This window comes from Lates calcarifer, linkage group LG6, assembly GCF_001640805.2.
Source record: "Lates calcarifer isolate ASB-BC8 linkage group LG6, TLL_Latcal_v3, whole genome shotgun sequence".
Lineage (NCBI taxonomy): Eukaryota > Metazoa > Chordata > Actinopteri > Centropomidae > Lates > Lates calcarifer.
The window spans coordinates 12,092,713-12,662,232 of record NC_066838.1 but is presented as its reverse complement, the minus strand read 5'-3'; the positions used below and the strand labels follow the sequence as shown (position 1 = coordinate 12,662,232).

General features: G+C 40.9%; 39 protein-coding genes, 5 long non-coding RNA genes and 1 other non-coding gene across 64 annotated transcripts in view; 24 read left to right on the top strand and 21 right to left on the bottom strand.

Moving 5' to 3' along the window:
* dip2ba (disco-interacting protein 2 homolog Ba) overlaps positions 1-27,441 on the bottom strand; it is a 42,743-nt gene extending 15,302 nt beyond the window's left edge. The window contains 12 exon segments of the mRNA XM_051071192.1: positions 139-248; positions 595-718; positions 1,553-1,663; positions 1,749-1,840; positions 2,189-2,386; positions 3,199-3,318; positions 4,147-4,275; positions 4,376-4,612; positions 4,813-4,938; positions 5,120-5,275; positions 6,681-6,752; positions 27,162-27,441. Coding sequence (XP_050927149.1) covers positions 139-248; positions 595-718; positions 1,553-1,663; positions 1,749-1,840; positions 2,189-2,386; positions 3,199-3,318; positions 4,147-4,275; positions 4,376-4,612; positions 4,813-4,938; positions 5,120-5,275; positions 6,681-6,752; positions 27,162-27,246 — 1,560 coding nt within the window. The 5' untranslated portion in view covers positions 27,247-27,441.
* Positions 27,442-28,986: 1,545 nt separating this feature from the next.
* On the bottom strand, positions 28,987-45,895 carry atf7a (activating transcription factor 7a). The gene is made up of 12 exons (XM_018666148.1): positions 45,785-45,895; positions 40,270-40,341; positions 37,042-37,138; positions 36,704-36,816; positions 36,088-36,252; positions 35,712-35,860; positions 35,181-35,274; positions 34,954-35,076; positions 33,676-33,825; positions 33,204-33,392; positions 32,663-32,768; positions 28,987-32,120 (listed from the first exon to the last, which is right to left on the bottom strand). The coding sequence occupies exons 1-12, from the start codon at positions 45,878-45,880 to the stop codon at positions 31,888-31,890; spliced, it is 1,587 nt and encodes a 528-aa protein (XP_018521664.1). The 5' UTR covers positions 45,881-45,895; the 3' UTR covers positions 28,987-31,887.
* A 2,465-nt stretch (positions 45,896-48,360) lies between these two features.
* On the bottom strand, positions 48,361-53,402 carry asb8 (ankyrin repeat and SOCS box containing 8). The gene is made up of 4 exons (XM_018666180.2): positions 53,160-53,402; positions 51,867-52,044; positions 51,669-51,773; positions 48,361-50,493 (listed from the first exon to the last, which is right to left on the bottom strand). The coding sequence occupies exons 2-4, from the start codon at positions 51,993-51,995 to the stop codon at positions 49,858-49,860; spliced, it is 870 nt and encodes a 289-aa protein (XP_018521696.1). The 5' UTR covers positions 51,996-52,044; positions 53,160-53,402; the 3' UTR covers positions 48,361-49,857.
* A 461-nt stretch (positions 53,403-53,863) lies between these two features.
* On the bottom strand, positions 53,864-67,326 carry LOC108876475 (la-related protein 4). Its single transcript, XM_018666006.2, is given in 18 exon segments — positions 53,864-57,580; positions 57,925-58,183; positions 58,289-58,428; positions 58,538-58,696; positions 58,817-58,871; positions 59,016-59,246; positions 61,102-61,143; positions 61,400-61,503; positions 61,995-62,204; positions 62,291-62,344; positions 62,437-62,547; positions 62,651-62,754; positions 62,848-62,984; positions 63,100-63,184; positions 63,532-63,559; positions 63,561-63,691; positions 64,027-64,144; positions 66,630-67,326. Coding segments are annotated over 18 exon segments (2,478 nt in total). The 5' UTR covers positions 66,747-67,326; the 3' UTR covers positions 53,864-57,187.
* On the top strand, positions 64,153-68,498 carry LOC108876478 (uncharacterized). Its single transcript, XR_001959995.2, has 2 exons — positions 64,153-66,346; positions 67,882-68,498. It is a non-coding gene; the product is annotated as an uncharacterized LOC108876478 (long non-coding RNA).
* Positions 68,499-68,673: 175 nt separating this feature from the next.
* On the bottom strand, positions 68,674-78,912 carry pfkma (phosphofructokinase, muscle a). The gene is made up of 22 exons (XM_018666007.2): positions 78,714-78,912; positions 77,575-77,648; positions 77,372-77,449; positions 75,696-75,885; positions 74,740-74,905; positions 74,361-74,405; positions 74,083-74,191; positions 73,901-73,996; positions 73,713-73,805; positions 73,472-73,597; positions 73,250-73,314; positions 72,800-72,863; positions 72,422-72,568; positions 71,908-71,978; positions 71,703-71,790; positions 71,411-71,563; positions 71,166-71,330; positions 70,952-71,013; positions 69,926-70,037; positions 69,720-69,819; positions 69,165-69,270; positions 68,674-69,077 (listed from the first exon to the last, which is right to left on the bottom strand). Exons 1-22 carry the CDS (start codon positions 78,802-78,804, stop codon positions 68,936-68,938), a joined length of 2,343 nt encoding a protein of 780 aa, XP_018521523.1. The 5' UTR covers positions 78,805-78,912; the 3' UTR covers positions 68,674-68,935.
* Positions 78,913-80,478: 1,566 nt separating this feature from the next.
* Positions 80,479-87,082, bottom strand: troap (trophinin associated protein). Its single transcript, XM_051070984.1, is given in 15 exon segments — positions 80,479-81,070; positions 81,527-81,729; positions 81,860-82,172; positions 82,293-82,403; positions 82,844-82,930; positions 83,026-83,108; positions 83,210-83,264; positions 83,402-83,476; positions 83,478-83,548; positions 84,272-84,323; positions 84,488-84,606; positions 84,846-85,323; positions 85,417-85,654; positions 86,174-86,281; positions 86,787-87,082. Coding segments are annotated over 15 exon segments (2,331 nt in total). The 5' UTR covers positions 87,050-87,082; the 3' UTR covers positions 80,479-80,995.
* Positions 87,083-88,631: 1,549 nt separating this feature from the next.
* LOC108876547 (DEF6 guanine nucleotide exchange factor) lies at positions 88,632-96,955 on the top strand. 2 transcript variants are annotated; one of them, XM_018666146.2, is made up of 12 exons: positions 88,632-88,834; positions 90,398-90,538; positions 90,646-90,831; positions 91,700-91,927; positions 92,034-92,180; positions 93,455-93,517; positions 93,642-93,750; positions 93,851-94,149; positions 94,246-94,412; positions 94,840-95,038; positions 95,565-95,655; positions 96,093-96,955. In XM_018666146.2, exons 1-12 carry the CDS (start codon positions 88,739-88,741, stop codon positions 96,287-96,289), a joined length of 1,923 nt encoding a protein of 640 aa, XP_018521662.1. In that variant the 5' UTR covers positions 88,632-88,738; the 3' UTR covers positions 96,290-96,955. The 2 variants fall into 2 exon arrangements, with proteins under 2 accessions (XP_018521662.1, XP_018521663.1); XM_018666147.2 differs by lacking the exon at positions 93,455-93,517.
* Positions 96,956-99,441: 2,486 nt separating this feature from the next.
* Positions 99,442-107,391, top strand: ppardb (peroxisome proliferator-activated receptor delta b). Its single transcript, XM_018665978.2, has 8 exons — positions 99,442-99,855; positions 101,948-102,346; positions 102,453-102,604; positions 102,720-102,858; positions 103,236-103,438; positions 103,654-103,860; positions 103,959-104,202; positions 105,313-107,391. Exons 2-8 carry the CDS (start codon positions 102,007-102,009, stop codon positions 105,558-105,560), a joined length of 1,533 nt encoding a protein of 510 aa, XP_018521494.1. The 5' UTR covers positions 99,442-99,855; positions 101,948-102,006; the 3' UTR covers positions 105,561-107,391.
* Positions 107,392-107,587: 196 nt separating this feature from the next.
* mkrn4 (makorin, ring finger protein, 4) lies at positions 107,588-112,803 on the top strand. Of its 3 annotated transcripts, none has more exons than XM_018665980.2 (8): positions 107,588-107,726; positions 109,215-109,343; positions 109,450-109,700; positions 109,806-109,894; positions 110,009-110,259; positions 110,354-110,461; positions 111,679-111,778; positions 111,908-112,803. In XM_018665980.2, exons 1-8 carry the CDS (start codon positions 107,656-107,658, stop codon positions 112,043-112,045), a joined length of 1,137 nt encoding a protein of 378 aa, XP_018521496.1. In that variant the 5' UTR covers positions 107,588-107,655; the 3' UTR covers positions 112,046-112,803. The 3 variants fall into 3 exon arrangements, with proteins under 3 accessions (XP_018521496.1, XP_018521495.1, XP_018521497.1); XM_018665979.2 differs by having other exon boundaries at positions 110,006-110,259; XM_018665981.2 differs by having other exon boundaries at positions 107,589-107,726; positions 110,006-110,259; positions 112,649-112,803.
* Positions 112,804-112,904: 101 nt separating this feature from the next.
* On the top strand, positions 112,905-117,151 carry fance (FA complementation group E). Its single transcript, XM_018665974.2, has 10 exons — positions 112,905-113,216; positions 114,077-114,662; positions 114,841-114,885; positions 114,974-115,030; positions 115,467-115,610; positions 115,692-115,815; positions 116,056-116,131; positions 116,249-116,315; positions 116,416-116,541; positions 116,636-117,151. Exons 1-10 carry the CDS (start codon positions 113,017-113,019, stop codon positions 116,738-116,740), a joined length of 1,530 nt encoding a protein of 509 aa, XP_018521490.1. The 5' UTR covers positions 112,905-113,016; the 3' UTR covers positions 116,741-117,151.
* Positions 117,152-118,111: 960 nt separating this feature from the next.
* rpl10a (ribosomal protein L10a) lies at positions 118,112-120,644 on the top strand. 2 transcript variants are annotated; one of them, XM_018665976.2, is made up of 6 exons: positions 118,112-118,187; positions 118,617-118,688; positions 118,920-119,000; positions 119,796-119,944; positions 120,044-120,216; positions 120,433-120,644. In XM_018665976.2, the coding sequence occupies exons 1-6, from the start codon at positions 118,183-118,185 to the stop codon at positions 120,601-120,603; spliced, it is 651 nt and encodes a 216-aa protein (XP_018521492.1). In that variant the 5' UTR covers positions 118,112-118,182; the 3' UTR covers positions 120,604-120,644. The 2 variants fall into 2 exon arrangements, with proteins under 2 accessions (XP_018521492.1, XP_018521493.1); XM_018665977.2 differs by lacking the exons at positions 118,112-118,187; positions 118,617-118,688; positions 118,920-119,000 and adding an exon at positions 119,068-119,343.
* A 5,527-nt stretch (positions 120,645-126,171) lies between these two features.
* On the bottom strand, positions 126,172-136,715 carry inavaa (innate immunity activator a). 2 transcript variants are annotated; one of them, XM_018665972.2, is made up of 10 exons: positions 135,391-136,715; positions 131,086-131,184; positions 130,225-130,358; positions 129,993-130,115; positions 129,654-129,888; positions 129,493-129,546; positions 128,742-128,967; positions 128,220-128,369; positions 127,413-128,106; positions 126,172-126,944 (listed from the first exon to the last, which is right to left on the bottom strand). In XM_018665972.2, the coding sequence occupies exons 2-10, from the start codon at positions 131,147-131,149 to the stop codon at positions 126,852-126,854; spliced, it is 1,773 nt and encodes a 590-aa protein (XP_018521488.1). In that variant the 5' UTR covers positions 131,150-131,184; positions 135,391-136,715; the 3' UTR covers positions 126,172-126,851. The 2 variants fall into 2 exon arrangements, with proteins under 2 accessions (XP_018521488.1, XP_018521487.1); XM_018665971.2 differs by having other exon boundaries at positions 135,486-136,714.
* A 736-nt stretch (positions 136,716-137,451) lies between these two features.
* Positions 137,452-140,580, bottom strand: zgc:195245 (uncharacterized protein LOC565483 homolog). Its single transcript, XM_018665869.2, has 5 exons — positions 140,557-140,580; positions 139,268-139,295; positions 138,617-138,767; positions 138,388-138,532; positions 137,452-138,078 (listed from the first exon to the last, which is right to left on the bottom strand). Exons 1-5 carry the CDS (start codon positions 140,578-140,580, stop codon positions 137,977-137,979), a joined length of 450 nt encoding a protein of 149 aa, XP_018521385.1. The 3' UTR covers positions 137,452-137,976.
* Positions 140,581-141,752: 1,172 nt separating this feature from the next.
* On the top strand, positions 141,753-142,150 carry LOC127142618 (small Cajal body-specific RNA 2). Its single transcript, XR_007813521.1, has one exon. It is a non-coding gene; the product is annotated as a small Cajal body-specific RNA 2 (non-coding RNA).
* Positions 142,151-143,583: 1,433 nt separating this feature from the next.
* smc5 (structural maintenance of chromosomes 5) lies at positions 143,584-154,106 on the top strand. The gene is made up of 24 exons (XM_018665969.2): positions 143,584-143,852; positions 144,709-144,850; positions 145,099-145,151; positions 145,439-145,598; positions 145,810-145,944; positions 146,166-146,306; positions 146,424-146,585; positions 146,969-147,040; positions 147,208-147,463; positions 147,629-147,783; positions 148,442-148,555; positions 148,699-148,793; positions 148,906-149,038; positions 149,360-149,533; positions 149,670-149,839; positions 149,961-150,084; positions 150,193-150,315; positions 150,484-150,609; positions 150,750-150,845; positions 151,245-151,349; positions 151,437-151,556; positions 151,761-151,940; positions 152,853-152,948; positions 153,677-154,106. Exons 1-24 carry the CDS (start codon positions 143,689-143,691, stop codon positions 153,809-153,811), a joined length of 3,231 nt encoding a protein of 1,076 aa, XP_018521485.1. The 5' UTR covers positions 143,584-143,688; the 3' UTR covers positions 153,812-154,106.
* Positions 154,107-154,499: 393 nt separating this feature from the next.
* Positions 154,500-156,359, bottom strand: cfap276 (cilia and flagella associated protein 276). Its single transcript, XM_018665970.2, has 5 exons — positions 156,148-156,359; positions 155,278-155,394; positions 155,054-155,169; positions 154,827-154,936; positions 154,500-154,731 (listed from the first exon to the last, which is right to left on the bottom strand). The coding sequence occupies exons 1-4, from the start codon at positions 156,220-156,222 to the stop codon at positions 154,834-154,836; spliced, it is 411 nt and encodes a 136-aa protein (XP_018521486.1). The 5' UTR covers positions 156,223-156,359; the 3' UTR covers positions 154,500-154,731; positions 154,827-154,833.
* A 912-nt stretch (positions 156,360-157,271) lies between these two features.
* Positions 157,272-170,752, top strand: elapor1 (endosome-lysosome associated apoptosis and autophagy regulator 1). The gene is given in 23 exon segments (XM_018665966.1): positions 157,272-157,384; positions 159,479-159,599; positions 159,757-159,937; positions 160,070-160,217; positions 160,311-160,391; positions 160,492-160,597; positions 160,701-160,850; positions 161,142-161,230; positions 161,400-161,577; positions 162,539-162,667; positions 162,960-163,050; positions 163,148-163,253; positions 163,364-163,426; positions 163,428-163,502; positions 164,828-165,085; positions 166,395-166,571; positions 166,660-166,810; positions 167,753-167,846; positions 168,048-168,149; positions 168,352-168,478; positions 168,799-168,977; positions 169,118-169,283; positions 169,372-170,752. Coding segments are annotated over 23 exon segments (2,871 nt in total). The 5' UTR covers positions 157,272-157,372; the 3' UTR covers positions 169,459-170,752.
* A 127-nt stretch (positions 170,753-170,879) lies between these two features.
* mapk14a (mitogen-activated protein kinase 14a) lies at positions 170,880-184,908 on the top strand. 2 transcript variants are annotated; one of them, XM_018665968.2, is made up of 12 exons: positions 170,880-171,286; positions 174,155-174,284; positions 174,468-174,526; positions 177,840-177,951; positions 179,428-179,457; positions 179,781-179,828; positions 179,938-180,052; positions 180,467-180,538; positions 181,797-181,876; positions 183,110-183,188; positions 183,382-183,555; positions 183,672-184,908. In XM_018665968.2, the coding sequence occupies exons 1-12, from the start codon at positions 171,168-171,170 to the stop codon at positions 183,734-183,736; spliced, it is 1,083 nt and encodes a 360-aa protein (XP_018521484.1). In that variant the 5' UTR covers positions 170,880-171,167; the 3' UTR covers positions 183,737-184,908. The 2 variants fall into 2 exon arrangements, with proteins under 2 accessions (XP_018521484.1, XP_018521483.1); XM_018665967.2 differs by lacking the exon at positions 181,797-181,876 and adding an exon at positions 181,275-181,354 and having other exon boundaries at positions 170,881-171,286.
* Positions 184,909-187,968: 3,060 nt separating this feature from the next.
* srpk1a (SRSF protein kinase 1a) lies at positions 187,969-201,935 on the top strand. 3 transcript variants are annotated; one of them, XR_001960002.2, is made up of 17 exons: positions 187,969-188,109; positions 188,795-188,849; positions 192,507-192,634; positions 192,911-193,019; positions 193,177-193,264; positions 193,619-193,706; positions 194,212-194,318; positions 194,784-194,949; positions 195,042-195,067; positions 195,202-195,427; positions 195,587-195,976; positions 196,144-196,244; positions 196,553-196,660; positions 196,801-196,870; positions 198,025-198,184; positions 200,091-200,183; positions 200,521-200,667. XR_001960002.2 is itself a non-coding variant. In XM_018666087.2 (16 exons), the coding sequence occupies exons 1-16, from the start codon at positions 188,097-188,099 to the stop codon at positions 200,703-200,705; spliced, it is 1,953 nt and encodes a 650-aa protein (XP_018521603.1). In that variant the 5' UTR covers positions 187,969-188,096; the 3' UTR covers positions 200,706-201,935. The 3 variants fall into 3 exon arrangements, 2 of the variants coding, with proteins under 2 accessions (XP_018521603.1, XP_018521602.1); XM_018666087.2 differs by lacking the exon at positions 198,025-198,184 and having other exon boundaries at positions 200,521-201,935; XM_018666086.2 differs by lacking the exon at positions 200,091-200,183 and having other exon boundaries at positions 187,970-188,109; positions 198,025-198,117; positions 200,521-201,935.
* lhfpl5b (LHFPL tetraspan subfamily member 5b) lies at positions 200,897-205,348 on the bottom strand. The gene is made up of 3 exons (XM_018666090.2): positions 204,911-205,348; positions 202,593-202,849; positions 200,897-202,191 (listed from the first exon to the last, which is right to left on the bottom strand). Exons 1-2 carry the CDS (start codon positions 205,317-205,319, stop codon positions 202,602-202,604), a joined length of 657 nt encoding a protein of 218 aa, XP_018521606.1. The 5' UTR covers positions 205,320-205,348; the 3' UTR covers positions 200,897-202,191; positions 202,593-202,601.
* A 23,370-nt stretch (positions 205,349-228,718) lies between these two features.
* Positions 228,719-298,521, top strand: cpne5a (copine Va). Of its 2 annotated transcripts, XM_018666101.2 has the most exons (21): positions 228,719-229,635; positions 240,764-240,804; positions 241,660-241,706; positions 245,653-245,756; positions 246,935-246,974; positions 247,987-248,001; positions 248,195-248,271; positions 262,336-262,399; positions 266,575-266,678; positions 266,921-267,025; positions 269,798-269,839; positions 270,171-270,246; positions 272,928-272,981; positions 273,575-273,636; positions 284,812-284,858; positions 285,730-285,911; positions 287,484-287,611; positions 289,816-289,918; positions 293,000-293,057; positions 293,304-293,377; positions 294,624-298,521. In XM_018666101.2, exons 1-21 carry the CDS (start codon positions 229,526-229,528, stop codon positions 294,810-294,812), a joined length of 1,722 nt encoding a protein of 573 aa, XP_018521617.1. In that variant the 5' UTR covers positions 228,719-229,525; the 3' UTR covers positions 294,813-298,521. The 2 variants fall into 2 exon arrangements, with proteins under 2 accessions (XP_018521617.1, XP_018521618.1); XM_018666102.2 differs by lacking the exon at positions 247,987-248,001 and having other exon boundaries at positions 228,720-229,635.
* A 9,380-nt stretch (positions 298,522-307,901) lies between these two features.
* Positions 307,902-308,904, top strand: LOC108876396 (uncharacterized). Its single transcript, XR_001959988.1, has 2 exons — positions 307,902-308,531; positions 308,839-308,904. It is a non-coding gene; the product is annotated as an uncharacterized LOC108876396 (long non-coding RNA).
* Positions 308,905-311,297: 2,393 nt separating this feature from the next.
* On the bottom strand, positions 311,298-316,916 carry dclre1b (DNA cross-link repair 1B). Of its 2 annotated transcripts, none has more exons than XM_018666121.2 (4): positions 316,252-316,916; positions 315,048-315,213; positions 314,746-314,928; positions 311,298-314,159 (listed from the first exon to the last, which is right to left on the bottom strand). In XM_018666121.2, the coding sequence occupies exons 1-4, from the start codon at positions 316,447-316,449 to the stop codon at positions 312,850-312,852; spliced, it is 1,857 nt and encodes a 618-aa protein (XP_018521637.1). In that variant the 5' UTR covers positions 316,450-316,916; the 3' UTR covers positions 311,298-312,849. The 2 variants fall into 2 exon arrangements, with proteins under 2 accessions (XP_018521637.1, XP_050927147.1); XM_051071190.1 differs by having other exon boundaries at positions 316,773-316,916.
* Positions 316,475-340,913, top strand: LOC108876538 (uncharacterized). The gene is made up of 3 exons (XR_001960005.2): positions 316,475-316,597; positions 316,946-317,054; positions 338,291-340,913. It is a non-coding gene; the product is annotated as an uncharacterized LOC108876538 (long non-coding RNA).
* A 2,565-nt stretch (positions 340,914-343,478) lies between these two features.
* Positions 343,479-349,760, top strand: adora1b (adenosine A1 receptor b). Of its 2 annotated transcripts, XR_001960004.2 has the most exons (3): positions 343,479-344,722; positions 346,524-347,566; positions 347,914-349,760. XR_001960004.2 is itself a non-coding variant. In XM_018666123.2 (2 exons), the coding sequence occupies exons 1-2, from the start codon at positions 344,382-344,384 to the stop codon at positions 347,353-347,355; spliced, it is 1,173 nt and encodes a 390-aa protein (XP_018521639.1). In that variant the 5' UTR covers positions 343,479-344,381; the 3' UTR covers positions 347,356-349,760. The 2 variants fall into 2 exon arrangements, 1 of the variants encoding a protein (XP_018521639.1); XM_018666123.2 differs by having other exon boundaries at positions 346,524-349,760.
* A 9,265-nt stretch (positions 349,761-359,025) lies between these two features.
* On the top strand, positions 359,026-363,555 carry mmp9 (matrix metallopeptidase 9). The gene is made up of 13 exons (XM_018666068.2): positions 359,026-359,356; positions 359,648-359,886; positions 360,018-360,166; positions 360,285-360,413; positions 360,536-360,709; positions 360,838-361,011; positions 361,105-361,278; positions 361,383-361,538; positions 361,634-361,838; positions 361,943-362,082; positions 362,180-362,330; positions 362,626-362,729; positions 362,866-363,555. The coding sequence occupies exons 1-13, from the start codon at positions 359,219-359,221 to the stop codon at positions 362,982-362,984; spliced, it is 2,052 nt and encodes a 683-aa protein (XP_018521584.1). The 5' UTR covers positions 359,026-359,218; the 3' UTR covers positions 362,985-363,555.
* A 1,049-nt stretch (positions 363,556-364,604) lies between these two features.
* Positions 364,605-376,007, top strand: LOC108876508 (zinc finger protein 335). 3 transcript variants are annotated; one of them, XM_051071189.1, is made up of 28 exons: positions 364,605-365,055; positions 366,257-366,450; positions 366,563-366,839; positions 366,953-367,030; positions 367,227-368,357; positions 368,449-368,631; positions 368,737-368,901; positions 369,018-369,276; positions 369,356-369,533; positions 369,628-369,740; positions 369,829-369,847; positions 369,949-370,065; positions 370,433-370,509; positions 370,648-370,808; positions 370,926-371,146; positions 371,237-371,336; positions 371,426-371,514; positions 371,610-371,866; positions 371,998-372,115; positions 372,213-372,410; positions 373,033-373,175; positions 373,289-373,428; positions 373,585-373,682; positions 374,011-374,088; positions 374,228-374,311; positions 374,393-374,452; positions 374,539-374,644; positions 375,274-376,007. In XM_051071189.1, exons 2-28 carry the CDS (start codon positions 366,259-366,261, stop codon positions 375,393-375,395), a joined length of 4,764 nt encoding a protein of 1,587 aa, XP_050927146.1. In that variant the 5' UTR covers positions 364,605-365,055; positions 366,257-366,258; the 3' UTR covers positions 375,396-376,007. The 3 variants fall into 3 exon arrangements, with proteins under 3 accessions (XP_050927146.1, XP_018521579.1, XP_018521580.1); XM_018666063.2 differs by having other exon boundaries at positions 364,609-366,153; positions 374,011-374,097; XM_018666064.2 differs by having other exon boundaries at positions 364,611-365,055; positions 374,011-374,097.
* Positions 376,008-376,346: 339 nt separating this feature from the next.
* On the top strand, positions 376,347-378,301 carry LOC108876568 (uncharacterized). Its single transcript, XM_018666178.2, has 6 exons — positions 376,347-376,571; positions 376,665-376,976; positions 377,166-377,292; positions 377,399-377,517; positions 377,621-377,667; positions 377,780-378,301. Exons 1-6 carry the CDS (start codon positions 376,538-376,540, stop codon positions 377,936-377,938), a joined length of 798 nt encoding a protein of 265 aa, XP_018521694.1. The 5' UTR covers positions 376,347-376,537; the 3' UTR covers positions 377,939-378,301.
* Positions 378,302-378,456: 155 nt separating this feature from the next.
* On the bottom strand, positions 378,457-381,747 carry LOC108876567 (pepsin A). The gene is made up of 9 exons (XM_018666177.2): positions 381,605-381,747; positions 381,192-381,333; positions 380,940-381,057; positions 380,259-380,377; positions 379,953-380,149; positions 379,730-379,846; positions 379,470-379,614; positions 379,151-379,249; positions 378,457-379,060 (listed from the first exon to the last, which is right to left on the bottom strand). Exons 1-9 carry the CDS (start codon positions 381,658-381,660, stop codon positions 378,923-378,925), a joined length of 1,131 nt encoding a protein of 376 aa, XP_018521693.1. The 5' UTR covers positions 381,661-381,747; the 3' UTR covers positions 378,457-378,922.
* LOC127142563 (uncharacterized) lies at positions 379,542-386,411 on the top strand. Of its 2 annotated transcripts, XR_007813405.1 has the most exons (4): positions 379,542-379,666; positions 380,246-380,455; positions 384,140-384,356; positions 384,596-386,411. It is a non-coding gene; the product is annotated as an uncharacterized LOC127142563 (long non-coding RNA). The 2 variants fall into 2 exon arrangements; XR_007813404.1 differs by having other exon boundaries at positions 384,140-386,411.
* On the bottom strand, positions 381,891-385,525 carry prok1 (prokineticin 1). Its single transcript, XM_018666179.2, has 3 exons — positions 385,383-385,525; positions 384,195-384,320; positions 381,891-383,840 (listed from the first exon to the last, which is right to left on the bottom strand). The coding sequence occupies exons 1-3, from the start codon at positions 385,455-385,457 to the stop codon at positions 383,721-383,723; spliced, it is 321 nt and encodes a 106-aa protein (XP_018521695.1). The 5' UTR covers positions 385,458-385,525; the 3' UTR covers positions 381,891-383,720.
* A 2,223-nt stretch (positions 386,412-388,634) lies between the features above and the next one.
* lamtor5 (late endosomal/lysosomal adaptor, MAPK and MTOR activator 5) lies at positions 388,635-392,113 on the top strand. Of its 2 annotated transcripts, XM_018666084.2 has the most exons (5): positions 388,635-388,796; positions 388,888-388,949; positions 390,765-390,882; positions 391,657-391,747; positions 391,864-392,113. In XM_018666084.2, exons 1-4 carry the CDS (start codon positions 388,762-388,764, stop codon positions 391,715-391,717), a joined length of 276 nt encoding a protein of 91 aa, XP_018521600.1. In that variant the 5' UTR covers positions 388,635-388,761; the 3' UTR covers positions 391,718-391,747; positions 391,864-392,113. The 2 variants fall into 2 exon arrangements, with proteins under 2 accessions (XP_018521600.1, XP_018521599.1); XM_018666083.2 differs by having other exon boundaries at positions 388,636-388,796; positions 391,657-392,113.
* A 113-nt stretch (positions 392,114-392,226) lies between these two features.
* On the top strand, positions 392,227-417,356 carry slc16a4 (solute carrier family 16 member 4). Of its 3 annotated transcripts, none has more exons than XM_018666081.2 (11): positions 392,227-393,034; positions 393,395-393,470; positions 396,576-396,712; positions 402,880-403,012; positions 403,272-403,404; positions 403,614-403,757; positions 403,983-404,144; positions 404,317-404,967; positions 409,651-409,862; positions 411,840-411,933; positions 413,799-417,356. In XM_018666081.2, the coding sequence occupies exons 4-11, from the start codon at positions 402,896-402,898 to the stop codon at positions 414,005-414,007; spliced, it is 1,722 nt and encodes a 573-aa protein (XP_018521597.1). In that variant the 5' UTR covers positions 392,227-393,034; positions 393,395-393,470; positions 396,576-396,712; positions 402,880-402,895; the 3' UTR covers positions 414,008-417,356. The 3 variants fall into 3 exon arrangements, with proteins under 3 accessions (XP_018521597.1, XP_018521598.1, XP_018521595.1); XM_018666082.2 differs by having other exon boundaries at positions 393,392-393,470; XM_018666079.2 differs by having other exon boundaries at positions 393,307-393,470.
* Positions 417,357-417,465: 109 nt separating this feature from the next.
* On the bottom strand, positions 417,466-425,662 carry rbm15 (RNA binding motif protein 15). Its single transcript, XM_018666092.2, has one exon. The coding sequence runs from the start codon at positions 425,493-425,495 to the stop codon at positions 422,943-422,945; it is 2,553 nt and encodes an 850-aa protein (XP_018521608.1). The 5' UTR covers positions 425,496-425,662; the 3' UTR covers positions 417,466-422,942.
* Positions 425,663-428,666: 3,004 nt separating this feature from the next.
* alx3 (ALX homeobox 3) lies at positions 428,667-434,492 on the bottom strand. Its single transcript, XM_018666041.2, is given in 5 exon segments — positions 428,667-429,407; positions 429,633-429,758; positions 429,886-430,160; positions 434,074-434,323; positions 434,325-434,492. Coding segments are annotated over 5 exon segments (1,134 nt in total). The 5' UTR covers positions 434,454-434,492; the 3' UTR covers positions 428,667-429,053.
* A 3,106-nt stretch (positions 434,493-437,598) lies between these two features.
* LOC127142562 (uncharacterized) lies at positions 437,599-467,652 on the bottom strand. Its single transcript, XR_007813403.1, has 5 exons — positions 467,570-467,652; positions 464,026-464,169; positions 463,610-463,727; positions 438,423-438,764; positions 437,599-437,831 (listed from the first exon to the last, which is right to left on the bottom strand). It is a non-coding gene; the product is annotated as an uncharacterized LOC127142562 (long non-coding RNA).
* Positions 455,642-477,935, top strand: slc6a17 (solute carrier family 6 member 17). The gene is made up of 12 exons (XM_018666040.2): positions 455,642-456,044; positions 459,772-460,199; positions 464,018-464,175; positions 466,070-466,196; positions 467,529-467,710; positions 468,504-468,614; positions 469,664-469,905; positions 470,030-470,222; positions 470,787-470,979; positions 471,065-471,224; positions 472,303-472,465; positions 472,581-477,935. The coding sequence occupies exons 2-12, from the start codon at positions 459,899-459,901 to the stop codon at positions 472,941-472,943; spliced, it is 2,193 nt and encodes a 730-aa protein (XP_018521556.1). The 5' UTR covers positions 455,642-456,044; positions 459,772-459,898; the 3' UTR covers positions 472,944-477,935.
* A 13,536-nt stretch (positions 477,936-491,471) lies between these two features.
* kcnc4 (potassium voltage-gated channel, Shaw-related subfamily, member 4) lies at positions 491,472-514,584 on the bottom strand. The gene is given in 5 exon segments (XM_018666190.2): positions 491,472-493,434; positions 497,158-497,334; positions 498,149-498,440; positions 498,442-499,086; positions 513,134-514,584. Coding segments are annotated over 5 exon segments (1,800 nt in total). The 5' UTR covers positions 513,752-514,584; the 3' UTR covers positions 491,472-493,366.
* A 2,631-nt stretch (positions 514,585-517,215) lies between these two features.
* On the bottom strand, positions 517,216-519,986 carry hspa1b (heat shock protein family A (Hsp70) member 1B). Its single transcript, XM_018665918.2, has 2 exons — positions 519,831-519,986; positions 517,216-519,247 (listed from the first exon to the last, which is right to left on the bottom strand). Exon 2 carries the CDS (start codon positions 519,223-519,225, stop codon positions 517,309-517,311), a length of 1,917 nt encoding a protein of 638 aa, XP_018521434.1. The 5' UTR covers positions 519,226-519,247; positions 519,831-519,986; the 3' UTR covers positions 517,216-517,308.
* Positions 519,987-520,337: 351 nt separating this feature from the next.
* ahcyl1 (adenosylhomocysteinase-like 1) lies at positions 520,338-537,100 on the bottom strand. Of its 3 annotated transcripts, none has more exons than XM_018665919.2 (17): positions 536,392-537,099; positions 528,429-528,543; positions 527,937-528,080; positions 527,068-527,168; positions 526,856-526,958; positions 526,173-526,267; positions 525,915-526,021; positions 524,405-524,521; positions 524,204-524,267; positions 524,005-524,093; positions 523,736-523,806; positions 523,350-523,444; positions 522,683-522,781; positions 522,303-522,371; positions 522,069-522,147; positions 521,729-521,849; positions 520,338-521,628 (listed from the first exon to the last, which is right to left on the bottom strand). In XM_018665919.2, the coding sequence occupies exons 1-17, from the start codon at positions 536,581-536,583 to the stop codon at positions 521,622-521,624; spliced, it is 1,668 nt and encodes a 555-aa protein (XP_018521435.1). In that variant the 5' UTR covers positions 536,584-537,099; the 3' UTR covers positions 520,338-521,621. The 3 variants fall into 3 exon arrangements, with proteins under 3 accessions (XP_018521435.1, XP_018521438.1, XP_018521436.1); XM_018665922.2 differs by lacking the exon at positions 536,392-537,099 and adding an exon at positions 531,485-531,642; XM_018665920.2 differs by lacking the exon at positions 520,338-521,628 and having other exon boundaries at positions 521,725-521,849; positions 536,392-537,100.
* Positions 537,101-537,744: 644 nt separating this feature from the next.
* On the bottom strand, positions 537,745-543,437 carry nfyal (nuclear transcription factor Y, alpha, like). The gene is given in 11 exon segments (XM_018665917.2): positions 537,745-538,754; positions 538,982-539,092; positions 539,380-539,553; positions 540,170-540,202; positions 540,204-540,322; positions 540,438-540,540; positions 540,639-540,770; positions 540,913-541,059; positions 542,081-542,167; positions 542,368-542,475; positions 543,280-543,437. Coding segments are annotated over 10 exon segments (1,053 nt in total). The 5' UTR covers positions 542,449-542,475; positions 543,280-543,437; the 3' UTR covers positions 537,745-538,688.
* Positions 543,438-544,117: 680 nt separating this feature from the next.
* Positions 544,118-545,641, top strand: ngrn (neugrin, neurite outgrowth associated). The gene is made up of 3 exons (XM_018665916.2): positions 544,118-544,592; positions 544,712-544,822; positions 544,915-545,641. The coding sequence occupies exons 1-3, from the start codon at positions 544,360-544,362 to the stop codon at positions 545,501-545,503; spliced, it is 933 nt and encodes a 310-aa protein (XP_018521432.1). The 5' UTR covers positions 544,118-544,359; the 3' UTR covers positions 545,504-545,641.
* Positions 545,642-546,079: 438 nt separating this feature from the next.
* Positions 546,080-561,422, bottom strand: sort1b (sortilin 1b). The gene is made up of 20 exons (XM_018665915.2): positions 560,799-561,422; positions 559,017-559,076; positions 558,716-558,789; positions 558,530-558,632; positions 558,216-558,377; positions 557,796-557,869; positions 556,765-556,814; positions 556,239-556,366; positions 555,612-555,756; positions 554,614-554,769; positions 553,994-554,100; positions 553,652-553,754; positions 553,379-553,550; positions 551,636-551,826; positions 551,361-551,550; positions 550,793-550,909; positions 549,875-549,983; positions 549,627-549,739; positions 549,329-549,458; positions 546,080-548,421 (listed from the first exon to the last, which is right to left on the bottom strand). The coding sequence occupies exons 1-20, from the start codon at positions 561,069-561,071 to the stop codon at positions 548,407-548,409; spliced, it is 2,472 nt and encodes an 823-aa protein (XP_018521431.1). The 5' UTR covers positions 561,072-561,422; the 3' UTR covers positions 546,080-548,406.
* A 3,184-nt stretch (positions 561,423-564,606) lies between these two features.
* sypl2b (synaptophysin-like 2b) lies at positions 564,607-568,043 on the top strand. The gene is made up of 6 exons (XM_018666186.2): positions 564,607-564,801; positions 564,931-565,008; positions 565,695-565,813; positions 565,918-566,119; positions 566,588-566,779; positions 566,871-568,043. Exons 1-6 carry the CDS (start codon positions 564,784-564,786, stop codon positions 566,988-566,990), a joined length of 729 nt encoding a protein of 242 aa, XP_018521702.1. The 5' UTR covers positions 564,607-564,783; the 3' UTR covers positions 566,991-568,043.
* Positions 568,044-569,520: the final 1,477 nt, after the last annotated feature.

Below are 569,520 nucleotides of genomic sequence, written 5' to 3'. Positions count from 1 at the left end.
CAGAAGATTAACAGATAGCTGTATAATGTAAATAGGAAAGACATCTTTCTGTAATGCATCACTGGTCAGTAAAATAAAAAAAAAAATCATCAAAACCACAATACAAATGATAAAACTACTTAAATATTAAATGAGTACTTCTATGTAGGCGGTGTCTGTGTTGGCGGTGGGGATGTGAGGCTGCCAGTCTTTGGAGGGTTTGGTCAGGTACTTGGTGTCTGTCACCACCCATTTCATTCTTGGCCATCCTGATGAACATAATCACAGCAACACAAAGAAACATACAAGATCATTTTAGCTGACGCAAAGAAAAAACAGAAACATGTGTTTAGACACACTAATTTGGAGCCACCCAAAATTGACAATGTTGACCCTGCAAGCTCCAGGTTTCAAGGCCAAAAGGTGAGCAGCCAATACAAGCAGAGTGATTACACAGTCACCCACTCACACGTTCTGCCCCTAAATTGGCCTCTGAAAATCACACTGTATATTCCCTTTAATGAGTCTATCTAATGGCTCCCAAAGAGGCTAGGACTGAGATGACTCCGTGCTGAACCAGCAGCATTGGCAATGGTGCCGTTCAGGCCAGCTGACCTTTGAACTGGATGATCTCTCCGTTTGGCGTCTTGGGCAGCCCTTTGAGACACACCTCGCTGGTCAGCGCCAGACTAACACCACAGCTGCCCAACAGGAACCCAATCTGCTGGCTACCTGCATCCTGCAGAGAGAGACAAGGGTGAAGAGACTTATGACACACAGGGGATGTAGACAAAACTGTGACAATTAAAACCATGCGTACAATCCTGCTGTCAATAACTTGGTCATATAATAAATCCATAATGTCTCTGTGGACATGTGAGTAATGAGGTACTATACAGACAATATACACTGTGATTATTAGAGGAATTTACATTTGTTCTGCAGCTAATTAATATTTTCATTACCAATTAAGCTGCCGATTACATTCTCAATTAATTGTTTATAAAATGTCACAAAATAAGGAAAAAGTTTCCCAGAGTCCAAGATGAAGGTTTCAAATGTCTTGTCCAACAATCTAAAACCAAAAGCTATTCAGTTTACTAAAATATAAAAAGACAAAGAGTAGAAAATCTTAATATTGGACAAGCTGATAACAGCATTTTTTGCATTTCTGCTTGAGTTCTAAATGATCAAAATGGCTGCCGATTACTCTTCTGACGAGGAACTGATTGACTTTATCGACTAATCATAGCAGCTCTTAGATATATGGCATTACATGGCTTAGTGCTTTTATAAAGTATCTAATAAATAAAATAGCTGCTCAGTTACAATTGACCTAGTTTGCCTTTCAGTAAGTGCCACAAAATCCAAGATAACTCAGACTGACTCACAAAAATGTATGAGCCTCTGTGATGAGTGACACTAAGTGCTTTTGGAACATTGTATGAATGTGACTGAATGTTTGGTTGGATCCATCTATGGTATTTCATTTAACAACAAAGAATTACATCTGATTTTGTATTTCTCAGTGACCACCACAGAGGAATTCACTTGACAACAGCAGCATCTTTACCTGTCGTGACAGTGGTACCTCAATGGGCACAGGGATGACCTCAGCTAACAAGCAGCCATAGAAAGCCACCCAGAACATGCCAGGGTCACTATTGGGATACACCAGGGCCACCTGCAAAACAGGAAAAAGAAACATATTTTCCTTTGTCATGTTCTTTCATACTTTCCATACTGAGTGGTGCCTGACAGACTCTTACCCGATCTCCAGGTTGTAGGACAGGCTCCGTCTTGGTGCCCAGTTTATTCAGCAGTGTATAGGCCAGCTTCAGACTGCGACTCCATAGTTTTCCTGTGGAGAATATAAGTGAATATAAGTGAGTCGTGATTTTAAAGTGTCCTGTTTGGTTTTTATTTACCATGTATTTATGTTGCATAACTGATCAAGGATAGTTCAACTCCACAACCCACTGTAGCTCCACATGGGAGGAAATGTACTGTAGGTGTTTTTCTTCTCAGGCCAACAAATATTTATTCAGCTGAACCAGTTCATATACGAAATATATATCTCACATTTACATTTGATGGACTCAGTATTGTTGAACAGCTTAGTTTGGGCTTTAGAAACTGAGAAATTTAACAAAAACCTTTGCTGTTTACTGTCTACATTAACATCCATACGAGTTGAGGCCCTGCTCACCATATGTGAGTGTGTAGAGGGGTTTGCCAGTAATATCCAGAGCAGTGAGGGCAGGACTCTTGGCCTGGGTGGCCCCCCAGCGGGCCAGAGCAGCCTGAAGGGCAGGAGGCCAATTACTGACCACTCCAAGGGGCTCCCCCTTCACCGGGATGATTTGACGTCCCTCGGGTTTTGGGGTGTTGGGGTCCGGCTGGGGAACTGGCCATTAAAAGAGACACAGATAAGTAGATGTTTAGAGACAATGAATAAGGGTGTAACCTGGCAATAACACTGCGATCAACATAACTGCTATGACACAAGAATCTGGGTAATTTCCAATTGAACAGAGTAACCACACAAACAATGAATAAGCTCATCATCAACCAGTCAACAGCCAAGAAGATTTCCATGTCATTCTTGACCAGTGTGGTTTAGCAACAGTTCATTTTGGCCATTTTTTTCTGTTGCATTCCCTTTAATTCTATTTAACTGACATATCCTACTTATGTTGGCTATGTTATTATCTGTGTAAGTAATTAGAAAAATCTGACACAAAAGCTGCAAAAAATACCACCCATAGTCAGTATGAATGAAGCAAGTCATCCAACAAATGGTGAAATATTGGTGAATGGACTATATGGGATGGTGAAATTCTTGCATGATAATATATGAATATACAATTTTTTAACTACCATATTATTATATGGTAGTTAAATGGTATGGTTGATTTTGTACCATATAAATGGTTATTATATGGTACCATATTATTATATTTACTGTTTGTATGTGCTCATGTGCTTTTGTACATTTTCTGTTAATGTTTTTTTTTCATATGCCATCAACCTGCCAGGGACTGCAGATAAAAATGACCCCTTATGGATAAACCACATATTAATGATGTACCCAAGTGCTCATCTTAATTAATGTGCACTGTCCCTCCTTAAATAAAATAATAAAAATAATAAGTAAAGGTATATACATGTGAATATTTCTGGGGGAACTTGAATGTATGTGCACAGTATGCGTCTCACCTTCTACAATCTCCTCAGAGTCATCCAGGAAGAATTCGCTGAGTGGTGGTCTTTTGGGCCGTTTGAGTGTGTTCAACAGCTGCTGGATCTTAGTGGACACCCTGCTGTTGACAGGCACGCCTGGAAAAACACCAAGAACAGCTACCGTCAAAAACATATGCAAACAAGCAACCAAAAAACACACCATACACCCACACATGCAAGTCTATTCTAACACAAATTTCTACACTATCACACACACTCTCAGTCACAGGCAGAACCCTATGCACTAGCACACAGTCAGGATCAGAATCAGCAGCAGGAAGGATTCGAAAGGGAAATTTGTGCTTGAAGAGACACAGATTGGACGATCATCAGGGAAACCAAATATAGGAGGTTCTCTACATCTAGACCTACAACACGAGACAAACATGAAGACAGAGAGACAAACACCAGGCTGGAAAGCAAGCTGAGTTGGGCCTCTTCAGCATCCCTCCCCTTCCCCGATTTCGATTTATATTACCTTTTCTTTTTCCTTTTTTAAATGAAAGGCAAGACAGGGACAGGATTAATGGACCCAAAAGAAAGAACACAAAATATCTGTCATTAGCGGCATTCACCACACAGTGAAATGAGGATGACGTTGAAGGTGACTCTGAATGAACACGGGCAGATCGTTTATTGAGTTGAACACTCTCCAATCAGCTTTGGCACTGCAATGCTGTGAGTCATACAGTCAGTGCAAAACAGAAAATATCACTCAACAACTGTCATGATTAGATTCGAACATGCAAATGGTTTAACCTTCCGATCTGAATCAGAAACCAGATGACATCATCCAAGTTCCACATATTTGAGGAACGGAAAATTACAGATTATTCTCCACTTCTCAGTTAAAAGAACCTTATACCCAAATATATCAGAGAAATTTATAGACATTATGGCTTGTGTGTGTGTGTGTGTGTGTACCGTCAGCAGTATCCAGCATGCTGGAGCGGCTTTGTCCACGGCTCATGCCCCTGACCGCCGGAGGCAGGTCCACCCTGGACCCTCTCTCCTGGGGAGTGGAGGTTGTCACATCTGGGGGGACACTGTTTTCTGGAGGAGAAAAGAAAATGTGCGTCCTAAGGAGAACAACAGCCAACAAACATTGTTACATATGGTGTCAATACTGGGGCTATGTATCGTTGAAGTTTACCTATGCGTGTGTGGGCGAGTACGTCGGCCAACACGGAGGCAGCTGGCTGAAGCTGGGGCTGTGGTTGGGTCTTGGGCTCTCCATGGGAGAGGGTGGAGGAAGCAGACGAGGATGTGGAGGAGCTTTGGACGGAACGGTTGATCCAGTAATCGGGGCTCTGCAGGCTCTGAGCCAGCACTGCGCTGAGAGCCGCCTTTCTGCGCAGTGAGCCCTCATCCTCTGATGCAGAAGATGTGTCTGAAGGAAAAGAGAAAGCAGAACATATTTATGATTTTTGCCTTGTAGATGGTAGGAACACAGAGTCTTGCTCTAGGGCACCTCAGTAGTGTGGACACTTGATGTGCAGAGGGACCAAAGCCAGGTCTTTGGCTGATAAACAGGTCCCACAATCATTAACACAAACCAGCTGCCCACTGAGCGTGATAAATGTAGTTTACCTGGAGGTGTGCAGGTATCTATGGGAGACTGGACAAAGGCTGAGCGTCTCTTGGTTGGCATGGGTAGCGCCATCTTCTCTTCTTTGTGTTTGGCCAGTGCTGCCTGCACAGCCTCCGTGTGGATGTCTACATACAACAGTAAATAAACAGAGTGAGACAAACAAGAAAAAATGTATTAAAGAGTAAACTGACTACTGCTAATTACTACTGCTAAACTGCTAATTTTACTACCGCTGGTCAGAGTTTATTTAAGGTGTTTTGTGGTATGTTTAAAAGTGCCTTTTTTTATGTCTAACATGTTGTGTACCTGATCTGTAGCGCTCATCTCTGGCCCCTCCACTGCGGTGTGCACGGTGGTGTCTGGAGGCTGAAGAGGTGGAGGGGCCCGGGGCCTCAGGACTTGGGCTGGGGTCCGCACTGTGGCCTGGGGAAAGCTGTACATCTGGCAGAGACAGACCCACATCTACAGGAACAAAAGCAGATCAAAACACATGTAGGATAGCATTAACAAAAAACAAACAAAAACAAGCTTTCAGAAAGTTGCACACAAAGGAGCACACTCTTGCTTTACAAAATACCATTACAGCTACATGTGGGCATGAATATTATATGATACTCCGAGCGAGAAGTTCCCTAAATATAGCCTCACTACAGAGCCTCTGAACATGAAGTGAAATAAGGACATATACGTGACTGATGCAACTTGTACTGTTAACGGAGTGCATGAAACTAGGTTAGATTCAAGCAAATATATTTTTAGTCGATTATCTTCTCCTCCCAGAGGGCTGGAGCAACAGAGTTCCTGTGGAGATGATAGTTTGGAGGGATGAGAAGGCCTGAGGGGACAGGCGACAGAGCAGGAGAAGGTGACCTTTGGAGCTTTAAAGCTTCTCAGTACCTGCTTTGACATCCAGAGCAAACTGCCCCTAATACAACAGTAGGCAGAGCAAACTAACAACCACAGGAATACAATTAAACTATAAAATAATTTGATATCTAGTCATTTTCAGGTCTCTGTGTTTAGTCACTTCACAAAAAACGTATCATGTGGCAGCTCAAGCCAAAACAAGACGAGGTTAAACCCACAAGGAAGGGAAGTCAAATAGTGCACTTTTTAAATGAGTTTCCAGTGACACATCAAGAAGGATTTTTTCATGTCAACGTCAGTGTGGTGCAATTTTTCTGGAGGAAACACCACACCCTTATGCGAAGCAGCTGACTGACTGACTGAACATATCAGCTAACCAATGAAGACAGAGGTGAATGGCTCATAGTGATACAGTGAAACTCTGGTACTTCCCTATGGCTGTGACTGCTTGTAAACTGACATTATTCAATCAAAGGAAACTGTGGCCACAAGTTCACAAACTCAGACACACGCAGCAGTTTTGTTATCATGGGGATTTGCTACACTGGTGTAATTATTAGAGAAGTTGTTGGATGTTACTGTATGTTTGGTTCTCATATGTGTAGTTCCCATTTTGGCCACTAGAGTGCCACAGAAAGCCAGAAATTCCCTTGGACAACTTGAACAAAGAGAATCATAATCACACTGGGTCAGTGAAGTTACTTTCTTTAATGAAAAAAAAAAAAACACACTTCACATTTAAAAACACAAAAACAAAGCTGTTTTTTTTAATGAAGTTCCCCAAACAGATGTAAAATGAACCATGTGAGATGTAACTTCCAGCATAATGAAAACACAGCTTGATGAGTTCTTCTGATGCGATTACTCAAAGTTTCCATGTCTCAGAGTGACCATCACCAAGAATACTGCAAGAGGAGGTGAAAATTACACAGCAAAGGGAGACGGAGGCGTGAGAAGTCAAATGAGGAAAAGCAAATAGCAGAAGAAGAGTTGGTCTTACTTGGCAAATGGGGGATGTAGGAGGCCAGCAGCTTGGCTCTCTTCTTCTCATAGCCCTTCTGCGTGATGTCACCTAGGAGAGAGGACAGCGACACCACACCGTTATGTTAGTCATAATTACCACACAAACACCAGACAACTGCACACATAAACCAGATGAGGTACATACACCAACTCTCCTCTGACAAACACAAACACAAACACAAACACACACACACACACACACACACACACACACACACACACACACACACACAGTCCCTATTTTAGCTAATACATTTGCAGGGGTTGAGTCATAATAATAATAATCCTCTTTAAGGCAAAGCTACTGAACTCCACATGTTGGCAAGGAGATAACACCATTGTTTGGCCTTACATTAGCCCCGGTGAACAAACATGACAAAAACCTCCTCCTGGCCACGAAATCCAAATATGATTACGCCGACCAGCAGATAACTATGCCAGGCACAAAACAATGGCAAAACTGAAGGCTATCGGGAACAGTTGGGATAGTAAGTAGAGCAAAGAGGAAGCCATGTGAGCCAGTTTCACATGGGACTCAACCATTTATCTCCTCCGCCTCCCCCTCTTTTTCCCACTGCACACCCAGCACCACCCCTTCCTCATTCGGCCTTGGACTGGCAGCACTCCCACCACTGCCAGAGTGTTGTTGCAGAGGCAGGACAAAGTCCACTTAAACTGAGACCCCAAAAACATACGTCTGCTTGTGAAGCAAACATGCATGCAAGACACACCCTATCCAGTTAACTAACATACACACACACTCCCCTTGTACACACAAACAATTCCACTGCTGCAATCTCCCACACTCTCTCAGTTATTCCCCTTCCTCTATGTCCAGTGATAACATTGCATGCTATGTCAAGTGCAATGAGCCAAAGGGCTGCTTAGTCTCAATCCCCTGACACCCCTCCATGCTGAGCAGTGACAACATGGAGACCCTCGCCCAACGCTGCTGAGAGGAGGAGAAAATATCAAAGATAATGAAGAGTGAGGGGTTATGGGGGGAGGGTGATAAAGACATGGTGAGAGTCACTGGTGGAAGCCAGAGGGAACATGGTCTGGTGTGTGTATGAAACAACAATGGAAAGAAAATGAGGAGAAAGAGGGGGAGCCAAAGTTCAACAGCAGATTGGAGGGAGGTGAGCTGGATAACCCAGCATTGGGTGGGGAGCCCCATGTGTGACTCAGATACTGTGTTGTGTTTTAGAGATTTCTCACACTCTGGTCAGTATCCACTGGTGCATGGTGTTTGTCTGGATAAACAACAGAATCATAAAAAGAAGTTGCCCTTAGGGACTGAGTATGTAGATTACCAGTATGGGCTGCAGACTTTTATTTCTGATCCCTCCCATGCAGAAAACTCTTGAGGTTTCACAACACTGTGAAACCATGAGAAACGGGGGGAAGAGGGAGTGCACAACATTCACAGAGAAAAAGCCAGCAAAACAAAGTCAGAGACAGTTTAAAGACTTAGAGAGAGTGTGTGATTGAGTGCTGTGTGCTTTGTCATTCCCTGCATTAAAAAAGCTCAAATGGGGTGGCCAGCATTCAGCTCTGACTTCATGCCTGGGCACTCACACTGGCTCAAAACTTACTTGGGATGAAAAACACAGACTGCACGTTACAGTCTCATTTTCTTTGTTTCTCCTTCCCTCAGGCATGCTACAGGCTTGTTTATGAAGAGGGAAACACTCACAGACAGACATGCAAGTGCAGCAATCAACAGCAAACTGATTGTAGTGAACTGGAGCGTCATTGTTGTTGGAGACAGGGTTCTGTCAAGCCCAGTCCTGGTGCCCAAACGGGGCCGGGAGGGAGGAAGGGAGGGATGGAGGTCATTAACACAGACAGAGGAGAGTCTGTATTGGTGTGGGACATAACAACAGGCGCGGACTGGCACGACCACACTGGCTCTGTGGGCTGGCAGCGGGGCAGAGAGACACTGAGGGCCTCTGGGTTGAAAGAGTGACTGTGACAGCTGCTTCAAAACAGAGGAAAAGCTGTATGTTTAGAGAGCAAGAATGTGGTGTTTTGAGTGCGAGCAGGAGCAAAACAGTACAGTAACTGTGTGTGTGTGTGTGTGTGTGTGTGTGTGTGCGTAATCTGAGGTCAGGGGACAGGATATGAGCGTTACCCCACCCTGTGTGCGTGCTGCCAAAATCGTCTCCCAGTGTCTGTCTAGAGAAAGAGGAATGTGCTGATTGGAGAGGACCATACTAACAGAGAGGGCCAACTGGCCAGGAGAGCTAGCTCACTGGCCAAAAACTCCCCTGAGGTGCAGGAAGCGAATGAATGTGTGTGTGTGTGTGTGTGTGTGTGTGTGTGTGTGTGCACAGCTGGTGCAGGTTAAAGGGTGCTACAGTACACAAAGGAATGAACGCTGAGTGAGCACTGAGTGAGAGTGGCATTACTGGCCTGCTCTGTCAGATGTGTGTCAGTGTGTCAAACCAGGAACATGTTTTTTTTTTTTTTTTTTTTTGGCCAGGCATATGCTGGACCTACTCAACATACTGTGGTAGAGCAAGGGTGTTCAGCAAAATGTGTGTGTAAAAATGTCTCTTTGATGAATTAATTCAGTGACAAAGGTCATCTCATTTTAATAAGCAATCTCAATAATCACTCCTCCCGTCATCCAAAGCTTTGTGTATTTATGAGGACTGTTGTGTAAATAGGGCGACTGATGTGGCAGTTTCAGAGCTCAATGAGGATGACAGTGACTATCTGACTCTTTTTTTTAAGACTGGTGCTTTTGACCTCAGTCAGACAGAAGACTGATCCTCTCACAGATGACGGCACAGGCTCACAGAGGGGATATAAACACACACACACACACACACACACACACATACAAGCAACATTCCCAGTTACATCAATAAATATAGGGAGCTAAAGTGCATTCTGACATCATGGGGTTTTACAGTAGAAGTCATACATTCAGGCTTTAATGATCACTTCAGTGTTGCTCATCTGCACTGGTATTCTCCAATCTGATCCAGCACAGAGCCTTCTGTGTTTGTGCAGCTCATCTGTGCGCTGTGTGTTACTTCATGCACAAATTGTATCGTTTTAAATTTCCATTAATCTCCAGTCAGATGCTGGTTAGTCTGTGCAATTACAACTAAAGCACTAACTGACATTGTGCTGTGATTTAAGCTTATAGGTACCTTACAGACTAAATCCTTTTATTTATTCATTTTTTTAAATCATACCACCATTTTGTTTTATGCCATTATTTGTTTATTTTGTTGTTGTTTTTATTTATGTCTGGGACATTCTATTTGGTTTTATTACTGTTATTTTATTTGCTTTTTTTAAGTTGGTGTGGATTTGTTTTAATCTTTGCTTTCCTGTACTGAACACTTTGTAACATTGTTTTGAAAGTTTTTTAGTGTTATCAGTACTGGTGTCTGCTCCACAAAAATCCAAACTTTGCCTTAAATGCAACACTCAGGCAACGTTGGGCAGAACACATTAGTCAAAGACGGTTACTCCTACTGCTAGTTTTGCTGTTACACCAACAGACAGGCTGCTTTTGTTTTGATACATATTGGGAGCCGTTCATTACCAAGTGGAAACAGATGCAAACAGTGTACAGTTCCTTTTAAATTCACTTATTTGCTTAAATGAGTGTTAATTTTTTTTTTTCAGATGTAACTGAGATTGGGGCTTTGGAGCCATTTTGCCAGCAGTTCACTGACACTACATCTTTTCACCAAGTCAGAGATATTTTCAGAATAACACATATTAACAGAAATTCCTGATATCCCCGACAACTACGAGGCTGCTGTTAATGGTTGCTCATAATTACAGTCAAAAAGACATGAATGTAATTTTCTGTTGCAGATGAAAAAAAGTCACCTGATGCCTTCAGCTACAGGTCATTTAATCAAAACACTGAAATCTTTATGGGAAGTAACTATGAAGTAGATTTCTACTGACATCCATCAAGGACAGAGACCCTCCTCCTTTAGGTTTGGTCCAGCAACTCACTACATACAGATTATGAAGCTGTTCTGAAGCCATATTACTTTAAGACGACTAAAGATTAATGTCTTGTTGTATGTTGAATCATATGACTCCCTGACTGGGTTACGATTACTATTACAGTAGAATGTGGCTTTCTCGAACAAACATAAAGAGGAAAATGAATACCACATCAGTGGTGAATAAATGATGAGTAATGAATAGTGGTATGAGAGCAGTCAGACAGCCTTCGGAAGGAAAGGCTGACGTTATGATTGTAAGAGCGCTCTACGTGAGGGGGAATACACACACACACACACACAAAAAAACCCTAACTGGGACAAATCTTTTACCAGTCATTTAGCAATGAGCGAAATGAATATTGGAATTAGAGAAGGACTTGAAAGGATTTTTGTCAGTTTGTGTTGGTAATCTGAACAAGCAGTTTAATTCCAGCTGCCACTATCAGCAAATGACACTTGGGTACAAGTCTCAGACATTTACATAAAACTCCCAACAACAAAGCCAGTGTGTTCCCCCAGCTATTTTTTTCAATCAGAGCAACACCTGCTGCCAACTTTTATACTCCAACGTTCATTTTTCTTCTTAACTGATATTAGCTGGCTCACGAAAACTGTTCACAATTTTGGAAAATGTTCCTCTCTCCCCAAGAGGCTTAGTAAAGCACTTTTCAATGCCAAAGTTTTCCATCTGTCTTGTAGTCAGAGCACATTTTCTTAAATGAAAAACACCACTGGCAAAAAGCGTGAAAGTATGAAAGTGCCTCCAGTTGTTTTTAAAGTATGGAGGGAGCACCCTGGGTTACAGATGAATATGGCTAGACAGTATATGAACATGTAAATGAACAGAAACCCACCAGACCAGATAATGAAAACACAGCCTTACAATGTACCAACATAATAAAATCATGGCGATTGCCTAGCTTCCAGGGGTCTCAGTCAGAGGTCACAGCTGGGCTAATGTTTCCTACATAATGACAGAAGCATGAGCTAATAGTTGATGCTAGTAGACAGGAGAGAGTCTGGACTGGATAGTAAACACCGCCCATCCAACAACCTGCCCCCTACACACACACACACATATACATACATAAATACAGAGAAACAACCAGATTACAGTCAGTAGAGTGCATTAAAGCCCAGAAGTACAAGATTTGTGCTGGGGGGGTCCAAGTGGCTTAAGAATCAGCTGATTAGCCTCCCAGCACTCACAGCTCACGAAAGGACTGAGATCATGTATGAACAAGCTTTGCCTGTTTCCATGTTAAAACACTAAAGGCAGTGAGTCAGTTTTCTCTGTCAAAGGATATGGCAGCAACACTGAACTGATGTCATCTCCATCCAATATTACCACAGACCCTCCCCTACTTACACACACATCACACACATATTAACCCCCACCCCACCCCCACCCCCCCCAAACGAGAGAGCTGTTGTAATTACTGCGGGCAGATTAGCCTAGGAGGAAGTGGCATGACTGCTTCTGTCACCCACTATTTCCTCTTGCTTCACAGTATCGGTTCCTCTCCCTGCATGCACTATACACAGGCACCTACATGTCACAGGTTACTTGCTAACACAGGGCTGCACACACACACTTCAGTAAGGATAACTACAAAGATTACACAGATAGTGGTATATAAAACCTTCTTTACACATCATGAGAATCATCCAGTGTTCACATTTTTGGTCCTATCCTAATCTGTAATCTGAGATTACATCTATCCTGACAGATTACATCTTTCCTGTCTAGACATTTGTGTGCATTCGCTGAAAGGATATATGACAAAAATTTCTGAACTGAGGCTGGCATCCAAGTCTGAAATGTGGGACTGTCTTCTAACCCTGTGAAGTCATGGTCGGGCTTCTACCCACTGCACAAAGCCATCTTTGTTTATCAGCAGTTTATTGTCTGTGACAAATGTGACGCTAACACACACCACAGTTACAACTCTATCTCATGAGAAACAAAGATACTCTCCCATAGGGTCTCGGTGAGCAGATGACAGCAAGGACACACAGTGCAACCACAAACAGAAATACTCACACCAACAGCCACAGTGTGCACATTTACATGTAAATACACACATAAACACAGGGGCTGAGAGGAGAGGAACTAACGTCACCCACAGGATCTTATTTATAGAGACTCTGAGCAGAAACACAAAAACAACGGGCGGACTGTGCTGAGAACATGGGTAAATAGCACTCGGCAGGAAATGCAAATGAATGAGTCTGACACCAAGGCCATTTAATGGCACCTGGTCATTAGTTAAAGGAGATGTTAGAAGCTAATTTCCACAGATGATGCTCTAAAATGGAAACTGCTGGGGAGAAAAATAGTAAATTCCCACACTCTACTTCTGCATGATTAATTTAGTGTGATTAATTTCATTTTTAATTTTAGTACTGTGAACTACTGCAAACTGAAATGATTAGTCTATTAATGAACAAACAAATAACAACTATTATTCTTTTTCAAGAAAATGCCAAATGTTCCCTTGTATTATCTCACAAACTGAGGATTTACTGCTTTTCTTCGTCTTATATGATGATTATAAGACAATAATTGAACATCTTCAGGTCTCAGAGTCTTGGTAAAACACTAAATAGAATTACTATGGGCTTTATGTAATTGTGATGGCATTTACTACATTTTACAGACCAAACAACTGATTGAGATAATAATCGCAAAATTCGCTGATGGAAATCATCCACAAAGACTATTTCGACAAAAATGGTCCTGATCATTTTAAACCTTGCGTGATCATCATCACAGTAATATGAGAAATACTCAGTATGTCCTGATTGTTTTGTCTTATCCTTGTTTTATCTACCCAGCCCCTGTGAAATATTCATGAATTTGATGTACCTTATGAAACTTATTTGGCACAATAATTAAAAAAACATTGGGAAACACCAGTCGGTATGAGGTTGGTTGAGGTATTGGATCTTGATAATTAGGACCCTTAGGACTGTGTAGAACTGTGCAGGTGCTTTTTCTCTTTGCATCAGCAGTTGAATCACAGCTACTTAAATATCACAAGCTTTCTGCTCTTACTCAGGGGGTATTTTGTTCATGTCTGGGTAGTGATTCAAACATTTGCACAAAGGCCTCCCACCTCCAGGACCAATGTTTTCCACTCCAAAAGCAGGCCTATAGTTCCTCTGGGACCCAGTGAGTCCATGTGGGGGTTTTTCAGGGAGGATGAAGTAATATCTGGTTGGCTGGAGAAATATGCTGGCCCAGCTGAGAAAGAAGGCTGAGGGAATTGTAATGTCTCTTGACAGAATCTCCATGGGAAACAGAGATTTGGTTTGGTTTTTAGGTCTGTCAAACAAAATGACAAAACTGAATATGTCATTTCAAAACTACATGAAAAGAAATGTTAAGGGCAGCGCAGGGAATATTAGGGATTAAGAGGTTAACAATTCAAAATAAACAGAGTAGAAGTTTTCCCAGATTTACTGATAAATATATGATAATGTACCTCACAACAACCGGCCGTACTGTTTTCCCATTACCCATCAGCTGTAAAGTATGTCTTGAATGTCAACAGGTCAACTCATCATGAACAAATACTGTGACACGCAGCAATCTCAGAAGAATGTTTCTGTGGTATAATGTATAATAAACCATTATCCGCCCAAGGTGACATTTGACACAAATCATGTTACTATAGTATTTTCTTGAGAATAACTCAATGAAAGAATTTAACAAGAAAAAGCAGCAGACTGAGATCTGCATCTGTGGTTTCACTTGCAAGCAAAGATAGGTAACCCCTGTGTTTGCCAATATACAGTAGGTAATGACTGTAGATACTCAAAGGCAGGGAGCAGCAGAGAGGATGTAACAGAGGGTGTGACACAGAGAGAAAGAAAAAGTTAACAACATACACATCAAACATACACACTTTGTTAGTATCCTGAATGTGAAGCAATTGCACATTGCTTCATCTGTAAAGCCTTAAAAACACAATACCTGAGACACACATGCATACTGGTACATATTAACAAACACGCCTACACACATATAAACATGCAGGCCAATTCATCCCTGCCTGAGTCAAGCACCTTAATCGTTTCATCAAATCAGACCTTCCTGTACGGGACAAAAACACTTGAGTTGCATTGTGTTGGCCGCACTAAGATCAAAATTAAGATTATGCCCATGATGAACAGTGTGTAACAATCCTTTTCTGTTGCTGAGGCACAATCAGAGAGGACTGTCAGCATCCTGAAAGTTATTTTTGCCAAATAAATTAAACTAAAAGTTCCTTCTAAGCTTTTAAAGCATTCACATTCTGTCTGAGTGCAGAGGGAGTATTGCCCTACTTCCTCCATTACTTCTATTACATTGTGCACTTTACATTGGCAGAGACAGAACTCTTGAGCCAGCTGCGCGAGTACAGTGGAGGTTTGAGCCGGGGACAGTTACAGCATTGAGAGCTTGTTTCTACTTTTGGCTCAGTGAGAAAAGCTGCACTGAAGAAGAGGGCACATTCTCCAACCCAGAGGACTACAGTACAACTGAGAATTTTTCTGAATAAGCTGGATAATATGATTGCTTACTAACTAATAACCTTTCATTCACATCTGCCATTCTCCTAGGGGTGGGTGATAAAATAAAAAAAAAAATAAAAATAAAAAAATAAAAAAAATCAAATATTACCACAATATTTCAGGGTAATTTGCAGTAACAATATTCAAGACAATATGGAAAATAAAACTTTTCAGCCCCACATCACCAGCTACTGTGGATGAACTCTGCTCCTCACACGACCTCTGAGTTTCATCATATTCACGTCTGTTTTGCTTCAGGGAGTGAAACAAACTGGTTGTGTTGCCATTTTTAACTGTGACCATTTCTTGCAAACCTAGCAGAAAATTGTGGCTTGCTGGAGGGCTGACCTCTTGAAGCCAAACCACTACACACAACAGAGGTAGCTGCACTTTTAGGGACCAATTCCTCACTAGAGATCGATGTGCTGTTCTGGCCATTGTTGTGGTGAGAGAAGACTAGATAGCACTCCACAGTATCCAAATGTGCCAACACGTCAGCACACTGCTATATTATTTTTTCATGTAAAAACTGGCTCCAGTATTACTGTGAAGTACATGACATGGCAGAGAACTACATCCTCTTATCTATGCTACTGTTCATAAACTTTCACACATGAATTTACATTGCTGTGTTTCCCTACAGACAATAACAGACATGCTGTGTAATCCTGGCAGTGACAAGCTGTTTTATAGATAAATTCAGAGTACATCACTTGATCAAAGTGATAAGACTGGTGAACAACTGTGCATGCTTGATTGCCGAGTCAGCCAGGCACAAATGGGTTGTCTGTTAGTAAGCAGCAAAGGTTAATGTAGTTTATTCTTCAGTCAGGCTGCCCTAAAGCACAGTGTAACTGCAATGGGCAGTTAGCTAACAGGTTGTGTGTTTGTGGCACGAGGAGCACAGATGATCACGACCAACTGAGGTTAAATCCCACAGATTGATTTCTGATCAGATTAGCTAGCTGTCCTGCCACTTACTGTATCCTCCACAGTGGGGATTATCTGTCATCACGAGCTATTGGACAATTGGATATTTGCTTAAAAATGGTATTTAATTTGGGGCAATCACACCAATTTGATGATTTATTTCCACAGCAGCCATTTTGACTTGTCATAGTAGTTGAAGAGAATACAGAAATTACACCTGTGCGTTCATGGTACATTAGTCAGTTCCAGGGATTCACTGGTACTGTGTGATTTTAAAACTGATCATTAATATTACCAGTAAACCCTGTGTTTTTCAAAATGTGTCCAGGTTAAAGTACTACACAGATATCTGTTTCAATAACTAACTACAATAACTGTTTTAGAAATGAAAGGGGAACAGACTTACATAGTTACACAAAGGAACCACTGTCATTCTAACAAGCATGACATTTATCAACACAAAACACAACCTGCATCGATGCATCAGCAGCAGCCACACACGTGGCAATAAAGACGTAGTTTGATAATACCACAAAACATCTTATGTGCGTGCCAGCCTGACATGAAAGCAGAGCTCTAAATGCCGAACATGAAAACCTAGCCATCAGCTGTCAATAAGATCTTGTGAAACAAATAACACCCGTGCACTAGCACTAAAGGTTTTTTTTTCTGTCTTAATTGGCCTTTTCATAGAAAACATTTTGACATATCAGTGGCTAAAGTGCAGGTCTAAATAATAAAATTAATAATGGCTGAAACACATTTAGCTGGTTTCAGTGTCCTTTTTGTGCATGCTGGCTCATTATCACACTATTAACAGCCATCATTAATGTTATTACTAACAACCACACTTTTTCCACTATGACAAGTCAAAAAGTCTGCTGTGAAAAAGGCCAGTTTCACAGTATAAAGTGACCAGAGTGAGTTCTTTTGTCACTTCCTCTTCTAGCTCATTTATTTTAACTATGAGTATGAAGCGTAACCTGGTCAGTGGGTTGACTAAGACTTAATTCAGCACACTGTAAAGAAAAGAAAAACAGAGTAGAGACTTATTTAGACAGAGGCATCCTGGCCAGCGAACTGGATGACAGACCAGTGTTTCGGCATTGCTGGGTAACCAGGGTGTATTGAGCAGTAAAAGTGAGTTGAGAAGTATCAGGTTTCAATGTGGCTGGTGTTGTAGTTAAAGAGATACTGGGGTCAGAAGTGTGGGACAGAGCTGACCTGAGGTTCACTGAGCCATGGACATCAGCTGAGCCGTCACCTGCCGTTTAGTTACAACAAGCAAATGGAGTCAGTGGTTACACAAGACAATGTATCGCTAAACACATGCCATATAAACTGAGCTTATTTTAGCAATAGCCTTCTTCTCTATGACATATGAACAAATGATGCTCTTTGTCTCTACTTAATTGCTCATGGGTGATGGGTTAAAAGAGGACATTAATGTAGAAGGAGGAAATGTTAGCCAGGCAGCTGACTCATTAAATCAATATTATAAGCTTATAACAAGCCATGAGTGGCCTTTGTGAAAGACTCACTTCCAGGGTGTTGAGTCTACAGCTGACATTGAAACCACACAGGCCTTATTGCCTACGTTCCACTCTCTGGACAGCTCACAGTCCTGACCTCCCACCACCCACTGCTCACAGTCATTAAACAGCCTGTCATCACGATGGGAATCTATGCTCTGCTCTGAAAATGACGGGCTCTGAATCTGTGGGGACGTTCAAAAAGGTGCAACACTAGAGGAATGTGTAAAAGAGGATTATGCTGTGGTGAAATATAGGCTGTATGTTTGCCTGTCAGGCTCTAAAATACACAAACCTTTGTGTCAGCGAAAACATTTCACTTCACTTGGAACTGAAGGTGTAAGGTCACAGGGGAGTGGTAGTGAGGAGATGTTGGAAACAGGCTGCTCACTACAACACAGGCAGGCAGAGGATTAGGTGGAGGTGTAGTGACAGAAGGAAAGGTGAGACTTGACAACACAGCAATGAAACCTGGTATGATCCTGACACAGCTATAGGGCTGCCACTGACAATGATTTCATTATTTATTAATCTGCTTATTATTTTCCTGATTTACTGTTTTGTCAATAATTTTCCCACAGTCCCACAGTAACTTCTTGTCTTGTTTTGTCTCACCCAACAGCATAAAACCCAGAGAGATATTCAGTTTGCTATAATATAGGGACAGCAACTATTGATTATATGTTCATTATCCATTAATCATCTGATTATTTTCCTGATTTATCTATTAAATGTTTGGTCTATAAAACATCAGAAAATGTTGAAAAATGTCTAAGGCAATCAACAGTCCAAAGCTCATATCCAATTTATTAAATAATGAATATAGTTGCTGTGAAACTTTATTTCAAAACACTAATCGACAAATCGTTGCAGCTCTAATCTACACTAATGCAGGTCACACTGCCAGAGCTTAGCCAGAAGAAAAAAATCTTTTCAAGAGCTCTCTGCAAAGTTAATACAGATAGAAAACATCAGTCTAGCATGTTAGTGACCTGTAATAACACTGACAAATAACTGACATGTTTTTGGGAATACTGAGCTACTGGTTCACTTCATGCTTTCTATGCAAGCACAGTAATTCCAAAATGGCTTAAAGCTGGTTCGAGTGGCCTGTGGAGGCACAACTGAAGGTGTTTTTGTGTTTTTTGGCATACTATATATGAGGTTAGACATGATATTCTAACTTGCTGATATCACACACCTGGCAACAACTCACTGAAGTTTCTGGCTTGCCAGCATCAAACCTTAGGTGTGTCGAGATATATTTGCCAACAAGTGCACACATGGTCTGACTCTCAAGGGAAAGTTTAGTTGGATAATCTTGGGATATAACTTAAACTCTAGTGGCTGTTTCATCACAATCACAGCCAAATCATTTCAGTAACATCCAGACAACAGTCATCAGTGTGTTGTCACTGCCTGTGGGTGTATGTAACACGACACAAACCTACTGTAGAGCGAGGGCCTCCTACAGATACAGGAGTGTGAGAAGTTCTGAGTTTTGATATACTGTCACTACTCGCTCCACAAACCATCTAAACAGAGTCTCATTCAATGCTATCATTACAAAAACTAATCCAATACTCATAACAAGAGTCATAACAATACAGATTGGATTTCAAGGCAAACAACCAATTTTAGCTCACCTCCAGGAAATGACTAAGACCAGCCTGTTGTAACATAATGTTTCCATGCATAGCAATAAACATATAATATAGGAACTAGCACCTGCCCAGAAGCCAGTGTTACTGACAGTTAGGGATTAAGAGGCTGAGGCCACACCCAGTCTATGTGTTTTCATGGCCTTTGTTTTACCTCTTTCTCTCAGGAGCTGAATTAAAGGGGTCCATGACTACAAGCCAAGCACTAGCACAATGTGTTCTGAGGGGCCAAGAGGGGAGATACACATCAGCTCGTTCAGGGGGTTTCCTGAGGACTTCTACTCACTGGGAATTTTTGATAACACTTTGGCTCTGCACAAGAACTAGGAAGAGAACTATTCAAAAGCAAGGCACAAGTCCAAAAGGGAAAACAACAAATTATGACCCCAATGAGTGACTGACAGAGAAAGCGGCTGACCTTTTGGAAACTTTTATTGTACATATACAGCAGCACTGCTTTACCCCTGAGCTCTGGTTTCCCATCAGTCCTTCCTGTGACGCAGGCCTGTGCTTTCATATATAGAAACTGACCAGCTGCTGAGAAAATACCCCATGTTCTCCACACCCTCCTCAAAATGCTGTAACAATCAGCTGTGGCTGATCGGCTGAAGAGGCCAGAGCAAGAGACAGAGACACTACGAGAGGGAGGGGGTGGGGTGGGGGGTGGTCATAGAGACTATGGATAACATAATTAACAACAGACGCCTTATGGCTAAAGCTAACCCAATCAGAGCTGCAAAAGTCATCTATTTTTGCAGTCAGTAATCATGTGAAAGCATTTTTACATTCATTATTGATATTACTGAAAGGAAAAACAAAGTCTTTACTGACCCACATATCAGAAATGCCCCTTAAGCAGTCTCGCTGACTGTAACAAAATAGGATGAATCTAAAACAAATAATATAGATATTTAAACCTACATTTTAGAAGTGTTCAAACTGCTACTGCCAACCAAACAAGTTGCAGTACCAAATATTTGTCCATGCTTTGTGACACTTGTTGCTGATGTTGCTGCTGTCAGTATGTGGCTGATATCCAAAGATAATTTATGTAAATCCACCCAATGGCATGCCTACTGACACATACACAGACAGAGGTTGCCTTCATAAGGCGAACAAAGTGCCAGGTTTTAAAACTTTTCCTTCACAATGTGTCTGAGGAAGCTCAGATACCTGATATTTACAAGTCAGGTGTGAAAAATATCTGTGTTATAAGAAGGAATTAGAGAGTCTAATTTGGAAGTCAACCATTAGAAACACGGACACAGTGAAAAGAACAATGTGAACTTGGTAGTTTTGCATGTCACCGCGGCTGCTTCTCTTCGATGCTTCCCTTGAACACTTGAACACACCAACAAGTTAACCACTGTGATGAAGTACTTATTTAGATTTTCATGGCATACTGGTGTGCTAGGAAATTATTCTAAAAAAGACAGGCATCATTTGGTCAACAGTAATGTCAAATATACACAATCTCTAGGTGACATGCTAAAAACATCTGAAACCTCTCGTATGATGCTTTAACAATTAGCACACCTATAGCAACTCTCTCCATGGGTCAGACAGGAGGCTGATAGGCCTGAGGAGGGCAGTTCTCAACAGGCCGTGGCATTTCACACACAACCCATGGGCGTAACAGTGACCCACATGTAGCAGCCAAGCAGCCAGTTGGTTGGTTGGATGTGGAAGCGTTTGCCACTGGCTGCTGTCCACTAGCCAGGAACATTAGCCTCAGTGAGAAAGAAATACACACAATTAGGACTGACTTCTTGGGACTTCGAGAGGGTGGCCTCCACTGCAATAATGGCGGAGCTTTTGTGTCAAAGAGATGCTTGTTTTCTCCTCCTCAGGCATGAAAGTGAATTTGTCTTGCCAGCCAGGTCTATTTATATTCACAAGAGCATTCTTCAGCATTAGCACAGTCACATGGCCTGCCGGGTTGTGGGTATAGCCTAGCGATAGATTGGAGGGGCTCCACATCAGCTCCAACAGTCTGACAACACCAGGGAAAAAAAGGAAAAAAAAAACACACCTTGATTTCTGCATCACTACTACTGAGTTCATCACTTAGCCTCTGAGGCATAAATCAGAGTCTGTATCAGTCAACATCGTCTGGTGTGTCACAGCCCAATCCCCTGACTGAAATGACTGCAGGCAACAAAAGCACTGAGTGGGAAGATTGCGCAATGCAACGTCACAGTTTCACCGTCCAGTTAAGATTACAGGTTGGCCAAACGGTGAATGAAGGTGGGTGTTGCACAGACTGAGAGAAAGGGTCTGATATCACAAAATCCCCATTCATTCTTCCCTCATGATGAGTCACAGTTTGCATCACGCCTATGTATCAACTCAGTAAACAGCCCGGTGAGACAGGAGGCTAAAACAGGTTCTCTCACTTTGCGGTGGATGGATGTGCCCTGGAGAAGAAGACACGCCTAATTGCTGTGACTCACAGATCTACAACAAGACAAGATACAGGCTTGGCCTCATCTGTAAATATGTCCTTTTTCAAAATACTGTTACTTTAGCTTGAAATACACAAGTGGGTTACACATCACATCAAGTGACTGATGTTTAATGTAACGTTAAATTTTATTGATAGACTGTAGGGAATTTCTTGATTAACCTGCCTCCACAGGCCACTGAAAAGGCACAGGGTCAGACACAGAACACAACAGCAGAGTCCTGCTCAAGGGAACTTCAGAAAAGTGGATGCTTACTAGCACAGGTGCTTCTTCAGTGAAAGTCCTGAATGAGAGTCACCGTACACACACAGTTGCACTAGACTTCGCTAACACAGTGACTCCTAATACTGAGAATGGACAATGATTCAATGGTCATATATCAGTTTTTGGTGGAGTAATATAGTGGTGATCACATCATTTTATCCTGTGACAACATTCTGTTGTCTATATTAACGATTCCAAGCAAATTATAATTAAAAAGGAAAAAAAATGTTATTAAGGTTATTGAGTTTCCTTTGAGGTACACAATGGAGGAACACAAATAACTGCATACAAAATCAAAATGAATGCTTTAATTCTGTGTACACTGTTTCCAATAATGAACTTGTACAATATTGAAAAAAAATTCTTACTGATATTTCTGCTCTATTACCCAGCCCTACCTGACATCACATTAAGATCTCATTCAATAAGTTGAGCATCTTCTGCTGCCGAAAAGTGAGTTTCACACACACCAGAGATGTTTTAAAGGCCAGTGAGTGGGATGTCAATATATCTCCTGGCACTGATTCAAAGGAATTGAGTTGGCTTTTTTTTTTATTTTTTTTTTTTTAAATCTATGCATGCCTCAACGTCTACCTGGGGAGAATAAAGAAGTCACGCTCACTAACCACACACGCCAACACACCCACCCACACCACTCTGTGAGGGTGTCCTGGTATTTAATGAGAGCATGTAAATAATTCAGCCCACTACAGGCCTGGAGGAGTAAAAGGGACTGCAGCCATCATTAACTATTCACAGAAACAGTATTATGTCACATGCACACCAACATTTGCATGTCCAAACATACTGTATACACACAAATACACATAAAGGAAAGACCTTTGCCAAGAGTACCCAACCATCTGTTTGGGCCTACGGCCTTGGCTCAGAGGATACAAGGAAGGATCGCATGAACCTAACAGAGGAATACACTACCAAAACACTTAAACAGAAAAACAGGGTTTGATATGAAAACTCTATAAAGTGCTAAGAGCTCATTCAAATGCAGTGAGAAATAGCGGAGAAATGCTCCAAGTTGTTTTGCAAGTAGGGCTGGGCAATAAATCATTTTTATTGTTTATCGTCCCTCTTTATAATCATATTGCTACAAAATTCTCACACAGAAGTACAACAGTTCGCATAACCACATCACAGTTGTTGTGTCTAAATGAAAAATAAATGTGATTTTTACCAAAGTCTGTCACAGACAATCTGTCAATGAGATCTAAGAACAGACATTTTTAGAAAATTACAGCACCGTGTTCCAGAAAAACACAAGAAAACTATTTGACTTGATGGGATAAAGATGAGGTTAACTTTGTAACATGTATTTTGGAACACTTCTGGACATTGTGATACAGGAAGTAGTCGAGTAATTGCGTTCCTCGCTCTCTTTGGCTTAGGACACGTTGAACGTCGCCACTCATTCTCTCGCTCTCTACGTTTCCTGTTTCTCTAGACTGTCAACTGACAAAAATGCCATAAAAATGCCATATTACTACGGAAAATATTGTTAACAGATTTTTTAACAATGTCAGTTTTGACCTACATGCAGGACAAGTGCACTAACATTTGATGGAGCTGTTAACAAAACCAGAGTCAACAGCTGGGCAATGATTTGAATCTGGGCAGAGACTTTACAATCAGTGTGAGAGGTCCTTATTCCTCTTTTTTATACCAGGGCAGACCTCCACCTCAAAAACAAGAGCTATGCACCACGATGAGTTTGAGGAAGTGTTTATCACAAGTCTGTAATCTGCTTCAAAATTATCACTTTGCCTAACTACTTCCGAAACCAACAGTTTTCTGCGTATCCCATTCATAAATAATAGAGAGGGACAGAAGAGATATGTTTTCACAGACCACCCCCCAAGGCTGGGAGGAGAGTCCTTCTCAAGGATCCATCAGGCTTTGTCCTACACGCTGTCAATGATGACTAGAGTCAGGAGGATGGATGGTTGACACAGAATTGGTCCATATCAGTGCTGTCATCCTCTGCTAAGGACCCTCTCCCCTGATACATAAATGAGCCACAGCCTGCTTCTGCTTCATCTGAGTGTTAGCTGGCTGATTAACTTTAAGACTGGCCCAGAAAGGAAGCAACTGGCAATAATATGGACTAACAGTCTCCACATACTGATCAGAGATGCAAACAGAGGGTAAAACTGCATCTCCAAGCATGTGCACCAAATGCACAAGAAAGCTCTCCCGAGTTTAAAAACTCTGAACAGACTGGGAGGAAATGCCGGTCATTTCCAGTTGTATTTTAATGTCAAACAGCACCTAGGCCTGGACCAGCAGCTACTAATTCACAGATGGAAAACTGTGAGGAATTTTGCTTGAGTCAGCAGCATTAGACTTATGTGTAACACACTTCACAGATGGCAGAGGATGTCAATCAGGTAGGCTTGTTACAGGGGAAGAGACAGACACTACCCCTTACCCCTGGCCCAACTGGGCAAGGAGGGGTGAACCACTCCCAGTAAGAAGTACACACCACACGTCATCTTCTCAAGTATGACCAGTCAGCGAGCCCCTCCCTTCTCTTCCTATGGAGGCAGCTCATTCCAACGTGCACACAAAGACTGGGTTCAGCTGAATGGCCTAAATGGCAGCAGAGCTCCTGGCCGCCGCGGCTCAGACCAGCTGAATGGTCCTCATTGTGTCCCCATGGTCACAGGGGGCTCGCAGAAATGGGCTGTTTTTTAAGAGGCCATTTGGCAGGCCTGTGTTCTTATCCGAGCAACGCAGGAACAGGCATTTCCACTTGGTTCAGGGGAGGGCTTGTTGTGGACTCAAGAGAAATAGCCTGTAAGGTGGTGACATGCCACATGAATCCAGTCATTATGGGACTAGATGGCTTACACACACATTAACCTAAAATACAGTAAACATGAAAGTATTTAGCTGTCATGGCTGGTCGAGACAACATTTACTGCCTCTTTTTTCCATCACGCTCAGTACTCAAGAGCTGCAATTCGAAATGTGGTCAGACAACTAATTCGCAGAGGACCTACATGGGTAAACATGGGCAGCAAGATAATGTGAATTAGGGTTTTTTTTTTTGTTTGTTTGTTTTTTGGTTTTTTCCCCCCCATTAAAAACATTTTAAAAAATGTGTGAGACTAACTCAAGTCTCACACATTTCTCACAGGCATTTGAATGCACCAACAAGGACACGTCTTCAAAACCTGTGTTACCACATGTAATTGACACAAAGGTAAAGTGCTTTTCACTTCGATTGTGATGTGAATACATTTCCTGGAAAATTAATTGACAAATGTCTGTTTCAGACTATTCCTGTAAATCCAATACATGATATATCAAAGTTCTTCATTAAAGTGATGGAAAAATCAAATCAAAATTCAATATTGTCATAAAAACAGCCCCTGTCACTGATTTATGAAATTGTCTACAACACACCCAAGGATGCTAAAGGAATAGTTACCACAGTGTAAACAGCATGGCAAACTCCCAGTAGACATATTTCTACCTTCTGACTGTATACAGTCTATCATCAGCATCAGCCACCCCTAAAAATGACCAATGAAATAGTAAATTGCCAGTTATGTATAAACCCTTTATAATTAGGTTGCAGAAACAACCAAAACCACTGGTGTAAGTCTTTTAACAGGTCGAGCCAACACACAAAATACTGGTTGATCTATAGCTGTATGACACATTAACCTCAGAGGTCAGTCAGCAAAATACCTGCAGATGCACTATTATATCTGCATACTTTCATTATTGGCTTTCCATTCAGTCATTCCAGTATTCTCATAACTGACAATAATTCAACCTTTATCAAAGTATGACACGTAATATAACTGTCAAGTGCTAATAAACCATGTTGTCAAGGCTTCTTAAAGTACCATGTTCCTGTTTATAGCCTTGTTACAGACGTGGCTGGAATGGTTAACCTGCCTAAGAGAAAACCCTAAAATAATCAAATGTCAACCTGCATGGATAACCTGACACAGACCGATCAATGCTCAGGGCGACTGGATTCGGTCACCTCAGCTGGAGGTAGAAGAACACTGTCAGGGATGTGTGACAGTGTGTGTCAGTGTGCTGTGGAGCCAGACAGCTGCTCTGGGGGAGGGGTTGATTTGAATATGTTTCGGATAAATGAATGGCCCACATGTGTGCGTAAACTACGACAGACACGTCCGTCACCCACCTCCACAGGAGGACACATACAACCTGACACAGATCTCACACAAAGCATGAGGGTAGTGCAGCCCACGGTGAGCAGCACAGGTAGGTAAACCTATAATTCCAGTAATGGCAGGTTTACACAGGTGTATAATGCTCATCCTGTGGATCACTCCAATGAGCCTCACTAAGGTCACACACTGTCTGGGAAGCACTGGCAGTCATTTGTAACAGACTGTATCTTCATATGACACCAGAGCAGATCATGACTGCAGGCCTTGTCATTAAATCCCAACACTAGTCATAGTGAGTCACAGTTTTACTGCAATAAAACAATTTTCTCAGCTGAAACGTGAGCACAAACGCCAAGCAAATGGCTTGTATAATGCCCTAATGGAAGCCATTATATATGAAGAAGGATAACTAAGATGACAGAGGAAGGAAGGGTCAGGCACTGATAGCCAGACCTTGCCTCTGGCCATCAACCCGGCTGTCTGTCAGGGCAGACCGGATCGTAGTTGAAGGAGATATGGCACAGAAACACGTCTTTAAATCGATGTTTTTGCTTTACACGAGCTGCAGTGAGGCTTGAGATAAAGGAAACGAGGGGATAAGGTTGAAAGCCCTTTCTCTTCCTCCAATACAATGCTGCTTGTCATGCCCTGTTAGCTCGTGTTTCCTGTGTTAGCACAAAATAAGCTAGGTGACACAGCCTGACGTGTGCTCTCACTCAATTTTATTACAGACCGACTGTAGAATAAGAGGAGTTCAATCGCTGCCGGTTAGCCGACACAGCTGAGACACACAGCTAGCTTGAAAATCAGCTATAGCATCCCCCCAAACCCTTCCACCATCAGCCCCGTCAGCCCCCCACATCCCTCCCCTCCCCTCCCCGCCTCCTTTACCTTCAGACAGCTCCAGATCCAACTCCGCCAACTGGTCTCTAACCTCTTTTGGCAGGGCGGACAAATCCACGCCGCGGTCTGCCATGGCTTCGCCGATAAACAAGAGTGTTGTCGAGTTGAAAAGAAACCAGTCTGTCGCCGGGTTAATGTTAAAAAATGAAAAATAAAACACCCTCCCTCCTCAAGACGCGAAACAAGCATCAGAGTGGGAGAGACAGTCCATCCGCACGGCTGGCCGCTCCGCCATAATGGAAGAAACTCACCAACGGCAACGAGCGAGCGGTCACGTGACTACATTTACCTCGCCTGTGCGTTGATTCGCTGCATCCTTCTGCCGAAAAGCACGCCGGCACTAACGCTCCCTCTGGTGTCTCACAGGCTGAAACGCACACTCACATCTCACTGATAGTACCGTATTTAATTTCATCCTGTCAGCTTCCCGCAAATTCAGACACATTAAACTCAGGGACATGGCCGCGTTAACTTTCTACGAGGGCCCGGGGCAAAGATTTGTTGTCGGGCTGCCTCTAGGCTGGAGCGTCTGAATGAAGTGACTATTAACATTTCTTGTTCAAAAGTCAGTCAGAGAGATGCACAGGTCCAGGGGCCAAATGACTCAGAGGGTTAAGCAAGTTCTACTAAAAATGCCCAAAATCACCAGTTCCAGCCTCTCAAATGTGAATATTTGCTATTTTCTCAATTTTCTACGATAGTAAACTCAACATGTTCTGCTTTTTGTCTGTTGGTCAGACCAAAACAAGTGATTACAATATCTTGAGCTTTCTTCAAAAACAGCTGCCTGCTACAACTGACAACCACACTATGAAAGTGGCAAACAGGTACAGGCTGGACAGCTTAACAATAAACTGACACTGAATATGTTTCTAATTTCAAGTAACTACTATGAATTAATAAATTAATCATTTCAGTACACAGTAACTTAACAGCAACATGCCATATATACAGTGCAGAGTGGCGGAAGAAGGGGTCAGGGCCCTGATCCTAGAAGTTCCCCAGTTCAGGACACAACTCTGAGTAGGTTACTTATGGGTCACCTTGAAAATACCAATGTGGCATCCTGACTGTAACCATTATAAAAATAAATATACAGTTCCAACCACTCCCTCTGCAATTAAAGGCTACTTACAAAAAGTTATGATCATGTTTTCTCTATAAGAAACATGGACATTGTCTTACCAGGAAAACAAGCTTCAAAGCAAACATGAACATAGCGGCGTAATTGTAGGCTACGATGTCGGGCAGTTCCAGAAGTACTTGAGCACCGTACAAAAAACATCAAAAGCAGCTCAAGGATTTTTAGCAATACTGAGTCCAAACTCCTCAACACACTCCTCAGCTCTTCAGAAAATGTGGACATGTTACTAAACATTTAAAAGTATTTAATTACAGTGTGTATTTTTCACTTTTTATTAGGTTAAATGTTTAATTATATCTTCTGCAAATGTTATTTCCAAAAATAATAATAAAAAAACTCATCCTCCACAGTACCAGGAATTACAGATACTGAAAATCTATTTTCATGGTCCAAAAACAAATTAATCAATAACAGCTATGTCCCTGCTTAAAAAGTTATTAAAATGCACTTAAAAGTACATGAAACAATGATTTGATAAAAAGTACTTGAGTAATCACTGCCTGAGGAAAAACTATGAATAAAAGTAGTACAATGTCCTTACATTCAAATTCTGAACATACAACATTTTACCAAGCACGAACTGTGAGTTTCCACTTGTTATGTAAGATTACACGAAACATTGTTTTGTCATTGTGAATCTAAGCTGAAAACAAACAAACCCACATAATGTTCATTAAGATGTAGTTTCTTTAATTAAAACTGCAGCACTGTAAGTGTTCATAGTATTCCACTTGGACATGCATGGAAAAGTAAATATATTCATATAGTACAGATATGTACAGTACAAGGACAATTTTTTGAAATCATCAGTCCAACAATGGGAGTGTGAAAAACCATTAAAACACTACGTGCAACTTTCACAATGTTGCATTTTTCATTAAATTGCTCTTTTCATTATGATTCTAAGTAACATTAATATGCCAAAAGACTGTGATGACAACTGTTATTTAACCAATTAGGTAAAAAATAAGTTAGACAAGGACCATCAAAAGACACGACCAAATTCATCTTAAAAGATACAAAGGGGATAAAATCTCTTTTTGAAAAAGGACTAATGACATTTTTCTGTTGAGAAAACAAACCAAAAAACAAATTTGTGTCTATATTCATCAGTACAATCAGAAGCATTATGACGGAGGTTGTATGGTGCTGACAATAGCACACAACAAAAGAAAACAAGAAATGACAGAAAAAGGTGCCAATGACATGAGTTACATGAAAACATGAAAGCTAAATATAGTTTGAATTTTCATTTCATATGAACAATCGTCTATAAGGGACTGCCAGCCAAATATAGCGCCAGCCTCAAAGTACAACAAAATGCCGGGCTTGCCATTGGGACTGTAGGACAAGAGGTTCAGTCAGAGGTGAAAGGTATTAAAGTTGCTGAGCAAATTCCCATTCATGTATACAGTACAGATACAGAGAAAAATATTAAAAAAAAAAAAAAAGATCAAGAGAACTGCAAAAACTTAAATGAACAGAAATACAAAGCAACAATAAACTTGCTTATTTTAGTGCATAAAGACATGCCCTCATGTTAATGGACAGATATCTTGTTTTTCTGAAATATCACATCTTGCAAATATATGATCAGACAAAAGGGACAAAAAAAAATATACAGGAAAAAAAAAAGAAAGAAAAGGAAACCACTTGTTTAGGTGTTTATGTAAAAATATACCAATATCTGGGTAAAATATCTTTGTGGGATTTCTAAAGAACTGGAGCCATTCAGACACAGTCACAAGACAGATCAGAACTTTTTCCTTCCTCAAAGATTTTACCAGCGAAGATGTCTTTGCCGTGTCCTTCCAGCAGATGACAGACAAGTATTGTATCATTTTGTGTCACTGAGAAGAGAATAATGGTTAAATTAACTCTTAACTTTAAAGGCTTTGAGGAATCTTCAACAAGTTATCAAATCTTTTGTTCCTCATGATTGTTTTCCATTTGATGAAATGAACAGATTAAGAAAAATCAATATTTATAAGGCTCCACTGATTTTCACATGAGCACATCTGCTTATTTTTAAGCGGGGGATATCAGGAGGCACCAATGTGATATTTAAGGCAAAACGACCAGACATTGTGTGTTAGACTGTGTGTAAGTGCAAGAAACAAGCAGTGATATACTGTAGATTGTGTCACTGTGACCTCTGAATCACAAAATAACAGTCCGGCTATTTACTGCCTGCCCCAGAACAAGTACCAGGTGGTCTTTGGAGATTCAGAGATCCGGTTTGTTGTCATTATGGCTTAGTATAGGTTTGGTAAAGAGCAAAGAGACTTAAGGGGTTCAATCGCACTTCCAACGAGCAGCAAGGATGTGCAACCATCCTGAGAAGTGTGAAAATAACAGTTACAGTAAGTCCAGGGCCCACACAGCGAAAACACAGTCACTAGAATAGATTCGGATAAAAAGGAGAAGGCATCCACTTACAAACCAATAAACAGCAAAACTGCCTGTTTTGGAGGAAAGGTGAGAAGGAGGGGGAGAGGAGAGGTTAAATTCCCTTCAGTTCAGAAAATACATATTGCTCTTACACCAACAATTTTAGGGTACGACACTGTCTTGAACAATCCAATATATTTTGGTTTTGTGGACTAACCTGGGAGGATGTGCCAATTAATTTAAAAAAATATAGCTGCACATACTGTATCAAGAACATAACACCCTAATAGAAAAAGTCACATGCTAACAATCTAAATATTAATGTATCAGATCAGGAGTAGGCAAACTGCTATGTTCTGATGTACATAAATATATACACACAGAGCCAATCACACACACAGTTTATAAATTTTATCATAAAGGGGTGTAAATGAGGTAAGTTTTTCTGGGTCCATGTTGAGATCGCCTTGACGTGGGACCATTTACAAGAGGTTTATGTGAATATTTGAGATCTAAGTCACTGAAGTCTAGACAACTACTGAATCTTTGGAGCCGAGGATGTATAGGGACGTTATGCTGTGATGGCATGTGTGGGTGTGTGTATGGCTAAAAAGTCGAGGAGCACAAGGCACTATTCCCTGCTGAAAACAGTGTGAAGTCCTGTGTGTTGTTTGGTATCTGATTTGATCAAGAATGTTTATGCAACACCTGTGTGTTTAAAACTGTGCACGTTGTTTGGCGTGCGTCCACACAGGGAGTTCGTTACGGCAGTACACTCAGAGCGATGCAGTCCTACAGTCCAGTGAAGAGTCATTTTGACTGAGGGTGAGGAGAGATGAGCAGGGAGGCATAGAGGGAAACGAGGAGGGGGATGAAGGGGTGGGGGTGGGTTGGAGTCCAGCCCCTGTAGTCTATGGCAAAGTGAACAGGAAGCTCTCTCAAAAGTCTCAGTCCATTCCCAGAAGGCTGCTGCTGAGCTCCAGGCCCCAGCATGATGGCTCCACAGGAGGGTCAGAGAGAGCAGGGGAGAGAGGGGGAAGTGGAAGATGAGATATTTGGGCTTCTAGATTGGGGACGTTGGGAGTCTAGGAGGAGGAGGAGGTTTGGGGGGGGGGGGGTCCGCTGCTCTTTTTTGCCCCTCTTTGATGAGCCAAGTCTGGGCCATGGTGGCATCGCTCATCATCTGGCAGCAGATTGAGACTGTGCAGCCATGATAATGTGAGAGGGTCCGCTCTCAGCCCTCTGCTGCTGACCCATTCCTGCCAGCACAGACATAGCCATGGCCTCTGCCGCTGCCCTTGAGCTCAGGCCGTTTTGCCCTGCAGAAGGGCTGGGCGCCAGAGAACTGTGCTGGATCACCGGGGCAGGAGAACCTGTAGGCTCTGAGCTGTCTTTCATGCTCTCCTCTGCAGCTACACAGAAAAAAAAACACAGTGCAGATTTTTACTTAAACTGCCTAACGCATTTAACTTTTAAACTTAAATACACTCCACAAATTCTATACTGAAGAAGTTTGGACATTATGTTTATTGTTTAGCAGTTATGATGTAGGTGAATTTAGTGACAACATCCCAGTCCAATTTAAAAAATAAAGAAAATTCACATGAAAGGAAACTAAAAATCATAATAAAACAAAAACAAAATTCAAAATAAAATAAAAAATAAAAAAATAAAAACAAATTCATCTGGTAAATATTTTTTTCAGCCATGGGTCATTAATTGTGAAATGTCAGAAACATACAGTACATTTGTTATGACTTGACTTTAATTACATCTAAATGACACCCTCATACCATCCTGGAGTCTGGACTTCCACAACAACAATTAGAACAATTAGTGATGATTTTTGTCATTATTTGATGTTTTCTATAGCTTCAAATGCTTTGCACATATTCCTGCATGTTTCTTAACATGCCACAAGGTGAGTAACATGGCATAACTGCATAGGGCTCACCTAAGTAGGCAGTCTTCTTCTGTAGGGTGGTAACAGGACAGTCCTTGTGGGCCAGCAGCAGCTGCTTCAAATGAGCCACCTCGTTCCGCAACAGAGACACTTCATTCTGACAAGAGGGGAAAATCAGAGAAATCAAAGAAAAATTATCATTAGTGCTGAGTTACATATTTAAAAACTGACCTTTCAAATCTTTAAGTAATGTTACTGTTGTTTCCTGGCCAAGAATTGCTCTAGAGGTGTAAACAGTCTGGATTTGAGTCTGGCAGTGGAGAAGTGGAAATAAGGTGTAAAAATGACCTGAAACCTGAATAATACAATGAAGATGTGAAACAAGTTGTAATGTGTTTGAGTTACAACTCGTGTGAAATTGCCCAATATTCCCTGAAACTGATTTCGTTTATCTGAAACACTCCTCTAAAACTTTCAAGACTAGTTGAAACCCTGACAAGTGGGCACAGTCAGTGTGAGCACACACACACACTGATACAGGCCTCCCACGGGTCACATTTCATCTCCGCCCACCTGCTCCAGGCCCACTCACCGACAGTGAGACGTTCAAAGTGCTGAGCTCCTCAGCCTTCTTCTCTAGGGAATTGACCCACAGTTTGCGTTTCTGCCTGCAGCGCGACGCTGCGGCCCGATTCCTCTCGAGGAAGCGCTGCCTTCGCTCATCTGGGTCATCATCTGCCGTCCGCCGCCGACGCCCACCTGTAGGCTGTGCTGGAGATACCTAGGGGGGGGAAAGGGTGAGAAGGAAACCGACAGATGGGAGGGGAGCGGAAGCAAGGCGAGAAAGAAAAGGGAAGTTTGAGTCACAGTTTCATCATTTTAGTCAGAACACATCATAGTCATCTCACTACAAGAAGTACATCCCCTATTTTCTGTAACTAAAACAGGTGATAAGCCATATGTTAAACAAGCTCAGCTACTTTTGGGTATTTCAAAAACTTTTCAAGTTTCAATCACATTGGTACTGGACTCACAGTACAGTTAAGGCCTTGACTATAGAGTACCTGAGGTTGTGCAGGTGATGGAGCATCTGGCTGTTGGACAAGCAGCTGGCTCTGTTCTGCCTTCTGAGGCACCATGGGGCTGCTGCCCATGGCCATGACCCCCATACTCTGTCCTGATGGGCTCTGCTGGGACAGTGCAGCCTTCAGACGCTTTAGGAGAAAGAGGAGGCAATATCGTTAAGAAGCACAGGGGCCAGAATACATTGCACAAAGCAACAGTATAAACAGTGTAAGTATAAATGAAAATGCTCCATCAAAAGTACTGTAAAGGAAAAGAAAGAAATGACACCACACTTGCTTACTTACTAATCATCAGCACAGCCTTAAGTAAGTTGTTAATCACACTTATGCACCAGCTGCATCATGTCGTGAAAGCCAATTTATTTATAGTGAGTAATGTTTGTGCTTGTACTCTGCTGCAGACAGATTGCTCTACATGCATAGTTTTCATGCAATTAATATATCTGACTGTGTCTTCGGCTGAAATTTACATGGTGGAATGTAATCCAGTGCAAGATTGTACCACCCTTTCCCTTGGGAAAAGCCTGAATTCTCTGAGGAGTGAATTTAAAAAGGTGCTAGAACTCGCCCATGTTGACCTGACAGCATCAAACAGTTCCTTGTTTTCAGCAGCACATTCACGTGACATCCTGTGCTGTCACAAACCTTTTGTATTGGCTTCAGCTCTGGAGGCTTTGCATGTTCCTGAAACACTTTTCAGATGATGTTGCTTGATGTTGATGATTTGTGATCTGGAGCAAAATAACTGACTGCAGCTCTGAAGGCATACCACCAGTCAACTGCATATTTAAGTATATCAGCCTTCTGAAATTTAGCATTTGATACCAAGATATCCACGTATGTGCCTGTGCCAAGACAGTCTGCACACCAACACAACACCCCTAGCATTTACTGGCACCAATGATCTTCCACTTATTACTGAAGGATCAAGTGGTTTGTATAAATAGGAGTATCTACTAAAGCAGATGTATTTGTGATTATGTGTATGCTGTAATGCTATAAACAATGAACACACTCACATATTTTCAACTGCAATACAAAGAGGGATCCTTGTAAAGAGCTCTGTGTGTACTCTGTGGTATCATTATTTCAGAGCAAATTGTGTTGCTGTGGTGTAAGGGTTAAATAAACAAGTAACTCCAGTAAAAAGTCATATGATGAACAAACTAAGCTGGTGCAGAGGAAGGCTGGAGGGTGAAGATGGAGACAAAAAGAACAGATAAAGGGATAAAAATAGAGAGCTAATCTAGTGCTGACCATCTTGGCCTCTGTGTGGATGCTGCTGTAGCCAGAGGGGGAGTTGGAGCCGCTGCTGCTGCCTCCCAGAGGAGGACCAGGGATCCCAGGAATGTTGGGTACCATGCACAAGGGTCGGGCCAGCTGGAGACCAGATACGAAACACAAATACATGTGTTAACAACTTGGACCAACTTCTCAGCTATAAAATTGAAATACAACATATTAGGACTGTTGGTCTGCCTTACATTAATGACAGAGGGCATCTGTACGGGACCAGGGAGCAAAGGCACTGCCTGACCAGAGGGAAGCATCATCATGGGGTAGTGGCTGGTTGGCGAACTAGACGGACAGACAGCAGCGAGACAACAGGAACAGGAGGTTCAGTCAAACTTGTAGAAATGACAATCTTATAGCTCCAAAATTTCTTTGACAACGCAAGTAGCACCACTCCTTCAATCCCACAAAATCCACAATTACATGCATCATAAAAACACAAGGTTTGTAGAGACCCAGCATATGTCAGTTTATAAGTATGCACAGAACAACTGCCATATTTCCAATTTGTGCATCCACAAAAAACATGATAGCATCTTGTTTTGAAAGGCTGACTCATAAGCACCACATAGGTTCAGCACAGTGGTGCGAATATACATGTGAAATTTCCATACAATGTGAGACAGATGTTTTTTGAAGACCTTTAAAGCTACATTATGGAAAAGAAAAATCTGGGTTAAAAAGGTCAGCAGAGGTCAAGAGAAGAATGCTGATAAACTCACCCCAGAGTACGATTGGAGGGTGGTGCCTGTGTGATGACAGAGGTCGGTGATGGCATGGTGGGCTGAAGGGCATCAAAGCCCAGGTGTAGTGGGAGGGAACCTGGACGCACAATAGTCGGGGTGGGGGCTGAACTCCTGGGAGGGGTATCCTAGGAGATTAGTGGCGTGGGAAGACACGTTACAGTTGAAACACGCTTTTCATATCAGACATCACATCTCTAAGGCAAAAAGATAATATGTTTCACTTCCCAAAGATGTATTTATGTAATACTGCAAAAGTTATAATGACCTGAACATGAACCATACTCTTTTTACATCATTTAAGGTTGCACATGCTTTTCTGAGCAAATCCCTCTTCCTCCCATTTCGGTCCTACCTTTCCTTTAACCAGAGGCTCTCTGCTGCTGTCGGATCTTCCAGAGATAGATTCAGGGCTGCCTGGTGGCGAGGAGTCGACCTCTACAGGGGCCTCCTCTTTTACCTTCACATCTGATGGCGTCTGCAGCGTCATGTCCAAAGCCACAGAGTTGGCAGCAGGGAGCTGAGAATGACGGAGACAGTGAGAAAGAGACAACGAGAAGTTCACACTACTTAGCAGAGATAACATTTTCGTAGACTACAGTACATCAAAAAAAGGAAGTGGGTATTTATCACACAACCCAAACAACCACACCATCAGTTTATGAAACACTACTTTAACTGCAATAAAACACATTGAGACTAAAATCTTTGTAAAAAGCTGTTGCAATAGTTTGTTTAAACTGTGATGATACACAGACAAAGTGCACAAGGCAGGAATTTCTACAAGTCATATTTTTGACTGGATCAAAACTTGAGGTAAGAAAGAAGGAAGTAAAAAATAATTTTTCACATCATGGGAGTCTTTGCAGAGAAAAAAAAATCCTTGGTTTCTGTGCATAGTAATACACGCAGTCATTCACAAACACACGTACACACAGATGACAAAATCATCAGCCCCAAGCCTTTCTTACAGAGTTCTTTGCCCTCTTCTCATCATCATCTTGTTCAAAAGAGCTGGCCAGCTCGTTGAACAGACCAACCTCCTCGCAGTTCTTTAGGAAGCGGGTGGGAGTAGGTGTCTGGTCTGGCAAACAGGAATGAACAGAGATAAATATAGGTAACACTTTCACACCTAGTTCACACTTAGCATTGAATATAGAAAGCCATGTCATACATGTGCCTTTGGAGTCACTTTTCTTAATACGCTTGCGCTGAGGTATGCTAAAAAGTCTTCATCTGAATGCCAGGACAGGATATGTAAGAAAGAGGAAGAGCAGAGCTGAGTGTTTGTCTTATAGACAAACAGTACCTGCAATAATGACAGAGTCGGTCCTGGGTGGTCCAAATTTCAGTGTCATCTCATGCTTGTGTTTGTGTACAGCCAAGTGGTCCTCATTGGTAAACCTCTGGAACAAGTGAGCAACAATAGAAGAGGAAAGATAAGTACATTAGGTGAATTAGCCTAGAGGCAATTGTCTATTTGTCCTGGTGACCTAAAGAAGCAGCTTTTAGTACCATAACACAGGTATCATATTGCAATAATCACAGACAGATAATCTCTCCGAGATGTAGCCCAACACATGTAGCCTATACCGTATCATTATGTGACAAACCACAAAGACAACTGTATCTGTGGTGTACAGTTCCTCATGTCTTAAAACCCTGTACAGGCCTATTATAGCTGCAGGATACTGGACTCAAATATCCTTACACCAGCTAGAATTATCTAGAAAAAGGGCTGGTATGGATGAGGCCTGAAATAATTTTAGCAGCACAGAAATGTCAGGAATGAGCAACAGTTTAAGATGTCAAGAAAATGATGAAGAACTGTAAAAACTACTTGCATGGAAAATCACCAAATGAGCTGATACATCAAAACAAATGCTGCAAATTCAAGTGTAACGTGTTTTTGCAGAGAACTGAATGTCATCAAGCTCGTCAGCGTGAAAAACATATGAATGCTGTGAACTGTGTCTCTGTGAAGTTCTAGATATCAGGTGTTAACAGTGGGCAAGAGCTACAGAAGGTCTGGTAAATCAGACCGTTAGAAGAGAACACCAATAGCCACCCTCTCCTCTGAGACACGGCACTTCTTCTTTGGAGAAGTGGCGAGGTGAATCAGTCAGAGACGTAGGAGGAATAATCTTGGCTCTGGCACCAGCCTATTCACCATTCGCTGCAGCCTATTTTAGGTCGCCGCGTTGCAGTTGCGAGTTCAGTCGTGAGAGTGAAGTGGAAACACAGTCAAGTGTCATGGGACTTATTTTTAGCCCTACCAGGCAGCATCACCAATACAACTACATGTCTCATTTGTCTCTTTACTCTGAGCAAGGCAGTTGGGTCTTGTGGAGGAAACTATCTCAAGATAATCTCCCTGTATGAGATACTGGCAGTTAGGATTATCCCTCCCCACACTGTAAATACTGGGCATCATATAATGGGGGGCTTGTTGTTGTTGTTGTTGTTGTTAACTTGGTAAAAGGAAAACCCTGAGCAAAGCCAGGAGTCAATCATCCTTGTTCTATTATGGGCATGATTCAGACTTTCCTGGTAGACAACTGTTGCTTGTAAAGGGCAGCAGTAAAACAGCATTTGGACATAAGGCACTTGTAACATAAAGGATGTTCCGTGTCTAAATGTACACAAATCAGCATCAAAGATTACATTATTCAAGGCAAGTAAAACAGTCATACGTGACAGTCTAGACTTAACCACAATTTGTATAATGACACCTAAACTGGCTGACATAATGTGTGGCACTGGAGTACTGAAAACTGTGACGTAACAAAACAGCTTCCTGGTCTTGTTGTGATTTAAATTTCTGCTAGATAACATTTGACTTAGACAACATTTAAAGCTGCACTGATCAATATTTTTTCATAACCAATGGATCGAAATGACTGTGTGTGTAATGCAAAAGGGGTCACCTATGGTGACAAACCTACAGAGAACTATTACCCGACTCTGCAGTTTCCCTCAGCTCTACGGAGAGTTTTCGTGTCTTTTGTTGTTTTGGTTCAGTCCAGCTGCCCTCAACAAACCCAGATTCCAGCTTTTTTCAGTGTCACAATCTGATAAATCCACTGTACACTACCTGCCTGGAACCAATCACACGCAAATTTCACAACTAATGCTAGCTCATGAATGTAATAGAGCACTGTCAGAGTCAGTGTCAGAGTCAGATTTTTTCCCTCAGGAATTGGCAGAGACCAAAACAGAGCTATACGAGAGGAAATATATGAAAATATTTTAATGTTGTGTTTCCACCTAAAAAAATATTCATATGACTTTAACATTTGGGATTCTTAAGTACATTTACAAAAAGGGTTTTGTAGATAAACGTATTTGTGTTCCTCAAAGTAAGGCGGTGTTGTGGTATCACACTCAAAAATCTAGCACCATCACACCATACTACGATTTTAGACCTGTTTGTACAACAGTTTGACACTCAAACAAAGCTGGTGACAGTGCCACAGCTGTAGACCTGCACCGTCATCATCCGTCACTTTGCCTTCAAAAGCTACCATGCGATTCTGTTGCTTTAACTGTAAGCTAAATTAATAATGACAATGACAAATTAAATATGCAGAGTATGTACACAACAGAAACATGTCAAAGGAGAGATAAAATGTCTTTTGTCAGGGAAGGGGTCCCTAGATGTCCATAATGTTCTGAGAAGAAAATAACCAAACAAATCATCATTTATTTATCAAACACAGGCATGTTTAACTGCTTTACATGGCTGCTGTTCAAACCGCAAACCCTGTGTACAACAGATTTTCTGACAGACTTCTGACCAGAGAATAGAAGTGGGCTTGTGAATCACAAATGTTTCTTAACCACATTAAACACTTTCTTCCTCCAGACCCCAGGAGAGATAATCCATCTTTCGCCGTGAAGATATCACACCCAACTGAACACAGCATCAGACAGCTAATTGAGCACAACATTAGACATGATGTTTCCTGTGTTGAATAATCGTGAGTCCTAAAACACACTTCTTTCTAATTTGCTGTGATATGAGGCCAAGCCCCAACAACACACCACGTTACAGGCATGTGAGCGCACTATTGGCACTCAGCTGAGTCACAGCCGTGGCTCAAACCTGTGTCTGCAGGCGCTACAAGTCAACAGTGACAGGTTGAAACAATAACTGTGCACTGATTACTCACTGGAGCTTCCAGTGACTCACAGCTAAAGGAGACAGCATTGTCTCACAAGACAGCATGCTAACTAGATTCTTTCAATGTGATGATCATTCAAAGAGCGACAAAAATTACAGACAGGAAGTCTTTTCAGGGTCAGCAAGTTCTCTAATTGTATATATGAAGCTTTAATATACTCAAATAAAGTGTCATGTCCAGTACAATCTCTCTTTTCTTTTGCTTTCAGTTCATTTTCATTTAGAGGAAAAAATATTTAGTCATCATAAGTAGTTACAGTCAGCTGTTGGAGAGCACTTACACAAAGGCAAAAATACCGCACACCACACGCATGCACACACCTGAAACCCAGGACAAGGAGGGAGAAGACTTACCTGTCCACAGCCGGGAGCATTGCACACAAAAGGTCGGTCGTCCCCCATTTTTGCAAAGAGCTTGCAATGTAACTGTGGGAGAGGAGAAGAGGAGAACATTGCTGCGGCTTTTTTCTTGATTTGTGAACTGGAAAATCCTGAAAACAACAAAACAGGGATGCTGTGGCTTGTAGTCTTTAGTCTGAGCAGGAAGCCGAATGCTATTTAAAAATAACCCTGGCAAAAAGGAAAACACGCACAGAGGCAGCGAGACGAAGTTTCCCTGGTGATACTTCCTTCACACAGGGGGGCTTCTGGTTGGCCAATGAGGAGCCGCTTACAGGAGAGGACGACGGCTACCATTTACACAAAGACATCTCCCTCTGCTTCTCCTTCTGTCTCAGTTTCCCTTGCTCCCAATCCCTCCTTCTCTCATTACCACTCCCTCTTCTCACTTCTCCAGCACCTCCCAACCTTTTCCCTTCTTGTACCCCTCATTCAGTCTCTTCCTCTATCTGATTCAGCTGTTTCTCTCTCTGCACAATCTCAGACATCATCTGCTTTCTGAGGACTCTGATGTGAATCCACACCACAAATATCTTTACACTATACCTCACTTATACCTGTTGTCCTGGTTAACTCTAAACTTACTTGAGGTTTCTCTATGGAGATACTAGAAACAGATGGAGACGATCGTCAAACATTACAGACAAAATCTAATAAAATGTTTTTGGTATGTAAACTAATGTAACTAATGTAAACGAAGAGCAGGTGACATGTAGAGCAGCAACAATTAGTCCATAAATCAATTAGTTGAACAGGAAAATTTCCAGCAATTAATATTTAGATAATCAATTTATCATTTAAGGAATCTTTCATGCAAAAATGGAAAATGCTTTTCTCTGTTTTATGACACATCAAACTGAATATGTTTAGATTTTGAACTGTTGGTCATATAAGACACTTGTGGACATTATTCACAATTTTTTTTAACAGGATTAATTGATAGTGACAATAATACTTAATTACAGCTCTAGTGACAGAGGCAGAGGCATTCCATGTTCATCTGATATAACAGTCAATCGTACCACTTTACTGTAGCTCAAGTTCAGGAAAAGACAAATTTAAGCTTTTATGATAACATTTTGAATGTGACAATTTCAAACTGTATATTGTGTTTTATTATTATATAAATATTATTTAAGTGTATCTCCAATATCTACATTTGCTGGCTGACTGTGGAATTAAATTACAATAAAAAACTTAACTGTTATGCCCAATGGACACTATAATCTAAAGTCTATGCCTGTGTATAATAGTACTGATGTGTTTGTACTGATTAATAACAGTTTAAGAGTTCAGACATCCGGGGTGGACTTAGCACTAACTGGTTGGTTGAACTTTAGGTTAGATATGATTGGCTGTTGTAGTTATTTTCAGGATTTTAATAGTGTGCTATTCACACAGTATAAATATTGGGTAATATTGTAAAAACAGAGGTGCATAAAGATAGTATTGTTGGACATTTGAATGTACTGGAAACACTTCCACAGCCTCTCACAGTACTACAAACCAAATACTGCATCTCACTCTTCCTGAATACATGCTGTTGTCAAGAGTTAAATATGCACATGCTTCTGTTTGGTTTCTCCTCCTGTTGTGCCTGAAGCTGCAGTGACATAAACTAAAGCTGTGTGAGGCTTACTGCTTGTATCAGCTGTCTCCACGGAGGAGAATAACTCCTCACAACCCCCCACCCCCCCACCCCCCTCCCCCAACTCTCCCGCCTCAGCTCCAACTCCACTAAACCACCCCACACTGTACTGCTCTGCACAGCTGAACAACGCTCCATGTGAAGTCAAACTGGGAAGTTTAGAAAAATAACTTGGTCATTAAATTTAAATCAGGGAATTGGAGGGGTGGCGATGGCAATGGACGAGGGACATTAATGTTTTAGCACTCTCGGCTGGCCCAAAGTGACGTCTGGCAGCTATTACACAACACTGTCCCACTGACAGTACAGCAACTACAGACATGCATCAAGGACATTGCTATGTATGCAAGTAGAAACCTTTCAATAAACAAAAGTCACTGATTACTGCAATACTCAATAAGGTTTAGCTAAAATGCAGTCATGAGCAGGGACAGTGTCTCACCTTAATGATTTAATAATAGCCCTTCAAATTTGCATCTTAGATGTCTTTCTTTAATCCACCTCCTGAACTTTTACTTTGGCTATGATAATCTGACAAGACAGCCTTAGTCCCTGTGTGTTGTTTTGACACTGTATGTAAAGCTTATTCATTAAAAAAGAGCTGCTCATTCATTATCCAACTTAAAATATACAGCTGTTCCACAAATGGGAAAGCAATGTCAGTTAGACATGTTTAGTATTGTAATATTACTGAGTTACTGACCACATTAATCTCTGTTGTACCAACTACATGAGTTGAGCATGTGGCCTAACATTATTGAGTGGGACAGATTATTCATTATGTTGGCGAGGCATAAATGTCTGAAAGTTTTCCCAATGTTGAAGTCAGTACATTTTCCTCCTTTCTCCCTCCATTTCTCCCTCTGCCGAGGACAGCTGCCCCTGAGCCAACACATGATTACTGAAGCCTTGCGCTGGAATACGACGCTCTCCCATGACGCCGGGCCTGCAACAGGCCTAACTGTTGTGTCTCTCAGCTCTGTGCCTTTATGAGGAAAAGGAGTCTGCATCGTGTTTGCAAGCGAAAACACAAGTCCCTCTCTGCGCACATCAAAGGGCCGATGAAGCAGAGCAGTCTGATTTCTTGCAGACCTCCCATGCTCAGGAGAAAGACAACAGATCAGTGCCAGGACCCTCACAAAGTGCTTCCAATCCACTGAGTCTATTTGGGCAGAGATGTGTCTGCAAACGAGATACTCCGTCTAGCTCGTTATACCGAGGGTGTGGACTGTGTGGGGAAATGGACACATCTGGCGTGAGGAGTAGGAACAGATTTCAGAGTTTACATCTTACTAAAGACATGCTAGACATTAACTTGGCTGGCTGGCACTGACATGAAATGTGGGATCTGATCTTGTGTGAAGTCCACCATAAATTCCAGATGACAGGGGTGGAAAATACCATTTGTTTTCATAGCTGCCCCAATCAATATCTTAACCTGATTATGACAGATGTGTTAAGGTCCTTTCTTCAGCATCCATTGCTTGGTTCTGTGGTAAGACAATCTATCTTGAGGGACATCTTCAAAAACTGCAGTGCCATACGGAAAGAAATGACACTGGTAATTTACTACTTTGATTGTCAGATGTGTCTCACTGAGAATAAACTCAGAGTAATTAATGAGTTGACAGTGTAAAGTTTTACAGCACACTGTAAAATGCTCTCCTTCATTCAGACCTCAACTCTAACAGAGACAATAAATCAGTCTGCTAGTTACATTAGTCCCGATGCACATCACTGATATTCATTACAGACAGGGATATCAAGTCCACCTATTTTCGCCTCCTTTCATCCAAGGTGACATGGAAGCACTCAAAGTGCTCTAATTCCTGTCCTTCTCATTGAGCTGCTGCCAAAGTCCCACCGTTAACTTGGATTTCTCCAACTCAGCAGGTGTAGAGGAACGAGTCCCAGCTATAATCAGCCACAGCCATCCAGTGTTTGATGCCGCCTGCTAGGAAACTGGCTAAACAAACTGTATTAATAGCTCGCGCTGCAGCCATGACTCTGGAATCTGAGGCTTGAATTGCCAGAGGGTAGGGGAGACCCCACAAAAAGGAAAAAAAGTAAAGGAGGGGGAAGGAGAGAGCAAAACAGTGAAAGAGAGAAGAACGCAGTCAAGAATTGGTCAAGTGAAGGATCGTGGGTTTTTGCTGGATTACAGGTGAGGTCTTGTAAATGTGGGCTATGAGCTTTAGAGACCAGGGATCTAGGCTGTGGCTGGGTGTGTGCAACAGCCAATATGTATTTATGTAAGCAAAGTGAACATGAGATTTGGTAAATGGAACAAATGAAATCCTATATCCATGTCTGCATAACTAACAAGGCCTAAAAGCTAAATCCATGCCAAGCCAGCAGACAATGCAGGACAATACAGGATGGACCCAAGGCAGTTTTCTAAAATTAAATCAGAAACACTGTGATGATCTGATTCCTGGTTGGAAACTTTTAAAAGCACTTGCCGTGAGGTTTTGGTTCCAAAAATAAAAATTCAAAAGAAAAAAAGGCCATGTCACTTGATGTTTTGCTTTTCATCTAAAGTAAGAGCCCGTACAGCCTCTGGTGCGGAAAATAAGTTTGCTAAATCATTTACGCTTAAAGCTCAAACACATCATCAGTCCAATAATGAATTCACAAACCTATAATAAAATAGACAGATTTTAACTCAGTGACATCTCAGCTAATATATATAACAAAACTTTATTCACCATGTATGTTATGTGATGACATTTAATTTGCAGCAAAGAACGTTTATGTTGCATAATTTCAAATGTATGTGATTACTGAGAGTGGGACAAGATGTCTGGTTGGACTAAACAGACTGCAGTTTTCTCTGGTGTAGCACTTTCTCTATGTGATGGAATGAAGTACAACTCTGCCAAAAACATGACCTACATTCCTAATGAAGGTGTTGACAAGCATGGGGATGCGGATCCTGGGGCGTTCAACAGCTCAAATTGCAATACTATGGATATCATTATTACTTGAGACTTTGAGCTCTTTTGAGGCTCTCCTTGCAGACCCAGATTATCATCGCATAATATTCTACCGCCAAAAAACAGACAGGCAAATATTTTTTCCAGGGGTTTTGGGCATCTAAAAAGGGTCAACGTCAAACTGAAATCCTAAACTCCTGCAAACTATAGTTTCTTCTTCCAGACAACGTTGGCTGGCTTGAAAAAGTTTGTCTTTCTTTTAGCCTCCATTACCCTCTGGCTACGTACGGGCACACTCTAGCCCTGCCTTTTCCCGTAACAAGACCGCCTTTTCTTTTCAGCAATTGGCTATATGGACGTCAATCAACAGCATCTAATGCACGCAAAGCTTTAGACCCTGTCAATAAGATCGACTGGCTGAATCTTATTGGCTAAAAAACCCGAAATCAACTTTTTGTATCCACGCAAAACTAATGGCTAGCTGGCGTGGCTAGCGTTAACAACAGGCCGAACGCACATTCAAAATCAGTAATAACAGCGCTACTAGCAGTTTCTGCGATGACAGCAAACAAACATTGACACTACTTTAATTATTCCCGAAGTGAACTGGTGTATTTTAAGCACATTCCGGACAGTCACAATCACAAAAGCAGAAAAAAAGCTAGCAGTTGGTTGGTTAGCGGACTGACACTTGAGTGCAAAGCGAGACAGTGGGTCCGAATGAAGCGTTGTAGCTGCCAGAACAGTTTTGACAATTAAATAGACGCGTAGTTTTAGCAAGAACAAACACTGAAACATGTCGCACCGGATGCTACTTTGTCGTAATATAGCGTAGTCAACAATTCTATGGAAATTTTAAAGGGTAATAAAGTGTTTACAAACTCACCCTTGCGCCCCTCTCTCTAGCTCCCCTCTCCTCTCCTCTCCTCTCTCTTGGAATTTGACACTCCCCTCGACGTCGAATTACCGCGAGAATTCGCATCAGTTATCACCAGACGTTAACAATGTGTGTTCGGACGTTGAGAACGGCGACTCCTGATTTTCGGTTGCAATTTCAAGACTCTTATTTGTTCTTTTCACATTTGTATTTGGAGAAGAGTGGACCAAACGTAATATATTATTTCTGTCAATCCAGACACTGGAGAAACACACGCCACTTATGTCTCCTCCCCAGCGTCTGGTGGACTTGTCAAAATTCCCCGTTGCCTTGTCGCTATTAAACTATGTAACTCTATCTCAGCGGCGTAGCACAAAAATGTGGGCCCTGCATGCATGTACCCTCAGTGTGCCCCTTCCCCTTTAAATACATGCAATGTTACACATGTACAGATAAGCAAGCAAAGACATGTATCTCCAGTGTTCATGAGAGTCATCAGTAATATCTACACAGTCTGAAATCTCAACAGTTATCAGCCCTCTAAACATATTGTTACTACGTGAAGTTTTCACTGACAGGTTTTACAACATTACACTACGTATCAGTGGCCACTTCATTAATTACACTTGTACAAGGCAACAACCTGCTGAAATTATTTATTGATAGTATTTTGTATTATTAATCTAAATGTGCAAAGTAACTAAACCTGTCAAATAAATGCGGTCAAGTAAAAAGTATAAAGTAGCAGAAAATATAACTTGTAAGTTAAAATACAAGCACTTATTGAGAGGTATTTCGATATTTGTTGTCGTTCCTGTTTGCACACGAGGGGGGCAGAATATTAGAAACACCTCAGACTTCATTGCTGAAACATATGTTTGAATCAAAAACCAGTTGAGTATAAGAAAATGTGATATACATATTGTATATTGATATTGATCTTTTTCTCAAGATGGTCATTAGAGGATTAGGTTTAAAATGTATTTCAAAAGGGACCCACATGCAATTTGATATCAGTGTGCCATTTCCTAATGAGTGACTGTGCATAACTGCTGTTTCTGTTGTACTATAGGATATAAAAGGCCATTAAATATATTATGTATCTGTAAGTTATATCTAACTAGTGGTTAAGTGGTGAAAATCATATTCATCTTCCTTCCTTTGAAATACTGAAGAACTGTTGCATTCAGTGTTACACTTCACGTGATAACTGTTGAAACTGTTGTATGAACATACGAACATGGAAAATAAAGGCGGCCTCATCCTCTCATGCTTTGGTTTCCTTCCTGATACTCTCACCCTATTCTCTCTCCTTGGAAGTGAGCGTCAAAATAAAGAAGGCTACAGTGGTTGAACATGAGATCATACAAATTCACCTTCTTTTTATGTGTATATGTTTCAAAAGTTTAATTTATTAAAGATAAACCAGCTGATGTAATCCACAGCAATTGTTACTTAACACTCAAATTTCCCATGAATACACAAATCACACTGAACATCTCTTTTGGTGGCTGCTGTACAAGCCAGCTGATGTGAATTCAGAGACAGGCTAGAGAGACCCCCAGTGGATAATTTGAGAACTGTCTGTATTTAAGTTATCTGTGGTATTGCTTTCAAGAGACAGATGTAAGCAATTTCTCTGACTATCCTCCCTGGATGTTTTAGTTCATCCCTGTTCCAACAAAGTAAATACAGTGTCAAAATAAATCTAAAACTCTTTAGTTGTTGTATGTTGTCTCATCCCCACCCCTTTTCTCATTATAACGTTGTTGGGGGATCAAAGTAGATTGATGTCCAAAAATTTGGAATTCCTTGGAAACAGCTCTAAGTAACAGTTCTGGCTGCATATTTATCATGTGGTTTCTCATATTTGAGCTCCTCTGGGCCTCTTATTGTAATGACTGTGATTCAGTCTAATGAGTGCAGTAAAACTGTAATTACACAGGCACTAGGAGATCACAGCTGCATTCAGTCCAACACCACTAATGAAGACAGAGTCTCACATAGTTAAATTGTAGTCTCCACTTTTCTCCACTGAGTCAATATTCACACTGTTGTATATGTTTTTTACCTGGCAGATAATGTTACATATTGAGTATTACTTCAGTACAATTGTGTATATTTATTAGGGACGTAACAGCATGTGTTGCTATCACATATTTTCGTGGACAGAGATTTCCCTTACAGGTGCATGTCAACTTCTAATCCCAAAGAATTGAGCCTGGGTACTTAATCACACGGTATTTAAGGTGCAGGTATTAGGTCTCTCTCATGAAAGACACTTTGACATGTCACACAGGACAAGCACAGGTGTAAATGATCAAATTAATGATGGCTGAATTCCATTTGACATTTCTCTCACTGGCTCACTTGAATATAACAGAACCATTGTTCATGTTGTAAGTAAAACCTGTGCTTTTTCTACAAGTCAAAATATCTGCTGTGAAAAATATCCATGGAAATAAAATCTAATTTGAGTCTGACCAATAATGTGACACTGCCAAATGTTTATAATTTTGTTTTCTGTTTAAACAACTTAATGAGTGCACACTATTTGTAAAGAACAATGGAGAGAAAAAAATAAATGGAATATAAAGGCATTTACTTTCATTATGTTGACAAAGAAAAAAGCATTTTTTCAGGTGTACACAAGACATAATCTAAGAGATTAATTTTTTTTCACATCTGCAGAACAAGCAAACAAAACCAAGCACAGAAATGGTCAGATTTGAGACAGATACCGTAACAAACTTAAATACATTTTGCAAACTTACTTAGTGAATTCTTTCAAGGACAAAAACTTAGTAATCATGCCATTCCATGGTTCTAACATTTAAACATTTAATTAAAAATAATCTTTAAACATATCCTGCAAAATGTTGGACCTGTCAGCACCCTTGAAAACCCAAACGTCTGTAGGTTAAGACTGGAAACATACATTGTAGTAAAAAAAAGAAAAAGAAAAAGAAAAAAACCACCTTGGCAACTGCACCCTTCATTAAAATAAATCCCAAATAAATATTAAATCACATATGACAGCAGGCATGTTTACATCACTTCTAACAGTGATGATCATTAGACTAAACGGAGGCAGGGTAAGTGTGCCTGGCACATTTTGTGAAGCCAATCTGTGAATCCAATGATAATATTCTGAAATGTTTTGTTGCCTTTACGTGACAAATAACAAAACAGTTCTTTTCTGCTCTGGTCAAAGTAGGTTTCTTTATTTCATTCATTTCTTTTTCCCTTGGTATTGCAAAAATGACTGTACCATGAGCTCACTGGGACATCGCTGAGAGAAAGATGGCCACTCCCAACTAGCATACAAACTACATGACATTCGCTCCTGAGCACTACTTCAGGAACTGCATCCTCTGACTGAATTACTGGACAGTCTGCATCATTAGACATTAGCCCTCATTCATAAACTTAAATTATTAAATTTAAAAATTGCACCTTACAATGAGAATATCCTCATTTTATCGCCATACTCAAGCTTTTCCTCATCCTCTGTGATAAACCATGGTGATACATCAAGTTTTTCAAAAGATTTAAGTTTTAAAATTTTATATTCAATACTTGTCAATTTTGCACACACACAAAAAAAATGAATATAACTATTTAAAATTATTTTTAAAGATGCATTGGCTGTGTATGAACATGTTGAGAAAGGCTGGGTGATTGGACACATTCAGCTTCATGTAGTAGGCATTAATCTGATGTTTTAGTTTCTTTCTGCACTGCATACAAAGTGGGCTTCCATTTAACAGGCTAGAAGTTATATCACAACATGAAGAAAATGCATTGGTGGAGGTTTGCTCCTTCAGCTGAAACTGATCAAATGCATCAATCTGTAGTTATCTGTACTGCTCATTTAGATTTTGTGCACTAGACAATTAAAAAAAAAAAAACATAAGAGTTTTGTTCATTTCTCCTTGTGCATAAGTCTGTATTAATTTGCAAAAAGATTTAATAAATGAGGGCCACTGTCAGACACTATCCTATAATTCAATGGAGACACTTCCTTGCCAGTAAATGCAGTGTGATGAGCTGTCTAATGATCAGCCAGTGGTTTCATCACCTCAGTCTCTCAGCAGTAGATAGTCTTTGATAGTCTCTGGTAAAGGAAGCTCTTTTACAGCAGTGGGGAGGAACTGCACCCCGAGACTCTGCCGGACAGCACAGCGTGCCAGAGAGCGCAGCGTGGGAGCCTGAGCCACCATGTTGGTCAGCCTCGCCAGCAGCTGGGGATCTTTGCTCAGCTCCCTAGGGAGGGTGCCGTCCGCCCGTCGGATCTCAAACCGCCCTGCTGCCCGGCACAGCAACTCAAGGCACTCCTCCTCCTGTTCAGTGCCCAGGCCCCGGGCCAACAGGGCCACCAGTCGGGAGATAGGCGTCTGGCCCTTCAGGTTGGTCACATGGACCTGGGCTCCATAGTCTAATAGCACTTTGACACTCTCCAGGTTGCCCTTCATGGCTGCCCAGCTCAAAGGAGTGTCATTGTTGTAGTCCCGGGCATTGGGACAGGCCCCGCTCTCTAGCAGGGCCCTCACACACTCTGGGTTATCTTTGAAGGCGGCCCAGTGAAGTGGAGTGTCCTTGTTGCCGTCCAGGGCGTTTGGCTGGGCCCCGTACTCCAACAGCAGCTCCACACAGCTCTCATCCTTCTCTGCTGCATAGTGCAGTGCTGTGCGGTTGTATCCATCCAAAGCATTCACCTGATAAGTAAAGTCAATATATTTAGCAGTCTTACGCTGAAGAGTTAACAACACTTTTTAATCACACAAATGCAACAACTAGAGCAAAGTGGTAGGTCTTGGGCACACAGATTGCGTGGGTGTCTCCAATAGCAACTCTTCTTTTGGTTCATTTAAGTGCAAAAGGGGTAGGTGAAGTGCTATACAGATCTGAAAGTGTGGTGATTGGACACCAAGACACCACACAGAATGGCAGCCAATTTCAAGGTCAGGAACTGCAAACTGTTAGAGCCGCTTGTGCTGATCATTGCCCTGCCACGGGGCCTTTACAATTGAGGGGTTGGTTCACCCAAATTACAAAGAACATGTTCAGAGAAACTACTTTCCACCAAAGATATAATCACCATGAAAACTGTTCACAGTGATTATCTAGAGTAACAGGGACACAGTTTCTGGAAAGACACGTAGCTGTTGGATCTTTTTTATTTATTTTCCAACACTGTGAGTACCTCAAACAAAAGCGGAGTTGTAATGTAATCGACTCTATCTATGGGGCTGTATATTGTTAGTGGTAAATAAGATTTTTTCTAATTAGCTTGAACCGACCCTTTAAAAGGACCATAATGGTAGTTTTGCACAGTTTCTCTCAATAATATATATTCCATGTTACAGCCAGCCGTCAGCATCAAACATCAACAGTATTAGTATTACTAAGATAAATGATTGCAATTTTCCTACCTTTTTGGCAGCCACTGGTTTAATTTCATTACAGCACAGTATGACACATGAGACAGATGACTCCCTCAGCAAATATCATGCTGAGGTTTACATTTATCAAAGCTGCACTATCTGCAGCTACACTGTAACTTAAAATGGGAACACTACTTAATTGGTGTGTTCAGGTGCTTAGTAGAAACTTCAATATCTAACACTAACAAACAGCAAACTTTTATGACAAAAACTGCTACACTGCCATTATCTCATTATTTCAATTCCATGCTTGATTTTCTAACAACACAGCTTTTGCTTCAATGTTTTTGGCAACCAACTATTCAGTGTCACATGTCAAAACATTCTTGTTCATTATGTTCTGTGTGATGACTGACCCACAGTATCATGAGCAAGGTTCAACTCTCAAGGTAGCTGATTAATCTAAAATCTTGTGGTTGAGTGTGTAGGAGTCATCCACAACATACCTCTGCCCCTTTCTCCAGTAGCAGCTCCACACAGTCAGCATCAGCGACCATACAGGCACAGTGCAGGGGCTTGAGTGTGCCATGCATCCGGTTCACATCAGCTCCCTTAGGCATAGAGGGGATAATGGTGTCAATATCACTGATGACACTGAGAGATATTACTCATAAAGTCACGCTGAAAGATGGGAAGGCACTTACCTTACGAATGAGATCCTCCACATTGTCGTGTGGGAATGAGCGGATGGCTGCGATGGTGCGGATGAGCCGCTCAGACAAGGAGTATTTACTTTGAATGCTTTGCATGATGTACCACATAGTAGAGCTCATGTGTAACAGAGGACCATGGCACCCGGGCAGGGGGTGACACTACGACACACTGAAATACATTTTTCAAGAAGCTGGAGTTAAAAACCATGAGACACTGTGGAGATTCCTCAGTATTTAGAGAATACCAGAATAAAATGAATGACAATTTTTAAAGGGTGTGTGTGTTACCCGACTGCTTCATTATATTATGTTGCTTTAACACAGACAGACATAGCACAGTGTTGGTGTTGCAAAATTAATGGCTTTCCCAATGGAGATATAAATGCGCACACAGAAACCTTTTTAATTGAATGTAAAATCAACTATCACACTTAGAGTACATAATCAGGTTTGTTGTGAGGAGGTTTATTTAATATAAGTAGTCCAAGTTTTTTTTTTTTTTTTAATTTTAAACTAGAGTTATTAATACAACCTATGTTTAAATCTCACATCATATGCAGAGGGCAAGAATCGTGATTTCGACTGTACCTATGTTAGAATCTAATTTTCATTCAATAAATAATTCCTTAGTTAATTGAAACAAATGAACCATTTCCAGCGCTTCGATAATGATCATTATTTTGGGGTGAAGAAGTACTGTCAGGACACCAAGCTCCGATCATGCTATCCAGATAGTGCATGCTTGTGCTGTTGTCAATCTGAGAGCTGATGCCCAACATTGACCTACTGATGCTACTTACTTGAAGTCACCCATGAGCAAGAGCACTCAATTGTCAGCAAAATTAGTCATATAAATAGCAAGACGTAAACAAATGACGGACACTGACAGCTAATGTTAGCTCGCTTATAAGGAACATGTTCCACAACAAAAGAAAACAAAAGACAGTCTGTAACAACGGTGCACGTCTATCACAAGTGACAGCTTTAAAAAAATAACAGATTAACGTTAATGTACAAATCACAAGAGCCACTTGGCAAACAAACAGATGCTGACGGGCTAGTTTAGAGAAAAAAAGAAATGATCCCCAGCTACATTTTGACCAGCGGCTAGCATCAAGTTAGCTGGCTAGCGAGCTAACATTAGCCTGTAGATGCAAGGGATAATCGCCACTCGTAGACGGAAAAAAATCAAATGACATTCGTTTTCAAATGCATGTTAACGCTCTTTGAAACACCCTGCGCATCCTTCATCGATAAATGATCGATGCTAATGGGACAACGTACCGTTTTCGGTCCACGATTTGAAGGTCTGACAGGTTACCGTGCTGACTGTTCGCTGCTTCGGGCTTGACATAAACACTGAACACGTCACCACTGCGGCCACGCCCTCCTCCTCGAGACCTGGGTTTCCTGTATTTAAACCCGACCGGCCAACGATCGCCGGCTAATGTGCGATAATTTCAACTAACTGCATGTGATATGTCAGTACCTGCTCTTAGGTCCCCAACTGGACTGGTTATGTCTTCGCCAAGTGTACGTACTTTCCCAATATAGGCATGTAACGTAATGGCAGCAGCACCACAGGCATCCGCCGCATGCCACGAATACCTTCAGCTCATGTCTATGTTAAGAGCCGCGGACCAGCAGAGACACACCGGACAAGTGGCTTCACAAATCACAGAAGACTGACGGGCTCGGCAGAGGCAGCCTCTGAGGGACAGCCAAGCTAAACGAGCCGCAAACAAACTGTAAACACTGACAGTTTTACCAGAGATTCCGCTGTGGACGCTTAGGTCTGACAGCCAAGAATAAACAAGGAAAACAGGTTGCACCGAGGCCTGTTTTCTGTTAGACAAGGAATGTGAATAACGATTCATGTCAGATAGATTATTGTCTTGATTTTTAATTCACTGTTAGCTATTATTTCAGGAATTAACATGAAAAGTCATTGTGGCATGCACGAAAGTAACAAGGGGTGCCAGTAACGATTATTTTTGTGACCAGCTTTTATTTATTTATTATTTTGCAGATTCATTATTTATTATTTCCACAAAATGTCAGAAAAAAAAAGAAAAATGGCCATCACAGGCTTCTAGTGTTCAAAAACCAAAGATGTTAAATTTACAGGAATACATGGCACATATGAAAGAAGCAAGTGCTCACATTTGAGAAGCAGAAGCTGGAACCAGTGATTTTTTTTTTTAATCTCATGACCTTAATAATTACTCAATTATCAAAATATGTTGAAGCTTAATTTTTGTAAACTTAGACACACATTCAATTTCAGACCTTCATTATCCACTTGTACCCTGATTTTGACTCTGTGACCCAAATGGTTTTTTTTCTTTTTTCCTAGAGCTGAAACAAGCAGGTGATTCATTTCTCAGTTGACAGTAAAAAAAAAAAAAAAAAAAAAAAAAAGGGAGCAATTTTGATAACCAGTGATTCATTTCTCATTTTTCAACCAAAAATGCCAAACATTTCCTGACTCCATGCGTCTCAGTTGTGAGAATTTGCTATGATAACAAACAGAACATTTTTGAGCTTTTGAAGAGTGTTGGTCAGAGAATAAAGACATGAAATAGGGCCTTAGTAAAATTGTAATGGCCATTTTTCCCTTAACCTTCTCACATTTTACAGATCAAACAATAAAGGGATTTATCAAGAAAATAATAAGCAGTTTACTTATGATGGAAAATAATCATTGGCTGCAGCCTTGTATTAATTTGTCAGTGAGGCTCCAACCAGCCAGTGTTGGGGTTAGAGTACTAAACAGGCCAAAAAAAACTGAGACCAGAACCTGGCCTGTACCCACATCTTTAAGAAACCCAAACAAACCCAAATGCCAAATCTGAAATCCAATGATACATATTTACTTTATTTCATCCGTAACCGACCTTATTGTTCGTAAGACTCTTTGGCATAATCTATCTGCTTGCAGCACACATCATTGACAGGATGCAGACAAAAGACAGTTTGGTACAGGCGTTCAAGATGAGACAACTTGAATCCAACTTGATGCTGTTGATGTGTCATGTGCACAAAACACCAGATAGCAGAAAGAAATGTGACGCTGGAAAGCCAAATCAAAATAATTTATTTTTGGTGACATTTCATACAGTTCTAGGATTGTGTCTCAAACACTTGGTTGATCCATTACTATATTTTCCTTTTGCCACCCCAACCCAAATGAACAGAAAATAACCCAAACATATGGAGGGGGGGAGGGAGGGGGAGCAATTCCTGTAGGTATTTGCAAGCCTGTCAACATCAACCATATGCTTCTAAAATGATTTCACATTACTCATGAGTAAGATTCTTTTTAAAAACAAGTTAGTGCATTTATTTAATTATACTAAATCACTAGCTGCTCATACTCATTAATGAAAAAGAAATAACAGCCCCAGTGATTGGTTACTCGTTTACTGCATTACTAAACCCAATGCATCAAGTATTTTCTCTCAGCTGACATCTTGAACAGTATATAAATGTCATATGCGTGATTTTATTTTTGCCAATGCGATTTCACACAACTTTGGGGAAACCAGCCTACCAAGATTGGGAGAAAAGCGTTGCGCATCAGAATTAAAATAAATAAATTTAAAAAGCAATACATACAGTGAGTCAAACTTCAAAATCTAAGTCAACCTGTTTGTTTTTTTCAAAAATTTTTAAAAAAGGGAAAGAAAAAAAAACAAACGAAGAAAAAAACAAAAAAAAAACAAAAACAAATCAGCAAACTCACCCTAAAAGCACAAAACAATCTGGTGGATACCTGCTGTCAAAAGCCTCCCTCTGTAAATTCAGAACTAGAACAAATTACATTCTCCCACACACATTTCTAGTGAAGGGTTATTACAATATAGCATAGGCAACTACACCTCTACAGCTTCTTCAAAATCCAGTTTCACTGGGCCAAAAGTTTCCCCAAAGACTACATTATTTAGCAGACCTCGTCAATAAAAATTAAAACTTTATCCTAGCACACTATGATCGTAGGCAGCTGGCACATAGCACGTGAAAAAAATGTTCCAATTCTCTTTATACCCACGACTCGGCTGCCATATGTTATGCTATCATCCTCAGCTAACAGCACTCCTCAGTCTAATTTTTGACACTATGCCATTGTTAAGAACAATTCACAGATATAAGCTTAACCTGGATATCCTGTGATGATGTAGAAAAGCCAAACCTCACCTAAACCATCAGGTGCACTGAACAGTCAAATCTTACCGTTAACCTACTCTTCTGTTTTTTTGTTTTTTTTTCTCTCTCTCAAGAAATACGTCACCCTACAACCCAAACAAACATGTAAACAGAAAACCTGACTGATTATCAACATGACAATAATCTGAACCCAATGGAGTGGGAACACTCAAAACATTTCAGATAGATAGCAAAGATAAAACTTAACATGAAAAACTTTGGACCAGGCTAGCGGATTCACCGTGGCTAACAGGCCAGTGAGCACCCCCCAAAGTGGATTTCGGCTTCAAACAAAACCACACATCTGACTGCGGCGCGTACATCAACGGATTCTGATATCTGATGGCTGAAGCCAATCATGAACCAGGATCAAAATACCACCATAGAACACATTTCATTAATATACATTAGAAGACCACACTGTCCACTTTCAGGACAATGATTCTGAATCTCTGATGTAAAAATCAAAAAAAAAAAAAATCATCCATTTCATTACATTAGTGCAACAGCACACTGTAGCACTTCAATCATTTTGTTTAACAATCAATGCATACAGACATCAGTCAACCCTTCAGTCATACTTGCAACTCTAAGCACACGAGAAAAAAAAAATCTGATGTCTCATTGCGTGTTAGTGATATCTTTGTATATGTACATGACATATATGCATGTTCTTTTCTTCTTAGTGCATATTGTTCTTGCAGACCAACATCTATTCTTTAAAATTAAAAAAAAACAAACAAACAAACAAAAAAACAAGGTAGAGGGCCATATACACAGCCCAGCATCCCACCTCTTCTTAGCAGAGCATAAACGAGATGACCTCCAGGTAAATCGCACTTAAATTCTGTTAAGCATAATGCCGGAGGCCAAAACAAGATTTTTGTTTCCTTTTCAAATCACTCGTCAAAAGTTCTTCAGGTGTCATTTTGCCCATTAGTCCTGGATGTCCCGGTCTTATTGTCATTTTAAAAGCTTTTCACTGGACAAGTCCCAGGGGGGAAGGTGGCTACCATAATGTTGTTGCTTTTATGTTATTCATTTTTATATAATTATATATATCCATGTATATATTCATACATCTTTTTTCTATTCATATCAAGTTTTTACTTTGGCGATACTGGTGGGATATTCTGCTCTTTGCCAGTGTGCCTGTAGCCTCCCTGGGGGGAGCTGCGTCGGGCCGGAGGCGGGCGCCTCTGGTCCCGGAACTTGAGGCCCCCGGTGCCTCTGGGGCCGTTGCTGCGGTAGTAGCCTTGAGAGTCACGTTCGCGTGGCGGCCGGCTCTCCTTGCATTCCCACCCCCCCTCCCTGTCGTGACTTTTCTCTTGCTTCTCTCCGGGGCCGCCGCTGGAGCCTGGCTCCTCGGCCTTGTTGACACGCAGCTCACGCAACGGCTGGCCTGGCGCTGTGCCGGAGGGAGCTGGGGCTGGGGCCGCGGGGGGAGGGTCCTTGGGTGGCCGTTGGCACACCTCTGCGTAGCTGAGCTTACGTGGCTCCTGAACCAAGGCGGGGGGGGGTTTGGGAGAGAGAGAGAGAGAGAGCATAATTTTTTTTTTTTTAAATGTTGCAAACAATCCCATTTACACATTAATTTTTGTGAAACCCTCAGATCTCATAATCTTAACGCTCATTGGGGCGGCAGTGAACGTTCTGGACTTGCGGTGGGAAAGGGTAGAGAGGGGGAAAAAAAAAAAGAGACAGACACACAGAAGGAGAGTGAAAGAGAGGAGAAGGAGAACCAAAGCCAGTCAGTCCACTACCTTACTTCCCTCTATGCGCAAAAGATCTCATCATCAGGAGGACGACTGTACTCAAATGTTTGCCATCTTTACATCCTCACCTGTGCAGAGGCGGGAATAGTGGCTGTAGCAGGGGCCGGCGTGCTGGGTGTCGCTGGCGTGGAGGCAGCAGAGGGCTGAGGCCTGGAGCTAGGCACAGGCTGTGTGGAGGAGGAGGAGGAGGAGAAGGAAGAAGAGGAGGAGGAGGAGGAAGAAGAGTTGGAGGTGGAGGGGTTGACAGTAGTCTGAACAGGTGTGCGCGGGGTCGCTCTTGGAGCTGGGACCTCTGCCCGTTCAACCCTCTTCTCCTGACGAGTGACACTGTCAGAGCAACAGTTTCAGACATTTGAGTTAATACCTTGACTTTAATACAGACGTGACTCCTAAATATCCTGAATTGCACTCTAACTACTGAGAAAATCATACCTGGGGGCCGAGGGTCCAAGTGGTTGTGTAGCAGGTTTTGCTGCTGCCAGGGCAGGACTTGAGACAGCCGCAGTCTCGTCTGTGACTGAGGCTTGGCCTGAACCTTGACTCACAGTGGCTTCTTTATTGGCTTGTTCTGACTATAAAAAGCAAGGAGTCATGCACATTACATCTTCTCTGAAGTCCTGCTCTCCGCAATGCAATCAGTGCAGTATATACAAGAGATTTGTTACAGTCTGTGTTTCTTACCTTGTCTCTGTACAGACCACGTACAACATCTGACATTCGGTTTTCTAGCACTGGCTCTCCCTGTGTGCTGACCACGCAGCCAGGAAGGGGTGGGAAATTGGTGGCGGCCAAGTCAAACTTGGGTGGAGAAACCTTGACCTCTGCTAGTGGTACAGGCCTCTGGAAAAGGAAATTGGAAACAGAGCCAACAAGGAAAGATCACGAGACAGTTCGTGCTGTAAACACAACACGTTTTTTTTTGTTTTTTTTTTAAATGCACAAGATGAAACTGCTGTTTACCGCAATCCGTTCGTCTTCTCGCCTCCTCCGTGTTCCTCTGTAGGTTGTGCTCCGTCTGAAATGCAATTAAATTACCTGTCAGTGCTGATTCAACATTACGTCAAGTGTCACAAATCAGATCGCAGCACACGAGCGGCGGCCGTCTCGTCACAGCCTGGTACAAATCAGACAGTGAGTGAAACAGACAAAACAGGGTCACCTTCCACGTCCAGACATGCCACTGTCGTCACTGGGGTCCAAAGAGGAGGAGGAGGAGGAGAGATGAGAGAACGCTGTCCCCAGGTCAGAGGCCGTCTGGACTGGGTTAGTGGCGGCAGCAACGGTGGCGGGAGGCTGTGGGCTGCGCAGCCCAGTCAGGCTCTCCAAGGCGACAGGAGTTATGGACGCTGGGTTCACGTCGCTCGTCCTCACCTGGGGCTTCACATGGTTTCTGTTGCAGTTTGGGTGGGGGACAGGTGAAGATGAGCGAGGCCAATAACAAAACTCTTAAGACATACTGGCAACCAGTGTTTCCTGTACAGCCTTTTAGCTTTTTGAAGATTTTGGCCTCAAGAACTTAAGAATAAAGTTCAGGAGGCGTTACACTGACCATTCTGGTAGTTTCACATGGAAGCCCATTTACTAAAAAATGCAAATACTGTCCATTACCACCTGACATTTTTAAAAAGGTGCAGCTTTTAAAAATTTAAAAAAAAAAAAACACACAACAAAAAAACACACACATATATATATATATATGTATATATGTGTATATATATATATATATATATATATACATTTTTTTGGCAACATGTTTATTGAAATGGTGTTTCTGTTATTTAGTTTACCCTCATTGATATAAATGAGGTGGAGAAAATAATACAAAGACCCGTCAGTATAATATAATACAGTTCAACAGCACCACAAGCTGCAGCCTCCAAAATGACCCCTAAGTTGAGTCAACACCTCTCTACACAAACTGAACATTATAACCTTCATGAAGGGACAACATCCAGTTTAATGGGCTATAACATGTGTAACCACAGTGGAGGTTGTGTTTGTATAGAGAAAACTGCACTATAATCACAGTGGTTATGGGACTGTAACTGGAACAGACTGTAATAAGCCTGTACCTGCTATATTTTGGGGGTCCCTCAACAATTTTCAGATAATGGAGGCTGAAACAGCTAAACGAGTTCAAAGGAAACACTGACGGCACCAATTCAAACCAGACAGTTTGCTGGAGGAATGGAAGGACAGCATGCTGTGTCCTCGGGGTAAATGTGTAGACATGCATGGCTTTTGGACTACATCTGGGCTCATGATTGGTTGAAGCAGCGAAGACCCTGATGTCAAAAGACTGAACTGCGTGTTTGGCAATCTGCAACCAATCATAAACTAAATGAGTAGAGCTGACAACACCCATTTAAGACCTAGACAGGCTACTAATGTCTAAATGAACCACAAATAAAACTGAAAAGTCAGATACTGATTGTCAGTGTGATTCACTTGGATTGATCATCTCATGAGTTTTGTGACCCTCAGATCTCATAATCTCAACGCTCATCGGGAGGCGAGGGAAGCACCCGACTTTGGAAGGGAAGGATAGAGAGAAATGAAGGACAGGGAGAAGATAAAGAGGAGAAAGAGAGAACCAAAGCCAGTTACTCCACTCCCTGATTTCCCTCTATGCGCATCATGATCTCATCCCTGGGTCTGATTCAGGAAGAGTACAGTGAGATATTTCTTTGTGAAGCTGCTTTTTCACTCTTTAAACAAACTTGCAAAGTTGTCATCTCTTTGCAAAAGATCTGAAGCATACAGATTAAAGCTCGACAGCTGACTTAGACTCAGCTTCAAACTGCCAGCAATTGTTTGTTATAGCATGTAACACATGGCGTATGGTAATACGATCACGGACAAAGAAAGCAGCGGTAAAATGAGGAATTTAAAAAAATAAATAAATAAAATAGATGGTTAGTTGTGATGGAGAGAAACTGTTACATGAGATAATGTAAATGCAGAGAGGATCTTTTTGAAGCCAACTGGAAAAAGCCAATTGCTCAGAATCAAATAGCAGCTGCTGCCATTTAGTAGGCAAGCCTACATTTATCAAATGACACGACAATTCCAGGATGTCCATTACCTGGCAACAAACATTTATCACAGTGATGACAATGATAATGGCTGTAAAAGTCTGACTGGCAGAAGGCATGGGCCCCGTTATGGATTTAGTCATTTGCTGCTGCAGTATGGTAAGAGATGAGGGTAGCGATGAAGCTTATTGTACAGTATAACAGTGGTACCTGAAGGCATTTATTACATTCTTTCTTGAATAGAGGGGGACACTGTGGGGACAGTAAGAAGACAGGGAGTGAAGAACAGTTCCCTGGTGCGGTTACATTTTCTTTAGACAAAACTTTACTGCAGATGATCTGATGTTCACTGTTTTAACTTCATGCAATCAATGACACAAGTGGTAAAACATTCCAGTTAGAATAAGTGTATATAGCAGACTTGGATTTAAGTCAAAACTTAAAAAAAAATAAATAAATAATAAACTCACAAATTAACAACTGGCATCTGGGAAAAAGAAGTCCTTACCGGTTTCTGTTGAATGGCCGAGTGATATTAAGAGAACTGGAGCCGGTTTTGTAGTGTCCAGCAGAGGCAAATCCATTCACAAAGCTACTGTTGGGAAATGGTGCCTGCACGAGGGGAAAAAAAGGCAGTGTTAACAAATCCTGTGCATTTATTCACAAGACCCTGAAAATAAATGTGCAGCATTATTTGTTCCATATGTTTGCTCTGGATGTACAACTGCTTTATAGAAATGCAGAATATTTTGACTGGCTCGTTGTTATGTAAAATATTATGTGTTTGTGTCTACTGACAATTCAAACTGCAAGAAGGGAAGGACTCTTTTGAATTCACTCTACGCATTTCTGGCGATGACTAATAAGTGATTATGCAGGTGTTTCTTGTTAGTGCAATGGGACTCCAGCTGACAACCACTGCCAGTGTGTTACATGTGGCTTTCAAAGTTGAGTTCTTCTTTGTGAGATTTACCTACTGAATGCTGATGATGCACAAAACAAGACAAAATCAACTGCAACTGGAAGGGAAGGTATTAAACTGAGGCGCGATGACAGGTGGGTTTGTGCAGCTGCGTAACCGTGTGAAGTGCAGTGTGTCTCACCAGAGGAGTTTCAAAATACGGTGTGGGCGAAGGCGTCCAGGTGGGTGGTACGATGCCGTAGACTGGGTACTGCTGCTGGGGGTAGAGGTGCTGCATGTAGAGCGGAGAGCTGTACTGGGACTGGCTCTGGGACTGCTGGGCGTACAGGCTGCTGTCCATGCTACGGTAGCCATTCTTCGCAAAGAACGTGTTGATGGCCTTTATCCTGGCCTGTGAGCAGGAAAGGAGGACGTGTAAAATGACAACGTCTCAAACAGGCTTTTCCAAAATGACACAAGAGTTTTAATTTGACTCACCATGATGGGTTTTCCCTGAAATGTTTTTACTTCCTCTCGCAAATACTTGTACGCCTAGGGGAGTGTAAGAGAGAATCACAAGGCAATTCAAGGTGCAACATTTCAACTGAATACTCCAGACAGTGTGAGGGAAAGGTGAACGTTACCTGCTGAGCATCCGTGTCTGATTGGAATGTGATGTACCAGTTGTTGTTATGTGCAAACTCAACACTTATCACCTTTGGACAGTTGTCATTTTTGAACAGTGACTCCACTTCCTGTGAATTAGAGAACAAACAAAGGTCTCATACTTGATCTAATCATCAAAGACGATCAGATGACTCCAAGCACATTCAGTTTTTATTGGCAAGTGATCTTTACCTCAACAGGTGTGGTTTCAGGGACCTCCCTCAGGATGATAATGCACCGCTTGTGATTAGGACGCACCTTCTCTCCTTTCTCATCCACTTGTACCATCGGTGAGGCTGAGGGTAAAATTCAGGGTATTTAAATCTAGACACACCACAGATGTATGCACCTGATTTGTGACATGTGGCATCTGTAAACCTTTCACTTACATCTCAACACATCCAGGATGAGGTCCATGTCAGTGGTGAGGACCTTGATGCCCTCCATGCTAGCTATAGTCCAAATGGGGACAAACTGGTCACTGTCCATCTGGGACATCAGGTACAAATCCTTCGAGAGGTTTTCTCTAGAAATTACAAAACAACAAATCAATGTAGATCAGCCTTCTCTTGACTTGGGAAAAAATGTGTCTACTTTCCAAATTCTACAGCATAAAGGTGCTCTGAGTGCTTGTCTCTTACCTAGAGAAATAAAACTCCAGCTCTTTCTTTAGAGACTCTCGTAGATTCTCAGAGGAGATTGGCTGTTCTTCAGCTTTGGAATCCACTGGGGACCAAAAGACAAAATGTTGGTGTCAAGAAACGTGAAAAGTTGATTAATCAGTATCAAACAAGTGAAAGACACTCGGCTTTAGCAGAAGCATTTAGCATTTAGCATTTTTTAGCATTTAGAGACTGGTGTATGTGCTGCAATGGAAAACAGATTTGTGAGGTGATACTCACAGAAGAGTGTTGTATTTAAGCTGCCAGCACATGTAAAATGTCATATTCAATGCAATCTTTATTATTTAGATTTGAAAAAAAATGGACAAATGCATTGAAAACCAGAATAATCCTTAGTTGCAGTCACAGTTGGTGTTTGGAGACGACTGCATGTGATGTGACGTGACTGACCTGAGGTCCCTGTTGTGGACTCAGCAGGGGGAAAAGCCCAACTCTGGAGGGTCCATTCCATTTACTGCTATCTCAGCTGTTGCTGTGGAGCCGCTGTCATCCAGGGCTGTGAATCCCACAGTGTACTGCTTGCACCCAGCAGACGAAGGCTCAGAATAACCTGCGAACAAGGTGAAGAGTTTCATTCAGAACCGACAGCCCAATTTTCAGGCCTGCTTCACCTCATCTATCTCCATACATACAGGGCCATTGCACTGTGTTAGTAAAGATGAAATGTTTACAGATGTTGTCAAGGAAAGTGTTGAAACTAAAAACATGAGAATAACTGGTATAGCTGGTGTCAGCCTGAAAAAAGGCCTGTATTTATATCAATGGACATGTCCAGTGTTGCACAGAAACACTGTTTTTCAAACTTTAAAGCTCTGTAAATTGTAACAGAAGCTATTATTACTTTTTTGATGGATATTTAAATGGGCCGGTGGAAGTGAAGCTCACCCTCACTGATGTCTGAGGGGGGCCAATGAGGGCTGTTGGTGACAGCCTCGCTGGGGGCCACAGGCATCTCCTGCCACACCTTGGCATTTGGGTTCAAACCAGCGCCCTTAGAGGTGACCTTCAAAGCAGAAACAGCAGGATCAGAAGAGTGCAATTCATATCAACATTAAAAGCAGAACTGTGTGTGCACTTTAGCTTAATCAAACATTTTAAACAAACAGAGGAAGCCAATGTAGATAATAGTTTGACAGCTCATTTATATTTGAATGGATCTGAATGTGACTAATGTGCTGCATCTACTATTCAGACCTACACCACATTGAGTATCATGTATTTAATATTCTTGCTGATTCACCTCAGTTTTGCCATCTCATCTCTGCTTGGCATCTTACATCCTTAATTCCCGGACAATTCAGTCAGAATGAATGAAGATTTTTGAAAAACCAGAGCTGTTCAAACATATTTGTTGATGACTGAACAGATTTTAAACCCGCAACAGTACAGTACTACAGTATCTAGTATGTTTGGTAATTATCCAGTCAAACCACTAGGACTCATTTGTTTATCTACACAAACACACTGAGTTACTCATTGCATGAAGCAGTGAGCACTGAGTGTCTTCAATGCATTAAATAAACCTAATAGCTATCATGTGAGATGTAATGGCTTTTGAAAAACTATGGCCATCAAGGTGGAAGCCTGAGAGCAACATGATAACTTGATGTAATTAAAGCAGTGGACTTGGAAAATAAATAAACAGTAAAACATCTAATTGCTTACAGGCAAGTATTTTAATCTCGCCATAGAATTAGGACAATAAAGATTTAGTTTTGACCCTGCAATGCTTATGTATCAAACAAATTTATCTCCCGTAAGTATTGAGCTTGTCTGAAACTGAATCCAATCTTACCTTTTGTTTTGTAAGTAAACATTACATCTGTTAAACTGTGTACGATGGCACGTCCACTATCACAGTAGCATCAACAAACACACAGAAAACAGACATAGTTTAACAAGGAATTAAGCTGCAGTCACCAACAATGAACCACAGAGGGCTGAGAGTATGCAGGTTTCGGCCATCACTACACCTGCTGATTTCCCTAATTAATTTAACCTCATACTGCAGGGGCACTGAATGAAATCACCTGGTGTAATGTTAGGATAGCGGGAACACCTGCATACCACTGGGCTTCCATGGCATATAATTGGAAACCAGAGAAGTACAATGAAATGTCCCCACACAGGGGCCCCATGATCCCCCCGTCAACAAAAGAGGCTATCAGTGTGTTAACCTCAAGGAGGAGAATGATTATAAAAGCTTTGTGTAACCAAAAAGTCTGCAGCTAAAAAAAATGTGGACATGACCAGGTAAAACAGCAAGCCAACATAAGCTAAGAGTATGTTACTTTAAAATAACTTTCGTGAGCATATTTATATATTAGTTGCTCATTATTCAAGGAACAGCTCTGACTCCTTCCATATCAAAAGGGACTGTGGACTGGCAGGAGAAATCCTGACCCTGCAAAGATCTGTGACCAAGAATAGACCACATACAGTACATATTAAGGCATACAGACACTGATGTGAACTAACTGTGGATTTGTACTTTCATCCAAAGAGGAGTGGATGACAGCTGTACACTAACTCTGAAAGGCCAGTAACTGTCAAATTTACTAGTTGCTTCTTTTGACATTGTCACTATCCACCTGCTAATAGATCCACTCGCTTCTGCTGCAAAAGCAATGGGCCTGACAAGAACAGCTGCCAGGCACAATATGCCCCAAGACACCTCTCTCCACCAAGTATACAAGAACGGATTTGGAAAATGGCTAGGCCCCAGTGTCATTCAAAAGAGCACCAACATTTATGTGCAGTGCAACTTGACACATGGTTACAATGCATGCTTCTGTGTTACAGGCCGTGGCGAGCCAAGTAATGTCAGCTGACTGCGCTGCGCCGCACAGGCCAGGTATTTGCAACGCATGTCACTGCGCTAGCTAGGTTAGCTAGCAGCGCGATTAGCTAACGGATAACATTAGAGTGAATGAACGGTTATCTTCTTCGGCCAATAACTGAAGCATCGATCACTTATAAAATGGAAAACAACTCAATCTGTACTCGTCCGCTCCAAACAGCACTGTCGTCCCTCTACAGCTATGTCATAACTTAACTTATAAGCTAATGATTACTCAGCAAACTACTTAATGAGCTTGGTGGTTACAGTGGCTAAGCTAGCGTTAGCCGTGTATCTGGAGGAGCTGCAGTGGAGATGTGGGTGATGGTGACCGAGTAAAATCACCTGCCTGCAACGATACCGGCTGTAAGTTAGTAGTCATTTATGTGCTGCCGTATGTGCTGTGTTTTTGTTTGGTAATCAACCTCACCTCGCAATTAAACACTGTCAGAAATTGATAACACAAATAGTCCTAAAGTCAACGCCAAGCTGAAACTCGGTGTCTTAAAACGTGTCTTGTTTGGGTTAATTTTAGCTGCTGATAAATATCAGAGGGGGTGGGGGGCGTACTGTGCTAACAGGTTTCCACCGAGCAACAGCAGGTTAGCCAGTTAGCCTTAGCTCAGTAGCTAAAGAAGGCCTCACTTACCATGCCGCCTGACCCTCCCTCGCTCCCCAGCGGAGCCTCGTCCTTCCCACCGGTCTTCGGTCCCGGATCAGCCTCCTCCTGCAGCAGCGGCGGCTCCCCGCTCTGGTCTGAACTCATCAGCCGCTCCTGACTCACTTCCACCCCGTCGCGTTCTCCCGGCCCCCGCCTGCCACCACCACCTCCTCTTTCTGGAAACACCGGCTGGGTTCAGCAGTCTGTCTGGTCCTCTCCTGTCGGACTGGATCGGTCAGCAACGAACTCAAGACTAGCTACTAGCTAGCTAACCGGCTAGCAGGTACGCTACAGACGGAGGCTAGCAAGCTAGCGTGCTATGAATCAACGGAGCGACAGCTAGCTCAATGAATCAAACCTGCACGCCGAGACACTAATGGTACAAGCGATGCCAAAACATGACTCTTCTCACACCACGGTCTCCGCTGGCGTTACACCAAATATTATACAACACACCGGGTTCGTGAGGCGCATTCCTAACCGGGCGACCGGAGCGGACACTGGGGACACGCACCTCTCCTCAGCGCAGGCACACAGTCCGCCGACGTCCCGGCTGCCACCGCGAGTTCTGGGTGACCTCTGCAGAAACCATTTCCTTTTCCTTTTCCGGACCCGCACTGTAGTTTTCTGCAGTATTTTATGTTTCAGTGAAGTACTTAATCCCAGTATTTACAAACGGAGGACCACCCCCGTGTGTTTAAAGCAAAAGTGTGCATTCATGCAGATTAATGCGTGTATGTTTTATTGTTGTATTTACAATGAAAAACCGTCCGTTTCTAATGCTGGATCATACAAAGAGGAGTTTACGACACCTTATAAAATGCACTGATGATTTGTTTCTGGAGGATGACGCAAACCTTTGTTTAATTTTCACATTCAAACCATATTTCTGCAACCAGATTAAAATATACACCTCCAAACATGGACTTCCCTCTCTGCAGGCCCAAAATCCTTTTACATACTCTGTTGTGTCATGCAATACATTTACAATGCAGAGCAAAAGTTGTAGTGACTAAAAGTAAAGAGAATATACTTTCAAAAATAATGCCATTAACAGTTATTATTGATCAAATAATGCAAAGTTAAGTAAACAGAAAAAGCCCAAATCTAATCAATATTTCATATTTTAAAACAGCACCAATTATCCTTTGTACACTTGTGCACAGTGTTTCAAAGTACTCAGCAGGTCAGTTGTTGGAGACCTTGTCTCAGTGTCTTCTGTTTCTTTATATAATCTCAGACTGACTCCATGACGTTGAGATTAGGACTCTGTGGGGGCCAGGCCATCTGATGCAGGACTCATTGAGGCTGAAGATAGCTCTTCAAGACTCCGATCAGAGGTCACCCTGATGGCACTGATAATGATGATGGGTAAGAATCTAAACATCTAAGGTGCCTAAATCTTTTGCACAATACTGGACATGTAAAATCATTCTTTGTGTTCCCAGCAGTAACAATAGTACCAGTAACAGAAGTAACATTTTTTCTCTTCTGTTTTAGTTGATACACTGCTACCATGTTAGTGATCTTGATGGTTTAGTGAATGGTCTATGACCTCTTGTGTGGCATCAAGAGAAAGGGAGAGCTGTGATGTAATCACTTTTTCCCACCTTCTTGAGATGCAATCAAGAACAGGTGATAAGCCAGTGAAAACACTCAAATTTACCTAAAAAGGTTGATCAAAGATCACACAGTAATCCACTGGTAAATAGCTAGGTTTTATTGGATTATCAGGCTCCACAGTCCAATGTTCCCTTCAGAATTTTGTTTTTGTAAATGGTACATATTATGATCCAGGGACTGAGGATTTCATTTGTAATCACAGCCATCATGATGTGTTTGATCCAGTCCATTTACCTTTGACTTGACACTTCCAGAGTCTTCACAGACATGCAATTTAGTGACTGGTTTCAGTGTACTGTACATGTGTTGATGTGACTTTAATATCGACACAACATTGAGAATAAGATCCTCCTAGTGATATGCAGTCATTTCTCAGGACTATACACACACACACACACACACACACACATATATATATATATTTATTTATTTTTTGATTAATCTGTTTCTTGAAATCTTGCATCTTCTGCAAAATTGATTCACTGAACATTTTTGAGAGCTGGCAGTACCACAAAACACTAAATTCAACAAGAAAGCACTTATCACATTCACAATAACAAAGAGTAAGACAGTAGCTCTTTAACCAAGGCATGAGGACAGGTAGTTGGACAAGAAAAAACACTTTGTAATAGAACAGAAAAACTGCTCTGCTCTGTCCCTGTAGACTGAGTCTACTTCCCAAGAGGACTCCTCTTCTTGATCACATGCTCCATGTCGGCGTGTTCGGATGTGTCTAGTTTGATGTTGTACTTGGCCAGGATCTTCATGATGGGTCTTATCTTCAGCCACCACTGTGTCTTTGGGATGCGGTGCCTGCAGCAGATCAGGGCAGTCAGTCAAAGTCACCATTCACTATCACACGTGTAGTGCAGTATGTCACATGGAAAACACGCATCTTACTCAAAATCAGTGTCTTCCTTCAGTTCAGCGAGCGGCTGGAAGGTGAGCGCCCTCTTTCTCATGCCCAGCACGCAGGCAGAGTCTGGTGTGTTGGCGAAGATACGACCTAAAGGACACAGAAAGTGAAACAGTTCAGTTAACATGCTGTGCAAAGCTCATTCCTGTCAACCACTAAGACCACAGAGTACTGATAATTCTTGGCTGGAGGTGGTGGAACAAGTGTTCAGTGGCAATACCATAATGAAAATTAAAGTACTTCAAGCACCAAAAGTACTTGATATTCAGTAAAAAATGTCCTCTGTGAAGGTTATATTATCATACATTATTGGATTGTTACTGATGCATTAATGCGCAAGTAGGATTTAGTTTAGAGTTTAGGTACAGCATAAGATGCATATAATGGAAAAGCTCAAGGCAGGAGTACCTCAAAATTGTAGGTACAGGTACTTGAATAAATCTCCTTAGATACACTGCACTGCCGCCTATTGGTATTATTATATATCATAAACATATGCAGCAATACCAGCAATAGTATTTGATTTTATGTCAACATACCGTGTCTGTAGCATTCCTTGAGTTTCTCAGTCAGCCACAGAACAGACTTTGCTCCCATTTTTGTGCCAAAGTTTCTGTCAAAGGGTGTTGGAGTTCCACCCTGTAGACGACAGAGGGCCGACAGGTTTATGAGCAATACAGGAAAAATCAGTTAGTTTTTATTTGGGGTGGTTTTCACACTTTACGTCACGTGAACATGAACAGACCTGCTGCATGTGTCCCAGAACATTCTTACGGCAGTCGAAGATGCCTTTGCCCTCCTCTGAATACAGGTTGAAGATGAAGTCAGTTGTGTAGTTGGCGTTTGAATTTTCATTCCTGTTGTTGAAATGAACAGTGACAGATTATAGTACTGTTATCTAGGTATATATGAACTCATAGTTTATTTATATGCTCACAAAGTAACGGTTGTTTTTCTCAGTAGACATTTTGACTCATCATAGCAGGGAAAGCACAGGTGTTACTAATAACATTGGTGATGGCTCTGCTCTGTTCAAGTTTCCCAGTAAGTCATGACAGTGTGACAGTGAGACAGCATGAGCAATACCAGGACCCTGAAGCTAAAGCAGTTAAATTAATTTAGTGGCTTAAAATATGTGTGTTAACTGATTTTAAACGCACACACTGTCCTCACAGAAGTAAGCCTTTACCCAGACGACTGGTTTGAACACTATTCTGTTAAACAAAGTCACAGAGCAGTAAAGACAGAACTAGTGAAGTAGAGAAAATAGGGTTTGAAATTTGTACATTTGAACTAAGTGCTAGTTTGGTAAATACATTTTTAGTGGCTGTATATCAAATCATGTGAATGCCTTTAGAGTTACTGCTACCCAGCTAACTAGGCTAATTAGCATTTAGCAGGACTAGTTTATCTGCTGTTTTGTCCTATCTCTGTTAATGACTTAAGATTTAGCTATTGTGTTATATCTGTGATATAAAATATCAATTACAATTGATATTTCGAAGCATCATAATATCTATTTTTTCAATTCAAGATAACAGGAAAAAGTTTGTAAATTAGCTTTAGCTAAGGCCATTTCACCAGCTAGCCTTAACTAGCTAGAGTGAAGTCACTGCAGTTTGGTTTTTACTTTTTTATTCTAGTATAATAATTTTTATGGTAAGATGATAAAAAGTCAAATTCTGGTGTAAATTCTCAGGTTTGACCAACTATGTAGTTAGCTTATCGTGTTTTTCCAGTGCAGCTCATACTCATACGAGCTTCAACTCACCTGAGAATCAAACCTCTCTTCACTGTTGTCTTCATCTTCTCCAGAAGATGCCCTACATTCACCTGTAGGCCAAATCCACAGATCACACACTCACAACTTTGTTTTAAAAGTTTCTGTGGCTTAAGACTTAAAGGCATTCAATAACTTTTTTGATATTGTAACCTACAAAGTGAAGACTGGCCAAGCAGGTACTGCTCTCACATGACTAGCTCACCTCCAGGTCTTTAATATTGAATTTTTCCTCAAAGATGTAAGCAGCGTCGGCACCGGCAGCCAGACCGGCCATGGTGGCCAGGTAGCCACAGTATCCACCCATAGTCTCAACGATGAACACTCGGCGCTTGGTCCCTGCTGCAGACTGCTTGATCCTGTCACAGGTCTGCAGAGAAACAAACCAGAGATATGTTTAGTTCCTGACTGTTTTATATATGTGTGTGTATCTGCTGTTACGGCACTGACAGAGGTGATGGTGTTGAGGGCAGTGTCAGCGCCGATGCTGAAGTCGGAGCCAGGGACGTTGTTGGAGACAGTGGCAGGGATCACCACCATGGGAATGCACATCTCCTCATATTTCTCTCTGGCCTGAACCAGCTCCAGGCCTCCCACATAGGCCTGCAGCAGGGGAAGAAAAGGAAGATTCATTTGTTTTTCATGTCATTGGTGAATTCATCATTTAAGCTGGGAGAAAGGTCAGCCAACATTAACACGTGACTTCTGGTTTTAACAAAGAGGAATGGCCGTCACGTTTTACCTCAAATCCACCAATGATCACCAAGGCATGGATGTTGAACTTGGCGATGTTCTGGCTGATTTCCTCCAACATTTTAGCTGGCAGAGTTCTTTATTAAACAAAGGCAAATAACACAGTGAAAAGCTTTGTAATCTTATGACAAAAGTTTTTATTTACAATAAAGCACTGCCACTGAGGAAAAAAAGAATATCAACTAATGTTTTACCTCTTGGTGCCCAACACTGAACCTCCCTTTCCAGTCCAGCCACTAACTGTAGTCCAGGTAATGGGCTCAATCTGCAGTGAAAGAAAATGTTAAAAACCAAAAAGTAAGACATTCACAACCCGTGGGAACTGCAGACAAATAAGTTTGGTTTACAATTTATACTGTGCGTATACATACTGTGTTATTATTTTATGACTTGACCAGAGTACAGAGGTTTGTTTGAGCTGAGCAAAGGCTTATTATCAATGTATGAGAGCACTGTATGTTTACTTAGTTATGTGTATATCTCAGTGGATCTCTATGTCTTCAGTGGAATCTGGTAGCTGCAGGCCATGTGGCCATGTGGCCAAGAACTTTGGGATTTGGGTTCACAACCTTTGAACCATGAGGTGTGAATATAAGATTTTTTTTCCCGGATTCCTTGGCTCAAGATGACAGAACATAATTTTTTATAATTTTAACTAATCTTAGAAACACTATCAAATCCTAACAAAAGTGGGAAATCTACAGTTACCTGTCCTTGAGCCAGACCGTCAAAGCCGTCATGGACAGCCAGCATGGTGTGACCCTGGATGATGCCCATCCTGACTGCTGCACGGACCGCTGCGTTCATACCAGCACAGGGAGCACCAATGTTCATGATGGCCACATTGATGTTACTCTGGCAGTAAGGAAAGGAGAAGAAGGAGAAGAAGGTGTTGGTGCAAACATTTAACTCATTAATTCCTTTTTATCCATCGATCCATTATCTATACCGATTATCCTTGAAGGTCACAGCGGGGCTGGAGCCAATCCAAGCTGACACTGGGCGAGTATTAATTCCTCTTTACATTAAAAAATAATCTTTACTAATAGTATTAAGAGTTTGGTTTGGGAAATGGACAGTCCTTACCTTAACATCTGGGGGGTTGATGTGAGCCAGCAGTTTGTATGTGTTCCAGTTGTTCTCAAAACTCCTGCAAATCATAAATACAACTGAGCACTGGTTGTTCTCAGCAGAATTAAGAATAAATCAGTTATAACACTAATTCTTTTTATTATTTCATTTTTGCTTTTCTGTGTTTCATTGATTTGCTCTGTGTTTTCTCTGTAACCTGCATGTTTTCCTTGTTCACCGCATTGAGACTGTGCTAATATGGAGCCAGTTTCATAGTACTAACAATATGCAAGTAAATTGTAGGTGGCACACTGCAATCTATTAATTTATTACAAATAAACATGGTAAAAGTCTGTAATTATTCCCCTGGCACTCTCCAGGCTCCGTGGTGCATCACTCAAAAACAAAGTTTGGTGGATTAGTTGAATTGTTTATTGTTATTATACTAAAGAGGAAGATACTTACTTTCCCCTGAGCTTGATGGCATCTTCAAATCTGCCCTCAGCCATGGCAGCGGTCACATCTTTGGTCTGAAAAGGAAAGAGAGTGACAGAGAGTGTGAGAGGGAGAAAGATGGAGCAATCACTTACTGCATATATCCTCCACATCAAATACAGCAACACATGAAGAAAGTACAGTGAGTGAACTCTGGTGTATTTGCACTGGGGTGAAAACATTTCGACGTACCACTTGCACACACTCCATGAGCGGCAGTCTGACTGCCTGGTTTCCGGACAGGCTGACCACGCAGGCAGGAGTGTCTGGGGTGGCCTCCATCAGTGCCATCACTGCCTCCACACCCATCCTGCTGCCCTGGATGACACACACACACACACAAACACATGCACTCAGATCATCAGGTGTATGTGTGAGGAGTAGCAGAGTCAGAGATTTCATTTATATCTGACGTTTCACCTTCAATACTCACCAGGATTCTGTCGAAGGCGGAGGGCGTGCCACCTCTCTGCACGTGTCCAAGAACTGTGGTGCGAGTATCGAAGCCGAGCCTGTCGGTCACCAGCTGAGGAAAAATAAACAAACAAATATATTAGTATGTCATCCTGTCTGTGCTACTTGTACTATCATCCCTCACTGATGTCATGAGGAAGGACTTGCCTTTTTGATCTGGTCAGACGTGATCGGTTTGCCTTCTCTGGACATCGCACCTTCAGCTACAATGATCACATTCAGACGAGAACCTCGGGCCCTTTGCTGAGAAAAATAATCAAAGGAAATAAAAATACATTTGTGCACTCTTATTTAACACGTGTAATGTGACATTGTTGGCCAACACATACGTTTGTCAGTCTCCTGCACAAGTGGTCCTCCCAGCCGTCATCTGGCGGCATCTCTGGAATAAACACCCAGTCGGCACCACAGGCCAGAGCCGTCACCAGGGCCAGGTACCTGCAGCCAATGTAAACCCATGTACCAGCTGTATCCATTCATGGTTGAATTACTGTGAATTTTATTTGGCATTTGTTGTCAATTTTTGTATGTTTACTACATACACACAAAGATGTCTCCCTGTCAGTATACAACACACACAGATATACCAAACACACAAGGCACTGACCCACAGTGTCTGCCCATCACCTCCAGGATGAACGTCCTCTGGTGGCTGTGGATGAACATATTTTTAAAGTAAGAAAGGAGTTAACTGTAATTAATATGCCCTATTTTGGATGATATTTTAAAAGCAAATTTATCCTTTTAATAATATACATTTGAACATCTGCATATTCTGCATGTACAATCGCACACAGACCATAAATTTGACTCTTTCTTCCCTGTTGTTACATTGTTTTATTTTGCATCAGATATTTGATGGATTGCTTCGCACTTCGATGTTTTCCTCTCTGTTTACTGTTCTTTTCTGTTTCTATGACCTAACCTTAAATAACATACATTTTCTCCATCCACTGCGTACGTGGTGGGGCAGGTTATACTCTGACCTCTGTGCTGTTGTGGTGATGGCGTCGACCACCTCGATGATGCGGTGCAGGGCAGAGTCGGTGCCGATGGTCATGTCTGTGCCGCAGAAGTCATTATCAATGGAGCCGACCATGCCGACAATGTTCAGGTGGGAAGATTTCTTGGCTTCTTCTTCTGTGATCTTACCTACAGAAAATTAAAAAAGAGGCTCAGATGTTTCATTGGTAATGAAAAATACTGTATCTATAATCATAATTTCATAGTTGTAGAGTCCTTCGTGTGTTGATCAGTGTGAGTAACACTACTTCCTTTGTTAGAACAGTTTTTCTCTTTTCTTTTTTCCCTTTCTTTTCTGTACTCAGTGTGAAACTTTTTTTTTTCTTCTTTAGGTCTTCAGGTAGTAGTAGGCAGTGTTTCCACAGGTTACATGCAAGTAGCTCCCAAAAGCCACACTTCATTGTCTGACACTGATAAAGTCAAGCTAACCCAGTCCCCCAATGGCAGTTGCTATAGGAACCAAGGTCATAACACAAACCCTAAGCTCACAAAAGATACCAAACCTCTGACTGAGAGAGTAAATACCAGGTGTCCTTCAGGATCACAAGGCAGACAGTTTTTCCTTAGAAGGGTAAGTGTTGTATAGAATACACAACATGACTTAGGATACCGTGGTGGAAAGCCCCTTGAGGCAAATTGGTGATTTGTGATCTATAAATAAATCTTTGTTAAAGTTATGATCCTTAAGATTTTGATGATGGAGAGTTATTGTTGAAAATGTCATTAATAGTGTTATAAGGGTCCTGTGAGGGTCCTGTATTGAATTGTCTGACGCTTTGTTCCTCCAATCTATCTGTCAGTGATGGATCAGAAGAGAAGCTCAGACAGAGATGTTGACAGACACAGCTGAGGGGATAAGGCGGAGGATTTCACTCAGGACTCATTATTATTCTCACAACTGAGACGTTTGTGTCTTTACCAGCTCGGACCAGGTCAACCAGCAGTCCGCTCCACTCAGTCCTGAACTGGTTGGCTCCAGTCAGACTGCCATCACCTCCGATCACACACAGGTTGGTGATGCCCAGCTTCACCAGGTTCTGGGCTGCCTTCATACGACCCTCCCTGGTCCTGAAGTCCTTGCAGCGGGCGCTGCCGATAACAGTGCCTCCCTGACACGTGAAAAGAAGAAGCATTATTTTTAACATAGTTACTGATACAGGAAGATTATCTAGCTGTGAAAGAAGAAAAATGTCATAATTGTGATTACTGACATTTAATCCCACCATGTTTTCCATAACAGTTATCCAATATTACCCCTTACATATTAATATCTATGGAGAAATGTGCAGAGAAGCTTTATATGGAATTAGACCCATTAAGATGCCTTGAAGTGAATAAATGGGGTAGGCACTTTAAAGGTGATATCATAGAAATTTGTGATGGCCTGTGCCCACTCCATCACTCACTGTCACACACTTCATGACTCTCAGAATGTCATGTCGTTTCCACTACCAAGCCGCTTTATTTAGACAACAGAGACGAGAGAAAGAAATGTGAATCACGAGCTTTACGGTATTATTGCATATCCATCATCCTTCAGTCACAGGGTCAGGTCAGCCGTCTAATATCATCACTCAAAAAACAGTTCCTCATGTTATCAGAGCCTGTGACACTTGGAAGAAGCATCTTGACTCACAGTAAGTGCTCTAAAGGTTAAAGGGTCAGTTTACCCAAATTATGAAAACATAGATCCTCTCATTAACCACTTGTCATGTCCAGCCAGGAAGACACTTTCATTTTATTTGGACACGATTTGAGATATCGTCCTCTGAGATTTCTGCTGCCAACCCCAACACAATGGAGGTGAGTGGAATGTTGTTTGTGGCAGCACTGAAAAATTTAGTTTCAAAACTTTAACAACAATATGTTTTATCGTAACAAGACCAAAGCTGCTGTTGAACAGTCTATTCTGCCTCGGAGGGCTAACCAAGTGAAATTAAATATCTAAATGGCAGCCATGATAAAAGCTGAAAAAATTCTGCTTAGAAAAGGAGCTTCAGTTCTTCTTTTCTTAAGGTTCAGTCAGTTTCTCTTAGCGCCATGGTTCTTATGAGTTTTCCTTCACATCTGTCCTTGACCTCATAATGGTTTCCATCAAGGTCAAGAAAACATGGTTAGAGGCATAAGATGTAATTATTTAACTACACTATGTGCTGTGTGAGAGGTACAACTGTTAACATTATTACATTTCTTGTGGAAGGGAAGGGACTTTGAAAAATAAATAAAAGATGGGGAGTATTGTGATAATGCTTCTATTTTGTAACAGTATGCCAGTGAGCACAGTTGGACCTCAGTGGTGTCTCAGGAAAGAAATAAAAACTATATGCACAGTTAGAAACCTGTGATGTAAAGTGAGTCTGTTGTTTTGTTTTGTTTTGTTTCTAATTTGCATGAACTGACTCTTTAATGACACAATGCCAAAATGCCCTATCCCTCCACCAAAGTCTATACAAATGGGTTCAATACTTTTTGAGAATCCTGCTGACAAATAAACAAACAAACAGACACACAGAGGCAACAATACGACATGTGGCCTGTGTGGTTAGGTTGTGTTGTGTGGTTCTGTGTTTGTTTACCGGGCTGAACATCACTCACCAGCTGAAGCATCATGGACACACTCTCCCATGTGGCGGGGCGAATGTTTTCCCCTCCATCCACCAGGCCCTGGTAACCCTGCAGCACACCATAACATACACTGTTTAATATACAAAATCCCTCAGAGGCTTACGAGTGTCCATCTTGTATTTATTTTGCAATATTATGATGTCAGTGCATTGAAGCCTGTGTGCAGCCCGTACCTCATGAACAAAGTAGACTTTAGCTCCAGTGTAAAGACCAACTCTGACTGTGGCTCTCACAGCAGCGTTCATACCTGAGACACACAAGCAACACGACCTGTGATGACTGATTTAATTCACACACATTACAAGACGATGTCAGTGTCAGGTGTCAGAAGACTTTTTAAACTCATCTTAACCTTTATGTGACTTGACTTGTACATTGGCAGCAGATGAGACAAAAATACCCACAGGGGGAAGGACTGGAGCTGAGGATTACGGGACTGTACAGTATGTCTTGTGTACCATCTAACCCCTGGATGTCCGGTGCACTAAAGGCCACGGTGTGTGGTTGTGTTGTGGTAGGCTGGCAGCTCTTGGAGCTCTTGTTTCACCAGACAGCAGCTGTGGATTCGGGGGGCGTTTCTCTCCTCCATACCAGAAAAAGGTCACTGCCACTAAAATTAGCTCCAAAGGCGCAAAATAAGGGAACGCACGAGGGGGATAAGGGGCGGATAAAGGCTCTACACAAAGGGTAAGAGTCAGGTTTGGAAGGAAAGATCACGGAGGAATATGAGGCATCGCCTGGTTGAGCTTCAAGGAGAGTTGATGGCGTAATTGTCTGTTAAGGCTTAATGTCAACATTTAAGTTTGACAAAGGAAAACTACTTGTACAACTGATATAAAGAATTTGTAAAGACCTGTTACACAATCGTAGCTAACTGTGAGAGTTTATGGGCTTTGTCTGTCATTTGTAAAGACTGACAACTGGTGGTGTTGTGAATCCAAGACATAATTCTTATCACTTACATGACTTCAATTAGGACTCACAGCCAAACATCCATCATCCTCTGACAGCTGGCCTTCAACTGTGCTACTTTAACATCTTGGAAAATGTTGCTTGCCCTTTCTATTCTTTGGCTCCTGAACTTAGAGCGTCATGCAATCAGTGCATTAACACGACACTTTTCTGGCACCCCTGAGATAGAGAGACCAGCGTCCTTACAGCTGGTTGGGATTCAGTGTTGTGCTCGTAGACACATCAGCAGGGAAGATGCTGTTGGACAGCTTTTCCCCGTTTTGCTGATGCTCTTTTTGTGATTCAACAGTTTAAAAATAAAGCAGCGATTAAGATAATGGAGCCTCATCCTCCTGCTTACCTTGGGCGTCTCCTCCTGACGTCAGCACGGCAATGGACCGTCCGACCCCCATTTTTGTGGGGTCCATGGTTGGGTGGAGGTTCTTGGACATGCTGCGGGAGGAACCAGGCAGGTAGGCGCGGCGAAGGGAGAAGAAAAGGAGAGAGAACAGAGTGGCTGCTCTTCCTTCACCCTCTACTTCTCAAGGGAGGAACATGTGAATGCACAGGCTTTATAGACTGCTGTTCCTAATCCTGCCCAGAGCCCCCCTCCCGCTGACACCCTCCACCACTCAGTCACACAGCTCTACTAAATATACATCAGGTCCTGTAACCACCTGCAGTGGACAGTTACAGGCAGGCAAACACAATGCATGTGGCTCTAATGTGACAGGAAACTGTTTGAATCCGCTGCAGCTTAATTGTTTCCAATTAAGACAAAGCAACAAAATAATGGACTTTGTGAGAAAATGTGTCATTTTGTGGCTCATTTTGTCACTTCTACACATGAAATTGGCCCTAAGAAGAACAGCCACAACTGAAAATAGAATGAAGGATCCTGAACTCAAACAATGTGTCAATTCACACATTAGTCAATAAACAAAACAGATACTATATTATTCATGTTATTTTGGTCTCAGGAACCCATCATTATGTTTGACATTACATCACCCAAATGGAAACTGTCCTTCAGAGTCGAGCTGATCCAGTAGCAGGCTGTGTTTCATACGTGCTGTGCTGTATGCAGTGTTAATACTGTTTCCTTTCCACTGTGTCACATGATTTAACATGATGCTGACCCATGCACTTTGTACCATGTTTCCAGAAAAAGGCTTGAACTCTACATCTGGCTCAGAGACAATCTGGGGAATGCAAGACATTATGGTGTATGTTGTTTCATGCAATAAAGATACATCTTTTCCACATTTTAATGCTGAGGAGTTTGTGAGAGTGACGACAGCAAGAAATAAGACTTGGGGAGAAATAACTGCCTGAAGTCCTGATAAGAGACTCTGGTTGCTTCTGGGAGCCAAAACAAAATGTGACTATTGTGATTATAGTTCAAGAGATACTCTGCAACTTAGTATTGGACTTGATAAAGTTGGGGTGACACACAAACAAAGCAGGCAACAGCCCAGAGATCCTACAGGTTTATGTAATATTTTTGTCTAGACTGACTAATGTCCACATTAGAACCTGAACTTTTTTGTGTCATGTACAATTAACACACAGCAAATCTTGGGTTTCATTATCAGTACATTTTACATTTAGCTTCAGTAAGTGCTTGTGAAAAATACAAAACCCAAAGATATTAAAATTACTATGATATATGTGATTAAAAGAGCAGCATATTCTAACATTTCAACTTGAACCAGGAAATATTTGGCATTTATCCCTAATGAATTACTCAAACTTTCACATAATTATCAAAAATGTTGACAACAGATTTTCTATTGTTTGACAAATCGAGTAAGAACTAAACCTGACTTTTAGTCCTCAGTGTGGGTTAAGCCCCCAAAACACTGGATCAGTTCCCATAATACAACCAATATCAGACTGTCGTTAAACCCTCCCTGCCTGGTAAACACCCATATTTGTAAAACACCATGCTGACAGTTTGTAAGTCAGGCTTTCGGTTCAGAGTTTTAGACATTTTCTCAGACTTCAGAGAGCTGCGTTCTGTGCCACAGAGGACATTATACAGTACAACTCACACCTGTTTGTGTTAAACTGGTGGAGTGCCCCTTTAAACAACTTCAAGAGCTGAAAGAAAAACCATACACGACTCAACTGTAACATATTTACATTTATTATAAACACTGTACATTAAGAACTTTAATCATTTTCAATCCACACAACAAGATTCTGGTTTGTTCAAAATTGCAGATAACAACAAATAACAATGTCTTCCTACTCTACATGTGTACTAAAGCTATAACACTGATGAAGTCCAGAGTCTTCACTGACCTTTTACAAACTTTTATCTTTCCAACATTTAGTTTTGGATTCATGTAATAAACATTATATGTAATATCTGTACATCTACATTATTGTCAAGCATGAATGCCTGTAGTATAAAAGATGCCTCATTTCACAGATATAACCTCTATTCTTTTTCGAAAGCATCTATAATAATAAAATAAAAATGATCCCAGCAATGATCTTTGGGCGTGTATTACGGCTGGTAACAGTGTTGGACAAACATCGGCAGTTCTACTAAAGAAAGTCTCAACAGTCCACCAGAGTGAGCTTATCCACTCTGGATATTCACAGTCAAAACAAATACTGTGCTTGTAGTGCAAATCATCTCTCCTGCAGTGGAGAGCTCTGTGGAGAAGACGAACCAGAGGAGAGATTGAAGCCAATTGGAACAAATCTCTGGAAAACAAAGGGAAAAATGTTATTAACTTGTGTATCTGTGTATACACACAAAGAATATCTATATGTTTAATGTATCAAAGTGTTAGGTCCCATTCACAATCTAATTTAATGTGACAACTTTTGGTTTGTAATACCTCACAATGTTGTATCATATTGTGTCGTAATTAAGGAATAGTTCAACATTTTGAACATATATGTATTTCTTGCTGAGCATTAGATTAGAAGATTAATAATTAGGTTTCCAGTCTTTATGCTGAGTCATATTTTGTAAAGAGTCTTATTGTAAAGAATTTTCTCTTACTTATACTGAATTGACTGAACACTGTGTTTAATAAAAACAAGTGACAAATATTGTGTGACATATATTATTGTTTCATTAAGGTGATTATTGAGGTCAGTGACTACACATCGCACCGTTCATACTTCATTTCATACTACCAGAGGTGAACTCACAGAGGACTCTTCAAAGTGCAGGATGGAGACCAGAGGGTTTTCACAGCGAGGCCGAGGGGGGAGAAACCCAGGGGCATCGGGGACAGACACCGAGGTGTAGGTGGCCACCTCCTCGTCCATGCGCAGCTCCTCCAGAGGAGGAAGACGCTTACGCAGCAACGCCACAGCAGGACTCAATCCATAGCTCTTCTGAACAATGATGTCTGTGACAGAAAAAAAAGGTCACTCTTAAACAGGTGTTGCAGTGGCAATCCAAGCTAATGTTCACAAACTGCAGAGGAAATAAAATACGTTACATGGTCATTTTATGGGGATGTGATGCGTCAGTGTTACCTCTGTGCAGACTCTGAACAGGCAGGTTGATCTGACAGGTCTGTTCTGACGCAGATGACATCTCCTCATGTACTGGCAGCACCTTTCTCTGCTGTGATGGAACTGGACCATGCTGATCAGATGAGCTCTCCTGCTTCTCAAAACGTGGGGCTCTGAACAGCTTTTTGCCCGTTGAGAAAAAAATGACAGACTCTCTTTGCGGTGCTTGGATGAAAGGTTGTCCTCCCACAGTCCTCTGCCCCTGCTCCCTCTCCTCATCCTCACTGGTGTTAGCCCTGCTTGTCTCTGCTTTTTCCTCACAGCGGGTTTTAGTCTAGAGAAGTGGAAGAGGAAACAAAACAACAGACAGAGATTTATAAATAAATACAAACTAGATAAAGAAATAAAATTTAATTGTGATTCATGTGTGGTCGTTAAGTTTTGGATTTCTTACACTTGAGGCTTGAACTGGGAGCTGCTCTGCTCGTGTCTCGGGATCTTTGTCAGTCACATTAGTGTTCTGCTCATCATCTGGTTCATCAAATAATCGCTGGACGATCTCCTGCTAACAAATGGGAAAGTCATATGATTGTGATCTGGAGCAAAGAACAGCATGTTCACGTCTGGTTAAAATATATGCCGTACTGGTAGCAGTAAAATGTTTTGGATGATAACTATCTATCATACATGTGCTTTGTTCTGAGGTGCATTTATTGTAGTTTCGCCAGTGCAACAGTGATGTGTCATTATTACCATCAACATCATCTTTAAATTTCTGAAATGTTGCAACCATTCAGTTTATCTAAACTGAAAATTAAAAAGTCATCAAGCCTTTGATGGAGCTGCCTTGAATTCATAGAAAGACCCCCTCAAGAACCATTTCTATTCTCTGACTTTGGCTGTTCATACACCTTTTTTGTTTTCTTAATGGACAATATTCTTGTAATGCACAGAGTTGTGTAAAATCTCTATATACACATTAACAAATTGACATCCTGCTCTCACCTCCTGGTGCGGCTGAAGGTTGGTTTTGCTGCTCCTCAGCACGGGCGTGCCGGCGTATGGTGACTGTTGTGTCGACAGATGCCATTTCTGAGGACAGCAGCATCATGAGATAAAGAAGTGACTGCAGGAAATACAACATGCCAAACAGACAGAATATGAACATACAGCACATATATACTGACCATAGCAGACATGGGCTGATGTCTGGTGTCACGGACTCTCTGTGGAGTCCATTTCTTCAGCGGAGTCTCTTTGAGCGTTACTGCTGAGGATAAAACAGGCGAGTCACATCAGGATGAAAGGACAAAGAGATAAGAGGTGCATTAGGTTTTATGAGATAACAAGAACAATACTGCTGCATCTTACCCACTGGTCCGCCAGTCGCCTCTGCATGATTTTTCCTCACCGGCACTCTCTGAGCCTGAGAAAGGAACCAACAGACAAAATGAAACTGTGTGTTTGCATTTCAAAGGCAGTGTAGTAATATAAAAAGCTACAACAAACAGAGTAAGAAGAAGTAGAAGAGCAGAAGTGAAAACACATTTAATATTTACGTACTGTGTAGACTGAAGTGCCTCTGCCTGATGGACAGACAGAGTTTCGGGGTGTGGCGCCTACGGCCCCTCCAGCCTTCAACCCCCTCGTTCTGGAGGATACTTTGCAGTGCACCGGGGTCTGGGGAGAACTGCACAGACTTCACTGCTCCTGTAAGAAGAGCACAAAGAGCACAGAGTCACTGGATATGCAAAGACCACTTTTACTTATACTGTATTGTTTATTATCAAGCTAAAATTTACTTGTTTTCTCTGTTTATTATCACTTTTTTGGGTTTTTCACTGGCGACCACATAAGATTAAAAACATTAGATAGTGTGTGTGATAGTGATAGAATAAAAACCACTAACTTAAAGGAACAACGCAACCTTTTCACTTTCTAGCTGAGAATTACATAAGATCAATACCACTCTTATGTCTGTACAGTAAAATGTGAAGCTGCATCCAGCAACTGGTTAGCTGTGGATTAAAACTAGAGTCTGAAATCAAGGAATGGGGGAAACAATTAACCAGCTGGCTCTGTCCAATGGTAACATCAGACTATCAGCACTTCTAAAGCAGACAAATTAATACATTGTAAGTGTTCTGTTTAATCCATACACTTTCTGTTTTGTTACTTCTGGACAGAGCCAGGGTGGCTGTTAACCCATGTTTCCGGTTTTTGTGCTAAGCTAACTGGATGCTAGCCCCAGCCGCATATTTACCAAACAGACATGAGCATGTTCTCACATAATTCTCAGCAAGACATCTAACAAGCAAAATATCAAATTTGTCCTTTAAATAAATAATTATCTGTAGCCCTACAAGTAAATAAGCATACCAAGACATCACTTTGCAGTTCTGTTGCAAATCATGTTCTCAGTCTTATGCTAACCTGTGGTGGTTCCAGCTTTTTGTCGACTCTTCATGACAGACACTCGCTGGGGCTGCGAACAACAGGATTTATGACTTTAAAACTGTTCAACGTTTAAATCATTATTATTACAAAAATAAAACATTAAGCACCTGAAAGAACCCAGTCAGTAAATGTGTAGGGACCAAAAGACAATGTAAAAGAATCCAGTTAACAACTAGAATCAAACCACCTTACCAGATAGTTATACGGTTTACACTGTGGAGTTGCAGATCCCAGACCTGTGACACTTATTCCCTCGTTCCGGAGGATACTGAGCAAAGCAGCATGGTCAGACTGGAAGTTCTCCCCTTTGTCTGAAATACATAAAATCAACCTAAGAAACACTGATGATAACTGTTCACTAGGACAATCATAAACTACCAGTTGTGTTGTTGCTAAGGTGAGATACATTTATCTACCTGGAGAAAGGCAGTTGTTACTACCAAATATAAACAAATGTATCTACATGGCTAGAAATGTAAGATGCAGGTATATTCAGTGATACTGTTCAAAACAGAAATGGCATGTCAAGTCAATAACATGCTAAACTTACCAGTAACTTGCGTGGTCAGCTGTGCGTTCTGCGATGTCTTGGTTGGATCTTTGAGACTGAGCTGGTTCATGTTTTCCAAACATGTCTCTGCACTGAGAGCAGGCTGTGCAGAAGAAGGAGTGCTCTTCTGATGCAGAGTGTTATTAGGAATGGCTGACAGAGGATTGGACAAAGTAGCTGAAGTCTTAAAAGTGTTGGGAAGCCCAGGCTGTTCTGACAGGTGTTCTGTAGCCTTTCCGTGAGACTTATGTGTTGAGTCCACATGGCTGTTTAACACAGCTGGATGTTTAGAAGATTTTGAATTAATGTTCTGGGTCTTTAGTCGAGCACTGCATACACTGTTTTCAGGTTGGACAGCATGAGTGCCAGTCTGTGATGTTATGGGCTGGTGTTTTTCGCTGGTTGTTCTTGAACTCTTGGGCTGAGAGAAGTTAAACGGCACAGGCCTGGTGCATGGCTTTTTCTTCTTAGCTTTCCCCTGTATTAAAATGATTGAGTATTATTAACAATATAAAAGTTATCCAATCAAATAAAAACATTAAAATCTACAGGACAGGAGGGAGGCACTTACAGCCAGAGGTTTCTCCTCCCACCTACAGTGAGACTGACTGAAGTCTGAGGGAGTCTGGAGATGAAGAGACTTTGCAAGCACCGGAAGCCTGCTTACACCTGGTCGCACAGCTGCCTTTCTACCTATTTCTGAGATTCCTGGGTCTTTGTTCTCACTGTTTTGTTTAGAAAGGTGAGTTGCAGACACAGGTTTGGAAGGCTTTGGGTTCGCTGGCATTTTGTTATGTTCATTCTTCATTCTGTGTGACCAAAAAAGCAGTCATTTGCAAAACAAGAAGCTCAACTACACTCACCAAGTGTTTTATTTGGAACACCTGAACACCTGCTTATTCATGCAAATCAACCAAACGTGTGGCAGCAGTGCAGTGCATAAAATCAGGCAGATGCAGGTATGCATGCAGGGGAAAAAATGTGATGTGAGTGACTTTGACAGTGCCATGATTTTGGGTGACTATCTGAGTGTGAACTGAATTCCAGTAACAATACCAAAACAACTATTTTTCCTACTTTACTTTAAAAGTCCACAGTCTACACAATCAGCTGATGAATGTTGCCTTAACAAAAATAAAATCTAAAGTTTAGCTTTAAGTAAGGAATAAGTGATCAAAAAAATAAGTAAATGAGATTACAAATCTGCTTTGGTGCAGTCTTGGATACATTGTGCCACAGATACATTTCTGTTGGTGCTTTCAACTTTATATTCATCACCCAGCAGCATATAAACTGAAGCAGTGTGTCTCATACTTAAAATGGCTTACCTCTTAAAGTCACTGTGGATTTTGTTCTGACTTTGCTGACGAAGGACTGCAGATGAATCCATAATGATAACAGGAGGAGGAAGTGGGTGGTGAAGGAGTAAAGAAGAACTAGAGGAACAAAAAAATGTAAAAAACAAAAACAAATGAAGAGCAACCAAGCATGAAACATCATACAAGCCAATAGCAAAGTGAGTACACATGTGGACAAAATACACAAAGCATGGACCTGCAGACATAAAAACATCAGACTACGATTCCTTCCAAAGCTTTAACGTTTGTTCCGAAGATAAGGAGCAACAAAATCAGTTGCTAAAGCTAAAGCTCCGGGAAGCCAAAGGCCACCATCAGTGGTGCTGTTAAAAACACTAATCAGACAATAAATAATGACATTTATTTGCCCAATCAACAGAGCACATAACTGACAGCAGCCAAGCCTGCGCACGGTTAAAACCAACGCTTTAACTACAAACATTACCAAGAGAAATGAGCTTTGACTCGAGCAGAAGGGTACATTTAGGGTCTTTTATCGTTAGCACATGCTACATGCGCATATAAAGCCGTTTACCACACACTTAACATACTTTCAAAATACAAAAGGGCCACTGTTACTTACTTCTGAGCATCCAATAAAGCCTTTCTGATACAATTAATTCCGAATGTTTTCGTTTTCCAGGCGTTTTCTGGAGATTTAAAGATCCCTTGTTGCGTCCTTTCACACTGCGGAGGGCTGTCAACTTCCTGGACTCGCAGCAGTTTGTAAAAAGCGCGCTTCGCCATTGGTCGCAATAGGAAGCCGTACCAACCAATGACAGCGCGCACTTTGGTCGTGACAATATCTCCGACCAATGAGCAGCGGATTTTCATAAACAACTCCATGGCAACGACGCGAAAGTTGTTTTACCACGTGACTGCTTTTGCCGCGGCATCCCCCCACCAGCAAATAGAATAGAATAGAATGTCTGTAAGTATGGAAAATGATCTTTAACAAACTAAAACTTGACACGTGACATATAAAACAACTATCACATATAACACATGTACAAACAAGACAACACCCAAGTGCCATACCACAGTCTTCCTCAGCAGATGTAATTTGCTCTATTGTTATGAAGATGAGCAGAGCCCCTCCACTGATGACCACACCATGAGATAGGAAAATCAAAGTAGTAATTGGACAGTGAGTTAAGATTTTGTCAAGCTGAAGTGCTTTTCTAATTCTATTTCCTTGTATCTGATTTTATAAATGTTTCTACAGTTATAGGAAACAAAACATGATTTATTCATTTATTTACGCCTCTAGGTGGAGGTGTTTGTCCTGACATTTAGCATTGTCACCACTTTTTTTCAAGCGCTCCGTTGTTTTATACAATCCCAAAGACTCAAATTAAAAGAATACTTTTACTAAAGGTGTTAAAAAGCTAAGTGCTAATTTCACTGTACCTGAAAGCGAGATCTAAAAATAAACTAAATCTTAAACTCCTAGCTGGTTTGCAAACGATAACGTAGCTCAGTAAAAAAAAAAAAAAAAAAAAAAAAAAAAAAAAAAATTTACCAGTGTCTTCATTACCTTATCGCTGGCAACTCAGGTCTCAAAAGACATCATATTTAGTAGTTATGTTCACTTGTAAATCCTATAATCTCAACAGTCCTTGGAGGCAGCACTGGTTATTCAAGTAGAAAACAATGGAGTATAAATGGCTTTAGTTACCAGTTACTGTTCATGTGTTTCTTGATCATCATATGTTTTGTAAAGAAACATATGATGAAATTATAATTAACAAGACCAACCAACCATATTTAGCTCCAATTTTAACAACTACATTATTAAAATTCTTATTGATAATATAACATAGTTTGATAACATAAATGTGTAATGATTAGAGCAGCAATAAACATATAACAGTATATGTGGTTCATAAAATGTCAGAAAATAACACATTTTTTAAAAAGCTGTCCATCACACTCCTCTCCCAACACTCCTAAAGTCTAATATCATACCTTAAAATTTGGTCTTGATAACGGTTAAAAACTGACTGATATTCATCAGTAAAATTAAAAAAACAGAGGAAAGCAGCAAGTCCTCACCCTGGAAAAGTTGAGATTTTTTTTTTTTTAGAAGGAGGTGGGTGGTGAAGGTGTTTTTATATGAAAAATAGCAATATTGATGATTCATTTTCTGTCACCTGACTACTCATCAAGTAATTATTTCAGCTGTAATAAAATTAACATAGTTTTAAAGAGAAATTCTGAGTACTCAGTTTGATTGGAGGACTTAAACTTGTAATGTGGTACTTTCATAATATGGTATTTGTAGAGGATCTGAAAACTTGTCCTTCTGGAGGGCAAGATTGGGGCATGAATCTAACAATAAGACACTCCCACTCTTGTCTCTAACTGTCGATGTCCAGCAGGTGTCGCTACCAGCAGACTGGTAAAGCTCCATGTCTGCCTGACAGCAGCAACACTGTGTGGGTGTCTGCTTGTCACCCAAAGGCCCCGTGTCAACAGTAGAGGGAAGAAGAAGAGACGTAGAGGAGGAAATCAGAAAGTAACGCTGCTGCAGAAATGGACTTGCGGTCTGAGCTGCTCAAGTCCATCTGGTATGGCTTCACAGCCCTGGATCTGGAGAAGAGCGGTAAGGTGTCCAAGTCTCAGCTGAAGGTGAGTGGAGGGTCCTCTACCTGGAAGATGGGACTTTAGTAAAGTTTTTCTGTTTGAGAAGTCACTTTTTTACTCAGCTGCCTCATTTCCTACCTCAATTCATATTTCATCACGTGGGCTCGCTCTGAGAGAAATGAGATGAAAATATTTGAAGTGCTCAGCAAACTAAATGTCACAAGTGCATGTGTTATTTAGTCTTTGTCACATTTGATTCCGTAGATGTAGGAAATAAGGGTGTACACAATCTGATGTTACCTATCATCCTCAATATTTCCTGTGTGAAAAACCTAACCACATTCTGTTCAACAAGGAACTAATTTGTTCCCTATATTTCGAGTAAAATGCTTTGACTGCTAAGAGAAGGCACAATATGCACCTCTGTCTGGCGAGAGCACGAGAGTAACAGTTTGCTCTCAGTCTGTACATGAATGAGAGCCCTCATCGCCAAGCTGTGCGTACACTGGGCCTCGGCGTACCAGCTTGTAGTGCAAAGGGTCCTCTGGCACTGGACCTGCCCAGAGAACAGCCTGTTGAATAGAGTATGTTCACAACATGAGCGCGTGTACGTCAAAGGGACATTGTTACGGTGAGAGCGAGGACAAAGTGGAAACATGTTGGTGGTTGTTGTCTCTTGCCACAAGGCTTCAACGAAGCAGCTGTATTTTCTGTTGAGCTCATCGTTATGTCACTTGGTATTGGCGTGGATCAGACTCCATTTCCAGCCACCTCCACGTTCCTGCGATGTGCTGCCCCGCTGCTCCTGGCTCACAGCGAGTCAGCCTCATGACTAGGCTTATCCCCCTCATGCATGCAGCCTGTGTACAGGCACCATGTTCTTAAGACAGGCTCGCAGACAAGCCACTTGCATGTCATGGCCTCAAAGCTGACAGATGTTGTAGTGCACTGGAGACTAGAGACAGGATGTGGTTATGGCTCAACACTCGGAGGCTGGTTGACTGATAACATACGTTAGATATCTGAGGACATTGCACACTATCAACTGAAAAAATGTATTGCCGTAAAAGCAAAAGTCTGGTTTTTATTTTCCTGCTACAAGTAGTACTTTACACTGTGTCACTCTTATGTAACCTGACGTTTTAGCATGTCTTATTGATATTTGTTTTTTATTTTCATTTATATCTCCCATTATTTTACATTTTACACTGTGCACAAGGTGCAATTCAAATACTTTAATAATTGACTGACTTAAAAAAGTGTTTAAATATAGTATCTGAAAATGTTTGCCATGCAGTTTCACTTGCTGACTACAGCCACACATTTTTTTATTTTGTCACACTAACATATGTATAAACATTATTTTTAGAAAAATACAGTGCAGCAGAAATTCCAAAACTTCAGCTCCCTAAAAATCTAAATCAACATTTTGTTCTCAGTTTGTTCACCCACATTAGTAGATATATTTGATAGTATGTTATTTAGCTTTAGCAGTAGTTTAACATCGCATTCATGCCATTATAGCTGATGTGATTCACCTATGTTATACATATTGATTTAGAGAATGCAGTTTTAAATATGTCTGTCCTGTACATTGTGATTTCACAGGTTTTGTCCCACAACCTGTGCACAGTCCTGAGTATCCCACATGACCCAGTCGCTTTGGAGGAGCACTTTAGGGATGATGATGATGGTCCAGTTTCCAGTCAGGGTTATATGCCTTATCTCAACAAATACATCCTGGATAAGGTGACAAAAACACAACCACATGCTCTTTTTGTTTCATCAGATTCTAAGGCTATGAAGTCAAAGATACAGTCAAAGTTTTTTTCAGTCCCTGCATTTTGTTGTTGTAGGTTGTGGAAGGTTCTTTTAATAAGGAAAACGTAGACGAGCTCTGTTGGACTCTTACGGCAAAGAAAAACTACCAGACGGACAAAAACAGCAGCACAGTTCTGCCAGAGAAGGATGCTTTTCGGCTTTGGTGTCTTTTTAATTTTCTGTCTGAGGACAAATACCCGCTGGTTATGGTCCCTGATGAGGTAGGTTCAACTAAAATAGACTTAGAGTTGAAGGAATTTCTTCACACTCCCTCAGTACAGTAACAAATCTGATTTCTGGGGTATTGTTTGTTATTCAAAACATGATTGGACCGGGAAGAAAAATCCCATTGTAAGTTTACAAAAACAAACGTTTTTGCACATCTTGAAGTTGATCGTGGTTGTTCGTTTCTAAATTTAGCAACATGAATGTTTCAAGTTACTGTGCTCTGTTGTTGAGAACAATTCTAAGACTGTAGTCAGTAATCTGTGACCTAAAAATGTTGTTGGATCTCTTACAATCAGTAAGTACAGCCTGGTTGAAACCTTGTTTCTTGCCATCATGGAACACGTTGCTCTTTTCATGCAGCGGTGTGGGCTTGTTTCTCACTTGCAAACTCGTTTTGGTTTCCTGTCTTGTGTTTTTCACAGCAGCTGCCAAGAGAAAGCCCTAAATTTCAGGGGCAGAGTAGTTTCTGTCTCGCTGAGTTTAAGCAAACACCATCCAGTTTTATTTTGGTATTTCGGCTTCACACACCGACCACTGTGCATGTAATAAGTACTACTATGTAAATACTGTTACTAAAATGGGTTTCATTAAGAGAAAACAAAAATACAAGTTACTGCAGAGAGAGGGCAACATTGTTGAATGTGAGCTTTAAAAAAAATCCCTCGAAGGAAAGTCACTAAAATATGTGTTAATGTGAGTTACAAACTCTACTGAAGTGTACACAAACTTTTCTTGATTGTAGTAAAACAACAGTTTTTTTTAGTTACTTCCTCCCTTGAGTATAATGCAGAAAACACAGATAATTCAGATGAAGCATATTTATTCTCACTCTCAAGACGTTTGGTTTCTTTTCCTCTTCAGGTGGAGTACCTCTTGAAGAAGATATGCATGGCCATGAGTATTGAGTTCAACTGTGTTGAATTAGAGGACTTCTTCTCTCAGGACTCAGTGCAGCAGAGTGGCATTACTGTTTGGGTTTTTCTAGAGATGATGAACTCGGGAAAGATAAGCAGAGGAATTGATAAGAGCATAATCAGCATGGCTATAGAGGAAGTGTACAGGGAGATAGTTGGTGATGTCCTCAAAGAGGTAAGAGACCCACTGGCCACCAGGAGTCTGTGCTTTGGTTCCAGATGTGCTCTTTTCTTTGGCAGTATGACAGTATGTGTGTGTGCGTTGGTTTGGATGCATGCAGGGTTATCTGTGGAAAAAAGGTCAGCTGAGGAGAAACTGGAAGGAACGCTGGTTCACCTTAAGGCCGAGCAACTTGTCCTACTACACTGGGGAGGACCGCAAGGATTGCCAGGGCAACATAGCTCTGGATGGGAACTGCTGTGTGGAGGTAAGCAGCTGGAGATGATCATCTTTCAAAGCTAAACACTTAACACTGGAAGGACATGTGGCTTTTAATAACACTGAATTCTTTCTCAGTTTTTTTTTTGTCCAGAAAAGAAATACAGTACATACTGCTCATTTGCTTTGCTTTGTACATTTGCGGTTCCCAGCCTGGGGGTGGGGACTCCCCCATGGTGTTGCAAGATGAAGCAAAAGGGGTCACAAGATGGCAGATATTTATTTTTAAGGACTTCCCTCATCGTTGGGTTTTCCTGTGAATTGCTGGAAAAGTTTACCTCTTAGGGACCCAGAAAACCCCCCAAAATATTCCAACAAAACACAACCTGTGGGCTCTACATGTGCAAACAGTCACGAGGAATCAAGTCTGTATGAAAATTATTAGGGTGTTATAGTTGCCTTTTTTTTTTAAAAGCAAATCCTGCCTAAACGCTCTTATGATTTTCTTAGGACCGTTTTATTCACTAGAAGAAAAACTGCAGCACCTTCCCCCCTTAATCTCAAAGTAATCTAGTACTACTTTAAGATTATATACTCCAGTTTAAACAGTACAACCTGCCAGTCATAACTAGTAGCTGTCCCTGTTGCTTTATATGACACATTACATTTTTTAAAAACACATTTTACGTTAATGTTCTACTTATAGTTAGTACAATTAGTACAGTTAATTACAGAGCAGAATAAGTGAGAGATGCTGTCAAATAGTGACAAATGACATGTCTGCACTCTGCCCCCTCAAATAAAACTACACTCCCTTCAGCAAAAGGAGAAATACATAAATAGCCCTCCCAATTTTCTCAGCAACCCTCCCCCCTAATAATTTCCACTCAGTCCTCAAGTAGTTGTTAGCCATGTCATGAGCCAAAGAGGTTGGGAACCATCAAGTTTATAAAAACTGCAGCAGCTGGAAACTGAAAGTTGTCTTGTTTCACATTCAGATCAGTCACATTCAATCAGATCATAGATTTCCTCCCAAATCTCACAGAGCTTGAGTGTTAGTAGTTAAGTCTGCCATTCTCACACTCACGAATGACATGTTCTAGAGTAGAGTTATTGTTGTTCGGGCAGTTTTTGTGGCTTTTAAGGTGAACGCAGAGTCAGTTATAAGCACATCAATGCCACATGGTACCACACTGAGCACTTACAAATAAAACCATCTGGTGAAGTTCTGCCTTTCTTTCAGCAAGAGCACTACTACCCACTGCACCATGTGTTACTCCAAAGGAAAACAAACAATCATTCTAAAATCATGCTTTATTATAGGAAGTAGACGATGATCAAATATTGTTTGGTCGTTCCAAATGGATCAAAAACGTCCTTTTCCCAGTGAGTTCGCCGTTTTTCTTCTCTCCTAACCACTGTATATTAAAGAAATGGTCACTACTAATCTAAAAAAAAAAAATCGATGCATGATGAAGGGATATTTACTGATCTGATCAATGTTTAACAGGTGCTGCCAGACCGAGATGGGAAGAGGTGCATGTTTTGTCTTAAAACTCTCTCCAAGACTTATGAGATGAGCGCCTCAGACACCAAACAGAGACAGGAGTGGACTACAGGTCAGAGGAGTCTCACGTTCACTGATATTGATCACCTATCTTCACCTGTCTTTAAGGCTTCATTTTGATATCGAGACATTAAACACGATCTTCTCCATAGCTATTCAAACTGCTATCAGGCTGCACGTGGAGGGGAAAAAGTCCCTACACAAAGATCTGAAGCTGAAGCGACGCGAGCAGCGTGAGCAGCGGGAGAAGAGACGACAGGCCAAGGAGGAGGAGCTGCAGAGGCTGCGGGCCCTGCAGGAGGAACGGGAGCGTAAGCTGGCGGAGCTGGAACTCCTGAAGGAGGCGCAGAAGCAGGCTCAGGCCCTCCTGGAGCAGGACGAGCAGAGGAGGCGCCAGCAGCACGAGCAGCTCCAGCGGGCCCTGGAGGTCCAGCTGAGAGAGGCTGAGGAGGTGAGTGTGGAGGGAAAGAAGAGGTGGAAAAAAAAACAGAAAAGCAGAAAAATATGTGACCGTTCATTCCCTTTGCTTCATGTCATGTACATCAAGGCACGGGTCAGCATGCAGGCAGAGATGGCTCTGAAAGAGGAGGAAGCAGAGAGGCAGAGGAAGAGGATCCAGGAACTGGAAGAGATGCAGAAGCGTTTGGAAGAGGCGCTGCAGCAGGAGATCAAAGCCAGGCTGGATGAGGAGGCCTTCCGCTACGCTCAAGCTGGGTAGAGTATAGCCACTTATCCCTGCCAACATGCAGTCAGACACTTACAAACACTTTCACAGCACGATAAGAAGTTTAGAATTTGTTTATATTTAGAGCTTGCAAACAATGATGTATTGGCTATAAACAGGGAGGCACTCATGTGTGCAGATATTGAGCTGAGCTGCTGAGTTCATGTTGCATTATGTTCCTGAGGAAGTTGAGCTGCCAACAGAGGAAGTTGTTAAATGTTGCCATCAGTCAGATCTGTTGTGTTACTGTTCTTGCGTGCTCTCTCAGTCTTTTCAAGTTAAAACTTTCTGATGAATGATAAAGCACCTTACGTCAGGCCCTGTGCGTCTGTTTTCACATTTCATGAATATCTTAAGCAGCTTGGTGTCAATTATGAATAACAGAAAAAGTATGTTTTTTTTATGTCGTGTGTACAGGTTACTGGCTGAGGAGGAGGAGAAGATGAAGGCACTGATGTCCCTGCAGGAGGAACAGGAGGAATACATCCTGAAGACACAGAGGGAGAAGCAGGAGCTCAAACAGGAAATGGAGGCCAAGTCTCGAGCCCTGGAGGAGGCGCAGAGGCAGCTGGAGGAGGTCCGTGCCAACCGGCACAGGGTCGACCAGGATGTTGTGGTAAGAACCAAAAAAGACTGCTCAATAAAAGAAGAAATTATTCTTTAACTGAACTTGCATATCGGGGATGTGCTGTGATGTCTAAGTAAAACATTAAGCCAGTAGTATCAGCTAACTTGATTTGTTAATGTTTGTTTTATTTAACATCCAGTTATTATAAACACATTTTCTTATGCCTAAAATATGTTTTTTGAATTCATGTGTTTAAGATTTTGTGTGATTTACCCCAAGCATTTTCAGTGATAATAGCATCACTAGCACAGGGTGGTCTGTTATTTCTGCTCTGCTAATCTGGCCTTAAGAGACCCAGTACTGTGCACGCCCCTATATCATAACTGTCAATATGTTACATGTCACAGAACTTTGTAATAGATAAAAAGTTTCTTTATCTAATATTGCTGGTGCTTGATCTTTTCAAATTACAACCGATGGGCCCTAAAAATCTGATAACATGTTTCAGGATGGAGTCCTCATCAGTTTGTTTATTCATCAGAGGTTTTAATGCGCAGCTCTTTCTCACTGACAGGCTGCACAGAGGAAGCTTCGCCAAGCGAGCACCAACGTCAAACACTGGAACGTCCAGATGAACAGACTGATGCGACCGATTGGACCGGGCGGTACGTGTCCAGCGATGAGATGGTGTATTATGAAACACGATAAACATAAATTTAAAGATCTCTCACTCACTCTGTTTGCACGAAGAGTAATTATTTCTGTTTTATGCGACTGTCAACATGTGAATTAATTCTTGAGAATGAACTGAGAGTTTCTAAATGCCAGTGGTAAATACCATTGCTGTGGCTGGGTTGACATTTAACTCTGCTTCAAGTGAAGATTAGCATTGAGCTGTTTGTTTGTGAGTGTTCTGCCGTCTGTCTCGACGACGACAGTTATTTTTACATTTCATACCCGTCAATACACTTCCTGAAATTTGATTATTTTTTCACCAGTGAATTCCTTCTCCATTTACGCGTCCTCCAAACTCTGATTTCATTTGTCTGCTGCAAACGTACACTTCATTCTCTGAAGCGTTTTGTCATCATCTTGTTTTCAGAGAAGAGACCGTCGTTAGGAAGCTCCTTCTCGAGCTTCCAGATCCCGACACAGAGAGATCCCGGGCTGCGTCTCAGGAGGAGATCAGGATCAGAGGATCAGGATGAGGAGAGCAAAGAAAATGTCGACAACAGAGCTGGGTGTGATTTAGAGAAACGTCACTCCCATGCCTCTAACGGAGACATGGACATCCCCTAGAAACATGAATCAAGTGAGAGGGAGGCCGTCTAGGCCATGTGTGGTCACACCTTTAGGTTTTCTGACAGGAAGGGCAAGAGACAGCTAATGTCTGATGTGTGAACAATTTGTGAAAACAGTGGGACATCTACACTTAAAACTGAATTCACAGTACTAGCATTTTTTAATAAATATTGAATTTACTGACCTCATTTCACAGACGGCAACAGCTTAGAACATTTTTGCGAGAAGTTGCGTTAGCGTTCACTGCTCGACTGACGCTTTGACTGCAGCCTGTGTGAGGCCTGCTCAGGACGTGAACAATACCTCAGTGCAAAGGAAATGAGCTGTAAGAGAGCTGTAGCTGATGTTAAAAGAGTAGTACCTAAGTACAGTAAGTAATGGAAGCTCATTTGTTTAGTTCTGTAATATAGAGAGATAACAATTTTCCTATTTTACTTTTTTGGGGGAAAGGGGGGTGGGGTTGTGGGGTGTGGCTTAACTTTTTGATGTGAAAAGTTGGTTCAGTATTAGAGTTTACCGCAATGTTAGTCTAAGAGTATCACTCCTCATAAACAGGAAAGAGAAAGAGAGAGCGCAGGGAGAGAGAGAGAGAGACACTCATTGTTCTTCCTGTTTCTACTGCCATTTAACATAACTGTAAATAAAAGTGAATTAATGCCTCAACCAGTTTTCTGCTGCTGATCTTTACTGTGTTAAATCATGTGCAACATGCAGTTCAATACAACTGTAATCTTCACTTTCACTAAAATCTGAGCTGATACATCACACAATTAAGAGCTGAAATAAATAACCTTTTGTTGACCGATTAAATGAGTTATAAAACAGCAAATAGACGACATTCATGACATAAATTCCAAAGACCACACACGGTGGAAGAAGTTGAGACCCACAACACTGAATATGCAAAACGCACGTCCGCTTTAGTTTGAATTTGAGCCTAGCTCATTTGTTAAGAGCTGAAATGTGTCATCACTCTCTCTACGCCTCTCACTGGTAAAACCTTTGCTCACATGAGTGAACAGAGACATCCCCTGACAAACCACACAAACTACAAGTAGGCTGAGATGATATTTATCATCTGTGACTCTTTAAAAAAAGTTTTATTCTGCTCCATCTCTCAGCATTAACGGGGGTTTCTTTGTTATTTTTGGTCTACGGCATCACTTTCCTTTACGATAACTCATTAAGTACGTTAATATGAGTTCAAAAAAACATACAAGTTATATTATGCAGTGCAATATGTTTAAGATAGTTGATCATGGTGTCTAAATCTGATCTCAGATTGTAAAGCAGTAAATTCCAGTGTAATCTTCTTAGCATGAATAATTAACTGAAAATCTTAAAACTAAGACAAAATACATCATGATTGAGTGTCTTTTTTCACCAGTATTTTGAATTATTGTCCATATGCTGTATTAGAAAAAACCCTCAAAAACCAAACATCTGATAATATCATATACATTTACATCTTACACCCATCATTTCCTTTCATGATGGCAGCACTGACTCAACATGATGTCTTCTTTAGAAAAAGACATGTGTGTATATTCAGGGGTGTAATGAGGGGAATTAAGAGCCACAACATGAGGAGGGCTGTGTAAAAAGTCTGGAGCTGAAAGTTTGTTTTTACCTGCAACTTTGAAATCTGACATTAATAGCTTTGTAAGTAAGTTTTTACTGTTGGTTGGATATATAGTTTGACAGACTATCTCTGGTATCTAAATCAATTAGAGTCAAAGGTCAGTCAGTTTGTGAACAATGGCAGGTTCCAATCCTGTGTTTTCAGTTTTAATACTGGGCTGACCTTCTCTTTATTTAAGTCAATGGTGCCTTTAGGTTTCAAAAGTCTTATCATGCTGCCTCTGTAACAGATACTGGGATAGAAGCTGCTGGAATGTAATTCACCTTAAATCTACAAATTACACATGATTTCAGTGAAGTCTTAACAGATTGTCTTTTAATATGAGGTACAGTAACACAGTAATCATGTTGCAGTGTAAGACCACAGTAAGATGTCTTTACATATATGTCTAATATCCAGGTATAACAAGACCTAAAACAGTGTGACAGCTATATACTCAGTGGTCATTTGTAATGTTTTTGTTGTCACAGTCATAGAGGTGTTAATTCCCTTAACACTGAGGTCAGAGATGTGATGTTTTTTTTTTTTTTTAAAACTGGACTTCATTATATTCAGACATGTCTCTAATATTTCGCCCCCCACCCCCCACCATTTCAACAAAAAACTGAACACTATAAACTTGGTAGAGATAAATGTTATGGCAGGGCAGTAATACAGGAGAGAGCTGATTTATGTTCAGATTGCTCAGATTGTGTGGACTAGTATACACATCATATTACTGCTGACTCTAATAACCACTATAGATGCATGGGTTTACACTTAGCAGTGGATGCACCGAAAGAGGAAGTGGGCACACTGAAGCTGCTTATGTACAGGGCCCTGATTTTCATGCTACACTGATGTACTGTGGTGTTTGACCAAAATACTTCAGAGACTGAAACAACGTTTTGACCAATTATGTATGTTTGCACTTTAAAAAAATATGACTAGTATGATTAGTACACAAAGAACTAATAACAATACTGAGGAAGATAGTCATGGACATGCAGCAAAAACAAGAACAACAAAGCTGAAGCAGAGATAAGTAAACATAAACATATCACTATTATGTAAGAGCAAGCAGATGAAAAAATAGATGCATACACAGAGTTAGTTAAACATTAGTAAAAAAAAAACATGTAGTAATAACAAATGGACAAAAATACAATGTCTATACACAGTACAACAGTTTGTGTACGTTGTAAACAAGGATACAAGTGGTGCAGGGTGTGGAAGAGTACTGAAAAAATATTGAGTGAGTAATGTTATAAATTATTTTACATACATATAGTAGGCAGTTATCCACGGTATTTGTATTTATATTTAACAAGTAATGGATTGTATATACACGTTGCTGCACAGTGTGAATTAATTAGTAGTTTTATTCTGTTTAAGGAGAACAACATCTAAAAAAACAACAGTTCATATTAACAGAGACCTTGACTCCAGTCAGAGAGCTGTGTGCAGGCTCCAGTGTGTGTGTGTGTGTGTGTGTGTGTGTCCTGGCATGTGACGAGGAGGAGGAGGAGGAGGAGGAGAGGAGGGGGGGTTAGTGAAGTGAAGCAAAGCAAAGCAAAGCAAAGCTAGGAACAAGGAGAGAGTCGCGGAGGGATTATCAGTTAACTGTGCTTATCTGCATGTGATATGGTAGTCAACGAAAAGTGTCCGCACTGTCTTCCTGTCCTCCGCGGCTCAGCGATGTGTCAGCTCGGCCGCTACATGGAGGCCTGAGTCGGTTTTAAGTTTATGTTAGCAGTCTGTGGCGTTAGCTCCTGCTGCTAGCTCTCACTCCTGCTGGTGACTTCACACAACTTGTCAACAGCCGATCGATCCTGGACCCGGACTGGGACTCGGGATTGTTTTCGCCGCTTGCCCGTTTTTAGCCCGTCGGTGGTTCCCTGTGGCGTGAAAATCTTCTGTACCAGCGGCACTATCGGGAGAGGTAAGCTAACTTGGCAAAGCCAGCTAACGTTGGTTATAAGGCACACACGGGAATGTGGGTCAGCCACGCTAACAGCTAGTGGTAGTCAACACTCAAGGTTAGGAGCTAACTAGCTGAGTTAGCTAGCCGTACCGCACTCCTCGACGGCCGGCTAAAGCCTCCCAGGTGAATGTTTTGATACTGTTTTCACTGTTAGTAAAAAAAAGTTTGAGGGTAGCCATGTCTTAAATTTGGCTGTCCTTTCATTTCTCAAATCCACGTATCCAGTTACAGTGACTCACACAATTCACAGTAATGTTAGCAGATATTTCCGAGAACCAGTGTGACAGGTTGTGTCCTGGATGACAAGTCCAAACCTTATGTGTTTTTGTTTTGCTTTACGTTATTTTTCTCCCGAAATGTTGTGAAAGCACAGTTTAGACCTTGTCCCGCTTTGGCCCATCACATAACGACAGTATTCATACTGAAAACGTTAACAAATCAGTAATAAGTATACACTGTGGATGTTTGTCGGGGCACAGCTACATTCATGGACGGATTAATCCACTAGGGGGCCCCGGGGCAAAAATGTAACCCCCCACCCACCCCAAAGCCCTCTCACCCCCACCGCCTACACCAGCGATCAACACTGCTCAGTGTGTACATAGTGCATGCACCCTGTCCCCTTAAAGCACCCACCAAGTACACTCTGCACCCTACCATGGAGCCGAGGCAAACAATAATACAGATGTCTGCAAGCTGCAGAAGAGACTAAGTTTACTTTTTAAGATAGTGGAGAACAGACTGCAATGTTTAAGATACATTACTGTCAAACCAAAACAGTGGTTGTAGCAGGATTCTTGTGTTGTAGGCCCCGTATTTTAGTAGAAATGTGGCTCCTATTTGTGTCCAGGCCTCTGTTTTTTAAAGTTTGGTGTTACCCTCAAAAGCTTGTATTCTGACTGGAAATTTGGAGTGGGCCATATTAGGTTAGATACCTTTGGATCATATAAATTGTTTTATTTATTTAACCAGGAAGTCTCTTGAGATACACTATTTCATTTACAGGAGAGACCTGTCATTAAGTGATATGTGAATATGCATCATTCATTTACAACAATAACATGTAACACAACAAAACAAGGCCTGAGAGACATGATGGAGATAGAACTTGACTATTTTGACTATTTGACTCATGAAACGTTTTTAATGGGATGCGTGAATGCCTTATATGAAAGCTGTGTTTCCAGGTCACAGTTTACCTTGTAAATTGTCTCAGTTTTGTTCACCATCAGAGATTCTGTCACACTCTTTATACCATAGTAGCGGAGCTGTCTGTGGGCGTGTTGTGAATCAGTGAACAGCCCTGCTTTTTGGTTATATTGGGTGATTTCCTGTGTAATGAAATACCTTGATTTGTCATGTATTACATCTGCTGTATTAATGTATTAACAATTATTCAACAGATATTCCAGAAAATGTTCAACATCATGATACATGCTTAGATCTGAAAATAAAATTACATAACACCTTGATAGAAGGTGTTATTCATACCACCCCCCCGATTATTAAGATATTTCAGGGCTCTTAATGGTCTGGGGTCCCTGCTTGTCTGTACCACTTGGCTTACTGGTAATCCACACATGGCTCTACGACGAGTGTATATCTTGTCATAAGCCTATTACTACCAAGGACATAACCCTGGCTCCTTAAACACAACCAGGTGTATTGGACTGATCTAGGAAAGGACACCTCAACTATCTCATTGTCAAAGATCAGTAAGTGTGCTCATTTCAGTCATGAGGGATATTCTAAGACCTGAAGCTAAATAGCTACACCATATACAAATTTCTGCCAGTGTGCTTACATGACAAATAGTCATTTAGGGAAGTATTTTGGCTCTATTACGTGTTATGACAAGCTTTACACTCAGTTTGGCTGGAGACTGGTCACTGGAATTGGGCTGTTAACCACTCACATGCTGGATCTAATAGCAAAGCAGATGATATGTTGACTTTTGGGGCCAGTTAAGTGGTCCTAATTCTTGCTCTTCATGTAATCCACGTGATAAGTACACATTGTTTATTTAATATTGCTTGTTTTGCTTCGATAGTGGAACTATGATGGCAACGTGACAGGAGGGGAGCCGCTGAGTCAGCTTCAACAGGAACCATGGAGGGGTTTCAGCAAACTGCTACAGAGCAGCACGACGGGGTGAACGGCTACTGCGAGCCCAAATCTCCCCAGGACACCGCTGATGTCAGGTGGACGCCACCGGAGGGAGAATCTGGAGGTTCGGACAGCTGCGGGGGGACGAGTGTGTCGGAGCTGACGGACCTGCAGGAGCTGAAGGCCAGGGAAAGCGAGGATGAGGAGGACAGAGAAGAGAAGGAGGTAACGCCTGTCTCCAAAGGCCTGAAAGGGGACCAGAAGAAAAGAGAGAAAGAGGGTCTGGATCAGGAGGAGAACAATCACAGCAAGCAGAACAGCAGTGCAGCATCCAGCTACACAGGTAAGACTTTTATTTCAAAACTGACATGACTTGCTTCCTGCAAACTGAAACACAACATATTTAGATGCCTTAATATTCATGCGTCTTTTTTTTTTTTTTATTGCAGACTTGTCCCATACCTCGTCACCCTCGTTGTCAGAGCAGCTGCGTCTCGGCCGTGAGGACAACACGGGGGCTGGGATCAGTGTGGAGTGTAAGGTCTGTGGGGACAAGGCCTCGGGCTTCCACTACGGCGTGCACGCCTGTGAGGGCTGCAAGGTAACACAGTTTGAGTATCACATCACAATACCTCAGTACGTTTATAAAGTTTGATATGGTAGTTTTGCACTGTCTGACATGAGTTGCTGAACCAGTTGTGTCGTTTCTCACACAGGGCTTTTTCCGACGGACCGTGCGGATGAAACTGGAATATGAGCGGTGCGAGCGTTCCTGCAAGATTCAGAAGAAGAATCGTAACAAGTGCCAATATTGTCGCTTCCAGAAGTGCCTGTCTTTGGGAATGTCCCATGATGGTGAGAGGGAAAATATTTTATCAAATGAACTTCATTAATTTGGTGATTTTATTTAACAAAAAATGAAATGAAAACGTTATGAAATGACAGGGGTTGAGTTTGAAGTGGAAAACAAATCTGCTCATTTATTTCAAATCCTTTCTAATCTCCTTTGGAACCTTTTTACATAATTTGGTGCCTGGGGGGTGGAAGGGAAAACACATTTTCAAGCAAGCATAGCACACGGTAACTGATTTGCTCTGATAAATGCCAATAAAGTAAAATGCACCCTGTTAGTTGATGGGGAAATCATAAGAATTCTTTGAATATTCTGATTCACAAAAGAAAGTTACTCCTGGAACATCCACTGAAAATAAAACCAGTCTGTGTTTGTTCAGCGATTCGATACGGACGTATGCCTGAGGCGGAGAGGAAGAAGCTGGTGGCAGGCCTGCTTGCAGAGGAGCTGAACCTTGGCAAACCGGGTGGCTCCGACCTGAAGACCTTGGCCAAACAAGTCAACACAGCCTACCTGAAGAACCTCAGTATGACCAAGAAGAGGGCCCGCAGCATCCTGACAGGCAAAACCAGCAGCACTTCAGTAAGTTCTAATCAATACGCGATCATTGTAACGTCTCAGGAATAAATACTGCCTTTGTTGTTAAGGAACTGTGTCTCTGATTATATTCCATTCAAGTATTGTGATAATCCTCAATAACTTTCCCTTTAAAATGTCATACCAGGTGAACTCTGGTTCTGAGTCTTTGCAGTAGCAGATGTTTATTCAAGAGAAATGTATTTTTGTCCCTCTGTTAGCCGTTTGTGATCTATGATGTGGACACACTCTGGAAGGCAGAAAGTGGTCTGGTGTGGAGCCAGTTAGTTCCAGGTGCGCCCCTGACCAAGGAGATTGGGGTCCATGTGTTCTACCGCTGCCAGTGCACTACGGTGGAGACTGTTCGAGAGCTCACCGAGTTCGCCAAGTGCATTCCAGGGTTTGTGGACCTCTTCCTCAATGACCAGGTGAGTTACTGTCTCCTTAGTGCGCTGTACAGTAACTTGATTTGCATGTGATTGTTTAGGAGGACACTGATGTACAATTTTCCATACGCTTTTTTCAGGTGACTTTGCTGAAATATGGTGTGCACGAGGCCATTTTTGCCATGCTGCCGTCTCTTATGAACAAAGATGGACTGTTGGTGGCCAATGGCAAAGGCTTTGTCACCAGGGAGTTCCTGCGCAGCTTAAGAAAGCCCTTCAATGAGATCATGGAGCCCAAGTTTGAGTTTGCTGTGAAGTTTAATGCTCTGGAGCTGGATGACAGCGACCTGGCCTTGTTTGTTGCTGCCATTATTCTCTGCGGAGGTGAGACTGGAGGGTTTCACTCTTGAAATACAAAGAATGTCATATTGGGTTGTTGCTGTGTTCGGGATATCTCCAGGTCTCGAAAAGACTTAAAAAGCTCAGAATTCAGTTTCCTCAATTAAAAAAAGGCCTTAGAAGTTATTAAAGAGTCTTACATTTTATTTACTGAAGGCTCTTGCCTGCCAAAGGCAATAATGTTAGTTTTAAAATGTTTTTGTATCTGATTACAGCCTGTATGGGGATGTTACTCTTAGTATGTTTTTGACAGTGGATTGTGCAACAGGAAGCTATTCTAGCATTTTATTTTTTGTGGAGTTCTAGTGTGTACCATCAGACCTGTAACAGCAACTATCACTTCTGCTAACAGTAACACTATTAGTAATAGTAGTAGTTTTGCTACTGCTAGGCAGCTCTTTGTCTCAATTTGGGCAGAAACATGAACTCAAGTGAATTAATAATTTTATTTTAGTATTTGGTTGATCCCTCCATCCATTTTTTGCTGCATGTGCTGGTTCCAGGTTGCATTCATTTGATTAATTATATCATCAAAAATTATTGTTACTAGTGCAGTGCTGGTATAAAATGTGCCTGTCTTTGTTACTGCTGGAGGTGGCTGTTCCACTCCACTTTGATAGTGACTGAAAGTGCCGTCACAGTTAAGTTCTGCCTTTCTTTCCTGTGGTTCTGTCTTTTTCTTCACGTCAAGTAACATGTAGAAAAACGACGTTTGAAGCTTCCTCGAGAACTGAAAAACTACCAAAAATACTTAAAGGTTGAGACTGCACTTCCTTGGGTCCTCAGCAATACACCTGCAAAGTTTGAGGTCAATCAGATGAAGCAATTGTCAAGAAAATTTTACTACAGATAGACAGAGATTCCTTCTTTTACGGTTCAATGTACTGCTTGTAAGTAATGGAAAAATGAAAAAAAGTAATAATAATAATGATATGGTTCTGGGCTATATTGTCCCTTTGCCATCGTACTTTCATACTTTGGTCAGTATGATCATGGAACGGTATTCAATTCTATGTGGTGTTAAGACCCTGTATGTTTACTGTGTAACTTGTGACTCAACACGAGCTATCCTCTCGTCCCGTCTCTTTCTCTCAGATCGTCCCGGGCTAATGAACGTGAAGCAGGTGGAGCAGAGTCAGGACAGCATCCTCCAGGCCCTGGACCTCCACCTCCAAGCAAACCACTCTGACTCTGTCTACCTCTTCCCCAAGCTGCTGCAGAAGATGGCCGACCTCCGTCAGCTGGTTACTGAGAACGCTCAGCTTGTCCAAAAGATTAAAAAGACTGAGTCGGAGACCTCGCTCCACCCTCTACTACAGGAGATCTACAAAGACATGTATTAGTGTTCTTCAGCACAGACTGCTTTTAGCAATACTGTTACAGACTTAATTTACGTTTCTAATAATACACTGCATTCAGTACAAGCACTGTTCCACGTTCGGGCATGGATTTTAACATGTGCAGATGAGGCAGAGTCACGTGGTAGGGCTAACACAATCAGCAAAGTCTTCACAATGTCAGCATTACCTTCAGCACAGTAATGTGTGTATGCATGTGTGTGTGAGTGTGTGTGTGTGTGTGTGTGTGAGAGATGAGCATCTGGAATCATTTGCTGCAAGTCCTAGTTTCCCACAACGGTCACTTAACAGAGAGAATGATATGTTTTCTCACCAAGGCTGCTCCTATTTCATCCTAATAGCAAAAGCTGACCCCAGAGCAGCGTCTAGAGAGAGCCTCTCCTCACTCACCTCAGCTCTGTGTTTTGCTGTAAAGGGAAAGCATTTCATGTTCTTACACCAATGGCATAGTTGAAAACAGAAAAAAAAACTAAAAAACAAGAGCCGTCAGTTTGTACTAAACAAGAGTTTCTTATGATGCCAAGAGTGATTGTTCTCAGACTTTGGGTGATGCTGAAGATGCACAAATTGTTTTTTGTTTACATCGTTATCATCATCATCATCGTCATCAGTGACCGCTTTCTTTGCCATTTGGTTTATAGAACACAAACTGGGCTGGCTCCAGCAGTGTAGAGCTCTCTCAATGCAGCTGTCTGTGCAATACCATTTCCATTTTTCAATAAATGTGGAGATCCAAGTTATTTAGGTTTTGTCTTAAAGCCATCTACCCAAGTGGTAACCAATGGACTATGCTGCACAGATTTAGTTCCTGAAGCTGACACTATAAAAGCATGACCCGTTAAAGTACAAGGGACAGCATGTTTTTGTTTTTTTCTTTCTTTCTTTGGACATGAAAATTATCACAAACTTGCCATTTTAAGGTTTTTCTTAGTTTATTCTTTGTAATTATGTTACTAATTATTTGTAATTGTTGATCATACTTGTAAGGGCAAAACATGAATTATTATCTTGTTTTATGTATTAAGTATGTGTTTTTTTTTCATATTACATGCCTGCATTTTTAGTTGAGGTTGTACCAAATATATCATCAAGCATACCAACAAATTTTTCCTTGATGAGGAACTTGGATTTTAACGCCTTAGCAGGATTTACCTAAAACCAGCATACTGTACCCCAGTATCATTATTGGGAAAATGGATGATTAGGAATCAATCAACATCCAGCATCTGGTATCATAAGTCATTTCTGTATTCACCCGAGATATAGCCACAGTCCTAGATTTTTACCCTGGTCTGTGTACAGTCTGATATGTCTTGTTAGGAGAGGCTGATGATACTGTAGCCAGGATTCATAAGTTTCCAACTGTTTATTTTCACATTCTGTAGGACTTATTTTTTCACTGTACTTATTCTGAATGGACTTCAGTATGTCAGCAGTGGTGCACACGGAGTCCACCTTCAGAAGCCTCCTCTTGTGCTCTTATTCTTGATCCCTATCTACCTCTAATGTATGATCTGTGACATAATTTCAACTGTCTCATCTAATCTCTGACATTTTTTATAACTCTTATTTTTGCCTTAATTCCTGCTTTTGGTACACATTGCAACTTTGATTTTGATTTTGATTTTTGGCTGATGTGGATGGATAAAACGAGAGAGTACACCAAAAAAGAGAAAAGAAAAAAAGAAGTTGATGTAAGCTACCTCTATGCCTGTGTGTGAAGACTTGAAATAATTTCGTCCTTATAGTCACATGTAACCTATCTGCAGATCTAGTTTAGTTACATATCACATATAAACTTTACTAGAAACACCGATTTTTCCGATTTTCTCTACTTTTTTCAATATAAGGCGGAATATATGTCTAATACACATGCCTACAGGTCATCAGATTTTTCCACGTTAAATAAACCTCTGGTGTGACTGCCATCACTTATTTAACTCTGGAAGAGTTCAGGCTCATAGATGGATACATGGGAATTTGGGAAACGTTACGTACCTACGTCAACGTCACGTTTCTATTGGCTCGTTGCTAAGTTAATTGGTAAAACCAACCGGCTGTAAACTATTTAGATGGTGGGATGGAGGGCGCTTGGCGGCACGCTCAAAACACATGGAGGATGGACTCGGGCCGTGGTGGAAGTATTTGTAGGTAAGCGGTCAGCGTTACTTGGTCTTAGTTAAAACGAAAAAAGTGGGTAAAAAGTAGGAGAGCAGCGGATGTGATAATGTTACTAACATCTCCGTTTGCAGAGTGTGCCACTTTCAAATGCCGCCGTGCTGCATTCGAATGCGGTCGTTAAAAGCCTGTAGGTGACTTTTCGTTAATTAAAAACTTTACTGCCATTGTTAGAAATAAAATAAGACAAAGTCGCGTTATAGTGGTTGTTTCAGCTTTTAGGAAAAATGGCAGCGTGGAGAGCCATGTTTGTAAACGGCCGAATGTGTATCAAACATGACCTGTGATGAAAATTTCGCCAAAACTGAGCGATACGTCAGATTTTGGCAGCGACACGCCCTCTGCCTTGATTTGATAGTCGGTTATCCCATTCAGAGTGAAACTAAACTGTGATTTCAAAAAAGAAAAGTGGACACAGGTATCTAGCTAATTTTAGTCACTGTTGATAACTTCTTGCTGCAGTTGGAAGCCATGATCTCCGACAGCACGTAAACATGCAACAGTTGAGCTGTTCAGGAACTCGTGTCTGGCCCAGCTGGACACACACTGCATTAGAAAATGTTTATAGATGACAGCTCTTTCATAGCATTTGTAAATACAGTGTCTGTTGCTGTCGTCGTCGTCGTCGTTGTTGTTGTTTTCTAACATTCGGGTCCATGGTTCGTTAAGTCTCCAGGTGCGTTATAGGAATTTTCCAGTCATCTACAGCAGCATTTGTTTTTGTTTTGTACAAATTTAGCAACTCTGCTCCAGCTGCCACTTAAGTTTTAACATTTATAACCAAAGCTGTTGTTGCTGAAATCCTCTAATACTAATACTGTCTTTTCCTTAGAACTAGTAGATCAGAGAGTTAATCAGTTAGTTGGTAGATAGAAATATCAATGTCTGGCAGCAATTTAGTAATTTGTTCATTTTTTTTCCAAGCAAGAGTTGTGAAACAATGCCAGATGCTCTGATTCCAGTCTCTTAAGTGCAATGGTTTCCTGCTTTTCTTTTTAATATCACTGTAAACTAAACATATTTCGGTATTTTGGACTTGAAGTCAAACAGAACACTTTGGAAGATGTCATGTGAAACTCTGAAGATGTAATTTTTAAGTTGTAAATGACTTAAAAATATATATTTCTGACTAACCAACCATGCATTTGTAGTACACTATAACTGATCTCCTTGCATTTTGCCTTATTGAACAGATTTTGTACTTAGGGTTTCAAGGACTCCTGCTGCACTGACGCTTTAATGTTGACCCTCGCTTGCAAGTCATTTTCGATAAAGGCATCTGTCAAATGAGTAATCAAGTAATCTAAAAAATAAACCGATTAAACCAGTCCGATCTAGGTGCAAGTCTTTCAGAGGCCTGAAAGACTTGCATTTTGAAGACTGGACTCAGTTTCCTCCAGGGCATACAATCCAGCTCTGCTTCTCAACTCACACAATTTACTCCCCTCCTTTTCATTACAGGCATTTCATAAATGGCTCTTGCAGATTTGGTCCAAGGTGTAATTATCGACATGAATGGCCAGTTATACCGTCAACTCAAATATGTAGATACTATCAGAAAGGTGGATGCTGGTATGGTGAACGCTGCAGGTAAGCTGTTAATTTTTGGTTTTTTTTTTTCTCTCCAGTTGTGTATATAACTAAAACAGGATATGCAAAAACATTTCTTAACCTTTTCAATATTTTCCAAAACCAGGTATCTCCATGTCCTTCAACCTGGCATTGATGCAGCTATTGCAGGTAGAAGAGGCTCAGTGCCTATAGCCTCTTCCTCCTCCGGTGCGGCTCGCGCTCCACCTGACAGAAGAGGCTCGGAGCCCGCCCTTCTGCAGGCTGAGGTGATGTCAAGGCAGGAATGCAGCAGATCAGCGACATCAGACGATATTTCAAACACTCAATACAACATTGGGAGTCTGGCATCATGTATTACTGAAGAACAATCACAAGGTGGGTGGATGTTTTCATGGTGAAAGTGCCCTCAGTTAGAATTTCTCCATACTTACTGATTGTTATTTTTTTATTTTATTTTATTTATTTTTTTTTCTTTCCCAGATAAAGATTCTCTTCTAACTGCTTCTTGGGAGTCACTCCAAAGTTCAGACGTCGCTCAGGCAGGTGCATGTGTTGGAATAAATGAGCAGGTTTGTATTGAATTCACTGTGTTGAGTGAGATCATTCCACAGGGAGTAGTAGTGAAGTAAACTAGATCGAGCTCTGGAGGCTTTTCCTGATTGCAAAGTTTTTGTGTTCAGCAGACCTCTTCAGCTGAGACAACAGAGGACGGGGCTACTGCTGCGACCCCTAGCACCCATGGGAAAGAGGAGGAAGTGGAGGCCTTCCTCCAGAGTAAAAATGTGGCCTGTGGCATCTGCATGGACAAGGTGTACGAAAAGACAGATCCAAGGAACCATGTTTTTGGAATCTTGCCAAACTGCAGCCACTCCTTTTGTTTACAATGCATCATGACCTGGAGGAAAACAAAAGACCTTGGGCCGGACGTGGTAAAGTAGGTTTCAGTAATGTCTGAATATTTAACTGCATCTGACGACACAATGTAAAGGATCTGCCTTTGACATCAGTGTTTCATGACCGTTTCCCAGGAGCTGCCCACAGTGCAGAGTGAGGTCTGCCTTTTATGTGCCGAACAAATACTGGGTTGAAGGACAAGCAAAGGAGAGTCTAATTGCTGCCTTCAAAGAGAAATGCAGGTATGGTGAGGTTGAGTTTTGATAGCAGCACTATCACTGGTTGCTCCAGCAGTTCATAAACTCAAACTTTGCATAGTTTGGATGTAAGTGGAATATAAGTTGATATTTCTCACTCATTCTAAAACTGTATTAATATAACAAACTTGGAAACACACAGATTTCTTCATGCATGTAGATATAAATACGGCAAAGTAATATTTATATTTAAAATAAATGTATCTGTTGAGCATATAAAGCAGACTTTTTTTTTTTTTTTTAAGTTAGGTTGTTAGGTGACAGTGACTTCCTGTTTACAGACTTCATTGCTTTTAATTGGTCTTATTTCCTGTTTCCTATCAACAGGAGGGACTTTACATTCAAACTTTAGTTATGGATTTATGAAGGGCCTCAGATCTAACATGACTGAGCTTTGAAACTTTTACATGTCCACATCAGTGTAGTTCAAAAAATGATTTGGAGTTAAAGTCTGCCCTTGCTTTGTCCTGGCTGGGGTGTGTAGTTCTGTACATTTGTAGTTCTCTAGGTTTAAGTCATTGATCCTTTTCTTCATTCTGGACATACCAGTCCAGCTTGATGTCTCCTGCTCAGCCCTATCCATCTCTTGCATGTTTTTAACTCCCAGTGTTCTTCTATCTGACTCAAGTTGACTGATGGAACTTGGTTGCAACTAAAAACCTCAAAGGTTTTCAGTTGGTCAGTGTGTGATTAAACTTATCAGACACTTAAAACATTTATTTTTAAAAGCTACCAAAATATCCGTTGTCCAAAAGTCAAAGTTGCTGACAATAAATAGCTGGCTATATATACCACTAATGCTTGAATGGACCTCAATCATCCGCTACAGTATAAACCTGCTCGTCTGCGACTACAGGAGTGTTATAGGTTAAAGTAGGTCTGTAATGTAACAAAGCTTTACGGTAAATTAACACTAACTTTTGTTTCACAAACAGAACCTAGCTGTCAGATTAAGATAGGTACATGTCATTGACTAACTTAATGTCGATTATCAGGAAACTAAAAGTGGCTGCATCACTGCCGAGTACAAAATGTAGTTGCTTTTAAATTTTTTTTTTTCCTCATGCATTTTTGCCTTTTTAGTATTATGTGAAGTTAAATGCATAAATGTTTTCAATCTTAAACCAGTGCTGAGTTCTTGTGATTTGTCTGACACATGCAACTAAAGACCACCTCCTGTTCTGTCTCATCTCTTATTATAGTAAGAAAAGCTGTAGCTACTATGCACGACACAGATGCTGTCCCTTCAAAACAGAGTGCCTTTATCGACACGATAAACCTACACGTCGCAGATCATTTCCGGTAAATACGTTTTTGTTTTTTGTTTTTTTTATCCTCTAGTGTGCTGTAAGTTCTCATGACTATTTGTATCCATGATATAACACGCATCGATGAATATACTTTTCCCTTACGCTGGTTTCCTGCTCACAGTATCCTGCAGAAGATGACGACTACGATGGTGTAGATCTGCTAAGTTTTTTCATAGCCATGACCCTCCTCGGTGGTGAAGATGATGACGATGATGACTTTGACTTTCCTTTTTACCTGACTGAGGAGTATGGTTTCTGAGCTTTTTCTTTCTATTTTTTTGTCAGTGCCTGAAACCACTGAATGGGGCCTCAACTGTATATAATTATTGGTCCCAGGAGAACACATAGCTGTGTTTTGACCCCTCTGTCCTCTTTGTATTAGTATTGAAACAACTTTTGAGTAGCCGTGATCAGGGATATCACCCATGACACCATGGGGTGTCAAGTGTGTTCATATTTTTATTCAGTCAGATTAAAGCAGGTAGTTCAAGAGAATCTGTGAAAATACCTCCTGTCATCTGGCTGGAAATTTAGAATGTGTACATTTACCTCTCTGTGGCACATGGTGTGTTATCCCTCCTCTAGATATAAGCAAAGCAGATAGAAATTCAAGATATGTCCCATCTCTAATGATTTTCTGTTTAATCTGGCCTTCTACCTAAGGGTTTATTTTACCCTCCCATGGCCATAGTGCTTCAAATGTGTTGCAGATTGTTAATTTAACCTCTCTACTGATTAACATGAGTGCTCATTTCCGACTTGTATCCTAGCAGTTTACACCATTTTGATATTTTAAAGTGTTGTGTGGATGGTAGTTTTAATTGTCTAAAAATGAAAAGTGTACTGTACCCCCTCTCCTAAGGTCAACTACTGATCATACCTGCCTCATGTGATGGGAATGACGCCTTTTTCCTGGTTTTGGCAAGAACACAAATGTTAAGATTTTATTTCTTTTAAACAAGTTGTACTTGTACACAGAAAATAAAACATTGCTTCACACTTTGTCTCACTGAAAAAGTGTCTTGTCCTCTTTATTGATAGTTGTACAATGATACATTGGTAATCGTGAATATCTGATTTGAGAGGTTAGAATTTGTTGCGTCTGACTTTGTCACGAGGTGGCGATGTGGAGCACAGATTTAATCAAATTATACTCGCGAAGAAGAAACGTCAACAAAAACTGGCGGCAGCAAGCATGGTGTAAAACTTAATCAGAGTCTGACCGTCGGCATGTTTCTGAGTCGGTTTGACGGCCAGTCGAGGCTGCTGGTCCGGTCTCTGATGTCCGGAACCTCCGGCGCCCACAGAGCGCTGAGCGTCCTCCACAGGCAGCAGCAGGCTAACCACGAAATGTCACTGTCTAGCTTCATACAAACACTGTGCCAGGACGAAATAACCTGTCCAGAGACCGAGGCCCAGCCATTAATCGTGTAAGTAAATGGCAGAGGGTGTCATATCTCTAATGTGTCCGTGAGACACCGGGTATAAGGCCAATAGGTGGTTGTAGCGGTGACTGGAGAGACTTCAGGACAACAGCAACGGTCCTCCTTAGAGCAGCATCCACAGTTTGACGTTTATGTTGCTGTGGAAACGGTTGACAAGCTCTGTAGCAACCTTACAGTGGTGGAATGTAACTATACATTTACATTATTACTCGTTTGAAGAACGTGATTAACTTTTTATGGCACTTTATACTTTTATTTAGTATAAAGAGGAATAGGTTTTACTTTTTACTGCACTGCACATATTTGAAAGCTTTAGTGTATGACTTCTTTGAAACTTTTTAAAATCAAGCTTTCAAATGTAAAACATGAAAAGCTTATAGAATATGATGCTTTGTCATACATGAAAATATCTGTGTACACAGTGAGTTGATTAGTCGATTGACAGAAGCTGTTTTGATATTAGTCTAATTTTCCATGTAAAAATACCAAACTTTTTTTTTTCCAGGTACTCATATGTGAGTTGCTCCTGTAATTAATTTAGCCACCAAAAGTCCAAAACCCCCAAAATCTAGTTGACATGTTTACATTGATATATGGCAAAGGAAAGCAGCAGATCCCCTTATTTGAGAGGCAGAAATCTGCAAATATTTGGCAGTGTTTCACTATTTTTTCTTGAAAAATGACTGAAAGAATTAATTGATTTTTATAGTTGCTGATTATTTTTCTGTCAATCGATTGGTCAACTAATTGTTTCAGCACTACCATTACTGTTGACATGTGCTGCCATATCATGTCACATACCTGTGCCTCTACCTCACACCCATTTTTTCCCTCACTTATTCTAGTAAACCCTTGGTGTGCCTGTTTCCAGCATTGTTCAAACAGAACCTGCTCTCCTTTATCTATCTGGCCCACTCGGTTCTCCCTCAGACCTCTGTCCTCCATCTGCTCAAATGCCTCAGCTGTGACCCTCATCCAAACCCCTGGGTCACCGCTCTGGGTCGACAGCTGGAGAGAAGCCTGGGGGCCCACAGTGAGGAGCCTCTGTACACTCCGCAGTGCAGCCAGAAACTCAAGGAGCTGTCACAGCGTTTGGCTGGTTTTGGTGAGATCGGAGGATGGACCAAGTGCCTCAGCGGTCAAACGGTAGAATGTGAATCTCAGAGAATGTCTGGTTTATCAGAGCTGGGGACACAAAGGAAAAGGAAAAGCAGTTTTGTCGCTCTGGACTCAGGCGATGAAGAAACGGGACAGCGGAGTAAACGGATAAAGATGGATGTTTGTGGTAGTGAGCGCATTGATGCAGAGGAGCAGAGCACAAATGAGGAGGCATCAGGAAGGTTAGACAGAGATGCTCCAGCAGAAACTCCTGTTGAAGAAATGCAGCTGGCACCAGACAGTCCATGTGATCCCCTGCCTGAACATATAAAGGTAGAGACATTATAAGGAAGTGTCCTGTCCACACTGAAATTTATCATCCATCTTCATTTCCATTTTAATTTTATATCTTTGTTTTCTTCAAACAATGATTAGATGCCCACCTGATAGCAACAGTGGGCAAATCAAGTATACTAATCAGACCATTTCACTACTTTTGTATATTTCTCAGGTCTCTGTTCTTCAAATTAAAGAATTGCTGGAAAGTCAGACAGAGGTAAGAGGGAATGTTTTCTTTCTTCTGGCCAGCACACTTAAGTGATATTTGTATTACTATGCTAATTATTTTTACTGTCTGTCTGCAGTGGGACCAGAGCTCCATGGATGTGTTCAAAGTGCTGAATGAATGTGACCCCGCCCAAGTATGTTTTCAGTTTTTTACAGCTGACTTTTAAAAATGTTTTACCCCTGTGTGTTATTATATTTAAAAGTTTTTGCAATATTTTATTCAGCCCATTTATGTACAGTATATGAGCACAAAATATTACATCATTCAATTTACTGCAACATAATACCAGTATACAGGCTCAGAAATGATAATGGAGTCAACATGTCAACAGAAATTAAACACAGGTAGTGGATATTTACATTGTATTCCAGTATGAGAAATGAAGTGGAGAAACCAGAGGAAAAATTATCAACTACTCAGCTGGTTCCCACTTGTTAGTTTAGTAACAAACAAGGGCTCATTCTTCCAGTTGATCAGTCAGGAAACGTTTCTAAACCACTCATGTTATACATTCGCTCACTGATGTGGTGTGATAAGACAACTCCCACCTCTCTACCTCTCCTGTGCAGGTGGAGGTGTTATGCGGCGCACTGAGTTTGTCTGATTTACCAGAGCAGACTCTGCCTAAACTGTGCAGCAGTGTTTTGACTCTCTCTCCTGACCTCAGCTACAGCACGGCAGCAACACTCATTAAGAGCCTCCTGCTTGACAAGGTACATCACTGGACATGTGAAGGATGCTAAATGTGTTGCTGCGTTTGATACTGATGGGATGTCCTGGTAATACACGTGCAGGTCCTGTCCCTGTCAGAGCCGGCCTCCAGGTGCCTGGTTACTGCAGTCACATCACTGTGTAGCCACTATCCCAGACCAATGTGCCACGCTCTGATCGGACCGGTTCTCATGGAGAAAAACATAGGTGAGGAAACAGCTGAGCTACAACTGAGTAAATTAATCATTTATTAGCACAGAGGGGAATCAGAGTCAGTCAGTGACAGAGCAGCAGTCCTGGAGCTGGACTGGATTCAGTGTCCTAGTTCAAGTACACGTAAACAACACAGGTGCTTTGATGTTAAGGAGGGCTGAGCCAGGACCTTTTACTCCGTCCTTGGCCCCAACATCAGTTGATGTTCCATTTTGAACTTTGTTTTGTTTTCAGGAACTCCACAGGCTGAGCTGTTGAACAGGTTGATAGAGGGCTGTCTGGACTCCCACTACAGACTACTGCTCCTTCAGTAAGATTAGATGTTTCAATTCTGTATTTCTATCCAACTGCTGTGACGTAATAATGGACTTAGGTTGTTGGTTGTTTGTTGATGCATTTTTTTTTTTTTACCATATTTTTCTTCCAGGATGATATTCAAAATTGCGTGGAGTGAGGCGGTGCTCTCCATTATCCACAGCCTGTTAGACTCCAAGGTTAGTTGAATGTTTATTCATGGGAAAAGTGCTGCAAGACCACTTAGTCATAATAATATCCTTTGTCATTGAAAGACCTGTTTTTTTCTTTTCTTTTCAGCCTGACGTGAATGAAGAAGTGTTCACACAGCTCACTGAACAGCTCGTCAGCCAAGGTCCTCAATTTACAAAGTCTGTGAAGTTTGCAAAAATGATGCTAACGGTCCTCACCAAGTACAGCAGCCATGTGAGTTTGTACATGTATGCCAGGCATAATGACTGAGCAGTGGGAGAAACAGAATTTGTAATCTTCCTCTACATGTATTAATCTTTTTTTCTAGGTAACAGCTGCACACAAACACTCCCTGTCTGACTGCCTGATGTCAAATGAGACCTTCCTGAAAAAGTCTCTTCAAGCTGCTTTGAAAAGAATTGCACACATATGAAGTGATAACACTTTTAAGTCCCCATAGTAAACATTTATAAGGAGTATACACACATTTAATAGATAACATAGTTGTGAGCAGACATTAGGACATTTCAAGTGTTTACTAATGTACAGCATTTGTCAGGAAGTATTACATTTCCTCTCCTTTTATATTATCACAGGTGTTTTATTATCATTCATTATCTGTTTATACTCCAGCCCTCACTTATGGATGCATTATAGGAGGAGTTATAGTCGTTGACAATACATTAGCAAACATGTAATCTGCTTACAACATTATAGTGGGTTATTAAGTATTTATTAAATTTGTGTATAATGCTAATGAATGCCAAATAGGTGGACTTAAAGTAAGGTGTTACCTATGAGGTTTCTGCTGACCTAATGTATGTTAATAAACCTGTACAAATAAGTTGTTGTCTACTACTTGTCATTGACTGTTTTCCCCTCTTGTTATAAAAAGACATTTCTTATTTTTAAATTTTTTTTTAATGCATTTCTGACTTTGTTTACCTGACATTTTGGTGCAGCAGATGATGTCATGTTCATCATGTGTTAGCCTGTGTCAACAGAATTAATGAAATCTACACAATTATTTTATTTATTTATAAAGCTGGTTAGACAGCCACCAGTGTTTCCTGGTATGAGATGAGTCATAATTTACCCAGAATTAATTAAGCCTACTTCAGACAGTCAAAAACTTCACAGCTCTGTGCAACTGAAAAATGCTTTAAAAGATCATTATCAGTCTCTAGGCGAATGTGCTATCATAACTGTAGACAGTGAAAATCTGCAGCTTTGTCACCTGCACTTTTATTTAAACCTATTTGATCTATGTTTTTTTTTCTAGAGTGCAGTTTTAATTCTGTACATGCCCGTTAGAATTTAAATGATGAAAATTTGATCTGTACACTTAAGGCCATGTTCAGTAACCACAGGTGTTTTCACTTTTACCTGAGTAGATCTCTTCTCAGGACTGTGTAGAAGCATGGAAGAACACACGGTAAATCTGTTTCATTATCCTGTTTGTTTTGTTGTCAGGCCTGGACAACCAACAGCTCATACTAAATAAAAATAATAGTCCAGTAACTATGTCATTCTCAGCATAACTCTGTCCAAATATGTGTCTAACATTAAAAGTATGCAGTGCCTGAATGCTACTAAGCACTGTACTAAAATTTTATCACTAAAATTATGTTCATACGTTAAAACATCTAATTAACATCTTGTCAAAATATAATCATTATTTTTTTTTCTAACACTGTGCATAAAATACTACTCATTAAGCGACACGGTTAAATAATGTTATAGAAGTAATTCTTTTCATATTAAAAAAAAAGTCACCTACGGTCTTTTGCTGACGTCACGGTCGCCTTTATTTTGCGTAACTTCCCTGAGCACTTCCTTTTCAGCGTAGCGACACGGGAGGGACGAGCCGCGAAGATGAGGTTAGGGCCAACTTTACCAATAAATACGATAAAATAGACTGTTTACGCATTTACACTTGGTTGTGTTTGCTGCCTAAGCTCGTTGTGCTTTTATCTGGTGTGGCAGTTTTGTTATTTAGTCCAGTTTTTCTGTATTACATGAAGTTTAGTGTTCCGTATGGGACCGGCTCATCCGCCGGTGAAGAACACCACGTTAAGTTTTAGATCCAATCCAACATCATCCACTGTTTTAAGATCCATCTAAGTTTACAAACCAATATAAAATGTTCAGATTAACTCTACTAGATAATATTCACTCCCATCTTTCTGCGCTTTGTACCTATTTCATGACTTTTTCGTCGCTACTGTTCAGGACCGCTGATGACCTGGGTTTAATGAGACATTTCACACATCGCAGTTGCTGTAACTTGTGTTTTTTCTGTGTCACAGTAAGGTTTCCAGGGACACTTTGTATGAAGCCGTGAGGGAGGTCCTGCAGGGCTCTGTGGCTAAGCCAAGGAAGTAAGTTCACTTCAAGGGGTCCATTAAACTATTAATAATTATCAATAAATACCAATACATTAGTAATTCTAGCTGCTATTGTTTTCACTGATGTGTTTCATACTTTTACACCTGATGGGTATGAAGGTGAATTACATGTTAAATTATATTCTAGGTGTTATTACAAAATTTTTAAAGAATTTAAATGTGAAGAACACTGCAGTGTGTAACATGTAACCTTTCTGCCTGTAGGTTCACAGAGACGGTGGAGCTGCAGATCAGCTTGAAAAACTATGATCCCCAGAAGGACAAGCGTTTCTCCGGCACTGTCAGGTTCGACCTTTTACTGTCTCACCCAACCTTTTCCTTGTGTGCTTCCAGCCCTGTCTGAGTATTTAAACAACCCTATATATGGCCATTAGAGGCTTGATAATTTAATACAAAAAAAGTGACCCAGACAGGCCAGGGGCGGACAAGGAGAAGTACTCTGGGTAGTCTGACTGAGCCGACTCAGCCTCGGCTGGCGAAGGCGAAGCAGGCGGACCCCTACCCTGGGTCTTAAAATATGAGGGGAGGCTTTGAGTGGCAGAGCTGGTAAGTTCATGTCCTCAGGCCGACCAATTTACATTATGTTACCAAAGAGGTCAGCTGGACACCGGCCACGGTGGTGGTATGGGTAAGAATTTTTCTACTACACAGTAAAATCAAGGAGGTGTCATTTGGAGGATGGCAGAGTATTAAAGTCTCCATGTAAAAATAAAAAAGTTGCAGATAGATGAATGAGTATCAATTGACTGCAATGTTTTTTCTTCCTGTTGAGCTACAAAATGAGTTTTAGCTAAGGATTCATTGGTTATTTATTGGCGTAAATTTGCAAGTCACTCAGCCATAACTGAAATATAGATGCATTAGAGTATTTTATTCATCTCAAAGGGAAGTTTCAGTGTTACAGCAGCTATATAAATAAATCATAACGATGAAGGTTAAAAAGAAATGAATAAAGGTGCAGGTGAGCAGTCTCTGAACCTGAGGCTTCTCTTAGCTGTACCCTGCCACACTGCCAACCGACATGCCTGGGTTTGAAGTGGGGTTGTGAGTGTTGATGCCAACTGCTTTGTCAATACACAGGCTGAAGACTCTCCCCAGGCCAAAGTTCTCCGTGTGCGTCCTGGGAGACCAGCAGCACTGTGACGAGGCCAAAGCTGCCGACATGCCACACATGGACATCGAGGCGCTCAAGAAGCTCAACAAGAACAAGAAGCTGGTCAAGAAGCTCGGTACGAAGTTGAGAACATGACGCACCAGAGGCGCCTCATTTGCTAATGATTGAAATGATTTTTAACGTTACATCTGTTTCTTGCGGTGTCCTCTTCCAGCCAAGAAGTATGACGCCTTCCTGGCCTCAGAGTCTCTGATCAAGCAGATCCCTCGTATCCTGGGTCCTGGCCTGAACAAGGCTGGCAAGTTCCCCTCCCTGCTCACCCACAACGAGAACCTGACCACCAAGGTGGATGAGGTCAAATCCACCATCAAATTCCAGATGAAGAAGGTACGTTCAGCAGCAGCTGGATGGATTAGTCTTCTGGCTTATTTCCAGTTTTAATATGTCACTAATAGTGTTGGATATCTGTACTGATCTCCTGATTGGTCTCAATTCACTGTCAAGAATTAATTCAGAATTTATCCTGGGGACTTAAAAGCTTTTCTAATCTCACTGTAGTTGATTGTTGGGTGACTGAACAGTGTGTTGATGCTTGTGTTGTAGGTGCTGTGTCTGGCTGTGGCTGTAGGACACGTGAAGATGACAGAGGATGAGCTCGTGTACAACATCCACCTGGCTGTCAACTTCCTGGTGTCTCTGCTGAAGAAGAACTGGCAGAACGTGCGCGCCCTCTACATCAAGAGCACCATGGGCAAACCCCAACGCCTCTACTAAATCACAACTTTTCTGTTAATAAAAAGTGGAGATGCTCCAAAGTTGACTGGTTATGGGTCTTTTTTTAATTTGTCTGTTTTGTTTTCACTGACAAGGTGTGAAATGTTTATTTTAATAGTTTCGAATTTAATGGTCTTAAACACTTGAAACACTGGTTTACTTTAAACTTTTCTCATCTACGCTCGGGACTCTGTCCAGTAATGTTATATCTTGATTCATGGTAATGCAGCAACAAAAGAAGAATCTTCTTAAACAGAAACTGTAATTTAATGTACAGAGTTGACAAATAATGGTAAAATGACTTAAGTAGATGATATTCAGATTTCAGAACTGCTGTGTCAGTGATGCAGTCATTTCCCTTGGTTTTATTTCTTTAAATTTTAATGTTTAAGAATTAATAAAACTTAAGTCTGTATGAAGGACTGGAGATTTATGTTATGGTCTGGGTACACAGGATAAAAATTATGTATGAAAAGTAATTCTGACAAAACAATATGATATATAAATCCACCTCAGGGTCCTCTTGTGAAAACATATTTTTAAAAAGCAACTGAAAAATATCCTGGCTTATTTCTTAGAGGTATTTGTGCTCTTATCCTTCAAAATCCTTTTGCTTGTTGATGCGTCCATCATGGAGTCACATCATCATGATGTGATCCATGTGGAGCTCCCTGTGTTTTATACAAAAGTAGGCTCAATTTGGACTTGATGCACATAGAAAATAAAAATGGTGAAAAGTAATGATAAAATCTGAGAAAGACTTCTTAAGAAACAAGAAAAAATAGAACAAATATAGAGGAGACAAGGAGAGAATAGAACATCTTAAAAACATAAAACACCTGGGACAAAACACCACGTATTCATTTAATGTATGACACAGCAACAGGTAGAGCCACATAGCTACCCATGAGCCTCTTGGGGCGGTCGGCCTGCTCTGGTCTGACTGTGGATCTCTTAATAGGATTATCTATTCTCAGTACAGGAGAAAGGCTGAGGCAGAAAATGAACCACTGACAACACAACACTGAGAGGAACCTGTGAAAATATATTTTATACAATGAAAAATCCCCTGTTGGCAGTGAAGAGGATTTGAATGATTTAATCTGGGTTTTATCCGAGTAAAACGTTTGGATTATTCTCACAAAGACAGCAGCTAATGAAGTGATGAACGCTGAGGTGAGGCGAATAATCTACCACCTGTCCTGCCTGTTAACACTGATCAACACTTTGTATTTAATGATCATCGGGGGGTAATGTTTCTGAACTTCTTTCAGCCTGATGCAGAGACAAACAGTTACAGTCTGCCCACCATGCTGGGCAGTGAGGACAGTGAAGAAGGTAACAGCAAAAAAATAAATAAAATCATGCTCATAAAAACACCAGTGACTGGTGTCATAGCTCTAAAATTAAACTGGATTTTATCATGTGAAACAGAAACAAGTCAGGAGGAGCCACCAATCACAAGCTGGAACGAACTGTCCATCATAGAGCGTGTGGGCCTCAACAGGTGTAATATACTGACCGTCACACACAACGTCATTATGTATTTAATTAACCTGATTTTATTTATTAAGCTTTCAACATTTCTTTTTTCTAACAGTGTAGCAATGTCAGAGAAAGATTTGGAGGTAAGACCCTTCACTTCTTCTTTTTAGGTGCTGTTAAATCAAAAATTCAACACCTTGTCTTTGTTGTAATGTGCATGTGATACATTACATGGGAACATTATTTGTGCATGTTGTGTGTTTTGAATGTTTTAGTTGTGATCCTTTGTCCTTATGTTGGTTCGAAGTAGTGTGGATCCTGATTTTGTGCTGAATATGTAATTTTCAAGGCAGCAGATAAACAACATTGGTTAAATCTGGTGCATTTACGTCACTGACAGTCATGTTAATGGATGTGAATGCAGCTGATTAACTGTGCTTTCTTCAGGGCCAGGCATTAAAACCTGATATGAACATAAAAATGTTTAAATTGTATGAGTGCGTTGAAAACCTGAGTGAAATGATCAGTTTGTTTCTGCTCAGACTGCCTTCTCTCAGATCACCCTGGCCTTCCGCTGTGATCAGTACACCCTGAAGCAGAGGCTGCAGGCGGAGGAACACGCCCGCAACCTGGCTGAGGAGAACATCCAGCTGGAGCTGACCAGAGGCAGGGAGACCCTGGAGGTATAGGAGCATGAGATGGATGATCTGAAGTCAGTCTTTATGACAAAACAACAGAGCAGGGTCACAAGTGTGTGTGTGTGTGTGTGTGTGTGTATTTCAGATGCTGAAGGGCCTGTGTCTGGACAGTAAGCGCAGTAAGATCCTGCAGAGACTGGAGCTGTCTCTGGACATCCTTGGTGGAACTGTGGAACGGATCTCCAACACAGCCGAGGTCCTCGGGGCTGTGCATCAGGTACACTGATCATGACTCAGCAACACTTAAGACATTTTCATTTCATTTTACAGCAGGAAAAACTGCAGAGCCTGACTCAGTTTAAAGGAAAGGTTCACAGTTTTTCAAGTCTGTTTTAAAACAATAGTCAGATGCTCATATGAACATTTAAACAGTTCACTAAGAGATCTCTTCCTATGGATATTTCACTGCTTCTTCTGTGTAAATAATTTCCCAGCAGTTTATTTGAAACTATTATGAGGCCTCAGCTGTCTGAGGAAGACAAATCAAATTTGTTGTTGTTTTAGTAAAAACATTCTTCTTTCTGTTTCCCTGTTTGGGTCTAGTAGAGAAACTGTAACAAAAAAGAAATAATTATCCACTAAAACTTTGTAACATCTAACACGTAATTTGTGAGGCCTTGTATAAGCTTCAGATAAACTATTGAAGATGATTTTAGTGAGCAAAACCTGTTTCAGTGTTCAACAGCACCAGACTGTTGTTCTTAGACAGACTTGAACATTTGTAAACCCGTTCTTTTAAACTGTTTTCCAGCAGTCCCGCATAGTTTGGACGTAGAGCAATAAAATCTCATAAAGACAATCAAAACTATCGATACAGAGACAAGTTACACATTTCTAAAGGCTCACATGAGACAGTCTGTGAGTGATTACAGTTTTGATTCAGAAGGAAAAATCAGTTTAAATTATGTAAACTGTAAAGAAGAGGATTTATAAGTTGTTATTCATGACTTTATTATTGTTTAACTGAATCATTTATCAGCCCACAGTGTACAATAGGCCATCAGCTGTAACATCATTAACACATGGCTACTGGCCCAGATGCTCAGCATATAACACTGGCAGAGAACATACTGCAGTCTAAATTGTAAATAACAGTGATCACACCATATTTCTTTCTATTGATACATGACAGTGTCTCAGTATTGATCTGTAACATATTCGCTATTGATCTGTAGAACGCTGGAACAGCTCAGACCTTTTGGTAGTATCTCTTATTGTAAAAAAAAAAAAGAAAAGCTGTAATCTCTTGTTTTCTGTCTGTGGCAGGAAGCTCGAGTGAGTCGGGCAGTCGAGCTCATGGTGGCTCATGTGGAGAATCTGAGGAGGAGACATGACAGAAATGCGGCAGAGCTGGAAGAGGCCAGGAAGGCGATCCAGCAGCAGAACATGATCGATTCCAGAGCCTCATCAGGTTTCTGATACTTAAGTCTTCTCTGTCTCAAAGTATCTGTCTGGCTGTCATGTAGAATATTTGACTGACCGCTGGATCTTTTTTCATAGATCCAGAGGAAGGTGACAACAGAAAGAGAAGCTCTCAGCAGGTAGGGTGATATTTGACTCATTGTTACATCCAATAACAGTAGTGCTACCTCTCCATCACCTCAATCCACATTTTACTCTCCTCTCTCTCTTTTTTCTTTTAGAACTTGGGCCGTCGAAGGATCAGTATGTCACTCATTTCTGGCCAAACCAAGGTGAGGAGGCTTCTCTACTGAGCTCTCTCACTTTCTCTACAAACGTCATCATCCAAAAAAGAACATAATGAGCTTCTTCTTTGTTTCTGCAGGAGAAGAGGAAGCGAGACTTGAGGAAGCGGGTGCCTCGAGGAGGGTCTCCATCCCATAGCTCCGAGTCCAGCTGCTCTGTCGTGACCAAGGACGACACAGTGGACGACAGGTCAACTAGAAACTCTGTGTTAATGCTCTGCATCTGATCTACATGAGAAATGTTCTGAATCAGCAAGTGTGCATCACCTGATCTGTTTTTTGGTCTCTTCTTTAGGCCTCTTGATCCACATGAAACTCCGTCAGAAGCTTCAGCTGCTCCGCCTCCACCTTCAGACCCCCCTCCCATCCCCAACACAGAGTGCCCACCTTCAAAACAAGTGGTCACCAGGAAAATACAAAGCAAAAAGTACGACAAGGAATCACTTTTTATGGCATGTGCTGTCTTTTAATGCTGCCACATGACATTAGTTTGCAGTGTTTGCGATCGCAGAGAGAGCAACCGCTACAAATTTGCAAGTGTAACTCATTAATCTGTGTCTGCTGTGAAGAAAATAGGAAAAGCAGCTATGGTAGAAAGGACCATTGAATCATTACATTCTTTTAAAAGTTTTTAAGGAAAGATTACCGTGTCGAGCCAAATCTCAAAAATCATGACACAAATGGACCTTCAGGTTTTATGGTTTTATTTTGACGAGGCAGGATTTCTAACCAGGCCTCAGACTCTGTGTGGCAATGACTGTGTTGCAAGTTTGTCTGATAGAGTGCACCAAAAACTAAAATGTTAAGAGCTCTTCTAGACTGCACAAAAGAATAATTTCAGTTAATGTTATGTCTACTTGGCGCGTTTCCTTAAATAAATCTGTGTTTAATTAATTTGTCAGTTTTATACTGGGGTAGGAAAATAGCACTAGAGGAGTTAGTGTGTTGGAGGGTGGATAATTGGTGACAATGTCATGTGATGAGAAGATGATGAAAAAATGTTTTTTGTCAGTTTTATTCTCTGTCTTCTATCCTTCTTCCCTCTGTGGACTGTGTGGGCCTGGAAATAAAGCGAATTGTGACTGAAAAACAGGATATTAGCTTAGAAGCAGTAGTATCAGTTTTCTGTAACTTTGTCCACCATTTGTAACTTTGCATGATACTGTACTGGAGTGATTTAACTGCAGTAACATCTGTAAGATATGTGTCTTTATTACAGTTCCCCCCTGGATACTTTGCGACAGAGACACAAGGGCAAAGCTGTGTTATCAAAGAAGAAGTCAGACAAGGACAAAAAGAGTGCAAACGTCTACCGACGGATCTCTGCAGGCTCGTAAGGCAACAGATTTGTTAAAAGCCTTTTGATGACTGTGATGATTGTCTTCTCTCTCTGGACAAATGTTAACTGATTACTGTCTTCAGGTATGGATCTTTGTGGAGACATCGTCCTCTGGCTCTCTGGCTGTATCGCTGTCGCTGGGCGGTCCTCTGCTTGTACCTGTTTGTGCTTTTCTGTATCGTAACGCTGACTTACTTATTGTGGAAGATTCATGATGAAGAATTTGAGCTGTGATGTGTTCTTGTCTAAACACTGTGACTGTACTGTGAACATCTAGTGTCTGGAAAGCTCTTTGTATGTGAATAGAAAACATTTTGATGAAACACAAAATTTTCAGTCACATTTTTTTATTATAAATATACAAAAAATATCAAAACTGATACAATCACTTGGTTAGTAACAAAACACCAAACTGCAGTGAAAACATTCATCAAACCACTGTTAAAAGGCATCAGTGATTAATTATAAAGAGTTAATAGCAAATGTTAAGATTCAGCTTACTTCACGTCATGTTCATGTTAAATTTTAACTATATATATGTAAAAATGCATTTTCAACTTTTTAGTAAGTCTCTATGTTGCAAGAGGGAAACTTTAAATAATAGATAAATATAGCGTGGTGTTGAAATTATATTAGGAATAGGAGGACTTATATGAAAACTACTGCTACTGCTACTGCAGTGCAAAATGTGTGCCAGCCACAAAGCATTTTTTTGAAACCACAGCAAGTTTATGATCCATTTGACACATTAATGAAATTGAATGAACTTCCGTTCACCTCAGGCCTGTCTATTAGAAAACAATTTAAAATAAATAAAACTGGCATATCACCTTACCTTAAGTTTTAAGTTAAAAGAGGAAAGAGAAAATGTGCTTGTCAGGGTACCAATAGGTCCATGTTTTCTGCATCACGTCAACATACAATCTCACAGAGAGTCCAAAAACTTAATAAATACAGAGATAAATAGAAAGGAATAGCATACATCCTACTGAGCATACTGCAAAGGAGCAGAGGTCTCAGCTACACCTGGCTCACAATTTCAGCATCTTCAGCCACAAACCACTGGAGTGGAGTCCCATCTGCAGCTCTCTGGAGAATTACATTCCCCGAACCCTGTGAAAAAACACATGAAATCAGTGCTCACCTTCAGCGTTCTGTGCAGAAATATATTGAATATGTGTATATATATATATGTTTCAGAACTGTGACAATTGGCGTGAAATTGATTAGCCGACTGAAAGAATGTTCATCTGCAGCTATTTTAATAATTGATTCATGGTTTCAGTCATTTAAGATAATCAAGTCAAAATATGACTCAATAGTCAATAGTCAAGTAAAAATATGATGGTTCCAGCTTCTTTAAATGTGAGAATTTGCTGCTTTTCCATGTTTTAACATTATTGTAAACTGAATATCTTTAATTTTTGGGCTGTAAGTTACAAAAAACAAGAATTGGAATCTATAAAACTGAGAAAATAATCAACTGACTATCATGAAAGTAATTGTTAGTTGCAGACCTTATATACTATATTTTCAATGGTGTTTGCAGCTTGTTGAATTTAGATCATTATTAGTGCCAACCTCTGTAAATGGAGGCAGGTGGGGTGAAGTGGGGCTTTTGATGCTCATTGAGCTCTGCTGATCCACGCAGCTCGGCCGCAACTTCTGCAGCTGATTCCTCTGATGCCAGGACTTCAGCTCCTCTGACACAATCTCCCTGGGCATCAGCCTAATAGCATGGTTAGGATACTCCTTCAGCGAGGGTGTTCGCACCAGCCTGGTGTAAGGCGGAGGGGGCTTTAGGACTCTCCTCGGGGACAACGCTCCCTCCTGACACTGTCTTTGCTGAGGGCTGCATGCCACAGGAGGGGAGGACAGGAAGCACTTTCCCAGGTCCAGGTCTTGAGGGGAGAGGGGGCCATTTTCTACTGCGGCCTTGATGAAGCCAGGGCTGGGCTGAGACTGGCTGTTGTTCTTGTGTGAGCCAGAGAAGCTGGAGACTCCTTTTTTTGCTCCAAAGTGGAATCCGTAAGGCGGCGGGCAGAGCTTTGGGATCTCGGTTGGTCCGTCCCTGCCTGGGGAGCTGATGTAGGAGGAGGACGAGTGCTCCGAGCTGCTGTCCTCAGAGCTGGACTGGTATAGACGCAGGGGAGAGTACTCCGGAGACCGCACCATGAAGTCAGCCACGCAGCGCCGCTGGGGCAGCCTGGCTCGCCCTCGACTGCTCTCCGAGCTGAGGCGCTCCTTGTCAGCAGACGCCTTATTTTTGGGAAGTCTGAGGAGACATGTCATTGAAAAAATTGTAAAAAATTGTAAAACCATAGTACGTTGTTGTTATGCTCTTTGAACATTATGTTGTTGATGTGATGACATGTTGTCTTGGTTTACCTGAAGGACTGGGAGTACTGACGCCGTACGTGCAGCTCTGGGGTAGAGGGGGCGCTGGTGGAGTGGTTGTGGCGCAGGGCCGAGTTCTTGACAAACTGAGAGAGAGGAATCCTGCTGCTCTCCACAGATACCTGGGTTCCTGCTGGACTACTGCTCACAACAAAAACAGAGGGACAACATGAGGCAGGCAGCATGACACATTCATCTGGACAATGAAGTCAAAGTTCATTTTAGACTTACACAGATTTAATCTGTGAAACGTCACATTAAATGGAAGCAGAGAAATATAAACATGTGCAGGATGCTGATCAGAGTTGTAACTGCATCTGAAAAATGTGTTTTAAGCTCTTTAAGCAAACTATGAGCACGAAGGTCAGCTGTATGAATATTGACATGTGACTCAGTGTTTTCTTCTTTTTGAATTGTTCTTTTGTCTCTGGTCATTTTAATATGAAAAACTTGTCTGTATTTGTTTCATTGTTGTTGAGATCACTGGGTTAATATCACACTTCAGACTCCTACCTGGACCTGCTGCTGCAAGCAGACTGAGGTTTTGAGGCCTTCTGGTATGGCTGGTCCAGACTGGACTCCTTCCATGGAGAGTTCTGGATGGGAGAGCGCTCATACTCCACACTGAGCTGACTTGATGACTGCTGGGACGACTGCAGGGTCTTGGCTGACAGCTGGAGGGGGTCTGAATAGGAAGTGATCAACACAGGAGGAGAGAGGGGGCTGGGCGAGTCCACATCTACAGAGAGAGAACATAAATCAGTCAGTATGAGGCAGCATGCTTTAGTTTTTTTTGTGTTTTTGACATGAAAAAGGTGATTCATCATTAATTATCATTAATCATTTGTTCAGTTTCAGCATGGTAAACAATATGGATGTTATCATGCTTCCTTGAAACTGCTGCCTGCTCGCCATGCTGCTGCAAAATATCTCTGATCTATATAATCTACACATACAGTGGAAAGTAAGTATATTTACTCATGTACTATACAGCAGTATATTAAGTGATTAAAATGAGCCTCACCAACTGCAACATTAAAGTGATACACACATTAATATATTCAATAATTATAATACAATAACAAACATGTTACTCTGAAATGAGACATTGTTCATAATGTACTTTTACCCTTTGTACTTTAAGTATATTGTGTATTTTGATGCTAATACTGACTGCATACTTCAGGCTACTGCACGTTTAAAAGATAACCTCAAAACTAAACCTATGTGTGTATAAATTTGTATAAATGTACCCCAGACTCACCATCATCCAGGGCCACCACATCAGACAGGGAGCTGTCATCAGACATGCACAGATCTGGCAAACAGAAAACAAACATTTTAGACGTGTCCAACAAACCCACTGTATGTGTTCAGTGAGTGCAGTGCGCAGATTGGCCTGTAGGGGACAGCAGTGTTACAAACCTTTGTTTTGGCTGGTTGAGACGCTGATGCACGGTGAGTTGCACTCACTCTTGATCCTGTGCTGAAACACGGCCTCCTGCAGGTCCTTCACTTTCTTCTCCTCCCTCTTGCACTGCTGGAGTCGGCTCTTCTTCTGTGGTTTGCTCAGGTTCTCCTCCAGGGAGAGTTTGCGGGCTGCCTCATAAATCTGCTGCTGAAGAGCTAAGTCAGTTTCCAGCGCCTGCAACTCTGAATCCTTTCAACAGAGACAAGTTCTGAGTTAGTTTTGGTTGATGAACAGTAGCCTCTTATGCTCACTTACTATCATCATCGATGCAAAACAGTGATCGTGGTCTGCACCTGTTTATCCAGATGGATCAGACCTTCGTCCAGCTTGAAGGAAGCTCCAATCCTCCTTCTGACCCGAGGTGGCTTCTCGTCAGGCATCAGAGGATAGTCTGTGGGCAGTGTACCAGTCAGCTCCTGCTGAAGACAAAATAAAGGTGTTGATTACAAAATAACCTGACACACAGAGAGCAATCCTTACCATTCATTTAGAGCCTTGGTACTAAACAAAACACAAGTTACTTACTGCCTCTCTGATGCAGAGCTTTCGCAGCTCCAGCAGGCAGAGCTCCAGACGCTCCTCCAGAGACTGGTGCTTCAGCTTCAGGGCTCTGGTGTGGGTGGTCAGATCCTTCACTGGGGACGTGGGGCTGTCTGGTCCTGCAGAGAAACACACAGAGGATCACATCAAGTTTTCCTCACCAGCATCTGTATCGGCCATAGAAATGAATATATAATTCACTATTTCTACCACATATCATGTATCCTCTGGCATCGCATATATGAGATGCAGAAATTGTAGAAATCTGATCAGCACTAGAGCTGGTGCTGTGCAGTATTGTGTACTGTTTATTATTGTATTGTTTCCCCTGGATTTACACTAACATTAGCTCTTATACCTTGTACTTGTGTAAGTAGGTCAGTGCTGCATAGTATTAAAGCTGTGATGGTTTCTCCTGCCTGCATGGTGTGGTGTCATGTAGGTTGTTGGCAACACTGGGAGTCGTGTGTGGACTATGTCTGTATTGCAGATATTCTGGTATTAGTGTAGGTATTAAGATTAAAATAATATATTTAAAATAATAATAAATCCAAAAAATAATATAATAACAATAATAGCAATAAGAAGTTTATTTTGAAACTTGTAGATCCTTATCAGAAATATTTGTTTCTGTTATGTGTATGTGTCTGTGCATGTCTGTATGTAAAAAACAAACAAACAAACAAAAAAAAAACTATTGGTTTATATATCATCATCTGATTCTTGAAACTTTCAAATATGAATATCAGACTTAAAAATCACAGCACTGGGTGAGCAAGAATTAGTAGTATTATTGTGGTATATTGTTGTATAATCTGTGGCATATTTCCGTAATGATGTTCTTACCAGAGTGTAAGATAATTCCACTGTCAGTGTCACTGATCTCCTCTTTACTCTCGATGGCCGTCATCTTGACTATCTGCTCTCAAGTTTCCAGTCAAATACCTGTTGAAATAAGTTCAGATTATTAAAATGAGACTGATCGCTTAGCAGAATATAGATTCTCCTGTTGTTTTCCTGCCACATGGCTTCATTCATGCTCACTCCTGCTGCTTTACTTAACAAAAGTGAAAGACTGGCGAGTGTCCTTTCACACACTTATCCATGCAGCTCTGTGTCTCCCACCTCCTCCTCCCCCTCCACCTCTTTCTCCCTCCCATGCTCCATCACAAAAGAGGCAGACCCCCACGGTTGACTCGGCACATGTGCGGGGGTTAATGCGAATCGTGGTGCCATGGTGACGGGGCACGGCGCGGCTGGCTAGGGGAGCGTGTCACCATGAGGCGTGTCAGAGGGCGTTTAAAGAGCCCAGACCCCGAAAAAGAAAGCAGATGGCAGCGGGAATTACCCCACTCATGGACTGCACCTGTTCCCCCCGTGCACCCCTCCCTCAGCTCCTTTTCAACCAGTGTCCAGAAAACCCTCTGGGGGCTTTGAAGTGGAAGAATGTCTCAATGCGGGGCTTGTCCACGCAGCATCAGATCACAAGGTCCCTGCTGACTCCTGTGCAGCGATGCCCATTTCACAAACACACTTTCACAAACAGGCACAGGCGCAATTCATGTTTATGGCCTGCTCTGTTCCATTGTTGCTTTCCACCAAACATCTGACTGACAATAACCAAAAACGAGTTGCGGAGAGGAACGACAGCAAGAAGGAAAAAAAAACAATAACAACAACAAATTGGAAATAACATTTGGGTAGAGGTCGAGGCTTTTAAAGCCAGGCCAGGAGATATGTGGGTGGCTGCTGTGGTGCTATTGCCTCAGGGCAAGAGAGAGAGACAGAGAGAGAGAGAGAGAGAGAGAAACCTTCCAGAAAATGCAGCCTTTGTTTCCTCAATTTTTTAGGTCAGTTAATTTATTTTGGATCTCACATGTCTGCCAGACTTCTGCAACAATGATATGGGCACTAACATGATTAAAGGATATCATTAGCTTGCCTTACTTCAATGCCACGCGTTCATAAAAGGAGAGTTCAGAAACCCGATGACTCATGTAGCAGCCTGTGTTGAAATCATGTCAACAAAATTCATATGAGATGCAAATGATATTTTGTGAAGAAGGAATAAAGGGGGAGGCAGGGAGGCATGAAAACAGATACCACATGAATGAATGTGTTGCTAAGGCTGCTGTGTATAATGCTCAGCTCCTGTCTCATCCTCTGTGTTTGGAGATTGGTATCAGGCCCTTTCCTGCAGGGAGCAGGAAGACTCAGAGCCCGTGTGGATGAGAACCTCCTCTAACAGGATATTATTGTGTATCTCCACAGGCTTGACCCATTCACCGCAGCAACTCATGTGAACTGACGCAGCTATGAGCAGCCGGTAGCACAATGAGGCGCAGCCAGCACAGCTCGAGTCAGTAAAACAACACTGCAACAAAGGCCCTGTATCCACCAACCCCAGCCTCAATAATCTGCTGTGGGCGCAATATCTGCTGACGACTCTGCTCCAGGCCTGAGCGCCGTTGTTGGGCCAATGCTGAGACAAGGCTGCAGTGAGAGGTGGAGAAAAGAACAGCGCTGAGTGTTTACTGTGCAAGGTCAGGGTGCTGCTATACGCACGGCTCCGCGCTGCAGCGAGCTAAAACTGAAAAACGTCAACGGGAATCCAGCCGGGTAATCAGAGACAGGCAGGGTAATGTGGGATTTACCCACTTACACCCCATAACTCTCTGAAGACTTTCACAAGAGTCTGTGGTCTAGGCTGAGTGAGTGGGCGGGTGAGTTCGGGTAAAATCTCACTAAAAGTTGCATCTTATTGCAAAGCCATTTATCATAGCTTTCATGAGAACCTGGAGACGTGGGAGTGTTGAAATTATACTGTCAGGGAGAGCCAAAGAAACAATACTTTTCTTGATGGAGTGTAACAGGAATAGCAGTCCATTTCCTGGAGGGATAGCTGCTGATAGCACAGTCTCCACCCGGCAGACTAGATTGATATAGTCATAACATCTCAATTGAGGGGAGTGTGTGATCACCGCTAATGAAGACTGACTATCTAGAAACGTGTCAGGGATGGGAGCTGAGGAGTCCCCACCCATCCTCGCTTGCTCACTGGACCGCGACGGGGTAACATCTACGGAAGTGAGTGTTTATGGTGAAAGATCATGATGTGGATTCACTGTCTCGCAGACTTCCCCCACCACCCTTTCCCATGAGCCTTTGGAGCTGCGATCTCCTGGAATGCCTCCCACCACCGCCGTGCTCATTACCACTGTGGTCAGCCCTGGAATTACCAACGGGGACCAGCCTCGGCGAGGAAACAGTGAGGGATGCCTGAAACCAGACCGAAGCCTGTTCGAACCCTGTAATTAAGATTCTCCACTGAATGCTGATACTATGGAAGAAACCAAACGACTTTACAGTATGCCTTATTTCAGAGTCTGATGAAAAGCCAAAATCCATTCAGCAAAATGGATCCACTCTGTACATAATATGGGCTGCTGGAAGAAAAGTGCATCAATGTGGGGGAGCGGCAAGAGAGGGAAAAAAATGAAGTGTTGTATTACAAAGCACGTCACTGGAGTCAGATCTTCGCCTTGAGAAGCAGTGCTGAGTTTGGAAACTTCACAGACAGCAGAAAAACGCAGATAGGAGGCTGTGACAACATGAAGTTAATTTAAGCCATCGCTGTGAGAAGGTGATATTAAAGACTGAAACGCTGTTAGCCTCTTTTATTTGTCACTGCTCAGGTCAGCACTGTTAAGTAGTGCAGGGGTCTTAGTTTTCCAGCAGAGACAATGCAGGGGTAATAAGCACCATACCGGCCTGCTCTCAGTCTCTGGAGGCCATATGCTGGCCAGACACACCAGCTCTGTCACACCCCAACGACAGTATAAATACAGAGGGCAAGAAGAGATGCTCCATTGTCTGCCAAAGGCTGAAGGGCTGGCCGGGGATCAGGGCACCTTGTCCCTCTGAGTCATCATTTCTGAGGCCTCTGAATGGACACTGATGGTCATCGCAGGCCACTGACAGGATGTGGTTACAGCTTTTCACCACAAGCACCCACCGTTAACAAAAGACCCGGGGGACCCCCAGGGGGCAGAACAACACTGAGGTGTTGTCTTTGGCACTGCAGTAGCACTGCATGTCTGTCAACATGTGGACTGAGGGAGGCTGTGTTTATTCTGCTGCGGCAGGCACAAACAACTGCCACCAACCTGGTAATTGCCCTATTTTTAAAAATCTGTGAAAGCAACCTGTTCATAGTAATGGTACAATACAGAGCAAGTTATTCATCTGTGCAGTCTTCCACCACAGCTGTTTTGTATTCATTAATAGACAAGTAAACTATGAGGAGACTAAGAAACAGCAGTGATGGAAATACTCAGATCTTTTACTAAGGTAGAAAAAGCAGTACCACACTATAATAATAACCCTTTACAAGTTAATGTCCTGTAAATCCTTACTGAGGAAAAGTGCAGAGGTATCAATAGCAAACCACACTCACTAAGTGTTAAAGGTCAGTGTGCTTGTTACGCAGAATGGTTCGTTTCATACTATGTTATTAGATTATTACTACTGATGCATTAACATGTAAAAAAAAATGTAAAAAAAAATCATAGTTGCAACATTTCCATATGATTTGTAGTGGAGAAGAAACAGAAAGTGGCAGAAAATAGAAACACTCAAGTACTAGTAGCACAGAACTTGAGTAAATGTACTCAGTTACCACTTCATGCTACCATATTAAATAGAGAAATATTGTACTTTTTTAGCGCACTACAGTTACTTGACAGTTAACATCATTCGTTACTTTGATGATACAGAATTAAAACATGCAACAAGCTGCTAAAATATTCATTCCACACAGGTGTTTGCGCCTATGTGGCTGATTAGACCCGATGGGGTTGAAGTTGTGTAGCTACAAGTCCAAGATAATAATTTGTGTACATTAAATAAATGCAGGACATTTACTTGTAATTGAGTAGTTTTACACTGTGGTATCACTAATTCTACTAATGTAAAGGACCTGAATACTTCCTCCACCACTATAGTTAGTTAACTCGTCATCATAATAGCATGGTCCTTGGAGATGATTTAATTTTAGAGGTTAAATGCTGCCGAAATAGCCAGTTCAGTTAACTGTTCTGTAATATTTAGCTAATGTTAAGATACTTATAGAAGCATCGCTTCCCTCCCCACCTGGTTGAAACCGACTCGTGTTGCTGCGTCTTCTCTGTCCGGTGTTTCCCCCTTTTTATCACGTAGTAAACCTCCAGAAAATCCTGTGTATTTACCTTATGGTGAGTCTTCTGCTCCTCTACAGCATCCTCTCGGCAGCGGCCGCAGTTGTTCAGACTTTCTCTGCTGGTCTGATGTGAGAGTAGCGTTTGGGACATCTGTTTCAGTCAACTCCACTTTCTCTGTGAAGGGGGAAGAGCTTTATTGATATTTTTTTCTATTCTTTTGCTGGTGAATTTCATATTATATTTACTTCATGTTTTTGCTTTTATCATTTTCAAATCTCTGAAAGTGTATTTGTTCTAACAAAGGTACGTTTTAAACCGAGAGAGTTAAATCCCTTGGTGCAACGGATCTCCCCGGACCCTTTTTAAATGGTTCAGTCCGACGCTGCTGACTTTCCAGACACGCTCTGCGTATTGTCACAGCACGCGACGCGCTGAGGGGGCTTTCAATCACAAGAGTCACAAAAGATGAATGGCCGGAGGGAGAGGCAAGTTTTGGTAAAAAAAGAGCCAGGACAGCTGGCAAGTAAGTGGTGAAGGTGAGCGTGGTGTTGTTCACCTCCACCAAGATGATAAAAAACAGGGACCAAAATGTGATGTTTGGGACAATGTGAGCCAAACATCAAACTCCTGAATACATTAAAAACACAATTAAATAGGGACAAATGTAGCCTAATTTTGATTGCCAGATTGCCAAGAATATTTCAGTGGTGAGAAACAACCAGAGGCTCACTTTTACTCAAACATTGTGTTAAAGTAACCTACAAATTTGATGTACTTGCATGTGTTTTTCCATTTGATTCCACCATTTGCTGATAGGGCTCCATTTATATTGGCTTTTTAAAACGTGATTAATGGTTAAATTGTTAAATAGTTTTGTAATGTTTTACAGATCAGCTATAACCCATTGATAGCAACAATTTTTGGTTGCCAAGTTGTGGAAAATCCTCCTCCAGCATGCCTCTTTGGTAGCATTTAACTTCATCAGGAAAACCCCTCCAGCCCATCAAGCCTGGACTAATAAATGTTAGTAAGACATTAATAAAGAATAATGGTTTTTTATTGGTTTTAATAAACCATCAGCAAAAGATAGTCAGCCACCTATAAATGTTCTACACACCTATCAAGTCTGTAGTTATAAATGTTAGTAAGCTGTTTATAACTAGATTTTGATCCAGGTGCCCAGATGGTCAAACAGTGAAAAGTGTTATGCTGTAGAAGAAGACAAACATTGTTCTTGGCTTATAACTGATCTATAAAACATAAATGAATGATTAATTAACCAGTAATAGAGCAATTGCAGTTAATGAACCCTTTTGTGCCTTGTCAGAAAGTTGTACCTATGCCTTTGCTCCATTAAATTTATTTGACGGTTATTGTTAATAATTACTCAGCAGATTCAAATTTGACAAACAAAACATGTAATGAGATTACAAAATTTTGCACATGGTTATAGGTAAACCTGTCCTATTGTATATAAAGTGCAGTATAAGATAACAATACAATTACCTAATACATCTAATAATATAACACTTTAGTGAGCACTTTTAATTTGTGAGTACTTACCAGACTGTTAGTTATATAACACCTTTCTACGTTTTGATATTGATAGTTTTACTTAAGCAACAGATCTGACTACTTCTTTCACCACTGAGCATGTGTAGCACTTAAACCTAAAATAACCTAAATGTAATTCTGAAATAGCAAACAGGCTACTTTTATTCTCCTTCAGCCGGTGGCTTCACTGACTATCCCAAATGTCTCCAGTGCTTTAACCAGGCCCTTGGGTATTCCTAGCCTATATATCCTGAAAAGGCTGCTCCAGATGGCCTGTGCTTTCTCCTCTCGTCCCGTGATGGAATGAAAAGATCAGCTAATTAAACAAAGTCCCATATCCATGTGAAAGAACCACGAGAGCCCTCGGGGAGAGGAGCTGCATGCAAATCAGTCCCCAGCGCTTTGAATAGTATCCAACAAAACAACACATCTCTGCAAACCATAAAGACTTTATTTCCACAGTGCACACAGACACACTAAATATCAGAAGTCATAACAGGAACAGATAAACAAACATGCAGAGTGGTAACGCTGGGGGATTTTTATTGATACAAAACAGTTCTGTGGAGAAATGTGTCTGTTAGCAATCCCAAAACAGTAATCCTTTAAAGTAAGAATTAGACTTGGCTGGTGTGGGAGAAATTGATTTGAAAAAGTAAATAGTGCAGTTACCATAGAAAATATAAAAAATGTCAAGCCTCTGAAACAGTAGCTTTCCCTTTACAAATACTAAATAAAAAATGAACACTCCCACTCCCTCATCAAAAACAGAGCTGTCATTACATTTTCTCTAAATATGGATTTTGTATTTCCTGGTTCTTTACACAAATTGTGATGTTTCAAATGCAATTTAAAATCCATTATCAGATGTGAAGCCAGCTGGCGCCTTAGTGCTTTTATATGTAAGTCAGCAGACAGTGAGCATAAATATTTAGGGTCACTATGGTGAGATGCTGCAGGGGCTGATGGGAGCCTACTGAGGGCCTCACTGCTCAGACGTCTGTGTGCGCCTCAGGTTGTCCTTCACACGGACAAACTCTGGGATCTTCTGCAGGTTCTCCTGCCTCCTGATCTCCTCCTGTTCATACTGGAAAAACAAAGGACAAGTCAGTGTCATCCACCTAACCCATCATCCAGTTGATCTGGACCAAGAGTATGTTACTTAAACAACATTTACACTAAGGTCTAAAAAGAGTGTTAATATCTACAAGCTGTTCCAAGATGCTTTTTCAACCCCAGAGGAGCTGGATGGATGAAAACTTGGAGGTATTTGGCCATTAACACTAACCATATAACAATGTGAAAAAACTCCACCACAAGCAAATGTCATTCATTCGATATCCTGCTCATGTAACAGTACAGAAGTATTGTATTAGTACTAGCATGTGCCTCTGACCTCTTGCAGTTTTTGCTGCCTCTTGCGGAGCTCCGTCTCCAGATCAGAGGGTCGTCGTCGTGCCATCTCCTCCTCCTTGTGCAGCTCCAGTCTTCGCTGCTCCAACACTCTTTTCAGCTCTGGTTTCTCCTCCAGCAGCAGGCCCCTGCATGGTCAGCCAGAGTCACAGTTACTCATATGAACACTGCCCTGCTTTGTTTTAAATGAAGAAAAGTTTGACCTCCTGTACCGTTTGTGGCTGAGCAGCAGCTCCCGGTGCAGGTTCTGGTAGCTCGGTGTGTCCACTGAGGAGCCGTTCAGTTTCCTGGGCTGAACGGTGTCCTCGCCACTACAGTCTGCTGTAGGCTGACGGGACAGTGGCGGGTGGCCAGTAGAGTTCTCTGAGGAACACAAAGCAGCTAATATCACTGTCTGAACTTTTAAGTCCTCAGATGTGACAAATTCTACCAAAATGACTAGAAACTTATCTTAACATAGATAAACAGAGAGAAATTAGACTTCACACTGCCATCAAACAGTAACTGACAATCAAATAGTGACTGAATATTTGTATATTCTTGATTATTTGAGTCACAAAGTCATTAGGCAAATCTGAGTGACAATTTAGAAATTTGAAAAACCCAAGGGTTAGGTTAGGTTTAGGGTAAGTACAGGTTAGTACTTAGTTGTTAGTACTATAAAAATAAATCTATCAAACAAATAAATCGATCATTCAAAGAGACTAATCGATCTATAGTATTTGAGAGGTCAAATAGATTAAACAATCATTTGAACATTTGATTGGCAACATCTGATTGATACTTCTATCAATTAAATATTCTAATCCACAGTATGGAACAATATAGTTCCATTATTGTTCAGCATTTGTGCATCAAGATACCTTTCCTGTGATGCCCGTATCCTTGTTTCTGTTGGTTAAAAGGTGTGAGAGAGGAAAAAAGGAAGTTAGTTTGTTAGTAATTTGACAGAGCTGAACATGTTTAACATCTTTATTTTGATCTTTGCCTGTTTGGACAGAGGGTATAATTAGATAAAGGCTAAAAGGGACAGTGCCTGCTGCGTTGCTTAAGCAGGTGAGCTGTGATGTAACAGCTCTGTCGTGACAGTGGCCCAATGCTGATTGTCTCTGGTAAAACATAGTTATATAGTAGAAATAAAGAAGAAAATGATGTAAATATCTTAATTTATATATCACAATATGACTACATGGGATGAAAACTTGGTATGACATCCCACTGTAACTCATCAGACCAATACCTTTGCCACACCCACTGAAACCAGATAACCTGGATCATATTCAGCAGGCAACAGATGGTAGATGCTGTTGTTATCGTCCAACCTCTCTCAGATAGATAACAGCACATATATATTTCTGGTTACAAACTGTCCTACAGATGATGATTTTCAGGCTCTGTGTTTGGGTTTGTGCCTTTTGCTGTCCCTGCTGCCACTGACATAAGCCCTCAGATCCTGTCCCTGCTCAGGGCTCCTGCAGAGAGGTTGAGCTGGGAGATAACCTGACGGGCGTCTGTCCCGATGGAAGCTGTTGTTCCAGACGGGGCCTACAGGGCTGGGATGGATTCCAGCAAAATCACTCCACCAGATCTCTCACACCTCCTCCTTCACTCTAGCACAGACACTCTTAATACTGAATTGCCACAAGCTGACTCTAACGTAGCTTTACCCTCACAGTATTTCATGGATTGGATTTTAGTGTTTGAGGCGCATGTCCAACAGTAGCCAAAGGATAAATATATTTTCTTTTTGGCCCTGCAGTACATCAGATAGTGTGTCATTGCTGTCAGATGAATACTTCCAAATGCTCTGTCTAAGAAAGCTCTTCTCCTATTACTACTTGACCACTATTACTCAACTATTCAACCATATTTTTTCAGGTTTTTCATCCTAGTGGAAAAGGCATTTCATAATGCAGGATAGCTCTAGACTGTCCCAATGACCGTATCCTGTATTAAGGCATACAAATATATTTTTGAGAGGGATATAAAGTCTATTGGTCATACAGAAGTTTCAAATAAACTCACAGAGGCTGCACCTACAGCCTGACTGAAAGTCGATTAAACCTCTGACAGATGGCTGTCAGACCAGACACTGACCTCTCACTCACCAGACAGGAGTAAAGGTCTGAGAAAACAATTTGCAAGAACTCACTTTCTTTGCAGTTGACCCCTCCATGACAGGATGGTGGAGGTCCACTGTTTCTGTCCAGTAACAGTCCTCCTGTTTTAGTCCATTGTCAAAAAGAATCACAGCTCCTCACATAGTCAGTCTGTTGTCTGTTTCTTTGTTCCTCCCAAGTCCAACATACTGCTGTCGATGAGGGATCCTCAGACTTGGTGTGCCACCTTCAAGTAGTCAATAGTGGTAGTAGACACTGAAATCTTATTACGCCATTCAAGATTACCTCACAACCCCCACAGGGCACAGGACGCTAGATTAGTTAATTACCGTCGACACAAATGCAGCTTAAAACCAACCTAGCAAGGCGCTATTATGAGTCGATTCCTCCACCACAGAGCCAATCAGTACTAACAGAGACTCCAACAGCAAAGGTTTTAAGGCAAAACAACTGTCAGATTTTTTTCACCCTACGTTTACTAGTTCTTGGAAACACACAGTTCAAGTATAACAAGTGAAATATCTGTTATTGTGTTTGCTAGATTTAAATCAATTTAGTAATTCTTTATCTTTAAACTGTGACTACTCAGCATTTTCAAAACAGTGTTTATCACAGATCAGTGTGTGTTTGCACCACTAAAACCTAATCTGCAATGACACAAGCTTTGTATATGTATTTGTTAGCTTCTTTATATTTAACTTATTTATTTGTTAATTTAATGAGCAATGCAGCAAGCCTTTAAGGCTAAAAACAACAGAACAGGCAAAACACAGTGTGTATCTGCATGTGTCTCTGTCTCTCTTTTGTACATACATGCTGTACATCAGTGCAAAGGTATTGAGACCAATATACCAGTCATTTACAATGCAGTTTAGAAGATGTATGATGATCTTATGTAATAATTATTGTGCCTGTATCTGTATCAGCCTCTTTTCACTATTTCTTGTGTCTTGCTTTGCTGTTTTAGTGTTTTATCCTAGAAATCTTTGTTACTTTGCTCTTTGAAACTATTGTTTGGAAAAGTACAATACGAATAAAATTATAATCATTATTTAAATAAAATACGCTTAATCAGTGTTCACATAAACTTGCTTAACTGTAAAACTGTAATTTCTTAATTCCAAGAAATATCGAGGGAAAAAAAAGGAGTGAAGGTCTTTTCCGCTAATGGCCACACGAGGTCAACATACAAATATTCGGTGCTTTCTTTCCCCCATAAGCCCTTGCGGCTTTTCGGTTTAAAAGCCGCCCCGGAAGTTTTGGCTCCTCCATAGTTTGAATGGCGCGTGTGTGGAGAGTGTACGTGAGAGAGTGTTTGGCGACTGCTTGGTTGAGTGAGTGTTGTGTGTTTGTGAGTGTGAATGTGTATTCCTGTAAAAAACCTACACAGTGATCTTATTTGATCCGATCTGAGTTCGGCTCTGCTCCGATCGGAGATGATAGGAAAAACGCTCGCTAGCCTCCGGGGCGATGAGCAGCAGGCAAGATTTAAACCTCCAGGGCCTTCCACTGCTTCATGCTGTGGTGAGAGATGATGAATTGATCAGATATACTAGTTCTGGGTGAGTTTGAGGTCCACCTCAAACTTCACAATGGACAATGAGTAAAGAGGCGATTCTGATCTAACCACAACCGACAGCGAGGAGCCCTGGGCGGTGGATGTTTTAACCGTTTTAAACCGTCCGAACGTTTAGAACGACCGGCGTTCTTCTCACGAGACTATCTTAAAAAGTTGTCGTAACGTTTATATGTATTCTGAAAAACTGTAAGAGCTAATTTAACCAAAGTGCAGTACGGACGGTGGGATTTTACGGGGCGTTACACTAACTTTCAGGTCATTGTTTTCATTGTCCAGTCCGTAAATTTACTGTTTTGGGTCACTCTCTTCCCTCTCATGGGCTCATGTCCTTTTCAGTGAAAAGGGAGCATTAAGAAACTGAACACCCACACATTTCCCTCCGGAGCTGGAGGAGAATAAAAACGGCTATTATACTGAATATTTGAAGCTAATGTTTCTCCCTAATTCTTGGTTGTGTTAGCTACAACTTCGCCATGTTAACTTCCGAACTGTTACTGTGTTCACAGCTTGTTTCCACTGCCACCAAGTGTCTGGAAAAAAAAAAATCCAAACAAAGTTTTAAAAACATGTCGTGAATACAATGAATGTTTTATTTATCAGTTGACGTCTAATGCAGTCTAATAGAACTTAAACTGCATTAAACTTGAATGAATGAAATCAGTTGTGCAATGAAAATAAAATCTTTGTCTTCATATGGTTGGATCATTCACTTTCTTCTTTTAATGTTCTTAACGTCCATCCAGGACATTTTAATGAAGGAACAGATGACAAATTGTTTCTTTTTACTCTACACAACTCATAAGAATATTCCATAACAGAAGTCCTGGTCTAAATTTCTCCAGCACGTATTACAGGAGATATCTGGTACAGACTTCCAAAAGAAGCTCTCTTATTCTACTACACAAGTATTTCTCACTTGCTAACCAACAACTATTGAGCTGCCAAGTTGTGACTTTTAGTATGGCATCGGCCTAGTTGAATTTGGTATATATATTTTGTGTGCAATATACTTTGCAATTAAATTATTATAATTTATAGTAAAATTTAATAAACAACAATAATAAACAAATATCACCATTGGTTGACTGCAGGTTTGTCAGATCTCTTGCTTCCATAAATATGGCACGTAGCCAAAAATAATAAACTGAAAAAATAGTGGACTTGCATCGGGATTTCATAGACTTTCATCGATATAAAAACCAAATAGCGAAACACAAAACAAACAATCAAATATATATCTGAAAGCACTATCAGTGGCTCAGAAATCAGAGTACATTTTCACTTTCAATAACCACCGCATAAAATGCACAATTATCATCACCAATATTACCTGTATATGTCTTAGATATAGATGAGTTGGGTAAAAATTGTGTAAAAAATTTTAGAGAAAATTTTTAAAGGTTTTATTCGTCACTGCTCACACTGTCTCGCGATAACGAACGTTAGTTTTGACAATGACGTAGGTCTTTGTGTGTACACGTGACTCCTTTTGTCCAACCGGCTTTCAGCAACGACTCGGCGAAGCGCGCGAGGGCGAACGAATGTGCCTGTAGTTCTGCAGAAAAACTGCTTTATTTTTTCAACCATGGCAGATCCTGCTAAAAGGCAGCGGCTCAGCCAAGTTGATAGCAGCGCACAAACGTCTAGCAGCGCCGCCAGCATGTTCACGGCCAGTCAGCGCGATGGAGCCGGAGGAGAGAGTCGTTTTGTGGAGGGGTCCATAGTTCGCATCAGCATGAAAAACTTCCTGTAAGTTACTGCTTCAGCTGTCAGTTAAGAACAACAGGCCAACGTCTCGAAACGAAACTCAGCCATTGCCAGCCTGGAAGTAAATAACAGCGTACTGACGCTAGCTGGACGGCGCGGCTAACATGCTAGTGCTACCTGTCACTATAAGTGAATATACTTTATCTGTGTGCTTAGACTTATAAACATGACCAAGTCGTGCACCCACTGAGTTACGCTACTAAAAACCAGCTAAGGCAGGACGGTATCAGTGGCTCCATCACTGTCAGGTGTACCATTGTATTCACACAGTAACTGTAACAAAATCCTGCCCAAATCACATATTCAGAAATTAAAAGTCAAGTCGGAAGACTTAATGGGACGAATTCAGGTCAGATCTACAGCCTGAGCCCTACTTAAGTTTCCAGATTTTAAGGGAGCAGTCCGAGACAAGTCCTCATAATATCTATTTATACAAATTTCTCTCGTGAAAAAACATGTTGTAAAGTGAGGATGCTTTCAAAAATGAGACCACGAATGGCTGCCAAAAAGATTTACTTTACTGCTTTACAGTAAAGACTAACAGGGCCTAAACAGGATGTAAAAAGTCCCTTGTTATTGTTTTAGGAAGGTCTTCATCTGACTTCTCAGCAGCATGGTTCTGAAAACTTTTGTGGAATAATAACTGGTGCTTCTGTTCTCCACACTCAGGCAGCCAGATAACACACACAGATAACCAAATATGTAACATTTAATATGTTTAATTCTCAAACACATATTAATTCTTAAGATTTTAGCAGGAGTGGCCCTTACTTCAGGCAAAGTGTCCCACCTCTGCAATGAAACACTGCAGGAAAACATCTACTTTGTCTATTGACAGGACCTATGACTCCTCTGTGGTGTATCCTGGACCTCATCTCAACATGATTGTTGGAGCCAATGGAACTGGCAAATCCAGCATCGTTTGTGCCATCTGCTTGGGTCTGGCTGGCAAGACTGCTATCCTAGGCAGAGGAGACAAGGTAAACTGAACTTGATCAGACCCTGGTTTCTATCCAGAAGGCCGGTGACTGAACTTATTTACATGGTACAAGGTTAAAAAGTAGGCTTTCAGCTGAGATCAACAGCACAATTGTGTTTAAATGTCATTCATTGTCTTCTTGCACCATTTGTTTCATCTCCCTGCACCAGTGTCAGCCAGTCTAATGATTAGATTATTATTTTAGCTGACAAATATTTATATATTTTTGTTTGCTTTTTTCCCTTGTAGGTCGGACTTTATGTCAAACGTGGGTGCCCTAAAGGATTTATTGAGATTGAGCTGTGAGTTATGTGAAGCAGATTGCAGACACACACTGATACTTAACTTATACCAACTAAACTAATCCATATGTGTTGCAATTGTTCAGAAGTTTCTGAAGAATCCATTTAGAAGTTATGAAATGTTAATCTTGTTAACACAATTCAGCAATTTAAATCTACAGACACCTTAAATGATAAAACATTTAACCAGTTTTACAACATCCATTTAGTGATTTAATGAATAATTATAACATTTCTAGTGCTAGATGTATCTGATTGTCGAATCTCACTCATTATTATTATTCAAGGTATAAGAGAGGTGGTAATGTAGTGATTAACAGAGAGATCCATGTGGACAATCAGTCTCTGTGGATGCTGAATGGAAGACACTGTAACCAGAAAACGGTGGAGGAGGAGGTGAAGGCTCTGCACATTCAAGTCAGCAACCTCTGCCAGTTTCTGCCGCAGGTATGTTCTTATCACTGCAGTATAAGTCTGCACTTAATTAATCCTTTGACATGGTAGGACAGTTATACAGTGCAAGAATTATTTGTGCAGTTTATAAATTAACCATACAAGTCCTTTTTAAGACTATGGAGTCAAAATAATGCCACATCTAATTAATACTTGCTTCATTGTTTTACATTTTCCTGTTGATATGGTCGATTTGTGGTCACAGGAAAAAGTGGGGGAGTTTGCCAAGATGTCTAAAATTGAGTTGCTGGAGGCAACTGAAAAGTCAGTGGGACCACCAGAGATGTACGAGTACCACTGTGAGCTCAAAAACTTCCGCAACAAAGAACGAGAACTGGAGGTAAGCAAAAAGCTTTATATGGACATTTACAGCTGTGGACTTTCAGTCATACAACAGAGACATATAAGGATAAAATGTTTTGAAGATGTGTATGTCAAAATCAGAGTTTTACATTGTTAATCCTTTAACTTTGTCTCAAATATGAAAAACGTGTAAAGGCAGCTTTGCCTCAAGCTCTCGTCAGATTTTTCAGTGCTGTCTGTGGTTTTGTTTCTGTTTAGAACGTTGTGAAAGAGAAGGCCAGTTTCTTAGAGAAGGCTAAGCAGAGGAATGAGAGGAACAAACACGATGTGAACCGCTACTATGAGAAGAAGAGGCATCTGGATGTGATTGAATTGCTTGAGAAGAAGAAGCCGTGGGTGGTGAGTGACTGGAACGAAGCACTGTTTTCAAGAAAGACAGACTGTTAAACACAGTATGCATGTAGTCAGAATAAAAATGAATTCTTAAGCTCTGTTCCTGTTTCCCTGTGGCATTAGGAGTATGAGACAACCCTTAATGAGCTTAAGGGTGTGAAGAGGGAGCGAGAGGAGGCCAAAAGGCAGCTCTCTGCTCTGAGACAGGCCCAGGCGCCCATGCTGAGGAAGATCCAAGAGATAGAAAACCAGCTGAAGCCCACTGAGGCACAAATAAAGGCTAAGGTGAAAAAGCAAATATTGTTACACCCTTGAGTGATGTGATGTGTTTTTTGTAGATTTTTAAATTTTTAATAACGTGTTCACTTTCAGCCTGTTTAGATGTAATCTTATAATCTGTTTGTATCAATGTACTTGGCATTAACTTTCATTGATTGGTCTCATAGGTCCCACAGAAATGCATAATAAAAAGGTTGAGTGTCACACTAGAATCCCACTACCATTATAGACAGACTTTATTTCTTAAATAGTCATTACTGAATGTGAAGCAGGATTAAGTCTTTTGAAAGTAGGTTTAATGTTGTCATTAAAAATGAAGGGCTATAGTTTATGAGCCTGTTTCTCTACAGCACAATGAATTCTGTGAATGTACTATTGATGTTTTTCAGACTGCTGCCATCAAAGAAGCCTCAAACAAATGCAAACAGAAACAAGATCAGTTGGACCGAAAACACAAAGAGGTGAGATGAAGAGATGATAACAGAGACTGCTACTTGATTGATTGAACAAGTATTTCTTATATTTATGGTATGGTCCTACTTCATGCAGTTTATGTCCTTCATCAGAGTATAAAGCAGACTTTATTTGCAGCTGTATGTTTTTCATGAGTGACAACTCTCCTCCACAGATTGACGATATTAAACAAACACTGAGACTGAAGCAGATGGAGGAGGAAGACCACCAGAAGCGAATCAGCAACACCAGACGGACCATTGACGACTTGAAGGCAGAGCTTGCCAAGGTTGGCGATCAACCAGATGTGACACCGCGGATCAATACCATCAATGTTGAGCTGAGACGCATCCAGGAGGAGAGAGCCAAGATCGAAGGAGAGAAGGCTGACCTTCGTAGGGAGAAGGACCACCTCTTTGCTGAGTCCAGGAGTGAGTGTTTCCCACAAACTATCCAGTGTCCTCTGAGCCAAAGATCTAATTATAAAGCATATTAAACATTATGATTCTGCTCACTCAGGCACTTTAACTTTGCCAGTGTCGGTCAAACACAGAGTGAGCTTCATGTCAATTATGTTTATTCATTTTTATTGCCAGTGTTGGAGAAAAAGCTCAACGACATGAACAACCTGATGAATGCCAAAGAGGAGAAGCTGCGAGGACGTCACAAGGACACACATACTGCTCTGCAGTGGCTCAGAAAGAACAAAGAACAGTTTCATGGAAACGTCCACGAGCCCATGATGCTGGTGGTGAGTCTCTATGAACCATGTGTGCAATACCTCACTTTAACCTCCTGTTTAGCATAGTTTAGCAACATTTGATAAGTGGTTTATAACAAACTGAAATGTAGTTGTAAACAGATTAAGTGTTTTTTAATCTATTGTTTTGTCAACATCTATAAGTTCTATAAATTTGCCTCTTATTCACACACATTCACACAACGATGGCAGTGAGCTACCATGCAAGGTCCTGCCAGGCAACTTGGAGCAACCTAGAATTCAAGGATCAAGGACACTTCAGCATGTGAACAGGAGGAGAGATTGAACTGCCAAGGCTGTGATTGGTGGACTCCCAGATGTCCTTATATTTGCTAACAGTTACATTATAGTGTGTTAGTTACCACCCAATAATAATATAAAGTGGTTAAAGTGCAGTATTTCCATAATGGGTACATGTCGGTATAGCAGGGTGACAGAACAAAGCATTTTATTCTTTTGTAATTAGGGAGTATTCTTCCAGCAGCAACAAATGCCCAGAAAATGAAAACATTTGAAAAGAATTTGATTAAATTATCAAAGACACCTTCCTCTCAGAATCTGAGGCTTGGTTGATTTAGTCATCAGTGTTGTGATGGTGATGCTTTTTATATCAATTAGAGAGCCTTAATTCTAATTCCTAATTCCTCAGATCAATGTGAGAGATCCTCGCTTTGCCAGATACGTGGAACATCACATCTCATTCCATGACCTGCGGGCGTTTGTCTTCCAGAGGAAAGATGACATGGAGAAGTTCATGACTGAGGTCAGGCTGTCATATTGTCTATGATTGGACATTGAAATTCTTCTGAGTGCAAACTATAGTTAAGCTTAGTTTCAAACCAATCTGAAGTGGACAATCTGCTATCCGGAAACAAAATATCTAGTTTGATCTGTCCTGACCCTCAGGTCCGAGACAAGATGAACTTGAAGGTGAACTCTATTTCTGCTCCAGAGGAATCGTGTTCTAAGCGGCCGCCATCCCGAAATATTGAGTCCTTGAGGTGAGAGAAAATTAATTGGTGTTTAATGAAGCATAAAAGCAATCTATTTATTTGCATAATTGCGTCTCTGTCTATGACCCTTTTCTGTCTTTTTCTTTCTTTTTTTTGGCAGGCGTTTTGGGTTCTTCACCTACTTACGTGAGATGTTTGATGCTCCTGACGAGGTCATGAGTTACCTCTGTCACCAATACAGGGTTCATGACGTTCCTGTTGGCAATGAACAAACCAAAGCCATGATTAAAACAGTACGTTCCTCTGAATTTCATTTGAAATTCAACCTCGGTGTTGAAATGGTTTGGATATGAAGGGAAATTGTCGGTAGAGACTGGATATGTCAGTGAGGTCATAGGCACCAACCATAAAAATGACCTCTTTATTTATTTTAATCTAATGCCTTTCAGAGATGTCACTCAGATGCATTCTTCAATTTGATGTCAAAGAAATTAGTTGCTGAATTGGAAATTTAATTGGACCATGTTTTAATCAATGGTGTGTTTTATTACTTTGTGTTGGGTACCCAGTATCTCTGCTTACCTCAACTATTCTGTCCATTTCCTCCCTCAAAGGTGATTGAAGAGCCCTACCTCAAGGTGTTATACACGACAGAGGAGAGATACACAGTAAAGAGGTCATTTTACTCCAACAAGATTAGCACCAGTAACTCTGCAGTGCACCCTTCCCAGTACCTCACCATCACTGTGGACACGGAAGAGAAACGGCAGCTGGAGCAGCAGATAAAGGTGAGACAGCTCTAACTCTTTTCCTCAATTTCAACTATAAAGTAAATTTGGTTTCTGGCATTTCTGTAAATGTGCAGCACCTTTAAGAGTGAGTAACTGAGGTGAGGGTCTAACTGTTTGCCCCCGCTGCGACCAGGCATGTGAGCAGAAGTCCAGAGAAATTGACGAAAGGCTAAAGGCCCTGCAGAAGGATGCTACTGCCCTGGATCGCCGCGACAATGAATTGTTGGCAGAGAAGAAGCGTCTCTCGGAACTAAAGGGCAAGAGGAGACAACTGGAGCAGAAAATCAGCACCAAACAGGACAGGTAAGTCTGTTTTAAAAGGTCTATCTATCATATATATTTAAAATCATCTCTGTAACAATGCATTATTTCGGTGACTCCACGTAATAAAAATTGTTGTCACACCCTCTTCCCACACATTTAGTCTCAGGCAGATGGAGCAGAGTGTCATTGACCTGAAGAAGATTGAAGAGGAGACAAAAGAGAAAATTGAAGCTGTTAATTTCCAGAAGGTGACCATTGTCAAAGCGTTCATGGCCCAAATGAAGGTATGGAAAATGGAAGTTATAACTGAGATCCTGTATATCACCACATTGCATTCAATAGCCAAGTGTCAAGTGCGCCCTCTGTTTTTCCTGTCTGTCCATTATGTGTAGCTGAGAGCCAAGCTTACTATGGAGAAGGTGTACCTGGCTTTGGAGGCGGTGGGGCTGACAGCGGAGAAGACCAAGCTGGAGAATGACTGCAGAGAAGGGGCCTCTGAACTTAAGGCCACTGATGTAAGTGTTTTATGCACACGTTAATGTGCATTCGCAACATTGTAGAGGCGGGATTGGTTGATAACTTGGAGTCCCCATGTCAGTGACTGTCCATGATATTCCTTCACTTATTTCATGATGTACTCCTTGCTGTATCTCACGATGTTAACTGTCCATGTGTTCTTGCAGCAAAAATGCAACCGTCTGGAGGTTAGGAAGACGGAACTGACAGAACAATGCAAAGGCCTGTTGAAGAGAGCGAAGTCGATCTGTAGGATGCAGTCTGATGAGTCATTGCCCGAAGACCTGCATAATGTCAGTGTTTATCTCAGCCAGCCTCCCACTCTGTGCTTCTTGTAGAATATTAACCTTTCACTCAGGCTGTGGACGTCTTTTGAACATAAGAACGTTACTAGCAATAGTTGTGTTATGGTTCATGTTTCTTGTTAATGCAGGCTTTCGACAAGCTGCCCAACACACTGGACGAGATAGATGCCATGCTGAACGAGGAGCGATCCAGAGCTGAGTGCTTCACTGGCCTCAGTGAAAGTGTAAGAGCACATGAGAATCAGGGCTTAATATGCAGGAGGAAGGCTTCATTTAAAAAAAAAACAAAAAAAACAACATGATTAAAAATTAATTCTCAAAAGGCAGAGTAAAAATTTGAGCCTTTCTTCTCCAGCTCAGAATCATTTGTTCTGGCCTTTGGTTTCAATAATTCAATAATTTCAGTGGAAGTCATGACTTTAAAATTATGGCCCCAGTGCACACAAATGATTACAATGCTTATGTTATGAAAATGTGATGAGGAAATATTTGAACTAGGAACAGCCTTTTTTTGACAGGAAAGACTGAGCAGACCACATAAACTGTTTTCATACTTTTATTTATCGTTGACTTTCTTTCCTTCAAAATGTAAATGTTTGTCACGTTAATTCTCTGCTGTGAAGGTTGTTGACGAGTACAACAGGAGAGAGCAGGAGATCAAACATCTGGAGAAGGAGCTGGAGGATAAGAGCAACGCCTTGAACGCCTACCGGCAGAACATATCAGAGGTGTTTGACTGTGTTACTGCAGTAGTTCCTGACAGAATGGTCATCCTGTGTATAAATGTGTGTATAGTGACTGTATTTGTGTTGCAGGCTAAGGAACGCTGGCTGAACCCTCTGAAACAGCTGGTTGAACAGATAAATGACAAGTTCAGTGACTTCTTTCGCTCCATGCAGTGTGCAGGAGAGGTTGACCTGCACTCAGAGAATGAGGTAAATGATCTGACATCACCTCACGGTCAAAGGATGATTTTAGCGATGCCACCGTTGGTTTGAGAGAACTGAAGAGATTATTATTATATAAAGTGATTGATGACATCGATGACTGTTTTAAACAAAGAAAAGAATAGAAGCATTCATGAAAGCAACAGTTGAGGCCATGAAATCGAAACAATGACTGCTGTTTGCCTACTGCAGGAAGAGTATGACAAATATGGGATCCGCATTCGGGTGAAGTTTCACAGCAGCACTCAGCTCCACGAGCTGACGGCGCACCATCAGAGCGGAGGAGAGCGCAGCGTCTCCACAATGCTCTACCTCATGGCCCTGCAGGAGCTCAACCGCTGCCCCTTCAGAGTGGTGGACGAGATCAACCAGGTGAGACACACACACACACACACACACACACACACACAGTCACAACAGATTTTCTTTTCTGACAATATCAACATAAAAATGGAGCTGCAGCTGACGCTACTGTAAATATTGCCACGAAAAGCAGGCATGGGGTTGGTACACTATAATTCTACAAGCAATACAAAACCACTTCAGTCCCTGTGGTCAAGTCAGTGCATTACGTTCAGTCTCAACAGAGTACAACACACTATAACTAAAGACCAGAGTTTGTTATAATGTTTTAACAACAGTCTTTGAAAAGATAAGTGCCGGGCAATTAAATGAGCAATTATGTAAAAATAATCCATATGTATATAAAATAAACTGGGAGAGCAGTGAGCTCAGACAAATTAAAAGCTTTGTGGGTTTTTTGTTCAGAAATACAGTACATATAATTTAGTGCAAAGCATGAAAATAGAAAAAGAGCAGAAAAATTAAAAGAGGTGGAAAAGAAGAAATATTCAGACTGCAGGAAAAAATAATTTTGCTTGAGTCATGGGTCACAACATACAACGCTTGATAAAAGGCCATGAGGTGGCGTTGTAGGGTCAAAACTGCACCAAAAATTAAGCACTGGTTCCTCAGGTCATGGCCTAACTTTCCACCAAATTTAGGCAATAAAGAGGTGAGAATGCAGAACATCTTTAGATGATGAACAGATACATGCAGGGAAAATGTATAAGTTATGTTTCACATTGGTTTGTTCTGTGCTTTTCCATGTTTTTTAAAAATGATTCAGTGAGTTTTATATCACTGACATAATTTTCACTTCCTCTACATCAAAACAGACAAAACATTAACACAGACTTTCATCTCTCACGCATTCTCAAGCATTAATACAGTCACTGCTTACTTATGTGGATGTTACTGAGTCTGTTTCTCCTCTGTGTGTAGGGAATGGATCCTGTAAATGAGAGAAGGGTCTTTGACATTGTGGTGCGTACTGCCTGCAAAGAGACAACATCCCAGTACTTCTTCATAACACCCAAAGTGAGTTTTAACCTCCAACAAGTGAGAGGTCAGAGGTCGGAACAAGGCCCTGATCTCATTGAGTGTGTGTTGGTGTGTGTGTGTGTGTGTGTTGGTGTGTGTTCGTCAGTTTTTGTTGTTACAGCAGCTACAATCAATATTTTTATGTTAACAATGGATCACATGATTACTTGTGGAAGATATCGAATCATCCCTCAGCTCATTAAGCTTTTGGCTTATTGTTTAGCTGTCTGGCTCCAACTCATAACTGTTTTGGTTCACTCTGCATCCTTTCCAGCCACAGTAGAAAAAACTGAAAACCCATTGTAAACTACCTACTCAGCACTGAACAACAGACTGACAAAATTAGCAACTAGCTGGTGAACATAGTGGAGCATGTACCAGCTAAAGAGGCAGATCCTTCAGGAGGTAAAAAAATAAGTTAATATTGGGCTTAAATTTATCACGTGACCAGAAACATGACTCTAACTGAAAGTTGATGTTGCTTCACATTTGGATGGATGTGTAAATAAGCAGCTGTTTGCTTAATCAACTTAAAAGTTCCAACTTTGTCAGTTTTGTGTTCACAGCTTGTAGCCTTGTTGCCTGCAGCATCAAGTGGCCAAAGGCTAAGTTAATGCAGGTGTAAAATGTTTTGTGTGAAATCTGCTGATTTGCATTTGTGCACACGCGAGAGCTTGTGTTGTTCATCTTCCTGAACTTTCTCCCTGGCTGTGTTTTGTCTACAGCTGCTGCAGAACCTTCAGTATGCTGACGAGATGACCATCCTATGCGTCCATAACGGCGCCCACATGCTTCCCCCGAACCAATGGGATGAGAAGACTTTCATCAGACGGTGTCTTCAAAGAAAAGCCCGGGCATGAATCCACAAGGCTGACCTGACCTGACCTGACCTGACCTGGATTCACTTAGTTTTCAGTTCAGTGAGTTCAAAATATACAACTGTAAAACTGAAAGTGATGTCACTTGTTCATATTTCACATTCATATTCCATATAAAAGAGAAGGGTTTGATTTTGTACTTATAGAGGGATCTTGACCAGGATGAAGCTTTTTGTCTCAAATGGACATTTTTTGAATAAAATATGCTGCTGTTTATGTTCTAAATAGGCTAATATGCTAATTTATTTTGAATATTCATTAAATATTTGATAAATCATGTGCTTTGCTTGAATACTGCTTCATTCCATGGTGCAGGTGATGATATTGTCCGGAAAATATATTGCAAGTTTATCAGAAGCAAAATATATTCATGCTGTTTTGATCAAACACCAAAAAAGATAGAGAGAAAAGGGGCATTAGTGTTACCTTAAATGTGTATGAATGTGGGGGCAATCTGCACAAAGATCTAGATTCAAATATCTTAGCGATGTGACATATGAGTCAGCTAAGTGTTTATTTTTATACCATTTTTTTTTTTATTCCACTGTGTACAGGGTACGTCAGTGTTTGAGAGTTTTGTGGTTAAAAAGTAAAAGAGTAAAAACATAATTTTTCACAGTGTTTGCTTTCCATGAATCACCTTTTAGTATTGAGTTTTCAGTGTATACCATATGGAAAAACACGAGCAGGACAAAATTCCACTGAAAGAACTCCTTTATTTGTGGATGTTGGTAGCAGATAGAGACAGTGGTGCTGGAAGCTGCCATGGCGAAGCCCTTGTTTGAAATTGCTTGCGGAGGATTAATAGGACATTGTATTGGTATTTTGGACACATTTTGCTCCAGACAAAGCCAGATTCTCTCCAGACTCAGTGGGTTTAGGTCAGAGTTGGTTGCACCGGTCTAAGATTAAATCAGAAGCATTAGGTTTGTTAATGTTTGTTTCTAGACACAGACATCATCTGCTGTGATGATAAGTGTGATTATGATAATCTTACCTGTACTTCACTTGATGCTGTAGATGGAGCGTCTCTGTGGGTCGACCCACACTCTGATGTCTTCCTCTCGTTCCTTTTCCAGCTTTTCCTGGTTTGCGTTTTCCTCTTTCCTGCAAATCAACATGAAAAATTATTAATTTAACACAGTTCAATTAGACTCCTGCAATGCCACTACCAGCACAGTGAAGTTGTGCAGCCAGTCTATGACAAACATCACAAACAGCCACCTGAGGTTCTCAGATAAGGTCTTCCTTTGGTATAACATCTGGTTCTTACTCCAGAAGAAGTCCTTGTTGTGATCGTAGACCGACCTCAGCTGGAAGTCGAGGCTGTCGTTTGGAGCCTGAGGTCAAAAAAGGGGCGTGTTCAAAATACAGAAGGTGCATTCGCCTTCAAATATTTGTTTGATTTCATAAATAAAAGTCAAATTCCCTCCCTCCCTGGTGCTTACCTGGACCTCATAAGGTGTAACACTCCGCTGGGTGCTGGCAAAAGTGGCTTTATCATGGAGGCGACTCCAGGGTTCCTCTGTTTGGGCAATGTGTGTTGGTTTATTATAGGTTTTTCTCTGCATGGCAAGGCAAAGGAGGAGAAACGTATTTCAAATTTACAAAGAAATCATATCTATTTGATGAAAATGACATCAAATGATGTGCAACTTTTATTGCTAAAGATCATTTTAAGACCTGGACTGATTAATCTCCATAATAAGCCAACAATGACTGAGCTCAAACATGTCACATGAGTGTGTTGCTTAAGGTAATACCCATAGTGAACAAACATACCTCAAATTTTAAATGTTATATTCAAAATATAAAACATTTGAAAGTGCAGTTTGCTAGGGAACCGCAGAGAGAAATGTGGCAGTTTTTGAATCTCATCTTCAAGAGGATCTCTGTGTCAAAATACACTTAAGACCTTAATTATTTGTTTTGAAAGTATATTCCTAAACTGATTTGTGTTTAATCAAATTAATACAAACTTAACCAAGGGCCGTCTGGGGGATAATAGGGGCCTATGAACTAATTTTGTCCGCAGGGTTCCCTGTGATCATATAACTCATTTCCAGTATTAAACAAAAACACAGATTATAGTTAGTGGACTGTGCCCATTCAAAACAACAGAAGTTCATAGTAAGACATCTCTCTCTCTTGCACGTTGTTTAATTAAGGAAAAAAATGCTGAGTATAAAAACAGTCAGGATCAAATATGGATTTTGAAACTGAACTATCTCGACGTTTAGCTTAGCATTTAGCTTACGTTTTGTTTGGTTACTATGAATATCAAACAAACAGGAGGTCATTATCAGAAGAAAACCCACCTGCTGCGGTCTGAAGCCGCTGAGAGTGAAGCCGTTTTCAAACTTAGGAGAAGGAAAAGGATCCCGGCTTGACATCTTTAATGACAGCTCGATGCTCGCCAAACAAAACACATAATATATCCAGAGTTTTGTTGTTGTTGTAGCTTCTGAGCTACCCTAGCTAACCTCGGGATGTTTGCAACCTGGTTTCTAAGCAACCAGAAACGTCCGGTTAAACCTTTCAAAATAATATGACGACCGTTCTCCTCCTCCCACATGTCAGGGGCCCATTTAATCAGGACGGTGATGTTAAACCTGAGTGTTTACAACAGTGGTGGAAAGTAACTAAGTCCATTAGCTCAAGTGCTGTACTTATTTTTGATAGGTTTTTCTTATACATTTTTCTTACAAAACTTATGTCCCGTTTCTAAAATAAAATACATTGTTCAATGCACAAAATCTCCCTTTCATCAAGTAATTTTAGTCTGTAACTATTTCTCATTCCTCCATTCTGTCTTGTCTCAAGCTACCCTGCTTTCAAGAGCAAATTAAACAAATTCATTTTAACTTATTTTAGATTTGAGATTTTGCCCCACAGAAGAAATTATACTTATTTTTATGTTTAAAATAACGACAACACATTAATACATCAGTAATAATAAGGATTATCCTATAATCTTAAATTGATGTACAATACAACACCGGCAACTAACCTTTTTCCCCCTCTATAATGAATACTTTTACTTTTGATATTTTAAATACACTTTGCCGACATTACTAATGTAATTTTACATAACAATGATGTTGACTGCAGGACTTGCTAGTAATTGAGTATTTTTCACAGTGTGGTATTTTTCCTTTTTCCACCACTATTTTATAAACTCACCGCTTAAAGCCACCAGTCGTTTTTAAAGTAGGTGTAACCAAGTTTTTGTTTCTTCTGCAAGATTATTGCCGATAACAGTTCAATTCAATTGTACATATCCAAATAATACCAGCAGAAGGCAGGTAAAGCGGTCTATTGTGGTCCAACCGTGAGCCCTTAAAAAATATAGGCCAATCATCTCCCAGTGTTTGTTCACCACCCGCCTCCTCCGCACCTGAGGGCGCAGGCCAACCCTCGTCCTCTCCTCCGTCTTCATCACTTCAACACTGACAGAGGAGGCAACGATGCTGCGAGGTCCTGGTACACCTGAGCCACATTTTACCGTGGCTGCTTTTTGCACAGACCTCTGCGGATTTGCCCATGTGCAAAGAGGTGAGGAGTTTATCTTGTTTTTATTCTTATGGATTATGAATATCAACCCAGACAAAGTTAAGATTACTCACAGGGGCCAGTTCCTCTTATCATATGCACACAAAGGTTTCATCGGATTAATTGGTGGAACTTTATAGAAGCAGTCTTATCAGCAGTTGAAGATTTAATTATAAACCAACAAATGATTCAACTTGTTGAAGTGCAAAGAGATGTGTGATAATTTGGAAGAAAGTCCAGCCTGCTGTGCCATGTGGACGTTACCTGTAAGCCTAAATAATGATATTTGCCTGCAAAAGGATAACTGAGCTAAAGCCTCCTAAACAAATTCACCCCAGCACTGCCTGATAATTCGAGGAAACCTGTTCAAGGACTGTGTTTTAAATGAAATAATAATAATAAAAAGCTGGCTTTAAACACAAATAAAGAAAAACGAACATTTTCTTAAGGGAGTTTTGAATAGGTAGATTCCAACAGTCTGTTTTAGCAGAACTAGTGAAACTCCCTAACATATTGCCTGTGGGAGATGAACATATGTTTACTTTTCAAGTGTTTGAATTACATCAGTCATTCACTTGTGCTGGTTTCAGTCTTGTTACAGTGATCAAACACTTGTTTTACTAGATCTACCATATGCTACTCTGTCCTCTGTGCTCTCCTCACCTCTCTGTATCTAGTTTCAGTTTGCATATTAACAGCACTGTTTGATAATACTCAAAGCATTTCTTTTTTTTATCAGCTTACTTTAGAGTGTGTAGTGCCAGAGAGCTGTACGCTTTTATTTTAAGTTTTGTGAACTACTAAAGGTTGATTTAAGTAAGGGGCCCTGGTGGCTACTTTTTCCAGGTGAGTTTGTTTCCATGCCAGTCCAGTGACCATGAGGCATGGCGGTCATGATGTCCTGTTGCCTTGGTTTCCTCATGTTTGTTAAAAGGCGGTGATTAGGCCCCAGGACATCTCCAGTTTGATGCATTTTTTCATCAGATCCTCCCACCCAGACCCACGTTCATCTGATACCTTAACCACAGCTAATGTAGCAGCTCTAATCGAAAACACAGACCCAGAGGAGCACTGCTGCTGCTGCTGTGCTTCTGTTAACTATTAATCCCACAAGGCCACGTGTGGTCTTGGATTAGGAAGAGTGACCTTCCTAGGAACATTACAGTCTTTTGTTGACCAATGACCAAATCTTAAGATAGCGATGTGCATCTGCTCAGCATTCACGACTCCTTTCAGAAGGTGTTAGATCAACAAGATAACCTTAATCGTTATGTCATGACCCAAATCGCATAATTATGGGTGGGTCAGTGTTTGTCAGTCACCTACTGTAAGTATATTCAAAAGGTCAAAGCATGACAGACAAAAGCTCCTGCTGTCTCCAAAGAGCTGCTGCAACACCGAAGTTAAATGTTTACAAAGGGATTGGACCCCTCCTCCCTCCCCCCCTTCGCCAGGTAAATAAACCCTGAAACCCTGAAGGTGCAGAGTTGCAGCACATCCTTGATGAGTGAGATTAAAACAACAGTTGAGGCGGCCTCCTGGGCAAATATTAGCCTCGAATTTTATTTGTAAAGGAGGCTGGACTGGTTTTGGAAAAGAAAAAAATTCCAGAGATATAAACCAATCTCATGGCCTATTTTTACCTCAATTAACCTCGACTCCCTCTCACATGCTGGTTTTCATCCTTTGTAGAGCTGCAACAATTAGTTGATTAATCAATTAGTTGATCATCAGAAAATTAATTGGCAACAATTATAATATTAGATTAGATGTTTTGTTGTTGTTCTAGGATCTCAGATGTGAGGATTTAATGCTTTTCTGTGTCATACATGTGTCGCACAGTAAACTGAATATTTTTGGGTTTTGGACAGTTGGTTGGCCGTCATCATCGACTGTGAGAAATTAAAATGAACATTTTTTACTTTTTAAAACATTTTGTAGATAACCATAACCATATTAACGGGCAGATTAAATGATGATCAATAAATAACTTGTAGCCCTTCTCCTTAATGTATCAATCTCATTTATTTAATGCTGTGCATATGGTGGGTTTTTATCCAGCTGTGTGAAACTCACACCTGTATTATGTCTCTGCAGTCAGACTATCACTTTGAGTACACAGAGTGTGACGTACTCGGGTCACGATGGAGAGTGGCGGTTCCCAACAAAGCCGACACGTGCACAGGTCTACCTGATCCAGTCAAAGGCACTCAGTGCAGTGAGTTTCCTGCTCTTACATGTTATTTTATTCTCTAAACCTTTGGCCTGTATGACAGCTTCAGTGTGTTAATAATAAACTGCATCTGTTCATTGCCGTGTGTTCATCTTAATGAAGCCTCTCCTCTCTGTTCCTGCCCTTTCTTTTCCTCTTACAGCCTTCTCCTGTAGTGAGGGCGAGTTCCTCGACATGCAGTCGCAGCAGTGCCAGAAGTGTGCTGCAGGCACCTATTCTCTGGGCACCAGTGTGGCCTTTGATGAGTGGGACAGCCTACCGACAAGTTTTGTCACACACGGGGTGACGACAAACGGTGGGGATGGCCACACAGACTGCTCCAAGTTAGTACATACTGTACCTCTGTTGTTCATGTCTTTATTTTTTCTTTTGTCGTTATTGATCGATCGACGTCCTCAGCGTTTCTTGGTTTCAAGAAGCTCATCAAAAAGTTTCTGCTGCTGATGTTTTTCTAGCTCAACCTGGACACCAAAGGACGACTACATAGCATCAAACACAGATGAGTGCACCGCAGTGCTGTCCTATGCTGTGAGTCTGAAGCAACCTGGAACTGTGTCCTTTGAGTATTTCTACCCTGACAACAGTATCTACTTTGAGTTCTTTGTAAGTGTTTTAAAACGTCACGTTGATGTTGAAAAAGATGGCTGTCTTTAGGGAGGGTATTTTTTGGTGACCTCTCACTCTTCTCTCCTGCAGGTTCAGAACGACCAGTGTCAGTCCACAGACTCTGAAAGCCGGTGGATGAAGACCTCAGAGAACAACTGGAGTAAATACAGGGTTTGTCCATGCATAGCTTTAGTACCACGTCACACCTTTTGTCTTTTCTCCTCTCTATCTGCCCTGTTCCTCTTTCATTTTTCAAACTGACTTTGCGCAGGTTGACCTGAACAATGGCAATAATGTGCTGTACTGGAGAACCACTGGGTACACTCTGCAGGGCAGTGTTGTCAAACCTGTGCTGCTGAGAAACATCGCCATTTCAGGTAGATTAACACCTGTAGAGTGTGGCGTTCTAAACATCTGTTCATTCCTCTGCTCCTTTTTTTTTGGTTAATGATTAAAAGTTGAGTAATGCTTTTCTTCCAGGGGTGGCCTACACATCAGAGTGTTTCCACTGTAAGCCTGGCACCCATAGTGCAAAACCAGGATCCGCCCGCTGTGCCCCCTGCCCTGCTGATACCTACTCCACCAAGGGTGCCACTGTTTGCCATCAGTGTGAACTCGACAAATATGCAGGTACTACATCTATGTTTGCATTTCTGGTGCTCTGTCCACAAAGGAAGTCATATCAGTTACCAACATGTTCTTTAACTTGGCCTAATTTTTGTATATATGTCCGAACTTACAACTACTACGCATTTGCATGTTGCCACACGCATGTAAAATGATCTGCATGCAAATGCTGCATGTATTGCTCAAGAGGTTTCAGAGTGTGTATGACTTATCACTGGATCTTAACGTGAGCTGTGTTCTCCCTTGTCCCCGCCGGCTGTTTCCCCTGGCTTAGTTTTTTTTATTTTTTTACAGAGGCTGGTTCAGGGAGCTGCAAACCAAGACCTGCGTGTACAAACAGTGACTACTTCTACACACACACTCCCTGTGACTCTGAGGGAAAGGTAATCACTTTCAGAATCCTGCTAGTCACAACCATCTGGTGTAACTATTGGGTTTCCTTCAATATAAATCATCTGGGCTGATTGTGTGTGTGTGTGTGTGTGTGTGTGTGTCACAGAGCCACTGCCGATTTCTTTCATTTATTAATGTCTGGCTTGTTGTGTGTCTCAGACTCGGCTCATGTACAAGTGGATTGAACCTAAGATCTGCAACGAGACCATTGAAGGAGCGGTGAGTCTTCCTGCATCGGGGGAGAAGCAAACCTGTCCACCATGTAACCCGGGTTTCTTTGTCACCAACTCCTCCACCTGTGAACCCTGCACCCACGGTTTCTACTCAAATGGAACAGGTACAGAATCAATGCACTTACCTACAATCCATTTTCATGTGATTTATGTTGTCCTCATGGGTTTATTTTGCACAGACATACACGTGCTGATCATTTGACCCTAAATAACATTTAATATTATTTCATTAACAGCCAATTTACAAGTTTGTGCCAAAACAGTGACAATTTGGCATTAAAAATTTGATCAGACGTTTTAAGTGCAGAAAACAAGACAGAACCGAGTAATCACCAAACCCATGTAAAGTCAGTAGATAGATAAATAAATAGATGTCAAATATACACACAGATATTCATTTACTTATACATCCTCTCACATTTACTGTATATACAAACGTCAATACACAGTGTTAAGCAAGGTTTTATTTAAGGCTGCTATGACTGAAGGGACAAAACTCCTGCCAAAGCAAACGCTCCTACATTTTAGAGTCAAACAAGTAATGTGAAGTGGTGATTGACAAGGTGATCATTGTCATTTGACTCGGTGAGTGATGTGCATGTGAAGGCTCTGTTGTCGAAGTCTGAGAGGCCAAGTCTAGTGATGCTGTTGATTTTGGAGGAGGAGGTATCTCTGATGCTGCTCAGTTTGTTTTTGCTGAAGATGGTTAGCAAGGTGGAGAAGCAACAGAGTTGTGCTTTGGTCCAACAGCATATATTAAAGAAAAATATATAGTCAAGTTTTATTTATATAGCCCAATATCTCAAATCACAAATCCTCTGTAAACCCTGTAATTTGGATGAGAAACCTTGTTTTATACTGACAGTTAAGAGTTTAGATCTGTTCGTAAAGATTTTAATGGTGTTTTTTTTCAACACTGGGCCTTTTTTATTGTCACATTCAAACTCAGCATAAAGCCTAATAGTAGTGCTATCTAATCTCTATTTTATCCATCTTTGAAGTACATACCTGCACATACTAAATCTAACCACTGACACACAGTAATAAGACATTATTTACTCACAGCCTGTGCTGAGTGCCCTGTTGGCACGGAGCCGGTGATGGGCTTCGAGTACAAATGGTGGAACACGATGCCAAGTAACATGAAGAGCTCCATCTACAGACGAGAGTTCAGCAACTCTGACCACAGCACAGGTAAGAGACTTAATATTAAGCCACGCAGAGTAGGAGGCGGCAGACAACAGAGAAACTGACTTTATACTCTCTTAATGACCTCAGAGTGATGCTGAATGAAAATAATCACCTGTCAAAAAATACTCTAAGGTACCTCTTTAAACAGAAAATGGCTTAAGTTATTAAAACAGGTAGAGGTTGAAGGACTGCACATATTTTTCACCCTGGAATGTATGAGTGTGTGTGTGTGTACTCTTGGTTGGACAGCATAGGAGTGTGTTACTGTTTTTTTTTTTTAAATTTGTAATCACAGCATGGGAAGTGGCTGGAGAGTACGTCTACACTACCCCTGGGGATCAGGACACAGACTATATGATGCTGGTGCTCACTGTCTCTGGATACAGGTGAAGTCAAGAATTACACATAAAATTCTACATACAAACAGAGTGCACTGTAGCACAGTGTAGGAAAAGCTGAATGAAATGTCACGTGTCTCCGCAGGCTGCCTCAGTCAATGGCCAAAGACAGCGAGAGGAGTGAACTATCTCGCATCACCTTTGTTTTTGAGACCACGTGTACAGCTGACTGCAAATTTTACTTCCTAGCTGTGAGTGAAAATAACAGATTTTGTCACATGTATGGTTCAGGTGATGATAAAGACAAGAAATTTGTATGAATGAGTATGAATATACATGATGTGAATGTGCCTCTCCGCAGGGTTATAATGAGTGGAATAATGATGTGGTGGAGCAGTGGAAAGGCAGCGCCAAGAAACAGTCCGTACGCCTACCTGATCCAGAGCAACAGTACCGTCACCTTCACATGGACATTTAAACGAACAGACGAATTTAACATGGTGAGACACAACAGCACATCCCAGATATCAGTGTTGATGTCTGATCTTCCAGCAGTTTCACTCACTGAGCCTGTTTTTTAAAATTAATTCAATTAATTAATTCAGATAAAGTCTGGGCCAGGAGCGCAGCACAAACAGAATTGGCTGTAGTGTATTCCAACTTGACAGAGGCTTTCAAATTCTAGCTGAGTTTAAGTTTAGGGTTGATTAATAAACTGGGATCAAAAACGGCTGCACCTCCACCTCCACAGCTGGTGCCTGGGGGAATGTGAGTACTAATATGACTGGGGGGGAGTAGATTTGTTTAGGCTGACGTACTCAATCCTGATACAGCCAGATTTCAGTAAGACAAAATAAATCAATGTGATAATCTGATATTAAGTCATTTATTAGTACAGCTTTGGATGAGAGAGAAAAGTAATATTCTTAAACGTCAGAGAGAATTCTGATTATCTGGTGTCGTATAATAGTATAACCTCATTTAAACAGTGCATGAGCAGCTGCAAGAGAACAAGAAGGTGAAGCACACAGAATGGCTGTAAATGTTGTATTTACAGTATTGTCGGTTTGATTCCCAAATATTGCACTTAACTCTAGAGGGCAGTCTGGAGCTGTGTGTCAGCTTCAGAAAAATCTAAATTACCTTTGTACCACATGAGTACTGAGTACAAAATATACTGTGGTGGAAGAAGTTCTCAGATGTTTTACTTTCACATTCATGCATTTAATGTTTTACTTAAGTAAAAGTACAAGAGTATTAACATCAGAAAAAAGTACAAGAGTTGACTCTTTCATTATACAGAATTGCTTTTCTAAAAATAATAGAAATTATATTTTTGGATTAAAGTTATTGATGTATTAATGTGTAAGAATCATTTGAATGTTGCAGCTTGTGATTTAATCATTTAATATCCTACTAGGTAGTTTGTGCCTTTTCCTCAGGGGATCAGTCAAGTCATATCTTCATCTAACACATCATAATGATGATTATTGATTATTGTTGATTATTTTCATATGTCTAATCTGAATCTGTTAAGTAATAAGTAACAAAAGTAAATACATGTAGTAAAGTAATAAGTACAATATCTGCCTCTGAATTGTAGAAGAGTAGATATAGAAAGTAGCAGAAAATGGAAATACTTAACTCAAATACAAACACCTTAAGTTGTACTGAAGAACAGTTCTTGATTGAATGTTTTTAGTTACTTTCCACCACTGAAAACTTATATAGTCTTCCAATCTGTTCCTTTAAGCAGAGCAGACAGTCACACGCTTTGTAGAGCAGGTCAGCTGGAGAATGATTCCTAATGTTTCTCTTCCTGCAGGAGAGGAAGTACAGCGGCGACGTTGCAAAGATCTACTCCATCCACATCACCAATGTGATCGGAGGTGTAGCCTCACAGTGTCGCCGCTGTGCCCTGAGCTCTGCTAACTCCGCCTGTGTTCCCTGTCCGCCGGGACACTACATGGTCAGTGGGACGGGAGTGTGTAGGAGATGCTCGGTGAACACTTTCATCAGGGCTGACCAGCCTGTAGGAGAAGCCGCCTGTGTTCAGTGTGGTCCCAACACACGGACCAACAAAGTAAGGAGAATGAAATCCTGCCCATTGAAGAAGCCTGAATACAAAGCTGTGACTAAGTCTGTCAGTGCACAAATGTATCCAGAGCTGTTGAGGACAGAGAGATCACGTCTCACTGAGGGGAGAAAACATGTACAGAAAATATAACCAGAGAGATTAATGGATAAAAATATGAAAAAATTGAATCAGGCAATATTACAAACTTTTTAAACGCTAGTCAAAAAATAAAAAATTTGTGGCCATGAATGCATCTTCACCTCTATCTCTATTTCTATCTCTATCCATACCCATGCTGTGTCTACAGTATATTTTCAGAAATATATAGAATGCATTTTCATGCCTCACAGTTTCAAGACTTCCTGTTAATTTCTTTTATTATCCTTTTATTTCTCATTGTTTATTTTTACCCCAAAGTGAGAAACTCTTTCCATATATCATCTGAATTATATACATTAGTTAATTTACCAAATTAATTGGTCTGAAGTGTTTCTTACAGGGCTTTTTAAGTAAGATTTTAGGAACAATAGTGAAGGCTAGGCATGGAACAGTTACTGGTTTCACTGTATACTGTGGTTTGAAAAAGTCAAGGTTTCAAAACCATTGATATTTTCCATCATACCCTTCCTGCCCCCAAACACACACACACACACACACACACACACACACACACACACACACACACACACACACACACACACACACACACATTAAATTGACTGTTTTCTTTTAACAAAGAAGAATTCAGTTCTTTATGTTTTATGATCACTGACAGAATGTGCCACCCTATTGTGGGCCAAGTACTGTTTTCAAGATAAACTGTGAAAAAGAAGAAAAGATTTCAAACCACTAATATTTTCCATTATACTGTTCCTGTGATATAAAACTTGTTTTTCTTACCATTCATTTCAAAATAACTAATTTTAGAGCTTTAATTGCAATACCACTAAACTGTGAAACCGTGATATTTTAGCTTAAGGTTACCATACTGTCAGAATCTCATACTGGCTTAGTGAAGGCTTTATGCTTGATAAAGAAAGACAAAGGAAGAAAAGAAAGATTGAATTTTAATTTCCCAAATATACAGAACATCAACCCAAATCATAAACCTTCACACATAAACAAACAAAACATATTTAAAACTAAACAAAACAGAAGCCCACCATCCTAAAAACTCACACAAAAACCTTCAAAATAAGGTCTCTCTATTCTAGCCTATGTCTTATCTGAGTTTTCCACCTTAATCCACCTACTGTACACAGAATGATGATGTGTGTGTAAATGTATCTGTTGACTCTCTAACCTCATCCTCCAGGCTTATTCAGCTTGTCTCAGTGATTGTACGCTGGATGTGCAGACAAGAGGAGGAGCACCACTGCACTACGACTTCTCTCCTCTGTCCAACGTCACCAGCTTCCACAGCAGTCCCCGCTTCACCACCAAAGGCCTGAGATATTTCCATCACTTCAACGTGGGTCTGTGTGGGAAAGAGGTGAGAAAGCTGTTATCCTGGTGTTTCATTTTTTTTCTCTCTCTTTTACTCTGACGTGCATTTTGACCTGACATGTTTCCTCTTCCAGGGCCGTGTGCCAGCGACCTGTGTGGACAACGTAACAGAGAGTGGGAGAGAGGTCAAAGGTTACGTCTGCCAGTCCACTGTGGTTCCCTCTGAAATCAGGAGTCAGAGCGTGGTGTCCTCCCAGCCTTTTCTTATCGGTGACTCACTCGTCGGTAAGGACTGACTGCTGCAGCCAAGTACTGCTGTAAATAAGAGGATGTGTTTTTTCAGCAGTACACACTGGCAGCACTGTGAAGACCACACACACTGGTGGTGTGTTGAATCAGGATTTTCCACTTTTCACTTTTTCAGCACCAATGTGTGTCAATGCTCAAAAAGAGAAGCAATTTTATTACATTTTCTTGCTGGATTATCACACCAGTCTTTTGATAAATATTACCTCTTTTAAATTTAAACTCTGATTGTTAAAATGCTTATATAGTCATGCATGTTTTGATAGAGAAACAGAGAAAAGGCTTAGGGTGAGTTAACTCCTCTGTTGTTTGTACTATCACCATTAGTGCTTCAGCCACTATTTTATAGCATAGATTATTTAGTCTGCTGGTATGTGTTGTAGTATACACATATACTGTGTCACTGGTTCCCAGCCTCAGGTCTGAGGCCCCTGCACGGTGTCACAAGCTGAATATAAGGGTTTGTAAGAATATTACCAGGGTACAAAATAATCAGAACTTTTCTCATTTATTTTAGCTTATTGTGTATGACAAAATACATACAAACTTTTTCCATCAACCTCAGTTGTACTTTGTGTTCAGTACCACCACAAATGTCAACTAAGATGGTGCGCGTGATAAACAGTGATCACGGTGACACAGTTAGCATGTTAACTGTGTCACTGTAAGCATTTTGAGGTTAGCATTTCGCTCACAAACCCAAGCTTATCGTTTCATACTAATTTTACCTCCTCAGGTCTCTAAAAACTTTTTAGATGAGTGACTGCTCACAGCTCACAGACAAATACTGCCTGTAATGAGGCATCAAAATAGACATTGCTTTGTGGGGTTGCTAGAAAAAGAGGTCGGGAGCCGCTGGTTTCCACTGTGTGTGTGTCATTTATCGGATAACAAAGTGTGTTACATGTTGTTATTCTGAAGGTGTGACCACTGACACTGCGCTGAGTGGCATCTCTTCTCCAAAATGGTTGTTCCCCTCTGAGTCCAGCCTGCCAGATGTCGTATTCTACTACAAGTAAGATTACAATTTATTCTGTTTTATTCACCCACTGTGATGCTTTCAAATACACATTTTAATAGTAGATTTTTGATGTTGGAACTTTCATCATGTATAAAATAATTAAATGTAATTGATGATCAAAAACATATCACATAAAATATATCACGTGTTGCAGGGTCAAGACCTTTATTTTCATCATGTTTGTGATGTTTCCAGGTCCAGTGAGACGACTCAGGCTTGTAAACGAGGCAGGTCAGCCACCATTAGACTGAGATGCAATCCCACAGTGACTGCTAAAGACCACATCACACTGCCGAGGTATCTCGCACCATAACCAAGCTTTTTTTTTTTTTTTTGACCTGACAAGAGTCACCCTGACAACATTTGATATGACACACATGCTGTATTTCAACAGCCATAATTGTCACATGTTGAGCTCTCTGAAGCTGAGCTGTGGACAAAGTGGCTCCTTGGAGGTCATAGCTTGTAAACATCTCTCTTACCTTGTTTTCCTCCACAGTAACTGTTCAGAGGGGACGTGTGATGGTTGTAGTTTCCACTTTCTGTGGGAGAGCCAGCATGCGTGTCCGCTTTGCACCAAAAACCACTACAGAGAGATCGTCAGTGCTTGTATCCAGGGAATACAGGTAGAGAAGCGCAGGCGTGGACATACTGACAAAAATGATTTTATCTCCTATCCCCCACAAATCCATCATAGGCCAATCACAAACTCATGCTGTGTGGAAAGAAACATTTTAAAAATAACAAGTTTCAGAAAAAAATGTAGAAAATGAGGCACAAGATGGTTTGAATGATCTATTTCATGTGATCATTTTACCACAGAGACGGGAATCGTATGTTTTACTTGAGATACTGTGCTGTGCCCGTGATACAAACACACTGATGTACTAGAACAAACATAGAGCATTTAAAGGAATAGTTCAACATTTTGTGGATTTTGTTTCAGAAAACCACCTACGTGTGGCAGCAGCCGTTACAGTGTTACGGAGGAGAGTCCCTACCAGCACAAAAAGTCAGCGCTTGTGTGACTCTGGATTTCTGGCTCAAGTTTGGGGTTTCCACGGGAACGATTGCTGCTGTGCTGCTCATCAGTATCAGCTGCTATTTCTGGAAGAAGACACGCAAGTAAGACATACTGAGCTTCACACATCCTTTGGTGTTTGTTGAAGCACTGATGTGTCATAGTAGTAAATGAAAGCTAAAACCTAAACTAATTCTATGACAACATTTTGAATTGTTTTTTTTCTGTCGTCCTCCACCTGCAGACTGCAGTATAAATACTCCAAGCTGATGATGAGCTCTGGGGGTAAAGAGTGTGAGCTGCCCACTGCAGACAGCTGTGCAATAATGGAGGGAGAGGACGCTGAGGACGACCTGATGGACCTCACCAAGAAACCTTTCTTCACCAAAATTAAGTCCTTCTCACGAGAGGTCAGTAACTGCTCTATTCACACAGACACACACACTTACAGTGTAATGCTAATTTTCATGCTTCATGTTATTATCAATATTTTTTCAGAGGACGTCTGATGGATTTGACTCGGTTCCACTTAAGTCGTCATCTTTACTCCACCAACGAGATGAGGAAGACTCAGACGATGCTTAAATCAGAGGATGAACAGGTATTTCTACCAAAGTGTGGAGGAAGTGTTGGATTTTCGATGGTTTGACGTCAGTGCAGCTGCAACAGATGTCTTTGTGGACTCATAGAAAACAGAGGACTGTGAGTGCATTTTATTTATTACAAAAGACATGGGCTTACTGAGGGAGTTTTAACATAATGTAAAGAATAGCAGTTTTATTTAGTATTATTTGTCATATGTTAGGTTTCCAAATTTAATATTGAAATACAAAATCTCCATATTGGGGATATTCTGTATTTTCAAAGACCATTGTGTATTTCAAAATGATCTAAGACCCAAACTGTGGATGAACTTACACTTTTTGAGACTGTGTACATTATACATAACTGTTACTGTGTAGGCTATTTTATTTTTTTCTCTTTTTTGTCTTTATTTTTTTGTTTCATTATATCAGACATTCAGTTTAGTCTTTTAACTTTTATTTGGCAATATGTGAATTGTATTTGGCTTTTGATAACCTTTTCTGCTAGACCTATGTTTATATTATCATTTTGTTTTACTGTGAAGTAAAGACATTTTCTACACTGAAAAAGCAACAAATGTGTATCTCTAGGAATTAAGAATGACCTTTAATGCTGCCTTCAGATGCTCCTTGTAAGATCATATTGCAGAGCATGAAAAAACTATATCACTTCACATTATGTAATTATACAATACGTTTATGATAATACTTCATATGTTTATATCTGTTTTCATGTGCTTTTGATTGAAACAAATGCTTATATATCAAAAGTAATTTTTTGGTTGTTGGTTTAATTAAAATAAAATACAAACTGTGGAAATTTTAACTAAAAAACAACATATTCATTGAAAAAAAAAAAAAATCATTATACATGACCTGATACTGAAGTCAGATGGGTGGGAAACAGAAGCAGATTGTGGAGGCTGCAGATTGTGGTGCTGTTGGATTGTATAGCATTATAGGTGATTCTGATAATATCAATAAGGATAAGCTCTCTGCATGGTGCAATACAGTTCAACAGCACTACAAACTGCAGCCTCCAGAATGATCATAAAGCATTATTATCCTAATGAGGAGAGGATTTTTTTTTTGCAGGACTTGTTTAAGTGCATTAGTTTTAACTGGGTGTACCTAATATACTGACAACTGGGTATAAATGTAGAGGAGTAAAAACTACAAGATTTGTCTCAGAATAGTAGAGAAGTAGAATTATAAAGCAGAATAAAATGTAAATACTCAAGTATCTCAAATTGTACCTAAGTACAGTGCTTGATTAAATCTTTTTAGTTACTTTCCATCACTTGAATGTCTACTTTTTGTTGAGAAGGTGTCGCTTTTCTTTGTTATTTCCGGGTCACAGTTTCCGTCGTCTCGTCGGCTCGGCTGTCCTAAGTTTTGTTTTCTCGCGAGACTTTCTGTTGTGTTGCAAGCGGGGTGAAATCTCGGAGGTGTCTGAAATCGACCAGCGGAGAGCAGAGCGAACAGCGTGAAGGTCTGAAAACGTGCAGGCAGCAGACGGTGATTCTGCAACATTTAGCAAGAAGGCAACCTCGTAACTTTAGAGCATATAAAGTTCTCTGGCGGCGAGAAGCGTTTCATTTTGTTCCTCTTTTCGTAACTTGGGGGAAAGTTAAACTCTGGCTCGGAGGACCCACCTCGGTGAGCGCAGAAAAGTGCAGTCGGTGGTCGGCAGCAGTTGGTTCTGCAGGAATGTCGCAGAAAGAGAGACCCGTGTTTTATCGTCAGGAGGTCAACAAGACGATATGGGAAGTCCCGGAACGGTACCAAAGCCTGTCCCCGGTGGGCTCTGGCGCCTACGGATCCGTGTGGTAAATCACTTTTTCCTGTTAAGTTTGTGTATGTGTGTTGTAGCCTGGTCACCCAACTTAACCTCCATTCATTTAGACGAGGCCTGCGCTGCAGATGCTAAAGTTAGGTTAGCTCGCCCTGATTGTTGGCTAGCAAGGTGGAGCCACGATATATCTTTCAACAAGAAATCCTGTGGACTTCTTATCTAATGCATATTATCCACCTGTAAAACATGTAATTAACTTTTCTAACTTCATATGTGTCCACACAAGCCACGGGACAGGAAACTGCTTAGTTGCAATAACGTTTAACTGTTGAAAAAGTATGTGAGTCTTCATCTGATCAGTTGGCAAGTTACAATCACAAAACTGACTCATGAATCAATATTTCTGTTTACTTACACACTGCAGCTGCACATAATGTTTCCAGGGGCTTCTTTAGTGTCCTCTAATTTACATTATCACTGCAAACTCCCACCAACAGGTGATGTAACCCGAGTAAGTCATGATGAGGTGAACAGATATTGTTGGCTGTTGCTCATGTGTTTTGGAAGAATCAGGAGAGCAAATCTGTGTTTGACTCACCACCATAGACTGTGTGATCTGGTAATACAACCTATATATCTTCTGTAGTTTGTTGCAGTGCTTGCTCCCTTGGTATTGAAGATATGCGCAGTGCTGCAACTAACCAGTAATTTTCATTGTTGATTAATCATTGTTCAGTTTCACTGAGTTGAAAGTGATTTTGTGAAATGTCTGAAACAATTCATCGATTTTCTTAATTCCTGTCTGTTATTTTTCAGTCAGTCAACTTATCATTTCAGCTGTAGTCTCAATAATTATTAGTAAAGTTGACAAGATGTTTGATGATGTGATGTGATGTTGGTAACTATTCTAATGTAGAACAGTTAAAGAAATTCAGACATGTAATAAAATGATGAGTCGATTAATCAATTAGTAAATTGACAGAAATTGATTGTAAACAATACTGATTATTGATTGTAATTACGCGAGGAGAAATGACTTGTTTAAGCCTCTTAAATGTGAGGATTTGCTGTTTTTCTTTCTTCATAAGTGATAACTGATTATCTCTCAGTTTGTGATTAATTTTCTCATATTGTACAGACTGAATAATAAACATTAATTTTTAAATTAATTTGTTAGATTAGTCTTTATGAAAATCATTGTTACAGTTGTGTATGATGAAACTGTAATACAGGAAAAGGCAAACGTTTGGTCATACATATCAAGTCAAATGGTCAATATCATGTCGTAATTAAAGGATTTTGATGACTGTTCATCTTTTAGGGAACTCTGCAGTGAATGCTTCAGCAAAGATAAACAAATCTGCAGCACAGGTGTTTGCATAAAGTGGCGATAAGGTCTTGCCTGTTGATTTGTGCTTCTTATTGGAAAACCTTAGCAGTGAGGTGTATTTCCTTAATGCTGCTTGGTGGCAAGAGGGTGAGCTTTCACAGTATGGACACTTTCCATTGGTGTGTAGATTAAATAGGTTGTGCTGATACTATCTAGGACATAACATTGTCAGCAGTGCACTCGATTTAGTGGGCAGATGTTTGTTTTGCAAATGGAAGTGGACAGCTGTGCTGTTGCTGGGCAATAGGATAATCTGTTGCTGGTCAGATTACTGGCTGCTCACCAGTGTGATTGTTTTTTTTTTTTTCCCAAACAGCCCACTGGCTTATATTGTCAGTGTTTACATGATGGACTCTGCCTCAAGTTTATTGTGAATCTCTGACCATTTATTTTATGCTTGAAGGGCACAGTCTATATTGGTGTTGTACACCTGACGATTGTCCTGTACATCCTGTCCTGTACAATAATACTGTTAATAATTAAGTTGTCATTAGAAATTACCATACAACACCATTTTTGGTGAATGGACTGCATTTATAAATTGCTTTTATTCATGGCATTTTTATTTTATCTATCTGTTTTTCACACTCACACACAGTGATGGCAACAAGGCCTAACTGTTAGAAGCAATATGGGGTTCACTGTCACTGACATGTGGACAGGGGGAGTCAGGTACTTAACTGTTAAAACTGCAATTAATGGAGGACCTGCTTCACCCACTGAGCCCCAATGTTAACCATATTCAGTTGTCAAAATATAAGTGTGGGGCAGCATCACTGCAGAAAATGTCTCTGCAGCGTCATATTTTATTTCACTTTAGGAAGATCCTCTTTCTACTTTGATAATTAACTTCTGTTTTTCAGGTCGAGCAGTACTCACTTTTTCTCTCTGTGTGATACACATTTGTTGCTTTTTTTTATTATTAGGTTATTGTGGAATTACAGATCGTATTTCTGCTTGGTTTGACACACATACGCCCACAATTGTATTAATATATCAATGTAGATCTTAGCTTCAGGAACTCAGGATATCACTGTTTCCCCAGTCACAGTCTGAGTCCCAGTTGCAATCACAGGTAGCTGTCCACCGGTGATGACTACGGTTGGATGAGCTGAGCAGGAGGAAGTGTTGAGCTTGGGTGAGAGACAGTTGGCATTCAGAGTGCAGTACAAACTGCAGGCAGGGAGGGCTGCTCCCAGTCTGCTGAGAGATGACATTTTCTGCTGATGTCGCCCTTTTTTTTCCTCCGCCTTCAGCAGCTCTTACTGCACCTAATTTGGTTTTGAGAGCAAACTCAGCCCATTCTGAGCCATATGAAACAGTTTTTCTCATCTGCCTAAAAATGACCAGCTTGCTTTTCTAAAGTTCATATTTAGTTTAAACTGTCCAGTGCATATTTGTCAGATTTCATTCTTTTAAATCAGTTCATGCAGAGAGACAAATGGTGTGTGAGTACTGAGAGTGATAATTGATGAGTTTTAAGCTTACACCTTTGCCCACTTTTTTTAACAGTTCTGCATATGATATGAAGAGTGGTTTGAAGGTTGCTGTGAAGAAGCTCTCTCGGCCGTTTCAGTCCATCATCCATGCCAAGAGAACTTACAGAGAGCTGCGGTTGCTTAAGCACATGAAACATGAAAATGTGAGTCGACTTGTTTCTCTTCCTTTTGTTTTGTCTGATGGTAAACAGGCATAACAAACTAAGTTGATTGTGTCTGGTTAAACAAAGCCTCACAATGTGTTTACATAAAAAAAGTTTTATGTAAACACATTGATTTTAGTTGCTGTCCATGTTAACCTGACAATGGTTTTCATATTTTTGCAGGTGATTGGCCTCCTAGATGTCTTCACCCCGGCTACTTCTCTGAAGGAGTTTACTGATGTGTAAGTCAACTGTGTTTGTTTAAAATTGCTACTTTAATCCCAAGTTTCCCCTCTCTGTGCACTTTGGGTTGGGGTCAGGGTGTCACCTCAGCAACACCAATTTAACAACAGTGTTTTAAAAAATGTAGCCTTTAGTTTCTCAGCAGCAGACAATCCTAGCTGTGGCTGGGAAACACCTGGAGGCAGGCCAGCAGGCCAAACACAGTGGAACATTTATTAGTCTGTCTGCTCTGTTAGGTATTCGCTGTCTGGCTGCTACAAGAGTTATTTCACCACCAGCTTCCTTCCCTATGTTTCCTGGTTTCTGGCTTTGTGGCGAATGTCGTAGCTGCTTTACTGCTGGCAAACAGGTAGTTATTATTTGTTGATGTTGAAAGTTGTTAGAAATGGGAAGTGGACAACGAGACAGTGACTCATTCCTCGGACGTGCGTGCTGCCTCCCCCGTCGTGTGTGGAATGTCAGATTCTTCCTCCTCTCTGCACACCGAGCACTTTGTCTCAAAATCAAATAGTGAGGGATTTCAGTCGACACCCGACATAAGAATATGCCTCAGCTGAAAACTTTGACCCAGATTTGTTTCACTCATGCATTTTTGATTTCATTCTTAATATTTTCCTGAATGGAAAAATGAATCCTCCACATTTGAGTCATGCTCACTGTTTTGGAGCAGTGAGCAGTGCTGCACCCAGGGATCCACTTCATATCTAAAGCCATAGGCAAGAACATTGGCTGCATTATTCTAATACCTAACATGCATGTCATTTAGTGTGGGAGGAAACCCACACAAATAGAGGGAGGAAGTGTAGACTCCTAAGACCAGAACCCAGGAACTTCTAGTTTTGAGGCTCGACAGCAGCGCTCATTTTTAACTGTGGAAAATTGCAAGGACTGCTAAACTGAGCTTGGTCATACAACTACAGAGGTGGATATGTGGTAGCTATTTGGTATGTCATCTTAAATAAGGATTTCAAAGCCTTCTCTAAGTAATTTGGCAAATGCAAATTAATTGTACTCACTTGTGCAAGGGAGTCTTTTGTTGATAACCAAGCTGAGGTGATAAGTCACTCAAATCCTGATTCATGTTGTCTCATGTTCAATTTAGTTGGAAGATGACAGCCTCATTGTTTCACCTACCATTGTCTTGGCAGGATGGCCCGCCCCACTAACATGACCCCAAAGGAAAAAAATGAAAAAATTAAAAGATCATTTACGTTTTTTCTCGCCACTTCTGTTTTACGTGTGTCTCTGTGTATGCGTCCGCACATAGGAGCGGAAGAGCCACAGAGGAGACAGGTGGGTAACTCACCATTAAGTGTAAGAAAAGCTTCAACAAACGTTGTACGTCTCTGTAAATCATAGATGGACAGACGTCGACCCCAAATGTCCGAAAGTCAGACAACCATTTCATAATAGTATATACATTTCTGATGTTAGCAAAGATGGTGTTTTTCAGGCAAGATGGCTTGTCTTCTGCCATAAAAATACTGTGCAAAAATCTGCATCCATGCCACCCTACATACAGTATGTGGCCTCAAGTTTCTCTGACCACTTAGAATAGGTTGTGTTTCAGGTGCGATTCTTTTCGAGAGCTGTCCACAGTTAGATCACCCAAGATGCATTTAAATGCCACATGTGTAAAAGGCTTCTTTGATGCTGACATCTGGAGCCAAAGCAGAGAGATGCAGTGTGGTGGAGTTTTCCTCAGTTGACTCCCTGCGTCAACTCCTTTCCTCCGTCAACTCCCAGAACAGCCTCCCTCATTCAGTACTTCTACAAGGCCTTTTCATTTCTGACATGGAAAGTGAACTGCAGTAAGAGCTGATATCTTTGTGAATTAGTAGGCAGGTCAAACTCTGTTTACAGGCCTTGGAGAGTACCACTGCATATTTAAGAAATAAAAAGTTGTGTAAAGCCTTTTGTGGCTCCAGGGGGAGCTGTGTGAAGTCAGATAAATTCCTTAATCTCTACCTGAAGGCAGAGGCTCAAGGCTACATTAGCCCTATTAGCATAACACATTATGGATAATGCAAGTTTTTATAAGGAAGGAGAATAAAGACCCTAGTCCCTAGAAGAAAAAGAGTTGATAACTCTCGTTCTGATTTGTCTATTTTGATTTTTAATGAAGTAAAATCAGAAGTGTAATACTAAACTGGTGTAGTGCTCTGTGAATGTGCAGCAGTTTTGCAGAGTGGTGGCATAAGTCTGCTGGAACATAGAAGTATACTTGAACTTTTCCCTTGTACTTCTAGTAGCATTGACTGCTGTTGAAGTGGAGAGCTGTCCTCTCAAGATGCCCCACCCTCCTCCCTGATTAGCATATCATCATGGAGGACTGACAGCGGCACAAGGTCACACACATAGACTTTGTATAGACCAGAGTCCTGAGGGAAGGAAAAACAGGGTGAGAGAATAAGTGGGTGGTGTCTATGAAGAAACTCTCTTACACTACACAGAAAAACAAATGCTGAGTCACAGGTTGTCAAAAGGAAATATGGCTCTCTTTATCTGCACATCTGCTGGGACATTATAAATGTTATGCATGCAGTGTGATATCCAGGAAAAATCTCAGTTATGCAGGTGCTGTTAAGTGTGGTTTCCCCCTCAGCTCTAAAAATACAGACTGAGTCACTGCGCTGCAGTAAGGCTCCTCACAGCTCCAGCCGTGCTCCTGTTTCTATAGGGGAGAGGAAAACAGAGGTCACTATTTATATCCCTTTTTTCCAAAGCGGGTGAACTTTGGAAAGTGTCTGTGTCCCTGTGTGTGCTGCTGAGAACAAGTTCAAGCAAAACCAGGTGCTATTTTAAAGCCTCGTTGTCTGTGAATTGTGAGAATAGAACAGTATTCATGAAATGGGTGTTTGTTGAGCAGTAGACTGACGAAGCAGCACATGGCTCTGTGTGTTTTGGCTACAAAACTGCCACAGTAGCACCCTGCTCTTGCCCTGTTCCATAAGTGCTGTTTGGGCATTTTAAACAGCTCTGGGATTAGATTTGAATTATGCACTGATGCGATCCCATTAAGCCCATTTATCTGGGTGTGTTGTTAAATGACATTCCATTTGTGAAGGGCTCTGCGTTTGGGTGACTCTGGAGGGAAGTGAGAGTGAAAAGAAGTAGCAGCTAAACCGGTTTAGCTCACATAGCCATGTGGGAAATTAGTTTTAGCCTGCAAACAAATCTGGAAACATTTGTTGGAGGTGCAAATATATTCATTCATATCCACCTGGGTTGTAATGAAGTGAGAAAACATTGATGTATCTTCTGATATTTGTGTCTGTTTAACCTGTGACGTCCATCTTTTCTGACTGGCAGGTATCTTGTGACTCACCTAATGGGGGCAGATCTTAACAACATAGTGAAATGTCAGAAGCTCACAGATGATCATGTGCAGTTCCTCATATACCAGATCCTCCGAGGTTTAAAGGTGAGGTTATTAAAGGAATATAAATTTTATATGCTTATTCCTTCACTTGCTGAGAGTTAGAATGGAAGATTGATGTCTTTCTTTTATCTCCTTAGCTTTGCATAAAGACTATAGTCATGGGCCCTGCTCTTTGCATGTTAATAAGCAAGTTATCCACATTATATTGTTGATGCTTTAACATTAGTATGCATTTTTTCTTCGTCTGGGACTGTTGTCAGAGCAACACGTTCTTAATTTTCAGATACAAATAGCACACTTCCTTAGATTTCTAATAAGAGTGTTGATATTATTATGATTTTAGATGAGAACATGTGGGATATTGTAAAATCACTCCTGGTGTAATTAATACATTTCAAAGATACTCTGAACAAAAACTCATATAAACTCAAATAAAAGATTCTGACTATTAAAAGACTAATGGACCCATTTTAATCTTTTAATCTAATGTTAAAATGAGATAAAACTTATTCAACAATTAACAGCAGAGCTCACTTTGCTGAAAATGCTTCATGGAATTAAAGCTGCTTTTTTCAGAGGTTTCTTTTTATAGAAGATTCTGATATTCACTTAAAAGTCACTAGTTCAGTCTCACCATATTCATTGGTGATATCTAAACACTGATTGTGAAGTGTGTGTTGAAGTGTGCAAACAGTGGCAACATTGCGAGGCACAATGTAGAACAAAATAATAGCAGTAAAATGCAGAAACACACATGCAAAAAATGAATGAATCTTTTGCCCCAGTGCATGCTGGGAGGATTCCTTCCTTCCACCTACGCCATGCACCTGCAATCATACGTTCAGCACTCAGCCAGTCATATGAAACCTGATCATGGTATCAAGACTGCTCATTTTGCCTTTATTTCAAAATAAGAGCGCAGTGTTCATCAAGATAACTTTATCCAGAATAATAACTCAAGCCTCAGCTACTGTGAGGATAAACAGGATTGATTTAGCCTGATAACAGTATGTTCACCTGAATTAGCAAAACCACATTTTAAGAACAGGACCCTCTAGTCTCTGCTGGTTGTCTGGCAACATCACAGTGGTGACCAGACCACAGAAAGTCACTGTGCCTGGCCGAGAAACGATCTACCACATAACAACCTCATAAAATCACAACTTGAAGTTTTTACATTTTGTTGTACAGGTTGAACAAATGAGATATCATATGTTAGTTAGTGACCTTTAGAGGTGCTTATAAGCAGGTGTTTTTACCTTTGGATAGATTTATGCTTCCTTTTTCCCATTTCTACTCTTTATGCTAAGCTAAGCTAATGTCTCTTGTCTGTATGTCCATACACTGAATTGACAGGCATGAGAATGTTCTTCTCATCTAAATGTCCTTTTAATGATCAACTCAGACGAAATCATGATTTTGACATTGTACTGCAGTGCTTCTGACAGTTTTTGCATTAATACATCTTTAAACTGATGTTGTAATTTAATGCACATGTTCTCTCCCATCTCTCTGCAGTATATCCACTCAGCAGACATCATTCATAGAGTAAGTGACATGTTTGATTTTGATTGACAAATGCCACTTTGTCTTTTGTCCCAATTGGTAGGGAGGAGAGAGTCTGTCAGGGTTTATGACATATTTCACTTGGCAGAGTCAGGCTTGTGCAAACACTGAAGGGAAGGGAAGTCGTAAACAGGATCTTTACTTTACATGCTGTTTATGATGTAACACTTAATTTTAACAAATAAGGGACAGATCTGTTTTTATTCATAAAAGGTAAGAATATTCCTTCAGAGCAAGATTACTGATGTACTGTCTGTTTAAAATTAAATTATACTAACTCACATTCATGACTTTCCTCTGCTCAGGATTTGAAACCTAGTAACCTGGCAGTAAATGAAGACTGTGAGCTGAAGGTCAGTGAACTGCTGCTCTCATTTAAAACATCAGTTGATCCTAAATCTGCCAACAAATGTGAATATTTTTGCAAACAACTGCTTTTTTTGGCAATTAAACTGCTCTCAGATTTTGGACTTTGGTTTGGCGCGGCACACTGATGATGAGATGACTGGATACGTAGCCACCCGCTGGTATCGAGCCCCAGAGATCATGTTGAACTGGATGCATTACAACATGACAGGTATAGACTGACTGATGCAGAATTTTTGACGCCCGCACTGATATTGATATTTAACATTTTAAGAAATCTGATCATGATGTATCAGCTGATTTTTTTTTTTAAATCAAACATTTTTGATATGGTTCCCTTAATTTAATTAATTAATTTATTTATTTTTACAATTGCAACTAAAAACTGTAGTGAACAGGACATTTTACAGTTGAAAAATAACATGTCTCTAGCATTTCTGTGCATGTTTCTTCTCAATATTGGTTAACATATATACTGATACCAGTATACTTTAACTAATATCTATTTTATTGGTAAAAAGTCCTTTGGGTTTCCTCAGTGACCCTCTGCATCTATACATAATGATAGAAGAGTTGTACAACAAGCAAATCTTAATATTTGTGTCCCTGCCTTTCTGTGTTTCAGTGGATATTTGGTCAGTGGGATGTATAATGGCAGAACTCCTCACTGGAAGAACTCTGTTCCCTGGCACTGACCGTATCCTTTTCATTTGAGAGTAAAGTATGTACAGAGCTCACACAGCTGGGCAGATTCTGACACAGTGTTTGCATAACAAATCAAACAGGTTAAATGCACATTGACTTTGCAGTGAAAGTGCTGATTTATGGTGTTTTTTTGCCAGCACAGTAGCAGAACCTGTTTTTCAATGCTTCTTCTTTGTGTCCACTTATGAAAACCTGCTTCTCTCTTCCAACATGACGCTGCCTTCAGGCACCTTTTTATATTAAAAATAAAACACACACAGTACCTGTTTCCACACTTCCCTCTGGCTTGACACATACCCTCTGCTGCAATGTTTGTACTGGCGTGCTTCAACTCTTCCTACACTGTCAGCATGCATCGTTGGCTTAGGTCCACGTTCTGCCTGCACCACTGCCAGCCTTTGTATGGGCCTATCAATCTGCAGTGTCTGTGCTTAGAATTGTGTATCTTTCTCTCCCACTGCCATACTTTTCAGACTAACGGCTGTGCTTTTATGTAGGTGTACAACTGGGCTGCTCACTGCCTCCACTCTTCTCCTGTCTAAGGTGACATTATAAAATTTACTCTGCTTCCACAGGCTCAAGTACTTTCTCTGCTCTTCTCTGTCTGCTACAGGGATTAAATATAGTAAAACTGAATATCAAACATGGTTTTTAAGTGAGGAGGAGGTCAGATTACAGGTTCTTCCCCTTCGTCCAGTGTCTGGTCTTCCTTTACCGTGTGCTTGTAGACATTGATCAGTTGAAGCTAATCATGATGCTCGTCGGAACACCAGGGCCCGAGCTCTTGATGAAAATATCTTCAGAGTCTGTGAGTTCACAAAGTAATGCAAGGTTTTTCTCTAACCCGTTTTCTGCTCTAAACTCGCCCCTCTGCTGTTTGGTAGAGCTGCTTTCTAATTGACAGCATGATTTCCATCCTTCAGCTTTGTGGACTTGACACTTGCTTTCTGCCTCTTTAACTGAGTGAATAAAATGGTGTTTGCTGTGAGATCATTGTGACACAGGTGATTGATTGATCGAGTGCTGGCTTTCATTTAACTGATTCCAATGCAAAGTACTGTGTTGTTTCTTCCCTCTAAATCTGACAACCCCTCCTCTTAACCCTTGGGTGACATTTTTGCTTCCAAGCTTGAAGTTTGCTTTTCAACATAACATTGTAGTGCATCTTAACCACACAGTGTTAGGTTGAGAAGCGGCTTCTTAACCAACTCTGCTCTGTCGCTATGCTCCCCTTGACACAAGCTTCGTAGATATAAACCAGCTTCAGCAGATAATGCGTCTGACAGGAACGCCCCCGGCATCTCTAATAAGCAGGATGCCCAGCCATGAGGTGAGCAGCATCCACAGTTGCTTTCTGTAGGCCAGACAGCCGACCAGGGTGGGACAACAGTCGGACCTGCTGTAATGCGCTCTTCCGTTTTCGTTATGTTTTTAAAGCTACACAGCTTTTAGCTCTTTTATGTCAAGTGTTACCCCAAACTGCTGACAGTGTTTAATATGTGTCCATATACAATCTATAATATGGATTGATTATTACTTATTTTTAATTAACAAATAAAGCAAACAAAGTGTTATTGGACTTCAGGAACTACTATGTTAAATGAGGTGTAAGGAGCAGCATGGCCAGAGTCACCAGCAGGGATTTAAGATTTTGGTTTTCCAGTTTAATCATAGTATTTGTTTGGTATCAGAAGTTACTAACAGTATTGTCTGTGTTAAAGTTTTGTTGCGCACGTCTTGAAACTTTCAGTATGGGGTTGTGTGATTTGTGTTCTTTTTTCATTCCATACGATAGAATAATAGTCAGACTAAACTTTTCTCTCACACTTAGAGTAAAACAAATGTCTGTTTTTGTCATTAGTGTTGAGTCCTCACTCACACAGGAGACAAGAACAGCAGCATGGTCTTTTTTCTTTTCTTTCACAGGATACTTTGGGCTTTTATTTTCTCTGAAGAAATTTTAATTTGTAGTTGTGTCATAATAGACACCAAAAATCATGGTGTAACTGTTAAAACCGGACTCTTAAAAAACAGAGCCACACTACAGTGTTTTCCCCTCTGCAGCTCCTCTTTCGATCACCCTAAGACATCTCGCTGTTGCTAGGCAACACATCAGCGCTGCCAATCACTTTTTTGCTGCAAGCTACATATGTGGCCATCAGCAGCAGCAGCTGTGTGTGAATTTTTTACTGCTCGCGTCTCTCCAGGCGGTGAGAAACCCTAAACAGATCTAAAAACTTCACCTGGAACTTCAGGTGTCTCAGCACTGACGCTTTAGGGGTGAAACTGATGAGCAAATGTCCTGCAAAAGACTTGAACTTTAAGACCATGATATAGTCTCTTGGTGTAGTATTAACACACAAACAGGGCTATGGGATACAGTACAGTCACAGCTGCAGATAGAATGTCATAACTGACTGGTAATAATTTGATGCAGGTGACTACGTTGAATAGAATCGGTAGCATGAAATAACATGAGCATTATGAAACAGGCAATGCTGAATATGGGTGACATGTTGCTGCTGGTGGGAACTGACATTTGACTCACTATGTATTTTCCCAGGCCAGGAACTACATCAGCTCCTTGCCACAGATGCCCAAGAGGAACTTTGCTGATGTGTTCATTGGTGCCAACCCACAAGGTAATAACAGAAAACACAGGCTTTGCTCAACATCGGCTGAGCTGTGTTGTGGTGCAATCAATTATTTATCCCCCCCCCCCTTAAAATAGTTTAAAATAAAACCTGCCGTTAGAACTCCACATGACCGGACACTAGGGTTTTTAATGAATCCCAGACTCTGTTTGAGATTCAGTTCTGTTCACATGTCTTTAAGCTGTGGACCTTTTGGAGAAAATGCTGGTTCTGGACACAGACAAGCGGATAACTGCAGCCGAGGCTCTGGCCCACCCATACTTTGCTCAGTATCACGACCCAGACGATGAGCCCGAGGCAGAGCCATACGACCAGAGCTTTGAGAGCCGCGAACTGGAGATTGAAGAGTGGAAACGTATGTCCTCCCATTCTAAAAAATACATTGCCTAAGGACAGTAGAGGAACTCTGATATGCTCTATAACTCTGATGTTCAAATTTCCTATCATTTTCTCATTTCTCTTTTCTTGCAGGATTGACCTACGAGGAAGTGTGTAGTTTTGAGCCACCTATTTTTGATGAGGATGACATGGAGTAAGGAAACGTGCCACCCACATCAACCCCAGCATCCAACAAATTTGCAAAAGCCTCAAACAGACTCTCAGACACTCGTATCAGACTGCCTACCAACCTTAGTCAGTCTTTATTAATTGAGAAAACATTCTCCATGATTAGTCTTTGGAAGGAGATCATTACCAGCGAGAACTTGACCAGTTATCAATATTCTCATGTATGAACCACTAATGTTGATGGTCCGATGATGCTGGGAAGTGTCACTTCTTGCCAACGGCTGAAATAATTTTATATTGTTCAGACATTTTTTAAATTCAGACTTTGATGACTCATCACTGTGACTCTGAGATGCTGAAACACCATGGACCTATAGCTGTGCTATTTTGTGTTTAAAATTTTCTATTGAGTAACTTATGAATAAGCTTTTATGTCTATCAATCAAAAAAAAAAAAAAAAGAAAAAAGCTACCACTCAACCTGCCACGCTGTCACATATAGCACTGGGTCACGTATTTGTAACATGAGTTTTGATTCAGTTATCGCCATGATTGTTCCTGTATTTAAAGAGATAACTTTGAAGGGTTTCCTCTCTCTGACAGAAGTAGATTTTACAGAAGTTTTTAGATATGTGACAAATTGAATTGAATGTGCCTGTTTTGTGTAGTCACTGACCCTTAGCGCTCACCAACTGAATTTCACACATTTTAATGTTTGTTTTTAATAGTGTAGATGCCCTGTGAGACTCTTATATATACATTTTGGTTACACAGAAAAATCTGAGCCTCAATTGTTTAAGGACAATGCTTTTCAACAAGGCACCTAAATAGAAAAAATATCCGTGGGTACATGCTCTACTCAAAAATATGTAAATATCTGTGCCATATTTTTTTTTAAAAATCTCTGACTTATTGTGGTAATGTTATGAAGCAATCACTTTTAGCATGTACATCAGTTAAAGCCTTTGTGTGCGTCTGTGACTGTGTTGTTGGAATTTACCAGAATTTTAAGTGTCATGCTGAAACCTTTAATAGAAATACTGCTTAAATGTGTAAAGGAGGGATTATAGATGTATTTATACTTTGTGGAGGTGGTATTTATAAACAACAATCGAAAGATCCCTTAAACTATTTTCAGTCCAGCAGAGTAACTACTATCTTCAGTCCTTTGTTTAACAAAATAAAGACTTATTTTTAAGAGACTCGTGTTTGGTTTATTGCCTCTACAGCATGTTTTAATTTCAGAACTACTTTTTTTTTAATCAGCTGGGCCAATCCTCAGTGGTTTCACTTGGCTATTAATGAGTGAATTAATGTGGATGATTTTAAAAGGAAGTGACAGTGCAGAAAGGCCACAATTACGTGTCCATGGTAATTTTTAAACAGCTTGTGATTTCAGCAGTAAAAAGTCCTACTCAGTACATATACTAGCCACAACCTTTTTATCAACCGAATTCAAGGGATCTTTGCCAATAATGTTTGTTGTATGCATTTATGTCATGAAAATAAAAACAAAGAGTATATGGCCAGAAGCTGCAAATACTTATGGGTATCTGTGGGCCCTGAAAAGTCTAAAAAAGGATTCAACCAGGTGTCCTCAGGTATAAAAACGCTTACATTTCAGTTACAAAATTGAATATATTGAATATTTATCTCACCTGCTTTTTTGTTTTGTCCATCCATTTGCCCAAAACTCAAATATTTCTTGTACTATCACATACCAAACATTTTGTATATAACACCTGCAAATGTTTGACATTTTTGCTTGAAAAATGACAAACTATTAACTGAATAATATTTACAGTGACCACACTTTGCCTTTAAAACAGCCTGGTGTCTCTTTCTCTTCATGTAATCTCAGACTGACTCCATGATGTTGAGGTCAGAGCTCTGTGGGGGCCAGACCATCTTTTACAGGATTCTTTGCTGTTGTTTTCTCTGAAGATAGTTCTTTATGACTCTGGATGTATGTTATGTGACATAAAATACTTCTTAATAACAGGCAAAGAGATGAAAAGTAACTAAGTCCATTTACTGAAGTACAAATCTGAGGAACTTCTCTGACTTGAGTATTTTCTTTTCATGCCACTTCACACTTTTACTTAACTACAATTCAGGGAGAAATATTCTACTTTTTACTTCTTACTAGTTACTTTACAGATTTTTCATACAAAACATATGAAGGGCTTTTAAATATGATTGAAAAGATTAAACCACTTAAAAATATATATAAGTAAAGTTGATTTGTCAATTTACTGAAAATTCATTGTAAACTATTTTTGATTATCACTGAAATTGATTTTCAAGCCAAAAAAAAAAAAAAAAAAAAGTGATACCAACTCCTCAAATGTTAAGATTTGCTGCATTTTCCCTATAATTATTTTAATAATCACTATTGGCTGACAAAAGAAGACATTTGAAGGTGTCGTTTTGGGTTCTTGATTATGTAATATTTATTTCTCACTATTTCCAAGATCAACCAAGAAAATAGTCAATAGATTAATCCATAATATAGCCCTGTTTAAAAATTAGCTCCACCTCAACAATTTGCAGCAATAATTCACTGTTTACACATTGATGAATCAGTAATGATAATTTAATAGCATATTATATAATAATAAACAGTCAAAATGGGATTTCTTCTGCAGTGCGTCCTTTTACTTTCAATAAGTACATTTTCTTGATTATAGTTAACATACTTGTGTAATATTACGAATGCAGACTTGTAACAGAGTCTTTCTACACTGTGGTGCTACTATCTTTACGTAAGTAAAAGATCAGAGTACCTCTTCCACCACTGGACACTAACATCATTTATTGTCATCATTATTATAACTTTACATAGAATATATGCGCTGACCTCCAGAATTATTTCAACTACTTATTCAGTTGTGTTATGTGGGCACAAACCATTTAATCACCTCATCCTCCATCAGGCAGATCATTTGACACCTTACAGCCAACTGCCTGTGTTACAGGTCTGACACACTTTAAGTCAACACACTGAAGCCACTGTCATGCAGTCAAAGTAAATAAATGGTTATAAAATGAGTTGGCAGTCTTATCAGTTATGTACAACATAAAATACTTGTATTTAACAGTGTTCACTGTCTCTGTTGCTAGAGCTAAATTACCAAACCATTATTAGAGTTATTTTCTAAATTTGATTTATTATGTATATTGTAGTGTTAGTTACTTTTAAGAAAAATGTTCGTTAGAAATATTATGCAAACCAAAACTGAGAACATACTGTGTTATTAAACACAATTACTGTCCTGAGCAATATGTCGCCCCTGTCCTGGGCAGAGTTCAGAGGTCTGTTTGTGCTCAGTTAAGATCTGGCATCCTGCCTATTTGGATGAGATTGAGAATGAAATGCATTTTGTATTCTACCGTCTGTTTCTCATCATCTTTGAGTTAAACTTTTCCTGCACAATATCTGCTAGGCATCACAATCTGCTATGCTTGATATGACATATGAACGTAGAATACCATGCATTCATATGCTCAATTGTCAGAAGATGCTCATTTCTATTGATAAGGGTAGACCAAATAACAGAAACAGCTCTCTGTATAATGTAATACATCTCAGTAGAACCACAAACTGCACCCTCCAAAATGATCATACAGTTGAATCAACACCTCTCTGAAACAATTTCCATTAAACCTGTATTTTTAAAAAAACATTATGACTGTCATGAAGAAGTAGAATTTATTGCAGGGCTGCATTAGTTCTAGATAGGTTTACCTAATAAACTGCCAACTGAGACTACAAGACATTTGACACAGCTCAGTTTTTGTTAGAAACTTACATTTGAACAATGAGAGCATTTTAAGTTTAATTTTTTTTCAATGTATATCTGATATAATGTGTATGTATAGAATATAATTTATTGGCTTAATTCAAGTACTGTCTTGTAAATCTGTGTGGGCTGGACACCCTTAGGTCTGCCCACTGGCTCCAAAACTCATTGCGTGTTGATTTAGTTTTTGGTAATTTAATTAACTGCCCAGAAACTGAACCGCTCAAATACAATGTGAAGGCAATTCCTTCAGCTGACTCAGTTAATTTATGGCTCTGTTTTACAGACAGTCTGTGTTCTTACATTGTACATCTTTTAAAATAAAGTGGTGTTTTACCAAATAAGCACACTAGGGGCCCAACTGAAATATTTGCAGTGCACACAGGGCTCGTAAAAGCTAAATCTAGCCATGCTGTCTGCTGCCCTCAGCAGCAGCGTAGTGAAGTCCACGAAGGTGTTTCGATGATCAGGTGGAGACTTCATCATCACTGGGGCAGCTCCTCATGAGCAAAACGAACCAGTGCGCATGCGTGGAACATTCGATCACTGGTGGTGTAGCTAACGGCTAAGCTACGGGTCCAGCCAACATGGAGAGGAAAGGTAAATCTTTACGCCGACACTCTGCATACTGTGTGAGCCGCGTTAGTCTGCGCGCGTGTGTGTATGTGTGTGTCCACACCGCAGTGGATGTCACAAATGTAAAGTTTAGCTGAGCTGCGTGCATTCAGATGGTGGTTTAATTCAGCGCGTCTGTCACGCACTGTTGAGCTGGGGCGAGCTGCGTTAGCTCTCCAGACGTTAGCTTTAGCTTCAATGGGACATGTCAGGATTAGCGAGCTACGTTCACCTTTCTAGCTCCTTCTGTTGCATACACCAGCTAAAAAAAACACCGACAAAACATTTACCAGCCGGTACTGCATTAACCGGCACTGTCTTAACCAACCATGTAGCCAGCGGAGTGTGTAAAATTACTTCACGCCACACAAACGGTGCAGTCTTGATAGAAACGATTACCTACTGTATGTGGGTAGCTTAGTGATGTAACTTAACGTTAGATGGTTTCCAGTATCAGACTGCAGTTGTGATTAATATACTGGTATTTGCTGACATGATACAACACAACGCATAATGACCCGAGTTTATAAGCTGTAAGGTGAGGTAGATGTATCTTGTTCAGATAGTGTCATCTTTTCTTTTTGTCTGGTGAGCTGGAGATGAAACGGCAGTTGCAGACAATGGCAAAAAAAAGAAAAATAATAATTTGTCACTGTTTTTTTCCTGACAGTTCTGGCACTCCAGGCGAGGAAGAAGAGGGCGAAAGCAAAGAAGACCAGCAAAAAGTGAGTCTCTACCCTGGTTCAAACTCGTCGTCTCTTCGTGTTGTACATGATAACCTCACACTGTCATGCATTTTGTCAGTCGTACTGTCAGTAGTGGTTGTTTGTTGCAGTTCTTGACATATAATGTTGTCTGCATATGGGCCAAACGTTTAGATGTGAAACTGACAAGAGGTCCTTGGCTGCCTGTGTGCACTCTCACTCTATTTTGGTCGGTGCATGATCCAGAGATAAAGGAGCGAAGGGCCGAGTAACATATCTCAGAAGAATCGTGAGGTTGAGCGCACTGGATTGGTTTCAATTTATGCAGGGGGTTCAAGCAAGGGCATGGAGTTATCAATAAAGCTTCTGACAGTTATGTTTATTAGATGCAAGATTTGAGCTGTCTGTATAGAATGTGAAATAAACCACCTGAGGGCTATGTCCTAGTATTAGGATTATTTATGAATGATTGCATTAAGATAATGCAACATTTAGGGATGAAAATAGACCATTGAAGCCTTGATCCCCAACACTGATTGTTTTGGTGTACCTAACAATCTACTAATCATGCCATCAGTGGCATCCTCCGGAGTGTTACATAACAGCCTGTGCTATATTTAAAACGAGAGAATGAAGAAGCCCACATCAGCCCACCGAAGCATGGTATTTAACTGAAAACAGCACAACTGCAGATACTCATCCCCTAACAGCGTTATTTCCATGTCCGAAACTTGTGGGACCCATAATGCGTAGGAATCGTATGATACTAAGAATATAGATATAACTTAAAGCAGGACTGTTGCATGTCACTGTCATTCCTCTGTACTGAGCGCTGTATGTATAGAAGAGCAGTAAACACTCTGAGTCATCAAGAGGACTTGATGTGAAGTGAACTGGCTATAGTTTTGAATCAGCTGTCACGATGTATATCAGTTAACTGTTGGACTCTCTGAGAAAACGGAAATTAGAATGACTTGAATATTTGAGCAAGTGTTGAGCACTGGAAAAAAAATAGGAGCACCCACTCAAAATTAGAGCAACCATGTCTTTTTTTTCTTGAAAAGATGACTGATTGGAGTTGTGTCTGGCTCCACATTTAAGTAATTATGTTCCCTTGGTTCATGCCTGTCTTCATTCTTCGTTAGTTAATGACGAGCTGTGACTGGAGTATGAGAACAGCGAACATGAATTATTATTACCAAATCTAATTGCTTCCTTCAAATGTGTCATTAATTACAAGAATTGCAGTAATGCGTGAGCAGCAAATGCATTTCAAATGGAAAAGCCATCATTAGAAAGTCAAAATTTAGTTTAAAAAATTCAGTAATTAATTGCAGCTGTTTGTTCTGTCATTTGTGCACAAACACGCGTAAAAGCTCTTTGCTTCAAATAACCGTGTCAGCCATGAATTTGCAGATTATGTGGAAACCAGCAGCCCATTTGTGAGACACTACAGACCAGTTTTGGAATTTATTTGAATGTGATCTCAGCTCTCTTGGCTCCCATAGTGATGAGCGGCTTTAATCTCCTCTGTGGAGGAAGTAACATCAGGCTGTTTGGCTTTCAAGTTAATATTAGCAACTGAACTGTTGGCAAACACAGATTATAGGATGTTACACATAAATACACAGACAAAGTGCTGTGATTTTTATTACAACATAAAATGGCTGAATATGTTGCTCTGTGATGAGGACGCAGTGTGCTTTAAAAGCCAGATCCATCTTTGAGCTTAAGCATCAGCTGTAAAAAATGCCCTGTTGTGCTCAGATGAAATCCCAGAACCACTTTATTATTATTTCACATTTAAAGATTTGTATGACTAAATAAATTAAACCTCAAATGAGAGATAAATCTAATTAAAAATCTGAAGTTCGTGCCCCTTATATGTTATGCCAGGCCATCCTCTAGTACAGTGATGCGTGCTTTGATACATCTTTAGCTGCAGTCACGGTAAAAACACCAGTAAATACACATTTAAAAAAGTCTGCACACAGTGATCCAATTATGTAATATTCATTTCAGTCTCAGCCCGTTCCTCTTGTGCTAAATGCCAAACATTGATCGTGCATGGACATTTACTTCTCAGTTTTTGTTCTTTCTCTCTCTCTCTCTCTCTCTCTCACTCTCTCTGTTTTTGGCTTCTAGAGCTTTAGTGCAATAAAGTATGATACTTGAGTGCATCATTTGTCTGTAGTGGTCTATGGAATTAACCACCATGTTCCCACACTGCTGACTTGAATGTGCCCAAGCGGTCTGCAGTCTCAGGGTTATTATTCATCTTGACTTAATTAAAGTAGCCTAAATAGTGACACACGCAGTTGGAAGACAGTAAAATAGATGGGGTGTCATGTTTCTATCCTCTTGTATCACAATATGATATTATGGACCTTTGTGTTGTGTTTTCAGGTTTCAGAAGTGTTACACCTCTATTATTTTCTGGATATCTTAGTTTTAGTTCAGTCTTCTGTGGCTCGCTCGTCCATCTGATAACTTGAGATAATGACTAAATAATTGCTGTGTAATTGTGGGACACCAGAGGCACACAGGCTTGTTCCCTATGCCTTTTCTTGAAATTATGATGCATATATATATTTTAATGCAGCTGCAGTTAAGTTTTCTTGCCCTTGACCCTAGTGATTTATTATAGAGTATCTAACATTACCAAGTACCCAAGTCCTGATTCAGCAGGGTTTATATTTTCCTACATAATACAGATGCACAGCAGACACTTAGCCTAAAATGGGCCTGTAGTAAAATTAGTAAAGCCGTTTTTATTCAGACATGTGTTGACAGCTGAATAGCTTTGCATTAAGAAATATAGCCTACAGCACATGTTTCTTATGTTTTGTACAGTGTGATATCTGTGAAAGGCGGTTTGTCAGTGTGGATCTGTTGTGGCAGGAAGGTTTGACAGGATTTTAACAGGCTCTCTCTTCATGGCCAGCATGAACAAGATGTAGACTTTCAAAGGCATTTTTCAGTCATCAGCAGCACTTTCAACGAGTGGCACACCTGCATTTGCTTCCATTGCTCGCTCAAAGTCAAGATGCTATTTATTTGTTTGTGTTTATTTGTTTAAAAAGATACAGATCAATAAAAAATGATTGGTTTCAACACCAGTCTTGTAGGTTTACTCTGGACATCCCTTTTGTCGAAGTTCAGTGTCATTGAAATTATAGATGATTCTGGTATTTAATCATTATTCAAATTAAAAATGTAGGTTAGATTCAGTTGGTCAGACCAGTACACACTTGGTTAAGGCAATTACACTAAAGCTTACATTTTAACTTCCATGTGATGAAATTACCAACCTGTTGCAGGGTTTTAAGGTCTGGTATCTGGCCAGTATAGCTGTCCTGTGAGAAAAATACCAACTGCTGCTTTATTGTTTTTGCTCGGGAACAGCTACCTGTAATCCATGAAGCAAGATTTGGGTGTGGTTAGATGCACAGGGTGGAGGCTAGTGAAAGTTAACTGTTTACAAACCCCGCCAAAAATGTAGAACATTTCTGTTACCCCTGTAATACATTTGTTAAATAGGATTTGTTTCTATAATTAAATGACAGCTAATTAGTAAGAATTGCTGCAAAGGTTAATGTTCTATACTCGGGCAGGAAAGAATCTGTCAGGACTTTGTTCTTAATGAAGTGCATGATGGTTGGTGTGTTTGTCCATCAGGCAGCCAGCTAACCCCAGAACTCGACAGCAACCCCAGCTAGAATCCTCGCCTCAGGAACCCGAGGAACCGGAGGAGATTCTCGGCTCTGATGATGAGGAACAGGAGGATCCTAATGACTACTGCAAAGGTGTACATGCACACTATAACTCAATTAGTGTGATATAACCAGATTGAAACATTTGTGTGTGCTTGGTTTTCAGTAAACAAACTTCCCCAATTAACTGAGTTATGCCAGTTTACTGACTTAATTTAATTAAGATAACCCAGTTAAGGTGTTAACATGAGAGTTACAGTAAGAGAGTATTGTCTTTAATAAGCTTGTAATCAGTTATTGTGTATACTTTGTCTGTCTGCATTTTGGTTGTTGAACTGTCTGGTTAATGTGTATTGTCCTCTCCTCTAGGTGGCTACCACCATGTGAAAGTAGGAGACCTTTACAACGGAAAATACCATGTAATCCGAAAACTGGGCTGGGGACACTTCTCTACCGTGTGGCTCGCCTGGGACATCCAGTATGAGAAAAGCTTTACTACATATTCTTACTGCACTGTTTTGTTTTTAAGACCTGAAGTTGGATAACAGATACAGTAGCAGCTGACTCTGAGGCTGTTGTGGTAGGATCTGTACGGTGCTTCCTGTTAGCGAACATTACTTGCTCTGTGGTTGCAGGGTGAAGAGGTTTGTTGCAATGAAAGTGGTGAAGAGTGCGGAGCACTACACGGAGACGGCAGTGGATGAAATCAAACTCCTCAGATCTGTAAGTAGTTGAGCTAATTGTACAAAGTAGGCTCTGTTAGATTATATCACAGAAGTCAGGAAGCACTTTAAATGAACACAAACATGTATCGATGACATAAGTACAGACTCATCGTGCACAGTTAATTGTAACACCTTCCGCACTGCACAGCAGGGCCTTGTTTCCATTGCATGCTGTTACAGAGTGTGCATCGTGTGTGGCTGTGTAACAGCTTTTATCATGTTAGATGTGTGTGTTGAAGCTGTATTACTTGATTATAGATAAAGAATGCCAGCACTGAATTGGTCCAGTCAAATATTAGTAAATGTAAATCCTGACTGTTTCAATTGCATTGTTTCCTGTCTTTGTCCTCAGGTAAGAAACTCAGACCCCAATGACCCCAACCGGGAGATGGTGGTCCAGCTGCTAGATGACTTCAAGATCTCTGGTGTCAATGGAACTCGTATCCTTTACTGCCAAATACTGCCAAATGCTTCCTGGTCTTTTATGACTTGGATTAGATGTGTTTAATTTCTTCCTACTGGAAAGACTAAAGCTTATTGATTCTTAGAAAGATACTTTTTCAGGGAAATGATCATTCTTTCCCTTGTTGTCAAATTTAGCTGGAAAGCTGTGTACGTATAACAAAGTAAACAGCAGGTGTGGGCTGGACTAAATGGAACCTTGTGTGTTCCAAACAGACCTCCAGCTATCACTACACTTCAGCTGAGTAAGATCCCCTGAATCCCTCAGGGATAGCTATAGCTGTAATATGAGACTCCCCAACAACCCTGTAGTGTTTGCACTCTCATGACCTTCCCTCTTTTCAGTCTAAATAATCCTCCTTCTCATGTAGATGGATGACAACAGGGCCTCAACATATTTAGTAAATTGTTCTCTCCTAATGGGTTTTCAGTTTGGCTTTACCTGTGCTGTGTTGTTACTATCTTGACTGCTTTGATCTCCAGATGTTTGCATGGTGTTTGAGGTGTTGGGGCATCACTTATTAAAGTGGATAATAAAATCCAATTACCAAGGGCTGCCCCTGCCTTGCGTGAAGAGCATCATAAAACAGGTAACACGAGACACGAGAATGTCGCACCTTTAGTATGACTCGTGGTGAAGTTTCAGTCATAGCTTCCACTAGTCAGACCTGCCTCTTGATATGACATATGCAGTGAGAAAGATTGTGTGGATTCTTTCCAGCCAAAGAGCTATTGTTTTGATACAATAGGTGACTGATTAAATAATGTTGATACATTCTATATATTTTACCACTTGGTATCAGTATATATTTATGCTTATACATTATAAATTGTGATAAATTATTTTTTGTTTTTCAGATTGACTACATTTGTGTCCCAGTGAATCACATGTGTATCAGCCGTGTCTTCCACATATTTTAACTGTGTGGAAAACAAAAAGAGACCTAGACATTAAGGATATTGAAATGTTAAGAAGTATTTATTTCAGTTCAGCTCAAATGTTTAGTTTAACTTTTACAGTCATTTAATCATCTTTCCATGCATTCATTTTCCAGGTACTCCAGGGATTAGACTACTTGCACACAAAGTGTCAGATCATCCACACAGATATCAAGCCTGAGAACATCCTGATGAGTGTTGATGAGCCTTATGTCCGCAAGCTCGCAGCAGAGGCCACAGAGTGGCAGAGGGCCGGGGCACCTCCTCCCTCCGGTTCAGCAAGTATGAGACACACTCAGACACAGATACATGTTCATATGTTCATTCATGAGCACAGTTTGATAACAGGTTGTACTGTGATATTCTCTTTTCAGTTAGCACAGCACCTGCTCCAAAACAGGTACAGCCCTTTTTTATTTACTCTTTACACACGATATTAGCCTCTCATATTTCAGTATCAACACTCTTAAAGGAGTCCCATAAATATGCTATCAATAAGAAACTCAGTTTATTTCCTGTGTTCATCTCCGACAGACAGTAAAAATGTCCAAGAACAAGAAGAAGAAGTTAAAAAAGAAGCAGAAGCGTCAAGCGGAGCTGTTAGAAAAGTGCATCATGGACCTGGAGGAAATGGATAAGACCACAGAGACACGAGAAGAGGAAGATGACGAAGATGAGGATCCACAGTCTCCAAAGGGACGGGTGTGTGCTCCTCTCAGACAGGTGTCTCTTCAGGAACTAGGAAACGAGGAAACAGTGGGTAAGAAGTCAACCACACAGGATGAGTATGTGCTTTGTATTTTTTTTATTGTTTATTGTCGGTTAAACTTCTCCTTTGGTTTTTAATGCAGTAATAAAATCTCTGGTATGAGTCATTTCAAAAAAAGAATTGTCACCTGTCCTGTCCTTGTACTGCCAGAGAGTCAGGTGCTTGCAGATATCATGAGGGCGGGACCAGAGAGGCTGTCGGAGGTGAACTGTAATGGCCATGTAGAGGTGGAGCAGAGACAGTCCCAGTGGAGGGATGAAGACCAACACAATGGCAACGCAGAGCCCACAGAGAAATGTGCCAGTCAGGAGGAGCAACGTAAGGAGTCCCCTGTCCACCCCATCTCCAATGGTGTGGACTCTGCCGATCTCAATGAGCTAGACACTGAGACTGAAGGCAGGGGCGCTCACAGCAGTGGAGTTACCGACAGACACCTTCCTGCTGGGCTGGAGGAGGGAGAGCTGCAGCAAAGCATTTTGCAGGAGGAAGGAGAGGACCAGCCTGACTGTCAATATGGGACCCAAGAAAGCCTGAGAAATGGTAAGGTTTTGTGGTAGCTGTTTGTTTTGTCTGGGCTGCTTTAGAAGTTTAATAAAGGCTCAGCCTTGTGAACTTTTAAATATTGATTGTTAAACCTTTCATTTATGAGATTTTTAGCCTGATTCTTATCTGTCTCTCTGTCTGTGTCTCTGTCTGCTCTGGTGTAGACAAGCTAACAGCAGGATCCCTGCTAGTTAACCCCCTTGAGCCACTCAATGCAGACAAGATCAAGGTCAAGATTGCAGACTTGGGAAATGCCTGCTGGGTGGTGAGTAGTCTGCTAATGACCTGAGGGATTTCCTGATTAGGGATGAAGCCTTGCAGAGAGGGACTCATCCAGTGTCATCTTGATACCAAAATAGAAATACTTGAATCTCACAGCTCTTTGTTTTTATACAGTCTATTGTTTAAGTTTAGATGTAGAATGACAATTCTCTAGAGTCTCCACACATTTATATTTCTTGAATATATTTCTCCCATTATAACAGGATACAGTCTGCTGGCTCTGTTACTTAACTGTGTTATAGAATCTTGTTTTTCAAGATTTGTTTCTACTCCTCTGTTTCCCTCTCTCAGCACAAGCACTTTACCGAAGACATACAGACACGGCAGTACAGGTCCTTAGAGGTGCTAATTGGTGCTGGATACAGTACACCGGCCGATATATGGAGCACAGCCTGCATGGTGAGAGATTACACTGACAATCAACTTGCATGGCATCAAAGCCTAAAAAAAATGAGAGTGCCAAGTTACGCCGGGGAGTAAATATATCCATTCATACAGTGTCTTTTCCTGTGTTTATGATGATTGCGTTGTCTTCTCAGGCCTTTGAACTTGCCACAGGGGACTACTTGTTTGAACCACATTCTGGGGAAGATTATTCCAGGGATGAAGGTATTGCTGGGACTTCCTCTTCCTGTCCATTTTCTGTTTTATCCAGTTATAATTGCACAGCATCAATCCTAAGTGCTATATTTAGAAGTGTTATTGAAATGTGTGCGTCACTGGTTACAGGCTTTTAGCATTGTTGGTAACTTTTAACAGTTAATGCTACTGTGAAAAGCTTCCTGATGAATTGGCCACTCATTAGAGTTTTATTATCAACATAAATTATTTAATTTATTAAACACATCTAATAAGAGTTTCACAGTGAGCATGACAAGTTGTGACCTTCACTGCACATTAATGTGCAGTTTGCACAATACGTTGCAGTGAACTTTGTCAAATTTGTCACAGTGATAAAACTTAAATGAGGTACTCCATTACAGAGATTGTCACAAATTTAGAAGAAATGTAGATGTGAATCATGTGATGATGAGTACCACCATTCCTGTATTTATTTCCTCTCTTAACACCTCAAACCACACTCTCTGCTGCACTGGAGATGGGGCCATCTCTTCATTCCCTCACTCACCTTTCTTCATCTTCTCATCACTCACTCAGTCACTCCACGCTTCCTTGTTCTCTTCCTTATGCTTTCTTTACATTAATATTGGCTCGCTGCATGGCTTGAGGTGTCTGTACTGACTTGATTCTGCTGTAGCATGTCAGGTATGTGCTAAGATTCGACCTTTAGTTCATTGGCACATGTCCTGCAGCTGTGTATTGACTTTTTCACCTACAGTACGTGAACTCACAAGTCTGTTGCTCACACTTGTGCTACTGCTTTCTCTGTCACGTGGCTGTCTTTTATTATCCTTTACTAACAACTCATCAGAATCTGCTGTACATGTTTTAGGGGACTGGCTTTGAGGACTGTGCTTTAAGCCTTATTTCTAATCTGATTTAGTCTTCATGGTTTGTTTTTCTATATGAAAGTGAATGGCCTACATGAGTTCAACTGTTTGTAAATGTGAAACAATAACACAGGCTTCCCATACCTGTGCTTCTTGTCATACTAGACTGTCATTATCCATTGTTCTTAATACATTGTTCCACATGACCATCTCTCTCCTATCCCCTCTCCCATTTGCCATCTCCTCCCTCCAAAACCATTTCCCTATGATGTCCTGTCTCCCCTCTCCTCCTCTGATGTGCCTCATTTCCAGACCATCTCGCTCTCATGATTGAGTTGCTTGGTAAAATCCCTCGTCACTATGCTCTGAGTGGGAAATACTCACAGGAATACTTCACCAAGAGAGGTATGCCACTCCTCTGTCTGTGGCCCGCTGTGGGAACAGTGGTGGATGGCAGGAACAACGGTAAAGGGTAAAGGTTTCTTTCAGCACATTCAGATCTACCAAATGTGTTGTTGTGCGCAGGCCAGTGGGCAAGAGTCAATACAGACCAATAAATGTCTGTTACTTTGAACAGTGCCATCAGACATTGATTCAAGTGTCAGTAGTTCTGCCAAAGATTGCCTGGCAGAGATATATTCACTACCTCCTCAGTTGTAGCCAGAGGAATTGGCTGGGTGCTTGACACTGTATTGATCCCTGCTCAGGAATTTCATTTGACTTTTTTTTCCTCTATGAAGGAGTCACAGTGTAAGGTCAACCTGCAGCGGTCGTCTGTTAAACAAATTTTTCTCAAACACGTTTGATATATCGAATAGAATATTAAGATCGCAGAGAAATTGTTGAGTTTTATTGCATCTGTTATAAAGGGTCCAAAGTGTCTCAGGTTCAGAATATAAAATGTTTTAGTGACATCAAAAAGTGCAAGTGTTAGTGTTTTCGACAATATGATAATTAAAAAATCTCATCTGAAAGGGATACCAGTCTCAGGAGCTGGTAGGCTTTCAGTGTCATGCTTAGTGCAGATGTCTGTCTGCTGGGGGGCTTGAACCTGGATCCTAAGCCCCTTTTATACAACATGCTCAAGGCAGGGATGCTTTGCCTTTATTCTGCTTTGCCGTTCTGTATAAAAGGTACAAACAGAATTGGGGTGGGGGTGGGGGGAAGGGGGGGGTTCCTGCTGAAGTGCCGAATCAACATCTATGTAAAGAGAGGAGCTGGTATGACGGGACGGATGCCAATGTTGTTACGTCATGCATCACATCACGCCCATACTGGCATGCTATCTAAAATCACACACAAGGGTGACATTATGCTGCCTTTGTTTGGTTCAGTGTAAACAAGTAAAGGCAGCATAATGAAGGTTCAACAGTATAGCGTGATCTCTGTTTAAAAGAGGCTCTAGTTTCTGCCATTCACTGTGGCACAGAGTCTTCTAGAGCTGAAATGATTGTTGATGTCGATGGGCAGGAAATTGACTGCTGTTTTGATAATTGGTAATTAATTTTCAGTTTTTTCTCTATTTTATATCTTTTTAAACTAAATTTTTGGATTGTTGGTTGGTCAAAACAAGACATTTGAAGATTTCACCTTGGGCCCTGGAAAACTGGGATTGGCATTTTTGTCATTATCTGGCATTATATAGACTGAAAAACTAATCGACTAATCAAGACAATAATTGCACAGGTCAGTTGCAGTCTGAGAGTCTTGATTATGTAATGTTTTAGTGCACATATTGTTAGATTTGATTTTTATTTGTTAATATTATAAAATATTTTGAATTGATAAAAATGTCCAGACCTCTATGTTTACACCCATTAATTGATTAATTCTGTAAAATTGAGGATGAAGCCAGTGTTACCAGTGGCTTCAACAGATATAAACAACAGATGGATCAACACGATAAATTTCATACCTATAGTTGTAAGTGATGACCTGTTATAAAAACATTTAACTTGACAGGAGAAGCTGAACTTTTTGCTTGAGATTGAAGTGTATGAACAGATGTCAGAAATATCTAATCCACTAATTCCACTCTAGTTGAAGTATGGATTTGTCATTGGCAATATGAGACCCATCCAGTGTCTGATAGGGTGCAGAGGCAAATCTGCAGCTTTTCATTCTTGAGACAAAAGAACCTCATAGCTCTTGTAATGTCTGATGGCCATGTTTGATACCGTAATTTCTAACCACTGGTCTGTGTACCCCGACCTCTGCAACAATCTGGCCCATGTGTGCTGTCAGCCTGACCCCGCTCCTCCTCCTCAGCCCTCCATCCACACACCCAGAGCTGGGCCTGTGACTGGGACACTGTCTGATGAATCTGTCGTTTGTCTTGTCTGTCTTCCCCTCTCCTCTTGCAACCTTCTGCTGTGTAGACCATATAGCACTGATCATTGAGCTGCTGGGGAGTGTCCCACGCAAACTCATAATGACCGGCAAATATTCCAAGGATTTTTTCACCAAGAAAGGTAAAACAAGAAGTGTTAGTGTAAAGATTAGAGTGTCCGTCTGTCCTCAGGATCATGTTCTACTGTTCTACTGTTTATAATAGTGATAACTTTTTTCATTTTAATGTAGTTTAGTAAAAACCTTTTGAACATTAACTATAACCATTCAAATAAGATGCCTGTGTTAAATAGATGAAATACTTCCTGTCTGTAATATCTATGTATTACGAATGCATGCTTATTACGTTTTCATAGACTCAACTGCCTTGTTGTCCTCACACATGCACTCATGTTGTAAAGTGCTGTATGCTGTTCCCATGTGGCTCTGATACAGCGTTGGCTGTCTGGTTGTCTGCAGGTGACTTGAAACACATCACAAAGTTGAAGCCGTGGGGGCTGCTGGAGGTGCTGATCGACAAGTACGAGTGGCCCCGAGAAGAAGCAGAGTGCTTCACTGACTTCCTGCTTCCCATGCTGGAGCTGATCCCTGAGAAGAGAGCCACGGCCGCAGAGTGCTTGCGCCACCCCTGGCTCGCCCTCTAGTGGAGACCTCTAGCCTTTGCACCTCCCTTCTCTCCTACTTTTCTCCAGAGACTGCAACAGATCACTTTCCAGTTTGGGCATATCAGATGAATATTTATTTCTCTTTTTTTGTTTTGTTTTGTTTTTTTGGATTTCTTATGTTCTTGTTGTTGAGCTAATGCTTCTGTGTATGTTTTCTTTGTATTTGTTGGTTCTTCTTTCGGTGTGATGATGTCAGGAGTCCAGTGGATTATATTTCTTTGTGGTTATGTTGGCTCCAACTGCTGTGCTCCGTTCACCCACCCAACTAAGCAAACCTGTTATTGTACTGCTAGTGACTCATGCTTGTTTGTTACACTCCTGCACTAAAACCCAAACAAACCAAGGATATGTAGCCTTTAATGGTCATTTTTGTCCCCTTAAAAAGGACTCCCTATCACCTTTTTCCTCGTACATTTTCATTAGTGCTGTGTTCTCTCATTTTTTTTTTATAATGAATTACTTTATCTTATATTACACATGTAAGGTATACATTTTGTATTTGTAAAGTAGATTTAGAAAGTTGCACACTGGGCTGACATTGACACTGACTGTGGTAATGTTCACAGCATTTTTCCAGACAGACTTTAGTTTCTTACTGAGACATCCACTGTCTGATAAAGTAGGTCATATTATTTAGCCATAACAAATCTGTCACCTGGTATCTAGTGTGGTTAGTTATTATAATAAATGAGATCTTTCATTCTCATGGGAGGCTGGTATTCTCATACACCTAATACAATTCAGGAATATAGTGTTTTAAAGGTTTCAACAAGACGACATTTTAGGAAGCCCGATTTAAAGGAAAAAAGAAGTGAAAATAAACTGTATATATCTGTACCAAAGAGTTTGCCTTTATGTATATTACAGTTATGTACAGTTTTTAACAAATCTTATATCTTAGCTAAAATTATTTAGCTGGGTAGCTGTGTTTTAATAAAAGCGTATGGAAGATGTGTTTGAGCTCAATTGTATGTATGGCCAACTGTTCAATAATGTCACTGTTTTTACCATAGAAATGGTGAGATCTGATGTTATGTAATGGTGTCTCAAAAATTGATCATATCAAAGGTAACCTATGTATCTGTTGAGGCCTAGGCAAATGAATTTACATCAGTGTCAGATTCAAGAACATAGACTTTGTGTGAGCTGTTGATTTACAAAACTGTACAACACACCATACAATAAAACAGATGTTCATACAATACAAAATGACTGTCTCAAGGTTGTTTCTATGAGTTTATTAAGTTTTTTGACATGAAGTACAGATGTTAAAATCTGCAGTAGGATTTATGAAGCAGTAAAGCAAAAGTTGTATACCACTACAGCTTAAATAAAAAAAGAAAATATAAAAACTAAACAAAATATGAGCAGTTTGACCTAAGCTGTGTCATGAAATTTGAAGACACTCACAGTGCATCTATATCACGCTGTGATCCTGAAGGCCTGTGTGTCCATCAGAGGTTTTCTGTAAAAGAGGAAAATATGCTCTTATACTAATCTTTATTTTATGGATTTAAGATACAGGGCCTTTGCTGGCCACTAACTAAAAACTGTTTGAACTTTAAAACTATTTTTTATTATTTGTAATAAGCTGTTCGGCATGTCACAGTGGGAAATTCACAGGTGTAATAAATAATGAAATGAATAATAAATAAATGATGGCTGAATTCCATTTAGCTGTTTCAGTTTTGTGGTCCTGACATTGTTCACTGTCACACTGTTATGTCTTACTGGGACACACCTGTGATTCTTCCTACAGTGACAACATGGTAAACATCTGCAGTAAAAGATACTACAGCCAGTATTCAGACTCTCTGTACTGAAGTCAAAAGCTGAGACAGTTACTTCTCTGCATTGTTTCCTCACCTGTTTGCATTAACCCTCGCCTCCTCCCTCCACCGCAAAGTCATCTGGCAGCAGTTTATCCTGCCGGTTGCCAAGAGTGAAGGACAGAAATGCCAGGAGGAGGGCGTCCAGGATGCTGATGATGGCCAGGATGTAGGCCCAGCGCACGGTGCAGTTCCCCAGTGTGTACTTATCCGTCCTCTGGCCACACATTCTCTTCACTTCTGGAGCATCCCAGCCATCCGGGTAGATCATGCAACCCATCACCATCAACACAGCTGCGGGGGAAGGAGGACACAGAAATGACAGCACCATGCAATAATTACCCCTTGTGTGCTCTTACTTTGATAAATACTTATGTTCTTTTTTTAGCCTCAACTGCAGGATATGACTTGATGTACCCCCATAAAGTGCCATAGGTTTCATTTATTTATGTTGCAGCAGGGCAGAGGATGCTCAGTGGTGCTGTTTGTATGATGTACTGTTATGGAAGTTTGTCAATGTTAAATGCTCTTCATCTGGTAGAGTTCCCTGTGGGTTTTCGTCAAAGCTACCATACAAACCTAGATTCAAATCTCAACTTTGCAGCTAGGTGCAACAAGATCAAGGAACTGTTACATTACATACAGTGGTGGAAAGCGACTTGAAAGTAGACCTACTCAATTTATATATCAGAGATTAAGATTAAGGTTTTACATTAAAACAAACACACATGATAAGATTATTAAATTACACACCAGCATGGCATGAGGCCATTTGGCATTTGGCATGAGACCCCTTGCAAAAAACTGTGACCAGTTCTAGCTCCTTCTCACAGTGTTTCAAATGTCTATGAGCTGTTAGCAGTTCAATCAAAGTGACATTTCTCCTCTAAGCTTCTCAGGTAGTTGTCATGTTTGTTCATGTTTCACAAAAATTCATAGATTAGAGAAAAGTTTGTTTTTTCTTCGTTCCTACCTCCTTAATCATCTCATGACCCCTTAAACTTATCCTGTGACCCTTTAGAGGGGTCTGATCCTTATGTGTGATTATGGTTATGAAGGCCTTTGTCATATACAGCTTGTTTCCACGGCCCTGTTATGTTTCATGTGCAGGTTTAGATGGGTTAACAACACAGCAACACCTGATCTTGTTACATGTAACCAATCCACCATCTGAGGTGTCAGGCTCTGGGCTGAAACCAGATCCCTTATTGGCTTTCGCAGTGAACAGCAGCACATCAAGAACAAAAAACATTACACCTGAAGCCAGAGAGGTGAGAAGGCTCATGACGCGATGAGTTTATCACCTCACACTTAACATAGAGGACAGTTCATAAGAGAAATTCAGGCCTCAATCACCTGTCAGAGTTTTTACATTGAAGTGCAGAACTTTGGGAAAGATTTGAGAGATTTTGTATGATGTCTTCTCTCATGACCAGATGTAAAAACCAGAACATTGTTCAGACATGTAATTTGGACGAGCACACACTGATACTAGAGCAAAATGTAAGGTTTTAAGAAGCAGAATAAGCAGTAGAGTCACTTGCCAGTTTTCTCCACAGACTGTAACCTTTGACCTTGGCCAACTCAGACTCCTTTTCAAACCTCCAACGCAAACTTCACTGACACTAACAAAATCAATAACCACAGTCCTTATTTAGAGAATATGATTATAGCGTAGGGATTCCTATTAATGTGCGTGTGTGTGTGTGTGTGTGTGTGTGTGTGTTTTGAGAAATTAAAGAAATATGGAGGTTGAGCAGGCAAATTAATTTAGAATGTATCTATTTAAAATTGATTTAATTTATTTGAGCTCAGATTTTCCTCACTTATTGCTGCTTTTAAGACAGGAAGAACTAATGTCACCACATGAGTAAGATGAGCAAAATCCCAGTTGATATCCAGCTTCATAGTAAATAATTAGCATCATATTGCTTTATTGGGTCGTAAACTAATCAGTTCTTGACTATAAAATGAAATGGGACCAGAGACTACAAAATAATACAAATTTATCTTATTTTTACTCTCTTAGATTCATGTTCATTTTGCATTTTGCCACTGAATGTCTGACTTAAACGTTAAGGTACTTAAACAACTCTATAGTGTTATATTATTCATAATTATTATTATTGATGCACTAATATGTAAGCAGCATTTTAATGTAGCCGGTGGAGGTGATGTTTTAACTGCTTTATATGCTGTATATAAACAGCTAACTATAACTGTCAGATGAATGTAGCAGGAGTATAAAGCATAGTATTAATCTCTGAAATGTAAACATAAAATGGAAGTACTCGAGTAAAGTACAGCTGTATAGTAAATGTACCTTCCACCACTGAATGCCTCGCTCTCTCTCACCTGAGGCCAGCTGCATCCATGCACATATCTTGTAGACGTTCCCGGCGTTGCAGAAGAAGAACAAGCTGAAGCAGACCATGGTGCCGACGATCAGCAGCATGGAGATCCCGACGAAGAACATGGCAGTCCTGAAGGCCGGCGAGGGGATGGAGCCGAAGTCCAGCACGCTGCCCTTACAGGTGAGCTCCGAGGTCAGAGCGTTGCCGATGCAATAGTGGAAGAGGCCGAAGTAGCCGGCCTGCGGGGTGTTGACGCTGTCCCCGATCCAGTAAGGCTGGATGAAGACCACCACGGTGATGATAACGAAGCAGATGGTGAACACGGCCCACATGACACCGATGGCCCGGGAGTTTCTCACATAGTTGGTGTGGTAGATTTTGGCTGCCTCCTGGGCCGGAAGCAGATCCATGTTTGCGAGCAGACAGAAGAAAATAAAAGTTCTTGTCACAGCTTTTAGAAAACACCGTCAGCTTTCTCTGTCTGTATTAAAACGTTTTGTTATTGTACTAAATCCATACGTCCTGAGTCCTTACACACGCCACAACACACACACCTGTTGTGGCTGCTTTGCACTGAAAGATCGAGCTTAGTAATCAGCACTCTGGACAGCACCTCACCTCTCTAATTAATGACGTGTCTGTGATGTCAGACTTGGACAGGTGCAGGTGTGGGATCACAAACTGAAGAAACAGACTTTTTTTTATACTCCGGGGGAAAGTGACTAGATAATATCTTTACTGTAAATGAGTAGAGTCAAACAGTGTTGTAGCTGCACACTTATATTACATTTAGATAACTGAGTCAGCAACTGTTAAGGCAGAATCAAGTTAAACAGTTAAAACCACAAGACATCCTTGAAGGCAAATGATTTTAATTTTGGAAGTTTTAATAAACATATTAGAATCAAAACACTGCAATTTTGCTTTAATAGAATGTCTTTCCTCCAAGAAAGTATACATGATGAAGCATCCTTCATAAAGTGGATTGTCAGGTAAGGGTAATAGGTCTCTGAGATTGAAATAAGCTGTCAACAAAAGTAGTCAGTCACTGCATAATAAATGTAAATAATCATGAAATAATAGTTCTACAATAACCCCCAGAGTCTGTAGTTGATGTGGACTTGGGTTTAAAGTCCCAAATCCACTGGGCTATGATCAGAATTCTTCAGCCTGATTCAGATGTCCAAAAATTATCAGGAGACGACAGTGTCCAAGGCAGCAGAGTTTATTTGTCGACAAAGAAACCCGGGAACCGTTCATCAGTGCATACATTATACACCAGAAATGCTCCAAAAATGTACTGGCTCTGTCCCTCTTTATATACAGTTTTGGCTGTGACTTTCCACGCCTCTTAGGTCATTTTATTGGTTTATCAAATTTACACCATTAAAACATTGGTTAGTCTGTCCATCCTTGGTCCCACACGTTAAAATACACTATCAACTTATTTGTCATATGCCAATATCTCCTGGAATGCACCTGGACTTTTCTCTTGCCAAGTTTCGCTTGCTGGGTCAGGTCAAAGCTGGCCCTGTCCTCATTTGACCTGTTCACTCTCTCTGATGTACACCATTATGTCCTAGTCTGTCCTGATTATATTTTTTAAAAACAAAGTTATCTTTTACTTTTACACCATTATTTCTTAACTCTTCCTTGTATCATTTAAAAAAAATATGTATCTTTTTCACACTTTAATAAGGATTATACAAAAGCATGCTTTATATGCGGTGAACACTAACATCTACTCTCACACAGTGACATTTAACACAGGTTTTCTTTTGAGTTACTTTGAATCATACAGTAAATAATGACAATACCATTTCATCACAATATTCCTTTACGATCATAAGCTTGCTGCAATATTCTCTTTTTTAAAGACACTTTACTCTTTGCACATCACATAGCTGTTGGCTTCTTACACTACATAGTTATAAAGTTTAATAAAGGTCAAACAGTCCATTGGACTGTCATGCTGCCATCATGATGAGCCCTTCATCAGTGGTGCCTTCAAAGAAAATGGTATCTATTCCTCAGACGTGTAAATGCTTGGGGTTATTTTGTATTATCACACTGCAGTTTTTTACTCTTCTTGTGATCTGGTACAAACTCCATCTGTTCCATTGTTTTTAAAATGTCATATTCTGATACTTAGTGAGCTTCAAAAACCCATGAATACGGGTCCTGACAGTTTACTGAGGTTATGACTGATGCACAGGAAGCTTAAAATAAAGGTTTGCTGATATTAAATTCAATATTGTTCCAGCTGAGTCTTCATATTGGATGGCTGCTTATCTGAAAACTTATTGCCAGTAACAGGAACACAATAAGAATTTTATTTTGAGTTAAAAAAATAAAAATAAAAAAGGACTCACATGGATAGATGATGGGTTTTGATTGTTGTTGCTGAAGATGCTGGGAGAGTTCAGCTGCATCACAGTGCTCTCAAAGTCTGTTTTAGCTCAGAAATGGCACATATGTGAAGAAAAACTTATCACCGCACACATGTGGGCAGCTTCAAAATCACACAGCACGCTTGTGTTTGCCAAAACCAGTTGGTCTGTGATGCTTGATACCAAAGCAGAGATCTTGCTAATGCTGCTTTTCCTTCTCTCTCTCTCACTAACTGCTGTTCAGGAGTCTGTTTCTTTCCAATGTTAATTGCTCCTCTGTGGGCTGATGCATTACACGGATTCAACACCAGAACTAAGTTTTGGGCAAAAACAGTGAATCTCATTTGCTGCAGCTCCATCGCTTAATTACCAGAGTGTTTTTATGTAAACATTTTAAATAACATCAACAGTTAACTTAAAATCAGAACAGCATGTATTGTTTCGCTCCTTACACTCACTGTTTCTTGTGCCATGTTCAGTCTTGGATGACACCCGTTGGCTGGAGGCTGACAAGGGCAGCCGGACAGAGCGTGCCACCATCTGTGCCACGTCGCCCTCCAGTCAGAGTTGGTAACAAGGAGCTTGACTTGCCTCCTACATGACACTACGCCATGCTGAGGGGAAACAGTCTTCAGGGATGAGGAGTTGTCCAGCCTGCTTCCCTGGGGGGGGGGGGGGGGGGGGGGGGGATCCCTGATGGCTCCCTACAGCTTGGGAGGGATAATCAGCTGCTGGTGGGTAGGGTGGGGGTGTAGCAGAGAGGGGAAACACCACCAGCTCTGACGCAGAGAAGGAGGGATGGGATGGAGAGGAGACACCACAATTTAGATAAAAAGCCAAATCAAAACCAGTGTGTGGAAGAGAAATGTGGGGGTGCTGCTTTTGAGTGCTGCTCTAATGAGGCGTAATCCCTGATACATGTGACAGCTTCTGAAGAGCCTGACTGTCTTGTCAAGATTTCATCAAGCTCACAGCTTCCTCAGTGATGCCTTGAAGGGGAGATGTGTAGATGGGGAAAAAAACCCACACACACTCTTTCAGGAAAATTAATTTCTTTATTTGTTTTCTGGCATAAAACCTTGTACCAAACTTGTTTTAATGTCAAAATAATGAAAGCCTGTAGTGATATGAGGGAATTAGTGAAATCTACTTTCATTTCTGTTGCATTCAAAACCCCTGATTATGAATTAACAGATAAATCCATGACCAGCTGCTTTTGACCCAGAGCAGTGCTGCTGTTATAGCTCCCTAAATGAGGATGAAACATGAGGTCTATCCTATGGACTGATGTGCTGCATTCATCACAGGTATTAACACAAGGCAGGTCCTAAAGCTTCTCTACACCTCTGTTGATTTCACAGCCTCTTTCTATCTCTGACATCAGTAGAAGGATAAAGGTGTTTTACTGTCTTCTACCATTTTCTCACCTTGTTACAAACTGAAGAACACTAGCAGCTTTGATTTCAGCAGTGCCACAGTCTCCTGAACATAAATTAAAGCCACATTTCTCCTTCAGTTTACCAAGGAGAGTGAAAATGTTGTTTGCATTGGCTTTTCACTCACTCCGCCATCTGCCACTCTAAAAGCTTTTTATGCACTGAGGAGAACAGAAGAGGACCTTCTCTTTGTTTTAGTTAAGAGAATTTCCCTTTGTTCCACAAAGCGATTCAGCAGATTTCTGGCAAAATTGAGGATGATGACACTTGATGTAAAAAAGGCTGGAAATTGCACTTCCAAACAGCAGCCATCATATGCAAGCATAAAAGGGTTATCAAAATTTCAGTCTTCCCTAATTGTGAAACTCGTAATGAAATATTTCACCTTGAAAACTATCTGGTTTGCCTACAGTGTGAGGCTGTAACTTGCTAACATGGTATAATATTTACCATAGCTTTTGGCATGGCTAAAGAAACAGGACTGAAGTCTCAGTGACCACACAGTGCTCTTGTTGTGGCCATTAATTATAATTATATGCAAATTTACCAAGGAATATAAAGCATTTCAACACAAATATCAACTGAAATAATAAAGCATTTTATATAACTACATTTTAGTCCCTCTACAAGAGCTCCCAGATAACACAGGACACACGATCTTGTTAGCATGAACCAGCTGTCACACAGTGAGTCAGCTGCCTGCTTTGCCCAGTTGAAAATCCATCCCAGCCTTCATCCCATCCAAGCCTCTACCCTGTTGCCTAAATGTGGATTTCGTGACTGCAACCAGTGGCAGAAAATCAACCCGAACTCCTTTAATGTCTGTTTAGACACATAACAGTTGTGTCACCATCTTTGATTTTCTATAGTTTGTGGTGTTTGTATTTATGTGCCTTGATTAAAGAGTAGATAGTAGGGATGTGACGTGACGTGATGAGAGAGAGAAGGAGGGGATAACATGCATTAAATGTCCTCAGTGGGAACAGGTTTGGACTCCTGAGCTGCTGCAGCAGCATCCTGTATTCTAATGTCTCAGAACTGAAGGGAAAAAATGTATTAACATTAGAATGAGATATCTTTAATTACTGCGTCATGGACAACCTCAGGATGTGCTATTTACATGTTAGAGCCGCAGGCCTGTTTACACTCAAAGGACTTTAAGGGGTTTTAGCATGCATTTGGGCTCGTTAGTTCAGATGAGTGAGTTCTTAAGCAAACCTGATAGCTGAGCTCGTCTGCCTTGTCACTCTCTTACCTCAGGGAGTCAGGTTTGTTTATCCATTTGTTCAATAATTCCTGTGCCTCACTGCAGTTCAGAGATGCTGTTAAGACGGTCTGCCAGTTTAGTTTCCTCTGCAGCAAATTCGCAACCTACAGCGGCAGGCAAGAGGAAAGTGAAGACAGGCACAAGTAAACACCTTTAACCCCCCTCTCTGCAAACCACAGATTGCAGACAGTGATGAATAAACACGCTGCGGAGTGAATGTGGGCTTCTGTGTCAAAAATGGTATAGAAAAGGACAGGAAGGCAAAAAGCTCCAGCTTCATCAAGGTTTAATTCACAAGGTGTGGTAAAGGGCAGGAGGATGTGTTCTCACATTTTGTCTAAATTCTGAATATAGAATGTGACTAATTTTATTTTCAGAGGTGAACATTAAATACATGCACATGCTTTAGTACATCATGTGACACATTTGGTTACCGTACATTTATTTCTTTTTTTCCCTTCACAGTGTGTCTTTGTACAGTATAATCACAACAACATCAGTTTGTATTATTTATTTGCATCTCCTTACTGGTTACCTTAGCAACAGCTTTATGAGGTTCATATAATCAACATGTTTACACTGGCACAACAAGCAATAAATATTCCAAGGCGAGTCAGTGTTGCAGTTAATTTTTCATCACTTTGCCAAAAACAAACCATCAAACAAATGCTTATGTTTAAATGTGTGTGTGAGCATCTGTTGGCAAAGGAGTTCACTATTTTACATTTTAAAAGGAACGGATATTTCAGTGTGGTGCTTACAGATGTTGACTGCTGCCCTCAAGTGGCAAAAAAGTCAGGTATCTCAGGAGTTTAACTGTAATGAAGAGAAGTAGTGAGTGGGACATCTATAGTTTTACACTGATTTGTGCTGTCTGGTCCAACACTGTTTCTAAATGAGCTAAAATGTTCCTTTAACATTTTTGTTCTGCAATTTTTTGGCTGACTTTTCTGCAGATGCCTATGATATGAAAAAATCGGTCAAAGTATTATCATTGCACCTGACACAATAAAATTTAAACAAAACCATACAAACAGTTTGATAAACCCAACATTAAATATAACAACTGACCAAAGAACGTGTCTGTTCCAAAGGACTAAAGGAGGTTTAATGAGACAATTAATTATCAGTTTAATTTGATTGCAAGGCTGTGAACATCAGGCCAAGTCCATCCCAATTAGTTAGAGTTAAAAAAAAAAAAAAACACTTTGAGTTGTTGTTATTGGCAACTCTAGAGCTTGAGCAACTCAGTGATTGACAAAGAAATAACTAAAAATGACTGCTCCTGAAACTGACACACTTATTAACAATTTTGATGCATTCCCTGGATGTAACCCATGATCAAAGCTAGAGAGGTTATTCAGTGCATTGTATTCTCTGTATACAGGTAACACATGTCTGACGTGCACAGACAGTTGAATTGCAGCACTCCTTGAAAGGATGTCTGCGAGTTTTCACAGAGCTGTGATAAACCACAGCAGACTGTCACTGCAATCCGAATTAATGTGTATGAATGGATTCAGTCACAAGCCATTAAACCTCCCCTGGTCCTTTGTAAATGGGCAAGTTCTACTTCCTTGGTTCATCATATTTCTCTTCATAATCCAATACGAGGTGTGTGAGTAAAATGGCCTGTGGCAGTTCTAATAACCTCGGCAGCTTTATTACATTTATGGCCAACTTTCATCAAATGAGCGACATGCTTATTCCGTGATGTGATTAAGGTCTGCTGGTGAGACGGAGAGCAGAGTACATCATAATGTTATCTACAAATGTGACAGATATTCAATCATCATCATATGTTCTTTCTGTCATATTATTGTTTAGCGTTATGTGACTCATCTTCTCTCCCCACCAAAGTGTTTGTCTGGTTTTATAAAAGATGCTGTTTTCAGGGCTTTGGATTCACAACAAACAACCGGTTCTCACAATACTCGAGTACATTTAGATGCCAATGCCAGTTAGAGATGAAGAGGCATTTTATCTGAATATTAACAGTTTTAAACTCAGGCACTGATTTCTCTGCTTAGTATTCAGTTTAATAACCCACTCCTATCAGTATGCAGGAGGGTTGTTGCAGGGGGCCAAACTGTCTCTCAGTGTATTTCTTGTACGACTTAATTTCTGTAGTTTTAATCTCACTGGGGTTGTGCATATTATAATATCTCTCTAAACACCCCCTTGTGTTGCATCAATAACCCTGACCCTGTGTATACGAAGCAGTTTTGCGGTTTTGTTTCCCTGCAGCAACAGTGTTAGAAGATAATGAGCTCTGTGAGTTCTGGTGTTGTAATGGTGGCAGCAGATCTGCCCAGGACAAAAGATGAGCAGCCGCATTTTTTGCGCTCCTCTCCGAGCAACAACTTGTCTTCACCAAACAAAAACTCCAAAAATCTTCATCCTCCCCTCCCTGATGTCTGACCTCATGCTAATGTTGTGTCTCCCCTTTGTTAACGGCAGAACAGCTTCGTAGACTTTTGTCCAGCTCTGAGGCCAATTTTCTTTCGTCCCGTCTCTGTTAGAGATCGCCTTGGTTTGGCAGCAGAAAGCAGGAGGTGATCCAGACCTCAGCCAGCTGCATCTTGTTATTTCAGACAGAGAAAACATGCACAATGGGCTTGTACACTCTCAGCATCCCAGCAGCACTGCATTTGGGATAACTGAGGCATCCGCTATGGTAACAAGTCTTGGAATGTGTGTTTTGTGTCACACTAATGAGACCCCCCCCCCCCGACTACAGACAGTCAGCCTTTGTGCAAGAAAAAAATGAATAAATGAAAACAGAGAAAATGCCTCAAAGTGGATTTTCTCTGTGTTTGTGTGCTCTCATTGCCTTGATGAAAAAATCTTTTATTAGCCAACATTGTCCAAGAGGGGGCAGTATGCCATTAAGTGTATTGAGTGTATTGAGTTATTAGAATGTATGCACAGTGGATAGATTAAGAGTGTACTCCTCCCATACTTCCACTGAAACAAATAACTAGACAAGGAACAGACTGTCCCTGTCCTCACTGTCCACACATGTATTTACACACAGCGTTTGTACAGATTAAATGTACTAGACAGAAGAATCTATTTGAAAATTAATATTGAACATACCTTTTGAGGGTCCTGTAGTGTGTTTTTTCCTGTCTTGCAGGGAGCGCCTATGTTATCTTTTGATGTTGAAAAGGACCCTGGGTATATTTTACATAAACCCTTTGTGGTCTGATTCTCTTTGAAGAGGCCTCTGATTCCTCCAGAGCGACTGTATTAATATATAAAATCTTCAGTCACATTGATTTTCATATTCAAACATCTACTTCAGGAGTCTTCCCTCTCTGCCTCTTTCTCTCTGTGTTCCTTCCTCATTTGGATCTGTGAGCAGTGTGTTTATTCCTTGGACCTTTTTCAGATTCACCTCTTTGTTTCTGGGACTAAAGCCCAGTGCGTGTGTGTGTGAACATGATATCAAGTGTTAGATGGGGATCATCATTCAGTCCTCCTGACAGACTTAATCCCTGTGAAAACACCGCTGCTGCCATCTCCCCCATACACAGCTGCTTTACTGGTGGTGTGAAGACACCGGCTTCGTCTCTGAGCTCACACAGGCTGCATGAGATATCAGGTAGGGGTGCAGTTATGCAAGGGCACGCGTGACAAGGAGGCATATTTATCTCCAGGGTGAATCTCATTTTTATTCTTTCCCTTCCAACCTCCCTTGGCTGCAAAGACCTGAGGCTCTGAACTTTGATTGCATCTGTATACTAATACCACAACCTCTCCATTGATTAAACCTACACACCTATAATTTCAATCATGATGTTCAATGCCCTTTTGAAATGTCACCATCAATATGTCTGTCAAGTGCCCTGAACAGAGGCGAGGGCAGCAATGTATGCTCTCTCTCTGTTCTTGTGGTAGTGGTAGTTTTTATATATGATTTCTGACTTTCTGAAATGTGATTTAGATTGTCACTGCATATTTCTGTGAGAGTGTCTGTTTTCAGTCAGTGTATGTGTAAGTGATGCTCCAGCAGTTATATAATCTTGTAGCAGAAGTGATAGGAAGGAGGATTTCTCCCCCGCCTGCCCCGACAGTAAAATTTGGCGAGGCGGTGCTGCCAGAGCTGTGGGGAAATTCTTGCTGTTAATTGGACTGTGAAGGATTTTTACTGCAGATTCAGCCCACTCTCCATGTCACCCTTGTTCCTCTGCAAGTTCACACCACGGATTGTAAAAGGGTATTAGTTTACAGCATGTCCTCTAGTTCTCTCCCTCTCTATCTTTATGTCCCCAATTCCATACAATAACTGTATTCAGAGTGAACCGTGAAATAGTCATAGTACACAGCTTCTGCTGTTACTACAGGAGCGTAATTTAAGCTTTTGTAAGCTAGTAAACATAAACGCTGCAAGACATGCACCGACGGATGTGAAACAAACTGCCAATTTAGAAAGCTACTGAGAGCTAAAGGAACAGTTCAACATTTTGGGAAATATGTAAATTCTCTCTCTGGCTGAGAGTTAGGTGAGAAGATCGATACCACTAACATTTTTGCAGATGACAATCTCTCCAGCACATACTCTGGAAACATGGGACAGCAGCTAGCCTGGCTCTGCCCAAGGCAAAAAAAAAGAAGCTCTAGTTTTTAATTAAAAAAATTAGAATTACTGCTTCACGGTTGCATTCTTCTACCAACCAGTCAAGTTGGAGTTTACATCAATAAAAGATTAAAGTGTATTTTTTGTGTGAAATGGAAGTAATCACTATATTGACATGTATGATTCTAGTTGTGGGGCTGCATAGTGGTGCAGTGGTTAGCACTGTCACCTCACAGCAAGAAGGCTCTGTGTTCAGAAAGCAAGCAAGAAGATTCTGGTTTGGTGGAGTTTGCATGTTCTCCCTGTGCCTGCGTGGGTTTTCTCCAGGTACTCCAGTTTCCTCACACAGTCTGAATGAGACATGCAGGTTATGTTCATTTTGTGACTCTAAATTGCCCGTAGGTGTGAATCTAAGTGTGATTGGTCGTTTGTCTCTCTATATCAGCCCTGTGATAGCCTGTCGATCTGTCCACCTCCTGCCCAATACCAGCTGAGATTGACTCCAGCCCCCCTGCACCTGTTAAGGATAAGCAGTAATGTCTTCACAAGCTTGGCCAGTCAACCTGATTTTGATAGTACACAAAGTTGTAACCATGACAGTAGACCATGCTTCAAATATGGATGTTGCTGCAAAGAAACTACAAATTCTAAAATGTGGATGATTCACACACATCTTCAAAGACAATCTACACAGTCATAACAATTTCCAGGTGGGTGCCCAAGATTAGTGTCACCAATTCAGTATCTGACCAACTATTAATGACTTGTGGTATTGAAAAATGCAAAATATTATTATGCCACGGTGAAATTTACCTTTGACCTTTTGGACATAAATGTACTCATTTTATCCTCTCAGACATTTGTGTGAAATTTTGTCATAATTAGCGCATGAATGCTTGAGTTATAGCCAAAAATGTATTTTGTGAGGTCACAGTGATCTTAACCTTTGACCTCTGACATCAGTTCATCTTTGAGTCCAAGTAAACATTTGTGGCAAATTTGAACAAATTCCCTGGAGGAAACACAGCACAGCTACATGAGAATAAAGTGTAGAAAAGAAGTCGTGATTTTACAAGACGTTATGTGCTGGACTATTTCTTGGCTGAGCGCAGTGCAGTGACTTCCTGAGATCTTGTTGTGACTCTGAGGTTGTCAGACAACCAGCAGACGCTTCAGGATGTGTTCCAGTAAAATTTAGAGGTGAGGGTAGGTGGATTTTTTTCTTTAACCTTTGAAAAAAGCGAGGTTAGCTGTTTCCACCTGTCAGTGTTGCCAGACTGTGATTGGGTGAGCAAAAATGTTTGGGCAGTTTCCTCCAAACAGAACTTTAAGCTATATTCCAAAAAACTGGTCCCTTCTCTCCTCTAATTAGTATCAATGAGATTGAAAGGACACTGATTTCAATACTACTAATACTATACAAACAGAGAATGTATTCAGCCACAGAACATGACATGGAAGCTCTGAGGATATTGATGAAAGATAAAAACCTTCTGAGATCCAAAATACATATAAAAAGGGCTACATTTAATGGGTAGTTTTGAGTCTTTGTCTGGGCTAAGCTAACCACCTACTCATCTGAGCTTCATGTTTACCTCACAGACATGAGAGTGGTATTAATTTTCTCCAACTCTCTGTGAGAGTAAGTGTATTTCCCAAAATGTTGTACAAGTCTTTTTGAAAAAAAAAAAAAAGTAAGAATTATTTCTTTCTTTATTTAGTTGTTGTTTTTTGTGTTCGTTACTGGAGCTGTCTCAGCACCATCTGCAATTTGTTTTAATGTTTTGCAGCTGTGCTTTGCTCCTCTCCATGTCCTTTGTGCATTGCATTGTGGGGCTGTAGTGCCCATCAACAGCACACTCAAGAATGAAGTGAATTTAGATAGCGTTCTGATGTCTTTGAGTACACTTAATGTTGTCACTTTAAAAGTGTGAATGCACACACACTCAACACCCTGTTGGCATTAATGTGCGGTATGGATCTGGGGCACGGCCTGTGTCTCGCTCTGTCTTCTTCACACATGCGCTCACTTTTTATAGAACGCTGTTCAGATGAAAGGCAACCAAACAAACACTATTTGCATCAAACACTGATGAAACAGTGAAGGGTGATGATGCCAGTTTGTGTAAACCGACTGTAACATGGGAGAAGAGTAACTGAATCGAGCTTCAAGGTGGTTGCTGGGTTTGCAGTATTCTCTCACATGCATTTTTTTCCACATCTTTCCATCACAGCCTATTTAGCCTCTACTAGAGATTTCTTCTCTGTAGATTTACAGTTTGTATTAACTTTGTGAGTTGATTTATCACAGTGATGGTGGCGCAAGAAGAAAAGAGCACAGAAAAAAAACAGCTGAGTTTTAAATCACTTCACTCTGCTGGGCATTTAGCCATTAACTACTCCTCTTTTATCCACAAAGGAAAGGTAAGGTTCTTCATCACATAAAGCAGTGGTTGTGCCTAAATACTGGACAGCATGAATGGGGATGTAAGAATTCAATTAGGCACTTACTGACCCAGAACAAGTCTTTAATGTTTAGCTGGTCTGCTTCCTTTTAGCCACAGAGAGACAATCTTAATCACAAAAATCTTTATTAAGCATAATAACATCCAGGTTGTTCTTTCTGTCGTCTGCAGGTTGCTTATAGAAACACATACTGACCATGACCTTTATGTCTATTACTGAGGGTATAAAAGAGGGGAATGTAGTAGAGGTGTTGACTGTATAAGCTCTGTCTATAAAGGCGACAATCACTTGTTGACAAGTGTGAAGGACAAACTGTAAACGTGTGATTGCAGAAAAGTAATAAGAAAGTAATGAGTGCCTTTCATTTCATCACCTCTCTACTGGTTTGATTGTGTGGTATGATGGAGGTGAGCGAGCTGTCATTTCAATGGAAATTGTCAAGTGGCAGCTGCTGCCGGTGGGGTGGTGAGGCATAGCTCAAGGGGTTAAAGACTGCTGGCGTTAACGACACCACAGCAGGCCCGTGCTGCTACCAGTGCTCGCAGCTGATGAGATTTTTTTTTTGTTTTTTTTCCCAGGCAGCGCTGACTTCCCCAGGCCTGTGAGCATGTGGATGCCCATCAACTCCTAAAATCACGCTGCTCTTGTAATGAGGAAAACCATAATGGCAAATTCTGCTCGGAGCAACTTCTGGCTGTGATGGCTGCACCGGAGGGCATGTGCATAGAGAGCGGCCTTGGGGGGGTGGTGGGTTGTTGGGGGTGCTTCAGCTGGCGAGCAGGCTTTCCTCATTATCTAGATGAGAGCGCCACAAGGGTCGAATAACGCAGAGGGTGTGGAGTCACATTAATCACTCCTGTCACACATCTACGGGTCCACTCCAGAGACAGGAGTTCATGCCATCACTTGCTGATGCTCTGAGGACGACAACAACTACGGTCCTCGCGCCAATACTATTTAGGCACATGCCACAAGAATATGGCACTCTGTTTTTTTTCTACTTTGCTGGCAGATCACACTGGATAATATCTGGGGATGTGTGCTGTAATGGGAGTCCACCTTTTGTAGCTCAGGCTCAGCGGTATTCTGCTGCACCTGCATCTGATCTCTGTGTGGGAGGAATCCTGCTATTTCTCCTCAGCAAGCCACTGGTGGAGCACTGTGCCTGCTGTGAGCCTTACCATGGCAATGTTCACATATCACTGGCTAGGTATTCACCCCCCCCCCTCCCATTCTGCACACAGTACACTGGGGATAAATGCAATTATTTGCATGGATATAGCTTTGAGAAAACACTGCAATGAAAGTCCCTCCCACCCACGATGGAAAGCAAACTTTGATCAGGGGTAGGAGGAAAATGTCTCCATGCCTCCTGGCATCGCAGGGGCAGGAGACATGCTACGAGGGCGCAGCATATATTAGACCCACTGCTCGTTGAATAAATAGACGTGGTCAAAATGTTTTGGGAGGGGCTCGCTCCCTCCTTTCTCCGTAAAGGTTGTAAACCAGTCTCAGCCATGGCGATGATGCCACTGCCACTTAAAGCAGTTTTTATGAAGCATCTAAATCATTCTTATTTCATTAAAGACGAGTAGTGGCACTGCTGAGTTTCAGCACAAACTAAATTGCTTCAGTTAGCATCCTGAGGTAGAATGATTAGTGAGTGTGTTGCTGTTGCATGAAGAAGCTGAAATGGAAAATTTAGATGATGCTGTGGCCTGGGATTCAGTGGATGAACAGATGATACATTTCTCTCAGGCTCCCTGCCTCTGAGGTAATTCAATTCATTTTCTTTTATTGATTGACACTGGACGCCGTGCTGTTTGCGGTTCATGCAAGCAAGCAGCGATAATGAAGGAATTTCTTGCAGTTTGGTTCCTGAAAATAAATAGTAACTCTGTGGAAGCTGCCAAATAGTTACAAGTGTGAGAGTTTTATTGTGACTCTATATTTGTATATGAGAGAGGGATTTTGGCGAATAGAGGAGATTGTGACCAGTGTTCATTATTTCTGAGCCTTGTTTGAAGGTTAAGGTTAGGTTAAGGTTAGCCATGTAGTTGTGGTATTGATATGTTTCAAGAAGTACACTAATACAAATGCGTGTGCACTATTATATGTCTGCCTGTTTGGGGACTTTGTTTGGGGATTTTAGCAGGTCTTCAGTCCTTTGAGAATTATTTGATTGGTTTTGGGCATTAGATATTGGGCAACAGAAACAACAAAACGTTGACATATTAATATATTTTAAGCTGATATGGTGAGGTCAAACAGTTATTCACACATCATAGTTTTTTGAAGTCATAATTTTGTCCACCTAGCGAATGTAAGTCCAATATTCATTCTCTTTAAGCTCTGTTTTTGGTCTCCACCAACTCCTGAGGGAAATATCTGGCTTTTTAGCTGCCAAATGCTCCACTATGTTCACCTGCTGGCTGCTAACTTTGTCTGTCTGTCATTTGGTGCTAAGCAGGGAGTGTACAGTGAGTTTTTAGAGCTGACGAGTGCCCGGCCGAGGGGAACTGAGGAGCTGAGTAATAAATCTCCTCTGCAAGTTCATCACTTTGAAAGAATGGGAGTCCTCACAAGTATAGAAATACTAAAAAATGTTTATGTGTGTGTTTGTCTGTTAACAAGAATCAATTTCTTTTTGAATTCCTCCTGGAGAAAACAAGAGGAACCTGTCGGCTTTGTGTTGCTTTTGTTTTTCTTTCTGACATTTTCACTTTTTGCAGCCTTTGAAGATATTAGTTCTTTTTTTAAATTAAACTCCAAAATGCATCTGTTTCTGTCAAACTTCAGACTGGAGGAAGAACGGTTTTATTTTGCAGCCGAAAGTGTGGCTCTTTCTGGGTGTGAAAGATTGTCACTGAGTGTTCTGACTGTTGTACATAATCTTGTTTTGAGGACTGTCTCCATCCTCTCAGGAACTGTCTAACCACCACTGAGACTTAACTTCATAACTTATGAAGTCTGACCTCAGGTGTTTACTGAGAAGGATTTCATACCTGCGAATTCATTTCATATTGATTGACCTTGCTATGATTTCTTAAAATAACCTGCAGTGTACAGGGGCAATCCACTGATTTTAACATGTCAAAGTCAATTTAACAGTAATAGAGAATGCTCAAACCTACTGCCAGAAAATAACTTTGATACTGGATGTTTCTGCAAAACCTTGTATTAAATTCAGTAACATTTTATTTATGTATTTATTATGTCTTATGCCAACTTTTTTGCAGCTCTTGCTTTTTACAATACATATGCATGGTAACTTAGACAGTTGTAGGATCCAGCGTATCTCAGCCCCTGCTGCACTGATTTTTCCCAGTCTTTGTTTAGTCCTCCAACTTAATGAAGGAGCGATACTTAATACAACACGCTAACACTCTTAATTTAGATGCAAAGCAGTGAAATGTATAGTTTGTTCCTATAATAAATGTGTGTTCATCCATAATACTGTAACTGTTGCAGAGCCTGATTTAATTTATATCCCAATAGTACAATGTTTTATGATATTCGATAGTTGTATGGATTGTACAGACTCACACAGACACGGTGGTTTGAAATTTCTATGCAACCAGCAATCTCATGCAATCCACTGTATCTTTTGGACTGCATAGATATGAACAACCAGTTTCATCAGAATACAATCACAACTGACACTGCAATCAATCAATTTATGAACAGTAGAATGGTGAAACTGCCCGTTATAAATTTTTGGTTTGGTTTGGTCTTTTCTCATTTACATAAAACATGAAAGACATGCATGAATGACCAGTAAGTGACCGGACTGAGAAAATGACTGTAACACACTCTGAAGGAGGCGAGCATATAGATTTATTTCTTTGAGAATAAGTAGCTCCAAACTTCAATCAGTAATTCAGTCATGTGGTGTAGTCTCTGAAGCACTACTACTTCTGAGCAGGCAGCTTCAAGCACACATCATATGTTTACTTTGCCAAACATAATATAGCAGAATGAGAGTCACAGGGAACTCATCACCGCCCTCATTTTACAAGTGACCACAGATATGGCAGACGACAGCCAGTCTTGAACCTGCATGAAAATGACTGCAGTGGCACACTGAGACAAAAACATGTGGCAGGCAAGACAAACGCAGCCCAATGAGCTGCCATCGGATGAGAGCGACTAATTAGAGGGTTTTCTCCTCCGCTCAAGGAGCTGTCTTATGATTAAGAGAGCTCAATGAATATGTATATGATGTGAGCACAGGGATGGCTGGATCTAGGTCAGGCTGCCGGTGGATGATGAGTTGCCTGTGAAGTGAAGCAAAGAGACGGGCGGCAACACCACACTATTCAGAGAAACCCTCCAGAGGCATGCAGTTGTGAGGGACCTTAACTTTTCCAGATTACGTCTCTAACAAGTTTATGGGCTCTTGGCATTCAGAGGGAGGCGGCTTATCCAGCTGAGGAGCCCTAAATGACTTCTCTGGGGATCATTTCTGCCTGTTACAGCTTGGCATTTAAGCAGAGCAACTGAGAGCATTGATTGGTCCATATACTCACAGGCAAACAATATGTGAAACAGATATTTCTACAAAGACGATGAGGTGATGTCATACATACGTAGCTGGAGATGTTGTCACCTTTGTTGTGGTTTAGAAAGATGGATTGTAGCCAAACCATTTGGAGTCGGTGAAGACAAGCGAATGAGAAATAGTCAGAGGTAAAAAAAAAGCAAGAATTCAACTGTCTCGCTCCGGCACTGATGGTGACAAATTAAAAGAAGAACCTGGAAAATGAGGAGAAAAAGGATGACAGTTCCCTCATCCATAGGGCATGAGGGGGATCACTGAATGGTCTGAAGAGTATGAAGATGATGTGAACACCTATGGGAGATTTTAGAACAATGTGTTAGACAGTGCTCTCCACCACCATCGTCAAAACACCAAATGACGGAATATCTTTTGGAAAAATTGTGTTCTTTCTGTTAGTTTCCCCTTTAATTTGTCACCATCTGTATCTCACTGACCCTTCACCTGGGTCTCTAAGGGAGGCAGGCTGTGCGGTGCAGAACTGCTAATGATGCTTTCAGTTGTTCTGCTATCATTTCTCTCTCCAGGATCATTACTACTGAAATTACAACAGCTGACACATTTCACAGCTCATGGTTTTGTTACCAACTAATTCCTTCTGGCTTACATTATCAGCATTAATAATCCAATTGGTCCAAAAAGTTAAGATCAAAGTTGAAGTTTGCTTTGGATGCGAGGTGGAAAGAGAAAAGACCTGTCTTTGGCAGCGAGCCCGCCACACAGCCGAGTCCTCCCGGCTGTCACAGATGCCTAACCAACAGATCTGTCAGAGGATATGAGAAATGCCCCCAGTATTATTTTCTTTTATTAAAATGTGCAAGCTTTTTTCTTTCTACCAATCACACTTGGGAATTATGAAAGGTAATATGACTCCCTGATGCATGACAGCTCTCAATAAATGCAATGATTTCTTTCAGTTCATTTTTTCTTTTTGAGAGAAAATGATTTGAATGAATTACCATGTGCTACGTGCTGAGCATTTTAAAACAAAAACCAAAGAGAGCCGTATGTGTGATGTGGAGCTTTTCAAAGCATGCTTACATAACCGCAACTGTACCTGTGACTGTAATTCTCAACCTATTATCACAGGAGAGTCACGCCACAAAAAAAATGTGATGTGTGAATTCTGCAAGTCTCACCCAGAACATACAGTACAAGTGACAGTTTGAAATATCTCCACTGCGCTCTATAACGAGAAATGCCTTCCACTTTATACAGGACTGTGGATCTCCTTCTCAACGTAATGAACTCCCTGACAGGGAAGTGGCAGAGCTTCACCACAGGAAAAACACAGCTGCTTCCCATCACCACCACTGAAAACAGCCACGCTCCAGTGTTTCAGTGATGGTGGAGGAGCGGCCGCCGACACCACATTTCCTGGTGTTCAATCAGTGTGACGGATGGGTCTCTGCTACAGATAGTGATGCTACACACGCATGTACTCATATATATGTGTCATGCCTATACACACATCCCCTCATAAAGCAGCCCTGTCGTGTGGTGCCACACAGATAAATGAGCTAAAATTTCATACTCCTCCTCCCTGCTTGTTCAGTGAAGCTCTAACTCACCTCACATCAGTGCAGTGGAGCAGCGATGGACCAAACACGTGCTTCTCAGTTGAGGTCAACTGTTGATTTGCTTTTTGTACTGTCACGTATGACTGGAGATCCCCTCACACTGCTCCTCTCATTAAAACGTGGATACCATCACACTGGAGGGATTTAATGCTCCCTGTTTCCTTCTCCTGAGAGAAGCCATAGCACAGACGAACTGATCAAATCATCTGAAATGGTGAATGACAAATGTGTTTCCAGCTCAGCACAGGGACATTGCAGATTTATGTCATGGCAGAGTGTGGCTGTTCTTTTAGTGTTCAGATTTCATGCACCATATAAATGATACTACTTGGAGTTCAGTGTTTGAAGTTCTGAAAACATGTTTATATGTTCTAAGTTTTAGGATATTACTAATGTTTTTTCATCATCCATTGTTACACATTTCCTTGCTGTTGCACATGGTCTTGACTTTGTCTTTGTCTGCAGCTGTACTTGCTGCAGGGTTTGTATTTAACCAATCAGTCATTTCCAGCACTGAGAACTCTTCTCCGATAGTTTCTTAACAACCAGAAAGAACTGCCCCCTGGACTTTTTTCACACCTCTGAATTCCTCAATGGATTCTTGGTCTCTCAACACTGAACTTTTTATAGTTAAACTAAAAGTTTTAACACAAAAAGTTACACAGTCAACTACAAAAGGAGGAAAATGCATGGATAGAGTTTGTGAATGATCAAATATTCCCTAGAAAAGTATAATAACCACATCAGATGTAGTAAAAGCTGTTAAACAAGGTCAAACTAGCCATGTCTGCCGAGACTCATGTAGTGATTTGTTTGCTTGTTTGGGCAATAAAGCTGATACTGCGTTAATGCAAATGCAATGTATGGATGGAGGGAAAACCCAAAACATAATGCCTCCACACAGCTGTCGCAGGCGGTGAGGCATACAAATAAAAACTATATTCAAAGTCACGCTGCACAAGTAAGAAAGCAGCGAAAGCACAAACAGCCTCGTACAAACAGTGTGAGTTCTACTGTCAGTTTGCATTGCTGCTGTCTGATGCCAGTGTGACTGGGCATTATAACACTATTTATTCTCAGTGAGGCAAGAGAGACAAACTGAAATTAAGTTCAGTCATTCATTAGTTAGTAGTCTGTGCACTGGAACACAAAAAAGTTTTGCTACAGATGGTGTACTCGTCCTTGAAAAGTGCTTGCTTTCCCACAGAGACGTTGAAAACTGAAACAAAACGGAAAACTGAAGCAAACAAATTCCACTTTTGGCAACAATCATCTAGAGAATTCATATCCAATATTTCTTCCACGGTACATTTACAGTATGTTGCTTCACAGATGTTCATTTCAAAGTAGATGCATGGAATGTTTTCAGACTGCACAGAAAAATAGATGCTATTGCTTTCTGGCGTGTTTGTCTTTATTCTCGGTCTTTCATAAAAACAGGAAATGCCAGCAGCATGCAGATGCTTGTATGTCTCCCCCACCTCTCTCCCTCCTCCCTCATTGCTTTTCTATATGTCATAACCTTTAGTGGTGAAACACATTCATATCATTACTGAAGTAAATGTATCATAGGAGAAAAATGCTCAGATCAAAACAGTTCTTCACTGAGTGTGAACAGTAATACTTAGAAGTTGATAAGTGATACAGATGGATCAATGTATACATGTAAACATAAAGTACATAGAAAATAAAAAATATAAAATATGAGATATGAGCGACATATTATAATAGCATTATAAATTATTTAAATTAAATTATTTTTTCATCAAAGTTTTTTGAATTATGTGACATTAAATTCTCAACTTACAAGTATAATGTTGCCATGGATTCAGCGAGTTACACCTTATTTGGCATTTTGGAAAATTAACTACTGACTGTTCCTTTTTGCTGTGTATCATTAGCTGTACTGGCGACTATCCTGTGATACTGAAGAAAAAAACATACTGATTATTCTCAAGTAAGTTCTGGAGTTAAAGCGTCTTTATATTACATGATGTCTAAATAGGTTTATAGTCATTTATTTGTTTATTTCCAATGAATGCCAGCTGTGACTGAACTGGGACCAGTTTACTCCCAGAGCTACTGCCGCAGCTGCAACTGCTGACCGCGCTGATGAGCTGGTGAAACAACACTAAGTCACTTCCTGTTGTTTTAGATCACCTGTGTCCACCTGTCCTCTCGCCTCATGTAGTAAGTTTGCCTCGCGTCTCTACCTGTCGCTCCCCTCACAGTTTTAAAAACTCGGGGATAAATGTCCAACTCTTTGTATATGAAAACCGCCTACATGATACAAAAGCAGCCGAAATTATTACAACAATATTAAAATCGAAATAACCGAAAAACCGCCCAATATGGGAACACTGCGCACGCAGCTCAGGCCTGGGCAGCGTCTAAGCGAAGAAGAGGAGCAGATCGTGGCCGCACAGTTGGTGAAAATGTTGGATTTAAACGTTGTTTGATCTCTAGGCAAACATGTTATCGCTCCGGGCAGAAAGAAGACACCTCTGAGATTACGAAAGTATGTTTTGAAGACCGGTCTGCTGTAGGGAAACAGGTAAAACGTGACCGAAGTAATTTACCGCTTGCTGAGCTCATGAATGGGTTAAATAAGTCCTGCTTTCAAAAATGTTGCTTAAATAGTAATATATTACCTGCAAAATATACTTGAAGTTACAAAAGTAAAAATACTCATTATTTAGCAGAATGGTCTCTGTGACTGACCCATTTATTAGGGACATCCACACACACTCATTTTCCACCTCTGGTTACTTAATGGACTGTAAGTTTCACATTTGTATTATTAGTTTCTTCTGTGTGCATCTTTGGTTTAACTTCCTCTAGCTGCTGATTATGTGAAGACAGTACATACACTGTGATATACTGTGATATATTAGTGTTGCACATGTGGACGAACAAGTAACACCAGTCTTAATGTAGAACAGTCATGATAGTACAAGCTGGTATTTTGCTGTGTTTGCAGGTACTCAAATCTGAATATCTGGCACCTGAATCAGCATCATCTTCATGTACCTCTGAACACGGCCTTATGGCACCAATATGCTGCAGTTGAAGTGCTTGTTGGACGGTCGAACAGCATCATAACCCCCTCATCCTGAGTTGACCTGAGTTGGAGACAGGTGTGTGTAGGTAAGAAAATAGGAAGGACTTGAACTCCTTTTCAATTATGCAGGATATGAAGTGCTCTCTCAAGCTCTATTTACTAACAGTGTGTCTGACAGTATACACTATAATCTTAATGTAAGCAATTATTGTGTCTCACCCCCTGTGAGATGGCAGATTTTTCAGTGTGGCTGCTGTAAACACTTTTGCCTTCAGATGTGGATGAAGTCTTGTTTGTAGTACTTCGCCTTAATGACAGGGTATTGTGGTGGCTGCTGCTGGTTTTGATGTTTTCCCATCAACATTTTGGGAAATACACTTGCATGTTTATGTTGCAGAGAGTTAGATGAGAGGATTCCATGTCTGAATGCAATCCCAATCAGAGGAAGCAGTTGGTTGTCTTGGTCTGGCGGGGTGCAGTGAGTTCTTGGGGTCTTGTTGTTGCTGTTAAATTGCCAGATAACCAGTGGAGACTGCCAGGCAGTCCAACATATACCTCTGTAAGAAGTATTGTGTGCAGTACATTTCAGCTTTTAAGAGATATATTGTGTTAACTGGTTAATTTTTGGGTGTTTTCATGACTGCCTTATATGGTGCCTGGGTATGATTGTTCCATACCCAAGTACACTTGTGTATCTACACACTGATACTGTAGGTTGTAGGTTTGTACCTAATTGGTTTGTGTTCTGCCAATAAACACAAAAAGGAAGAAAAGTATGCAACAAAACACACTGTAAATAGCAGTCTGCCTCTGTGTTTTGGTAATGTTGTTTTCACACCTGGAGTGGACTGCACCTGAGTACACACTAACTGTACTCAAGGCCACTTTTTCACGTGCACAGAATTCACACCAATCAAATGAACTGGACTTTGGGGTGAAGTGTACTCAGATCCAGGCCTGGGTCCCAGATGTGAAAACTCCCCTCAGAGTTGTTGGCAGGCAGATGTTTCTGTCAGACTCGACCCAGATAGCTAACTGTTCCAGTTCTTTATGCTAAGCTAAGCCAAGCTAACTGTCTCCTGTCAGAAGCTTCATATTTACCATGAGTGTGGTATCGATCTTCTCGCTTAACTCTGGGCAAGAAAACCAACGTACATCTAAATGTTTTATGTAAAATCTTTGCCTGAAAGGTAACAGCTGTCATGTCAAGACATGTAGTGGAAGTAAATGTGCAACCGTTCCCCCTCAAGTTACACAAAATCAAAATGTAATGAAATGCAGAAAAACAAAAATACTTAAACTAAATAAAGTACTCAGGTAATTGTAATTATACTTAACTTTCAGCCTCTCCCGCAGACCTCCGGCGATGTTGGGAGTTCGTACCCTATCGTCTGGCCTCCTCCCCCCTGCTGATGCTGAGGTCTGCTGCTGATGCTGAGCAGGTCTGAGTGGTACGACTACTCACACTCACACACGTGCGCCCGCACACACACACACATACACACACACACACACACACACACACACACACACACACACACACACACACACACACACACACTCCCCACAGAGACGGTTCATACAGCTGTAATTACACTCCTGCCAGAGCTATAGGAAGTGGGGTGGCTGCGGGTGGGAACAGTGGAGAGGCTCTCAGCAGGCGGCTGGGGGCAGTGCACTGAAGGGAGCTCAAAATCAACCGACTAAGGGCCACCGCGAGGCCTAATTACCGAGTGAACATGACTAATGATGAAGCCGCACTCTGGCGCTTATGTGTCCGAAATGTGCAGCCCTCATTGCCCAATCAGCCCAAGTCTCACTCCCAGGTGTGTGAGTGTAGCTATAGCGGTGTGTTACTGCTGTGCATAGACCTCCCACAAAGCTCGCTGCTCTGAAATGATGGAGAATGATGGATAGCCTGTAGCAAGATGCAGTTTCTGCGGCTGCACGAGTATTTATGTGTGAACTCTGGAACACAGTAGATGTTACAGTGTGTAGCACATGTGTGTAGCATCTGTATGTTTGTGCAAAGACAGAGGATTTGTGGAGAGTTAATTTGTCATTTCCGTGTGAGAGGACGTTGCCTATTTGCTACTGATAACTGTGTGAATGGTTTCATGAGACATGGGGAGCGAGTTAGAGTGATTTCTTAAAGTGTTTTGCAAGAGAGAAACAATCACTCCGCCCAGCGATTCGCTCCTTGGAGATTTCCCAGTAGTTGGTCGCAGTGACTGATGGTAGTAAGCCCCCCACACACCCCCCAAATCCCCATCCCCTACACAGAATCTCCACAGCAGTTTACCTTTGAATTATCCCTTTGACAGGCTGAATTCCTCCACATTTCACCAGGTTGTTCAATCAGGAAAACGATGAAACAGAAATGGAGCTCCCCTGGGACAGCACAGCCTCCCATACATATCTCCCAGTGATGAATATACAGTAGTTGTGTGTGTGTGTGTGTGTGTTTGGGGGAGGGACGTCACTTTTTATTGACAAGATAAACGAGGGAAGGAGGATGTGATTGAAGCACTGGAAGCTGCAGGAGTTTTTAGGAGCTGTCCAGATGCTGAAAGAGCATCAAGCAGCCTTTCAATTAGTAATAAGATCTGGTGGCTCTGCAGGAACTGATGTAATTTTTAACACTAGTTGAAAATAAACTATTCATCCGTTACGTGTGACCTAAAGCTTCAGCCTGAACATTTGATGTTGTTAATTTTAGGCGGTGGTTTCCTGAACCGAAGGAGCGAGAAAAGGAAATTGCTCTCTTAAAGGCTGGTTCACTACAAACCAATGCTGTATTCACGTCCCTCGGTGCTTATTTATTTTCTGTTAGAGGGTGTTAAAACCAGTGTGGACCAAAATAACGATCCGTCCAGCCATAGATCAATAGCTTGAATCTGCAACGAGTGTCATTCGCAGCCCTGCATGTAGGAGAATGCAGGCAGGAGGGGTGGAGTTCACTGCTTTTACTTTTCAAACGCTCCTCTGGCAGAAGAGCTCATTCTTTCCCTGGAAAACAGCGGAGTTGGCGCTGATGCGTCCTGGCATGTGATCCCACTTTTTTTTTTGTTTTTTGTTTTTTTTTTAAGTCAAATCTATCGCCTCGCCGCTGCAGCCTCCCGTTCAACTTTCCATGCTGTTGCCCGTCCTCAGATGGACAGCACTTAGGAGGTTTGATTGGACCTTATCCGCTCTCGCTCCCTCGTCCGCTGCGCTCCGGCTCTCCGCCCTCGGCTCTTCAGGTTCAGAGGGAGTCGGCCTGGGTCTCCCGCACCCATGGAGGGAGACGTTATGGACAAAGTGGAGGCCACGGCGACAGTCCGTGACTTCGACCCCATCAGTGGGAGCATCCCGGCCACTAAAGTGGAGATCACCGTGTCATGCAGGTGAGTCCACTCCGGTGCTGCTGCTGCTGCTGCTGTGTCTGCGTCAGGGTTTGGGGAGCTCCGCGCGCTTTGGGTGCATTTTGCTGTAACAAGACTGGACATTATAATGAGTAGGTAACCGAGTAAATACATATTTTAGCTCCAAGACGTTGATAAACGTTGCCATATGCAATTTCCTCTTGAAAAAGAACAACTAATAAAGTAAAATAAAAACTTCATTAAAGGTAAAATGACAACGCTAAAATCCTCGCAGAGACTCTGTCTTTACTGTAAAGACCCATACACATACATGACCTCATTGGAGTATTTGAGAATTTTAGACACTTTTCGTTATTAATTTAAATTATAAATCGATACTGCATCTAATTTCAGCCGCAGTAATGTCTAGAATTTCGCCCTATCACAGTTCCACGCTGCCACTCTGACCATCCCTTAACTTTTACGCATTTTTGTTTGCCCTGTTTACAGTGACGATTGATTCTCTGGTGCCTATTTAGATAAACCCCCTATCTCCGTCAGAGTCTCATGAGTCTATAGCGCTGTGTGTCTGTGTTTTGCGCGCGCCAGGCTGCGTGCCACGGTAGCTTATCGACCGTCGTGGAGTTTGTTGGCGTGCCTGCCGAGGTTTCCCCCGGAGGCAGCGCGTCATGTGTGGAGCTTTGCGATCGCTTGACAGGCTCCGAAAAACGACACTGGTTTGTTACGGAAACGTGAAAATCCCAATAAGCGCTATACATTTCCTCCCTACTTGTACATTGGCATTTAACTGACACCCCCCCACCCCCCGCCCTCATACCACGAAAATGGCAAGTGCCTCGGTTGGATTGGGTGGGGCAGCGCCGGTTGCAGGTAGAGTCACTGTATCACTGTATATACTATGCTGCTGCCACATATACATCCATGGCTATATACAGGTCGACATGTACAGTTGCTGCAGTTTTTTTTATTATCATCTTTTCTCATGAAAATTGATGTTAATTTGTGTTTTCTCAGATGTGTGTCATTTTACCCCAGTCCACAGTGTTTAGCTCTGTGTACCTCCAGGCTACATCAGTGTTATATATATGTAAATGATGTGCTGTGCTGTTGAAACTGATCCTGTAGCTATTTCACAAAATTAATGTGTGTAAAGCCACAGGACAGAGATTTATCAACCAAACACCCCACTGCTGTAGTTTTCTTCTCTCATCTGCATTCTTCTTGAAATCTCCATTCACTCCAGTCAGTCACTGGAGGGAACAATCTGATTGATTGTTGATTGTGAAAACACTGCTTCGTCATCTGCTTTTGAAATTGTGGCGTTGTTTGACAAAATCCAACGCCCCTGTTGCCATTTAGGCGACCTTATAACCCATTCTGGATATTAATTAATTAGTCATATTTCAACGAGTCTGTTAACCTTTATAGAGTGGACAGGTTGAGAGGTTCACTGGTGCAGCAGTGGAAGGTGGAGGGCTGTTAAAAGAAGATGAATCCCTTCATAGGCAAGAGTGAGTGTGTGTAGTAAGTTTGTGTATATTGGCATATGGAGCTCAGGTTGTGTGTGTGTGTGTGTGTGTGTGTGTGCATGTGCATGCATTTTTTTATCCATTGTGGGGTCGCATCTGGACTCGTGTTATTTCCCTCTTGGTGCACACTATTGTTTTGTTTTCCCTCAGACCTTCATACTTTAAGCTGTGTTGATGCCCTCAGGCCCTGTCGATCTGCAGCTCCCTTGTCTGTCATTAATGTCTCTCCAAACAAAGACTTGCTCCAGGACACAGTTTGATAGAGAAGAAAAAAATTCATTCCCTGTTTTCACCGGACCTTGAAACATTGTCTGTTTTAGATGCAAAGACTTCAGGTCCTTTCTGTTCTCGGTGACTAGAGGAGATTGCTACAGTAGCTCATGTCTGACCTCGGAGGGCTGCTTCAAAGATCGAGTGCTGAGCAGCTCAAAAAGGTGAACACATATGAAGTGTGCAGCCGCTCCTCCCACTTATCAGCAAGTGTGTATTTGGTCCATCCAATAGAGGCAGATAGAAACAATGGGTGCTATGAGGGTGAGAAGCACAGGCTCCACAACTCTGTGTAATTGATTTAGTAAGCCTGAAAGCTCTGAGATTGCAGCACACATGGAATTGAATTGTGGCGTGCAGCCCCTACAGGCATTCTCATAACCCTCTGCCAATATTGCAACAAGCCCTCACCCCCTCACCCCCCCCCCCCCCCCCCCCCCCCCCCCCAAACAAACCGGAGGGACTGAAGACAACCTCTTATCAAAACAAGTGCATATCGCTGTGATAGCACATTGTTCCCCATCTATGGCTCTGATTGGTTTTGCTCACAGGTCAGCCAGTGAGCCGAGCCCAAAGCATCTGCTTCTTAGCCGCGAGGGCTACACTCCAACTTGGCGATAAGATGGCTCTTCAAACTCAAGTGGCCTCTATTCCTTCATCTGCCTTACCAAACGCATGCCAGTGAATACGGTTCAGTCGGGTTGGGGCTTGGGATCCCCTGATGCTTTTACAGGCTTGATCCCCACCTCTTTCATGGCAGTAATTAGTGTGTTCATTGGTTAATATTTAAGCAGCTCTGATGAATATTTCATAATGTGTCTATGCAGTTTGCTACATCATTCTTTAATTATAACCAAAGTAGTAAATGTGAATCCTGGTGCATTGTAGAATGAGCCCTTTCTATATCTCAGCTTACCAGACCGTCTCAGAGTTCCCATGTACAATGACTTAAGGGAAACTGGGGCTTCAGCTCTGTGGTTCCACTGTGACGCACACTTTTAGTAATAAATGTTGGAAAAAAATGTGCTCACAGACAAAAAACACAAAACCCTTAAAGGCTTGACACATGAATTTTCATTTAATGATTTTTTTTTGTTGTTGTTCTGTTTCTCTTTGGTTCATCTCAGTGCAGATCCACGTGCAGGATCTTAGTAGTGATTTGTAAATGTTTACTGAGTGTGCCTCTGTGACCAGAATGAGGGAGGAGAATCATACTGATAAGCTTGACAACCCTGACAAAGGTTTACAACCCTTATCAGAAAAGAGCGAGGGAAAAAGAATTTCTTGTCCCTGAAAGATTACTTGTTGGCTTCTCATTTTTTTTTTAGATAGTTACCATCCAGAGGGGTGAGGGTGAGGGGAAAGTAAACAGCGGAATTTTTTGATGAAAAGCCCAGATTTGGATACTGAATCATTGTAAGTACATGATATACCACCAGGCATGAGGATGTAGCTTGAATTTTTATGTTAACTCCCGTTTGAAAATGCATCAACAGAGGGCATATTATAAAGATTTATTGGTCCTTTGCAGCGTGTCAAAACAAACCACAAGCATGCTGTTAAAAGTAAAATTGGCTGACAAAGCCACCCTCCTTTCCCCTGCGCTCAGCCTCCCACCTGACAGCTTCAGCATCAAACTTTATCAGCCCCCGTTGCCCGCTTCATCAGGACAAAGATGCTGCATCTTGTCCATCTCCTGTAGTCTCTGCCACTGCTTCGGAGCTCACTGTAACCCATTCATTTGCTGTGATAGATTGGTTAGGGTAGCACCACATCCAATCAATGCATTCCATAGATAGGGGGGATCTAAGCCAACCAGGCCACTCTGCTCCAGGGGGGATTCATTACCTGGTGAAACACACAAGAAGTCACGTGACTGCCAGCATTCTGTGACAAATGCTTGCAGGGGAGGATCCCAGGCGGCACACAAGGCCACTGATTGCTGTTCCCTGGGGTCAATCTGAAAACTTGTGGCATGCTCCTCGAGCTGAACTCTTCCTGAGGCAATCATTGCAGCAGAGGGACTGGCTTAATGAAATCATCAGAACAATTAGGATGTGTGGCATCTCTGCTCGATACGTCAAAAACAATTGCTTGAGCGGAGCAATTGGGATTCAAGCTGTGTAACCAACCTATTGTTTATTCAAGTGTGTTGTTATGGCCTGTAACTCTGCTGTTGTTGTTGTGTTAATAGCTGTTGTAGCTATTGATCTCATTCAGTCTTACTCATTCAATGAAACCCTGTGACCTGGTTTTTGTGGTTGCAACATTCTTTTGTTTGGCCCTGGCATGCAGCAAGTTTGAACTGAACTAGTTTGCATTGTGCAAGTGCATGAAATATTAATAAAAGATCTCTCTGAGTAGGAGAGAAATTTCAATTTGCAGTGTTTTTACTGTGCCGTTCTTTTCATATCGCGTTCTGGGTTAAGAGTGACCTGAGGCGAGCTTGCAGCTTTTATCTTGTAGGATGGCTCGTGTCTGTGAGTGATGTGTCGCATCTGTTTTGGGGATCGAGGCTGAGAGACACAAGGGTGCTGAGAAGAGGTTTTTTTTCCTCCTCCAGTTTTGGGGATGTTAAGATTGCAGCAGGCGAGTCACAGGTCGATGAAGCGGATGATTATGCATGAACCCCTGACACAGTGAAAATGAGTTTGGATCCCAGACACTTGGCTTGTGGTGGTGTCAGTGTTATTAATATATTCTCATTTGGGATGTATGACAGCAGCAGGGGAGATCCCATGGAAACACAGTTGTGCTGCCATGCCACTGGTTTATAACACTCTGCATGTTGCCTGTGTCATCTGAAAGTGTTGATTTGAATGACAGGAAAAGTCAAGAGTGTGGTGTAACAAAAAGATATCAAAGCAGTCCCCCTTGGCTCAGAGGTATCAAGCTGCTTTTGTTACTATTTTCAAAGATCCTTAAGGGTCAGCAGAGTATGTCTGTAGATTTCTGTGTCGGGAAATATTTGACCTAAGATCACAGCTTGTCTGGGAAATGTGAGAGCTGGTGGTGGATTTGTACAAAGTGTGACAGTTTGCTCAGTGAAGATTTCACCGCATTATGTTGCATATGCTGAAGGTCTGTCACTTGTTGACAGTCTTGGCTGAAGGGCTTAACAGTCTACTCATTGTCACATTATTGTCATGTCTGAGTTAGGAATTTTTCTGTTAGATACATTAATATTGTTGCTAAAAGGAACATTTCTGCTTATGTGGGCGAGTGTGTGTGTGTGCCGTTGCTACAAAGCTGTGTATACAGCTGAAACATGAGGCTTGATAAGTACAAATGCAATTAATTTTCACTGTAGGGAAATGGCTTATCAGTCAAAACGTATTGTATAAGATAAACAACAAACTAGAAAACTGAGAAATGATTATTGGTATCGGTAGAGGTTGTGAATTAGTCTAACCTCAAGTTTGCTTCATGTTTGTTTTGTAATTGTGTAGCATGCAGTGACTTTACAAAAAGATGGATGTCATGACAGATCCCCAAAAGTGAAGTCAAAACATTTTGATCACACCCTGGTGGCTGGCTATAGGATAGGTCCTAAATCCTGCCCCCTCCATGAATAGCAGATAAGACATGGGCAAGTACACGTCAAATATTTTTTTCCCCAAAGATGACTTCTGTCATTTTAGGTAGTTGTTATCTCACTGATGCGTGTTCAAGTATTCATTTTTCCAAAGGTCTTGTTTTTAGTCAGTTATTTGTTACTGTACCTTACATTAGTTATAGTTTTATACGAACGCCAGAGGAGGGCTAACACCAGAAAAACTGGCAGATGGTGCGTGTAAAAAAAAAATGCAGATTATTTGGTCTGACTTTCAGATGTTGGGAGTTGACGTCTGTCCATCTATGATTTACAGAGACTTACAATGCTTGTTGGAGCTTTTCTTACACTCAGCGGGGAGTTGTCAACCTGTGCCTTCTGTGGCTCTTTTGCTTTTGCATTTTTTTTTTTTCCTTTGGAGGTGGCCCGCCCCGCCAACAGGGACCCCCCTGCTAAGACAATGGTAGGGGAAACACTGGGGTTTGACGTCATGACTGAAGACTGTGATTGCATCATGATTGGCCAGGTGGCAGTATGGGCGGGAATTTGTTGTGCCACATCCTGATTGCCGCTGCACAGACTCTGGCTCCAAGTGACGTCACCAGGGTAAGATGGCAGCGCTCGTATCTGGGATATTTTGGCTTTATTTTTGTACAGAGGGTGGAAATTGAGATGTGCCGTCCATCTTTATATGCAGTTATTGGTCACACATGAAAAAGCAGATATCAGTTCTGTGTTTTCTGCATTTCACTGTTATTCCAGGAAACAGAAAAGGTCTTCTGCAAAGTAACTCAAAGTGAAATAAAAAGATGAAAAGATGATAATGATGTCTGTTTGAGAGAAGAGGTGTGAAGTCATACCTACAGTTATAGGTACAGTGCTAGTTAGTGTTCATCAGTACATGCTCATTACAGTTTGCCTGCTGTGTCTACTTTCACCTTTCAAGGCTCAACATGAGGCCACCACCAATCAGACAGCTCCATTTCTGTTTCCACCCTATATATTACACTTGCAGCCATCTCATCCCTCACCAACATCAATTCTTTGTATGTTTTATTATCATAATCACTATTGAAAATTGACCCTGCTCCCTCCACCCCACACTTATCTGAATTCACAGGTTTTTTTTCTCTATCTCCATTTAATGATCAGCTACTGTCACTTCAAAGCCAAAATATGTATGAGCTTAGACATGCCCTACTGTGCCTGATTTGCTCCTAGTGTACTATTTAAAGTGCTTTACATCGCCAGTCTGTGAAGTACATGGTTTGTGTATGCCTGCAAAGATATTTGCAGCTTTGTTTTTTTTTTTGGTCTTTTCAAATGGAACGGAGAGATGAGGTTGGCAGGCTAAGTGCAAGGTGCTCTGCAAGGGTTATAACAGCCATGTAGTATCAATGTGTGCATCTCCCTCAGCTCCTTTAAAAAAAAAAAAAAAAAAAAAAAAAAAAATTAAAAAAAGCCCTTTCATTACACAAACCCCGAGCTGTCACAGTGTGCAATTAGCAGTGATATTATTCCCAGGTCAGACATTAGTCACACACCAAAAGCCAGTCCGAAACAGGCGGTCACAGCATATGTGCATTCTCATTTATTATACTAGCACAAGAGCAGGTTTATGACTGAGATTCTGCCACTGCCCATGAGACAGCCACCCTGGGAGTGCTCTGCAGCAGGTATTGTCGACCTGGAGAGATCCCTGGGTTGGACAGAACCTGAATAATTAAACAGATGGAGGAGGAGAAGACACCTGGTGCCATCACAGTGAAGGTCAGCAGATGGGTCTGTCACTAATAAAGCGAGCAGATTGCATGCTGAATGTAATGGAGGGGAGTTGCGGAGATCCAGACAAAAGCAACACTCCTCTGTATCATCATCTGTCGCCATGCAAGGATTCAGTTATACAGTATGGACAAAGATCATTTCCACTAATGAAATACAGCAGTGCTTCAGATTTTTATCAGTTGTTGTTTTAATTTCAGCAGATTTGCACGGAACAAGCCTGTATCTGATGACCTTTCTTGCATAATATAGTGCACGTCATTTTTTATGAATTACAAAGATGCCCCCAAGAAAGATTGAATATTTCTAAATAAAGGAATTCCACCGATTTGTAAAGGGATGGCCGACCTCTGCAGCTGCATATGTATAACCACTGTTTGGTTCGCTGACCTCTTGACCCCTGAGATGCTGCTTAAGGTTATATTAGACAAAAAGTGGACCCACTGACCCTGTGGTGTGTGAGTGGAAAGAAAATGTCTATCCTCAGTCAAAGAGGAGAGGGCCACAGGGCAGGAGAGAAAGTGAAGCGAGAGAGCCGACTTGAAAATGCAAACCATCCTTCACTCTTTGCTCCCAGCCATCTCCCATTGTTTCTAATGTAATATAGAGACTTTACTTCCTCTAACCCAGTCGGTGACTTGACTTTCAAGCTTGCATTTGTCGTGTCCTTTTAAGAACCAGTGAGGCAGCAGCTCATACTGGAATTGGCCAGCTGAATTCAAGACTATTTAAAACCACTTTCCACTGAATTAGATGCTATTTCTCCAAGGTGCCAATTATGATTTCGACAACCCTAAGAAAGTGGAGGAGAATTAAGGGAGTGCTGACAATAAGGCGCTGCGGGTGCAGGAATTAATTCCCACTTTTCTTAGTTTTAATAATCAGTCACATGGACGAAGGAACTGCTAAGATATCTCCAGGGATCTGACCGAGAGGGAGCGGGTGTTGCTAATATATTCTTTTAAATTAGATTTCAGCAGCCAGCCATGTTTTAGAGGTCAACTCTCCTTTTCTTGTAATGGAAACATTCATCAGTATTTTAGCCAAACAAAACACTTTTTGACACATTTATAGAAGCAAAGAGAGTTTGCAGATTTGATTGCAGAGCACATGCATCGGTTGAGTGACGCTGATTCTGTGTTTACAGATTTAACTGTAACTTACAAGCATTAATGCACTAATTGATAAACAATTATTAGGGATGAATAGAAAGAAAGCAATTAAACTAAATTAAAAAAATATTTATTTCTTTTTTGAATTTAATTTCTGGTAGATTTGTTTGTTCGGCATCTAATAATGCACTTCAGACCCAGAAGTGATAAAATATTAAATACTTGGGTGACAAGAGAAGATTACTGCACTCAGAGATTTAATGAAGGTAGTGAGATCAAGAAGAATAAGAAAAGTGATGTTAGCCATTTTCATTCATTATTTCAAGTTAGAGAGGCATAGTGATCACAAAAGTGCTATGGTCTGAAACAAGGTTGGTACATGAAAATGTGGTGTGGGTGAAAAGTAGCTGGATCTAATTACTTTTGTCCTACTTTCAATGAACTTCATCAACAAACTTTCTCTACATCAGCTTTCAGGATAATGATCTTCTCTTATCCCACTGAGATTTGTAGAGAGGAGGAGTTACCTTTTGAAATAGGCAGCGTTACTTCGGCGAAAGCAGATGGATTATGTGAGATGTTAATACCCATCCTGCGGCACTGTTGTGTGTTCTCTGGCCATGTGTGCAGTAAGATGGTGGATTAATTTGTATTGCTGTATAATTCTGTACACTAATCATTTCTTCTCGGAGCAGACATGTTCTGCGAGAACAAAGTGAGGTTGAGGAACTCTAGTGAAGGCTTATTTTTCTACAGTAACATTGTACAAAAGTGAAACAGGACATCATGTTTTCCCTTTTCTGCGTGGCCTGCTCTCCTCCGCACTGAGAGATGGGATAAGGTGATGGACAAGCTAATTGTCTGAGGGTAATGGATGCCAGACAGTAACAGGTGGATACAAAGAGGCAGTTAGTCATGGATGGCTTTGTTATCTCCAATGATAATTACACTGACAATGTTCCAACTGTAGTCAGGTCAGCCCAAGGCTAATACCCAACGAAGCTGCATCTATTATCCCCCCCCCCCCACGTATCCCTGTGACAGAAGATTTTGTGTCCAGGAATGCAGAATTACGTGTGCATGAATGATGTCCTGTTGCTTGGATTCAGCCCTGAAATCTCATCTATATTCATTGCTGCTGTCCCCTAAAGAGATGAGCATTGTTCTGAACTGCATGCGAGTTATTTATTGATGCTGCTGACAATCAGGAACCAGAAACAAGACATATTTATAGTCTTTTGTGTTATATACTGACATGCTAATGAGATCGTTGAGACCGTGTGGAGAACGTTTATCTAAAATGTTGGATGTGTGAAAGTGACTGAAGCACTGTCTAGTTTCAAAGATGATGTCTCTTTCAGTAGATGTTGTACTGAGAAAGAAGGAAACACTGAAGAAAATGGCTTGAGTTGTTGGGGAAATTCTCAGAATTGCCCTCCACCTCCAAAAAAAAAAAAAAAAAAAAAAAAAAAAAATGGCATGAATAATATTAATGCTGATTGTGGTTCTTATCTTGAATGAGTCAATCAGTGAGTGTCTGGCTGCTTGAAAGGGTGTTGGATGATGATCAGTATCGGGAACTGGATAGCTCCTCAACAGCGAGTGAGGTTGTACCTTGTTTGAGGATTTAGAGGCTGTTGTAGCTATCCTGCCACACAATAGCAGCCTTTTTTCTTTGATTGTGCTTCAAACTGAGGGAGACTGAATGAGTGTGACTTACAGTACATAACCATACTGCTGCACAAGTAATGGATCAGAGTGAGGCTCAACAACGTCGGTGCACATGGAGCATGCTTTGGCCTCCGGTGACTTCAGGATGCTAAACGAGCTTTGAATCTAATTAAGCTCATGGATGCATACTGATGGACCTGTTCAGTGTATTGATAGTGCTGTGTTGCTGTGAGTGGTGAAATAAATCCTCATACAGCATGTAGTGTGTGTCGTGGCTTGTTGCTCTCTGCCCTGAGGCCAGAGTCACCAAAGCAAAGACGGCTAGACTCCTCACCTTCACGCTGCAGTGCTGCTGAGCTGCAACAGAGCTGATTCATGTTAAATGTCACACTTTCCTTTGTGTCGTCATGAATGTATGACGAAAGCTGGATGTTGTGTTCCAAGATGAAGCCGCCTTCATTCCTATAAAAGCTGCTCGCCGGGAGGTATGATAGAAGGTTCTTCACACTTCAATTTTTTTTTTTGACCTATGTCACATATGCATTAGAGTTAGGGCTGCAATCAGAGATCATTTAAAAAAAAATCTATTTTTTAAAAAATCTGTCAGTTATTTCTTTGTTAATTGTTTTATTAGTAATAATTATTAATTGTCTCTCACAAGTTCCTAGAGCCTGTTTTTCTGACTAGTAGTACAAAATACAAATATATCCAGTTTACTGTCATACAAGATAGACAAAAGCACAAAATCCTCACTTTCCTCACACAGAATGTTTCCCATTTTTCTTTATGAAAATAATGAAATCATATATTTTTAAATATATTAATCAATCAGTCAACTAATCATTGCAGCTCCAATTATTATTGTTTGAGCTGGGTCAAGTGACCCAGTGTAACCTGTTTTCATAAGAAGTACCAGTGTTTTCACTGGCACCTCTGCCTGTGTGTCCTCTGTCTCCTTTCACTGAGCGTTAATGTGCTTATTGCTCTGCTTACTTGGAAATGAAAACTCAAGGACAGTATGGTTAAGGTGAAGTTAAGTGTGGTTGTGATTTACTAGGCGATAATGTTGTAGCTCTTTGCATAGGAATTTTTCGATTAGCTGCATAAGAGAGGAGTCATTTACATACGTGTACAAAATCAGATGGAACCTCCTGATATGACACACACAGTCAGTGAAACATATGCAGGACTTACATATGATTTTAATGTGTAATTGTTTCCTTCTCCCACAGGAACCTCTTGGACCGAGACACTTTCTCCAAATCTGACCCATGTAAGTTTTTTTTTTTTTTTTTACAATGCTAATTTCAGTTTAGCTTTCTCTTGCTTAGAATACGGTTCACTGACCTCCTCTCCTTTTGCAAAGCTTCACTTTTTATTTTTGCTGAGCCTAACTTTGATTCAGTTTACTCTGCTATTTCAAAGTGTTCCTTCAATAACTGCATATCATTTGCACAGTAATGTGACAACCTTTCCTCAGTGAGAGCTACAGAAAGTACCTTAATGCATGCAGGATATAAACGCCAGGCTTTGAATACAAATGTGTGAGACACATGAGGAACTGCCATAAAGGCATTTTCTTTGATACTCCCCGCAGGATAGAGAATGAAGGGGACATTTAACATAATAGGGGAGAGGCTCAAGCCCTTTGTGTAAATAAGCTACCGGAAAAAAATATCTCACTTGCCCTGTTTTGTATTTGCGTGGAGATGAACCTTGGGATATATGACAGGTCACGTAGCGTTCGCCCGCCTCTGCTTCATCTGAAATCGCAAAACCAAATAGGAATCAGGAGAATCCCACTGTTAAGAAATTGTATTTTGATTACATGGCTTAAATTGTGCATCAGGAGCTTTCAATCTTGCTTCAGAGCTTTGTTTTTTTTTTTTTTTTGCATGTGGACATCATACCCAGAATTTGATGCAGGCTCAGCTGCATCAAGCTTGGTACTTCATTATGCTGTCAGGGCGTGGCAGGATAATTAATGAAGAATGTCTGCAAAGGAGGAACATAACAAACACTGTTTGAAGAAGTGGGCAGCTTGATTGAGATTGTTTAGTGACAGTGTATTCCTCTGCTCTCCCTCTCTTTCCCTCTTTACCTCCACCCCCACCCTCTCTCTTCTCAGTGGTCGTGTTGTACACCCAGGGTGTGGAGTCCAAACAGTGGAGAGAGGTAAGAGATCACAGCTGTCCCTCTGTCAACACAACTCAATCAGCCTGTCTCCTCTCCACTGACAGCCCGCTCTCTGTTTACAGCCCCCCTTCCTCCACCCCCCTCCCAACTCACTCTCAAGGTAAATGCTCTGAGTGCCAATCATTTGCAATTGATTGACCCTGTGAATATCCATATGCTGGTCAGCACTGTGTTAGCTGTGACTGATTGGCTGATTAAAGTGACAGGTACACGTATCGGTAAAGATTTGCCTCCGTGTCAGAGTCCCCTCTGGCTGTTGGCCACTGGGCCTTAATTAGACCAGAGAGGCAGATAGAGCAAAGGAAGGCAGAGATTGCAGTTGGTCCTTCTGGGATTATTATGTGTCCTTGTGGTCTCAGTGGATGGTCATGCACAGAAATGGAAGCTTGAATTAAATCTCAATGGAGATGGCCTAACCACTCTCTGTGAACATGGAACACTTTTCAAAAGCGAAAAGCCAGCCAAATCAAAAATATGCAGCACGATCGATACTGTGCATGCTGTCTAACAGGAAGACAGATACTTTGCAGGCTCAAAATATTTTGCTTCTACTTTCACACTCAAATCGTTTTTGATTGAATAGGATGTTTGTTGACTCCACAGAGACCTCAGTGTCATGCTGGTGCACAGTGGAGTGACACAACAGATTTCCAAGATACAAAGTGAAGATTTGAGTTAAAATCTGTTTTGATAGGTGCGGGAAAAATAGAGCAGGGTTCAAAACAGGTTTTAGATGATAACATGGATTTCAGCATGTAGTACATGAGAGAAACTCAGTCTTGCCTTTACATGGCAAAGCAACACGCACTAATGTTTGACCTGCTATACTTGTGAGGACCATAATGTATTGCCTTACCTGGACTGTAACCATAAACCTTAACCTAAACCTTATTCAAAACTTAACACCAAGTCCTAGAAAGCAGCTGTTCAACAATTTGCTTCTCAAAATTGCTTCTTTATTTTCTTGCAGAGAGTTGGATAATTGATATCACACACGTCTGAGCAGTAAATATGAAACCACAGCAAGGAGACCATAAACCTAGCATAAAGACTGAAAACCTCAAGTCACGGCTTTATGATGGTTACACTCTGGACTATTTGTTTGCCCGGAGCAGTAGCTTCCTGGAGTCTCTACTGGCTATCTAGACACTCCAGAGTGGTATCACACTCTTCATCTTATTCTTGGCGAGGGAGTGGATAAGTATATTTCCCAAAATATCAAACTGTTGCTTTAACCCACAACCAATCCTCTGAAGAAGTGAATCATGCAGTCCTCACAAACATAGAAGTACAGCAGCACAGAAACGCACAGCGGCAGATGGATCAGAGTCAAATTAAAGTCATGAATGGCTTCATAAAACATGTGTTTTATTTATTTCAGTGTCTGTATAGTAGTTAGTTGTCTGTGTTCTCCTGCCCTGTGTGTGCAGTGTGTCTATGATTGTTCTCTCTATTAACCTGACTGCATAATAAATTTCCCAGCAGGCACAATTAAGATGAGTGATTGATTGACTGGATAGATTGGATGTTTGATTGATGGTTTAATTGATATGCTGATTAACTGAGTGAGCTGAGTGTTTCATTGCTTTAAATCTTTCAGCTGTATTAATTAGTCAGTGAAAATGATACTTGGAGCTTGATCTTAAATAATATATTTGCTTACATGTCTTTCAAGGGCAGTCAGCTGGCCTTGGCTCACAGAAAAAAAAAATCGTACATTAATATTCATTTTAAAAGATAGCGAGTAAATGTACACCGAGCACTGAGTGCAGTGTTTGGGCGAGAAGAGCCTCCTACACCTGTCACCTCTGGTTGCACTGCCCCACCTTGAGCTTACAAACTGTGGGCGCAGCCTGAATGTGTCTCCCTGAAAGAGATAAAGACCCGTGCTGTTGTTGTTGCGACCGACAGCTGGCTTTGTGAGCACCTGGAGTCAAGCTGTGCGATATTGATAAAGCTAAGCGCCTCTTTTTGCCCCTCTGTCATGTAATTTGTTTTTGTTCTCCTGAGAGCAGATACGGTTGGTCAGAGCACCTTCTCACTGTGCCACCAACCATCTGTAATCCAGTTATAGACTCCCCCGTTGGCTGCCAGTCGCTCACATTCCTCCACCATGAGAAGAATGTGAAGACAAATATTATGGGTTGATTGTGTTTCGATTCCAGGAGGATGCCATCATCAGCTCCTCTTGAGACCTGTGCCCCCCCTGACTAATTTTTGTCAGCATCTGTGACCAAATATACAGGGGGAAAAAAAAACTGCAGCTGGAACCCATCATTCTATTACCACATGACTTTAAAGTCTTAATCTTCAACTCCCTCGTCTGTAATTACTCCTAGTGCATGACACGTTTTCCTCTGTCTGGTACTTTCACTCAGCTGAGCAGCTGACACAATATAACCTCCCCTAAATTCAAGCAATGCCTGGCCTTTCCACTTCTAGTCAAACTCCTAGACGTTAATCTTTTACCAAGATGAATTTTCTGACATTCCAGCTCACAATTTATTCTAGTTAGGGTTATTGGAGGGGAAGAAGTGCACACTGACAGCGGCCAGATATCCCCTAACGCCATTTATTTCTTCTGTTGACAGTTAATTGTGCTTTCACAACTCTGGCTTTTCAGACTGACTGTGTACTTGCCAAGGTAGGAATAATATGCGGAGTGGGAGATCTGTTATTTCCTCGGGTGGCTGTTCTTTGTGCTGGTGCTGATTCGTCTTCCTTTGTTAAGTTTGGCCTGAGACCAAAGTTGAATATGCTATCGGCCCCCTGTCGCCGCATTCAGCTTCTATCATAGGAAATAGGCTCTCAAATCGCTCGGTGGAGATTTCACCTCCTTTGCATCCTCTGGGAAAGGAGCTCTTATGTTTTCTGACAGGAGGAGCGAGAGGAGAGGTAGAGTCATGCAGCAGTTAAATTTTTATAGGCTTAGACACACTTTTATGTATGATGGCAGGTTACACTTCAGCAAACCCACTCTCTCAGACTGTCATGTGTTACACACGATCCAGCTTTGACTGTCTTTGCATGAGCATAGGCGTCCACCCGTTGAAAATATTCTGCAGGTGTAGCACTACTCCTGGTAAGTTCTGCTTTGAGTTTTACCCCCACTGGATGTAATCACAAAGGTGTGAGCCTGTAATCCTGCTGTTTCATCTCTTCATTAAGCCCCAACACTGCTATTATTAATATTCACTGTGTCAGTTTATGGTAACACTTTTCTACTGGGGATCTTTTATTTATGCAGCTCAACTTCAGTTCTCTGACTCTGAATTATTCATTTTGGATACAATTAATGTGAGTGTGCTTGTGTGGGGGGTGTGATACTGTCTGTGTCTGTTGATTTGTTTATCAGCACATCACCTCATCAGAAGGCCTTGCGCTGTAACACTGACAAACCCCTTTTCAGCGTCTCTGCTGGCGGGTTCCCATTTTCCTCTTAACACCAGGGAACAGGAGATGGGTTCACCATCTTCCCATCACTTGTGACAGTTCCCCCCTGTGTGAAGACAAAAAAACATTTCTTTGCCTTTGTTTTCTTAGTCCCTCATCCTCCGTTCCCTTGTTTTGAAGTGGCTCTGAGAGTGACAGTGGCATGAATGCAGTAGGCTATTAATTAAATGAGCATAATTGGACTCAATAAAGTGCTTTCCTCAGGCTTGCTCATCCCCGTCACAATGAGGAGAGGTGGAGAAGAAGAGCCGCCGCTGTACGATCATTGACTTCTGTTAATCAAATCCGAGCTTATCCGAAGCTGTGAGTTCGCACGGCTGTCGAGAGAAGATAGAGGGGGGGTGGGGGTGAGGTAATAGAGCAGTACATGTAGTTTCTGAGTGACTGCATGATATGTTGTCTCAAAGCTCTGTTCTCACATCTTTTTTTTTTCTCCCTTGCTCCCTCCCTTTCTCTCCTGGTTCTGATCTAGTTTGGCAGAACAGAGGTGATAGACAACACGCTAAACCCAGACTTTGTCAGGAAGTACATCCTGGACTACTTCTTTGAGGAGAAGCAGAACCTGCGCTTTGACGTGTGAGTTATTTCGTTTGATCTGGTCCTCGGAGGACACGCACCGGGGCATGTGTGTGCGTGTGTGCGTGTGTGTGTGTGTGCGTGTTTCAGACGTGCCCGCTCTCCTCTAACCCAGTCCTGCAGTTCCCTACTTTTGTTTCAACCACAAGCTTAACATCTTTTTACTCATTCATTCTCCCACTTCCCCCGTCTATCTCTTCATCCCCCCCGTATCTCATTTTCTCTCTACGAGTCACTTTTCTTTTCTCTTCACTCCCTCGTCACCAGCTTGGCTCTCTCCTGAGGAATTATTCATCTGTGCAGTGTCTCAATAGTCATCCGTTGAAGGGAGATTGGTATAAGGGTGATAAATATTTCATATAAAGTTTTATCCTTAATCTCCCTGCTGCGAAGCAAAGCAAACGTCTGAAACCTAGTCCCATAAAACTCACAGAGACCCCTGTCCTCCCCTTTTTCACATATACCTGCTGTTCTTCTCTTGAAAAGGCCAGACTAGTAAGAGGGTCAGGAAGGTGCGGTTTCATTTTGAGATCTCCCAGAGCAGAGTCAGAAGCATTTTCTCCCATCCTTCTCTCCTCAAGGAGAAGAGATATGCTTCCAAAAATCTTTACTTTTTCTTTCCTCCCTTCAAGCATGAAGTCCCTGGTGGACTTCCAGGATGTATCCAGGTCCGCACTGCAGGTCTCTGAGGATTTTTAGACACTTAATGAATTCATTAGGCGTGCTATCATGTTGCGACTCTGGAAAAGGAAAGAACGTAGTGCATCCCCTCACAATTAGTGTTACTCATTTACATCTCTCTTTTATCACAGAGGTGGGAACCAGGGCATACTGAGGTTTAATTACTTTTACATTTAGTTTGACTGGCAGATGCTCAAAACTTTCAATGCATTGGTAGATTGTTTCAATAAGATCCCATAGGCATAGAGTGGAAATTACATTCATAAACTATAGAATGACTTCCTTAATTAACTGTCACATTATTGCTTACATTTTTTTCCCTGGGCCGCTCCCTTTTGCTCCCCCAGTGACCCAGGTGTGTGATTGACAAGCTGAAAATGTCCACATTGCAGCCAGTATCCTTTTATTAGAGTCAGTAGTCATTTGTAAGCTCTTGTAAGGTGTTGTTTTTGGCCATATCTCTGCCTGTGTGATTTGTGGTCTCTTTGTGATTTCAGGTATGATATTGACTCTAAAAGTCCAGATCTGGCAAAGCATGTAAGTTAAGAACTTTCCTTTTTTTTTTATTTTTTTATTTTTTTAAGTGGATCAGAATCTTGACTTTAAATTCTGCCCTCAAATTTGTTTGAACTGTTGTGCATGTGTCTACTATCTAGGTTCTATGCAAACCAAAGTTTGTAGCACCTGAACGCTCAAATATATTTTGGAATAATGAGTGAATTATGCTTCATCTGCCAAGAACAAATGTTTATCTTTCTTTACCTTCCATCTGCTTCAATTTGTTAAATGAAGTACTTTAGTCCTCTGGAGTAATACTAATCAAAGTTTCATTGGCATCTGGCATACACTCATTACCTTCTTCTTCTTTTGTTTAAAATGAGAAATGAAGCATTGCACATCATTATCAAAGCTTTTCCAGACATTTCCCCGTGTGCTCTGTAGTGGTGTTTGCAATTTAGATTTTCATCTCTAAGACAAGCATAATCTTAATAAAAACAATACACATTTATTTTAAATGGAAGCTTTGTCTGAAAGGGACAGTGTTTTATTACAGGACATACATTCAGGTAAACAGTTCATTTAAGGTGAATGTATGTTGTGTCGTCATTTATGCTAAAAGCTTTGATAAATTAAGTCCTACTCATACCGCACAGGCACATAAAGAATATATTTGCAGCACTTGGTTTGCATACTACCAAAATTATCATCATTAACTATACATCCATCACTGTGAGGCTGTTGTTGTTATGTTTTTGCGCTGTGGTCCATGCTCTGGAGACATGCCTTTGTTGCTTTTTCCTCTCTTGTACTCTTTCACTTTCCTCTCTTCCTCTGAGACTCTACGACTCTTCACCCTCTGCTGTTCCCATTCTGCCTATCTGCTCTTTCACATATCCACTTTTGCTCTTCTTTCTTGCACTTGGTTGATGACAGTCTGGTATTTGAGTCGTGTGCCTTCTGTTCCATGATATGCTCTGTTGTGTCACTGCTGCCGCCTGGTCTCTCTCTTTTCCTCCTCCTCCTCCTTCTTCTTCTCCACCCCGGGAAGCCACCCGACTTTAACGTACGTGTCTGCCTCAGATGTACTAATTTATAACCGTACAATGCTTATAACAATGCTTAACTCCTCACCGACTCTCCTTGTTACCCCACCCCACCACACCCATGATCCATCCATCTGAACGCCCCCTTCCTTTGTCCCAATCTGCGTCTTTCTCCATCCCACTTTATGCCCCCCCCCCCCCCCCTCATGGCAGGACTTCCTGGGACAGGTCCACTGTACACTGGGAGAGATTGTGGGCTCACCTGCCAGTCGGCTGGAGAAACCTTTGGGGTGAGTATTCATTTTATTGCGTATTTAGCATAAGCATGTGGCAAGGGTAAGAGCCACTCAGCGACGGGAATAGGTTTTTTTTTTTAAACTTTCCTTATCCTTTCAAGGAGACAAATAGAACAATTTTAACTTCACAAACACGAGTTTTCAGATGCTATCAGATAATGAAAACTCAGTGGCACCTCTCAGCCCATTCAAATGTGACGTGACTCTCCTGCAGGATTTCAGACGTTCCAGCAAAGATGAGGCGGTGATGAATATATCTGCCTTCTAGAGCCATCTGTATCGTACATTACACTGCAAGATTAGACCCGTGTGCTTGGAACGGGAATGGGTAATTGAACACGACCAGGGGCTTCCTCAATGCAATTACTGTCATTAGGGAGGCGCTCTAGCATTGAGAGTGGATTGAAGTCAGATCCTATATGTGGCTCTTTGAGCTATGTGTGTCCTCCTTGAGAGAGAAAGGAGGTTTTGACAAACTATGAAGCCCGTGTTTGCGAGGCTGTGAGGCTGTGAAGCGCAGTATGTATGTCCTGGCCCCGGCAGTGGAGATTTTGTGCGAACAGCAGGGCTTTGGTGTCGACCATGAACTCTGCCAGGGACTGGTGGTGGTGGATTATAGAGCTCGGTGCCCTTCAGTGCTGAATAAGAGGATGAGCAGGATCAAGAGACTGTGTTCACCACTGTGCTGTAAACTAGGCTTCACACCCCACATCAGAGACTGGCAGGAGGCTCTGGAGCCCCAGGCAGACACGATGGACAAAAGTATTGATTCTGCAGCTTCAGCAGGGCACCTTGATCACTGCTGAGACTCTGCACTGATGCAACACCAAATTTAGCTGCAACAGAGGGTGGTAGTGATGATGATGATGATGATGATGATGATGATACGGTTGTCGTTACAGACCAGAGTTTACAATCTGAGGAAATGAAAATGAAAATGTTCATTTGTTTTGCTACTAACTGGCCCAGCAGCTTTTTATGTCAGGCAGCAGCAATTCACAAACACAGGAAAAATATAGGTTCCTGTTGATTTTCTGTTCCTGATAGACGATAGCTCAGAATTTGTTTTTAACGGCTATGTGCCCCATTTCCTTGTCATGCATCCTGATGTGACAGTGCCCCGCTGGACCGCAGCTTTGAGGAACGGCTTCCACTGGGACTGAGGAAATCTGTTAGCCATGCTTAAACAAGCCCTCCCAGGGCACACTGCTTCCAATGACCTGCTTAAGAAGCACATCAGCACCCTTTTCCCTATTTTCCACACTTCATCTCTCATTTATTCTCCCTCCTTCCATCCACCAGATTCCTTTTTTTTTCTGTCGTGACCCCCTTTCTCCTCCTTGTGTTCTCAATTTCTTTTGTTCCCTCAAACCTCTCACTCGCTCTCCTTCTCCCACCCTATCACTCCCTTCTTCATCAAGCACACACACACACACGCACACACACACAAATGTTTCTTACTAAGCTTGTGAGAACATTGTACTGAAAAATTGTAGTCTCACCTTAAACTTAGGCATAACTGCTACAGGCTGCCTGAACCCTGACACCCCCGAAGAAATAATTTGAAATCCAATAGATCCAGTAGTCTTAACCCTTAGTGGTTTTGTTTATCCTTAGTGTGACCAAATGTATACATCATGTAGATCACATTTAAACCAATGTGTGACATCCCTATACTGCACTGAAATCATAGGGAGGAGTTTGGGCTCAGAACATTGGGAGACACTGGAGACCAGGGTCCATGTCACCCATTGCACTTGGTTAAGGTTGGGGAAAAATCATTGTTTTGTTTAGGTATTGAACCAGATAATGTTCCAGTGTCACGTCAAAGCCAGTGTTCATTTTTTCAGTATTTAACCACCTTATACCAGGTGCTTTGTGTTCCCTAAATATAAAAATAAAAACACAAATCAGGCTTTAGTTGCTAGGAGCTGTGTTGGCAAGTTGCTGTGTTGATCAATAAATGTGTAATCTGAGCTGTATGATGCTGCCTTCAGAATGTATTTGCCAATGCAAACTAGTTGTATATATTCATGTAAGATTGCAGAAATGAGCTCGAACATTATAGTGACTTACATTCACTCCCTGTAGTCTTACCATGACACCTTATCCCAAATCTAACTTGGTCATTATTTTTGACAAGTGTTAAAAAATCAAGTTTTAACCTCCAAACAAATTATTTACTTTGAGAGGTTGAATTTTAGAGTGAACTGTTGGGTGTATGTGCACCAAATATTTTGTCAGATTCCTTGTTCACACATTGTGATGAGCACATTGTGCATACACACATGCTCTTTCCCCTCAAATAAGCATAAACATATCCTGCAACACACACTTGGCTCAATGATTTCCCTTCATTATTTCTGAACTTGTATATGCTGCGCACACGGGGACAAGTGTAATCTTCTGTCGTTCGCTTCTGAGCAGATTTCCACAGACTTATTCATCTTGGGGATAATGATGAAATGTGTGGCTTTTCCCATGCGATTTTATCAAGACGGAAACCTGTGCCGGTGGAGGGAATGTGAGATATGAAGCGCTGAACTGACACAGCGGTACAAATCCTTTCTGTTTATAATGTGGTTTTAATGAGAGGCATGTATCAAAGTTATTGCTTACAGAGGAAATGCAAAACTAAATGATTGACTGATGGAGGTGAATGACATCTTTTACTGAAAAACATGTTGGCTGTCACGCAGCTCTCATGGCTGTGATTATGAGTATTGCCTGTGGGAAGGAACTACAATATGGCTGTGTAGGTAACATGATAATAGAGTTCATTATACAAATGGCAATAACCTTTTCTGTTGGTATGGTGAATTATACCACACACTAGAGCATATGAACGCAGCACAACATTAACATGTTAAACCCATTAGCCTACTGTGACTGTGCCCTCCTGCTGCAGGAAATGAACTCTAAGCAAAACCACAGTGACTGTCGTGGGTGTGCTGGCTGCACCCATGGGAGCACAGGGAGTAAAGGGAATCATAGAAATGTAGAAAATAATATGTATATATAAAGACATGCAAGCTGAATTGAATACATTTTGAGCCATAGCTCACATCAAAGGCTCACCTCAACTGTGTCCCACCTGTGGGAACCAAACAATCATCAAAAGGAATAATTTTTTCTTTCAGTGTCTCTGCAGTGCTGCATATTAGAGTGGTAACTGAGTAAGAAGTTTAACAAAAATGTTTACTCAATTGCAAGGTACAGTAAGCAACTTGTGTGTTTCATGTGTCATTCATTTTCTAGCTCTTATAAAAGAGAGCTACAGAACTTGTCTGTGCCTATCTCTGCTTACAGTGATGAGGAAAGATATGAGCTCCATTCATAAAATAAGCAGATGGTAATGTTTGTCATCTGATACATTAAGCTTATACACAACATAACTACAATTTAGTTCATTTATATGAAGATGAAGTTAAATTCATGCACTGCTAGATGTACCTTGGATGTTGAGATACCATGGCAGTTTAATGTAATATTGATTTTCTGCCTTTGCCTCTGTTATCAGTGTGACAGCGTACTTTTCTGTATTTTCTTTAAGCCTTCACCACAAACTGTTGAAATGTGTCTTTACAGTTCAACAGAGGCTGCACCACAGTAATACTTTGAATTCAAAACTTTAAAGTCAAAAGGCCGAGCAGAGATTAGATTTAAGTGAGCCCAGAGGTGGAAGTCAAAAATTAAGTGATAAAAAACGGAGAAGATTAAAGTGTACTTAAACTGATAAATTTTCCATTGAATTCATTCTCACTTATTTTGATAAAGAAATAATTTAAAACATGCCAGATTTGATAAAAGCAGAGCTGATGCTTGATCAAAATCTTTTCTGTAAATCATTTGTTTCTCTGGTGTGGGAAGTTTAAGTTCACAGCCCACGTTAATGTCCAACCTGCTTTCTGATGATAATAATTCTGCCTGTTCTAAATAATTGCTGTCAAGTAATATATTTGCTGGGCACTTTTTTGTTCTGCTGCTTTATTTATACATCAATAGAGCAGCAGAAAGTCTTGAGAGAAAAGAAAACATAAAGTCCATCTCCCTCTATTGGTGCAGACCGGAGCTCCAAACGGCTCCAAAGTGGGTCTGTCACGTTCAGCTGTGTGACGAGGCCTCAGGGAACATAAAGTCAGAACAGTCAGCACTGACTTTTTAAGATTACGCTTTGATTGACACGTTGGCCGGTGCACATCTTATGAATGATGACTGCTCACACCACATGTTGAATGATAAACAGTGAGCAGAGTGATGAATGATAATTAGGTTGTTTTTTTTTTTGTACAATGAAGCTTGGTTCTGCTCTCATCATGATTGATTTAATTGACTGATTCAGCTCTCTGCCAAAACAAGTCAAAATTTAAGACGTCTGAAAAACTGTTTCAGTTATGAAATGCAAGATTGCAATTCTGGTATTATAGTATAAATGTGTAATATTTATTATTATACTCCCTCAAGATCTCGTCCTTGTGCTTCCACTGAGGACTCGACATTCTTTTAATGTTGTATCTGCTCTCATTCATCTTTACAGATTCTTTTTGCTCACTATAATCAAGTTTTAGACAAAGTATTTAATACAGCGACATCGGTACAGTGTAATGCAATCCAGTGCAGAAATACTACATCTGTGAAATCAGAGGTGTTGATTCAACTGTTATTTGAGCCGCGGTTTCTGGTGTTGTTGTTGAGACTACATTTTATACGTTTAAGTTGCACATGCATGAGATGTATTGTATAGCTGATCAGACCCCATTATGCTAAAAATCCTCACTCTGCCTCAGTATAATCACAGACTCAGAAAATTCATCTTCCATTGTGTAAGGAAACATTTTAGTGAAACAGTTAAGTTTATAATTGACCATTCACTAAGTCCCACATCCCCACAGTTAATGTCGCTACACTTGTATTAGCAGTTTACAGTGATTATATTAGCAGATTCACTATCAAAATTCATTGTAATTTAAAAAAAATGATCATGTCTTTGGCTGATTTGTTTTAAAACAAGAATCCTAAAGCTATGTACTTCATATCATGCTATTAAAACTGAGGCTAGGGTTCATGTCCCAGGCAGAAAACATAGCGCTGAAGAGCAGGACAATGCTGCTGATGTTACTCTAAACTCTGATACGGCAGCTTCGGTGCTGGCTATGACTGGGGCTTATTTTTAATGTATCTTGCAACCCCACAAAGTTACACAATGGATTAATGATGCCAGCTCCTTGTTAGCAGCCAGACATACTAATATCTGCAGCTAATGTTAGAGGAGACAAGCACTCTATTTGTCCTCTTTACTTTTTTGATCTTGTGTTTTTCATTTAAGAAAGACAAAAAAAGACACAATCAAAAACTTGTTAAATGCTGAGTGTTGCTGTCAGTGCACCTCCATACACACTGCTATAACTGGTAGGCTACTGCGACCAAATCCAGTTGGAAGACCTAATTCAAAAATGCATCACCACACAATAATCAGAATCAACAATCGAAATGTACATAAAAAGGTCAAATACATTGCCAAGATGTTAAACTGCTGTGTCAAACAGCAGAGCTGTATGACTCACCAGAAGTTTACTGAGAAAGAAAATGGAACAGGGGGCATCGCTTGTCTCATCTCGACTTCAGAGACTCAGCTCTTTTAAAGTTGTTGGTTAATGTAGTTGGCTGACTGACTCGGGGCTACACAGCAGCAGTTCCTCTGAGATGTTAAAAAAAAAAACTGCAGATTTGAATAATGAGTGGGAGTGAGAGAAGTTCATTTTTTGGTGAAACTGAAATAATAACTGATCTAAGTACTCTTAAGTAGCACTGTAAATGGAGAGAGGGGGGCAGGTACAGTGTTTCTTTGCCCGCTGAGCTTAGTGTTTGCCTGTATTACTTAACTGGGAGGTGCAGTGTTTTAGACGGCTTACAGTAATCAGCATCCTCTGCCTCGGGACATCACACACAATTAGAGCATTCTGCTGCCTCGCTAAATGCCAATTTGGGCTCCAAGGCTGAGCACTAACAAGGGTCTCTCTCTAATAATGTGTATTCCTGCTTCGGTGTGGAAAACCCCAACTGTGCTGATTGTACAAGAACCCTTTTTGTCCGATGAAATGGATTTATTAGGTACAGTTTTCGTTCCATAAGAGGCAAAACACCTCCCCTCTCAGCAGCACAGTCTTTGTAGCAAACTATTTTTTTTCACCTTGCCTTCCCACTCTGAATTGTTCTGTTTACGACTCTCCAAGGACTTCATCGTCACACAAAATCAAAAAATCTCCCCTTTTTTCCTGGCATGAAAAGAAGCGCTTCATTTTATATATACTGTGGTTGTTAAAGGTCTGGTTTTTAAAGCTCTGCAGATAATAAGGCAATAGATTCTTGGCTTCACAATAATAATGGAGGCCTCAGGTGCAAGAGCCAGCAAGGGCAGCGGAGGTTTTTACACAGCAGATAAGCATACCTGATATGTTTTGCACCGAGCAGACAGTTTTCATATCTGTCATAGCCTCAGGCTGTCGTGTGCTGGAAAGGTGAGAAAGCGTCCTTAAAGCGTCTGATTGAGCGCTCTGCTGTCCCAGTTTAACACTCCCACATTGTTAATCTATTCAGCAGCTGAAAACGATCCGTCGACAGGCTGATTACAATCCGTAGTCAGCTGTAGCCACTGCAGAGGGGGTCAGGGCGACCCAGTGTAACACCATCTGAATTCCATTATTTGCCTCTCAACGCCAGGTGAGGGGGGGCTAAAGGTGCCGTGGCCTCGGGGATGAAGGAGAGGAGAACTGGCTGTACCTGCAGTGGGGAAAGTGGGATAAATGTAATTTACGCCATATGTGTAATCACAAAGAGAACCAGGCATTTCTCTTGGCCTTAGATAGAGAGGGATGTTCTGTTCTTGCCGGAGGGGGAGGGGGAATTGAAATCGTTATGTCCTCTAGAGGTTTTTCTTGTTGGCAGGAGAAAACACAAGGAAGGAAGTGAACTCACTGTCATGACTTTGGGTAATTTCTGTCTTTAGAAAGAGAGAGAAAGTTTCTTTTTGATTGACAAGTTCTTCTAATCCTCTCTCCCTCTGTCAAAACCAGCAATTTTTAGCTTGCAGGTGGTTGATGAAAGCCTCATTTATTTGGAATCTCAATAATTCAAACATTGTTACAGTGATTAAAGGCTGTGCTGTAATTTATGTAATCAAAATGTCAACAACAATCTCGTTGCATCACTACACACTTAAAAAATAGAATATAGTGACAATTTATTCATATTTCATATTTAGTGGTCATGATTAGGGAGCACAGGAGAGGGAGACAATTCAAATGAAAAACTGGAGTAGTTTCACTTGTTGAGGTTGTGATAATGGTCGTTGTGTATGAGTGGGAAACTTTAGGTATCCAGTGAATTTCGCTCAATACTGTAGTTTACACAACATGACTGCAACAAAAGAAAACAAAGGATGGTGTGTTGGTGATAATGTAGTCTCATGACTTGCACGTTGTTGAGAAAGTGAACACATTTTTCTCTCTTGGTTGTTATGTTTATCCATCTGACTTTTTTCCGCACCACATTTCTTTTGCCCTATTTACTTGCTTTGTGCTGATTCTAACAAAGCTTCAAAGAGCTTAGCACAGGTTGCCTGTAGCTACCTGCTTTCAACACAAACAGCAGCTCCTCACTTTTTCTCTCTGAGAACCACACTAGGTACTCTGGTGTCCTTTTGAATTAGCCAGTTGCACTTTTCATGCTCTTTTTTTTTTAATCCTAGTGTGGTGAGGGATTATGGATGCTTATCGGTGTATGAAGATCAAGGGGATTAAGCGAATAATCCCATTTGAACCCACACAGAGTTTTGGCAACCTTGTCTAATTCTGTTCAACTATGATCTGCCTACTGTCCCAAATGTTTACTGTGGCACAAAGCCAGATTATCTGTCAGCCCTCCATCTCTGCTGGTCTTTGACTCAATTTAAACCAGTCAGGTTTGTTAATTTACTCCAATCCCCTTTTCAACCAGAAAGGCTCACTGGATTCAGTGACCTGGAGAGTCTCAATGAAATCATTCTTTTGTGCAGTAAAAAGTGATCCTATTTCTCATCTTATTCCCTGCTGTGCTCACGCTCCACCTTCCCGAATAATATGTTTTAATTTGCTTATCCCCGCTTAGGTGTGAAACTGGAAAATAACACTCTTCTTTGCATGATAACACTGCAGTCATTTACTTCATAGGGAGCCATGTAGACCAACCCTGCAACAGCTGCAGTGTGAAAAAAATAATTTTCCTCTTCTTGGGCTCTCACTCATATTGTCGGACAGATAACCCTCCCCCGCTCTCATATGCGTGACACGTTGCGGCGTTGTTAAATATCAAGACCATTCCTCATCCTAATGACCTAATGTGAACGGCATCAACAATTGCTTCCTTCTCCCTCTTTGGACTTTAATCTCACCAACCTCCATCCACCCCACCTTTGTGCTGATAGGTAATGGAGAATACAGGCCGTTGTGAATCACCATTTCACGACAGCAACTGTCTCTAGATGGGAAATTATGGTGGCCCTACATTGAGCCTGAATATCAATAATATAATATGTCATGCACAATGATCTTTGATGCTTATTTTGTGGAGGAATAAACAACTGGAAAGTGTTCTCCCCTCTCTCACGGTATTCTCATTGGTATTCTGCAAAACAGCAATATCAGAAACTTGGGCCAAGTAATTGTAGTGATGCTGAAATATGCTGCTTGATCTCTTTCCATTCAGTTGATCAAACAGGGGATCTGTCAGGACAGCTGTGCCTGACTCCCTGTTTCAGTGCGAGCTGAGAGCATGACAGCGCTTCTTCCTTCCACTCCTTTCTGGGGAAAGGAAACCACTGTGCTACAAGGCCCTGTTTTAGTTCTGTCTGTTGTTGTTTGTTTTCATTCAGAGGTTCTGTTTGATCCTCTGGGTTTCTGTTGGAAAGGATTAACAGCAGAGGAGGTCGCCTTGCTGACATGATGATAATCTAACTGTAAATATGAGACCCGCAGAGGCTTTCAAGCAACATCGATAATATGCATCATGTAGTTGTATTGGATTGGTCAGGACCATATGGCATGTGATCTGTTGAGTGCAAAGGGAGGCCTGTAAGTGACTGTATTAATTACTGAAAATTGTGAATAGTGTTAAGTGTTGTAGCTACTTAGTATGTGGTTAGTGCAGTCACTAAACACCTACATTTCTTAGATGCTGGAAGTGTAAATGCTTTTATTATATCACATTAATCATTCACTGCAAGCACAGAAGCCATGGATGTTAACAGGCAGTCATCAGTCTTTTCTGAAACAGGCCACCTCATCATAACGCAATTCAATGTCTGCACTTAACTCTGAATGTAGATTTCAATACTACCTCTGCAAAATGATCCGTTCTTTACTATTGTTCCTCTCAACTACAGACTCCATTTTATTTTGGAAATTAAGTAATAGAATTGCATAAAGCTTCAGATGCACTTAAGGTTGTGACTGCACTCATTTAGCCTGAACCACTTCACTCAGGCCTGTTACAAAGTTACTAAATATTATGTAATTAAACTTTTTAACCACTCATAATGTTTCATGATTGGCTTGTTGGACACCACCAAACCCAAGGACACTTAAAGTTGTTTGGCAGTTATTTCACTCTTGAGCATTCGTTAAAAAGAAAGAATGTTTGATTTGATTATTTTATCTGGAGCATTCAACCAATATCAACCAATAATATTATGAAATGCCTTTTTTGACATTATTATCTAAAGATGATAACTGAGGACAGTTCGAGGTGTTTTCAAAGTGGAAAGGGCTTCCTTCTCTGGGGTGCATTAATTTGCTGATGGACTTTGCTTTTCCTTGTGTTCGTGGATAGTGAGAGTGGGTAAAAGGTCAGGAGGTCACTAAAAACATGAGCAGTGCAGTTCGGTAGTGGCTTCCCCTTCCCAGCCCATCCAGTACTAGCAAGGGAGCTTTTGCTAGTACTGGATGGGCTTTTGCGAGGGAGCAAGAGTCAAGCCTTGCATGCCATCCAACATTCATACATAGTTTTTTCTGTGGGTTAGACCACTCTGACTTTTCATCATCACTAAAGACACCGATGAACTCACTTTATGTTGACATATTGCAGTGATTAGCTGAAATGCAGTCTCCTTATTGACATGAATTGAATTGTAAGATGAAGTAACTGAACTGCGCAGACAGGCAAACAGCTAGTTCATCACTGAATAGTCGAGTCTACAGATGAGGCCAAGTGTGTTCCATTTTAAAAAATCCACTAAATGGTGCTGTGTAATTTCAAGTGCACAGGGGGAAGTGAAGGAGAGCATGGAAAACGATTATTGAAGCGCACCTTGGGATTCATCATATGAATATCAATATCCTACGAAAATTTCATGAAAATACCCTCAGGCAGGTTGTACTCAAATTAATATGTACCACTGTCGGGTCAGGCAGACATTCAACAGAGTTCAAACTAAAGTAACTCATTATGGGTTTTTAAAATGCTATAAAGAGTAAAGAGCAATATGAGGGTCGATTGATAAGTTCAAGTCTTTGTGCAATTGTGCAGAAAGTTTGTAGTTAATAACTTTGATGATGTTTCTGTTTTGGGTAATGGAAAATTGCAAGTCAGCACTGACTGAGAAAAGTAGGTGCGTTTGAGATCGGCTTCACCTGACTCGATGGTCAATGTGAACTGCCGGTGATTGCTGGGGGGGAGTTTAAAAAGACACCAGTCAAGATGGACACATTCTGGGCATTAGTGCGAATGAGCTCATAACAACAGCTGATCTCATGGTGTTTGCCTTTTACCAGTTGTTCACACAATTCTTTAAATATATCTAACTCATTGTAGAAAACCTACACAGTTGTTAAGCCCAGCATGCGTCACGCCAAGTCAGCACTGCACACCTATTGGTCCACAGCAGTGATGACATCATCATCACTGTCAAAATGGCCACAAGCTCCTTCATCTTGGTAGGCTGGTGAACAGTGCAAGCGTTGGAATGAAGGCCAATAATGCTGACTTATTTTTCAATTATCTGCATAAGAAATACATCAAAAGTTATTAACTTTAAACTCTCTGTATAATCACTCAACGAGTTGAACTGCAAATCCATGTAAGGAGAGCTCTTCTCCTCTCGTACTCGTCTCCTTCACCATCAATCACCTGTTGTGTGTAAATGCCAACATCTGTTGGTATTACCTTAATGATAACTAACTAAACTTGACCAACCTGTGATTTAAAAAATACAAAAACTCATAATGATACAGTTTAGGGTATCATTTGATTACTATCTGTGTGTTTATGTCTTTACATGAACACATCCTTAATGACATTTCTGTAGTATTCACACTACCCAGTGACAACATTAGGAAGTAACACACATTGTTTGACTTGAATTTATTATTTGACCAGTTGTGATCACATAATGTGTCCTAGCCCACCCACCTCTGGACCAGAAGAGACCATGATACTCACCCCTACATGACAAAAAATAAATCAAACTGAAGCAAGAAAGACTAAAATCATGTCCCTATGCGTTTATACTGTATATAGATATGTACATATGGATGTGATGATGTAACCTGAAACATTGAAACTGTCACATTGTTGTGTTGATATGAGTTGGGGATTTCCCAACAGTTAAACATTACAAAATACCCTGATGTTGTTTGACTGTAGTAATTTGAATTTTCAAATGTTTGAGCTGCAGAAGAATCAGTGGAGACAAATATGACACACATTTACATGACCGACTGATTAAAGCCTGTCAGTTTCTCACAGCCGTCGGAGTGCAGGCCTTGCTCATTGCAGATAGTAGAGGAAGGAGGACCACAGCAGCACATTTCACATAATTTCATCATCAAAGCGTTTCCCCACTGAGGAACCGTCAGCGAATGAGTGCTGAGCGAATGAGGCCTCCCGATGCAGCGCTCTTCACATCCCCAGCAGTCACATGTCAGTACAGAAGCCGTTTGAGTGAGCAGCAAAATTGTCAGTCTGGGCAATAAAAAGGAACTCACGTGCTACGGATAAATGACAGGAACTGTGTTTATCCATTCAGTGCTTGCTTGCTCTTCAAGTCACTGTCACTGCCGCACTCAGTAGTCCATGATTAATTTAAAAGACCATTGCCCTTTTGGTACCTGCTCTCCTCTCAGCAGCAGATTGGAGCTGTGCTGTGCAGCTTAATGCATCTGGAACTGATATTTTACCAATCACTGGATCTCATTTCCCAGTTTGAAAGGAGTTAGTGGTCGTTATCGTGACCCTGAGGGAGATAACCTGACCTGTGGAGTGTGCAGGGTTTACTGGCCTCATTGGTGAGAGGTTTACTGGCTCTTTGAGGAGTCATCAAACTGGCATGGTGGTGACTCAGAGTGAAACATCAATAATTCAAGGACAGTTAATTCACCTTGAGATTGGTCTCCATGGAGCTTGAAGACAGAGCCTGAGAATGAAGTGTGCCTGCCCTCTGAGAGTGTGATGGCTTAATTTTACATCTTGCCTCACTGAAGACTAAGACTGTGATATTTCTCCTGCACGTACTGGTGGATATGCAGCAGCTATAGTTGGATGAGTTGGTCAGTGGATTTATATTAAGGTATTGATCAAAGCTGATTCATCAGAGGCTACAGTTGCTTTTATGGAATGTTATGCTGTATGTGTAATGGGCCAGGGAAACCTGAGGGAGGGCAGTAAAGGTTAATGGAAACACCCCATCCCATATCTCTTGAAAACACTACAAACACTTCCTGCACAAGCAGATAAGAGAGGGGAAACCATGCTCTATCTCCTAATAGGTCCCCTGGCATATCCAATACTGTACATTCAGCCATTACAGATTTGTGCTTTAAATTATCTTTGTAAATAATGCAAGCCTGAGCTGCTGTAGTCAAAGGCTGTCTTCCATTTAGCTGTATGGAATCCAGTATTACTGCCAGTCAGATCACCTGTCACAGCTTGATGAGGATCAGCATCAAGTCTGACCTTCTAATGATTGGTCTCCAGCTAAGGCCACAGCAGGACTCCCGTGTAATTTCCTTCTTTATCCGGAAAGATGACAGGAGTGTCAGCAGCTGGAGTGCTACTCTGTGATTGGAAAGGAGATATGTTGTCTCGCTCCATGTTTGGTGAAATGGGCTCTCTGCTTCTCACAGCTTCACCGGATGCTGGAAGTTGGCAAGATTGGATATCAAAAAAAAAAAAAAAAAAAGAAGAAAGAAAAAAAAAAAAGAAAACTCATTTTGTTCTGCTTCAAAAAATACAGCCAAATAACATTTAGGACAAACTCTGGAGAAATTCTGTCTCTATTTTTTGTTAGTGCCATTGGATTGGCAAGCTACTGAAGAGGTGATGTACGGAAACACAGAGATATGCGGGAAAGCTTCTCTTGTGCTGTGTCTTGATCATCTGCTGGAGCAGGAATCAGCAGTAAACAACAGCAGACCTGCGGAGCTTTAAAGTCTCAGTGTGGCGCTGGCAAACAGGGTTCAGAGCAGATCCAGTGTCTCAGCAGTTTCATTCCACATTGTACTAAAAAACTCAGGAGCCAGTATTTAGAACTTGTTTTTGATTCAGTTATAGTGGTGAAACAAAATAATGTACTCATTAGGACTGTCACTCTGTATTGTGTTATTGGATTATAGTTGTCCTTTCATATTGAAAATACACCTGTATTGTCAACCTGTGTGGTGCAGCAAAAGCTCTATGACTGTTATCTTTCAAATTATTATTATTTGTATGTCTGGTATGCTCCGGTGGAAATTCTTGTTGGCTTACGGGAGGTAACAAAACTGAAAGCGTAAAAGTGAACGCCTGCTCCTCAGCCCCCTTTCAAATGATAACTGGACTCACTACTGTTAATATACCACTCCTCCAGCAGCCACCGAGACTCATGGGATCATGCTTAATTGACAGCATTGCATGACTTATTCCAAAATGCAGCACAGTGCCTCTGAATGCCATAGAAGCCACAAACCTTCAAAATTATCAACTGGACCTTCAAGGTTGTGCTATTTTTTTTTGTTGAAAGAGTGAATCATATCTGTTTTGTTTTCACAGTGGCATACCTGGGAAGAAATGTGGGACCATTATCTTGTCTGCTGAGGAGCTGGGAAACTGCAGAGTAAGTCCAAAAAGTTTTGACCTATATATATATATATATATATATATATATATATATATATATATATATATGTATAAATAATGTGGTTCATAATAAATGTTTTGCAGTGTGCACTGATCTAATTTGAAACGGGCCCTTTAACAATGGTGCATTAGAGTTTAATTGAGCATATTTACTGTAGGTGATTTACTGTAGGTGAAATTGTGTGTGACACACCAGGGAATGGTGCATGTTGTGCGAGGTGTATGTTTAGCAATGTTCACAAGCCTGCTGAAGTGAAGTGGGTTGTTAAATAGCCTTGACTCCTGTAAGATCTATTGTATCATAACTGCCCCCATTAAACCAGCGGGATACGCCATGTCACTATGCAATTGTGTTTGTCATTTCGAAATTGTGTACATACTGAATACTCTGTGAGTTTGAATGGTTATTTAATGAGCCCGTATTCATTCCAATCACTAAAACAGGCATTTTGTCCTGTGTGTGGTGTTTTAATCCATGAGTCTTCGCTAATAACCTGTGTCCACTAATGCCCATTGGCTTTCTCTCCGCATTGCTAAATGAAGATAGTAAATAATCACATTATACTGCTGCCAGTAGAGCGTGAGAAAGTACCAAGACTTATTGGCCAGAACAACTGGTCTCCCTGAGAGGCTGTAAAGCAAGCTATTGAGCTACAACTACCGTATAAATGTTTTATAATGTTCTAATACATGTCCAATGTTTGAAAGCTTTGTAACCTCCTGTGATACGTGATAAGCACAAACCCCTAGTTATATCTGACTTTGAGGATGTTTTTTTCAAAGTTTTGCTCACAGTATCATTTATTTCCTGACAAGTAAACAGTCTCCTGTTAGAGTGAGACAGATAAAGCATGCTGATAATAAAACTGCCATGATAACCATTACTGATTCGGTCCTGCTGGATTGAAGTGTCAGTGCTCTCAGTCATTGAGGGGCTGCTGTGAGTCATCAGGTGCACTGGATCTGTGATGATAGGAGTTAGCATCGTCACTGGGAAGCACCACTTCAAGAGGCGATTTTGTAATATAAATGCAAATGATCATTACTGGTACAAATGACCATTTCCTTTCTCCCAGACTCAATTAGAGAGGCACAAACTTGACATGTCACTCTAGACCTGCTCTGTTTACACAGGATTTAACCCTGAATGGAAATACCTCTGGTTTGAGTAAAGAGCAGGATGATGAAATGAAAGAAAAGACAGATTTTACTTGAAGACACTGCTGTCAGTACAATTCCCACACCTGTGAATTATAGCAGTTTGGAATTGCTACCATCCATCTGGATGGTGTTTATTCTATAATCCACCTGTGACCAATAAATGGAAGCAGCAGAGTTGCTGCTTCGCCTGAGGTAAACACTGCAACTCTTGTTTGGGGAAAATGAAACCAGCAGAGTGGGAATCGACTGGGGAGGAAGTGAAGGGACTGTTAACCGAGAAGCAGGTTGGTTCTCACCTTCGTGGTGGATTTGCCAGTATCATTAGACAGAGCAACAGCCTCTGCATGGATCAAAGGCTTCCTCTTGGCTGCCGTTATCTCTGGCACATAAGACATGCTGAGCAGCGGCTGGCACCCTCTCACATCCTCCTCACAGTCCAGCCGCAGCTCTGGCTGATTTAAATCTAAGTAAACATATGACAGGAGAGGCAGAGCACAAGTGTGGTTCAGTGTATATGAACATACACGGTCAAGTCAAGTCCTTTTTATTTATATAACCCAAAATCGCAAATCACAGATTAGATTCAAACCACACTTTACAATTCATCAGTATGACACCATCCATCTTTTGGACCTCGGCTTGTGAGGTAATAATCTGCCCCAAAAAACAAAGCAACACTATTTTTAGTGTCTCCTGAGCATATGTACAGTATACACCTGCCTGCTTAGTATTAACTTATACCAAACCCAATTACCATTGACATTTTGGATTGTATGATGTATTTCCCTCAAACAAGTATTCTTCAGTTTATCACTGCAGTCTGAAAAGGAATTGAGCTCATTACTTTTACCATTACATACATTACTATTACTACTCTTTTCATTCCATTTTCTTTAATGTGTATTTAAAACTGTTCCTCACATTGACAAAAATCCCTCACCCAAGGCTTTCTGTCATAGAAGACAAACACCAGTATGAATGGAGTGACGCATGAAGCATAAAAAGGAGTTGTGTTAATTTCTGATCTGTATAATCCTTGGCTCATGATTTGTTTGCTGATTCACTACAGTACACGATCCTGAGGACACTGTGAGCTTCTGTAATGTGAGCTCAAGTATTGTCTGCGTTACCTCCTGTTCCTTTGAAAGACCAGTCCCACTTTCTGAAGGTGACAGTGTGCATTGCTCTACCACTTACCCCATGCAGCGATATCTTGGTGAAGCAGAGAAATGGGAAGAAGGATGCAGACTACACTCAGTATTCCCCTGCTGCTCCTAAACCTCAGAGGCTGAAATGAATGTTCTGCCTTTTTTCCCCACTTAATGAGAGAACACTGCTAGGCACCAAAGTGGGTATGTGTTATCTGTGCCTAATGAAGGCTTAAGGCACTGTGTTGCCATGATAGTGTAATTGTAGAGGCTGTGTCAGGGCTAAGCAGGACTGTTATAGGATGGCTCTATTTTTAAGGGCTTTGATAACTGACCTAAGCAAACTCCTCTTAAATGATGTATTGCTCTTTTTTTAATCCACAAAATGAGCCACAGTGGGAGCTTAGCAAATTAGATGCTGTTGTGAAAAGCCATCAAGGGAGAGCCTGACACACTTCAGGTACAAACTGCACAGTGGATTACTCTATAACTTGGCTGATCCATATCCAACTACACAAATTAGAAAAAGATGATCTTCCATTAAAATGCTTTTTGCCTATATTGGATAGAAAAACAGATAATAACTGAAAATGACAATGGGAAATGAAAACAGACACGTGGCAAACCATTTGGCTACTGCTGACTATTTTAATCAGGTCTTTAGTTGTTTCCACGGTGTCAGTTGGAAACATAAACTATGGTTGGAAACCGCAGTGATAATCAAATTAGCTCAATTTCTTGGGAGAATACTCAGAGTTATTTCACTGTGCGCGTATGTGGCAGCATCCGTCTTTCTCTCAGCAGTCGCCTCAGAAATGGAGGCCAGCCTGTGTTGTGTCTGTGTCCGAGGCATAAAGTGATGTGATGGGGGTTAGTGAGAGGTGGGTCAGAGGCAGAGCCAACCACACTGATGTGGGTCAAAGCAATCGATAAAGGCCCTGCCCAGCACCACGCTGATTCAGATCTAATAGCTGCACTTCAAAACCCTAAAAGCCCGAGAGACCAGTGGGGTAACAGCTCTTCTTTTTGCTAGTTCAAGGCTCTGAATGTCTTCTGATATCACATCTCAGGCTTTAAGATATGATGATTAGACGACTTGACTTGCATATGCAGTATTTTCCAGGGCTAAAAAGTTTTTTAAAGGCTCCTACAGCATTAAGAAAAAAGCCGTCAGGGAACACTCTTCTGACGTGGTCATGTACCTGGCCGGTCTGTGCCCACTATACAGCCTCATTATTATATACAACGCTGACTATTATACTACCTTGACCACAGGGAGACTATCTGGAACCAAGGGCATTATGGGGCATGTTCATTGTCCTTGTAATGGCAGTACACATTGAAATGCTGCCTAAATGAGTGTAATTATGGTAATACCAGCCTTTCTAATGTATCATTAGCTGCACTCACACCCTCCACATCCTTTTTGTACACAGCCCCCCCCCCCCTCCTCCATGTGCACGGTTTTAGAATCCATTTCTGTGCCTCTACATGGTCTCTCATACTATGATTATATTCAGCACAACAAGGTATTTTCAATTTGATATCCTTTATCCCATCCACTGTTGTTATGCAGGAGTTGCATAATAAAGAAATGGTAATGAATGCATTTGCGGGTTTTGGAAAACTAGAGGCCACTGGCTGGTTTCACTCTGCTCTTATTAGGATTCAGTCAGCACTTTGCTTTTATTTGGTGCTTCAGTGCTTTTATATCTTGGCACACAGCATGTATAAACAAACAACAGGACACAAACAGAGGCAGGAGCATGGATTTACAATGTCGTTTGCTTTTTTTGTCTTTTCATTTCTCTGACTTTCTATATTTTTGCCCCTCTGTCTGTAGGATTACGCCACCATGCAATTCTGTGCCAACAAACTGGACAAAAAGGACTTCTTTGGAAAGTCAGACCCCTTCATGGTCTTCTACAGAAGCAACGAGGACGGCACGTGAGTTCGCGTCTTGCTTCTGCTCCTCAGTGGGGTTTTTTACATTTTGGCTTATCAAAGCCAGGTAGGACGGCGTGGAGATCAAAGACGACGAGAACCAAGGTCGAGAGAATTAGATCTGAGATCCCTTGAACTCCAGCTGCATACAGATGCATTTATGCCAACGTGGTCCCAGAGCACTGGGTTTTTCTTAGAGATGTGTGTTTTAGGATTTTAAATCCCCTGATGACCTGCCTCTCCAGGTTCACCATCTGCCACAAGACTGAGGTGGTGAAGAACACGCTGAACCCTGTGTGGCAGCCCTTCTCCATCCCTGTCAGAGCGCTCTGCAACGGGGACTATGACAGGTAGGATGAGTGATGTATAATGAAGTCTTCGGCACTCATGCACTCACACATCCACACATTGCACACACACTCAGATGGAGTGTGATTTTCCAGTGGAAATCAAAACCACGCAGAGTTTCATTATGCGCCGTACTTATTTCAAAATGGGTTGGGTGCGTCAAATTTAGACACCATTGATTTTCTACCGTTATTTTATCTGCTGCTGAAATAGAGAATTATTACAGGCCTATCTCTGACGACATGCTACCTTGCCTGGCTGTTCATTGATTTGCCCGTAAACTGGCAAGAGCCTTTCAAAGCATTTCAAGTTTCTGATTGGCTGCACCAGTGGCATCTCCTATCTTATCTGAATCTCTACAGAGCAAATCGTCTTGTCAGGACACCTGGGGAGCAGGAAGAGTTTTGGCAGGAAAATAAAAAATAAGAAAATAAGAGGAAAGAGGGAAGAAAGTGAGATAGTGGCTGTACTCATCGTTCTATAGATGTTGACAGGTGGCTGGAACAACAGAGAAGCCCTGCTTTGTGTGTGTTTCCGTGTGTGTGTGTGTGTGTGCGCGTGCACATAAGCATGAAAGCGTGCTGACCCAGACAGCCTTGAGAGTCTGCAGAAGTCATCAAAGAACGTGTCAAACCTCGCCCTCTCCACCACGCTGGGTGTCAACAGAGGTTCCTCGCTTCGATCCCGTCTCTGCTCACCTGCCCGGAGGAGCTAATTGGGTCAGACAGATGGAGCGGAAGCATGAAAGACGCCTAACTCCCTTTGAGGATTTTGATGGCAAGAGAAATCTAAAGCAATTTAGGGTCTCCCTAGCTACAGTTTGCTGATCTGTTTTTTTTTGTTTGTTTTTTTTTTTGACAAGCTTTATTTCCAAGATCAATGTGACAGAGCCACTGCTATTTTGATTCTTTTGATTCACATCTTCTCAGCAGGTCAAGTTTTAGTGGCTGACAAAATCAGACATTGTGTTTAGAATATAATGGCTCTGATAATTACAACTGCTCTGGTTTTGACCCATAGTATGCGCAGTGTTTCTGAAGGTTTGAAACTTTTTTGACTTTTTCAAATGCATATTCCTCTCTATTTTGTAGATAAAGCAAATTTCCTTTTCTTTTTACTTTTATTTTTAAAAATGTTTTCAGGTTGAGTCAGTTTGATGTGCATAGTCCAAAATCACATACTTGAGTCAAAGGGCTTTACAGTCTGTGCACCACACAACAGCCACTATCCTCCTCAGCCCCTTACTTTGAATAGGGCTAGCAAATACGAAGGATATGGATCCACAAAGACCTCAAGGACAAAATTCACGCAGAGTTAGAGGAGAAAAGACAGGAGGCTGGTTCTCTTGGAGGATGAAGATCCACAATATCTGACAGGAGCCAAAGGAACAGAGGAGAACAGAAGTCTGAGGCCAATGCTCCAGTGCAGAAAAGCCTAGTGTTTTATTGCACTTCACATTTCCTGTGTGCCCATGTTTTACATGTAAATCTAAAGCACGAATAATTGTGTTTACTCCATCTCCTCAGTCACGTCTCTTGGCCTCATGTGAATCAGTCAAATCTGTTGAAATCATCTGGCTTTAATAGGGGCCAGAAAGCGAAATCGCTCCAATTTCCACTCAAACATGCAGTTGGTGCAGTGACTGAAATGAAATTGATCCAGGGACTAATTCTCAGAATCTTCCCCGGTAGATTTGATCATGTCGTAGTTCTGCGCGTGACCCTGATCATTAGTTGCAAGAAAATGAGATTGGAGAAAATTGATGGTGACTGACACATCACTTGGGAATCAAACCACATAAGTCAAGAGTAGAGGGAGGATTTGATCGGCTTCCCACTCTGACCCCGAAATCTGAATATCTGGCTGTGTTATAAGTTGTTTCAGTACATAAAAGGAGACATGTATTGCACACATTTGTTAGGTGAGGAAATATATTATGTGTAGACAGAATGAGTTCAGGTCAGGATAACAGGGCAGCCCTCCATCACCCTGCATCCTCCTGGACCCACTGACACATGATTGACAGCAGCTGATGGGGGAGGGTGGGAGGTGGAAAGCCACTGATCTTTTCATCAGATCATGTAGAAGAGAGGAAGCACTTTTCCTCATTCTCTGTGAATTCTCTCAGGCTTACTTATTTGTTTTCTCGCCTTCCAACTTATTTCAGGAACTTGCAAAATACGCTCCCTCCCGAGAGGTTAGTTTTCTCTCTTCAGCATGTGCAGAGAAAATGCTTCACCCAGACTTTTGGCAACTCTGTCAACTTGCTCTCTCCACTGTGAGAAACACAAACTCACTGGTAAACAATTCATTAAAATCCTTGATGCCAGTTTACGGACCCTCTCTAAAAAGTTAGACTTCATTTGCTTTTTTTGGATGCGAGACTGACAGAAACCAAATAAGCTTTGTGAATTTGTATTGGCCTCAGTCTTGGTTAAATGTTTCAGTAAAGATATGTCATTTGCTGTCGTTAAAAACCGACCAGTCTCAGTGTGCAACACAGTCTTGCTTCAAAGATGAAATAAACTTCCATCTTTATTAGATCTTTAGATATGTGCATCCTTTGCATGTGAAATCAAAAACAGGCTCTCTTGGATTGATTTCATTCATCCTTCACTAACAATTAATGAGCTTTAATTGCTTGTTTTGTGTTGCGTCATTTCAGAAATATTCTCTGTGAAGTTTCCCCTCAAGGACATTTAGGTTGTGGCTCACAAACTACTTGAATGCGCTCACACAAAGACTTTTTTTCTCTCTTTTGATATGTTTGACAGAACGATCAAAGTAGAAGTGTATGACTGGGACAGAGACGGGAGGTAATGGATGCATACGCACAGTACATTCAAAATTATGAATTGATTAAGAAGTAATTCACATCATTTAGACATTTTTCTTATGTCTTGCCCAATGTGATTCTCCTTTAACCCCTCTGTGAATTAGATTGTATTTCTTTAGAAACACACAACATTTCTGACTTAATTGCTATTAATTATTCACTGAAAATTGATTGTTACAATACATCTGTAGGTCAGTGGGTATGCTGTAATCCCTCCAGCTACTTTTATATTTCACCCCTCAGCCTTGCACCTACTGTATCTGAATGAACAGTATGTGATGCTGTTTTTTTTCCCCTCTTCTTTCCTCCAGCCACGATTTCATTGGAGAATTCACCACCAGCTACAAAGAGCTGTGTCGGGGTCAGAGCCAGTTAAACATCTATGAGGTGAGTTGTGATAAAGATAGTCGATACTGTTATCCACTCTGTTTTCTTCCTGAGCAGAGAACCTTTGTGAGAAACATCTGATTTTGACCGTTGTATGTTACTTTTTCCTTCGATTTCTCTTTGATCTCTTGAAACTTCTTTTAAGTAGAATTCAGGTCACAATGCAAACCTCACATCTTTTATATCCAGCTCTGAAGGTGTTATACATGTGTTTGTTCAATATAAGATTTTGGTGCTTTCACACTTGTTGCTTAATATGTTTCAAGTCAAGTGAAACACATTGGCCATGCTGTAGCCAGAAACCTCTGTGTGCAAACTATTAATGAATGAACTCTGGACGCACCTTTGGAACAAAAGTTGCCCTGCGAGGGCACAAAAACAGACCTGTGCTCAATGTCTGGGTGCCAGTGTGAGAAAACTACCTCGATTTAAGAGCAAATCAGTGTGCCCTTTGGCTCAGCAAGGTCGTGTAATCCAAAGTTTAATGACAGGAAACTCTCCAGGCCTTGGTTGTTTGAGCTGTGTTGCGGCTATTTGAGATTAACAGCGAGCCTCCTCTGTCTTTCCTCGCCCTCCCCAGCATTAAGCATAGGAGAGGTTAAGTGGTGCAGCAGACCAGATGAGGAAGGGTGCTTCTGTGGTGCAGAATACAAATGGGAATGCAATAGAACTTTGCTGCTGATTAGAGTTTTTTTGGATGGTCCTCTGAGGGTTAGATTGGATATTACTGTTAGGCGCTGGGAGGCTCCTATCGGTCCCTGCTCATTAAAACACTTGCCATGTTACATTAGCCTCTGAATTAGTCATGGAGGTGGCTTAAGGAAAGAACAGGGCCAATGAAGAAAGTGAGTAGAGGAAAAGATGGTGGGTAGCAGGGGGATAGGTAAGGACAGATGGAGTGAAAGACTTAGAGGAAGACAGAATGAGTGAGTGGCACGCAGAGCTGCCCTGCTGACATGGCAAAAGAAGGTGCATCCATTACCCTTCACCAAACCTTTCTGTGTTTTAATTAGAAAAGGAAACACAGCAGTTTCTTTGTGCCACTCTTTGCCAGGTCAGTGCCCTTGAAGTAGCTTCGGGATGTGGCCAAAAACTACGTGAAGCCACCCTTTTCGCTGTTGACAAATAAAGAATTTGAATAGGTCACAGGCTGCGGCGCTCGACTCTCCGCGGATCCCTGTGTACTCAACCTGACATGCACGAGGCCTGCAAACATTTGCTCTGTGAGTGGAGATGACAGCAGACTAATGCTAACGGAGGCTGGTGTAATCCAGGGTGATGTTTGCATGATGTAATACAAACCTGGTAGTGACTGAGTGGTGGCCGCAGCGCTATGAGTTACCATCTGCATTGGAGGAGTTGAGGAGTAACCACAGAGGCAGAACAGAGGAGTAGAGCCTGAGGAGAGGAGGAAGAGCGTGGGATACCTTTTACTTTATTATACAGCACACTTTCCTCTGGGCTTGTGCTTTATGTTTATGTGCAGATCCACAGTATGAGCAGGAGAGATGTTCAACCTTGATACTGTAGCATACATGTTTTTGACTCAGGGCTCCAGAGTAACTACACCTAATGTTTTCATTTAGGTACACCAGCATATAATTAATGTGCATGTGCAGCAAAAGCACTGTTTGCACTCAGGCTTAGCCGCACTTTTTGCAATAAATAACATGCATAATGTTGGCCATTTTAGCAGATCTGAGCAGCTACAGGAATTGGCCAAATCATTCTTTGTGAAAAGCATATCTGTTGCCCTTGTTGTATGACGTATGGTCAATTTGGCCAGTCTCCGCCAAAGATGTTGGATCAGGATTAGGCATCTTACTGGAGACACGGGCAACAGGTAGTGGAGTGGTTACCTCTGCCAATGATGTCGGGACTGGGCTGGACCTTTCAGGGCCGGGGACAGGTGTGACAGGCACCCTAGCATTTTTCTTACTGTGAACACAATCAATAGTTTTCTTTATTTTGAAATACTGGTATGTTTTAAAGTTGCATTCAGTGCATTCAGTGAAGAGGAATATCAGGGTCAGAGCCAATCAGAGGCAGAGTAGGGGTGACTCTCAGAATGGGGGTGGGAGAAAGAAAAACAGCACTACACACATACACAGAGGCAGACCTGCTGAATGTGTGACCAATGAAAATGTTTAGTTGCAGTTGACAGATTTTTGGTCCCAGGCTGGAGTCATGTGGCTGGGAGCTCTAAATGTAAGAGAGCTATAATCACTCATAATCAGCTCGCTTTATCACCACTATATTTTATGTATGTTTCTGCACACATTACACTTTACTGCATGCCTGTGAATTTGCACGCTATGTAACTCAGTATGTATGTTGTTATCATTTTGTTTATCACACATAAATTGTTTGGGGGGAGATATGGGACATGTGTTCCATCGTCCCCAAGCTTGGTAATATGTATGTATAATGTACAGCACAATATAGGCGCTTATAAAAATCCCCCTGAATAATCTGTGTCTTGCTGCGAGGCATGATCAATGCTATCTCATTCTCACCTGCTGCTGCAGTTATTGGATTCAGTCCCTATGCTCCATTACCCTTACAGACACGGGGTATGAGGACAAAGATGTTTTTATTACTTGCCCAAGGGTGGATAAAAAGAATTGTGCTGCAAGTTTACATTATCATTATCCTTCTTTTTTATTCTGCCTTCATACCAGGTGGTGAATGCCAAGAAGAAAATAAAGAAAAAGAGATACATCAACTCTGGGACGGTGAGACTTAGTTCTAAGATAAGAGCAAACCTCCTGGTGCACTCACACCCCTGCCCTCCTTTGCTTTTGTATTCATCAGGAAGTTTCCTCTAAGTGGATTGCATGACGCAGTTCAGCTCTGTTAAATGTTTTTGTTCCATTCCCAGTCTTAGGGCTTTTGATCCAGAAAGTGAATTTGAGTAGAAAGGAAAACATGCTTGTGACCTGAAACAGGGTGAAAAACCACAGCGATGCATAAAGAGACTCTTATCTGTGTCCCATTACTGAAGAGTAGTGACGGATTTTTTATAAATTATCCACTGCCTTATTACTGCCTGAGTACTTTGGCTGCTCTTGCTGTATGTGGTGACTCTGGTAATTAAAATCTGTGGCTAGTTATTCATCACGCTGATCCATCCATCAGTGCGCAGCCACACTGATGCTCTCAGTGATTGTGATACTAATACGCTGTCCAGGCATCAAAATCATTCTGCGTGGATAAGTCATTTTGTGGGTTGTTGGCTCCAGAGGTCAGTGTTAATGTGAAGATTGGTAGATATTGCTTCCCTTAATTACCAAGCATGACATAATCTGCTTGGCTCTTTTTCTCTCAGGTGTCCTTGTTGTCATTCAACGTGGAGTCAGAGCACACCTTCTTGGATTACATCAAAGGAGGGTGAGTCTAGTGTTTGTTTGTGAGTTATGTGTGAGTATTTATACGGTATATTAATGTGTTGACTTTGTGGCAGGCTCCTTAGAGCAATAACTCAGAAAGTCTGACAGCATGTGATTCAGCTTCCCTCCACTCAAAAATGGTGTTTGTTACTTAACTTGAATGTTTGAGCTTCACTGTGCAGATGTATGTACAAAGGCTGACACTAGATGGCTGTTCTCACTTTTATCTGCCAAAGGGGGAAAGTTTCTCACCTTAAATGTGAGTTTAAGACGTGCACACACATACAGCAGCTGAGAGAGCTCAACACACCCCAACCTAACAAAACACAGCACAGACGAGAATTAAAATGTTTCCAGGTGTCACAAAAAAGCGATGACCCCAGCTGGGACACGCTTGTCGTTCATTGCTCTCCGCCTTTTTGGGAAGTTATTGAAGTTGGCTACTTGTCAGTTGTGATGGAAAATGATGAGCAGCCGACTTTAATCATCAGCCAACGAATATCATTCACTGTAATTGAATTCACACTGAATGGATGTGGTGCTATATTGTTAATGCATAGTATTTTAATCCTCACACAACTGACTCTGTAACCATGCAACCTGTTGTCTCGATGACGTAAACACTCGCAAGTCGTTAACGTCTCTACCATCCATCCCATATGACGTGAACACGTCATTAGACTCGGAGTGATGTGTGTTTTCATCTCGCTGATAAACTCTGTAGAGCAACTTTCTACTAAAAGCCACATTGTAACATTTTTTCTTGCCTGGCAAACACAACTGACATGTACTGTTACAACATGGCCACTTTTGTTGAAGAGGGGCAGATTAAAAATTTAGCACATGAACTCTGCTTGCTACCCGTTAGCAGCCATTCATAGCTACAGTAACCAACAGCTGTCTTGTCCCTGTTAGCACTGACTGTTTATCTTTAAAGAGGTTTCAAGCCTTGTTTTCTCAGACTCCATCTGCAACACAATTCAACAAAAACAGTCCCATTAATAAAATCAGTGCCACATATATGTATACATTTTAGCCCCTCACTGCTGGTGTTCATTGTCAAAGACAGTGATGCTGCTTTTTTGGTTCATGCTGGCATGTTTTGATGCTGTGGGGCAAAAACAAAGGAAAGGGGGTTATATAATCCACAGTATAATGCCTTCTGTTGCTTTACTTTTTTATATTTTGTTTGCCTCACCAAAAACTCTTTTCTAAGAGAAAATTATTTGCATAACTCTGGACTGCTTTACTGAACTCTTTCTGTAGTTTCACTCTTCACAGGACACAGTGTTAAAATATCAGTCGACAGTGGGAGTTAACCTGTTTGCTGAAACTTGCTGAAGCAACAGAGAACGTTAGTGAGTGTTGTAGGCATTGTGGACATGCTGTTGCTGTGACTAATACATGGAAATAAGGTAGAAAATCAGTGCTGTGAGATTTAATACAGTAGATTTAAATGCATTACTTCGGCTCCTCTGACTCATCCTCATTCCAAACTCTGTGCAGTACAAACACCGGTCCAGCACATTCTCCTCAGTGTTATTGACCACAGTCACTGAGTGGCCTGGAATTTTCCGCATGCAAGTTAAGAGTGGCCCCCAAAGGAGACTTGTCTTGTCCACAGCCACAACTACAGCTTGAATGAATATGGATGACTATGATAAAATATGGAGGAGATCTGAGAGCTTAATTAAGGGCGGACAACCTGTCACATATGGAAATGTTTCTCAGTGGATCAGTGGCTGCCCTGGTTTTAGTTTTTCTGCTTCTTTGCTACTGATGGCTGAGTGTCCCAGATCTGTCCTGTTGGTCTCTTCCCAGCTCACACAAACGGACACACATATGGTAGCTGCACATACACACACTCAAAGTGACAATGTTTTCATCCTTACCTTTACTACTTAATTTGCCTTTGATTTAATTTGTCCTAGAGACACGGTTACACTCTAGGTCCAAATCAACATGTACAGCAGTTACATACAGATTTCAGTTATTGGGGTTTATATTGGTGTATCTTCACTTCATTTCATATTCACAAAAACCCAGATAAACACTTATCCAAGTTCTAAGTAATCTAAATATGAGCGCTGGCATTTCTCGATACTGGGGCATGCACTCATACCATCCCCACCACTGTTCTTACTTTAAATTGGTGCAGGCATATTTCTGCATGACATTTGGAGGAAAGGAGCCTTATAGCCAGGAGAAAGAGATAACATACTTACAAATATGGAATAATAAATGTCTTGAATATGTCTAAAATAAGATAAACAACAGGCTTAAATTACTTACAAAGGTTTAAAGATCACATTGTACGATTTTATTGGATTTTGCTTTCATGTACCACATGATTTGTCAGAACAGATAAAATCTACAGAAACTCAAATTTTATGAGGAGAAAATCCAAAGAAATATCACAACGTAAAGTATAGCGTAAATATGAGGAGATTAACGCTTTTCTTCAGGTGAGAAATACACCACCACTTACCTGTTGATTAAAGATGTCACCATCAAAACTCCTGCCCACGATTTCTGGCAGATGGCTTTACACATAGCTGACAGAGGGAAAGAGAACAATAATTTAATAAGAATAATTACTTTAATAAGAACAACACTCCACGAGCAGGACGCGCTTCATAAAGATGGACCAGTGTGTTTCCACTGAAAGTTAAAGTTTTACTTTACCTCTTGTAATTGTAATTACTACTGCTGGAGTTATGGAACAGAAGGTGCGCCTTCTGTTTAGTAGTAAAGTAGTGAATATTATGCATTCAGAGATGGTTCCCCTGAGGACATCTTGGACTTAACCCAAACAGGTGAACGTGTGCAGGACAAGTGACATAAATGATTCTGAAAGAGACAGTTTATTCCAATTAGTGTGTTAACATGAATCTTATTATTGAACTTTAACTGTGATTACTGGTAGAATAAAGTTAAACACCTTACTTTCACTTAAATTTGTTGTTAAAGGACAGTTAGTTATTTAATCACAGTGCTTCAAAATCAGAATGGAGTTGAACTTTTAATAAAAGTGTCAGTTTGAAGGTTGAAACAGCTTTTTATCCATCATATTAAATGAGAAGTGTTAATCTTCACATGAAACTGTTTCAGACAGAAATGAGAGAGAGATTACCCCATTAATTATTGTGACCCAGCACAGGGAGTGAAGCATTATGTAGAGTGGTACTTCATCTTTTTGTTATAGACATTTAGAGATGTTAAAAGCTCATCACTTCTTTTGTATGGTTTCACTGGCGTGCCTGGGAGAGAGACTGATGACAAAGACTATTACTTTAAAAACAATTCTGGGATCATAGCAGTTTTTTAGAAATATGAAATCCCTGAAAGAAAGAAAATCGCTCCAGAGGTTTTAAATGTTCTGTTGTTTTTTCTTGAGGTCTGATCACAAAAGACTTGCTGCAGCCCCTGTGCCTTCTGTTGTCATTGTCTCCCTAATGTTTTCTATGAGAAGTGCTCTCAATGATGAAAGTCTGAAATGATGAAAGTGTGCATTGGAATTCTCATAAGCAGCCACAGAGATAAGAAAAGTCTGGAAGATACCATCAGAAACATGACAGTTTGGGAGGTGGGGCTGCAGAGAGGGTCAGTATTACATAGTCCTATCACTATGTACTGTACGTCAAGCAGTTTCCATCTTTATCTCTACCTTTCTGTCTGTTTTGATTGCTCTTTTTTCTACAAGTCATCACTGTGGTTTTTGTGCCATATTGTGTCTGGAGGCAGAGAGCTGGACAGAAACTGACTTAGATGCATTCTCACAGCCATTAGTGCTGTCAAAATGAATTTAAGAATGATACATCAACCTACATATTCTATATATAGGAGATTTAAAACAACATTTTACTCATTACGTTAGCGAATTGACCAACACCCACAGCAACCCTACTTTTTAAATGTGAGGAACCTCATGGCTCCAGAAATGAACACATTCATTAACAATTCATTCTTACTTTCATTCACTTTCTCACAGACAGCCCGATAGATTCTGTTCGTAGTGTTGTGACTGACGATACATTGAATCACTTCCTGTCTGTAGTGTCTGTTTGTATTTCTGATGCTGTGTGTCCTTGGATCAGTTATCCTTATTTTTCTTGCCTGTCTAGAAAGGCTTGTAAACACATTTGGCAGCCAAGACTCATGTGACTAACTACTCATACATGTTTAAGTCAGTTAACATTAATATAGAAATAGAGTCCATTACCAGGAAGTAACTATAAGTGGTCTGTGGAGTTTTCTTGTAAACAAGCAAAAAGTTTACACATACAACAAATGTGTTGAAAGCATTTTCCTCCTCAAAAAGCTTTTGCAGAGGTGATAGTCTTGCATCTTGCATCGTTTATATCAGTGTTTGCTCGTTAGCAGTCATGTTCTGCCCTGCTTTTGCTGCATATCTAGGTGTGGAATAGTGTGAAACCATTGGCAGGACTGTATATCACGTTACCCTTGTGTGCGTGCATAAGACAAACCAAACAAGGACATGCTCATTTAAAAAAATGCTCCATAGGGCTACTAAAGGTTAAAAAGTCCACAGGGAACATTTAATTCTACATGTCCATGTAGGAATCAGCAAATTCAAAATAAAAAAAAAACACAGTTAACATCACAAAGCAGAAAAACATGCAGATGATGGTATATTCGCTGTGGTTATGGTTAAGTAAAGAAACAGCAATGAGTCATTTCAAATGTTCTTTATTTCCATACAGTATATGCACCCAAATACAATACTTCAGATCAAATGTATGTAATACAAATCTGTGTTTACTGTGTAGGCTGCTAAAAATGTATTGCTTAGTTTGTATCCAGAAGATTTTTTTATATTGTGTTTTTTACTCTGTGTTCTTCTAATTTTTTATCTGCTGGTTCTCAGAATGTGGTAATTTTGATGGAGGTGTTTCTTGGCGATCACTCACCTCTCTTTATGAACTCTGTTTCAGTGTTCAGGATGGTTGCCCTGTGAACTCAGTGATTTGAATCTCCTGGTCTAAAAACTATACATTAATATTTAATTAAGATAAGTTCAAGCTTTTTTTTTCCTAAAGAAGACCTGTGTGAGCTGAAGCATTGATTCATATAATTAAAAATATAAATATTTAATCAAGTTTAGGATGGTGTGTGGCTTTCCCCTCCCTCTTTTGATGTGTACTTGTAAGTCAGCACCTGGCTAGACTAGATTTTCATTTACCTTCAGGTCTTTGTAGATGATCTTGTGGCCATTATATGTATATTTTAGATATACAAGCCTAAATATTTCATTTAATATTATTTGTGTGCACTGCTGTTATCCAGTAGATCTCTATGTTGGCACCAGCTATAGTAGCCTCGAGATTTGTGACTGCAAGGATGTAATTTCACTGCAAGGATGTAATTTCACTTTGTCAGATCATAAATAATAATAATAAGAGAAGAAAAATTAAAGATATTGCTTTCTCTGCTTGGAGCAGATTGCTTGACAGACTGATGAGAAAAATAAACAAGATTACTAGTGCTGGCAGTGGAGGGATGAAACAATGAGAGTGCTGCTTATCCATGATGGGAAAGATTAACTGTATCCATGGAAAATGAAACACCAGACTCGGTGTGTGGAGAGAGCTCAGGAGAAGTAGCTGCTGCTTTGGTCAATTAAACTGGAAAAGCTTTAGGCAACTTTGAAGTCTGTTCAGTCTATAGATAAGATCTTTAACCTTTAATAACTGTTACTGTCTCAAAGGGCTTCACAACACCCACATTATGAAGATAAACCACGCCCCCACAACCTTAACCCTTAAACAATGGATGAGAAAAACTCACAAAACCTCATTAGAAATGACAAGATTTGCCTCATTGGGACGCTCAACCATGCAGTGGGTGCTGAGAGTGAGCCAGTAAAGATTAAATAGATGTGTCCTGTAATTATAAGATTGGTGCCGTTTTAACAAGCAGCTCACATTACTACCAAGATAGACAAATAGGATGTTAGCTATCTGAGCAAATGGTCATAAATTTAGGGGGAAAAAAAAAAAAAAAATTAAAAACATTATTCATGTTATCTTACTTAAGTTGGAAATTGGAAACAAATATGCTGTAGGAAGGTTTCCTCCCATTAACAGATGCTTCTGGTCAAACACAAGATGGAATATGTTTGAATCAGATTCAGATTTAATTCTACTTTTGTTTAAATTTAATGAATTCACATCCCCATATGTCAAGTTATGGTTTCTGGCACAGAGTCAGTTCCTCGTGCAGTTTTAATTTGGCATCTGTGCTGGCTGGGTGAAAGAATTGACTTTTCTTCAACTCAAGCAAATGTAAAAAAATCCAACTGAAAAAAAGAAGGAGCTGAACCTGAAAGCCTGCCAACACTGCCATTCAAAGAGATGATGAGAAATATAAGCAGGAGCCTGAACAGCAGCAGGCTGTATAAATAAATCTGATCTGGGACCCAAATTTGATATTTTTAGTCTCTGCTATTGATTCGTCTCCTTTCATGTGTGTTTGCTTTACTGCTTCTTTTCTAAAAGGTGATAACCAACATGATGCATTTTAGATGATGTCTGAAGCGGAGGGTAAAAAAGCAATTTCTTTTTCCACATACACCATCACATCCTGACTGATTTCACAGTGAATTGGTTTTTCATTAATTTTCATTAACGTTCAATTGGGGCAGAGATACAATCAAATAGAGGTAATTAAAGTCCAAAAAGCCACATATTGCTCTGACTCTGAGAGGCTAATAAAAGATTTATATTCTTTTCATCACATGTTTGAAATGTTTCTTTTTAAATTAAATCTGCAGTGAGATCGGCCGTGTAATGGTTTGTGTGGAGCCTCTATTGTGTGGAGATCTTATTAAGGTTTAATAGTTTCATCCCAAAATATGGTGTTGTCCTGAAATGGGAGAATGTGATATTTTTTTTTTGTTTTTTTTCCTCCTGTTTCATTTAGGTTTGTGGTCAGACTGCAGAATGGCATTTTTTTTTACTGAAGTACAGCATTTTCTCTTCTTCCTCTTTCTTGATATTCACTGATTTTTGAAAATAGGAGATATCTCTCAGCTGTGACAGTCATTGTTTTATCAGGTTATATTTTTGTGTGTGTAATGTTTTTTTCACCTTTGCAAAAAGGAAAGGAAAGAAGGTATTAATGTGTGACCTTTTCAGATATTCTTTGCTGGACTGCTAGTTTTTGAGCTGCTTCGCTGTCTCATCCTGACATCGGGCCATCACCTTTCCTGTTCATGTTTGAGTTTACAGGGAAGCAGAGGAAGAAGACTTCACTTTAGATTTATGTTTGACACAGTTGTGTTCAGTTCTGTCCAGGGATGTTGCTGCAACTAGAAACTGACATGACACTTTTGTGCAGTAGTCTTGCCAGTTTATTGGTGGGTGGAGATGAGGAAGTCTGAGAAAATGAGGGATCATATTTTGACTTACAATAAATAGATTAGGACAGAAAATTGTTTAACCAGTCCCCATGGAACTGTTGCTGGAAAGCGGATCTTCGAAATTTGTTATTGGTTGTGTTTTGGGGGGAAAAAAAGGGAAACTGAGTTAGTTTCTTTATTTTTGCAAGTAATAGCACATCTGATGGAGCAACAGCGTGGAGGCTGATATGGCTTATATCTGTAATTAGTATTTAAATGCAAGTTTCTCAGAGGTGGAAGGTGAGAAAGCAACTGGTGGTCTTAAAATGAAAAAGAAAAACAAACAATGAATTTACTTGCAGTCCAATACAGCAGTCCTGCAATAAATCCCACCTTCATGAAAGTTATAATGTTTAGTTTTCAGGGAAATTGTTTCAGAGAAATGTTGATTCAAGCCAATAAATACACAGTATACATACAGTTAGAAGTGTTTTCATTGGTCAACCTTCCTACTTCTGAAACCAGAAGCAGGCAAACCAAACCTACAATCTTGAGCATATCTGCCTGCATTTCATTAAACGAGAGAGGAGAGGTAGCTGTATTCTTTGTAACAATATTTTACATTACATACAACATCCCACCCACCCAGATTGCAGAGACTGCAGGGATTTCACATTACAAAGACTCCTGCCATATGGTGTTTGTCTAACTGGAGGGGGAAAGTCAATACGATACCGATACGTTTGTATCTATTTTAAACTGTTGCAGTAATTCAAGGTGACACACAAACTGGTTGAAGAGCTGTCATTTTTAGCTGAGAACAAAACCGAGAGAGGAAGAGACACCGAGCGAGTTAGTGGTGATATGAAGGGACAAAGCGAAGCCCACAGGGAGTTACTGGCTTGTTCTCAAGGATTTGTACTGAATCAGGCTGCAAGAGGCCATTTAAAGTCTGGTGTCAGATTTATGAAGTCCTGATCAAATGTAAGAAATGATGATGGTGCATTAATTTGTCCATAGAACAATATATCACCCGAGGAAGAGTCTAAGAAATGAAAGATGACTGAAAAATTACCTGCTTTCAAGGACTATAGATTGGAGGATTGGGGGGATAAAAATAGTATCTCCAGTCCAGCCACCAGCCTTTGGTTCTTTGCGAGAAGAATACTGCAGCATCAGTCAACATCAACCTGTATAGATTTTTTAGTCTCAAAATAATTTGCGAGCTCAGCCCTTAAACAAACCCCCAACACAAGTTAAATTTTATATATATATATATATATATATATATATATAAACAAGTCTACTGAACAGAGACATACTGTATGTGTGTTGAAGGATATAACTGTTCCTGCAGCAGCAGCAAATACTGATCCCCAGAGGGCCAAGTGTGTCCATGGTCTGTTAGTCTGTTTGTTTCACAGTACTTTTCTCTGATAGAGTGGCATCACTGAGAATACCCTGATTTCTGAACCTGTTCACCCAGTGAATGCTCATGAAAAACTGATGTATGAGTTGAATAGAGGGGAGTTGATGGAGTAAACAACCATACACCACAACCCAAGCATTATTCCCGAGGTAAACAAAGTATATCCACCTTGAGTATAGTGCAGCTGTTTGGTTTGACATTTTTCCTTGAAGACTATAGACTATATAATGCTATATAATCATGTGATGCTAATCTATGATAGACCTCACCACTCCCAATGAAGTTAACAAACCTACCATGTCAATACTGGATGATTCTGCAAAACCTTTATTTCATGCAATATCTGCATTCTTTATGTCCAATGCAGCTACAGGGTGGTTAAGGTTAGGGACATATAGCAAATAAATTGTGGTTATGGTTTGTGTTATGGGGGTTTGTAAGGTGCTCCTCTGTGAACCCTCCATTGGAAAGACTTATTTCTCTGTTGTGATAAATTACTACTGAACTCAAACTGGAACATAACTCAGACAATTTTACATCCAAAGTGAAGCAAGTTTGAAGAGTCATGTTTTGTCAGTCATGTTATGAGTGATTAGATACTTTCTATTTTGTTCATTAGATTTCATTCTGTTTTTTGTAAGGGGCAACTGAGATTCCTCTTCATTTTCAGTTAATCCACTGATTACTCATTATTTTTATGTTTAATTTATGAGGTGTGACGAAATAATGACAAATGCTCATCACAGTTTTACAGAGGCCAAGCTGAGTCCTTCAAGTTATTTTTGTCAGACCGATAAAATAAACCCTAAACATACACAGCTTAATATAATATAATATAATATAATGCTTATTTCTGAAAAGCTTTTTGCTTGATAAATGACTCCGATGATTAATTGATTATCACATTGATTGATCAACTAATCATTCGCTTCTGATTTTAGGTACTTTTATTATTCATTTAATTTTTGTCTATTTTGTCTGATTGTGTATGTGTTTCCTTGCTGCACTATGTTTCTTTCTGAAGGGATTTGGAGTTCTAAATGTACAGACCCTGGTCAATGCTGTGTACTTTTCCCTGTAAACAGTCAGATAAAAGTAACTGATCATGTTGTTTGTAGTTCATGACTGACTGCAGTTTAGCAGCTACTGTCTAAGGATGAACCTCTAGGTAATGCTCTGATGACCTAATTGGCAGTTTGACTGACAGTTCCCCTGTGTCCATTTCTACTGTCCGGCACCCGGCCTTAACTTCAACTCAGAACTGTGCTTCTCTAGCCAAACATTCAAAACTAACCACAGAAATCAGCAGAGACTTTCAAATTGAGGCAGCATGCCATTGTAACAATTCCCCTTTGTCAGCTGAGCAGTCCAGCTCAATGCTGATTAATGAGCTGGGGTCAGAGTCTCCCCAGGAGGAAACCGCCATTATCTCCGATGTCAAAAAAGGCAATCAGTGTTAATCAGAATGAAAGAGCGCACACTTTGATCTAAGCTCACCTTCCCTTCGCTCTGCATTTGTCTCTCTAGGGAAACGGGCAAATCCAGCAGAGACTACTTAGGCCATGTTTAGAGTCTTTTCAGGGTTGGGGCTATCATTACCAGCTCATGAATAAAAAATATCCAGTCGTTTCAGTTTTTTTTCGTAAGGTTGCTTTTTCACAATGATGCAGCAAATGGAATACCTCAGATTTTCCATTGATCACATAAAGACAGTATTGGTGATTAAAATGATAGTAAAGATTATGATGTTGGCTGTAGTGGACATTCTGATGCTCAGTGTACAACACTGTGTCAATGTTTGCCTATCTTGAAAAACAAGATAAACAGTCAAAACAGCTAATGAGGAAGTGGGATTATTTTTATTTTGCTGCTCTGATGCCTCGTTAATAATCATATCTTTCTACAGTGTGATGTTCAGTCAAATCATTAAGCCAGCTGCAGCAACTCATTATGTGTTTGTGGAAACCATTTGGGAAATTACTGTGCCTTTATCAGGCTATTCTAGGTTTTGTGGGATGTGTTTGCGGTTTTGACTTTCCCACTGTGCTGTTAAATCTTTAAAACCATGTGTTATTTAAAGATCAAAAATACTGGTTTGGATGCTGTTTGACCATAAGCAAATGTATGCTCTCTCTGTTTCATAAATTGAATAATAAAACCCTGATTAGATGCAGCAAAGCAGCAGCTGTGAGACCATTGTGACAGAAGAAAGTAGGTCTATTATCAGCCCCGTTTCGGGTTTAGTTTTGTCACACCTTGTCTCAGGTGGATTGAGAGGTAGAGCAGAGAGCACAGTGAAACCAGGGAAAGCCTCATTAAACTGCAGCGCTGAGCTTTCCTGCCGCTCTTTTGTTAACAGCATCCTCTCCTCTATTCGTCTGTTTCAGGACTCAGATTCACTTCACAGTGGCCATTGATTTCACTGCATCAAACGGTGAGTGTTTCCACTCCCATTGCCCTGCTCTGCTTCCATTTGTCATCTGATGTATGACTGTGGTATTTCCCATGTATCAAACAGAGGGCTGGATTTTTCTCCCTGCTTGTAATATTTTCTGTAATACATTTCTTTTCAAACTACTTTCATTGATGTGTTCACATAGCAAATACCATCAAGTATATGAATGATTTTTTTAAGAGGACAGAGAGAGAGAGGACATAGAAAAAGTTATTATAACCAGAATTTAGAAATGGTAGAAACAATGTTGTATGTAGTAAAAATACAAAGCAAACAATAAGCTTTGTATTTAGGGGCACAACACAAATTATAACCAAACAGAGAACATCTAAACCTAATGCTGCATTCATGTGATGTTGGACCTATGTTATGAGTTTCTTATTTGTCAGCTCAGATACATCTGACTTGGTGCTTCATAGTGTAAGACATGTCTGAAAATCAAAAACATGAGGACTCCCCATGTCAGCCAAAGTGCCACATTCAGCCTAGTGAAACCCAGATTTTCTGGATACAGTGTTATATTGTTGATTCACACAAAAATGAATTCTCTCAAGACTTAACACTGAAGTCACGACTGTCCGTCCAGCATAGTGTGAACTTCGCCCAAATATTCAATATAAACATGCTGGGTTTATAGTTTATAGTTATAGGTTTTCCTCATTCAGTTGCTCCATTATGGCATTGCCCAATTCCAGTACGACTAAAGGCTAGGCAGTCACATCAAGCCCCACCTCTGATTCAGAACATCCAATTTAGTCTCAGTTTGCTCCTGTTTCTCTTGCTGCAGCTGTCAGTTCAGTCTCACTCTGCTGGTTTGCATCACTGACTATGACTTCTCTTGTCTTGAAAGGAAATCCGTCCCAGTCTACTTCACTGCACTACATGAACCCATACCAGATGAATGCCTATGCCATGGCCCTCAAGGCCGTGGGAGAGATCATCCAGGACTATGACAGCGATAAGATGTTCCCTGCGCTGGGATTCGGTGCTAAGCTGCCCCCAGATGGGAGGGTCTCACATGAGTTCCCTCTGGTGAGTAAATTATGAGGTTATTTCAGATGCTCAGGTATGAAATCAGCATCAGAATTTTTGATCTGACTGTATGAGAAAATTATTTTAGCCCTCCCAGTGGAGCTTATCTTTGAGTGTGAGAACTTATTTGTGTATTTATTCTCGCTGCAGCATGTATGGTGTGCCATGTTTTGATGTGCAATATGGATGTATGCATTTTGAGATGAATGCTGCTTACACCTCTGACATGCATAATTCAGAGTGAATTCCATTTACCTTTTATAGTGCAAATTAGGTTCTGTAAGGCTGAAGGATTCTTAAATCAATTTGGCTTCTCTCAGCCAGCTAATGTGCTTTGGCTGCTGCATAGTACAGCCTAATGAGGAGTCTGTCTACAGGGTAACGTCTGCATCACTCCATGTATCCATTAGAATTTGCAAATTAAGATTCATCTTACCATATAATTGAAGCCTCATTCTTTCATGCTCTAGTCGTGTAAGTTTAAAAGTGAAGTCCTGGGTGAAATATTTGTTATACATGTTTGGTTAGGAACTTGCCTTGTAGCTAAGGAAGCTAACCTTTGAAGCAAAGTTTGACAAGCACATCTCTGGGAGCAAAGAATGTTTTCATAATGTCATTCTGCCTTTAAAAAGCAACTCTACACTAGATTTTTTTTTATGGAGGAGAAGCATCTGTGGTAACTGAGAACATATCCAGCTGCAGCATCACTGCTGCACTGTGGGAAAAACATGTAGTCAGCGTGTCTTCAGCTTAGCTTAGCTTTAACTAAAAGCAGCCTAAGCAAAACTTTAGTCAAAGGCCAATCCCCAAAACGCCTTTATTTACTCTCATTTTGCTTTGTTTTGCATATTCGTGCATCCGATTACAAAAAATGACATTGTGTTAGCTTCCTGTGCTTTTTAGCAAAGGCAGGTGCTACGTCTTTCAGATGGGTGCTGTGAATGCAGCATCTCAAAGATCCTGCCCTCAGCATGAAGTAACTGTCTAGGCTTGTTTGACCTGCTAATCTGTTGTATAACAAGGTGCATGTATAAATCTGACCTGGTTGACTGTTGACTGTGATAGTTACTATTTACTTATTCACTATATTCAAGGAAATATACAGTGACACACAATGTACAAGGTGTTAGATGACAAAATCAGAAACAGTTACAGATATTACTTCAGTCTTTTTTCCACGTCTGTGAAATGCATGATGGTAGTTTTCTGTCAGTAAGTGACCATTAGTTTTACACACATGCAGAGCGATGGTATTGATATCAAAGGTCTCAATTTCAAAATGTAAAAAGCAATTTCAAAATTTTAAAGACCAAATTAATGGCATAGCCCTCAGTAGTTTAACTGCACGCCTTGCTGTAGTGATGTAGAAGTTGGGTGTTGGTAATGGTTGCAGCAGGGCAGACGTCTGACCACACCCAAACAAAGCACATCACTAACTTGGATAGTTACAACAGAGGTGCCAGCAATAAACTAAAAATCAGTTCTTGCAGCTTTAAGTCCTAAACACTGTGTGGTACAGCTGGAACACCATTGTTGTTGAAACATGTACTATTTGTGTTTTGTTTCTCTCAGAATGGCAACATTGAGAACCCGTACTGTAACGGCATGGAGGGGATTCTCGAAGCTTACCATCAAAGCCTTAAGACGGTTCAGCTGTATGGACCCACCAACTTCGCCCCTGTTGTTAATCATGTGGCAAGGTACAAACACAAATATCTGTCCCAGTGAACGTATCAGTTACTCTTTCTCTGAAAGTCAATCTGTAAATAAGGCACGCTGTCAGAGGTACCAAGACAGTGAGTGATGGTTTCCCTGTGAATTGAGCAGAACTAATGAAGGGAAAATAAACAATCAGCTGTCAGGCTGAGATGAATAGAAATGGTAATAAGGCATATGTGGTGCCAGACGCAGTAGAGTGCAGGTGCCACAGTCACAGCAGAAAGTGTAATGGTAAGATGGTGGGATTGGCAGAGGACTTGTAAATGGATTCATGTCATGTAGCCTTTCAGATGTGTTGATGAGTCACATTGTTCAGTAAAAAAAGCGTTATTGTGAATGGACCGCCATGTGCTTCAGTACACCATTACAAACATCCTGTCATCGCAAATGGAATAAATGCACAAACTGAATTAATAAGATTTAGTACAAATGGGGCTGCACCACATTAAATACACAGCTGATGTGATTTGTTAAAAAATTGGCTTTTAAATATTGAAATAGTAGCATGGGGGGTTTAAGTGAAGTGTTATGGCCTTGGAAATTTAACTTGCAGCAAAGCCACTGGTCACTGGAGTTTTGTCAATAATGGAACAATACTGAAGTTAAAGTCACAAATTTAAGTCCATGTAAGTAGGTTTTATCATTAGAAGATGTACAAGAAGTTTAGATTAACCTGGACATGATCTTTAGTGATTTAAACAGACCAGTCACTGACTTGGAATGAGAAATAATGTGGTGCCCTGGACAAAACATAACTGCAACTTCATCTAAAGCAGCAGAAGAACTTTCTGTCACTTACAACAGAAAAATATTCTTCCCCAAAATAAAGGGACATGTGTACTTATCCTGTCTAGTCCTGTTCATTGTCCACACAGACACACAGGCATAATAATTTCTAAACAAACAAACAAAAAAAAAGGATAAGAAAAAAGCCCCCCGTAGACCTCTTTGCATGATTTCAAAGAATAAAAAATTTGAAGAATTTTATACCCAATAAAAAATTTGACATTATGACTGTGAATAGTCTGGATTAAAAGCAACTGGAGACTTGATACATTTATATTAACACACTTTCTACAGTCTCTCCATGCCTTAAGGGTCCAGTATAACTAAGGGTGCAGTAAAACTCAAATACTAAAAATTCACAAAGATGTAACAGACCTTGAGATATGCTACGCTATTAAGAACAACTGAAATAGGTCATCCAGTAAACTGCTGAAGAAAAGATTAAAATTACTCTTTACGTGACCAGAAACACACCATAACATTAGAACAGTTGGAGTTCACATTCACTTCACATTTTGAATGCAGTACAGAGAGAAAATTGATTAATTAGATTTTAAAAAAATTAATGAAAGCTGGCAATGCTCTTAAAGGGGTAAAAGGTATTGATTCCAAGTGCAGATGTGTACTGGATGTATAATATGATGTTAAATATTAATGTTATATGTGCTAATTCTTTGCTCTCATCTGTGAAGAAATCTTAATCTTAAAAATGTTGATTATCTATAATGCAGTATTGTAACATGGTCAAATGTCTCCAGTGAGTGTTGTGCTGTTGTCACTGACTGGGCACGCTCTTTGATTAAAATGTCAGTGACTCACAGTCAAATTTACCTAAACCAAAAGCGAGAGCGAGGGCTCACCTCCGACCTGTCCTTGGCTCTCACGATGATCTGACACGTCTTTTCCCCCTTTTACCTCATCAAGTCTGGTCAATTGAGTGCTGGGCAATCAATAATGTTCTGAAAGAATAAGACTGCAGCACTTGCATAAACAGTTTAATAAATTATTCATGGAGCAGCCAGCGATGGGCGATTGAAACTAGGCCACACTCACTGTGGTGTCTCTGATGGGTTTCATAATAGTGTCTGGATAGACCTCTGAGACATGAAGAGCTATACAACATATTTTATTTCTTTACATTTCTATATTAAGCTTTTGTGTCACACGCTGGGCGGAGGGGGAGTTTGTTTCTGAAGAACGTGTTTTTTTAATGTTTATTTTTTAATCTCTGACACCGTGGTTGCTGCTTTTAGACTTTCTCTCCAGTTGTTCAAACCAATCTCAGAGTTTCTTGTAAATCCATGAACATGCAGTCTCCCTCAGTTTTGAACTTTGTTTTGAACGTTGTGTGTGCAGTGCTGTCTTAAACCATGCTGTGTTGATGATTTCTCTGTTTCAGGTATGCAGCTGCGGTTCAGGATGGATCTCAGTACTTTGTCCTGCTCATCATCACTGATGGCGTCATATCAGACATGGCTCAGACCAAGGAGGCCATAGTGAATGTAAGTGCATGTCTAACACTCGCTGGAGGACGTTCACCTCTCTTTCTCTCTCTCTCTGTCTGTCTGCCTGTCTCTCTCTTTGCCTCGGCTCAGGGCATCAGCATCGCAGGTGCTTTTAGCTCTCTGTGGCACTGCTCTCAGGCTTTCTGTTACTTTGAGGGCTTTACAAGCCAGTAGCGCTAGATTTGAGGATTTATGGGATGTTTTCTGCTCCACTTGTCTCACCCCCTGTGCTTGGGTGCTCTGTTTGTCCAATATTTTTCCTTCTTATTTGAGACCCTCAGGAGGCTGAGGGGCTCAGCTGAGATTGAGTCTCAGGTCAACAGGTTCACTTTATTAGAGGCAGGGGTCTTATACAGCGCACCATCCGAGGCACCTGTTTGGTCGAATTTGTAAGAATTCATTGTTTATCTCGCCTTTGCTGCATTCTGCATATTTTTGTGTCTCATTTATAGTTGGAATATGTTCACAGTGGTAAGGCTGGCACTCAGTGAGTCATCGTCAACCAGATACACCGTGCTCTGACCCCCAGCAGACTGGGTTTAAAGGGAATTTGCGACTGTTAATCAAACCATTCGAACAGCCACACCTTCCTTTTAAGATCTTGTCTGCTGCTCTGCACTGCTCGGGCCCAACCTGCTGTGTCCTGCTGCCACCTCTCTCACCTCTCAGTTTGGACCTGGCTTCTCTTTTCTCTGCCCACAGAGCAAAGGACCAAATGCCCTGCTTCACCTGGCATTTAGCCTTTGCCCTGTAGAGATGAATCATAATGAGAGTTACATGCAATACTCATCTCTGCACTTTTGCTTTCTTATTTGTGCTCTCTGTTGCTGTGATGTATCTCTTGAGGTGTCTGTAAGGATCACGCAGCAGATTTCTGTCGGTAATGTTATAATTACTGCTGCTGGCCAAACTGTACTGTAATGTTTATTCTGGATTCCTTGTTCCCCAAACCACAGCACAGTTTAGCCTTCAGTGACTAATATGGCCACACATCTAACAGGACAGCCTCTGGGGTAAATACAAACTCCAACTCTCTCCTTTGATATTTTTCCTTTAAGCTCCAAATTTCATTTTAGGATTATAAATTATAAAAGAGAGTTCTCTCACTGACCTGGTGTGCCAAAAAATAATTTAATTTGTGCCCAGGTATTAGATTATGTCAGTTTGTTGTCTGGATGTCTCGTCCAGTAACTTAATAAAAACCATGAATATTTTCAAATTAAACCACACTTTAAAGGATTGCATTTGAGAGAGCGCATTTACTCATTTTGAATCCACAAAGCAAACATTTCACCTGTGTGGAGAACTTTAGACACTTAACTGACTAAAAAAAAGAAGTACTCAAATTATTTCTGATTTGTCACAAGAACAGATACTCTGCCAGTGCATATTCCTAGTTTGTCACATTTAATTTTTTATTTTAAAAACTTCCTGACCTCTTAACCTCTTCAGTCCCTCATGCCATGCAGCCACACTTTGTTTAGACCACTGAGCCACTGAGTTTCCAAACATACAAAATATGTCAGGATTGATTTTGTTGAAATGCATATAAAATGATGCATGAGACATCTAAAATATTTCCATTTGATAGAATGGTGCAGCCATAGAAAAGAGTGTCTTGGTTATGAATATTTCACTCAATGTAAACAGCTTAAGGCTTCAATGAAGGAGAACAAGCTGAAACAGGGTTTTAATTGCATGTACTCAGCACACTGGATGCTACAGTGATGACTTTAGTGACAATCATCCCAAAACATTGGTATTGTCCTTAAATGTACCATAAAATCTTATCATGAGAACAGGTATCTGCTGTGTTTATAGTGGTTCTGTGCAGTGAGAGGAAGAAGCATGAGTCCAGACAGGGTGGAGTGAAATCCCCTGAGTGACTTTACAGTACAGGCAAAGTAACAAATGGTGTAGACTGAATAATTCAGTTCTGGATACAGAATCTGATCTGGCATTTATAAATATATGCCTTTGGGGTCTTCTGCTGCTTGAAAAAGGGGCAAACAGAGTATGTATTTCTGTGTAGAGAGCAAGAGGTCATGAGGAATGAGCTTGGTGGATGGAGAGAAAAAAATGAAGAGATGGAGGGAGAATAATGATGGAGGACATGGAGAGGGTGGTCCTTCTCACTCTGTTCACTCCTATCTGTGACAGGCCTCTTTCCTCAGGGAGGTTTTTCCAGGAAAGCTGACCTACTTTTACCCCTGTAAATGCATTTCTACCACAAGCATATCATTCATTCATGCCAGAGCTTTCACGTTCTCCACATCAGGACTGTGGTCTAAATTCATGCAGTGGAGTAACCTCCTCACCACAGACTGTGTCAAAGATCAATTTTTTTTTATGTATGTTTGGGTTTTACTTAGATTGGACTTAAGTAGGCTGGACATGTAGCTTTCTAGTTCTCACTTAGACAGTATTTGAAACATTTCAATATGCAAACATGATGAATAAATAATGCTAGACTGTGTGATGCAAGTGTGTAAGATGAAGTAACCATGTTTTATGAATACAGCAGTTGACACCATTCACGTTTTTTCCACTGCTTTTATTTGTGAATTTAAACTACAAGAACATTGTGTAATTTTATGTTCTTAACTCGTTTGGTGTTCTACATTGTAAAAGCAGCCTTTGAAATGAGCGCACTGTATAGTAGTTAGCAAGGATATTCAGTTATATGCTGGCTTATAACAACCTTGGGGCCCCTAAGTTGAATAATGTATTTTCTATTTTCTCTCAGTCCCAGAGAAACCCAAACTATGCAACATAATGTGATGTGAAACACAGTCAAGAAACTGTTATTATGCTATGTATCTTTTGTGTTTATCTTATTTTATCTTGTTCATTATTGTTTTTGTCTCTGGCTTCTCTGGGGAATTGTGCTTTCACATTAATACTGGCTTTGCTGAATGAAAATTGAATTGGGAGAAAGATACAAATAATTGGAAATGTAACCCGTCAATACTCTGATAGAAACTCTGATGTCAGGCTTTTTTTTTCCAGAAAATACAATTTGTGCTCCTCCAGGTATCTGAATGACAACTGACTGTTTGTTCTTCTTGTCCATGACAGGCAGCTAAACTCCCCATGTCTGTCATCATTGTTGGAGTTGGTCAAGCTGAGTTTGATGGTGAGAACAGTGACTAAAGTTCTTTGGAGAAAAAATATGTTTTAAAAGAAAAACGGCAGAAACCAGTTTGTTGTGTTTTTGCATCAGAGGTTGTTTCAGGCTTGCCACAACTATTCAATTCACAGTATGAAAATATTTTTTTTTCCCCCGACTAGTTTCTTGATTAACTAGAAATTGACATGCGTGCCATTTGAATACGAAGGCATATTAGAGATTTTGTTTTGATAAAACATTTTTTCTCTGTAGCCATGGTCGAGCTGGATGGTGATGACATCAGGATCTCCTCACGGGGGAAGTTGGCAGAGAGAGACATTGTACAGGTGAGATGTGTCTGATGTTTGGTCTCACTCTCTGGTCATCGTGGCAAGGAAACAGCTCAAAGGCACACTGGCCGAAAGTATCATTTTCACTTGTAGACATGTAGACGTTCATGCTCAAATAAGAGTAAACTCTTCAGATTTGGATGACTTTCTCACTTCTCCTCTACTGCCAAAATAAAAAATAAAAACATTTTTACTTAGATTTGTAGCCACACTACTAGTAATACTCTCCATGGAAGTCTTGTAAGTGCATCAAGCACCATCTGCAGCTTGCTCTGGATCTCCCTCACTGTGTCAAAACAGCTTCAATTTCATTTTGGGGAAGAGGACAAAATTGCAGGGAGCCAAATCGGCGAGTAGAGCAGGTGGTGGGGGGTGTTTGTGAAGATTTTGTTCAGGTCGTATGCAACAAATGTCCTCCCTCAGATGTAAGAACAGTGCAGCAGATCAGAACTCTGCATCTGACCCTGAGGGAGGAATTCATGGTGCACAAGGCCACGAATGTCAAAGAAAATGATGAGCATGCTCTTTCACCTTCTTTGGTCTTAAGAGACTGTGGGCCCCTCCACTGCTAAGACTGCTGTTTGGTGTGTGGGTCCATAGACCCAACTCTTGCCACCTACGATGAACCTTGACATGATATGACACAGAATTTGATGTTTGCTGTCTGCTCAAGTTTGAGGTCCATGGTTAAACTGAAAATATTCACCTGTAAATGATCAAAAAAATGCATGTACCAAAGGGAACAGTCTCACTGATTTGTATATCCCCGTAATGTCATGTCGGGGCTATGGTGGCCACACCAACCATGTGGTGACGGCATGTACTGTGAGCTGTCAGCTGGAGCTGCGTGTGTTTCCTCCTGCAAACACAAAATTTAAAAAGCCCATTTATACTGCAAATGTCTGTCCACAGTGAAACACGCGGAAGTTATAAACATGTAAATCTGGTTATTTAAGTACATGTACTTCAAGTCATAATAATTTCATAAAGTAAATGAAAGAAGATAAACATGGCAAATATAATTAATTAATTAATTAATTACAGTCCAATAAGGCCAGACTATGTGTGATCAAAGTGGTGCTATCACTGGGTAAAATCTGATGCTACCTGTAGGTGGAACTTGAATGTGCATCAAGTATCATCTGTAAATGGTTTAGTCCGCTGAAGCCTTTTGGACTAAATCCCTGCATACATGATACAGTCTTTTAATAAGGTCACACCTTTCTTTCCCGTGGTCCAACAGTTTGTCCCGTTCAGAGACTACATGGACCGCACAGGTAACCATGTGCTGAGCATGGCGAGGCTGGCTAAAGACGTACTGGCTGAGATCCCTGACCAGCTGATCTCCTACATGAAGAGCAGAGGCATTAAACCCAACCCAATCCCACCAGCTTACTCCCCTGGCGACCTCCCCCAGACCAACCCCGTCTGAGCCCCCTTCCCCACACACAGCTCTGCATTGGGGTTGGGCAAGTTTGGGATTGATTGGAACCCGCCTCCACCAACCGTCCTTAGAAGGGGAAAATGGAATCGCTTTCGAGGCCCTTTCGTAAATATTAATCCGGCTAAACAAAAAGATGATGAGACTCCATTGTGGTTTTTGGAGCACTAAGACTGTTTTGGGGGAACGTGCTGATGATGATGATCAGGGAGTTTTTCTCTCTCTCAGTGCTTGAGGATGAGAGCGCTGAGAGGAGCCCGGTGTAGAGGGAGGTTTTAGTCGTTCGCTGTCAAACCTGTCAAAGTGGTGATGTAATGGATAGCAAGTAAACCCATAGAGAGGGCCTGTTTGAAGGCATACATATATTAGAATGTGCCAGTGTGTATCATGTTTGTGATACCTTTTGGAGTTGATGTGTGTTATACTAGGAGATCATGTGTATACTTATTTATTTATTTATTGCCGAAATAATTTATTCCTTTGAGGGGGTTTTAAAGGGTGGGGATTAAAGTCATATTTCCCCAGTAGTTTTCCATCTTATATTTTGTGACAAGTGTAATAAAAAAAATCCCCATTTCTACTTTGATAAGGACTGTAATATAAAAGCATGTGATGAAACCTATTCAGCAGTTTATGAATCATTTTCAGTGATGGATAATTTTTGATTGCAAGCTGTAATGTAGATGACCTGCTGTGAGCTGTTGCCATACTAATTTTCCAGCACCACGTCTTATACATATTTCTAGTATTTATATTAACAGAATGCACTAATTACTGTCCAAATAAAAAGCACAAAGGTTATAATGTTAATAAGCTGAAAACCACTATTTTGAAAGAACCAACAGCTCCCACAATGAAAATAATGGAAAGGACCACACAATATGTTTTTAACGTGGTGTTAATATGGTCTTCCACCATCATTTTAAACAGGATAACAGTATATTTATAAGAAAACCATTATACTGTTGTATTAAAATGAACCTGTATTTATCATAAAAAACAGTATGTTTACAGAAAAACAGATGAATAATTCAAAGCACCCACTTGCTCCCCCTGTTAGTATGCAGACAGGTTAATTATACTGCTTAAGTCATGCTGCCAAATCCCATTTGTTATCTTGCTGTTTATGCTTCTTTCCATTATATTTGTTGTGGTTATGGTTTATTTTCTGGGATTTTGCCCAGTACTTTTAAAGGACCCTACAAATAAACTTTTGAAAGACTGATGTCAGCTAATAGCCACTTTCTTTTTCCTCCTTAAATTGATTTGTTTTCCCAGTATGAAAACTGAACAATCACAAATCTTGCAACAGAATATGAGATATTTGGGTGTTGAATGTTTTTTAAAGTGATTTAAAGAAAACATCAAAGTGATTGCACAAAACAAGAATGGTTACAAGTCCATTTGTTCTGAGTCAGTCAGTGTCTTACATGTGCATCGTGTCCTCTGTGTTTTACTTTTTCAAATTTAAAACATCAAGTGTTCCCAGACAGCCCATTTTATAACAAAACATTGGGATATTGTTTTAATACCTAAGACTTTCACTATTTTATTTTACAATTTAATTCAAGTCACTGCATTTCCTTTTAGTGACTGTATATAAATTTTTAAAAGACAGTTACAGCCATTGTGGCCCAGTTGTGTGCATCCTAAGTTTTCTATTTATAATGGCCGTTGTTTTCACTAGCATCTCTCAGTCACTCAATTTCTCGATCCAAATGTGCCTATTATATGGAAACATATCCAAATTCTGTTACCCAGGTGTTACTCTGCCAGCAGCAGCAGGTCTCATGTTTAAGATGTACACACAGAAAACGTTGGTGATGATAAAACTGTTGCAAGATTAGGACTATAACAGCCTCAGTGGCTGATGCGCACTGTCTCAACCAGTGTTGTGTACTTTTTATACTTACAGCTCTTCACTAATGATCTTTGAAGTAATGAGAGTTAACAGTGTCGCTGAGCCTTCTTGTACAATATTCAAAGTCAAGACTTGTTTACAATTCATCTGTGGCTATTTACATTGCCTCAAGGAAAAAGTAAACATTCATGGGTTTCATTAAGAGATGAATTTATTTTTGATCTGTTGTGTTATTTAGTCTTGCTTTGTACTTACAGAGTTTCTTTGAATGACACTGGAGAACTAACGTTTACAAAGATTTGTTGTGTTGTCCTCTGAGAATGTGAAGCTCTTATTTCTTGCCGTTGTTATACTTTGTCTTGTGTTTACGTAATTCATGTTGCTTTACGATCTTTGTAATCTGTTTTATGGTCTTTGACTCCCACTGCTTTAGTGCTCTCAGAGAGCAGATAGTCTGATGATGTAGCAAAAACTCAGTCCAGAGGCAGTGAACTCCTTCTGTCATCGGCCCGGCTCCATATTTCTTTTTCTTTCTCTTTTTTTTTTCTGTTTTAATTTTTCAGTGGTGATGACGTTTCTCCCTCAGAAGACAAAGCAGCTTTTAATCTGCTGCCAAATTCTCTTGTTCATCAGAACTGAAATGAGGCCATTAAGTTTACTTACATAACGCTCATAAATACCAGTATACCTCTACAGAAAGCCATTCAAGCCAAAAAGAAATAATTAATATACACTGAGTACATTTGTTATTAGATATATTTAAGTATTATGACTTACTAATTAAAATATCAAATATCTGATATATTTACTTTGCAAGTAATCTCTTTAAACTCTACTTTTCAAAGTGATTTGAATTATTTTCACATTTTTAATTTCAAATCAATTACACGGTACTCATTACTCAGAAAATTAACTTAGGAAAGTTCATCATTTAGGAGGCATGTTGCCCACTGAGTCATCATCAGCATGCAGCTCATATCCTGAGTGCGATGGCAAATGTCTGAGAAAAGAGGACATGAAAACATGAAGGGTAGGTGGGGTCGTATGTTGTGTGCACATTTCAAACATATTTCATCTCATTAACATTGCTCAAAAATCAGTTAAGGTAGGTTAAAATGGCTTTTTGGCTGTTGTACTAAAATTACAATAAACTGTACTGTTTTTTCCCCCCTGAGGCCTGTTTCAAAATCTACTACTATTCCCAGTACTAAACAAATAATAAATAGATATGAAATGAGCACAGTAATGACACTTATGCAATTGTGAAACATTGAATTGTTATGAAATATAATTTTCAGTCTAGAAGATGTCTTTCCAACAGCACAATTATTTATTTTCTCTTGGTGGAAATGGCTTTGATTATCCCTTCATTTTGATTTTTCTCTGAGGCTGAAACCTAATTATGTACATAAGCCCCGTATAAAGACTATTCAGTGCCAAAATATGTTCCGATGAACTTGGCCTCTTTAGACAATGTGCATGTTTGTGCCAAAATGGCAGGAAGTTTGGTAATCTGCCTTCATTTCACCTGATTAGTGCATCTCCCATGTGCTTTGTTTGTTATTTCCGATGTTATTTAGAAATAACAGCCACTTCTAGCATGTTGTATCTCTGGGTTCTTTCCATTCTGTTCCTATGAGACACATACTGTATGGGTTCTTCTTGCCACTACTCCTGTTTTATCCCAGGTTGTTTACATACCTCTCTTGGTCTCTGACTTGCATGCTGAATAATTTCCAAACCAGGTGTTGGACATGATATTGTCGTCATACTGTGGTTTGTGAAATGCTTTGTAATGGATTGCCTTAACTCAAGATTAATAAAATATTGACAACTTTGGCAGAATGCAAGATGGGGGTTTTTGTATGTTTAATCGGTATGAGATAAAACAAGTAAAATGAAAGAGTAACCCACATTTAAACCTTTTTTTTTAAACACTGGATGAATACGAGTCCAATATTCACTCTCTTTTGGTCTCCACCAGCTATTGACAGTAGTATCTGGAAATAGAAAAGTTGCCAACTGTGCCTGTCCACTGTTTGAAGTTGGGCAGGTAGCACACAGTAGGTTTTTACATCATTTCGCTGCGTACTCCGGCTGAAGACAACATTACAAGAGTGGTAAGAGTGAGCCAAAACAATAAAGTTGTAGGCTGGAAAGCTAAACAATGAGTTGAAACTCATTATACAGCTCTGTAAAGCTGTGGACAGCAGCAGACTGAGTGATACTGAGGTGAAATTAAATCACTACTGAACACCTAGTGTTGAAATTTAAATGCCACTGAACGTATTGCATCATACAAAACAGAGAATAAATTTTTATTGAAATAGCGTAACTTGAATAAAGCTTTTGAATATTAGCCACATGAATTTTCTGTCCGAATTTGAGAACCCTAAAATAAATATACACTGGAAATAAAGTTTTTGAAATTGTACAGGTTAAAGTGGACAATTGACAATTTGTGAATTGAAATTGAAATGAGACCACATAGATTTAGAAAGATCATTTTCAAATATTTCAGTGCATTAAATTAAATGGTATATGAATCTTAACACTAAGTTTTCAGTAGTGTTTACATTTTTTAGGTTGCTGACATAATTCAAATTATTATGACAAAGATTTGCTTACATTTTTTGTTTTTGTTTTTTGTTTTTTTAAAATTCTGTGCATTCTTCTTGCCTGTCAAAACCTGGTGCCTACATTACCCACCTGACAGCTGACAGTTTGGTCAGAGATCCTGGTGTGTTATGCTAGTAGGGACTGAATTTGCCTTAAGCCACTAGCCTGAAGCAAAGGAAAGTGGCAGGCAACAGACGTTTGGTGAGCTCACCTCTTTCTAACTCTGCACCCCCAGATACTTTTCATTGTCAAACCTGTAGTCCTCACTTAGCAGACTTCTTGCAGCTCCCTCTGGAGCCACAAAAGGCTTCATACAACTTTTTGTCACTTATGCAGTAGTGCTCCCAAAGACCTGTAAACAGACTTTGATATGTAAAATTAATGGAGTTCCCCTTTAAGCTCAGCTGTTTTAACTACAGTTCCTTTTTTCGGATTATACATTACAAAAGCTGCTGTCACAAGATTCTTATCACAGTTTTTTTTTTTTTAAACAAGATGGTTGATTTGTATCTACACACCTATCCCCTAGAGAGAATGGCATCCAATCAACAATAAGTGCTGTCTGCTCAGACTGTATTCCCCTTAAAATGTGTTTTTCTCCCCCTAATAAGATGCACTGCTGACGAATCAAGCTGTCCACCTGGGGAGAGGGAGACGGCAGCTGAAGCCATAAATTACCAGCCTAAGACAGAGCCAACACCTCCCTTGCCCACCCACTTACTGCCTGAACAATAACCACCGACTGGCAGCCAGGAAGAAAATCAACAGCTAATGACATAGAATTATACCCTACTTATATATAAAATTTCACATGTATAATATGCAAAAATCATTCACAAGAGAGTACTGCTCAGAACGAATTACACCAATTACTCTGGAGCTCTGGCAGGGAACATTTTATGAGCCAAAATAGATACTGAAAAACCCCTCTCACTATAGTCTCCACACAGCAAAGACGCTGGACTAGTCTGACACTTTGGGAAAACACACTTATTCGCTTTCCTGCCAAGATTTAAATGAAAAGATTTTACAGATATGAGAGTGGTATCAATCGATAAAAAGCTTATCTTAGCATAAAGACTCGAGACGGGGGCAAACAGCTAGCCTGGCTCTGTTCAGAGGAAACAAAATCCACCTACTAGCACATCTATAAAGTTCACTGATTAACACATCATAACGATTATTTCTTGGCTGGGCATAATGACTTCCTGAAGTCCTGTCATCATAATCTGAGACTCCTCTCTCCCTTATTCCAGTCTTTGTGCTAAAATAATCTAATCCAGTTTTATAATTATCCACCAGAAATGAGAGTTGTATCAATCTTCTCATCCAACTATTGATCCAGCTATTGATCTTATCTTAAAATGTCCTTAAAAACTAGTCCTTTGGTTAAATATATTTGACCATTGACCTGTGGGTTTGTCAACATTGCACAATCAATCATATTGAGTATCTAAAGTATGATCCTGTATGCCATTGCATGATTTCATATCTATATGATTAGTTGGCAGTGTAGTAATGCTTATGCTTGCTTCAACATTTTAACTGCATCAGGAATTCAAGATAAGTAAACTACAGATAAAAATGAAACCCAATGTACTGCTACTTGCAACTTTTACATTGGCAGAGCAATGACAACCCTGCAGTTTTTAACTATGTGTTTGTGAATTAATAATGTCAGCAGTCAGTGTGGTCAGCAGCTAACAGACGCCCCCCTGGACTCAATGTCTGTTTTTAATCTGTCCAACAGGGCGAGGAGAGAGGTGTACAGAAGCTATTCCCACTCTAATCAGAGATCAGGGTGGATTGGAGTTTCAGTATTGACCTGAGAACCAACCAGAACCAGATCTCGTCACGGTATGTCACAGCACTGTCTGCCAGCTCCGCCCTGTTAAAACAGCCTCCAGGTTCTCCAGCAGCAATGAGAGCTGCCTCTTGTCTAATGGTGGGTGGAACAACATCCACCAATTTGTAGAGCTCAGGTCAATTGGAAACACATGCCTATTTCTTTTCAGATTTGGATTCAGGGGTTAGTTCGGGGAAGGATCGTTACAGCTTCTACTCATCGCCTCTCACACTGACTGTATGGTATAGCTCTCTTTTGTAACCTTTCTGCTCTGCTGCTCAAAATGAACTCCACTCACCCTGGGGGCCACAACACAGTTCTCGCTCTGCAGCACAAATGGACTCACTACCACCACGATTCACTAGCTGCCCTTGCATCAGCCATAAATCATCATTAGGCGAGCATAAAGAATGATATTATAGGAACGAGAGAGTTTTCAGTGCACGATAATGGAGCCAGAGTGGAGCAGTGGGTGGTTTCCCATTACTGCCTATATGAAATAATGTATTTGAGATTTGTCAGCTGGGATAGATGTCCAAATAGAAAATAATTGTGATGAATAATCTTAAATAATGTGTCAAATTCACTGAAAAGTATGTTTATTTACCTGTTCATTTTACATTCAAAAGGACAAAGTGGGTATTTTTAGTTTGGAAAAACCTTCAGGTAAATCTCATCAGTAAATATCACATCTTCTGCCTTGAAGGGATGAACACTGACATTGAAAATATCAAAGCGCCAGTTAACGGACTGACCATGCACATTAATAACATCAACAAATACAACATTGAGAAGAGCTGAGTACCTATATACAAGACTGCTGACTTCTCAGGGGGGAGTCTGATGTGCTGAATATCATTACATCCTGGCAGAGTGAGGATTATTTACTGTTTGCTGCACATTGGAACAGCCTGTTCCCCATAAAAATGCATTCCCATTATGGACAAAAACAACACTGAAATTGAAAATGTCAGGGATATTTTAGTGATTTTATTTCATTCTACATGCAAGCACAAACCTGGGCGGCACAAAAAGAAGGTACATAACTATAATGGGGTCTGAACCTAATCGACTGATTTATAATACAGTTTTATTTGCCCACAGAAGTAAGAGAATGAAATAAGTGCGTGATTAATTAAGTCACTAGATAAAAAATTAATATGCAATCATTTTGATAACAGAATAATTGTTTAGGTCATTTTTTTTAAAGCAAAAATACTTCAATTATGAATGTTTACTGGTTTTCTTATCCTTGTCTGACAGTTAACTGAGTGTCTGAATGACTGGTTGGACAAATCAAGCAGGTTGTATAAGCCCACAAAGAAAAGTGGTTAGATGTATGGACATATCACTGCCCGAATACTGACACGCACATGCTGCATACACTGGACTTGAACGTGGGAGACAGTTGTTTGTTTTCCATTTTCAGTCAAAGTTGTTTTTGTTGTTGTTGTTTTTTTTGTTTGTTTGTTTTTTTCAAATCATGACCATGACTGTTCCCAAACCACAACTACAGCACTGTCACTTCATTGAGCAAATTCATTTTTCAGCTGTTTGTTGTTACAATTTTGGCAACTGCAGTCCACCTCTATGTGTCGGATGTGGACATATTTTGTCATAAATTTTATTTGCCTATAGACTTGCATTGATCATATGAGTAACTTTCTAAATTGTAAAAAGCCACATCATGGCACTAAAGAGATCTTTTTAGATATAATAAAGGGAAGGCTTGATTAAAGGGCTATAAATATGGAATTGGAAAAAAAAATCAGACTAAGCTCATTTCAGCAAAAATACCCTGCCCCTCTAATAATTTTTCTACAGCCACATAGAACTGTAAGACATTCACTCTGATTTGATCTCATGCAAATCAAATGGCAGTTACATCTCCGAGTGCTGATGCTGCAAGCAGCCGTAAACTATTTCAGTAGTGAGAACTATTCCCTGGTCGGTGTGTGCCATTTAGCAGCAAACTGAAAAGTGCACACAATGCCTGGCTTGACAAGCCCTGTCATGCAATAAAAGGCTTTGGAGATTTCAAAAAAAAAGAAAGAAAAAAAAACTGGAAGTAGGTGGTAGTTTCACGTAGGGCTCAGATAAGACTTCCTACTCTGACAACTGCTCTCTGCTGTACCCTCTGCATGTATTTACTGTCCCCCTTAGATTACCTCTTCAGCGACTCTGAACCAGGTCTCTAATCTCTGTGGCTGGAGGAGAAGGAGAAGAAGAGGCTGGTAAAAGAAAATATATGGGAGGGAGGAGATGATGAAGGGTAGGGAGGCGAGCGGTGACTTTAAAGATGATAGAGAGGGGCATCGAAAAAGGGAAGAAAAGCTGGCAGGTGGAGAGAGGATGGAGGGAGAGGGTGGGAGGCTGGAATGAGGAGCAAAGGAGATTAGAGAGAGCACAGAGGAGGGAGAAAGAGTGTGGCGAGGAGGAGAGACAGCAGGAGAGAACATGAAGCGAGTACAGTAGGAGAGAGGAGGGAAGAGGGAGCTCCCCCATAGAGAAGCACTGTCCTGTGAGTCATCCACGAGCAGTTGGATCTGGGCCTGTGTAAGCCAGAGACTCCCTCCTATGGTCTTATGGGATATTAACAAAGAGGGAGTGATGAATGACTGCTCCTTGGATAAAGAAAAAATAGAGAAAAAATGTCTCTTGGTGAATTCAAGGCTTTCTGATTGTGGCTCTTTTGATGTGAAAGAATGCGATGAATGAATTAGACTGTACACTAGAGTGTTGTTGTTCTCCTCTGACGTTCAAAAGCTTGACACATGCGGAAAATCCTGAACAACGTTTAATGATGAACTGACAAACTGTCTCGGCTGATGTGTCTCCAGCATGAAGCTGAGCAATGTGGAGAACTCCCAGTTTTTAATGATGGTTTGTGGAAAAGAGAATTGCTTAAAATTATCTTGGTTCTTGGTACAGCTACATTTCTCAAAATAATTGCTTTTTTTTGCGTGAATTTGGCAGTTTTTACCTCTCCTCCCCAAATCCTTCTCTTCGTTCGACAGAGATGTTTCTGTGACTGCTGTGCTAACTCTCATCCCTCTCACTCCTGCTCATCCTTGTGTATTTACCCCCTCAGAAGACACACAAACACATACATCACATTGCCATATGTGTGTTTGTGTACCCCCACACACAAAAACACTGGCAGAAGAAACAGAAATAGCAGTAGAGTGTGAGCAAAAAGATAACAGCCTCTGCTGCTGTGTGGGTTTGACACAGCTCGGCTTCGTCGTTCCAGCTCTCTACGATAGTTTGGGGGAAAGGGACTGAGAGAAATCACTACAAAGTGCAGAAACCAATGGCTTTCTTATTGTCTGCCCCAGCTGGCTGAAAGACTTGCGTTGCTCTTTTGATAACACCTATACTGAGCTCTAAGTTGGCTCTCATCTCCCACACAGCTCTGTCAGAAAGGTGTTGTCTTTGAGGAGCCGTTGAAAACTGACACAGTCAGCATTTTGAGGCGTTAAAGTGGAAATGACATAAGGAATCAGGTTTTCTCTGAGGCCTGAGTTAAAAGGCAGCCCTGCTGCTCATTGGTTTTGCCTCCAGGAAAGTTCTTGTTTCAGCTGGGTCAAGTCAAGTGGTCTGTCAAATTGATACATTTGGTTTGCTTCAGACCACTGAAGATGTGATGCTTCATTCCTTCTGCATCATGGATGAATGTTTCTCTAAATCTCCAAAACCCAGCCTTGTGGAAGATATATTCATTTGCACATTAGTGATATTTTCTAACCCACCTTACCCTCCAGAGAGAAAGATAAAAAAATAAAATTAAATTAAAAAAAGCCCCAGGTTACAATAAATTTGGGATTTTTTTTCTATTTAAGGAAGATCCATGGTAATGGACTTCACTGGGTGCTGTCCATGGTGCTGAAAAACACATATACATATAATGACTATAGTGAGGTTGTGGCCAAAAAATGTATTCATATATTGGGTCAGCTGTTACACCTGAACAACATTAATGTGTTGAAATTGAGAGTCCATGAAAACTAGTTAGAAAGTGAGCAGGAAAGTCTAAAATACAGTAAGTCAGTTAAGTAAAAATGGGTAAATGATTTAGACAGCCAACTTCTACCACCTACACAATGACTGCTCACTTGCATGAAAAAAATTGTAACTATCAATTCTTAAAAAAAAAGAAAAGTGTTATAAGTAAGTTTAATATCAATTTAAATGTCCACATCAGTAACATGAGGGTTGGTGTCAGTGTGAGAGGGCTGTGGGGGTACCAGTGGTACTTCTACCCCAGATGGTCCTTCTGATTGTGGCACAGCTAATGTAACTAATGAGGGAAAAAATATATGGATTTGCATAAAATATGAAGTATGTGCATATCCATATATTTTGTTAAGGAGGAAAATAAACAAAAATAGGGTTATGTGTGTGGTGCTGATCTTTAGCGTGGTTTTTATGTGATGCTGTCACTATATGCGCAGCTGGGTTTCAGCAAATCTTTGCTACAAGTTTTATGGACGTTATATATATGTAGAAGTATATTTATTGTCACAATAAAAAAAAGTTGGACCTCGTTAGCCTGTGAGGTTAATGTGTTGACTAAGGTATTTTCACCAGCAACAGATGAACATAAGGGCACTTAGCTGTTTTTATTCATAACCATGTCAAGTCATGTCAAGTATAGTCACAGCCGAGTCGTCTTGAGAGAGGAACAAAACATGACCTTGACAATAAGATATTTAACTAGTGTGTTGATGTTTCTCAATGATTTATCATATTATTTTTGTTGAAATAAGTAATTTATGTACACAATACAGAATTGATTTCCCTCACCCCCCCAAAAAACAAAACAATGAAAACCAAACCACAAATAAATCATGAACAAATCCAACTGTCCTGTTCAAAGAGTCAGGGAGCTTTCCTTTACTACAGCAGCAGTGACTCTGCAGGTCAAAATGAATCTGGGACTCCCTGTGATTTAGTGTTTCGATACTCAGAACAGTTGGTGTGCTAGCCTGTCATGTGCATTAACTTCTTTATTTGTGGGTCTTGAGGGGAACTGAATTTTGGTCTCTGGTAACATTTGAAGAATGTGTTGAGAGCTCTTGCTGGAACAAAGCTATAAATTACACAGCTGGATCCTTCTCTTTCTCTTCACAGCACAAGAAGAAAAGAAAAACATCTTAAAACAGCTAAAGTCACACTGTGATTCTGTTTTTTTTTTTTTTTTACCATGCACCTCACCTTGCAATACTTTTTGTTTGTTAAGCTGTAATCTGTCAGATTCAGATGAGGTAACTGGAGTCTGTGTTAATCAGATCAACATCCTTAATGGAAATAAACTACAAGGGAGAGTTGAGTGAATTGCAACATCTACATCAATCTACAAGCAGTTTTACTTCTGGTAAAAGGGCTTGGCCTTGCAGGTAGCAGTGTCCTCGTGATTTCCACTTTGAAGTAATGGCGTGTGTGAGGAATCCATTACTTTAGCCCTAATACCCTGCTGCGGTGCTTGTGGGGGTATGTGACACTCCATTTCCTTTCATTTCCTGGCCTCACTGCCAAAAGCTTTATGTTCTCCCGAGACTTGACAAAAAAAAGAAGAGAAGATGCATTTTTCTTCCCAAATTATTATTATTATTTATTTATTTTAGTCACAAGCATGTTTTCTTTTTTGCAATACAAGTGCACTGCCTTAAAATAGCATTTGGGGCTGCAGGAATGGAATGGAGGGGGGGACAAAGCAGGCTTGTGTAAAATATGCAGAGAACTCAATGCAAATTCAGTCTTCTTCTCCTGATTGACAATTCAGACAATCTCAGGAGTACAAGAGTCCACCCCTCTCTGCTTTCAAGAGAGATTACAACAGATTATAATCTAAGACACAATATCAGCAAACTAAAACAATCCAACCATGTGAATCTGATTATCTGGAGTATGTGAAGGAAGGTGGAGCATCTCATATGCTTAAACATGAACCCTGTGGTACTTCTCTGTTGGGCAGTTATCGTTAGTGGTGGAATGTAATTGTGCTGTGAGTGCATTTACTCGTGTACTCAGTAGTTAAGTGTAACTTAAAGATATGTGTACTTGAGCATTTTCTTTCCATGCCACTTTATACTTCTACTCCACAAGAATTCAGTTAATGCTTTAACTCCAGTACATTTATTTGAAAGCCTCAGTTAGTTGCATACAAAAAAATTACCCATTAATATATACAGGTGCAATATAGCTCAAATGATTGGTTGATTAAATGATTGAGAAAATTAACTGGCAACTATTCTGATAATTCTTTGGATCATTTTGCTGTTAAAAAATGTTGAGCTCTTCATTCTTCCAGCTTTATTATTAATTATTATTATTTTTTAAAATGATTCTGAGGTTTGGGCTGTTGTTTGGACAAAACACACATTGTGAAGGTGTCACTCGGGTAATTGTGATCACAGGCTGACACTATTTTCTGAATTTTTTCTGAATTTACTGAAGCAAACAGTAAAATAATCATTAGTTGCAGTCTTATATAAATCAGATAAAAATCACCTTGACCTTGAGCAGCTGCACAGTTAAATCATCCAGTATATAATGATTAACAGCATTACAGTCACAAGGAACATTTTATGCATCAAATACTTATACTTTTATTATTTACACTTACACGATGTTACTCAAGTAACATTTTAATGCAAAGCGTACCAATGCAGAAAAGGATCTGTATACTTCTCCTTCACCACTGGTCATCATTAGTATTCGGTTGCACGCAGTCGCCTCTGAGCCCGCAGCTGACTGATCCCAGATCGGCCTCCTCCCACTTGCAGGAGTCGGTCATTCATCCTTTATGAGCGCAAGAGGAGCCTCCTGTTGGCAGCTCGTGTCAATCTGACAACCCACCGGTGGTGACTATTTGATGTCTCAGCAAGATGCTGCCGAGGTCTCTGAACCTCACACAGGGATAACTTTTTATAAGGCACTTTCTCAAAAGTGCAGCCTGATGGGACGTGGTAGGACCAGGGCCAAACGAAAAATGATTTTACACCTAGATCGACTGCACTATTTGTTGACAACTATTATATGAAGGTGAAGAGAAGGAGACGCTGTAACTACGGTGACGTCGACGTCAGCAACATGCGGCTGTGATTCTCCAGGCGGAAGTCGCAACCATAAGCTCTCAAACTGCCTGAGGTTTACATCGTTTACTGTTGCTCTAATCGATTAAACCGAGCAATCGCAATAAGTTGTTATCGTGTACTGAAAATGATCGTTAATAAAGAGGGAAATGCAAGAAACTGACAAATGCCGTCAGCAGACGATCAACAAAGACATGCAGATGGTGCCGAGGCCTTGATAGAGCTCCATGAGCCCGACGAAAATCCAGAGCCGGAGGACATCAGGGAGATGTTACACAATCTTCAAGGTAAATCATTTGTATTAGTACAGCCACAGTGTCTGTCTAAGATTTGAATTAGGCGTCCAATCCAGCAATGTATAAATAATCCATTGCAAGTAGAAGCCCTGCATGGAAAAAAATCATACTTCAGTAAGAGTACACAAGTATTAGCAGCAAAATATGTTCTTACAAGAACTATAATGGTGTGCATCTATAAAGTATGTCCAACATACTGTATATCCCATTAACTCTACATTGTGTTTTGTGTTGCTCATTGTTTCTGCAGATTATTTTATTTGTGACTAAAGACTCTTATCTTCATCTTGTGTTTCAGTGGTCTCCAGAGTTATATCAGCTAAAAGCAGCAGTTCTGAACATTTATAAAAGACACTTGTCTTGATGTTGCAGTGCTGGTCGTGTTTATCTGTTTGTGTTTGTGATGTGTTATATTCATACCTGTGGGGTAGAAACATGCATTTTTTTATTGCAATTGAGATGAAGTGATGCAGTAGATACCTGTTACCTCACTGCTCATTCCATGCCTTACAAGAAAAATATTAACATGTCTGTTGATAACCTCATAGCTCCACTTTTAGGAAACTAGGACAAACAGACTTACTGGCTGCTTGCCTGCAATGCATTTTTACACACATTTTTTGTATCTTCCCTTTTCACGAGAGGCTGGAATGATATGTCACATTTAAATATACTTATTATTAGATCTACAGTAATAATGATCATGTTAATGTAGATATTTATATGTGTCATAATTCACACCAATGCACTGTGAGTGTTATTAGGTTATTAGCTGCTTTGTGTTTTAACATTCTTTCTTTTGATTATTTGTCTCACAGTTTGTGAAAATATTGTAATAATTTGGTTACATAGAAAATGTGTACTGATTACAACAGAGTTAATTTATGCAGGGGGAGTAGAGAAGAAATAATTCATAAAATCATTGCTGCCCCATTTTTGGCTAAAAGACCCAAATGTATCATATTAAGACAGCAAGCAGTTTTGCTAGTTTTTGCTGCCGATTTAGCTGATAGAGGGCAGTAGATGTGCACAAATTGTAGTGCATTCTTATCCTGTCCTTTACATTCATGTCAATGCAACAAATTCTTCAAAACACATATTTCAAATGAATAAATAAATAAATCCATAAAAGACATAATATTTTCCACTATCATTGCAGAGGGCTTCTCTCTGCAATGGTACTGGAAAATATTATGTTCAATAACAATTCAAACTTTTGAGCGTATGCATTGGTTTTGGACTTCAACACTTGTTGAGCCTAGTAAGAATTGAACCAGCATCCTCAGATCTACAAAGCAGGCGTTTAACGACCAAAGCTATTTGGTCTGATGCTTAAGAAGTATTTCTTCAAGCCTTTGAATGTTTGCATTTGGTTTCACACTTCAGAATTCATTGAGCATGGTAAGAACTGAACCCAAGATGCCTGCTTGGTAGGACTACCAATGATGATGATCAGCAGGCATTTCTTTGATACTTTGAATGTTTGCATTTGGTCTTGGACTTAAAAAAAAAAGTTATTGAGACTCATATAGATTGAATTTACGTCCTTAGAACTTCAAAACAGGCTTCTAACCATTTGGGAGATTCAACCTCAAACTTAAGAGCAGTACTCGACCACCTGAGCCAATTGTTTTGACACTCTGGAGGTGTAATGCGAGCATTTGAGTCTTAAGATGTTGGACATCAAAATTATCTGAGCCCCATAAGAACTTCCAAACAGTCCTGTTGTTACAGTCATACTGGTATCTGCTAAAAAATTCTTGTGATTTCTCAGTCGGATCTATTTCGCAAACCACACTTTGCGAGCTTGTGGTAGCACCTTCCATGTAGCTCCAGCTGCATTTCGCTGTGTCATATGCAAGCCAACAATTGACTTTGCTTCTGTCCAATCACAAAAAATAAGTGTTGTCCCACTCTTTCCATAATTTTAGATGTGTTTGGTTTTTGTCTGTCCTCAGGGTCACTGCATGTAACACAGCAAAAGAATATTTAACCCTTAACAAAGCAATTAAACTCTGGGGACATACTATGTTTCAATAAACCACATTCTGCCATCTAAATATTACTGTTATGTCAGTTTAGAGCGCACCTTCTATTCCAGTGTGAATATTTTTTTCTAAGAGATGCTGGATAGGTTTTACTATTAGATGGTGGATTAGGTTCTCTGTAGTTCTTACCAGAAAGCTTAGAGACCAGACTTCCTTTCTGTGGTGGCCAAAATGAGTGACAGCTAGTCCTACTCTGTAGTCAGGCAGTGCAACATGCAGTCTTTGTATGAGTGCAGAAGAAAAATTGGTCAGACCTTGGTTTTCACCATCAGACGGAATCAGCTTGGTTCTTTGTGTGCTAATTGGTGCCATCGTATAACATTTTTATGATTTTAATTTGCAGTGTAATGTTAGTTTTAAAAAAACCCATGGGGGACAATGGGATTTAGTTGAAAGCTGAGTCATTACTGCTCAGCATGCTATTAACTACCAAATATACATCATCTTTTATTTTTTCATATATTTTTTCAGCAAAAATCAGACATGCTGCAGAAACCTAAAAGCCTAATTAAATGAGGAGCAAAACATGAAGTAGAGGCATCTGCTGATGTTTTAAACAAACTACTGCCATCTGATGGAAAAATAACTCCATTGCAGCAGGAAATGTACAATAGATGCTAAGAACACATTCTCTGCGTTGCAGTATTTGGAGATTTATAGTTATCAGACCTAAAGATGGAAACATGAAAGAAACACCAAAACACATTAATTGGCAAAAAATCTGTAATTTATTGGGGAAACAACTAGCAACCCAAGGAGCCTGCATTCAACATAAATATTATAGTTACAGTTTACTTTTCCTTTATTTTACAAGACATTAATCTCACTGAAGCAGAACATTTTCATTTATCAAATAAACAATGCTTCTTTGTTCATGAATATGAATAAAAATGGTAAATACAGCATGCAGTAAGTCATTAGAATAAACACAGATTTTCCTATTGGTGCATCTTTTTTTCTAGTTATTTGGATAAAATACAGCCAAAAGTCATATTTTTTTCCCCAAACAAAAAGGCAAAGTGTGGTTTCACAAATGTTAACAGGTCAATGAGATTTAGTGCTGTAGTCCAAGATTTGGGATTAACACTATTAAATTCCCATAGAGTGGTCAAGCGGCATGCCGCTGGTTTTTGCCACCTCAAATCAAAACATCTAAAAAGGATAATAGCAGCAACTTCTTGGAGTTGGCAGGCGGTCATGGGAACAAGAAACACTATGAAACACACATTAAGCTGTTGTAGGAATACAATCAGAAGCAATACTGCTATTCAATACACATTCATCTAATTTAACATAACTTCTTTTTAACAATTACACTTCTCACTGATTCCTTTAAAAAATGTAATGTCAGGGTTAAAGTGTTTTGGACTGTGGAGTGTTATATGCTATTTTTTCTGGTTTAAGTGGTGAATTAACAAAGAAAAGAACATTGCCACAGGTGCAAAATAATAGAATTTCATCATAAAGTACCAGTGCAACAACTCCTCCTGACTCAAAACTGCAAAATACAGATAAACCAAAACCACACCTTAATGAAAATTTCTAATTTAACCAAAAAGAATGTTACTGATGCACTGTAAAAATATAAAATAAAAGTCTTGGTGAAAAAGGCTGATATGGCATATGGCATAAAAAAATCTTGCTTTGTTTTACCTCTTAGGCTAAAACTAAATTCAGATTTTGGCCAATAACAAAGTTCTTTGCAGCAGCAAAAACTTCTCCATCCACTCAGATTTCAAAGGACTTCATGAAGGAGGAAAAAAAAACACCACAGCTTCAAGACAACCAGTTCTCAAGGCAAAAAAGAAAGAAAAAAAAGAAATTGCTTACTTCTTTATATTGTGAAATGTGACTTTACAAACATCACTGACTACTGTGAGCTCTGACTCAGCCACATCCATGGTAAGTCCATTAAGATCACCGATTAGTTTTTTTTCCACCACAACAAAGAAATGATGATTTCTTTAAAGACAGAAAGCTGCCATGGCTTAGACATCCAGGACGCCAAGGTGAAGCCAAAGGTTAGTCCATCACTTCAGAAGTCCAGTTCAAGGACCAACTCCTGACTTTCTGATCACAAGCCAGCTTTTCTAAACTCTATGCCACCCTCACAAAATGGAGGCACAAAAAGGATTTGACCATATAAAAGTAGGAAGTTACCAAGGACAGAGAAAAAGGTGTTGTGGCTTTAAAGTGCTTATGTTAACACAGACAGGAAACTCTTCAAGGCCTCTAAAGCAAGGCAAAAACTTCAGGTCACATTATTTTCCTGACATGTCATCCTCTCTTGCATCATTTTGGGGAGAGAGGGCGAACTGTTTCACAAAGCTCTGTGGCAGGAGGCCCCAGGGCTCAAAGTCCTCCTCTGTGAAGGGTAGGTTCTTTAAAATATTGTTTTCAAGCTCCTGCAGATACTCTTCCCTCAGCTCATTCCAGAGGCTAGATGAATTGGTATCTGGGCTTCTCTGCAATAATGTCACACTGTTGTCCCAATCATTTTCACATCCAGCGTGCCGACTCACGTTATTGTCGTCTGATGTTATGTTGTTGTCCTGATCGATTCCATGCCCACTGTATTGACTCATGCTGTCATCATGTGACAGCGTGTGGATGTTCTCAACGTTTTCATGTTCACTTTGTTGACTACTGCTATGTTGCCTTGATCCTGTCTCGTTTAGTATTTTGGTATTCGTTTCAAAAGGGATTCTTGTCGTACTGACAGGCTTCAAGCAGACGCTGGAGTTTGTCAGAATTTCCACTGGAGCAAAGTTTCTCTGGGTGAGTTGACTAAGAGCCACCGGCTCTGCCATCACCATATCTTCAGAGACTGTCTGGACAATATTGAGGCTCCACATGTCTCCAGCCCCTCCTCTGTTTTTGTTAGGGGTGAGTTTCTTGCTAATATCCACAAGGATATACTCAGAGTCCTTTTCACTACTTTCTATGTCTGTCTCTTCCTCGGGAGCATCCTGCTCCAGGCATTCTGCTTCACAGACATCTTCGCATGACCCCACGAATCCCCTCAGAGGAGACTCAAATACCACCCCTTTGGGGGGAGGTTTGAAGAGTCTGCGGCGAAGGCTGGTGTATACTGATGAGCTGAGCTCACTCTCAGGCTGTCTCAACATGTAGTGTCGGACTGACTCAGGCACCAGGATTTCATGGCGCTTTTTGCTGGGCAGTAAGGCAGAGAGATATTCAGGTACACAGTTTCCTACAATGGGCACAATGGAGGTAGGTTTAAGCGCAGAGACAAAATCCTCCAGCTCTTGATAAGAGGAGTGGTCGGAGTAGGGCACCACATAGACGCTGGGGTGGAAGGATACCAGGGGCCTGCTGGTGGGGACGATGGCCAAAGTGGGATGTTCTTTGTTCCACTGGTACAAAGCGGCAGAAGAGATCTCTGACTGCATCACAACTCGTATTCGACCAGCTCCCAGGTCAGTGGTGAAAACATCAGGCAGCTCTAGAACTTTGAGGGTCTCCATCCTCTCAAAGCTCACCTCAATCCAGGTTTTAAACTCCATCGCCAGCTCCAACAGCAGGGACTCCTTTCCCAGTGCATACAGACCTGTAAAGCACAACAAAGTCAGCTAAATAACAATTGCATATTTGATAACATCATAATAATTAAGATTTTTTTTCTCATCTGACGCACAGTACCAACTATTTCAATTTCCAGTGTTTTCCAGTTTTTTTAAAGACCTGATAATTTTGTATTAAGCTACTGATGTTCACCATCATCCTAGGGATAATAATAATGATATATTCATTCATTATCTATACTGCTTATCCTTAAAGGTTGTAGGGGCACTGGAGCCAGTTAATCTGCATGTCTTTGGACTGTGGGAGGAAGCCAAAGTACTGAGAACCTGTGCAGCCACAGGGAGAACATACAAATTCCACTCAGAAAAGCCCCAAGTGAACTGGGGTTCAGACCCCAGTTCGACCAAACTGTGAGGTGACAGTGCTAACCACTGCAGCACTGTGCCACTGATACAGTCTAATAATATAAGAAACAATAAGTAAAAACAAGTCCCCTATATGGACCATCATGTTTATGAGCTGTTAGCTTGTTGTGACGCTTGATCAAATCACCTTTTTATACATGTTTACAACAGAAAGCTGTGTCAAAGAAAAGGTCTATACAAAATTACCTATGACAACATTGTGGTTGGGGTGGCTGCGGATGATTTCTTTGATTTGTTGAGTGGCTCGCTGTCTGGATGGTAAGGTGCGGTTGGGGTCACAGTTGGTGTTGTCCAGGTACAGGACATCTATAGTGGTGTTTGTCCTCAGGCATGGCTCACGCAGCATTGAGGGGGCATATCTGAAGTCACCTAAAATGAAGAAGAGTGTCAATGCTGAAAAAACAACCACAAGGCGCATAACTTAAATATTTCTTCACACCCTAGAAAAAGCAGATAAAAATTGTTTTCCAGAGCATTCAGACACTGACCAGTGTGCAGTATAGAGCCAAAGTAGCCTTCAAAGAGAAACATGACAGCCCCTGGACAGTGGTTGGCATCTATCAGGGTGACTGTTAGCTTCTCCTTGCCAATGTCATCCAGTGGCAGCAGGTATGGCTCACCCAGCTCTAGTGGATGGATCCACTGCTCTTTCACCTGAGAGCAAAGAGAAATAATCAGGAGAAGATGCAGAATGTACAAAAAAAATGAACACACCCTTTACCACTCTAACCCTTATGATGAAATTTTCATGTCAAAGCTACACAAAATAACTTATAACTATCAACTTATTCTAATTCCCAACTAAACCAGTAAGAAAGGAAAACCTTGAATAAATGAGTGCAGATATTGCCATACAAGCATGAAAGATGACTGAATGGTTTGATGAAGATGAAAAGAACGTTAATGATATGCTGTGACCCCCACATTCAGTAAATTTAAACTCATCTTCACACCTGTGGAAGATTTTAGACTACATATTAGCACTCTCCACCATCAAAACACCAAACAGGATAATATCTTTTAGGAAGGATGGTGTTTGATTAAAATTTTAGAGACTTGCAGCGACTATGCCAAATAACACTAAACTTGTTTTGTTTTTTTGCTGCTCTTCTTACTAAGATCCCATTCCCATTTCCTTTTTAATTACCCTGTCATGCTTGTTAACTTTGTTAGCTTTTGGATCTTTTTGATAATCTACAGTATATTTCTTATTTGTAATGCCTAACCACGAGACATGAGTTTGTAACAATGTTTGTCATAACAAATATGTCTGCAAGATAAATGAGAATTGTCAACCATTACACGTTCTGGTAATGATTCAGTCAGTACTGATCTAACTTTCTAAACTTGGAAACTACATTGGCTTTGAAGAGCCACAAAAGTTATTATGTTTTAACACTGTAAACATATAAGAACAGAATTTTAAACCACATCTGAATGCAAACACTGAGTCAGAAATCATTGTGTTTAAGTGTGTGTGACAAATAGCTGTTATGCCCCTTCACAGCTCCTATCCACATAAAACGGTTCAGTACACTGAGGTAAGCTGTCACAGGTGAAGCAGAGAAATAACGTGAAATCTTAACTCTAAGGGATCTCGATTTAAGACCTAGTGCACGTGTATGTTTTCACGTCACTAGTGCATCCACGCACGTGTTTCATGACCCCCTTCTCGACCACGCCCTTCCTCACCTGTAGTTTGAGTCTGAGCAGTGCAGCAGTGGTCGGTGAACAATAGATGGGCCGGTTGCTCCAGGTGGAGGTCAAACCCACCGTGTGGTCGCTATGCATGTGGGACAAGAAAAACAGCCGGGTGCCGGGACACTTCCGCACCAGCCAGAAGTCTACGGCCAACGGGGTGTCCGGGATGACTCTCCCATTGCCGGACATGATGCTGTGTGATTTTCCTGGATGTTCAACACCCAGTGATGCGGCAGCAGGTGGGTTGATGACTGATGTTAACTGTAAAATTATCTACTTGACTGCTACTCTTCTAGTTATTTGGCGACGCAGACCAGCAGAAGTAACAGTTGTTGAAGTGAGTCATAAAAATAAGTTTGTTTCAGTATACACTGCACTGTTGTAACGTAACGCGGCTTGGCAATAACAATCGAGAAAGAACCCATTGGAAGCTAACTTTAGCTAACGTGAGAAAGAACTCCCGACGTTGTGCTAAACACAGTTTTAACGCAGATTAGCTTTAACCGACTTACTCTTTGTTACTTCGCAACACCAACCATCGGCATCACACACAGCTTGTCGTTACATTTTCACAGTTACAGTTCTAACAGTTCTACAGTAACAGCGTAAACACCCCGCCATTTCTGTTTTCAATTTGACACTCAACGCCTCTTCCGTTTCTTCTTATTCTTCTTGGGGTTCGCAGTACAGCTGGTGTCCTGGTTGTTGTATACTGCCACCTAGAGGTCGGACCGTATGGGGCCGCAATGAATATCTCCAGCAAAGTGAGCAGAAAAGCAGGACCGTGATATTCCGTGAGTACAAGTAATAAGATAAATTGACTGAATGAAAAGTTTGCTGACTAGAATAGATTAGATGTATCGTAGGCCAAAATGATGATATTTATCAAGTGGGAGACTAAGTCAAAACTATGAAATTTTTAGTCATGATTATATTTATTTTAAAAAGATAGTAATCTGTAGTTTTCATCATCTTATCTGATCATACCCCCCTTTTTCCTAGAAATTAGCTTTCATAAATGTAAAACCTTGTTGGGACTTTAAAGACGAAACTTATTTAAAACTTATTTTTTAAAAAGGAAACAGTGGGTATCACTTTAACTACGCTAGAACTAGAAATTTTATAGTAGTTTCTGACATCCTTTGAACAATCATCTTTTCCAGTCCAAGTCCAAGTAATCTGGTTATACATATTACTGTACAGTTTCTCTGGTTTTTGATTTAGAGAACTGAACTGTTTTTAAAGTCCTCTTCTAAAAATACAAAAAGCTAAATGAATCAAGAAATCCAAGTTTCAGCTACACACATTTTGTGGATCCACACAACGAAACTGTCAATAACAAATGTACTTGACCGACCGTGTTCAGCACATAGCCTGCATATACAGCACCCCCTGAAATTGACCGACTTGTTCACTGCTGTCCACAAGATGGAGCCAAGAGAGAGAAAACTGTTCTGTTATGACAATTAGATGTTTGGCAAAAAAAAAAAAAAAAAAAAAAAAAAGAGCCTGTAGGACATTTATTTGCAAGATGCCCATATTATAAAAGAGTCTGTAAAAACAGAGAAGACAATGGTCTAACAAATTCAGGAAAATACACATTTCCTGTTCATTTAGATTTTATAGTGTAGTTCTAAAAGCAAAAATATCCATTCAGTTGTAAAGCAGCACATTATGTTTTTTCCCCTCAAGGTGACAACAAAAACAAACATAAAATGTCTTGAATATTTCTCATGTACTTGTATATGGAAGCTTATTTTTCTTCTACTGCAAAGACAGCAGTGTATAAGATATTGTTTACCTGACTGTGATATTGGATGATGGATTGCTTCCTGTCTAAGACCGTGGCTGACTCATCTGGCACAATGCTTTTAAGAAGATCAAACTGAAACATCAAACTGTCTGTAATATTTGAATATTTGTAGATGACATTTTTTTTTATTTTTTAGCTCTGTATGTGTGTGTGTGTGTGTGTGTGTGTTGGGGGGGGCACTACTACTAAATGGGGCCGTTTCTATGGTGACAGCAACCCATTGTAGCCCACCCCACCCCCCCACCCCCCACATTTGCACACCGCTCACTTTTCAGGATTATACCTGGGATTGCTGCACAGTGCTCTCTTATCACACATCGCATACGTCCTCTTCTCGTACCCTGAAGCACATTAATCATACACTGCTTCATAGTTAATTATCTATCTTCCCCTCCCTCACACACACACACACACACTCACCTACACACATATACCCTGTGGAAACCTTATGCTGGAGATGAAATACATTGTGCTCGTGATTAAATGAACAGGAGTGGGTCGACTTCAGTGGAGCCCCTGTTACTATTCTCATCTAATGCTTTATGATAAGTTACACAGCTGGATGCTCTTTAGATTAGTGCACAGCGTGAGTTAACTTTATGTAGTCAAGAGACAAGTTGGCAGGTAATTAATTACAATTTTGCTCTTAGAAGTGTATGATAAGTTGATTTTTCTACAGTAATCACACATAACCCCACAGTGTTTTATCATTATTTCTCTTAGTTGTGCTTCATTTTTAGTTGCTGGACCCTACATTTACTTGTACATATTTTACTTTTTGATATATGAATTGTGAGCACAGTCATATCTGGCACATGCAGTAAAACATACATACATAATTACAGCTGCAGTGCAGTAACAGTGCTTCAGTTTGAATGGAATATTTTCATATGGCAAATATCCACCATGTATACACCACATATAATGTAGTCATTATCAATCAGCAAAACATCCACAAATAAAATTCAGTGTCCTCATTAACACTTAAACCTCAGTCCCAGCTCATGGTTTTATTTTTACCAGCACATTATAAATTCAAAACCCAGGTGCCCTACTTTATACTCCAGAATAATAAGAATATGAGCTTGGTGATGTGAGTGAAAAGAGCAGCTCTGTTTACATGTGTCAAATCAAAGGTTGCTGAGGTCAGCAGGATGAGTTGTCTTTTCTGTCATGTTGTTATGCAGAGTAAAACACAAGTGCTGTCAGACAGCAGCAGTGATGCTAGGACAGCAGATGGCTGCACAGTCTGTGATCTGCCTCTGCTGGTATTACACTTCTGCTGGTCTTAGTTTGCCAGTGTGACCTTCTCTGTTTTTTCTTCTATGCTATATAGAGCTAAGAAACTGGTTCTAAGCATTGTGTCGTGATGTTCTCAGTAGTGGCGCTGACTTTCAAAATGTCCCTCAAATCCAAAAACTCTCACTATTACATTGTGGGATCACTATTACATTGATCGCACATGAATAATGAGCTCCATTGCCTCCATTCATCTGAGTCGACAAATTTGTACAGTCAGGGACAGTGGCAGCTTTATTTCTTATATCCCCCCAGGGATGATGCAGTGGTGCAGTCCACACATTCCTACAGATATTTCTGGACATGTGTGAGAAGCTGAAGACGTCCCTTGGGGGCTAAGGGCAAGTTGTTGGCTAAAACCAGCTAGTGAGAATGCATGTTTTCATTTTGACATGTGTTCTCACTTATTTCATCTGTCCTTCTCTATCTATCTCTTTGTCACTCTCTTGTTTTCTCCACTCTCTCCTCTCTGTACTGACATGCCTTTGTTTTGTTTTCATGACTCCATCCTTTTCCACTCTGTCATCCTGAATAGGGTTTTCATGATCTCTCTTTTTGTGCTCTTGCTGCTCGTCATTTTGACACGCCGGCGCAAACACTCACACAATACCACAGCACAGCAACATGATCGCTGTCTAATCCTTTTTACAGCGTGTCTTGGTGACCACCCTCTTTTCCACTCTGCTGTAACACCTAGCGTTAGAGGTGGAGGAGCTGCTATTTCTGGCCGGGCTTCAAGCCATGACACGCCACAGTATATTGTTGGTTATGAGAGCCAGTTGATTCCCCCCACTCACTTGATTTGATTAACTCAGTTCATTAGAGTTTCAAGAGTGTGGCGTGGCATGCAGTCAGCCTGCCAAAGGTCTCCCGTGGACCAGCGAAGGGTGCAGTTTTAGGGGCTACATTATGCATACAGCAATGTGCTCATAGCTTGCTGTCACGGCAACGCTGCATACTGAGAGAGAGAGATGACTCTAATTGTCTTCCTGGAGGGCTCCAGGTCTTTTTGAATCTGTCTTGGTAGGATGCAGGCATAAGGAAAATCATAGTCCACGAGGACTGAAAGCTCTCATAGATGGTGGCATCTTAACAAACATCAGTAGTACATGTAGTCCTGAGAGAGAAGGTAAACATTTTTAATTGATCCTTGGCCTTACAAGAAAAAAATGTTATGAACAATATGAAAATTGCACAAGAAACACACCAGAATACCATTGCACTTTATTTATGTTAATATGTGCCACACTGCCCCCACATGCACTAGACTAGAATGCTATAAGGTTGGAGTGTGAAAGGGTGATTCGAGTAATGTTTACTACACTGCAAATAAGTCTCTAAAACTGTATTGAATTTGTGTAATGTTGTGTGTAATAGTCCATTTCTCCCTGGTACAGGCATAACTAACATTCCTGCCCTGAGCAATGGATAAAAGCTTGAGAGAGAGAAAGAACAGATTTTAGTTGAGTCCCAAGATTTTTCGCAGTTTTGCTGAAGCAGACAGATTTGTTTCTTACAGACAGCTCTTCTTCTTGCTGTTCCTCACATGACCAGCCCTGACAGCTGACAACACCTCACAAATGTGCTGTTGACAACAACAAGAACACCCAGCTGTGTATCATTTATTTTTCCACATGAGCAAGGAGGGATGCGATCATCCACTGAACAGATTTGTATACGTTGCCTCAGCCTATGCATGTAACATATTTTTGCATGAGTGGTTTGTCGCTGTGATAACAGATTTTCAATTGCTTTCATGTCACTTCTGTTGACTCTCCTCCATTACACTTCTCATGTAGATCATTTCACAGATTTCACAGAAGTCATGTAGCGTTTTGATGAAAATGCCCCATGGAAACAAAGAAGAAGAAAAAAGGGATTTTAGCACTAAGAGGCTTTTTAGAAACTCCTTTCTCTCTACACTGGACAACTAATATTGCAGGTGCATTACTGAAATGGCCCAGAGATTGGATGTTGGTCAGAAAAATGAAAATCTGCAGTAAGAGCATCTTTCACTTGGAAGAGAGGCACTACCATTCAGCTGTGAAATATGGGTTTTCAAGTATAGTTTCAAGTCTGCTGGCTTCAGGCTCGAGGGAAAGCACAAAATGAGCGACCGTGGTAAAGAGAGAGGCTATATTAGAGCAAGTCTTCATGTGAAGTGGTCACAGAAAGTCACTATTCAGAATTTATATAATTCCAGTTTATCCTGTGTGACCACTATGATTTTGCTTTCACTTTTACAGATGTCACAGATCTAAAGAAGTGCTTATTCGTGCCAGTGGTACCCAGTACACTAAACCGTAATAAAAGACGTGATGAATATTTGATCATAAAGGTCCCAAAGAAACTGTACTCACGGGGCTGCAGTATGCTGTAGTGTATCAATGTGCATGACATATTATGTGTTTGCCCATGATTTAGCAAAGTGCTCCCCATGTGCATAATGCATGTATGGGACAGTATCGCAAAGAGCTGCATTTACTGTGGAGCAACTGTTCGATCATTTCCCAGCAGTGTTACGGCACCCATGAGGCTACAAGAAAACTTAACTGTGGTTGCCTCCCTTCTCATTTCACACATCCCCTGTAATATTGCCCAATGGGAACAGGCAGAAGAAATGGCCTGTTGTTATTGTGGGTGACTGTGGAGGTGTGGTGTGTTTTGTTGGTTAGTTGCTGACAGCAACCTTGAAGGGGCTGGCACTGAGCAGCTGCAGAAAAATGGGGGTAACCTCGTTTGGGACTATAACAGTCTGGCTGGTAAAGCAGACAAACGTCAAAACAACACACTGCTAATGAGGCACCGGGGCCTACACACACACACACACACACACACACACACAGCAGGCCTGAGGCCCAGTCGGAGTGTATTAAGATGATGTGATGTTAGCTTCCCCTGTGAGCTTTGTGTACAGTTTATTAACAGGGCAAAACAGCGAGCTGGGGAAAATGCAGGTATCAGTGTGTCAATCTGTACGAGGCTGTGGGTAATCCTCATTAGCTACCTCATTATAAACACTGTGCGGTAATACAGCCATTCTGCTGGCTACTCCCATGTACCTGCAACTACAGATTGATTTACAGCAAGTTAAACAGTGTCTGTATTCTCGTTGGGCTGTCAGACAATCAATACACTGTCTCTGCAGTATTCATTTACCGCATAAAAAACAAGTACATCATTTTTTCTTCATATATCATCATGAGCAGTAAAGCTACAGGATGTTTCATTTGTCACCAGGCATTTTTAGGCTTTGGAGATTCACAGCCTTTGATTCTAAATGTCCTGCCACAGTAGCGACCTACATGACCTTTGTCCATTGAGTTTACAATCACTTAAAAGGAAAGTTAAGTCGGTAAATATCAAATATGAGATCAGTACCACTCACTTTGATAGCAGTTTAACTCTTATCTCTCCATGCAGGATTAGGCAGCTGAGTATTTTTGCACAAAAAGACAGAAAGAGAACAAGTGAGCAAGTTAGTTAAGGATTAAGTGACAGTAGATTTCATGTACTGTCTCAGTTGAACAATGGATTTGAAAGTAGAAGTTAAATAGTCTCTGAATGATGTAGGAATGTTGGCAGTTGTTGCCACATTAGCATTGCAGCGCTTTCAGCTTCTTAGAAGATAAGTGGCTTTTTTTTTTTTTTTTGTGGTTGATATAAGATGGCTGAGGGCAAACTGAAATGAGTAATAGCAGGGTTTTCCAGTACGAAATTAGCAAGGCGATACCTCTGGATTTCCCCATAGTTGGCTTTCTGGCTAACCCACTTTTTTGTTATGCTTTTGTTATCATTTACACAACTGTGGATTGAGACAGTGCAATAGAAAATGACTGAAATTATTCATGCAGCTCCAGTTGGGCTGACATAAAAGACACTTTTATGGCATCTCTCCCTGTTTTTTCTTTCCCCGGGATGCTTCTATTCTTGCCCTCCTCTTTTCAGTTTCTTGTTTTGTCTTTTCCAACGGCAGCCTTTTCCATCTGGCTTCACAGTTTTCTCATTCCACTTTTTTAGTATTCCCACACCCTGATATATACAATGAATCTTGAGTTTGTCATGATATTGATGGCATTAATTGACAAGATGAAAGACTGTCTTATTCTACTGGCCAAACTAAAGGGTTTGTTGCCTTGTGCATTTGATACAGTAGGACTATACTAAAGAGAAACTCTCAACACATAAAAATTTTCTGTATACCTACAGTTTTGATTGGTAAAACAGAAGAACTGCAAGAGCATAGTTTTTTTTTCTCCTGAGGATTACATTTTAATATGATATAGTTACCTTCACATTTAATTATCTGTTGAAATGTATTTGATTTCTTCCCTGTTAAATCTGCTCAAAATGAAGTCCTCATAGTTGACAAGAATTTGCATAGATTTTAAAAAAAAGCCAGATGCTGGTGCAATAAAAAAAGAAAAATGCTCAGGTAAACATCCTAGAGTGCTTCTACCACAGAGAGGGGAGTGAATGAAAAATGCTCTTTTATCTCATCTCGCTCTCTCTTCCTGTGCCCCTGCCAGATGCCAGTATTTAATGCTCATGGATGGTCTGCTCAGCATCAGTTACAGACGGTATAAACTGAGGTGAATCAGCGCACATGTTATGGCTTCACAGAGGACTGAGACAGCTGATACAACAGTTTTAAAGGTCATGCATGGAGGTCTTCATCTGACACAGGCAGGGGCAAGGAAAGTAAATTACAGTGGACTGTAGCTCCGTGTATGAATTATTGGACACTTGTACATGACTGCAGTGGTCGTGTTAAACCTGAGGCTGTAGAATTGGATATTAACCGAGTGACTGGTTTATTGGGTCTGTGTAATAAATGTAATATATCCTATCTTTGTGGAGTTTATAATGTTCAGACTTTGTTAACAGTGTGTATGGAGACGTGATTCACCTGAATTTAAAAGCTATAGTTAGTGGTGCTGTTGTGCTCAACTGCACCGTTCTGAAAGGTGTTTCTAATTCATTTAACGTTTATTGACATTGACCAATGCCACATACCACAGCATTTATAGCTTATGCTAGTTTGCAACGCCTGTCTACTGTTCTGTCCGCCTCGTCAATTCCTACATAAACAGGGGTGGACAAAACATTAAAACGTCTTTGAATAACACCACAACACCAAATGACTGAAGAGGTGAATGAGCTCCTTTTGGGCAAAGATTTTATTGCAGGGTTATTACACTATATTGCATTAGTCTGTGTATCTAATTAGCTGGTATGCCGGTCTATGTTAATCAGATGAACTGAAATGACCAATATGACTCAGCCATGAAGCAAATTGCTGTACCCTGGATGAATAACAAGACTGCAGACGGTCCCTCTGAAGTCTAAATGCACAGAGCAGTACATTTATTCAGACGAGTGATTTCCAATAATGAGCCTGAACAGGAAGCCTTCATTTGTCTTCATTACCTCTTCGCTGGTATCACAGGACTTCAAAGACTGAACTAAAATGTAAAAAATCCATTGAGGTAGCGCAACATTTGACTGTGATAGCGTGACAGCAGACCGCACAGGTTAAATAGAAGGTGAAGCCATGCACACTTGCACTGTAGCTCCAGTACTTTTATTTTTTATGATAAGAAACCAATTTTTTGACAAGGCTCACTCAGTCAGGTTAAGTTAAGGTTAAAAAGAATGTCTAATTAAAGGTCCTGTACAGTATGAAAGGATTACAACCACTCAAGTCATTAAGTTAACTGAATCTAAAATTACATGATAGACAACAAAATGTAGAACCAGGATAATATATGTATAAAATTCTAAAATAGATACACAGAAACTACCCCAAAATCAGACAAGGAAAAGAAACCTATTCAAAACTCTTTTTGAAAAGAAAGAAATGAAGAGGGCACAGAAAAATCCTGTGGGGAAAAGGGGGAGTAATGTACCATAAAGTTATGCAATCAAGAATAAAGTAATTATCAAAAAAAGACAAAAAGTAGTTTAAAAAACACACATACAACAATCATCTATCAATCATCTATCTAACAACTGTTAAACTGCACTTACTGTTTCTTTTTTTGGCCACTAGGGGGCAGCAGAAACAAGTTCAAACGTAAAGCCCTATGGTAAAGCCATAAATAAGGTGAACTTGTTGCCTATTTACAAACCCAGAAGACAACATCAGCATTAATTAATTTAGCCAAAAACAATATGAATAATAATAAAAAATAAGAGAGAAGCAGTAAAGTAGGGCTGAAGGAAACCACAGAGTGGGTTGATAAATCTTTGTTGGTTTTTACATACTGTACAAGAAGTCACATGATCCATTGTTAATGGTGGTTTAAAAATAGGCTGTTGATTATAGCCACTTTATTATTTATTCAACAGGCCACGCAGGCCATCACTGGTCTCTTGTCAGAAATGAAGTTGTGTTATAAAACACTGCTCTTGCTTAACCTTATTCAACTCTGCTCAGGCACAGTGGTATCTTGAATGTAGCTTACACAGTAAGAGGCACTTTATACTGTGCATCTTGCTTCACAAGGAGGAAAGACAGATTTCCATACTCTCCTCCACTGAGATTGAAAAGGAATCAACATTTATCTTTCTCCATCTGTTGTGTCAGCTGACCCTTTAGATAAACACTCACTGCCAGTTTGATGGTCTTTTAAGTTTCATCTTATGTACAGGGAGTGAAATATTAATACCTTCAGTAGCCCCCAGAGAGCTGAGGTCTTACACAGGGCTTAAAGTGTTAACAAAAGATGTTTGCTATTCACTGGGGACTGCAGCAAAGAGCAGCTAGATTACAGAAATAGCAGGCAGAGCGCTTTGGAGCTCACTTCATTGGAGCTAACGGAGCACTTACTCTTGATTTTTTAAAGTGCTATCCCCAAATAGACAGGTTATGAGAAATTAATTTGCTGCTTTGATTTTTTGCTGCTGTCAACTATGAATCATTCTCAGGAGCGATGACAGAAGTGGGACACAGAGCTCATTTGCTAGACCGAAGCACCGAGTGTCAGTGAAAGACACTGTTCAGTTCTAAATGAACTGTTTTTCTATTGTAGACACTGAGCCAGAGGGACAAATTCAAACTATCAGAGATACTTTTTCAAGGTGATTCCACTTTCCGGCATGCAGCATTTTTCAAACAGTGAAATAAGCAGCCAATCTCGATCTGCTGCCAGTGCATCTGTGTTAGCTGCGTCTATCTCATTGTCAGCAGACGGCAGCGTTCTCATTACCATTTTATGAGGCCCAGTTGGCAGAGAGTGTTTGGCAGAGCGCTATATGGCTAAGAACTCCATTGGAGTGAATTAACTTAAAACAGGATTTAGACATTTGTCCCAGATATTTTTAGTATCTTTCTCAGGCTGAGGCTGCAGGGACTGAATGTCCAGAGCTCAGACAGTAAAAGGCAAAATCTGTGTAGGGACCTCTCCTGCAGAGCTGATAACAGCTCGGGACCAAGAAGTTGGAGTCTGTAGATTATTCAACTTAACAGCACTCTTCCTCACAGGTACTGAGCTAAAACTTCAGGATCTACATTCACAACATCTGGCTTCCTAATCTTCAGGATGCCATTAAGACCTCGAAAGTTTCTACTGATTGCAGCAGGAAAAATCAATGTGTGAACCTGAAGCCTATTTTAAATGCAGGAGAAAAGTATTTATCCCTTGTTAGAACTAAATCACTAGCAGGAACAATATTTTTTGATAGGATGACTAATGTGCTAGCTTGCTGCACTGCTGCAGTCCATTATAATCTTGTTCAGTGTGCCTCGTAGCTTAGAGTCTTTATTATCATGGTGGTTTCTTGGATGAATTAGTCACGCCACTGAGACGACTCATACCAGGGATATTCTTTAGAAATCAGCAGCAATTTTCAGTGTGTCATACACTGGGAGGTGTGCTTGTTCATCTTACAGGAAAAGATAAGCCCACAGTGAGCAGAGAGGGAAAGACCATTATTGCTGGAAAACTCAGCACCTTAGCACTTTTTAAAGGGCTGTTAACCTTATCTCTGTGTCCAAGAATTTCAGTGGATTGTTTGATATTCACCGAGCCAGTTATTTTGAGGACAGCCAGAAGTTGACAAACATGAGTAACAGAAAATAAGATTTCTAGGAAGGGGGTTGTTCAAAGTCAGGCAGGCGCAACATTTTCAGATATGACATGGTCACTTTTTTTCATCAAGTGTGAGGATGTGGAGCAGAAATCTTTCAGATCTTCAGCAACATCATCTCTTTCAGACAAATTCTTCCTCATATTTTTTAGTTGCAATATTTAGTTGCATCTGGAAAGAGTGAGCAGTAACCTCCAAGAAGATACAGTTACAAAAAAAAAAAAACTCCTACATTCCCAAATCTGCACTCACACCATTTGACTCATTAAGGAGTCTTTGCACAATTAATGTCAGAGAATAGCGAGCCCACAAGGGAGGACTGCAGTCTTACTTAATCAGAATCTACCTTTGCTTTAATGTTTTCCTTGAGGCCAGGTTTTCTCTTCATGAGTAAGAGCTGGAGGCGAGCAGCAAGATACCAGAAACACTTATGTCTGCAAAAAAAACAAGTACTGTTTTTTCCATTCTTTTTGTTTTCCTCTCTTGACTATTAATTTCTTCTCTTTCTCCAACATTAAGTTATTCAGCTCTGAGTAATTTTAACCCTGCTGCTGACAGTTTCTATCAGAGGTGGGCCAGAGTTGGGAAGGTGCTCTCCACTCTCTCTATAACCTTGAATATCCCTTTCACGTCGGTGCGTCAGATTCTTAGACCGAATGTTGACCTGCCAGCTATTGATTGCAGCATTGAGAGATGCAATCCAATATTCAACATCCTCCTACTGTCATGCCAGGCTGGCATGTTGACAGTAGACTATTTTGAGAGCAGCATGAGTGAGCATTCATTATTCATGTGTTCAAGAGCACTCATGGTATGTATGCATTTTATGTATATAGATGTTTAACGCTTGTGTCTGTGCAGCATGTGTTGGATTTTTTTAAATGCTAATTACTATTGTCACAAGAAATAGAAAATATATCTGAGTTGAGCCTAAGCTAATCGTACTCTTGCTTGGTATTGTACTGGCTGTGTGTCCTCCACCTACAGTAACTTTTAAAAGCACAGAAACCTCTTTCCTCTGCAGCTGCTGGCCGCCTCGTCCACCAGTAGCTAACCTGCGAAAGGTGAAAAGAGCTGCAGAATGAGGCGGTGACGTGCCATCAACCCTGATATGTCTCCCCGCCATGAGAGAGAGGCATTTACTTTGTAACAGGGTTCTTCCAGGTCAGTGAGATGAGTGCTCCTCGAAGCGAGCCAGGTGACTCTCAGAGCTGTTAGTGATGGAGCTGTGGCAGGAAATGCTCTCTGAGGAATACTGCTGTTCACTACACCTGCCATCATGTCAGGCCTGACAGTGTTAACATGTGCTGTATAATGCCTATTAGTGAGTGACGTGATAGGCAAATGTTGGCAAGGAGGAAATTAAAACACATATTTACATAAAGTATTATAATGTGCAAAATAATGTGGCATGACATGGGGAGTAAATTCCACCATCACCATTAAATTGGCATTTCTGCAATGGCATGTCAGGAATTAGCTGTCAGACTCTTAGCTGAACCATCGGCTAAGTGTCACCCCTGATTGTATTCTGATTGAAATGGCGCTTACCCTCCTGTTGAGAGCACCCCAGAGTTTTACATTACAGCCCTCTCCTAATTGACAACGCCCTCGTGTCAGCGTGAGTGTAATGCTTACACTGTGTGGCAGCAGCTGGTGAAATGCAAAACACAGGGTTACAGGAGTGCAAAAATGTGTGTCTGTGAGTGGCTGGCGTGGGAGGCGGGGGAACTGTATGTAGCATTAGTGCAGAAATCAAAAAAGAGAGAGAGCTAAAAGAAAAAGGGTCAGTGATTCAAGGCAGAACTGAAAAATCATACGGCAGGACAGGTGGAGGTAGAAAAGAAGCGATATGGTGCATGTGAAAGACAGCAGAGGGGAGAAAGAGGAACCAAGGTTAAAAAATAAAGAGGATGGGGGATGTCATAGTGTGAGACTAGATGAGAGTAGATGGTAAGAAAAACCTCCACGGTACTGAAACTTAAATTCAGCCGGCTGGCTGTCAGCACAGGGCTGCCACAACTTGAAGGCAGGCGTGACCTGTGATTGGTCTCGATGGGAGCGAGGTGCTGAGATTGAGGCTGTGGCCAAGGCCGCGAAACGCCTCTGAAAAAGACAGATAACTCTACTCGAGCAGAACTGGTCTTGTCAGAGACAGAAAGATAGAGAGAGATAGAGTGAGAGGATACAGGGGGAGGGAAGGATAAAATATTCATCCCAAACCCACCTCTCCCCACTGAGATACAGAGCTTGGCTTTTTTTGAGAAAGCTTCTCTTTCTCTCCCACTCTTCCCATCACTCTGTGCTGCTTGAAAAGTTTTCCATTAGAAGAACTTGCTCTTTCAGTTGTCCAGGTCATTTATAATTTAGCAGGCTTGTCCCATGGAGTTGCTTACTTTAGAGCGTTTGTGTGCTTTTTCCTGTCTCTTTGTCTGTGGTACAAGCAGGAGTGGGACTGCCAAGTGCTGCTGATTTGATTTTAGATCAGGTGTTGCCTCAAGCGCTCTCAGGGTGGAGTGTCTAATTAACTCAATTTGACCTTTGGGTATTGAAGTCAAATCTCTGTGTTAGACCAAGGACTCTAACTCAGATGTAACACAAAGATAAAGATTTTTTCCTGGATTTTTTTTTTCTTAGAAAAAAATTAGATAGAAATCAAACATTAATTTATGACCTCTGTGATTAATTCAGAATGCATCTGTCAAATTATGAAAAAAGCAGTTGCGACCTTTACCCTTTCCACAATTAACCAACAAACAAATCCATGTTCGCCCACGGATCAATGCAGATTAACAGACCTGGATTCACAGCTGTGCTCACAGCCACAGTTTAATGTGGGTTAAATACTGCTCGACTTTGGTCTGAGAGACTGAACACAGCTTATTTTATGCAGAATGAGCCGACATCTAGTCCCTGTAGCCATTAATTCTGCTCTGCCCTGGTTGCCGCTGTGGTGTTTTCTAACAACCATATCAGCAAAATACATGTCACTGCCCTCAAGGATGACACATATTAGCCTTTCCTAATCTGATGTCTCTGTTGGATATACAATATAATTTGTCACTGCCTTCTATAACTAGTACAAATCACAGTTTTTCTGATCTAATGCTGACATGTTTTTGGTTTGGTTCAGTTTAGGCACAAAACAGCTGAGTTAGCATCAGTCATGATTAACACTATTTACATCTACAACAGCAACAACCCTGTATTTATCCCTCAAAGTAATCTTGTATAAATGGTCAAACATGGAGTTAAACCTGTGCTCACTAGCTCATGTCACTGGGTCTGTTTGTGAAAGGTTACGGTATGTACTGTGATGTTGGCTAGTAATCAGCATGCACAGCAGCTAGATCCTGACGTCCTGCCCTTGGGTAAGGACCTGGACATTTCAGTAAATCCTTTATAGAAAATTGATAGAAGACCAAGACCTTGACCTCAGCATGTGTTATTCATGTGCATTTACAATGAACATTTCTAAAACTAAACACAGTGACTACAGGGAAACACAGATTTGAATATAGAATATAAATGGGGAAGGAAAACACACTTGTCTTGGACTTCAACATTTTGGTGCATTCTTTGATTACCATGTCATTTAAAAAGTCTGCAGTACAGGATTTTAAGGCTGAGACAGTTGATGTAGACTTGACCAGATAAAGAGTGTCTCAGCTGATACCTTAACAACACTGGGATTATCTGGATTCCAACATCATGGCATCTGTGTGTGCGTGAGCTGCATGTGATTGTGTGCGTGCTTGTGTGTTTTAATCTGTGCCCTCATTTGTCAGCAAACCATACAACATGAATCCAGCCGAGACAATCTCATTCCTTCTCACAAGGCACTGCTCTGTGTGCCATGGCACAGGGATTTTTATGACTGATAATAACAAAATATATGAAGGCAATATATAACACACTGTGTGCTGTTTCATATGCTTCGCATGAGATAAATGGGCATCTATAAAATGGAGATCATCTTTATTTTTCTCTGTTTGGCAGAAATATGGCTCCAAAATACCCATGATAAACCAAACAAACAAACATAACAAATAAAGGAGCAGAGGTGATCATCTGCATCGTGACTCGAGGTACAAATCAACAAAGTACCTTCAACTCAACCAATGCAAGTGAACAAGTATAAAGCTCCACCGGTGGCTCCTACAGGCTGCAGTATTTATTACACCCTACCATGAGAGAAAATGTACACATTGGATCATTGAATTTAGGTGGGACAGTGATGTAAATAAATTGATAAGGATTATAATGATAAAGTTTATTTATATAGCACCTTTTGGTTCAACATCAAAGTGCTTTACATAAGGAAAACAAAAGTAAAACAATCCAGCAGATAAAAGTATGCAGGATGAAATAGAACTAAATTCCCAAAATACAATAGAACAAGAATAAAAAATACATAAAACAACATTAATAAAAGGCTTTTTATGTTTTAAGAAGTGAGTTAAAAGCTTGGTCTCCTTTTGTGTTAAAGGTGCCAGCTGCCAGAGGAAAATCCAGGTTATTAAAATTAAAATCCTCATGGGGGCAATAATGTGTTCATCAAAGTTCATAGCAATTCATCTACAATGTGCCAAAGCTGACCTGTGGGTGTGGCAGAGAAAAGCTCATGGAGGCCCCAGCATGGAAAGGGTTTTTGCTCTGTGGAGCATGAATGTGCTTCATAAATGTTAAAATGACAGTATTTTGAAAATTTTGGCCAGATTGTTTCCACTAGAGGAAAGTTTAGAGGTCACAGAACAATTCATCCCCTGAGGCCTGTGAATATCTATATTGCATTTCATGTCATTCAAAAACATGGAGTGACCAAAATAATAGAAACCTCTGTCCTCTGTAATCTATTGGAACAACCCTGCAGTAAATATTACCCTTGGAAAAACACACATGGGAGAGCAAAGTATTAGGTACATGATGTACAAGTGCATAATTGCACATCAGGCACTTCAGGCACTTTTAAACCTTTACAATAACATGTTTTGATCATTATGCTCATATTCTAACACTTCAGTCACTGTCCTGTTCATAGACATGTTCCAGCCCCATTCCTACTGAGAAAAATCATGTTTTTAAAATGTGAATTAATCTGTGTCAGTGTTCACATAATCCCCTGACACTCATTTCTGATGAAAAAATATAAGTCAGCCCAACAAGACAGAGTCAGAGCAAAGCAAATAAATGAGAAAACTGAATAACAGCTTGTGTCATGAATATTTATGTCACTGCACATGCTACGCACATGTACATGGACATTATTTGTAGCGATACTGCCCATGCCTTCCTGAACCATGAATGTAAACCACTGTGTGTGAATGGAAATGTATTTATGAAATATTCATTTCTTAAAAATTTAATTGTGTACATACTCCAACAACAGTACATGCCTCCGCAGTACATTTATCACACAGATGCCTGTAGGGACTGAAGATGTCACAGGGCAGTGTCAAAATGTAACTTTAGTCCATATTTGTTGTCTTAGTTTGTGTGTTTCATTTAGGGATCTTTCAGCAGTTGTGAAACAATATCAGCACATCTGAAAACTACACTCTGCTGTGCTCACATGGAGACCAGCGACCTTCTCATTCTGAAAGCAGCAATAAATCTCAGGAAGTTACAGAGTTGCTATCTCTGGAAAAAAAACAGTTCAATTTCACACTGACTCCTCTTTATTCTGATCTTTGCAGTACCTGCAGCTGGTTCAGCAGGGAGCCAGGTACTAACTGTCAAACCTACACTGGTTTTGAGATTCACTTTACAAGTGATTTCAGTACTTTCATCACATTACAGGAGAGGGAACAAGACATGTGCTGCTTAACTATTATGTCACTATGAACAAATAATGTCAGATCCACTGACAATGCTCCTCTGTCTCTTTCTAGATGTGAACTAAAGCCAGAATGTTCTAAAAGATTTACAGTTTGGGCCCTGAGACTTTGTGGTTAAAGATTTTTTTTCTTCTAATGAGGTTTTGTTTGTTGATTTTGTTCCTGTTTATGTGGAAAGGATTTTGTAGTTTTGTTTTGCAAGATGTTTGAAGTGAAGCTGTATTGCATGTGTGTTTTTTAATTTAGGTTTTTTCCTGTGTGAGTGGCAAGATTATACGTTTTGTCTCTGAATTAAATGAGATAGGGAAAATTCTTCAGGCAGTCTATCAGCCTGATCTCATTAATGTGTGTTGACCTTGCTGGTCTGTGATTGAGGGGGTCAGTTTAAGCCAGGAGAGTTTTTATCTTGATGAAAATACTGTGGCAGTTTATATTAAATAGGGCTAAGTGGTATTGTATAGATAAACTAAGGTATAGAAGGTATTTTACTCCCAAGAAACAAGCTCTCCTGGCTTATACATGACATTTTATTCACACCTGAGGTGGTCTAAACATTCACAGATGCTGGAAGAGGAAGTGATTTCTAAAAGTGTATTTCAGCACCTCTGTGGCCATAGATTGTAACATTTCTCCATGTTTAATTATTTCAAATCACATAAGGTAACACAAAGCCTAAGGTTGCAGCTGCAGTGTGTGTGTGTGTTCGGTTGTGTCAGACAGAATCAGTTCTTGCACATGAATATGCTAATAGAGGAGGAAGATGCCACTGGCTGTTTCACAGTCGTTGTAACACCTCAGCTTTAGGAACACTGAATCAGTCAGCAGTTTGTACCCTGCCAACCCTGACAGTGATCGGTTTCAAGGCAAGGAGTGTCCTCAATGCATTCCAGCAGCTCTTTGTGGTGACTGATAAACTCTCTCTCTCTCCATCTCTGTGTAATGAAGCACGAGCACTCCAATAGCCTCCAGAAAAGAAACTGTCAATTGAAGGAAATGCCAATGTTATTCTTCTCAGTCGCTTTGGCTAAATCCTGAGATGTTAAACACATACCTTTCTTTCCCCTACTGCTCCACACTTACTAACTAATACTATTTGTTTTTTTTTTTCATCCCAGAAGACAGCAGTCCTCATATGATCCCACCGCCCTGGTATCTTATTCCTACACCCACAGTCCATATGGTTCTTAATGGACCCATACACACCTGCAAATAGGAGGTCTTGATCCCTGGGGGACCACCTCTCCTTTTCACTTTATTTATTTTCACAAGCCTTATTCAGTCTTGCTTTGTGAATAGACTTGGATTACCCAGGCATAAAACATTTAAGTTGTTTGCAGCCACGGTCCAGATGCCTGGGTTAAAAGGATTTGGGGCAAATGAGGGGAAAAAATGCTCACTGGGTGGTTTTGCAAAAGCAGTCTCATCTGTTTTTCTAGGTGTTTACCTCCCCTGCCCCTCTCCACGGAAAACTGAAACATTAAGCTTGACTTCACTGCAATTAATAAGAATGTATTGTATGTACAATATGAGTGATTATATCACTAAACACTGAAAATGTTTTCTCCACTGAAATTTTTAGAATGCATTAGTTACCACATTGATATCTGTTGCCATAGAAACAAACATGAATTCCCATATTGAGGGTGGTAGATGATGTGTGCATAATACATCAGTGTGTGCATAATACATCAGTGCACGAGAAATGCATTTCACTCCGAACAAAGCATTTAATCAAGAGCTTTTGCATGGCTGTCACATGCACTGTGAGGGTCGCTGGGTCAAGAAGTATTCAGAAGGAATTTCTTATGAACATGCAAAGCCATGAAGCAATCTGCATATGGAAATAGTACATACAAAAAGGACATACATACTGTATGTATACTGTAACCTCTGGGTGGGGAGCTGTCACATCAATCTGTCCTGGTGTCATATGTGTTGTTAAATATTCATGTTTGGTGATAGACTTTAGAGGGAAGGAATATATCTCAGAACTGCTAATGAGAACCTCACAATTTGTGCACAAATCAGTCAGAATCAGTATCAAGAGTTGATCAGAAACATGGATGGATGGATGGATGGATGGAATCATAGATATGGATGGGTGGAGGATGGCTGGGTGGCCGGCTAGATGATTTTAGATAGATGGATGGATGGTTCGATGGATTCATAGATATGGATGGATGGATGGAGAAGAGATGAATAGATAAATGGTTAAATGGATAGATGGGTGGAACATCAGTGAAATGAGAATCAGGTTAAGGGTTGACCAACTACATGGTTGTTTACATGCTAATCTCTGGACCTGCACTCTGGCCTCTTACATTAAAACTCAGTCTCCTCAGTTAAACTCTCTTGTGATTTAAAAGATCATGAAAACCTGCTAACATTAAATCAATCAAAACTATTTCAGTTTAAAGATTCAGGGCATAGTGCACCAAGCTGATGAATGCCTTGATTATTTAATCATAACAATTCAAATGACAGACTAAAACCGTGCCTGTACTCACTCTCTTCTGAATGTTAATAATGCATCCTCATATTTCACTGGGATTTTATCCCCTCCCCCGGTGACAGAAGCGCTCACATTGCAGAAGTCTTTATTGCCTGGCGCTCTCCAGCATCCACACACAGGCAAGAATTAATGGATTTCACATTGCTCTAATTATTTCCTGTTCTAGCTCCAATATTTAGCTCCCCCATTTGTGTAAACACACACACCACTCTCCGAAATGGTGCTTTATAATCCCAGATCCACCGACCGTTTCCTTCATTTGCAATATTGCACTTAAATTGAAATGGCAAGTGGCCATAGAGTGCAGGGATTTATCTCATTAATAAACTATCACACCTCCTCTCAGGCCTCAGATGGCTTGAAAGGAACTCAGGGTGGCAAACTGCACCTTTTAAAATTAATTTTCAATTTGTCTTTCAGGGAGTGTAGAGAGGGTGAACATGGGTGAACATGCTATAAAAATCAGACGTGGAAGAAATGTGTCTTTGGGAGGGTTGTGCAAACTACTATATTTGCACAACCTCAACACAACCCTCAACTCCCTCCCTCCATCATTTTGAGTCAAGTGGTTGTTTGTTTTCAAGTATTACAGACAGTAATATTTTTTCCCAGAGGCAGTCCAATTTTAAAAGAGAGACCAAAGAGAGAATTGGTTTCTGAAGTGCCTACATGAAAACTGTGTCTGCCAAGCTGAGGTAAAATTCTGGAAATCATTTAGTGTGACCAACAGACAATCTGGCCATGCAGCTATTTTTATATTTCTTTATCTGGATAAAAGGAACAGCAAAACACAAAAGGCTGTACTGCTTTTTGCACGAAACATAATGTCTTATTCATAGAGATTTGTCACTGCTGGAGGCTGTGAATGTAAGACGATGCTGTCTTACCCACAGTGTTTACATCATGTGCTGGATATTTCAAAAGCTTCAGAGGACCCATATAACTCCCCTTTTACATTTCTACCTTTCCACATTTTATTCGGGGAGGTTGGGGTGGGGGGGTCCTACGACTGAGAGGTGGCAAAGAGGAAAATTGCCGCAGTGAGCCGTGCAGGCTGGCATGCATTGTGAATGTAGCACACATCCAATGAAGCAAAGCTATCCTGCTTCATGTATTCTGTGGGAGGAGCAGATGTTGGCCTTAAGGTTGGTCTTCTATACACCAGCAAATCCCAAAGGAATGTTGGTGGTGGTCTTTGTGTTATGGAGACTGGGCAACACATCTTCCTCATGCACTGCTCCTCCTCCTGCAGAAACCACCCCATGGGTAATCTGTACAAGGTGGTTATTGCAGTCAGTTACATTTATTGTTGGTCAACCTCCTACTGCTTTTATGAGAGGAGCAAAGGAGGAAGTCAGATGACGTAGCACATAGTGCAGCAAAGTCCATGTTAGGAGGAGGTTGAAGTGGGTGGATGGGTTTGACCAAACACAGGACTTTCACATAGTAAGCCACTGTTTGTTTCTTGTGTAAAAGTGATAGCCGTCATTGTTTCTTTTATCCACAACCATTCCATAACCTTAACCATGTTTTTTTCATTGAAACAGGACAGGGACAGATGACCTATATGGTTGTTTAGGTTGGAGGACAGGTGTGTGTAACTCATGTTTCTGTTGTGCACAGTGGAAAGGAAAAATCAATAATTTCCATCCAAGAAACCACAGAAAGATAATTGTACAATTTCTACATTCAGTGTAGTTGGTTATTGACAGAACTGTTATTCAGGACCAGTGAAATCTTAGTACAAGAAGGCCACAGGGTCGTCAAATCAATAGGTTTCAGTTGGGTTTTGCACATTTTTGCCCTAACTGAAGCGTGAAACAGGGTCACAGGCAGGGTCACCAAATTCAGTGGGTGTGTTTCCCTATGATGGTGTGAATATGCAAATAAATGTCATGCATGGGCAGTGCTTATTTTGGAGGTACAGTAAGTTTTCCTCCTAGAGGAACAAACAAATGTACTTTGGCAAACAAATGATCATTAAACAAACACTGCCTGCTCCCGGCCAATCAATCAGTTTCAAGAATCAATAGAACCCAGCAATGAAGGGCATCATTTTTGTTTGTCAAAATCGAGTCCACATCATCCATTACATTATGCATGGCACAAGCTATAGACAATTAGACAAACACTGAGGCGCACACGTTAGAGGAATCAGAATAAATTGGGAAATTAAATGCCTCCTTCCCATCTAATCAGCAGCATAGAGAATAGTGTTTGTGTATGATGCATCATTCCCCAAAGTCAGTCAGCAGCTCAGAGTCTGATTAGTGGCATCCAAACTGTTGTGCATGACAGACCCAGACCAGTCCACAGTCCCAACCCAATTTCATTCTGTGGCACAGTAATGGGAATGAACATCTGGAATTCACACTCGCAGTCTTTAGTATGCAGACCGTGAACACTGAATAGTGGAGCTTCTTGATGTGCCTTGCTATAGAATTAGGCTTGATTTATTAATTCTTTCTTTTACAACAGTGGATCCTGACGGCATCCAAAACCACCGAGCCGACATCAAAGGAGTCGGAGCTGGGGCACAACGTTCTCTCCCACAGAGAGCCAAAACTACACGTTTGACCCAGTTTTCTTTCACTCATCAGGACCCACTTTTGTGAAGCGTCTTTTCAAAGGAACATCACAGCAAAGTGGGCCGACAACAGCCGCAACTTAAAAGACACATTCTGAAGGGATAAATGCACAAGAGGCCACATCAAGTCCTTTGATTTGCGATTGCCCACACCTCTTATATAGATTAGATTCAGAGTTTTGTCATTCAACCACATATTTTTCCACCTCTCCCACCATTTCCTTTCATCTGCTCTCTCATCTATCTAGTCATTGCGCAGAGCCCTAACCAATGTCTCTTTCCTACTCCTCCATCTAATTATATTATCTCTCCCTTTCACTGTTTCTCCACTGGTTTCCTGTATGTTGCCTTCATATTCGAATGAGTTCAGTAATGTTGAAGCGAATGAGAACAAGAATCTGATTTCAAAGGGAACTGCTGACTTGTGTTTTGAAAGCTATAATTATTCAGGTCTGGCTTTATTCCTCTCACTTCCTCTGAATTCAAAGTGATCCATTTGTACAGTGAGACTTGCTTATGCAATTAGAAGCACATGTGTAGAACATGCCATTACACATTGCACTCACCTAATTATCGCCTTTGTTGACAGATTATAAAATTGCAATCAACAGCTGATATGCTGATATAATATAGAGCATCAATATTTTACATCCAAGCTGTGATCATAGGAGGGATGTTACTGTACATGCTGCTGTCAAAGTGCTTCCAATTATTGTTCTGCAGTAGTAACAGGAGCACATGTTGGGAAAAGACATTAAATATTCCTTCTCATTATCCAGACCCCTTTCGGTATGTGCGCAACCACAAGGAGAAATTGAGACTAATCATAAAACTTCTCTACATTGTTAGCTCCGGCCAATTTAAGTGATATCAAAAATAGTACTGAGTAGCATAAAACAAAGAAAAGACAAATCACCCACCTTCTCAAACCAGGATGTGGGTTCCTCGTTTACATTTGACACATTTGTCTACAAATAGCTCTGTACACAGTTTTATGGTTGGTGTGTGGGCTGTCGGAGAGGATTTGACTGTAAAACCATCTGTGGGAGCAGCTTAAATGTTTTCACCCAAATCAACTGCTCATCAGTGAGCAGGGTGGGCGACGCAGACTGAATCCTGAAAATGTCAACATGCAAGGTGTGACTTACATATTTTAACCTTGATACTCTGAGAGAAACAGAAAGTGGCACTCTGCTCTCTGTGTGCTGACACCCGTCTACACACAGACAAAGAGTGAAGAGCTGGTGAAAAGACAGATGTCTACGCTCAGAAAAAGAGCGAAGAGCTGTGGGAGATACAGTGGAACATTTGAGAGGCTTGGTATTTTCTGCACCGTAATCTTGTTTGGGGCTGGTGTTGGATGACGTGGAGGCACTCTCCCTGCTGAGCTGCATTAGGGAGCTTGTGGTTTGAGTTTAGCTTTTCTGTTGGGGTGGACCTCCTCTTCATATTTTAGCACACACACACACACACACAGTCATAAACATACAGGGACAAAAACACCTTTTTTGGAACTGGAATTTTGGAAAGAGCCAGACAACTGTCTCCCTCTGTCTCCAGTTTTCATACTTAACATACAGACTTAATTAGCAGATAAGGGAATTAGTGGATTTCCCAAAATGTTGAATTACTCCTTTATGTTTAGTGTCTTTAGGCCATGTCCTTGTAATCGTTTCTGGAAATCTGGGGGCTTTAATGACCTGAGGAGGAGTTTACAATCTTCAGCTATGCACAATTTCCACAGGAAAGCTGATTTAGACTTTTCAGTCTCTAAATATTTTTAAAATGTATGTTTCTGTCCAGATTTCAACAAAACCAAGGGAATCAGGCTATAGTTTTTTTCAAGTATAATCCTGGGTGGAGGGTGGAGTACAGTATTTAGACGATTAGATAAAAAGATAGTATCTCATGACCTCAGTATTTCTAAATTCCTGGCTATGGCCCTGTGTGTAGCAAAACCTCATCAGCAGTGCAAGAGGAGATAACTGCACCCCAAAATATCCCAGTTTTGACAGTGGAGGAAGACTTTCTGTACGATATCAGACAGCGAGCTGCCGAGCTAGCTGTTGACATTTTTCATTTTCACCCTGTCAGTTCAAGCTTCAAGTGGGTGTGGTGGTTAATTTCCCGGGCACATTGTGGGCCACGAGCAGCTGAGATGATGTGGGGCGGCCAGCTGGCAGCTCTGAGAGGAGCTCTCACACCAAAATCGGTAAGCCCACAAGGTTGAATCGAATCAATCAGTCAAAACATATTAAAGTATTTTGGCTGTATACTGCAGATCAGCTATATATAAATATTCATTATTTTTGTGAAATGTAACCTAGAATATGGGTTACATGGATGATAATGTGTAAAAATGCATTTGTCCTGCAGTCGAATCAGAAGTGTTTTTATCCATAAAGTTACTTGTTCAGTGCTGGGAAATCTGTTATTCCTGAGGCAATAAATAAATACAAAATTCTGTCTTCTTCTCTGGTGTGTACAGGTGTTTACTATTCAACTTTAAATTTATAGCCAATGATATTAATTATGTAGAGGAAACGAGCTGAGTTAATGGCTGTGTTTGTGTGAGAAGACTTTCCATGGAAAAGATCCATGTTTTTCTTATTTATTTTCTGTGTTGCGTCACTTTCTGGAGAATTTTCATGTAAATTACGGACAGCCTTTCCCATCTGCCATAATAGTTTAGAGGCTGTCCAGCTGCTTGTTCAATTGTCCAGGGGATACACAGGAGTGCTTGAGTGCGCTCATGTTGCCTTCTATCTGAGATTTTCATTGAAGGCCTTCTGAGCGACAAAGCCAAGGCCATCCATCTTGTGTTGTTTTTCCTGGAGTATCCCATGTAATAACACAGCAATTTTATTTCTCAGCGTCTCCCGTCTTACTTGAGACACTTAAACTGTTTTCCTGGAAGGACCCCTGGCTAATAGGACAAGGTCCTGGGTCTTTGTTGGTTTTAATAACGTTGCTGTCATCTGGTTAGCCGTCCGCTGAGAACACCACTGCAAGTTCATCGCCGGGGCTTTTTTTTTTTTAATGACTGAGCAATATTGTTTTTGAACCCAGTTCAGCAGACAAGACTCTGGGGAGGAAAGTGCTATGTGATCTTTTCTCATTTGAATGTAGACATGGCTCTGTGCTTGCCTCTTCATCCTTGCAGCTGAAGCCTTCACATAAATTGTGCTATGTCAGAACAAAAAGGTTGATGTGCTTTACGAGCTGTGAGCACATCACTGTGCCAGCGCCCATTAGTGGGGGTCTTCTGTCATCTACCAGGATGATCCGTGTTTAATGAAGAGATTTTGTTAAAAGGCAGTTAATCTCGCAACTTTAACTGCTTCCTTTTCACCTATCAAAATTTTTTTGAAGGCCACATATAAACTGGGGACTTTTGTCACAGCTGAGATATCTTTGATTCTGGGCTCTGCATGAAAAGTTCACTGAACTGTAGAATCTGTCTGATAAAACTGAAGCACACTGCACTTCACTGGTCACACATCCCCAAATGGCAACATCTGTCAAACATTTAGTGAAGCATTTCTTTGTTTCCAGGCTGTGTTAGTGTAACTGAATTGTCCGTCACAGAGATACTTCAGGGTTGTTGAAATTCATCCCTGGAAGGCCTCGATAGTAAGAAAAGTCAAGCTATTTTAGGAAGTCTGAATGAGATACAGGGAACACTTTAACATCTTACACACTGTCAGGGTGCAGGGATGTCCTCAGTGAAAACACTGACTTGACTGCGAGCAAGCACAAACAGCATTATGAGGTCTGTGTTTTCCATGTTGAGGATGACTGTGTTCCCTGCTCTGAGTATCTAAGCTGCTGAAAGGAGAAACACAATAAGAAAACAACAGCCTGAAATGATGGAATAAGCCTCTTTCTGGGTCCCTGTGCTACTCTCAACTGAGGCTTGCTATAATATAACAGTGACTGTCTGACAGATCGATACCTAATTGAAAAAACTTTCAGAATCTCTCTTGATGTTCTCTTGCCATGTTGGCCTATGGCGTTGACAGCTCACACCGTATAACAATTGTTACCATGATGCCTCCACTCATTAAAATGTCACAAGCGGGTCGGGTACCAATCATTGCAACAAGACCATATGGCTGCTTCCCTCGCCAGCGCATACTGGCTGACCTCTATACCTCACGCTGACGCCTGCGCCTGTGATGCTGGTCACAGACGGAAGCTGTCTCCGGCAAAGCTTCTGCTGACTGTTGGCCGTCCCACCAACACACACCGTTTGCCGGTGTGAGCTCGGACCACAGAAAGCTGTTACCCTGCTTTGCTGTTTGTTTTTGTTTCACTCTGACTCACGTGCCAACTCTCAGCTGAAACACTGGACGGCCACTCACTCTGCCTTCCTCCGTGTTACATAAGTTACAGTGAGTGAATGTGCTGCACCATCTGGGACCCTCTCACTTCCAGTCCTGCACAGTCATTCCCACCCCGCATGTGAAAACCAAGAGATCCTGCTGCGGTCAGAGCTCACACTGCTGCCTACTGTTGACCTTCGAACCCCTGCTGAGGGAGCACAAGATGTCAGTGCTGTAGCTCACTTGTTTGTAGTGCTTGGCTGCTCAAGGTTTCATTGTGTGTTTCTCAGAGTGCCACAGCAGCAATTGTTGTCACTGGATTCCTGCTCCAGAGCGGACAAAGTCAGAAGCAGAAAATATCCTTTTCTGATATAGCTACAGATGATCAATAAACTTAAATCAGTAAACTTAAATCAGTAATAAGGTTTCCAGTCCAGTTATAGATTTCCTGTTAGTTTGGTGGATAGGGCTGCCCCCTAGACTCAGAGTGGAGGTCTTTGAAGTCTGAAGCACAACGATATATTTAGAATGACCTGAATATCTGTTTGGTATTACAGACATATGCTTCTCTGAGGTGTCTTGAGTTAAATGAAGTGTATGTGGGTAAAGGAGGAAAACAAGAGGGCCTTGTATTGTGTGCTTCCATAATTGTACCACTGTTGACTCAGACCTCAGACCTCTATCACTCAGGGACTTGTATATATGCTTGCTGCCATTTTCAAAAGCTTTATCTGTGTTGTTTTTTCTGTCAGCTGTGGCGGTTCACTGCCTCGCCACTTATCAGAACAATGGGCAAGTGAGCAATGTTCACAAAGGGCGTGGGAGAAAGGCGTGCATGGCGTTATTAGAAAAAAGAGTGGGAGCTCAAACCACCTATGCACTGTACCTGACTTCCTCGGGACGGTCCCGCAGAGGGCTACAGCGAAGTGTTATTTATTTATACATCAAAAATTAAGCTGTCTACAGGAAATAGATAAAGCTCGGGTGGTTTCGAGATGATGTATTTCACAGGAACTAAAACTGCAAATGTAAATGGAACAAAAAACGCGAGGAAAATCACACTGCTATTAGACAGCTCCATTATTGCTCTTTACTGAAATCACAAGGAGGGAGAGGAGAGAGAGAGAGAGAGCTGGAGACTGGAGCACCCGACTGCGCAGGAGATGGAACTGTGCGCGCTTTTCTCCACAAGATTTTTGCATTTGCTTTGTTTTTTGAAAAAATAAAACATCTTGCTAAAGTAAGAACAACGTAGACCGCTGGAGATAAAGCGCCCTCTTGGATAAATCGGAGCGCACGGGAAGGATGCTGCTCTCAGTAGGAGCAGGTGTATTCAGCCAAGTGGAGGCGCAGGGCACAGAGCGGGAGCGACACACAACAGCCTCCAGACCACAGCACCTGCTCCAGAGGAAAAGCCCTCACCCTTAGATATGCTGCTTGTTCTTCCCTTACGAAAAATATGGATTTTTTTTCTTGCAACTTCTAGGCGATAACCAGGAGAATGATGTGGGCACCGTGAAACTGATGGACGCACAGCTCGTTTGGAAAATACTGTAGTGCCACACGCACACAGTCAAGGACTGCTCCGCTGGCTTCTAACAGGGCTGCTCCACTGAAATAAATCTTGTTCTTATCAAGGACACAATTATCTGCAAGGATGCCCGGAGCACTTTTCTCGGCGGAGACGCTCTACATAGGGATGGAGGTGGTGATTGCAGTCGCGTCAGTGATCGGGAACGTGATGGTGGTTTGGGCGGTGAAAATTAATAAATCGTTGCGAGACACCACGTTTTGTTTCATCGTCTCCCTCGCTCTGGCAGATATTGCAGTGGGAGCCCTCGTCATCCCCCTGGCTATTACTATCAGCATCGGACTTCAAACTCACTTTTACAGCTGCCTGCTCGTGGCGTGCACGGTGCTGGTGCTGACGCAAAGTTCAATCCTCGCCCTCCTGGCCATTGCGATTGACCGCTATCTCAGGGTCAAGATCCCAACCAGGTAATGGGATTTTCACAGCCCACGCATGAAAAGAAGGAGCATAGAGGGCATTGATTTACTTTGTCCCACATGGAAAGGTGATGGTGATGGTGATGACAATTATGGCACTTGTTTTATTTCCATGAAAAGCCTCCTCACACACAACACAAGTCACTAGAGCTCCAGTGCTGTGTTTCCAGGCATTGATTTCCTCATGGGTCTTGTTTCACTTCACAGGATGCCAGTCCCTTTATAGGCATATAGATCTTACTCACCACCAGTGACATGACAGCTAACCAGAGCATGGCTGATCAACTAACAGCTTCAATTAGTCCCTCTGTCCTCAGGATCTCTAATATGTGTGGAAAGGTAGTACAGTGACAGAATGAGTACATTTTGAGGGTGGGGTTGTACACAGGAGAATCTCTTTTTTTTTTATTGTGTTTCTTCAGGGCACAAAAGAGGCCAGGTTTGCTGTCAGCAGTGCTCAGTCTCCCCTCTTTGTATTTGATGCACAGGACCACCAGTGGTTTATCATGCCAGGCTGAAACAAAAGGCTGAGCAGTGGTGCTGAAAGGCTAAAAAGATAAGCTTAGCAGAGGAGCAGAATTTATTGTCTGAGAATATTGTCTGCGGTATCCTCAGACTTTAATCTCCTGTCTAAGTCTTCCAGGCGATAGCACTTAATCATGCATTTTAGCTTTTGACCTCTCAGTCTTGTTTTGTATTAAACCATCCAAGCTCAGTACATAGTTGTGTCTGCTACAACAACTTTGTAAGTCTTTGCTCATGTTATTTAAATCAGAAATACACTCACTAGGGAGTAGCTACTGCCACTTCCTTCTCAACTTATAGCTGTTATCAGAAGGGAGTATAAATACAGCAGAAGTTGGAGTTTATGAATAACATAAGATTGTGTTTCTTGCACCATTACATGTTTTCTCACACTCCCTGTTAGATCAGTATCTGATCTTTTCAGAACAGGCCGCTCTCCAGGCTCAGCGTGTGAATAACGATCTTCTTGCTGTGCTTCAGACACAGACCTAACTTAACACTCATATCCCTAATCAATACTAATCCAACACGTGGCACCTGTGACAGCCAGGCTAAATTGCAGGGGTTTGTTTCGCTTCAGGCTACACTTGAGCAAAGGTCAGGTTATTGTAATGCTAACATTTCTCTCACAATTACAACATCCAACTCTGTAAATATCAAGTATTAGTAATCCAGGAGGAATCAATTGTTACTCCACACATTTTCCAACTTCAGCTGGATCAGATTACAGTTTTTATCCGGCTGAGTCTGTCTGTCTCATTTCTTGGTCACAAGACAGAGGTGATAAGATTTTAGAGCTCTGGAGCCTTTTACCTTCCTCTGCTTCCTGCTTCTTATCCATAAAACACTATAAACAATGAAAAAGCCAAACCTTTAAAGCCTTTCCTGGTATTGTACTGCAGCTTGTATCCACTGTACTGCTGAAATAAATTAGTGGGTAATATTCAGCCAATTTTAAGAACTATAATTCAGTTTTGCCCTGAACAAAAGAAGCATGAAAAGCAGCAGTGCTGCAAAGGACAAGGTTTAGTGATAAGGGTTTGCAGAGACTGTCTCGTTCAAGTGGAAATATGTGCTGCAAGGAGCTTTGTGTAAAGTGTCTAGAAGGTTGTGGTTTAAATGATAACTCTTTTTTTGTGTGAACCACACTTTTTGTCACAAGGACACTGCCAAAATGAAAAATGAAGTAAAAAAAAGAAAGCACGCGTGTCCCGGCAGTGCTGTGAGAAAAAGTGCTGACGTGATGCTGTATTGTTTGCTCGTGCAGGTACAAGCGGGTGGTGACCCCTCGGCGTGCGGGACTCGCTGTGGTGATATGCTGGACGGTGGCTTTTGTCGTGGGGCTCACACCCATGTTGGGCTGGAACAACCTGAGGCGTCTCCAGCAGAGCAGTTCCAACAGCTCGGACCTCATTATCACCTGCCAGTTCGAAAACGTCATCAGCATGGACTACATGGTGTATTTCAATTTTTTCGGCTGGGTGCTGCCACCCCTGCTTCTCATGCTGGTTATCTATGCAGAGATCTTCTACATGATCCACAAGCAACTAAACAATAAGAAGTTCACAACCAGTCACACAGACCCCAACAAATACTATGACAAGGAGCTGAATCTTGCTAAATCTCTGGCCCTGGTTCTTTTCCTCTTTGCTATCAGCTGGCTCCCACTCCACATCATCAACTGCATCACACTCTTCTGCCCTGACTGCAAGAAGCCCATAGTCCTCCTTTACATCGCCATCCTGCTCACCCATGGCAACTCTGCTGTCAACCCAATTGTCTACGCTTTCCGCATTAAGAAGTTCCGCACAGCCTTCCGGAAAATCTGGCAGCAGTACTTCTGCTGCAAGGACACTCCAGCTCTGGAGATTCAGCCTAGCGACAGGAAAGAGATGCCCAATCCGGAGCCGCAGCAGGCGACACCTCCGCAGCCTCCCCAGAAGGAAATCCTTAAATCTGATCCACCACCACCGCTGCAGCAGCAGCCGCAGCAACAGCAGCAGCCTGCACCTCCACCTGACCAGCAGCAGAACCAGAGGACGGAACCACCGCAGCAACCTAAAGAACATCCGCCGTTACTGGAGCAGAATGCAGTATAAGCCGAGGAATGGCGCAGATAGCAGGCTGGGAAAATAATGATCAGTGCACAAGCACTGGCTGTCTTCTCATTTAAATGTAGTCTAATGAGGAGTATGAAATGCATCAAGGCTGTAGTGGCTGAAGTGACATGGATAATAAATAATGGAAGATAATTTATCTTAACTCAGGAGGAGTGGATTAACTGAAAGTTTGGTCAGAGAAGAAAAAAGGGTATCTATAAACTTGCAATAATGGAAGTCGTTTTGAAGGCGACTGTGTCTATCTTAGTAACAGACTGAAGACATTAAGCTTTAACGATTTCGTACATTATGGTGAAACAGTTGGTGTGAAAATTACAAAATGTGCAATATAAGTCATTGTGGTTGGTCAGTATCAGATTATCAAATATTAAACCTTGCTATAAAGTGAACATTTATACGTTCAGTAGAGCAGGTTAATCTTACTTCTGTAATACTGTGTGTATGTTTTAAATGACAGTGGCTGAAGAATATGAATGTAATGATAATGTAAATAAGAGACTACATCAGCACAGCTGTGAACACTCATCTCTTCTTCAGGGTCTTAATCGCACAACAGTGGCAGAGCAACTAGCACTACGGGAGACATTTGCAGCGAGGAGGTGTGTGCTGATGGAAGAGTTTTGTAATCCCCTAACTCTTCTCCACTGGAGCTGAGTCCCTCAGTGATCCAGCAGCACTGATCCATTACAAAGGAGATGGACAGGGATAAGACGCAAACAGCTGGAGGGAATTGGAGGCTTTAACCTTTTAGAAACTGCATGCAGGAGACTCGTGTCTGCAGGATGAAAGCTAGCCACGGGGGAGAGAGCCAAGATGCACTTAAAGCTCATGTTTATCCAGCCTCCATGCCAGCTGGTGGTGAGAGTGGGATTTTCCTTTTTTTCCCTTACATGGACTGGTAATATCCTTATCGCAACTTACCACTACAGACAGTGGCTTTCATGGCCTTATTCAATATTTTAACTAGTATGAAATGGATTAGAATAGACAACCTGAAGATTGTGAGTACCTTTACTACACTGTAAGCTCAACATTTTGCATAATGCCAAACTGGGGCATCTATAGCTCAGTAATTAAACTATGTTCAGTGCCACTGACATAAAAAACACTGTATGAGAATGTAAAGTAATTTTGTTTTGTCTCTTGTGAAGACTCTGAGCTCTGGCTAAGACAATTCACCGATGCTCTCCTAAGTGGGTGACAATCTCTTACGTAAAGTTAAGACATTTTCTCATGCTGTCTTGACAGACATCTTCCCGTCAGGAACAAGCAATGAACACTGGCTGAAATGACGGTGTCAAGCTTAATGCAATCCACACCACCTGTATCTTGTTTTGTCTAAATGTATAGACCAGGTGGACTGTACATAACACACATTTGAGGAAAAAAATCGAATGAATAAATGTTTAATAATTATGTGCTTTCTATAGGTAATGCTATTTATAGGTTAGGTTTTCAATTTTTATTCCAATAGAACAGTGGAATATACATATTTGTGATACTATTGTTTTATGTTATTTCCTAGCTTGATGAATGACTTCTGGAAAAAAAGTGACAACTGAGCACACAGTCCAACCCTCTCTCCCAGAAATAATGTCTATATACAACTCATTTGCAACAGCAATGTTTTGAAGGAAACATAATGCTAACCAGATTATGTTTTCTGTTCTGATAATTAGATGCCCACTTCCAAATCATCCAGTCTTGCACTACAGTAATTGCTCATAATGACTACAACATTATGAAACTTTTTCATGGCTATAGTTACTCACAGCACTTCATTAAGGTTTGGGAAAGATCCTCGCCTGGTTTAACACAGAAAAGGTCTGCAGTGACTTTCAGTATGAGATGTGTTTATCAAAAGGTAACCGAAATCACAAAGTTTCCATAACCTAAACTCGCTGCCTAAACATACTAAACATAACCACAGACAGGGAGAATCCCAGTCTCCTGTGTCCTGTGTTTTCCGCTCTGACCACCTCCCTGCAGTGACTCAAAAACCGTTGCTTCATAGTGAACATAGTGGTTCTCAGTACAACGTAACTGGAAAACCAATTTGATGATATATAAACATAATTTCTGGGAGACATGCAAAGTCAAATACAAATTTGTAGTGCACTCATTGTGACTACAATAACTATTTTTTTATGTCACAACAATTAATCATAGGACTGCTCGTGTATGAAAGTGGCGATTAGAATTAATGAATCAGCAAATCCTCTCAGCTCATTGTTTTGGTTTTCTGGTTTACTATTATTTGACTATTAGTGAAGACACAGACAGAAAACATTGTGAGAGAGAGATGCATGACATGCAACAAATGTCCCTCAGCTGGGTGTGCGAATGTGGTGTGCAAAAAAAAAAAAAAAAAAAAAAAAAGTAAATGGTGTAACGATAGGCGCTAATAGCCCTTATCAGTCTGTTCCTTCCTCACATAAAAGCAGCACTTCCTGTATGTTAACTGAGGCTTCACTCATACAACCACCCTCCCACCCATTGCGTGATTTATTTTTTATTTTTTTAAGAACCATATATGGGTTCTTTTCTACTTATTCAGTCCTCTCAATGACTCAGCACTTCCTCATTTCTACAATCAACACTTTAAGCCCTGGATGTCTCAACTTTCCACTGGTACCTTGCTGCAGCTCAGCAGCGCTGTCAGAATTCTCATTACCACGGTGCAATAATGCAGCGAGGGGCTCTTAGATAACAGTCAAGAGTTGTCACAGCTCTGACAGCCCATTTCTCTCCTCTGTATGTGAATTCCTTTGATATCTGGTGACGTCTGATGTTCCTGGAAAAACCACATTATCCGAGTGAGGCCTGCTCACTCTTGCTGTGTCTGTGAGGTCTCCATGTCTCAAGCTGTTGACTGATTCTCTTCAGTCGCCTCTTTCAGATACAACATGTCCAGAAACCATACTGCAAAAAATATACCGAATATGTGCACACTCTTATACAATATAATGCTGACCACAAGGCTAAACAAATCAATAATCTGGTTCAACTGTAGGAATGTTTTACATACAGTATATCACTAATAATTCACTCTGTGGGGCTATTCTTATCATATTGGCTTGGTTTCCTGGACAATGATGCTGAGTTTCAGGGCAGGATTGAATATCAAATAGAAGGAGACTTCAGATAAGAACTACAAATAAGTGGAAAGGAAATACCAGAGCTGTGTATTTCTAATAGAACAGCAGAGGTGACCTTTCCCTGCAGTGACCCACCGTCCTTGGGGCTAATGTGGCTGTTACCGCAGATCCTGAGGGAAGGAGAGGAGCCTCTCTTTACATCACTTCATACTCACATTCTCCAGTACAAACAACTCAGGTTCAGGGTATAGCAAACTCTGACTTTATGGAAGCAACATTTGCTCATTAGCTGCAGTAAATGATTCGGTGCACATTTGCAAGGGAAATCCCCAAGAATGTGTGAGAATTGTGAGTTGATGTAATGATGTGTTTGGAATGAGTACTGCAATAACAAGAGTGCCAGTGACCTCTAACACGTCTGTGCCTGCCTTTGTCTTCTTTGTTGAAATTCACCTGTTTGGATAGTTCGATGTTTCCTCTAGATGATTTGTGTCAAGTATGTTGCAGGTCAGTATGTTGCTTTGTACTTTAGCCAAAGCTCTAACTGACAAATACTGCTCAACTCCCCAGTGACTATCTGTACCTTCATGAAGGCAGGCTGAGAGGAAAATGAATGGCGGGATATTTATGTCCCAGTGAAGGGCTTTTTTTTTCATTAAAAATGGAGGAACGGTTTGATCTACCTGGGCTCTGATCAGGCGTCATGAATAAGCGAGAGTGTTGTGCCCCCGGTGCCGCTGCTGCATGATGGGAAACAAGGCCTCTTGTCAGAACACTTTATATACCATTGCAACATCTGTCTCAGAGAACAGCTGTAACACGCCTCTAACACAGACTTTTAAAGGCTGGGAGAAAGATAACACCTATGTGGGAGAAACACTATAGGTCACACCAGCATCCACAGTATGATGGTGTTATACAGTGAAACATGGAGGAATATCTGCCTTCAAAAACAGCGGGCTGCTGTTTACATTGTTTTGCACACATGAGTTCACAGAAAAGCAATCAGTCATAAAAACAAGGCCACCAATTGTGCTGTAAGAGCATCTGTGTCAGACTTCTCTGTGTTATGACACAGCAATGTGGCAACATCAATTTCCAGTTGGCATTGGAGCTAACGAGAGGCTGCATCTAAAATAATAAGCATAAAAATGAGAATTTTTTTTTAAAAGAGTGGATGCAAATTTACAGCAGATGGAAAATTTGCATCCAGTAACAACCGAACACGGCCTGATAAGATGTAATGATATGCAACACCTCTTAGATAAACAGTTGAGATATAACCAAGCAATTATACAAAGCTGATTAGCTGCCATCATCTTAAGCTGTGAATTTTACCTAAAGGTGATGAAAAACTAAACTGTGCAATCAATTGTCTTTCACAGTCCTTTAGATACTGGTTCTTCCCACTCACTGGACCTCTCAGAAATAGCAATAAAGTCTCACAGCATGTGTGAAAACCCTTCAATAAATCAGCATTAGGGCGCTGCAAAGAAAACAAACTCATTTCCCCTAACAATCAATTATTCACCAAACAGGCTTACAAAATTAGAACAACATCAATATTTTAGCTCCCTTTTTTTATCAAATCTCTGCCTCAGGAGGTATTTTGAAAGATCAGCCTTGAAGCAAGCTTGTAAAATGCAGAGAAAATTGCCTCATATGTGAACCCTGACTAAAGAGAAGATGCAATAAATGGTTCACAGGATTTCATTCAAAAGGAAGTTTTATGGGGCAGATCCAGCAGTGATGGTTTTCTGCTTTGTTAGCAGCATAATTCACTGCCTTGGGTAAATGAGAGATTTTCCATATACAGTATGTGGCTGTTAAAGCTTGATGCTGCATTTTCTTCCTGACACTAATTCTCAGTACCATAGCTCTATTTTTTATTTTTTTCTCTTTTGGCCTCATTGACTGTCCTTGTAACAGAGCGCCGCCTGCTGGTAAAGATTATTTTTGGCTCTATGTGTGATTAAAATTTAGCAGTGCCTGGAGGACTCACTGTAGATCTGGCTCTCTGAGGGAGGGCACCAAGGTCACATCTGGGTTCCTTCATTAAGCTTCTCCCACAGGTCCTGATGGCCAGTTCAGCGTCCATAGACTTTTATCTAAAATCTTCTGATGGTAGTTCCAAAGACCTGCTTGGCTCCTTGAAGAAAAATTAATTAATATCCCCAAGACATATCTAGAATTAGATCTTGGAATGGGAATAAAAGTAATTAAAACAAAAAAACGCATGATTCAGTGCACTGTTGCACATAATGACAAATTCAGCCACATGATATACTGTGCTCAGATAGAAACTGAATCCACCAGATTATAAATTTCATATAGTCATTTTCCTCTATAATGGCAGCACCACAGTGCAGATTTGACCTCCACATACCAGCACCACTGTTCAGTATGTAGGGCCGCGTGCTTAAGTTGGATGTGCGTTACACAGTTCAGCAGAGCAAAAACTAAAACAAGGATTTGCACTTCAAAAAAATGCACAGTAGAATTTCCAAGACAGTTTATCGTCTATTTTTATCTCAAACAAACTTTTTTTTTATCATTGTAGATTTTGTGAGCATGAAACAGTTGTTTGAAGTTCAGAGAGATCCTAAAAGTATGATCCAGAAAATGTTCCCACATCCATATAAGATCCCGCACATGCTGCCTCTGTACCCAGAATGTTGTTCCTGTTGTCAAGGGACCCGCTTATGAATGTCAGTATACTGTACAGGATAAAAAAAGACTATGAGGTCCGGATTGTATTCATTGCTTTACACCAGCCTTTTAAAACAGGTTGCTTATGGAAAAATGCTATGCTTGAGATAATGTTTTGCTGGATGTATCGCCGCCTGCTGCTGTGACACAGGCAGAGTCATCAGCAGATGTATAACCACGAACAGTAATGTCAGGGTTCAAGTTGTTTTGCTGCATTACAGGAAAATGACACAGTGTTTGCGCAACAATCTAGGTTTTTGTCCTGGAGGGAAATGTTGCATTTATTTTAGGCCATGTGAGTTCAAACCTCTGCAATCCCACATGCAGTTACGCTGAGTTTAAACCCCAGCAAACACACATCAAAAGGGAGAATAACTGCCTGCCTCAACAAGTCTGAGCCAAAGTGTGCAGAGGCAGCTGAAGTGCTGAGCCTGACTCACTTCCCGCCCGCTATCAGCTGCTTGTCCTTTATCAAGAAGGGTAAATTCCCAACCTCTTCCCATTTCCTGAGTCAGTGATTTTAAAAACCTGTTGAATGGACCTCACCATACATGACCTCCTTGTTATACACTTTGTTTGGATGACAGCACAATGTTATCTGTAACAAAGTATTTTTTTGTTTTGGTTTACAGGCCCTCTGTTTCTCATGGCAGATTTTGAAAACAACTCTTTAAAAGAGTTATGGAGGCGTTGCTCCAAATGGAGTTAAATAAGCAATAATAATGTTTGGTGTAATCAGAGCTCACATCGTGGCCCAGGGAGTGACACCCTGTGGCTGTGCTTTGGATGGCAGAGGATGGAACGCCCATAAAGGCCACTGCTTATGACTTACAGTAATTAGCTTTTAACAGTGGTGGTGAGGATGGCTGTCCATAAAGTCAGCACAACTCTGCCTGCCTGGACTCGTTCTGTGCTGGCAGCCCACGCCTCAGTTGACGTACTCTACCCTCTTGCATGGCTGTCAGCCAAACCCGCCTGCTGCTTTTTACTGATATTATATAATTATATGAACTCATACAAATTGTCTACAGTATTGCTTAAGATTATATCTCCCTGGGGCGGCCTCAGGGTTAAGGCGCCGACGATGAACCGCAGCGTCCGTGGTTCACTTCCAGCCGGAAAACTCGTGTCGTTCCCCATCTCTAACTTCCACCATTTTCTTCCTTCTCTGTACTGTCACTAATGAAGAGAGAAAATGCAAAAACAAACAAACAAAAACACACACACACACACACACACATATGTATATATATATATATATACACACACACACATATGTATATATATATATATATATATATATATATATATATATATATCCCTTATTTACTGTCTTGATAATTTCACAACTAAGATGATCTACACCAAGTCATTGCAAAACATTAGTTTACATGCATCCCTTTGGTTTAAGGACTGTCTGTCATATCCTGTTTTAATCATCAGCTTGTGTGCTAATCCTGTAGAGTACCTGAGTGGAAGCAGAGGAAGTGTGCAGTTCTGGGCTGTGGTTGCAACCAAACAATTAGTGCCAGAGCAATTGGAAAGAAAACAGTGATAAGCAAAAATGGTTTATATGACATGCTTTTTTGGACCAACTTTGATCAAGTTGACCTGGTACTGCGCTTTCATCCCTGGCAGTGTGGTGGAACTCCAGCTTCTCCCACATCAGATTAAGAAAAGTCATCATTGTTGCTAATGTGAACCAGATGACCGATTCAAGGTTTCAAGAGTATCACATCAACACAGCTATTATCTGTATTTTGTTGTGTCACAGAATCAGAAGTCATCTCAGAATGACCTACTTTAACCTAACCTGCTATTTTATACTCTTCATCTTGGGTGTAGTGTGTCACAGGATGACACACTATTAGATAACACTATTAGGATTGTTATTAACGGTATTATTGCCCTTTCGGGATCTGGAAGTGCTATAATGCATCTAAAAATGTTGAAAATGGTTATATTTTTGTGTTATTTGTGTTATTTGAATCCATCTTTTCTCTCTCTGTACCTTTATAGAAGTTTATTAGTTATGCAAAAATATTGTGTGAACAAGTGTTTAGCAAGAAATAATCCCAAAGGTGAGTAATAGTCTAGATTTTGATCTAATGTTTGGTGAAGCAGAAGTAACACTCATGTCAGCTCCGGGGAGGAATGAGTCAAACCTGTGTCCTCTCATGCTCCTACAGTCCCATTCAGACAACTGTACACAACTTTATGGCAACTTTTTAAAGTTTGTTCGTGGAATTGTTTCTGTCAAACTGAGCATGCTGACATATGACTCATTACAGACAAGCTGCTGTATGAGTGACACTTGTGGGCTTGGAGGGCACAACATGGTCTCCGCCCCGGCAATTGCCTGTTTTGATCAGCTTTTGTTTTGGTTGTGTCACTTGTTTTGTTTGTTGTGCTCCTTGTTAGCCATTTTCACCCACAAGCATGCATAGTATCTTCACTAATTAGAAAGGGCTATAAATATCCAGAGACAGTACATCACACATGCTGTTCATCGCTGTTTACAATTCATTGTTATTGTAATAATGAAGTGAACAACATAGAACGATTAAAAATAAAACAAAGGAAACACAGAGGCAAAAGCCAAAGTAAACTGTTATGGGAGTTTAGTGGGGTATAAAAACAAAACTACTCCCAGAATAACTGCAAGGCCTGGCAGACTCAGCAGGACTGGGTAAAGTACCTGGTGATGGGGTAACGTTTCCTCCACATCAAACACGGACGGTACTGCGCTGTTGCACAGTCTCCGTGTCCCACCGCAGAGTCAACAAACCAGTCGTCATAAAACACGACACAGCTGAACAAGGAAGCTGGCCAAGGAACCACATCAACTGTGGCAGACAGGAAGTGATCTTTGCATTTATAACTGCCTGCTAGAAACATACCATAAGATGTAAACAGTTTGCTTTAACAAGCCAGCTTTAAAACTAAACAGGGCATGTCACAATTAAGGACAGAGTTGCAAAACTTGCAGTACAGCGCTGGACTGTAAACACCGAAAAATCTAGGACAGTTAAAGAAAATCAGGGCATGAAATACACTGGGTTTTGGAAGGAATACATGACTTCATATGTAAAGCTATGCTCCACACATAATCACAGTTTTCACCCTGAGCAGTTACTGACCTTAAAATGCCAACATTCAGACCATGTCTGTGATATGCAGTAGTGTTTTGTAGTATTCTGTGTCTCCCTGTATTTTGGTAGCCCCAGGAGAAATGACGACTTTTCTGTCTTACACGGCTGTTGTTACACAGTTGAACTAATCCTGCCCACGTAAACAATGAGGGTCTCGCTGCTCTACTATGATATTATCCAGCTCTCTGATGACGCAGTTGGCCACCTCCTCATATAGCTGCGTGGTGTGTGCCAACAGCCTGTGTTGTGATTGAGGGAAATTTTGGGAAGAATGCCACACAAAAAATGCGTATTTTTCGAGGTTCTGTGCCAGACGTCTTTTTGGGAGCAAAGTGGCGAAACCAAATGAAATGTGGCATTTGTTAAAATACATGGAGCCATATTCATTAAGGCTGTGACGCCATGTAAAATCAGTGGCAGATGTTTTCAAAGGAGGCCTGGGGATCTGCTGAGGAGACACATATAAACAGAAAAAACCTTGTGCTTGTGTGTGTTGTGTTGAGCATTCAATTTGAAGCTGGATAGACCTGTTTTAGTCTGAATGAAACATAATCCTTCAGCCCAAAAATATGTGTAGTATATAAATGTGTAAAATTTAAGTACACTGTAGCTGGTGTGTGTGTGTGTGTGTGTGTGTGTGTGCGCGCGCGTGTGTGTGTGTGTGTGTATGTATGTTATACATTTACTATTTTCCAGGAACAATATGTTGTACTTGTACTTGATCATGTAAATAATGTGCATATAAAATGAGAGTCAGCAAAGGGCAAAAGGCATTATACAATGAAGGTAATTAACATTTTGAATCCCTCTTGTGTTTTAACCTGTTAGTATCGTCAAAATATGGAAAAATATATGTGCTATCAGCACTGGGGACTTACATTGATCCATCTATGCAAAATATATATTCCCACGGCTGCAACTTGGCTGAGCCAATGTTTTAAATCATGAAAAACATTAAAGACATCATTACAACAACACAACATTACAACAAAGCAGAAGTGTTTACTGAGAAAATGGCAACATTTCTTAGATACGTCAACTGTAAGTTAGCAAACAGGGTGTGAATGACACAAATGTCAAAATGTGTGATGCATCAACCACATCAGGAAACCATAAATCCAAATATGAACAAACCACAGGTACAAAATTTCACACAATTTCGTCTTTGGTACAAAGTTGGAACGTTTACCATAAAAGGTAAGTCACCGGAAAATGTGTAAGACATGAGATGTGCATTTAATTCATTAGAATTATCCAAATAAGGTATGTCTGTCTCAGCTGCACACACTTGTGTGATTTTGAAAACCATTATTCTGCAGGGGAGGTGAGGTGTCTCTATTTTACATGGAGTATTCTGACTTATCAGTTTAAAAGAATTGTTTATTTATGTGCATCTGAAAATGCAGTGGAGGAACTAAGTAATGCCCTCATCTGCAGCTCTGGCAATTTACGTGGGAACACAGTGAGTAATGATAAGCTGGCTGAGACACATCCTTCCCCACAACACCTTGGTTCTCACTTACCCTAAAATATCAACATACAGCCAGCATTCGCACACTCCACTGCACATATTTGGTATTCTCAAGATTACAGATCGGCCGACACACAAGTTGTTCTTTTGATGTGCAGGAGAAATAGAAGTAGAAGTAGTTTAGTAGAAGTAGTTGAAGTAAGATCCTCTGTAGGGAAAACAGGCTTTTTGTTACTCATTACCAAACAATTAACAAGTCATTACAAAATGAGACATTGCTAAGATATTACTGCTAATGGATTGGGTCATTTGGGGAGTGATGCCAGTGCAGACGTTGCATCAGCAACAATGTGAAATGATGATGAAGCAGGTAGTTCCCAAAAATCCTGCCAAGAATTTAATCTGAACGCATGGGAATTTCTGCCACCACTTAGTCATTCATCATTAAAATCTTAAAACAATGAACTCAAGAAATACAGATAATTAGTTTTACCACCTTAGAAAATAAAAACAGCAGTGTGGTTTTTTTCCCTATATTTCTTTTTGCTTGACCTAATTTGACATTGTATTCAGAAACTAACTTTAGATAAAGAGGAAATTTCTATTTATGAAAAAAGCGGAACCAAACTTTTTTTTATATCACTACTTTGAGCATAGAAATAACAGAAGTGTCTGGGTAGTCGCATGATGTGTGTGTTCTATGCAGGTAGAAATACAAAAACATGTGCAAGAACACTTCTGCAATGAATTAAAGAATAACGACAATGTGCACTGAGCTCTTTGAGTTCTCTTTAGGTTATTTCCTGAAAGTTTTTTATTCCAGTTTTTATTATGTAAATTTACAAGATAATAGCAACTTAAAGAGCTTATAGTAATTTGTCATTTGGTTAATAATTTGTGTGAGATTTTTCAGGCAGCATGCATTATTTTATTAACATGACATGAATGCAACCATAATAATTTGCCATAATTGGTCTTATTCACCGCTACCATTGTTTACCCAAGACCACGCCCTTTTTGCTTGAAAATTGTCCAAAAAGGAACAATTAGTTAACCACTCATCAGCTGTTAGGTGATGCTAAATGTGGATATTTTGGAAATTCCCCATGTTCATTCAACAAGACAGTCTGTCAAGATGTAGGTGGGAGGTTTGAGGTTGGCAGTGGGTGGGGACGAGGTTAAGTGACTAAGAAGTTACTCTACATAAATACAAGGTCCACAACCAAGGGCACAAAGGAGAGAGACAACAACAGGAGCCACCAGTCAAAACAGAGGGAAGCCGGCACTGAGGAAGAAACACTGTTGATCTTCAGTGGAGAAGCTTTTTGAATACTTTTGGCTGAGCACTTGTTCACTGCTGAGCAGGGTTTTTTTTTTGTTACATTTTGCAGCAATCCACAGTAGGTCTCATCATGAGGGGCTGTGCTTTAGTTGTGTGTCTGGTTTTGGGGATAAGCGTACAGGATGGCTGGAGCCGTCCCCTCAAGTCCATCTCCGTCACCTTCCCAGGAGACATCATCAAAAACATGACTGATACGGAGCTGGCAGAAGTGAGTAGCAGATGGTTCATTTTGTCTTGATAGACTGAAATCCCTGAAACAGAATGCAATCAAGCTGTGCAGGGAGGTAATTACCTGAACAGAGATCCCTCGCCTAATTTTAATTAAGAGAAAAATATTTTCTTCTAAATTCAAGCTATTACTGTTACTGTGAAAGCAGATGTCACTGAAACATGAGGACAGAATTTAATTTGTTTTCCATAAAAAAAAGTTTACTTCATAATTATCCATTCTATCCTGCTTCACATGCTCACTGATGTGGTTTGTCATGTTCTCCTCCAGACTTATCTCAAGAGGTTTGGCTACTTGGAGACAGTGCAGCGCAGTGGTTTCCAGTCCATGGTGTCCACCTCCAAGGCTTTGAAGGAGATGCAGAAGCAGATGGGGCTGGAGGAGACCGGACAGCTGGACAAATCCACCCTGGAGGCCATGAAACGGCCTCGCTGTGGAGTTCCTGATGTCGCCAACTACAAAACCTTTGACGGGGACCTCAAATGGGACCATAATGACGTCACTTACAGGTAAAGGATACAATCTACAAACAGAGTTGTTGACGTAATAATTTGCTTTGTAATGGAATATCTGAAAATCTCTGATGGAGATGTATCACCAAGTATCATCACTGACACTGACATTCTACTCTTCTCTACAGGATCCTTAACTATTCTCCAGACATGGATAGTGCTGTGATTGATGACGCCTTTGCCAGAGCCTTCAAGGTGTGGAGTGATGTGACCCCTCTGACTTTTACCCGCCTCTTTGATGGAACAGCTGACATCATGATTTCATTTGGAAAACGTGGTATGTGCTTGTAAGGTGGCCATTACATCTGCTATCAGATGTGCTGAATTGTTAATTTGTACTAAACACGTATTGCACTGAAATCAAAGATTGATGTGTCATTTAATTATCCATTCAGACCATGGAGACCCATACCCATTCGATGGTAAGGATGGTCTTCTGGCCCATGCCTATCCCCCTGGTGAGGGTCTGCAGGGAGACGCCCACTTTGATGATGATGAGTACTGGACCCTGGGTAAAGGACCAGGTAATGAGTCGCACATATCAAAAGATACTTCTCCCTCATGAACAATTCATGTGTAGTTGTCTCCCCCTGGTGTTCACATTATACACTGCATTAAATCAATGCATTTCATTGTGTCCACCAAGCTGTGAAGACTCGCTATGGGAATGCGGACGGTGCCATGTGCCACTTCCCCTTCACTTTCGAGGGCAAAACCTACACCACCTGTACTACTGATGGCCGTACGGACGACCTGCCGTGGTGCGCCACCACAGCTGACTACAGCAGAGACAAGAAATACGGCTTCTGCCCAAGTGAACGTAAGCTTGACAGTTCATTCGCCTGGGGAAATCATAGGTCAGGGGTCACTTAGACTAGGGCATATGTTTTTCTGACATGCTGAGTCACCTCGCTTGCTCATCCTCACCCCTGATTCTCATCCTGACAGTTCTGTACACATTCGGAGGAAACGCCGACGGAGCCAAGTGCGTCTTCCCCTTCGTCTTTCTGGAGGAGGAATATGACAGCTGTACCACAGAGGGCCGTAATGATGGTTACCGCTGGTGTGCCACCACAGACAACTTTGACCAAGACAAGAAGTTTGGATTCTGTCCCAGTCGTGGTGAGTGACAGGAAACACAGCGCATAAACAATGTGGAGTGCTTGCACAATGGCTTCTGTTCTTACTGTGGTTGTTATGTCTCTGTTTGGCCAGACACTGCTGTAATCGGTGGCAATTCTGAGGGAGAGCCCTGCCACTTCCCCTTTGTGTTCCTGGGTAAAGAGTACAACTCCTGCACCAGCGAGGGACGAGGAGATGGCAAGTTGTGGTGCAGTACCACTGACAACTATGATGAAGACAAGAAATGGGGCTTCTGTCCTGACCAGGGTGAGTAACATAAACATAAGACACAGAAAGTAGAGTGGGTAAAGTGCTATAGACATGTATTTGAACCAGTCATTTATCAATATTCCTCTCTGTGTGTGTTTCAGGTTACAGTCTGTTCCTGGTGGCAGCCCATGAGTTTGGACATGCCCTTGGCCTGGATCACTCCAGCATTAGAGATGCCCTCATGTACCCCATGTACAGCTACGTGGAGGACTTCTCCCTGCACAGAGATGATATTGAAGGCATTCAGTATCTGTATGGTAAGGTCATAACAGGCTGCTTACAACAACAACAACAATCAGAATTTTGCAATTTCAATTTCTTTCAACCATCACTGTTCTTTTTTTTTTGTCAGGACGCAGAACAGGCCCTGATCCCACTCCTCCCCAGCCCAACACCCCTACCACTGCCCCCAACCCAGGCCCCACTGACTCCACTGACCCCACCAAACCCACCACCACCACCACCGCAAGACCGGACCCAACCAACGATGCCTGCAAGTTGGACAAATTCGACACCATCACTGTGATTGAGGGCGAGCTGCATTTCTTCAAGGATGGGTGAGCACATCAGTCTATTCCTCTTTGTAACAGAAGTAAAAACAACAACAGAAACAAAAAGCAGCAGCAGTGCTGATGTGTTGATTTTGTGTGCTGATTGACAGAAATTACTGGAAGAGGTCCAGAGAGGGTGACGGAGAACTCCAGGGATCGTTTTCTATCTCTCAAAGGTGGCCAGCTCTGCCAGCAGTCATTGACTCTGCTTTCGAGGACCTTCTGACCAAGAAATTGTACTTCTTCTCAGGTAAGAAAGCTTAATACAATGTAAATACATAAAAGACCACTAACACATAAACCAGAAGTGCAGACTAGCTTCATTTTATCTTTTTTTTTCTACGTAGGAACCCGATTCTGGGTGTACACAGGGCAGAGTCTTCTGGGTCCCCGCAGCATTGAGAAGCTTGGTCTGCCCAACACCATTCAGAAGGTGGAAGGAGCGCTGCAGAGAGGGAAAGGCAAAGTGCTGCTCTTCAGTGGAGCGAGCTTCTGGAGGTGAGTTTAAATTGTGTTTTGGACACATTTAAATCAATAGCAGGTTGGGAAGAGCGTTGTTGCTGGGGGATTTTCAGCTAAAATTGAACCACGTCTGCTCCTCTTTAAGACTTATTTGGTCTTTTAACACCGCAGTTAAACCCCCACCTCCTCTGTGGTTGTTCAGCCGACCTTACTGTTAAAATGAGTGTTTTTACAACATTGTTAAAGTCTGTGCTTTAAGAGAAGGATGACTGACTGTCTCTGCCATTTTTAATGACATTCTCTGGTATGGTTTTGTGTCTGATCAACACAGGCTTGATGTGAAGGCCCAGAAAATCGACAATGGATACCCTAAATACACAGATGCCATCTTCGGTGGCGTCCCCAGTGATGCTCATGATGTGTTCCAGTACAAAGGTAAACAGATCTATTAAATTCAAATGTTTCTTTACTCTCAATTTTTTAAGTGCTTTAGCAGTAGACAGTTGCACGTAAGAATCTACATTTAGATTCTTAGGATCCAATTGATTTATTTTTAATATTTCTGCTGTAGGTCACATGTACTTCTGCCGGGACCAATTTTACTGGCGTATGAACTCCCGCAGGCAGGTCGACCGTGTTGGCTACGTGAAATACGACCTCCTCAAGTGCTCTTCTCACTCTCGCTACTGAGGAAATGAACGCACATGAGCTCAAGATCTGGTGTCAGGGAGAATGTGATGCAGTGTCTGTGTGTAGCGCCTGTTGTATGATGTGTGTGCTTTCTGGGATGTAAATAATTGGCCATCATTGACAAACATACAGTACTGGCCTATAAACAAGTCAAAAGCCCAGTACAGGAAAGCAACTTGTGATCTTTGGCACTGAGTTGCCTTCAGCCTGATAATCTGTGAACTGATACGATGCTATGGTAGCCTAAAATTTAAGAAAATAACCACAACTTAAAATATTCTCAAATGTTCAGATTCCAGATTTTCTGAATAATTTCTTTATGTCTGACGGGTTCAGACTCTTAACAGTATTTGATTATTTTGGTATTTATAGCAATATCTAATATTATTTTTGTGTCCTAAAGCTTATTTGTATTGTATAATTCTATTTGTGTATTTCTGAACATGGCTTCGAAGCCAGTTACTTGCACTGGAAGACAATGCATGTCTCCTTCACTGAAATTATTTATGAGACTGGTGTGTTTTGTATTAAAGTTTTAACTTTCAATGCAATAAACATTCTGTGATAACTACCTGCCCCAGTCAGCTGCCTCACTCAATCCACACTCCCACAACACTGAGGTAACACAATACAGCTCACAAAGACAAGAGTAATGGGAGTAACAACAGCCCACATACCTTGTACTTACTATGTAATCAAAATAATTGGTAATTACTACGTTCCTCATCAAAGATCCACCTTCACCTATATATTATATCCCTACATTACTTTAGCTCTTCCTCCTCAGATGACAGCAGCAGCCTTTCATAGCTGGGTATTTGAGACAGGTATGTTTGATTTCTACTTCAGCATACTTTTTGTGAGTTGCTGGATGAACATGCCTGCAAGAAGCTAATTTTCAAAACTACAGACCCATTTTTCAACTTGTCTTTATTTCAAATCTTAAAATGAAAAAGAAGACATTAATAAAACCTCAGAGTGTGGGTGTAGCTGTCTGCAGAATGTATGTGTAAACTGAGCACCCCCCTTTTTAATTTTTTCTCCCACATATCCCAATAATGTTTGGTAAGGAGTGAAACAGTGCACAGTAAGAGTAAGGTACATGGGCTGTAATACATTGAGTTGGTAGTTTTATTAGGTACACAAGCTAAAACTAATGCACTCTAATACAACAGACCTGCAATAAATCCTCTTCCATGAAGGTTAAAATGTTTTTAGTGTTTATTGAAACTGTTTCAGGGGGGTGCTGTATCAGCTGTGTCCTTATTTTGTAGTTTGTGGTGTGGTTGAACTGCATTGCACTATACAAAGAGGTGTGTTTGTTATCTAGCCTACTCTAATGGGGTGGACAGCAAATTAACAGAGACACGTGTCCATACAACACAATTCAGCAGCACCACAAACACCTTTGTTTCTAAACCAAATTTTGTTTCCAAGCACAGCACCTAATAGGTACCCAGTATTTATAAAAACATGTTCTTCCCTCCTCTGAAGTGGAAACTTGGTACTGCCTTGTTCATTGCTCTTCTATTGTACATACATCTTATAAAAAGGAACCACTGAGCATATCATCAGTACCTAATTCATGATGCGAAATTACACTGAAAATCTTGAGTGACCAAAAACATAAATGGATGAACCATAGCCAGCCCTGCGCTATGGAAATGTAATTTATTGACATTTTGTTTTATCAATTATTCAAAGTTTCAACAGTCTCTCGAGACAAGCGGATGCATATTACTCCGCACCCAGTTGCGTAATCCGCCTTCCCCTAAAAACAATAGTCCACTACGTGTTTGTAAACATCTCATTTACCGAATATATGGAGCAATACGTAACGACCAAAATGTCGATAAATACATATTGTTAAAACTGGTAAACATAAAAATGTCTGATTAGACAACGGGTCAGTTTTTCAACAAAAATAATAAATAAGATCCGGTTGCACGGACAGGAAGCAAGGAGATACTCATGGCGCCCGACTAGAATGAGGCAACAATTATCGGTTACTAATTCCTGTTCTATTTAGCGCTTCTACACTTTAGGATACCTTTCTACTCGAAAATATACGGTAAGAAAAAAGCGTGGAGATTGTAGTGCCGGAGAAGGAAAATATTTTCATTTTCTTCAGGGAGAGCATTTGGGCGGTCTGCCGCGGCTGAGGCCCTCGAGGTCCCCAGTAGAGCTCTCAGAATGCCTGAGTGTAAAAGGGGGTGCCTGGTGTAAAATGGCGACGCGGAGCAGGCAGGGTGAAGGGCAGCTAGGCCCGTTTAAAACGGCTAGCTCACGTTGTACTGGAGGCTGTTACACACGATATGTTGACTTGGTTAGATCAATGACATGCTCTTTATCCAACAGCGTTATCCTATTTAACCACTTAAACTGTCACATCACAAGTGGGAGAGGTTTTATACCTGTTTTACCGTCCGTAAACACGATAGTGACATGAAACAAAGCTGCTAACGTTAGCTGCTCTGGCTCAGCGTGAGCTAACGTTAGTCTCCGTTGGCATCAAGTTTATAAGTAACTTTACCGATGTCCCAAGCTGTTGTCACTTTATCAGTACACTAACGGGGAAAACGTAAGCTTTTCGTCCACGGACTAGTGACATTTAATTAACACCAACGTTAACGCCCTTGAGAAGAAAATACTTCACTCAGCCAGTTGATGAGAGCTGGCACCACGGGCATTAATGCTCATGCTACTTGTGCGTCTACGTTTTCCAAAATAAACACTGTTATTTACACTGTCACTTACCACTAAATGATGGTTGACGAAGTCAACATCCTTTATTGGAATTAATATAATATGAAATAATCATGTATGAAATATTCAGTAGCTAAAGACCCGCATCTATAGCCATTAGATGTAGTGGGGGAAATTATTAACGGCAACATAGACTGTACAATAACCTTCAGAAAAAGGATATTATCTCCTCTTGGTTACTAAAGTTACCTTTTCCAACATTATGCATCCTTACTTCACCAGAGTTTAAAAAGTTGGACAAACGTTTTCTCATTTCTGCAGGTCTTGAGGCTTTTATACTTTGTTTTAGAAGTTATTTCACACTTTTTTGTTAATCCAGTGATAAATTAGCTGTGACTATAAAATATTTGATGATGTGTAAACAACCTTGACACATACGCGAAACAGAGGTGTCCTAGCCCAGGTAACTAAGGAACTTAGACGTGAGTTGTATACATTTTAAGACAATGAATTTGCAGTCATTCTTAAAATTTGATATTGATTTCATGTGACATTTTTGTGAATAGTTATGGATTCAGAGGAGAATGAGGTGGAGAGCAGCAGTGATGCAGGCCCCTCAGGAATGGAGGAGCCATCTGAAAGTGGAATGGGTATGGAGTCGTCAGAGGCCATGTCTGCAGACAGCAGTGATGCTGCTGCCTCTCATGCACAGGCCCCAGAGTCTGACTGCCATGTGGGACAGAGCTCAGAGGGACTTGTGGTAAGCCTTTAACATATCTGGGAGAAAACAATACAATTGAGCCAAAAAAAAGTTGTGTTTTCTCCCAAACATTTCTTGACAGTGGCATTATGTCTTGACCTTCCCTGTCAAGGTGTTCATCCCAGAAACCAGCTCCAGTACAGATGTCAGAGTTTCATCAGTCCATCTCCCAGATTCCTCCTCAGTGGCCCAGTCCACCAGCGTGTCCAGTGTCTCCACAGTGACTCAGTCAGTGCTGGTGTCTGAGTCACCTCAAGTGCTGGTCCACTCCAGCGCTGTGTCTGACGGAGCCATGATGGTTTCTGACTCAACTGCTTCTACCTCGTCAGACCTGGGGTCTGCCATTGACAAAATCATAGAATCCACCATCGGCCCTGACATCATGAATGGTATTTCCACTATTACTCCATGTTCTGTCTTAGGGCTGAGCAGCATTAAGGCTGTGTCATTTTGATTAGTTTAAGTAGCAGATATCTGATCCTGTCCACTGCTTTTCTATTAGGCTGCATATCTGTGACCAGTGCAGAAGATGGGGGTGCAGAAACAACTCAGTATCTGATATTACAAGGACCGGATGATGGTAAGTCAGAACTCTTCATTAGCCCCCTAAAGCACAGACTTAGTTTTAGTCCTCATATAAGTGAGTTTTAACTTTTAACAAAAATCCACTTAAGTTGATGACACATGATTAAGTAAGGACAGTAAGGACATGGAAATATGGGAATCTGTTTTAATAAACTATGCACAATCCATCTATATGTATTTGTCTGCTATAGGTGCTCCTATGGTAGCTCAGATGTCATCTTCAGCCCTGTCCAATCGTATAGCCATAGAAGCTCTCGCTGAAGGTCCCACATCCACCTGTCTGGACCAGGGAGACCTGCAGGGCAACCTTGAACCCGACCAGCCTGACGATCAGCCTGGACACTCAGGTTACCCAGAGGACAGTAGCAGTCAGCCTGACCAGCCCCAGCACTCCCACCCCTCCCAGTACATGGACTGCAGTGCAGATGGCCCGGACCAGACGGGGGAGTCTTCATCTTCCTATGTGGAGTGTTCAGGTGAGGAACCTGACCAGACACGCTCCCAGTCTGGCTTCCCTGACTACAGCGGGGATAACAGTGACCAGGACCTGCCAGGATACGTGGAATGCAGCGGGGCTGACTCGAACCCCACCAGCCGAGGTCACTACGTGGTGGAGTGCAGTGCCGGGTATCTTGAGTGTGCGGTGGATGATGGAGAGCAGCTGCATCATTCACGCAGTTACATTGACAGCAGTGCAGACCACCGGTCCCAAACAAGTCGGCAGTATGGGGCAGAGTATGGCGGAGAATGTGTTGCAGCTGCAGACTCTGAACAGCCGGGATGTTCTCGGTACCAGGCAAGGGACGATGATGAAGATGACGAGCAGAACCAGGATCCAGATCAGCCTCAGCACTCCCAACAGCAGCCCCAGCACTCCTGTTACATGGAAAGCAGTAATGGTCCCGAGGCCTCTCTCTATGCTGATGACAGCTCCTCGTCAGACCACCCTCTGGCAGACACAGCAGGCTCAGGAGGGCTTCCTGAGGCCCTGGAGTGCAGTGAGAGTCAGCCTGGGCCCTACATCAGCAGCAGCGGGACATACACCTCCAATCCAGAGCCTGAGCTGGCCCAACAGTGCTCACCCAGTCAAGAGGAGCCCCAGGGCTCCCATGGGCCTCAGGACGAAGCTGGGCTGGCCAGGGAGATGGAGACATCAACAGTGGCAGAAGGCTCTGGAGACAGACCACCAAACCTAGCTGAGCTGGAGGAGATGATGGAAGTAGTGATTGTACAGCAGTTCAAGTGTAAGATGTGTCCGTACAAGAGTGCCTCCAAAGACACACTCATTAACCATATGAGAGACAAACACTTCAAACCTGCAGGTAATGTAAGCTGATTATGGATCATAGTGATATACCTCTCTGCCTTTAAGTTGTTCAATGTTTGTTTCTTTGTGAAATGTTGGTTGTTCAGGGGATGTGCCAAAAAAACGTAAGCGTGGGCGGCCTCCCAAAAGTGAGACATTGGCCCGCCGCCAGGCAGAGAGGGAGGAAGCAGAAGAGAAGAAAGCAGCAAAGGTGAAGACCGCAGAGCCCCATCAGGCAGAGGAAGAAGAGGATGATATTGTGGATGCTGGTGCTATTGATGACCCTGAAGGTCAGGGAGGAAAATTTTCAGTGTATGTTTTTACAAGTTAGTGAATCAGTCAAAGGGCAATCAGATTTACTTATCTCTTGTCTCTGCTCTTCTGTTTATCCCCAGAGGATAGTGACTACAACCCTGCAGATGAGGACTGCAAAGGAAGACCACCTGCCATTCTGAAAAAGCCCGCTCCTCCCATTTCCTCTTCATCTCAAGGGCGTCCCCGGCGAAAGGTTGGCCGTCCGAGGAAGTACAGCTCTGTAGAAGAAGGCTACAACAGCAAAGGTTAGGTTTGAGTTATAAGAGAGCAAAACAAAAGCCAGCCTATCACTGCACAGAGAGTCTGCATCACAAAACTTATTTCTGTGTTGTCATTCTTCTTTTTTATCTGTTTGTTACAGAAGCAGAAAGTATTGCTAAGAAGCCCAGAGTCAGCGCTGATGCTAGTGTACCTGAGGAAGCAAGTTCTTCCGGGCTAGGCAACGGCCCTGCTGTGGTGACTGAAGGAGACACTGCTGAGGCCACAATAAGCCAATCAGACTCTGAGAACAAAGACCCTTCATCCAACACACAGCCAGAGGAAGAGTTCTTCCAGAGGAAACGTGGCAGACCCTCCAAACGCTTCCTTCGCAAGAAGTATAAGAAGTATATCAATCGAAAGTAAGTATCAGATAATTGAGTAAAGTTTTGTTGCAAATAGTATTACATAACTTTCACAGCAACTTTCATTATCTTCTAGTCGTTACTATAAATCCCTCAAACCACTCCTGAGACCTCACAACTGCTGGATCTGTGGCTCGCGCTTCCTCACTCAAGAAGATTTGCGCTTCCATGTGGACTCTCACGAGGGCAATGACCCGGAGCTCTTTAAGTGCCTCCAGTGCAACTATCGCTGTAAACGCTGGTCCTCACTCAAGGTTAGTTGCAATTAAAGTGCACAATGTTCAGGTTAAACTCAGTTTACATGCGTGTTTCCACAGTGTCCTTTAAGTCTTGGGGGCTGTTTTACAGGAACACATGTTCAACCATGAGGGTACCAAGCCTTTTAAGTGTGAGGAGTGTGATTACACAAGTGTCTACAGGAAAGATGTCATTCGCCACTCAGCAGTTCATAACAAAGAGAAGTAAGTAACTCAGAACACATAAAGTCAGTAACTACTCATCACATATTTATATATACTGTTACTGATTTTTTTCTTTTCCTCCCCACAGGAAAAGAAAAACAGAGTTGGTAAGAAATTTCTGGCCTCCAGTATTTCCAATGTTTCTATTTTGTTGCTCCCCTCTGGACTTAACAAGTCAACTTTGTGGCTCTCATGCTGATTTTCACAGGTACCAAAGGTGTCAGAGTTCCCCTGCCCTGTGTGTCACAGAGTATACCCCATGCAAAAGAGACTTACGCAGCACATGAAAACCCACAGCTCTGAGAAACCACACATGTGTGATAAGGTCAGAAAACGTAAACTATACAGTTCAAAAATACATAAAACCTTAATATTTGCTCATATTAAAAATATTACAAAAGAATTTAAGTGGTTTCCAATAATTTGTTAATGGCATGTTACTGTGTTTGAGTGGCAACTACAGGAGAGATGTTGTCATCATATAAAGAGGGTCAGTGGGTATAATGATTATGGGACTGGATTGTTACCCCTGTAAGAAACTTGTTTTATCTGCCTTCCCTCTTTAAATACATGAATTTCCTGCCAAATAGAACAATTTTGTGCGTGACTGTGACAGTCATAATTTAATGGATTTTTTATCTACTGTGAAATTCTCCACATCTCTTGGTGATGACACCTTTCTGTCCTTGCAGTGCGGCAAATCCTTTAAGAAGCGCTACACGTTCAAAATGCACCTACTGACCCACATCCAGAGTCTTGGAGACAGCAAGTCAGTACTGAAAACTTTTAATCCACCTCTTTTATTGTGTCATTTACCAATCTGTATTTCAAAAACATGGATGTTGTGGTCAGCAGATTGTTTGATGTCAGTGTCATAATGAATAACTCTTCAATGTGCCTGTGCCAGGTTCAAGTGTGAGTTTTGTGACTACACTTGCGACAACAAGAAGCTGCTGCTCAACCACCAGCTGTCCCACACCAACGACAGGCCTTTCAAGTGTGACTACTGTAAATACTCCACTTCCAAAGAGGAGTTCCTCGTCTCCCATCTAGCCATCAAACACACAGGTCAGTGTGACAGAATCCCTTTCATAAAGTTTATTTAAACTGAGCGCATTTTTATTTTTACCTCACGAACGTAGCACTGTGTGATTCCTATAAATTTAGTGTTTTAAATCCCTACAGGAGAGAAGCCTTTTTCCTGTGATATGTGTCACTTCATGACCAAGCACAGGAAGAACCTGCGTCTACATGTCCAGTGTCGCCATCCTGAGGCGTTTGAAGAGTGGTCTGTGGCTCATCCCGAAGAGCCAGTGAGGAGACGACGCAGACCCTTCTTCACCCTGCAGCAGATAGAGGAGCTCAAGCAACAGCAGGACGACACACCAGGCTTACAGAACACTATTGTAAGTCTGTTAGAGGTTTTCTGTTATTAATCTCATATCCAACTTGGATTTTAATAGAATGTGATAGAATGTTTTTTCCTTGTTCATCAGGTGGCAGTGGATTCAGCTACACTACAAGCTATGCAAGGGATGGAAAATGCCTCAGTGTCCCAGGATGCTTTGGGAAATACCACCATCATCTATGAACAAGGTTAGGGATGATTACACAAGAGACATTTTCAGACATTTCAATAGTTCAGGTGTGTCACCTCACTGACTTTGTATCCATGTGCTCCTCAGCTGAGTCCAGTGATTTGTCTGCCCAGAATGCTCTGGACCTGCTGCTGAATATGAGCAATGCCCGTGAATTGGTTGGAAACTCTTTACAGGTTGGTGCTGTTGCTTAAAGCAGCCAGGGGCAACGCTTATAAGTGAAATGTCCTGGCATTTTATATGACATATATATCCTGATTGTGCTCCTCAGGTGGCAGTGCTGAAGTCAGAGGGCAAACCTTTGGAGAAGGGCACTTGGAGTACAGTGACCACAGCACCGGGTCAGGCACAAAAGGTCATGACCTTCCATGTGTCTGAGAACGGTGAGACAGTTCTACAAGAGGCTTACGAGGCAGCCGCCTCTGAGACAGGAGAGCTCACCCAGATCGCCATCGAAGCCTACGAAGGTGGAGGGGAATTTAGTGTGGTGGAGCAGGCCGCTGAAGAAATCCATAGCCCTGGATACAGGTAACATAACACACGCAGTCTGATTTTGATTTGGAGAAACATAGTGACATGATTCTTTAATTAGAATGACACTTATTGATGTTTATGATGTCTCAACAATCGCTAAAGTCATTACACTGCTGTTTTTGCAGTAATGGTGAGAGCAGTCCTCCTCAGGCTTTAGAGGTCTCTGGATCAGAGAGCATGAAAAGCGACAAGTACTATCTTACTTCAGCAGCGCTGCCTGACGGTGTACTGCAACAAGTGGAGGTAACTATCAGCTGTAACTTTTAATTTTTTGGCATATAGAGATATTCTCTCTAGTATCCCTCCTCTCTGACTGTGCTGGGTTTTTTTTCTCCGTCAGCTGAGCAGTGAGGCTCCACCCTCTCCCTCTGCTGTGAGCTCTCCCAGTCTCAGCACCAAGAGGTTTTCCTGCCGAATCTGCATGGAGTCTTTCCATGGACGCTCTGACATGGAGAACCACAAGAGGGCGCACTTGGATGCCAACACCTTCAAGTGTCCTGACTGTGACTTCACCTCCACCTCTTGGCCAGAGGTCAAGGTACAGCACCATCTCTAGTTCTGTTCTCAACTTTTTTTATGCCCTGCCACCCTGCCATGGTTTGAGGGACATTATGTGGCCATGCTGGCATCTGTGACTCTGTAGACGCATTCATGGGAACATAATAACACAAGAACAATACATAGTGGGAACTACATTCTTACACGACAGGTACCCCATATTGAGTAGATGATTTGATTAGATTTTGGTGCACCTTCCTGCATAAGTGTACATAATTTAAACACCTTTTGTTGACAAATTACTAGTACTTTGAGTATACATCGTCTTTTGTAATCGAGATTGTGGTGGGATATAAGGCAATCTAAGTGCCTACTGTTTTCTTACTTTATCATAAAAATATTATTTTTTATTGAAAAAGCACAGGCAATAATCACCATCTGTAGTCATTTTGATTTCCCACAGGGCACAGTAATGAGTCACCTCAATATTTAACAGCTCATCAAATTAAGTTATAACAGGGTGAAAGAAAACCAAGTTACATTTCTGCCGTCGAGTAATCTCACAAGCATTTTTATGTATTTTAATCCACTCATCAGGCATTTCTGTCTTTCATTCCTTTACTTTTCTAGCAGTGATTGATCTGATTGATCTTCTGTTTTAGGCTCACATGGAGCAGCATTCCTACCTACGTCCCCATAAGTGTCCAAACTGTAGCTTTGCCTCCAAGAACAAGAAAGACCTGCGCCGACACATGATGACCCACACCAATGAGAAACCCTTTTCTTGCAAACTATGTGGTCAAAGGTGGGATCAGAAGTAATTTGAGTCCTTACGAAACTTGCATTCAGCTAACATCAGAAACTCTCATATGACATGTATGCATGCATTTTTTTGTTTTTTTTCACCCAATGTCTCAGGTTTAACCGTAATGGCCATCTGAAGTTTCACATGGAGCGTCTCCACAATCAGGATCATCCTACTCGCAAAAACCGTACCGCCACATCTCAACAAACCATCATAGTCAACAGTGATGAGGAGGCCCTCGCCACACTGCAGTGTAAGGAACATGACATAACACAGAACAAGACTAGAAGCTGGGTTTGTGCTGAAACAGTAAAAACGAATGAATGATACCATGGATTAATATAAAACTAAATCACAAAAATATATATATCATACTTGATCTGTGTGTGTGTCTTTCTGTGTACAACAGCCCTGCAGGGACATCAGACTGTGATCACTCCAGAGAGGTTGCAGGCCTTGGGACAGGAGCACATCATTGTAGCTCAAGAACAGGCACTATCAGATCAGGTACTAGCGTCTACACAATACCTGACATGTTTATAACTTCACATAATTCTCCCATAAAGGTTATTTTTACATACATTATATTAGGGCTGCATGATTAATCGTATTAAAATCGCGATCTTGATTCAGAGCACTATGCGATCTTATTTCTTATTCGGGCATGCAGCTGTCAGCAGGCAGGTAGAACTCACCTGACACTGGAGCGGAGAGAATCAGAGCGAGTCACACTGCCTGCATCGTGCTGTCGTTCTGTGATTATCATTTTTTCCAGAATTGTGCAGCCCTACATTATGTAAACACACACTAAATGCATTAATATGTACATCATCAGGAGGAGGGCACATACATTCAACAGATAACCACCATAGATGGACAGACAGTTCAGCATCTGATGACAGGAGACAACCAGGTGACTGAGGTAGGATTTTGTAGATTCTACCATTTTATATTTTAATGTACATGACAATATAAGACATCATATGTATATTTATAACAGAACCCTCATTATATATTTTAGCTTTCCTGTCATGTTTCATGTCCTGTATCAGGTCCAGTATATCATCTCACAGGATGGAGTACAGCACTTGATCCCGCAGGAGTATGTAGTAGTAGCTGACGGCAACCACATACAGGTCAGTGAGTCACCTCATAAGAAGTCACCACAACTGATGATACGGTGTTGTTTTAACTTATCTCTCTACACTGTCGCTCAGATGCCAGATGGACAGATCATCCAGTATGAGCATGACGGGGCCTTTGTGCAGGAGCAACAGGTGAGGCAGATCAACCAAAGTGCTCTATGGTGAGAGTGTTTTGTTATGACAAAGCTCATCATGCTTTTGCTTTTTTATGTGTTCAGATTGCTGTGAGTCATGACGGTCAGATCCAGTATCTACCTGTCAGCTCAGAGCAACAGATAGTGAATCCTGAAGAGCTGGAGGCTGCTGCACACACTGCTGTCACAGGTTGGCTCTCTTAATGAACAGACTGCACTTAACTTGTGTATATTCAGTCCTCCACTGCACTATTAGGTGATGTTTATATTCATCAAAGTAAGTTAAGACAATGCCTATAATTCTGCACATAATATTTTATCCAAAACTACTTTCCAGTCGTTGACTACGTCTCACTTTACTATCAGAATCTATCAGATAAAAATAAGTTGGTAACCTGAACTGAACGGAACCAGTTGTTACAGATTCCCAGTTGTACATCCTCCCATTTTGATGATGTGTTTCAGCAAGGTTGAGAGAGTCAGCTGCCGAACAGCTTTTCACTCTTAAACAAATCTGATGTCAATTTCTTAAGATTAGAAACTCTGAAGATGCTGATTTCTTGAATGTATCATCAACTCTGCAGGTCGATTTTTTTAAATCAGCCTTAAACTGTATTGTACACTTAATGGGTAAACAACATGCAAAACAGCAGATATGGTCCTTTAGGCATCCAGCTCATGATCTTTAATGTATAATAACTAACTAACAATGAGCTTAACAAATAACATAAATAACTATGAAATCACCATCATACAAACTAGTAGTGACTACAGGACCCTGACAACAAATCAAACTGTGGATAATCTTTGTTCTTGTAGCAGTAGCAGAGGCAGCGATGGCACAGACCCAGACAGTCTACACAGAAGCTACACCCGAACAGCTGGAGCAGCTGCAGCAGCAGGGCATCCACTACGATGTCATTACCTTCACTGAGGAATAGACGGCTTTTTTAAACCGACCAGGGTACAAACCTGCGCCAACCAGGACCAAGACAAACCACTAGGAGCTGACAAGTATAGTGACCTCAACTTATTTATGCATTCAGCTGGCCGTGAACTAAAGCATCATCTCCTCGACAGTATCATCTGCTCGGGGGAGGTTGCTCAGTTTAATAAGATCAGCAGCTTTTTGTAAATTCAGATTATTGCACCCATTGCTTCTAAGTTAATCATAGGGGCTGTGCATTTAAGAGTTGGTCTGTAATTATTAAAAATGATTTGTGTTTATGTGCCTCAGCTGCTTCGATTTGCAAGACAATGTTATCACAGAGAATGAAATGGCTTATATAATGTTTTAGAAAATATACTGAGCATTCAAATGAACTTTTTAGTTTGAAAAATGGAGTGAGTGAAAACGGAGTGTTTATTTTTGATCTGTAATAAGATATGTTAGTTGTCAGAACGCCACAACCTTGTGTTTACTGAATATTAAATTGTACATACCTTTTGCATTTGTGTTCTGTTCCATATTGGAGGATTTGTTTTAATTTGGTGAATGTGAAGTGTTTAATAAGCTGAAAGCTGACACCAAATAAATCACTTTGTGTAAAAAACTTCTCTAATGTGAACTTACTCAAAAACTTACTTAATTTTTATATCACACTATAAAACAAAGTCATTCCAGTACAATCACTGTTTACACACTTCCTCAGAGATGAGTTGATACATCTCTATAGTCATTGTGAAGTGTAGTTTGTGGTTATGTATTGCATCACAGTGTGCAAAAATTGTGTGTGGAAATTGCAGTATGTGCAACATTTTGTGCAACAGAGCAGTATATGGGTTTGATGCAATAACAGAAATGAACTATGTAATACAATCCAATAGACCACAAATACAACCTCAAATGGTCTTTCCTGTTCCTTTACATTATGGAAACAGCTATCATGTACCTGAAAAACAAAGTTAACAATGAAGCATATCAGAAGTGTGCACGCTTCTCAAACTGGTGGCTGTTTGTGCCTTTCAGCTGATGAAGTGACAACTTCCTCATCTTTCCTTTGTTAAGGAGGAGCCTCAGATCCTCTAAAACAAGTGGAAAACTGTACAAAACAGTGCTGAGACTCTGAGCATCATACTGAAGATGAAGTTTTCTTTTGTCTTTTTTCTTTTATTAGGTATGAGGAAGAAAACATACACTACCAAATTTTGCAGTTTCCTGTTTTCCAGTGCCTTTTATGACAAGTTATTAAGAAATTTTTGTTTTTCAGACATCCCTCATCTGAATGGGCAGCAGAAGATTGAGGAGTTCGAGCACATTTTGCTGAGACTCGCCTTCCCTTCATTTTACAACAGCCACAGCAAGTCCTGCTGTAAACTCTATCCAGGAGGATGTTACAAGCTGCTGGACAGCACAGGATACACCTGTGAATTGCTGAGAGGAAGAGTTACAAAAACTGAGAATGATGGCTGGATTGAGTTCAAAATATCAAATGTGCAATCTGTGGACGGAGGCTACTACAGATGTATTGTGCTGGGAACCCAAAACCACATCTACAGTGACTACTACGTCGAGATCTCAGGTAAGTGTTCTTATGATTTTCATTAATGTGATGTTACAAATGTGTATTATCGAGTAGCCTCCAGTGTGTCCAATAATGTTCATAAATGTTCATTTGCAAAACAGTGTCTCCCCCCCTGGAAAGGAGAAATCCGATTTTAACTCTAGCCATAAACTCTGGAAGGTTATTTAATTTTCTTGCATTTTGCAGAAGCTTCAGTTCACCACAGTCACTCTCAGCCTCCACTGACAACAACTACCGAACCCCTCAACACCTCCACAACACTCCCAGACTCCACCGAGCCCGCTCTGGCACACGACCACAGAAACAGTCCCAGGTATTTCCGTAAACTGTAGATTACTCATTTTCTGTTGTTAGACAGTGGTTTTTGACTGAAGAGAAATAATAGCTTATCTGAATTCTGTGCCCCATCTCCTTCCCAGTGTCCCCTGGAGTTTTGCCTTGCCACTTGCTGTCATTGTGTCCATTACAGCGATGATTTTGATCACTTCAGTTATTGGTGTTGTTTGCTTCAGAGTGAGGACAAAACGTAAACAGCCGGGTAAGCAGTTTCCTTAAATTGATGATCTGGTCAGTGTGTCTGAAATTTATTTAGTTTTTTAAATGTGTAAATAGAACCGACATGGTGTTGTTTTTCTCTGTAGACAAAAGTGGAGAAACTCTGTGTGAGTCACTGAAACAAGAGGGCCCGGTGAGTGCTAAACAGGGAACATGTGACTCATTGTCACTTGTCTTTTAAAAGCACATTGACTGTTTATGCTTCCTCTACAACACAGCCTCTTGACACAGTTTGTCTCCCCCAGGAAATGAGCAGCATAGTCTACACAACAGTGGACTTCAGAGCTCACCAGAGACCCAAAGAGGTTTACGCAAACCTGAGGATGCCCACAACACGAGCAGGAGCCCCTGACACAGAGGATGCTGAGATGGTGGAGTATTCCACACTGGCAATCCACCAGTGAATTCATGTGAAAGTTTAGCTTCTGATTTTATTGTGGGACTGATTTTATTAGCTACGCAAAAAAGAGAAATCTGTTGATTTTACAAATGAATGTCATCAGATGTCATGGATAGGTCTACTCAGCCTGTGTAGCTGAAAGACATTTACCAGGCTGAATTTACCAGGTAGAATTTAACAAAAAATGAATTTTGTTGCATCATGGGAAGATTCCAGGATATCTTCACCACTGCATGCTTTTATTTGAACTTTTGTCGCTTTCCGAGTTCCCCAATTTTACGGAAGTGCAATGTTGAATCACTGAACTACCCCTTAAAATATTTGTGAAAATGAAATGATAATGCCATTAAAGCAGTGATTTCTCTCATGATCATGCACATAATCTGGTGAAATGAAGGCAACGGATTTGTGTTGGTTTCCTTGTGGTTTTCTCTGAGACTTGGTCCTGTCTGCAAGGTGATACAGCAGCAGTCTTGTCAGATCATGTCATCAGGTTATCTTCTCTTAAATCAATGTTTGTCCTCATCAGCTTCCTCTAGATTATATCCTCACCTGGCCCTTTGCTATTCTGAGAGCCGCTCGATATTCTATTCTGGGCTTGTTCTTCCTTTGCACAAAAAAGCTGGTGGCAGTCCCTTTTGTATCATCTATAAAAGATCAGGTTTCTCTGACGAGTGGATGAATGAATAGACTGGACTGATTCTTATTCCTGTGATATTTCAGTGCGACACTGTGACACGAAACCACTGTGACTAAAGATGCTGTGCTGATATATGCTCTTGGTTGTAGTCACCACAGTCAGACACACACAAATACACAGAATGTTTTAGTTGCTATAATCTCTTTAATGCAAAGGCAGCTACAACATGTTCACATCTGTATTTTCCACAATGTCCCATTTGCACCATTTTTTTTTCAATCTTTAATCTAGACAAGCTCCCACAGGGAAATATACATCTATAGATTATTCATCAGGTGTCTTATTTGATTACACAGACTTGGCCAGACCAATGTACTGAGCCTGAGCATTAAAGATGGCGTAGTACTCCCTGATGAAGACATCTCCCAGGATCCAGAGCTGGTCAGAGCCACCCTGGCCAAAGCCAGTGTTGCAACCGTAGTAGTTCTGTGGTGAGACAAGAGAAAGAAAGATTTAATTCCCTCAAATCTTTATTACGGTGTTGAAAACATGGGTGGTGGCTGGGGTCTAACTGACCTGAGAGACGTAGGCAGATGCAGGGACAGTGAAGGCGTGTCCGTTGAGAGTGAAGGTGACGTCGGGCATGCTCTGGACGTTCTGGCAGTTCACTGTGGCCTGTGAGACGAACGTCACACACAGAGTTGAAGACCGCGTAGCAGCAGAAGTTTTATTTATTGCTATTTTACAGGTTTCCAGCTGAAGCACATAACCAAGTCCTACATAATTATTTTTATTTGAGAGTTTTGACGTCAGAGCGCTGAATGTCTGTTTACTCTGGGTCCAGAAAAAGGGGGAAAATCTATGTCAAACAGTATGGTGTGATAGTATGACTCACCTCTCCGTACTGGTTGGTTGAGGCTCCAACCCAGGCATTCATGTTGTTGATGTCATTGGTTGGACCAACAATCAGGGAGGTACCAGTGTCAATGATGGCCTGGCAGCCACCAGAGCAGGCCACAGTCTGTCCATTGATGGTAACACTGTGAGGAGGAACAGCAGAAGTTGGATTACCGTTTGCTGTCAGTATTGCAAGTGAGAAGATTATCAAGTTTTATTTTACTCAGAGTCACTGATTTTAGATGCATTTCTTTGTACCTGTCCATTTTGATCTGCCAGTAGGTGGCAGAGGTCAGAGGGATCCAGGTGACTTGTCCAGTGTAGTGGCTGCTGTCCACACCACCGAAGACAACCTCACTGCCCTGCTCACTGTTGCTGAGAGAGAGAAAACAAACAAATCTCAATCACTGTTGCTATTTGTTATTTCCTGTAAAACGAACCACACACTTCCAACCAACAGATATCCATCCAGTTTCAGTACCCGCTCAGGTAGACGGAGAACATGGGCTGGGACACAAGTCCCTGCTTGATCATGTTGTCAAAGACAGGCACGACATTGTCAGAAGCAATGCTCTGGAAGGCCAGTCCCAGGATACCGTCAGCCTGCATGTGGGCCATGAAGGGAGCCTCTGTCTGGCTAATTCCAAACACCTGGTTGGCCACAGAGAGGCCGCCCACCTGGACACACAAGACAGCTGTCAGTCACAGCCGAACAGACCGCAGAGATACTGTATGCCTGTATGAAGTCTAAATAGACTATGTATTTTGTTCCAGGGGTTTTGTTTACCTCAACAGTGTCACTGGCCAGATATCCAGTCATGCTGCCAGTGCCATACTGGATGGACAGAGGCTGGTTGCCCCAGTGGAAGGTGGAGGACTGCTGTGGGTTGAATCTCCTGTGGTTCTCTGCAGAGGAACAACTTCTCTTTCAAACGTGCATTTTACGACAATGTCAAGCAACTTTGGAGCCTTTCTAGTGATGGGGTGAGTGCCACAAATAAAATGTAATGAACAGTTACAGAACATAAAAACCAGTGGTGGGAGAAGTATTTACACCTTTTACTTCAATCAAAACAGTATCACCACAAATTAAAATATACTCAAATAAAAGTAATAAAAGTAGCTGAAGTGGAATTATTACTACATTAGTTTATATACAGTATAGTACAGGTATTTTTATCTATAATATTCTATGCCTTGTATTTAGTGTGTATCATATTTCATATAATAATTTAATATTTTTGTGTGTAAAATATCTAGACACAAATTAACTACATAAATTTAGCTGTCGAATAAATGTAGGGGAATAAAAAGAGGGAGAAACCTGCATAAAATGAAAACAGTTCAAGTACAAGTACCTCAAAACTGCACTTAAATACAGTACTTAAAAAAAACATTTGGTTTCCACAACTACCTAAACTGACTGAACAATAGGCTGGGCTTCAGTAGTAATCTCAGTAGTACTCACGACAGGCCTGGCTGGAGCAGTAGACTGAGGGGATCCAGAGGTTGGAAGAGCCGGTGTCAAAGATGACGCTGAAGGACTGAGGAGGTGTGCCAATGGAGATCACACCATAGTAGGACAACTGGAAGAGCATGAGAGGACACACAACAGAGATACAGATGAAGAGAGATTAACATCAGCTTGATCTTACTACCATAAAGTGTTCGTTATGTGATATACAATAGAGTTTATGTCAGTTAGACGAGATGGACTTACGTCAGCATCGTTGGTCATGGGCTCAGTACCAGTCTGGGTGAACTTGACCATTGGGTTGTATGGGTGTTTCTTCCTGTACTCCTCCCAAAGTCCTTGCTCCTGCAGGGCTTGCCTGGCGGTCTTTCCCTTGATCAGGGGCATCCTACACACAGCAAAGTGAATAAATAATCAGTAAAATGCACAGATGTCCACCATTTTATAGCTGGAGACATCAGAAAAAAAGCTACTTTCAACTTTGTGCAAGTTTGAAAGGTGTGATAGCTCAAAGTAAGATGAAGCACGATGGCCTTTAGGTTTTCCCTCAGGAATACCAGATGAAGAGATTGTCTTTCGACGCGCTCAGCCTATTCAGGTGTAAAATGTCAAAGAAATGACGGCACAGGTTGCTTTTCAACCAGCCAGGTCAGACTTACCTATGGATGCATTCGGAGAAAGCCACAAGGGCTGACAGGACAACGAGCCACTTCATCGTGTTGGTCACTTTGCTGTAGGACTCAGACGAGTGAACTTCCCGTCACAGAGTCCAGCCCTTATATACAATGTATCAAGGTTGTGTCTCCAAAGTGCCCTTCCACATAGGTTGATATCATGTATCAGCTGGAGATAAGAACTACATAATATGGTGATAAATTGCCTCTTATCTAGAAGCAAATATCCCATTAACTGAAAAGTTTGCTACAATCAGGAAATATTTAGCAGAGATAATTTACTGTAAAACTAAGCTGACTTTATAAAAGAAGATTATTATTATATTTTGTTTGTTTGTTGACTATATAATACATACAAACGTTTACCTCAACATTGTTGAAACACACTGTAGGAAACAATTGAGCAAAACTAATTTCCAATAGGAAATGTGTGAGGATTGACTGTTATTATCTAACTGATCATTTGAATATACTGTAAATGTAAGGAAAGTGTTTAACGGATACAATGCGCACTTAATATGTTGATAATGTAGATCAGGAGATATGATGTCCAGAGCTTCTGTTTAACATTGATATGGGAACTTTCCACAGGTGTGAACTGAGGTCACTTGGGCAGGGTTACCTGATAACAATAGCACACAAATCAAACACACAGGGGAATGGCTTGAGGTGTGAACAAAGAATAACAAAATGCTTAAGATACTTCCATCCTGAGAATAGTCTGTAGTTTGACTTTGACTGGAAAATTAATTTCATATCATGTTTACGTAGTTGATATTATATATTGAATTTCATTTTTAAATTATTTTTATATTGCTTTCGTAACCCTGGGCGCCATTTGGTTTCTCAAAATATGTTTCTGGCAGTGAATTTCTGAAATAGTTGAAGTAACCTTTATTAAAGCACAGGGGCAGAAGACATATTCAGATTCTTTGCCTAAACAACAATAAAAGAGTTGTAAAAAAAACATTCCTTTGCAAGTAAAGGTTCTGCATTCAAAATGTTACTCAAGAGACAGAAGATAAGTATTAGCAGTAAAATGTACTTACAATATCAAAAGTAAATGGCTCCTGTCAGTGTAATGTGAATTATATTTTTGGATAATTGTCATTAGTTTTGCATGAATGTGGAATCAGCATTTGATGCTGCAGCTGACTGAGGACGAGCTAATCTCATGTTTATATATTATGTGCAGATTAATCAGTAGCAGTGCATTGTATCTTATGAGCTCATCATAGGTTTTGTATAGAATAACTTGATGTCCAAGTTAATTAATAACCACAGCTGTTAAAAAAATATAATGATGTAAAAAGTGGAATATTTCTCTCTGAGATGTAGTGGAGAGGTGAAGTATAAAGAAGCTCTGAAAGGAAATACTCAAGTAAAGTACTTCAAAATTGTACTCAAGTACATTACTTAAATAAATGTACACATTTACATTCCATGTCTGTCTAAGTGAGTATAATCTCATGGATGTCACAGTTCGTAATATCTCTGCTGATTTATTGTTATTTAAATCTATTAAAACAAACTAAATCAGTTCAGTTATATAGCAAGGTCACGAGTTTGTTTGTGAGGGTAAAGGCACTGGCACTCTGATTATGACCTTCAACATAATCAGACTGTGATTACAAACACTTGATACTTCCATCCCATAACACATATCATGTTTAATCAAGAAGCATAAACTGAACACAGATAGAACAAAAACCTCCACAGAGCACGTGTCACCATTATACTTTTATTGACAATCATATCTATACATTTCTTTTCATAAATTAACATAAAATTAGCATGAAAACAAAACAGCAAATGCTTTAATGGTTCACAAACAGCTTTCAGAGGAACTCTGTTTTCATTAAGTAAAAAGTGTCTGATGTGGCTCTTGTTAGTTGGTTATACTGTCCTGACATCTCTTTTCTTGTCCTTGTTGTGTGCATTAATAGAATAGAAACTAAATATCATAGTGCATAGAGTACACAGATGAAGAATACAGTCAGTGAAGATGAAATATGTGTTTCTGATCCACAGCCTGTTCAAGTCCTCACTCTGTGTACTGTGTCTGCTGTGCTCTTCCCCATCTGAATGTCTGGGGCGTCCATTAAAAGTCCATGTTTTTGAAGTCATCAGTACATCTGTACTTGCTATCAGCGTACCTGGTGCACACCAAGTGGGGGAGGCAGGGGCAGGTGTGATGTTGCCTTTTCCCTGGGTAAGGCACCTGAAAGTGGAGGGAAATAATCTGACAGTTTAAATCTGTCCATTAACTGACAAGTGGAGCTACAGATCTTAAGAGGCTGCTCTTGAAAAGAATTTAGAGACAGATATGGTATTATCAGAACTAACTGTTGCCACCACTAGATGGTAGAGGTGATGTATGGCCCTGATTGCCTGGTTCGCTGAGAAGATCAATATCCTCTGCAGTTATCAGCAGCTTTTCTAAAGCTTTAGCCAACCTGCCAACACTTGATATGATCTGAATCTCCACTAATAACAAGTGTGTGTGTGTGTGTGTGTCAGAGAGCGTGATGCAGGTTGGATGGATGCAGATTAGAGACATAACATTTCTCCCCACCTTGTGGCTGAAGGGGTGACATTCATCCCCTTCCACACCCCTTGGGACGCACATCCTCAGACCTCTCAGCCACAGACTGACGGCACAGCAAAGACCAAACCCACACTGCACATCTCTCTCACAGGCCTGCGGGACAGACAGGGGGGAGACGAGGTGATACAGGTACAGACAGGAGAGAATAAAAGAGGCAGAGGGGCAGAGAGGAGGGGAGTTCTTTTTATTTATGCTAATAGAGATGCCCTTTTATGTTTGAATCTATTTCATTTTTATTTATCGTAATAGAGATGCCCTCTCATGTTCGTACAGTGAAAGCCATTTTATCCATTGCCTGTCATCTCCCTAATCCATTTACAAATGAATATCAATCAGAGGACTGAGATAATTTCCTCTCATTTTTCCAGTGGACTTAAAGCGGAGGAGGATGCGGTCTCCCGTCTGTCATGTGTAATTAAATTTTACAAAATTATCCACCAAAGCAAGCTGTCCTATTGGCACTAAGATCTATTTTATGTATATTTGTAATTTGAATATGAGAAAATCAAACCAAAAATCAAAATACAAAGGCTAGTTGTATTAAAATAGAGTTCATATAGAAGTTTTGAGTGCAAGTACAGCACCCTTCCCCTGATAAAGAGTGGAACAATTAGTCAATTCATTGATCCGTCAGTTGCCAATAGTTCTTTTATCAAGCAAACATTTCAAACATTTGTCACCACATGATTCTCAGATATGAAGATTTGCTGTTTTCTCTGTTTTATATTGTTGTAAATTTAACATCTTTGGGTTTTAAACGGTTGAGGCAAAACAAGCAATTCAAAGACATCATCTGAGGATCAGGAAACTTATTATCAGCATTTGTTGCTAATTTACATGTTACAGAGTAACTTGATTGATAGATTAGTTGAAAAAATAATGAGCAGACTATCCAGTAATGAAAATAATTGTTAACTGCAGCCATAGTAAATGAGTAAGTCATTTTATTTTGAGTGTAAAATCACATTGTCTCAATACATTTTACAAAAAATGACAATTACAGAAAGAAATGATATCTAATCAAGTAGATAAGTGTAAGCAGAGTAATTAATCATTGAGTGATTAGACACTTCTCTAAAAACTGATTGGACATTCATTTAAAACCTGATAAAATAACAGAGCAGAGTGTAGCAGAGCCCAAAACGTCTCACTCACCCCTGTGATGACGGCTCCTCTGGACCAGCTCAGAGACACCAGGAGGAAGGACAGCAGCACCGCTGTGAAGCCCATGACAGCAACAGGAGAACTGGACTCTCGCAACCCCCTCAACACTGGACAACAACTGTTAACGGACTCTCTGGCACTTCACACTGGATCCCCGTCTCTCCAGTCAGTCATGAAGGTTCCCAGTAACTCCTCAGAGGGGGGGAGCCACACTCTCTCCCTCTCTTTATCCACCTCCGACCCCCACCCAGTACTCCCTCCCTCCTTCCTTCCCTCCCCACGTCTGAGATCTGTCCACACCCTCTCTGACTGTCTCTTCAGACGCTTCGTCATCTTACTCATCTGGATGATGGCTGATGGAGGGTCACCGTAGCCCTCTCTACCTGTAGATCTTTGCCTCTTACATAATGTCGGGTTTGATCATACATCTGCTCAAGGCAAGCAACTGACAGAGTTCCCATGATTCAAGTGGTTCAAACTAACCCCGAAAATATGGAAAACCACTCCACAACTGATGCCATTCATATGAACTAAAATGAATCTGACACCTCTTTGTGAGAAAAAGGGCACAGGTGCCGTGAAATCCCGAGTTATTTGTCAGTCAGAGGCAGCCAGGGCAAAACAAATCAAGATCAAAGCCGTATAACACATTTACTGAAATTACCACAGGCTGACTCACAGACTGGGCTTCATGTAAAGCATTTATAGGCTGGAAAGTGATATTCTTTATTTCATTATAGGATATGTGTGCTATGATGCCATGTACTGTGACAGCTGTCACCCTAGCTGTACATCACCAGTTTATCCACACTGAGAGAATAAGGCGTTATAATAAGGTTACAAACTGATCTGCTTTGTCACACAAGCTACTCTCTAAGTGCTGTGAGGTATATGATGTACAGGATCTCTTTAGTGAACAACTTAAACATCACTGTCAACAGTGACATGTATTATTTCTGTTCAGATTTGGTCTTTTTGAGTAAAAGAATAACTTGATTAGGTTTGTTTCCAGGTCTAAAATTATGCTTCTCTTGTATCATTATTCCATCAATTCACTTTTGCGTTTACTTCATTTGAGATCAAATTAATCATACTGCCAAGACTTTAATACTGCAAAAAGACTTTGGAGAAACTGCCTCTCACTATGGCTCACTGACACTGCTTATTAAACTATGGTGTCACTAAATTGATAGCAGAAATGAATAATGAGCATTGATATCCTGAATTATACCAACCATTATACAGTGCATGGCAGGGTGATGATACACTGACTCTGAGTCAGATCTCTATTTTGGGTCTGGCTCATCTGCAGATTTACTGTGGTTGTAAAGTGGTCATATGTAACAAATAATTGGATCTAGTATTTAAATACCGTGTGTGTGTGTGTATGTGTGGACTTTGAGATTTATGCAGGAACTTGCAGTTGTACGTGTGTTTGCCTACGTGCATGGCTCGGACAGTGATGGGCAGCAGGTTGTCAGCGGAAGCGGCCAGGCTCTGCTGATTTAAACGGTGAGAAGAGAAATATGACTAAAAGAAGAGGGGAGGAAAAGAGAGAAGAATTAGAGGAGAGGAGGGGGGAAAGGGGGGTTGTACCCCATGGGTTAGTCAGCAGGACATTACCCTGCTGGTGTGCAGGTGATGGATTCCTCCAATGCAGTGGCCACATAATTACATTCACCCATTTCTGCCTTGTCAGCAGGAGCACTGAAGCCTCACTGTCTTGGGACAGAGAGCAGAAATCATGCAGGAGAGGAGAGCCCAGGCGGTGGCCTGCAGCTAACTTTAGAAGAAAACACATTAACAAAATCCATCAACAAAAGGCTGCGAGAAACAAAGGTCCTGCTTTATACTTGTGATATTAATGCCATTTTTTATGTTCAGTAAAGAACATGCATTAGGAAAGTTCACATTATGTTGGTGAACGTTTTAAGTGTTTATCATGCTGAATAATGTTTTCACCATTTTGTTTGCGATTGGGATGGTGGAAATTTGTTTCCTGGGATGATTTTAGTTCTCAGTGATGGGTGTCTAAGAAAGACAACAGTCAAATATGACTGAGGAACATGTGACACATGGAGCTGTTTTGGGCAACCACAGCTTATTTGTGAATCACCTGATTGTGACTCTTCCTTGAGAACAAAGTGGAAGCTGGACTATCAATAGAGACAATAAATTCATGAGGGGAACAAATAACTCAGGTGATCTAATTTTAAATCTATGCAAATCTGAATATCAAAATCTATTTCTCACTGTAGCTGGAATGAAGAGAGTGACATATGAATGATAAGAAAGAGAGCCAGGGTTTCATTTCATAACTGATCCACTTTAGAAAGTGATTTTAGTGACCTAGCCACACAGAGGAAACCAGGAATAATAATTACATCTACTGTATATTAAGCTTATATATCAAATGCCGAGAGTAGAATAAGAAAACTCAGTAGGATATATATAGAGATAGATATCTACGAGGTATGGCTATTAAATAACGGGACTAATGCTGTAATACAATTTTATTGTGCATAAACATTTTTCAATGTCTTTCTCTTCAAAATACTCCTCTTCTGCATCAACACGCCGCTGCATTCAGGTCTTCCACTGATCAAAGCAGTGTAGTAGGTTTTCTTGGGACAGAGCCTCGTCGTTCTTTTCTTAACTTCTGACACAGACTCAAAACGTGTTCCTTTCAGAACAAATTTGATGTTAGGAAAAAGGAAAAAGTCACACGGTCCTAGATCAGGTGAATAGGGAGGGTGATGGAGCACTGCGATTTGTTTTGGGGCCAGAAACTGCTTTACCTTTTGGTCAGGGGTCAAACGTTTTGGGACAATTTTGGCACACACTTTTCTCATGTTCGGTTGCTGTTTTGTACGATTTCACCAAAAATTTCAAGTCAATGGGTTCCTCAAATGTTAAGCAAATTATTTTCCGACGTCTTAGCAAAAACAAGTGCACTTTAATCAGTAGCTAGTGAACTAAGTGACATTAGTGAACTAAAGACGACGCTTATTGGAAACTTACAGCAGTTGTGCGTGAATACCCAACCTTTAATATATAACACTTGGCTTTATCCTCATTAGCACAGTCTCACTTTGTACAGCCATACCCCGTATCTATCTATCTATCTATCTATCTATCTATCTATCTATCTATCTTACAAATATAAATTCATATCATATGCAGGCGGTACACGTATGTCATTTATTATTATTATTTTAGCGCGCTTCGTACAGTTTGGTCCTCACAGAGATCCGTAGAGCATGTGACGATCAGCTGACTCCATCCGGAAGCTTTGAGGAAGCAGACAACCACAACAACAAATCCTCTTAGACAAAATTTGAATTTCTAGATTTATTTACCGCTGTTAATCATGGAGGCGACCTTAGAGCAGCACCTGGATGATACGTAAGTTAATATCAGACTGTTTTTGAGTTCGTGTGTAAAGTTTTGAGACGTTAAAGACGACTTTTCACTCCTCGTCTGTGTTTTCTGGCAGCATGAAGAACCCAGCAGTTGTCGGTGTGCTCTGCACGGATCAACAAGGACACAACCTAGGCTGTAAGAAAACAGAGTACTTATTCTATATCAGCTATATAAGAAAGTGCTTCTCTAACGTATCCACAACAAACTGACCTCTGACCGAAGGAACAGTAAATATCATGTCAGAAAATTAATCCAGCGGAGCTTTAAGTAAACTAATCCCAAACCCAAGAACAAATCCTTTTTACGATGGCGGAAGAACTACTCATATCTTTTACCTAAGTAAAAATAACAGTGTCACAGTGTAGAAATGCTTAGTTGCAAGTAATACATTTACAGTCATACATTTACAATACAAAAGTATTGGCGTCAAAATATGCTTAAAGTACCAAAAGTAAAAGTACTCCTGCAGAATGTCATTTCAGAATATTATATATTTGTCGATTTTTTAGGGGAAAAAAAGTGGGGGTGAATTGAACTACTACTAACGTAGTTCAATTCAATTTTCCCTCAAGGATCAGTCAAGTCTTTTCTTAACCTAAAATAATACATCATACTTTATTTGTTGATAATATTTTGTACTTCTAATCTTAAATTTCCTCTTACAGGGAAGTTTTTCCTTGCCAATGTCGCCTAGTGCTTGCTTGTGTTATTTGTTGGGTCTCCCTCTATAAATCCCATATTTTAAAGAGTATGGTCTAGACCTGCTCTATATGAAAAGTGCCTTGAGAGGACTTTTGTTGTGATTCGGCACTATATAAATAAAATTGAATTGAATTAAAGTACAATAGCACAAACAACCTACTTATTATGTTGTTTTATATGAATATGAGTCATCAAAATGAGTAAAAATAGGTCCAACATTTAACAACTCAATGTGACGTGATCACGTTTTTTTTTTGTTTTTTTTTTTGAAAAGTCTTAAAATGTCAAGTTAAATCACCAACGAGTCTGTTCACTGTTTTTATTATTGTCAGTCTTCACCTTTCTGATATATCCTCCATTCACAGAAAGAACCTGACATGTAACAGTAATGAAACTGAAAATATTCATGTTATTCATCTGCTTTTTATGTCAACACAAGATTGCTAAAACCTATGAAACATTTACACTATGTTTAAATGATTCTGAAAGTATCAGTAATATTTTGCATGTGAGGATCCACACAGTGAAGCATGTTGATAAACGTTTCTGACAATAAAAGCACATACTATAAAATTAGCTTCGGATTTTAGAATTTACCACAATCTTTGCATTTGACAATTATGCAGATACATTGTTATCTTATTAGTAATCACCCGAACCCCATGGGCAAATGCTTAAAAATACTGTGTGTTTAAGTGGTCTAAAACAAACAAATTGCTAACTATCTGGTGGGGTCAACCTGGGTTGTAGGCAGCCTGAGGTTAATCCTATTTGGAAAGTTAATAATTGTGTGTTACTGGGAATTACAAGTGGAGAAATACGTAGTCCTTCTTCACTTGTAAATCAGAATGTGCTTGATTTGCTGATTTAATCATCATCAATATCACCAAATACACTGATTTTATCAACCCTGTTCTTATTTTATGACTCTTTCACAAAAATGATCTGAAATGACAAGTTGTGGTTTTGCTGGGATTCATGTGCAGGACTCATTCTTGGGCAGGCACCTTGTCTCCTTGATCAAAAATATGTCAAATCATGTAACATGTAATAAAATGAAAAACATGTTGATTTGACTTCTCAGTTGTTAAATGTAGCTTTTCCACTTTGGAGGGAAAGAGACAGAAGTTGTAAATAAGATTGATTGTGTTCAGTTAACCCAGGAGAAAGTTTGACGTGAAGTTTTATTATGTTTGATGTTTCATCAGTACTGCCCTGTGACATTCATCTATATTTCACAATCACCAGGCCGTGGCTCGCTGTCTGATGAACATGGTGGTGTTGTGTCAGTTTTGGCCAAACAAGCTGCAGCTCTCACCAGAGACCCGACAGACACGCCGACTGTGTGCTTGGAGTCTGAGTCAGGGTGAGCACTGATGTAACCCTCTGTCTTTTTTGCTCGACTGATTCACATCTTTTCTCCCTTTTCTCAGTTCCTGTGAATATATGGGGTTTGCTTGTTGTGGGTTTGATTAATGCTTGGGGGGGCGATCAGTAAATCTAGAGGAAGCTGTTGAAAGAGATCCAGAATCAAAGATTTAATGACCGTGCTCACAGTCTTGGCAGAGGAGTTTGTTTTTCATTTGTGTGGCTGTGCTGCCACCTTCTGGACCTTGTAAATATCATCTGACTTCACTCAAGATTATTAGTAGTCATGAGTAGTCAGACTGGTCAGGTTAAAAAAAAGGCAAGTTTGCATAATCTTCAGGTTGTCTATAATGACTGCATGTGGATAAAGACTACTAAAAACTAAAAAAGACTAAGGTGGTGCAGTGCCAGTGTCTCGTTTTGTAATGAAGGGGTCAGCACTTTCCAGGCTTTATTTTATTTTATTATTTTTACATTTATTGGTCAACGGAATGATTTCTCAGAACTGGTCACCCCTGTGGAAACACTGGTATAAATGTCTTTTATAAGAAATGCCAGTGTTTTTCTTTCTCTTCTTTGTATTTTGTTGGTCCCGTATTTTTTTAAATGAACATTTTGTCTGACAATAAAGATGAACTGAACTCGACTGGATATCCCTAAAATTACATATTTATCAAACCAGTTTTGACTAATTTCTCCTTTTTGTCTGTACAGTTATTGTTCATCAGGTGAATGTTGGTCTGACTTGTTTGTGTTTTTGTTTGTTTTGTAGAAACATTTTGGTGAGGAGTCACGGGACCATCACAGTAGCAGTTCACAAGATCGCATCCTGAAGACGCCAGGGCTCACCGAGGCAATATATTGTAAAGAAATGTACATGTAAACAAACACATAAGTATGATAACACATTCTGAATGAACTTTGAGAGAGAGAAATCTGTGGTTTCCTCATTGGTCTGCTGTGTTTTCTGTATTTTCAGGTCCCGTATTTAAACCAGATTGCGCTCGCTGATTTTCTAATACTGAACACTGGAGTGTGAATCCTTTCTCTCGTAAAATTCAGTCACACCAATCTGTTAGTAATGCTATTTTATTGATGCTGTGTACAGAACATGTCCTATATCATATTACATCCAGCTATGTTACTGCTTTTTGTTTATACCTTTATCCTTCAATCCAAGGCAGTCATGCACAGAATAACAAGCTTTAATAAACCTTAACTTGACTTTGTGCTGCCCTCTTCTGTGTTAAGTGTTCATTATTTTCTCCTTTGCTCGGTGTTTCATGGTTAACCAGTTCATTTTCTTTGGCAGCTGCCTGACATTCATCCAAAGCATGAGAGAGAAAAAACAGGTGTCAGAGTTTGCAATCATTAATGAGGCCACTGAGGTCGTGAGCTGAGACATATAGGAGCGTGTAGGGACAGGTAACGATGGGGCGCCACGTGTATGCAGTTTGTTTTCATGCACCGATTTCACCCTCACTCTGTGCGCGTAGGACTGCGAGTCAAGAGTTTTTGTGTCTGAAAACCCTGTGTATCCTTCTCTCCGCAGCACATGGTTGCCATCTTGATGGCGCAACTCCGTCCGAGACCTGGGTAAAGTCTGTGGTATCTCTGATGCTTTGACCGCAGAGCTTTTCTGCCCCCCCCCACCCCTCTCTCTCTCTCTCTCTCTCTCTCTCTCTTTCTCTCTTTCTCTCTTTCTCTTTCTCTCTCTCTCTTTCTCTGAGACCTCAAATGAGCTTCATCGTTACGTCTCGGTCACGTGTCTCTCCTCAGTAAAGGCTTCGCCTCTCTGCGGCTCCTCAGCGCAGCCGGCAGCGATGTTGAGACTGAGATGTAAGATGCAACTGAGAGGGGCCCGCTCGTAGAAAGAGAGAGACAGAGAGGGAGGGGGAGAGACAGACAGACAGAGAGAGAGAGAGAGAGAGAGAGAGAGAGAGAGAGAGAGAGAGAGCAAAGTTATGGCACGGTCATCCTCGGAGGAAAAGGTCCCGCAGCAATTCCTCTCTGCCAAAAAGTCGCTCAGTGGTAACGCGCACGCCTTTCTGGGACGCTCAACACCGGAGCGAGAAAACCCCAAATTACGCATCAAATTAAACTAATTGAAGTCGGGGCTAAAGCGCGTCGAGGACAGAGGGAGAGTTCAGGTATGTGCTTCATTTTTGTTTGAGTCTTTGTGGCTGTCAAGCAATGAACCTTTTTAAACGTGAGATGACACAACAAAGAAATCAGGATTTGATTCATTTTCTTTATTGTTGACCTATTTTTGTCGCACTTGTCTTTCCCCCCTGAGGACACAAAACAAGTTACTACCCAAACTGTTTTTCCTCTGTGACCCTCCAAAGTTTTGTTTGGGTTTTAAACTTTTCACTCACATTGCGTCAATGCATGTTTGTGGTGCTTCTTGTTTTTCTGTCAGATGGCACCCAGATGACATCTTCTTGACATTCACCGCTAAAGTGTCGATGTGCCTGAACGACCTCTTTTTCTCGCCTTTCCCCCAGCAGCGTTGAAGTTGAGTCAAGGGGCACAATGCAACAGGCCTGTGAAGAGAAGATAACAACTGGCTCACAGCTACACACGGTAAGACCTCCCTGTTCTCTCCTACACAGTAATACGGTTTTACGTATGTTTTTGTGAACTAAGCCAAAAGCTTTAAGCTAAACGCCCTGCGTTTACTACATAATCTCACAATTCCTCAGGACTGATGTCTGGCTTTTTCTCAGAACTCAAGAGTAGTAGTGGGGCTGTGGTCATAGCTGGAGGCTCCAGGTTGTGGATTTGGGTTATCTTTATGGATGAAATAGTCAGGCAGACAGATAAACATGAAGAAAAGGAGATTTTTTTCCCCCTTTTTTCTTAGAGGAACTCTATTTTCTTCACTTCATCAGGGTTGTAGAACCATAGAGAAATGCCAATTCCTGCAAAAGAGCAATTCAGCTTAAAAAGTAATCTCCTACGGAAAAATAGTTCAGCTGTCAATGCATAATATTAACAAAAGCAGGTTATCGGGAGAGTTGGAGCATGCAGAATATCCTCTTTTTTTTTCTTAATAAGTAAATTAGTATCTTTTTGGTTAGCCTGTTAACTTTAACTGGAGTATTTCTACTCTGACCCCACTAACACTGTCCTGTGAGGATTAAAATGTCCTGTTCATCTCTGCTGATCAGCTGGACAGGGCTTTACATCTCCAGTCATCACTATGAGAGTTGAATTTGTTTTCTGCAAACATAATAAGACTAGAAAGCAAATTTTTTTACAGGATCAAATTGATAACAGTAATGCAGCAGATGTATAATTTTACCAAGTATTGCTGTGAGGTTATAGTGTGTGCTGTGTGTAATGGATCTACTATTTCAGTGACATCAGCAGGTGTGTTGTTGTGTGTATTCTCAAACTACCCCCTTTTTTCCCCCGACGGAAACCTTGAATTTTCTTTTTCTTTTTTTTCTTTTTTTTTCAATGTTGAGTGAAATGTGTAACTATTTTGAAAGTGTTTGTTTGACCCATTTGTTTTGTACATACCCCCCTGCTCTACTATGTAAAACATTTTCTGCTCTCAGCCCTTGTGGACAGCCCATTCAAAGAATGAAGTTGAGCTGTCTAGGCTGTATTTAATCACCTGAGGACGTGCCTGTGCAGATGTTTCGTCCACCCTTATCTTGATGAAAGCATTCAGAGCGTTGTCCATCAATGCCTGTGCACTGTGTCAGTGTCACAGACCGTTCTGTCAAAACACTGAAATGCATGGGGTATCATTGCATCAGTCGGACTGCTTATTCTCCTGTAGATGGTCTAGATGTCTACATGTTTGTTAGTAAAGGCTGTGTTGGGCACTTAACTAAAATTGGATGCTTCTTAACAAGACAAACATGTTGACGCTCTAAACCTGTAGAGCAGGATGGAAAGGTCTAAGGTCTTAGAGTACAGCTGTAGAAGGCTGGGGGGGGGGGCTTTCTGCAGGTGTGGATGCTTTTCTCTTCACTGAGGATGTGGCCAGAGCTCAGAAGTCAGCAACAGAGGGACATCTGGCTAATTTGATTTATGCTTTTAACTTTTACTTTCCTGTTATTGAGGAGACCCCAATGTAGCTGGTATGGGTTTCTGGATGGATCATTTTACCGTTGCCTTATTATAATGAAGTGAAATATTTTATTACTTTTTGGGTGTGTCTGTGTGTCATGTCACTCACAGACCTGAGAGAACCTAACCTGAGAGAAATATTCAGAGCAGCTATGACAACTTGGATTCACTTACTTGTGTGAAACCTTCTTTGCTGAAATGACCCAGATTAAAACAAAGCAAAGAGCTGAAAGCCTGAATACTGCCTCTCTTCCACCCATACTGAAAAAATCTGAATGTGAAGCGTAATTTTTCCCACAAAATTGTAAGTACTTTCACCACCTTTTGCAGTTCCAATGCAATGCACAGAATAGAATTTTAAAATATGCCATTTATGATTAAACTACACTTTAAAAGGTGGCACCTCAGGTACTTAGCCTGTCCTCATATTGCCACTGCAGTCTTTTAGAGATGAAATCTGCTTGTCACTGTTTCTCATAGTAAATGGAAACACAGTGAGGGAGGAAGCAGAGTGCAACACTCTTCTCAGCGCTGCACATCTGTTGAGTCAGACCTGCTGACTGAAGCACTATTGCTGTATCCCAGTGCAGGGGCTGGATTCTCTGACGCCTGCATTTGCTGACCAATTATGTTAAGAGCTCATGTCATCAGCCACTTGTAAATATCTCGCATTAAAAAAAAAAAAACTATGGGAAGTCGCACATAAAGTCTGAAGATACCAGCAACAGCGAGGCAGGTATTTTCCTCCAGAGCTGACAGAGAACAAAAACAGCTCCCAAATGGCAAAACAAAAACAGTTTTAAGTACTAGTACTTTACAGCTTCATGGTAATTTGAGGGTTGTTTTTTTTTGACAAACTTGGAAAAGTTTTTAGTCAGAATGGTTGCCAGGAAATCTTGTACAGATACTTATGGTCTCAAGAGGATAAATACTACTAATGGTTTATGATCAAATACCAGTAAAATGAATGACATTTCCAGCATCCTCAGCTCTACTTTGTGTTTTGTGCTAATTAGCAAATGTTAGCATGCTAACATGCTAAACTAAGGTGGTGACCATGGCAGACATTAACACCTGCTGAACATCAACAGCATTGTCATTGTGAGGCATGCTGACATTAGCATTTAAGGCATAGCACTGCCATCGCTGCATAGCTACATCCTCACAGAGCCTCTAGCTGTGGCTGTGGACTCTCAGTCTTGATTAATTTACAAGTTGAATAGGACCAACCCGACTGTGCCATTTGTTTTGTTCCTATCTGTGGAGGAGATGCAGGCTCAGTCTATCCATCAGGTCCTCTGCAGGTAGCTCTTTCATGGCCTACATTTTATGAGCCTCTGAACTGGGATTCAGTGGTGCAGTGTTTCTAGTATAAAGCAAATGCTGAGACTGCAGCTCACATGACACCACTTTGCCAAGAAACATTTATTTACAATATACTTAATACAGAATATTCCTGTTCACTATCCACATTGATGTCTGGTGAGTGCTGCTTCTGACTCTGTCTTCAGGTTTCAGAGATGTGAGAGCGCACCTGCATTGATTTGTATCTTTTTTCTTGAGTCATTTGTTACTTGAGTTGCAGTTGTCCACTTCTTCTTGCAGGTGTAAAGCTAATCTTGATGCAGCCATAGTTCCAAGTGCCCTTCGACTGACCTGAGGATGACACTCAGAGAATAGGACTTCTGACTTAAATCTTCACCTCTGGAGTCTTCAGGCATATTACCAAAACAGCAGAACAGGTAATCCAACCTTTCTCGTTTGGTAAGAGAATGTCTGTCATTACACAGTGTTTTTTCTTTCTTTGCTGCATGTTGATTTAGGTGCTTAACTACACAATTCAATTTAACTTGCTTTTCTAGAATTGCTTGAAACTGAAGGTGCAGTGGCCTGGTTGTATGTGGGAAATTATGTTTTTGTGTCCTATTAACTATAACCTATTAACTATACAGCCTTCTCCCAGATACTTGCAGCGCTATGAAAAGAAATTCCTCTGTGCTGAATGAAGCGTTAAGGCTGCAGACTGTTCAGACAAACTTAGAATAAGTGACAAACACCAGATCTCATTATTTTAGGAATTAAAAAGGAATTAGTTCGTCACTGGTCTCATATCAGGGAGTAGAGGTTTCTTATATTTTGACTTTGGGATACTCGGCTACAAACAGACTTTTCTGTCACTGTCCTTTTTACCCTCCTCTCCACCTCATATACTGTAGTTTTGAGTGAAACTCTGATACAAACCTGACCAAAATTCTGTGTCTTTAAAAGTGATCTTGCTCAATCCTGGTCTAAATCTGCCTGAGCAGGTGTGTGGGGTTGCCATAGTTTTTTTGTATTAACTTATAATGTTAGAATCTGTGGTTGTAATTTTAAGCGAAAGGATGGTTCCCCCACTGAAATTCATTAGAAATCGCTGCAACTCCCAGACTGGCTGAACAACCAGCTACATTTATGATGATGCTTTTGAAGGGTTGTTAACATCAGTAGTGATAACAGGTTCAAGGAATCAGCAATTTCTTTTTCTTTTTATTGAGCATGTGACTTCGATTTCTCAGTCAGTGCTCCCTCTGTAATGGATGATAGTTTTCTCTGTTGTGAGCAGTGAATTGATATTTTCACATGTGAATTATCATCATTTTGCATCATCTCTGACAGGTGTACAGTCTCACAACTGTAGATTTTGCATCTATAACGTATTCCCCGTGCAGTGTGGGATCACAGGAAGTTGTGTACATGCCATGGTTACTTCTGCTCAGAATGTGAGCACTCAAAATGGCAGAAGGTAAATGTAGTGCACTATTGCGCATGTCAGAGAGAAATTATGTATTAATGTTCTGTTTCCTCTCAGTCAAATGGTAAAAATCAAATTAATAAGGATCATATTTTTTGAGATACAATAGTTGACATGAAGAAAATAACTGGCACTACCGCACACATGTCCTTGTCATACTGTAATCAGATGAGCTTTCAGCATTTATATGTGTGCACAAAACAGGGTGACTTTTAAGTTAATTCTAAAATGTTTGGATTTTGTCTCTGTTCTGACCAAAAAAAAAAAAAAAGTTAGCAGTTGAGCTAAAGCCAAATTGTCTGGCCCTGCTGCTACTATTATTGCTATAAGCAGCAATAATACCAATAACAGCACTTAAGAAGCAAGGCCTGCTCTTAAAGGAATAGTCTTGGGAAACATGCTTATTCATTTTCTTTCCCAGAGACAGATGAGAAGACACTGCTCTGCCATCTGTCTAATATAACCTGCAGACTAAATAATGGCAAGCATTTTCACCTTTACTAGACTAGTCTAGTGCCAGACAGGAAATGAGGAGACACGGGGGGAGACATGCACCTCAAACCACTTTTCTATCAGGATACCTCTACAAACTGTTGTTTTTCTACTTCTGTTTTTCTTAACAGATTAAACAAACAAGATATTGCTTGATGTCTAACGAGCTTTAAAGGTGCTGGTAAGGTGGGTTTTGTTGCTTTCATCCAGAGCCAGGCAAACCAGGCTCATCCAACTTGCCGCTAGAGAGCAAATTAGTGTATTTCCCAAAATATTCAACTATTCTCAAGGCTGCCTTTCAGTGCTTTTTAAAATTATAGGCTCCCTGTGGAGCTTTTGACCTCTAGTAGTTTTATTGAGATGTCTTTTAACGAGTGGCTACCTGTGTTTTTTACTTTAAGGACATCCAAAAGAATGCATGTGCTTGCTGGGTGACCCGATACACAGTCCTGCCAAAGATTTCACACTATCCCTCTTTCTCTTGTCTTCCCCTTTAGTCAACAAGCTAGTAAGCACAGATGTAAACAATGCTGGGATTTGAAATACTTTTGCAATTTTTTTATGAGGAAGCAAATGCAGAAATGCAACCAGCACATTTGTGAGAGCTCAAGGACACACACACTGAGTTTCCGCGAATAAAACTGGACGTAAACATAACTTTTGTTTACAAGAAATCTCCGCAGGGCACTGTTAAGACTTCTGTTTTCAGTTTGCTTCACACACACACTTGGGCTCATAAATCAGGTTTTTAGGCGGAGGTGAAAAAATCTGCGAGTGGTACCTCATTAGTTTGTTTTGTGTTTTTTTTTTTTTTTTTTCCCTGCTGGAAATAACTTTTTAAATTTATATGTCTATAATTGGTATGTAGGTCAAATAGAGACAGATTTTGGAGAACATTATTCACCAAGTAATGTTACTAAAGTCTAATATTACACACAGTATAAAAGTTGGAGAGAGAATGTCCTGCAGGGAAGTGTGCGGTAACATGGTGTTAATACCTGACTACAAAGAGCTAGATTTCCAATCCCCCATTGCTCCAACCCTCAGACCCCCAGCACATTTACAAACATGCACTCAAGCACACTCTGAGGACAACTTGTGAACAGCACATGGGGGAAATACTTTCCCCGCAGTACACTGGCCCAATTCATTCCCCTTTTAATCCGCTCTCTGCTCTCTGCCTAATTTGGCCTCGGCTTCTTATGCATGTCTAAGTCAGACTGTGTTAGTGATGCAGGCTACAAAAGACTGGTGATAAAAACAGGTTTACTACGCCCTCACCTCCTCCTGCTTTGTTCAAGGTGACTCTACTTTTCAGCGTCTGAGGTGATGTGATAGAGACGCGCCACACCTTGATTTATAAATAGCATCTTTAAGCTGTGACTCAGACATGTTGTACATATTTACAGTTATACTGTGGAATTTATTTTAGTTATTAGATATTTTTAATTATAATTATTTTTATGTATTTGTTTAGTGTACGCTGTCATGTCACAGAAGCTCTCTGTAAGGTCTCTGTGGTACTCCACTGTGAAATGGAAGCTACATATTGTCTTTGAGTGTGAATAGTAATCTGCCTGCATGTGCTTGAGTACAGTCACATTGCACTTTCATCCTGCAAATATCTGCTCCTTCTCTTATTCACTGGAGTTAATAAATACATGCATGTCCTTCGTGCTTTGGTGCAACATCCTGGCATGTCCTAGTTCACTACTCAGCTTCTTCTTGTTAATTTACATAGTTGACCAACAGAAACAATAATTGTATGGGAATATAATTTTTCCGGCAGTGTGTCATCACCTTGTTTTGTAAAATATAACATAGCATTGTGAACATCATTTCTGATTGCTCTTCAGTATTTATTTATAATGCACACTGGAACCAAGCATTTTTTTCAGCAGTGGGTCAATATGACTGTACCGTCTCCCCTGTGCTAGACTGTCCAAAGGATCAGTGGGTATCTATAATAAATAGATGGATTAAGTAATCTCACAATGTGCAAGTTTTTTGCAACCTCAGTAAACAACTGCACAAAGGCAAGTGCACTGTCACAGTGAATTTGGCTGGTTAGTATCTGACTTTACTGACATGGCTTCTTTCTACAGGTACAGCAGAATAATAATGGCTATTCTGTCTTTACACAGAGACAACACTACCTGTTCAGTAAACTTGTCCCTCACAGAATGCATGTGTATCTTTGGTCAAGTTTAGCAGGCTGGTCACAAATAAGAACTTGTGTAAACATACTATAGAGTGTTTTGTAGGGCTGACTAAACCAGAACAAATAGAAACTGTTTTTTGCAGAAATATAAAATGTTCAACTCTCTTAAAATCACAGGGTAAAGTGGGTTCTAGTATGATTAAGAGTTAATTAAATTAATTAACAGATTATTTAAGATAAATATGTAAGGTATTTATAGCTGAATCAGTACATTTTCATCAGCACACAGAGGGTCGTTCATATTTGGACTGTAACAGTGGCAGATTTCAGAGCTCAGCTCCTAATAGCCATAGTGATGAAGTTCATCACTCAGGCTTAAACCAGAGCACAGTGACAGGAGACAACCACTGGTAAAACAATAACATTGACAGTGGGTGAGGAAAACGTACAATATATATTTCTGTGGTTTGGGTGAACTGATCCTTTAAAGGCTAATGCTCCAACCAGCAACCAAACCCTTACTAGAAACAAAATGTCCTGTGATAAGAAGTTGATGTCATATATCATGCTGCTGGATCAACACTGAGCAAGCAGATGATTGAGCATTTTTTCTCCTAACAAAAAGTAGAGTTAGTGGCCTAATCAGCCAGTGTGCTATGAAACTGGCCCTAATGCATCAACCACTAACTTGCAATTCACATTCCTCTCTGACCTCATGATTCAGTGTTTGACTTTAAATCAGCAGCAATGATTAAGATGTATGACTCATGTACGTATAGTAGATACTGTAGCTGAGTTTTCTAACTGCCATCAGCAGGACTGTTAAAGGCATCCAACTCTCTTACTTAATCGCTGCCTCTTTTTACTTTTTTGCTTCATCTCTGACTCCAGCACTGCCCCTGGTCCTGTGGTTCCCCATGGAGAGCTGCAAAAGTTTTGTTCATTTTAATGTTGACTTGAGTCTAGTGAAAATATAAATACTGACAATTTACCTGAAAGTCATGTTTCATCACTTATTATTCTCAACTCTTTGTTCTATGAATCCGTGTTTGACAGTATTGAAGGTCATGCGTGAAAACATAAAGTCTTGTGTGTTTCTTTTTTTGTCAAGACTCATTAAAAATCTGCTGACACGGGTGCCCTCATAGCCGAATGGTTAGGGCGCGTACCATGTGGGCCCTGGTGGTCCCGGTTCGACTCCCGATCCGGCCTTTACTACTTGCTTGTTTCCTGTCTCTCACTGTCCTAAAAATAAAGGCAAAGAAAAATACTTAAAAAAATCTGCTGACACATCTCTAAGACTTGGGAAAAACTCAGAGTAATTCAAGGTCAACCTGCAGTACAGTTGGCTCACGACATAGGCAGGTAGTTCCTCAATCACCACAAAGCTGCAGTGTAAGGGCTTAAGTTTTAACTTCAAGTTACACATATACTGCATGCATGTAATTATCAAGTAACCAAGTATTGTCCCCTCTGACCCCCTCTTCTGTTTTCCAAATGTAAATCTAGTTCCTATTAAGTTACCTTCTTTTATTTTATTTTATTTTTTAACTCTTTTCCCACCAAAACCATCCTTTAGGCCTTATGAATGTGCAGGATGCATTTCGTTACACATAGTAGCTGTTTCTATAGTTTTGGGAAGAATTTGAAATCTGCATTGTTTACATTGATGTCTGCCACCTAGCAGTCATCTTTCCCGCATTTGTTAGCGCATTGCTACATTACAGCCACCAACAAAGACTTCAGACAGTGGGACAGTGTTACTGTGACAGCATGGGATGAAAGGAGAGGTCATTACTGCAGCTTCAAGCCCTCATATCCAAAATAATTAAATCCTAAATCTGATCAGTGAAATCAGTAATGTAAGTAAGTGTGAGTCAGTCATGTTCAGACTGTGTGGTTTTGAAACTCCTAGATGCAGGTTTACTGAGTCTGGATAACTTTTACAAAGGTTTCTAGATTTTTTGTCAGTATACCTGCTTCCTGGAACAGCCCTAGGATTTTTGAGTTCACAAATTAAATGATCACAAACATCATCATGGAAAAGCAAACTTTCAAACTTTAGCCCAACAAGCAGAGTACATGCTGTAAGGCGTGCTGACAGGGAGCTCAGAGATGCACGTAATTAAATATTTGCACCCGCTGCGACATAGACACACTTAATGAAAACACGGCTGAGACATTCAGTCCAGTGCAGTAGCTGTAATAGGAGCAAAAGAGGTGGAAAAATAACCAGGTTTAGCTGTACTGTAACTGACCTGTTTCACAGCTCAGTGAGTGAACAAGTTAATACAGCATTACTGTCAGTTACCCTAACAGGATCGTTTTGTACCATGACATGATGATAACAAAACCTGAACATCACCTTAAAATGCTACACCATTTATGTTTACGTCCATGTCATGCATTTAAGCGTATACTTATGGCCTGTTGTCAGATGAATGCTTCTGATTTTGTCACCCTAGTGAAACCAAGGCAATCATGAACCTGTTCAGGAAGGATGCCATTAGCACAAAGAAGGAGAAGGAGAAAGAGATCCAGTATGAGGACCCTCCAGATGGAGGCTGGGGCTGGATGGTGGTGCTGCATTGCTTCCTGGTATGTCCCCCTCAGATGTCTGTGATAAGCCTTCATTACTTCATTACTGGCTCATACAGTATTATAACTTCATATAATAAAAAAAAAAGTTTTATCATACCTTTCAATTTCATTCATCACTGTACATAATCATGCGGATATTTTGCCCAATAATGTTGAACAACTTGTACTACAACACTAGAATACCTCAAACAACAACTTTAACCAACGTGAGTCTCTTCTAGCACTGATCTGTTTCCTATTGTTTGTGTGTGTTCAGGTAAATGTCCTAGTGATGGGAACACTGAAGAGCTTTGGGATCTTCTTTGTGGCCTTTCAAGATGAGTTTGGAGGCTCAGCAGAGAGCATCAGCTGGATCGGTTCTATCATGTCGAGTCTGCGCCTGTCTGGAGGTTTGAAATGGAAAAAAGCAAACTCTTGTCTGCATCATCTATTTAGCTCTGAGTCCAGAGACTGGATAAAAAGATGCCATGTATAGATAATATAAGTTTTTTCTTATATAATTGTGTCACACACTACACACTTAGGTATTGACCGGCAGAAAATGAGGAACATTTTTCGATCCTGTGTCTTTGTGCTTCCTTGCCTGTATATTCTGCAGCACCCATCGCGTCTGTGGCCTGTGCCAAGGTAGGAACCAGGGTGACCTCCATCGCCGGGGCAGTGCTGGTTAGTGGAGGCTTCCTCATGAGTATTTTCGCCAACAGCGTGGTGTTTCTCTACATCAGCATGGGGGTCATAGTTGGTGAGTAGAAATGGGTGGTGAGCCAAAATACCTTGATGAGACTCAAACTTGCTTTTTCCCTGATGACTCTGAAGCAAAACCTGGATCTTTCTCTGCCATTTGTTGGACATTTGTTTGAGATCGCTGGTTGTTGATGACTTTCTCTTGTCAACCCACATTCCTGTGACTGACATGGTATTTGATAATGCTAACTTTTTCTTTTTCTTTTTTTTGAACCCCTCTTAGGAATGGGTTTTGCACTACTATACCAATCCTTCTCAGTGGTCACAGCCCTGTACTTTCGAAAGAGGTTAGCAACAGCGTATGCGATTGGGCGTTCTGGGATGGGTTTGACCTTTGCCCTTGCCCCGTTCACTCAGCTGCTCCTGGACCAATATGCTTGGCAAGGTAGGCAGGACAAATCTGTTAATGAGCCTGAAGCATTTCTTTGATTTGTGCACATTGCATAACAAAGTATGTATTCTGGCGTATTTCCGATTTTATTTTTTATTTTAATGTAAGTAGAGATATAGTTTGTAAGGTGGCATTTTGGGTCCTGAGCTCTCTTTGTGTTCCACAGGGGCGATGTTGATTCTTGGCGGTCTCATGCTGAACCTGGTGGCCTCTGGGATGCTTCTACGACCCATCAACGTGAGGCCTCCTGGCTCAAACGCTACCTCTTCTCCCATCCAAAAGAGCCCTGCTGTTTCCCTCAAGAGCTCCTCAGAGAAGGAATACACTAAGAGCTGCTTGAATGGCTCCTCTCACTTATCCAATGGCATCTCCAAATCAGACTCCTTCCCATCCCCTCCTCCTCCTCACAGGGACACTGAGAACCCAGAGGGGCAATGCACTCAGGGAGCCCAGGACCAGTCGCTGAACCCTGAACTGACCAGACTGGTCCTCAATGGTGTGAATGGCCATGAGCCTCACCATGACTCGGGTCAGTGTAAACCCACAGCTCCAGACAACTCAGCGGAGCTCAATGGCAGCACGAATGGGTCCACCATTGTTGGATTTCCCTCACATGCCAGCATACCCAGTGAGGTGACTGTCAGAAAAGCCAAAGTACTGGATTTTTCCCTGCTAAAGGACCCATTCTTTTGCATCTACACTTGGTCCCTGGTCTTCAGCCAGCTGGCCTACTTCATCCCCTATTTCCACCTGTCTGCACGAGCCAGAACCCTGGGCATTGATGCCATGGATGCTTCGTTTATAATCTCTGTGGCAGGTGAGGCACACATTGGTCCAAAGTTCCTACTGTGTTGTTATGATCCAGTATAGAAAATAGAGCTTATTTGGTCCTTTGATGAGGGTTATATGAGCAGATTGACACCACTGTAGTGTCTGTTCATACAGCTGGTTCTCTTAGCTTAGCATAGACTGTAAAGCAGAAATAGTTCAATTGGCTAATTCACAAATTAATGTTATATCTCCTTTTTTTCAATTCATTTCAGTTCTTTTGTCAAATAACAGTGGCATACACATGCAGCTCAACATACAGATCAGCAGAGATTATATAAAAACTGAGTGAGCAGCAATTAATAAATAAATAATTAAAAGGGTAACAACAGTAACCATTTCATTTTTTTTACTGAATGAAATATTTTCAAGCTGAAAAATATCCTTGACAGGGGCGCCCTCATAGCCGAATGGTTAGGGCGTGTACCATGTGGGCCGTAGGGGTCTGAGCAGGCGGATCCTGGTTTGACTCCCGGTCCGGCTGTACCTTTACTGCATGTCATTCTCCCACTCTTTCCCTGTTTCATGTCTCTCTCGCTGTCCTAAAAATAAAGGCAAAAAAAAAGCCCAGGAAAAAAAAAAATACACACACATATATCAGTCCTATACATATCAGACATATGGGAAAAGTGGGTCTTTACACATGATTGTTTTGTCATATGGATGGGTGGTGTACCAGGAAGACAGAACCATGATAAATTAGGGCTTTTATAACATACATACAAATGTTATATACAGTGTCCATGCAACACAATATATAACGGTGAAACATCTCTTTAGAGGTGAATTACAGAACATGGTTATGGTAAAGGAATTTTTGTAACATGCCACATCTGATAGAAGCGTCTTGTAAAAAGACTTCCCCGTCTGGGTAACTTCTTTACAGGCACTGTGCCTCTTCTGACTGTGGACCAAACATGGTGATACTTACATCCAACAGCAATAGGCTACCACCCCTCACCTGACTGCCTGCTCAGCAGTTTAATATGTAAAACCACATGATCACAAACCAAACTCTGTTTTGACTACACGATTTAAAATGTACCCTGATGGCAGCTGTTTTGATAGTATCTGTTAATTTTTAATATACTTCTCTTTAATGTCTTTAAAAGAAAGAAAAAAGATTAGACACCAATCATTTGTCTTTGGATAAAAGATAAAGTCAAAGAAAAGTAATCACACTCAAATCTGACAAATCTGACTGAATAGACTGTGGACTGCTGCTGTTTGACTTTGACTTTCTAGTTTTGATTGTATTGTGGGTTCCAGCAGGGATTTCACGATGACTGTTAAAAGGGAGGTTCCAGTTTCTTTAAGGCTGGGTTTGAGAGGTGATGCCAAAAAAGTCCCCAGTCAACTTCTAGGCATTAATTATTTGTGAGCTGCTCAGACTCTGCAGTCTTATGTAATGAATGTGCTTACATAAAGGCTGAACTTTGGTCCACTGGCTAGGGCGGATGGGTTCAGCCGTATGCCATCGATGAGGCCACTCCATATGAACAGAAAACAGCATTCACATTTTGACCAGCGACCACATGTGTGTGTAATTCTTTAAGAGTGCTTGGTCAGGCTTTGTGAATAATTGAAATGCTCCAGATGGGGTCATTCGTTTATGAGTTACATGCTTATGTTTTGTAATCTCTCCCTTAGTAATCAGTGCTCAGTAGTCAGAGATAGTATCCCCTTTGATTAAAGGTGTGTTTTAGATAATGATGAGTGCTCGATAATCTCTTATCACACACTTGAGAATGTACAGGTGGAGGGTGTGAGAGACGCTGTCAGACAAGAAGTGTTGACATTTCATACATGTCTTACTTTTTTTTCCCCCTTGCTTTGCATCTCTTCAATTTGAAACAACAACTGAGTGTTTGAATTATGCATCACTGCTCTGTTTGGCTTTTGAGGATGTGTGGTTTTATATTGTATTAAGGACTTTTTAGGGGATGCATTCTGAAAAACAAAGTAGCGGTGAAGTATGGTATGGTGGAAAAATACACTGTTTCCTTTGTCAGCATTGATGCACCAGAAGCTGGACACCACCACTGCTAAAAGGAAGTGTGGAAAATATAAAAAAAAAAGGTCCCAAGAAAACACTGTGTCTTCCACAAGAAACACAGCTGGAATGAAAACATTTATGGATTGAGCAAAAACTATGATTGGGGTCAAGTAACATGGCAGCATAAAATTACACAGGATTCAGTAAAATTAACTGACAAATATGCTCTAAGCCAGTCTCTATGAAATCTCGTCCGTGCAGCTGTAACAAAAACCAGAGGATTTAGATGTCTGATGGACTGCTGGTTTACTAAGGTGAGTTTCGTGCCAGTGATCAGTGCCAGTGAGCAGCAAGCAATGCGTTTGTTTAGTCACATTCTCTGGTCACGTGCACTGCAAGGAGAGAGAAAGAGAGACAGAGCTATGGCGACAGGGTGCCACCCACACTACAAAGCCACCATCACAGTGTCCCGCTGTCCCTCTTTTCCCCAAATCCCAGCGCTTGTCATAGAGGCCCATTGACTGGGCTGAGCGAGGGAGGCCACTATCGTCCGGGTCAGTCTGTTCGTCAACTCTCAGCCACCAACACTGGAGCTAACTGGAGTCGCTAAGCAACAGCTAACTGAGTAAAGTCGCTGGCGTGGTGACAAGTTGGGGGGGGGGGGGGGGGCTTCCAATTTTGTTCAAGTCCAGTTCTAAATTGGCTGATACTTTGCAGAGGAACACTGAGGCAGCACTACACAAAAGAGGAGGCAAGGCGAGCCAGCGACAACCTCCAAGAAGCTGGGAAAACCAATATGCCTTTTATAACCCTTTGCTTTAATCTAGTGACAAAATGTTCTTCTTTGAAGCAAAAAGAAGGGCATCTATCCTTGCCTTGCGGCCGTCCCATTGTCTGTTAATGCCTGAAGGCTTTCAACTTCTATACCTGGTAGCACTGCAGAGAGAAATGGATAGAACTAAAAATGTCCCTGGTGCATTTGGCCTAAGTTGCTACTTGGAGAGGCCAAATTTAAATTGCATTGGGCTGAGTTTGAACAGGAACAGCTGCAGGCCTGGACCAACCTGCTGTGGCTAAAACACACAAACAAACTCACAACTCGTCTGTATGCAGGCAGGGGACACGCCGGGACACTGTCTTGGGTCGCTAGAGGAGGACACATAAACACAGCACAGCTGCCTCATGTCATCCCTCTAACCTCAGAGGAGGGAGACACTCTAGATTCTGTTATGTAAGGAAGGCAGAGATGTTCACTGATGAGGCATTTCATTGTTTATTCATTTAGATTTCATTTAAAGCCTTAAAGATAAAAGATGTAGCTGATCATCATTTACTACCTTCCATGTGTTGATTTATGTAGATAAATATAACCCTTACATATACTGGTAATATGTATACTTTACTTGGTAAAACTACTGCATGCAAACTAGTATGCAGCAGAATTTCCTTCTATTTTGGGCTCAAGCTGAGCTTAAATGACTGCAGCCTTTGCAGTTGTGGTGCAGAGGCTGAGCAAAGGATGGGTAACTCTGATCTGCACAGGACCAGTTTGCTTCATTGATCAGTGGCTAAGCGCAGCCTGCTTGTAGCTATTCCTGTGACAGTCAATACACCACTGCAGTTTCCGCACTGCCTATCGCGTTCCAGTTGACCTCAACAGAGAGCAGCACATATCTGCATAGTCATCATACCTGGGTGGAGTAAACAATCAATCATATGGGTGGAGTGCATTATGAGCCGTTAAGCTGGGTGTTATACAGACGCTAACAGACAAGTTGCCATCTGCCGTATTCCTGAACAGCAGCACTTGCAGAACAGGAACGACAGGGTCTTTTTCCTAGACATCATATTTGATGCCAGTTCAGATCTGAGTATTATTCTTAGCTCACATTCTTTCTTTGCCACCCTCTCCGCTCAGTGTAACCGAGTGTCAGTTCAAAATGCAGTCAGGATTGTTGACCTCTGACCTCTGCAGCATTTGCACTTAAATGCCATCACCACCAAACACCAAAAAACTAATACTTTTTACTGTTTTATGACCCAAAAGTTATAGTTCAGGAGTCATGACAGCAGATAATTATCTTAGTGCCTGGAGGGCAGCCAGTGCAGTGGCAGGTGAATGTAGGTCATATGATGACACGCTACATGGTGACTGAATTTTTTCATACATATATATTTTTTGTCTCACCTCTAGTGGGATCTAGCCATTAAATAGAAAAATAATCAGCATTGTCGTTACCAGCATGGCTGTATACCATTGTTGTTGTTTTTTTGTTTTGTTGAATTGACTCTGATGAATCTTCCCTACTAAGGCCAACAGTAGTTACTTTTTTAATATCTGGACATTTATTTACATCACTGTTTTGCATAATTAATTGTTACTGTTTTAACGATTGTGAATTACTCTGGTATCTGGACATGTCAAGCTTCTTGATTATCAGTCATTTTTATCTAAAGATAAAGATCAGCTCTTTTCATAGCAGCAGCTGTTACTGTATGTGTTCCCCAGTCTGCCCCGCCTCTCTTATTCTTTCCTTTTAAGAGACTGTTGGAAACGTCTGTGTTTCAGTCTGATGTCGATGCTTCAAAGATCGTGTTCTTTTCACCCAAATTTAACCTTACTTTCTTGCTCTGTCCCAGTTTCTCATCAGCCTCACCTATTTGCCTCTGTTACAGGTATCACAGAGACCATCGCCCAGCTGGCCTCGGGCTGGGTGACAGACAGGAACCTGTTTCATAAATACCACTACCACAAAGCTTACCTGATCCTCTGTGGCCTGGTCAACCTGCTCTCTCCACTGGCAACCTCCTACATCCTGCTGATGGTCTACGCTGTCTTCTTTGCCATCTTCTGCGGTGGCTACATGGCTCTGCTGCTGCCTGTTCTTGTAAGGAGAATATCTTATCTGATTAATGATCTGCATTTATTCTCTTTAAAATCAACTGTCCAAATAATTAATTTAATGATTTGCTAGTGTAATCTGTTTTCCTGTCTGTTGCCTTTACTCAGTGCACAGTAGCTAAGCTGATCATGAACAGACAAACACTTTAACGTAATGAAGAATAAAATGTCCATTAATACATAAACAAGACCAAGAGTCTGCAGCCATGCTAGTGGCTCTGGGAGGCTGTACTTACAGGCGCAGCAGTTCTCTGAGCTAAATGTTAATATCAGCATGCTAACATGTTGACATTTAGCAGGTATAATGTTTACCATTTTCACCATCTTTGTTTAGAAATAAACACATGTACAGCTAAAGCAGGTGAGAGTGTCATAAGGTTTTGCAGGTTTCTGATCATAAAGTATTGGATGGTGCTTCGTGAAAAATCAGAGGATCACCAAAGTGATTATAAACCAGTCTCTGGAGATGGTGAATTTCATGGCAATCCATCAATAATTACTTTCTGTCTGTACCAAAGTGGTGGACCATCACAGCATGGCTAAAGATGAATGGATATATGCCCTTGAGTATAAATGGGGCAGTTCTTTCAAAGAAATTCTTCTACAAATCAAAAGACTTCTTTTCCCCTATAATGAGTGACTAATTACGTAATTATTATAAACTGTTATTAACTGTCAACCTTTCACTGATAAATTCAAAGGTCTAAAAATGTTTAAACAGGGCACTATAGCTATGAACTACAGTCAGGGTTTGTTTACCACATTACATCACAGAGCAGGGCAGAGAGTTAAAGTAATTCTGAACAAATTTAAAGTGAAAACTGGGTTTTAGAAAATCAATAAAGATTAGTGAGGGAGGTTAACTGTAGCAGAAGCAGAAGCAGAAGCAGAAGCACCACTATGTACTCTCTCTATATCATTTAACTTTTCACACAAACCCACCAGCATTACTCTCATTACATCATCAGTCTATAGTTCCTCTTACCACATAAGACCCTACGGTATCAGACTCCATAATCTGGTGAATTCACAACAAGCGTGAGGGGACTTTTGTACCACGTAAAGGTGAAGTGGCTTCATTACATCATCGTGTCACGCACTGAGAGACCTTTGGCAGATATTTCTCAGCTACCGTTATGGGTGGAACAGCATATTAAGTCAGCGGGTATCCAGTGTCTTGAGGTCATATCACACCAGACAAACAAAAACACAAGGATATACAGTATGTCGTGTGATTTCACTTGGCGATGGCGTGGTCTCAACGGCCAAAACATGCCTGTGGGACTAAACAATGACAACTTGGAATATGATAATTAAAGCTTGTCACTGCCTGCTGATATAAATCACTGATTTTCCTGACAAAGTTTTTCTTGTAAAGCTTTTTTAAAAAAAGGACATGTACATCCCAACCAACATTCAAACTACAGACCTGGAGTCTGTTGTCACTCAGTTATACTATAATTGTCTTTGTGAATTTAGCAAAGTATGTTTTAATAGTCTAGCATTTTCTCAACCTGTTAATGTCAACACATACAGTTTTAAGTAAGATTAAATGTACAGTGTAATTGGACATGTTTTACAAATTAGGTATACACACCTAATATTTTCCAACACTTAACTGTTTTAGCTTTTTATGGTATTAGTCATGCCTGTAGGTGGGTTTTGTTCTCGTCATGACAGTATCAGCTTGCGGATATTTTGAATATTTGATTTGAAAGGTAATCCATCATGCATGAACTCGTTGAACAGTTTTGGTAATTGTTGTTTGTTTGACACCATACTTAAATAGCTGAATATTTTCAGCCATTTTAAATTGTTATATGATCTGGAAAATGTTTGCTATAATATGTTAGTAATGTGAAGTATATGTGATTTGTACAGAGCAGAATCACACAAAACAATAGTTATTTCAAGTCCCAGCACGTGAAGAGCTTCAGGTTGAACGTGTCCCTCTGCCCTGCAGGTAGATCTCGTGGGGTCAGAGAAACTCAACAACTCCATGGGCTTCTCCATGTTCTTTGTCGGTCTGGGCTGCCTCACAGGGCCTCCTTTGGCAGGTGAGTGGATCACGTCATGGAAAACCTTTAGGAGTCACACATGTGCTAACCCACTTTCCCACATGCACACAATAACAAAGGGATATAGTACATATGTACTGCATGTGCATGGGGTTGTATCCGTGACGTTACTTTTCTAAAGTGATTTGTTACACAAAGGGCAAGGTGAAGTTTGTACGCATGTTTCTGTGTGTTCTTGTGTGTGTGTGTGTGTGTCGACCCATAAGAGCTCCAAATGGGTAGTAAGTGAGTGGAGGGATCAGTGAAGGGGTTGATAAACCCCTCTTTTATTTTTTTGGGTGCACGTTGCAGCACATATTTTCACGGGGCCCTGAATTCCTTGCAGTGTGTGTCTGCCTGTCTGTGCCCATGCAGCCACTATGGAGTGTGAAAACTGAAACGCGGAGGAGAAAAACAACCTATAGTTAGTGCGGACTGGGATTTTGGGGTTGCTTTGACGAAAATTTGTACAGAGGTTACTGGGTCAAATTTCATCCTGCCTACAAGCAAGTCATATGTTCATGGCAGGGTTTGAGTCACTTTGTTTAAGTGATGGCAGATTGCCTTTGTGAGCCTTAGAGCTGTTTCTAATCTGGGATCAGTTTTTTGTTACAGTGTTTTTGTTACATCAGGTTGTTGCATATTCCCTCTAACAAACTATGCCTTTTCTAGGTCAACTAAAAAATAGCAACATCAATCATCTGCTTAACACATGAACTCGTGTGATCTAAACCAGTTTTTATCTTTAATATGTAGGGCGCAGAACTTGTCTGAGAACTTGTCTCAGCATGATAAACGCATCCATACTTCTTTCCTGTGAATATATGAGGCATTTTTCTCTTCTTGGCCCTGTTGCTAACATTGGGCCCCAGTTAAAGTGGGGGGTTTCCCTTGAACCTATTGACATGGTCCCTGCCCACTGTGTTGGGCAATCCCCTCAGAGGAGCTTATGGATTTCGGGGTTGAAACGTGACTAATGACCCCCTTTAGGGTGGTACGGAAATAGCATGTGGCTCTGTTTACCATCCCCGTGGTTCAAGTAAGAAACTGATGTTAGGCAAACTATGGTCCCTCCCTCAGGCCACAGGTTGTGATAAGATCCCTGTAGTCCAATTCCTCCCTTCTGGACAGCCAGCTGTCTGTTAACTGTCTCAGCAACAGCTGTAGTGTGGTCATACCTGCGTTTTATCTGTCTTACATCAATTCACCTGTTTGACATGAAATGTCAGTGTGGCTCATGTTAAAGAAGACAATTAGGAACACAGGAAGTTACAGTATGAAGTTACAGTATGCTGCTTCAGCATAGTTTACACTAAGGTGTCGCATGTTAAACATGGTGAGCCCCCACCATGCTGTAATGTGACATATGAAGAATGTACAAGTGGATGTTAAATGGGAATTACAAAAGTTACATGACCATTATGGAAAAAATACCACCTTAAATTGTATAATACTTAAAAAAAATTTGTGTCCTCAAAAAATATTTTATAAGAAATGTCTATGGAAAATCTAGCACCAGTTTTTAATAAAGCATAAGTTATCAGTAGTGTATAAATTGAAACTAATGACCTAATCTTCTGATGCTCTATAAAGCAGCTATAAGCTGTTATCTTATTATTATTATTATCTTATTAATCAATTGCTCAGAGTAGATATAGAAAAATTCAAGTTTTAACAAGTATTGTTTGAACAGAAAAAAATTAATGTGATTACATGTAAAGTGATTTTATCCTGACTTTTTCATTGATCATAAATGCTTTTGTGATCAACAGACAAAAACTAGAAAGCCCCACATCAGCACTTTAAACTGGTTTCCTCAGCATATGTCTACAAATAAATTGTTCCTGTGTTGTTGGTGTTTGCAGGGTTCCTGTACGACTACACTCAGACTTATGACTGTTCTTTCTACCTGGCTGGGCTCTGCTATCTGCTCTCCTCCCTCTCCCTGTTCATGGAGCCGTTGGCTCAGCGCTGGAAGGCCAGGAAGAAACGGGCTCAGGCCAAGAGAGCAGAAAGCAGCTGTAAGACCAACGGCTGTTTCACCCCCGACCGCCTGCAGAACGGCGCTGTGTAGGAATGAAACCCAGGGAAGGCCTTCGATCTTGAACCAGCATGCTCATGACTTGCCTTGGGCCTGCATACCTTGGACCTTGGACTCCAGCTTAAAGTCAGGACCTACGTGACCCTTAATTCCTGCAGGAGCGTAACATTGGCCCAGGGAGAAGAACAATATGACCACAGTAACATGATGTCTAAGAACATACAGTAGTGGGGTCGTTGGTGAATAGATGATTTAAAAAAAAAAAAAAAGCCAAAATTTTAGTGTTCTGCAAAATATTTTATCCCCTATTCTTGCTCTTATCAGATGTACCATGCATTAAAACTGAAGACAATCCCCTACATGCCACACCCAGCACATTTTAATATTAGCAGCTTTGCAACATAACTTATTGAAAATTCCATTTTCCAGTGCAACAACAACAAAAAAAAAAAACACTCAGCTTTGCAGTAACATCTCATTGCTGGAATCTGAGCTATGCAGTTGAGCTACAAGTCCTGTCTTCAGCTGTTTTTTCTGTGATGACATTAACAGAAGCACATATCCACAAAGGAATACTTTTCACCTGATTTCCTTGGAAGCCTTTACCTGTATCTGTAAACCTGAACTCACTGATATGCACTTTGGGCCAAGTTCTGATTATGCTGCATGACATTTCTTCTGACCTTTAACTGCCAGATAGTTCAGCTACTGAGCAAACACATAAACTGCAGCCTGCCTCTATGACACAACGTGTAAGTTTCTTTACAGAGCCAAAACGCAGTGACTGCTTCAGTAGTTTGACAGATTTTTTTTATGTATTTCTTGCCCCATTTAGATTATTATAGGCACATGGGGTAGATTGTATGGCATGTGCTAGCATTTAGAGGTATAACCAGTGTGCTCCTTCTCAGTGTTGCACACTCATATTCTTGTATTTATGCCTTTATTATTAATGTTCTACACACTTTTTTGTCTGTCAGCCACTTCAACTTACTTTTACATAGACACCAGTCAGTCTTTAAAGTTTCTGGTCAGATTTTTGGTCATGTTTTCACTTAACTTTTTTTCCCCCATCAAAATTACTGGACAAACCACTGCTTACTCTCTTTCACCTAAATACTAACCTTTGTACAGTGGTTAAGCTTTTTCATACCTCTTCCAGAAGTTGAAGTTTTATGCTTTTAGAGATTTTTAGAAATAATAATGGCTGGTAACACTGACCTCTGCCAATGGAGCATTCAAGGGAAGCGGGAACATTAACTTACCCATTGATTTCTTTCACATAAAATAACCCTTTTCAAGCTTTCAGACCTTTCATCTCTCACCCCTGAACTGATACTTCACTTCAGCTGCTAACAGTGCACTCACTTGAACTGTCTCCTGCACGTTCACTTTAGCTGAAATTTCAGCTGCTTAAATTTCAGACAGTTTAATTTCTTTCAGCAGTAAACACATCGACTGACATTCCAGCTGCTTTCATCGCTAACTCTTCAAGTGACATTTAAAGTAAACTAACACTTCAGCTGATGTTTACTCTTCAACTGCTCACCTATTTAAACTCATGTTCAATTGCTGCCGCTGGTCACATAGCAACAGACACTTCTCACAACTTGTGCACTCACTTCAGCTATCTTAAGCTTTCATTTATTTAACACTGAAAATGACGGTTCACCTGCTTTCATTTCTTACTCTATGGTTGCTTTCAGCTTTTTCTCTTTAGCGGATACATACAAACTGAAAACACTGTTGCCTACACTGAACAAACTTGAAAATGAATTTTTCCATTTTTACACATCAACTAACACCTCAGCTCCTTTCAGTGCTTCATCTTCAAATGCCTCTCCTTTAATCACATTTTAATGCATTTTAACCTGTCCGAACACACTTGATTTTCTTCAGTTGTGACCTTTTTAAAAACTGCAACTAGAAACTGCCGATCTCGGTCTGCGGGTCAATGATAATATTACACATTTGAATAGCTCAGTGGCATTATCTTTTACTTTGCAACACCTGTTGATAAGAAAACGTTCACGCCTAGCTCATCACTTGTGAGCTGTTCTATGCAAGTGCACACAGAAAATTTTTCTCCCTTTTGACAGCTCGCTTCCGCGCACAATCGTTTTAACTGTAGCAAAGATACCAGCTCCTGAAAGAGGAAACCTGTTTGGTCGAGATTTAAGTGTTTTGATGTTTCCTGAATATTTTGATCACAGTTGGGCAGAGGGGCGATGGAGCTGATTAGCTCCACTGAACAGCAGGGTTTTCTGTGTGATTGTGTGTGATTAAGTGTCATTTTATCAATCTTGTATATCAGTTAATCTCTGACCAACTGTGTTACAAAGATGTGTTTCCTTATGTTGCCCATATAAACGGACGGTGCCCTAAACTGACTGTTGCCAGCCTTTACAGTGCCTGCAGGCAGCCAATTAATGGCAATGCAACGTATAATTTTATTGTGTTTATACATGGGAGTCTATTGGTTGTTGAATCTTTTTTTTTTTTTTTTACATAGTCGAGGTTTTTGTGTTTTCAGTGGATTCCTTGTTTTTCACCACTGCTTGCCTTACAAGGTACTGTATTGTATCTTTACTAACTTCCTGTGATGTCAGCCAAAGACACATTAGAAACCTACCTACAACTTGAAGCTTGTTATTAGTCAAATATAGATTGGACAGTGTATATAATTTAAACCACTATGACCATCCATGATTCAGTTATTTTTAAGTCTTGATTGAGGACGGCCTGGAATCCAGAGATGGGCATGTGTTTTGTTACGCTGCCCTCTTGTGGTAGAGGGAAGCATCTACTCAAAGAATGCTGCCTCAATTAGTACCAAATTATTCCCCCTCAACTCACTTTCACAATACTGAGCAAGGCTCTTTGTATTGTTTCAATAACGACAGTCATGCACAAAAGCTCTTTTGGCTCACGAGTTGCATTCACCACCAGTATGCTTTTGTGATTTAGGGCTGCTGAATATTTTGTACCATGATAAATCTGTTATGAAAAGTATTTGATGCTTTAAAAGTAGTAGTTTTTGTTTGGAATTATTTTACCTGTTAGTTATCTGGATCTTTTAAGGAACTGTATGTTTGAGCAATATCTTGAAATACTTTTTATGTCTCTTTGGTAATGCCTCAAACACCACTGATAAGGAACTGAGTTCTGTTCTGTTGGCGTTTGATCTTATGTTCTTGTTGCAGCAAAAGCATTTATGGGAGAAGCACTGTTTTGTCACTACTCTCACTCTTGGATTTGTTAACTGATCAAGTTTAGAAAATATGCTTAACCAATCATAGATATCCTGTTTCAAGCCCTTAGAGTTCATTTTTAAGCCTTGTAACAGTGCACACTCAGCTGTAATAAACTGACGTGTGACTCAGTCTGTTCTCGTGTGATACAAACAACTCAAAGTAGTAAATGCACTGTAACCAGAAGTCTATGCAAAAAAAAAAAAAAAAAAAAAAAAAAAAAACACTCACCAGCTGATATAAATTTAACACATTTTATTGACACATCATTTAGACATACTAGTTCAAAAGTAGACCCAGCAAAGGCTTGTTACAATTATTTCTCTAAAAATATCCACTTTAAATGATTTCACACTTTGTCATTTAATATTGTTAATCAAAGCAAACTTACAGGTTACTTACAGGAGATGAGACCTGATGGTGTGTTTGTCAGTGGCCTGGAAAGTGTACCAGCTGCTGGCCAGTGGAGCTCTGCATAGGAGACATGCAAACATGTTTAAATCTTGACAGCAGTTTACAGTGTTAAATGTTCACTAACAACAGTTTGAATGCTCTGAATGTGGGAGCTGGAAAAGGGCTTGTTATTGCAAATTAATACTTGTTTTGAGAAATGTAAATGTTGATTGGCACTGTGACAATATCCCACTGAACTGCAGTCAGCACAGAAAACATAGATCAAGTGTGAAATTTTAATTAACACATTTGTGGCTAACTGTCTACCAGAAAATCAAATTGTCTTCTTCACAGTAATGTATGAGCAAATATATTACAACACGAGATGTGTTGAACAGAGGAAGTTGTACAATGCCATATTGTGCACCAGTTTAAATTTAAGAAAAGTTAAGTATCTTACTAACACTAGCACAAAATTATACTCTATTTAGAAGGAATTATAGGTAATATTTGTTATTTAAAAGCTGGTGACATTTTACAATCAGTATATTTTACTGTAGTAAGGATGTGGTCTGTATTAAGATCAATGTAAATGGGTTGTGTAAAGTAAGCTTTCAAATACTAATAGATAATTTCCTCTTTTCCTTAACACTGTGTATAAGGACAAAATCCATATATTAATATCAGTTTCTCATCTCTTTCTATCTGTACTTATCTTTTTTCCTTAAATTAGATTAATTAGAAATTAGATTAAATTATGTCTGATTTTACACAAAACACTCCAAAAAACCTTACCAGGCATATGGATGCTCCAGTAGCATTTGATGTGTCAAACCTCATAAGGATATTTAAAGTGAATATTTAATTGTATGTTTCCTCAAACTTCAGTCAAATAACATCAACTGTGGCTCTATAACAAAAAGCACATATAACTATACAGTTTGAACACACTGGGAGCAGAGTTCAAGATACACTGGTATAACTGAAGTGTCGGCTGCCAGATTAAAAAGTTGAGTATTGGCCACAGATTGATTACATTTATTTTCACAGGGTATATTTTGATTGCTAACTGGTGGCATGTGACTTAAGGTCCTGGAGTAGGCTTCCTTTAAATCTCACATTAATGTTCTCTAATTCATTAACCATCTGTGGCCAAAAAACTATTTCATACCTGAAGCCATTTTATTGTTATCATAAGTCCTTTAAATTACAATTCCCATGCTAAAACTTTAGTCTTTAACAAGAAATAATCAGAAAGGTTTCTTTTAGAATGATCAATAATCATCTATGACCAGGGGCGGCTTTCGAATGATGTTCCACATAACTGTGAGTATTAAAAGAGAATAAACTGGTTTGAGGCTGTTTGTTGCGCAACAATTAAGCCTTTAAAAGTGAATCTACACCACAATTTCCTCACAGACCACATCATGTTAACCTTGCCTCTAGTTTCAGGCTTTTTCCCCATCACTGACATAATAAATTTTCATCAAAGTGAAAGGTGGGAATTACATTTGCATCTGTAATGAAGCTGCAAAAACAACCATATATGCATCTAATCAACTGCTGCAGTAGTCTTGCTGCAAAAATTCACCAAATTTAGTCTGTTCTCTCTAAGCACTTCAACCTTTTACAGAACAGCAATTTTGTAATGTACATGAACAATATCATTTTAACTAAGGCCTCTGCATGAGTATATTATCAAATGTAGGAGTTCAGTTGGACTACATCTTTCATATTTTATGTAGCTGGTGATCAAAACAGTACTATATGCAATATGTTATTGTGCGCAGTAAATGGTTCTATTACCTCACACCAGGGTCTGGGACTTGTGCCAATTGCCATCAGTAGAAATGACCTCAGTAATGACTTTGGATTGAAACCAGTGTGTGCCATTTTGCATTTGTTATTGTAAAACATGTGGTGCTGACATTTTGTACTTACCACTGCTGCCTAAGCCACCGATACAGACCTGGCAAGCAGCACTTTATCTCTTACTCACCATCGCGCCGTTCTGTACACCAGTCGTACAGTGATACCAGCTCTGTCCTGGGTGTCTGGTGTGCATGAGTGTGATGTATCAGGTAGCTGACTGTGAGAGAGGAAAGCAGGCGCTCCATGGTCCTCAAGATGGCAATGTTTCTCTAGTGAAGCAAGGGCGTCCTTCTCAGCACAGAACACAGCATTTTTCACACTAATATGACTAAAATGGATGGCAGGAGGAAATGGAGAACACTCTTTTCCTGTGTAAACTTATAAAAGGGACATAGGCAAATTAAAAAGGTCTCCTAGAAGAATTTAGGGGAGGGGCGGGGTCCGCAGTGTGGATTCCTTCCAGCGACGTCAAAAAGGGTAAACAATCTGGCCTGTTCTTGTTTCTTTTCCAAGCTGCAGCAGACCCTCAGACGACAACGAAATAAAGCTTCAGTACAGCAAAACACACTTCTTCACTCATCTCCTCGGAGAGGGTTCAATCAGAGGAGAGCACAAAGATGGGGGCAAACAATATTCCTAGCTGAGGTTGGGGCCAAATCCTCTTCCCTGAGCCAAACATTAAGTCAAATCAAATCATAACTGGGCAAAGTATAATAAAGACAAATCAGCCCAGCGGTTCAGCTTGGCCTCTGCAGTGAGACAGCTGTAGATGCTATGGAAATTTCAGAGCAGTGTCACCCACAATCTCCCGAGCGGAGTGTGTGACGGCAGATGATGGGACTTCCTCAGCTCCTACTCAGAACCAGGAACAACGCACATGAAACCTTTAGCGTAACGAGCAGGGAAAACAACAGGAAACTGGCATGTGCTGCTGTTTGCTCCGGGCCCTCGCCTCCCGAACTGCACCGCTGTCTGTATCTGCCACTGTTTCACACTGCAAACTGGACTCTGGCTGTAAACAAGGAAAGCGGAGGCTCCTCGATCCTGATCTGGTGTTCACATGCCAACAGGAACAGTTGAGGGTATAATAGGGGATCATGAGGGAGGGAGTAATTTATGATGGGCAACTTAGGAGCTCAGAGCAGGCCTGTAAGCAAACAGCGATCCTCACACGAAACAGGGGTCTCTCTTCGCTGGTGGCTAAACAAACTGCAAATCGTCTCCCTTTTCGTGTGCAGAAACAAGATTTCAAGTGACAACTCCTTCGAAAACACAATAAGGCATGGCAGCTTGTTTCTTCAATTCACTTCCATCGAAGAAACATGTTTCCCTTCAAATGAACAATTTATTGATAATCGGTCACATTTAGTGCCCAAATGCACTCTCAGGTATGTGAACAGCTTCGCATGGGCTCTATGGATTTTCCTTTCCCATGACATCAAAGTGTACATTGCTCAATTTTCCATTTAAAACAGAAGTCATCACAGGTGCAGATGGACTACACAACTTAAAAGTTGCCTCGTCAGTGAGGACTCACAAACACTAGGTTGCCTTCTCTGCAGAGGTTTTCAGCTCTGCACTCGTCTCCTCGGGAGTCCAACGTTGCAGTGGGTGTGATGTTGACACATAACAACTTTTCCCACGTAAGAATGTTTTCAATACATATCAAACCAAACTCAGCAAATTATAATTCGGGGTGGATTACTATTGCATGACAAACATACAATGGCAAAAGAAAATATGTTAAGTAGGCCTTTGGAACATGTTGGCAGTCATGAGTAAAATACTATCAAATTTTGAACTCTAAGACTTAAATTAACATTAACGGTTATGGTGCTGCTAAAACTTTAAAATTACACAGACCTACTTACTGACAAATAGCAGGTTTTTGTTACTTTGTACCAACATTTTAATCATACTGAATATTATTATTCATGGAGGACCTACTGGTTTCAGAGCAATAAATGAAACAGACTGTCAAATATCAACACAAACTTCTCTAAGCTTTTTATCCATTACTACTGTAGTTTTTTTTTTTTTCAGAGATCACATTACACAACCATTTCTAAAGGTGGGGATGCACAAAATAAAGTATGAAGTAAAAAATATGAGAAACATGTTAGTATTTGCTTTACTATGCTATGCATATTGTGTTATGGGTTGTTCCCAGGGGCAAAACTCTCACATCTGTTAGTATTCAGCATTCCACAGAGTTGACATGACAATTTAGATTTACCAGTGGACTGGACACACACGCTGAGTTCATTGTCTATCTTGCAAATTTGTGTGTTCCAATACTGAGGAACACAATAAAAATACACTCAAATCCAAACCATGAACCTTAATTAAAAAACACAGCTGACAACGGTAACTGAAATATATGAGCTGCATTTAGACAGTTTTTACCTGCTGACCTTCAAAATACTTTCCTGTGTGAGCTTCAACACAAGACCGTTTAAAGCAGAACATATAGCACAACTCTTCCTCTGCACACTGTTCTGCATTCACCACATTCTTCAAGCTATCTTGCTGCCATCAGGGTGGTTACCTGATGGAGAGCAAGATAGCAAAAACCCCTTTGGTAAGTGGAGCACGGTGCACCAGAGTAGAGCTGTGCGACATGTTTTGACCGTCAAAATGGTAACAGGGTTATTCCTCTGAAGAGATTAGCATTTCAACTGCAGTATCAAATCATTCACTGCACCTTTACTGAAACCCATAAACTCATAACTGTCATGCTCACCTTTGTATCCATCCATCAAAAAGTGATTATAGTTGAAATATTATTGCACTGTAATTCAAAGCTTTGAAAAATGTTGTCTTCTGATTCCCATCATGTACATACCTGTTTAGGAGGTAGACACAACAACACCTGTACAATTTGAGGCAATACAGTATACTAGCCCAGGAACAAACACGACCTTTGTTTAGCTTGTAGTTTTCCGCTTTTGTTAACACTGTTTCTTGGAGATGTGGACTTAATGCAATAATAATTTGTGAGATCAGTGTTTGTGGTCTTATTGTAGTGGAGGTGTTATTGTGTCCACTCTTTATATTTCCAAATGTTCTTTACCTTTTCTTCTGGTGTATATGGATAGCTAAGTTTTTAAACCTGAAAATGAACCAAATTTTTTTCTCTGACTTCTACATGAAACTGAAATTTATTCCTCAAATGCTCCTGATGTTTTACGGTATTCTGAATGAATTACTGCAGGTTTATGACTCTGTGAGCAATTCATACACCCTTCAAAAAATCATTTCAATACCACACACCCTTTTAGTTTTGTTGAAGGGCAATATTTGTCCTTTTAGTGGATTACATGGCAACATACAAACACTCAAGAACCATACTAGTGCACCCCATAATGCAGAACACACAGCATGCAATAGTTACTGACATACAGCAGATTTTTTTTTTTTTACATGACTTGAACTTAGTGTGTTCTGATTTTTTAAGATGCTCCACGAACCACAATCATGACCAGATAGTCCTCTTCACTTTTAGCCAGAGCTTTGGCAGAGGAATCCAGGAACTGCTGGGAGAAATCACAGGGAGGGAAAGCATGAAGAACCCCTGTGTTGTCTTTATCTCTGCTCCCTCCCACGGGCAGGCTGATGACTCCTGCTGCCTGTTTTTGGTTGAGGTAGGACACCAGGTTCCGAAGTGGCCGCTGGGTTGAGGCTGCAGGGTCAGATGAAGATGTATCCTCTGTGGTCCCAGGAACTGCCAGCAGGATGGCGTAGCCATCGGGACCCGCCACCTTGATGCGCCGGGACACCTCGTCAAGCTTGGGCTGGTCCAGTCGGAGACGCTGGGTGATCTTTAGCTCGCTCACCTGCCTCCCTGTTGTGCCGTCAACAAGTAGGTCGCTGGCTACAGTGTGGTCGCCCTCCAGAAGGTGCATGTTGGCTGGGAAGTTGCTGTTCTTCAGCAACAGCATACCGTGCCAGGCCAAACTGAGTCTGGTGCCGTCCGGCTTGGACAGCTGGCCTCCCTTGGAGCTGCTCTCCGAGCGTTCTCTCTTGGCCAGCCCTTTGCCACCGTCGCCTGGTTTACGCTTACGTTCTCCAAGTGCTGAAACACCACTGCTTGAAGGTCCCTTGTCAGAGAGACTCTGGCTTTTGAGTCTCCGTTCAACCCCGCCTCTTTCCAAGCTACTGTGGCGTTCTCGTGCTGGGGAGGGTCTCTCGCCCCGCATAGGGCGCTCTGAGTCACTGAAGCGACCTCCATCTCTGCTGCTACCTCCAGGACTGCCATCTGGAGAAGCACGCCTACGCCTAACTGTCCTCTCAGTGCTGTCAGGGGAGTGTTCTATATGTCGTCCGTCCTCCATTACACGCCGCTTGCGTACAGGTTCTCGCCCCTGCAGCTCTCGCTCCAAAGACCAGGGCTCTCGTGCCCGCCGCTCACGTTCCAAGTGCTCCAGAGACTCAAAGGGTGAGGCACGTACCCGTTCACGAATAGCTGGGTTGGGCCACTCGGTTCCAGGAAAGAGTTCTCTCTCCCTGAAGTGAAGTGGCGGTGGAGTCCGTTCCCTGACCCTCAGCGGTTCAGGTGTGGCACGGTGGACAAATGACTCCGCCACCATGTCAAACGGTGGAATTGGAAGAGGCTGCAGGAACTGCTGCTGGTAACGATGCTCAGTGTCTGCAAAGTCCACTCTAAGTCTTCTCTCTGGACCTCCCAGTGGGAAGCCCCTCATGTGTGTGCATGCTGCCTGTGCAGCATCCAAACTTTCATACTGAATGTAGGCCCATGTATCCCCCTTTCTGTAGTCTATGGTCCTTATAGTGCCAAAGCGATCAAACTCTCTTGCGAGGGCAGCTAAAGGAACCCAGGGTCCAAGTCCACCCACCCACAGGCGCGTGGTGGGAGTTGCCTTCCCATAGCCTATCTTTATGGGGTTGCGGCCCACTATTTTGCCAGACATGCTAAGCTTGGCACGGTGAGCCATGTCAAGGTTCTCAAATTTCAGAAATCCATACGTGCTTGTTTGTCCCCGTGTAGGTCTTTTAATGTCCACTTCTGTAATGACCCCAAACCTGTCAAAGGCTCTCCTCAGGTCGGCCTCCGTAACAGTTATGTCCAGGTTGCCTAAAAACAACGTCCTATTGGCTCTTTGGTCATCTTCTGGGGATATAAAATCCTCCTCGCGAAATGCTGCCCGCTCTGCGATGAAAGCTGGACGTGCCCTGGCTTCAAACAGGGCAAACTCCCTGTCCCGCTCCAGTTCTCTAGGCAAAGGTGGCGGCGGGGGAGGGGGGAGCCGTCCCAGGGCCAGCTGCTGCAGCCGGTAGTCTCTGTATCCAAGCCCCGTGGGCGAGAGGGGTCTCTGCAAATGTCTATGGCTTTGAGCCGCACCATACAAGTCTCTCTCCACAGGGGAGCGGCTTCTCCTCCTGTTTATGTACACCGCCTCAATTTTAAGCGGCCGGTCGTACAGCACCAACCGTCCCCTGGCGTGTTTAGCAGCTCTGGCGTCCTCCGGCTTCCTGAAATTCACAAACGCTATCCGCTCGTCGTTGCTACGGCTTATCTTAACGCTCACATCCCCGAATTTTTTGAATTCATGAAAGAGTCCGTCCTCTATGTCTTCGTCGCTCAGCTGGGTGCCGAGATCGCTTATTTTGAGGGTTTTGTACTCACTCTCGGCGCTGGGCGGCTGGACCCGCTGCTCCCCCCGTGAAGTGGTCCTCGGTGAGGCTAAATCCAGCGTCAGGCTCAGATTGTGGTTTTTACCGACGGAGCTAGCAGCAGCGGACTGACAACTGTGATTATTTCCAGTTCGACTATGGCTGTCGAAATCTCTGTCTCTTTTTTCACCAAGTAGACTCCGTCGCGTCGAGCCGCCGTCGCTTTTGGTCGAGCTATTTCCATTATTACTCCCACTGGAAACGGAGAGAGCCCCCATTTTCTTGCTGGTCGGGTGGCATCCTCCCCTGTCTCGAATATCGTCCAAGGCCCGGGAGCGTTTTTTAATCGGCGACCGCTCTTTACCTTTCATTTCAGTCCACACGGAGCCGACCCTTGGGGCGCCTGGGTTTTTCCTGGTGCTATTTCTGCAAATTAGTGCAGAAATTTAATGAAATGAAAAGCGGATTTATTCACTGACCCTGCGGCAAAACAACAACAGTCGCCATTTTGTAAAGATTAGCGTGAAAGCCCGCCCCTTCGTCCTGATTGGTTGAAAAGTGGGTGGAAAACTTTAAAGTGCATGTCAATTATCCACTGAGACGTTTGAATAAAACGTTTACTTACATGTTTTCCACATACTGTTATTAAGTAAAGGAGGTGGACAAAATAGCTGACATACGATACAAAATACAGTATTCATTCAGAGATTTACGATTTAGCTGAGAGGTATGTGGATGCATCAACTGTGATCTGTTAAGTTTGTCCATCTCCAGACAAATGGCTTTATAATGATGGACTAAACATGTGAAATGACCAGAGTCATGACCAGCGATAATAAAATTAATCTAGAGTTTTAAAGGAGGGGAAACAGAGTGATGGTGTGGAGAGGGACAGAGAAACCCGCTCATCGTAATAACACGTCGACCTAATACCACAAGGTGGCAGTATTTGAACAGTAGCTCAAGAGGTACAGTAGCTCATAAGCCTCTAACTAATCCTTAGAAATGACCTTGGATATCCACAAGGCCTTTCTCTCTGGGTATGTGAACAACGTACGCTGCTAATAAACTTATTATAATATTTCTTCTTTACTGTAGCCCATATTCAGTCACAATTGCTGAACTTTTGTAAAGATAAAAACAACGCAAATAACACCCTTTAAATAAGTAATTAAAAGCCTAGTAAAATAATCGAGGTTAATTTGACAGTTTTTTGGCCACTATATTTGTTAATGCGCTTTAATGAGTTTCCTTTTTGGACAACAACCCACTGATGCAGAATTTGGTTTTTACTGGAGTTATTTTCTTCCTGTTTTCCAAGTCAACCTCTAGCTTGAATGAAGCTAAAATAAAATAACAATTTGCTGACGTTTCTGTTTCCATCAACCACCTTTTGCACTTCTTGATATTTGTAAAAACATTATGTGCACACTGTACAGTAAAATGCAAACAGCCAACTCAGCGTTGGACTCAATCCTAAGGGTCTTTTTTCTGTAGATGATGAACTGCTAAATGAAGTTGCACTGATAACCGCCTGGAAGCAGCCAAATACTTCATGACAGACTGTGCTGAACTTGCCTCACTCCACTGTTTGGCTTTGCTGGCCACACTGAGCTTCCACATTGTTTATCTTAGTGGGACACATTAGTGCTGTTCAACTACTTCAAATACAAGGATCTGTTGGGTCACAATAGCTGCACTTCAAGGCTAAGATAAATCTTGTCAAGATCAAAGTCAGAACAGTGGCCAGCAGGCAGCTTTACCGATTTTAATGAGCATTAAATCATATTTTTAGTCCATTAATGAGGCTGAGGGTATAGTAATTTCCAGGCTCTAGTGACAGTCTTCACCCAGTGACCCTGACACACAGAGTGATGCTTAGTTAATAACTGCCCCCAGCATTGTGCTGTCTTAACTCAACAGTTTTCATTTATTTCTGACAAATCACACAGGGCCTTTGTAGCCTGATATACAGAGTCAATGCAGATCAAAGCTGCACACCACTATAATTTCAATGACAACTTAATAAAAACTTATAACCCCCTATTGCAAGATGAGGTCATTAGTTTTGCTTCTTTTTTGAGTTGAATAAACCACACTGCAATTTTAATACTATGAAGTACTCTATTACAACTGTCCTGAAGTGTTCAAAAGTTAACATATCAAATTCACTGAGCTGCAGAGTTTCCTCTTTTGTTTACATACAGATAGATTTGATTAACCTACTCCCTATCTAAAAATAAATATAAAAATTGAGCACTGATCCACCATCTGCTATTTCTTTAGTTTTGCTAAAGATGGCCATCTCCTCAATCCCTTATCCCTACTGACAGGTCTTCTTATCTTCTCCACTTAATCTGGGATTTAATCAGGGGGACTATGTAACTGCAGTAAGGGCTGCCGTCTCCCAGGGCCTGGCTGGAATTTGAAGCTGTGGGTGTGGAAAGTGTTTCTGATGGGTTTGTGCATTCTTCTATTGGAACCACATGTTAGTGGCTCACACAAAACCCCGACACAGACTAAGGGAATGGCAGCTAATCCGCCCCAGCATGGCTGTCATGATGGTGAAGCAAGCAAAGGGAAAGGAGAGCCAATATATTCCCCCGTAAGCCATGTACACTCCTGGGGAGTAAGTGGAGCTTGGGAGAGCTTTGTCCACCAGTGGAACTCTTTTTTCTCAATTCAAGTTGCATTCTCAATCTCACACGGATTGAAATGTGTGCACATCTGACATGAATATGTTGGTATTTAGTAATTTACACCAGATGGGATGGTACCATGCAATTCAGTGTTTCCTTGACAATAAAGTAAATTGTTTGGGGTAAATCACAACAAGGAGATTTCCTGAAAATAATTATTAGGAATGCATTCAGAATACATGTGAGACTAAGTATGGCACAGAAATGTCATATTTCTCTTTAAAGACAGCACACAAATACATAAGTATTTATAAAGGAAAGCAGATGACCTGGCCTCAGTGAATGATATTAGGCCTACTAAACAAAATACGCTCTGGGCCATGGTAACCCCAATTTCTTCTATTAAACTCTAACTCATTACTCACTTGGTCGGGTTTACCACTGATACCAGATGTGAATGAGAAATGCCTGCCTCGACATGAAGCCAGCCGTCTGTGGGAGGCTCTCTACTTTATCATCAATAGTGAAGTGTGGTCGCTCAGTTAGCTTTTCATTAATGAACCTGCCACTTGCTCCTGATACATGAGGTGCAACCTGAAGGCTTCTTGAAGTCAAGCCAAGTGGGCTGCACATGTACGGTCTCTCTGTGCACCTCCCGAACACAAAGAACCTCACTTCCTGCACAGCAGAAATCTTTGTGTTTATGGCAACCACAGTCTGTGAAGCATTTTTGCCTCACAACCACATTCCCAGTTAAAAATGTGACACAGACTTTTGGTTAGCTCTCTCGGTTATCGTTTTCTAAAAGAGTCATGTCAAGGCTAAAATAATTCCGGCTGAGATTGTTATTGTTCCATTTTCTTAACCTCTTTTCTCAAAAATACTTTCCTGCTGAATAAGACAGATGATTTACATGGAGGCCTTTATTACTGGTCACACTATAAAGCACAACAGACATAAAACAAAGATTAATATGATAATTAAATTTTTTACATGCTTAAATAATTTTTCCTCTTTGGTCTCAGCATTGTGATATCAAACTGGAAACAAGAAGAGTTCCTATTAATATGTTGGGTTTCGTGCAGGCAGCTCATGTTGCCCTCAATGTTCATGAAATTCCCACTCCATGATCTCTTGAATACGTCTCCAAGTTAGCTTACATAAATGTTAAAGAGGAAATATTTGAGTCATATGCTGAGGTGGGTGTGTACATCTGGGACTGTGCATGGGTCATGAATGTAATATGCGTTGGCTCAGTCAGTGCATAATGGGGAGCTGGCACTGTCGTGGTCATGTAGGCCAGGAGAGGATGCTGCCCGGCTCTTTGGCTTTCATCCGCAACGCCACCAGGCCCGTTGGCTTGTATTCGGTCTCAGGACCCTCGATGGAAGGGGATCCGAGGCCTCCAGGGAAGCTGTGGAGCGAGTAGAGGCCGTTGATGCCCGGATGGTGAGACGGGTGGTGGTGGTGGTGGTGTGGATGGCTGGGGGATGCCGGCATGCCCATGAAGCCCTGCAGGTTGCTGTGGGGATGAGGGTACGGACTCATGCAGGACGAGGGGATGGAATCAGCTCCTAGAACGCAACCGGCACCTGAACCACCGCCTCCTCCTGAGGCCGCCCCTGGCCACAGGTTTCCCTGCATCTGGGGGGTGGGGTTTGGGGTTTGGGATAAGACACATTTGGAATTAGATGAAATGAGCATGAAAATGCTTCATAGTTTACTATGAACACCAACTCAAAATACAGCATCAGCAAAGGTCAGATTGAGCATGTTCAGTTTTGTAACGGCTCTCATTCTCACAGCAGGATCAATAATGTACTTCTACCACTACAACATGTATGTCATGTGAGATCCTCAGCGGCCTACCTGGTATGTATCATGGCGAGGGAGAAGAGAGATATCATATGTAGCAGCAAAGTGGTTGCGGACCTCCTGGATCTTCCCATAGCGTTCCCGTTTCCTCCACTTGGCTCTACGATTCTGGAACCAAACCTATCAAATACAAGGATATAGTATAACAGGAAATTTTCACAGGTCTTACTCAGGCAACAAACTCTCCTCTGCTTGTACTTACAAAATGAGAAGGTGTAAAATATGAAGTAGATGCCCTAACACACACCTGAACCCGCGCCTCGGTGAGCTCGGTCCTCAGCGCCAGCTGTTCCCGGGCATACACGTCAGGGTAGTGAGTCTTCTGAAACACTTTCTCCAGCTCCTCCAGCTGAAACGTGCTGAAAGTGGTGCGATTGCGACGCTTCTTGTTCTTGCCCGATAAGTCGATTGAGTCAGCGATAGAGTCCCCCTGCAAGCCACCAACCGGCTCTTTCAGCTTGCCACAACAGTCTGTGCCAATCCCAGGATAGCCCATGGTTTTTGGAGCTCCTTTCTCTCTGACTGAGGCAAGCAGGGCACATTGAAAGGCAGACAGTTACATATACGTATACAACACAAATGTAGCAACCACTAGCAGTTTTTCCTGTCAATTAATCAGCATCAATTTATTGTTTGATGGATTTAGACTGCTGTTAGGTTGTCTTTAACATACTTTTCTTGGTTATATTTAGGGTGTTGATTTTAATTAATTAATTTTATACATCAATCAACTCCAATAAAATTTTGACATCATTACAATCTGATCCTCTGTCAAATATTTTGTGAAAATTGTGTGTGTGTGTGTGTGTGTATATATATATATATATATATATATATATATATATATATATATATATATGAGCATCCAGAAGACACCCCTATGAATATGAGCATACAATGTTTATACAGAATGAGCCAGTGCTTGGAATCAAATGTCTTTGCATGTCAGGCACTGCTGCAAACAACTGAATGATCAACAACTCCCCTTTTCACTGCCAGAGCAATTATCTAAAGTCCTTTTTTTCAACCAGCACACTTTCACCTAGATATGGTTCTGGCACACAGTGGTCAAGACCAATAAATTGTAACTTTACACGGTTTTACACATTGTTATAAAATCAAATTAGAATATCACATCAAACATTTTGTTCGTGAGGTATCGCTGAAAAACCATTAATCTAATGCTTATTTTTTATGCTTCTCAATTTATTTCCCAAACAAAAGCTGCCAAAAGAGGCTGAGCTGTGAGACGCCTGAGAAAATCAACACACACAACACTAATTCAGCCAAACAGTGTTTTTATTAGATTAGCCCAGACAAACCATATTTAGGCAGTGAACTCTCAGTGAGTTGGCTTGAATTAAACCCACAAGGTAATAAGTAAAAAACAAGATTTGATTTCATTTGGAAATTACTGAAAAGAAAGTTTTAGGGTCACATTCCAAACAGATGTCAATTTATTCTATGGGAAACTTATTGTAATGCCCATGTCAAAACATCCACATTAAGAATAAGACAACTAGGATACAGCCCTGAAATTTACGACAAATTTATATAAGATAAAGCACATGATTGCTTGAATTAATAATATACATTCTGACCTTTACATTTAGCAGTAAAAGGAAATCTGAAAGCCTTATTTTCCTTCCTGTTAACAGACCATGGAAAGAGCTGTTCCCTCCTGCAGTGTTTGGATGTTGTTGTCCATGTTCATTAAGTTTAACCCTGAGCTCCAAAACAAAATCACTCTCCATCTCTCTGCAGGCACTCACTCACTGGGGGCAGCTCAGACACTACTCTGCTATTCTCCTAATTCAATATGGGGCCCAACAGAGAGCACTTTTCATTGCAACATTAATTTCCTCGTGTCCATTAGATCCAACCTCACACCACAGTTCATGCTGAAAATATTCCCCGTCAAGATTGCAAACTGGGGCCGCAGGACGTAGTATAGCTTTTACCCTGTCAGGCACCCACATCTGCTCTGCCTCCAATCCACTGTAATTGGAGAGCTATGTGAAATGCAAGTAAAGGCAAATAGAGGATAAATTCTAAATGTAAAGGGTAGGAACATCATGCTGTGAGCATGGGGATCTGTTCTTATACACAGAAACAGTCACGGCAAAAAAACGTAAGCTGCTTCTCTCTTAGGCCTCTTGTTCCATACATTAATGTTTTTAATCTGTGCAAAACACCGCCTCAGTCTTTAAAACACATTTCATTTTGTTTCATTAATGGATATACAACATTGACTGGTTTTAATTTCATCTGCTATAGTTATTATAACAGAGGAATAGTAAAAACGTAGATAATTAAAAATGAAGCGCCCTCAGCCTTTTACAGGGGATTTAAGTTTGAAATCTTTTTTATGCTGCTGAGGTAACAAAATGGTTTAAATAGTGAGGGAGTATTTTATTTAATATTTTAATGAGAAATAAAATGCATTTTATGTATAATGTATTTCTATATCAGAAAATATGAATAAGGTAAGAAAATTATTGCACCCACGGATACATGTTGTCTGGGATATATCATGGTGGCTATACCATATGTTTAGAGACAAATCTCCCATTGGGAACATCATATATATAAACCAGAATTTAGCAATAAAGCAAATATAGTGTAAAAAAAAATAATACATTTAATAAATATAATAACAACTTCAAATCTCCTCAATGTGTAAAAGCTAAAAAGAGGTTATTATGTTTTACATACTAGCCCTCCTTAATTTGTAAAAAATAGCGAGAAACCTTTGAGCCATTTAGTCAGAAAAAATAAAAATCCTAAAAATCTAGCGATTCCTTGTGAAGTAGTTTTATGAAAATCACCCATTGATTAAATTTTGTTAACTCTATTACAACTGCGAGAATGGGTTTCAAAAAAACAACACTGCTAACTAAAATAAAACTTCATGGTGTGAAAATGGTTGAAGGGTTTTTGATGTGTTGGCCTGTCCCACCATCACCAAACTTTCCTTCCACCATAGACAAAACAGGAAGACGTGTCTGTGCCTTTGAAGGCATACGAGCCCAAACTCAAAGACACACAAATGAAGAGTGGTGTGGACAGAGATAAACACACATACACACCGTTTCCACTCTGCACCTACATGCAAAACCCTACTCACTTTCAGTAATATCACAAAATAAATTAAATTGACACCCAATAATTATTAGTGCACAAGCTTGTGTGTTTGTGTGCGTGTGCCGTTGCATAGAGTATGTACCTGAGACAGACAGGAAACGAGAAACTAAACATGCCCTCTCTTATTCAAACTGAATTTGAAAGAAAAGTAATAAAAGTCCTCCTTGAAACAGGACAGTCGATATCGTTATCATAACTAATTGTGGAAAAAAAAAGTCTCAGTGGCTTTCTTTGGCAGAAACATGAATCAAGCTGTTGTATATTATTCTGGACACAGATATCACAAAGACCTTATCAGCACTCATATCCTCTGTTGCTTTGCAGAATCATCAACACCAATAAATAAAGTGAGAGACCACATAATTTCTTCAGGCTCCAGTTCAACATATACAGTTGTTACTTTTCTTCCCAAGATGGACATTTGCAGGCCATTACATCTGGAACAAACGCCTGTTTGAAAAATTCAAACTAATTTCCTGTGTTTTTATATATCAAAATCCTGCATATGACATGAATACATAGCAACTGAAAGAGAGCGCCTAATATACACTATGTAGAGCTGAATGTCCGCCTGAAAAGCTGATAGTTGACTAGTAGCCTAATGACACACCCAACTTGCTGCAAGGCTGACCTTTAACCTCTCTCCCTTTACATCAAGGACTGTCGAGTGAAAAAAACTTGTTGACATTTTTATCACAACCATACCTTCCTTTGTATCGCCAGTAAAAATCATCTAACACTTGTGTGTAATTATTAGCTGAAATGACACATTTACAGAGCCTGCAAACTGTTTTTTTTTTTTAATAAAGTTGTTCATTGTTAATGATTTGAAATATTATCCACTGGATTTTTATAATTTAATTTCTTACAAGATCTAATAAGGATAAAGTTTAATCTTCATTAATCATTTTTTCCCTCCATTCATGCATTCATTTTTTTTACACCCGCTTATCTTGAGCAGGATGAGACATGATTTTATTTTTTGAAACGTCAAAATCACAAAAGAAAATGCTAATGTAAGGATTGTCTTCAGAACTAAAGAAATTTAGGCATGAAATACTTATTTTTTAAATGCTTCTAAAGTATATCTTTCATTAAAATCCACGGGGTATTGTCAGCAATTGCGTTGTTATCAGTAAAGACAAATATAGTTCAGACAAATATAAAAACAAGAAAATCTCATCATTACTGGCCGCTGTAGTTGTAAATATTTTGTTGTTGCTCTTAATTTCATGTATTTGACAGTTTTTAATTTTTAAATAAATTTAAATTTAAATTCTCTCTAACTTACCTTCCGAGTTGTTTTCATAAAACGCCGGCTTGCCGCTTATTGCTGTCCCCTTCTGATCCTGGTTTATACTGTCCAAGAACTTGCTGTGTTTGGACGGTGAGGCGGTCGGGTTCGCCGAGGCAGCGCCGTGCGTAAAGTCCGCCGCAGCATCACCAAACCTCCCCATGGCGGCGGCGTACAGATCCCCGCGCAGGCTGAGGCGGTGAGGGAGAGCAGGAGGTGGAGGAGGAGGTGGAGGAGGAGGAAGGTGCTGAGGGTTTCTGCAGCTCATCGCAAGGGAGAAAGGAGCCGCCGGAGCCGCCGTGCTCCAGTCCCGGGGAGTTTTCTGGCGTCCTCCTGCTGGTCTGCGAAGAGAAAGGCAAACAACTCTCTGTCTCCATCTTACGGGTCCAGCAGGCAGGATAGACAACAGCGACTGGGCGCTGATGGTGTGGGCGCCTGAGTGAGAGGTTTTTTTTTTTCTTCTTCTGTGTTCATGTCAAGTGGGTGGGATTTAACAGATCAGAAACAAAGACCCGTGAAACCGGAGTTGCAGTGTGTGTGTGCGTGCGTGCGTGTGTGAGGAAGAGAGAGAGAGGCAGAGGGAGAGACAGAGAGAGAGAGCGTGAACGTGCGCGCGTGTGTGTGTGTGGTGGGGTGTGTGTTACAGCATCCAGCAGTCTGATATAATCCGCCAAAAATTCAATCACGTGTGGTTTCTGTCCCTCCAATTAACCATTTAATTCCTATTTCATATATTGTTATGGACCTAATCACCAAATCAAGCAGGACAGGAGAAGCAGACACACGCAACAGTTTACACACTGAAAAATAACCGAATAAAACCCCCTTTTTTTTTTTTTACTGAGGGCCATGATGACACAGCCAGTTATTTGTTTATTTTGATTTTTTTTTTTTCATGTAGCAATTTTATCTCATTTTGCTTTATTTCATTTAATTTCGGTCCGGCATAAGGAACAGACCTAAATGTTTTCTTTTTATATACTTGATATATTTTTATATACGTTGACATACTGAGAGTTTCTTCCTTTTCATTTAAGCTACGAAACATTTCTGCATGCACAATGAAGTGCTCCACCCATTCTAGCTCATGTATGTATCTTTCGCGTCAGATTTCGATGTATTGTTTTACTGCGGAGTGATACATTGTTAGAAATTGGTCCTTTGCAGCTAAACCATAAGGACATTAATTGCCTACATGTCACATCAAAATTGACCAATTCAGTGTTGTGTAACACAGTTTTTTAGCCATAAAAATGACTCATAAAAAGGTTGTAATTTAATTCTTTGCACGGGAAATCAGCTAAAAAAACTGCCGAGGTCAAAAACATTTGGATGATAAATTAGGAACAAATTGATACGCAAACAGCATAATTAAATATTTAAATTTATATAAACAAAACATGGACATTAACTGAGATCATTTGCTGCCATATAATTTTCGATCGCTTTTGTTTTTGAATAGATGCAGACTAAAGATAATCATTTTCGTTGAAAATGCGGCGGCATTTATCGAAATTTTTAACGATATGTAACAGGCCTATATCTGATTTAACCGAGCGATCTAGCGCTCAAGTGAGAGGAAGCTACTATTTAAATAATAAGCAATTATAAGAAATCTTAGAGTCAGTTATTAATTTAAACAAAAATAATTATTCTCTCATGTTATGTCGAGAACACTGCAACATGCCAGGAAACCAATGTCAGGCCGAGATAGGTTATTACTAATACAGAGATCAAAGAGATGACATGGATAATAGCTGCTCATTTTGTTACTGTACATTATCGATGTGTCTGCTTGACTATTACAGCAGCTGCACTTCACCATTTCCTTGTCGTTGAGCTCTAAACTATGGGCTGATTCCCTGTGGTTGTACTAAATAATGCTGAATGTCTCTCAGAAATGATGGAGAGAGCAAAACAATAGTTATGAGAGTCATAACATTTTCCTGCTTGCAGTAAAATACAGTTTTAATTAATGCAATATAGATTTTTATGGGGTTTTTTAAAACCTGAAATCACTTGACATTTGTTTTAAAAAGTCTTTGAATATAAAAACAATAACAATATCTTAAATAAAAGCAGAAAGAGTGTGCTTTGTCTATGGCACAAGATATGTTATTCATTTCTACCACGCAGATGAAAACTGACTATCCTCAGAACGACTCCGACTCAGCAGTAAGATAAAAGGCTTTTGATACTGACATGTTATCTCCGATCTAGACAAACCTCGTCTAAACACAGTGCACTTACCAGGTTCAGACACGGTACCGTCGGTTTTGGGGACATCTCACCATCTTTCTGGATACCTGAGGCCGCGCGCCACTCAGCTGATGGACAAGTGTGTAAACATAAGGTCCATTTGGGCTGAGAGGCCTCATAAGCCCCATTTGATTCCATTTTGAGCTCTGAAATATCAAAGTGTCCACACTACATGTTACAGATCCAAGTGTAGGAAAAAAGGCTGTGCAACAAGAAATACGGAGCTGACATGGCATGTGAATGATGGCTCCAAGTGAGCTCAAATTCTTACTCGAATCGCTTTTCTGAAGTTTAATCATACTCATTAAGCAACAGGAAACAATTTTTAATTCTAATGACAACCTTCTTCATGCTCCAATGTGTAGATAATATGCTTAAACTACATTCCTGCCTTTACCAAGAGACTCATAAAAGTGCAGTCATGAACAAAATGAAAATTCCAGTCTTCATCTGGACACAAATTGTAAAGACATGGCTGCTTGCATGGAAAGGAAGAGCTCCTTTAAGTTTAAAATGATTAGTGACCTCAGATATAAGGCCTAATGACATTTATGTGTAACATGACTTAGATTAACATGTTTGGGTCAGTAGAGCGTAGAGGCTAAAAAAGGCAGCGCTGTCATGTTAATCACAACCACAGTGCCACCTTTTACCCTCCCACACTCAGAGTGTATTCATCCCAGTAAACTTCAGTTTAGGTGTAGTTGCCAGCATTTATCAAACTGTCTGTCTGACCACCATTAAAAACCTCATAATTTTGTTAGAGGGGAGCGTATACGTTCTAAGATGTACACACAGGGACGGCGGGGTGGGGGTGGGGGGCACGGATATGTTCCTCAAATCTCGTGTCAAGCATGTCCTCTGTAGCCCGAGGCAGCAGAGCACTCTTGAATTCACGAACCCAGCTGAGTAAATGCATTCCAGAAATGTGGGCAAGAGGAAGAACGTCTGCGCTATGATCTCGGAGCCGCCGCAGGTAACAGTGTTTATATGAATATTGCATCAAGAGAGCATGAGATGTAGAGGATTATGAGTATGTTATTTGCTGAGGAATCAGAGTCTCCTATGTGTGGACATGTGTATGCTGTGGCTTGCTTAATTATTCTTGAGGGGGGGGGGGGGGGGCAATCATTCATGCTGAAAGGTCCAACTTTTAGGATAAAATAGACATTGAAACATCTGCCACATCAAGCAAAACAAAGCACTTGTCCTTTATAAAAAATAAGCACATTGTGTGGAATTATGGCTAAATCCTACCTCAGCAAGAGATGTGTGCATTTTATCTTCACCCGCTCGCAGGGAAAGAAGTGGCAGCTAAGAGCAGGGAAATGGCAGAAAATAGCATGAACTTGCCGTCCATACCATGACCAGCTCTGCTCTCTGCTCCCTGCGGTCCTAAACCCTTGTCCTCCGAGCCTGTCCTGGGCATGACCCTGCACAGGAAATCAGTTCAGCCTGTTGGGAGTCCCAGGTCTCCCCCTCGCCGCCTCCTGGCTCTGGGCACAGACAGCATGGATAAAGGTGACCCTGCACTCTCACCGCGCACCCCTGCGGCCCTTAGGGCTAAAGAGCCACTTCCACTCCTCCCTCCACTACATCCTCTCTGTCTGGCTGTCAATCTGTGGGGCTTTTGTCACACTCTGTTACACCTTACATTCTCTCTCTTCTACACTCACAATTTAATGTCACAAACACAGGTTTGCGTGTGTGTACACAGGCACAACTGTAATCAAATTAATTAAGCAGTCTGACACTAGTGTTCATTAATCAGAGTTGAAATGATAATTTACTGATAGTGAATGATGTCTATTATGTAGGTAGAGAGTAAACAAAGACCTGACCTTTCCCAGTGACGACCTGCGTGATCCCCAAACAGCATGTAGATGGAGAAGTTATTAAGATCGACTTGCCAGATGAACACCAACACACACCGCCAGCTTGAATGAAGTACAACTCTTTACTTCATATAAGCTGGCTGTCTTTGTCTGACTATCACCGCCTGAGGCCTTTCCTCTCACGTACAGGGTGGCGATTCAACCTGAGGTTTGCATTAGAATAGGAGAAGGATGGCTAATTTAATTACCCACCATGAATGCACAGAGATGATCCCATATGCAGAGCCAGGGTTCCTCTCAGAGGCCTCTCTCACATCCTCCAACTCTGTGTCCAGAAGCTGCAGAGCCAGCTGAGGAGGTGATTGACAGCTGCCGACCCCGGGGTCAGCTGGCTGGAGAGGTGCATTCTGGGAAGTATAAGCTGGTCTGCTGTAGTGAAAGGGGGCTGAGGGAAGGGAATTGGGAAGTGGTGTTGCTGTCCTCTGTCTGACCTCTCATGAGGCGTCATGGAGCACACTGGAGCCCAGTGAGTGTTAGCAACAAGTCCGGATCCACAGCCACAACACACAAGAGATGAGCTGGGTACATCGCTATCTGAAACAAAGGGACAAAGACAAGTGTATATTGACAAATGTTACAAAAAAAGAAATGGCTGATGGTATTGTTTTGGTGAGAATTTTGTTCTATGAAAATATTATTTTCCACACAGCTTTGCAAGAGCATAAAACACTGAAGAAAGTTTTTTTTTCCATTATTTTCACTGCTGGAAAGATTGTGACATATTAAGCAGCTCAATTAACCCCCCAGTGATCTTCAAACCAAAAGACCTTCATGTTTGACAGTGTAGACAAACTAACAATGACATGTCCTGCAGCTTTTGTTAATCAAAATTTGGAAATAGTTCTTCTATGGTTGATTTATCATAAAAGATTTGCCACTGCAACACATGTTACGTGTTGCTCTCTTACTGTAGTTTCAGAAATTGGGAGCACTAAGTTAAAATCCAAGACAGAACTACGGGTGCCGCTCTCTCTGATAAGGCACTATTGATAAAGTGTTCATAAGCTGTAATGAATGGCTCTATTGCTTGTAAATATATAATTCTCTAACAGTGAATTTATAGATCAGTTATTGGCCATTAATAAGAACAATATCTGATTTGCCAGGCCCTGGAAAATCCTCCTCAAGCACCTTTGTCTTTTTAGCTGTTTGATTTATTTGACCATATACCTATGTGAAAAGGGCTGAAGGGCATCTGGACGTATTAACATTTACTACAGACATGATGGATTATTTTAAAAGCCTTAATTAATGATTTTGTTAACATTTACAGGTGACTGACTAATTTTTGTTGACAGCTTATTAAGAAACCCATTATTCTTTATTGATGGCTTACTAACATTTATAATTGCAAACAAAATTACTTATTAGACAGCGAGAAACATGGCACCCTTTGTTGACAACTCACTAACATTTATAAGACAACAGACTTGAAAGCGTTGGGGTGTCTCCCCTAACCTGGCAAACCAACAATTTATTAAGCAAGTTATCAATGGCTCATAAATGTTACTGATAGCCATTTATTAACCGCTAATAAATCTGTTAATTGCAGTTCGCAAAGCCATGATCAGAAAGTGGTACCAAAAGACTCACAGGGCCCACGACAGAAAGCGTACAGTATATGAAGGGGGAAAATGGTCTGAATGTTTTTCACTTTGGCTATTCAGTTTGTCAACATAAACAAAGTTTAGATACGATAAAACAGTCTCGTCATCCCAAGAAATGTAAAATGTTTCATATTAAATTTTCTACAACGTCGCACTGACTGGGGTTGTCATAGCAACAAGCCGAAGGATCCACACGGATGCTAGTTTAAGATCTGACATTTTAGCAGTTTAATACGAGCATTTAACCTCTTTTATATTGGCTACAGAGAGCTGAATGAGGAGGCTTTGCTCGGCACAGTAGCTCAGAGAGAGAAATGCAGTGTGTGTGCGGGAACACCGGGTTATGAAAGCTCAGTCTGTCGTGATAAATGCCTCTCTGCTCTGACTGGCGCTTAATGAGGGACAGACCGGTGCAGCCTAGCTCCTTACTCACAATCTCCAGGAATCCGTAAACACGCACCTCAGCGAAACCATCTGGGTGTATCAGCTAGGCCCCGATACAGCAGACACACGCCAGAGCTAAAAATAAATAATCCCCACATGTGTTTTAGAGCGGGACCGGGAACCGTTGGGCGACGCGGCCCTGTTGGGCGGCGACGCATGCGTAACAGGGTAGGCTAAAAAATAGCCGTTAAAACAAATTTAGCATTTTGTTAACTGTCAGCACATGTAGCTACATATCACATTTATTTTTTATTGCTCAAATTAATAGCCACATGTGCCTATCAAAATCCCACTCCTTTATCTCGTTAGGTTCTATTTTAGGTAACCTTGGATATTGAGGTAAAATAATAAACTAGCTGGTTATCATCCTCTTTATTGACGCAGGTTAAATAAGCTAACATTAGATTAGAAATGGTCAATAAAGGCTATTTCCTTGAGGTGGAGGAATACGTTTCTTTGGGATCATACAGACTCGCCTGTTTGTTTGCCTTGACCATTTCTGGCCAAGGTTATTGAGGTAATGAATGGGCCTATTTCTGAGTGATTTTGGTTGGCTAGTGAAGGAAAAGTAGGCCAATGGAAGGAGTTAAATCACTTTAGCGTTGAGTAACAGCAATAGGCTATTCTTATTGGTGCTGTTTTGTTGTTTTTGTTATTTTCATAACAGCCTCCAACATTGCCCGTGACCCGGTGGTCTCGGATTGAATTATGAGCAGCACGGATTGAAGATCATGGGATTTTCATTATCCAGAGCGAGAGGAAGTCAGAAGCCTCCCCAGGTCTTCTTCCTGTCCTACAGCCACAAAGAGGGTTTTTTTTTTCTTCGGTGAGTGAATTTAAAGTGTCCATAAAACATGTAGCACCTGTGTTCATCCAGGACGGGGATGAATTCTCGTGGACAAATCTTCTGTCCAGCTGTCAGTCAAGAGAAATAGAAACTTGATCCATTAGAAAATACTTTTAAGTAAAAATCACCCAAAAGATAGGATGGAAAAAATAAATTAATCGTGATGGAAAATTTACATTAGTAGGCCTGGTTGTTGTAGCATTTCTTTATCAACAATACTTATGTATTCAAATAGAACTGATCTATTGCGTGTAATATCATCAACTTTTGTTACTGTCAGGCAAAAAGTTAAAACCCTACAATCCGGCTGTTCGATGTGACATTACAGTGAAAATGCGGGCTAGATAATCAATATGGACATTTAAATTTGATTTGTAATTAAGCTAGAAATACACTACTAATAAACGGATATTTAAGCTGTGCATAAAACTTAAACCCGTTTGTCTTTGTAACCATTTTGTTTTGTTTTTTTAATAACAAGCATTATTGAACAGTTCTTTGTTATGTCATAGCGAACAAAAGCAGAATATTGTGGGTTTTTTTTTTTTTTCAGGCATGTAGGCTAGCCTTTTGTTATACGTCTCCATTATACGTTAATTTTAGCATTATTTTATATAGCTCAGAGAGGATCGTTTTCACTGGTGATTGAAGAAAACGAGTTTATTTTCTGTTTTTTTGACTGCACAACTGGAAATCTCCAAATCTCAGGTTTTCACAGATGATAAATTAGCACGCAAACGAACGAAGAATAAACTTAAAATTTTGCACAGGCTTTTTTTTTTCAATTCATGATCTGAAATATGATATTCACTTTGGAAAAAAATAAGATTATTTTTGGCTAATTAATTTTAGGTGAATAATTGAGAGAAGATATTCATCCTGAAATATTAAGACGATGACTGCAGCGAGAGAAATGAAAATCAAGACAAGTTAGGAACCTAGAGATTAACGAAAAACAAAACAAGTGAAATCATTCTTCTGGTCTGTCTTCACAAAAAGCTTGAAGCCGTTTTTTGACTAAAACCTCGCAAAAATATAATAGCACATTCTCTGATTAAAAATATAGGCTGAGGGAATAAGCTATATTTTTCTCACTGTTTTATTTCACGGAATTTTACAGACGGTACACTGACAGTGTTTTTGTAGTAACAACTTTTCACCTATAGACATTTACAGTAAACCCTATGGCTAGCTATATTCAAACATTATCTTCGACGGGGAAAACGCACTTTTCTGAAAGCACAATTAATTTTTACTAAGACAGATACTGGTAAGCAGTTGCCTTATTCTTCGTAAAGATCGCAGTCGTTGCATCCGTGTGTGTGACAGGCTGTATGATTTCTCTGGCACAGCGACAGACAAACAGACAGACACACAGGTCTGTAATCCTGGGGCTCCAGACAGGACCTGCGGCTTTGGCAGCGGCCTCCGTCTCCAGCGCATCAAAATGAGAAAACTCCTGACGCACAGGAGGTCTCCGGTAGCCTACCAACTTTCTCACATTTTTGGAAGAAACCTGTCAGCTACATGCTGGATAAATACTTATGAAAGTCCGCGGAAGAACAACATGTTTTTTTTTTCGGAGTGCCTCACAATAAATCAGTGTGTTTTTGCGAGTTCAGCTGAGGGAAGGGATGACAGTTGCAAAAATTATAACCAAATTAACGTGCTCATATTTCTCTGCTGCTATCGGTGGTGTCAGAAGGATTTGTTGGGAGTGTGATATTTAATAGGTTTTACAAATGAGTCAAGGTGTGAAGTCCAGGATGTAGATATACTCCTCTGTGGTGGGTTTTTCCAGGCCTGCAAGCCCAGTAAAATGTAAAATAACTCCAAACAACATAGATAGATAGATGGATGGATAGAACGATAAACAGACGGATAGATATATGTGTGTGATCATATTTCCCATATTTAGACTGTTATTGAATATGGCAAAGAAATGTGTTAATAATAAATTTAAAATGTGGCTCATCCAGCAGCAGTGGATGTTTATAAAACTTTATAAGTGAACAATAAAAGCTTTGTGAGCAGTTTGAATATAGAAATGTTTCTGCAGACCAGGAGGAACACACACAAAACTCTGAACAAAACCAGTTGTCTTTCAGTGATTTTTCATTGATTAATTTGAACAATACGGAAACTCACTGTGAGCAGGTTTTCTTTTTCAAAACAGTCCCTGCTTATTGGGTTCAAATAAAAGCAACAATACTCCAACAATAAGTCAAAAAATCTAAAATGTCAAGATAAGTTCTACTTTAACATCTATCATGTTGGTCTTGCTGAAATGCGTAATAACTAATTTTGCACATTCTAACCCATTTTCCTAAAAACCCGTTTCCCATCATTCCCAGAGTAGGAAATAGAGATCACCATTATCACAAATGCATTGGTGAAAATATAGTAGTGATTCTTGACTTGAGAGTCTTGGTTCTTATATCTGCTGAATGCCAAACCCCCTGGTGCAGTGCAGCCCTTTGTTCCTGTCCAATCAGATACAGCTGTACAAGCCAAACTCCACAGGGATAGCTGGGGTCATCCTCCCAGCGGATGCTTACAGGCCCATCCTGCTACTGGTGCCCTGAGGGCCTGGGCACAGAGCACGACCCCCAAACAGCCACCCAGACATTGGCCATAATGGTCCCCCCCAACTTCACCCGCAACTCACTGAAGTTAGCATGGTGGCTAGGGTTTTGTTTGAGCTCTGACTCAAACAATTTTCCTGTTTTTTCATCAGGCAGAATGTAGCTGCAAATATGGCACTGAAATGCACATATATGCTCCCAATAAAGGCATACTGTACAACCCATGCAGCGCATAGAAAAAGAGCACTTTTACTTTGTTTGCGCAGCCTCCAAACTGTATGGTAAAAAAAAAAAAAATGGAGAGCATCTTTTTCCATTGACACGTGCTCAAGCATTAACTGTGTGATCTGAGGGTAAGGCTTCATGCAGCTGTTACTTTGTTATCAGAAGATCTCAGGCAAAAGATGAGGTCTGTAAATTAAAGGAACTCTGATACATGTGAATGAGACTGCCACAACTCTGCTGGGGAAGAACAGACCAGCATAGCGAATTAGACTTGAGTGGAGTTCCACCAAGAAAGGACATGTGAGAATTTTGCCTGTTTAGAAAGAGAAAAAAGCAAATGACCTTGGGGGCTGAAGTGGCTGGATAGAAAATAAACTGTTTGGAATTACTCTGCACATTGAAGAATAGAAAGCAGCTGCAAAAATCTGAACTTGCTCAGTTGATTTCTCTGTGATTTTGAAAAGCTTTCAGCAGGCACATCACACTAACCTCTAGGCTTAGAATGCAAAAGCACTAGTTGTAATGTTTTCAACATGTCAGTTTTTAAAAAGAGATAAATTGTTTCAAGTTGAACCCAAAACTAACTCTTTTTTTTTTTGCGTTGACTTGAAGGGAGGCAGCCCTGCAGCAGACAAAAGAGCTGATGCTCAACTGAGATAATTTGAGGTACGTGACAATTGATCGGCAAAGTTTAAGGGATTTAGGTAAGGATAATGAAAGCTGCAGTGGGCGAGCGGGGGCTTGAGTGCTCCAGCAAACGACACACTGGAGACTACGTCTGCACCAAGTTTCAGAAAATCTAATTTATGGCCACTTCGCAGCAGCTGGATTTGCACTTCCGACCAGGGGATACCATTACCAAACACCATGGAGAAGGCTGATGGATATGCAGGGGTTAGGACGCTCTTGCTCTTGAGCTCTCGCCTCTTTTCCAACACACAAACATATTGTATATTTATAGAGCCAGGCACACAAACATGCACATGCTCACATAGCAGGAAAAATTGCATACTGGACTTTAGGATATGACCACACAACTCATTATGTGCAACTTTACACAGGAACACTGATATGAAGATTTGTGTTTTCCCTATCTAGGTGTTGTTGTTTTTACTTTCCCTACTGTATGTGTAACTAAACCCTTGGGTGAGTGAACTGTGGATGGGTGGCATTTGCAAGGGAAATAGCACTCATTTTTAAGTATTTATATATGTCATGGCTCAATGGATATTTTGGACCTAAATAACCGAGGAACTCACCAAGCCAGACAGCTAACACATTAATCTGTAATACCACTTAGATCCACAGTCTGGAGCTGCTCCACTGACCATAAATTGGAGACTGACTTTGAGGTCTATTATGAACCAGAAAATACATCTATCTGATCAAAAATCCACCGACCTTTGTGTCTCTTCCTGCTCATTCTTCAGGGGGTTGAGGTGTGACCTCACAGCTTATGGGCGGTAATACTGCTCTTTTTGTTTTTGTCCACGAGAAACAGTGGTAGCAAACGTTTCCCCCAACGCTGCCTGAATTTGTCCTGGGGCATAGGAAAATCATTTTTGACATCTGAAATTCAGCGGTGTATCGCAGTAAGGATTTTAAGCTCTGCCATGGAAAGTCTAGTCAGCTGCGACCACGATCTGTTCCCCAAGAGCCGCAATTCACTGACTTGGCCAGGGAGTGTAATCTTGCAACAACCTAGATGGAAAAAAAAGCCAAAGCTTAGCACTTACACAAGATCCTTCTCTGCCTGTTAGAGTGCGCTATCACTCTCAATCATAAGCTCCAGCACTCTCACTTTATAAACTTCTTACCCAGTGTGCCTGAGATTACAAAAACGTTTGGTAATCAGATAGCTCAGACTAAGACAAGACAGTAGGCAATCCCGGCTTCACATTTCAAATGTTTGTGCAACAACTTTACTTGAATCTCTGTCAAACCAAAACCAACAGAGTAATGGTTGTTGTTGATCTAAATCATCTTTAACAGATAAATCATCAATTTCATGGATGCTCATTTCCTCAGAGGCACTCTTTGTTGGATAATTTGTTGGTGTTGTGTGGAAAACAAACCAGCTACCACATATTTGTCAGAGCTCATTTTGACAAAACCCTGGGATAGTGGAAGTGACCACTGTCCCCTCGGTTTGGAGACCTGACAGTGAACTCTGAAAGGCCAGCCACCCCCCAGACAGCTTCCCCTCCGGCCTCCAGTCTCCATTATCCAGCCATGTAGCCTGGGGACCAATCACCCCGGCTGCCCTCTCTGTCTCTCTTTTCCCCCCTTTTCTCCTTCTCTTTCACTATCTGTCTCCCTCTCACTTTCTCTCTCTCTCTCTCTCTCCCCTTCCTCTTTCTCTCGTTTTCTCTCTCTCCAGGCTCTCTTTACTCTGTGCTTTCAAGAGCTCCCTGTGTCACCAGACTGATTAAAACAAACACTGACCCTATTTTGGTATCTAATCCAATTGTGCTCTTTTTCTTCTCACTGGCCCTGGAGCACGCAGAGTATTAGGTATCCTGGGAGCCACAGGGCCCCCCTCTGAGACTGATCTTAGATTTCAAACACTCAGGAGCATCACATATGGTGGGCAAAGAGTAAATAAAGTCTTATTAAACTCCCTTTTAGTGCTCATGTGTAAACAGCATTTAGCATACATTCTAGTTATGGCTTTTATATTCCTATGATTTGAACAATGATGCATGAGCAAAATCATGTGCACACCCACCCTTGCATGACTGTATGTCAGTTGTAGTTTAAGAGTAAAAGGATGAAAGTGGAGGTTTCAGAAAGCTAGCCCTGCTGGCGAGGGTGCTGGCTGGGGGGTTATTGAGATAAGACTGCTGTTTATTGTTTTATTAACAGGGGCATGTTGGCCTCACCAGGTCAGGACTTTACCTTTGACCCCGAGGAAAAGGACTAGAGAGCAGCAGCCTTTTTGTATCAAACAGCAACTATGCTTATTGAAGTATGTGTGTGTCCAAGCGTTTTGACAAAGTAAGTGTTACTATTAATTTTTATTGCCTTACTTTTAAGACTTCCAGTGAAGTTTTGCTTGGTTTGTGTAGTTTCTTGCTGTTTTATTAGGATGCCAGAATATGATCCTGCACACTTCTGTTGCTTTAATTAATTTTATGCCATCTATGGTTAAAGCCAGGAAACCGGTGTTTGTTTACTCTGGCCTGATAACTTCAGTGCTGAAACACCAATTGTAGATATCAGTGATATCAGATGTCTGTGCATATGCCCATTCAGAGTTTTGCATGCACAGTATTTCAGTCTCAGTGCTGTGTAATGAAACTGAAGAGTGTCTCTTTACGATCAGCCAGAGCACTGATTTAATGAACTTCACAGTGAAATTCACAGGAAGCTGACACATGTATTACACATATAGAGATGCTGACATTCTGATTTGGAGCAAACCAATCAATCCCACAGTGCAACATGCAGATAGGGTGTCTGAACTGTCCTAAGTGAACATCAACAGACTCATATTTTAATGTGGATGGACTGTAAAAGTCAAAGCTTCATTGTATAACATACTGAGGCACAGGGACATTAATGATACCATCTAGTGGTGATCAATGGTTATATCAACCAGAATTTTAATGTCTTGCATTTGTAACCACTGTTTTTGATTTATGAACAGTGAATACAAATGTTTTCCATTGGTCTGTTTCTTTAACTGTACACGGTTAAGGGCCAAATGATCATATACCCTGGGTACAAATTAAGTTCAGTATATTATTAGTAGGTGGACTGATTTGGTTGTGGAAAAGTTAAGTTTCACGTTCAGGTTCAAGTTCAAAAGTACTGTTTTATTTTACTTTTTACTTATACTGCACTGCAGTTTCAAAATGAAATACTGTACCTTTTAGTCCATTACATTGATTTGACAGTTTTTGCTAGTCATTGGTTTACAGATCAAGATTTTATATACAAAGAATATGATGAATTTATACATTATTATGCTGTCTTACAGCATAAACTACCCACACAACAACAAATTTGACCAGTTATAACAGTAAAATGCTACTTACACATTACTTTTGATCATCTAAGTTAATTTCGCTCATCACATATACTTAAATGGCATTTTTCACTGGACAACTCTTACACTTAATGGACCCTTTTTATGTTCCAGTGCTGCTACTTTAAGTAAAGGATCTTAATACTTCCTCCAGACTTGCATGTCACTTTCATATCCTGTGTATGTGCAGAACAAGGTCATTCAGTTGATGAATATTCTGAACCCTGGATTTGCTTACAGATCCTGTGGTGACTGGTTAAATAATATCGAAATCATGCAACTTAAAATAATTTTCCTCTTAAAGTTGGCACATATATCGAGAGGTGGGAGTGTAACAACTTCTTGCAGCCAGACAAACGGCCTGTCAAACAGGCACCTTCAATATATGGAAACCAGCTTTGATTACGGCCAGAAACTCTTTATGTGGGCCTTGTGAATTATGGCCAATTACCTTTACCCTCTTTTAATAATCATTTGTTTTCCCTACTGTCACGAGCAAGACCTTGGAGTTGCTATTACCTAAAACTTCAGTAGGCGACTACAGGTTGAAATATACGGCGATAATCATTCCCACTAATGGCCGTGGAGCTCAGAGCAAAGGCAGTTTTTATAGAGCCCAGAACTGTACATCAAACCCCGAGACTAGCCAGATTTTATGACCAGGTCATTTCACCCTTTACTCTGTTGTTTATGGTTTTAATGGCAGACTGTTGCCAGCTTTCAAAGCTGCTGTGGCTGATTTTAACTCAGGCAACATGCTGCTGACCCCAAAGTTAAGCATCTTTACAGCAAGAATGACACTCTTGCTTAATCATTTGAACCATCCTGTCAAACCAACAGCTTGTGAAAAGCATGTTAAAAAGGTAATTGATAGTTCCAGCACTTTTGCTTTTAGCCTGCAGGAAGGCTTTGTTATTGCAATATATATATATATATAAAAAAGAACAGACTCCAAAAGAGACATCAAGCCTTTGTCACCCTGCTTTCAGATCGATAATGAAACAGGGTGTGAAGAAAACAAGAAATTAAATGAGAGAGTGGTAGAAAAGGAGGGAGAGGCAAGGAGAGAATGAGACAGCGAGCAGTGATAATCGATGGCGGCCACAGAGCGATGGTAGAGATTAGGTCATTTGTCTCCAGGAGAAAGAGACAGAGAGAGAGAGAGAGAGAGAGAAGAGGAGGTATACAGACAGAGCTGTCTGCTGATGGAGCTGGCAGCTGGCCAGGCTCTGTATGAGGGCGTCTGAACAACCGCAGAATTTATCACAGTGACTGCTGGCCTTGTTACTGATGAAGACATGAATCTGAACACGGATCAGGCTGGAGAGCAGTGCAGGTATATCAGGCTGGCGATCAGTGACCAACCACTTATAAAAAGCTACATTTATTCACTCTCGCTGTACTCTATGTATACTGTATCCATTCACTCATATACTCCCTGTCACCCTGCTGTTAGATTCATAACTGATGATTTCAATCGCACACATTACTGTTTTCTATTCTATTTCAGAAGAGAACATCATTTCCTTTGGATTATTTATTGAGCTTTTCTGAATATACTACCTCCTTACTTCACTTCTAACACACATACAAGTTTTTCAGACTCATTCTAAAGAATGGCTTTTTGTTGGCGGTTCCTAATGTAAACGCAGGCCAATTTTAGACACAGTGCGCTGTCATCCCAGAGTAACTCACAACAAACTGATACAGGCCATCCTTGCTGTTTTGATGGCTTTATTATAGCTCTTTCTTCGCCCCCTCTTGCTATCCTCAACTCGGAGCTCTGCAGAGTTGACACAAAGCGGCTCTTATTCTCTCTGTGTCTTGCTGACAGTACATAAACGCTGAACGTGTCTCTGGTGCTGGTGTCTCAGTCGCCACTCCCTGCTGCAGCCCAGATGGCAACGAAGCCCTCCCTCTCCACAGCAGAGGTCTCAGCAGCCTGCCTCGACAGCCGGAGGAGAGATGGAGGGAGGAGGGAGGATTACCACGCTAATCATTCTGAGACATGAGACTGATTGTGCAAACCCATGGAAAACAGCTAATCAATATTTGCCATTTGCCAAGCTCGTATAGCAAGTCTAAACAAACACTGCTAAACAGAAGGACATCACGAAGTTAATATCTTTTCATGATACAGCATCAGTGTGGGCAGGTTTTCTCTGACCACTCCTATTCTGATTTCACACAGCAGGCATACATGGGATACGAACTGTACTGAAATGGTCTCTCATCATTTTTGTGTCTTTAAATTCTCATTATATGGTGCTGCCACAATTCCAACCAGTAGAGGGCGCAATAATATCACAGTGGATCTTCCTTAATCACAACTTTCATCAATTTCTTTCAGTAAATAAAAACATGCACAGATTAGACAGTGATTATACATACAGTATTAAGTGATAATATTACTTAGAAATCGCAACCACTTTGAAGCTGTGTGATTTGTGGACCACACTATTAACAAAGACAAAGATTTTCACAATCAAAAGACTGTGAAGATGCACTAATGTTTGCTGAACTGCAAGACAATTTTTGTCATTGTTTTTTTAAAATGGTGGATGAAAAAAAAATGTTTTTTTGTGCAGAATTTGCCTGCCTGGCTTTTCTTTATGCAGGGAGGTCGGGGTATTAAATGCAGTGGGACATGAGTCACCCTGTGGTCTGTTTGTGAGCAGTGGCCTTTAAAGCGCATAGCTCCATTAGGTGTTCATGAATAAATAAGCCTCGCTGCCTAAGTTTCCTATAAGCATGAGAGCTCTGTGAAATAATGTTATCCTAGACTGGATTTCTATGGCACGTTGTATTAGTTATATTTAAATAAATATTCACTGTAGCGTCAACACAGGGGGTCGTGATTATGGAAATTTGGCTGACATGATGTGAAGTGGATCTGCTGTGGGTGTAACATGGATTTTAGAGAAATATGACAAAGGAAGACCTCATTACATCCTCTGTTCTTAATTGCACTGCAGCATCTGCTGTGGTCGAGGCTGGTTAACCAAGAGATAGAGACGGTACAAACACGGGGAGTTTGGTTACTACAGCTGTACAAAGTACCATCGATCATGCACAGATACACGTGTACATCCACAACACAATCCTCAGGGAGTGTGGATTTTTGACAAGAATGCAGCTGACAGGGTCACAACAGCCAGGGTGCAAACATTTTGTTCACGGTCTTTTATGTCGTTACATAAAAGACGGTGCATGCTCTGCTTCTTTAAGCACTGTAGTGCCCTCCTGGCACCAGTCACTGCAGATTAGTCATCGAGAGGTGGGAGAGAAGTGTCGCTCTGCGTTGGACTTTTCACAGGCCACTGACTAGGTCTGCGCGGTTTTGGTGTATCATGTCATTGTGTTTAGATACAATTTTCTAGTTACAACAGTATCAATATACTTCTGAGGTATCAAAGATTATATATTTATCCATAATGAAAAACATAATCATGACTAGAAATGGTGTGAGTTCACATTTACTCACTGTTCAGTTTTGTTACTCACAGGATTTACATAAAGCTGAATACAGTTTAATAGTTTTGCTGTTTGTGTCACAGCTAAATGGCTCATGACTATTAATACCAACAAGGCCCAATGAGTTTTTATTATGTGCGATATGGATGAAAGCATGTTGATCTATAAACTGGCAGGAAGTCTTTGCCGTTTGCTTATTTCTTTTACTGTAACAGCAGGGCACTGAACAGCCATCTGGTATACTGGAGGGCAGGAGAGGGAGGACCACTGTTCACTCTATATCACCAAAATCTACAGGGATGACTTAAACCCTCTCTTACTTTCTGCTATGACCTTCACGTGCTGTGCTGTTCTGACAATTACTTAAAGCAGGTATTGGAAACACTGCAGACTAAAAAACAAGAATTGTGACATTTGTTTCATTTCACAACCCGTTGATTTTCCTCGGAGGAAACGAGCATTCATGTTTGTTTATGCATTTTGCAAAGCAATTACACCATGCGGCAGTTATACTGTATTGCTGATTGCTGTGAGCACTCTGCACAACACTTGCATCACATATTCTACAGAGAATTAAATGATCAGTGATGTGATAATCCTGCTGAACTGATAGGTTGTCTGATCTATTTCCAGCAGCCGCCCCCTCTCCTCACACACCCACACACACATGCTATAGGCAACCACGGGGCACCAGGCAGTAATGGAAGAATTTGGCATTAGTGGTTTGCAGTGCAGTGTTAGTTTCTCATTTGCATCAGTGAGTGAACAAACCCTCAATCATTATCCAACCAAAATGAAACGATCTCTACATTTGGACACATATATCAGTGTAAAAGACGTGTTGTAAACATCGGTGACTGGTAGTGATAGACAAATGATCAATTTCTCCATACAGCTGAAGTTTCTGCTGACTTTTAAGATGTCTGAATGATGAAATGCCTGGTGAATTATTATTAAGTCTAGAGGCAGGATTTTGTAGTAGTTCTATTTTTTCCTCTGGTGGTAACGGGCCAACTTTCACCTCTCTGAGCTCATTAAAGCTACCTCAGTCATAAATTCACTCTCTCTGAGAAATCTTTTTTATCTAACACTTTTACTGCCTGTTCCTCTGGGAGACAGCCAGACTTCTTTGTAATCATTCAACAGAATCACAGACTCAAATTTGAATCTATCACACCTCGTCTATACCCAAGCGCTCAATGGTGTTTTGTGTCAAGCCATCGCAGCCATCCTGCGTCAACAGCCTAATTTAATGTTTACTACACTGTCTCAAGGCCAAATCTCTGTCATTGATTTTAGCGCTGCACATTCATCACAGGTGTCAATACTCATGTTTGTCCTCTTGTAGTCATGACCTCTGTGTATGTTTCTTTATCTAGGGAAGAGGAGTGAAGCTTCACCAGAGAGCTAATGAGCCTCTTGTCACTTGAACAGCAGGGACGGGTGATTAAAGGAAAATAAGCAAAGGGCAGGAGAGGAATGCCAAATGAGCTATCTTTCCAGGAACATTACAGGATGCAAACACCAGATAAATACATATGGATTTTTTAACTTGTTGTGACCAAATGTCAAAACACTGCCTTCTCAGTGCTGTTGCAGCAGCAGCATTTCTGTAAAGAGGACAGACAGAGCTTTAGGTCAGTGTAACTGTTGGTGTTACACTTGAACCAGCATGGTTAGTTTCCCTGCAGCCCTCCCTTCCTCCTTATTCATGGCCAGAAAAGCAGCAGGTAGTCAGTCAGGGGACTGGCTTAGGTATCCCTCCCTTCTCATTTGTCCATCTATTTCCAAACGCTGCACTCTCACACCCAGAAGGGAGTAGGCAAGGTGTCAGTGCATTGACGGAGTTGGGACTGCACCACTGATGGCAGGCAAGGGGGTGAGGAAGCAGAGAGAGGAAGTTGAATCGTCAGTGCCTATGAGGCTCAGCTGCACAGAAACACCCCCCGAGATCTGGATCAGGTTTTGCCCGGCGGCGTTCGTCAGCATGTATAATTTGTGACCTGGCAACCTGGCTCTCCTGAGAGTGGAGATAAGGGCTGGTGCTCCACTGATGGTGAATGGGAGCCCTCACAATATTATCAAATGTATAAACATCACCACCATTCACAAGAATAACATTGCATCCCATTGAGCAATATGGTGGGGAAACACATTATCCCTCACCTGCTTCCAGTTTTCACATTGAGAGTAAAATCAATATTTGTCAGTGCACTTGGATTATATTGGATTATTATAGTATTGCATATGACTGCAATCAGTCTGTGGATGCAATCTGTCTTCTCTCTATTTACTGGGTCTTTAGCAGTCCTACTCCAGAGAACTAAGCCCTTATAGATTGTCTCAAAAGGCACAGTAAATCACAGCCCAGTCTGATGTCTCATTACATCTCTGTTCTGTGCTGCAATATAACTACATGTGAAATATTAAGGCTGCATTCAAGGGCCTTACTGCAGCTTCTCCCTCGGCCACCCACCCTGCCATGTGGGACGTATAAAAATAAAATCACTCGTCTCAAGGTCAAGATATTTAAGGTCAGAGTTGTAATGATGGAAAGCCATGTTGATGTTGTAGTGTGAGCGAAATTTGAGAATTATGACCTGCGGTTATTTCATGATGCTTTAAGATGAGTAACACTGCAGCAGAATTCTGGCTGTGACAGGGAACATGGCACACTGTGTCTCCTTTTACATAATTTAAAGGTGTGATAAACTACGTGTTTACGAGTCCAGTCACACATCAGAGGCAATGAACCGCAGGAGGGAAAACCAGCCCTGTGATAAGTTGCGTCCCGTAAGGTGGAGGGATGTTGTATTATTACTTCAGTGGCTCACTCATAGCCGTACTGCAGAACACCAGTAGGTGCTAAAGAGAGGGGAGGGGGGGAAAAAAAGAAAAGAAAAGAAAAATGCTCACAGGGTGAGTAACCATCATATGATCTGTGGTTGCCATGGCAACTGATCCCAGCAGTCAGCCCTTGGAAAGTGAGTCACATGAATGAATTGAAGGAGACAGGAAGCATACTGTGCATACATGTTGTCAGTTGATGCAGAGCTACGTGTGTATGTGTGTGTGTGAGGAGGAAGGGGTGTTTCGTGGGGGGTCTTGTGATGGAAGCAGAGAAATGCCCGGGGTCAGCACATACAACAGGGTTAAGACATCCTCTGTGCTTATTTTTCCAGAAGTTACTGATCACAGAGTGGAACCTGATGTACAGTAGGAACAGGAGCAGTTCAAAAGCGATCGCTGAATACCTTCACAGCTGACACATTGGGCACTTTGGGCTCATATTCTGCTCTATGATAGCCAAGAAGTTTATCAGTGGAACAGCAGACTGTCGCTCCTGCAGATATTCGTCAGTGTCTGACACACTAGTACCACATCCCATCTCTAAACACTCTAATCCCTCAAACAGTATCTGTGTCCTTGTTTGACTCAAACCTTATGACAGCCTCATTTCCACTCTCTAAGCTTGTTCTGGTGACAGAGGGAGGATGTTGCCACGAGCTGAAACACCTCTGTACAGGCTGCACCTGCACTGTTTACTCACTGTGCCCTTAAGGTCTTGGACCATCCTCACAACTACCTGACACTTACCTATGAGTTGTCTTGATAATGATCCATGATCTTATATACAAAACAAAGAAAAAGCAAAAAAAAAGGGTCATGCAAACTTCTCTGAAGTCTGTTTTGTGAAAATAAAAGGCCACCCAGTCAGGCAGGAGAGAAAAAAATGGAGTGTGGAGCAGCGGCTGACAGAGCCAAGGGCAGAATAAATTGCTGGTGTCAGAGAGAAAAATGACTGTGCCACAAATTATCTACACTTGAGAAACTGCTATTAGGGAGCACTGCCTTTTTTTCCCCACCTATTTTAGTCCACATCACTGTGGGCACAACAGCAAATCTCTGACATGTCCATTAGGTATTAACATCAGCTACTGCCTCTAATGGAGGTAAACTGTGTCAGATCCCTTAATGTAAAACAACACGGGGAGAGCATTCTGACTATTCTCTAAACACCATTTGCGCAGGCAGCACATTCAATCAATTCGTTTAATGAACCTGATTGAAAGCTACCTGCGTGATGCTTGTAATATCATCCTGGGAAGACTGCAGATGTTCCTTTGGATCTGCTGCTGACGTACGAACGAGCGGGTGAGTCAAACCTGCGTCAGACTTCGTCGTGACTTGCCATAGTAATGTCTTCATCCTATGGCGGGGGGGATTTATTCCACAACACAGCCACAACCACGTGGAAACCAGAGGTGTGAGCAGGGCTTATTTTTGTTGTACTGCAGAGCACTTGCAGAGCGTCGTTAGAGCGCTGAAGTGAGGCAGACGGCTGCATTAAGCCATTACCTGCACAAGTTAATGTTATTATAGTGGCCAAACTTGTGGCAGGCGCTGAGCTCCTGCGTCAGACTTTACGCACCATGCGCCCTGTGTGACTGGAAGCTCTGTGATTTGGCATCTCTCTTTTTCTTGCGCGCAGAGATGTTGCATACGGAGACAGTGCCTGAATGAAGACACCGTGCACTCACTTTGGATTCATACTGTCACGCTGAGTCGGACGTTATAACGCCTGTGTGCACGCTACATAAGGTAAGAATGACACTCTTGTAACCATTTCCAGATCAATTAGATCAATTGATCAATTTAGATGCAGGTTTGTTTGTCTGTGACGGTTAAATAGTTTCGCATTGTTGTGAATAGCTCGAATAACCTGCGATGGTCTCCCCCCCCCCCCCCCTCCCCTCCCCACCCACACCCCCAACCCCAAAACACCCCTCTTGAAATCACTTGATAGAAACGAGCGACAGCTTTCAACCCCATCACCTGACAAATGGTGATTTCGCCGCAACATTGACGGTGAGCGTCGCTCATTAATCCTCCGTGTTTGACGATGCCGCGCCACGCGTGTCCAATTTCGGCTCGTGTATGACAAATTCAGCTGATCACTGCTGACTTTATGCTGGTGCTATTTGCATCGCTATAATCCCGTGATTCATTTGACCTTGACAAGGCATCAGAGGTTATATCCGCGTGGAGAGTCAGTCCTCCAGCTATGGTAGCTATATGGGCCTATGTGTAACGTGCCTGAAGGATGCCTGAAAATGGCCATGCAGGTGCTGTTTTGTACCTGTCACAATCACTTTGTTGTTCATGAGCAAATCCCAGCGAGAGGAGGGAGGTAATTCATCACAGCTGTCCAGACCTTATATTTTACAGTGACACCATTTTTTTTTTTTTTTTTACATCTCAAAGCTACAGATGGATCTGCCCGTGATGGCTGCCTGATTGACACTGCAGTAAATCCCACAACAGACTATTACCTCCAGCCATGCCACAATCTATCGCCCCCACAGTCCTGTCACAGCCGCTCCGTGTTATTTGCAGCTGTCCTTCAGGGAATATCATGTCTGTCCATTTGAGATGGTGAGGGGAGAGGTGGGCAACCACTGATGCTGCGGGGAGTGGATTTCAATTTTGCAGGAAGAGCCATTGCTTAGCAACCAGACTAGATAAAAGTGGAGCATATCTTTGTAGCAGAGACAGAGAACCTGTGCTGGTACACTATCAACACCAAACTGTCTGTGGAGACTTAACACATATATAGCTCCAGGATCACACATCTGGCTCCCTGGAGTTTTATGCACATGTTTATCACAGGGGTCTGTTACCACCGCTCATGTGTCTTTTAAGAGAGCATACAAACTTCACAGTCTGCAGCACCTTTTCCTGAATTCTTCTACACTAATTTCATGCATCTCATTCTCTTCTGTACTCTTTTTCAGAGTATCGTGCAAAAGAAAAACACACTTGTGGCCACTCGCTATGTTTCCCTCAAATGGAGATTGACTACTGAGTCATAATCTGTGACAGTGTCTTGCACTGTATGTGAGGTCCTGCTGCTTCTGTAATGTGCCATCTGTGTCAGCACATACTGTGAAGCTCTGAAAGTTGCTGCCGTATTTCTGCATCAACATATCACTGCATGGAGCCCGAGTGAAAATCTATCAGCCATATGTGTCCGACAGGCCACCATCATCTTACCCCATAAGAAGTAATTGGGGCAGTTTGTTACTAACTATACCAACATTTCCATTCGTTCGAAAAGCAGGGCAAAACATTGTGTGAAGAGTCTATCAGAGCTTCAACTCTCCACAGCTTCAAATAAATTCTAAAAAAAAAAAAAAATTCTAAAAAAAAAAAAACTCAGTAACTTGACCAAAAAATCATTTTTGTTTGCAAACATGTGTATCATTGCCTCACACCTCATTCAGAGAGTGTTCGATGATGAGTCAGTGCTGTATAGTTGTGGGCTGCTGTGGAAAAGGTCACTACTGCTCTGGGATCTGTGTCAGGCTCGCAGCCTCTGAGCTGCTGCATGTCGTGACTGCAGGGGCTCATCGCCACCATTGAGGAATGTGATGTGCGTGCTGCTGGTGCAGTCTCTGGGTGGGCTTTAGAGTCCAGCCGGCTGGCAACCGTTCTTGAGAAGTCACTGCGAATAAAAGCAGAGTTCTGATTTCAGTCGGCTCCATCTGTTTTCAGATTAGAGGCCTTGTTTCCAGATCAAACACCTCTGGCTTCCATTCTCTGCCCATGAGCTGCCAGAATGAAAACTCAGATCTCGTGCATCCCACACAACTAAACCAGAAATCTGTGTTCAAAGTCTGGTTCAGTCATTTTCTGCTCCTGAAGCAGCTTCTCTGGCATTTCATCAAGGTTGTCTGCATCGTTGATTGTTAAGCTGGCCTTTAAGTAATTAGTAATTAGTGAATATACTGTAAATGTTAACTGTTTCACAGTATTTTCATGTCATTTCAAACACTAGGGTCAAGTGCCTTGTCATTTTGAGTGTTTCTTGCTTGCAGGCTACAGATTTCCATTTTAATTTAAAATAATTAGGTCTTTAGAGTTTATAGGTTTTATAGCAGAGATGGGCCACCTCACCTGAGAAGAAGACTGCAAATTCTGTATATTAAAGGGAAATAAAAGACTTTGGTTTTTCAAGCATGTTAATGCTTAAAACTGAGAACTGTTTTAACAAATATTCCTATTTTTAGCCTGTTTTGTACTAGCTACTAGTTAGCAAACTACTAATGACTAAGTGATCACAAGATGAGAAATGTCAGGATCTGAGTGGTTTACTGCTGCTGCTAAGACAAGTAGCAGCAGCTCTTTGTTAAACAGTCATTCATGCAGGGGTTTCAGACTTTCTGGAATTTCTGATACAGAAGCTCTTGTGCTGCATCGTGATCTACACCAATTTCCTTCGAGGGAGGCACTACACACAGAACTGTAGGATCATTAGTGCATTTTTGCAAAGGACCTCTGATAAGGTCACACATGCCAAAGAACTTGAGGAGACTAACTTTCCAGAGAGGTTTTCTCTGCAGGACAACACTTAGTCAGAGCTGGAGTACTGGATTCTTCCAACACAACAACTGAAATGTTAAAACAACCTGCAAGACAGGACGCTGAAGCTGTGTGATGAGAAAAAAATACAGTCACTAATAACTGATGAAAACTGTGCTTAGAGGCTGTTGTTTTACTGCCCCGCATTCTCCTGAGACCAGTAGTCACACAGACAGACTCACTGCTCACTGCTGTTCATGCTATTCACATGACTCAACTTTAGTATAATGGGCTCTGCTGTGAAATGGCTTGTAATTCAATCTGTGTGTCTCATTCACCATAATGAAGTGGATTACTGAAATACCTCACTTATGGCTGTAAACTGCTGCAGTTTTTCAGTCATTTTAAAATACTCTGAATTCAAACTAGCAAACAGGAAAATCAGGGGACATTATTTGGAATCAAAACGGTTAAAGTCACTTGTCTAAAACAAGCAAATATTTATATTTCAGAAGCATAGGGAGTTTTTATCATTTTTACTGGAAAAAATGATTAATCCATTATCAAAAGAATTTTTCATTGCATTAAACAACGTCACCTTTAAGGTTTATGACTTATTTTTGAGTATCTTCTAAGATAAAGAGCCAGTTCATGGGTCACCAACAATAGTAGCACGTTGATGGATTTACTGTAGAGCTGCAACTAAGCTATTTTCATTATTGATTAATCTGCTGATTATTTTCTGGATTAATTGTTTAGTCTGTAAAATGTCGGAAAATAGTGAAAAATACTCATCACAACTCCAAGGTGACTGCTTCAGATGTTTTGACCCACAGTTTAAAAGAGAGATATTCAGTTTACAATGAGATGAAACAGAGAACCTCTTCCTCCAATAACACTAGTATGTGCAAATGTTTTTCCAAAGCACCCACATTTCCTGTCTGTCTGCAACCTTTTCTCTTCACAGATTTAAGAAAAAAGCACAACTGTCTTTCCCCTGCATCTTCCCAGCTTCCTCCACCTCCTCATCTCACGCTCTCCTCTCCCTGCTGCCACTACCTTCACCCCTCTGAGGGAACTCTTGTGTCGCAGCCATGCCAAAGAACACCAAGGTGACCCAGCAGGAGCACAGCAATGAACCTGTCACGGAGTCTGTGGCTGACCTGCTTTCCCTGGAGCACCCCATGGACTATAAGAGCAGTCAGATGAGCATGGGCCTGAGTCCTGGCTCGACTGCTCCAGTAAAGGCCCTACTACCCTCCCCTGACCCAGATGCTGAGGACGGCAGACCGGCTTGGAACAACAAGCTGGAGTACATCCTGGCCCAGGTGGGCTTCTCTGTGGGCCTAGGTAACGTCTGGAGGTTTCCCTACCTGTGCCAAAAGAACGGTGGAGGTAGGTGAACAGATGTCTGTGCACAATTTTGTTGAATTTTAGCAGCTCAGTGTCTGTCTGAACCACAGAAACCTGAGAGTTTTATGTAGACCAGTGTGGAAAGCATAGTAACACTTCCCGGGTTTGGAAGTCAGTTCCTAATTGGGCCACCCATGGTGAACATGTGTACCCTCGGGGTGCTGAGTAATTGTTAACAATGAGAAATGTTGTGCTGAGTCAAGGCTGTTAATGTGATTTTTTTTTTATTAGTCCTGTAAAATCCTCAATAAAATAAGTGGCCAGATGGGAGTAGTTACTTTAATAGTATGTAACAATTTTGATTTTGTTCTATTGTATGTGTATGAGATTTGTTTACTGTCCATAGTCTTGTCCAGGACACTGTCTGTGCTTGGCACCTATTTGCAGAGACATGATATGATGAGAATGCCAAGTGGCCTCCGTGATCTGCGTGAAATTTAATGCTGTAATGTCTCATAAAACCTTAATTTGCATCACATTACAGAAATAAATTTCTTCTAATTCAGCTCTTATTTTCTCAGTTCCAGATAAAGTCAGTAAGTACTGTTTCGTGTTTTCTGTCTGGAGTTGCACCTGAAACACAGAGCCCACTTAACTCTTCAACACGTAAACATTTCACACAAGGTCAAACCGGTGGAGCGACAGTTTCAACCGCCTAAAATTCTGTACTGCCAAACTGCCACATCTCAGATACAGCACTGCACTGATGCATCATTATTCTGATTAGAAATAATCACAGTGTGATGACGAAAATCTGTTTGCTGTCAGGTTTGTACATATAACGTGAATAGATTTCATCACTGATAGAAGTTTACAAACAGGACATAACATATAAATTATTGAGCTTCAGAGGTGCTGGAAGGCAGATGTTACTTTTGGACAGGATCTTTATGCTGAGCTAAGCTTACCGACTGTTGGCTCCAGCTTTACAGACTTGAGAGTGGCATCAATCTTCTCATCTAACTCTGGCCAAGAAAGCAAATAAGTAATTTTGCCTTTCAGGCTGGACAGTAATTTGATATTACTGAATGTTGGTAGAATCATATGGTAGTGATAAGATCATGTCAATATATCATTTTAAAAATTTAGTTAACTAAAGTGCCTAGATTTGTGTCTTATGTAATACCTTACCACATGTTTAATATCTCTAAGCTTTCATTTTAATCTCAATATATATCAGTTTGCAGTACATATCATAGCCTGTGCTGCACCTCTCTCTCTTTATTTTAAAGTCTTACTCAGTTCGCTTGTTGACTGAGTAAGACTTCTGTTTGATAAATTGTGTCCTATCAACCAATTACCCAACTAACTGCACAAGTCAGAGGGACAGTCACCTCAACATTTCTTAGTGAACTTCTGTCAGCAGCTTCGAGATGAGGGAATATCTCGTCAGCGAGATGCAGTACCACTGAGAGCTCTGGTATAGAGGTGAGGTTTCTCAGCCTTATCTCTGTGGTTTTATGATTTACTGGTTTTACGATGAGATGAGAGGGTGGTGGTGACTAAGATGGAGGAAGTGGAAGAGTAAACTCTGATTCTCTAGGCTTTGAGATATTGTTTGTTCTACCTCGTGTGGGAGGTGTGTGCAAAGAGGTTATTTAAACGCATGATATCACAAGGCAGAATATGTGTGTATTTGCACAGTTTAATAGAGTGTGTGCATGTACTTGTGTGCAGTAATGAGTGTGCATCCCCCGCTGACTCTTTAGTAGGTGCTGCATTATCTTGTCTGGGCTTGTCCTAGTGATGTCTCTTGTCCATCTTTGTCCATTATTACATCTTCCCCGTCTCACTCTCTCTCACTGTTTCGAATCAAATTGTTGCTTATTTGCTTATTGTTGTTTATTATATTGTCATATCTTAAAGAAAACTAACAATAATTAATCACAAAATAAGATATAATAATAAAAGAAGGTCATATAGTCCACAACATATAAAACTTATGGAAACAGAACACTTGCCTCACCCATCAAGCCAAGTCTCCCTCTGTGAAGCAGTGGCAGCCACAGACAAAAATTATTCTCTCTTACAAATAAACAATTTAATAAAATTTATTTATGTTATCTTGTTTGTGTCTCCTGGTGGAACCTGCTCACAGTATGTTAACATCTGTGTCCACTGCAGGCCACAGCAGTCCAGACCAGACAAAAGTCCTGAATAAGCCACTTGTGGCTTTAATGTTTTTCTCTGAATTTGTGACGGCCAAGTGGTGAAGGCAGTGAACTGCAGTTTATCTGTGCACGCTCGAGTCTTGCTCCCAGTATCTAGTTTAGTATATCTTCATGTGTATTTCTCTACTGGGGATAAATAGTTTTGTAAAAGTGTTGGACAGAACAACATGCAGATTATCTCCTCATTTGAACCCGAGGTTTATCCTGTGGGTGGATTATGAGACGATAAGTCTGCAAACTTGACAGTTTAGGAGGCTTAATTAGAAACTGTTTATCATCTGAGGAGCATGAATGCACTCAGGAAAGACCAGGAATTCACCAAAACATGAGGATGAAGCAAATTACTTTGAAATCTGGTCATTAGTCAAACAGAGAGATTTTTTAGACTTCCACACTGACCCCTTAGGAAGGTATCTCTTCTTAAAAATGGTGGATTACAACCACACCTAAATGTATGCAGTGTTTCTCTATACACGAGACTTAACAAAAATATATTTGTAAAAAAGAAAAACAGTCATAAATAGGCTTAAGTTACTACTCTGAGAGTTACAGTACACCTCATCATGCCAATCCTGAAGATCAATATCCTTGACTCTGAGGTTAATATGAAATTGAATGTATTCTGGTTTGATATTGCCACAGTCGTGGCATATATATGATACCCTACTTTAAATACGAATGTTTTTAATCTCAGAAATTCAGAGAGCCAGAGGAAAGGTCAAGGTGTCAATAAAATCATTAGGAATTATCATTCTCTTGGTGACCACTGGAGGATATAATAATATATAATGTTCTGGATTAAATTACTGAACAGACTCACCAATCAACTTCACCATTCTGTGGACACATTGCTAATGGGGCAAAACCTTTGGTGGGGTATTTCGTATAAGGGTTTTTCATCAGGATAACTGATAAGCAATATTTGTAAAGGAAAACAATACAGCTGGCTGTTACCCAGGCAGGTCCCCACTAACACATTTTGTTTTCCTCTGTTTTGAGTGTTTGCTCAGAATAGACATCAAAGATCTCTAAAAGGTAGAAACACAACAGTTACTTCTAACAGCCCAGATAATAATACCACTGTGTAACATGACACTGTGTTCCTGTCTTTGTTTCCTTTGTCTGCTGCTAGCTCTAATAGCCACTCACAACGTTATCAGTATTTTTGATCGAGTCAAACGTCACAGTCATTTGTTTTTAGTCTGGAAACAGGCTGCTCACCCCAGCTGTCCATCAGCATGAGCCCATCCTCTCTGGATTTGGATGGTTTTGTCACCATCGTGCCCCTTCATGTCTTGACGTAAGCAGGACTGAACGTGCTCTCTCTCCATTGTCCCCTCTGCAAAAAAAAAAAAAAAAAAAAAAAAAGATGACCATATCTGACAAAGTGCTGAATGGAAGTTGAAGATGAAGAGGGAGAGAAAGAGAGTGTGTGAGAGGGCAAAGAGGAAGAGAAAGGGACTGGAAATAGTGAAATTAGACTTCAAAAACAGAACCTGACAGAGATATACTATTATACTATTCAGATTTTGTCCTGTACTATACATAGATTTCATGCACATTAAAATAAGCAAAGCAGCTGCACATCCTGCATTAATCCTTCTTCCCTCTAACCCTCCTCTGTCTCAGGTGCATACCTGGTGCCATACTTTATCCTCCTCCTGCTCATTGGCATCCCCTTGTTCTTCCTGGAGCTGGCAGTAGGTCAGAGGATCAGGCGTGGCAGCATCGGCGTGTGGAACTACGTCTACCCACGGCTGGGGGGCATTGGGGTTTCCAGCCTGATGGTAAGTGTTGACATGGATTCATTATAGTTAATCACAGTGGAAATGCTTAACAATATGGCATAATTACATAGTATTCACCAATTAACTGATGTAGCTCTTAGTCTATAGCCACGTCAGCAGCTCTTTGAGGCTGGTGTATAGTGAATCGTGTGAGCATGCTAACATTTGTTAATTAGCAGTTAAGACAAAGTGCAGCTGAGGCTGATGGGAGTGTCTTTAGTTGTTGAAATATTTGATCAATTGAAATTTTGAACAGATGATGGCACTAGATGAAAGGTAAGGGGTTATTTAAATTAATTCTCTGGGGAATACAGATGTCTGAACCTGATGGTAAATGACCAAAAGCTGTTTAGACACTTCACAAAAAACCCCAAATATCAACCTCATGGTGGCACCAGAGGAGAAGTCAGAGGATCACCAAAGTCATTAGGATTCATCATATTTTTGGCAATGCATTCAGTAGCTGATGAGATATTTCAGTGCCATCCATAAAAATAATTTATTAGTGATGCACAAGTCAGTGGTAAGATGTCGTAATTTAAACGTTTTCATAGCCAGACTGTCACACATGAAGTCTTACACATCTAAAATCTGTCATTGAATTATCAAACACTAACACTTCAGTGGGCTTAAATGGTGGCTGTAAAATGGTTGAAGGTCATCTTGAATGAATGTCAGTTGTAACGTAATCCAGAGGTTTTCACAGTGGAAAATGTCCTATGGTGAAGAGGATTTTGCTGCAGAGGGAGTTTTAAATGTTTCTAGGAGCATTTTTTGATACTTTCACCCACTTGATGTGTTGTGACTGACATGAATTCAGGTTGACCAAAAGATTATTAGTTTACTCTCACCTGTTGAGTATCAGGGAAGGATCTAGTCCCATTAAACTGAGTGTTTACCTTCTGGAGGGAGACTGGTGACTTAATAATACTTGAGGTGCTGTTATAATTGGAAAAACCTATGATACATTTTTTCCACTCTACAGTCAGCTGTCGAGACCATAAAACAATAAAACAGAGCTACAATTACAGAAGATACACATCAACCAAAGGGGTTTTTTGTGGGCTCACAAACTGAAAACCCAAGCATTAATAAATGGTTGAATAACCATTAAAAAGATATTGGTGACAATTTATGATCTCTTTATAAAATGCTACACAGTAATGTGGTAGCCTACTGTATTGTATATCACGATTACCGCACACTGTTAAGAAATAGAATGTGTATTTAGGACCGAGGACTCCATGTTATAGGATTGGTGTTGGATTTATGATGGTAATTTCTCTTATTCTCAAATGTCCGCTCATGTTATGTGAAGAGACATCCAACGTGCTGTACACCTCAGTCCTCTGCTTGCTCATACTACTCCCTCTTGATGATTTACAACGAGTGGCAAAGACCAGCGCCAAACACTGTCATAATCTGTCCCCATCATCAGCAGGAGTAGTGACCCATCATGTCCCCATCCCATCAGCGTCATCAGCCTAAAACATATTCAGTCAGTGGATGAATCGGTCAGTCAGTGATCTACTGCGTCGGTCTTTCTGTTTGTCAGTCATTCTGATGGTGATTTCATCAATCTAGTGTAAAAGAGGGCAGGGAGAGGCCTGGCCTGGGGCAGTGAGGCGTGTGGCAGCTCAGATGTGGCAGAGGGAGATTCAGCAGCTATAAATACCTTCTCATAGAGGACCCCAGCCTTGGCTGCTGAGAGCAAACAGCTCAATAATTCATACGCTCTCCGACTTAAGCTGTGTGCTCAGCGTCTGTGCCCTGACTCAAGAAGAGGCGTTCACCTCAACAAACTGCATGCTGTTCCTCCCCTGTGCTGTTTGTATGTTTGTGTGATTGTTTTTGGAAGTGACAAGTGGTGTTATTATCTCTCATTTCCCCTCAGGTTTGCGGTTTTGTGGGCCTCTATTATAATGTGATTATCGGCTGGAGCATCTTCTATTTCTTCCAGTCATTTCAGTATCCACTGCCTTGGGCTGAGTGCCCCATCCAGAGAAATGGAACCCAAGCCAGTGAGTTCACAACACAATACACCACACAACAGAGCTGAAAGTGTAACAGATGTATAGCAAAAGACATGTGCGCACACAAAAGACCCTTTTATTATAAAGCCCTTGACATTGGCTGGAGGAAAAATGAATACTGCAGAGTCGTTCAAGACAATTCCATATTCAGCAAAGTATCTCAGCTGATTCAGACACACAGGCAGTCCAACAATACGCAGGGCGGTGCTTAAAGCTGCAGAACGTGTCTTTGCATTGAAACAGCTTGCTTCGCTGTGGCTGTGTAGTCAAGCAGCAGCATCTGTGCAGTTTAACAGAGAAGTGGTTGTGCTGTCTCCATGGCCAGGATGGCCCCACACTTCATCCTACTGAGTAGCTCTGTTGGCGAGGCCTGTCAGATAGTATGACCCGACTAACAGTGTCAGTACCTCGAATGGCTGGAGGTTGGTGGAGGCGCATACAGGCTATGGCAGAGTAAAGGGCATCAGCTTTCATTAACATTCGAGGGCAGGATGTCGGCTCTGCTTATGATAATGAATGCAGAGGGAATGCTGTGGAGCATGCAGTGGGATTTAGTTTGGCCATGTGCAGAGGTGGAAAGTACAGTAATGAAGTACATTTACAAAAGTATTGTACAATTATGAAGATAATTCTAGTTGCTAGTTACCTTGCAGATTAAAATTTTGAATCATACACTGGAAAATTCTCCATATTAAGGCTGTGACTTTTCATTATCAATAAATCAGCAGATTGATTTCTTGATGACTCATTTTGTCCACAAAGTCAGAAAGTAGTGACAAATGTCCATCAAAACTTCTCAGAGAAGAAAAAGAGACATCCTCATATTGCTTGTTTTGTCCAACTCTCCAGATTTTCAGTTTGGATTTTTGCTTGAAAATAAAGAAAATATCAAAATAGCTCCCACGTTAATTTTATGTAGATAGACTAATCAATTATCCGACTGATGTTTTCAATTTTTGATCCTGAAATATGAAGAAATCAGCAGTGAGATGATTTCAACAATTCTTTGAAACAAATGAACTTACTTAAAGAGTTTTCTGAACATCAGTATCTTGAAATAACAATGACATTTTGTCGCATTAAATCAAGAAAACTTTTATTTTAGGGAATACTTGTAATAAATTCATCTGTTTTGGGAACCACTTGGAATAATCTCTTCAACAATGTAGTGAATACAACCCTCTAAACGTAGCCTCTCTGCATACTGGGTACCTTACTTTTGATATTTTGAAGTTCCTGTTGCAGGTATTTTGTATATGTGCACACTGCACTGTCTGAGCACTGTTAATGGCATTTCCCTCCCGTTCCCCGCTGTTGTAGTTGTGGAGCCAGAGTGTGAGAAAAGCTCAGCCACCACTTACTTCTGGTACCGCCAGACTCTCAACATAACCAGCACCATTGACGACACCGGCGGCCTGAACTGGAAGATGACCCTGTCCCTGCTGGTGGCTTGGATCATGGTCTGTCTGGCTGTCATCAAGGGCATCCAGTCCTCCGGGAAGGTATGGGTTATCCATGGCTTCACAGCAGGGGTTGAGCCTGCAAACCATTAAGATTAACTCTGTGCATTTAACTAAAGCAGCATGGAGTCAGTATAAATAAGAACACCATAAATCATTTCAACAAAATCTTAAAAATCATATTTTTAATCAATAATTCATCCTTATCAGTGAGTGTTTTATTCACTCTGCTAGTGCTTTTCAGTCAAAGGCAATATGCTTAAGTCTGTCATCAGCACTTGCCTATTTTGGAGTCTCATCTATATTATGGAAGAGAGAGACATGCAACATTAATAAGCTTAAACTGAACCAAGCAAAGACTGGTTCAGGATGCAGATGGAAAATGCTCCGTTTGGCAACAACTGAAACAACATCCTGTAATCTTGATCCAGAGAGTGAGTCATACACCACAATGCAACATCCAGCCCACGGTTTCAATAGGAAAAAATACACAACAGAGAGTGGATCGCCAAGGTTTGACACGGTTTTTTAAACACTAAACTTAGTAATCCAATTATCATAGTCCATGCTGCAATGATTCCCCGAAATGCTGTAGGAAGGATTTTTTTTTTTTGGACTCATCTCTCCAAACCTCAAGGAGTCCTCTCCACATTTGGTAAGATTTCACAGATTCAGTGCCAAGCAAACACAAAGAAATTCTGGGATTTATTCATGTGTGTATGTGTGTGTGTGTGTGTGTGTATTGTTGCAGTTCCTCCTCCATGTGTGAGGCCTCAGAAAAGCGTGTCCATGGCAACACTGTGTGATGTACTTGACTTTCTCTCTCCCTCTTTAGGTGATGTACTTCAGCTCCCTCTTCCCGTACGTGGTGCTTTTCTGTTTCCTGGTACGAGGCTTGCTGCTGAAGGGGGCGGTGGACGGCATTGCTCACATGTTTACCCCTAAGGTGAGACGAAACAACTAAGCTAAAGCTAAATGAGGGTTACCTCTGCAGGATTGGGGAAAATTTACAGAATAAAGATCACAGGTGACAGTTTGCTGTGGTTCTCCAAAACGTAATTGTGGTGTGCGGAAAGGGAAAATGCAGTCTCAAGCTTGATGCTTTCTAAATTCTGATCACTCATTCAAGGACTGTTGGCCAGACACACATGTAACTTAACTGACACTGTCTATACAAGCTGTTCAGCTTCAAGTGGCTGATGGTTTCAGCTACTTTACCACCAAGGCCACTTAGATCCACCCAGAGAAAATGTCATTAAAATCCACATAATGTCAAGTATTGGGTTGATGTCTCCCTCTAGTGGTGAACATATGTGATTGCATGGAGAAATGGACACTGAATAGCATCATTATTTACTGTCAATTATTGCGCATTACTTTATTTGCTCCATGATCAGGCAATGTAGTTGGACTATCTGCTGACATTAGATGTCAAAGAAGAGTAAGAAACAATACAAAGAATACAGATGCATAGATTTATTGCTTTCACACTGTGACATTAACTTTAAGCCTCAGGTTGTCATCAGAGCTCTGAAAGTTCACCTCACAGTGCAGTATATTGCAAAAAGTGTAAACTTGAGGAGGTCTCTGTTATGACTGTATTATGAATTATTAAAACTTTTTTATTGAGTATTTCTGTATCCAATCTTCAGTTCCCACAGACGCATGTGGTTCTGATATTACAAACATATGTTGTCATTGTACAAACCCACCGAACTTTATTTTGAATTCTGTTCCCAGGCCCAAATTTCCAAGGATACCAAACATGCTGAATTACAGGGATTATGTTTGTGAATTAAATGAGTCTCAGTTTGAATATTTCTATCAGGATCCTATGAAATTCAAATGTTGAAAAAGTGTGTGCGCAGATGTAGATGTAGAATATGTATGAAATATTGTCATGAGGCTACTTGAGAGGAGAGCATAAGTTTTCAAGGGTTTTAAGAGGATGAACGACAATAAATGTGATCCATCACTAATCTTTCTGGTCTCCAGCTGGAAAAGATGTTGGAGCCACAGGTGTGGAGAGAGGCAGCCACACAGGTCTTCTTCGCCCTGGGTCTGGGCTTTGGAGGCGTGATCGCTTTCTCCAGCTACAACAAACGAGACAACAACTGCCACTTCGATGCAGCGCTGGTCTCCATCATCAACTTCGTTACCTCCATCCTGGCCACTTTAGTGGTGTTTGCTGTGCTGGGGTTCAAGGCGAATGTGATGAACGAGAAGTGTGTTGTCGAGTGAGTGCGTCATACTGTAACACACGCTATCTGACCTGTCGGCCTTCGGCAGCTGTCTTCACTACGATCTTCACCTTCTTAACACATCCATCTTTTCCACATCTCCAATTTTTCTCCTGTGCAGGAATGCGGAGAAGATCCTGGGCTACCTCAACACTGGTGTGCTCAGCAGAGAGCTCATCCCTCCTCATATCAACTTCTCCCACCTGTCTGCCCAGGACTATGCAGAGATGTATGGTGTCATTAAGACGGTGAAGGAGGACAGCTTTGGCCAGCTGGGCCTGGACGCCTGTGTGCTGGAGGACGAACTCAACAAGGTGAGTTGGCAAGATGAGAGTATGATTATTTATCTGTGTATTTAAAGATGTGAATAATAGTTGAAATGTTCATGTGTAAGTGATAATACAAGGGAAGTGGTCCTACAGTATGAAATATAACAGTGAAAGTGGAGGTGGCGAGCACCATTAGGTGGGGCAGAATAGTGTTTTCTCTCAGTTACACTAAGCTTGTTGCTGTCTGGAAGGCTCAATGGGCATCTCCTAAGTAAATTTCTATGCAGATGGGTCAAGCTCTAACCAGCTCCAGCTGCATAGGTCTGCCAGTTTTGAGCAGTCCATCTACAGTGTGATTTTTGCCTCCTGTTATTTGTTCTACATTATTCGTGTATTCATAATTTCACATTGGTGATGTTGGAATTTTAAGTGTAATCCACTATCACACTCAAAGTATGTCTATGAGCTCATTCCGTTAAAGGGCTGTACTAAAATTAACAAACGAAGTTAAGTGGGTGATTTTCCACATTGGATGATTTTTCTCCTGGCAGAACATTAGCCACCCTTGACCACTGTGAACCTCTTCACCTCCCTCTCTCCAACATCCAGGCGGTTCAGGGCACTGGCCTGGCGTTCATCGCCTTCACTGAGGCCATGACGCATTTCCCTGCCAGCCCCTTCTGGTCTGTCATGTTCTTCTTCATGCTAATCAACCTGGGGTTAGGAAGCATGATAGGCACCATGACCGGCATCACCACACCCATCCTGGACGCCTTCAAGATTCGCAAGGAGATCCTGTGTGGTGAGTCTTGATTCTGCTTATCCTATGCTGCAACTTCTTGTACTTTTTATGTATTTCTGATTCTGTTTCCTCTTCTCTCCCTCAGTGGTGTGCTGTGTCATAGCCTTCTTCTTAGGCCTGCTGTTTGTGCAGCGTTCAGGGAATTACTTTGTCACTATGTTTGATGACTACTCGGCTGGTCTGCCTCTCACTGTGGTGGTGATCCTGGAGAACATCTCTGTCGCCTGGATCTACGGCACTAAGAGGTAACTCAACCAGATATGTAGACTGAAGCCACATTCTGATGTAACTGATTTTCAGGCAACATCTTTAGTGCCATTAAACATTTGCAATATCCAATCGGTCTGTAAAGAGAGCTCAGGAGTCTGTCTCAAAACTGGGTGGACTTGCATAGTCCACTTAACATGTATGCATCACTTTCCCCTTCATTGTAAAGGAAAGGTTCTAAATATTTTTCCCCTCTTACCCACAGTAAGCAGAGGTCTGCAGATACTGCATGCAGATCATGTCAGCAGTGGCGTTTGGTTTGTTAAAATTGTGTCAAAAACTGTATTTGAAAAACTCAGCTGCAAGGTTACTGTGGCTTTTTTTATGCCTAAATAAACTATAGAACCCAAGCGTATAGTTTGGACTCTCTTCTTTAAAAAAGCAGAAATGAAACACAGTAACAACATACATTAAACTTGTTAAACACAACAAACACGGTCACAGACTGGTGTGTGCTCTCCAGGCTCTATCAAGCTAACAAGCACAGACAACTTGTTCTGCATATTTTTAGAAGCAGGAGCTGACTGAGGCCATTAGGCCCTGGGATGAAACTACAGAGCTACTCAGAACTGCAAATTAAATAATGAAATATATCACTTATTTATAAATATTCATTGTTTAAATGGTTGTGACCTTAACCACACCTTCATGTCAGTTACACATAGAGAAATACTGTGTATTATTGGTGAGACACAAACTAATCTAAAGCTACCAGAATACTGGCCACAGACCTATGGAGGCTTAAAACTGCTACAAAGTCATGTAAATACAGATGCTGACAAATTCCAGGCAGTTTTTTTTTCCAGTTACTGTTTTCACAGAAGAAATAACAACAAACAAAAGGCCTTTTTCACAGTAGGCCTTTTTCCTTTTCTTAGTAGTAAAAGCACCAGTGTTACCATCATTGAGAACAGCCCTGCTCTATTCAAGTCATTACAGTGTGACCGTGAGCCGCCATGAAAGATGCCAGGACCCTTAAAACCCTGAAACTGAAGCAGCTAAATGGAATTTAGCCAATAATTATAATTAGTTAAACCTTCTTTCCTTCCTTCTCAGGTTTATGCAGGACCTGGAGGACATGCTTGGTTTCAGGCCATACTCGTTCTATTACTACATGTGGAGGTACGTGTCACCAGCTGTCTTGGTGGTACTCATCGCTGCCACTGTCATCGAGATGGCTGTCAGTCCCGCAGGATACAACGCCTGGGTTGAGGCCGAGGTCAGTGTTCAGTTCCTCCTGTCTAGGGGCGTGATGTCTCCCTTCTCACCTCTTTTCCTCTTGCCAGTCTTTTCACGCCTCTCTGCTTTTTTCTCCATCATCCTCCCCCTGCCAGGGCTCAGAGCGTTTCCAGAGTTACCCTCCCTGGGCTTTAGCCATGGCCTACGCCCTAATTGTTGTGGCCATGCTGCCTCTACCAATCGTCTTCATCGTCCGTCACTTCAACCTGATCTCGGACGGCTCCAACAAGCTGTCCGTCTCCTACCGTAAAGGCATGATGAAGGACATCTCCAACCTGGAGGAGCAGGATGAGCAGCGCTTCATCCTCAGCAAGAACCCCAGCGAGGCTCCCTCCCCGATGCCTGCCCACCGTGCCTACCTGGGCCCTGGTGGCACTCAGGAGATGACCAACACCAACTACGGCACCAGCACCAAGACGGGCTACCAGAACATTGGCTCGCCCGAGTCCGAGCTATGATCCCCTGATCTCACAGTTCCTCCCGTCCATTAAAACCCAGCCCTGCTTTAGAGAGAGGGAGACAGAGGAAGAAAGAGAGGAACGGAGGAAGTCAAGAGGGAGAGGAAATTCACTGCCGGTTGTTGCAGCGTTCATCACACCTTAACCCCCAGAGCTGAACCCCCCCCATTCTCTGCTCCATTGCTCCCTGCCTGCGGTTCATCCCTTCTTCCCATCACAGGATCCACGTTGCTAATTGCCTGTCAATCCCAGCTGAGATGAAGTGATCATGGGAACGTGAGTCCCACCGCATTCAAGGAGCTTTTCCATCTGTCAAGGTATTACAAAGGAAGAGAGAAAGGGGCAGAGGGGAGAGCAACAGAGGGAGGAATGAAGCATAGAAAGGTCAACTGTGGGCTTAGATACAGGCTTTGTTTTGTAATGAGCTCTGGCTGAGGTCAAGGTGTGTCCAACGCCAAAATCCTTCACGCTGTACTGAAATGTAATCCCATATGTTTACTGGTGTGGAGAAGGTTATTTTTTTAGACGGCTGGATGTTCCTAGCTCTAGGAGACCATCATCTCTCTCTGGTTCAGTTGTAGAGGATTGTTATTTGTGGGGACAGGATGGAAGGAGACTCAGAAAATAAAACACACATCTTCATCCTGATCTGTATCACTGTATGAGAACATTTCTCATCTACAGTTATATAACAAAATGATTACAAATGCATCTATAACAGTATGTAATAAGTGATTCTGATAGTGTTACAAGCACATTATCTTTGAGTTTATTGTGCCTATCATGCATCAGCAATAATAGCCAGTCAAAGTAGGGTCCTCATAAAACTGTGGATCTCCTTCTATCCCCATTTTCCCCACTGATGTAGAATTCTATACATATGTGTTGTGCAATAGTCTGAGATGTCAGTTAATCGTGTATATACACCGACAGTAGTGCAAAACAAGGTTAAACTTTTTGCCTCGTCATTTCTTTCTCTAAACACTGAAGCACAGACCCCTCTATCGTTAGAGCATCTCTGAGCCTTAACACAGAGCGGTGCTTTTCGTTTAAACAATCCTCTCTAGAATAAAAACAGCAACGCTCTGGAGTTGTTTCCAACACGTATGGTCGTTGTGCTGCTCCAGTCGCAGCTGGCCTAGACAAAGCTTTTCCATTTTAATCAATCATTTTAATCAAGTGGTTCCATTTTAATCAATGCCTTAGAAGGGCAGAGGTGGCGGTGCATGAGTAGAGATAAGCAGAGTGGCTTGTTTTTGATCAGCGGGGTAGCTTCATGCGCGTCTGTCTCAGTGTTAAAGAGAGGCAGACAGAGAGGGAATTGGTAATGTGAGTTGTGTCTTTGTGTATGTGCAGATGTGCGTGCGTTGTGAGTGTGTTGTCGTCTGCCTCTGAACGAGAGCTCCCAGTGACCCTGCCTGGTTAAAAATAGAGCTGTTACCCAGGGGAAGCCGTGGCAACGCACCATAGATACAGCTCCTCTTCTGATGTGGAGGAGGAAGAGGAGAGCGGACACCTTGCTTTGTCTGCTCCACCTGCATGGCTGTTTGTTCAGCAATACAGAGATCAGACATTTTACTGTCAATGTCCTACAAGAATATCTCTCTAATGTTGTTACAGTGCTTTGATTAAGAGGTTCACTGCCATTAATCATATCTCATCCCTGAGAGGATGATGATGTAGGTTCAATTGTTGTACATTCCTCAAACTGCAACCACTATGGACATCATTTCATAAGCACTACAATCTACACTTTGGTGTCTTTTTGTGAACTAAGGTGTGAAAACTAAAGCCTTTTTATTTTTAATGTATAATATTTTATGACAATGTATGTGTAGGGTGATAATGTGGAAAATGTACCATGATATAAATGTTTGGAGTAAGTGGTAATACAGAGTTTTCACCACCGGGTGTCTCTGCTGTCCAGCGGAGGAGCCGATGACACGCTCTCTCTGAAGGCCCCTCCCTGAGACAACACCAATACTTGAGACTGAACAGATGTAGTGTGAAGCACAGTCAGTCACATTGTTTTGGTGCCTGAGCAGCACCTCTGTTGTCTGTTTAGCCTTATGCTTCCTGTCATTTCATTTTATCGATTATGTAGTGTGTTTACGTCGCGTTCGGACCAACAATGTCTTGTCTCATTCACTTGAGCACTTTATTAGATAGGGACCCTGGAGTTGTTTGTTAAGCACACATCTGACAGAGACTTTGTGTAGTTTAAACATTGGCTGTCACAGAATCAATGAGTTATACATATATGTGTGTGTGTGTGTGTATGGAGAGGGAGGGAGAAAGAGAGAGAGAGAGAGAGGGAGAGCGAGCGAGCGAGCAGTAGGGCTAAATGCCCATGAAAGGCACAAAACACAAATGTCTCACAAGCCAAAACCTTCTAGTTTCTACTGCATGTTATCACAGAAGATAATTGTGTTTGCATGCTAAATTTTAGCATTTTAACAGGCTATAATCTGGCATCTTATGTTAAAAGCATGTTAATGTGTTGAATGTTGCCCTGTTATCATGTCAGCGTTGACCAATGCTTCCATGTCATTGCCTGGCTCTATCACTGTGGGTCCTCTTTATTTTATGTAAGAGCTGATCCATGCCTGTGTGCTGTAAAATGTGAACATGTGGTCTCTAACATGGCTCCTGTATCTGCCCTGCTTTCAGACCTCAATGAGTTATGTGTCTGCCACATGACTACAGTGCTTGTGATATATGGCTAGGTATAAACTGAACCTATAAACCCCTTAATATCATCTATTTTTCCACTGTCTTTCATAGATTTGTATGTTCTTTAATCTTCTCTTGTTAGATATTTTGCAATAATTATACTAATGGGGTTTAAATATAGAACATCTGCATTACAGCAAGTGAAGGGCAGCAATGCAGCACTATAAGGATGTGAACCACTGTGAAAACACAACAGAAGAAAAAGGAAAGTGATCTTGCCACACTTGTCTTCCCCAAATCACAGTTAGTTAAGATGTCACAAATGAGCATGTAAACACTATTATCTATTGCAAAGATCTAGCATGCGCAGACATGCAAATCCTCTGTGATAATATACCTGATGTTTTGGCCTGTTGGTTTGTGATACAAATGGCACATAACCTCAGGTGACAGCACTCACCTGTATAACTACTGTGGCTTTGGCTTAAAGTTAAAGCACATTTAGGTGAAGCACAGGAACGTGAGCACAAAGGAGTTTCATGTCTCAGTAGCAGTGAATTTCAGCAGTCAATGAGCTAAAAATACTGTGAGTCAGAAACTTGTAGATCGTGTTAGTTATGGTCTGATTCCTGCATCCTCCAAGAGGTCAATGGAGGATAACGCTGTACTCTGAAATGCACTGCCTTCTTCACAGGAAGCTTAACTGCACCATTAGTTTCTGCACCTGTAGCTACAGACTGCTCTGCACAACAAAGAGACATAACAATTATAGCAAACTTCAGCTAATACTGATGTGGTGGATCTTGCACAAAGACAGCACAATGACAGCACATGAGTTTATATTTTCCTTTAGAAATGGCAGCATTCAGTGCTATAGATGTAGTTATATGACGTCACATTTCACAAAGGAGTTCTCCCCAGTTCCAGGCACAGCAGGTCTTGCCTTAAATGTTTAAAAACACTTCCAACCACTGTTGAAATACTCTGTGGCAAAAATGTCTTCTCATATTGGTTCAAATTAGCCAGTAATTAAGATATTGGCATGTAGTATTGATATTTCATATTTATGATTCACAACAAAACTCCAACTCCAGGGTCCTTGTCTTGTCCATGTGCCCGTTGTGTTGCATTATGTACTACAAAGCAACTTCTAGAGCTTAACTCGGTGAAAATACTGAGATGAACTCAGCAAAAGTAGAGTAATAGTGTATTTATTTAACAGTGCAAATAGTCTTTACGTGACCAAACCATAGTTATATTTATAGTATTTAAGACTATGTATTTAATCTGTACATATTGATGTACATTCTGATAAATTCACACTGAGTATCTATAGTAAGAGTGACAGGGTGTATACTTGAGCTGTAAATAATAATTGTATATTTTGAGATATTTTTTGATTTTTGTACTGTAGGTAATGTTCCTTTAGTGTCTGTTGGTTTGTGGTGTTAGTGTGTGGTTGTTCTCAATCAAAATAGCTGAGCGACTCTGACTGTGTGTATGTGCGTGTATATATGAGTGTGCGTGTAAAAGTATATGTAGGTTTTTGATGTTTAAATGTGTGTTTTTTTCCTCCTCTGTCAGTGTTGTGTGCTGCTGATCCAGTAGATAAAAACCTGTTGTTACAGTGAACTGGGAGCTCTAAAGTAAGTAAGCAGTCTCTCTCCTGTGTTTCTCACCGTTAACTGCGGTGGCTTCCAGCACAAAACTGGCAACACAATCAAAAAAGGTTTGACTGTAAAGATGAGACAGAAAATTTAGTTTTTTGGTTGAAGAGAGCGATAAACTGTATAAACAAACAGGAAATTAAAATAACCACTTCTATTGAACAGAAATGTGTTGTGTGCGTGTGTGTCGTTTATTCTGTTTTACATGGAAGTTGAAATGCAGAGATGACATGACTATAATGACAAAATGTTTTTATGCCAACATGCCAGGGAGTGAATTTCCACAAATTTGGCACAAATGTTTATTTGGACTCAACGATGAACTGATTAGAATTAGGTGGTTAAAGGTCAAAGGTCACTGTGACTTCGCAAAACAGGTTTTTGCCATAACTAAAGAATTCAAGAAGTTTGACTAATCCAAATTTCAATGTGAATTAATTGTAAGTATCAACAAATATAAATATAAATGTCATTTTTTCTTAAAATGGGTCCTAGAGAGGTATTAATGATATATATGTGCATGAAAGAGACATGAAAAGGACGAATGATGTCTGTAAAACATTTTAGAGGAAGTACTAAAGCAGTAAAATGTGCTCACATATCAATTCTTTTTGAAGAAAAACTATCAATAAAGTATTGCGAAATATAAAAAGTTATGGTTTCATTTCAGTTAAAGTTCCACCTCAATGTCATCAAGCTATGATATGGCTCTTCAAGAAAAAAAGATTTTTTCATCTGACAGCAGAGATGAAGATATTTTATAGTCTCTATAGAAATTGTAACCACAGACATGAGATGATGTGGCTCTAATCTGTTTATTAGCCGATTTAACACGGAAGTGATAATCAGTTGTTGCATTAACATCCAATGACAAAGAAGAAGATATTTATTAATTGCCCCAGTCAAGCCCTATAGCTTATTTTGACTCTGGGCTACTTGGTCAGAAACGGACGCAGCAGTTTGGCCTGGTCTCCCACAGTGGTCTGCACAGTCTGCACTTTAAGCTGCCAAAGCCCAACGAGCTGAACTGCAGCATGTGAGGACACGCACATCACAGAACCAGGCTCGTACATCCATCGTAAAGCAGGCTTTTTGTGGCCTGTCGACAGGGACACATCATTGTGTCTTTTGAATTGTGAGGTCCATCATCTGCTGGCTCTTTACAGCTGCTCAGAGTGGCTCATAGTTTATACAAGTGTGGTCAGACGGTACTGATTTACATCAGGGTCATGCAAGAGACACATTTGCAGAACGTCAGTGGTTCTGATGGCGTGAAAATATTCTTGTTCCCATTTGTAAACACATGGGTCCCGGTGTTTTCATGTACTTGAGCTTGAACAATGGTTGAGATGAGTATTCCAGTCTCACTGTAGCTTCACTTCTGCTGAGTAGTGGATTTAATAAAATGCTGTTCCCCTCCCACGGGCCATCTTGGAGTCTACAGAGTGATGTTACTTTAATTGCTATTGGACTGCATGCACTTAGAGTTCCAATAAAGCAGTGACTGATGATGATGATGATAATGCTGCTGCTGCTGCTGCTGCTGCGTTGGTTTTGGTTACACGGGATTGTGCGTAAATGTCAAGCGATTTGTCTCCCAGGCTGCGTCACACTTCCTTTCTTGACTCAGCTGTCCGGTGCACTTTGAAGAACGTCTGACTATTCTGTATCCTGTAAACAAATCATTTCCCACCACAGTGTAACACACAAGACACAAATAGGCTGCGGTGACTTGATAATACACACACAGGGTGTACTGTACATGTGCACACATTAATGGGGATACCACCTGCAGGTTCCTTTACAGATGATTATCTATAAACAGCGCAAGCAGCCAAGAGGCCACTTCCCATTTTCCCACTGGCCCGCCACCTGATCCAGGAAAAGACTGTGTCGGTGGACATTTTTCACACTTTGAGCGGCATTTTCCTGGCAGGTTGAGATTGCGTGGGCGGAGATCCATCAGTCATATTCTCACATGGCTCTTTCAGCTGCTGTCAGCTTCCACAGCAGAGGCCAGATGGTCCTGTGTGAGGCCCGTTCAGACGATTGACCCGACAGCCACGACAGCTCATTACTGTTTGACCAGCTTGTCTCACTGCAAACAACGCTGAGCTTTAACAGCATTGTCAGTGAAGGGGGCCACATGTTGCTCAGTGGAAGGACAGATAGTGATTTCATGCTTTGGAGTTGGATGTTTGTTTTTTTCTTACTTCCTTCTTATCTGGTCAATTTTGAAGGCCATAACATGGATCTAAACATGTTCGTTTTTAACATTACAAGCTGTAAGTCAGCAGGTTAGAGAGATGTGCATAGAAAAAATGCTAGGTTGAATCCTCTGGATTTTCTGTTTAGTTGATAAAAAATGCAAAAGACTGTATTAATGCAAAGAACCATGTTTAACAAAACCTCCAAAACCGTGGCACTGCTTTTCAGTAATGTAATGCTCAGGCATTAAGTTAGTAATCTGTGCAGACCTATACTGCAATGTCACTGACAAATGTTAAACAAATGAAAGAAAAGCAGATCTTACAAGTTCTTATATTTTCCAACCCAGTCTTCCTCAGTCCTCAGTCTAACTCACTCATATCTGCTATTTCTATTGTTTTGGCTGCCTGCTTTTTATTCCTTCACCTGAGAAATAATTTGTTGACGCTCTCTCTTAGTTTGTCCATCAGCAGGTTATCTTTAAACTTGTAAATGCAATTCCATCACATTTATCTGACAGGTACAGCAGGTTTTGAGACAAGGAAACACTGAGCACATTTGGAAATGTCTACCACCAGACAGATTCTGTTTTTGTTCTATTAATATTGTACTCAACAGATTTGGTACTGCACAGACTGCAAGACTCACAATGGAAACAAGCACTAGAACCAGAGATGTCATCTTTTGTTATTACATGCATTTGTCTTTCTGGTCAAATCCTGGCACCTACATTACCCACAATGCAGCTCGACCACAGACAGTTCCGTCTGAGCTTCGGGTAAGTTATGCTAGTAGCAGCTAATGTAGCCTCGAGCCTCAAGCCTCGAGCACAGATGAGGAGTAGGGCTACAGAGTCTGGTAAATTACTAATTTATTACTAACTAGATTTTTTTCTCATTTTCAAACTTGTAGTCTTTAGTCCAAACCAATGCTGACTCAAGAGACATCATTTGAGGATTTTAATAAGATTTTGTGCAACTCCCTCTGGGGCCACAAAAGGCTTTATACAATTTTTCTCCAAGTAGAAGTCCCCAAGTCCTGCAAACAGGCTTTGATATGACAAATTAGAAGAGCCTCCTGTTAATATGAAACAATTAGATGTTGATCCTGACTGGACTCTTGCAGGTCAGGAAATTAATAGAAGATGATTAATATTTCACTTGCAAATTACTTTACAACAACACTGAAAACTGATGTTTTCATATCCACCAGTTTCATCATATTACTATGTTTAATAGTGAGTAGGTTAAGTGGTGAGGGATATTAATAGCAGTCATAATCAGCTGCAAGACTATTTGGACACAGAGAAACAGGTAGAGCAGGTCATGAGAGGCGGCTGTTTCCGCTCCATTTGTTTTTTCCTGTTGGATGAGCAACAAGTTGCGTACGAGGCGTCATGCACCACAGCGAGAGCTGGAGAGGTCATTTATCTGACGCAGAGTGAAGGGAAGCAGGAAGCAATGAGACAACTTTAAGAAACATCCAAATTTATCTTGGAACATTTCTTTTTTCTTAAATATGGTCAGACATGTGGGGAGGGATAGAGCCAAGAAAAAAAAAACAAAAACACTGATGTTTACACTAGCTTGTACAGTAATATAAAATATAGTGATCGAGCAGATAGTCCCTCAGCACAGACCATCTCACAGAAAAACTTCAGAACTGAGGAACATGGACCGCAGCAATTATCTCCACACTCAAGTCCTGCTGGACCACAATGCACCTTGTCTGCCTGGCTCCCAATTAAATGGCTGAGGAGACTGCGGCCCCAGACATCCACTGACAACCAGCTACCTTTAACAACTGAAGTGTCGCCATGAACTGTGAAGAGGAGGACCTTTCATGTTTCACTTGCACTGCAGCTTGTGCTGTATTAACAGTGTTTTCTGGCACAGTGCGAGTGCCAGAAATATCTCTGAATGGACAATAAAGATTGTGTTGATTGTGTTTTCAGCAAGTGCATTTTTACCAGAGCAGAGCTGATTAGCTGGTAACAACAGCTGTTGATGGACAGAAACAGAAAAGCTCTTTACCCTACAGTATGTGAACTTAGGAAGTTGAAACAAAACAGCACTCCATTACGGAGAAAAAGCTCAGTTACTGCTCCTTTTTTAGCAATAATGTACACACACTCACAAAGTACTTCCATTCATCTTCAGATAAAAGCTATCGGTATCCATGAGGTCGAGGGGTCACAGGTAAATAGGAAGACTTTTAAACACCACTAGGGAGAAAGACGGGGAGCACAGAGACCGCAAGATCCATCAGAAGTAATACAGTACAAACAAAGAAGCCCATAGACAAACACTGCCATCTGAACACATCAATCATTTCTAATATAGAAGTCTACCTGGAAAATATTTGTTGGGAAACAAAGACAATCTGACATGTTAAAAAAAATGCAAGATTTGATTTGTATGAAACATCACAAAATATACTTTCACCATGCATCCACGTAAAGCAAACTTATTCTTTTGGATTTAGCGCATGTGATTTTCATTAATAATAAAGGCAGGCTGTCCAGACATAAAAATAATATTGTGGATCTCTCCATAAATGCATTTTATGCAACTGCATTTATAATTTTAATGCCTTAATATTGAGTTTTCCCCTAAGCAGCCAGTATTATACGTATTCTGTCTGTTCACTCTTAAAACAAATTGTTGCATCTCAATCTCAAAAATTCAGAATGAAGGTTTGTAACACCAAAAGTGAAAAAAATGTTCGACCAAAAACAAAACATTACTCATCCAAAGCAAAGGCCAGACTGATGAACAGATGGAAATATCGACATGGCTTCCTGGGGTGGGCGTAAGGAGAGATCTGGCATATTTGGAACCAGTTCATTCTTTCCTTTTCTTCTCCAGCAGCGCTTGGCAGGAATCTTGTAAGTCAAGACTGTGATATTGATCTCACTTAATCAGGCATCTTAACTGAAAATACATCCTATCACATGTGACAGTGATGGCTCACACCAATTTCAAAGGCAGACATGCTGTATTTCCCACATGAGTGAGCTTTACCTCTGATTTCCTGTAGGGAACCCCTTCAAAAATGTGAGAAATTACATTTTACTACAAATGGGTTTGTGGTTGCACTTTAAAAGATAGATAGACATAAGAACTGCAGCTGAATAATAATTTGTTTTGGGTATTTTCAAAAATGAAGCATCCAAACAGAACATATTTTTTCCAGTTCTGTGACAGATGATCACCAGAGGTGGAGGATGATTGTCCCACAATGGGAGGGGGAGGGGAGGTGTGAGGTATTGTGGTTTCCCTTTTGTGAGTCGTCAGACGGTTGACGAGGCTGATTTGTTGCATCGATCACAGCATTGATTGAAGCTGCTCCTATAGAGAACCTCACTGGTTGCTATGGTTTCAGGTCTACGTTAAATCTGTCAGCGTTGCCTCACAGCAGCTTTCACTCACATCAAGCAGGTTGGTGTGAATACGTGGAGGGAAATCACCACCTATGGTCAGATAGTGACGACTAATGTACAGACATGATGTTGCAGGTAAAGCTGCATGTCTTTTTAGAGTTTCACTGTATCAGCAGATTAAACTACGCAAGCTAAAGTGTGTTTGGACAAAGAAATTCAAGCTGTGTGAGTTTCTTTGCATCTAAAGTCGAGCAAAGTCTTCAAACAGTCAAAGTCAACTCTCAAAACTTCATGTTTTAATGAAACTGTAATGAAGTTTTGTTCTGCCGGGTTAAACTTACATGGTTTTGATCACATTTTTTGTTTGTTTTAACTTATTTATTTATTTATTTGCTCTGGTCAAATTTTGATTGTACTTGGCTTGGAGAAAAATGTCTCAACAAATGCCCGATGAAATTCATCATTTCAAAGAATGACTTGTGATAACTTAGGTGACGTTCTGACTTTTGATCCAGGGCAATTTTTTAAAATTTGTCTGATACTTTATCTTATGATCAATTACCTGAGAAACTGACAACATCAGCCTCAGCTGTTCTCTGTGTTTAACGCTAATAAACTGATGCTAGCATGCTAACACTCTAAACTAATAAGGTAAAACATACACCTGCTTAACATTAGCAAGTCTGTATTATCAATGTTAGCATGACAGCATATAAATCCATACATACAGACAGGATTTCACAACTCTAGATAGTTATAAAGCATAAACTTTTCTATCTTTTGCCGTGACCATAAACTGTATATAAAACATAAAAACACCACGTACCGTTAGCATAGCATATCAGCTAGCGCTAACGCTTGCGCAAGCTAGTTCGGTTTTTGCAAACTGCATCTGTATTAGTTGGGATGCTAAGTGTCTCGCCTTCCCCACTCAAAACACACAGAAAAAAACCACCAAAGCTTGGGATACACCGTTCACATTATGTACACACTGAAGTAGGAAAACATTAGGAAAATAAATATTTACTCACCAAGAAAACTGGATATCAGGATCCACCGAGGGTCTGTTCGGACCGAAGAATAAGCCATAACTACGGTGAACCGAAAACTTACTAAAACAAACAAACAAACAGACGAAGTAACAGCAAAACTAGCACTGGAAAATACCTACTACACCGAAAAAATAACATCGTGAAGACGACGTGCATGCGAATCGACTTCCCTCCGGTGAATGATTATCCGCCTTGGTGTCAAACCAGACACGCCCCCAAACATTGAGGCCTAAATAAGAAATTATTTTTTATATTTATATTTATATTTATATTTTGATGGACCAACAGGACTTTGATTAGAGGAGTGAATTTAGCCAACGACATCATAACGACTTGTGAAAAAATTACTTTCTGAATGAGATAGACACGATTCCCTGGGGCCAGGCCCCTAGCGGATGTCGGTGGTATTGCAGTTTAATGCACTTTCGCATCGGCTTCATTTTTCAGGCCCTGAGGTTGCCAGTTTGAAGTCAAATAATCTACCAACAAAAGTAGGTCACTTGACATGGCTGCAATTAGTAAATAGACGGCAATATCAAATATTTAACAATTTACATTGTATATCGAGGAGCTGAAGGTAGCACAATAATCCCTTGATGAAAAAACATTGGCGTCTTAATGATTCCCCACCTATCGGGGGAGGCTTCATCACTAATGCATTAGCCATTTAGTGTATGCCGGCCTAGTCAAAAGGGATGATTGCACCCATTCAACTGTTCTCCTGGAGTGCAGCTCTGAAACACCCCGTCTGTGATGACAGCTGAAGAGCAGTGGGCACTGATTAGACCACTGCTGAGGCAGAACGCATGTTCTCATTCTCTAACTCAGCATTGATTTTAGAAGGATGTAAAGACTTCATTATACATAAGTAATGACGTATTCTACTGTAAGATCGAAAGTTTACTATATAGTGTTTCTGGAAGAGAAGATAGAGTCTGTTATGTTTCGACAGTGGCCTTGACAGTATGGAAAGAAGTGTTTTTGAGGGAAGCCATAGGAGCAATAAATATTCATGAGCTCCTACTGTGCACTTCTATCATCCATTTTTTAATTATTTCTCTTCAAAGTGTCAGGAAGTGACTGCACGTGAACGTTCCTAAATGGACCCAGTATTTCAGAGACTCAAGAGGGCATGGCAAAGAGGCAAATGCACATGCTAATGGCTATTATTTCCCGCCTGTCTTTAGACATAATGGCCAAGCTCTTATGCAAGACATCCCTCCCATTTGAGAGGAAGAATCTCATTCCCAGTAACATGAAATTACTAAATGGTAGTAAAGAGCCATATGAGAGGCTGTCCAGATGACGCTGGGTTCAAAGTTTTATAAACTTTTCCTGCCATTGGCTCCACATTCAAAACAAAGACGTGCAGCACGTCACCCAGCAATAATCAGTCTCTTAGTTACTTGTCAGTTTTATCCACGGTATTGTTTATGACTTTGTTCAGGATACATAAATATTTCTGGGAAAAACTCCTTGTGATTGCTGAACTGTTTACATGCAGTCCACCTGGGAGATATCTGAGTACGACAGGTTGACTTCTCAGAAAAGCAGATTTTTGTTTCCCAACATCTGGCCCATATCCAACCAGCCAGGTCACTTGGTGAGGGTTGATTACTGAGACATTGTCCTCTTCCAGAGCAGGAACACAGCCGAAATGTTTTACAGTCAGGAAACTTGAGAGGTAAAAGGTTGAGCACACATGACTCAGGCTGTGTGTAGCAGCTGTAGCTGTCTCTGTTGCATGAAATACCAATGCATGTTATTCGTACTTTACATGTAGATTCTTGTTTGACAAATATGCTAAAGGGAATGTGTGGGGTATATTTTTAATCTTACACTGAATGCTAATATTTTCATTTGTTTACAATCTATAGTCATGTCATTTATTTTTTTTAAATTATTCTGAAATATAACAATATGCAAATTCTGAATTGATTTCACAGCATTTTCAGACTTTGTTTCATGTTGTAAGATAGTGTAAATGTTAAGAAATGAAACAAACTAAATGTCAATTATTGAGCTTTAATGGTGCTGATAGCACAAATGTCAAACTATTCCTATAATTATGGTTATTTTTTTGACAATGATGTTTTACAACAGGAGGAAAGGTTACAGGAAAGGTTTGATCAGTGGTGTTTTATTGAAGCTGCTTTGGAAACACAGCTGTATGAGCTAGATCCCTCATCACAAATCCAGACACCACTTTCTCATATTTTCCTCCCTCAGTCGAGGCCAAATGAGCTTAAGATGAAGCAGTCCTGCTGCCTGGCCTTTCCACTGGCTCGCAATGTGCACCTCAATCACTCATTAAAATGTGGATGCACAACATCTGAGTCTTCCGGACAGCTGATGGAAACAGAAAACAGCCAATTATTCATAACCACAGGCATTTATATTCAGTCCTAGAAAGAAAAACAACACATAAAATCATTTACTGGGTTTCATGCACATGTTTTATTATTTCCGTGATATTTGTGCTCTATCTGGAAACATATTCAGCTTCAATAAAACACCACTGATCAAACCTTTCCTGTATTATTTTAGCTGCAAGCTGTCAGTGACTGACTCAGCTGTTTCCCATATGTCCTGGTGACTGTTATCGGCCCACTGTTGGCACAGGATACAGTAAACTTCATCAGTACTTCTCAGTGTTAGTGGCCAGTTATCACACATTATATCCATCCTCAGTTGAGGATAAGCTGACCCTTCACCAGACTACCCAGGATTCAAGTGGCTATTCAAATAAAATACAGTGTAGTTTCTGATTACACTGGTCCTGGGTGTCCAGCTGGTGGGTTGTTGGTGGCCTGATCGTTATGTGAGCACTGAGAGAGGAAGAGAGCGGTGGCAGCAGTGGGGAAGCTGACGTGATGTATAGTCCACCAGGGTCAGCGCTGATGGAGGTGTAGCGTCAAAGGGCAATATCAGTGTTCCTTCACTCCTGGACATTTAGTTTACCACTTTTTACCCCCCCACCCCAACCACACACACACACACACACACACAAACACATACACACACACACACACACACACACAGTGGCACAGGAGAACAGGGACCTCTGTCCATTAGTGGCCCACAAGAGACTGTCCTCCTACTGAACACATAATGCTTCTGCAGCAGGGGGAAAGTCCCTTTAGGATAGTTGACTGAGAAATAATTCTCCTGCTCTTCACAGATCATTACGTCCCCATCCCCGCTCACAGGGTTGGATTGGTTTCACTTATTATTTTTGGGTTTTGTTGTCACTGTCTGCAAGCCTTTCACTTTTGGACAGCTGTGATCATGAAGCACTCTGGCAGAAGAATTGTGAGCCACCATGAAAAATGTTGATATCTTGTGCCCTGGTGATGTTATAGTTGCTAACGTCCAAGTAGGGAGGAGGTCGGGGCAGATGGATGGGTCAAGAGAACACTGGACCACAGTTCGTTTCAAACCAATCATCAACGATGTTACTTTTGACCATGACTATTCTGTAACCAGCAATTTATTATTGTAAATATGATGACAAAGATCTTCTGCCATTAACAAAGCACTTATTTTAACCTAAACCACAATCTTTATCCAAAGTAGCAAGGTTGTTTTTGTGCGTAAACCTGACCAAACCTTTACCCCAACACTGTCACATTATAAAAGGGTTGGTTATTAGGTTAAATTATTTATTTTCCAACACTGATTTTACAGTTCTGTGGCATATCTCCTGCCACTGCATGGACACTAATTCATGAAATGCTCCTCTGGGTCATATCGCCTGAAAAAAACATCTAAACATAATTGACAATTTTATCACCGGAAATTACAATTTGAAAAGCACATATTTGTATTTTTGTACAGGACAAGACAGTTATGTTTTATTCACAACATGTAATATTCTTTTCGAATGGAAAGTGTGTCTCTTACAGAAAGTGTTGCATCATGAGTTGTTTGTAGCCTTATTATTGCTAGCCTAGCAAGTTTGTTCAAGTCCATTTAGAGTAATTCTTTCATAGTTAGTCAGCCCTAAAAATGTTGATGGAGCTGAGTACATGTTTTACTGCTACAGGGAAAATAAATTCTTGATTAGTGAATATGAGTTAAAAGCAACTCTTGACATCAACTGACACCGGGGACTGAGTCATCTGTCAAGCAGCCAAAACTTGATGATATCAAGTGATATCACGGAGAATGAGGAGCTTGATAAAAATGATCGAAAAATGCTGACTGTCAGAAAAAAATCATTTTGACCACATCCAAGACCCTGACAGGTGAGTATGTGACTGCTACACAAATGTGGGATTAGCATAAAGCTTTAATGGAAGTATTTATGTTTTTCTTTTATGTCTTAAAATCAGGCCAAATACAAAAATCCTCATGATTACTCAAACTAGAATTGAGTATACAATGTGTGAAAACGTCAATATTCCTAACAATTATTTGTGAGCTCAGGCCAGAAACAACATGATACAGGATCCTCTGTTCCCTGTAACCAAGGCAGTGAGTAGCTCCTCCTATGGCTCCACAGCCAAACAAGCTCTGCAGGCTAATAGAGGTTAGCTCTCCAAATGAGGATGACCCTTCAACTTGGAAAGTGGAGAGAGGAAAGGAGAAGAAAAAAAAAAGAAAGAAAACAGAGCCCCAAAGCTCCATCTGCATAGCAACCACATGGTGATTCTGTTTTCTCCCTCCTCTCATCTGTCACTAAGAGGCTGGACTGACAGGGTCAAAATAGCTTTGGACTCAGGCATCGGCAGTGGTTAGACTGTAATTTTTGCCAAGGCATTTGATTTGGTTGGATCCCGCTTCAAAGGCTGATTTTGCAGCTTGATAGACTTTTTTCATTCAAGCAGTAGTAACAGAAATCTTAATTGAAGAGAGGAGTAAAAGTCTTATCCTCAGTGTTTGAAAACACTCATAACAGAGAAGCAATCAGGTGTTGCTAACAGATTAATGGATGGCCTTTATTCTAAAAGGAATGACTTGCACAAAGTGAGCTCAGTAAATTGATTCGAATCTCACTTGGCTCATGCCTTCATCATCAAAGCACTTCCAGAATTTGCAGGCCACAGTAGTCCAATAATGATACATAATTTATACAGTGAGGTCCAAAAAGGTCTCAGACGTTTGGACCACAATGTATTTTACCTGGAGGCTCCTTATCTCTTATGTATAGTAGAAACTCTATATTGCCTAATATATGCCACAGCCTGAATTACATCCTCATAAAGCTATAAATAGGTGAAAGTTTGTTATTCCCACCAGGCAAGATAAGAAGTCAAGATGGTCTCTATTCCACAGTGTCACACAATGAATGAAAGGGTGAAATGGCTTGGGCTCAGCCTTTCACCATGGAAACAGTGTTCAATATTGTCATGACAACCTTCAACAGAGGAGAAAAAAATAAAACAAGGAATGAGGGGAAACAATGAAAGGATGACAGGACGAGCCCTGACAGATACTCTCTCTCAACTTCCAGCTCCGACTCATTCTCCTCTGCCTGAGCTCATCTTGTTTCATGAATCACAGCCCCGCAAATCCGTCAATCATCTTTTCTGCAAGCCCCCTGAGCCGGTGATGCTGCCTCAGTAATGAAGTTATTCAGGTGTGAAAAACTATCAGCTACTAGCATGATAGCTGCTTTGTGTTGATAGAGTTGTCAAAATATGGGATTCAACCAAATCAAAGGATCCAGATGGGCAATTATCACCTCTGAGCACAGTGACACAACAGATCTGCCTAAATTCAAGTTTAATAAAACTGTAGAAAATGTTGTTCACTTTTTGTTGACACCGGAAGAGAGATATTAATTCAATGATATGTTCATTGTTGTGAACATAGTGGACATAAGGGTGGACTGTCACTCACTTTCATTGTACTACTTTGTGCAATGACAATAAAGGCACTATGTTTGTAAATGGGGTGGACAAAACATTAGAAACACCTTTCTATATAATACTGTCCAGCACACCACCACTGCAAACTACAACCTTATAATTAACATATAATTTAATAAACAAATTATTGTAAATTATAAATGTAACAGATAAATTAAGTCAGTTGAAGAGAACACTATAATAAAGGTAGAATTTATAGATGAGCTTTGCATTATATTTTGCAGGTGTACATAATAAAGCGGCCACTGAGTGTATCTTCACTTTTATATCTACTGGTAACTAGCCACATTGATATTTTTGGTTTTATTTGCCCAAGTTTTAAAATATTAGTCTCTTATATTTCTGCTTCCATCCCAATATGATGATGATGATTGGAGTTTTGTTTGTGGTGCCCACAGCACTGACAAATCACTTTTCATTTCATGTCTTTATTTGACGCATATTAATCAACATTTCTGTAAATATGCCAGTGACAGTCAGCCAGCTCATTTTCAGCTGGCAATTCATGAAGTGACAGGTTAAGAACATAAGACAATAAGACACCAAAATGACAACAAAAGCGAAAAAATCAGCATGAACAAGATCAAGGAGCATGATGCAGCAAAATTTCAATGCAACATGACAACATTATTCTACACTATTCAGTGTGTGCAGTCATGTAAACCAGTTTAAAGCAGCATCAACACAAAAAAGCAAAGTTGTTACTAATGGCATTTAATAACAGAGAACAATGTTCACTTGAAACTACTCTCTGAAGATAGATGAATTGAATGATTAGTCTTAGTTAAGTTTATTCAAAGTAACAAGGGACAAGTATCTGGAAATAAATAGCTTTTCAACACTGTGGGCATTGTGTTGGGTTGAAAGCAGAAATCTAAGAGAAACAACTCTGAAAGTGCATGACATCTTTCCTCAGCCAAATACTATGTTGTAGAGACATTTGAGAGACAGAATAAGAGCATTTTCTTGTCCTCTCATCGTCCTGCTTCTCTCTGACCAATCAGTCTCTCAGTCCACATTTAGTTTCAGTAAAAAAAAGGCCGTGCCTGCTTTTGTGCGAACACATGGTGTCTGCTTTCATATTCATGCAGCCTTGATGGTTTAGATGCACCCGTGACATCTTGCCCTCACCACCACCACCACCACCACCCTTCACCGCCACCGTGCACTGCACAATAATACATCAAAACGTTCCACATGGGCAGCAACAGTAATGATGATCATGCCGGGCTGAGTTGAGTGTGTGTGTGTGTGTGAAAGAGAGAGAGAGAGAGAGAGTGTGTGTGTGTGTAGTGTTTCTCTGCCTGTGAAAGACAGAGGGGGGGAGGGGGGAGATGGAAGCAGCCGAGCAATAATTAGTGTTGCCTGTCATCCCAAATCTCCATGGAGATGTGCTCTGTATGCCATCTACACCTTTGGTACATAATCATGGAGGCACGGGAGAGCAGGAGGCACGGCTGTGGCTGTCGTTACACCACTTAAAGCGAGCGCAAGATCAAGCAGACAACACTTGTGCCACTGCGATAACTAGCAGTACAGTAGCTAACAGAGCAGCAGCAGTGTACAAACTGTGCAGTTAATGGAAAAAAATGCAGATCTCATAGGGCAAGCTATGAATGAAAAGAAAAACTGAATGCACAGAAAGAATAAGATTTTATCTTCAACACCAGGGGGGGGGAAATGAATTTTATTTGCATTTCTGCATAGAAACACATGCCTACATGATACAACATCCCACACGCACACACACACGCACACACACACAACATCTGACAATTTGACTGGGTTAAAATTCATCACAGTCACCTATACAATCCATAATGGGGTGATATGAAATTGATGTGCTGTGTGTTTCTCCATCACATTCAAATATACAACAGGGAAAACAGGAAATGAGGCTAAAAAGGTGAATTATCAAAATAATCTTTCATTATTGGTTAACAGTTATTTCATGGTGCATAAGCATGTCATATAGAGAGGAGAAAAGAATCTAAGGAATGATCCCGAATATTGTGCTATGCTACATACGTACAACTGCGCTTATACATAATTACAGACCTTTGGGTCTGCATAGAAACAGAGTCTAATGATGATGAAATGAAGTTTCCCTTTGTTTATTAAACATAAGGCCACTATGGTAGACCATGAGGAATATATTATAAGTCACAAGTGAAAGAAACCACACTCCTCCTGCTTCTCATGGAAACATGTAACAGGGTTTCTACAGATCGGACACAACCAGAAGTGTTGAGGAACAAATCTAATTACGTTACTGCACACATTTAAGCTCCATTACTCAACATGAGGCACAAGTGGAACTGGTGGCATTGCACTGTGTGTATTGTTTTTTTTGTTTTTTTTTTAAACTAACAATGATCCTGAAAAGCTACCATGTAATCTAATCGAGTCTACATTTGGTCCTGACTCAACCAGTAATGATGCATCAACTGCTACACGGCTAATGTAATAGACAGACAATACTGTTCCATTGATTTTTTTTCTTCTTTTGTTAAACTCTCTTATCATACAAGGATTTACAAACAATGTGTTGCCTGAGCAGCCTTCATGTCACGCTGTGTCTTGACAAAATATCTGCATGTTGTCCCTGTGGTTAGTGTTAAAAAGCAGTGGCACGACAGAAGGCAGAGACCGGATGATCAACTAAGAACTCTGGGTCTGTTTGGTCGAGGATCAAACTATGATTTCAAGTTTTTATCTAATCCTAGTTCACAGTAACAGTTTTGCTGTACAAACCCATATTCACAACTGTCTGGGTGTCCTTACTCGATAGTTAACAACATTTATGTGTATAAGACATCAATCCAAATGACAATGAAGTTTTCTGAGTTCCAAAAAGAGCTCAAACTGACTGTACATCTTGGTACAAACGTGAAAAGAGAAACACGCAAAGACATGTAATATCTCATTAACAAAAAAACTAACCTGACTAAATAAACTGAAGTTTTAAAAGCAACGTCATATAATGAGTTTAAAACCCAGAAATCAGCTAATAAGCTTCATCAGGACTGTGTTGGTGGGATTTGGTCAGATTTGACAGACAGTGACCAAACTGTCATCAGATTCAGATTCAAATGTTACTAAATCCTGATTGGTGGATGGAAACATGTCAACTTTTTCCAACTTTCCCTTCAAACCAGTGATAATCTCTTATGTGAAATCACCAAAACTGTTCTAACTCTGGCAGAAAATTGTGTGTTCACATTGGATCTAAATGGTCAAGGAGAAGCTAATGGAAAAAATATTTTTAAAGGGCCTTTAGGACAAGCTATGCAATGTCCACTAAATGATAAGTGAATTAACAGTAGCCAGTTTTTAAAGTACATTTTACAATGTCAGACCATGCAACACATGCACAATGCTCTGTAACGTGTAAATGAATGTATGTGTGACAGAGACCAAAAAAGAAAAGACCATTTCCTGAATAAAAAGAATCCGGTCTGCAGTTCATTCAGGAAGGAAAAGAAAGCAGGGACCAGAGGTGAAGCTCTGCACCGCATGTACTCCACTGTGAGCTCATGCTCTTTCTCCTTTTCATAGCCAATCAGCATCAGGTCAGAGTGGTGACCTCCGGCTGAGCATAGTTTCCAGTGGCAGCGAGGATGTCTTTACAGCTGTCTGTTAGGAAACACAAAGGAGAGCAATACAATGAAATACAATGATTTATGATATGAGCATGAAAGACTTAGAAGATAGACCTGCAGTATAACGAGTTTTTGATGTAGTGTAATGAAGCATCTCTCCTAGAAAAAGCAAAACTCAGTCAAAGTAGTTCTGAAACTAATGAATAAATTCATTATTAGTCAACGCTTTGAATGTTTTTTATTGATGATTTTCTTAATCTATAAGATAACGTCTTCAAATTGCTTGTTTTGTCTGACCAACACTGTAAACATATTCAAGATATTCAATTTACAATCACATAAAAGCTGAAAATCCTAGAATTTTGAGAAGCAGAGTCAGTGTCAGTGCATTTTCACTTGATAAATGACTTCAACTGAAAAACGATTCAATTCTTAAAATTGTTGATTTATTTTACTGTCAATTAACTGATAGATCAGTCAACTAATATTTCAGCTCTCAAACAAACATTCAGAGAAAACCTACAGATCCAAACTTTAAAGACCTGCAGGAGACTTCACTCTGACCACCCATCTTGTTAATGGAAACGTATTAGTGGCAATCATCCAGGGGAGTCACATGGGAACAGGGAGGCTTATCCGTGCTCCACAGCCTTTTCTCTGCTCGTCTGTATATCCGCCTGCAGCTTCCTCTCAGCAGCACTTGAACAGTTTGCCACACCATTATGCACTCATCGTCAAGGAAGCGAACCGGCGGTTGTCACATCTCGGAGACAATGTGCTGTTCGACCCGGACAGTGTTTGCTTTTGTGTGTACAAATTGTGACAACGAGCGCTAACGCTGTCACAGACTCCTCCCCGACGACCCTAATCACTTCAAATCCTCCAGCATTTTGTCCCCACTGCAGGGTGGGCAACCATTTCCTGTCACTGATAACCATCTGAGCATCTTCAGACCTGCTGCATCCATCTGTCCTTTTCTCTGTTTCCTGCCATACTGCTCTGGTGAAATATTATCCATACCTTATATCCTGTAACCCAGGAATTAACCTAACACCATCCCCTATGGGCATCTCTCTGAAGAGCAGAGCCTGGGTGCCTTTGTTTATCTCCATCAAACTCAAAATGGCTGCAAAATACAAAGGCAGCCTGTTGCATGTTGGACAAAAACAAAGGACTTTCAACTTTGAAAATCTGTCACAACAGTTTTTAACGTTGTTGGGAAACAGCGAAAATCCACTTGAACCCTTTTTGCAGGTAATGTGCTCTAAAATGTGTTGTGTATGTGTGATATTCTCCTGTAATAGACTGGGATGTCATTATCCACATACTCACCAGATACAGAGCTCAAGATTGAATTACCCCCCTCCTCTCTCTTCCAAAGATTAGTTTTGAGGTGTTCTGGCTTTGCTCAGCTTTCCATTGTTTTTGTCTCTGCAATCAGGAGACGGTTTCACATGGCGATCTCATCAGCTGACCAGATCATTCAGCGTATTATTAGAGGACTCCACGTGAAAGCAGGCTGCAGACGGTTTGTGTTTCTTTGTGTTTATGTCTTTGCCAGTGTGACTGCAAGGCTGTAAATTTTATATTGACAGATGATTCCCTCCCCTGAGCTTCACTGCATCCCTTCCTCTCATTTATCTGACAGACATAACTGAGGTTGTGTGATTTTTTTTACACCAATCTACAACACTCAACACATGCATGGATTGACAAGGCTTTCAGTAAACGCATTCAAATACAATTTCCTTGTAATGGGCTGTCGAAAAAGAAAAAAAAAGCGAGGGTATATACTCTCAAAGGAGCCAAGCTACAATAAGTGCCCCATTTATGTGTTGTTTTTTCCTCAACAGTGATGTGCTAATGAGCTTTGGTAGAAAAAAAAATTGCATCTCCGTAAAGTGCAGTTTTGCAGGAAAACACCTTCAGTGTCGTCGGGCTGTTTGCAGACGAGAGCCAGGATGTTGACTGGGTGGGATGTGTGCTCAGGATGTCAGGAATGAATCCATGGCTGCCAAATATAGAGCCTCTTCTCACAAGGGGCTTTTGGGTACTTTGGGAGGCTCAGATGTGAGATCCAACAGCCATTCAAGCAGACAGAGATGGCAGGCTACAGCGGATGCCAACAGAGAGAATTACAGGAAAATCGTCTTCTTCTTTGTGCCCACGTTACCTGTTTAGGACAGCTGTTTAAAATAGTTACAACGATATGTGCAGCTAAAGTTAGTAATCACTGAGACACTGGGACTGAGACTGTGGCTGAAGATGCATCAGTGCAATCAAAAGATGACTGGGTGAATTAAATTTACATTACAGATGCTGGTACTTGAACCCTGCCAATGAGGAAAGCGTTCAGGCAGAGAACTGGAGTTGTATTGGCTGATCAGCTGTGGCCATTTGCAGTTTGCTATTCAATTCATTTACAGCTGAGTAACTAGCAACATCCAATCATATTCATTCAGGTGTACATCTCAGACATTATAACCTGACACTGTTATGCTCCCTCCACCATTGTAACCTCCTCAGTATCATGGCTTTTCATGTTGTCGACTCACGTGTGAGGAGACGATCCCTGCGAAATCCACGTAACTGTATAGCCATTTGCTGTAATGGTCCCTTCCTTGATATAAGTGTCTCAGACTGAGATAACATTCTTCAGTATATAAGCTACTAACAGAGGGTACCAGCTAAGATGGTTAGTCAAGTAAACCTCTTTCACTGAGCGACCGCAGACAGATAGATGATGCAATTAGTACTACAAAGCCCTTCCATTGATTTCCTTTTGATCTGTCTGGTGAATAATGACTAAAAACTGCTTCTAGTCAGTTGGAGGTTGAGAGAGATGATAGAAATTTAGAAAGGAAGTGAGGACATCCTCTGGAGTTTTCTCACACCTTTTCAGCAGCAAACACAAAGCTTGTTGTGGTGAGTCTACAGACATTTACCCCATGCTTTAGCCATGTTAGTGCTCTGAGGATGGCAATGTTAATTTGATTATTCCATGGACTGCAGTGCTATTCTGTACAGACATAGACATATATTCATAGTCCCCAGGGGGTGAATCCAATGACTTCTAATCTTGAGGCACCATCAGGTCAAAATATATGATTTGTCCAATACCTTCAAAACTAATAAACACAGTAAACATCAACATGTCAGCATTGTCACTGGCTAACACATTGATGTTAGCATAAGTACAGTCTCACAGGCTTTAGACTCTCATTTAAATGTTTTGTTTAAATTTAGTTGCTGAAGTTGAGTCATTATCAGCATCACTTCAGAAAGCTGAGATACAGTGTACTGCAATGTGTTAAGTGGTGAGCTTTAGAGCCTCAGGTGGATTTTGTTACTTTTGGGCAGACCCAGACTTGCTGTTTCCCTCCATTTCCAGTCTTATGCTGAGCTAAGGTCTCCTGGCTGTAGTTTCATATTTCATATCACAGAAATGACAGTGGTACCAATCTTCTTATCTAATTCTCTGCAAAAAAAAAAACAAATAAGCGTTCATGTGAGCTAAGATAGGAACCAGCTGCATATGGCTAAACCCTGGTCTTGACTAAGAGCCTTTTCTTGAACACATTGTTTTCTGAGTGTGTGGGCTCCAGGAGAGAACCAGTTGAGGAAACACAAAATACATGAATTGAAGTGACTTGAAACCATGAAACAGGTACAAGGCAGCGAGCATGCAGTTCAGTGCACAACGCTACATACAGCAAATGCGAGTATTCAGGTGCATACTGACATGTATGTAACCTACCAGTATGGACACTGGGGTCTCCGGAGGTTAGGAGGAAGCAGGTGGCCTCTTTCTTAGTCTTGTCTCGCCCTCGGGTGCACCGCAGGGACCACTTTTCACTGGGGGACAGTGGCTGGGTCAGGCTGCAGCCTTCCTCCTCTGAAAGGGCCACATTTGCATCCCCATTCTGTTTGGAATCTGACAGGAAGACAAAAACACACGGCAACGTAAATGCCAAAGCTTTTACTGAGCCTCCCCTGAGGGCCTAGACAAAGGCAGAGGTATATTGCATAAAATCGGTATTTTTCTGTGATGAAATCCAATTTGACTGAGATGTTATAAGGAGTAATTTGATCCTGGTGTGTTACTGTCTTTACGACTAAGTGCGGTTCATCCATCAGGCAAACTCTGAAAAGCTCAGGAACTCTAAAAATACAGTGGCACCATGTTGCACCACACCGCTCAAATATTTATAAAAGATAAATGATTTGATTAAATTAACAAATTAAACAAAACTATCTTCCTAAATTAAATTCCAAAAAATTATACATTTAACAATAACATCAGCTTAAATGGTGAGTTCACTTAAAATACAAAAAAAGTTCCTCACTCACTTTTAGTGGTATTAAGGTTTGCAAATAGTTTTGTCTTTATTTGCCAAGGTTTGAGAGTTTACGATAGGACTTCTTCCTAAATATTAAAAAAACATCTCTGGAAACATCTCTTTCCAGTAACAATGTCCTCATTACTGTGGAATATTTATGTGGTGGAAAGTGAGGTCTGTGGATTATTCAGAGTAACTAGGACACTGTGTCTGGAAGGAGACATAACTGTTTAAATTAAAAGGTGATTTTTCAGTGAATGCCACAGATATCATCCTCTTTGGAGCAGAAAACCTGAGAGTGAAAACCTCAGCAAAGCTTTCTGCATGACCACACACCGCAAAAGGCAAGTGAGAAAAATTTCTGTAATTTGAGAGAAATGACCCTTTAAAATTGCATTGTGGCCTGACCTGAACGGTTCCTGCTGACACTCTCTTCAGCAGCCAGCGGACATGTGTCGCTCTGCGTGCTGTCTCTGTGCGAGTTCGTTTCTGACTTTATAAACGAGGCAGAGTCAGTCGGAGCGTCTGGGTTCGGGTTGTGCTTCTTCTTCTTTTTCGGTAACTTCTGTTTGGCCATAGCCAGCGAGTAGTACATCCCAAAGTTATTGACGATGACAGGGACCGGCATGGCGATGGTCAGCACCCCGGCCAGCGCGCACAGGGCCCCCACCATCATGCCCAGCCACGTCTGTGGGTACATGATCTCCATAGCCAAGCGTTGTCATGGTAACCACTGCCCACCAGAAGCTGATGGGGATGTTTTTGAAGTGTGTGTGGTTGGAGCCTGTGGGATCATCGGGCCTGGCTCCAATGCGCTCAGCGTAGTAAATCATGGTGGCGAAGATGAGTACACCCAGTGCCAAGAAGATGATGAGCAGGAGGAATTCATTGACGCTGGCCTTCAGAGTGTGGCCCAGCACGCGCAGGCCTACAAAGTGCCGCGTCAGTTTGAAGATCCGGAGGATCCGGACAAACCGCACCACTCGGAGGAAGCCCAGCACATCGCTGGCAGCTTTGGACGACAGACCGCTCAGACCCACCTCCAGGTAGAAGGGCAGAATGGCCACAAAGTCAATGATGTTGAGCGAGTTCTTGATGAAGACCACCTTGTCTGGGCAGCAGATGATACGCACCAGGAATTCAAATGTGAACCAGATCACACAGATGCCCTCTACCAGGGTGAGGATGGGCTTGGTCACCATCTCCCTCCGCTCCACTTCCTTTGTGATGTTGCCCACGACGACCAGCTCCGTCCGGTTCTGCAGTTCATTGAAGGCTTGATGGGTCTCCAGGCAGAAGGTGGTGATGGACACCAGGATGAAGAAGAGAGAGGCAAATGCAACTCCCTGGAAGAGAGGAGATGAAACAGCTTCAAGTCATCATCAATAATGAGCACAATGTTATGTCTTCCCACAATTAATAAGCAATCAATAGTGTGTTCATCATATGCTCATCATACTTTTAAGTCCATACAAATCATTTTTCAATCCACACCATATATTATTATTCTACAATTTGCAAACTTTACAGCATCACTAATAAAAAGACAAGGATGTGCCAGTCAAGTCTGTAAAGCGACATGTTTTGTGGGATAATTTTCTGGCAGAGGCAGTGAGTGTTGGGTGATTGACAGTGAGCAAAGACTAAAATAATGAACACGCTGATATGAGACCACTTAACAAGGATGATAAGACACAAACTTTGGCAACATCAAAGAAATGATGGAAGTTTATTGTGACTGATCATCGTCTCTGAAGTTAGTTTTGCACATACAAGACTGAACGGCGGCAAATAGCTTCATCAGAAAGAGAAAAAAATGAGCTTCAATATCCAACTATACTGAGAAACCAGAAGGAATAAGACAAAGGAGAAAGGAGACTCTGCCATTAAAGCTCACATAAAGACTGTTTGAATTCAAGTTAGATTTTTTGCTGCTGCTGCTGCTGCTGCTGTTTGGCTTTGACAAATATAAAACAAAACAAATACAAACATGAATTGTTTAGCTCATAAAATCACAAATATTTCATATTATCATTTTGTATTATGCAGCCTGAGTGAAATCCCAGAAACATCAGACATGACCTCCTTATTGTGCCTCCCCATGACATCCTCCTACCTGCCAGGAATCAGTTGAATGTTGTGATTGTCCACTTCTACTCTAGTTTGAAGATTAGTGACTGAGGATATTTTTTTTTATTATTTGAAAAAACACAGGAGAGCCAGGACAATGTTCTCAGAAAAAAAACAGACCAATTTCAAACCAATTATTCCCCCAAACACAGAGACTGAATCATGCTGAGAGAGAACGTGATTCTATTAACATGAGCCCTGCCAGGCACAAACAGCAGGGGGCGCTCACATGGTGCCAAAACAGTGTGAAGTGACTTACTATGCCAGCCATGATGCTATACTGTGCCAGTTGTTTTTCAAATATATCAGGAAGAAAACAGTTTTATGACTGAATAAATTAACTGTGCTCAGGCAAAGGTTTTTTGGTTAATCTGGTGGCAACACACGTCATAACGGCTCTGCAGCCAGACTCTGACCACAGGAGGCGAAGAGGGAAGTGAAAAGACGAGCAGAGGCTGCAGGCACAGAACAGCAGGGGATAAAGGAAGGAGAGACTCTGGACAATGAGCTGAGTCATGAAAGACTGACAGTAGATTCACCTGCCCCGTTGTCAGGTCTATGTCTCAGTGAGGGGAGCTGTCTCCTCTGCTGTCAGTGTCCCTCTAACATAAATACAACATAATACAAAGCAAATAATTTCTTGAAAATGCAAATCGACACAAAATGGCAATTGCCGTTCAATTCATAGGAGGTAAAGTGAATGATGTGGCTGCATGGCACTCACCTGATCAAGCACAATGGCTGTGCCTGTCTGTGTTTGTGTTAACATTGTGTGCTTACTCATACCCGATCTGTCTTTATTGTTTACTAAAGCCTGGACAAATTGTAATGCCTCTCCAACCTTTCTAATCTTCCAGCTGGATAAATATGTACCTGTGCCTTGCATGCACTTAGCCATTTTCTCCCTCCGGGGCCTCTCACATATCAGTCAGCTTTATAGTGTTTGGGTCTGATGATTAGAAAAAACAAATAAAAGCATGTAATGTCCAATGGGGACACTACTTCAGAGAGGAACAAACAAAATAAATAAGAACTGGACAGTTTATGGAGCTTTGTGAGTTGGAAGAATAAGAACTGGCTGCTTGCAGTTTATGTCCAAAAGAGCAAAAGCTGCACACACGTAAAGATGCAATACGAGTCTGTTCGCATCTTTATTTTGCACCCAGATTATGCACAGCTTTCTACCATGACAACCTTGTTCAGCTTTGTCCCCACAGAGCTCGGAGGCACTCACAGCTCCGATCCCCCAAGAGGACGGGGACCGAGCCGCAGGACAAGAGGGAAGGCCGTGAAGCCTCGACTCTGTCCCAGGAGGAGCTCAGAGTTCCCCCTGTTGCGTGGACACGGTTTCCCAGGGTTAACCGTGCAGACTGCATTACAGGAGTTATGAGGTGCATCACAACAAGAACAGCAGAACTTAAGCACATGGGTGGATCGGCAACTGATAAAGCACATTTCAGTGGCAAAAGCTGATTTTAACCACGTAAAAGAATTTCATGACTCCTTTCAGTCATTTGCATCAACACAAGCAGGATTTTTCACTTGCTGCCAGTCAATAATCCCTTTTCTTATTTCTTTCATAGACGAGTGTATTTAAAAATGTGAAAACAAATTACTATGATGAGCCATTTTTATTTTTATTTTCATTTCATTTTTTAATCCTGTCCTGGATCACTTCTTTTTTGTTTCTTCTGATGATTAAATGTGTTTCATTAACACTGAATTTGTTTGAACAACCTTTTTGAGCAAAAATTAATTAAATACTAATTTACATGCATTCACAGTTTCTCTAACAAAAAAGAAAACACACACGCAGAGATGCAAAAATATGCTTTCACTGTGTCCTCTCATCCATGATTTCCTATTGGAAAGCGATTCAGACAAAGGAGCCAGATATTTAGTCAGTGCCAGATAATTAAGGTGGTCTACCAAACAGGAGGGTTCAGCATCAGTGAGACAATTTACAAAGTCATTTAATGAAAAATGGGCCCAGGCCTTTCATCAACCCTCTCTGGACTTTGACGTTCCTCTGGGGGTTCTTCACTTGTTGCTCAACAGACCTGAATAATATAGTTCAGTGTAAACATCTGAGGAAGAGCTGTAATAGAAGGAGATTGAAGCAATAGCTTACTGGTCAGACAGATACCAGTCAGTAATCTATGGTTGTTCAATAGGTTGAACTTACTTGCTGTTGCACCACCACTGCTTTGTAATTCTGTCTTAACAAGCTGCTGTATAACAACTAATACAGTAGAAATTAACAAAAAGACTAACGGGCTTTCAAACAAAGCATTATGAGTTTAATAGTTAACTTTGGTTGAGAGCTAAGCCACCTCAGCTGCAGCTCTAATTACCTTGCAGTCTACTTATACCTTATACCCACCCTTTCATTCAGTCCCCCTCATCCACTTACTATTCTAACCCCCCCCCCCCCCCCGTCCATCCCTATTCACATCCATTCATCCTTCTTCTCCTTCCTTTCATCCCCTCATATTCAATCCTGTGTACACCTCTCCTGCCTCTCTTTTTTCCAGGTTCTGTCTGGAGCCTGAAATCAGCTCACCTGACGCAACACCTGAGACGGATCCTCCACACCGACTCTCCTCTTCCCTGAGCTTCAATAAATCGCACAACTTCTTCCCCATCCTCAATTCATTTAACTTTTAATTATCACACACTGTTGTGATATGGTCCTTTGTACTGATGTGGAGTGAGTAAGGCCATCATTTCCAGTGGGGAGAGAGGCTGTGCCACAACCTGAGTCCAATTGCTTTTTAAAGGGAAGTGGAAGTTCTGACAGCTATAATTTTACGGTGGGGCATGGTGGAAGAATTGGTTGTGTGTCTCTGAATTCAAAGAGCTCTACTCTCCAATCCCACCGGGACTTATATTTGATTGCTGACATTGTTGTAATCCATAGCATCCTAGTTACCTGTTTTCATTTTGTGCACAAACTTGCACAACTTAATTCGCTCTTGCGCATTTGGACTGAAAAACATTAGATACCAACATTTTTGCACTTACATAGTTTGTGATCAGTTCTACAAGCACATTTTGATTGGTATTCAAATACCATTAAGGCTCGGTTGCCATGTCTACCAATGATAGCACTTGATGATAATAATAAAATATAAATAGCCTGATGAATGCAGAATGTACTGACCTAACAGTATAAGCAGGTCACTCCCCACAGACAGAATATCACAGTATATGACACACATGGGATTTCTGAAGAGGCAATGCCTTTGGTAGTGTTGTATGCTGCACATCATCTCATCTGTTTAGCAGTAAAATTAAATATAGGCAAACATAGAAATGGAAAACATAAAGAATGTATTATTTTTTTATGCTGATGACGACTGGCAGCATGTCGAACTTTTACGCATGTATGCATCTACAATTTATTGTAGCTCTAAAAGCAGAAGAATTTGCAACCTTGACATTAAAAACAACCCAACAACAACTTTTTTCAGATGATTTGGTAGCCGTGTATCTCTGTGTCACATGTAGCGACTGTGAACGAAACAACATATCGACTAAGTAGGTGGTTACTAGACACGTTTAGCGATGAAAAGGAGAGGAGGAGTCACTCTGGTTACGTTTTGTCAGCCTGAAATTACCTCCTCTGAGTGTCTGTGTATAGGAATGAATACTTCTATCAGCAATTTACTTCAATGACAGAGCGAAAGTAGGTTCAAAAGCTTTAATACAAGTTTTTGTTGTGTCATTTCTAAAAAAAACCTCTGTTCACCTTTTACTTTTATATAAATGTCCTTGTTTGTGTGTGTGGAGTGAATACGAGTATGAATCATCATCAATAATATCTCTTTCTGTACTGGTCTCATACACCTGTCCATAATGTACTGGTTCCATGTGATATTAATCAGTTCAGTAGGTATAAATAAACATCTTCTTGCAGCTGAACATATTATCACATTCATCTGACTGTGACACAAACACATCACACAGGAAGGCCTCCTGTGCTGAGTTCCTTTACGACAAACCAACAAACCAGCAGCCACCAAACAGAGGTCCTGCTGCTGTTCAGATGCTTGTGATGAGCCTAACAGTTCCTGACAGCGCTTAGTTTACTCAAATGCCAAACGGTTTATTCCAGAACTAAACAGAGCTGGGTATCTGCGGCCGTGGGGCACCTCTGCAGGGAAGGTGCTGAAGGTCTTGGCACACACAAAGACAATTTGCTTTGCTCATAAAAGGTTCTGATCATACAGCTGAGGAGAAAAGTCAAACAATAACATGAAGCAGCCCGACCTCACACCTGTGTGTGTGTGTGTGTGTGTGTGTGTGTGTGTGTGTGTGTGTGTGTGTGTCTGTAGGTAGCCACATGACTGCTACTTTGCTTGCTGGGAGTCTTGAAGTGTTTGTCTCTCTGGCTGTTTGTACTTTCATTATTTGTGTGTGTGCAAGTCTCTGGTTTGTTCAATAAATCTTGCCACATTTAAATGTGTTTATATGGTTTATTTAAGCCCTGACACAAAGGAGAAACCACGATACTATGTTTACAGCTCAGTAGTGGAAACTTAAAACATAGTTGCAGTATTGGAGTGATTACCATAATGTCTCTTTGCCACCACAGTGTTTCCATGTTGGTCTGCTGAGTCTGCTGATGTTATACATGCAGTTTCCTGGGTTGGTAAATGTAGCTTCAACAATCTTCCTGAGGATTTAAGCTGATACACTATATAACATTATTTAATGTATATAAACTCCTTCATTATTTGTTTTACTGTATGTCTTTTCTGTTTGTCTCTGTCCTGTTCCTGCCCACCTGTTTTTCTGTTGCTGTAATAGTAGATTTCCCTGCTGAGGATCAATAAAGTTAAAGCTTAGATTTTCTTACAGTAAATTTGTGCAGATTGTTATTAGAGGGTTTTCATTTGATGCAGCTCCACTAGCAGTCAGAGACAAATGTTTCCTTTTTACTTCACTATATTTGATAGCTATGGTTCTTAGTAAGCCTGATAGACAGATTAGTCCCATTTCATTTGTTCTATTTGAGTCAAGGAACAAACTGTGGGTGGTGATTCATAGTGTGATCGGGCTAGTTCCTGATCACTTGGCAGATTGTGGTGTGTACATATAGAAATGCAGTTCTGTTCTGTAACTATTGAACTGCCACTTTTACTGAGACCTGCAGTATTTGATTTAAGTTTTTAACACAACTAAGGTATTATCACATGTAAGAGATGAAGATAATGAACAGTTTTCCTATTTACACATCCAGCAGTCTTGGACCAATGTTATCATTCATTTGGAGACATTTGGAGTGTTTGGTCTCTACCAACTCCTGAGGCGAATATCTGGCATTTAAATGCTTCACTATGTTCACGAGCTAGTCACTAACTGTGTCTGTCTGCTGTTTGATGCTGAGCAGGTAATTTACAGTGGGTTTATCAGAGCTTTTTCACTGAACACAGCTGCCTACTGCAACCAAAACCGAGGCCATTAGAGCAGTGAGAGTGAACCAAAACAATGAGTTAAAAGAGAAATGCAGAGTTGGTGATAATCCTGTGTGAGTTTGTCACTACAAGCAACGTGCCTTACATTAAACACAGTACAATCATTTGATCCATTGTTAAGATAAAAATATTGATTATAGCTGCTTTAAGGATCTGAACATCTGATGATACGTCATACGATATATGATGTTATAGCAGTAGAGTGTAATGAAGTCATGATGCCACTGGTGTCAAAAAGACATCAGTTCAAGGTCATCTGGTGTCAGTGTGCAGACAGAGCAGAGGTCCCCTAAGGGGATGGTCGCCCGGTCCCAGCTGGGAAAATCAGAGCAGGAAGTAGCGTGACAAGACACTCAACAAGCAGCAGGCTGTGCGTTGGTGTGCAGCAGCTGGGGAGTCCCATCACAGCCATCACCTCCAGCTGTTCAGCATCACGCCCTGTTACTAGCACAGACACGCTATACACATGGACCAAAACAACAAACCGTCTGAGCAGTCAGCAGCTGCAACACTAACAAGAGCAGCCTCTACTGATTTTTTCTTAGAATTCATGTCACACTGATTTATGTCTGGGAGTCAGCACACCTGAGGACGGAGAAGAAATAATGTCTACTACGCAGTTTGTCAGCTGTGCTTCTCCTGGGCATCTGTATCATATATTAATGGAAGAAGAAACATTGGCAAAATATTAAAGAAGGTCTGGGACACATCTAACTTTTGACTCCCTGCTATTGAGGGGCACTGAGTAATTTTCAGCTTTAATCAACCTTCATCATTGATCAAAAGACTCAGTGGAGAAGACACAGATAGAAACATCTTGTCAGTGAAGAAGAGGGACAAAGAGAGAATGAGATCGTCTGGTAAAAGGAGTGGATAATGAGAATCCCTAAGACCAGGACAGACACAGCTATATCGTTGTTGACCACCAGAAACATCCCAGTGGGACTCCTGTAAGTGGCTCTAACACACTAAAGGCCAAAAAAAAACAAAAAAAAAAAACACAAAGGGTCTGTGGGAGTGTGACCACTATGGTGTCAGCCCTGTACCACTGTGCTAAAACAAAACAAGATAAACTAAAACATCCTCCACCTCCCGAGCCTTGTGCAACTAACCCACCCACAAATGTTTTTGCCTTCAGACCCAGCCACCTGATATGCAGCAACTCAACTTTACTCCACTAGTTTTCTCTCGCTCTCTTCCACTTCATGTCTTTACAAAAGAAATGAAGGTGGAATTTTTTTCCCTCTCTCCTTTATCTCTCTTTGATTTTGTCTTTCTCTTCTCTTTCCTTTTCCTTTATCCCCTTCTTTTTCTCTCTCTTATTTACGAATCTAAAGGCTGTCTTGGTCCTGTCCCGTGTATATCCATGTATGAATATGATGTTTTGTATTGTCTTCATATGTCTTTTTATGCATGTACTTGACCAATAAAAAATTTTAAAGAAACATCAGAATGCTCTTTTTGAGCCAGGCTGAGCCCCGGCAGGAGAGAGGGTGAAGACCACACCAGCTTCTCTGTGACTTACAGAGCAGATACAGTATGTGTGCTGTAGCAGAATAAAACATGATATTTGAGTCAAATTTCATTTGAACTTCCTGATCTCTGCTGGTAGAGGATGACTGGAGGGGTGTTTAACATCACATGTACCATCAGGGAAACAATAAGCACCCTGCACAAGAGACTGAATGAACAGACAATATCAGACCAAAAAGGGTCACTGAATAGACTCTAAAGAGGTCAAAGGACAGACAGAACAAGATCAACAACACAACAGACGCCAAAGATCATCTTCCATACTTTGAATTACAACTGGCCAAACTCCATCCTGACAAAGACTGTGAAATGTGATCGAAAGCTGTGGAAAAAAAGCTAGAAAGTGAACCTTGAGCTGAGGTTTGAAACAGCAAAGTACATGTGTCTGTTGACGCCTGAGTGCCTTGAAATTCACACAAGTTGAAGAACAGGCCAAAGAGCAGAACCAGAAATCTCAGCATGTAGAGAAATAATGGTTGAATATTCAGCACTATTCATCAATCAAACCTTTTAAAATCTCTTCAAACAGTCGCCTGTAAAAATACTGTCTGCACTTATTTGTCTATTATTCCCTCTGAATAAAAATATACTTCTACAATCCTACTGAGGTTTGGAGATGATAAAACCACCACCTAATCTGCTTGGCTAGTCTTCTCCATGAATACACTGTTATTTCAATTAAACTGCCTCTTTTTCACTTTATTTATTTTATCAAGGCAACATCTTAACTCTTCTATCCAAAGGGCTTTTAACGAGGAAAAATCACACTGACAAATGCCAGCTAAGTTTCAGGTCAAGCACCAACATTCCACCTCACTGATAAATGCTCTTTGGTTTGTGTGGAAGAAGGATGATATTTTCACTAATGTGTATTTATTGATTTTTTTTATTTTTATTTTTCATTTGTCTGCAAAACAAAGTCTCAAACTCCTTTCAGACTTTAGGATGCATCTGCAGATCTCGCAGCAACACAGCCTTTCTATTTTCAGCAAATAGCTTAGAACTGAGCAGAATAAACAACCAACATAATCACACAGGATTACATCCCCTCCTTCACTGAGAATTCAGTGTTATAAAAGTCTCCTTAACGAGGCTGTGCCGCTTTGATGATGTGTGAAAAATCAAATCCTGTGTTCCATTCACGGAGCAGCAGAGAAAGGTGTCAGTGCTGTGAAAGCTGGGCCCAGAGGAATAAGAGGTTCAGCTCAAAACACTCCTTTATTATTTATCAGCTGGGTGTCACGTCACTCTGAGACTAAATGTGAGGAGGGAGAATATGTTTCATAATCAGCAATACTCAAAGCAACTCAACTGAAAGACTGATCGATATTTTCCTTTTTAAGTAAATGTTAATTGTTTATTGAACAAAATCTCAGCTACAAACAGAAGTGAGATGTCAATATATAGTTCTTAGTGAGGTTAGAGTTTCCACCCAATATTAATGTTTTAGAAATATATCAATGTCATTAAAACACTGGCTCATAAGTTATGAATTCAATATTTATAAATAACAATTAAACACAGAAACTAATGGAAAAAGAGCTTTTTATATTGCCAGATAGATTTGTTATTGGAAATTTATACTCCAGATAAGACATAACAGACCAAAGAAACCCACCTCAGTCAATCCCTCAGTCTCATAACAAAGACAAATTGATTTCTTCCTCTATGTGGGAGAAAGTGGGCTTTTCTTTTCTGTGGGAAAGGCAGCTTTAATTGCTCACCACTGATAACAAGTTGCAGCCCATTACCACAGCGGTGATTAATTACAGGCAGCAGGGCTGAGGAATTAATGAAATATTGCATTAGGAGAGACTGAGCAAAGTTATCGGGTCTGAGCTTGATGTTAATGTCAAGTCTAATTGTCACACGTAAGAAAACTGAGATTACAAAGCTCAGTATTGTATCAGTGCCATGGAGCTCTACAGGTATTTAAACTGGAATAACATGTTGTCAGGTTTTCATTTTAATTAAATATGTGTTTGTTTGGTTTTTTGGCCTAACAGGAAATGTTATTGACCAACTAACCATGTGATTCACTTTTTGAAGGACAAACTTAAGGTGAAAAGCCTCTAAACAAGCAAGAAATGAAAGTGGCTGCAGCACAGATGCAGATGCTAATGTTGATGTTCACTTAGTGTCGATGAACAAAAAGTATAAATGAGGATGATGATGTTATCAGTTTTTCACATACAGTATAAAACTGGAAGAAAGGCTAAGAGTTATTACAAGTCATCCAAGATCCACAAGTAGTGGACCGACTGACGCTGGCTACCACAGAGCCATGCTGCTAGCATGATTAAAAAGGCTAATCTGATATGGCCATAAATACAAGTCAGCACTTTAAATTCATTGTTCCATTTCAGATCCAGTGGGATGGAGCCATTACTGTTCTCTTACCTTCTGACTGCGCTGTATGTTATAGCTATTACACTCACTGAGGGTGCTGTATATGATCCTCTGATGTCTGTGATTTGTTAGTGGTGCCATTATTAGTATAGAGGTTTTCATGTGCTGACTTTCACAGAGCTGCAGCTCCAGTCTGTTTTTTTTTTTTTTTTTTATCCTGAAGAGGATGTGGCTAAAGTGATGGACAGATTAACTTCCCTCCGGCTTTCAAGAATCACATTACCTGAGAGGAGCTCAGAGGCTCTTTGAAACAAAAAGGCCATCAAGGTAACGTGAGTCCCTCGAAATGCTCTCTGCATCCTCTCAGAAAGCACACAGAATAAACATGCGTACATGAATCGGCAAAGGAGGAAATGGACAAAGAACATTACGACTGGGTCAATATGGATCCGCCCTCACTTGCCCATATTGCATACTTCCAGACAGATTCACATCTACTCTGCCGTTTTTTTCGAAGAACTTCACAAATCAGAATCAATTCAATTACAAATCTATATTGAGCGGTGAGAGACAGGCGTGATTAACTGGCAGGCACAGCGCGGGTCATCTTCAGATGGCACCAAACGCAGTGGCAGCTGTGACTCAGAGATGTCGGCTGTTCTACTGTGACAGCCTGCAAATGCCACCTGGACAAGAAGCTAAAATAAACACTATTTGTAGTGTTGACTGGCATGCAGCAAGAACATTATACTTGTGCAATCCTGCGAGAGTCTCTGAATAGACCATTCAACTGACACTGACAGGCGAGTAGAAATCAGAGCGAGCATCACCCTCTCTCTGTCTGAAGTAAATGTATTTTTCTTTTCTCCTGATGAAAGGTCCTAGCCCCTTCACCTGACAACTCCTGTTATAGTGACACTTGATACTTGCTTTCACATTTACTTCACTAAGCACTCTGCTTTTTGTTGCTGAGCCATTAGCTATAGCATACTTTCAAATGCTTCCAGCAGGATGTTATCCCCCATAGAAGTAATGCTAGCAAATTGATTTTAATTTACAACACAGCAACATCTGTTTTATCTGTATAACAACCGGGCGTGTATCTTGTTCACCATGATAAAGTTAAAGTACTTATATAAGACTTTTAAAGAACACACAGTGTAGTTTCTTACTGTTGTTTTAAATGGAGGCTCATTTTTCTCTCTCCTGTATGTGCATTTAGACTCTTCTGACTGATGTACAGTGTGATTTACTGTACTCCTGCAGCCTTTCAAACACTCATGTTTTGAGGACATTCGAGTGAAAACCTTGAACAGGATGTGTGGGAACACTTCACCAGCACTGTACTCCTGTCATGAAACAGCATTTTTCTCTATTTTCAATATTCTGCTACAATTTCACAGCATATATTTAATTGAGAACTGAAAAACCGCTGTTCACATTACTGAAAAGTTGTCTGGAGAGAGTGCAGGGCTTGAAATGCACCGTAACAAAAAAAGAAATTGCTGCTCTACCTGTTGAGCTAAATAGATAAACGTGTCATCTTTAGAAAATTATTATTATTGTTGTTAAAATACAGGTGTAAGAAGCCAGATCCTGGAGACTGCAGACCATTTTGTAACAAAGCAAACACAAAACTAACATTGTTTTAAAAGTGTCATACATCATGACGCTTCCTAATTTTGCACTCATGACATGCTTCATTTTTTAATCTGTCAGCTGATTGACAGAAAAATAATACTAATCATGATAACTTCTCTAATGTGAGAACTATGACGATGTTCAAAGACATCACCTGTGAAAATACTTTTTTCTAACATTTTACAGATAAAGCAATTAACTGAGGCTGTAACTGACTAATTGACAATAATCATTAGCAGTAGCCCTATTTAAATAAAAAGGATTTTCATATGCTCTGTGCCTGTGATTGGAGTTGACAGCTTTCTAAAGCAGCATCACTGCTCCCAAACCACAGTCTGATCTTATTGACCCCAAACATAGGTAGCTACTTTATGTGCAATAACAAACAGCAGAAATATATACATTCAGTTGCCAGTTTATTAGACACACCTAGCTAAAAGTATTGCAGTCTAATACAACAGTCCTGCAATAGCTTCTCCTTCATGAAAGTTATTATGTCTAATTCATGTTGAAACTGTTTACAGGATGTGTTGATTCAATTATCTGATTTTTTTTTTTTCAGGTTGTTAGGATGTGGTTTGTGGTATGCTGAACTGTATGATTTTATACTGACAAGTGTTTCTATTATTTTGTTCAGAAACTACTCTAATTTTAACCTGATATAGTTCAACAGTACCACAAACTACAGTTTCCAAAATGACCAGTCAACACCTCTGTAAGACAAAAACTGTGCATTATAACCTTCATAAATGTGGGATTTATTGTAGAGGTCTGTATTAGTTCTGTCTAGAGGTACCCAATAAACTGGCAGCTGGCTGTATTAGTTCATGTATAGCTCTTGTGACATATCAAACATTACATATTTACTCATTTGTTTAAATGGTCATTCATTTCACGCAATTGGTGCAACAACAATTTTTCGTCTTCATGTCTGTTCAAGTTCAAGTTCAAGTACATTTCTACTATTTTAGGTTTAATAAGATCAGAAGGAAAGAAGATATATTTAATGAAAAAATCTGGTTGATTTTACAGTTGTTGTTACTACAGATACAATAGTGAGGTCTATGGGGCCCCATTCAATGAGGAGGTACAGCCAAAGACCAGGGTTAACAAAACAGTACATTGACACCTGAGCACGACACCCATGTGTGATTGTTCAACATCTCATTCCAAAACTATAGGCATCAATGTGTTATTAGCCTCCACTCTTCTGAAGAGGCTTACCACAAAATTTGTTAACCTGGCTGCAGGAATCTGCAGGAATCTGCAGCCACAAAAGCATTAGTGAGTTTGGCCACCAATGCTGGATGATCAGGCCTGGGCTACAGGTCATCCCAAAGGTGTTTGATGGGGTTAAGGTCAGGACTCTGTGCAGGCCAGTCAAGTTCTTTATGGACTTGGTGCAGAGGGGCAATGTCATGTTGAAAAATGACAGGATGGTCATATATAACTGGCTCTATACAGTGTATGTGTCTTAATATCTACGATTATGTTCAGTCAAAGTAGATTCATGTAGAGTATCATTTTGTATTCACTGCTGTTACAAAGTGAGAAAATTAAAGAGGATGGTCATTGTGGTTCTCCTTTGAGGATGTTCTCTTTCAACTTGCTGTAAAACTATGAGGACGTAAGCTGTGTCCAACTTATTGAAAACTTCCCAGACTTGTTTCAAACTCCCAGAGATCCAGCTTTCACCTGACACTGATGGATAGCAGTGTTGCCATGAGTAAAAAGTGCAGAAGCATTGAGTTTTCTCGTAGATCTAACAACCAAATTTAAAAATCTGCAAAATTTCAGATCAATGTGGACTTAATGTGGATCTGAAATCTGGAATCCAGTACACTTAACAGACTTGACAGCAGGTTGTTGCTATTATTTAACATTTTAATTGTATTATTGTTGTTTTACTGTGTCCTGTGTTGATTTTATGTTCCCAGGAGGGGAACCAGTGTTGATATTGGGTGAATTAGGAATTAAACTGAGCATCTGACTCTTCAGACCAGATTAACAAGTCAGAGTAAAACACCTGGTATTGAGAAATCCTGATTATGAAAGTAAAAATGTTGAAAACCTTGAAATGAAAAACAGATACACCACAACACACAGACTCTCAGTTGTATCTGTAGCTGTTGCAGGCTGAGCCTCTTGCAGACACCTGTTGATAAAGACATGCACCTTTTTTCTTGAGTGGTAAATCACTTACAGGCTTTTTATGGCCTCACGCTGACATGTGGCCACTGAAGCGCCCATTAATACTCACCCTGGCCGCTCTGGAGGAGTACGGGTCGTCGAACAGGGCCCAGATCTTCGGCTGCCACACTTCACAGCAGCCCCTCGACCTATCTGGACAGTCCTCGATGCCGAACCGCCTCGGCATCTCTCTGTCGTCGTCGGTGTCTGCGTCCGGGTCCGGCGGTTCAAATATCTCCAAGGCCTCCTCCGCGTCCCGGTGCTGCCGATAGGTCATCCAGCAGCACGGCTCCACGTCGGTCTCATCTATGCCCCAGAACGCCAGCTCCTCCTCGAAGAGCGGCCCGCAGACGTCCGCCGGGCAGTGCAGCTTGCCGGTCCGATAGTAGTTGAGCACGTAGGCGAAGATGCCCGGGTGTCTGTCGAAGAAGAACTCGGTGGAGCTCGGGGGTGCAGCGTCTGAGTCGGTGCTGACCTGCGTGTCCGGGTCCGCCAGCCACGCCAGGCGGGTCCCCGGCAGGGTCCTAAGGGTGCTCTTGTAGGTCTCATGCCGAGTGCCGCCCACGTTGATGATAATTTTGTCCGAGTCTTCCCCTCTGGCCATCTCCTCCTTCAGACATGATTTTGACGGAGGTTTGTTGCCTGACTTGCGCCCTCGGTAAGACGAAACACACACCGAGCTTATCATTTAGAAGCAGAGACCTTCCGGCTGTTCGCCCCCCTCCGTTTACAAACTGTTGTCCACTCGTACAAAAATCAGAGAATCAAGAATCAACGCAAAGTGCGCCCTCATTTCAGACCCCAGTCCTTACAGCGACCTGTGTGGCTCATGATAATGGTCTAGACAGCGGCAAAGTGAGACGCTCAATATGAAACCACCTGTTACTAAACTCAGTCTGGTGCCGCAAAAAAAACGCAGGTATGTGTTTTTCAGTGTTGTCGTCGATGAGACTGCAAAGTGTGACTTAAACTGATGCCCCCAGATGTTGCACAGATGAACACACGCTTACTGCCGGTAAAAATAGATAGATATATAAATAAAAAAAAGAGAGGAATATTGGTAAATTACGCGCGGTAGTGCGGGCCTATAGCATGAACCACTGAGCCTGAAGTAACCCGTCACTCCTCACGCGTTTTACACAGATTTAATCAAATCCCGCAAAGCCAAAAAAAATCCACAACTATTTCTTAAAACTTTTCTCCCCTCCACGCCAGACGCAAGAAGCCTGAAAATGATCCAGTGCGCGCGTCTAATCGTGCACTGTGATATCCCAGCAGTTCTTCCCGCATGAAAACGCTCAGCTCGCGTGCCAGATGTGGGGTTGTTTTCCAGCTGGGGAGATCTGTTGCTTTCTCTACAAGTAGCCTGTCTTCCCCTTAGCGACACAGCCCGGTTGGATGATGCGTTCAACAACACGGCTCGACGGTTTAACTCTTTGGCTGCCGGCGGAGGCTGGCGCATTTTTGAACCACTCCCTCCAATTAGACCGAGAGGATGGGTTGATGAAGTGTGCGTCTGCTCGTGTGTGTGTGTGTGTGTGTGTGTATGTGGTATGAGAGCAATAACAACCTTTAATTTATTCATTCATTTTTTCCTCGGATGTTATGCTTTAGATATACAGGTGTGGGTCATCATGAGAACACGCTCACCTGCACTGTGGTACCAACATTTTTAAATAACATAGCTTCAAATCTAATGAGTCATTTGGAAAGCCCATTGCAAAAAATACAAAGCACTGAACACAATGTGTGGATTATTGTGCACTGTAGTGAACCTCCTGTTGCACGGCACTGGTTTAGGTTGTACAGGTGTTTATGATACGTCTACTCCTGCATGAAAAACGTAAGGCTTCACTTGAACACAATGACAGATGGAGTATCATTACACAGAAACAGCTACAATATTCGCCACTATTTTTTCACTGCATGTCCTGTACAGACAACTACACAAACAAAACCCTTTCATCACTCTGTATATCAGGGTTAATGTTAAATCTTCAGCTGTGGCACCACAGGTCAAGTGAAAGATCCACATGTGATTTTCTTGTCATTTCCAGCAGTGGCGCGAGGATATTATCGTTATTATTGTTGTTGTTATGAAACAACTCCAACAGGTAGCACTGAGTCCTCTGGTGCGTTTAGAAAACTCAGGATATTGTTGACAGTCTAATATTGCCACCTAGCGGATCCTTCAGTGAACAACATGTTTCAACTCAGCCCCTTGGATGAGCTGTTCAGCAGTGAAGCTTTACATCTGGTGATTATTTTTTTATGCTTTACTTAAATACCAATAATAACATGTAAGATGCCTGTTACAAGAAAAAGTACTGCATTCCAAATATTATTTATCCATTGTTTTTTTTCACCTCAAGGTCTGTTTACAGGTGTTGAGGTGTGGGCTACTACAACTGTCAGATATATCACAGAGGAAAAAGTACAGGTATAAAGTATCATACAACTGAAATACTTACATAAAGTCCACCATTGTTACCATTGTTATTTATCAACTCATCCTTTTCCCACACCTGTGTGTTTCTTTTTATGTCCTCTGGAAGCTATCCCAGTATGCTTCAGGCAAAAGGGTAGAACTAGAACTACTACTCTTCCTCAGCGAGAAACTTCATACAGAAACCTGTATGACTCCGTGCTCCAGAGCCACAGCTCTTCCCTGGCACTTGATCTCTGTCTGGTCAACCTTGGTCTCCATTGATTTTACCATGATCAGTGCCAGGGTTTCACTCCAGACACTGGCCATTACCTCATCTTTTTCTTCCATGAGGTCTTTCATCTTCTTGTTGCAGCTCTCCTGCAGAGCTTTGAGGTCAGTGGCTGCCTTTTCTTCACTGACGGGTTAACCGGCTCTCCCACCCTTCGTTGAACTGCATGATGGTTCTGTTGAAGGAACGCTGCATCTCTTTGACCTGGTCACTCTCGGCCTTCCACTGTTTTTTGACCTTCTTAGTCTCTTTCTGCTGTAGACGCAGACTTTCCTTTAGGGAGCAGATTCCCTCCTCTTTCTTTTTCAGCTTTTTGTCCATCTCCATGCACCTGGTGTCAAACTGTTTCTGCTGGACATTTTTGGACTCAAAATCCTTCAAATCCTTCACAGCATTTCGGGTCATAAACAGTGTAGACACCAAGAAATCCATCTCCTTGTGCATCTTCTTTTTCTCTTGCATCCAGTTGAATTCCCTTTTCAGTATCTGCTTCTTCAGGGCAAACCCATCATGGCTTAATGGTAGGTCTGCAAAATGTTGCTTGAGTAAGTCTCCATGCTGGCTAAACACAGGTAGTATTGTTATGCTGGAGTTGTAGTATTTTCTCATGAAAAAAGAAAAAGGGTAATGCAATTGAGGGTGTGACTATGATGCAAAGCCATTTTTTTGCTCTGTGTCAGCTGCAGTTGATCCAGGTCATGTGGTATGTTTGATTTATTGTTGTTTTACACAATTTTCTTATTAAGTGCACAATTGTCTGTTGCAGTCCAGAAAGATTTTGAGTTTCATGTTGATAGAGTCAGAATTCAAAAAGTCAGTGTCATATTGCTGTTTTTATGATTTTATTTTATCAAAATTTTCCTCAAAAAAGTTTATCATGATGGTGTTTATTATTGAAGACGCTTTTCTGTGGAAGGCTTCCTTGTTATGGTGACAAGTTTTATGTGTCTAGGTAGTTCAAGCTCACAGCTATTGAGAAAGTAAAAATCAATCTATTTTTTACTAACAACTAAACATAGAATTAAGATGATTTCCCTCCTGGATTAATCTGAATATAAACTTCAAAATCTGTTGTAAATTATTCCAGGAGGTTGGAGCAGCATGTCTGAAAGCAAATTTTCCAAGTTCAGATTTTTTTCGCTGCTGAGGCTGGTCTTCAGAGTGAGTTTGACAAATACCAGGGCTCCTTGTGGAAATAGCTGTCTAATTAAAAAAACAAGAGTCAATTATGCTGCTGTATTTACACACAGAGAAAAGACCAGCCCATATTTGATGCAATTAGACAAACTGTAGGGTTCTTTATGCTCTGTTGAAAAATCAATTTTTGAAGAGAGTTAAAAAACAACAACAACAACAAAAAAAAAAAACAACTGAACATTTATCATATTATAAAAAGTCTTTTGTAATTTGTGCATTACCGACAAATTAAAGAAGGTTTTATCTTTAAAGTGTTTTTATTATGACAAGTCAAGAAAAACAACAGTGATACGGTTAAAATATGTCTGTAAACAAAATGATGTTCATGGTTTTAGTCCACTTCCTCAATAGTGGGGCCCTGAGAGCTGCCTCCTGCCTGGTCGCTGCTGCCTCCTGGTGCAGCTCCCTGGTACAGCTTTGTCACAATTGGCTTGCACACCTTCTCAAGTTCTTGCTGCTGATGCTCATACTCATCTTTCTCCGCCAGCTGGTTGTTCTCCAGCCAGGAGATCATCTGGTTGCACTTGTCAATGACCTTCTTTTTATCCTCCTCGCTTATCTTTCCTTTCATATTCTCGTCCTCGACACTGCTCTTCATGTGGTAGGCGTAAGACTCCAGTGAGTTCTTTGCTGAGATCTTCTCCCTCTGTACGTCATCCTCAGCCTTGTACTTTTCAGCATCCTGCACCATCCTCTCAATCTCCTCTTTGCTAAGGCGGCCCTTGTCGTTGGTGATGGTGATTTTGTTTTCTTTGCCGGTGCTTTTGTCGACGGCGGACACATTCAGAATGCCGTTGGCGTCAATGTCAAAAGTTACCTCCACCTGTGGCACACCTCGGGGAGCAGGAGGGATACCTGTGAGCTCAAATTTGCCCAGGAGGTTGTTGTCCTTGGTCATGGCTCTCTCACCCTCATACACCTGAATCAGCACACCTGGCTGATTATCTGAGTATGTGGAGAAGATCTGGGTTTGCTTGGTGGGGATGGTAGTGTTGCGTTTGATTAGAGGTGTCATAACTCCACCTGCGGTCTCAATGCCCAGAGACAGGGGAGCCACGTCCAGCAGCAGCAGATCTTGGACATTCTCTGAAGTGTCACCCATGAGGATAGCAGCCTGAACTGCTGCACCGTAGGCCACAGCTTCATCTGGGTTGATGCTCTTGTTCAGATCCCTGCCATTAAAGAAATCCTGCAAGAGCTTCTGGATTTTGGGAATTCTTGTGGAGCCACCAACCAGGACGATTTCATGGATCTTGGCCTTATCCAGCTTGGCATCTTGCAGGGCTTTCTCAACTGGCTCCAGTGTTCCCCTGAAGAGCTCTGAGTTGAGTTCCTCAAAGCGTGCTCTTGTGATGGAGGTGTAGAAATCAATGCCTTCAAATAGAGAGTCAATCTCAATGCTAGCCTGGGTGCTAGAGGACAGGGTCCTCTTCGCTCTCTCACAAGCTGTGCGCAGTCTCCTCACTGCTCTCTTATTTTGGCTGATGTCCTTCTTGTGCTTTCTTTTAAATTCCTCTACAAAGTGGCTGACCATCCGGTTGTCAAAGTCCTCTCCACCAAGGTGTGTGTCTCCTGCAGTGGCTTTTACCTCGAAGATGCCATCTTCAATGGTCAGGATGGACACATCAAAGGTGCCTCCACCGAGATCAAAGATGAGCACATTGCGCTCTCCTCTTTTACCCTTATCCAGGCCATAGGCAATGGCTGCTGCTGTGGGCTCATTGATGATCCTCAGGACATTCAGTCCAGAAATGACTCCTGCATCCTTTGTGGCTTGCCTTTGAGAGTCGTTGAAATAAGCTGGCACTGTGATGACTGCATTTGACACCCTCTGTCCCAGGTAGGCCTCAGCTATCTCCTTCATTTTAACCAGGACCATGGACGAGATTTCCTCTGGGTAAAAGGCCTTGGTCTCACCTTTATACTCCACCTGAACTTTGGGCTTTCCGTTATCATTGATCACCTTGAAAGGCCACAGTTTCATGTCGGACTGGACAACAGGGTCATTAAACTTTCTTCCAATGAGTCGTTTGGCGTCAAAGACTGTGTTGGTGGGGTTCATGGCAACCTGGTTCTTGGCAGCATCTCCAATAAGCCTCTCTGTGTCAGTAAAGGCCACATAGCTGGGAGTGGTCCTGTTGCCCTGGTCGTTGGCGATGATCTCCACTTTGCCATGCTGGAAAACCCCAACACAGGAATAGGTGGTGCCCAGATCGATGCCAATGGATATTCCCTTAGCTGAGGACATCTTGTTTGTTGCTTTTAAGTCCCTGGAAAAAACAGAGAGATCATGTTTGAATTTTTTGTGCTACACATGAAAGCACCAATAATCACTGCAACTGAAATCATTCAGAATTACTAGATTATTATCAGTAATAGTAATAATCAAAGGTGCAATTAAAATGAAGGAAACTGACTGAAAAATCTTATTATCATTATAATTGAGGGGACAGGTTTAATCTAATGTAATTGGTGTATTATGAAAATTTAAATATAACAAATATTATCTCTGAATGATTCATCCTTTTGATTTTTGTAGCCCCTAAATTAGAAATCTTTCTATATTGAAAACATCTCAAACCACAAGCCTGAAGCAATTTTAACACATTTTCTGTAATTAAATCATCATAGTCAACTGTTTATCTAATAGACCGCAAAATTAACTTCATATCACCATTAATTGAGACATAATATAAAGCAGAGTAAATGCATTAGCAGTAGGTTAAGCCTGAGGATACACCCTGCATCATTACAGATACATCATAACATTTAGAAGTCTGCAGTAATGTTTCCATTCAAACCCGTGAACATTATAAATCTAAATATCTGATCTGATAATCAGTTGCTACTTACTTTCAGTGATAAGTACTCTGTTGCTCAAAGATGTTGAAGAATCTCAGCAGAGTCTCCCTGAGTAGTTTCCTCTGTGGCAGCTCTTGCCTCTGTGTCGTTCCTCTGAAACTCATGCCTGGACTGACTCAGGCCCATTGCTTATATAGTTACAATCAGGTTTCCAGAACACTCCCGGTCCCCCCATCCCCCCACCTCTCCTCCAAGCTAAGTGACTCAACTGTTAATATTAGCAACTACTGCAGCTGGTACGAGAGAGCCGATGAATATTCCAGAGTGGGACAGCAGTTTGACGCTTAGCCAGCAGGGGTGACTGCGAGGGAACACAATGTAGAGAATGTAGCAGTGAGTCTCCTTCAGGGAGATGTGAAGAAGTGTCAGCAGCCATGAACGTAAGCTTTATTCCCAAAATAATGGACATAACTACCTCAACCGTTCACCTAAAAAGCCCACTCTTTCATTCTCTGTTTTCCATTTTCTCTGTATAAACACAGTTGGACATGTTTAAAGTTTATTTTCTCTGTTAAAAGGACTTGCTTTATTGCTTATTTAATGCATTCTTTTACATAAATAGCATACACTTGTGCATTTTGATCACATGAAATATTTGTTTAAGTGACCCTGCTGGATCAAATTAAGACAGTGACAATTATATGGCAAACATAAAGTCTAAGATTTTTTCTCAACATATAGCTCACACATTAGAGTTACACTTAATACGAGAAGCAGTGGAGGGAAGACATTAAATGTACCACTATTAGATGTGGTTTCACAAAAGAGGAATGTTCATTTAATTAAGGTCAGTGCTGATATTTACTTATTGTAAATGATTTAAAAGGCACATTCATACCATGGCCTTAAAGGTATTATCCAGTCAAAACACTCGGCAAGACAGATCCCAGCAAATGGAAACTTGGAATGTAGTGGGGGACGTTACAGTAGTTTGGAAATGTTTTACTGGCCCCATCTCATCACCTTTTTCAGACTTCCTTTTTAGGGAACACATACAGCCTGTTAGCCTTAAGATAACATCTTAATCTGTTATTAGTACATTTGCTTTGCGGTTGTTGAGGAGAAGCTCTGGGTGAGCGTCACTAGTCAGGAATTTCAAATCAACTCACTATTCACAGGCTATTTTAATTTCTTGAAATAAACAACACTGGATTGTATTATTTATATAACGTGTTATATTTGATCACTGAGCTTTGTTGTAATAAAGGCGACTGGACTGGATGTTACCTTTTCGGGCATGTATGCAGATACCAATCAATGAGATTATTTAACGCATATAAAACAAAACATTTCTAAAAGAATGTACATTGTAATACAGAGTTTGTTGTGGCTCAGCCTTAACTCTGGCTCATGGAATGTACTAATAAAATCTTAATGCCATTGACAGACAAAACATAAATGGTATCTTCTGTTCCATTCTTACGGCCATTATTTGGCACTGTGCGTAAATAGGGTAAACAAACAAATCGACAGCTCTGTGATCTAATAACAAAAGCAGTAGCAACTAAATAAGTACATACAATTGAAAGCATGCAAGCAGGCTTTGTTTTTAAACACGTGACGAGACGTGTAAAATGTTAGTTGGTTATACATTATATGTTTCCTACATGTCTTTACTCTTATTTTTCATATTTAACACTATGTCTGAAGTGCTATTAATAAGTTACATTCAGCATAAGTAAAATAATTCCTCGGTTTGGTAGCAATTTAGAAAATAAAATAGATATCTCTGTTTATCCCAGGGCAACTGTGTTTTGAGGGTCACACCATCAGATGCTCTCATTAATACCTGTGAACAAAACACAGTGTTACTGTACACATGAGATTTTATTAGACTTACACATTTTATTGTGTTGACAGGAAAAGATGTAAACTGGTGTGAGTCCTACCTGTAATAATTAGGTTTGAAGGGGCCATTCTTGTTGAGGCCCATGTACTTGGCCTGCTCATCTGACAGCTCTGTCAGGTGGGCATCAAAGTTTGGTAGGTGCAAACTGGCCACATACTCATCTAGTGGAAAGAGACCCATTGCGATTTATTTTTTCTAGATAGAAATGCACTTAAGTATATGTCATTTTGCCTCACTGAATCGTGTAATTCTAAGGTCAAATCACAAGGTGGCAACATAAACATGAGGTAGTACAAACTGTCCATACTGTAAGGCCATAAACTGCTCATTTTTATCATCATTCAAAGTTAAAGAACAGTTTCTGTGTAAACAGCTCTTACCCATCTTCTTGGGCAGGAGATATACGTCCTGTTTGTAACGTCCCTCTGGAGCATTGAACAACTCAATCAGGGCCAGGGCCTACAGACAACACAGACCACACACCGGCTGACTCATACAGGACAGGAGGAAGCTATGTGTTACTACAGAACAGCGGGGGTAGGGAAGGGGGGTGGGGGGTTCTTCAGCTGCTCTTAAATCCCAAGCATCTGTCCTGAGAGGACAAAACTACTAACCTGAGTTGTAGCAGTGATGGACAACACAAACGTAGGCACTGTGGAGCAGCTCAGATTTAAGAGGCGACCCTGAGAAATAATAGAGAACGAGTGTGAACTGCACTGTACGACAACAATAACAAGTTAAAGATGCATTGTCATACAATACAGGATAACATGCTGTTTGTAGGCCTTTTTATACTTGAATGTTACCCCGGGTTTAACTGGCCAAGGGAGGATTAAATTATCAGGACTTTACCTCTAATGCTAGATGACCAACAGTTATTGTGACAATTTGCATACTAATATTCTAACACGATGCTTCTTAGCCTAGGGTAATTGCAAGATGTTGTCTCGCCGACGTAGATTTTCAGGGATATAGAGCTGTACAGGGACATCACCTCTGCCAGCAGAACAACTCTCTTCCCATCTGGCCAGATGATGTGGTCAACCTGAGAGCGAACCCTCTCCCAGGTCAGCTCAGGGCTGCGCAGACTTGCCTGAAGACATAAAAAACAGTCAGTCCTATGGCTGCATGACAAATAGAAAAATAATTCAGATAAAAGTATAAAGGTGAGAGGAGTGACTTTGTGGCTACTGATTTATTGACATGTCAGTGTAGAAAAGGACCTACCCAATAGCAGCACATTTCATGGAAATGAATCATCTAGTCTCTTCCCTTAAATACTTAGGAACTGACTAGATATGTTGGAGATTTAGAGAAGTTGCTCCTTAAGAGGAAGGCATTCTGATTCATTCTTCTAAATTGAGCATTTAAAACCAGATGAGGTTAAATGAGGACTCAGACATGAAGCCATTTTTGTAGAGTCTACTGGATTATATTTGGTTTCAGAGAACAGGATTTTTATAGAACAGTTGGAAATGTAGTTTCCAAGGGTTGGATGAGCAAAGAGAAAAATTGCACAATGTGTTTTACTTTTGTTGGACTTTCAGCTTACGCTGGCCTGCACCTCACTGTGTGTGCAAAGTTGGAAATTTAAATAGAAATTTGCCAGACACACATATATCTAAAACATTCACACACATAAGATGACACAGACGTATTACCACATCAATCTCAGTATTAGAGTGTCCCATATTGCAGACGATGCAGCCGTTCTTCATTCGGTCGAGCTGTTCTCTGGTAACGACATTCTTGTTGCCTGTATTTAAAGAGAAAGAACAGTGAGTCACTGAGGTGGGAGTGAGCCATGTTTGCAGAGGGTGGACATTTAAAAAAAGACGTTTGGATTTACAACTACATGTAAATTGAGGTTGTGATTGCCATCACTTAACTAGCACACAACCCCAAAAAGCGTTTAGCATTTACATGAAAAGTCTGGTTTTGACCCAGAGACCTCAACTGGGATATTTAAATGAGATGCACATTTGTGTGTTGGAAACACTGTGTATCAAAGCAGAAATAATGGATGTCACTGCATGGGGCAGAGTACCAGTGCAAGTTATCACCACGTCCATCTGCCGGATGACCTCACTCAGCTTGACCACTCGGAATCCGTCCATGCTGTGTGGATATACCGACAGATATTTTTATTTGATCCAGCAGCAAAAACATGTGAAAGTAAACTTAAAACAAATGATCATAATATACTGTTCTTTTGGCATCACAGCTAATCTGCTGCACGACGCAGAGACAAAAGTACAGCAAGGGGAGTACACTCAGTGATGGAGCAGCACTAACTGGTAATGGTTAGTGACTCACCATGCCTGCAGGGCACAGATGGGGTCAATCTCAGTGATGCACACAATGGCTCCAAGGGCTTTAAGAGCAGTGCAGCAGCCTTTCCCCACCTACAAAACACAGGAGAGTGAAATAGTTGTAAACATAAATGTACAATGTGTGAAAAGGTCAATCATTCCATCCAAAGTAAGACTTTCTTTTAAATCAAAGAATGATTCACCTCTCCATAACCACACACGACAACTTGTTTGCCTCCAAACATTATATCTGTGGTCCTCTTCAAGCTGGCAGATACAGGCAAAATAACACATATTAACCCATCTTCATGCTTCAAACACAGCAAGTCTTCACACTATCAAACGAGCAACAGCAGCACGACTGTAAACAAGGACGAGTTTTCTGGATGACTAATTCTCCTCACCCATCCAGGATAGATTCACGGCAGCAGTAAAGGTTGTCGAATTTCTGCTTGGTGACTGAGTCGTTCACGTTCATGGCAGGGACACACAGCTTGCCAGCCTTGGACAACTGGTACAATCTGAGAGAACACATGAGGAAACATGTTCAGGCAGATTCACACACGCAATACACATGCACTGATCCACACGCAAACTGGGCCACAATCCTGTGTGACCTTACACTTTCCAAAGTGCCTGGTTAATTGATTCCACTGAGAGTTGTACATGCACAGCTGCTGCGAGCTGTGGTCGAGCTCTGTCACATTTCTCGAATAGGCTTCAGCCAAATCAGGCCAGTGACCTTTTCAATCTACAGTCAGTGTGTATTAATACGAATATGATTTATATAACTGCCTTTGATACCGTTTGTGCTGACACAGTATTTATCGTTCATCAGAGACTGCTTTCAGTGGAACCTTGGTTTGCTTCCAGCTCATCTAGAGGACAAAGTAACGTAAACACCTCATGGAAAAGGATTACGAAGGAAGCACACTCACTGCTCCCAGTGGGTTTTTGATTATCTTTATTTATTAGCTTCTCATTAGCTGTTAAAGTAGTCTGACAATCAGAACTTCAAAGAGCTCCAAAGAGGTAAAATCATCTGTGACCAAAGTCAAGTTCATCTGTCAAAAAAAAGCTGCTAAATAATTTTATATGGCAAGTGGAACAATTTTAAATTTCGGCAAAACATCTGCTAAACACAGACAAACCACAGTGACAGAAGAGGAACAGCAGTCAAAAGGTTAAACTACATGACAGTAATTCAGACATATACAATATGGATGTTAACAAATGGCATGAAACCTGACATGACCCACATTTCTTTGCAATGAATAGTTACTTTAAATCTTACAGCCTTATTCGGGAAGTGTTTAAATAAAGAGTGAAACAATTCTGAAACCAAGACCAAAACAGCGATACAAATGTCCGCAATATCTTGTGACCGTATAGAACGATAGAAATGCAAAACGTTAATGATATAACAAACAAAAGCATTTAAAAATTTGGATTTGGAGAATAATAACATCTCTAATTTATATTATTTTGACTCTTTTAGCTCAGTTCAGTTTATTTAGGTGTTGAAGTCAAGTCTTACAGGCAAGATTTTAGTATCACACAGCACAAAATGACTATAATATAACTTCAAGAGTCTGATCAATGCTAATAGCTCAAAGGATATTGTCACAATCTTTACTGTTTATTGTCCATTATGATCTGTCATAAGTTGCTGGCACAAATGCAAAAATGCTGAAACTTCTTGCCAACGACTGTAGCTTTGGCAACCATTCACATTTTACTCATCAACATCAAACAGAGTCCCTGTGTCCCTGTGAACAAAGTGGTGAGTAAAATGGTATCAGAGAGGAATGATGGCTAAAAATACAAAAACAAGACAGTTTGTACCAGGAACAATTTTTCTTCAGTTCCAACCTTACAAACCCCAAAACTGATCGAATCTAAACCTCCTCTCACCTGTGCACCCCAGTGACACTCTCCTCCACGATGCCTCGGACCTTCTTGAAGACGCTGGGGTACTTCTTGTACACCCAGTGAGTTAAGTCTCCGCCATCATCCAGGATCTAAGAGACATGAAACAGTGTCAGTTAACAGCATGAAAGATAACCTCCACAATAAAACACCCAGTCTGGAGTAGAGCCCAGGGACAAATGAGATAGAGGAGAACAGACTAATACTGCTGTTCAATTTATCATGGGATTGTCAGATTGGTACCATATTGGCCTGCCAGCCCTCGGTGTTGACACAGCGATCGATGCACCACCAGAAGTCATCCTCTGACTCACCCTTCCATGCAAACACAGGTACTCCTACAGGAAACAAAACACACACACCTAATGGCAAAGACAGACAACAAAGGAGAGGAGGACTGGCCGGCTGCATGAGCCACAGATCCATTAGGACAGCATTACACAGTGAAAGCAGATGTGCAAATTGGTTGCTGTTGAGTTTCAAGTTGTATTAGGGTTTATGCAACTTTACTGTTACATAAGACATTTAAAATGAATCAAACATGCAAGAACACTTTTTATTGAATTGCAGACATCTGTTAATGGTTGTTGTTTTGACTTTGTAAATAGTTTATTTTAGCAAAGAGACAACAAGTAGCAGCCATCATGTCATTAATGTAGAAACTAATGCAAGATAACATAAACTCCCAGGTTAACTTAATATGAAGAATTTTTAATCAATATGATCAAATTAATCAATTTAATCAAAAATGAAATGTTTATATCTAATGTTCATCCACAAATCATGACAAAATGTAACAATACTTGATAGTGGTGATGTGCTCTTCTTGGTTCCATGTTATTTCTGATGAGATTTAGTTGGAAACAACCAAGTCACATGAATCAATTTCACATGTAACTCTGACCTTAGAGATGAGAGGATCTCACCTGTTTCAGCAAGAGCAGCAGCCACCTCATTCTGAGTGGAGTAGATGTTACAGGCAGTCCAGCGACACTGGGCCCCGAGGGCTACCAGGGTTTCAATCAGGACCTAACAGGGAACCATGTAATGTACCGTTACATTAACAGGTAGTGGTGATAAAGAAGATAAATACGTAATAATCGCAGTGATTTGAGGAGAACAGGATGAGAGGACGTACTGCTGTCTGAGCAGTGATGTGGGTACAGCCTACTATCTTCGCCCCAGCCAGTGGCTTCTCCCCTTGGGCTCTCTTCCTCAAGGAGATCAGGGCAGACATGTCTGGGGAGGAACAGATCGAGCACAAGTTAAGGGAAGCTGAAAGGACATAAAGGTCAGGTTCTGTTTTGGGAGAGAGAAGAATGATGGACCATTCTGAATACAAAAATAAGCCCTTTCTACAAGGTGGATGTGCAGTAAATGGCTGTAAAATGGACACCGATTGAACAACAATGCCAGCAACAGCTGTTGCTGCCCAAGCTTTAAGGCCGAGGAACACTTGACAAGCACTCATGCCTACTTATCACTCACATGGGCAATGTAAACAACACAGATTCAGAGGACAGAGAAAGGAGTACACAAAAAAACAAAACGCCTAAGATGGGAGAGGATACATGAAACGAGGAAAATAAGTAACCAGCGATGAATAGAGCTGAGAGAAAGAACTCTGATCATGTTTCCAGAATAATATTGACACTGCCTCGGCCTTGGGTCATAAACTGTTTTGAAATCAGGAGGAAAGGACCTCTATCAAATAGTGTCTAAGCAGCGAAACAGATGCCATGTGATACGTATCTGGGAACAAAGTCACAACAGGTAGCTCAGAGCTCTCTTTGTACAAATGGTTGATACAGCATGTACACGATTCCCTCTCTGTGTCGGAAAAGTGATTCCATGACCAAGTGCTACAAATTAAGGCTAAACACATCTCCTATAATCAAAGTGCAGCAATTGAATCATCAAAGGATCCATGATTATATACAATTTTCTATTTAGAAATGGAAAGTTGTCTCTACAACAGCCATAATGAGCCACCAAGGTCAGACATACCTTGTTCGGCAATCTCGATTTCGCGGCGGCCAAATTCAGCCTGCTTGATGTTCTTCACACAAAAGTCACTGCTGCCGTGGGTGTTGACCTGGGCTTTGTCCCGGGGGGAAGTTTCATCATCAGAGCTGTCGGTGTAGGACGCAGCTGCAAAATGGAGAACACAAAAGTTCACTATTGTGGAAAAGCATACAAAGGAGCCAATTATGAAATATAGACTTGGAATCCATTGTGGAAAGGTGGAGCTCTTGTCTGTGTGTTTCCCCTATGCCTGTTTGTACATACTGTATGTGTTTACTGCACTTGTGTGTGTACCTGCGTGAATATATCCGCTTTTATGCAAATACATATATGTGCTGCATTTATGAATGGGTTTACACACTTCATTCCATACACATGAAATTCATCAGTGAGTTTTGCAAATTGACAAAACAAACAACAAAGGCAGTTTTGGCATCTCAAGGAAGCAGATGAAAACTTTGACGTGTGAGGTACCTGAGCTGTAGCTGTCTGTGGAGGACTGCGAGATGGACCGAGAGAGAGAGCGACGGCCTGCCTTGGTGGGGTACTTAGTGAATTCCTGTTTGTCTTCTGTGTTTGCAAACTGGATCTGGAGAAAACAAAAATATATACAAAATATGCTGAAAATCCAGAGATATTACTTTTTTTTGCACTGATTAAATTATTAAAATGACATTATGAAATCAGGGGAGCAAGGAGGAGCGAGGAACAAAAAGTGTCGTCATCATCATCATCACAGAAACTGTAGGTGATGTGTTCAGACCCTCTTACTCTACATTTGAGCTCATTTCGCTGTTTCAGCCACTAAAACTGTCCTTTCATAGGTAAATCACCTGAGCCTGTTACAGTAAATCACAGGTGGATCAGGAAGAAGGGAGCTGATACCTATTTTTAGATGCTCCCTGCTGCTCTGTGATTTATTCTTTGTTCAAATACACAGGCTTCAGTTGGTGGTGTGGTTCATCGTGTCAACCAAACCCTTCAAAGGGCCCAAGATCAAAGACCTGGAAACACATAAAGTGGATCAGTACACAGCTAGCTTGTTTCTGAACCAGCCTTTGACCAAAGAGTTAAATCTTAACTGCCCAGTGTTTGAGGTTACAACCACAGACATTGATCTATTTTTTTTTAGAACTCATTTCATTCAGCTACTAAATAAAAGCCAGTGCCTAGTGTGAATCTGGCTCTATTTGGGGATTGGCAGGCTACAATTAGACTTAGGATCTGACAAATCCACTGAGTGTCAATTTAACGCCCTGAAACTGTAACAATCTGGCGGCACCGGCAGTAGACAACAGTCAGCTGTCAACATGAGAAACAGTGGGGAGACTTAACCCCCAGGTCGTTTAGTAATCTGGGTCAGTTTAGAACAGCGAGGAGTCACTAGTTTAAGTCCAACAGAGCAGTCTACCTACTCGGATCTTGACAATAACTAGAAGAACTCAGAAACAATCCTTCTCTGAATTCAGAAATGATTTACAGTATCTTTACATACATAGAAGCCCAGGTGGATTAAGCTGTAGGTGCTGTTTTGCTTTTACACCTGGCCCTGTAAATAAATAGGACTGTGAGGCAGCGACTGTTTCTGGATGGGGTCACAGGTAGTGTATTACTCAGCATTTTACTGAAATAGGACATCTGCAGGTGGGTGTCAGGTCTGAACCTCATGAAGTCCTTCAATTTTTAACAACATGGTTACCCTGATGTGTGTATCACCCTGAATGTTAGCAACAGATCCACAGCAGTGGGCTTAGCACAAGGTTGAAGCATCAATATTATCTTGTATAGAGCTAATTCAAAAAACAATTGTATCTGCACAGAGATCTGCTATGCACTCTCTCAGTCTGGCTTTCCAAGAAAACCTAAAGATGTCTCGGTAGCTTAGTGGCAAGTGTGCTGGATCAAATCCAGGCTCACAGTTTGATGTGTCTCTTGTCTTTCTCACAACATTGTATAATGTCTTGCAAGCAAGAGTGGTGGACTCAACATGCTTCTTGTTAATGCAGAAAGGGCTTCACACAATTGTCATGGCCGCTGAGAGATATTGTTTCAGAGTGTGTTTCTATAATGTTCATGTTTTTAAATTGACAGTTAACACATACTTTTATGTGACGAGTGCGTTTAAAGCCGATGAAAACCATGCAAAGGCCTTGTTGATGTTTAGACCTTCTAGTTCTTGATCATGTGACGTATGCAAAATGTTTCCTTTAACATTAGTCATGATCTCGGTACTACAGATCTTCACTCTGTGCTATCTTTAAATATCTCTGTGGGTTTTCTCTCTTCCTTAAACATTCACATTGGCAACTTTTCCATTAATTGTGACAATGCTGCAGGATATCCTTGTTCTCTTATTTTATATGTCCATAGAATGTGTTTGGACTAAAAACTAACGTGCAGACCAGCAGAGTTGACACAACACACAGATGATAAATCCGGGAACACACGGACACCAGACCAACAACAGTGAGTTGGGTAACATTTGAGTGTGATGAGCACTGCACATATGCACTTAAGCACACTGTACAACCATGTATTAATGATTATGATGCTGAAGAGTAACAAAACCACATTAAAGCAATACTAAATTCAAGGAAAGTATTTTTCCTGTAAAACATAATGCTGAGAATATTTTTCCTCTGTAAGCTCACAGCTGGGTGAAACTGGCACTCATTAGTTAGTTATCTGGTATTCACCACACAAACGTTAGCAGAGGCTGAAACAGATTGAATGGGGCTCATATGGCCAGCACCAACATAATTTATGATTCCTAAGGAAAATACCTTACCACAACTGTACTTCTACTTTTTCACATTAGTCATAGTTACTGCTATGACCTCCATTCCTCTAAAATTGAAAAGACTGTGGCTGAAATGCTAAAACAGTAGTAACTTTGTTCACCATTATTCAGTGTTTATATCTTGATTCCCTCTTTCCACAGGCAGTGACACCTGGGCTTCAACAGTCTACTGTGTCAGTAAGAAGAAACTCAAGAAGCTTGTGAGACAGTGTGAACTGAGGAGATCTCTGCATGTCTCTGTTTTCACAATTTGGAGTGTACTCTGTCTCATACTCTTGCAAAATAGTACTTTTTTACGTTTACTTTGCATCACTTTGGACTCCTGAGGACTCGGCAGAAGTTTTGCACAACCTCTTGAATTTCTGCATTGTTCCTTAATTCACACACATCAAAATCAGACAATCCTTTTAAGGAAGACAACAGGTTAATCTAATTAATGATTGAATTGCTCTGTGTTACTTAAGACAGCACTCTGTTTCTGCTACTCTTACACAGTGAACTATCACAGTCAGGTGAACTATGTGAATAAACATTTTTGTTTGAAGTCAAAGAAAAACACTTCTCTGGGGTCTGCTAAAGATAAAGAACCACTTTACATAACTACAAAAAGAAGACAGAAAACTTGTAACATGCCAATAGTAACTCTGGCACATCTGTGTGTGGGATATGCAGTATCTTTAGGAATAAGTGTGCTGGATGAGTTCCCGGTGATGCATTAGTGGCAACTCACCCTTTCTCTCCCGTGCCCATGTTTGTGTGCCATAGCTGCCCGGTCTCTCCAGTTTTCCAGCCTACTTCCCTGTGCCTGTGTGTCCTCTGTGTGATGGTACTAGGTGTCCCTGATGCTATTATCCCAGAACACTCCCAGGCAGAGCCGGGGGGAGGTTCCCACCTATTATCGTGATTTCTAATGGCCAACCTGGAGAGAGGGGGAGAGAGAGAGAGAGAGAGAAAGAGAGAGAGAGAGAGAGAGAGGCCTGGAGAGAAAGGGGAGGTTGAGCCTCTCTCTCTCTCTCTCTCTCTCTCTCTCTCCCCCTCACTCACTCAGTCTCTCTCTCTCTCTTTCTCTCTCTCTCTCTCTCTCCCTCACTCACTCTCTGGTTCTGCCCTTGACAACCAGCTGCTAAAGTCAGTAGGTTGCATTTTATGACAGATTTTTTTTAAGTGCTGAGAGAGTAAATGCAGGAGCAAATTGCTAAGTCTAAAAAAATGGGTATGCACATAAGCACAAAGTACTGAAAAATTCACAAACACACACACACACACACACACAAAACACATTTGCTGCAGCTTTTACTTTCAGTCTGTATTCCTGAATTGGACTACTAAATAAAAGGGGATTGACAGGAGGAATTAAACCCATTAGCCTTCTGCTGCATCAATAAGCGGCCCATCCAGTCCCATCTTACGGCTAAAAATACCCTTTCTCTCTTATATAGCAGGCCAGGTCACAGACTTAAGCTCTGGTGTGACTGTCTGTCGGCAGTGTAAAGGGCTCAGTGTGGGCCTGGCATAAGGCATCACTAACTACTTAGCCAAACACCACTAGTGCTCTACAGCGCCATCTAACTGAAAAGACATACAGTCTAATAAACCCAGATCTTTGTATACTGACCACTTAGAGTAGTTGCGTTCAACAGGTCAAAGACAGGCAGTCTGAAGTATTTTCTGAAAATATAAGTGGGTACAAATTGTGCCCTGACAGTAAAGCAACGCTCAAGTCAAAAGGTGAACTTCTCATACAGGTCTAATTATATAATCATTTGCACTTCCTTTTAGTCTGCAAAGGCGCCGACTTACAGTAGATCAACACATGCATGACGGATTAAGGTGTTGTGAAAAATAACATACAGTGTGCTAATCCTTCCTCCAGAACTATGTGACCTTTGGAGAAAACTATAAATTCTACTTATTGTCCTATACCCCAGTCTTTAGAAAAAATGAAAATCACGGTAACACAAAAACATACTTCATAAACAAACACAAGGGAATGTGACCTTGTCATCTAAAATATCAATATGTTGCCAACAGAGGAAGGTAAATATTAAGATAAGCCAGAATGCTGATAACAAATATTGTAGTTAAACCAGAGTCATTGTTTCTAAATACCACAGGTACAACTGAGAACACAGCTGGAAAATGATGAAACTCAGTAGTAGTCAGTATGGGTGTGTTATATTTCTCAGCCTATGGTGACTTTTCCCTCAGTGTTAATATGGGTCACACTGTGGGGCAAACATAGTACTTCACTTGTGTAGACTATGGCAGACTCAAGAGTTTTAATAGACATTGTAAAGAATTTGTTGTCAGTGTTATTTCTAAATATAGCTGGTTGGACTTAAAGCTCCACAAGGAAAAATATTTCATGTATATTCTGTATGTGCTGATTTTGTATATATGTTTATACCACCATCAAATTATTCTTATGTCATGAGTGTTTGTTGGAAAATGTGAATAACCTATGTGACATTTTAAGCTCATGTACTCTCTGCATCTCCAGGTCCTACAACTCACCAAAGTCAGATATTTTCAAATCATAAACACTAGGCTAAGGTGAGAAAAGATTTCTTTATCATTGATTATGTTGTGTTTCCCCGCATTAACTTGAACGTGCCAGGTGGGAGGGAAAAAAATAAAATAAAATCAGTATTTGACCTTCATGAAACTCTACCATAATGTTGGCAGACAAGCAAGATGAGGATGAAAATAAGGTTTGGATACTTTCTGAGATTCCATGTAAAACAGCCCACTGGGATCAGATAAAAAATGATGATGCATTAACAAATTCACGGTGAGCGAGTCTCATTCCCAGGGGGCCGTATTGTGTAACTGCTGGATGGATTCAGAGAGAGAGGAGGCTGAGTAGTGGTGTTCTCTGACTCACTCGCCCACACACACATTCACATATTCATTTTTAATTTGTAGCATTGATTGTTTTTGCTCACTGCACCTTTTAGCTGATTATGTGACAATGCAGTGGCTTCCTAAATTAAACAGACGTCCAACTCTTCATTTTCACGTGTGATAATTTCTGGGAAATTTAATTAGATTTTCCTATCATTTGCAGTATTTGTTTTACTCATTTGATTTCCTCATGCAAACAGGTGGCTCAGTTTGACACTGGGCTCTCACATTTATTCATAACACACTGCTTTGTTTTCATAAGCACAGTGCACATTCCTGCCATCCAATATGTTTTCAATCAGGCTCCCTGAGGCGGCTCAAAGTCCACACATTATTGCCTTGAAAGACAGGGGGTCTGAGCTAATATTCTGAATACTGTGAGCCCCACTGCTGGGAAAATAGATATTTTTATTTTACTCTCATTATTTTGTCCCACTCTGGACGTACTTCAATCAAAACCACAAAGGCAGCTACACAGTAACAATTAATGATACACCTTAAAGTACTAGTAAAACCCAGTGTAATGAAGCTTACATTTTCTTGTTGTTGTTGAGACTATGATGCTCATTGAAATCTGTGGTGATTTTTGAGGCTGTATTTATTTAATTGTTGGTGCAGTGGCCATACAGATAAACACTATTACATAAGTACAAGCAATGCAAAAAATATAAGGTGTATAAGCAAATTTTCAGCCACGGTAGCTAGTTTATATTGTTGATTTACACAGCTTCAGGGAACTACTATTGTAAGCTACAGTTAATATTAACGTTGTGCAGTCATGTTCATCTGAGCATCAGTTGGCAAATGTGTCAACAGAAGTGTGATGATCAAGGTAACAAGAGTTTTTCAGGGAACATCAGCCAACTTACAGAAGTACAAAGATGCCACAAATATCCCAACCATCTAGAAAGAAAGAAAAGAAAAAGCAACAAAATCATGACCAACATACAGAACATCAAACACAGAGGGTAAGACCTGCGGAGACCACTCCTGCATGTGAGTTTTAGTCACATAAAGTTTAGCAGTCAGTGCCAGAATAGCAGTTGTGTCAGAAACCAACATGGCCTAATTATCTAATGTGTCCTTAAAGACCAGCTGATACTGAAATGATGAGGACAGCATCAAGATTGCATCAATAATAAATATAATATAATGCTTGTTAAGCATGTATGTGTTTGTCTGCAGACAAATACTTTGCACTATTTAATGATCTAAAGCTAATATCAGGCTGTGATATCAGCACGCACACCTGTACGGATCAGGTGCTAGCTCTTAAAATCAAGACAACAGTATTAAACTCAGACAGAATGCTCTGGTATGAAGAAAAGGTGCCTCAAGTCAAAGGTCACCTTGAGAGACAGAAACATGTCTCACAATAGAGTTGCTGTGCTTGGACTATACCATGGCCTTGAAAAGTCCCACAGACTTTCATCATCAACTTGTGGCAAAAAGTATTCACCGTGAGTTTCACAAAACCACAGTTAGAATCAGTTCAAGGGTCACTAAACCTGAACCCCAGAGCAAAGGAGACAAAAATGTCAAACAAGCTTTCTTCCTCAGCATCTGAGCAGGTTAGTTCTGAGATAGAAAGAAGCCTTCACCTAAGTGTCTGTTCCATGTTTATCCACTGCCTGCTGCCAGCTGTTACACACAGTGGTGGGTCTGTAATGATATGAGCAGCCACCTCAAGGGAGTCTTTCAGAGTGATGATTGTTCTGTGCCGTTGTATAACAACCAAGAAATTTGAGGCCTTTTCTCACAGGTGCACCTTGAGCTGCTAATACCCTTTTTTGTTATGCTGTTCCTATTACAAACAATGGTAATGCCCACACACACAGGCACAGGCACACACACACTCCTGAACAAATTCAAGAGTGATATCACGAACACAGGGATGAGTTCACAAGGTACAGACATGATTCATCCTTACAGATGAAATTTCCACGACCGTAAACCTTCAAAGAATTCATAGCTCTGTGACGGCAATTCATGGTGGATTGAAATTCTTCAGAAGGCAAACACCTCATTAAATAGTGTGCAGTCCCGCTGCTTAAGCTCAGGTATGTTAGCCCCTGTATTTCTTCACTTTACAGAGGTCTTGAGCCAGAGGTTTAAGAGCTCAACTTGGCTTTTCATTGTTTCATGCCTACAGGATGTTGGCATGATGTACACAGTGTGATTTAAATAAACAGGAAGGCTCCGTGAAGGCAGATTTTAACAATAATCCAGTCTGGATGAAGTCTCCCTTTAAATTATATGTTGTTAACTCAGTAATAACAAAGTAAAAGCTATGATTAGACAAATACCACATCATGTGAGACAATGAAGAAAAGCTTTTCTTGTGGCCTAACTTCTAAGATTCCTCAGCTGAATCTATTTTAAAGGGTAAAGACTATTTTTCACTCAGCAGCTTGGTCTGGGATGGGGTGATCCTTCAGAGGGATGGCTGTAACATACACTAACTGTTACATGTGATACTGCAGCATCATATCCAACAATGCACCAAAGCCCCATTAACCTCTCTGCTTAACTTTGGGCTGAAAATAACAAATGGTACCTAATGAATATGTGGTACATCAGCACAGATTACCCAGCACTGCTGTGCAGTAGTACTTCACTGCAGTACAATGCGTACCAACGTGGATTTATCCTCCTCACATGTGCCTGCCCACAGGACACACAGTCTCCCTTTGCCCAGTGGCAGTGACTGATGGCGAGCATCACGTTTCTTACCTTCTTGACGGATTTCAGAGTGGGGACTGCGGTGAACGCTGCGGAGGGCATTTCCCCGACGTTCATATTCACATCACTGCTATTTTTGCTCACAGTCATCGCTGAATATTTCTCCGCAACGTTTTCGGTCTCTTTGACATATTTGGTGGCTTGTTTCACCTCCGCCTTGCTGTCCACAACCGAGTCAGTCATTGCATCCAGGTGATACCGATACCGTTACCGGAGAAGAAGAAGAAGAGAGAGGAAATAAGCCGGTTGTGAGTGGAGTTAAGACTAACGTTAGCTTTGACCGTCGTCTTCCTCTTGCTTCTCTCCTGGCTTCGTGGCTTAAAAATGACCGAAGCGACGCTGAAGGACTTCCACTCGGTCTCGGTGACAAGCAATAAGTAGACGCCTTCAAGAAAGACAAACCCGTTTTCTATCCTGGCTACTTTCTAAAAGAGCGGTTCAAACACTTGTTTCGGTCCTCCGGGTCTACTGTCATCCACAGACAGCAACATCTCCGAGGGGAGGGAGGGGGGGGCGTTAGTTGACGCTGTCACCTGAACAAGTGGGCAGTGTGTAGGCGGTGATCATCCAGTGAGCGCCAGTGGAGAGCGAAAACGGAGCGAGGCTCGTTACTCGTTACCCACATGAAAAGTAACTACTCGCTTATTCTACTCGTCAGTTGGTGCATAACTAGTTAGATGTTTCCCCACGGCTGCCGTTACCGTTACAGCAGTATTTGCCCTAGGTGCAGCCTGCTAGGAGGCTGAGCGCAAGTCCCGCCTCCTTCGCTATGATTGGCTGATCGTGGTCCATGCGTCACGATCCCCAGCATCTGATTGGCAGAGCTTGTTTGGGACAGTGTTAAACCTGGGAGGTCTCGTTGAGGTAAAGACAGGTTTAATTTTGTTAAATTAACTGTGATAATTAACTGTGCACTGCATCCATAAAAGAGAGAGAGAAAAAAAATCCAGTCCTTATCCATGGATTATAACAAACTAATTACATATTTCACATGAATCATCTAATTATTAATAAACTTATTAAATTATAATCATCCACTTAATAACCAATGGAAGTAATTATTAGCTGCAGCCTTGATATGGAGCTTCACACTTCACACTGTATTCATCATTTCACCCATTCTATTCAAACAATAAGAGATATGTCCCTTCAGTCAGACTGATTGACATTTTTAATCATCAACACTGAAGATGAAATAGTTTCTAATGATATGGTTGACACAACTCTCGTGAATTTCTGACAGCATGCCAATGGCTAAGACTCCTGTGCTATTTTGAATGAATGATGTAAAAATAACAGTCTAAACTGAGCAAAACTGGAAGAAAACAATAACCACAAATAACCTTGAGTCACTTAATAAAATTTAATTGACAGAGGTTTCATGAATTCAATGTCCAACCTTTTTCATTATTAAAAAAATAACATTGCAGGACTGCATCTTACGGGTAAAAAAAAAAAAATCTATTATCTACAATGAAAAAAACCAAACACTTAGGTGGACTGACTGATGAAGAAGTGACTATATGGATAGAACATTGAACCATTTTTTTCCTACAAACACTAAGTCTAACTACAAATTGTATAAAATGCATCCACAGAATTAGTAAGTACATCCAATACACACTGGGGAAGAAAAGAATTTCTGTACAACATCTTCACATTACAGTTTTTGCTCAGTGGATGCAGGTTGTACTTATGATTATAAGTCTATCCCCCATAAAACATGGGTTGAAAAAAATGAAATGTCAAAATATGGGGCGTCACATAAAAAATAAAGGACACTAGTGTTGCATCAACACTTAACGAGTGTCTCTGAAAAAAAAATCTGTACCATTTACAAAAAATATTTAAAGCAAGTATCCACTAGTGACAAATTCTCCTGTTTTTAAACAGACCAGGGTCTGACAGAGTATGGCTTCACAGCTGTCATTTCCTCTGTGTGACAGACCCTGGTTACCAATGACTTCATGTTTCATTAATGTCCAAACAAAGCATGAAAATAAAAAAAAGCTAGTCCTAAGTGCTTGACCAGTAAAGCTGAGCATGGAAGCATCCTCCATTTCAGAGAAGAAGACCAGAACAGTTCACAGGCTCAGCAGTCACATGGCCAGCTCCCTGGAAGACCAGTATAGAAGTGGAGAGATAAGAGAAGAAACCCAACGGTGGATCTTTCGTTTGGTGTGTGACGGCGGGGAAGGAAGGAGGAGAAGTGAGAGGAGAGGGTAGGGCAGATGGTTTAGCTGGGATGAAGAGTGTCCGGCCGCGTAGTGATGATGTTGGCGACAGTGCTATGAGACTCGTATCATCTGAGCCACCGTCTCATCTGCTGCTGCCTGGGCTACGTCCTGCTGCTGCTGTGCAAGAGGAGAAGAAAGGGTCAGTGAGGTCACCAAAATAAATTAAGAGGTTTCATTCCTAAATGAGATATCACCTTCTCCAACAGAGTTAAAACTAATCCCATGCAAATTACTAATAAAAGTTGACAGTTTACAATGAATTTACAGGCTAGAATCAGGATATTTTTTATTACTGAGAGATGATGTACTGGTGGTGTTATTCTACACACAGCTTCTTGTCACACCTGTGACAGGGCCAGAGCCATCTCCTCTTTGTCCTTAGGGGAAAAGAAACGTCCTCCATCTCCTCGCTTACGCTGCATAGCGTGACGGTGGCGAGACTCATGCAGGTATTTCTGTCAGAGACAAATTGAATGTATAGGATCAGCCAGTTTAACATTATGAATATCTAGAACATGTAGATACTTCCAAAGATATCTTTTAAGTAATATCAGGCATCATACCACACAAGATGATGTACAGAACAAACCCATTACAAAATGGTGGCTGAGCAAAATAAACACGTAGCAGGTGAAGAAAGGAACAAGGACTAAAAATGCATATTTGCATTTAGTGGGTAGAGAGAGAAAGATTCAATGTGCCCAGGCTTGTGTGGTGTAAGATGATGACCAATCAGCCATACCCTTCTTTCTTTGGGGATCTTGCCCTCAGCCTCCAGCTTGGCTCGGGCCTGTCGTCGCTTCAGGATCCGATGGTACTGTTTGGCGTTGACATAGAGAGGCTCCTCCTCAAGCATCTCAGCCCCTGGCAGGGGGATACGCTGCATTGTGGGAACTCCACCACCTCCAGGTACCATCTGATAGACAGAGACACATAAACAGGCACAAAGTACTTAGAACATCAGGCATGGAAAAGATATAACAGAATATACTGACACAAACAAGCAGTTACTGTGTAAATGGTTAAATAAATATCACATCAATCATTAGGCCTTCATTCAATACAGATGTACAAATTATAAAGTCTAGTATAGCTTTCAAATTTGAGGATTCACATTAGAGTACCTGTGCACCCACACATATGTTTGTGGGGTGTTATGGGCTTTAAATAAACACCATAATATTCACTGAATTTAACTAACATTTTCAATTAATACGGCTTAGAAAGTTTTGTAGCTCATTTTGTCCATTTTTTAATACAATTTATTGGAAAAGACAACAAAATGAAGTATCTCCAAATCATTACTTCCTCATATCATTGCAACATGACTCAACTAATATATAGTCTGATGAATTTCTACAGTTTCATTTTGTGGGGAAAAATGCAGTTATGATATAAACTGATAAATAATTACATTTAAAAGACATTTAAAAGTTCTGTGACCTCCACCACACCACACAACCTTGTGTGAGTCTAGATTTGGAAAAAAAAAAAGGTAATAAGATGCTGGATACCTCTGCACAGGGTCTTACCATGACCATTCCACCTGCATTGACCATGTTGCCAGGAGACGGGCAGGGTGACGGTCACAGTGCCTTGGCCGCTGTTAGTGGTGTTGGTGTTGGCACCCCCTGCCTGTACAATCTGGGCGCCGGCCAAGCTGGCAGCTGGAATTGTGATCATTCCTGCAAACAGATTATCATCACAGTTCTTACTCAAAATGACAGCTCAACAGTGCACCTTCTTATGAGGACTGCAAAGAATGAGGCAAGAAACAAAGGGCAGGAGAAAACCATTTACCCTGCTGCAGGACGGTACCATCTGCATTGACAGGCTGGTAAACGATGGTCTGACCGTCAGCTGTCTGTGCCACCTGCTGACCCTGCACGCTGATCTGCTGCCCCTATGGAGACACAAGTAAGGAGAGAAGACAGTCAAATAACTGCAGTAATAGTACTTTGCTTAAATGGATTTGCCACTCAACTGGTGAGAATTTAACACCTGGTTCTGCCCAGCAGTGATGGCTGTCTGGGGCTGCTGGATGATGATTTGCTGGGGCTGACCCTGCTGGCCCTGAAGCTGGAGAGTCTGACCACCCTGTAACTGGATCTGACCTGGCTGCACCAGCTGGATCTACACAGAGACAAGGAAACACCCAAAGATTGGTCTTGGTTTACTCAGTTCTATTCCACAGAGAACACGGTGTACCTGTACAGGATAATGTGGTAAATCTTGAGTACAGATCCTAATCTAGTAACTGAGCCTTATCCCTTACCTGCTGTAGTCCCTGAGCTCCAGATACAGGGACCTGCATTATGGTTTGCCCCTGACCCCCTGACATGGCCTGCACCATGATGGGTTGCCCTGACGATGTGATGAGCTGCCCACCGCTCACCTGGACCATCAGAGGCTGCCCCTGGACCTACAGGAAGATACAGAAGGCTGTTACAGCAGCACTGACAGTGTTTGTTACCACAGTACCACTCGTGTGTGACTTACATGACTCCAAGCAAGTGATGTCAAATCAGGAACATCAGGTATACCACATAATGAATAAAAGTATTTGATGGTTTGCTGTCATTCTTTGTGTTTTAGGATACACCAACATGAAAGCATCTGGCTCCATAGTGGACCCAAACTGCAGCCTGTGAACAGTATGTGTTCAGCTGTTTTTGTCATCAAGTTAGGCAAGGACTGCAAAATACAAAACCTCTGAATACAGAGTATTTGAATACAGACGTTTTGTATTTCCTGGAATACTGCTGCTGAATAAAGAGGTTACGTGGAGTTCATTTCAACCTGATTTGTTTAAAAACATGTGATTAGATAAACTGCTGCCATCAAACTAATTTACATTCACATGTACATCTTGACAAGTACTGATGCTCCAACTGACATCCCTAAGTAAGTGAGTGACCACGATGGACAACTGGAAGCCTGTGGCAGCAGTTGTGCCATAGGGAAATGCAAGAGGGAAGGAACCCCACTGTCATTTTGTAAGAAGAGAAACATAGCTAGAAGATGAGAAGTGACAGCCAGAAATGACTATGGATCCACGTAGTTCAATGCTCAACCCCAGAAGATTGTTCTGCAAACTGTAAAACACATCCAAGTGACTAGTGTTTTCAAATGGCTTTCGTGCTCATCAGGAAGTGTCTGACTTGTAAAACCTGCTTTTACAAGCAAGAGACAAACATAATTCAGACAAACAGTAGTCTTTTGTCATTTTTTGAAGCCAATAAAGCACAAGCTAAAACCTGATGCTGACACACAACACACTGTGCTGAGGAACATGCAGTTCAGGCAGCTGTGAGACATGCTGGGGCAGGGAGATGAACCAAACAGCACAGAGATGGGTCATGAAAAACAGCCCTGGTTGTAGCATGCAAACAGATAGGCTGTTACACTGTCATGACACTGACACAGGGCGGCGATGACACCACTACCTGGAGTGTCTGCACCTGCTGGCCTGAGGCCGTCACCACTGGCGCCTCTGTTTGCAGCTGCACAGCCGTCACTGTGCCCTGTGTCTGCAGACAAGGCAGGACAATACAATACAATCTCAGACAAGTAATTATCAGGAAAATAACACTGGATCTGGAATCCACTGGAGCGCTTTGATTCTGGCATCAGCTCCCTGTGACCTTACAGGAGAGGGAGTTAACTGGTGATGGTCAGTAAGGTTATCTTTATCATAACCTAATTTTATCTCAGTCAATTCTGAGCTCACCTGCTGCTGGATCTGTCCATTGGCAGTCTGCACAACTATCTGCTCCCCAGTAGTAGTGGTGGCAGTGGTGTACTGCTCCATAGCTTATTGTTGTCACAATCCTCCTCTCTTGAGACAAAAGAAAGACACATACAGTGTTAGATAACATTAGATGCACATTCTTTTTTTTTTTTTTTATCAATGTATGTATTCTATCTATTGTAGCCCTCATTATTTTTGACCATCCACGACAAAAAGGTTGTTTATCTTTCCAACCCTTATCTAGCGTTACGTGTTAAGTCGTTACCATTTGACTTTTTTTTTTTTTTTTACGTAAGGACACACTAGCAGCCTCTTAAATTCAACTCATCGCGCAAGCCTGAATATTAATTTAATACACTTTATGTCTGAAATTTAAAGGTGACATATAAGCCTCACACTCGGTGATACAGGGAGGTCAGCTGCTGGATGTTGTTTTGTTAACAGGATATATGAGAGCTAACGTGGCTAGCGTCAGTTAGCAAGCTAAAAAAGCGTGGTAAACGCTAGAAAGCACAGCACAGCGGCAAGTTAACAGGCAAACAGCTCACATCAGGCTTTACGTGTGTTGTTGTTTATTACAGTTCGTGATAACTGCCTTTACTGGAGGTCGGGCGCTGGTATTATCAACCATCCCTTTGTTTGCGATTCGATATTTTAGCTAACTAGCTAACGTTAGCTGGGGCTTGCCGACAACCACAGAACATGTTTGCTCGCAGGAGCTCACACCGGGAACAAGAAGTTATTTTCAGCTTAACCAGCCTGGGACGCAGCGGCCGAAATCAAACTGCCATTCGAATTTTTTTGCATTTAGCAGGGTTAGTAATTTGGTTGGTCCATGACAAACCAATCCGTGCTGACAACTACCAATGCCTTCAATCGGGTCTCCCTTACCGTATCTTCGCTGTCCGGTTTCCCTCTGATTGGCTCCAGTACAGCTCGCTAAAGCCCAATCAACAAAGTGAGCGGACAAAATGGCGCAAATGAAACAACGGCGCCCCGGGAGGAGGTGCGCAGCTGCGTGACACACGAGCACAGGGACAGAGCAGGGTGCAGAGCCCGTGCTGCCCGATAGGCGTCGCCGTTTAACTTTATGTTTTATTTATTTATTCTTTTCAAACGTCTTGTTTTTTCCCCATCTTTTAAAGTACTTAATTAAAGGACATACTATGTACAACTTATAGTCAAAGGGGCAAAAATATTAATGCCAGAAAACCAAAACATATTAAAGAGACAGCATACTAAGTAAATATTAATAACATAAGGAGAAGCAAAAACGTATTAATAAAGCAAGGCCTTCCATATAAGTTATTGTGTGATCATTTATTAATCAAACAACAATAGTCCAGCTTTTGTTTCAATGAAATATAATTACCTTACAGTTTGCTTTCTAACGGCTATTTTTAACTCCTGATTCACTGTATTCGAGTGGCAGTCCACTTGACAAGTAAACACTGTGAATCAGCAAAATGAACGTACGGATAAAATTTAAGCGTTAGTTTTTATTCAACTTTTTGTTCATTGGATTGTTTATTTATGCTGTCAGGACAGGCCCTTCATTCTTCGTTAAGCTATTATGGTTTCATCTTTGAACATATGTTTTTTGTGTGAGTGCGTACATTTAGTACTATTCAACAAAAAAGGAAGAAAAAAGAAACGAAATATTTCTGAAAAAGTCTAATTTATTAGCTACGCCTCCACTCCGATAGGTGGCACTTTTTTATGTTGTGAGGCTCATGTTTGCGGAAGTACATCCGCGAGTTTCACGGGTCTGCACCGTGGCTGTGGAGGAGTTCAGTTTTGGTGAAGGTTTCTCCTCTGTCATAAAATAACGGCGAGGAAATGAAGTTACTTCAGTGAGAGTTACACGAAAAGGACATAACTCGATCCAAACAAGCTCCGATAGTGGACAGTCTTTGTCATAACAAGCTAAAGATATTGGTTTCTAAAGGGAGGACCCACTCTCTGTGAGCAATGGCCCGACCTCTTCAGGTCCTCTCCCTCCTGTCCAGGCTCGGTTCCCTGACCCCAACAAACAGTTGTCGATTTGCGAGCAGAGGTGCCAGCGGGTCAAGGATGGGACAGAGCCACGTGCGCAGAGACAGAGCATCAAACAGAGCTCCAAGATACAGCGATGAGATGTCTGATGAGGAATATGGACTGCAGGATTTAGAGGATGTAGAGGACAAGCTCCAGGACTTGGTTCAGTAAGAGTCAGCAGGAATTCTCACGCATTATTCCAGTATTTAAAGTAACTTAATGTGCGTAATTCTCTTTATACTGCACACTCTGTTATACTTTAAACCCTCTTCCCTTTGTTTCTCAGTGAAGTGAGGAAGAGGCAGAGAACTGTCAAATATCACATACTGAGGAGGCAGATGACTCAACCAGGAGCTCCACAGAGGAAACTAACCTGGGATGCTATTGAGCAGATCAGGTGAGGAGCTCTGTTAAGTCGGAACAGCAGCTCAACCGAGAAGTACCATTAAGTTAATAATAAAGACTTCAACTTATTTTTTTAAATTTCAGATACCTGAAGAACGAGCAGCCAGAGGAGTGGACAGTAGAGCGTCTGGCCGAGGGCTTCTCTGTCACCCCTGATGTCATCCTGAGGGTCCTCAGGTCCAAGTTCATCCCTGCTCCTGAAAGAAAATCCAAGCAGGATGCAAAAGTAACAGCTGAGCCGAGTCAGCAGGTGCTGCCTTTGAGTGCCAGGACAGAGCAGGACAGGCTGAAGCTGCCTGGGAATCGTACACCAGCCATACTCCCATCTGGAAGTAGAGAAGGTGCTTTACTCCCTGTGGCTGACCAGACACTGATGATTCAAGGAGAAGGCTCAGGATCCTTGGCCAAGAGTCCTACCCCCGTTACTGTTCTGCCGTCCCTGGTCACAGCTGGTGTTAACAGAAGTGCCACAGTGACAAGATCAACAGAACAGGACGACTCAACCAACACAAGTCCAACAGAGGAGGACACAGAAGAAGAGGAGAGCTGGGATGGACAGGTGTTGACAGAGGAAGAACTTGAAGAGTTCATGAAAATGGAGAAAGCCACTCCTGCAATGCAAACTGGGAATGAGTTCTTTGATGCAGAGGGCAACTTTTTGTACAGAATCTGAGGACTTTCTATTGAACTGTTAAATCATGTGTGATGCTCAGGTTGGCGTTATTACACTCAACAATCAACTCAGCAACTTTTGGAACAGATCGTTCCTGTACAGGCTATACACAGGCAAAATAAAAAAAGTTTATCTTTTGTTTAGTAGCTATTTATTGAACTATTTCTCTTTTTGTTCATTTATTTCAGTGTTTATTTGCCCATTTATTGATTCCTATTCCCTTTTTTGCATATTTAACAAATAAAGATACAAACACAACATACAGAAAAATATGTGTGATAATAGGAGATATGAATTTTTTTGTAATTAGATTTTCTATAAATAAATAAAAAATCAGCATCCAGCTTTTGTGAAATAAGTTAAAATTTATTTTGTATTTGTACCCAAGGAAAAATAGCTGCTGGAAACAGATTATGTTTTGATAGCTTTGTAAACCCTGTGAAAATGTCATCAACTGACTGACGGAGGCCAAAACCACAGTGTAAACTGTCAGCCAGCCACAGCAAGGCATTTCAAAATCCTAGTTTTAGTTTTGCTCTAGGCTGTGAGAAAGAAAGGACAGTCGGGCAACAAAAATAGAGGAACATATGAATTTATTGGCAAACCCAAAGAAAATTGCATCAAATATACAGAAGAGAGAAACGTAGCAGATACAAAGATGTAACCTTGTATATTTACAGACCCATCACAATGACTTATTAATTTATACAGCAGTTTTAATCTGTAAGAAAAATGTGTTACCCTCACTTAATGCAATAAACCTCCATTAAATAAGAACTCAGCAAGTCTCTCCCAGTGTATAGCAGCTGCATACAACAACCCTGTATCCACTGTGTTTTTACTTGAGTTGATTCTCTTGTCCAAGTATAACAGCCAGAATTTAGTCTCATGCCAAGACATGAAAGAGAGAAAGTGGATTTAAATATTATTGAGAGTTAATATGCAGTTCAATGAAACAGACTTGTTCTTTACTGCGCAAGGATTCATCTTAGGCAACAAGTGCAGCTAAGGGGTGCCACTGACATACTGGATGAAACTGGTTACACATTAATTGATATAAATAATTCTCAGTAAACAGATGCTGGCCACACACTGGGAGGGCTTCACATCGTATCCTCACACCAGGCACTTGTATAACCACATCCAGTTTACTGCACTCTGAACCTGCTCTTCACAAATAAATAAAACCTGTATGAAAGCAACACATTTAAAACAAGACAGACAAATGATTGTGCAACAAATGCTTAAAAGGAGGAAAAAAAAATCCATGACATGACAGATTTGTTGAGAGGCATTGAACATCCAGTTTAGCTTCAAAATGACAGTGTGACGGATGATTAAAAAGAAAAAAACAGCAGTTTACCATAAAAGACACAGTTGAGAGACCTTCAATAACCCTATTATTTTAGAGAATAAGCTCCAGCCCAGATGCAAATACCAAGAAAAAAAGAACAGTCTCACATGGCATTGCAGCTTATACAACCATGTCTGTTAACTAATAGGCTACAGTGTTAATTATGCTATACAACATTTACATAATTGTTTTTCCCCAGATTGCTCCAGTGTTTCTGTCACCAAATTATACTGATGTGTTGGGTTATCTGAATGTGTAATGTGTAATGTAAAAAATATTTGTAGACATTTACTATCAAACTATAATTATTTCTGTCATTTCTTAACATCTTTGTCATTTGCTATGTAAGTTTAAAAGTTTGTTAGTACAAAAACTGCTCAACTGATTATAAACGCAACTTGTATATGACTACAGTGATTATTACAGCATTATCACATTAATCATTAGGTCACATTTAGGAAAAATGTTTAACTACAAACTTTTAGCATACAAAGGACCTTGTGCTTTAGGCAGGTAGAACTGCAGACATGAATTTTTTTAAACAAATCCTGTCTTGAAACAGACACACTTTACCACCTGATACACGCAAAAATGCCTCCATTCATCGAATGGAGCAACTGGAGACCTTAAGAGATATTGTGCCAATAGGATTATTTAACGTGCATGCACAATATACTGGGTCAAAACTTGTTATTGCTATCAAATCTAATGCAAATGGAAATGTCCAGTTGTGTCTTATTACTCTGACCATGGATCTCAAAGCCACGGAGTACCACAAGTATGCAGGTTTGTATTCCAAGTACAGACTACAACAACGGGATTTCACAAATCATTGCCAAGAGAGGAGGCTGAAAACCAAAAACCTACTCACTCTTGGGCGTCCAGGGCACACCTTTTGACAAACAAATACTTCATTAAAAGTAGGGATTAAGACTCAAGTGGTTTGGGAGAGTTATTAACCAGCTTCCAACAGCAATCTTTTTAACACCTTCCAAACTGAAACCACATCAAACATGGCAAAAAACAAAACAAAACAAAAAAAAAAAAGAGGTTTATGTACAAGTGCATGAGGAAAAAGGACACAGATCTTCAACAGAGGTGAAAAGTATTTCCAGGAGCACGCCCACATGATGGGAGAGGCAGGACCCGTAATGCAAATGTGGTATATTTATACAACTACCTTTGCTTCAAAACCCCATTACTCTGGCTCTGTCAGCAGTTCAAATTACTGCATCAGTTCTTCATTCAATAAAATAAATAACTTGGAGATTCAAACTCAATCAACAGAATCAGTAACTGAAGCACAACACTACAAGACCTCCTTAAGTTCTCCTCAACTGTGCATTTGTCCCAGGACATCTCCGTACATTCATTAAACTTCACAGATGACAGCAGAGTGACACAGACTCTTCGTCTGGTAGCTGAGGCCAAAGTTCATACTAGAAGGTGAAAGGAAGAAGTAGCTGGAGACAAAAGAGTGACAGGAACAGCCGCCGGCCACGGGGTGGACTGGAAACCTGTTGCTTAGTTGCATGACGGGTTGTGCCTGCTATTCAAGCAGGTCCTATGCAAACAAAAAAAAAAAAACAGCATAGCAATGAAGTCAGAGCCAATGGAGCTGAGCGAACAAAAACCCCACTGTGTTCATATTTGTGCACACGCCTAACTTGATTACTCAAGTGACCTAATTATTGGTCAGTTCATGTTCATGTAGCAACACTGCATAACTTCTGCTTACTGTTACAGTTACTGTTGTGTTTAAATCTTGCTTCACTTAAGAGAAACGAAAGAGACAAGCAGCACATAGACACACATTTGGAGTACAAAGCTGCAAAGCATGACCGTCCCTCATTAGCTATTAGCTATTATTAGCTTATCACGGGTTTTAGCGTGAAAGTCGGCCAATCAGCGACAAAAAAAAACTGCAGTACAGGAATGCCAAAGATATGTTTGAGGTCATTTATGAACAGTGTCACTTTTACATAGTGTGTCCACCAGAGAGCAGTTTATTTTTTGAACTTGAAATGTCCTGCACAGTACATGTTGGTCACAATCCTTCAAAACACATTCAGGGGATCTTTAAAAAGTGTTTGTTCATGTTCCACAATCCCGAATTAGCAGGCTACGATTATCAGTATCTGTACATTGAGGTGTGCACAGTGGCACATCATGGCTTCCTTAATGTGGGGCATTAAATGTTTAGTAGGTTGATAAATGAGGCCCACAACAGTAAGTCTTAACTCTTTATATGCATTTGGATGAAAAGACAAAATGGTGTTTGCTGTGATGTGTAATATCAGTTTTTCTCTGGTGTTATTAATAGTTATTGTTCATTATTGTGTACAACTGCCTATAAAACTAGGTTACTTAAGTTTAACATCAAGGTGTGTGGCCCAGTTTTTGCAGGAAAACTTGGAACTCATGGTGCTATCTTGGCCTGTATACAAGGGAGAAAAATATATCCACTGTACCTCATCAGAGTCGTCATGAAACTCTATCTTGCCGTTTTGAGTGTGATTAGTCTCGAGTGGGTCGTCTATCCCCTCAGCAGCATTGTCCTCAACGTGCTGCTGCAACACAGAGTACCTGTGGACCAAGAACCTAAAGGGTGCATTAAAAATACTCTTAAGTCACTTAAGATCCTCTGAAAAACACGTCCAAAACATAAAACACAATGAAAGCCAGGAGGAGGAAAAGTGCCGACTCAAATTAAGTCAAGATACAGTTTGCTTTCCTGGACACGTTCCTCTCAAAAAAACATGCACTAACCTGCCACCACAGACATATTTCTTGACGAAGACAACTCCTGCTGCAATGCTCAGCAGCATGACAATGATGATTGTTATCACAATGGATACAGACTTGGAGGACTGACTGTCTACCTGTAAAGATAACAGAAGGCAAAAAAGTTGGAAAAATAGACATATGGTGACAAATATACTGTAGGTAAGCATACAACATAACTAAATCTGTGTTTGTAACATTTTAAATAAGTGTTAGCAAGGAGAGGTACTGACCAGAAGTTCTGGGCCCACCAGGTCACTCACACACCTCTTACTGAGGTCAATCTCTTTACGCTCAGGCATCCGTCCTCCTTCACATTTATCTCCAGGGATTTTCCTGTAGCTGTGGACCGAGAGCACATTGGTGGTATCGTTATTGCTGTATCAAGAGTAGCATGGTAATTGACTCATAATTTATTCATATTACCATAACAGGAAAATCAGTGAGAAAATAAGATGAGTAAAATATTTCTAGATTTTAAAAAAACAGTATGCTTGGTTTGGCTCTGACATATGCTAAAATCACTGGCTCTTTCAAATGTAATTGAGTTTAAAGTTCAAAGTTATTACACCTAGTGTTTATTTATATAATTACTAATTAATCTGTATCAGTACAACAGCCTACCCTGCCTAATGTACACACACACAAAGCCTTAACTGGATTCTTAAACTGCAGCCTCACAGTCAGCATGTGTACTCTGAAGCAAAGACCATCAACCAAAACTTTCCTTTGTGTTTTTGGTGACCATTCACTCTTCCACAGCGAAAACATGAGACTCAATGTTTAGCCTCAACTGCTCTCTGCATGACAGACGCTTCCTCATTCTTATCACTTGCCTCCTCTGACTAAGACAAACGCTGAGGGCAATCCCCTGTCGCTCTCTCGACCATGAAATGTGGCAGTGCTGATGGCTTTGTACAACATATGTTTTACACTTTTATGTATGAGTTATGTTTTAATATTGTACATAAAGTTAGATCAAATCATGTGTCATCAATGATCAAAGGGGTGGGTCAAGACATTCTTACACAGGGATGACATGTAAGAAGATGTTTATGGGATGATAGTATTTTCAATAACTGATTGATGTTTAGTAATAGTCCAGGGTTAAACCAGCGAGTTGGACTGAGAGGCTGAAGCTGGAAACTTACCCACTAGTCTGCAGCTGCTCCTCTTTACCGTGCAGACAGAACTCAAGAACTTTTCCTTTCAGATCCGGCTGCTCCACACACTCTGAGCTGTTCTCTTGACGGTAGTATCCAAAGTCACTGTGACAAGCAAGGGATGTAGAAATAACCTACATTTACTGTTGCTACTGTAAACGTCCAGTTGTTCGTCTCAGTACTTGTAGTTTCTGAGTTATGTTTGAACTACATGATACTTTGACACTGCTCTTTGATACTAGTTTGGTATGTTAAACGTGGACTCTTCCTGAGCTTACTGTAAAATTTTGTTTCAAACTGCAACCAGTTCATCCAGTAATAGATTTGGAATAAAATTTTAATTATCTACAGTAATTCTACTTTCAGTAAAAAAAAATACAAAGGATATTGTAGTATTTGCCTTTGAACAGAAACCTAAGTACAGTAGATAGAGTGATAACAGAGCTGTTATCACTCACCAAAAATAACTTTAAATCTAAAATTATCCAGTGACATCTAATCTGATGTAACTGAGTGGTGGAGTTTGACATTTTGAGCATGCAGGTCAAAGTCTTACCACAGGAAGTCATCCAGGGTGCACGGACATGGGGTTGGCTGGGTGTTGACCTCGTAGTCTCGTCCGTTCCAGCAAACAGAGTCCTTTCTGAGACGCAGGAACTTCTCTTTGTAGCCCAGCATGCAACCATCGTTGGGGTCACTGATGTCATCCGAGTGGGCCAACCACTGCACGTAGTCCCTGTCCTCACCTTAAAAACAGATCTAGAATTATTGACAAAATATTTCTAAATTTACATGAGTACAATAAAATCTGTTGTTTATTGTGTCACCCACAATCTCTGGTAAGAAGATCCCTGAAGTCAATGGTGATGGAGATCCAGTACTGGCTGAGGAGGGAGTCTCTGTAGCCCCAGATACTGACATTCATAGATCGAGCTCCCGGCTCTGATGCCAGCCCAGTGAAGTAGATGGGGTCATCTGTGAAATTGTACACACCCCAGCACTGTCCCTCATCAGTAGAAAATCTGTTAGGACATCAAAAAATGCAAACATCAGCATAAGCTGAGGAAACTCAAAAGTAAAGCTATAACATATGAGAGGGAGATATCTGCACAGCTGCGGTGTAAAGAAGGCACAACGCTGATGTCAAGTGTGCTATTGCTTTTATATAATATTAATTGAATATTTTGTACTAATCTAAACAATGGCTTTAGGTTTGTTGTTAAGTCTGTTTCTCCGTAAAATGAGACCTGAGCGATTATTGAAACGTAACAAACAATGTAAATTAGGTGCTGAGTGTGAATAAAAATCAGCCCAGACTGGAGATGCACCATCAGCATCATTGCCACTTAACTGCGCATGCCCATTTATAGAACAACATATGACACAGAAACACCTGCACCTTAATTATATCTATGTAACTTTGAAATGTTTCAGTCTTTTTTGTTTCAATTACAGATTTTGTGATGATTTTATTACTGTAGTTATGTGAAGAAAAACTGGATCAAAAACACCTTCATATTACAGTTATTACAACATAAGCAACAAAGTGCTAGGATTAACACAAGATAACAAAACTGACCATTAATAAGTTGGCATTTACTGATGTTATATGTTTCACTTTCAACCAAAGTTAGTAACCATAAAGAGAGATTAGAACTGAAATTGGACAGTACAGCAGGAGATGTATTTTGACATTCTGCATGTCTGAGATAATCACACACACACCTTGAATACCTTAACTAGCATATTAACCTTTCTGACAAAACCAGAGTGGTAAAATGAAGCTATACCACAATATCCTGTTGAATCATTTCAGACTAGTTTCCTGTTTCCTTCTGCTCACAGCTTATGATCTAAAACTAGACTGGGAGCTGTGGTCTTTGCTGCAGAGCTGCTGCACAACTATTCAAAGCATCTGCATTTTTCTGGATTTTAACTTCTTCTTCTGAGCTTTTCATTCATACCATTACGTTTTTTTTGTTCAATTTGAATTACTTTCTTATTCATGAGAAGCGAGTCAGCAGCAGTCCAGTGCTGAGCTGCCTCAGTGTTTAAACAATGATAAAGATACCAACATATAAACTGTAAGCGGGTGGTTGGAGCAGTGGGACCAAACAGAACATTGTCAGCTGGGGAGGGAGACAGACATAAGGGAGATGACAGCCTCACAGAACCACAGTGGGCCGTGCAGCCTGCTCCACTGGGCTGATCACCTCCACACAGCCACATCTACCTCCCTCCTCCACTCTCCTGCTCGCTCCCTCCCACCCTGCTTTCCTTTCTCTCTTTGTCTCCCTCTGATGTTTTATTTGTTTAACACTGAGTCACCGGCCCACTTTGTGTAGCAGCCCATTGGGAAAACTCCCGGATCTCCATTGGCCACTCTGCTATTGCTGTTAAGGCTATAGAGGTTTGTCCTGGTGAAGTGAATTATTCCAGTGAGAACCCTGGAAAATCCTACTGTCTTTGTTGTTACTGTGGAGGTCTGTGAGTTGACAACTCAGTAGGTCTTTTTCACTGAAAACATTTGACATGTAAGTCAAACCTAAACTCCTAAAGTTCCCTGTAACTCACTTGATCCTGTTGACAGGTTGAGTGGGGCTATGCTCCACAGCCACCAGCAGCCCTCCGGAGTCCAGAATGGCATAGTGATGAGGTCCATCAAGGGCCTTAATCCAGGTGTACCCTCCATCATCAGACACATACACATCAGGCCTCATCACCGAGATAGCATCACCAACACTCCCTGATGACATAAGTTTGTTCAGATAAATAACTTCCAATTGTCGCATGCAAAAATATTTGCACAAAACAAATTTGGTATGAAAGCTCCAAACCCAGAATTACCATGAGCTAAGATGAGACCAACAGCATTTGGTTCGCTCAGAGGCAGCATGGGGACATTCAGCCTCATAGAAGTACTGTAGGCTGCGTGGAGGTGGAGACTGCACTGTAGGCATAAACACAATCAGCATTTGGTTTCTGGGTGTTTATAGTGCCAACGCTGTGAAAGTCACAGACTGGAGAAGAAAAATAACCCTGCCATAATACAACTCATCATTCATCACACAACGGGATACAATCTGATGCTATAACTTACAAGATTAAACTGTTTTCATCAAGACTCATCAACTTTTTTTTGTTCTCAAGACACACCAGTTTCCTCTCTCTCTCTTTTTGTTTTTTAACCTTTTCTGGGTCCTTAGCGGTAGCATCACACTTGCTGTTGGCAGGTTTCCTCAGAGGAACCCATTCCCCTCCCTGATCAAAGGACACCACAGACTGCACAGAATCACCTGCAACAACAAAACAAGAAACAAACATTTACAGATAGTCTTAAATGTTTAGCAGATACTGCAATCCAGAAACAATGTGTGCAAATAAATCTTCAGTTCAGTTACCTCAAAATGACAAGGAAGCATGAGTAAGTAATGCAAGGTTCAGACCCAAACTGCCCTGGCAATAATCATGTAACCACAGAATGTGGAAAAGTAAGTGTAAAAAAAGAGTAGATTGAAATATGAGGAGACAGGCAGACAGAATGGGTTGTACAACAGAAACTGCAGAGTGCAGCAGACATGATGGAGTTAAGATTTAGCTGGTGATGTGAGAAATTTCTGGTCAAGTGTCAGCCAGCCGCTTCAGACAGACAGCACATCTAACACTGAACAGCTAATTAAATATTTACCTAACGCCCTCGCTCCAGTGTGTAATGGAGAAGTCATACGTGTGTGTGTTTCTAGGGGAATTTGAGTACAGGTACGTGTTGCTATTCCTTTATCTAGCCACAGACACATGTATAGAGCTACCTTCAGCCAGGACACTGGTGATGAAAACTCCACGCAGGGAGGTGACGTTAGTGAAGTCTGTATCACCCCCTGTGGTGGTATAAAGGTGCCGCTCCAGTGACTTGGAGTACACAGTGCCGCGGTCATCTGATACATAAATGGTACCAAAGCCTGTATCTGTGGACAGAGAGAAAAACACAGGGTTTCACAGCTGGTGATATGAGATATTCATATTTGAGTTCACTACATGGACAAAAATACATTGACACCCAAACATTACACCCATATGTGATGGATGAACATGCCATTCCAAAACCATGGACACTAATATGCTGCTACAACAGCCTCCACTCTTGTGGAAAGGCTCTCCAAAAGATTTTGGAAATTGGCTGCAGGGAAATGCATCAGCTAAAAGAGCATTAGTGAGGTTGGCAACTAATGTTGGGACGTAGGACCTGGCTCACAATCACTGTTTTAGATAATTCCAAAAATCAAAATGTTCCTTAATCAGAAGTAAGTACCTGATGCCAAGCCATACTGAGTGCATGCATAGACATTGTTGTCCGAATACTTTTAGCCATATTCTCTGCCTTTTTCACTGATAACATTTAATAAGTCACAGATTCAGATTCCTGGTATTGTGCATGATAGTACATTGCCACATTGTAATAATTTCCTGGGACAAACAGAGCCATGGTTAATGTTGTTAGTAACACCTGAGCTTTGTTTAGACACCAGGCAGTTCAGATCTGTTTCTCAAATCAGATCTTTAGGACTGACTCTTCTCTACCTGCATGGGTTCCTGTAGTAATGACGCAGGCATCAGTAACTACATAGTTACAGTCATCAATCACCTTTCATAAGGTTTTTCTTTTTCTCCGACCTTATTCACATCTGACATACAAGTGACTAACATTTATTTGGATTGCATTCCATACTGGGGCGTACACACTATCTGTCATCACTGCTTTGTTATACAATATGATGAGTCAAAGCGTGAAGTTGCCGTATGGACTGACCTCCCGGCTCGTCGACATGCATGAAGACCATTTCATCGTTCGCTGCGAGAATGGAGTAGAACTGCTCGTGTCCAACAGGTGGAAGCTGGGCCATGTTCCACGTCTCACCCTGGTCCACTGACACGTGGATCATCCTCAGAGTGCCCTACAGAGAAAGAGGGGGTAAATAAAGAAAAAGAGGGAGAAAGTGAGGAAGACATAGAACGTGGGTGAGAAAAAGAACAGTTTGGAGTAAAATTACCCCAAGAAAATTGATTTCAATTCATAAAACCAGGCAAAGAAAAACAACAGAAAAAAAATAGATTTAATAAACCATTCATAGGCATTTCAGTAAATATAGAAAAACATGAACATGTACATCATCAGCTTTACTTTCTGTGACCACTTCTCCTTCAGTTGTGACTTTACTGCAACATGACACTTACTCAGTGACTTCTCTTTTAAACCACACAGGAAGAATGCCTGTTTTAAAAGCTTCAATATGAACACTCACAACTGCTTACTGTATTTCAAATCAAGTAGACAGAAGCTTTTTCATACAAATATAAAATATTCATAATTAATTTTGCCTCTGGATGCATGGTCTTGTGTCTATATATCTGTGATTTCAACCTATTGCGTACTGACCTTGCCTGTCATCACAGAGGCAAAGAGGAAGCGTCCACCCAGACCAAAAGAGTAGATCTTATTGGCGACAGTCTTGATGGTTTTACCGTAGTCTGTCGTCCTCCTCAGTTCCAGCATTCCCCGATCACCTGATGAAAAAAAAGTACAACAAATGTATACAAATAACTAAAAGTTACAGACAATACATAAAAGGGATAAAGGGCTACGTCATGAAAATATGAATACAGATAAAAAATACTTTGCTCCATCTGGCCAGGATCATCTGTTATACTGAAACCACTTCTCATTTCAATCTTTCCAAATCCATTTAATCAATGAAAAATAGAGGTCTCAATAAAAACAGGTAGATGCTTATCTTTTACACTGTCTCGAGAAAATTTGAAATACATTATATCCCCTTTACTGTTCCTCAGTAATCCACATGTTGATGTTACAAACAACTGATGAGGTCAAAAGTAGCTCTGTGTTGAAGCGTCACATGGTCATTTTTCATTTCAGGTTTTGCTTAAAGAGGGGGGTCGCTTACTGCAGGATCCGTTGAGGCTGGCTGAGAAGAAGATGGTATTTTTCCTTCCCCTAGAATCAGAGTGGAAAGCACAGAGTTAAGCATTCAGGTCCACAGAGTCAAGGATATGTAAGCAAAAAAGATGTAGATGGCTATGTTGAAAAGGATGTGACAGCTTTCAGCGTGCTTTCATCTCAGTAAACAACAAAGTCAAGCTGGGAGGAGCTTTCCTGCATCTCCATCTATTCCTATAATGCTGTAGATTTTCCTTTGTTGTGAAAGTAAGTGTCACGTGACACGGCTATCAAATACAACCAGCATACAGACATGCCCTTTTTAAACATTTACTTTCTTCTGAGGGCTGTGTTTTGACATCAGAAAACTCCTGTCCCAGTTGCTAATGACCCATTTTCCTGCAGCCTGTTCAGATCAGCGTCTTCTGGGATAGTGATAAAAGGTTATGTTTCAGGAAGTCTGTTTGGTACATGCAGTTTTCTCAGGCACCGTGACCTTGAAGACGCAGCCTTTAAACTGAAACTACAAAGATATCTAGAGCTCCTGGGTTACTGGGTGATGCATACCAGGAAGTGGCTGCAAAACAACAAGTGTTGCAAGGGTTTGGTCATAACACAGCTAGTCAAACAGTCACTGACTGCAACACAGTTTTACTGCCTATTGCAAAAGTGCAGCAACAATAAAAGTCTTGGGAGTTAAACTGTGAACATGTCTCAGTCAAACACACTAAAACATAATTTGATCACTGATAAAGCACAATAAACAGAAGTGGAACTCCATTGTCTCCCATTACCTGTAATAATCTACTGTTATAGAAACTAAAACTACATCAAAGGTCAAATGACTTACATATCAGTTTTGAAACCTTTGCCACATGCCAAACCAATGAGAATGAGGTTCCTTCATTCCTCTCTACACTGTCTGCATAGAAATACTTCCTTGAGACACAGACTCTTGGGGATATTGAATAACACTAATGTTTGTTCACTGCACAGCTGATTAAGATGCTTATATCATCTGTTTATCTTTTGTCTTACCATTTCACCAGGCACACTGTGTCTTGGACCTTTTTCCAGTTGCTGCCAAAATCTTCAGACAGCCACATTTCATTCTGACGATGAAAAATAAAAAGATTTCTTAAATGGTGAACTCACAGCTCACCTGAAATGACACCACTGTTTACACAGGTTACACAGAGCTTGGTATACTTGACCTCCTATGTAATAAATGTAGTCTGTGCAAACACATAAAAAATTATTAGGGAAGTGAGATTGTGGCTTTTGCTTAAGGGTTTTACAACAGACCATGAAAATGGTTACTCACTCTCTTAAATTAATGACAAATTTAACGCTGCTACTAATCTGAGTTTATATAGAGTATTTTGACGCTGTTCTCTCTGTGAGGCTTTTTAACATCCAGACTGGTTACTTTCCAAACTACATATAGTCACTCCTTACATTGTTGCTGAGGACCACCAGCACTTTGGAATCATCAGGATTGTATGTGATCTGCATCAGGGGGGTGAAGGGCAGGTCCCTGTGTGTGAAACTTTTTCCAAAGTCATCAGAGACAAAAATCCGAGAGCCATGACCTCCAGACACGTCACCTGTCAGGATCACCTATAAACCAGAGTCCACAATTCAGACTGATGAAGCCACATAAGGTGATAGGATGTTACTTTCCTTACAGTAGACTCAATTATACATTTGAGAAAACTCTAGATGACTTCAGGGAGAAATTGTGGTGAGGACTTGATCAAGACATGACTTACCTTCCCAGAGTTCTCTGGGCCGATAGCAATGCCAAACTCTGATCTGATGAAGGTGTTGTTGATGAGGTTGGTGACATCCTGGAATGATTTTCCATAGTTCTCACTGGTAGACAAATAGGTGCAGCCAAATTAAATGCAAATCAAACACACGTTTTTATTCTGAACAGCTGTGGTCTTAAAACATACCTTCGATAGAGTTTGGACTGCCCTAGTCTTATCATGAAGAAGGGCACCTGAAAAGTCGTCAAAGCCAGGATGACCTGCCAAGAGAGAAGGTTCAGCTCAAGGAAAGTGGAACATGGATCATTTATTAATGTGCATGAGACCCTGATGTGAGGGAGCTTATTACATAACCTATGTGGGCAGACTACCCTGTTGATTGCATTCAGTTCACTGGGTAATTCACCCAAGTTTGTCCCACTCATGTCACAGTGGAACAAGTCTACATGAGAGACAAGGTTAGGTGCAAATGGAGAAGAGCACTCACCCCTGTGCCATCTCCAACCCAGGCCAGCGACACTGAACCACTCAGGTCATTGAAGGTATACTATGAAAAACAGAAAAACATGTTCATTTATGTTAAATATGTTTAAAAAATAAACATTAAAAAATCGCGGCACTAGTTGAGGAGTGTGTCTAAACAGCAGTGTGAACGATACATTGTCAGAGCAACAGCTGAAAACGAAGAGGGACAAAGAGACCAACTGACCACACAATTATAAACTGCAGTCAAAGCCTATTTGTGAATTTAGCCTCCAGACCGTATTCCTGCTTTGACTGATGCCATGTTTCCCCTCCCCATGTGTTCAGGCAGAGATGACAAGGTGTAAAACGTGAAGCACCACTTGTCAGAACAGACAAGGTTTAAAGGAAATTGCTCTCAGCAAAGACTTCTGAATGCAACTACTGAACACCACATTAAAACTGAGGTCAGGGATCAGATTTCTTCACTGTGGCAACAATTTTATGCAAATCAAGTCAATTTAGCAGTGTAGCTCTGATTAAAAAAAAACAAATATTTTGCTTTTATTGTGAGTCCTCCTTTTATTGAGTCCTGCTGCCTGAAACAAAATTCTCTAATCCTGAATTAGATTCAGTGCCCAATTTATTCTTTCGCTGTGTGGACATTCACAAACTGTATAACGCAGGTCTCTTTCAGCAGCTGATGCTGTAAGCAGCCCCAGCACCGGTGGGACCTGCAGCGGCAAACTAGGGGGGAACTGCAAAGCTGAGCCTCTAGGAATTCTGTCGACTTTAGATTACTGAGGTCAAGTATACAAAGACTGCAATGCAAAGTTGATCACATGGCAGTGAGGAGCTAGGCAAATAAGCAGCACCGGACTATGCTGAGGTCAGCCTCCTGTTTGTCTGAAGGAGGGCATTGCACAGTTGCCTAGATATTATATAAGGTGCAGAATTGAGTGCTTTCTCTTCCTGGTTAAATTCTGTGCTGAAACCCATTACACATCTGGTGATACCAAATTTAGCCCTCTCTTCTCTCCAGGATTTAAGTGCAAGTAAAAACGATGAAAAAACTGTAGTCTCTGTTTCCTAACACATTGACTGCCTTCTAACCACACAGACACGGCTTTTAATTACAAAATAACTACCACACAGCCAGTCACATGGATTCCCCTGGGCCAGCTTTCCTGTCAATAGTCAGACAGATTCACTCTCGGTCAGGCGGAGAAAAGTGGGATCCTCAAATACAGAATACAGCTGCATCCTTGACAAGAATGAGATATAGGTCATAGCCATTAGTGGAGCATTTGAGAGGTTTGGTAGTGCTTCCGTGGTGCCTGCGCAGGTCTTAAAAGTATCAGGAAAACAGGCGTTGTTACAGTTTCACAACACTGTATTTCACTGCACCAAATATTACAGAAAAATGTCTTAGCAGCCCTGACGTGGTAGACGCGAGAGAAACAACAAAAAAAAAAACACAACCTTTATTTGCTTTTAGAGCTTGGTGTAGGAAATGCCTGAACTTAGACACCGCAAGTCATTTTGATGATGATACGTGATGTTTTAATTGGGTTATAAAAAATAAATAAATATACAGTGAAATATCCTCCATATGGCAGTTATACCGGGCTTCGTGGCTTACAGTTGAATGGAAAACAGCCCATCAGTAGCTAGGTTTCTGAATACACGGGATAGCTGATTAGGCCTGTTCGTGCACCTGGTTAGCACCTGCGCATCATCTTCTGCTCTCGGCTCGTTTAATTGTCAGACGTGCGAAGTGTAACAGGACCTTTGGTTGGTAACTTACACGGTGGGTGTTGTCTGCTAACTTGGTGTCAAATCCTTGAAGAGCTTTGCAAGAGTCGCCCTGCTCGGTGCTTCTTCGTTTTATCTTGTGATGTGGTGATGAAGCCAGCCACGCGGGCAAAGACCTCTTCACGATTTTCGCAGCTTTCTCCTCAGTGTTTGAACGTTTCACAAAAACCGACTGTCCGAAGGGTTTGGATCCCGGCTGAAAATCTAAACCGGCTGTGAAAGTGCTAAAAGATAACAGCAGGGCACAGTGCAGCAGAAGTCCCATCCTCGTTGCTCGTGTCACCGGCGAAGAAAACAAAACAAAGAGCACAAAAACACCCCCAGCCACCGAGTCTTTATTTATCCCGGTCTTGCCTAGAAATTGAAGGTCGCTACAGCTCTGCCGCGGATGACATCAACAAAACAGTAGTCCGTCTGACACCGACTATTTCAGGCTGTGAAAACACGGAGCGCCCTCAAAGCTCTGACTGCTTCTGTGCGCACAAGCGAGGAATATCAAAACAAAAAAAATCTCAATTTTGCAAATTAACCGTGGTGTTTTACACCAATTATTTGCGCTGCAACTCCTTAGCCAACATGATACACTGTAACGACCACACAAATTGTGTCTGCGGATCATAATGCTCTGTGCAGGGAGGAGGCGCTGTGATTGGCTGGTCCACATATCCGCGCCTCCGATTCGCTGTTCAATTCTGAAAAGGCGGTGCCAAAACAGAGGACCTGCAAAATTAGCTGTCAAAGCTTGTCAGGATAGGCTGAGTAATACTATCATGTAACACCGACCAGCTACAACTTAATTTAAAGCATTATTGGTTGTATTTAGAGCGTATTTAAGTACAATTAAGTTTTACAGTGACATTGCACACACAGTAATAGCAGTGGGAATGCATCTTGTGTTTCAGTGCAGTTTTGTAACTCAGCAGCCCTGATTAGTGCAGCCCCCAGGCTCTGTAATTTACAGCGTAGCAGGTATAATAATGAATAAAAAATAAATTAACAAATAAAGATGGGCAATAAAAAATGTAAATTGCAGCAAGTTTAAGAGTCCAAAAGGATAAAAAGCCTTTTTCCCTTATGTAAACTTATTTTAATGTTTACACCTGCCATATGATCATGTTTGCCGAGCATAAACTCAATTTTATGTGCAAACTCAACTCTGTTCAACTCCTTTCATATATATAAAAGTAAATACTTTTGTCTTCAATACAAGTGTAACATGCCATGTATTAAATTAAGCAGTCAGTTTACTTTGTTAAGAATTAGACATCTGGATCTGGGAGGCTCAAACAAGAGATTAAATCACACCGCATCTCTTCACCAGTGGGACCTTCTCACTGGAATTGAAGTCCTATGCTCACAGAGTATTTAAAATTGATTAATGGCCCAATCCTAATGGCCAATGTGTAAGAACAAGGACATTAACACAGTTTATTGAATATAGTTATTTATGTCTGGGTACTTCATTCTCAGTGGTTTTAAGATAGCTGAGGTGTGAACACATGATGATCACCACAGTCAGGAAGAACAGGGTCAAAAAGGAAAATTAACCTTTCTACCACATGATCTTAAATGAATTATGGTGGGTGTTTTGGTACGGCCTGCTGCATTCTTAAATTATATTTATTAATTTTGTTGGTTGCACTGACTCATATTGTATTCTTGATTAAATTTGAGCATGTGATGGGACAGTTGGTCATAACAAACCCATGACTACTGGTCATGTGTTGCAAGGAAAAAACCCCATTCCTATACCCATAGCTGCCAAAGGCCTGACTGAACAAGTTCAAATCAAAGACTACAAACTACAGATCCAAATATAAGAATAATCGTCTGCAGTTTTAGATTTCCCTTGTAGTGTGTCAAGTCATCTCTCCTATAAAACCTCCTGTTGGGTGGATCAACTAGGTAGCAGCAGGCTAACTGAAATTGTTAGTAAAATAGGGTGTGATCAGATAGTCATGCTAAGTATCCGATTATTGTCATGTTTGTCCTTTGGTGTGGAAAAACCTGTCCAACAGGTTTAAAAGTGAGCAACAACAAATAAGGTGTCATCTCATCATGGCCAAAAATAAAAAGCTGTTGACCAAGTTTCAGTGGTTTCAAAAACCCTTGTAAAAACCTTGTACTCAAAACCACATTTCCATCAACTTCAATATACTCTAATCTGCCTCGGCACATGGGTATTTCTTGATTCCCAGATGCACTCAGAAAGCCAAACAATCTGATCTGCAGTGCAGCATTCCCTCACAAAGGGACCGTACAATGGAGTTGCAGCCCCTCCCCCATGGCAGCCCAGTCAACTATTAAAAGGTGGAGAACAAAGCCACTCTTATTCCTTTGAGATGTGCCCTGTTAGGATGAGAGCTGTGCCTTTCTACAGGACCCAAAACTTCCTGTCAGGCTGCACAATGTACTGAGAAAAACTAGGCAAATAAAGGAATGGATCCAAGTCTACCTAAATCTCCCTGAATACCAAGCTCAAAAACAAGCTTCTACATTGAACCAAAAAGTTTTGCTTGTGGAGTTACATGGACATGGACAACCTGTGTGTGAATGTGTTCAGCATCTACTGATAAGAGTCATGGGAAGCACATGGCTTGTTTGGATAAAAAGGTCAGTTAAATATTGCTCAAACAGACTGTGTGGAAATGGTGACCTCTAGTGAAAAGTAATTACCATTATCATGCATTCATTGTGTACTCCCAAATTACACCCTGTGAACTCTAATGCGTGTTGTATGATATTTTCATATTTAGTTTGTTACAAAGTGAGATATCAATAAAGATACCCCTATTCAACCTTTGCTGGTATTAAAGGGCATTGCATTGTCTTGTGGTATTTGATTGTGAGTTTGCTCCTTAAGACAGAACTTGTCAGTGGCTGAATAATTTCAATAATTTGGAATGAAATGGCTGCACCTCACCTTTTCAGAAGCAGCATTAATTGTTTTGTGTCTTTTAAGCCGTTACCATCCAGCCGTAAATATAACATACCATGGCTGGATTTACTTGTTGAGGTGTTTTAGAAAGAAAAAAAAAAACAAAACAAACAAAGTGGACTCACACCTCCTGCTCTCTGTAGACTGCGTGTGTGTCCTGTCACCTCAAGTGCTATTTAAGTACAGTTAACACAGAAAACAAGACATGATTTAATTATACACCCAGAAACCCAGTTTTTTTTTATGGTCATTTGAAAAAACTTTATTTATAGGTGCACTATGTGACACCAATAAACTAAATTAACTAATATCTTAAAACTACATTTTGACCCCAAGCTCATCAAAAAGAAAGGATGACAAGATTATAACACAGGACCCCAACTTGTGAATATTTTACGCTTTTGTCACTACATCCAGCTGTATATGAAATGTATTGTTTGATAGTGACAATCAACTCAGAGAGAGATGTCTTTTTACTTAAATTTGCATTTATGAATGTAAAACGTGGACATGAGAATTCCTCTCATAATCAGTGTATCCAAACAATACATTTTTCCATAGCTGAATAAAAGGAGGAAAATTATGATCACCAATAAATCATGAGGGTTGACTCCACAGATGTTTTATGCGCCGGCAAGAGCAAAATAATCATCAATGCCTCTCTTAAGTCTCTGTAAATAATGATTGGTTGGATGAAACCTATGCAGTATTTTAGAGGAGATCTCTCTGTTTTTGTTAGTCAAGAGGAACCTATGAGACAACATCCACATTGTGGATAAACCAGGGCCACTAGGATTGAGTAAACGTGCAGCCTACTCTTAACGTCTTGCAGAGAAACTCTCACTGTCCCACCAGAGCCTCTGTCGACGCCCTAACGTCAGTGATCACGTGTTTTCTACAACGATTTGCTCAAGTTGAAGAAAAGTTTGACAAGCCCGAGGAGTCTCGACAGAGTCGCTTAACATCCAGGAAAAGAAAACGCTAACGTAACTGACAGTTATCCACAGTAACAGTAAGGTCGTTTATTTCCACGGAAACAATGGAATCTGTCGCCCAGGTAACGGCGCTGACGGGGAATGGTGAAAACAGTTAATGGAGACTTCGCAGCAAACACACCTATTTTGTGTGTGGTCTCTTCAGCTGTATAACGGTTTCTTCCCCACTTTATCTCCTTATTTCTCACCAGAAAGTGCTTACTTCTGGATTTAGTCTTGACTTGGGACCCCTGAAAGAACCTTTGGCATTCATCCGTTTGCTAGAATGGGTAAGTTTAACATCTTTTCTTACCATATGGCCAATGGCGGGGTGTGTTTTGCATGAGCTGTCCAATCCCTGGTGGCGAAAATACTTAGCAAATTGATTATGTTGTTTGTCTTGTGACCCACTGCACGCCCAGAGAAGCTATGCAGATCATGCTTTGAGTTTTAACACCGTTTCAAATATGACACACACAGTAGATTATCGGTTTATATCTTAACGGGCCAGCACATCAAGATGTCAGCCTGTAAACCACAAACTATGGCTCAGTCTGATGACCAATGTGTATCAGCACCTGGTGCATTTAAAATATCAAGAAAAGACTTAATTTGTTTACAGACTGTTGAGGTTGATGCTTTGCCTGACAAAACTTATAGCCAAACAACATAATAGATAATCTTTTATCTGCCGTCAAGTATTGTTATGTGAGCTTTCAGTTTTGGATCAAACATTGCATTTTCAGTGCACAGTAGTCTTAACGTTCTGTTTTAAATGAAAATACATAGTTTTGTTGGGAACTCTGCACACCATTTACAGTGAAGGCATCCTGTGATTAAGGCAGGGGCTTCCTGTCTGAAGTGTTTTGCCTAGAATAAAAGGAAGTATGTGCATGTATGTGTGACTAGCAGCACTCTGTCCTGAACATCCTCTTATGACAGTGTTTCCCCTCTTATCTTGTGCCTGTGGCCACAGGTGTTCGCCATATTTGCCTTTGCTACCACCGGAGGTTACAGCGGCACAACCAGCATCAACGTCAAGTGCCAAGGGAGTGAGAATAAAGAAATACAGGCACTCTTTAACTACCCGTTCAGGTGTGTGTGTGTGTGTGTGTGTGTGTGTGTGTGAGAAGACACAAACTTCCTTACACTTCTCGACATAAATGAAAATTTAAAATATTATCTCTGTGTTTACATAGGTTGATGCGTGATTCCTATGTTGTTCCTGACTGTAATAATCAGACTACCACAACCACTTTGCACCTGACAGGAGACCACGCATCCTCAGCCGAATTTTATGTCTGCATCGGAGTGTTGGCATTTCTTTACAGCACTGCTACACTAGTCCTCTACTTGGGCTACCAGCACTTGTATAGGGAATCTAGTCGTGGCCCCGTCATGGTATGTTTGTCTCCATCCTCCATATTTCTCAGCTGTTTTGGTGAAATGCTTGCACTCAGCCAGGTCCTCCTAACTCCATCTATAAATAGCTTAGAAATGGTACAAGATTAAATTACACACACTGCATGCAATTCACAAGATTGTATTTCACACAGGAAAATGTTGCTCAAGTGTTTTCTGAATGGATGGATCTAGTTTTATCTAAGCAGGCGATATTTATATTATGTCCTTTGTGTGTAAAATTTCACATCTGACATCCGCTGCTGGATTTCAGGGAGCCTACTTCATGCTGGAATCCACCAGGAGGTCAGAGAAAGTACATTTCACAATGTTGTGTAATGAAACAGTTAGCAGGGGATGGTTTTGAAGCAGCTGAAGGACTGACTGCACTAGGTGGTTTCTGTCCAAGAAAGTTCCATGAGTAGTTAACCACTGTAGTCTGTTTAATACTGATCATTTTTCTACCAGGATCTGTTGGTGACTGCAGCCTTGGCCTTCCTGTGGTTGGCAGCATCCTCTGCTTGGGCTAAAGGCTTATCCGATGTGAAGAGCGCCACCAGTCCGTCAACCATTATTACTGTTGTTGCTGCTTGCAAGGACCCCAAGAACAGCTGCTCCCCAGGCGCTACACCTCTTATGGGCCGATTAAACGCCTCAGTGGTAAGTGTGTATACAGCTTTTTCAAACGTGCTTAAAACTGTGTGTACAACCACAGTTTGGGACTTCTGACTCACCTGTTATTCTTTGGCAGATTTTTGGTTTTCTTAACCTCATCCTGTGGGGTGGCAACTGCTGGTTCATTTACAAGGAAACACCCTTCCACAAAGCCAACCAGCCTGCAGGCGTGGAGGGGGGTGTGAGGCCATCGTAACTGCACAGCCTCCTCATCTGAGAATTGTCTAAAGTGTTTTGTTTAATGAGTCATTTTGGTACTAATTGTTAAAAGCAAATACTGTAGAATCCAAGGTACACTTTTCTAAAATGCTCCTTTTTTATAATCAGAAGGTACTAAAACTTGAGCTGTTCAGACTGACAGCAACACAGGATATGCATCACAGTTATACCCAAGTATCCAAAGCAAAGGGTCCGTATCTCAAATGGTACTGCAGATGTGGACTGTATGCCTTGTTGGTGACAATTCAAAATGCAGCAACTGCCAACAGTATTTCTGTAGCATATATTATTTTTGCCATCAGGAATTTCTTTTAAAAAACCTCAGGGCTATTGAGTGTAATAATTACAAAACACCTAATGAAGATAAAATACTTGAAATGCATGCATTAGAAACACAAGTCTAGCCTGGAGACAAAATAAAATTTAAGTCTAATCCTAAAACATACAACAGGCATTAAAAAGTGCAGCTGCAACACATTAATGTTAAATAGTAGTTTATTTGGAAAAATAATCCAGTTGCCAATATGAGATTATTTATAATGGGTGAGAGCAATTGTATGAAATCATTTTGTATTAAGTAACACCTTGTCATCTCACCATGTCAGGCTCAAACAGTGAGATTAGCCTAACAGAAGAATATTATGTTGAATGTGGTATATGTATCCGTTAGAGTACATTAGCTCTTTTTTTAATTTTTACATTTAATACCATTACACTTCCTGAAAATATGTTTCTTTTCTTTGTTCTGCAAAGGTTCTAATGTTTAAATGAAAAAAAGAAAAAGAAAATATCCCTGTAAGGTTGTAATGTATTTGAATACCACTGTACTATGAATTTGATACCCTCAGCTAGTTGGGCACCCTTAGCTGTTTTTCATAAACCAATCACTGATCTCTAACCTGTTACTAACTGCATACTTTTTTTTATATTGCTTTTGCCTGGCTTCTACCTCCACTTTGTTATAAGGGAAGGCAAGCTGTTTTTCTCTCTCACTGCCATCAACAATGCATCATTAAAAGGAAGAACTGGATTTGTTGTCATATGTCTGATTTTATGCTTGATTCTTTCACTGCTAGCACACATACAGTACATAATCTGTTGATCAGACAAATAAACCAGAGCTGAGACCTCTCACACACACTGAGGTGTAGACTCACGATGTGGACTGTGGTCTGTCACGTCACACTTTATGTTTCTCACGGTTTGAAGAGCTGACGAGTTCACTTACATTAAGTGCTGATCAGTCATCCAGCTAGCGAGACCAGGTAACATGCAACACAGTTTGACACTCACTAGGTGGCAGGCATTCTGCCCCAGCCAGGCATCATCAACCGCTAATGATAACATCCTCACACACACACACACACACACACACACACAAGCCTCCCTCCTGACCTTCATCTGTCCAGTCAAACTCTAGTTTAAACTCACAATGCAGTTCTCTGTCAGTGAAGAGGATGTGAAATCAGCACTGTCTGATGTGTTGTGCTCATACTAAAACTCCAGACCTTGGTCCGGCTGTCATTTAGAGACTAAGCACAAGATGACCACACTTAATCTAAATGCGTTTATTTCTCTTTAATATCATTGTAATTTGAATACCTTTGGGTTTGTGTTGTTGCTCAAAAAAGACAAGTGACCTAACCACATCACCCTGAGCATTGTGAGACTGTGGGTAGTTTTCACTGTTTGTATGTTGTTGTTTGAATATTTCATACACTTGTTACTCAATAACATAATGTTTGAAAATTGTCATTAGTTGCAGCCATACAGATAACATTCTGTCTTAGAAATAAATGGATGAATATAGGTACAAATAGGCAATTTGGCGATTTTCTGATGAGTACCATTTCATTGTGCCTCATCAGATAGTAATTTACTACAGTTTATTTTAATGGTAAATAAATAATTTAAAAAATAAATTATAGGTCAAACACTAACTTTTGGGTTGCCAGGTTGTGGGAAGTCCTCCTCAAGCATAATACTTAATCAGGAAACCTCTCCAATCCAAGTCTGCACTTATGATTATTAGCAAGTCATTTACAAAGGGCACCATATTTCACATATTTTATAATAACCACGTGCAATTATTAATGTCAGTAAGCTGTTAATAGAGGGTTATTGGTTTCTCAGTATTAAGCCATCAGCAAAAGTTCCAAAAGGTCCATCACCTGTAATCCACAAAGGCTGTAGTTACAGATGGTAATAAGTTTATAAGTTGATTTGGGTCCAAAATCCATTTATAGCAGCAGTTTTCTCAAAGTGGTCAAACAGTCCAGGTGGAAAGGTCTCCCTAATGCTCTGAACACTAAGACAAAAGTGTCGTGGTGGAGGACGATTTTTCACAACCCGCCAACACAGACGTTGTTCTCACTAATAGCTTACGACTATTCTATAAACTGTAAGTGATTTATTAACCAGTAGTAGAGCCACCAGTTACAGCTTTTGAACACATTACATTGTCAGGAAGCGATATCGATTGTTTTACACAATTTTCAGACTTAATT

What these genes read in the sequence shown, in the direction of transcription:
- pfkma (XM_018666007.2), bottom strand. Translation starts at nt 78,804, where the DNA reads ATGTCCAAGAACCTCCACCCAACCATGGACCCCACAAAAATGGGGGTC. An exon ending in TGTCCATGATGCTTCAGCTG is followed by an intron (nt 75,886 to 77,371) that starts GTGAGTGATGTT and finishes TTCACGTGTCAG; the next exon opens with GGAGGCACTGTTATCGGCAG. An exon ending in ATCACCACAACAGCACAGAG is followed by an intron (nt 74,406 to 74,739) that starts GTCAGAGTATAA and finishes GTTCATCCACAG; the next exon opens with CCACCAGAGGACGTTCATCC.
- mkrn4 (XM_018665979.2), top strand. Translation starts at nt 107,656, where the DNA reads ATGGAGGGCGCTTGGCGGCACGCTCAAAACACATGGAGGATGGACTCG. An exon ending in TGGTATGGTGAACGCTGCAG is followed by an intron (nt 109,344 to 109,449) that starts GTAAGCTGTTAA and finishes TTCCAAAACCAG; the next exon opens with GTATCTCCATGTCCTTCAAC. An exon ending in CTTGGGCCGGACGTGGTAAA is followed by an intron (nt 110,260 to 110,353) that starts GTAGGTTTCAGT and finishes ACCGTTTCCCAG; the next exon opens with GAGCTGCCCACAGTGCAGAG.
- LOC108876568 (XM_018666178.2), top strand. Translation starts at nt 376,538, where the DNA reads ATGAAGTTTTCTTTTGTCTTTTTTCTTTTATTAG. An exon ending in CTACTACGTCGAGATCTCAG is followed by an intron (nt 376,977 to 377,165) that starts GTAAGTGTTCTT and finishes TGCATTTTGCAG; the next exon opens with AAGCTTCAGTTCACCACAGT. An exon ending in GACAAAACGTAAACAGCCGG is followed by an intron (nt 377,518 to 377,620) that starts GTAAGCAGTTTC and finishes TTTTCTCTGTAG; the next exon opens with ACAAAAGTGGAGAAACTCTG.
- mapk14a (XM_018665968.2), top strand. Translation starts at nt 171,168, where the DNA reads ATGTCGCAGAAAGAGAGACCCGTGTTTTATCGTCAGGAGGTCAACAAG. An exon ending in AGCACATGAAACATGAAAAT is followed by an intron (nt 174,285 to 174,467) that starts GTGAGTCGACTT and finishes ATATTTTTGCAG; the next exon opens with GTGATTGGCCTCCTAGATGT. An exon ending in AGATCCTCCGAGGTTTAAAG is followed by an intron (nt 177,952 to 179,427) that starts GTGAGGTTATTA and finishes ATCTCTCTGCAG; the next exon opens with TATATCCACTCAGCAGACAT.
- slc16a4 (XM_018666081.2), top strand. Translation starts at nt 402,896, where the DNA reads ATGAACCTGTTCAGGAAGGATGCCATTAGCACAAAGAAGGAGAAGGAG. An exon ending in GAGTCTGCGCCTGTCTGGAG is followed by an intron (nt 403,405 to 403,613) that starts GTTTGAAATGGA and finishes TATATTCTGCAG; the next exon opens with CACCCATCGCGTCTGTGGCC. An exon ending in GTTTATAATCTCTGTGGCAG is followed by an intron (nt 404,968 to 409,650) that starts GTGAGGCACACA and finishes CCTCTGTTACAG; the next exon opens with GTATCACAGAGACCATCGCC.
- zgc:195245 (XM_018665869.2), bottom strand. Translation starts at nt 140,580, where the DNA reads ATGGAGGGGTCAACTGCAAAGAAA. An exon ending in ATACGGGCATCACAGGAAAG is followed by an intron (nt 138,768 to 139,267) that starts GTATCTTGATGC and finishes TGTGTTCCTCAG; the next exon opens with AGAACTCTACTGGCCACCCG. An exon ending in GGCAGCAAAAACTGCAAGAG is followed by an intron (nt 138,079 to 138,387) that starts GTCAGAGGCACA and finishes TTGTTTTTCCAG; the next exon opens with TATGAACAGGAGGAGATCAG.
- lamtor5 (XM_018666084.2), top strand. Translation starts at nt 388,762, where the DNA reads ATGGAGGCGACCTTAGAGCAGCACCTGGATGATAC. An exon ending in GAGCAGCACCTGGATGATAC is followed by an intron (nt 388,797 to 388,887) that starts GTAAGTTAATAT and finishes GTTTTCTGGCAG; the next exon opens with CATGAAGAACCCAGCAGTTG. An exon ending in TGCTTGGAGTCTGAGTCAGG is followed by an intron (nt 390,883 to 391,656) that starts GTGAGCACTGAT and finishes TTTGTTTTGTAG; the next exon opens with AAACATTTTGGTGAGGAGTC.
- sort1b (XM_018665915.2), bottom strand. Translation starts at nt 561,071, where the DNA reads ATGGGACTTCTGCTGCACTGTGCCCTGCTGTTATCTTTTAGCACTTTC. An exon ending in CCTCTGTGATGACAGGCAAG is followed by an intron (nt 555,757 to 556,238) that starts GTCAGTACGCAA and finishes CTTTCTCTGTAG; the next exon opens with GGCACTCTGAGGATGATCCA. An exon ending in GAGCAGCTGCAGACTAGTGG is followed by an intron (nt 549,984 to 550,792) that starts GTAAGTTTCCAG and finishes CTCGGTCCACAG; the next exon opens with CTACAGGAAAATCCCTGGAG.
- prok1 (XM_018666179.2), bottom strand. Translation starts at nt 385,457, where the DNA reads ATGGGCTTCACAGCGGTGCTGCTGTCCTTCCTCCTGGTGTCTCTGAGC. An exon ending in GAGGAGCCGTCATCACAGGG is followed by an intron (nt 384,321 to 385,382) that starts GTGAGTGAGACG and finishes TCTGTCCCGCAG; the next exon opens with GCCTGTGAGAGAGATGTGCA. An exon ending in GTCACCCCTTCAGCCACAAG is followed by an intron (nt 383,841 to 384,194) that starts GTGGGGAGAAAT and finishes CTCCACTTTCAG; the next exon opens with GTGCCTTACCCAGGGAAAAG.
- lhfpl5b (XM_018666090.2), bottom strand. Translation starts at nt 205,319, where the DNA reads ATGGATCTGCTTCCGGCCCAGGAGGCAGCCAAAATCTACCACACCAAC. An exon ending in ATGGATGCAGCTGGCCTCAG is followed by an intron (nt 202,850 to 204,910) that starts GTGAGAGAGAGC and finishes CTTCCCCCGCAG; the next exon opens with CTGTGTTGATGGTGATGGGT.
- rpl10a (XM_018665976.2), top strand. An exon ending in TCTGTGGCTAAGCCAAGGAA is followed by an intron (nt 118,689 to 118,919) that starts GTAAGTTCACTT and finishes TTCTGCCTGTAG; the next exon opens with GTTCACAGAGACGGTGGAGC. An exon ending in TCAAATTCCAGATGAAGAAG is followed by an intron (nt 120,217 to 120,432) that starts GTACGTTCAGCA and finishes CTTGTGTTGTAG; the next exon opens with GTGCTGTGTCTGGCTGTGGC.
- hspa1b (XM_018665918.2), bottom strand. Translation starts at nt 519,225, where the DNA reads ATGTCCTCAGCTAAGGGAATATCCATTGGCATCGATCTGGGCACCACC.
- atf7a (XM_018666148.1), bottom strand. Translation starts at nt 45,880, where the DNA reads ATGCGAATTCTCGCGGTAATTCGACGTCGAGGGGAGTGTCAAATTCCA. An exon ending in CTTTGAACGTCTCACTGTCG is followed by an intron (nt 32,769 to 33,203) that starts GTGAGTGGGCCT and finishes CCCTCTTGTCAG; the next exon opens with AATGAAGTGTCTCTGTTGCG. An exon ending in GAAGAAGACTGCCTACTTAG is followed by an intron (nt 32,121 to 32,662) that starts GTGAGCCCTATG and finishes TTTTCTGTGTAG; the next exon opens with CTGCAGAGGAGAGCATGAAA.
- inavaa (XM_018665972.2), bottom strand. Translation starts at nt 131,149, where the DNA reads ATGACGGCCATCGAGAGTAAAGAGGAGATCAGTGACACTGACAGTGGA. An exon ending in TGGAATTATCTTACACTCTG is followed by an intron (nt 130,359 to 131,085) that starts GTAAGAACATCA and finishes GTTTCTCTGCAG; the next exon opens with GACCAGACAGCCCCACGTCC. An exon ending in TGATCCATCTGGATAAACAG is followed by an intron (nt 129,889 to 129,992) that starts GTGCAGACCACG and finishes CTCTGTTGAAAG; the next exon opens with GATTCAGAGTTGCAGGCGCT.
- sypl2b (XM_018666186.2), top strand. An exon ending in TCATCCGTTTGCTAGAATGG is followed by an intron (nt 565,009 to 565,694) that starts GTAAGTTTAACA and finishes CTGTGGCCACAG; the next exon opens with GTGTTCGCCATATTTGCCTT. An exon ending in CTAGTCGTGGCCCCGTCATG is followed by an intron (nt 566,120 to 566,587) that starts GTATGTTTGTCT and finishes TTTTTCTACCAG; the next exon opens with GATCTGTTGGTGACTGCAGC.
- srpk1a (XM_018666087.2), top strand. An exon ending in CCAAGAAAGCCTGAGAAATG is followed by an intron (nt 195,977 to 196,143) that starts GTAAGGTTTTGT and finishes GCTCTGGTGTAG; the next exon opens with ACAAGCTAACAGCAGGATCC. An exon ending in GGATTTTTTCACCAAGAAAG is followed by an intron (nt 200,184 to 200,520) that starts GTAAAACAAGAA and finishes GGTTGTCTGCAG; the next exon opens with GTGACTTGAAACACATCACA.
- adora1b (XM_018666123.2), top strand. Translation starts at nt 344,382, where the DNA reads ATGCCCGGAGCACTTTTCTCGGCGGAGACGCTCTACATAGGGATGGAG. An exon ending in AGGGTCAAGATCCCAACCAG is followed by an intron (nt 344,723 to 346,523) that starts GTAATGGGATTT and finishes TTGCTCGTGCAG; the next exon opens with GTACAAGCGGGTGGTGACCC.
- ahcyl1 (XM_018665919.2), bottom strand. Translation starts at nt 536,583, where the DNA reads ATGACTGACTCGGTTGTGGACAGCAAGGCGGAGGTGAAACAAGCCACC. An exon ending in AGTGTCACTGGGGTGCACAG is followed by an intron (nt 524,522 to 525,914) that starts GTGAGAGGAGGT and finishes GTGTTCTCTCAG; the next exon opens with ATTGTACCAGTTGTCCAAGG. An exon ending in CTAATACTGAGATTGATGTG is followed by an intron (nt 522,782 to 523,349) that starts GTAATACGTCTG and finishes TTATGTCTTCAG; the next exon opens with GCAAGTCTGCGCAGCCCTGA.
- LOC108876567 (XM_018666177.2), bottom strand. Translation starts at nt 381,660, where the DNA reads ATGAAGTGGCTCGTTGTCCTGTCAGCCCTTGTGGCTTTCTCCGAATGC. An exon ending in CTGCTCCAGCCAGGCCTGTC is followed by an intron (nt 380,378 to 380,939) that starts GTGAGTACTACT and finishes GTTCCTCTGCAG; the next exon opens with AGAACCACAGGAGATTCAAC. An exon ending in CAACCAACCAGTACGGAGAG is followed by an intron (nt 379,250 to 379,469) that starts GTGAGTCATACT and finishes TTCGTCTCACAG; the next exon opens with GCCACAGTGAACTGCCAGAA.
- ppardb (XM_018665978.2), top strand. Translation starts at nt 102,007, where the DNA reads ATGGAGGGGTTTCAGCAAACTGCTACAGAGCAGCACGACGGGGTGAAC. An exon ending in ACGCCTGTGAGGGCTGCAAG is followed by an intron (nt 102,605 to 102,719) that starts GTAACACAGTTT and finishes TTTCTCACACAG; the next exon opens with GGCTTTTTCCGACGGACCGT. An exon ending in TGCCATTATTCTCTGCGGAG is followed by an intron (nt 104,203 to 105,312) that starts GTGAGACTGGAG and finishes TCTTTCTCTCAG; the next exon opens with ATCGTCCCGGGCTAATGAAC.
- asb8 (XM_018666180.2), bottom strand. Translation starts at nt 51,995, where the DNA reads ATGAGCTCTACTATGTGGTACATCATGCAAAGCATTCAAAGTAAATAC. An exon ending in TGGAGGATCTCATTCGTAAG is followed by an intron (nt 51,774 to 51,866) that starts GTAAGTGCCTTC and finishes TCTATGCCTAAG; the next exon opens with GGAGCTGATGTGAACCGGAT. An exon ending in TACTGGAGAAAGGGGCAGAG is followed by an intron (nt 50,494 to 51,668) that starts GTATGTTGTGGA and finishes TTTACTTATCAG; the next exon opens with GTGAATGCTTTGGATGGATA.
- fance (XM_018665974.2), top strand. Translation starts at nt 113,017, where the DNA reads ATGTTTCTGAGTCGGTTTGACGGCCAGTCGAGGCTGCTGGTCCGGTCT. An exon ending in ATGAATGTGACCCCGCCCAA is followed by an intron (nt 115,031 to 115,466) that starts GTATGTTTTCAG and finishes TCTCCTGTGCAG; the next exon opens with GTGGAGGTGTTATGCGGCGC. An exon ending in TACAGACTACTGCTCCTTCA is followed by an intron (nt 116,132 to 116,248) that starts GTAAGATTAGAT and finishes TTTTTCTTCCAG; the next exon opens with GATGATATTCAAAATTGCGT.
- mmp9 (XM_018666068.2), top strand. Translation starts at nt 359,219, where the DNA reads ATGAGGGGCTGTGCTTTAGTTGTGTGTCTGGTTTTGGGGATAAGCGTA. An exon ending in GACCCTGGGTAAAGGACCAG is followed by an intron (nt 360,414 to 360,535) that starts GTAATGAGTCGC and finishes GTGTCCACCAAG; the next exon opens with CTGTGAAGACTCGCTATGGG. An exon ending in TGATGTGTTCCAGTACAAAG is followed by an intron (nt 362,730 to 362,865) that starts GTAAACAGATCT and finishes TTTCTGCTGTAG; the next exon opens with GTCACATGTACTTCTGCCGG.
- LOC108876508 (XM_018666063.2), top strand. Translation starts at nt 366,259, where the DNA reads ATGGATTCAGAGGAGAATGAGGTGGAGAGCAGCAGTGATGCAGGCCCC. An exon ending in TGCTATTGATGACCCTGAAG is followed by an intron (nt 368,632 to 368,736) that starts GTCAGGGAGGAA and finishes GTTTATCCCCAG; the next exon opens with AGGATAGTGACTACAACCCT. An exon ending in AAGAAGTATATCAATCGAAA is followed by an intron (nt 369,277 to 369,355) that starts GTAAGTATCAGA and finishes ATTATCTTCTAG; the next exon opens with TCGTTACTATAAATCCCTCA.
- cpne5a (XM_018666101.2), top strand. Translation starts at nt 229,526, where the DNA reads ATGGAGGGAGACGTTATGGACAAAGTGGAGGCCACGGCGACAGTCCGT. An exon ending in AGGAGCTGGGAAACTGCAGA is followed by an intron (nt 262,400 to 266,574) that starts GTAAGTCCAAAA and finishes CTCTGTCTGTAG; the next exon opens with GATTACGCCACCATGCAATT. An exon ending in GCCAGTTAAACATCTATGAG is followed by an intron (nt 270,247 to 272,927) that starts GTGAGTTGTGAT and finishes CCTTCATACCAG; the next exon opens with GTGGTGAATGCCAAGAAGAA.
- cfap276 (XM_018665970.2), bottom strand. Translation starts at nt 156,222, where the DNA reads ATGTCAAGCCGGGATCCTTTTCCTTCTCCTAAGTTTGAAAACGGCTTC. An exon ending in GCGGCTTCAGACCGCAGCAG is followed by an intron (nt 155,395 to 156,147) that starts GTGGGTTTTCTT and finishes CTTGCCATGCAG; the next exon opens with AGAAAAACCTATAATAAACC. An exon ending in TTACACCTTATGAGGTCCAG is followed by an intron (nt 155,170 to 155,277) that starts GTAAGCACCAGG and finishes TTTTGACCTCAG; the next exon opens with GCTCCAAACGACAGCCTCGA.
- slc6a17 (XM_018666040.2), top strand. Translation starts at nt 459,899, where the DNA reads ATGCCAAAGAACACCAAGGTGACCCAGCAGGAGCACAGCAATGAACCT. An exon ending in TCGCAAGGAGATCCTGTGTG is followed by an intron (nt 470,980 to 471,064) that starts GTGAGTCTTGAT and finishes TCTCTCCCTCAG; the next exon opens with TGGTGTGCTGTGTCATAGCC. An exon ending in TGGATCTACGGCACTAAGAG is followed by an intron (nt 471,225 to 472,302) that starts GTAACTCAACCA and finishes CTTCCTTCTCAG; the next exon opens with GTTTATGCAGGACCTGGAGG.
- smc5 (XM_018665969.2), top strand. Translation starts at nt 143,689, where the DNA reads ATGGCAGATCCTGCTAAAAGGCAGCGGCTCAGCCAAGTTGATAGCAGC. An exon ending in ATCAGCATGAAAAACTTCCT is followed by an intron (nt 143,853 to 144,708) that starts GTAAGTTACTGC and finishes GTCTATTGACAG; the next exon opens with GACCTATGACTCCTCTGTGG. An exon ending in AGGCACAAATAAAGGCTAAG is followed by an intron (nt 146,586 to 146,968) that starts GTGAAAAAGCAA and finishes GATGTTTTTCAG; the next exon opens with ACTGCTGCCATCAAAGAAGC.
- LOC108876547 (XM_018666146.2), top strand. Translation starts at nt 88,739, where the DNA reads ATGGACTTGCGGTCTGAGCTGCTCAAGTCCATCTGGTATGGCTTCACA. An exon ending in GAGACAGGAGTGGACTACAG is followed by an intron (nt 93,751 to 93,850) that starts GTCAGAGGAGTC and finishes TCTTCTCCATAG; the next exon opens with CTATTCAAACTGCTATCAGG. An exon ending in GGGTCGACCAGGATGTTGTG is followed by an intron (nt 95,039 to 95,564) that starts GTAAGAACCAAA and finishes TCTCACTGACAG; the next exon opens with GCTGCACAGAGGAAGCTTCG.
- ngrn (XM_018665916.2), top strand. Translation starts at nt 544,360, where the DNA reads ATGGCCCGACCTCTTCAGGTCCTCTCCCTCCTGTCCAGGCTCGGTTCC. An exon ending in AAGCTCCAGGACTTGGTTCA is followed by an intron (nt 544,593 to 544,711) that starts GTAAGAGTCAGC and finishes TTTGTTTCTCAG; the next exon opens with TGAAGTGAGGAAGAGGCAGA. An exon ending in GATGCTATTGAGCAGATCAG is followed by an intron (nt 544,823 to 544,914) that starts GTGAGGAGCTCT and finishes TTTAAATTTCAG; the next exon opens with ATACCTGAAGAACGAGCAGC.
- dclre1b (XM_018666121.2), bottom strand. Translation starts at nt 316,449, where the DNA reads ATGTCCGGCAATGGGAGAGTCATCCCGGACACCCCGTTGGCCGTAGAC. An exon ending in TGCTCAGACTCAAACTACAG is followed by an intron (nt 315,214 to 316,251) that starts GTGAGGAAGGGC and finishes CTTTGCTCTCAG; the next exon opens with GTGAAAGAGCAGTGGATCCA. An exon ending in TGGCTCTATACTGCACACTG is followed by an intron (nt 314,929 to 315,047) that starts GTCAGTGTCTGA and finishes TCTTCATTTTAG; the next exon opens with GTGACTTCAGATATGCCCCC.
- rbm15 (XM_018666092.2), bottom strand. Translation starts at nt 425,495, where the DNA reads ATGAAAGGTAAAGAGCGGTCGCCGATTAAAAAACGCTCCCGGGCCTTG.